Raw genomic sequence first — 424,748 nt, 5'->3', positions numbered from 1 at the left:
AAACGACATAATTATATCGTTAGAATCGATAAAATGACTGTGACAAAATTTTATCACGTTGCGCATGTTAGCCCTAGTGGTAAGAATTTGTGTTCTGAATTTCCACCCTAATTGAATACAATACAATACAATACAATACAAAGACTCTTTATTGCACTTGAATCACATTAAAAATACATTAGTATTATAATTAAATTGGTAGTACAACAGGCGGCCTTATTGCTAAGGTAGCAATCTCTTCCAGGCAACCTTTAGGTATAGGATATGAATTTAATGAAAAATGTAGCGGGATAGACAGTGCAAAAAATAAAAATAAAATAATAATAATAAAATGTTGAAAAATATAAGTACTTATAACTAGATAAACTATAATATATTAAAAACAATACATAGAAGACAATAAATAATGATTATAAATATATATAAATACGTAAATATATAAATATATACGTAGTTTAAGTAGTGATATTTATTTATTATAACAATTATAATTATGTGTATTATTATTATGTAGTTTATGTAGTCAAAAGTGTATTTATTTTTATATGCACAAGTATTCCCATGCTGCACTATCCCGCTATATTACCTAATATTCAATATCTCCTATACTTAAAGGTTGCCTGGAAGAGATTGCTACTTAGCAATAAGGCCGCCTATTGTACTAATTCTATTTCTCTTTTGTTTTGTATTTTGTTTTTTCCTGTTTGTGCAATAAAGTATTTGTTATGTTATGTTATGTTATACATTACTATGGAAGAAAGGAAACCATGACAGTACTACAATACCTAGTTTATAAAGAAGAATTGAAATTACTTAGCTATTGATATAAATCGAGGATTCGTTGAAATAATACCGGAATGCTTCTCAATCAGGGAGCGCCGGGGACCCCGGTACCGCATTTGCACCAATGAGTTATCTAGACAAGAGGTTTCATATATGAATTATAGCCTTCGCAAGTTCTAAACCTACAAGTATTTGTCGGTTATTATTTTATAATTCCGAAAATTTGGATTGTTGGTAGAAACTAGCGATCGAACATAATAATTCGTTGGTAGGTTTATAAAAACTAGCCAAGACAGACCTTAGGCTACAATACATTATCTTATGTCATAAGAAGATATGATATAAAGAAAGAAAGAAAGAAACATTTATTATTTAGGACACCACAGACACGGATTACATATATATACATTATAATGACATCACATCAGAAGTCAACGCACACACGAAATATTTTCTATATAGAAACATGGAAAACGAACACAGAAACTTATAAGTACCTAAATTAAAATGTGACGTCATGTCGGCTTACCCATGTGTAGTGGATGGTGTCCCGTATAAAAGGTCCTCACTCAGCTTATGCCGCGGCGTGAGCCGCGACGCTGGTATTCTGTGAGACCTGAGTATATGTTATACTGTTATGTTATGAGATATGTTATACTGTTACTTATAAATAAATTTCAGGACTGACCATTGAGCTTGGCACCCACTTAGATCTCACTTCTTTTGTCGTTGAAGTCGACAACCAAGGCATTTAACATTTAACACATTTATGTTTTTGATTGGATTAATTTATCTTAAGTGCAGTTTTCACTAACACAGTTGACTCGACCTTTATAGACGGACACGGCTCACCTATTATGTTGGTCTATTACCTGGATTAAATTAAGCTGATCTAGTGCAAGATTTTGTTCAAAAAGTTATTTTTCAAAAAGGCGTTTAAGTAGTATTCTTTAATAAGAAGACAATATAAAAAAATGTTTAAAAATTTTAGTCGTAAATTTATTTTCAAACGACTGAAGCCACGGGTACTTAGTTATATTGAAAACTCCCATTTCCTTAGATTTGCGTGCTGAAACGGAGGGACGTGAAAAGCCGATGTACCATTTCCAATAAGATTGTATCTTAGCTAAATCTCTTTTCGATTGCGTTTTCTCAACCCTGCGGAATCCCAATCGCGGAAATTTACTTCAAACAATCCCTTCGCGTGTATCGATTTTTGAGGTCCTTTTACATATTGACATAGGAAATAGGGTAAATAGGTAGGCTGTTTGTTTTTTTTTTAGGCGGAAGGCAAGAGGTAAACCGTCGCCCTAATTTTTCCCTAAAAAGAAGCATGGAGAATGCTACACCAACAGGATCGTGGGTGTTAAATTAATGATGATGATGGTTGTTTTTTAAACGTAAACCTTATAACGTGGTACATACAGGAATACATGCCCGTGATCCCGAATAATAATAGTGCAAGGCCAGTCATCATCCCCCTAGCATTATTCCGTTCTTCATAGAGTCCGCTTACCTAACCTGAAAATTTGACAGCTCCGGTTTTTTACAGAAGCGACTGCCTGTCTGAGCTTCCAACCCACGAAGGGAAAACCAACCCAATACAGGTCAGCTCACATACCTCCGCAAATGAATTTCTCGGTAATGTCGGTTTCCTTACGATGTTTTCCTTCACCGTGTAACGACCCCCCCCCTTACATAATCTACTTAATAAATAAATATACCCCACACTCAATCCACGACTAAACGACCAGGATTCGACCCTGGGTTATAGTCAAATTAAGTGATTAAAATGGCCAGTATTATTGTTGTGATCGTCTAGTATAAAGGTAGGACCTTATGTTGTGTTTTGTAGTAACTCAAATTCTTTTATATGAAGGTAGCTGAGTCAGATATGAATGCATGTTATTGAGAGCATGTAAATAAAGAATAATACTAACTTAATATACTACATATATACTTAATAACAATACAAATAGGTTATAATTATGTCACTATGGTATATGAGAAAGTCAAGTAAGTATCTAAGTAATAGGTCAATGGGATGTGAGATATTATAAGTATTTATAGTTTAAAAACAGTCAAATCAACGCCAAGCAAACCTAAACTTAATGACACTGATTAAAGCTTATAATTAAACAAGAGAGACTTACAAGAAGGTAAGAAATAAGTTAGTTATTTGAAATATGTTTAGGAATTAGATTTATTATTGTAAAAGATCTAGGAACACAGGAAAAGGATTAGAATCCCATACCAACAATGTATTAGTATAGGGTGCCGTTCCGAGCCCCGACCACGCTCACCGGCGAATGAGGCCCTACCCTGATTTAGGCCCCTCTCCGAAAGAACAAATAGGTATTTTTATGAAATGATAAGCACATAAATGTGACATATCAGGAGCATTAGGTAAATAGTTGGTAGGTAAAGGGAAGAGCTTCCCAACACCAATTTCACATATGTAATAAAATTATTTAAGTTAGACAGATTTACATCCAATCTAACAACACAACTCATTGCGATGCATAGTTAGCACCATAGCCATGGCGCAAAAAGGTAAGTATGTGAGCGACTTAGCAACCGGAAGCCAATATGCAGCTACTCATCACTGTCCTCCCCCCAATACACCACAGTGCAAGAGGATCAACAGAAGCAGTGACTACCGAACTGGATTGACCCCGAGTATACTAAGCAAAAATGTCCCTAACGTCCCTACTATGGCTTCAGCGGCATTGCAATAACACCAGCCATAGGAATAAGTATGAGTGTGAGATGGATGGTCATGAATATGACACCAACCATGAATCACAAGAATATATGCAGTCAAACTGGATGTAATTGTTATGCATAAATGCATTATTGCAATAATATTGCATGTTAGTAAGCAAACAAGTTGCATAGTGAAATTAGGCCAGGTAAACCCCCGGACAAGGTATAGGTTGTAAAGTTAGGTATGTCACAAACTAGCAGCAGTGACATTAAGGTATTATCAGGTAAAAGAATAGTAAAATAACACAAATAAATTGTGTTGAATTGGTTTGTATATCAGTGTAATCAAGCCAGGCAGGCCCGGACAATGCAAGTAAGTAAGTAAGAAGTCATGTTAAGTCACATAGGTGAAATAACAACACAGATCAGAGTATATAAGTTTATTCAAAAGCCATTATCAATACCATTACCTTCATCTCATGATATCCAGACTTTTATAATTCAATTCAAATTAGTAAATTAAGTGTATTAATTACAAGGCTTAATAAGCCACAATAAGCTGATAGGTCCAGAGTGGGTCATAATAAATTTACATTATAACACAAGAGGACAAAGTTGACCCATACCATACAATACTGATTATATGGCATCGGCTAGAGTCTTCATACTCGAAAGCATCGCCACGCACAACCGCTCATCAGGAGGAGGCAATCCAACCTGACTATCCAAGTCGCAGCGCTGGCTCGATACTGATTATCTAGCTTCATCTCATATTGGCGGATGGTCATCCTGTCCCAATATCAGAAAGAAGGTCATGGATAATAATATCTCACCGCACCACTCCTGTAGATAGCTGTATCTCCCAAAGCACCACTATAGAACAATCCAGAACCATGTTACAGTGGTAACAACAACTGTTCCTACAATTATTCTACATTGACACAGTGAGGTAGCAGGCCGTAAACCATAAAGGTTCACCCTGTGTAACTTCAGATTGGTTTTCGAATAGAATCCTCAGGGGAATTCTAACTACAATAAAACACAGCAAGATTACAATCCAACCTGGACCAACAGTCTAGGTTCACAATATAAGGTAAAAATCTAAATCCATGAGGTTACCTCTAAAACAAGGATACCTCATTCTGCATACTGATCTCCCCATCTCCAGGCAATAATTATATTACCTCGAAATGTGAATCGCAACACACAGAACTACAAGAAGAACATTTTTGTTCAGTCTATGAGGCAATATGTACAATTTTCATTGTAAACATTGACACACAGCCCAAACATAACCAATAAGATAATAAAATCCAGTCAGAATATATCGCAAGCAGTCATTCCCTACGCGTCAATAAAGTGTCAGTCAAAAAGTTAAATAGATAAACATACATAAACTACATAAAATAACATAAATAATAACAAAACACAAACAAAGGTAAACAATCACAAGCAGCACATGATCCCTACGTTCGCAAGCTTCCCTACACACTTATTACACATCCTACTCCTATCGGGCCCTATCTTTAGCATAAAATTGTACCTGCCGTCTGAGATCTGATGATCTCAGACCTGTTTCCAACGATGCCTGTAAGAAAAAGTTAATTAGTACACCACACTTCCTATTATAAACCTATCAAGGTCCCTACAGCGCACTCCGCGGACTTTTGTCGGACAAAACCTACATATTTCACGTAATCTACGCACGGAAACTAATTCTAATCCCTATTCTAACGCGGTAGACGATCAGCTACACCACGGAAGGTTCGGATAGCTGGTTAAAGAGCAAATTTACATATTTTGACAAAATAATAATCGCGCACTGTAATCCTGAGCTACGGAGCCCTCAAAAGTCGCGACAGCTGGTAATCCAGCAGAACGGATCCCTACCGACTTACAGAAACTCTAGTCCGACTTGAATTTTCTAAAACCAACAGCACCTCCTGCTGCTAATGCCACGATCGAAGTTTTTTTTCAAAAAATCGTGCAAAACCCCTTTTATACCCGCTATTCTCTGACTCCTCCCTCAGGCAATCGCGATATTGCTACCACTAGCGTTCCAAAAACATTAAAATGACATTTACCCGACATTGACAATCGAGGTATTTATTGAAAATCTCATACTTCCTATTGACATAAAAATCTTCAAATAATTTTATTTTTATTCTTAAGTAGACTATAATACTAATGATGTTATTTATTTAATCAAATTCTATTTAATTTATCAAATCAGAACTGCAGAATTTTAGATAAAAAATATATCCAACTTTGTAGAATTTCTAAAAAGCCAAACACTCGCTCGACCATTTGCCTGACGTTTCTTGCACACATCTCTAATTTACATAATCTACACAAACCAAGCTCCTCAACCTTATTGGCTGTTTCTCTGTGTGCGCGAAAGTGGCGTGACTTCTGCACAACAGCTATTTTAGGGTCTAAAACGCGTACAATACAACACCTTGTCAACAATCCAAAAACGGTTCCGTTTTTGGAGACAAAAACCATGAATAATACCTAAATTCCTCTATATCTCTTAAACTGTTATAATTAGGTAGCTGAAACTTTCAAAAACAATGCATCTCCATTGCCATCACAACTACAAATTCAAAGAAACACAATAAATCAAACATTTTAAAAGATCCCCCACTCTACAATCCCGATCCACCAATGCATGTTTTGACTTGTCATTAACAACGACAACATACTAGCAATATAAAATTCACGATCAACTCACGTTCATGTTTTTGTTCACTAAATGTTCTTTCAATTGTAGGCACGGAACCCCTCCAAATAATGCGATTCACACTTGGCATTATTTTAGTTTTACTTTTTTTTCATGATTTTTTTTCAATTTTCGCGAATTACAGTTCTAAAAATTAGAATAATATTTTAAACGATAGGTACGAACTTCGTATGCTTTATAAATCAATTTCAACAAGAAATACTACGTAATATAGCTATTATTTTCAATTTTGTAAAATATACCAGCTCAAAACCCTTCATTCATATATTTTTACATCGACACCCTATGGGTGCTTGCTACTCCCGCGAAAATTCAAACTATCCTAATGTCTATTTTTGTATTTTAAATAATTTTATTCCATAAATTCGTACATATTCTTTCAAAATTACATCCCTATCTCGACTCCTAATTAACAAACTTTAAAATTTCGTATACCTTTTTATAATCTATGTATTCCTGTGACGTAAACTGAACATATCCTTCATTCGTTCTCACAGTTAAACAAAACAATTGAATCAAGTAGTGTGGTTTGTATTGTTTGGACAATTAGTGTACTTTTTGTGTTAAATATAATTATGAAACCTTTCAGATCGTGTTTAATATGACTACAGAATAGTGAGAATCATAATGGAAGGACGACAAAATAAGATGCAACGTACGGGTTTTAGCTACAATAATTAGTAAGATTGAAGACTTCTTGACGATGTTTATAATGTATCCTATAAAATATTCACTCGCCAGGTAAGAAATTAATAAATACCTTTTGTATTCGTTAAGTATTTTATAGAGAAATCGTAATGCAAAAAGTCACTGTTTCAACCATTTGTTCCAATTTTTCTTATGATAATTTCAACTATCAAACAGCAATTAAGCCAAATTTTATTACTTAACTCCATGTGTAGGGAGATAGTTCTTGTCAGGACTACAAGAATTATCTGACTCAGTTTAGAATTTAATGAGATATTAACAGATGAAATTTTCAAATATTCCTTAAATTCCTACATATGCTCAGTCACTAACAACATTGTTTTATTGATGAGTAATATAATAATTAGTAAATTACATACCTACCAGACATGAAATCAACCAATAGTTTCTGGACTGATACATAAAATAAAAAGTTATTAGCAAAACGGTTTCGCTTAAACCTGGCTTTCATGATGAGATTTGATCTCCCTTCATATTCTTTTGAGAACAATAATGAATCCTACTCCTATTGTATTTACATGTTTTTATTAGTTTATTAGAGTCCTGTGAATCATAAATAATACCTGTAGAAACAATAAGTAAATGCAAGTCATCGTCTTAATAGGTACTAGACAGTGATTATGCTCTTACATAAAATTTACCCCTAATTTCAATTATGAATTACTTTCAGAATCGTCCAAAGATCCAGGAGAGACAGATATCTACTCCAAACCTGGAATCTGTTGCAGAATATTAAAGAAAATTATGGGAAAACAAATGTGAATGACGGACAGATTAAGCAAGATGAAAGATTTAAGCCTACAAGCACGCTACTGTTTCTCACATCAAAGGTACATTGTTAATTATGAACATCAATAGTAAATAAAGCAGTTTTGGAGAAAAATTGTATGTTTCATTAATAATACCCTGGTTGATTATTTTTATTGATATTTTACAGCTCCATCTATTGACAAGCCATGGTACTACAATGACTTCTAGCTATGGTACTACAAAGTGGTAAAGCTATAGTAAAGTCTTCTAGTATTGAGTTGTTGAAGTCCTGTTTCTCACAGATGGCAGGCATTTTCCCACTCCATCTATGTACGAGTAGACGCACTTATCCAAATCTATTCCCTAATAGATGGCGTTAAATTTATAAAATTATTAAAAATAGTTGGCTTATAGAAAACACTAGATTCAAATTAAGAAATAAATAGTTTCATAATGATACAACCACTAGAAAATCATTATCACTCTCTTAAAGGTTTGTAGGTACATACATACACAAACTCACGCCCACCTCCCACCAGGGCAAGCAGAGACCACTGAATTCCATTTGTTTGTAGGTCTATGAAATTATGAAACCTAAAGGTGAAACAAAGCCTACATGTTTCTCAAAGTTCCAATTTATGTTTTTCCCTGTCTAAAGTCTTAAAATTAAAAGAATATTATAATAATAAAAATATAAATTCAAAAAGATGAAAATAATAAATAAATGTCGAAAAAATATTTCACCCCATAGCCAAACCTTTTAGTTACTGTTAAGTACTAACTTTTAGACAAATATTTGTACACATTATTGATGTACATTAAAGTTTATTGAAAATAAACTAGATGACTCCATCCGCGACGATTATTGTGGTGCGTTCTGTTACAACCGCTGAGTACGTGACAAATTCAAATTCAAATTCAAAAATATCTTTATTCAGTAGGTAACATAGTTACACTTTGAATCGTCAATTTTACATAACGAACGTCTCATCCGCCTAAAACTACTGCAGCTTCTCACAACCTGTATAGCCGGGGAAAAGAAGCTGCAAGAAAAACCTCGGCACAGGGCCCTAGACGTTCTTTAAAAAAATAAACATAAAACATAAAATATTGGTATACAATTGAGTAATTTAGCTGCCTAATATCAGTTCTCAGACAGTTAATCCCATGCATTCATATCTTCTAAATAATCACTAACTTTATAATAACCTTTTTTGTAAAGTTTTTGTTTAACTACTGTCTTAAAACAGTTGAAAGGCAAATTCTGAATGTCAATGGGAATCTTATTGTAAAAACGTATACATTGCCCCTTAAAAGATTTAGTAATCTTATGTAATCGACTGACTTGTAAAGCAAGTTTATTTTTGTTCCTGGTATTAACAATGTGCCGATCGCAATTTTTTGCAAATAATCCTATAAGACATTCATTGAGGCAAGTGTTATACCAACGAGGCTATCACGGTTCTCACTGTGGTATCGTCACGGTGGTTGGTGGTATGTATTATATGACTGTGTACAATGAAATTAAAAGCTAAAGAAAGCTATTTCGTGTTAGTTTGGAGCCCGTCTCGTAACGATGTAAGGCATAGAATGTGTCCCCAGAGAGCCATTTGTGGATCACGTGGCTGTTATCGAGAAAACCATTAAGTATGAACATTTGTAGTAAGTACATAGTTTCGAAAGTCATACTTCGGGTACAAGGAAAAATCGACTTTATTGTTCTGTGGTAGGACTGTGTCCTGTTTATCAAAACTTACAAGCCCTTACCAGAAATTTTCTTGTCAAAATTTTCATTATTACAAGCATTATCAAAACTACACATAATATAAATTACATGTTACAAGTGTCAATATTTACTTTACAAGTATATTTTACAATCCCTCTACTTTTTTTAATTTACACGTACTTGTGAGTAACTTGTAGCGTGTGAACCTGTAGACTTGTAAGTTATGATAAACACGGCACTGGTCCGTGTAAGTCCGTGTTGCTCTAACGTACTAAGGAAATACACTTTTAAAGTCTATTGCATAATTTACACCACACACACATACTGGCCCCGATTCCTGCAGACACCGCCTAATTTTATTTTAAGTTATATCCGTCATTTTCATATCCGTCGAAAAGGAAAGGGACGGATGATTCACAGCTCTAAATTTTAGGAAGATTGAGTAAATGAATGAATAACCCGGGCGAATCAAAAAGGTACGTCGCTGGTATGCAATCCGTTTGACGTGCTGTCTACTTAACTGTGTCGGGTTATTGACTGATGTAAAATTTTTAGACGATTGGTTTAGATTTGTGCTTAAAATTGACGTGTTTTCCATAAATTTTATGCTTGTCGATTACCCGTCCCTTTCCTTTTCGGCGGATAAGAAAATGACAGATATAACTTAAAATAAAATTAGATGGTATTTACAGGAATTAGCACCACTGTCCATACAAAATCTCATTCGTGTGTTTCGTCTTACCATGTATATGCGAGCGAAACAGTCTCCGTAATGAGGAACTTTCCAGATGTTCCTCAAATACAATACAGATGGCGCTGTACAGTTTTCCTTCGTTTAACCTTCTGATTTCATGGATAACAGATATACATAAACTGCCTATATACGTCCCACTGCTGGGCACAGGCGGAGGCCTGAGGGGAGCCTCAATCAACCGGAGGGGGTACGGAGCATACTCCACCACGCTGCTCCAATGCGGGTTGGTGGAGGTGTTTTTACGGCTAATAGCCGGGACCAACGGCTTAACGTGCCCTCCGAAGCACGGAATCATCTTACTTTTTCGGACAATCAGGTGATTCAAGCCTGAAAAGTCCTTACGAAACAAAGGACAGTCTCACAAAGTGATTTCGACGAAGTGATGTCCCCATCGGGAATCGAACCCGGACCTCCAGATCGTGAGCCTAACGCTCTAACCACTAGACCACAGAGGCTGTTAACAGATATATGCGTCTTTTATTTTTGTTTTTTGGGTATCAATGATGACCCTTGTTATTACACCCAGGCCGAATTCATCATCATCATCACCAGCCCATTAACGTCCCCACTGCTGGGGCACGGGCCTTCCCTATGGATGGATAGGGCGATCGGGCCTTAAACCACCACGCGGGCCCAGTGCGGATTGGTGATTAACGACTGCTAATGCAGCCGGGACCAACGGCTTAACGTGCCTTCCGAAGCACGAAGGAGCTCGAGATGAAAACTTTTTTTTGTGGTCACCCATCCTATGACCGGCCTTTGCGAAAGTTGCTTAACTTCAACAATCGCAGATCGAGCGCGTTAACCGCTGCGCCACCGAGCTCCTCAGGCCGAATTACATCAACCGAAATAAAGAAAAGCAATATAGGTAGCATCATAATTCTATACATAATCTGATCCAAACAATATTTTTATGTATGAAGAAGCCATTTACATTGCATTTATGAATAATTATCAAATCAAATCAAATCAAATATACTTTATTGCACACAACATACAAAACAAATTCACACAGATGATGATAGATACAGTACAATCTGGCGGCCTTATTGCTAAGCAGCAATTTCTTCCAGGCAACCAGTGGATAGGAAACATTATTACAATTTGGTGCGGGACAGTGCAACATCTAGTATAAAATAATAAATACTATAAATAAAAAACAAATAAAAGTAAAATAAATAAACAAAAATAAAATAGAAATACATATATAAATATAAATACATACATACATATACCCATTTATATCAGACGTATATATTATAATTAAATATGACATTATGAACCCGAGCAATGAGAAAATAGGTAATTTTCATATTAAAACTGTACAACGTCATCTGTATTGTTTTTGGGGAACACAGCCTGGAGAGAACCTCATTGGTGCTTATTTCTAAAATTAGCCGCTAAATTAGCTATGACCAAGGCTTTTCGGCGGGAAACGGGAACGGGACAGTTGCTTTCTTCATTGAGTAATCTAAATAATTAATACGAAGTGGTGTTTTGTGGTTAATGATCGCATTAAGTTAGTCGGAAGACATTCGCGAGTGTTATTATATTGGAGTATTCAATAAACAAAGTGTATCTGCCTATTTTCGCTTCGTGCCGGGAAGCCGCTTCATAACTCAAACGTTTATGCGGACTTTTGAGTTAATTCGTTTGGGGTTCGGAGTAGGAATCTACTCCGAGGGTGGGGGCTTAGGTTTCATCATCATCACCTTTCATCATTTCATTAATCATCAAGAAAAAAAATACGTCAGACATGGCTGTATGGGCATAGTTCCCTTTGCCTTACCCTTCGGGGAAAACTAAAACAAAAAAAAAAAATAGCTATGACCAAAGGAAATAATTGGAACTCTGCTACATTCCACCATACTCTAAATGTTTCCAGCAACGAACAAAATATGTTATTTTCAGTGGAAAACCAAAAAAGTGGATTTATTTAAAAATAGTTTTTACTGACCAAATTAACAAGAGCCACTAGGCGATCGTCGACTTCAAATCAGTACTTCAAATTGTGGACAACGCCGTAACTTGAAGGGTCAACGTAAAGTGGTCAAGCTCTTTTTATTTCAATAATACGATGTAGGGATGTTTTCGCTCGGTGTAGTGGCATTATAATATGCGTATTATTTCCTTTTTCAAGTCCGAACATGTTTGGGAAAATTATGTTTTTGTTTCCGGAACATGTTTAAAACAGAACAAAATGTTTTCTGTTTTATTTATAGCCTCAGAAATTGTATATTCGTCCTTGTGCATTTGAAGTTTAGTGAATAATTAATGTTCCCCTTTATAAATGAATGGATTGGCTTGACAAAACGCTACGACGATAATCGTCTTAAACATGACAAAAACAGCTTATATACGTCCCACTGCTAGCAGTGGGACGGAGTGTGTGCCTAGGCACAGGCCTCTCCTCACTCAACCGGAGGGGATATGGAGCATACTCCATCACCCTGCTCCACTGCAAGTTGGTGGAGGTGTTTTACGGTTAATAAATTCAAATTCAAAATCAGAAATATCTTTAATCAGCCGGGACCAACGGCTTAACGTGCCGTCCGAAGCACAATCATCTTATTTTTTCGGACAATCAGGTGATTCAAACCTGTAATGTCGTTACCAAGCAAAGGACTGTCTCACAAAGTGATTTCGACAATGTCCCTATTGGGAATCGAACCCGGACCAGACTAGACCATGGAGGCTGTTATGTAGATAATCTTAGGTATCAGAATATTGCAACACGGACCTCCGCAGGTCACGTCGCGTGGCTTGTGTACTGGGGTTGAGTTAGATATTTATAAAGTACCTATCCTAAAGTTTTCTAACTCTGCTTCAGTTCTCGAAGTAGGCGCTGATAACTAAAAAGCAAGGCCGTAGAGAAAACTAAGTAATAAAAGTAAAACTTTGGAACGCCATGAAATAACCACTATACAACTTAATTCTGTCGAAGTGGTTTGGGTTCGAGAACGAGAAACGAACTTTCCAAGGCAGTAATTGTTATAGCTGTTAAGTTTAAAATTTATTTAGTTCCTTCGTTTCCGTTTCCGTTTTTGTTTTCAAGTATTTGCTAAGTGCTAATAATTAACATACTAATTATTTATTACTTAACAGCCTCTGTGGTTTGGTGGTTAGAGCATTAGGTAACCTTCGGGTTTGATTCCCGATGGGGACATTGTCGAAATCACTATGTGAGACTGATTGATTGATTCGTCCGTGTGCAGTTGTCGAGAGTGGTCGTGTTGCAAAGTTGTGCTCCGGACTGAGATCTCGAATTTTGTGATTGGTCCATTTTCAAAACTTTTGATTCCTTGTCTCGCTTGAAGTATTCTTATGTGACGGACACGCCTACTGGGCGGTCGTAGAAAGTGACAGCTATAAATTACTCACCTCCAAAAGTGGTTTGTGACCCCACCACCAAGACAGGACGCGAACCTGTGCTCTTTCACGTGGAAGCGCGCACGCCTGACCGCTGAGCCAACGGGTGAGTGAGAACCGCTTGCGAAATTGCCTACTACAAGCGTAGTGTGCATGCGTCACGCCATTACGCCAGCGCTACGTAACGACCCTGCTACTGTGCTACGCACGCTTGCTGAGTCACCGCGACCCGCTGCCGCCTGCCGCTACGTGTGCTACGGCACTCGCTGCTACGCTTTAAATTGCTTGTAAAGGGTTATCGCCTCTGTTGACATTAACATAATGCCGCGAGTCCCACGCTCACCTCCTCCGCCTGCGCCGGCCAACAGCGAAATAAAACAGGTGCAATCTGAGCCCGACATCCCCAGAGCGACGGCGGACGAAGATTCTCAGAATGTACATATTACAACACGCCACAAGCGCCCCCGGGTGGACTGCTCCCCAACAAGCGGTCTGCAGGATTTTAAAACAGAATTTAAGGAATTGCTAACGACGTGGAAGACTGAAACCGAGGCCAACCTTTTAAAGATTGTGGAAAAACAAAATGCTACCACGACCAAGCTAATGACGGAAATTTCTGAACTCAAGGCCCAAAACTGTGCAATACAAAAGACTAACCTAGAAATTGAAAAGTCTTTGTCTTTTATAAGCCATCAATACGAAGACATGGCTAAACAGATAAATGTCCTACAAAAAGAACGACAGGATCTCAAAGTTACGATCAAAAACCTACAAACACAGGTTCAGGATCTCCAGTTCAAATCGCGGCCTTCAAGTATAGAAATACGCAATGTCCCAAATAAAGAAAAAGAAACCCATGCGGACCTGCTTAAAATCGTGTCCTCGGTCGGCTCTGCCCTGAAAGTCAATTTGGGGCCCGAGAACGTACGAGACGTATATCGCGTTCCAGCTAAACCAGGCATTAAAAAAACCATAGTGGCCGAACTGACGACTGTACAAGCAAAAAATCAAATTATCTCCTCTGTGAGAGACTCAATAAAAAACTTAAATAAAGATCAACGATTGAATACTCACCACATTGGACTCCCGGGTGATAAAGAACCCATCTACGTTGCGGAACATCTTCCTGGAAGTACGAGAAGACTATTCCATCTAGCAAGAGAGTTTTCGAAACGCAATGACTTTAAGTTCTGCTGGACATCAAATGGCAACATTTTTCTTCGTAAAGATAAGGACTCCAGCCAAGCAATCCTAATCAGTTCAGAGAAAATTCTAACTGATTTGGAAAGAGAGAGAAACACCCGCCCGGAAACTTCACCCCAACCAACGGAACAATCTACTACTTCTGAAAAATCGTGACTATCTAAATGGACTGATTCTGTAACTGTAGCATTTGTTGTTCTATCCTTCTACGATTATCTTAACTGGCACACAAACACATCTACATTAACACTCACACACACAAAACCATATACACTTCAACATGAAAGACACTCAACCTACAGTACACACAACACATATTTCTATATGACTAAAACTATAGTATTCTTCTTCAGTACATTACTACGGGTTATAATACCTATGTTTGCATTCCAACCAATACATAAAAAAGTAATTCAACTATCTTTTGTCACAGCTGGTAATCTTTTACAAAATAACAATGGGTGATTTGCATCAAATAAGCACCGACCTAGATTCTTTTGAGATTGCTAAAAGTTATAAGTGTGCCCCGGAATGCTGTATGCAAATAATGGGCACGATGTCAAGGTCACTTAAAGTTTTGCACATGAATATTCGAAGTGTTAATAAGAACTTTGATGAATTACAGGTTTTACTCACATACTTACAATGCGACATTATCATTTTGACTGAATGTTGGTTAAATAAGACAATAAATATTCCTATCTTAGACGGTTTTCTAATGTATAAAACTAACCAGAATGCAAATCAGAATGCAGGCATCATTATGTATATTAAGAGTGACCTTAATTTCGTCATTAACGAACCGGACTTTGACTGTGCGGATTGTTTGACGTGCAAAATAAACCAAGATCTCGCGATCGTCGCAATCTATCGCTCACCGTCATATACATTGCGGGAACATTTTGATGCTTTTATCGACAGTTTGAACAATGTATATTCTTCCTTGAATACCTGTAGTAATATAGCTCTAATAGGAGATTTAAATATCGATATTAAATTACAAAATAACGACTTCAGATCAGACGAATACTTGACTTTTAATGCCTCACACGGTCTTTTACCAGCCCATCTTTATCCCACTCGGGTAGATAAATGCTACGACCATATCTTATTAAAGACTAAGAATGAAGCTAAAGCATTGGTTATTGAGACTCACATTACTGATCATCTACCAGTTCTTCTAGCCGTAAACCTAAACATCATTCCTAGAAAACCTTGTCGTACGGTATTAAAAACTGACCGAGTAGCTATCCAAAACGAAATCGATTCCACGGACTTCTCATTTATTTTACAACTCGATAATGCTAATGATGCACTTAATAAATTTATTTCTATTATGCAAGATATTATATCCAAACATACACATGAAGTAAAAGTGACAAGAAAAAACAGAAATATAAAACCGTGGATCACGCCGGGATTGCTGCGCTGCATACGTAATCGGGACAAACTTCATAGAAAATCTAAAAAATCTCCAGACAACCTTATATTAAAAATGACATATACTCGCTACAGAAACTTCTGTAATAATCTCTTGCGTAGACTCAAAAGAAACTATGAAAAAAACCAATTTATAAAAGCCAAAAATAATCCCAGAGCAACTTGGAATGTTATTAAAAATATAACTTATTCGCAAAAACCAACTAATACGCCATATGAATTACTAAAAGTAGCCACTAGTTACAAATCGTCACTAAATCAAATCAATAAATTTTTTGTAGATATCGGTAGAAACCTAGCTTCAAAAATAACTCATTGTCAAGATAATTCATGGTCTCCGTACATAATAACTAAAACTTCTAACCCGAATTCATTGGTAATTTTGGAAACGGATCACAAAGAAATAGAGTCTATCATTATGTCACTACGATCCGACTGCGCCGTCGGATGGGATGGCATTTCATCCTCTATACTTAAAACGTCAACACCAGCTCTGGTCCCTGTAATCACACATATATGCAACCTTTCGATCTCAACCGGTGTATTCCCTGACGCTCTAAAGAAAGCAATTGTTCGTCCAATTTATAAGAGTGGAGACGCAGACAATATAAACAATTACAGACCAATCTCGATCCTCCCAGCCATGTCTAAGGTCCTGGAAAAGATCCTTAACAAAAGATTAGTAAATTATCTCAATAAGTATAATGTTTTAGCCGCAAAACAGTATGGCTTTAGGGCTGGGGTATCGACAGAGAATGCGGTCAATGATCTTGTTGAGAGCATTGTCAGAAAACTAGATGCGGGCACCAAAAGCTTATGTGTCTTTTTAGATCTTTCTAAAGCGTTTGACACGGTCTGCGTCTCCACTCTACTAAAAAGAATGAAAGAGATAGGTGTCAGGGGTATCGCCTTTGACATTTTTGAGGACTATTTAACTAATAGAAAACAGTTCATTAAAATAGATTCCCATACAAGTGATGAAGAAACTATCACGTATGGGGTCCCGCAAGGGTCCGTCTTAGGCCCAACACTCTTTAATATTTATATTAGCCAACTTTGCAAACTAAGCATACCAAATTGCACCATATTTACTTACGCCGATGACACCGCCCTTTTAATACAGGGTGCGAATTGGATAGAAACCAAAAATAATGCTGAGGTAGCTATGAGGGTGGTTATGGGATGGCTGGCTTCTAGCTCCCTCACGCTAAATTTTTCAAAAACAAAATACATTCCGTTCTCGTTAAGACCGAAGACTAAATTTCCTTCTCACCTTAGCATTAAAACACATAGTTGCTCAAAGCAGTCCCCAACTTGCAATTGTCCAACCCTTTCAAGAGCTTCTAGTCTGAGATACTTGGGAGTTATCATCGATGACGGACTCAACTGGCGGGAGCAAATTGACACTCTATCTGCAAGGGTCAGAAGACTCTTGTACATATTTAGGTTACTTAGGGCGGTGGTGGATGGAGACACCTTGCGGATGATCTATTCAGCCCTCTGCCAGTCGTTAATTACATATTGTATACCGGTGTGGGGAGGTGCAGCTAAAACCTTCATGCTAAAGGCGGATAGAGCTCAGAGAGCGGTGCTAAAAGTTATGCTATTCAGACCACACCGGTATTCTACACACAATCTTTACCAAACAGCTCGAGTTCTCACAGTAAGACAGCTTTTTCTTCTTAGAGTTATCTTGAATAAACATCCTCAGGTTCCAGCTAATCAAGATCCTAAACATCGATCCACTAAACCAATTTGTCCTTTTGAATCTTTCAAAACATCTTTTTCTAAACGGTTCTTCTACATCCTAAGTTCTCGTATCTACAACTCAATTAATAAATCTATAAATATACATAAATTAAATAGAAATGACCTCAAAAATAAACTACATCAGTGGCTACTTAAACTAAATTATGAAGACACGGAGAAACTACTTTCCTTCTAAATATGTACCTTCTAGCTAGACATACGCAACTACACACGCACGCGCACTCACACACACTGCACACACACACACACACACACACACCCACACACACACACACACACACACACACACACACACACACACACACACACACACACACACAGAGAGACACTTACACACACATGTTTCATTCATCTATATCCTTATAATAATAGTTCGTTGCACAAACTTATAAGTTATTATTTATAAGCTCACGGATGAATTCTGCCTCCTAAAATACAGGTTGACCTAGTTTAGGAGGTAGGAAAAACCTTGTTTATAACGCTCAAAAAACTTATATAATTGTATACTACATAGTTTTGTAGAAGATGATGAATAAAAATTTTATTTATTAAAAAAAAAAAAAAATTGACTCACCTGATTCTCTGAAAAAGTAAGATGATTCCGTACTTCGGAGGGTACGTTCAAGTCTGCTATTAGCAGTGAACCTGCGTATGTCTACTATGTCTACTGTCTACGTGAACATGACTGTACAATACGCCTCGTAACACCGGTCAGTACCCACCTTTACACCACACTTTACTTCACTTTACATTTATGAAGTGTGTGTATTTGTTAAACAGCATCAAGATGAATTTACAAAAGCAGTTGATGTTAATCCTCGTATCCGTCGAAATCTAAACAGATTGGTATTTGATGAAACACCAATTACTGAAATTTTTAATAAGAGCTGTATTGCTATGTGCGTTAGATTATATTATAATAAAATACCGACTGATATTAAAATGCTAAAATTGACATTATTTAAGACAAAATTATATTAAATGGCTTAACGAACGTAATTTTTATTCTGTCAGGGAATTTCTGCAGTAATGTATTTTTTTGTTATTATATAAAAGTTTAGTGTAAATAAGTGTACCTTTGTCTAGATATAACATTTGCATGCCAACATTGTTGTGGCGAAACATGTATTGTACCTACTTCTAATACCCACTTGTTACCTTATTCACCATGTTTGACGCAAATAAAGTTCCTATTCTATTCTTTAGGGTTCACATATTATAGCACCAATGGACATAATTATATCGTCAGAATCGATAAAATGACAGTGACGACAATTTATCACGTGGCACATGCTAGCCTTGTTTGTTTTGTTATATGCATGGTGGTTGTTAGCTTCATTGTAGACGAAATGCTATGGTATTCTAAATAATATGTAAGCACGATACGACTCTTATGACTTTGCTTGGTAAAGTACCTAAGCCGTTAAGTCTGCGTCACAGTACTTAAGTAACAAAACTAACGAAACTACCTTTTAATCCACCCTTTTGCGAAAAAGAAAAGTTGCGAAGGCTTATTCGTGGGCGAAAAGTTGTCGCTTTAGTGACCATCCTCACGGTGCGCCGCGATTAGTGCATTATTGGAACCTAAAATAAAAAAACCCTTCCAAAATTTAATATTGACCAATAACCCAACAGAATTAGATTGAAACACATCAAACGGGTTGCATATGAGCGAGATACCTATTTTATTCGTCCGGATTATTCATTCATACATTCATTCATTTTAAAATTAACTGTTTTCAATCCTTCGTCCCTTTCCTTTTCGGCGGATAAGAAAATGGCAGGTATTACTTAAAATAAAATTAGAAGGTTTCTGCAGGAATCGGGGTTATTGAATCGATGACGACTCGAATTTCATAATGATAGGGGCACGACGCAATCCGCGAATTTTTTGTTATTGTGATGTTTCTGTAATGCGTGTCTGTGGTGTCCTAAAATAACAAATGCTTCTTTCTTTAAAGTAGACAGCTAATCACCAGACAGTACTATATAATTAGGATCAATTTATGATCGGCCATACGTCTCCTAAGGCTGCATATTCCAGTAATATCGCCAATTGATGCAATTCTGTATAAATAAAGTACATGGCGTGACGTACCTACACATCATTCGACATGAAGCAGATCTGTCAGAGATAATACCAGATCGTCAACTTCATCAGGGCACAAAAATGCTCGTAAAATATCAGGTTGCAAGTATTATGTGCGATATCTGGAGGGCTTAGCCATGTTGCAAATGTTCGCATTTTACTTTATAATTCTCGCGAATTGAGTTGCCTCCCAGGTTAAGGTGTTCATTTTATGCGGATGTTATCGCGAAATAGGGATACTTGCAACTTTGGCTCTCAGATCGATATTGGCAATCAAAGGAATTATTCTTCTTTATGAAGAAGACACAAGTAATTTAGTACTTATCGAATCGCGTCGTGAGAAAGATCGCTTACGAATACATCACGTCCCAAAAGTAACTAAGTTGGAAACTGATTCGCGAGACGTTAATAAGAATAATGTTTAGCAGGATTTCGTGTTTTGTTGGTTTGGATTAGTATTTGTTATAGTTTAATATTTGGCACGCTTTATTTTACGAATGACGATCGAGGTAGAACAGAATAAAATTTGTGAATCCAAAATAAATAGCAAAAATGTTAAAACCCCATCAAAAATATAAATCTTCAGCAAAAAAGAAAGACGTTATCTATGAAAATATTAAATTACCATGATTTTTTTCACTTTCTATAAGTAAGTAAGTAGTGATTCTTGCCATACAAATCTGGTAGGTAAGTCAAAAACTATAGTTATAATATAATTTAATTTTTAAGTTAGGTGCACAGGAAAAAAGCTGAATTTGATGCTGTCGTGTTGGGTTGGCTGTCTCAGAGAACTGGTCAACGCTTCAATAGGATTTTTATTTCGTGCAGCAGCGGGTAGTAAAAAACGTAAAGTATTTTGGATCTTTTCCAAATGGAAAATAACTTTTAGCATTGCTTCTTGATTTACAGTGTCCGAAATAAAATGTATTTAATTTAATTTATTTTTATTATGTCTCAAATGGATTTTTAAAAGTATTTGTTGTCTTTTTGTATTACTTACAGCAAAATGACTTTTTAAACGAGTCATGATGATGATGATTATGATGTAATTTTACGTAGGAAAGAAAATAATTAAATAAAAAACTTATTTATGTTAGTAAGTTTATTTATTTTTATATTTATTTTCTGAAGCATGTCAAGTTGTCAGTCCCAGCTAGTATTTAGCTAAGTATACAGGATGTTATTGACATCGTAACGAATACTAAGGGGGATGATTCAGACCATGATTCTGAGTTAATATCAAGTGGAATTTCCTGTCAGAAAATTCATGACAGCAGGGTTACTAAGGTCGGTCATTGATCAAACTCAAACTCAAATATATCTTAATTCTCTGTGTAAGTAACATATTATATACTTACCTTGAATCGTGTTTTTTTTATATAAATATATTTTTTGGTCGTAACGTCTCGATCGCCAAACGACTGCAGCTGCTCACAACCGAAAAGTAGCTGCAAGAAAAGTATGGTGGTGTAAACCCCAACATTTTAGTTTTTAAATAATTATTTAAGTATGGCAATACTGTAACACTTTTTCTCGGTGAACAATACACGCGTTTTCTAAAACTTCAGGCTTTTTATCTTTGTTAACCAGCACCCTATCCAAAGTTAAATAGGTGGTGTAGTGGTGAGATGCTGTGGTGGTGTGGTGCTGTAGTGCTGTGGTGGTGTGATAGCACAGGGCCCTGGACGTTCTTAAAGGAGTACCTACTATACTCAAACTACACCTTAAGGTGGCAAAATTCATTAAACGGACTCGGTCTCCCGAGGCACTTATTAAAGAACCCCAAACAAAGGAAAAAACGTCACCTTGCGCCAACTTTAATTGCCTTAATAAATCTGACGCGGGAAATCGCTACAGACACTAAACTAGCGGAAACCCATAAGTAAAGTTGTCTTCTTCTCTCCTATGTGTTGTGATTGTGATATTAAAGGGACTTGATCAATCTTGCAGTCAGGGTTATTATTGAAGTTTTTTTTTGACGTGATTTATTGTAGATTTGCCGCAGATGGCATTAACTACTTGGCCAGATTAACTACTTGGCCGGAAATTATTGAAGTGCCAAAGGCCCCTGACATGGTTCATGTAACGATTGCCATACTTACTTAGTTATATAGTTACCGGAACTTATCCTCCGAAACATGGAATATCTAAGCGCACGGCAGTGCGCAGGCCAAGTTCCCACAATATCAGCCGCACGCGCTTCATGCACTATTTATACAAACGGCTTCGAGATACTTTTTACACCCTGTATGCTACTTTCGGACACTCGGGTGATCAGCCTGCTATGTGGTAATCGAGGTAGTTGACCGAAGTGATTTTTGTAATAATGCTCCAACTCAGTGGGATCCGAACCCGGGACCACCATTGAACTTCGGAAGTCGTTAGACTTACATCTGAACATGGATACTTACATACATAGAAACATAAACACGTAATTATAATTAATGTCAAATATCCTTGTGTCCTTTCTATCACGATGGATCATTATAATAATTATGGGCAATAATAGGTCACCAGGTAGATTATCGTCACCTTATAGGTCATCCCACTCATAAAACTATTGGCGAGGGTGTGCTGCCACCAAACGATGTTTTCAGGGCAAGGAATGGAGCATAGTACCCCGCTAGCCACAACTTGGTAGTGTGACTAGGGATCAATAATCCAACGGTGTTATGTTAGAAGTTATATAATGCGTCACGCTGTGTAAACTTCGATAGCGCGTTTCAGGACCGCATTATTGAATGGTGGCGCCATCTGTTGTGTGTGGATGGAACTAGCTGGTCAATTAGTTAGGTCCGGTACAAAGTTATCCATTTCAGGATTTCCTATCAAAAGAGGCATCAAGTTGTCTTCTGAATACTTGTGGACCAGCCCTCCTCGTTATCAAGAATCCACATTATGAGTTTATGATGTGTGGTGTAAGTTGTTGTTAGTTGTAGTTTAGCACGCGGTATCTTTTCGCATGATCAGTCAAGTGTATAAGTCATTCTGCGCTATATTTCCGGGTTGCGTTTATAACTTTTCGTCGCGTTATACTCGTAGTGAAAACCACATAAGCGCCTTTAAGAAAAATCACATGCAGATGTGATATTTGTTTATAAAATCTCGCAATAAACAAGTTTTTTCCATCCAAGCATAAAAATGTGGTGTAAATTTTTACCTACAATATAATCATGTGATTATGATTGAGAATGTAATTTAACAAAAAGGTGTTTACGTAGTTTTCCCTATTAAGGGGATGAAAAAAAAAACAAATGCCTGTGTTCAGAATCGCCAGTTTTGTAACCCACATAAAGGATCTACATCACAAGATGCAAATGAAACTCTTTGTAACGAATCTTAAGGGATTTATTCCTAAAAATTCCCGGTTGGATGCCGGTGCGGTGACAAAAGAAAATAAATTCGAGGCCGCGAACTTTGCCGAATACATTATTCCAACTCGGTGCGAATTGTGGGAAAAATTAAAAAGTTAAAATCAACCTTCACTCCCAAGCTGTAAAACACACTCAAATTGTTTTCGGTGCACGGGTGAAGAAGTCGTTAAGCCGTGACACTCCGGACACTTCAAAATATAAAACCCCTCGTTTTACACAGACAGTTACACATTGACGTTATCGTACACGCGCATCTGTGGGTGTGACGTCTGAGGCCCATACGCGTGAAGACTAAAGTAAAGCGGTTACATTATCCTGCCCACCGGGCTAGATGTGTCAAGGTCACATCGAGATTGGGAAAATCAACGCTATTACACTAGCTCGGAGTCGTGGTTATCCTACCAACTCGCTCGAAATCGTGGTTACCATGGTCGCTCCCACCGAATTGCTATTAGACTACACGATCTGATCGGCAAACCCGTGACCTTGACGCATCTAGCCCGATGGACAGGGCAATGTAATAACCGCATAAGACCGATGTATTATTATTATTATTCCTTAGTCTATGATACGGTGAAAGATATAATTTGCAGAGGCTGAGATATGTATGTATGTACGTGGTGAGGTTTTTTAGCCGCAACAATCAACAGTGACAATGATAAAAATGTTTAGAAGTGATAAGTAGTTTACTTGAATAAGGCCGCTAATGATATTGTTGAAGTCCAGCATCAAAATTTACATTATATTTGTACCGAAGTTGCCATTAGGTGGTCAGATACCTAATTATAAACTAACATCTACCATGACGTGCAATTGACATTCGTAATATTTATATTAAATGAGACTAATGTTCCGTAAAATGTACATGAATTTGTATAATTAGTGAAGCTTTTGTTTGATTTGACCTGTTGCCGGTTTCCCTTGGATAGCATTTATACTATGATTTATTTATTTATTTCTGACATGACAAATGAGAAGCACTGAGGACTCTCTCTCATTGTTATGGGAGTAGATAAAAAAATAAAATAATAAGTAGTAGTAGTATGTGGGTGTGTTGTTCATTCTGCTGGTCTTCCCAGGAATGTCGAAAATCCGACAGAGATATTGTGCCATTTCTAACATGATGGACTAATGTTATGGGCGGTTGATCTTGTCACCATAAGGTTCATCACTGCAAGTTGTTTTTGATTACTTGTGGATCTGCCCACATTAGGGATAAGGGGCGTGAGTTTATGTATGTCTGAAGGTGCTCAGCTAAGCAAATTCGGCTCTGGGCGTTGTCTGACAATATTATGGTAGAGAGAAGCAGCCAAGAGTGAGTTGATTCGATAAGCAGGGATCCCCTCCTTGTGTAAACACGTCGCCAGACGGTGACTAGATCGGTATCAGGGATCTGAATAGGTATTTGCTTTCGCGAGCTAATTGGCTACATCTACAGTTAAGAGTGCCTACCTAATTGGGTCATCAGGATCGTATCGTATGTTATGGCCTTTGGACGCGAATACGTATCATCCCTAAACGGCACAGCGGCCCAAATACTGGCTCGATACAATTAATATATCTAGTTACTTATAGACGGTGTTAGTGACACCGTATCGAAAATTTGAGGGATGATTCAGACTATGATTCTGAGTTGATATCAAGTAGAATTTTCCTTGCAAAAGTATGGAACTGAAAATAATTACCACACATACGCTTCTCGTACGTATTTGTGTAAGTGATGATTTAGCTCACAATTCCGAATTAATATCAAGTTGAATTTTCCATCGCAGATGTATAGAATAAACAAAAACAAAGATATGAATTATTATTTTGCGGTGGAAAATTTCACTTAATATTAACAGAGATTCATGAGCTGAATCACCTCCCACAGTATTCGGTACGGTGTCACTAACGCCCTGTATAAAGAGAGGCGCTGAAGAATGAAAACATTCACTTCGATTTCAAACATGTTATATACCTGAAGCACAGCCCTGACACTTGATACAAAAATCTCGTTCATATCGCGTTATCCCGTGTGTGCGAGCGAGACGGGTACGGTGCGGGCTGAAATAGACTAAAGTGGCCCCCATCGGAGAAGAGAGGTAAATCAAGCTTGCTCCAAGCTCGTAATGGTGTGAGGCGGAGAGTGCCCTTCTACAGATACTTAGTATATTATTATTTACTCTATGCCTGTAGGAACAAGGTACACAACCCACGTACTTAAACCAAGCAGCTACAATAAATCACGCTCCAATTTTGGAACCATCAAGGCGAATTTACGTCAAGAAATATTAGCCGCTTTCTCGTCAACTTTGTTGCATTATAAGTAGGCAATTCTCCTTTTGAAGGGAACTTGAGACTTGAGCAGGTACTTACGTAAATTGCAAGTACCTACCTACTGATTATAATAGGCCGAACTCATTTGTATACCTACTCACACTTATACAGGATGTTAGTGATAGTAACTAATACTGAGGGGGATGATTCAGACCATGATTTTGAGTTGACATCACGTGGAATTTTCCGTCGTAAAAGTATGGAACTGAAAATAATTGAAAAAAAAAAACACGAAAATTCTCATGTTGTTTCGTGTTCGATAGGAAATTCCACTTGATATGAACTCAGAATCATGGTCTGAATCAGGTTCTCTATTTTTACGCATAATTTTTTATGTAATAATTTAACATGGCATAATGTTACTTGTCCTATTATTAGTTACGCATAGTATTAATTTGTCATAACTTTTTAAGCATAATTTTGAAACTCATAATTACTATAAGCATAATAATTAATGGCAATAATGATATATAAGCATAATTATTATAAGCATAAAAACTATACTCCGAAAAAGAAAAGTTTTGGCACAACTTTGAACATTTCCGAAACTTAATTTTTCCTTGGCTGCATTTGGTTCATGATTGTGAATTTTTATATTTTTTGACTCTATTTCATGCTGTTGGTCATCATTCAGCATGCTTTTCGTGTGTAAGATAAACATGCTGGCGGCGTAGGGGTGGCCCAAGGACCACCCCCGCCGCACCATAACCTACTGTTTTGCCTTGAAAAAATTATGACAAAACACTATTATTCTAAAAAAGAATTATGGATACCTATTTAGATGCGAATCAAATTTATACCAACAAATATTAGTCCAAAAATAAGTTATACCTAACAAACCAGTATTCTTGGATGTTATTATGGGAAAGTACTATTATGCTTAAAAACGTTATGCGAAAAGGATTATGATAGTTAAAATTATGACAAAACCATTTATGCATTTTAAGAGAATCCCTCTGAATCATCCCTCTCAGTATTCGTTACGGTGTCATTAACACCCATACGAACTTGGCTACCTGTGCGTACTTGTACGGGGTGTAAGTGACTCCGTAACGAATACTGAGGGGGATGATTCAGATTATTAAATTAAGTTAATCAAGTAGAATTTTCCATCGAAAAGTAAAGAATTGAAAATAATTTAAAAACACAAAAAATTGGTAATAACTCAAAAGTATGAATAAAGAAGGCGTGGAATTCTCTGCCGTCTTCTGTATTTCCGAATGCATATAACCCGGGTGCTTTAAGGCCAGAGTGAACAGGCACCTTCTGGGCGAGCGAGCTCCATCTTAGGCCTCGTCAATGCCTTCGGGCAAGTCTGGGGCCAAGAGCAAACCCATCAAAGGTACTTAAAAAAAAACATGAGCTGAATTAATCATCCCCCTCAGTATTCGTTACGATGTCACTAACACCCGTATGGGTACATAACATAAACAGCCTATATACGTCCCACTGCTGGGCACCGGCCTCCCCTCAATCAACCCGAGGGGGTATGGAGCATACTCCACCGCGCTGCTCTAATGCGAGTTGGTGGAGGTATGGGTACATAATGCTTTATAATTAGATATTTATTTTATCTTCTTAGAGAGATAACAATGATGCGCTTTTTCAGGACGCCTACCGGTTCTTGGACATCCCACGCAGTCTGCAATATCTTAACAGTGATGTGCCGTTCCCGGGAATGTTCCCAAAGTGGGAATGTTCCTGTTGTAAAAACTCTTTAATAGTAAAAACACTGGCTGCTTTTCTGTTTAAATAGAATAGAATAGAAATAGTTTATTATGAAAGGACGCCACACACAAAAAGAAAGACAACAATATCATATCTTATTTCCACTAAAACAATTACAAAAAAGCAAAAAGGATGTTAGTCGAAATGATCATAAGGTGGTGGTGGACGTCCTGAAACAAAATTCAAAATCTTGTACTCTGGTCTTATCTGCCTAAAGGTTAGGTAATCGGGCGCGCCAATTAGGAGTTGAAGTGGTCGCCATGGCCGAAGTCGGTCGGAAAGATCATCATCAGGTAATAAAGCTCTTCTTTTAGTTTGGGCCTTTTTACTTCCGGACACTACACTTTTAGTTTGGGACACCATTGCCCAATGGCTCAAATTAGCTTCAAAAGTTTTTTTTCGAATCTGCTCCGCACCACCCAAATCCTCTGGTAGTTGCGGCTTCCGAATACGGTACTGAAAAGTATCGGCGTTCCAAGGGCGTAATATTCCCCGAATGTTCCCCGACGACTCGATTAAGCCAATCAGCTCGCGACACCAAATACTTCAGGACCCCGATACCGACCCCGCCGGCGTAGCCGACGATTTCCCTCAATCAGCACTTATTGCTATCGACCCACTAGGGTCGATATATTCTTTCAAATATTTTTCCTCTCAGACGACGCCCTGAGCCGAGGTCCGCGCCCAACTGGGCACCCTCAGGCCTGTTGTCTTAATCGCTGTACCGGGTTAGAGCCTTCAGCGCTCCTCATTCGTCCGGCTAAGTTGTTAATGCCATTTGCGGAAAATCTACAATAAGTCACGTCAAAAAAAAAAGGCCGGGATAATCCCAAAGTGGGAACATTCACGGGAAAGGCACATCACTGTCTTCAGTCAAGAAACGTTAATTAAAGGAACCTGCTGTTTAAAAAAAAAACACATCTACTTTGTCAATACGCGTAGGAATAACTATTCCATTCGTTTCTATTTCTCTTTTGTTTTGTATTTTGTTTTTTCCTGTTTGTGCAATAAAGTATTTGTTATGTTATGTTATGTTATGTTAATAACAATACTGATAATAGGTTTGTCAATCTTTTGTTCTGGCGCATATCTACCGACCTACATATACATATAATATGATTAATCTTCTTCTAGCGTGTGGGTTGTGAGGTAGATTACCAACCTTATCAACCCAGGTGTCAGGGTTATTATTGTGCCGCCAAAGGCCCCTGACATGGCTTATGTAACGACTACGTACTTATATCAGTAAGTAGTAACCGGGACCGGGAAGTTACGCTCAACCACTGGACCACGGAGATCGTTGGATTAATGGTGAAAGCAGATACAGATTCTTCTGAATCGCACTTGTCTAGCATTTCGTATTTTGTGAGGAATTAATGATTATTTACTTACACTGCTCACTCGAACATTCGAAGTTTTTTTAGTAAATATGTCTTATATTATATTGAGTATTTATTAATATCTGTACGTATGGAGTAGAGTATTTATTATATTAATTTTAGTTTACTTTTAGGTATATATTTCTTGTAAATGTTTGTTTCCTGGTAGTGGTTGCCTGGAAGAAATTGCTCTAGAGCAATAGGGCCGCCCAAATTGTACTGTATTCATGTGTTATGTCTGATTGTTGAAATTTAGTTCTGTGCAATAAAATATTTTTGATTTGATTTGAAGAAGAATGAAAAAGCAAGAATCCTGCAGGGTCTGCATAAAAACCTTGCCGCGCACGGCGCGATGTATATCGAGGGCTTCAACTAATAACGCAGCGAATGCTAACTACGTCGAACGGCTATTGGTCGAGCTATGTGCTTTTAGCTTGAGATAGATTTTATTGAGTACTGTAGTTGTCGTAGGTTTGTTTTAAATGCTATATTTATAGATACAAAATATTTGAAGGTTCTCAATCGGTATAAGCGGTTCGGCGACGGCGCGGTGCGCGGCGCGATCAAATCAAACACACAGATTTGTACGGCACCCTTCTCGATCCGCTACCCATGCCGACACCGCCGTCGCTCCCTGGTTATAGTCTCTTTGTACCAGGGATTTATCGGTCCGTTTTATATAGATAAGAAACGCTTAGAAACATCAGTGGGAGTAGTTACCTATTCAAATCGCGCGACTTCAAAAGGTCGCTGTTGATTAGCAATCATACTTGACATTTGTTTAATTCTGGAATTATTTTAATTAGGTATCTTCAAAGAAAGCAATTACCTTACACGTGAGGTACCACTTGAATACCTACTATAGATACGAAAAGGAGTTTTGTGAACTTAAGCTCAACGCACACAGAAGCGGAGTTAAAAAGGCCATAGATATTTGACATTTGTGCATATATAAGTGGGCAATGTCAACAAATGTACAAATTCAAATTCAAAAATTTCTTTATTCAGTAGGTAACATAGTTACACTTTGAATCGTCAATTTTTACATAACAAACGTCTCATCCGCCTAAAACTACTGTAGCTTCTCACAACCTGTATAGCCGGGGAAAAGAAGCTGCAAGAAAAACTTCGGCACAGGGCCCTAGACGTTCTTTAAAAAAATAAAAATAAACATAAAATATTGGTATACAATTGAGTAATTTAGCTGCCTAATATCAGTTCTCAGACAGTTAATCCCATGCATTCATATCTTCTAAATAATCACTAACTTTATAATAACCTTTTTTGTAAAGTTTTTGTTTAACTACTGTCTTAAAACAGTACCAAATAGCAATATCGCTTTCTTAGTGTTCAAGCAGATGATGTGTGTGTAATGTGCACGGTGGAATCTTGGGAACGGGCGAGCGCGCGGAAGATGGAAATAAAACAATTCACGTCATCTTCTCTTCTTGTATTATCATAATCCAAAATTAGAAGTCACAATTTTCACATGATCGTTTAGATAAAAGTTAGATTAAATATTTGTATATAAGGTAAACTTATGGCGGCCACGGAAGGAAGGAAAGACAACGACAAAAGATCAGCGTGCATAGAGAAATTAAGTTATTATTTTAAACTACAATGTATGCAATGACATCACAATCATGCAGCCTAGTCGGACATTTATAGTTATAATATAATTAATGAATATTATTTATATCACTTAGATGAATTGCTTTAATGTGGCCTTTTTACCCTTCAGTACAAATGTTTGACCTCTGAAAAGCATGCGCCTATATCATAGCCATTCATCATGTTTTATTTACAAGAAACGATTCCATTACGCTGCCGCATAATAAATGTGTTTGTTCTCTGTTTACAGGTTAAAGGCTTCGTAAATAATTTGTTTGGAGCATTTCAAAATACGAGTTCAATTGTGGGGGAGGGGGTAATGAACTTGAGTGACAGATGGTGATAGGAACGCCCGGAATCTATACGTAGGTTCCAATACTTTACTAAGTCATTTCGTTAATGACTAATGAAATGACACATTGGTACGAAAGTAACTGCGTATGCCTCTTATCTTTAATATATACTTTATGGTACTTAACAACTTGTACTTAGTTCGCTATCGACCCGCTAGGGTCTTTTAATTCTTTCAAATATTTTTCCTCTCAGACGACGCCCTGAGCCGAGGTTCGCGCCCAACTGGGCACCCTCAGGCCTGTTGTCTTTAACTTTGTACCGGATGAGAGCCTTCAGCGCTTCCTAATTGTCCGGCCAAGTAGTTAATGTCATCTGCGGCAAATTTAAAGTCACGTCAAAAAAAAACCTGTCGCGCAACCGACAAAATGTATGCAGTTGATGTTGAGGCGGCGCAACCGCGAAAGTTAATAGGCCACTAAACTAATGTAACATAACATACCATCATGCCTGTATCCCCGAAACGGTAAGCAGAGGTACACCTGATATTGTTCCGTGCTTTTTATTTTCGTGCTATAAAGTGTATTTGTATTGTATTGTGCTTCGGAAGGCACGTTAAGCCGTTGGTCCCGGTTACTACTTACTGATGTAAGTACGTAGTCGTTACATGAGTCATGTCAGGGGCCTTTGGCAGCTCAATAATAATCCTGACACCAGGGTTTGAATCGTCAATTTTTACATAACGAACGTGTCATCCGCCTAAAACTACTGCAGCTTCTCACAACCTGTATAGCCGGGGAAAAGAAGCTGCATGAAAAACCTCGGCACAGGGCCCTAGACTTACTTTAAAAAAAAAATAAACATAAAATGTTGATATACGATTCACTAAACAAAGTCGCGGGCAATACATTGTTCTTCTATATACATAATATGAATCTATACAAATGCAACTGTGTACGGTGCAGTTTCCAGTCGGACGATATTCAGTCCCGCAGAAATTAGTATGCATTTCAGATGTGGCATTTTCGCAAGGCTTGCTCGCGTGTCTATTGAAATGCAATTGCGTCGCGACAGACGTACGTGACTTTTTAAGTTTTCCTATTCATGCCGGATCCTCGTTATGACGTAATGATGAGATGCATGGCGCGACGTATTCATCCGTCGGTTTAATAATATTAGGTATTAAAACACATAATAACGGGTTCTTACCGCGTTTAAAGTGGGGACGTGACCAGACCTTCAAGTGGAAGTTCGGTTTCGCCAGCCACATCAGAACCCACCACAACAACGACCCAGGTTAGGTACCTACTGGTGCTAATTCCTGTAAATACTATCTAATTTTATTTTAAGTTATATCTGTCATTTTCTTATCCGCCGAAAAGGAAAGGGACGGGTAATCGACAAGCATAAAATTTATGGAACACACGTCAATTTTAAGCACAAATCTAAACCAACCGTTTAAAAATTTTACATCCGTCAATAACCCGACACAGTTAAGTAGACAGCACGTCAAACGGATTGCATACCAGCGACGTACCTTTTGGTTCGCCCGGGTTATTCATTCATTCACTCATTCTTCCTAAAATTAAGAGCTGTGAATCATCCGTCCCTTTCCTTTTCGACGGATATGAAAATGACGGATATAACTTAAAATAAAATTAGGCGGTGTCTGCAGGAATCGGGGCCATTAAGGACTCGCCGTCGCCGGATACGGTTTGGACGACATGATGATGATGATACAATTATCATCAATTTATCACGTGGTTTCCAAGAGCTCTGCCCGGTTAATGGCAATAGGCTCGCCCCCTATTACGTGTGACTTAAACATAACTAACGAGGAGTTATCATCTCCATAGCTTTATCCCGTTATTCACAGGGAATCCAGCACAGGCCTAAACCAATGATTGTCGAATTTGTTTTCGAATTCATGTTTGGATCCTAAATTATTATCACGTACTCAGCGGTGAAGGAAAACATCGTGAGGAAATCCATATTCCCGAGAAATGCATTTTCGGAGCTGTGTGACCTAACCTGTATTGGGCTGGCTTTCCCATCGCGGGTTGTAGATCAGACAGGCATTCGCTTCTGTAAAAAACCGGACCTGTCAAATCTTCAGTTTAGGTAAGTGAACCTCGACCCGACACGACAACCCGGATAACTGACGAGCAGTGGGCGTATATAATACTCACTTCTCGTCACATTACATACACACACACATCACATTATTGTCACTTTACATTATTGTGTTTTACATTTAATTTTATTTCAATATTGATTAATTTTTGATTTTAATAAGTTTCATTTTAAATTTCAATTATAGAAGTAATATATTTGAATGTTAAACAATTAAAAACAAAACAAACACACCTTATAAATAAAACACCTCCTCCAATGCGTCACATCGAGGCAAGGTGCCCAACAGGCTGGCAGCATTACCCCTCTGAATCGCCAGGCTAATTCTCTGACAGAAATGACTACCAGCCCTAGTTTCATTTTAATAAATATGATGTTAATTTTAAGTACATTTGTTTTGATTTTAATAATTTTAACTTTATTTCATTATTATTTTAAAATTGTTGATTGTAATAACTTTTAATTTTAATGTTAAGAATATGGGTATACCTACCCGAAATAAATGATTTTTTTATAATATGTACAATGCACCTCTGCATATTCCTTCGGGTATACAGGCGTGATGCTGCAATTTTTACAGACAAATGCACTATGAGCACATTCCTAGACATAATAATAAAATGTTGCAAACACAAACAGTTAATTGTTATTAGATACTCTAAATACCAATATAGATGTAAGTATAATAAGCGCTAATATCAGTTCAAACTTAAGCCGGAATCCTATGCGAGAACAGGGATTAATTCCACCCAGTAATCTATGATGACTGGATAGTAACAATGAACGCACTGGTGGACAAGAAAAATGACTCGAGAAATCAGAAATTAGAATAGTTTATTCAACGTAATTAATTATAAGCTTGTTGAAAGTCCACCAACCCGCAGTGGAGCAGCGTGGTGGAGTATGCTCCATACCCCCTCCGGTTGATTGAGGGGAGGCCTGTGCCCAGCAGTGGGACGTATATAGGCTGTTTATGTTGTATGTGTGTGTGTTGAAAGTCAATGTAACAGTTTTGAATTGACGTAATTTGGCAAGGTGTTATGGCTGAAGAGAAGATATGACAAGAAACTGCAACAACAACACATCTTTTAAAAACCAGTGAGGGTATACATTACAAGTTATTTAATAACTAGAGGAACACATTCAATACCACACATTTTTATCATTTACGTAATCATTCATCTTATAATAAGCTTTTTTACATAAAGTAAGCTTCACGTGAGCTTTAAATTTATTCTCTGACAAATTTATATTATCTGGTATTTTATTGTTATTTGAAATATTTGTCTTTTTTTCTAACCCTGGACCTTTTTGTTTAAAATAAAATTTTGTATCGGGTGAGAGCTCTCAGCGCTCCCCATTGGTGCGGCCAAAAAGTTAATGTTTAATTTGTTAATTGAATGTAGATATGTATTTATAAATATTTCTTGCCCTTATGGAATAAAATTTTGTACAGTATAATTATTTACTATGATGACAATGTCATGTGTTGGTCTAACAGAAAATAATTATCACCAAAAACTCGTAACGACTAAATTTTGCGGAGACTGCAACTGCAACCTTAAATACCAATAATTATTTTAAATTGTCTTATTCGTTTTCTCCTTATCGTGTGGGTTGCGAGGGGTTGGTAAGAATTTATAACGGGATGTTTTGTACGGTCACGAGTACTAATATGTACACTTTGAAACCATGTCACATTAACTTTTCTGACAAATTAAACCGTAAGTCTCATTAAATGTCAAATATGGTAGTGCAACAGGGTCCTATAGTGGGTACATGATATTGCTTATGACTGTACGGTGTTTCTGTTCGGCTAGCTTATCTGAAAATATTTTTCGGAAGTTAACTAACTAAAAAAAGCAATGATTTCAGCCAATCTAGTCACTAAACTATCCATGTAACCGCAACTGCATCGGGTCTGAGAGCTCGTTTACACAACAGCTCGTGCCCCGTTTGCATTGCGAGTTTGTATCCATTTGCGGATACTGTTTGTTTAATATTCGGCATTAGGAATTAGGAGTCAAGTGCTGTTTTAGCTAAATAATTGCCTAAGTTCCCTGCAATAGTTTCAGCGGTGTTGGTTTGGTAAATGTCGAGTGATACCAAGTTGAGAACAGTTGAAAATAAAACATTAAAAAAGCCCTCCGACACAAAACACGTTATTTCAAAAAGCAGAAAATAATGATTGTCAATGCTTACCAGAATAATTATTTGTTGGCGCTTCGGGGACTGATTGTTTGATATAAATTCTGAGTAATGTAAGTAAAATTCATGCTTTTGTAATTACATATTTCATTTATGGCACTATCAAAAAGTAACTACATTGCACATGTCTGTAATTAATATTACATTGCATCATACCTATATCCCTGAAAGGGGATGCAGAGAAATGTCAATAATTTGCAAATTATATACGCAATAGTGATTCTGTGTGTCGACGGCCTCCGCGGTCCAGTGGTTTGAGCGTTGGGCTCACGATCCGGAGGAAAAATCACTTTGTGATCCCTATTTTGGTTAGGACATTACAGGCTGATAACCTCATTGTCCGAAAGTAAGATGATCCGTGCATTGGAAAGCACGTTAAGCCGGTGGTTCCGGCTACTATTTACCGATGTAAGTAAGTTGTCGTAACATGAGCCATGTCAGGGGCCTCTGGCAGCTCAATAATAACTCTGACACCAGGGTTGATGAGGTTGGTAATCCACCTCACAACCCACACGATAGAAGAAGAAGACTGTGTGTGTTTGTCTGTAACATTGTCACGCCAAGAAAATAAGCCACTGACTGTTTTGTATGAAAATTCGCATATTTGAAAGACTTTAATTTTCTTACCGCGGGAATTTGTTGCTAAATGTTTGTATGTTTTGTTTGTATGCAATAAAGTATATTTGATTTGATTTGATAGTGAATTCCACTCTCACGAAGTTGTATGAAAACAGTACCTAAAAAAAGTAAAGTAAAAAGTATTTAAAGTGTTGTGTGTGTGTGTTTTAAGTGTTTGTTTTTTATTTAGTGTAAAGTATAATAGTATTTTATGCAACAGTTGTATAAGAAGGGTCAAAAAATGCGAGTGGCGTGAGTTGCGATGTTCGCCAAGGCTCACATCGCAATAAGAGACGCCACGAGCATTTTTTGACCTAGTTATACAACGTTGCATACAATACTTTTTCTACGACGACGTAATTTTAAATGAAACAAAAATTTTCCAATTTATTTTCCAACGCGCGGGAAAATGGCGGCAAATGTATACTTTTTTTTTATAGTATATCTTTGGCACCAAACAAAGTAAAGGTGCCAGTTTCCAGGTCAAAAAAAAAAAAACAACAACAATGCTTTTTTGGCGACATTATAGTACAGTTACACTTTGTAAACAATGCTTTTATAGGCCATAGAGTGTACACTTTTTCAAAGAGTTTAATTATGTATGTATTTATATTAGACTTTTTGGTTATTTAAATGCCAGATTAAAGTAGAGGAGTAGAAAAAGTATTTTATCTATCTATCTACCTACCTAACAATGACTAGTACCTATTAACTCCTTCAATTTGCGACACTATCGCTATACCTTGTGCTGATCTCACATCCTATATAATCAGTTTTCCTCTGGAATGTCGCCAAATGAGCCGCGAAACTGCAACCGAACATCAGCGGAATTCTTATCGACTCTTCCAGCTGCAACCACTCCCGTTTTATGGGCACGTGCGATGGTAACTGATAGCGTGTTACCTATACCAAAGAATAAGGAACAATATTACGTATAGAACGGCAACTCTCCGCTCCCCACCAACAGCTGAGCTGGGTTTACCTCACCCACCTCGGTCTTACTTTATTTTATTTTCTTCGGGTAACTTACAGCATTAATAATTGTTAAATAGTAACTGAATATAAACTAATAGCTATTTATAAGTAACCGCATATAGATAGTTTTCAATCGTTTGGAAGTCATACGTAACAGATGCGCGTGTTCGATAATGTCAATGTGTAGTGTCTGTGTAAAACGAGATGTTTTGTATGCTTATACTTATAAACATAAAATATAAACTAACAGCCATTTATAAGTAACCGCATATAGATAGTTTTCAATCGTTTGGAAGTCATACGTAACAGATGCGCGTGTTCGATAATGTCAATGTGTAGTGTCTGTGTAAAACGAGATGTTTTGTATGTTTATACTTATAAACATAAAATATAAACTAATAGCCATTTATGAGTAACCGCATATAGATAGTCTTCAATCGTTTGGAAGTCATACGTAACAGATGCGCGTGTTCGATAATGTCAATGTGTAGTGTCTGTGTAAAATGAGATGTTTTGTATGCTTATACTTATAAACATAAAATATAAACTAATAGCCATTTATGAGTAACCGCATATAGATAGTCTTCAATCGTTTGGAAGTCATACGTAACAGATGCGCGTGTTCGATAATGTCAATGTGTAGTGTCTGTGTAAAACGAGATGTTTTGTATGCTTATACTTATAAACATAAAATATAAACTAATAGCCATTTATAAGTAACCGCATATAGATAGTTTTCAATCGTTTGGAAGTCATACGTAACAGATGCGCGTGTTCGATAATGTTAATGTGTAGTGTCTGTGTAAAACGAGATGTTTTGTATGCTTATACTTATAAACATAAAATATAAACTAATAGCCATTTATAAGTAACCGCATATAGATAGTTTTCAATCGTTTGGAAGTCATACGTAACAGATGCGCGTGTTCGATAATGTCAATGTGTAGTGTCTGTGTAAAACAAGATGTTTCGTATGCTTATACTTATAAACATATAATATAAACTAATACCCATTTATAAGTAACCGCATATAGATAGTTTTCAATCGTTTGGAAGTCATACGTAACAGATGCGCGTGTTCGATAATGTCAATGTGTAGTGTCTGTGTAAAACGAGATGTTTTGTATGCTTATACTTATAAACATAAAATATAAACTAATAGCCATTTATAAGTAACCGCATATAGATAGTTTTCAATCGTTTGGAAGTCATACGTAACAGATGCGCGTGTTCGATAATGTCAATGTGTAGTGTCTGTGTAAAACGAGATGTTTTGTATGCTTATACTTATAAACATAAAATATAAACTAATAGCCATTTATAAGTAACCGCATATAGATAGTTTTCAATCGTTTGGAAGTCATACGTAACAGATGCGCGTGTTCGATAATGTCAATGTGTAGTGTCTGTGTAAAACGAGATGTTTTGTATGCTTATACTTATAAACATAAAATATAAACTAATAGCCATTTATAAGTAAGAACCGCATATAGATAGTCTTCAATCGTTTGGAAGTCATACGTAACAGATGCGCGTGTTCGATAATGTCAATGTGTAGTGTCTGTGTAAAACGAGGTGTTTTGTATGCCTAAACTTATAAACATAACTAACTTTTGTTAGGCTGAATAGTTCGTTGACAGTTATAAGACATTTTTCTATAAATGGCAACACAAGAATGGGGTTGTCAAATCGGACGGATTGATACACGCTCTCTTGCGTTGGGGACCTTGTCGACATCGGACGTGATTACCAAGTTAAGTGTTATATTCTTGATACCAGAATAAATAAGTGTGATTACTGTTCTTCCGTATTTTTACTACACTTTAATATCCTAGACCGTTACAAGTTGACGGCGATACGGCGTCGGATCACGTTGGTCTAACAGAAAGCTCGGTGAGGAGTGGGTGCTTAGTCTATCTTGCGATGGATGTACCTCTCTGACTACCTCAATTGGGATGAGGTCGTGAGCTTATGTTATGTTAATATCCTCTTACCAAGTCTAGTCCAGGATATCAGTATACCAGGTATACAGGGTGATAGTAATATCGTAACGAAAATTTTGAGTGGTGATTGAGGCCATGATTCTGAGATGATATCAAGTGGAATTTTCCGTCGCAAAAGTATGGAATTGAAAATAATTTAAAAAAACACAAATATTTCAGGAATATTCAGACGAAAAATTCCACTTGATATCAACTCAGAATCATGGTCTGAACCATCCCGCTCAGTATTCGTTACGGTGTCACTAACACCCATACCTACTTGTATGGCTACCGTATGTACTTGTGTGTGGTGTAAGTGACATCGTAACGAATGCTGAGGGGGATGATTTAGCTGATTATTCTGAGTTAATATCAAAAAAATATCGAAAAATTCCACTTGATATTAACTCAGAATCATGGCCTGAATCATCCCCCTGAGTATTCGTTACGATGTCACTAACACCCTGTATTTGTATTTTATTGTTTTTAAGAGCAGTTTGGAACGTCCAGGGCCCTGTGCCGAAGTTTTCCGGCTATATAAGTTGAGAAACCGCAGTTTTATACGGCATGATACATTGATTTACGACCGATCTCTTTCTAGGATTGGCTATTGGTTCACAATGGCCCCGATTCCTGCAGACACCGCCTAATTTTATTTTAAGTTATATCTGTGATCTTCATATCCGTCGAAAAGGAAAGGGACGGATGATTCACAGCTCTTAATTTTAGGAAGAATGAGTAAATGAATGAATAACCCGGGCGAATCAAAAGGTACGTCTCTGGTATGCAATCCGTTTGACGTGCTGTCTACTTAACTATTGACTGATGTAAAATTTTTAGACGGTTGGTTTAGATTTGTGCTTAAAATTGACGTGTGTTCCATAATTTTTATGCTTGTCGATTACCCGTCCCTTTCCTTTTCAGCGGATAAGAAATGACAGATATAACTTAAAATAAAATTAGATGGTATTTACAGGAATTAGCACCAATATAGGCTTAATTTAAAGTTTAACCATATTACTAATATTAATTTTCTAATACATTTTATATCTTGTTTTTGTTTGTTCATTGGATTGTGCATGCTGTGACTTGTAATTGAACTAGCTCTCTTTTTTTACTGTTTGTAACTTTGCATGTACTTTGAGTGTAGCTTGTAAGTTGTCAATAATAAAAAAAAATACCTACTCACCGAATAAAGTTATTTTTAAATGGGCCAATTTCTTCCAAAGCGATTTAGGCGTGAAAAGGTTCCAGACAGATAATGTTATTTTCCTATTTGCAATATTAAGTATAGATGGAGTCTAAGAGCACGGTGTTATCACAAAATAACTGCCGAAGTTACCCCGAAGTTAATTCAAGGGAAACGTATTTTCTTACCCGTATCTGTCGTGTTTATCGCGTCCCGCGTAGTGTTCGCTCAATGCGCACGTATTTCGGCGCGTACGCGTAAAACATACGGGCAAATAAGTTATAGTCAACCTTTACTTTTTTTTTTTTGACGAGACTTATTTTAGATTTGCCGATGATGGCATTAACTACTTGTCCGGACAAATGGTATTAACATGCCACCTGCGGCAAATCTAGAATAAGTCAGAAAAAATGGGTTTCAGTATCCCGGTGGGGAATATCACAAAAATTCATTCTGGTTCAACACAAACGGGAATAACGAAACACTGAAACACACTGTCACACGAGAAACAATTTTAACATTCACAATAATAACGTCTGACTTTGAAACTGGCGTATCTGCATTTCTTTGCTAAAATAATTTGTGTCTTATTGACAATAATAAAAGATGGAGATTCGTTAAAAAATTCAGATACGTCAGTTAGCGACGCGTCAGCGACGATATTCACAATAAAAATCATAACGAAAAAAAGAAAGACGTATACGAATTTTCACTATCATCATCACTAGCCCATTAACGTCCCCACTGCTGGGGCACGGGCCTTCCCAATGGATGGATAGGGAGATCGGGCTTTAAACCATTACGCGGGCCCAGTGCGGATTGATGGTTATTAACGACTGCTAATGCAGCCGGGACCAACGGCTTAACGTGCCTTCCGAAGCACGGAGGAGCTCGAGATGAAAACTTTTTTTTTGTGGTCACCCATCCTATGACCGGCCTTTGCGAAAGTTGCTTAACTTCAACAATCGCAAACCGAGCGCGTATACCGCTGCGCCACCGAGCTCCTTACTTTCATTATACGACGACGATATACGTAATTCATTCCCGTACAGTTTCAATCTACATTATAACATTATGATCACACGCACGATAAGCAACGGAAGTGTTTTGCCGTGTGCGTTTAGCTATCTTCGAGGTTACGAGTACATTGGTGGTTTAGGAACGATTCCCGGTCATTTGGTGGAATTTATTAACTTAATACATTGGGTATATTATGGGTTGTGAGAGTCGGTGACCTTGGGGGTTAAAAAGGCCAAATCGAAGCAAGTCTACCAATATTGCAATTTGACATTTGCGCATATAAAAGTAAGTGCGCAATGCAAAGAAATGTCCAATAGAAGCATTGCTTTCTTAGATGAATTGCTTCGATGTAGCATTTTTAATCCCCCTTGACTTTATAATTAAGGTAGCATAGACAGAAAGACTAATTTATTACTTAAAGCACACTGGTCACAGCCCCTAACAAAATTACCCCAGGCCCGGCGCTAATGAAACTTATCTCATAATTTTCGTAAAATGAGGTAAAGTAAATCTAAAATGTCTGTATCGCTGAAATATTTGGCAAACATACTGAATTTGCCTAGTGTTTTCGTAAAGGCGCAACATTTTATTTTTAGTTTTTTTTTCGTTTATTTTTTGTTTATTTTTTTTTATTTGGTAGCATTCTACTCGGCTCGGCTCGGCTCTAATGATAGCTTAGGCATTGTTAACATTTACCAACAACAAAAGCAGAAGGACTACAAAATAGTGGACATTCAGCTCATCTCGATTAGGATACTGACTTGAGCCGGCTTACTATCTACGTTTATTGGGCGAGTTACGAGCTTTCCTTTTTACAAAGTTACGAGAATCACATTTTACATTACATTAGTGTTACATTGAAACGATTTCAAAAATAGATTTATTCCTCATCATCATCAGTCCATTAACGTCCCCACTGCTGGGGCACGGGCCTTCCCTATGGATGGATAGGGAGATCGGGCTTTAAACCATTACGCGGGCCCAGTGCGGATTGATGGTTATTAACGACTGCTAATGCAGCCGGGACCAACGGCTTAACGTGCCTTCCGAAGCACGGAGGAGCTCGAGATGAAAACTTTTTTTTTGTGGTCACCCATCCTATGACCGGCCTTTGCGAAAGTTGCTTAACTTCAACAATCGCAAACCGAGCGCGTATACCGCTGCGCCACCGAGCTCCTTACTTTCATTATACGACGACGATATACGTAATTCATTCCCGTACAGTTTCAATCTACATTATAACATTATGATCACACGCACGATAAGCAACGGAAGTGTTTTGCCGTGTGCGTTTAGCTATCTTCGAGGTTACGAGTACATTGGTGGTTTAGGAACGATTCCCGGTCATTTGGTGGAATTTATTAACTTAATACATTGGGTATATTATGGGTTGTGAGAGTCGGTGACCTTGGGGGTTAAAAAGGCCAAATCGAAGCAAGTCTACCAATATTGCAATTTGACATTTGCGCATATAAAAGTAAGTGCGCAATGCAAAGAAATGTCCAATAGAAGCATTGCTTTCTTAGATGAATTGCTTCGATGTAGCATTTTTAATCCCCCTTGACTTTATAATTAAGGTAGCATAGACAGAAAGACTAATTTATTACTTAAAGCACACTGGTCACAGCCCCTAACAAAATTACCCCAGGCCCGGCGCTAATGAAACTTATCTCATAATTTTCGTAAAATGAGGTAAAGTAAATCTAAAAAGTCCGCATCTCTGAAATATTTGGCAAACATACTGAATTTGCCTAGAGTTTTTGTAAAGGCGCAACATTTAATTTTTAGTTTTTTTTTTCGTTTATTTTTTGTTTATTTTTTTATTTGGTAGCATTCTACCCGGCTCGGCTCGGCTCTAATGATAGCTTAGGCATTGTTAACATTTACCAACAACAAAAGCAGAAGGACTACAAAATAGTGGACATTCAGCTCATCTCGAATAGGATACTGACTTGAGCCGGCTTACTATCTACGTTTATTGGGCGAGTTACGAGCTTTCCTTTTTACAAAGTTACGAGAATCACATTTTACATTACATTAGTGTTACATTGAAACGATTTCAAAAATAGATTTATTCCTCATCATCATCAGTCCATTAACGTCCCCACTGCTGGGGCACGGGCCTTCCCTATGGATGGATAGGGAGATCGGGCCTTAAACCACCACGCTATTAAAGACTGCTAATGCAGCCGGAACCAACGGCTTAACGTGCCTTCCGAAGCACGGAGGAGTCCGAGATGATTTTTTTTTGTGGTCACCCATCCTATGACCGGCCTTTGCGAAAGTTGCTTAACTTCAACAATCGCAGACCGAGCGCGTTTACCGCTGCGCCACCGAGCTCCTCCCGCTGCGCCACCGAGCATCTCAGATTCATTCCTATATATTTTAAAAAAATAATAATAATGAAAGGCAACGATGCGAGCGTAATGAGCACATTCGGTCGAGAGGTGGTAAAAGGGAGCATTTGTAATTGAGCCTACTTGCGTGTAAGTACTTTTGTTTGTTTTTATTTTTTAGTTTTAGTAGTCTAGTTTTAATTATTTGTAATGTTAAGATTAAGAATATTTAATTGATAAGTTTACATTTGTAAAAAAAATATTTTTTTTTTCTTTAACAAATAGATCTCATCAAATAGATCATCTCGGCTGGCCCTGTGCTGGGAGGTTTTCTGGCCACGTCTTTCCCTCAGCGTTACAGATTCCGATGTGGTAGTAGTTAATTTAATATTATTAATTATTATATTAATTTAATTTTCGAAGTTCAAAAAGCGCTGACTATGTAAGCTAATTTTGAAAAAAAAAAAAAAATCTTTTGAATTATTGCAAATCAGTTTCGCCAGAAATGGACACACAAACTTGCAAATACGATTTGTATGTTGTCGCTCGTATAGCTGAACTGACATAGATCATGTTTCGTGTCAAATACACCAGCCTACTTGGGTCTGGGTTAGCTTGGGAATTGGTACAGATTCATACTACCACCGGGTTTCGGCATACCGAACGAGTAGTAGTAGAAGAGATTCTTGATTCACTAATCACTCTCAAAATCAGTCTTTACTAATTTAAGAGCCACGCTCTTGTCGGTGTAGCATTCTCCATTCTGGTCTATCAAAGGCCAATTCTTCCACTTCCTTGTAAGATACGACGTTCACCTTCTCTTTAATCTGTTCCATGTAAACTCTTCTTGGTCTTTCCCTTCCTCTCTTTTCTTGTAGCTTCCCTTCTATGACGTCTTTAAAAAAATCGTCGTGACTTATTAAGGGTCCAATCATTTCGCCTCTTCTGTCCTCAAAATCAGTACCTACTTAGTGTCATTGATATAAAAATAAATTAAGGAGCTCTGGATGTATTCAAATCAACCGAAGAATAGAATCAACTGGAGTCGAAGGAAAGTTGCAGAGCAAATACTCATTTATTTAATTTGGTTGGAATCAAACGATACCTCTGATTTCCAAGTCTTTGTTATTCAAAGCTACGGAACTCCGTTCTTGCCTTTTTTCATTAGGACTTGATTTCACGGATTTCTTTTCTTAATTTAGAAAATACTTTTCCCTTTTTCCCAACTTATTCTGTATTTTATTTTTTGTTCAGGTAAATAATGTTAACCTTGTTCATTACCTTCCTACTTAATTAGTATTTGCCCTTCAACGATTTTTTTCTGTTTAAAAATATCGTCTTTTATTTTATCACGCTGTAAAAACATGATACAAGCTAGAAATAAGAAATGTAGAGATCTATTTTCTTGTTTCATACTTTTTGGAACGTGACATTTTTTGTAGTCGGGTTTAAGTTTTAATCTTTTTTTTGTAATAAAAGGAAGTCGTGTTTTGTCTTGTTGGCCTACTCTTGATAACATTATTATTTATATTTTTTCTGTCATTAATTTGAAAAAAAAAAAAAAAAAATTAATCTCTCTAAACTATTAAAAAGTTGATACTTTTTCACAACAAAAAACTATAGCCACCACCACCTACCTTACCTACCTATACCTATCTACCAGTATACCTGTATACCTTTTTTTTCGAGTAGAAAGAGACTTTAGAGACAATAGCTTTTCAATGGCAAAGTCAAAGCCTCTCGTACATTATATATATTATATATATTCCATTAGCTTCGATCCTGACACACTTCTCTTGCTTCCTCCACATTCATCAATCCTTTCATACACACACGCTGGTTCAGAGTAGATCTTACTGAACCTTTCCTTATATTTCTACATTATATTTGGTAATATAGGTCAGTTTGTACGGAAGCCTCGGTGCGCGAGTTGGATTCGCACTTGACCGGTTTTTTTATGTATCATATTGCTCATTGGCAGCCGTTTTAGTGCATAAAGCGTGAAGCCTTTCAATGTACGGCTTAATTTTGACAATGGAGAATATTAATATTCATTTACAAACCTGGCAACTGCCGATAGCGCAACAGCATTTCCAGTTTTGTATGAAATTATTTTATGATGCCGTGGAAGACCAGTTGGAAGAACGCTCGACTCTCACTGTAAGGTTGCAGGTTCGAATTCAGCACAGCAGGTTTACAGAAGTGACTGACTCTGACCTTCCAACCCGCGAAGGGAAAACCAGCCCAATACAGGTTAGGTCACATACCTCCGAAAATGCATTTCTCGGTAATATGGGTTTCCTCACGATATTTTCCTGCACGTGATAATCATTTATGATCCAAACATTCGTAAAGGCCTGTGTTGGATTCGAACCTGCGAAATAAGTGAGAGGCAAGCGTTGTACCAACTGGGCTACTACCGACTAGAGCGTGGCTCTTTTATTAACGATGGTGAGTGAATGTCATAAAAACAAAAAGTCACGTCAAAAACAAAATTCATATCCAAAGAGTCCTTACTCGATGACGTATAGAAATGTCGCCTTTTTTTAGTAGTTATCTAAATGTTTGTGTTCACTATAGGGGATTTTTGTAACAGTTCTAAGTTGAAGCTCGGAAGCTCAGCGTTTCATAATATATAAATTCGTTGCTCGGGATTTTAAAGGTCAACCTAGCGTGAAGTGTGAAGCGACACTTAAAGTGATGTCGTGCTCGAAATGTAAGATGTGAAGTCACAAGTTTAAAAATATTCTAGTTCCGACTTTTTTTAGATCTGAGGACATATGTGAGGTAGTGCTAATATTTGGCTTGGCCGTTTTGTGGACTGTGTAATAGAATACCTAGTCTTCTTCTATCGTGTGGATTACCAACCCCATCAACCTTGGTGTCAGGGTTACTATTGAGCCGCCAAAGGCAGACTTGGCTCATGTAACGACTACTAACTTACATCAGTAAGTAGTAACTGGGACCAACGGCTTAACGTGCCTTCCGAAGCACGGATCATCTTACTTTCGGACAATCAGGTGATCAGCCTGTAATGTCCTAACCAAACTAGGGATCACAAAGTGATTTTTGTGATATGTCCCCACCGGGATATGAACCCGGGACCTCCGGACCGTGAGCCCAAAGCTGAAACCACTGGACCACGGAGGCCGTTAATACCTAGATCGGGAACCAAACCCGGACCTCCAGATGGTTCTAATACTAGACCACGGAAGCTGTTATGTTTGTGTATATCTTGTTTTGTCCATTGAGTTTACGAATTGAGTGGCCTTCCCAGGAATGTAATCTTTTTCGGTCAGTCAGACTTTCAAAAGTATATTGAACCATGTTAAATACCTATCTACATAACCGGATGAGAGTCCACAGCGCTCCCCATTTGTCCGGGCTAGTAGTTAATGCCATTTGCGGCAAATACGGCGGTCCCACAGAATACCGGCGTCGCGGCTCACACCGCGGCATAAGCTGAGTGAGGACCTTTTATTTGGGATACCACATTTCATTTAATTTAGGTATAAGTTTCTGTGTTCGTTTTCCATGTTCCTATATATTTACGTAGAAAATTCGAGGCAATGACGTCACAATTCGTCTGAAACAGACGTATAAGGCCAATGATGATGATGATATAGAAAATATTTCCATGTGTGCGTTATTTGTCTTTCGATGTGATGTCATTGATGAATGTGGTGTGACTAATTGCTGGGTATTTTTACAAAATTATGCACATTCATAATGGTTAAGCAGATAATTTTGTACGTGCACCTATCGATTTACAAATTTATGTAAGCTTTAAAGTGATAACTACCTATTTTCTAATTACTCATGTAAGTACATTTAACTATTTAAAAATACAATGTAAGCAGAAGCATATATAAAAATAATTATTTCTTGATATTTCAATCACATTATGTATAGAATTATGTTGCTACCTATACTGCTTCTCTTTATTTTCATCAGGATAATAATGGGTGGTAATATGAGGATGCGAAATACTATTCATACTGTAGATTTGAAAGAAAGAAACATTTATTATTTAGGACACCACAGAATGTTGTTGTGTATTCCACAGACACAAGTATTTCGCATCATCATATTACGGAAGTTTGCAAATCGATAGGTGCACGTACAAATTTGCTTAACCGTAATGAATGTTCATAATTTTGTAAAAAAATACCCAGCAATTAGTCACACCACATTAATATCCAGGAACTTTAACACGTCATTCGCATAATTTACGACCGCTCTAGACTTTCATATTAATGCCTGAGAAAAATTTCGCCATAGACCAGCGATATTTATATTCTTACTAGATCCGCAAAACTAGTCCGAGTTTACCATAAAAACTAAAAAGTTATCGAAAGTACCCTATATTCGTCCCTGTACTTAAATGTATTTACGTGATAATTTACATCCAAATCGTTTGAGTAGTTTAAGTGATAAAGGAACAGACTGACTAAGGTTTCAATCAAACTATTTTACATAACATAAGCAACCTATATACATACCACTGCTGGGCACAGGTCAATCAACCGAGGGAGGGTATGGAGCATACTCCACCACGCTGCTCCAATGCGGGTTGGTGGTGGCAAACTATTTTGATTTACATTATTATCTCTGTGAATCAGAAGAAATTAGAGGTCCCAGGATTATTATTATATATGAGATATTCTGATGTTACATAAACAGCCTATATACGTCCCACTGCTGGGCACAGGCCTACCCTCAATCAACCGGAGGGGGTATGGAGCATACTCCACCACGCTGCTCTAATGCGGGTTGGTGGAGGTGTTCTTACGGCTAATAGACGGGGCTTAAGGTGCCCTCCGAAGCACGGAATCATCTTACTTTTTCGAACAATCAGGTGATTCAAGCCTGAAAAGTCCTTACCAAACAAAGGACAGTCTCACAAAGCAGACAGAGGCAACTGATGACAGAGAATTTTTGCGCCTCTAGTATTTGAACTCTGTCCCGGGTTTTCGCCAAGAATTCGACTGGGCGCACCCGGGCACACCCGGGCGTACTCAGCACTGCACTGCGGCATGATGTATGCCCACTTTACGAGCGAATTAAAACGCGGACGTGACTTATTACGTCATAACTGCGATGACGTCACCGCAATAACGCACCATAAGATACGACACTTTATTGCGGTAGGTTTATTCGCTCATTAGACTGATAAATTCTACCTTTAGTCAGGGAATGAAAAGTTCGTCACCATAAGGTCAATTTTGCCTTGCACTGCAAGAATCACTTACAGTGTACATTATACCAACATACCGGTGCAAAAACAGAGCTGCCAACATTTTAATAAATGACATAATTGTCACCCACCAAAATAATAAGGTTTTGCTTAAATTAAAATATTGACCACGATGTTTTTCATAAATATAATTGAAACGTCAAAGTAGGTTTTAGTTCAACAGTCTCTTCGAATACGCTCAAGATAAAAAGAAAACAATGTTGCTGCAAGCTAATCTAAACTTTCTAATTGAACAGTTAAGCATACTTGCCTGTGCAACAGGAATTTCTGTGATAAAATTTCATAAGGCATCAATTTGAAAACTGGCCAGCCTTTTCGGGCAGTGACTGTACCTAAACATAGTTAAAAACTATTTTCTACCTTACATCTTTAGAACGAGCTCTGTTCAGATTTCACCCTCTGAAGTTATGATTAATGGTATGGTTGCAGGTGATCAGCCCGTCCATTATGCTAGAAATGACAATGCATCTGTAGGTTTGCATGACATGGGAAAATAATTTTCAGATTCAAACACGTTTATAAAACAACGCTACCTTTTTATTAAATAACAACGCTACCTATAACCAATTTCAGCGTTGTCATGACAAGATAACGCTATCTATTACCAGTTTCAGCGTTGTTATGACAAGACAACGATACCTATTACCAGTTTCAGCGTTGTCATGACAACACAACGATACCTATTACCAGTTTCAGCGTTGTCATGACAAGACAACGATACCTTTTACCAGTTTCAGCGTTGTCATGACAAGACTACGCTACTTATTACCAGTTTCAGCGATGTTATGTCAAGACAACTTCTTCCATTACCAAGTTCAGCGTTGTCATGACAAGACAACGCTACCTATTACCAGATTCACCATTGTCATAACAAGACAACGCTTCTTTGTACATCGCTATGTGATGCAATTTACCGCGCGGCTCAACGGCCTAATACATACAAAGTATATCAGGATTATTCTATACTTTTACTTTCCACCTGAATAAATCAGACATGATCTTAATATTGATGCTATTCTATATACGAAAACTTTTCCCGCTATCCTTTTATTATGATAATACTTTCATGAGAAAACAAACGCGGTTTCGGGTTTGAAAAGTAATTTCAGGAGCGGTTAGAATCGGTGCCAACAAAACAAGTGGTGAGTGACCGATGAAATTAATGTCACCTCTTTCTGGTGACTTTACCTTTTAAGTATACTAATAGCCTCCATGGTCTAGTAGTTAGAGTGTTGCGCTCACGATCTGATGGTCCGGGTTCGATTCCCGATACGGACATTGTCGAAATCATTTTGTCAGTCTGTCCTTTGGTAAGGACATTGCAGACTTGAATAGCCTGATGATCCGAAAGAGTACCTAAGATCTGTTCTTCAGAGGGCTATTAGCCGTAAAAAACCCACGTCATGTAAGTGATAGGAAGAAGCATCAAAGAGCTAAAAAATCTACTTTTACAAACTATGACGTAAACACCTCGTTACTCTAAAAGTAGGTACGAGATTTCTCATGGAAGAGTCACGTAATGACGACTTTCATGATACCATCCATTAATTAATGACAAGACGCGGGCGAGGAAGCCGAATAAACTTAATATCAGATCCAAGCTGCCAGCTGTGTAATTAGGAGAGTGCTCTAACCTTTTCTGACCCGCAAGTGGGTAGATCGAGTCACAAGAGGACAAAGCTCATAATACGAAGGACGAACGAAGATCCTTAGGGTGTTTTGCACTAAGTCCTTTCCGAGACCTTGAATGTCGGACCCGAAGTGGTCGTAGAACTATTTGTATGGTAGTTTTCGCACTAAAACCTATGTCCGCTTGGGATATCTATGTAATTTTCGACTATCCGTCATTGTGCCTCCAGGGTTCCGAAGAAAAGAGGCGGTGTGAAGAATTTTAGTTGTATATTTATAGTTCTGAAATATATATTCTTTTTACTTTTTACCTAATCGGATAGAGTGCGTAAACGCCCTTACGGTTGATAATATTATTATTTATGTCTGTTGTTTAGTATTGTTTAGTAGGTACTGACATTTTTGTATTACAAACCTAGTTAAAAGTAGTTCTAACATTTATTGAATGCATGAGTTTATACTCTCCCTCCCTTTCCTCTGCCCACCCCTTCGTGGATACAGGCGTGACGGTATACTGGGCAATGGCTTAAATAGAGGAATTTATTGTTTTGGTTCGAACTGAACCGTTTTGACATACTATTACATCTTATTTTGTTTTTTTTTTTATTTGTGAATTTTAAATGTTGTGATAATCTTGTTCTTGTGCGTGGCGTCATTTTATAATCTAATCTATTATATTAAATGCCACGCGAGGCTAAATTACAACAAATAAAAAAATCTGACAAAACAAAGCTTTTGCCCCCAAAACCGGGACCTAACTGCGGCCCGTGTCTTTCAGCAAAGTTTTGTCTTTCCTCTAAATGAAATATGAAGTAAAGCCGACATAATCCTTCCACCGCGTTACGAGCAAACACACCACAACGCGCACGGCGCATCGACAGTACAACCAAATAGACACCTGACAGCCGCTACACTGAGTCAGTCACTGACGCCAGTCTGCCGTCAAATGAGTGTAATACTGACCCGATTTTACCATCGTGTATATACTATCGTATCGGAGCTGACATGAATATTCCCGGGCGATGTTATTTGAAGTCCGTCTGCTGACTTTTGACTGACATCACGGACTGATTCAATGTATTTTTTTTAGTATTAAATTCAATGTTTCATCTAGCTGAGGCGACTGGAGAGAGACGCTGCATTCTGATTAATACTCATTAAAGATCTTAAATACAGTGAAATGTCACGAAAGAGGTCGCGATTGATCTGACGGGCGGTATCTTATATCCGATCTATTAGTCAGATGTGTTGATAGAATCAGTTCGTCTGTAATTAGGGGTCTAGAGGTTGTATCGTCGATGGGCTGGTGTAATCACAATGCGCGTAAAAGGAGCGTCACGCAAGTTATCACCTGTTGTCGGCGAATAATCTCCATTATTCTTAAAAGGGTGACATACATCGTGCATGAAGGGCACGTAGGCACACTTTTAAGTGTTGATTTTGTCACTTTTTTTAAGTGCTAAGCTTTGTTTTCAAATGTGTGATGCCTTTGTTAACGAATAAATAAATTATAATTGGGTACTTTCCTAGGTCAAATATAAATGATGAAATTCTAATTACTAAATAAAGACAGATCTAAAGGTTTCTTTTTTCTGATTAAGCTATTTTAATAAAGAAAAATGTAATAATAAGTGCGACATTATGTCATCTCTTTCTATGACGTCACAGAGAGCTTTTCTATACAAATTCCATAGTCATTTTGTGTTTAGTAAAAAGTAACTGATTTGACTAGTTGGAAACTACCCTATTTAGAAGCCTGAAAAATTTCCAAATTATCTTAAGTTCAATTTTCATTAACAGAGTCGACTCGACTATTATAGACGGCGATACGGCTCACCACCTACCACGTTGGTCTAACAGAAAGCTCGATGAGGTGTAGGTACTTAGTACGTCTTGTAATAAATGTACCTCTGCCTACCCCAATTGGGATTTAGTCGTGAGCTTATGTTATGTTATGAATTTCCATAAGCTTCCTTATTTCGAATCGAATTTGTAATCGAATTCATGTTTGGATCATAAATGATTATCACGTGCTCAGCGGTGAAGGAAAACATCTTGAGGAAATCCACATTCCCGAGAAATGCATTTCGGAGGTTTGTGACCTAACCTGTATTCGGCTGGTTTTCCCTTCGCGGGTTGGAAGGTCAGACAAGCAGTCGCTTCTGTAAAAAACCGGACCCATAAAATCTTCGCTTACCAGGTTAGGTAAGCGGACCCTGAAAAACGGGATAATGTTAGGGAGATGATAATTGTGTTGTATTGGTCTCTTCTTCTATCGTGTGGGTTGTGAGAGTACCAACCTCATCAACCCTGGTGTCAGGGGCTGACATGGCTCATGTAACGACTACTTACATCAGTAAGTAGTATTGTATTGGTAATGTTATTGTATTGTGGCTGTTGTGTCCTTTCTTTCTACACGAATCTCGAAACGATGCGGTGGTGTAGGAAAAGGAAATAGGTACTTCGCTTCGGTTTAAAACATGTTGACCATTTATTTTGTAAAGAGGTTGTCACGTTATCCCACTCTATCCGGGTTTTATGTGCTTCCGAGTTTCTTTACAACAGCTGATTTTTTAAAGGTAAGTGCAATAAGAACCAAAGGAAAATGCATTGACAATTGAGAACGCAAAATCACAATCGCAATTGAGAATCACAATATAACTGTATGCTATTAATTTATTGTCGGAAAATTAATGACCATTTTTGTGTTTGTTTTCATTATTTTCAGTTCCATACTTTTGCGACGGAAAAATCCACTTGATATCAACTTGGAATCATGGTCTGATCATCCTTATTTTTTTGTTACGAAGTCACTACCATCATCAGCCGTATGACGCCCACTGCTGGGCATAGGCCTCCCCCAAGGATCTCCACGACGATCGGTTCTGCGCTGCCCGCATCCAGCGGCTTCCCGCGACCTTCACCAGATCGTCGGTCCACCTTGTAGCGGGCCTACCTACTGAGCGTCGTCCGACACGTGGTCGCCACTCCAGAACCTTTCCGCCCCATCGGCCATCGGTTCTCCTCGCTATGTGTCCTACGAAGTCACTAACACCCTGTATATTAGAATGTTTCTGAACCAAGTTTTACTTTTGATAAGTAGTTTTGATAGGTATGCTCAGATTGTCCGTACGTAACGGCCTCCGTGGTCCAGTGTTTGAACGTTGGGCTCACGATCCGTAGGCCCCGGGTTCGAATCCCGGTGGAGACATATCACAAAAATCACTATGTGATCCCTAGTTTGGTTAGGACATTACAGACTGATCACCTAATTGTCCGAAAGTAAGATGATCCGTGCTTCGGAATGCACGTTAAGCCGTTGAGCCCGGTTACTACTTACCGATGTAAGCATGTAGTCGTTACATGAGTCATGTCAGGGTCCTTTGGCGGCTTAATAATAATAACCTTGACACCAGGGTTAATGAGGCTGGTATTCCATCTCACAATTCCCTATCCGGGATGAAAATCGAGTTACTGAACTACTTATTTTACATATTTTCCAGCAAAGAACACATAAAACACCACGTAATTTGTTCGCAACCCTATGAAATAAAACGGACAAGGATCTTACAAACATAACACCAGAGGTGCCTTTTACCACATGCTTCATAACTTGAATTTTTGACCGAACATTTTACAGGCAGAACTCGCAATGAAATATATGGAAGCCAATATTTTCTGATCGCATCTCGGTTTGAATCATAAAATATTTATAGTTTACAGAAACAAATAAAATGTTTACTGCCTACAACGAGAAGCAGACGAATACATAAACGAAGTAATTTTATTTATTTACTGTACATTTGAATATTTTCACGTCAAAACACGTGTATTGGAATATTGATCAAGAGTTTCTAGATACAATATTTATTTAGAAGTTGTTTTTGAAAATTGATCCTTGTAGTGTGTATCCTAGTAAACGCCCTCTATAGGGTAACAGTGGCAACCCACCGAGATGTATCTGTTAACGTGTACTGAAATTTCTCGCTTTGTCGTTAGATGGCGCGCATCGGGCTAGCGGGCATTGCTCACGAGTACGCATATTAGGGCTTAGGGGACATCTCGTCCCAGTCTTAAACTGGGCCCAGGGACGAGTTTGCTCTTTTTTAATTTGATAGGCTTGTGTTGAAATAAAGAATGGCTTTTGAAATTAGTGTTAAGTATTTTTATTCTAGAGTTACTGAACTTAAACGTTTGTTAAACTATGAATAGTTGACCTTGAAAATCATCTATATTATCGATAATATTGCATAGAGTATTGATTAACTTCTATGATGCATAAACAGTAAATCTGAGAAAGAGAACTTTCAGTAAGTAGGTAGGTATTAATGATTTGAAATAAGAAAGATCTCCATATTGTTATCTGCCAGAACATTAATTTTGTAGATTAAGAATGTCAACAATGAATGAGGTTAGGCTAGGTTAGGTTCTCCGTAACTCCGCCCTGTAGTTCCGGGCGCAAGAATAGGGCTACGGTCTGCCTGTCGTAAAAGGCGACTGAAAGGGGACACTGGAGACCGTGAGTGGTAAGGGCGGGGGCCCGAGCCGCTCTTCATACGGTCTCCGGGAGGGACGGCAATGTGACATGGCCTCGCATTGCCGTAAAACTGGGATGGCGTAGGGGTGGGGACCTACCCCGGGACGCGCTTTTTATAGTAGGCGCGAGGGAAGCACCGGTGCGTTCGTTAGAGATCCCGGAGCTTCCCGACATGCGCAGCAGAGGGCCATCGGAGGGGTTTTTTTAGTCTTAGTCGGTAAGAGTCCGACATACCTCAGGTCGCTCCTCAGGGTGGCGAGGTATCCATGAGGATTTCCCCTTCGTAACCAAAAAAAAAAAAGGTTCTCCGTAACTAATACAACACACATTAGGCTAGTTTCCAACTAGTCACATCAGTTACTTTTTACTAAACGTCAAAACACGAAATTACTATGGAATTTGTTTGAAAAAACACACTGTGACATCATAGAATACCGTGGTAAAATGACGGACTTATTATTACGTTTTTCTTGTTTAAACATACATACATACATACATAAACTCACGCCTATTTCCCACCGGGGTAAGCAGAGACTATAGAATTCCATTTGCTTCGATCCTGACACACTTCTCTTGCTTCCTCCACATTCATCAATCGCTTCATACACGCACGCCGGTTCAGAGTAGATCGTATTGAACCTTTTCTAAGGATATCTCCAATTTGGTCATCGTAAGTCCTTCTCGGTCTTCCTCTGCCAGCCCTACCATCAACTTTCGCTTTATATACCGCTTTGCAATCCTATTATCCTTCATCCGCTCTACGTGTCCAAACCAACCTAACATTCCCTTCTCAATCCTAGTCACTATATCTAGACACGCGATCGCGTGTCAAGCCAAGTTCAAGGAACAGAACTGGCGAGCCGCACCGTGTGTAATATTACACGAACCATTTGGAGCCACTTTTGACCCCCTCATAAATCAAAAACTATTTCACATAAACGTATCAAATTTGGCTTATATATTGAAACTAACGAGGTACATATACATATGTTCTAAATTTCATAAGCTTATCTCAAACGGTTATTTAGATATTAATGTCCAAAAATCCTCATTTTTATCATTGACTGACTGACTGACTGACCTATAGATCAAAATTCTAACCCAGTTCCAGATGACCTAGAGAGTTAAAATTTGGCATGCAGATAGGTAGTTAGATGAATAGAAAGGAAAAAATATAAAACTGGCAATTTTTTAATATTTAGATTCTATTAACTAAAATACCTAATGAAGAATGTTACTAAGTATGCCAAATCGCTTGAAATGATGTCTCAGTAAAGTCTGTATGTATACAAATACACTGGTTTTTGTTGTAGTCAAAAATACTTAGAAGTTTTGATTTTATAGGCACTCAAAGTTTCGAAAAATACCGAGTCCCGCTAACAGTCACGTGACCGCTTGTGACGTCACAATGCGCCGCGCGGGCCGCGGCCCGCATAGTAGGTATTAAGTCGCCAGCAGTTGTAGTAGTAGTTTGCGCAGTATTTTGATGTTTTCGTCCTAATAATAGTAAATATTATTCGATTAATAAAATGGATGAAGGATTCGAAAAAGGGTAATCGGATAATCTACCTGAATTACCTATATGGATGAATGGTTGCGCATTATTCGTCAACAAATAGTGATTTTGTTGCCGCCGAAACGCGAGGAATAAAAATGCAATTGTGAGTGAACTTTCCGTGCTACTACTACTTATGCTTAATAGTTTATCTATTCTAAATTGTTTTATCAAAACAAAATAGACACACACAAGCGCCATCTAGCGCAAACCTATTGTAACAATTTAGTTTGGCTAGCTGGCTGCGTCCATATTTTTTATGATAGGAAATTGTAAAGTAGTAACCAAAAGAACCAACAGATGGCGCTGTTAACCAACGCCAAATAAATAGAGATACAAAATTATAAAATGGAGTAACGACGAAGGACGCTTTTTATTTTCCCGTTCCCTAATAATTAGTATATTGAACAAAGTCATAGAGTGTTATAAGAAGATATTTTATGTTATACTGTTACTTATAAATAAATTTAGGACTGACCATTGAACTTGGCACCCATTTAGATCTCACTTCTTTTGTCGTTGAAGTCAACAACCAAGGCATTTATCATCGTATTGAACTTGGCTGTCATTTCACATTTATGTTTTTGATTGGATCGTCTTTTACACCACATCTCTGTCTTATCACACTGTTTCTCACTCTATCACTCAACTTCACACCGCTTCTTGTTTAAAATTCATAAATAAGTTAAATAGAAAAAACAAAATGTTTTTCGTTAGTTTTAGATGTGTCTTTATTTCGTAATCAGAATTTCACAATTTATCTTGAACTTAGTTCACGACCCAATTAAGCCCAAATAAGTAGTTAATAAGTAGTGGAGGAGCTCGGTGGCGCAGCGGTAAACGCGCTCGGTCTGCGATTGTTGAAATTAAGCAACTTTCGCAAAGGCCGGTCTTAGGATGGGTGACCATAAAAAAAAAGATTTCATCTCGAGCTCCTCCGTGCTTCGGAAGGCACGTTAAGCCGTTGGTCCCGGCTGCATTAGCAGTCGTTAATAACCACCAATCCGCACTGGGCCCGCGTGGTGGTTTAGGGCCCGATCTCCCTATCCATCCATAGGGAAGGCCCGTGCCCCAGCAATAAAATAGGAAAATTTTACTGCCAGAACAGGAAAGGCGTAGGTGTTATGAGTAGGAAACGTAGGTACCTACTTACCTAAAAGCATTTACCTATTTTAGTACTGATTTTTTCTGTCCCCTCAAATGCAATGGTGGCCAACAAGTAAGAATGTTTCGCCTTTATGAAAAAAAGTTCCAAATTATGACGTTACTTCACGTCGAAAAGTCCAAATTATTCGTCACCTACCGTCCATTTGTCGCAATTAGTTTTCTGCTAGCAACCCCTAAGGGCTTTACCCCCATATTTTCGTTACACGGGAAATGTCCTTACGTTAATACTGTAGGACTCCCTCTAGGCTTTAATTAATGTTTGTATTATACAAACAAACGTTTAATTCATATTTGGCGTACTGCAATGTTGCGGAAGTGGATATTAACTATTGGTGCTAATTCCTGTAAACACCATCTAATTTTATTTTAAGTTATATCTGTCATTTTCTTATCCACTGAAAAAGAAAGGGACGGGTAATCGACAACCATATAATTTATGGAACACACGTCAATTTTAAGCACAAATCTAAAGCAACCCTATAAAAAAATGCATCGGCTAATAACCCGACATAATTAAGTTGACAGCCCACGTCAAACGGTTTGCATACCAGCAAGATACCTTTTTGATTCGCCCGGGTTATTCATTAATTTACTCATTCTTCCTAAAATTAACAGCTGTCAATCATCCGTCCCTTTCCTTTTTGGCGGATAAGAAAATGACAGGTATAACTTAAAGTAAAATTAGAAGGTGTCTGCAGGAATCGGGGTCATTGAATCGATGACGACTCGAATTTCATAATGATAGGGTCACGACGCAATCCGCGATTTTTTTGTTATTGTGATGTTTCTGTATTGCGTGTGGCCTGTGGTGTTCTAAAATAACAAATGCTTCTTTCTTTCAAGTAGACAGCTAATTACCAGACAGTACTATTATTATTATTTGAAAGTTGTGAGGGCCGGACCGAATGCAGCCCGCGAGGTCACTGCGACCTTGACAGATCTATTGTGACCTTAAATCCCTACATTTAAATATCCTCCTCTAGACCGATCCGTTCGAATAGATCCAACGTCTTTTTGGGAGAAAGCTCCATGACTTCCTGGGGGTCCATTATGTGGCCCCCAAGTGTACGGCTTCTACTATGTATGAGAGCCTCACAGCTGCATAGCAGATGTAGTGGCGTCTCATCTTCCCCTAAGCAGAATCTGCATAGAGGAGACTCGGTCAGCTCCATTCTGTGTAGGTGCTTATTGAGTCTACAATGCCCTGTGAGGGCCCGCATCAACAACCTAACCTGCCCCCTAGTGAGAGTAAGGATTTTTGATGATAATTTCTTAGAAAAAGGTCTAATCAGCTGCTTTGAATATTTTAGGCCAACTGAGTTGTACCAAAATTTCTTGGATTCATTTCCTAGTCGCACCCCCAGATGAAATCTAGAAGTGCTTTTCGAGATCCCGCAGAAGAGTTCGGGTCCGGTTAAACTTGTGCCCGATCCCTCCCTTGCGAGTTCGTCAGCAATTTCATTGCCCTTAATGTTAGAGTGCCCTGGGACCCAGCCTAGTGTTACCGAGTTTGAGGCCCCCAACTTATTTAGACTATCAATACACTCTAGAGTGAGTAATGAGTCTACTTCAGACGCCGCCACCGCCTTAAGGGCAGCCTGGCTGTCTGACAGTATGAGAATGTTACTGTTAGTGTTCCCCAAATTTTGGTGCACACAATCAATGATGGCATACATCTCGGCCTGAAAAACTGTGGCGTGCGCCCCCATGCTGGTCACCCTCCTTCGCTTGGGGCACCCTCCGTATACACCCGCCCCTGAGAGCCCGTCTCGCTTAGAGCCGTCGGTAAACCACACCCGATCAGCACTGGGAAAGGGCGAGGGTACAGTTCCAGACCACTCCTCTCTCTTTGGTATTACCACCTTGAAGTACCTCACAAAGTTATGAGTCCCGACCATGACGTCTGAGGGCATCGCCATGACCGGGTCAGTCATAAGGTCCTCTTTGAGCTTTCTCATGACAGTTGATCCCCATGTCGTCCTACCCCTTTCCTTAGCTCGGAGCATAGCTATTCTAGCTTCCCCGATTATGTAGAGATGGAGTGGAGGCAGGTTCAGTGCCGCCTCCATTGCTAAGGTTGGTGTGGACGACATAGCTCCCGTTATTATCATACAAGCCATTCTTTGGACGCTGGTTAGGTCCGAAATGTAGGTCCCAATAGATGCCTTTTTGAACCATGCTGCACAGCCGTACGCGAGCATAGGCCTCACCACAGCAGTGTAGAGCCAAAGCATGGCCTTAGGTTTAAGGCCCCATCTTGAACCAGCTAGGCGCCTGCAGGTGCCTATCGCAGATTTGGCTTTTCTTGTGATATTACCTATGTGTTGTGACCATGTAAGCCTTTGATTGAAGGTCAATCCCAAATATTTAACCTCGCTAGAGAAGCCTACTTGTTTTCCGAAAAGGTAAGGAGGTCTGAGTTTGTCGAGCTTTCTCATGTTTGTGAAAGGAACGACTACGGTTTTGCTCGCGTTAACTGATAGTTTGAACTCTAAGCACCACCGTTCAATTCTTTTGAATGCTGATTGCATGAGACTTGAGATTGTGTAGGGGCACTTACCTACTACAGTAACCGCCATGTCATCTGCGTACCCTTGAGTATGATATTTCGCGGAACTTAGCTCGCTAAGTAGACTATCAACTACCAAGGACCAAAGTAAGGGTGACAGGACTCCGCCCTGGGGGCAGCCCTGAGCAACCTTCAGGTCGAGGGTTGTGTCCATGAGCTTCGTTCTTACTATCCTTGTTGTCAACATTGACTCTACCCAGTTTACAGTTGTACTGTCAATGTTGCGGGCTTCCATGCTCCGGATCATGACCTCTGTAGAGGTGTTATCAAAAGCGCCCTCAATATCCAGAAAGGCACATAGGGCAATTTCCTTCTCCTCGATTGCCTTTTCCAGACGATCAGTCAGTTCCATAAGTGCCGACTCGGTTGATTTACCTTTTTGGTAAGCATGTTGCTTTACATGTAGGGGATTTAGTTTTATATATGTGTCCCTAATATGTATGTTAATTACCTTCTCCATTGTCTTCAGTAAGAATGAGGTAAGACTTATTGGTCTATATGACTTTGGTTGTGATGGGTCCTTATCCCCTCCTTTGGGAATGTAGATCACCTTTACCTGTCGCCAAAGGCTGGGCAGATATCCCCAGGCAAGACTAGCCCTGAAGATTTTGACCACAACTCCTAAGATGATGCTCTTCCCTTGCTGTAGTAGAGCAGGGAAGATATCATCAACCCCGCTGGATTTGTAGGGCTTGAAGCTGTCAATCGCCCACTCCACCTGTTGGGGCCTGATTACCAACGATGCTCTCCTCCAGTCCTCAGTGCGCGGTATCCTGGTTTTGGGGGGCCTAATCCCTGGGATGCATCCTAAATGGTTTGTCGGGAAAGACCCGGGGAAGTGTACCTGCGCTAGTAGTTTGAGTGTTTCTTCCGCGGATCCAGTAAAAATCCCATCGGGCTTTCTCAAGAAACCTAGATGGGATGGAGGGGCTTTAGATACGATTTTGTGGAGTCTTGCTATGTGAGGGGTACCTTTTATTTCCTCACAAAATTTTCTCCAAGATCTCCTTTTTGCCCTCCTCAGTTCCTTGTTGAAGCCAGTTAGGGCCTTTGCGTACGAGTCCCAGTCCTTGTTACTCTTGGCCCTATTGAAAAGAACCCTGGCTTTTGATCGTAGGCCACTTAGTTTGTTGTTCCACCATGGTACTTTCCTGTTTGTGGACGTTGTTTTTAGAGGGCAGTTGTCCTGGTAGGCCCTAAGGAGTCCTTCCCTTACCGTCCCCACCGCTGACTCGATCTGCTCCGGAGATCTGATCGGTCCAATTGGCCTGATCAGCTCCTGCCGTAAGGAGGCTCTGTAGCCTTCCCAGTCTGTTGTCTTCGGGTCGCGGTACGCTTCTGCTGTTTTCTCTAAGGTTAAATTGATATCAAACCTTACATACCTGTGGTCAGAAAGTGATGCGTCATCCGATACATGCCATCCTTTTATGTGGTTGGCGAACCTTTCTGAACAAAGAGTGATGTCCAGTACCTCTTGACGGGCCCTTGTTACAAAAGTAGGGACACAGCCCGAATTAATTATTTCAAGATTATTGGACATAATAAATGAGAATAGTTCCTCACCTCGTGGATTGGTATTGGTACTCCCCCACCCAGTATGGTGCGCATTACTGTCACACCCAATGAGGAGTGGTACCTTCTGGTCTTCACAATACTCAACGAGGGCAGCCAGCTGCATCGATGGGTTTGGCGCCTCTCCTGGTAGGTAAGCCGAGCAGACAACCAGCCTGGCCCCATTCAGTCTTGGGAGGGCGACATAGGCAGCTACTAAATCATCTGTGCACAGATAAGGTATAGGTAAGAAATTATCATTTTTCTTGAAGACTATGCAAGCTCTAGGCCTTACGCCTCCAACATTATATAGTAACTTACCTGAGGTATTGAGCCCCATGACCGCGTTCTTGTTGATCCACGGTTCTTGGATCAAAGCCATGTCCATACCCACCTGATGTAGGTGCTGGTTTAGGGCGGCGGTAGCCGCCTTCGAGTGGTGAAGGTTTACTTGAATGACTTTGAACATATATTATATTTGGGAATATTAATAAATATATATGTATATGTATATATATATATATATGTATATATGTATAATAGGACTAGGAGGGGTGAAGGGTCAGAAAGGGAGGGATGGGTCAGGAAGATGAAAAAGGGGGTTCTTAAGGTTTGGGGGGTTGGAGGTTGGGGAAGGAATTGAAAGGATTACGAGCAGCCTTTCTACTGCTGTGCTCGCTTGCCAGGGAGGGCAGTTGTGCAGGCCTTCCTCTGGTAGCGGCACCAGCTCCTCGACCTCGAATGCCACGAGCCCTAGGGGCACCACCTCTTCCACCCCTGGATCTGGCACTCGAGGCACCGCGTTGTGGGTGTCGCTGTGCGACCCCACCTCTGCTGCCTCCACGGGTTATGGCCTGCACCGTCTGTGCGGGGCGCAGCCAGGGTACTGAACCCGTTGAGGTTGATGGAGCCGAAGGGATTGGCTCCTTAATAACGATGGGGGCTACTTGGCCTGAACTCCCTACGGATCCGTCTGACTCGGACGGCTCAGGCAGAGTGGCTACCCGCGCAGTGGACGTAGAGGACAGTGCTCCGCCCTCTTTGTCTCCCGCGCTTTCCGGCATTGCCAACCCTTCATCCTGCACCATCCCAGTCTTCGGGATCTTAGCGCGGAAGGTGACCGTTGTCAAATTCAGGTTTAGCTTGTAACCGCGTAGCTGAAGCTTTCTCAATGCGCTGGCATCGATGGCAAAGCACAGAGTGCGCCCGCCATTTTCCGCCTTGCAATTCTATATTAATTGAGATCAATTTATGATCGGCCATACGTCCCTAAGGCCGCATATTCCAGTAATATCGCCAATTGATGCAATTCAGGGCCATTGTCGTAGTAATATTATAAATATTATGAGGCAACCCTATTTTTTTCGAAAGCCTATTCAAATAGTGACAACTATAAACTGGTCCCATCGTGGTAGTCGATGACGTAGGGTTTGCTGAGGTTCGATCTCCTACTAACTGGTGCTGATTCCAGCAGTCATTTCCTAATTTTATTTGAAGTTATAACTGTCACTTTCCTTTCTGTCAAAAAAGAAAGGTTCGGATAACTGGCAATTGTTAATTATAAAAAACTTGTAAGTACGTGAAAGGAGCTCATAAATGCTGACGAAAATGCTGTCCGGCTGGCAAAATATTGGGCTGAAAAAAACGGAATGCCATCGAAACGTTAAGAAGAAAAAGATCATTAAAATAATTTATGAATTAAACAAAAGACTAAGTGAAAGGGGAGGCCTTTGCCCAGCAGTGGGATCTTGTAGGCTAGATTAGATTAGATGAATCAAACAATAACTCGGACGAAGCAAATAGCATCTCGCTGCATTACATACCGTTTGTCAGAAAACACCGTCAGGACCCTCCAAGCCTCCAAGTTGCAAGTTCTTTGCAAGTTGACTAATCCACCGCAATAGGATTTAAAGAGATTTGGAGACCTCTGCGTTACCTTTGTCGTATGTGTCAATCCAGAAGCAATAGCGAGTTCACTTTTCTGGCCTACAAGTGTCTCCGCTGCTGGGCAAATGGGTCTCCTTACTTCTCCATAGTTCTCTGTCCTGAGCGATCTCTTTCCACTCTTTATCAAAGGTCTCCAGGTCACTTCTCCAACGCGCCCTAAGACTTTAGTCTTTAGTCGTATTGAACCGCAGTGCGAATCTACTAATGCTCTTATTGAATTGGTCGTGTCCCGAATCCCGGACCCGAATACTTGGTTAGGACATTGCAGGCTGATCACGATTGTCAGAAAGTAGGATGATCCGTGCTTATGTTGGCATGTTAAATAGTGGATCTTGACATGTAGTCGTTATATGAGCCATGTTAGGGGCTTTTAGTGGCTCAAAAGTAACTCTAACCAGGGTCGGTCATTGCACGAAAGAAGAAGAAAAATAAATAAACATACATAAACTTACGCCTATTTCCCACCGGGGTAAGCAGAGGCTATGGAATTCCATTTTCTTCGATCCTGACACTCTTCTCTTGCTTCCTCCACATTCCTCAATCGTTTCATACACGCACGCCCGCCGGTTCAGAGTCTTTAGAGTAGCTCGTACTGAATCTTTTCTAAGAATAGACTTAATAGACTTCTCCAACTTGGTCAATGTACGTCCTTCTAGGTATTCCTCTACAAAAATAAATACAATAAGCGTTTTGTCTCTCCGTTTCTACTTTGACCCTGGCCAAACATGAGCCGCCTTTGTTTCCATAGTTCGGAGGCATTTGGGCGTAATGTTTGGATAATTATAATCGGGGGGCGTGCCGGCGACTTTGAATGCCGTGATAAGGAGCTTCAGAACAATAGCAGTTCCCCTCCATCTGACGGATTAGGCCTAAGTGCTTGCTTAAGTACGTGCAACTTGGGCCCAGATACCGTTTCCTTTGCGGAAATTTAGCCTTATGGCTTTGGTAAGGGAAAAAAATATTTGTGTCCGTGTGAAAATATGGAGAGGAGGTCTTTTTGTCGCCAGTGATTAGACATTAAATTCCTGCTTTTTAATGTGTTAACAGCCTCCATGGTCCAGTGATTGAGCGTTCTGCTCACGAGCCGGAGGTCCCGGGTTCGAATCCCGGTGGGGACAAATCACTTTGCGATCCCCAGTTTGGTTAGGATATTGCAGGCTGATCACCTGATTGTCCAGAAGTAAGATGATCCGTGCTTCGGAAGGCACGTTAAGCCGTTGGTCCCGGTTACTACTTACTGATGTAAGTACGTAGTCGTTACTTGAGTCACGTCAGGGGCCTTTGGCGACTCAATAATAACCCTGACACCAGGGTTGATGATGTTGGTTATCCATCTCACAACCTACACGATAGAAGAATGTGTTCACTTGAATGTTGTGTCAATTTTTTAAAAGCAACATCCTGCTTACTTAATAACTATAAGTACATAATAAAGAGTAAGTAAGGAGTAAAATAAAGTTGCCAGTAACAGTTTTAATTTTTCTATAAGAACAAGTTATTATGAATATTACGAATACGGGCAAAAGGAAATGGCTCAGCTTGTGCTGTGATGGAGCCATGCTATGGCGCCATCCAGCGCTGGTTTTGTTTGGCTTTCGTCTGTTATATTAATTTATAGTACGTTTTGGTAACGTAAGTACATTTAATGTGCCTGTGTTTAATAAATTTTATAATTAATTACCACTTCTCGCCCCGGAAACAGTCCTCATATCATAGGTCGCTGGTTCATATCCGGCTCGAAGGACCATTATGTAGGGAGCGCTGGTAATTTTAATAAAACCCCACACAAACAATTGAATGAACTGTATTACTTAGGATATTAATTAAATTACAAGATCCAAACATTGAGACGCGTTGGCTTGCTCGCGCTAGAGATGTGACTGACCATAAATGGTAGACTATTAGGTATGTCCCATATATACCTACATATACCTAATATCGTTAACGAACGCACACTATCAAGATGCTCAGGATGGTAGACAGGGTTCACTGTCCTACATTCGTTATTGCTGTGGAAAATATACAAAAATACAAATACAAATGTACTTTATTGCACGCAACATACAAAATTAATTTTTACACACATGGACGTAAGATACAGTACAATATGGCGGCCTTTTTGTAAAGCAGCTATTTCTCATACCAATGGCAAAAAAACATTTATCACAATTTGTCCCCAATTCTCAATATAAACTCACGCATATTTCCCACCAGGGTAAACAGAAACTGTGGAATTTCATTTGCTTCGATCCTGACACACTTATCATGTTTCCTCCACATTCATCAATCGTTTCATACCCGCACGCCGGTTCAGAGTAGATCGTATACTTATTGTAGATTTGCCGCAAATGGCATTAAATACTTGGCTGGAAAAAAAATTGGTGGATTACAAAATAATAGAGGGAAAATGATCCAATTTGAACAGAAACTTTGTAAAAAAGTTAGTGATTACTTAGAAGGCAGGAATGCTTGAGAATAAGCCGTCTGGGAACCAATATTAGGCATCCATATTACTGAAATTTTATTAAAATACTTTTTAAGAACGTCTAGGCCTGTGCGAAGTTTTTCTTGTACTCGTAGCTACTTTTCCTCGGCTACGCAGATTGAAAATAGTTTTATTTAAGTCGCTTCGCACTTTTTTTATCTTAGATATAAATTAAACGATTTCGTGTAGGTACCTAACGTTACCAACTGAATGAAGATATTTTTGAGTTGAGTTAGGTATAAACCATCATTATTTAAATTTAATTAAGCGGATTATGATACTTGTATATAATATTATATGATCCAATTTGAGCCAATGGAATAGTAGTAATAAATTATTTTAACAGCAGTTCTCAGTACGAATTTCTCGTTCGCTAATTATTAAATGTTATTCAAACAAATTGATTTTGTTGAAATTTGTTTATTATTAATAGTATTTCCCCTTAGTATTTGTCACCATAAGGTTCATCATATCCGTCTTAGGACATCGTATCAACAGTGGCTGCAAGTTGTCTTTAATTACTTGTGGCTCTACCTACCTTGTTAGGAATTACGAGGTTGAGTTTATGTATGTATGTATGTAGTATAGTAGTATTTGTGCTAAAATTGTTAGTAACAAAATGTTCAGTAACGTTTTAAATTTTTTTTTACAGACTTCATAAATTACACATAAATTGGTTTACAAACACATAATAACAGATTCTTACCGCGTTTAAATCAGGGATATGAGACCTTTAAACGTGGTAAGGACCCGTTATTATGTGTTTTAATTACGATAATAACCGCGTAAACCTAAAATAATGTATGGTTTACAAATATCGCTAAACCTAAACAGGTTGTCTCGATGCCTTCTTCTTTTTGTAACTGTTCTGCGTTTTTTTTGTTCCGCAGACGACGCACTGAGCCGAGGTTCGCGCCCAACTGAGCACCCTTGGCCTGTTGTCTTAAATTTTTTACCGGGTGGGAGGCCTCAGCGCTCCCCATTTGTCCGGCCAAGTACTTATGTTATCTGCGATAAATCTAACATACATCTCTCTCTCTCTCTATTTAAGAGCTGCGCTCTTGTCGGTGGAGTAACATACATCACGTCAAAAAAAATTAGTATTTATTGTGTAGGGTTGCCTCGTAGCGGAAGACATAAAATTCTTAGCCGAACAATGTAATTGGTACCTATAGTACCTAACTGGAGCGCAACATCACTAAATATGACAAAAACGTAACTTTCGCAAAATAATACTGAAAAATTCCGGATGAATAAAATAGCGGGGCCTAAAAAAATGGTATGCCAGTGAAATGGAAAATGAGACGGAAACAAGACCATTTGTCATAATTTTAATGTAATTTTCCTGGAACGGCTATCCTGAAACGCTTTAACGAAAATACTTGACCTGGAATACACTACATAGATCTAATTGAACATTCCACCTTAAGTCTTTTCATCTTAGAGTCTGAATTTACTGACTGGCATTCCGCCCGCGACATCGCCAGAACGCGTGGACTTCGGTCATAGAGTCAAGAATAATAAGTATTACGTCAGAAGACAGAGGAGCTCGGTGGCGCAGCGGTAAACGCGCTCGGTCTGCGATTGTTGAAGTTAAGCAACTTTCGCAAAGGCCGGTCATAGGATGGGTGACCGCAAAAAAAAAGTTTTCATCTCGAGCTCCTCCGTGCTTCGGAAGGCACGTTAAGCCGTTGGTCCCGGCTGCAGCATCATCAGCCCATTAACGTCCCCACTGCTGGGGCACGGGCCTTCCCTATGCATGGATAGGGAGATCGGGCCTTAAACCATCACGCGGGCCCAGTGCGGATTGATGGTTATTAACGACTGCTAATGCACCCGGGACCAACGGCTTAACGTGGCTCCGAAGCACGGAAGAGTTCGAGATGAAAACTTTTTTTTGTGGTCACCCATCCTATGACCGTCCTTTGCGAAACCATGATCAAGAACGAGTATAGTCGATTTACGCAACGCCCTGGATGAATTGGCTAGGGAGTGCGTGGTCTGTCTGTCTCGTTTGCACGTTGTAAAGCTGTACGAAATAGACTATATAATTCCATTTATTCCCTATGTATTCAATGAAAACATCCGAATCAATTCAGAGGCTTAAGAAAATTAACGTAAAGGTAAAACAGACAGAGTTACTTTCGCATTTATAATATTAGTAGTGCTAAAAAACCTTTAACATTTCAACCCGCTGAATGAAATGGGAATTTCGGAATTTAACCAAGATAGAAGTCTTGAAATATTTTGCTACGTAGTCCTATTATTTTACAGAGAAAGATAAAAGTACTTAATGATTTAGAAATAATGTACGGTCACGAGCATTAATAATGTATGCATTTTGGTACCATGTCACATAATTTTTTTTGACAAATTGAACTGTAAGTCTATCTAAAATGTCAAATATGTTAGTGCGACAGAGTCCTAAAGTGGGTACATTATATTGCTCATGACTGTACTACACTACTAATGTAAACGTATAGAACGGTTACTCTCCGCCCCGCCCCACGTGAGGTCTTACTTCCCCCTCAGGGTCTTACTTCCCCCTCAGGGTCTTACTTTAGTCTAAAATGGCCGTAAGTAGATAAAAAGTTAGGGGAGCGTTTGTCGGCTGTCTCTGTCTCGCTCACACATACACGGTAAGGTGGCGGACGGTAATGATGAGATTTTTATAAGGAGTGTCTGATGTGTGACATGAATTTGTACTTGATAGTTTTTTCAAACATGTCAAACTCTGTTACATCTATAGCAGGGAAGTTAAAAGACCACGTCTAAGCAATATTGATATTGACATTAAAATATATTGACATTGGTGCTAATTCCTGTAAATACCATCTAATTTTATTTTAAGTTACATCTGTCATTTTCTTATCCGCCGAAAAGGAAAGGGACGGGTAATCGACAAGCATAAAACCAACCGTCTAAAAATTTTACATCCGTCAATAACCCGACACAGTTAAGTAGACAGTACGTCAAACGGATTGCATACCAGCGACGTACCTTTTGATTCGCCCGGGTTATTCATTCATTTACTCATTCTTTCTGAAATTAAGAGCTGTGAATCAACCGTCCCTTTCCTTTTCGACGGATATGAAAATGACGGATATAACTTAAAATAAAATTAGGCGGTGTCTGCAGGAATCGGGGCCATTGTCACTTACTCTTATATGTGCTAATGTTGCAATAATGCGTTTCAAATTAATTGTTTTACTGTGGCCTTTTTAACTCCTACATCAATATGATATCAGAGACTCCATAGTCAGTCCCTGTCAACATAATTCGCATTATATTTCACCATTGTCTATCCCTTTATACAATACTCCCTGTTCACGTCATTTGCTGGCGTAATCGAGAAGAAACGACGATATGGAACGGTTGTATCTACAGGCTGCAAGAAATACTTAATAGGTACTACAATATTACGTAGCTATAGAAACTGTATAAGATTTTAAAAAGTAACATAAACTTTACCTTTGGTTTTCAAGAAAGTGTGGATGGATTGTGTAAAAAAGGATAATTAATATATGAACGACCTCCGTGGTCCAGTGGTTGAGCGTTGGGCTCACGATCCGGAGGTCCCGGGTTCGATTCCCGGTGGGGACATATCGCAAAAATTACTTTGTGGTCCCTAGTTTGGTTAGGACATTAACTGGCTGATCACCAGATTGTCCGAAAATAAGATGATCCGTGTTTCGGAAGGCACGTTAAGCCGTTGGTCCCGGTTACTAATTTCTGATGTAAGTAAGTAGTCGTTACATGAGCCACGTCAGGGGCCTTTGGCGGCTCAATAGTAACTCTGACACCAGGGTTGATGAGGTTGGTACTCCACCTCACTACCCACACGATAGAAGAAGAAGATTAATATATGTGTGTGAAAAGTGTGAGTACTGAGATGGCGACTGACAGAAATGAATGGAAGAGGAATACATGTTGTGCCGACCCCACCTAGAGTGGGAAAAGGGCAATGATGGATGAAACTGTCTTTGGTAGCAATAACATAACATAAGCTCACGACAATATTCAAATGAGTCTGATATATAAATATATCCACCGCAAGATAGACTAAGCACCCACACTTCACCGAGCTTTCTGTTAGACCAACATATGGTGGTGGGACGTATCGTCGACTATAATGTTCGAGCCAACTGTGTTAGTGAAAACTGCACTTAAGCTTGATAATATCTCTTTTTTACTAAAAATGTTATGTTATGTTCATGAATGCACAGTTAGAACGTAATAACTTCACGAGAATATCGACAGACAACTCGCCTAGGTAGGCGTGGCGACGTCTGTGCGGCACTGTATTGTGTATAGAGCCAATGCAATAAATAAATTGTATTTTATGCGAGCAAATACTTTTTGCGAACACGCGCTCGTGCCAAGCACTGCAGTTAGTCGGGAATTGGGCCTCGCCCTGCTAGACACAGGGGAAAAGCGCCTAGCGAGCAAAATGGCGACTAGAAAGTAAAATATGAATTAGCGGGTAAAATGCGACTAGTGGGTAAAATAGCGTCTAGCACGTAAATAGCGACTAGCTGTTAAATAATGACTAGGGCGTAAAATAGCGACTAGTAGGTAACATAGTAATTAGCGGGTAAAATGCGACTAGTGGGTAAAATAGCGTCTAGCTATTAAATAATGATTAGGGGGTAAAATAGCAACTAGGAGTAAAATAGCGGAGATTGTTCTATCAAGCCCATTGGCTATATTTGTAATATAGCACCAGACACCAGGGTAGATGAGGTTGGTAATCCACCTCACGACGCACACAATAGAAGAAGAAGATCCCGAAAGCCTTTAATACCAGTTTAAATAATTTCAAAAGAAGCTAAAACAGTACCTCATTGGTATTTTTACTCTGCAGGAGTTTTTTTTAATGACAAGAACCTACTTTATTTTTAGGTACTTCTACATAAAAAAAACGAAACTGTAACTCTCTTTTAAAATTCCTGAGCCCAATCTGGGTTCATATTATGTGTTCAAATCTTCAAATCAAATATAGGTACTTTATTGCACACAAACGAAACATACAAGCATTTTTAAAACTGAAACAAGTTCGTCCAGGCATCAGTCATAAACAAAAATGGATGCGGAACCGTCTACCACACCGGCCTTCTACCATGTGGAACGCAATAAATGATATATTATGATTATGACTTTGTCTACTCCATTTGGGGATTGAAGGAGTATACCGTATTCCCCGCTGTTCTCTCATATTCGGGACAGTGACAAAATCAGTACAGTACATAGCTCTTACCACAAGCCGGTTGTCTTTTTCCTGTGTATCCGCGGGGCTGCCAAACTGTGTAGCAAGACTACTTACTCGTTTTTGTGCCAGGCCAAATGTGAAATGGAGCGTCGGGCCATTCTGCGAACCCGACATATTTAAAGCCTCACTTATTATTGATGGTTGAACAATGGGAAAATACGACGGTTCTTTGTAGATATTTTATACGTTTTTAGTATTATGTGTTTTATATTCTACTAGCGACTCGCCCCGGTTTCGCTCGGGTGCAATGCTGAGGAAAAATGAAATCATTTACGACATCACATTAAAAACCTCAAAAATAACAGTATTTCTTCACTATTTAATGGATGTTATTATACATATAAACCTTCTTCTTGAATCATATCTATATATTAAAAAAACGCATTAAAATCCGTTGCGTAGTTTTACAGATTTAAGCGTACATAGGGATATAGGGACAGAAAAAGCGACTTTGTTTTATACTATGTATCTTTGAAAACTTAATATATAAAAAAAACATATAGGATTATTTGCAAAAAATAGCGATCGGCACATTGTTAATACCAGGAATAAAAATAAACTTGCTTTACAAGTCAGTCGATTACATAAGATTACTAAATCTTTTAAGGGGCAATGTATACGTTTTTACAATAAGATTACCATTGACATTCAGAATTTGCCTTTCAATTGTTTTAAGACAGTAGTTAAACAAAAACTTTACAAAAAAGGTTATTATAAAGTTAGTGATTATTTAGAAGATATGGATGCATGGGATTAACTGTCTGAGAACTGATATTAGGCAGCTAAATTACTCAATTGTATACCAATATTTTATGTTTTATGTTTATTTTTATTTTTTTAAAGAACGTCTAGGGCCCTGTGTCGAGGTTTTTCTTGCAGCTTCTTTTCCCCGGCTATACAGGTTGTGAGAATCTGCAGTAGTTTTAGGCGGATGAGACGTTCGTTATGTAAAATTGACGATTCAAAGTGTAACTATGTTACCTACTGAATAAAGATATTTTTGAATTTGAATTTATGTAGTGATGAGTTTGAATTCATGTTTGTGTCAAAGATTATTGCCAACTATTGTACCCTACTCTTTATTACTCTTATGTTCTTGTATCTTTTATTTTCTACGTGTGCAATATCACGTGGTCTCCTGGATTTGTGTGTAAATATAGACGCGAGGTGTGGATGTATATACTATACACCTTTGCCTACCCTTTTGGGGATACAAGCATGATGTTATATTATGACTATATTAATGTATCTAGCATTATTTTGTGTTCACGGGGTCAGCTTACCTAATCTGAAGATTTAACAGGTCCGGTTTTTTTACAGAAGTGACTGTCTGTCTGACCTTCTAACCCGCGAAAGGGAAACCGGCCCAATACAGGTTAGGTCACATAACAGATTTTTCGGAAATAAGGGTTTATTCGTAATGTTTTCCATCACCGCTGAGCACGTGATAAACATTTAAGATCCAGATATGAATTCGAAAATCATTGGCTTATGCCCGTGTTGGAGTTCGAACCTGCATCCTCAACTGGGCTACCACGGTTCTCTCTCTATGTTATAATTCATCATCATCATCAGCCCATTAACGTCCCCACTGCTGGGGCACGGGCCTTCTCATGGATGGATAGGGAGATCGGGCCTTAAACCATCACGCGGGCCCAGTGCGGATTGATGGTTATTAACGACTGCTAATGCAGCCGGGATCAACGGCTTAACGTGCCTTCCGAAGCACGGAGGAGCTCGAGATGAAAACTTTTTTTTTTGTGGTCACCCATTCTATGACCGGCCTTTGCGAATGTTGCTTAACTTCAACAATCGAAGACCGAGCGCGTTTACCGCTGCGCCACCAAGCTCCTCTATGCTGTGATTATGGCAATATAAATACGCCTCAGCAATAACGTGAACACGACACAATGCACCCAATTTCAATGCGGCATCCTTCTGCAGACTGTTCCGCTGTGACCTTTTATAATCCCTTTCTTTAAAATTTATTTATAAACAAAATTACATACAAATACATTTTAATATTATCGCCAAACTACAACCGTAGTTTGTTGGCGTCGCGCTCATTCCCTAATTTTGTTTAAGTACCAGCATTTACAACAACTACCCTCCACCCACTAAAATCATATAAATTGACTTATAGTACAGTCATGAGCATAATGTACCCACTTTAGGACTCTGTCGCACTAACATATTTGACATTTAGTGAGACTTACAGTTCAATTTGTCAAAAAAGTTAATGTGACATGGTACCAAAGTGTATACATATTAATGCTCGTGACCGTACACACTTTACCTACTAAACTTAACTACACTCATTATTTATTCCAACATATATTCCTTCAGTTTTTTCTTAAGACTACCAGTACAGCTTAGTAGAAAACGTTCAGCTGCTTGTCTTCCCGGGCATGTCGTAAAAACCGACAGAGGGATTGTGTCCTCTAACATGATGGACTAATGTTATGGGCGATAGGCTGATCCCTTATCACCATAAGGTTCATCATATCCAGCTTACAACATCGTATCAACAGTGGCTGCAAGTTGTCATTGATTACTTGTGGCTCTGCCCACCCCATTAGGGATTACGGGCGTGAGTTTATGTATGTATGTATGTACTACCAGTACATATAATTTTATTTTGTTCTAACAGAAATGGAATATTATTACATAACCTTGGTATTATATATTTTCTAGTCCTCTCTCCATAATAGTTTTACATGTGAAGATTATTACGGTTTCGTTCCCGTACACCTGATTTAATAATACAAGGATTTATTTATTTACTTATTCATACGTGCACGTGTAAATTAATGTAAACATAAGCCATGCCATAGAATAAGGAATAACACTACGTATAGAACGGGAACTCTCCGCTCCCCACCAGCGGCTGTGCTAGCTTTTACCTCACCCCCTCGTTCTTATTTTAGTCTTCAATAGTACGTATGGCGTCAGACGTCCCACACACGGATACGCGTGTACGATGACGTCTATGTGTAGTGTCAGTGTAAAACGAGGCTTTTTGTATGGAGTGTCCGGGGTGTCCACATGTCATGGGCATTTGGCGGATTAATAATAACCTTGACACCAGGGTTATTATTAAGCCGGAATTTAGTTTTGCACTCTTTCACGCAGCAAACAACATTAAAATATATTTATTTTCTCACCGACATTTACCAATATATAAACAATGTGTCACTCAAGATTAACTTAACTGGAATGTTATCTACAAAGCTCACAGGATTCAGTCCTTCAAAACTCATTTAAACTGAAAACAGAAAAATCTACGAGACGATTTTCAACAAGTTTCCCGTCGTCAAATAGAGAACTTTCAGTAAATCCGATTCCAAAAGACATCTCGACTAAATCCGTTTCTATAGTTTAAGAACGACTATTTATGGAACCTAATTGTAGGTAATGTTTACGTCTCTAAATTGAAAATAAATGTCTAACGTATTCAAATTCAAAATTCAAATTAAAATTCAAAAATATCTTTACTCATTAGGTAAAATACTCCTACACAGACACACACACAGGATATGTTACAATAGTTTAAGAACGACTATTTATGGAACCCAATTGTAGGTACTGTTTACATCTCTAAATTGAAAATAAATGTCTAACGTAATCAAAATTCAAATTGAAATTCAAAAATATCTTTATTCAGAGTGTAACATAGTCCTACACAGACACACACTCACACACACACGCAGGACAGGACAGAAGTCCTAGTACAGCTTTGAAATATACTAGTATGGGTGCCATCCCACTCGCGTCAGTCAGAGTACTGCGGGGCAGAAGGCAAGAGGGAAACCACTGCTCTATTTTCCCCTAAAAAAGTAGCAAGGAGAATGCTACACCGACAAGAGCTAGATTGTGAACATAGTTACTCGTTGAAACGCCATTTTTTACATAACGAACGTCTCATCCGCCTAAAACTCCTGCAGCTGCCTGAAAAATCCTGCATAGCCGAGGAAAAGAAGCTGTAAGAAAAACCTCGGGACGGCAAAACCTCTGCATAACTACTAATTATAAAAAACAGACTAAGATTGTCCATCAGACGTTAGTAGTTATACACACTTAGTATCTATGTTAGTAAGTAGATAGAGGTAGTAAACAACAATGTTAGGCCCCTTTACCGATTTACGCGCTTATGAACGTGTAAGAAGGTAAAGCGACGTATATAAAGCAACTGTTGGACTTTATGTATATAACCAATTTACATTAGGAGTAAGGTGACACGAATGACATTGACTATTGGTCCTTTGAAATTCACTCTATGATAACTACTATTGTACAATTGACACTAAATGTAGGTACCTACTGGAAAGTGTCTTAGTACCAATAAGGCTTAAATGTTGCTTTGAGTAAGACAAGTCTGAGAAAGTGCTCGAAACTTAATTATCGAGTCTTCAGTTCAATTAACAGTTTATAATGTGAGTTTTAATTTTCGTGAAGTGTGAAATTAATAGGAAGCTGCAAAAAAATAATTTTAATTAAAATAATAAGAGGTATGTTTCGGAAATTAAGTAAGTAGCTTAAAATTGAAATTTTATTAACTTTTTGTCTATGATCGATACAATAACCTACAATGATTTCAGTTTTTTTTTGGTTGACTTCTTCGTTCAAATGGTTGAATCCATTCCGACATTATGAAAGGTATACGGTCACGAGCAATAATATGTATACACTTTGGTACCATGTCGATGTCACATTAACTTTTTTGACAAATTGAACTGTAAGTCTCACTAAATGTCAAATATGTTAGTGCGACAGAGTCTTAAAGTGGGTACATTATATTGTTCATGACTGTACATGTACGGCGATCACATACCTATAAGAAAGAAAAATAATCTTTTGCTATGAGAAACTGACATAAAGAAAGAAAGAAAAAATATACAAAAAGATCTTCTAGTTCCTATCCGTTACCTAGATGGCGTAAGTATAGCGTCTTTTTCTCATTTGTAGTTATTTCTGAGGCTTCATTTTTTTTGTGCCACAAGAGGTAAAATAATAATGTATTTTCTTTAAATTATTGATTAAATATACATTCCCATTATTCCTCTTTAGGCACTAATAAAGTGAAGCCTCAGAAATAATGATAAATGAAAAAAGACTAATTTATTTACGTTTTAGATTGAATCCGCTATACGTACGCCATCTAGGTAATGGATAGGAACTACACTAGGGTTCCCTGCACCCTTAAATCTTGACTATTTTATATCAAAACTGGCTGCAATTGTCTTCTAATATAGTGGTTCTGCCCACGCCATTAAAGACCGAGACCATACCTTGAATGTTCCGTACTAAATAAAACCTTATTCTTACCGCGTGTCACCTCATGTAACGCGAACGAGACAGACTGTCCGCACGCGCTCTCACTTCTTCGCAGTCTACGGCCATTTAGACTAGAATAAAACCCAGAGGGGGTGAAGTAAATCGAATTGGCAAGGCGAATTTGATACGGGGCGGAGAGGTTTTATTCCTTATTCTAAAAGTGTTCTCACAAAAAGCCAGCTTATATTTGTACTATTTGACAGCCTGTCAACACGCTTTCAACAAAGCTGCAAATAAGTCGTATTTTATGAACTGTGAAATTAAATTTTGCCATGTTTAATTGTTTGTGTCACAAGTAATTACTCGAAACTTTGTAAAGGGAAATTACTTTGTTTACTCCTCAGAAGGTGGAAGATGAATTGTGAAGGGATTGACGCTTCTTGATGTTAAAATTACGAAAAAGTAATTGCAGTTTAGCTCCATTTCCTCAATATCACGACGTTAAAACGTACTATTAATAAATATACTCCATTAAATGTAGCTTGATCGAATATAGTTTGAAATCTGCTTTATGATATTTACGCGAAAAGAATATACCATATGATCCATATAGCGATTCCTTGGCTAAGAATCTACCTGGCTATCGGGATAAACTGAAACATTATAGCGTGCCTCTTGCTGATACAAGGAAGCGATTTCTCAAAGCGGAAGGAGCAGCAGCAGCGGAGCGGAAGCGGTGTATCTAAATTTAAAATACCTAAGTACTACGCTGAGACTACGTAGATAAAAGCCTACTCCTTCTTTGTAACTCCATTTCTATAACTCAATGTTCTGCTACTTCCAAGCTTTGATAGAATGTATAATAATATAATATCTCTTGAAATAACAAAACTACTTATAGAACATGACATCGCGCTATAATTAAAAACAAAAAAAAGTTATTCAGTTTTTTCCTCCTGTAAAGTTAGGTCTGTGTAAGATAGGAGTATTTGCTTCTTCCCCGTCGATATGTTAGTCTGATATCACGATCTTGATATTACTATGCCCTTAAATGTATTTAGAAACATTGCACTAGCTGCTGTTTGTTTTTTTTATATTAATTTTTAATTTAGTTAATAATTTATTTTTAGTTGTTCACTTGATTGTGCATGCTGTGACGACTTCAAATTGTTGTTCTAATGGTTTTACTTCACCGCTTCTTCTTCTCTTCTTCTATCGTGTGGGTTGTGAGGTGGATTACCAACCTTGTTGTCAGGGTTACTATTGAGCCGCCAAAGGTCCCTAACATGGCTCATGTAACGACTGCACGTGATAATCATTTATGATCCAAACATGAATTCGGAAACAAATTAGAAAATTATTTGCTTATTGACCACGTCGAAAACAAACACAAACTATCGATGAGGGAGTCAGAAGTGAGATCGGCAATCAAAGTTAAATACCGAATGAGAATCTGTAATACCAGCAAACGCTTTGCCAGCAAAACACGTCTGGACGGGCAGTAAAACTGTAGCTTATTTCCCATTGGGATAGGCAGAGACTACAGAATTCCAATGTTACAATAGGCTATAATACTTTACAGCTCAGTTAAATGAAACACTTTTTAAAAAACGTTCAATTAAAACTATTACTTAAAATAAAAATTAAAAAAGAAAACCCCGACCAAAAAATGAAATATGAAAATCTATATGTGGCCATTTTACAATTTGCAACTAAATTCATAATAGGAACATAATATTATGGTTCATCAAAAGTGGCCTTTTTAGCCCCCCTGTTTTTGAGAATAGTTAAAGAAATGGAACTATTGAAATCAATATGCAGTCATCAGTAAAGCAATTGATATTAGAATACGCAGCGTGATTGGCAATCACAGCTAAATAACGAGTGAAAATGTGTAATTCCGCGATCACATACAAACACGGTCGAAAGGGTAGTAGAACTCTATTTGGAAGAGAGAAATCGGTCGGTTAGTAATCAATCGGTGCCAATCAAAGGGATTTTGCGGCCACTAGACCAATCAATATCCATAAAGCTGGAGAATAGGCTACGATAAATTATAAAATTGTAATTTAGAAATACAACGCAAAGAACTTAACACAACGGAGATATATGTTTATGTCGTGGCCAGATCTTAGAATTGATTGTGTGTTAGTAACATCGTAATGAAAACTTTGAGGGATGATTCAGGCCATGTTTCTGAGTTGATATCAAGTGGAATTTTCGATCGCAAATGTATAGAATTGATAATAATTAAAAAAATAGTAAAAAAAAACATGAATTTTGCGACGGAAAATTCCACTTGATTTTAACTCAGAATCATGGTCTGAATCATCGCTCTCAGTATTCGTTACGATGTTACTAACACCCAGTATATATATAACAACAACGCTACAACAACCAACGCTCCAACAACTATTGATCATGTCCTTAGAAGCCTGTGGACCACCCGTCCCGACGAGCTCAGACCTGGTGTGAGCGTTGGGGCGGCCCAAAGAGACCTGGCGATACTCGGTAGACCGAGAGTTTTCTAGTCTATGGTATGATATGGGAGCAAGCTAGCGGACTCTTAGCGGCGCTCTCTCTCGACTCGACTCGAGCCCAGAATAAAAGGATTAGAAAAAGACAGAAGATGTACTTATATCAAAAAATCTAAGCTCCCTTATGAATTTGCTTACCACGGCATGTGACCGCTATCTGCTAAACCGGCATCGCTCAGCTGAACAGAATTCGGGTCCGTAGCAATAGAATCCTGGATGCAATTGCAAATAGGTGTAACAGCCCTCTCATAATGGACCTCATAAAGTGTGTCAAATCCCCTCTCGTTATAAGGAACTAACATAAGTTAACAATACTGACAAATAAATGGATCTATATTGTCTTTAATAAATAAAATTATTATTATCAAAAATCACTATTTGGAAGAATTTCAGAAAATATAAGAGAAAAATTTCTTGTTACATACTTTTTAGATGGTGTTTTTCCATAGTAGGTACAGTCATGAGTAATATCATGTACCCACTTTAGAACCCTGTCGCACTATCATATTTGACATTTAATGAGACTTACGGTTTCATTTGTCAAAAAAGTTAATGTGACATGGTACCAAAGTGTATACATATTAATGCTCGTGACCGTACATTTGAGGAGGCTGAGGGATTTCATTTATCTAGGCCGCATTTCTATTGCAAAGTGGAAGTAGGATATATTTAAGGGCTATAGTCGGCTCCTGTGGTTGAGCTGACGATGAGGAGGTCCCGGGTTCGAATTCCGGTGGGGATATATCATAAAAAACACTTTGTGACCCCTTGTTTGGTGATTGTTATGTGATTCTGATTACTAAATAAAGACAGATCTAAAGGCGACAAAATCATTTTTTTTCTTCTATTTAAGTAACTATTTAAGTAAATGAATTTTATCACGTTTTTCTGTGAAGTCACAGGTTGCTTTTTTATACAAATTCCATAGTAATTTCGTGTTTTGACGTTTGAAGTAAATTTTGTTCGGCCAAGTAGTTAATGCCATCTGCGGCAAATCTACGATAAGTCACGTCAAAACAAAAAAAGACGGTACTTAAGTAAAAAGTAACTGATTTCAGTAGTTGAAAACTACCCTATTCTTCAGTTCGCAAATCAGCACCCAAATCTAGAATACGTCACGTTAAAAAAATAATTTCCGATTTTATGGACGGGAAGATACGCAGTTGAACGGAATAGTAATAAAAGCAATACGTTCGTGCAATTTACATTTTGTGAGTAATATCTGAGTAAGGCTCCATCCGTTTTTCTTGTAACATTCTTGGCACTTAGCGATAGGCGGTATATTCTCAATGAATACATTATATGCCTATGAATCACGCTAATGTATACTCCACTTGCTAGGTGAAATGGGGGGATAAAATTTTATACTGCCCTAAGCTTTTTTTTTTTGACGTGACTTATTGTAGATTTGCCGCAGATGGCATTAACTACTTGGCCGGACAAATGGGGAGCGCTGAAGGCTCTCACCCGGTCTTGCCCTAAGCTTCTTTATGTTCGAAGTATGGCATTTCTTAAGATGACGAAGATGTGTGACTATGAAAAAGCATCTCATTAAATATTAAACATGTTTTTATAATACATGGGTACCTAATCACTATATTCACTGTGGTCCTGTGGTTCACCAGCTTGCTCCTCTTGGGGTAGAATAGATTGGTCATCATCTCCCTAGCATTGTCCCCGTTTTTCACGGGGTCCACTTACCTAGCCTGAAGGTTTGACAGACCGATTTTTTACAGAAGCGACAGGCAGTCGCTTCACACACACACACACGCACGCACGCACGCACGCACGCGCGCACGCACGCACTCACGCACGCACACACGCACGTACGCACGCCCGCACACACGCACGCACTGCAAGGCTTCTGTAATGCAGGCGTATGACCTTCCAACCCGCGGAGCCAAAACCAGCCCAATACAGCTTAGATCACATACCTCCAAAAATGCATTTCTCGGGAAATGTGGGTTTCCTCACGATGTTTTCACCTCGTCGTTACCTTCACCGCCGATGTTTAGATTGGTAACACTGCTGCATAATAATCTCGTAAAATGAACAGAATGAATGAGCAGATTAGGAGGGCTGGATGGTAAAGAAGAGGCTTTTTCCCAGCAGTGGGACAATATATGCTAGTGATAACAGAGTGCAATCTATTGTTAGGTTAGGTTAGTTATTCCATTACGATTCGAGTAAAATGGTCGCTGGCAGACGTGGTGCTTTTGCGAATGACACGTGTCTCACCATTCAACTGCGGTTTACCAGCCGCCATTAAATGTTCTAGCATTTAGCAATATCTCTATCTTGTATTGAATAGCTTAATTTCATGTATTTTTGGGAGAAGAAAACAGTTTAGCATTCGACTGCACCATTCAAAACCTTCCATCGGATGAATTTAACCTTCCAAAAGCACGAGGCCGGACTCCACGGCACGAGATATGGAAAAGACTTACAAATAATAATAATAAAAAAAAATAATAATAAAAATAAATAAATTTAAAAAAATATTAAATAATTTTGTGAATGTTCGTTTGGCTGAGTAATCTTTAACCATTTAAGTTTATTAAGTGTTGTTTTATTCTTTTTAAGATTTATTTCTCTATTGTTTCTTTATTTTATGTAGATTGTCGTCCTTTGTAGCGTAAATAAAGTAGCATGTTGTGTTTGCCTATAATTGGACGAGCACTAGTCCAGTATTTGTATATAGGTTAAGTTACGCGTAAAAGTGTTTTTGTCTGTTGGCAAACCTAATAAATAAATAAACTGTTAGTAGGTTATTATTGGGAATTCTAAATCACTTTTCGCTCCATTGACCTCACGGCGCCGCCCCGCGCGCCGTTCGATCAACAGAGCTCCAAGCGATTTAAAATTCCCAATAATTATTTTGATACATACCTATATCACTTCATACAGAAAACCAATATATTTATAATTCCAGTCAATGATTCGATCGCACATACCTTCCAGATCTACTTACTATACTTTGACATAACCTGAGCCGATTGCTCCAGCCTTGCTAGAGCGTTGAGGTAAATAGATATGTCGAGGCTATTCCGACTGTTCCGTATCTAGACTGATGGCGATCACTTACAATTTTTAACGGGCAATCTGATTCGACAGTCTAGCAATTGAAAATCTACACACCTGTGTTTATTTTGAATTTTTTATTTTGATGTTTCGTTCTGGAATCATTTTTAACCTTTATACGTAGGTCAGCAGCCCTCGAAGAATTCATTTTACTACAGACTTTATTACATGACAGACGGCTCCGGAGTACACATGTGTGATGAAATTTATTAAACAGAAACATTCGTTGAACCTAAATAATGTTTGTCCTCTTACGAATGGGACTAAAGTTCACCGTCACGGTAAACTATTACCAAATTCAATTCGATGCATAGTTTGCGGTCCGTCAAATTGTGGAAAAACAAATTTAGTGATAGGTCTTTTATTACATGAAGACGGTGTGCGTTTTGATAACTTATATATTTATTCAAAATCTCTTTATCAACCAAAATATACCTTCTTAAAAAAGGTATTACAATTGGTACCAAATGTAACACTTGAAAACTATGCTGAAAGTGAAGAAATTTTGAGTCCTCACCATGCTAAGCCCAATTCCATAATCATATTTGATGACGTAGCCTGCGAAAATCAAAACAACATTCGAGATTACTTTTCTATGGGTAGACATAAAAATATAGATTGCTTTTACTTAAATCAAACATATACTAAAATCCCAAAGCAACTAATTAGAGACAATACGAATCTGATTGTGCTGTTTAAACAAGATGACATAAATTTAAGACATGTTTATGATGAACACGTCGGATGTGATATGTCCTGGTTACAATTTCGTGAAATGTGTTCTAACGTATGGAAAAAGCAATACAGTTATGTTGTGATTAATAAAGACTGTGAAAAGAATGATGGGTGTTATAGGATGAAATTTGATACATTTATTGTCCTCGATTGAATTGGTATATTAAATACATCATTGGATTTTGGCTTTCATTTGCATACTAAACAGCACCGAAGTCAATCCCAAATGGAAAAAGACCTTAAACAACGAATCATAAAATCTGCATCTGCAGTGAAGAAAAAAGTGAAGATGATGAGGAATATTAAAAATAATAATGAACAAATTTTAGAAACTATTTTCGAACCAATATCCAAACCATTGAAGGAAATCGCAGCTAAGCCTGCGAAAGACCATATAAACGATTTTGAAAATAGTTTTAAAACTGAAAAAGAAGAATCAGTCGAAAGCGATAGTAGTTACGATTGTTCGAGCGAAGATGATTTAAAAGAAGCTACTCCTAAGCCCCCACTCCTAAGTACTCCAGTCAACGACTCATACGGCAGTAATAATTTTAGTAATGAATCATTCAAAACATTGGAGTCGGATTCAAGTCCACTTAAAAATGTATCATCGTGGTCTTTATCATCTGATGTTATACAAGATGTTCCTTTTGGATTAAGATATGATCGTGGAAAGCTTATGATGGGTATTACACGAGTGTCAGATGAAGAAGATGGTCTACATATTGGTAATCTTAATTTCGAAAAAACTCCAGGTTTTATGGAATTATTAACAAAAAAGACACCTAATCTGTCATTAGTTACAGAACAGGATAAACAAGCGTATAAGGTTGCGTTGCTTGAAACCAACGCGCATCGTAGAGACTATGATCAAAAGAAACCAATAAAGAGCAATAAGGGTTTAAAGTATTTACGTATTATAAAACCGCTGTTCAGACATTCAAAAGAAAGAGATTTTTCAAGTACCGAAAATCTTACACAAGGAAGAGGTCTTCCCCTGTTAAAGAAAGTAAATCAAAATACAGATTTCGTTTATTGGGATGATCCTAACGAATTGGTAGAAAGGTTAAAATTGCTTGTTGCATCCCGTGACGCTGGCAACACTGGGTTGGATAATGAAATTATTTCAATTATAGAAGAATTGCGTGAAGCTAATATTATTAAATAAAATAAGATATAATGACAAAATTTGTACAGTTGACTTCTATTTGTGCATTTGTTAACACAAAAAATGAACATAGATAAATTTGGTCATCACGTACATAAACGTTTACGTCTATCAGATTATTTCGAAGCATTAAATGATACTTTAGTGAAATCAGATACAGGAGACTTTGATTTAAAGCTCACACGCTTACGAGGACTACCTTCTCCGTCATTTAATGATGAAGCAGTTAATAAACAATACATTGAAACGAAACTGAAACAAATATATTCTACCAAAGAATTTGAACAGAAAGTTAAAAGTGAAATAGACTCTTATTTAAAACAGTTTAAAGAACAATTATATGTAGCTTTGTCAGCTAGCTATTATAATAAGCCTGAAATCGATAAAATCATTGCAACTATATCAAACAAAAATACCTCTAAAAAAGCAGCATGAGTAAACAGAGTATCGTGGAAGAACTACATAAACCTGCGAGACGGAATTTTCCTCGTCGACCAACAGTTATTAAAGGAATCGATGATTTATGGCAAGCAGACCTTATTGACATGCAAAAATTTTCTCATTATAATAGTGGTTTTAAGTACATACTGGTTGTAATTGATACTTTTTCTAAGTTTTCTTGGGCTATACCAATAAAATCAAAAGCAAAAAATATGATTGTGCAAGCTATGCTAAATATTTTAGATAGTTCTGCACGCACTCCTTCTTTTTTACAAACAGATCAAGGAAAGGAGTTTGTTAACGCTTCTTTCCAAAATTTGATGAAGCAGTATGGTATTAAACATTATTCAACATTTTCTACAAAAAAAGCCTCAATAGTGGAGCGATTGATCAGAACGTTAAAAAGTAAACTGTATAAATATTTTAGCTTAGAAGGCAAATATAAATGGGTGCCGAAAATTTTAAATTTAGCTGTTACATCGTATAACAATAGTGTGCATCGTACTACTAAATTTAAACCGATAGATGTAAATAAGGAAAATGAACACATTATAAAAGAAAACATCCTCAGTTCACAAGTTAAAAGAAAAAAAACAAAAGCAAAATACCAAATTGGTGACCAAGTACGCATTAGCAAGCACAAAAGTGACTTTTATAAAGGGTACACACCGAACTGGTCTACAGAAATATTTAATATAGTGAAAGTTAACAACACTAATCCCATAACCTATCATTTACAAGACAAAAATAAAGAAAATATTCTTGGTTCATTTTACGAATATGAATTACAAAAAACAAAATTTCCAGATGTGTACTTGATTGAAAAGGTTATTAAAAGAAAAGGTGATAAACTTTTTGTAAAATGGTTGGGATTAAATAAAAATGAGAATAGCTGGATTAGCATAAATGATTTGAAATAGGATGTATAAAAGAAAGATAACCGTTATATTGTCTCATTAAATTTCTATCAATGAAAGGAAGTGGTCTTCTAAATAACATAATAAGTAATTTGCCAGTCGAGTTACATTTACCAGGTTATCAATTCTGCGGCCCAGGAACAAAACTAAAGAAAAGATTATTGAGAGGCGATAGAGGAATAAATAAGTTAGATGAAGGTTGCATGCATCACGACATAGCTTACACTAACAAGAATTTAGATATTAGACATAAAGCAGATTTTGAACTAATGAAAATTGCGCGTCAAAGATTGAGATCGAAGGATGCAGGAAAGGGTGAGAAAATGGCTTCATGGTTAGTAAAGAATGCTATGAAGGCCAAATTAAAAGCCGGTGCTGGTATTAATGCATTTAAGAATGGCGTTAGTAAAATACGTACACATTTGAAAAAAATAAAATGCAAGGACAACAAAACGGCAATAAAGATTGCTTACCTAGCAGCAAAAAAGATCTTCAACAAGAAAAAAGGAGTACATTTACCGCGCTTAATTCCCATTCCAAAAAAGACTGGTGGAATATTACCATTGATACCTATATTTGCTGGATTATCAGCACTTGGCACTCTAGCTGGTGGTGCGGCTGGTATTGCTAAAGCAGTAAACGATTACAAATCAGCACAACAAAATCTTAAAGAATCTGAACGACACAATAAGATGATGGAATCTATTGCTATTGGAAAAGGGCTTTATGTAAAACCCTACAAGAAAGGGAGTGGATTATATCTAACCCATCCAAAAAACTGAAAAAGCGGCTACCCACACGAGCTCTAACCAATATCGACATATTAGAACATACTCAAAACTTGCCTTATTTTCGTGGTGTTTTTATGAGAGATAGTCTGCCAAGAAAGCCCAGAAAAATTGAATGCGCTGTTTTGAACCTAGATAGTTCTAAAAATTCTGGTACTCATTGGGTAGCTTACGCTAAAGTAAATAATTACTGCCAATATTTTGATAGTTTCGGTAACCTGAAACCTCCTCTAGAGCTAATTCACTACTTGAAGGACACTTTGATTAATTATAATTACTGTCAATTTCAAACATTCGGTACCACCAATTGTGGTCACTTATGTATTAAATTTTTAAAAAACTTTTGGAAAGAGTATAAAATAAAATGATACACAACACGTATTAGTATTCATTTCAACAATGGCTTTCACTCTGTCTATAACTGGATGCGAATCTACGTTGACGACATATTATTCACCAGCTCTGGATTTGAAGGGAGAATATGAGTGTGCATTGTTATATTTTTCGACATTTAATTCAATACCTAACATCGATTCAGAAAATAATATGTTCTTTTACGGAGAAAATGGAATTCTTCAACTACCGGAGGGTTCGTATGAACTCCAAGATATATTTGATTATTTAAAAAAAAACGTTAAAGATTGTGTATTAAGATTATCATCTAATAATAACACATTGAAAACTAAACTTTATAGTTCAAAAGACATACACTTTGAAAAGGACAATTCGTTTGGTGACCTATTTGGTTTTAGTAAAGAAATATTAAAATCAGAAACCTTACATGAGTCGCACTTTCCAGTTAATATTATAGCTACAACTATTGTGCGAATAGAGTGTGATATTGTTAGTGGCTCCTTCGTTAATGGAGTACCCAGTCATATAATTTATGAATTCGTGCCTAATGTACCACCAGGCTATCGCATTATAGAAATACCTAAAAACTTAATTTATTTTCCTGTTAATCAAAACTCAGTTAGCCAAATAAATATAAGACTGCTCGACGCAAAAAACAATTTAGTTAATTTACGCGGTGAGGAAATACAGTTGTATTTACATCTCAGGAAAAAATGTTAGTTTACAATAAAACCACGACAACAATTCAAAATACTGTTAGTTTACAAAGCGCTTCGCGAAAAATAACACCTACGAAAAGGCTTAAAAAAATATCTAAAGAAAATAAACAATTTCTTAAATTAATTGGTTTATTAAAATGAATATTTTAAACGTGTTAGAGTCCCCAGTGTCTGATAACAGCATTGAAAGTTTCGAATTTCATTCCTACAAACCATATGTAACAAGTTTCAACAAGAACGATGAAATCCGGATCCCTATTAATCAGCAAGATTTGTATGTGTTGCCTTCCATGAGTACTTTATTCATAGAGGGTAAAGTAAACGTATACAAAAATGATGATAAAGCAACGGTTACAGACATACATTTTATCAATAATGCTATCTTATTTTTGTTCCAAGATATTCGTTACGAATTAAATGGAATAGAAATTGATAAAATTAAAAATGCCGGTATAACAACAACTATGAAATCATATTTGTCTATGAATGAAAATGAATCAAAATCAGCAAAAATATGGGGTTGGTCAATTAATGGTTCTAAGAATATCAATAGTGGAATATTTTCTGTATCTATACCTTTAAATAAAATATTAGGTTTTGCAGAGGATTATAAAAAAATCATAATAAACTGTAAACACGAGTTGGTTTTATTAAGAAGTAATACTAACTTAAATGCTTTACGACTGAGCACTGGAGAAGTAGTAGATGATATTATTATCACCAAAATAGTTTGGCGTGTACCTCACATTAAAGTTTCTGATCGCGAGAGAGTTAACCTACTGAAACATTTAGAGAGAGACCGTTCTATCACCTTAGCTTTTAGAAATTGGGATGTTTATGAGTATCCTTTGCTTCCTAAAACGCAAAAACATACTTGGTCAATCAAAACGTCTTCTCAAATAGAAAAACCACGCTTTATAATAATTGGATTACAAACGAATAGAAAACAAAATGTAAAGAGTTCTATGTCAGAGTTTGACCATTGTAATGTAACTGGTGTTAAAGTGTTCTTGAATCAAATATATTATCCATATGAAAATTTGAATGTAAGTTTTTCTGACAATAAAATATCTTTATTATACGAGTTGTATACAAGATTCCAACAGTCGTATTACGGACGACGTGCTGGGCCGTTGTTAAGTCTGAAAGAATTTAAAGATATTGCCCCCCTTTTTGTCATTGACTGCTGTCGACAACAAGAAACTTTAAAAGGCTCAGTAGATGTCAGAGTTGAAATAGAAGCTGACCAAGATATACCTGATCAGACTGCAGCTTATTGTTTAATATTAAACGATTGTATTTTTGAGTACAAACCTTTAAGCAGCATAGTAAAAAAAATATCATGAACACAAACATCATCTTCGTTGATCTTCAAGGATTTAAAGATATTAATAATAACTTTATTGTGAAGGAGTGTGCAATAGCAACAAAGGTGTCTACTCAAAATTTTTTAGTGAAACCACCCTTTGCATACTCTACTTTGTCAACTGAAGAAAGAAAACAAGTGAGGTGGTTAGAAAGGTATCGAGGACTATTTTGGAGTGAAGGTTTCGTAGACTATCGTGAATTTCTACGTTTAATACCAGTTTACTTAAAAAATAAAAATGTATTTGTTAAAGGTAGAGAAAAAATTGAGTGGATTAAAAACTTGTGTGTAGATTGTAATATTGTTGACATAGGAGAGGAAGGTTGTCCAAGTTTGATTAAATTGCATGAAAAATACTGTATTATTAAAAACTTAAGATGTGTTCATCATTTAAAACAGTGTGCACTTCAGAACGTTTTATGTTTAAAAAATTGGTATATAGACAATAATGTGTATCTTTTCAAACATTTTTATAACAATAAAGATAAATGTGACTAAGATGATTTGTTTGATTTAATATTAGATATTAAGGTAGGCATGAAATGAAACATCTACTTCTTAATTCATTATTTATTACATATTGATGACAACGTTGTCTATTTTCATAACAACAAATTAATAAAAATATACAGTTTAGTAAATATATCAAACAAAAATACAAAATATTCCTTTAAAAACTGTAAAATATATCATCACTACTCAACTTTTTTGATATTTTGTTAACTATGCTTTCTGTTTGGTCGAAAATGTCATCAACAACGTCTTTGACAACGTACTGCGCACTTAACACAACACTGTCACTATTTGCTGTCTGGGATGATGATAATGCTTCTTCGTTCAAGTCCTGGATGGTTATTTTGATAAGACGAATTCCTTTTCTTAGCTCTTTTCTAATTACAAAAGATTGAAGAGGTTTATTTTTATTCGAGTTTCTTTTAATTTTGAGACAACTGTTTATATTAGGGTTTTCGCCTATCCTTAAAGATTTCATGATAAATTAATAGTAGGTAAATTTCGCAATCCAGAAATCTGCGCAATCACCGGTTATCTGAAACAAAAGAGAAATAAATTAATATCTACTCGTTGCTATTACAAAAACACATCTTTGAACTTAAAACTCACTAACACTTACTATAAGTTAAATAAATAAAATTGATGACACGTTGTAGACCAAGAACGGCTAATTACTCACTAAATAAAAATTATGAATGCTTACCTGATGGTGAGTACGACTGGTGATGAGTCTGTACTATATTGCCTGAACTTTCGTTTCTTGCTGCCACTTCAGCACCCATTTGGTACATAAGCCGAAGTGCCTTGTATAGGATGTTATCATGTTCATTGTGAACAACGTACTGAGCTTTCGAGTTAAGTTTCACGTTTACTTCACTATCTGTCTCTTCCGCACGCAAGATTTCTAGCCTAATTATATATTTAGGGATTTCTGGGCTCATATTTATGATAACCGAAGCTTCTGGCGAAGATAATTGTTGCTGCCTTCTCGACATGATTAAGTAAATTGAAAATTGGACAGTAGAACTGGTTGATATGAAAGTAGACGACAGAATGAATTAATGATTTTAAAATACAATAAATCTGCTGAGTCTAATTACACTTGCGAAATCCAACTAACAGAGCATAATTTAACGAATAAGCAATAGTATAACTTATTCATTTTGTCATACAGGATTCGCCTTATAGCTCATGTTACAAATAACTGTATCAGTTGGACTGCTATGTAATTAATCTACCTACTTTTAAAATAACATGTCTCGACTTGTCCAAAAAGAAAATGAAACTTGTTTTAACTTGTTTAGTAGAATGGATGGTAATTTAAATAAAACAATAAACATAAGGTACATTAAACACTTTATTAGATTAAACTTACACTAAAATCTTAAGTATAAATCAAAACCTTACTCTAAACACACAAAAATTACAAACATAAACTCTCAACTGTTTCTCACTGGGTATAAACAGAGATTATGGAATTCATTTTATTGTTTCTTTTTGTTTCGATCCAGACATAATAAATACAATATGATTTATATAAACAAGAAACCTTTCGGTGGCACCTAATTTCTTAAATACTATTTACACATAATTACAATTAGGTACATTAAAATACTTAAAGTAAAATAGACTCATGACCCCACGAGAGAGTAGAGATTTTGTCTTTTAATACAATGCGCTTATCGTCGTTAAAGGACAAAGCTACTTTTTTAAGCGACTGTGTAAATATCTCATGCTTCAGCGATTTAAATATCAGATTTTTCTTCTTTATTAAGCAATTATCTAGTAATACAGTCTTATAATCATCAAAACTAAGTTTTTTGATGACAGCTTTTTTGGTACCTTTAGCTTTTTTTAATTCTGTTGCTTCTGTTTTAATAGAGTAAAGTTTAGATCTTAAACCAACAAATTCAACAATAAGTTGCCCTCCTAATTCGTCTTTAAATAATCCAGGTACTTTTTTATTCTGCTTCATTATACCAAAGATATTGTCGTCTTTATAATTACTTGTATCAAAGTACTGTTGAAAATTTTGTCTTATATCTTGATATACATCTTTTGTTTGTATAGAGTATAAAAAACTGTCTGTATCCGTATAGCAAAGCTTTAAGTGGGAACCGTAAAAAGGTTTAATGACAGAATAGTGAAAATCATACATATGACTTTGCTTTATTTTTTATGGACAAATCACAAATAGAGCAATATACTGATTTAGTTGGCATATTGCTAAAATGTAATCAAGAAACTTCTTACGATTCAAAATCAAATTAGGTTTATATTTCTTAAGATATTTTAGACTAAAGACTTAGGACAACCTGATACCTGGTAGCACTATTTTAATTAATTACCTATAATTTCAAATAAACAAAATAATACGAGTCAATAAAAATAAACTCTGCCTACCCAAGAGGAAAAACAGACGTGAGTTATTCTTTTACGTCCTTATCTGCGAAAAAGTAGCCCTCAGTCCCGAACTTGGGTTTACATTTTTTGAGAAACTGTTGGAGTAGCTGTAACTCCGGCGCATTATGGTCCGCCTGATACTTTAGACTGAGGACTGCTTTCTCGTAGCGTTTCCTTACGTCTACGTGTCTGATGTCGGCGACCTGGTATAGCTTAAGCTCCACGAATAGGTCTCCGTTCAGCTTGGCGGTGCGGCGCACGGTCCCGTCGGCCACCCGCTTTGAGTAGGAGGATTGCAACGCGTTCTTGGAGCGCTTGATAACCTCCTCGTCCTCGCTCTCCGAGTCGATCACGCGCCACTCCTCGCCGGGTTTCTTTACCGCAGAACACTTTCTCTTTGGAACCAGCTTTTTCTTAGCCCTGAAAATTACAATAATTAATTAAACGCATGATCATCTAAGTATTTGAACCTTAAATTTAAATATTTATTAAAGTGAAAATAGGAGCATCATAAAGTTAATGTTGAGAATTTAGCAGTCATCGTGAATTAATCACAGCATGTGTAGAATTAAGTTACAACAAGTAGATTAAGTTAAACAACAAATAGATATTTACCTCGGTGTCTCTCCGTCAGATTCCACTGCTGTGCGCTTGGCAGATGAACTGAGCTTGCTTTCCTTTTTCTTCTGCCTGAAATTAGCAATATATATATATTTATAATATACAAACATTAACAGCAATAGATATCCTTAAAAATATAAAATTAGTATATTCACCTTGGTATCTCTACGTCCGAATCCGCACGCTTTGCGGCGGAGTTTCTCGAACCGATAGATCTTGATTTATTTCTATAAAAGCCCAGAAATACATTTCAAGTTTTATATAAGAATGTTTAGTAACACAAATAAAGTTAGGTCATTTTATTTTAATAATGTTATTAATATTTACCTGCTAAAAGCTATCTCGTCCTCCGAGTCAACAAATCCTCGACCGGCGGATTTGTTGGATGTTTTAGAATAATATTCAGAGTCCGACCTGAAATAACAATAAGTAAATAATGTTTAAAAATGAATGGATCTTAAAATGTCTCTAGAAGTCACAAAATAGCTTAATAGTCACTAGATCCATTCCGACCCGGATTGGTACGAAAACAAGCGATGCTAGTAGGATTTATTGTGATCTAGGTAAAAAAACAATAACTTCAAATTGGCGTCTGTCATTATCATCAAGTTATCAAGAGAGAATCTGATCCGAAAATTAAATGAAAACTTACGAACATTATTTGTGTTGCTCGAATCCTCATGTATCAAACAAAAAAATCAGCTCAGACGGCGCGGCGGTAGGATGGAGCGGGAAACAGCAGGGCGACTCTGCACTGTCACTAATTCGTGGACAGCAGCAGCGGGGTGGTGATGGGGCGTCGAAGATGGGGCACGTACCACTTAGCACTCGCGAGCGATTCAATCACGTCGAAAAATAATTATGGTAACTTACACATAAGTTTAGGGTTTTTATGGTAGCAAGTTGCACAACAGTCATCAGGAGTTGACAACATTTTTCTAAAACCTCAATGAGGTACCTTTAAATATCTTAGTATTTTTATTTACGTTAAGTAATGTACGTCTATTCCAAACCTTGTAAAAACTAATTTTTATGCTCATGTAAAATGTTTGTTATTTCTGTACTTACACAGCAATTTTCGCAAAGTGTGAAAAACAAAAATATTATATTTCATTTCGAAATCATTTATCGATAAGTAACTTGAAGCGCATCAGTTCAATAAGACCGCCGCCGCTGACGGAAACCCAGTACAGTTCACAAAATATTTTATTTGTATAGATCTAATAAAAAATGACGTTATCCATACAATACATAATATAAACATCCTATTTACGTCCCACTACTGTTGGGTACACCTTAAATAACGGGTTTGTGGAGGTGGTCTTCCGCCTAGAGGCCGGCACCAACAGTTAAACGTGCCTTTCGAAGCATAGAATCATCTAATCAATAAGGTAGTAAGGTGCAGTAAGGTACGCAACGTCATGAATGTACCTTTTATACCAATAATAATATGTTTAACTAGCTTAGTGACGATCGAATATGTGTGTCTATTTAAAATAAGTAGGTAAACTTCATGGAATTATTTTGTAAACTGTACACAGACACAAACACCTTACTGGTCAGCAAAAAATGAACGCTGCATTACAATAATTATTAGGGATCTGCAGCTATTTTGAAACATCGGTGTTTGACGTTCTCTTCGAAGCACTGAAGTTTATTTACTATATTAAAGGAAATTAAAATATGAATAGTCTTTCTTATCGATCGCAGTTATCAACCATGTCAACAATTTTTTTCCCAGTGTCAATTCTGAGCACGGTTGCCCTTATTATTTGACCAATAAGACGCAACTTTTTTCTTAAAGGCCAAGCAGGGATCAATATAGAATTATATTCCTCATATCCAATTATTTGTACATAATAAAATTCGCACAAAATCCACACACGGGCGAGAATTCTTACTTCCAACACACTATCAATTTCGAGAGCCTGCTGCATTGTGTTTTCCTAACAAATATTCGTTATAATTTGAACCACATTTTATAATTGTCACCTTATATCTGGGGCACTGTAGTGCCCCGCCATCCTTTCTGGAAGCCATTCATGGTTACTATACTGTTCCGCATTCCAATTCAAATTTTAATTCTCCACATCTCAGCTAGACAAGGAGGAAATATCGTAATCATATCTTACAAAAATGTCTTATCCACATGCTTATTTCTTTGAAAAACTTTATTGATGTTCAGAACCTTCACTTTATAAACTAGTTGCGCTTTCTTGTTTATAGCAAGACAGCAAAACTTGGATCCCTATTCTATACCTACAAGCTTATGCTGTCGTTTGTATCGGTAAGGACTACACTTATCAATGCGACATAAACATGTTACTGTATAATGAAAACGTATGACGAAGTTTTAGTATCGTAGTTTCTCTTCAGAATAATACTGTTTGATCGAAGAGGACTACAAGTTCTCACGGCGATTATCGTTCATTTGGTCTCTAGTGTTAGAACGTAGATGATGTCTGTGGCGATACTAAGTACACGATGTGGAACAGTTACTGTTAGAAGTTTACGAACTGGTCTAGACAAAAAAAAAAAAAATCTCTATTTATGTACCAAGTATAGGGTTCGAACAGCCTCGATGTATCTGTACGCCTCTATACAGCGCTCTAGCAGGCATGAGCAACCGGCCCAGAATACATCAAAGCTTAGTAAACCTGCGAAACGTACGGGCTGCTGGCCTAAATACAGAAAGTTTGTCTAGCACCTAAGGACACTTTGTCTAGATACCAAGTACAGAGACAGAACAGAACGGCTTCGACATATACTGTATGCCTCACATAGCGCTCTAGCAAGCATGAGCAATCGGCCCAGATTATGTCAAAGCTCAGTAGATTTGGATCTGGAAGGTATGAGCTACTGGCCTAGACAAAAGCATGTGATGTGGTTGATATACAAATGATTTATAAATACAGTAAAGATGTGAGTTAATTTTCAATTGCAATTGTAAGTGGCCTCCCAAATATCGAGTCAGATGTATTTATATTCGAATTATTGATTAGGAATTCTATATTCTTTTCCGTATGAAGTGATCTAAGTGACATAGGTATGTATCAAAATAATTATTGGGAATTTTAAATCGCTTGGAGCTCTGTTGATCGAACGGCGCGCGGGGCGGCGCCGTGAGGTCAATGGAGCGAAAAGTGATTTAGAATTCCCAATAATAACCTACTACTGTTAAAAAATCGTTGTTAAATTTGAATTTGAATTGAATTTTGAATTTACCATGTACTTAGTTAAGAGACTTTTTGTAATTATCTATTTTTATTTTGGTGCAATAAAGTGTATTTGTATTGTATTGTATTTAGAGTACTTTCTAGATATGGACGTAGGGTGGTATTAATAAACTAATCTCAGCTGAGACTGCCCTCAAGATCTCTGTTTTTATATTTGAACTGTCACTTTGACATGATCTTGAGGGCAGTCTCGAAGCTGAGATTAGTTTATTAATACCACCCTTAGAGCATTTTCCACAGACAAGCTTAAAGTGTACTTTCAAATATAGATTTAAAAGTACTTCGCTGGTCTTGACCGAAATCCTCACTAACAATGTCGCGGGAGGAATCTAGCACAGTTATATAAAATGGAATCGTAGAGAAAAACTCTAAAGCCTCATTCTCCCGCTTTACACATCCTACATTCTGTCTAGATATCTACTCTGCAGTGTTTTGCAGACAATCCACAAAGCGGCGTACGACATAAGTTGCCTTTGAGATAATAATAACATGGAAACATTTGGCAAGCGAGCGGCGATTTCGTCACGCAACGCAAGTTACAAGAGACGAGATATTTAGGGAATGTTCTAGATATTAAAAAAAACATAACATAAATAGCCTATATACGTCCCACTGCTGGGCACAGGCCTCCTCTCAATCAACCGGAGAGGGTATGGAGCATACTCCACCACGCTGCTCCACTGCAGGTTGGTGGAGGTGTTTTTACGGCTAATAGCCGGGACCAACGGCTTAACGTGCCCTCCGAAGCACGGAATCAACTTACTTTTTCGGACAATCAGGTGATTCAAGCCTGAAAAGTCCTTACCAAACAAAGGACAGTCTCACAAAGTGATTTCAAAGTGAGTTCTAGATATTATATTTGTTATATTGCAGAATAGTTTCATGCGAAAAACCACGGGAGCTCAAACTAGCTTCAAAACGTTTTTTTGGATTCTGCTCCGCACCACCCAAATCCTCTGGTAGTTGCGGTTTCCGAATACATCCCGCTTAGGGACGGTACTAAAAGTATCGGCGTCCGAAGGACGTAATATACGATCCCAACGACCCGATTACTCTAGCCATAGAGGCAGCCAATCAGCTCCCGACACCAAACACTTCAGGACCCCGATACTCGCTATCGACCCACTAGGGTCGATTAATTCTTTCAAATATTTTTCCTCTCAGACGACGCCCTGAGCCGAGGTTCGCACCCAACTGGGCACCCTCAGGCCTGTTGTCTTAAACGTTGTACCGGGTGAGAGCCTTCAGCGCTCCCCATTTGTCCGGCCAAGTAGTTAATGCCATCTGCGGCAAATCTACAATAAGTCACGTCAAAAAAAAAAAAGTGTTTCCCCCGCTTTCTCTTCCATCGTGTACCAAACGCTAGCAAACCGGGTTCCTCCTAAAATATTATAACTTGCAAAAACGCGCGCGCTGTCCCGTCCCACACTCGTTTCGCGATAATTGTTATGGGACGTATGAAAAGTTTCCATTCAACTTTTTATTACGTACAATACATAACTGTAACATTTATGAAGTTGTATCTTTTATATTGGAATATCTTTCTTCTGCACAGACTATAAAGTACCGTTTTAATTTCAAACTTTTGTCAATATTGTCTTATATAAATTTTCAGTTATAACATAAACGGTTTTAATGTTGTTAATATAAGTTTTAAGTTTATTTCCCTATTTTCAAAACTCATTTCCGAAATACAATCTTCAAACTTAATACTTAATAACTTTATTGTCTTTCCACAATGTAGATACAGGAGAGATTATAAAATGAGAGTCATTATCAACATCATTATTGGCACTGTTTTCTAACACCTCCTGATTTTATTTTAAGTTATACCTGTCGTTTTCTTATCCACAGAAAAGGAAAGGGACGGATGATTGACATCTGTTAATTCTAAAAAGAATTAATAACCCGGGCGAATCACATAGGAAACTCGCTAGTGTGCAACCCGTTTGACGTGTGCTGCCAACTGTTTACATTTCTGCCTAAAATTGACGTGTTTTTTTATGCTTGTCGATTATCCGTCTCTGATGTCACTAACATCCTGTGTAGTCATTATGCCAACGCCGCACTATCTATCTAATAGTATGGATAGACAAAACCAGCGATGTGTTGTGTTTCAAAAAGGCGCAAAACTTATGTAAAACAGCTTTATTACTTAACCTTTAGGCAGATAAGACCAGATAAGAAACAAAAGTTCGAAAAAGAAAACCAGCCAGTGTCTGGTTTAGTCAGTTCTCACTTTGAGAAAATAAGGTCAAGTACTGGGTTCAAGATAAATTATGTAATTCTGATTACTAAATAAAGACAAATCTAAAACTAACGAGAAACATTTTATTTTTTTCTATTTAAATTATTTATGAGTTTTAATCAAGAAAAACGTAATAATAAGTTCGACATTATATCACGTTTTTCTGTGACGTCACACTGTGCTTTTACATACAAATTCCATAGTAAGTAATTTCTTGTTTTGACGTTTAGTAAAAAGTAAAAAACTAGCCTATTCACGGCAACGGAAATCCACTGAAAACAACCCACGTTCGTGATTTAGAATTTATCTTCTGTCTGCTCATCCCCAAAGGGATAAGGCGAGTGGCCCTATAGACTCATAGGTAGTATATTACATAGATTTATTGTTTCAACAGGATTTTAAACTTCAGAAATCTGACGTTCAAACCAGCAAAACGGACTCCAGCTATGATCAAATATTAAATTAGAATTTCTGAGCGTACCACAACGTTTAGCTTAGATCCCCTAGAGATCAAAGCATTGGTCAGATAAACAGCTTGGATGTTGGAATATCTAAGTTTTGGACTGCTACTAAAATAAATGTTTGTCCATATTTTAAGAAACATCACATAATACAGTAATTTTTTTTTTTGATTAATTTATTTAATTAATTAGGAAAAAAGAGTTTTTCAGACAGATCTACAAAACCCATACATAAGACACGTCAAAAAAAGACAAGTTTATGCGCGTGTACGATAACGTAAATGTGTAGTGCCTGTAAAACGAGGTTTTTTGTATGAAGTATCCGGGTGTAGTAGTGTCACGGGTTCGTAACAACCTCCCGAGATATCAACTATGGTATCAACCGCTAAAGATCCCTGAAATGGTTCGTGTAACGACTACGTACTTATGTAAGTATTTAAGTTAGAAAAATAATAGAATTTATTGCTCTCTGAAGCCGGTAAAGCTGGTTCTTTTGTAAAACCAAAAAGTGTTGTCATACAAAACAGAAATTGGATTTATCAAAATAAATTGTCTGGCTGTTTTCATAGAAGTAAACTTTAAACCTACCTGGATATTGTTGGATCCAAAATGGATTATCTGCTGGCTTTGAACGTTGTTCCAAGTTATTCAATTTAGAGTCGCCATTCGACAGTGGTTTGGGAGCTCGTAACGCGGATAGCGTGGAACATCCCGGACATTGGACAGTGAACAGGGATACCATTTGGGGGATATTTTGTACCCACAGTTTGGCGGACTCAATATTCAATATTCTCTCTCTCTCTCTCTGTTGATGTGTCTTTGGAATTATTTATTTGAGTCGTGGTAGCCCAGTTGATAGAACGCTTGCCTCTCACTTTAAGGTCGCAGGTTCGAATCCAGTACAAGCCTAAACCAATGATTGTCGAATTTGTTTTAGAATTCATGTTCGGGTCAAATGATCATCACGTGCTCAACGGCGAAGGAAAACATCGTGTGGAAACCCACATTCCCGAGAAATGCATTTTCGGAGGTATGTGACCTAACATGTATTGGGCTTGTTTTCCCTTCGTGGGTTGGAAGGTCAGACAGGCAGTTGCTTTTGTAAAAACCGGACCTGTTAAATCTTCAGGTTAGGTAAGCGGACCCTGTGAAAAATCGGAATATAGCTAGGGGGATGATGATTTATTTGTTATTTAATTATTCAAATTAGGAACGCTTGGAGAGCGCTTTATTTTTTTTTTATTTAAAGCATCTGGTTGCGTAGAAGACTTTAGAAGCGAGTTATTAACTATACATACTTAATAACTAAAAAGCATATTATATTTTGCGCTTTTCTTTTCTCTTTTTGACTAGATACTATATTTGTCGTTAAAAATGAGCTGAATGTCCAGTCTTGAAGCTTATTTGTATTTATATTGGAACACGTAACATAAAAAACATAACAAACTTACGAGGTACATCCATCGCAAGGTGAACTTCATCTATCCACACCGAGGTGTGCTTTCTGTTTATGTAAGAGCTATCCGAAACACAAAATACTTACAAAATTCACTTCAATTTGACTCTTTAAGTACCATGACTTATACAGTTTGATGGGGAGAATGCCCAAGTGGGCAACACTATACGAAACGAAACGCGATTTGGTGGACGTTGCATCGTGCGGCAATACCGTGGGGAGAGCCGCGTGGAATGCAGAGCTCCACTCTGTTTCACCTGCAATCCAGTTAGTTTATCCACTCGAGTTTTCTTTCTACTGGACATTTAATTTAATATTGTTACCGGATAAAATCTGTGGGGATATTGTTCAGAATTTCTGTTTGAAACAGCCAGCGATATAGTTTGCAGCGTAATTTGGCCTATTCCGGCATGTTTTGTTCACGTGATTTCTAATTTGGTTGGCCGAATTTTGATCAGAATTTTACTCGGTTAAACTAGATAATGTAATGGAAATGAATAAATATAAATCCTTGCTCGTAATTATTATTATATTAATATAAAGTTTAAGTATTAAAAAAATATACAGTGTGTTAGTGACATCGTAATAAACATTTTCAAGTAATGATTCAGACAATGATTCTGAGTTGATAATATCAAGTGGAATTTTCCGTCGCAAAAGTGTGGAACTGAAAATAATTGTTTTTTTAATTATGCACCTAAATGTTCATGAATTTTCCGATAGGAATTTTTCACTTGATAGTAACTAAGAATAATGAGCGAATGAGTACGACATTTGCGCATATAAATTAGGTGCGCAATGCAAACAAATGTGAAATAGCAATATTGCTTTCTTAGATGAATTGCTTCGATGTGGCCATTTTACCCCCTGTGTTCATTATTTATTGTAATGTGATTTATAAATAATAAGTACACAAAAATATTCTAATTCTTCACACAACAGCTAATGACTTACTTGGAGTGCAGTTAAACGTTCAGTCAACAAAGTGCCTCAATTTATCCTGTAGACAGCTGCTGAGAGCGTTGCAAGTGCAATGTTTTGTTTCGGTATCTACTAGTAAGAAGACAGAACATTTGAAACTAGGAACGGAAACTGGCACTTTATTTTGCACAACCTATTCTCCAGTCTGCTTGAGTTGCATCTGTCTGTTAAAGGAGATTGACCAAAAGTGGTCCAAATGTCCACCACTAACGAAACCTATATAACTGAATAGCTCATTAAATACTCAGTAATTAATACTCAGACTGCATTCAAAAATGCGCTATTTATAAAAAGTATGGCTAAATGAAAAACTTAGATTTTGACATATTCGTACGGAAATATCTTCAATCATGTACCATGAACCGCAGCGATAGACTGTAACTGTGAGGTTGCAGGTTCAAATCCCATTTTCTAATTCATCTTTGGATCAAAAGTGATTCATTTTATTAGCGGAATAACAGAGTTCTTTTGACCACCTTCCAGCTCCATCTTCAGACCCGGGATATCATTTAGCACCAGAAAGCTTATCAACACAAATCAAACGAGTGCAAATCAGTCAAAATATGGAGATGGCAACAATGATGGAAAAATATTTTCCCATAAAAAGTTAAAAAACTTGATTTTTCATTTAACCATAACTCATATTTATATTAGACAACATATTTTTGACCGCGCTTTGGTATTTATTACTCAGTATTTAGGGGTCTATTTCGGTACATAGGTCTCGTTAATGGTGGTTATTTGGACCAAATTCCATCCAACTTTGGTCAATCTCCTTTATTTCTTCTTTTTTATTACAAAATATCAATAAAATGTTTTGATTTTGATAAGCTTGGTTTTGACCCCAATCTCAGAACAAGCCCGAAGTACCCTCGAGAGATAATATGTTACACCCACTCGTCGCTAGCTATAGCTTAAGCCCTACGTTCCTCAAAAACAATATAGATACCGCTGTACAGATTTTTCTTCGTTTAACCTTCTAATTTCATGGTTAACAGACATATGCACCTTTCACCTTTGTTTTTGGGTATAAATGATGACCCTTTTTATTACACTCAGACACAACATCTTCCACCCATTATTATTCTGGTTAAAATAAAGAGAAGCAGTATAGGTAGCGACATAATTCTATGTATAATGTGATCCAAATGTCAACCATCAATTATTTTTATATAATTATGCTTCTGACATTATTCTGTATAATTAAAGCACATAATAACGGGTTCTTACCGCGTTTAAATGGGGATTTGAGACTCCCGATATTTCGACACTGTTGCAAGTGCCATGATCACGGGATGACTGATGAGATTGGAGTGGAGTAGGTAGATCCATAATTTTCTACGGGCAGACATATCTGTCTACCCTCTTTCTCTGCCGCTTGTTTATGTTTTTGATACCGGAATGTTCGGAACCATCTGAACTCGCACGAAACTCACTACGACAAACCGCACTCACTGTGTCCTCACGTTTTTTCACCACATTAGGCCGTTTCAAGCTTTTTACAACACCTACTACTGGATTCACTCCAATCTCATCAGTCATCCCGTGATCATGGCACTTGCAACAGTGTCGAAATATCGGGAGTCTCATATCCCCATTTAAACGCGGTAAGAACCCGTTATTATGTGCTTTAATTATGATAATAACCGCGTAAACTTAAAACAGTGTATTATTCTGTATTTTGGAATATGTATGCAATATATATTATGTACCCGAGTAATGAGAAAATAGGTAATTATCACTTTAAAGCTGTACATTGCCATATACATTGTTTTTGGTGAGAGAGGCTTCAGAAAGTTCCTTATTCAAACTTATAAAGGCAAAAATAGGAGCTGATTGCTTGTTACATTCAAATTTTATATTAACAGCTGTCAATCATCCGTCCTTTTGTTTCCGATGTATACCTAAGAAAATTATTAGGAGACGTGGAGACACCTCCTAATTTTATTTTAAGTTATACCCGTCATTTTCATATCCGCCGAAAAGGAAAGAGACGGATGATTGACTACTGTTAATTTTAAAACAAATGTATAACTCGAGCTAATCAAATTGACATCTCACTGGTACAAGCAAGCAACTAGTTTGACGTGTGCTGTCTTAAAATTTAATTCTGTAAACTTAATTCTGTCGGGTTATAGGTCGAAGTAAAATTTTTAGACGGTTGTTTTAGATTCCTGTCTAAAATTGACGTGTGTTCCATAAATTTTATGCCTGTCGATCACCCGTCCCTTTCCTTTTCAGTGGATAAGAAAATGACAGGTATAACTTAAAATAAAATGAGATGGTGTGTACATACAGGAATTAGGTACCATTAGGTACGTTTGTTTTTTTACACGATTTTGTATTTTATTTAAAAACGTTTCTAGATATTTGTGGTGTCTAAATTTCTCCCGAGTTTCCCTATAAACTGTTTCAAAGGAAATAGCGATGCTTCGAAGAAAAGAAACTGATTTATTTTTATCTAAATCGATTTAGAATTCCTATAGAAACTTGGGTTTACTTACCTAATAAGTATTATAGTGAAAATATCGGCATAAGTATCGGCCTACTAGTATGGGTATCGGTTATTTTTCGTTAGCGCTAATTGAGACAAAATATTTTATTGATTGTATTGCTATTGTATCAGTCAGTTACAATTCGATTAAAAGCTTGTAATAAAAGCACTGTCATCCAACGACCCGTGGCTGCGTAATATGAGCCAACTGATCCTACCTTCTAGTTGGATGAGCACACACAAAAGTATTATCTGGCGCTGTTGACGAACTATAGTTTCAACCGAAATTATACGACCAGAAAAATACAAATTTACATGTCATAATCATAAATTTTAATATGTTCGAGCATATAATCAAGAACGGCCTCCGTGGTACAGTAGTTTGAGCGTTGGTCTCACAATCTGAAGGCCCCGGGTTCGAATCCTGGTGGGAACATAGTTTAGTTAGGACATTATAGGCTGTTCACCTGATTGTTCGACAGTAAGATGATCCGTGCTTCGGAAGGCACGTTAAGCTGTTGGTCCCGGTTACTACTTACTGGTGTAATTATGTAGTCGTTACATGAGCTATGTTAGGGACCTTTAGCGGTTCAATAATAACCCTGACACCAGGGTTGATGAGGTTGGTAATCCACCTCACAATCTATACGATAAGAAGAGAAGATAGAATACTACGTATTTTTCTATACGTAGTAGTAGTATTGAAATTCTCCCTCCTGCGCCAATTCGTATCGGGCGCCGAGCTAGATACCTCGCCCTTGCTGGGTCTTGGGAGTAAGGGAGAGCGCGCGCGGACTGTATGTCTCGCTCGCACTCGCCTTAAAGTAGCAGACGGTTAGAACGTGATTTTTATAAGGAGTGTCCGGTGTGACTAGGGTTTATTTCCCTGTTTGACCGTGGCAATGGTAAAACTTAGAATAACCCCGGTTTCCTTCCAGCAATCGTGGCAACATTTCCAAAATATTTTTATTAGAGCGATTAGATCTCTATTAGTTTTCTTCACACCTTCGAGGTCTATGTCTACTTACCTAACTTCACCTCTCCTTCAATGGAAGAGTCCATTGACCTTTATCTAGTCTTCCCGCGATTTATTTTTGTTTTATGTCTCAGCGAAATATTCCTTTCTTAATATAAGTAAGTACTTATATAAAAGTATATAAAAATAAATTTACTCAAAGATGGTATTCTTACTACATTAAAACAAGAATTTCATTGAACCGTTACAAAAACATGTCTAAGTTCCGTCACAAAGAACCTTTTAGCGACGGAATTGGATTACATTACATGAAGTATTTCATCGAAGCTCGAAGCGGAACAGGGCAGCGAAAATAATAGTATTTTTATAGTCTGTTTATTAGATTCTCCTACAGAGGCCCCCTTGGAAAGAATGTGGAAAAAGACTAAAAGATTTTTAGTTTTATAAGCTTTATTTTCTCTCCTTTGGCGTTAACGCTATCAGCCTACTGCAGACTGGCTCCTCTGTCAAATAATTCTCTTAGATAAACAAGAAGTTTGCGTCCAACCGGGCACACTCAGACACGTATTAAGGGCCTTGTCTCACCACTAGGACACTATAGTTGCGACACAAGCGGGAACTTATTCGGAGTTCGGTTGCCGAAAAGAGTTGCTTTCGTAACCAAAATGATCTACGCTTTATACAAAGGAACTATGCATACTTACATTTTGTTTGTGACGCAACCATGATATTTTAATTGGACAAATTGGAAATGCTGAGACCATAACAGGCCTGAGCGTGCCCAGTTGGGCGCGAACCTCGGCTCAAGGCCCTTAGTCCCGGTTTTTACGATGAAGGCGAACGAAGAGTTGCATCAAAATAGAGCTTTATTTTCTCCTTAAAATTCAAATTCAAAAATATCTTTATTCAGTAGGTAACATAGTTACACTTTGAATCGTCAATTTTTACATAACAAACGTCTTATCCGCCTAAAACTACTGCAGCTTCCAACAACCTGTATAGCCGGGGAAAAGAAGCTGTAAGAAAAACCTCAACACAGGGCCCTAGACGTTCTTTAAAAAAATAAAATAAACGTAAAATATTGTTATACAATTGAGTAATTAAGCTGTTTAATATTCTGAGTACTCAGACAGTTAATCCCATGCATTCATATCTTCTAAATAATCATTAACTTTATAATAACCTTTTTGTAATGTTTTTGTTTAACTACTGTCTTAAAACAGTTGAATGGCAAATTCTGAATGTCAAAACAGTGTTCAAAATGGTTCTTAAGCCATGCATGCACAGAGAACGCGGTTATGAAGGCATAGTATAGGGGCATATCGTCAGCTCGTTCAAAAAAATTCGTGTGCATTAGACCTTAATTCGCGAAAATTGTAATGAAATGTACATTTCGTACTCACCGCTAGGACCGCGGAAAAACATATCCAGAAAGTGTGTCAGATACTTGGCCCGATTTTTTAGGGTTCCGTATTGTATAAATAGTAAAACGGATCATTTATAAGAACACAACAGTAACATGCATGTATTTCCCTCATCATTTTTTTTTTTAATTAGATGTCTATCGCAATCTTTTTCTTGTATGCAGACATTTTGAAACGCTACAGTAGCAGAAAATGATATTTTCGAGTAATTTCTAGAATGTCGGAGACGTATCTCACTCTTTTTTGAAAGGGGAATGGATTTATATATATCCTTTCTATTTTCAGTTTTTTTTTTGTTTTTTTTTTATTTTTATAAAGTCTGGCCAAGCAGTTGATGCAAAAAATCGGCAAATCTAAAACAAGACACGTCAAAAATGCTATAGTTTAACGAATAATAAAAATGAAGTGATACAAGATTATCAAACTATCATTCTAGGGATTCGTAGGTTGCTTTCAAATCCAAATTAAATACTTTTTTTTATCTTTTATTTAGGGGCTTTTAACAAAGTTTGTTATGCCAGCCCTATCCATCAAGACTGACAAGTACTTACTATGAAGTATTTATCACTGTCGTACTTTGTAGACAGGTACAGAGGAGTGAAATACGAAACCCAAGTTCAAAGTTCAAAGTCGCTCCTGCCCTTTTTTTACTCGTGTAGTTCTCCATTTTGTATTCGGCCCTCGAGCATGCACTTTCAAGCAATTTAATCCAAGTAACGGTACCAACGTTTCAGTTGAATAGGGGCAAAGAGTAGCGGGCCCCAGATGTGTCGTTTACATTTATCTTCCAATGCACTCGGACTTTAAACTTAATTTTCAATTTTGTTTGGGAATGTATTTCATTCCCTCTGTTTGCTTAAGTACTTTATCTCTATGACATTTTAAATCGTATAATAAAAACGTTTTTTATCGCGTTAAGAAGCTAGGGATTCGAATACTGATATTTGGACAACGTAACATAACATAACAAATACTTTATTGCACAAACAGGAAAAAAACAAAATTAAAAACAAAAGAGAAATAGAATGAGTACAATAGGTGGCCTTATTGCAAGTAGCAATCTCTAAATTCAAAATTCAAAAATATCTTCATTAAGTAGGTACCGTAGTTACACTTTGAATCGTCAACGTTTACATAACGAACGCGTCATCCGCTTAAAACTACTGCAGCTTCTCACTACCTGTACAACCGAGGAAAAGAAGCAAAAGAAAAAACTAGACGTTCTTAAAAAAACACAAAATATGATAGCACTTCAGTAATTTGGCTGCCTGATATCGGTTGCAAGTGCCATGATAACTATTTCATTCTGTGACCATTGCACAGCACATGACACAAATAATATCGGCGTAATAAATTGTGTTTCAACTCTAATAATAACCCGTGTAACCTCAAACGAGATATTTTTAGTACATACTTATTGAAATAATAGATAACATTGTACTCATTTTATTTCTCTTTTGTTTTTTTCCTGTTTGTGCAATAAAGTATTTGTTATGTTATGTTATGTAACATTTAATCATTTTTCAGTTACTTAGTTATTTTTTTGATCCCCCTATCTATCGATTTTAGTAATATAGTTGGCCATAAAAGTATGAGCAAATAGTTTATACTTTAACTTTGCACTCCACGCGTCTGCAAACTTTACGATGCACGGAACTCCGCGATAGTATATTAAAAGGTCGTCTTGTACATTTTAACCTGCAGGGCAAAAAATCTAATATCGACTATCATGCAAGGAGATCCCTCCTTTTCACAGGAAAGCTAAAAACCTTAGTATGATCGGCTATTTATCAATATAATTTCAGCTCGACCATTAAAGACGGCGATACGGCTCACCCGCTATAACGTTGTTCTAACATAAACTTTAGTGCAGCGTGGGTACTCAGTTCATCCTACAATGGATGTAACTGTCATTAGTCCAATTGGGAATCACAGTCGTGAGATTATTGTTATGTGTCAAGTTTTCTGAACAACAATACCCAGGACAATGTTTGAATTGTTTTTATACATTTAAGAGTAAGTATTGTGATATAATATATGAGGAGCTCGGTGGCGCAGCGGTAAACGCGCTCGGTCTGCGATTGTTGAAGTTAAGCAACTTTCGCAAAGGCCGGTCATAGGATGGGTGACCACAAAAAAAAATGTTTTCATCTCGAGCTCCTCCGTGCTTCGGAAGGCACGTTAAGCCGTTGGTCCCGGCTGCATTAGCAGTCGTTAATAACCACCAATCCGCACTGGGCCCGCGTTGTGGTTTAAGGCCCGATCTCCCTATCCATCCATAGGGAAGGCCCGTGCCCCAGCAGTGGGGACGTTAATGGGCTGATGATGATGATGATGATACTTTTTGTAACTAGTCACAGGTCCTGTGGTTCACCGGCTTGCTTCTCAATCGAAGAACGCCGGTTTGAACCCCGGTAGCAGACTTGCACCAATAACTTATTAATTTATCTGAAGCACAGTTTTCACCTTCTTCTTTATTATTATAATTAATTGTACTTTGTTAAATGAATTGTATCTTTTTGTTTTTTAATCATTGTTTTTACTTGACATCTTTTATATTAACAATGCTATAAATAATTAATTGTGCATGCTAGTTTAATGACCTTTCTCTTTTTTTTGCGATGCCCTATTAGGGTTATGTACTGGTACTGTTATTAACTTTAAGGTCTTTTATATAGCGTACATGATGCAAATAAATGATGATGATGATGATGTGATCCGATCGACTGCTTCAACTCCGACGTTCATGTGCTCGCATGTGGGTTATTATAGCCAATCTTATTGGAAAAGATCCTCGCAGCCAACTCGTCCCTGGGCCCAGTTTAAGACTGGGACGAGTAGTCCCCTAAGCCATCCTCGCACATAGCGGGCATGTGAGCACACCATTTAAATATGTGTAATTGATCGCCGTAGGCGGTGGGGTTTTTAACCTCTCATATGCCGAGATACCAGACACAATAGATTTTACATTGTGTCTGGTCGAGATCCGCGTTCCGGCGTTCGAAAGATTAATTCATCGCGCTAAATAAATAAATGAATGAATGAATCACTAACACAGGCTCGACCATTATATACCGCGATACTATTCGCCACCTATCACATTGGTCTAACAGAAAGCTCGGTGAGGTGTGGGTACTTAGTTCATCTTGCGATTGGTGTAACTATGACTACCCCAATTGGGATATACTCGTGAGCGTGTTATCTGTCTGCCAATTTTCGTCTCGATTGCTCCTGGGGTTTCAATATACATTTAGAAACAGAGATATTTCACAATAATTAAAATAGATTACGATGCAATTACAGGGTTGGGTTTACGGTGTAGTTAAGAGTGCGGGGCGGAAGGCGGAAGGGAAACCACTGCCCTATTTTTCCCTAAAAAGTAGCACGGAGAATGCTATACCGACAAGAGCGTGGATCTTATCTTAGTGATGTGGAGATGCAATTGTGTAAACCAAAAAGAAATATAAACAGCTTGTATACGTCCCACTGCTGGGCACAGGCCTCCGTCCAACCGGAGGGGGCATGGACTACTCCACTACACTGCTCTACTGCTGGTTGGTAGAGGAACAAAAAATATCATTTTTTTTAATTATAATTTCTAAAATATTCTCGCTATATATAAATAAACCTGTCCCAAGCCTTCTGAAAATTCGATAGCCAATAAAACAGTCGTAAAGATTCCAAACATTTGATTCTTTATAGAAAGTCGCAAACCTGAAATATATTTCATTTTAGTTCATTGCGGCGTTTCTTTGTGTCGCCAAACAAAACCTGTCAAATGGTAGCAAAGTGAATGTGCCAATGAGTGAGAGCCTGATAGGAAGCCTGCAGACGTCAATAGCGAGCGGATGTAGTACAGACCACGGGAAGGCTTCTATTAAAAAGCTATAGAGTAATAATATTAAAGTAACCGCCTTCAAATCACAGGTGAATAGGCATTTTCTGAGTAAGCTCGTTCCACCGTCGATCTCTTCTTCTCCTCGTAGACGAATGAAGTCAAGAGCAGACAAAAAAAGAGAAAAAAATAACTCCTATTATCAAAAGTTGCATGGAAGAGATTCCTACTGAGCAATAAGGCCGCACATTATACCTTTTCTAGTTCTCTTTTGTTTCGTATTTCCTGTGTGCACAATAAAGTATTTGTTATGTTATATCCGAATATAATAATTATACGGAATCCGTGATAGGCCTTTTCGGGAGAGGTTTGTTCGACTGAATTCGACTTTGTCACTTTGAATTCATGTTCATAGGTAATTTTTTCAAATCCTGGAAACCACGTGATGTCAATCACGTGGTTTCCAGGATTTGTGCCTGGTTAATGGTAATAGGCTCGCGTTAAACATAGCTGGTGAGAAGTGGGTGTATGTACGGTCACGAGTATTAATATGTATACACTTTGAAACCGTGTCACATTAACTTTTTTGACAAATTAAACCGTAAGTCTCATTTAATGTCAAATATAATAGTGCGACAGGGTTCTAAAGTGGGTATATGATATTGCTCATGACTGTACTATACACCTCTGCCTGCCCCTCCAGCGATACAGGCGTGATGCTGCGTTAGTAATAATTAAGAAGTTTTAAGTCCTAAGCGCCCACTCAATACTACCTAATGACTTACCTACATTAAAGAAATACCCATATGGATAATAGGTAAACATCTACGTATATGATTATTATGCTGATTTTATCACTCTACGTTCTCATTTGGGACCACAGACGTCAGAATATCTAAGAACGGACACATCAAGATCGCAATCAAAATTCAGTTGAGCTAAAATTTAACAACACCAATTTCTACTAAGTCACTAAGTGTGACGTCAAAAAAATTCGTCTACTTGTACCTCTGCTCACCCCGGTAAGTATAAAAGGCTAATACAAAAACCATACAAACCCGTTTATCTGGTATTCTTACAAAGTATCCGGAAGCATAATACGTAGCAGTGAGTTCGTAGCTCACTAGAATGAAGCCGTCTACGGCGTAGATATCAGCTACGTTTGCTACGAAACACAGTAGTGGTACATTTTTCAGGATTCTTTATATTTCTACTTCAACGGTTGAAATTGGTATGTTCTGGGATTTGTTGCACCTGAAATGAACTGAAATATTTTTAAATGTAATATACTTATTGATATTATTATGTGTAAACAAACGTTCTAATAGAGAAGTATTAAGTGTAAGGTTATTTGAAATATATTTCAATTGTAAACTGTATTTTAGCTATGATTAGCGGTAGGCACTTACGGATCTGTCAAAGTAATTCATTCTATTAACATTGCATGATTAGATTACTGACTATCTTAACTATAAAAATGCTGGTATTAAATGTGTTCCCCTGACTCCAGGGTTGATTGGTCATCCACACGATAGAAAAAGAATTGTTAAATTAACCTTCTACAAGTTTATCCATGATAATTACGTTGAATAATAGATAGTGATTTTGATTCACCTAATCCCAACTAAACTGCCAAAAATCATAGTGAAATTATTCTTATGAATACCAAAATACGTAGTTAATCGTATTTATGGTGGTATAAATCTGCATGTGGTTTTAACAAAGACCGAATAAGTTTGGAAAGTGGCCAGATCGGCAGTTGCTTATTTACCCTTTTCCCGTGGCCAGTGACATAGCAATATGACCCATATAACCTACTTGTTAACATTGCATGGATTCTATGTTACATTTTATAGATGGGAAATCAACCCAATATTTTGATAAATTTCTATTTATTTAATTAATACTTACCGAAAAATAATATCAGGTTATTAATAAATAAATGGAAATTGATTTATTGATTACCCGATATTTTTCCTTACAATACTGGGTAGGTTGCCCTCTATACTAATATCTGATGGTAAAAACTTAGTCTGAAATAAAAGTTTTTATTTTTACTATTTAAAGGTTGCCTGGAAGAGATTGCTACTTAGCGATAAGGCCGCATATTGTACTCTTTCTATTTCTCTTTTGTTTTGTATTTTGTGTTGCCTAATTGTGCAATAAAGTATTTGTTATGTTATGTTTTTTTTTGTAAACTAAATCTCGCTGTGATCCCCAAAGGCGAATGCTATTAAACCCATAAGCGATTAAGGAATAAGGGAGCGCGCCTACAGTCACTTAAGAACCCTGTCGCACTATCATTATTTGAAATTTAATGAGACTTACGGTTTAATTTGTCAAAAAAGTTAATGTGACATGATATCAAAGTGTATACATATTAGTACTCGTGACCGTACCGTCTGTCTCGCCCGCACGCACGGCGTTGGGCGGCACACTTTGTCTCTTCTTCTCCCGTGTGGGTTGTGAGGTGGTTGACCAACCTCATCAACCCTGGTGTGTGGGTTACTATTGAGCCGCCAAAGGCCCCTGACATGACTCATGTAACGACTACTTAAATCAGTAAGTAGTAACCGGGACCAACGGCTTCACGTGCCTTTCGAATCACGAATCATCGTACTTACACTTTGTCTGTGTGTATTTGTGTAAGAATGACATTCTTGTATGGTGTCCAGAGGATGGGTTGTGCCGCGGGTTTGTTTGCCCGCCCCGCATCAGGCGTGATACGTGAACAAACATACACACTGATACGTATTTATATAGCTTCCCGCCTTTGCTACAAATTGTTAAATTGTTGTTTGTTGTTTTATTTTATTCCTCGAGAAAGGATAAGACAATGTAATGTTTAAGGCTTTAATGGTACGAAATAAAGATATTATTATTATTGTATGTCTTTTTTATATCTCGGGTCTATGGAGGCCCGGACTTTTGGAAGGCGTGCGTGGGGCCGAAGCCAACACGTAGAGGCCCCTTAAGACAGTTTAATCTAAATGTGGTGTGACACCAACCGGCGATTATCTCTGTATGCACTATGGGAGTGCGCCCAAAGACAATCCCCGGTTCGTGTAGGACTATTGCAGATTATGGGAACAAAGGGAACTGGGCTATTGGGTTGGGGGTTAGTGGACCGGGATACTGGAGCTATGGGGGACTTCTCTCGTGTTGGTTCTGATATGAATGACCGATCTCATCAATCCAGGGTCCTCATCAGGGTTGACTTTTGAGTGAACAACTCCTAAACCACCTTTCAGAATTTAACAAATGAGGTTTCACTAGAAATGTCTTGATTGGCCGGTGGTTTTAGGCTATCTGGCGTCACACAAAATTTAATGTTGCTCCCTCTAGAGGACATACAGTGACGAAAGATTATTGTTTTCTCCAATGGCATAGTGTTGGGTGTCAAGAGTGAAAAAGTCGAATTTGCACATTTTAAATATGTATATTAGCTTTTTTACTTGCAAGTTTTACTGTATTTACTCGATAATTACGTTGAATTATAACGTAACAGCTCAGACATGTTCCGGATAGGTTTTATCTCCAAATCTTTCATAAAACACACAATGGTAGCACAATGCCAAATTGTCCAACCCTAAGAGTGTGATTACCGTGACATACGATCACGGCTATCTCCTAAACATCACTGAAAAAAAGAAAAAAATCGAAAAGGAAAGAAGAAAAGGAAAGAAGAAAAGGAAGAAAGACGAAGAAGAAATTCGGAGACGTTTTTTGTTTCATACTTTTTAGGGCGTAATTTTTTCCATAGTCAGCTTTTAGTTTTTAAATTTATATTTTTCTTTTAGTAAGGTGTTAACTAGTATAAGAAGTAGAATTTACAGCTTATTTATTTAGCTCCTTGTTACATGCAAACCCTTTTATGGAATGCAACTAAGGAGAAGTTAACACAATAGTCCATTATTCCGACGGATATAAAGTTTATTTCAGCATAAAATGAACATTTCCGTATCTTAAACAGTTAAAACCTGTTTCGACGTTTAAATCTTAAACACGAGGCTCAAAAACTTAAATCCAGCTTTAAACTAGGTTTATACTGTGAAGATTCTGGATGTGCTATCTTAGAAAGGCACTGCACTGGAGGGTTAGAAAGGGCACATTGAAGTAATTCAACTAAAAAAGCAATATTGCTATTTGACATTTTGTTGACAGTGGCACCGATTCCTGCAGACTAATTTTACTTTCTTATACCTGTCATTTTCTTATCCGCTGAAAAGGAAAGAGACGGATCATTGACAACTGTTAATTTTAAAATGAATGAATGAGTGAGTAAATAAATAGCCTGGGCGAATCAAATAGGTATATCGCTGGTATGAAAGCGTTTGACGTGTGCTGTCAATCTAATTCTGTCGCGTTATTCGCCGGTGTAAAATGTTTAGAGGTTTGTTTTAGATTTGTGCCTAAAATTGACGTGTGTTCCGTAAATATGGCTGTTGATTACCCGTCCTTTTCCTTTTCGGCGGATAAGAAAATGACAGGTATAACTTAAAATAAAATTAGATGGTATGTACTGAAATCAGCACCATTGCGCACTTACTTTTATATTATATGGGTGTATGGCAAATTGCCATATTGCTTTTCACGTTAATTGCTTCACTGTGACCTGCTATACCCCCTTGGTCGGTACCACTCTATTGAAGAAAAGTTATATATAGTTTGACTGCTCTGTATAGTTCCGTCCTTCTATTCTGTATTACTATAAGCGCAAAGTAAAGAAAACTAAGTTGTTTTCGAACTACTTACGCTTACTTACTTGTCTAAAGAAGATCTAACGAAATACTCGATAAAATGTTGGTTGTTTTTTTAATTTTAATCATCCCGCAAAAAAAGTTATTTTTTTTTTTACAAAGACAGTTTCATGTTTAGGATAATTCTATATGACTGTTATTTACGCGTATTCTTTATTCTCACAGCAGGAATATATTTAAAAAAATATATTTTATGCATGTCGTCACTTTATAGTGAAAACCACGTAAGCGAACTTTTGATGTGACTTTCTTCAATTTTTGTTTATTCAATTAATTTCATTCCTAGTCGACACCACAATTTTTTATCTTGACTGAAACTAGCCTATAATTACATACTCACTGTAAGGAGCCGTAGCAGCCCAGTTGGTAGAACGCTCGCCTCTCACTTTGAAGTCGGTCACGTACAGAGCGGTGAAGAAAACATCGTGAGGAAACCCACATTCCCGAGAAATGAATTTTCGGAGGTATGTGACCTAACCTGTATTGGGCTTGTTTTCCCTTCCCGGGCTGGAAGGTCAGACAGGCAATCGCTTTTGTAAAAAACCAGACCTGTCAAATCTTCAGGTTAGGTAAGCGGACCCCGTGACAAACGGGATAATGCCTAGGGAGAGATCCTATAATTACATCCGAGGTACTGAAGTTAGTTAAAGAAGGCATTCATACCAAGTGCTAATTATCAAAGAAATCGAACAGTATTTGCTTTTAGCAAACAGACTTTTATCTTTAATGAGTCGAAGCATTTGCACAAAGGCACTCGATCAATGGGATGAAAATAAATTATTCGGAGAACAAAAGGTAAAATTGATGTAGAATGGCCCTTCGTACTTTGAAGGGTGTTAAGTTGACGCCTTCGCAGGAAAATCTATTGTTGTTTCTAAGAACTTAAAAGAAATGGAACAATTAACACCATGACATGCAGACAATAAGTTCTTTCACATGGATATCCATGAATTAATAACGTGTCAGTAACTGATCAAGTTTATTTTTTGTTTTTGATAATTCTTTATTTAAATTAATATTACATACTGTACGTATTTTATTAGGCTAAAGTAGCTCGCCTCTCAAAGTTTACTGATCAAGCAAGTTTTAGTGTTTAGTTGCTTGAATGGGCTAATGAAGTATCCGTTTTAAATTGGTCTTGCTCAAAGTGAAGTCTCCTAAAGTGAAGTCTCCGTAAAAAGATCTTAAAATAACTTCTTCTTTCGTGTGGGTTGTGAGGTGAATTCCCAATCTCATCAACCCTGGTGTCAGGGTTATTATTGAGCCGCCAAAGGCCCCTGATATGGCTCATGTAATGACAACTTACTTACATCAGTAAGTAGGAACCGGGACCAACGGCTTAACGTGCCTTCTGCACGGATCATCTTACTTTCGGACAATCAGATGATCAGTCTGTAATGTCCTAACCAAACTAGGGATCACAAAGTGATTTCTGTGATATGACCCCACCGGGAATCGAATCGGACCTCCGGATCGTGAGCCCAACGCTCAACCACTGGACCACGGAAGCCGTTAAAATAACTGTAGACGTATTTAATGAAATCATCCTCTTGACGTTATCCCGCTCTAAATGAAGTCTGCGCTATATGTATTCCTCTATCCATCTCTGTCAGTTTTCATCTCAGTACTCACACCTTTCACACAAATATACTTCTTGACACAATCAATCCACATTTTCTTAGGTCGTCTTTATACATCCATATTTATCACTATATTATTTTTTATTTTTTTGTTTTTATTATTTATTTATTTATCTCTTTCCTCGTAATATGCTTTTCATCCTTCATCATTATATGCCCATACCATGATAACTACACCCTGTGCATCATCATCATCATCTCCCTAGCATTATCCCGTTTTTCACAGGGTCCGCTTATCCAAAGTGAAGATTTGACAGATCCGGTTTTTTACAGAAGCGACTGTCCGTCTGACCTTCCAACCCGCGAAGGGAAATCCAGCCCAATACAGGTTAGGTCACATACCTCCGAAAATGCATTTCTCGGGAATGCAAGTTTCCTCACGATATTTTCCTCCACCGCTGAGCACGTGATAATCATTTATGATCGAAACATGAATTCGAAAACAAATTCGACAATCATTGGTTTAGGCTTGTGCTGGATTCGAACCTGCGACCTCAAAGTGAGAGGCAACAGCTCCCTGATAAATAAAAATGAATAGCAGACATTATGAGTACGTAGGACTATCACAAACGTGGCTTTCGACGTCTAATGACGTCATCTTACGACCATTTGCATGTGATAATTAAAACACATAATAACGGGTTCTTGCCGCGTTTAAAATGGCGATATGAGATTCCCGATCATTATGGATCTACCTTCTCCACTCCAATTTCATCAGTCACTTGCAACAGTGTCGAAATATCGGGAGTCTCATATCGCCATTTTAAACGCCGTAAGAACCCGTTATTATGTTTTAATTATGATAATAACCGCGTAAACTTAAAACATTTGCATGTGTTTAATGAAATACAAAATATATTCATGATGTATCTATAACCTAAAGAAATTAAGAAGTACTTACTTAGATCAAATAAAAAGTCTGAGAGTAAACCTAAACAATGTTAAATAAAGAAGTTTAGTTCGAAATTATTAGTTTAGTTTGGGCGGAAGGCAAGAGGGAAACCACTGCCCTATTTTTCCCTAAAAAAGTAGCATGGAGAGTATTTTACAGAAATGCTGCACCGACAAGAGCGTGGCTCTTAAATTGATGATGATGATGATGATGAGTTCGAAATTGAAAGATGAAATTAAATTGATAATGATTGAGAAGGTACGCAGTCTCAAGATTATTTTCAAATAAATAAGTACATTACTATTGTTTTCTCGTTGACACCTTATAAAGCGACTTTAGAGGCGAAACAGAAAAAGGGGTCAACGTCCATTACTCGAATGTGTAGAGCTACTTGACAACCTTGTCAAATGAGACACATACTCTCCTATGACGTCATCAATAATCAAACCACGTACTCATTGTTACTTAATTCGTAATTAAAATTCAAAAATAAGTCGAATAGTTAAATGAGATTGATTTTGGAGTGAGTTAGATTAAGTTCCATTGCTAGATAAACATTTTATGATGTATCTTTGAAACAGTCAAAAACCCTAAATAACTCTTGAAACTGAATGTAGACTGAAGACCAAAAAATATTAGGAATTTGCGACAAAACTTGGAGTACGAGAACGAGCACTAATTTCATACAAGACGGAAAATTCCACTTGATATCAACTGAGAATCATAGTCTGAATCAACCCTCAAAGTTTTCGTTACGATGTCATTAACACCCTGTATACTTGACAGCCTCCGTGGTCTAGTGGTTAGAGCGTTAGGATCACGATCTGGAGGTCCGGGTTCGATTCCCAATGGGGACATTGTCGAAATCACTTTGTGAGACTGTCCTTTGTTTGGTAAAGACTTTTCAGGCTTTTCAGGATTGTCCGAAAAAGTAAGATGATTCCGTGCTTCGGAGGGCACGTTAAGCCGTTGGTCCCGGCTATTAGCCGTAAAAACACCTCCACCAACTCGCAGTGGAGCAGCGTGGTGGAGTATGCTCCATACCCCCTCCGGTTGATTGAGGGGAGGCCTGTGCCCAGCAGTGGGACGTATATATGTATAGGCAGTTTATGTATACTTCACACTCTGCAATTTCAATTCTCATTCAATTCTTTACATGTTCCTAGTTCCTACTTACTATAAATAAAACAACTTACGCGTGCCAAACAGAATTTACGAAACACTTTACATAAGTAGGTGGGTATCTATTATGTCGGATGCCATAGAAAGTGTATGAAAATAATGAAAGGAAAATTTGCTACCGTTTTACCTTATATTATTCATGTTATTTTTTTTGTTTATTATTCGCTTCCATTAACCCTTCCCCACATCACTCACTCTCACACCAGACCTACACTCACACACTTGCATTTTTACACGCATACACTACACGATGAGGAGAGTTCCTCACAGAAAAGTTTTATTTAATCTTTGTCTTCTTCTTATCGTGTGGGTTGTGAGGTAAAATACCAATCTCATCAACCCTCTCAGGGTTACTACTGAGCCGCCAAGCTCAGTATTGTGCTCAGTACTATGTAGTCGTTACATGAGCCGACATGGTTACTATTTACAAATGTAAGTATATGCTCGTTACATGAGCCATATCAGGGGACTGTGGCGGCTTACTAGTAACCCTGACACTAGGATTGACGAGGTCAAGACAAGGTAGTGTAGAAGTAGGAAGATGATAACATGTGTACTGACAGAGTAGAGCAGAGACTTTCCCTCTAGCTATTCTTCTTACGTTGATTACGCAAGTTCGACTTGTCATCGACACGAAAGAAAAAGAGGAAGGGCGATTGGTTCATTCAGATATAATCCTCGAGACGACACCTAAACCACAACGAAACCATCCAAGCTTTGCAGTCAGTAAAGAATAAACCGCAATATAGTCTCACGGGCGAAATTTAAAAACTATTCGCTCCCAAATTGCTCTCGGAGCTGTGCCGAGTGACGTCAGAGGCACTCCAAGCGCAGAAAATGGTCGCATGATGACGTCATTAGACGTCGCAAGCAACATTTGCGACAGTCCTAGGTACTCGTAATGTCTGCTATGCATTTTTATTTATCAGGGTGCCGTGGTAGCCCAGTTGGTAGAACGCTTGCCTCTCACTTTGAGGTCCCAGGTTCGAATCCAGCACAGGCCTAAACCAATGATTGTCGAATTTGTTTTCGAATTCATGTTTGGATCATAAATGATTATCACGTGCTCAGCGGTAAAAGAAAACATCGTGAGGAAACCCACATTCCCGAGAAATGTATTTCCGGAGGTATGTGATCTAACCTGTATTGGGCTGGTTTTCCCTTCGCGGGTAGGAAGGTCAGAGAGGCAGTCGCTTCTGTAAAAAGCCGGACCTGTCAAATCATCAGGTTAGGTAAGCGGACCGGATAGGTAAGACAGACGATTAAGCTTATTTCTAGTAGAAATCTCTTTCAGCAGACCGGGAAAGGGATAAACTTTTAGAAAAACTAAGAGAAGCCAGATAGGGGTGTACGAGTATATACGTCACTAACAAATAAATTATGTGTACAATAAACTGTTAAATAAAGAAAGGTACATTTATATAGGTACCGCGTACCTTACCCTGTTTCGATGGCATTTAGATTTTGTCAGCCCAGTATTTTACCTTACACTAAGATTGTCACTTGTTTCGCTTCTATGCTGTTCTGGGAGCAAATAAAAAACATAGAACACGTTCAGCTGCTTGTCTTCCCGGGCATGTCGTAAAAACCGACAGAGGGATTGCGTCCTCTAACATGATGGACTAATGTTATGGGCGATAGGCTGATCCCTTATCACCATAAGGTTCATCATATCCATCTTAGGACTTCGTATCAACAGTGGCTGCAAGTTGTCTTTGATTACTTGTGGCTCTGCCCACCCCATTTGGGATTACGGGCGTGAGTTTATGTATGTATGTATGTATGTCACTTGTTTCGACATCGCATGAATAGCATCGCGTCGTGAGGACGCTCGCGTAAAATCTGCTACTGCTTTTTTATTTCTCAGTCTGTGGTAACCGTCCGCGACTTTATTTGCGCGGGCTTAACCTACTTTTCAGTTCTTTTAAATGTAATAGTCGTGCTTGTTAATCTGGCTCCTAGACTAGTTATTAAGGTTCTTTTTCCCCCTCTCTTCTTTCTTCAACAAGAGCTGTAATTGCATCGTGATTGTGGAAAGGAAGTGACGTAATCTGTAGAAGGGTTAATTAAAAAATACATTAATTACTATAAAAGCGAAGGTATGCATTGTGCATGCTCAACTTTAATAAGTATTTTTGACTTTTGAATAGTTTTAAGTATACCTCTAAACCATGTCATGTGGCCATGTCACCAGGATTGATGCGGTTGGTAATCTACCTCACAACCCACACGATAGAAGAAGAAGAACAAGTATACCTATCGAGCTTGGAAATCTCGTTGCTACAAAAATCTTGTATAAAGCCAAAGGGGAGTTGCGAGTCATTCCCAACACAAAAACCTACTTTGTTACTAACTGAGAAATCTCGACAACGAATTTAAGTAATATTTAGAGAAATAATTATTAAGTTCTCTCCGGGAGACCATCTCTAGTTCGATTAGGATATTGTATAAGTTTTAAGTCTGATTATTACTGTCTGGGAACTGATATTAAGCAGACAAATAAAAAAATTGTGCAACAGTGTATTTTACGTTTTTGTTTTAAAAAAAAAACGCTATGGCCTTATGCCAAGGTTTTTCTTACAGTTTCTTTTCCCTGGCTTACAGATTGTGTGAAGTTGCAGTATTTTAAGGCGGATGAGACGTTCGTTACGTAAAAAATGACGATTTAAAGTGTAACTACGTTGACTACTTTTTAATTTGAATTTCATAGTGTTTGCTTTCCCTGCTTACCCTGATAGGCGTGAGTGTATGTACGTATGTTCTTTCTTAATAAATAGATAAACGGACCCCGATCAAAAGGCGAATAAACATATTAGTACTTACTCATTACCTCCCGCCATCAGAGTAGCTAATTCTCTTCAGAGTTTTAAAAATCTGCTTCGTGGTCATTACGAGTCGCAGTGTGGATATAAATATAACGTATTTTTTCCTACATATACATAATCATGAATTTATGTATGTATGAATTTATGTATATCTATTTCATTTTTTCAATTATGTATTTTATGCTAGTAGTTGTTTCCTTTTTGTAAGTGTTTATTTTATACTAGAAGTAGCACCGTCCCGCACCCAATTATGTTAAATTTTTTTAACCCCTGGTTGCCTGAAAGAAATTGCTGCTTAGCAATAAGGCCTTCAGATTGTACTGTATCTTTCGTGTATGTTTTGTGTAAAACTTGTTTTGTATGTTGTGTGCAATAAAGTACTTATACCTATTTGTATTGTATTGTATTAGTACAGTCATGAGCAATATAATGTACCCACTTTAGGACTCTGTCGCACTAACATATTTGACATTTAGTGAGACTTACAGTACGATTTGTCAGAAAAGTTAATGTGACATGGTACCAAAGTGTATACATATTAATGCTCGTGACCGTACGAGAGCGGACCGTGGCAAACCTAACTTCATCGACAGACATGATCTCTGTGACAGTGAGTCGATTGCTTGGTAAATATTTTCGTCTGGTTACTGCTACTGTATTTATAAGCAATACTCGACGTTTACATGCTTTTAAAGGAGCAAAAATAAAATTGGCTCGCAAACGAGCTGTAAGTGCTTACATTTCCATACCGAGCGAAGTGTATTCGCTTTACATTTTAAATTTTAGAGCGGCACCTTCAGTCAAAACGGTCGTTTGGGAGCCCTGTTAAGGGTGACCAGAAAGTTGGAAAAAAAACAACAAATAATTCTATTTTGAATTTTAAGAAAAATAAGATAAATTATCAACGTGTTTTTGTTAGTTCAATACCAAATCATTTTCCAATAAAATTATTATTATATTTATTAATGTTACGTTTTATTGGTATTTTTTTTTCAACTTTTTGGTTAACCCAAAAAAAAAGGCATTTTGACTGAACTTATCCTAAATATATTTGAATTTACGTACTTATAAAATCTAGGAAATCTTTTTAAAAACTCTCGGTTATACATTCAAGCCCCTTCCTGAAGAGACAAGTTCTAATTGGAACTTAAATATGTTTCAAAAAATGATGCATAGCTTTTTAATGCAAGATAAATTACTGTGAAAGCTCCTTGGAAAAATATGTTTCTATTTTGTCACGAGACACCCTGAAGGTGCGATCACAACCCACGAGAGGTCCGTGTTGCTCTATGGGCTGTGTAGGAGAAGAGGAGCAAAGTGGAGCGAAGCAGAGACTTGCGGAATAGACCAATCCACCTTCTCCCCCTCTCTTTCTTTTTTCTTGGACACATACACATACATAATCTCATGCCTATTTCCCACCGAGGTAAGCAGAGACTTTGGAATTCCATTTACTTCGATCCTAACACACTTATGTTGCTACCATATTCATCAAGTGTTTCATACACCATACCTTTTCTAAGAACACCTCGAATTCGGTCAATGTACGGTCACGAGCATTAATATGTATACACTTTGGTACCACGTCACATTAACTTTTTTGACAAATTGAACTGTAAGTCTCACTAAATGTCAAATATGTTAGTGCGACAGAGTCTTAAAGTGGGTACATTATATTTCTCATGACTGTACGTCCTTCAAGGAAAAACGATAAATAAAAATGTAGGAAAAATGTTGAATGCTTCAACTTTTCTACAAATTCAATTTTCTTATGGAACATCCATGCATGCATTTATTTACAGTCACCCTTACAATTGGCTACGGGAGCGGAACATTTACTGGAATACCCGATGCAGTGCCGCTACATGCCTTCGATCTTCGACGTACACACCACTAGACACCATAAGTTCGGACAAGTTGTGAACGCCTATCGAAAATATAGCTTAACACAGCAACATATAACATGGCATAAAACCTGTATCACAGTGAATATCAAAATGTGCCAAGTTTGGTGGCGAACTTTCATATTATTTTTACGTGAAAAATTGGGTTCCGACATGAAAAAATAATATGAAAGTTCGCCACCAAACTTGGCACCCACCCATCATCGATGGGCAACGACAAAACACATAGGCACTTCAAAAGATGGCAAAAACATGAAAACAAAAACTCACGACTATAAATCCCAATCGCAAGATGAACTAAATATCCACGCTTCACCGAGCTTTCTGTTAAACGAACGTGGTAAGTGGTGAGCCGTATTGCCGTCTGTAATGTCCAAGTCCGGTACCGGGGTTCGAACTGAAGCTCCCCGTTTGAAAAACAAGCCGCTGTCACACAGGACCACAGGGCCTCCGTGACAGAAAGTAAGAGAAATATGAATGATCTGCGAGGTCTTGCTCAATAGTGATGCATCTGCCGCGACATAGGACTGCCGCTTTTCGTGGAGGCTTCAGTTACCGATCTAATAAATGTTGGAACGATATTCCACCGCCCCTTCGGAAGCTTACTTCCAAAATTACTTTTAAGGTGAAATATAAGGAATATCTTCTTAATATTCAGAAAAACGTCGGTAACTGAACTTTATACTTATTTCATAATTATGTTATACACATCTACTTGTCATATATTGTTTATGAATCTCTCTCGTTATCTGTTTATCTGTGGCTTTTATTTTACACATCTGTTTATTTGTCGTATCTATTATGTATACTTTAACCCCTTGGCATACTATCTACCTTTGACTAATACTTTCATATTTTTCGTAATCCCTTAATTCATATATTTTCTTCATAATTATATTTGCTTATTTTCTTATTTATTGTAAGTAAATCCCGACACTTTTTGTTGGCACGATAGTTCATAGTATTTATAAGCGTAACTTAGGTACTGGCAGAATATCAGTGTTGCTAAGAGTGGTATTTCTACTATTCTTCGCAACAACATGCTGAGTCAGTCCCTTTTCCCTGGCAGTGTATTTTTGATTTGTATACTTATCTTTATCTTCTCTACTATTGTACTGCACTGTTTTGGGAATAAAGTTATTCTATTCTATTCTATTCTATTCTATTCTATGATAAAGAAATATGTGTTACACCTACGAACAAAATGGAAAGCTCCTATAGCCAGAGATATTTTGAGGTGGTTTCGAATCGCCACACACGCTAATTACGTAGGTAATAAGTAAATAAAAGTAATAGTAGGAGTAGCTAGTTGTAGTAGTATTATGTGATGTTATTGTCTTATTTTTGTGTTTGGTGTCCTTTTATAATAAACAATTTCTATTCTATTCTGTTCCATTGCGTTCCGTTCCGTTCCATTCCATCCCATTCTATTCTATTCTGTCAAGTTGGCATTATGTTCTTTCTAGTATCTCGTTGGTCGTTGTGTAAAGTGTTCGTCTATACATTGAACTATGCCCTTCTTTCCTCCGTAATACCTATTTCAATTTCTATCTCAAACGCAATTTATGAGGAATAGACTTACATGCAGAACGTGAATTGAAATTATTGTTTCTTCGTTCTCTCTACAAATCGAGCAATAAAAGTTATTAATACTATTTTCTTCATGTTTTAGTAGGCCAATGAACGACTTCACCAATCCATCAGGGATAGGACCAAACCCCTGATATGGCTTCTGTATCTCCCTATAGTTGTCCCGTTTTTCACAGGGTCCACTTACCTAACCTGAACATTAGTCAGGTCCTGGTTTTTATACTCTTTTTTGAAGTCACCGTGTTTCTTTTTCAGTCTTTTAGAGAATTTGTTCTTTTGAGAATCTTTCCTTATGCCTTGCAATCCCAAGCATATAATCGATCAATCAGTTACTTTTGAACAATCAAGTCTCTCTATATTTGACTTTTTTTGGAAATTGAACTTTAAATCGGATCGTGAATCATCATCACATCATCTTCATCTCATCCGGTATGTTCATCTTTTCTGTTGTATCTATCTCTTCCATCCGTAACGCCATCTATCGGACTTTTCCGTCTTTACTACTATTTCGAACGGAACCCTGTTTCACCGACTGAAAATTTCAGTAGAGCATAGCTTAGCTGATAGTTCGGCTTTTACACGCTAGATGGCGTTAGAACAATGAAACAAAATATTATTTTATTTTTATTAAGTATATTTATTTTAACAAAAGAACTGCGATATTAATTAGTTTGATGATATTATTGTTTGTCTTATATCAGTGATGAAATTACAAATAAATTACAATGTGAATCCGTACATTGCTTTAGTTTTTTTCAAGCACAGCTGATCTGGTGTACAAAACAGTTTTTATTTTTACATTGACTTTAGAGGTTCGTAAATTATGCCGTCCTTCACTTACGATATGTGCAAAAAAGAGATAGAGCTGGTTTTACAACTGTCCAACAAAATAAATGTTGAATTGCTATGCCAGGAACGGCGCAATGTTATTATAAAGCTTGTATGATGAATCTTTTAATTTGGAAATGCTGGATATATTATAATAGGCACTTCTTTCTACGATATTATTGAATGTATCGCGTATTGCGACCAATACCAATTATTTAATAATGAAAAAATAAATAATCCAGATTCTTTGCATTTACCTATTGGTAGATAGGTACTAATTACTTAATGTTTGATGATGATTAGTCATATTTGCCTACTTGACAGTTGTAACAATAAAATAAGAAATATGTCGCATATGGTAATTTATGTTTTTGCGATAATTATCCAATAGTTTTTTTTTATTAAGATCAATTTTATATATTTTATTTTTACAAAATAAGAATGCGATATTTTATCTGTGAACTTATTACAAGACTCGGAACACGGGCGGCCATGATTGAGCTTCGTGTGACGTCACAAGGCTTTTTGGCGGGAAACGGGAACGGGAAAGTTTCTTTCTTCATTGATTAATCTAAATAATTAATACGAAGTGGTGTTTTGTGGTTAATGATCGCATGAAGTTAGTCGGAAGACATTCGCGAGTGTTTATGCGGACTTTTGAGTTAATTCGTTTGGGGTTCGGAGTAGGAGTCTACTCCGAGGGTGGGGGCTTAGGTTTCATCATCATCACCTTTCATCATTTCATTAATCATTAAGAAAAAAAATACGTAAGACATGGCTGAATGGGCATAGTTCCCTTTGCCTTACCCTTCGGGGAAAACAAAAAAAAAGTGACGTCACAACTATCTGTCATTTTTTTTTTTTGTTTTGGTTTTCCCCGAAGGGTAAGGCAAAGGGAACTATGCCCATACAGCCATGTCTGACGTATTTTTTTTCTTGATGATTAATGAAATGATGAAAGGTGATGATGATGAAACCTAAGCCCCCACCCTCGGAGTAGACTCCTACTCCGAACCCCAAACGAATTAACTCAAAAGTCCGCATAAACTTTTGAGTTATGAAGCGGCTTCCTGACACGAAGCGAAAATAGGCAGATACACTTTGTTTATTGAATACTCCAATATAATAACACTCGCGAATGTCTTCCGACTAACTTAATGCGATCATTAACCACAAAACACCACTTCGTATTAATTATTTAGATTACTCAATGAAGAAAGCAACTGTCCCGTTCCCGTTTCCCGCCAAAAAGCCCAACTATCTGTCAGGTTTCAAGTTATACTGTTTGACAGTTTCTGGCTTTTTTGGCGGGAAACGGGAACGGGACAGTTGCTTTCTTCATTGAATAATCTAAATAATTAATACGAAGTGGTGTTTTGTGGTTGATGATCGCATTAAGTTAGTCGGAAGACATTCGCGAGTGTTATTATATTGGAGTATTCAATAAACAAAGTGTATCTGCCTATTTTCGCTTCGTGTCAAGAAGCCGCTTCATAACTCGAAAGTTTATGCGGACTTTCGAGTTAATTCGTTTGGGGTTCGGAGTAGGAGTCTACTCCGAGGGTGGGGGCTTAGGTTTCATCATCATCACCTTTCATCATTTCATTAATCATCAAGAAAAAAAATACGTAAGACATGGCTGTATGGGCATAGTTCCCTTTGCCTTACCCTTCGGGGAAAACCGAAACAAATTGACAGTTTCTTTGTTTGTTGAAATGTGACGTCACTGGGCAAAATGTCACATGACCAACCGTTTAAGCGAGTTTAAAATAATTAAAGAAAAATATGTTTTTTTTTTCTATTGTACTTATTAAGTTTTTCGAGTAAATAAAATATATTAAGAGGTATAAAAAAGCGTCTTTTATTTTTAAAATACGTATCCGAAAACTGTCAAGTAGTCAATTGCATAAGTTTACAAAGTTTTGTAGGTACCTATGTAACTTACGTATTGTAGATAATATTCCAGATGGTCATTCTTCAACGTGAGATTGTTATTTTCTCTGGTAGATATTACATGAAATATGAACTTAATACTCGTTATATAGTTTTTTCTTTAATTAAATATAATCATTTATAAAACATATTTTTAAAAAATCTACCCGAGAAATAATTATAGCTATCTTGTTTTGAAGAATAATCCAGATATTTTGGGTTTTTTTCTGTTTCCGTAGAAACGTGAAACTGTTTTCAAAAAGTCTACATTAATTAGTCAACTCTGAAAATTACAACAGTCTGTTTTACAACTTAGTCAAATGAGATACTTTTTACGAAACCTCAAAACTGACAGACAATCAATAAAAACGGTCAAGAATAGTTCTCAAAAAATAAAATAAAAAATGTGAGTTCAAAAAATTTAGGACATCTTAAACTGGGTTCTATTTCTATGTTAGCATTTTACAATTTATCTTTGACCCAGTGAAAGTCTTGAAGAAAGAATTTGCTCAAACCAATTCACATTTCTTGTCGAGAAACACAGTGTCCAGTTATATTTAGTCCATAAGTTTTCGTAGATGAATAATTATTATACTTTAAATGAGAAAATTCGCCTATCAACAAAATGAGAAATAACTTACACAAAATAAAACAATTCTCGCACTATGAGGAATTTTCCAGGCTACATTCCTCAAAAACAATATAGATGGCGCTGTGCAGTTTTTCCTTAGTCTATAATTTTACTTTCATGGATAACAGACATATTATGCGACTTTTATCTTTGTTTTTGGGTATAAATGATGACTCTCTTTATTACACAGACTAAATTACATCTCCCACCCATTATTATTCTGAACAAAACAAAGACAAGCGATATAGGTAGTAACATAATTCTATACGTCATCATCACCAGCCCATTAACGTCCCCACTGCTGGGGCACGGGCCTTCCCTATGGATAGATAGGGAGATCGGGCCTTAAGCCACCACGCGGGCCCAGTGCGGATTGGTGGTTATTAACGACTGCTAATGCAGCCGGGACCAACGGCTTAACGTGCTTTCCGAAGCACGGAGGAGCTCGAAATGAAGTTTTTTTTTTGTGGTCACCCATCCTATGACCGGCCTTTGCGAAAGTTGTTTAACTTCAACAATCGCAGCCCGAGCGCATTGACCGTTGCGCCACCGAGCTCCTCAATTCTATACGTAATGTGATCCAAATATCAAACAAAAAATATTTTTATGTACCTATGCTTCATCCATTACATTGTACTTTGGACTAATTATATAGCCGAATAATGAGAAAATGGCCCCGATTCCTGCAGACACCGCCTAATTTTATTTTAAGTTATATCCGTCATTTTCATATCCGTCGAAAAGGAAAGGGACGGATGATTCACAGCTCTTAATTTTAGGAAGAATGAGTAAATTAATGTGTCGGGTTATTGACTGACGTAAAATTTTTAGACGGTTGGTTTAGATTTGTGCTTAAAATTGACGTGTGTTTCATAAATTTTATGCTTGTCGATTACCCGTCCCTTTCCTTTTCGGCGGATAAGAAAATGACAGATATAACTTAAAATAAAATTAGATGGTATTTACAGGAATTAGCACCAATAGGTAATTAATTATCATGCTAAACCTGTACAACGTGATCTGTATTGTTTTTGATGAACGTAGCATGTAAAACCCTTATTCCTTCTTACTTAAAAAAAACTAAAATTATGACACAAAATTTCTATTCTCTCATATACACGTTTTATAATACAATATAATATTTTACATTTCTTTCGACCTAGTTGATTATTATCACAATTATTATATATAAACGCGATTATCTTTAACAGTAACTAGACAACATACAATAATTTAATGACTTTTAACGATGACTATTTTTTTCTTTCGATACATATAAAATGACTAATTTCGTATTGATATTTTTCAACAATATTTTTTAACATTTTAAGCGATCATTCACATGGTCATCGATTTCACAGCATGCGCCATATTATAAGCAAATTAAAAAGTCTAAAAAAATGTAGATAAGTATATTATTTGCTACTCCTTCTACTTAAACATTTGTCTATCACGTACTTGCTGCATTCAGTCTAAGAAAAATATTACAAAATAACATTTAATTCAACCATAAACTCCATATTTGTTCAGCTTAGGCCGGAATCCCACCAAATCATCGGAAAAAAAATCATGAGTTTAATGATGAAAGTTTATCTTTTAAGATAAACAAAATAGATAGAAAGAGACAGTTGAGTTTTATTTCACATGACAATAATAACCAGAAATATCGAAATGTTTAATTTGATATGCAGTTTTTTAAACAATGAATTTTTGATCACGATGCATTTAATTTTTCAGGGACATTGTATTTGTAGGCATATATTTCGTTTTTAATTAATTATGTATTCTATTCACTGAACGTGACGATTTGCATCGTTTATATGTATCGTATCGTTGGATTTTATTTATTTATTCGCAAATAATAATTTATTATTTTTTTATATACTTAAATAAATCTGTATGGAGTCCATCGAAAACGAAAAGCAACATTACACAATTCGAATCGACAAAAAGAACTGATATGCAGAACAAAACTGAAGCATTTACATTCTAAAATGATCAGTCCGTTACCTTCCATAGTTGACCTTTAAGGTTACTCAATGTCCTTGATAGAAATCCAGTGGCGGCCCTAGGGCGGCGCGAACGGTGCGGTCGCACCAGGCGCTGTTTTACGTAGGGCGCCCAAATCAGCCAAGACGGGACCTCCTTGGCTGGCAGCCCCAGATCTAAAGGGGAGTAACTGGATTGGACACACTTGCCTCTTTTTTATTATTAGACCTCTTTGCGGCCACGTAAATATCATTTTTAAAAGATTTAATTAGGTATATTTCGGTGGCCGTAGACTAAACGAAAATAACTGTATTTTAAGGGGAGCCAATGTGAGGTCTCGCGTCACCTAGGGCCGCCTCTGTAGAAATCATTATCATTTCGTCACTTTAACACTTCACTGGCCGTGTCCAAGCGTCACTGGTATCAATAGTATGATACATTACACGTCAAGTTGTGTCAAAAAATTAGGCATGTGGTGGGGGGTTGAGTGAGGGGCCACGGCGTCTATGTCCGCGTGGTCGCGCCGCCGAGTGGCGCGTGCGCTGCCCCCATTCGTGGCGGTTCTAGCAAGGCGTAGCGGGACAGGCAGAAGCTCGGGCATCACGCTATGATGCGTCACTAGGGCTGTCAGCGATGTAAACTCCTTTGTGAAGCCCTGAAAGAAAATGATAACTTGTTAGATTCGAAAGATATTCTCATTTACTGAAAAAGGTTTTACTCAAACGGCCAGTCATGAGACAGTCATGAGACATAGACAGTCATGAGTTTATATTGTTAATGAGTTAAAATGGCTATAGATAACATTTTACATGTAGATATTTATTTATATGAAAATAATTTAATTTGTTTCATCTTATCTTTACACAATTACAAATTGGAATACAAGCATCCACTTAAAACCTTAAGTTTGAAAATTCAACACACTCTTACCTTAATCTTATAGCCTTTAGGCGTGCGAAGTATAAGATAGTGCGCAATGCCCGACGGCTGAAAATCTTTGGGCACGCGCACGGAAAGCGCATAACACGCAGGCTGTGTCGTACTCCCTCGCACTAAGAACGCGCCAACTGCTTGTCCACTTAGCACTTCCAGAGCAATCTGGAATGAAACAGGAGTTACCACGATCATTGGGTCTATTAAATAAAAATTAACACGGTAATTTTAACGATTCTGACGACATTATGTCGTTTTGTCGATTGCTGCTAATATGTGAACCCAAATAATTCATATCGTTCTGTCAAAATCCAAAAAAATGACGTGGCACGCATGATAGGGAAAAAACAAATTTATCAATTTCCACAAAATTTATTGAAACGATCGATAATTTTATCACGTTACGCATGTCAGCCCTGCAGAATGTTCGTCACAAAAACAAAATTTTGTTTTTGTGACGAAAAAAAATAAAATTAAAATTAAAAAATCATTAATCATCAATTATTAAAATTATCGATCGTTTCAATAAATTTTCGTCGGAAAATGATGATATCACTAACACAGTTGGCTCGACCATAATGCATTACAGACGGCGATATGGGTCACCACCAATCACGTTGGTTTAACATAAAGCTCGGTAAGGCTTGGGTACTTAGTTCATCTTGCGATGGATGTACCTTTGACTATCCGAAATGGAATATAGTCGTGGGATACGTACTCCAAGGTTACTCTTATCCTTCTTTTTTCTTTTTTTTTTTAAAGGAAGAATTGTTAATGGTTCTGTTTTGCTTATTATTAGGTATTCTGTGTGTACTATTTATATAAGTAGGTATATATGTTAGGTTATGTATACAAGGTTAGGTATATATTATATTTGTTGGTAAGTTGTATGTATAGTTTGTACCCGCAATCTTTCAATTTTTTTTACATTTTTCCTCACCTTATGGTTGTCTGGAAGAAATCGCTTTAAGCGATAAGGCCGCCATTTGCCATGTACTTAGTTAAGAGACTTTTTGTAATTCAAAGTTCAAAGTGCTTTATTTGTAAGAATATAGGTAAGTACAAAAAAAATGTAAATGTAAAAAAATGTAATTATTTCTTTTTATTTTGGTGGTCTGGATAGAGCTCGCACAGAACCGAGATACTTGGAAAGATATGGGGGAGGCCTTTGCTCAGCAGTGGGATCATATAGGCTAATAATAATAATAATAGGCCCGAGATATGAAAAAGACATACAAATAATAATAATAATTTTGGTGCAATAAAGTGTATTTGTATTGTATTGTACGTACCTCTCTAGGAATACCCTGTTGGAACCAAGGAGCCTGTCGCAGTTCAGGCTCGACTCGAGGGTTGTTGTTGCCGGAGCACTGTGAGATACCACACGAGGAGCCCCCAGAGGACGATGACGTGCCTCGACTACACGTCGCCGATGGCGGACTGAAACAGAAAAAGTACAGAATAATTAAAACAATTATTTTGTATTATTATAATAATAATGAGCCGTCGTAGCCCAGTTGGTAGAACGCTTGCCCCACTAAACCAATGATTGTCGAATTTGTTTTCGAATTCATGTTTATATCATAAATTATTATCACGTGCTCAACGGTGAAAGAAAACGTCGTGAGGAAACCCACATTCCCGAGAAATGCATTTTGCGGGGGTATGTGACCTAACCTGCTGGATTTCCCTTGCGGGTTGGAAGGTCGGTCAGGCAGTCGCTTCTGTAAAAACCGGACCTGTCAAATCTTCAGGTTAGGTAAGCGGACCCTGTGAAAAAAGATTAAGACAAACAGGGGGTTTTTTGCACTCACCAACTCTTGAAATTGTTGCACTGTCGGAAGTCAGTGTCGATGTCATTCTGCAGGTTGTTCTGTACGTGTCGACGTGGAGTCTCCCGGTTCGATTCCCTGGTCCGCGCCTCTGCTTCTGATGCCTCATTGATGTAACCGCCATTCAAGCAGAGAGGCACGTTTGTTGGGCTGAAATAGATAGTATTTATATTAAAGTCGAGGAGCTCGGTGGCGCAGCGGTAAACGCGCTCGGTCTGTGATTGTTGAAGTTACGCAACTTTCGCAAAGGCCGATCATAGGATGGGTGACCACAAAAAAAAGTTTTCACCTCGAGCTCCTCCGTGCTTCGGAAGGCACGTTAAGCCGTCGGTCCCGGCTAAACGCCCGTAACCGCTATTGGACTGGGCAGAGCGACAAGTAACCAGAAGACAACTTGCAGCCACTTATGATAGAATCCAACTCGATTCTGCAACCGTTCTCGACTCCCGACTCTGCTGGTGAAACGGAATTAAATGTATCGTCCTGACGACGAATAGTCTAATGGCGAAACGGTCGCAAGAGAACGGTTGCAGAATCATACAACTCACGCGCCTTTTTCAAAAATCACATTCTAACATAATTTTCTTCAACAAAATCTCGATTTCTTTTATTAATTTCAATCCTGGCGAAAATTAAAACATACAAAACATAAGCTCACGACTATATCCCAATTGGGGCAACTTTCGCAAAGGCCGGTCATAGGATGGGTGACCACAAAAAAAAAGTTTTCATCTCGAGCTCCTCCGTGCTACGGAAGGCACGTTAAGCCGTTGGTCCCGGCGGCATTAGCAGTCGTTAATAACCACCAATCCACACCGGGCCCGCGTGGTGGTTTATGGCCCGATCTCCCTATCCATCCATAGGAAAGGCCCGTGCCCCAGCAGTGGGGACGTTAATGGGCTGGTGATGATGATGATATTAAAGAAGTATCAGAGACAAGCAATGCTCGCGACGACGACGACGACCCGGTTGACCGAGAATTGAAAACTCTCGGCATGTCAAGGGAGTGGAAATGTGTTATTCGAGCGCTACATCCCAACAGGAGATAAAATGATTAGAAAAAAAGAAGAAGTTATAAAGGACAACACCACCATTGTTGAATAGTCTATAGACTGAATTACACCAGGGTTGATGAGGCTCGTATTCCACCTCATAACCCACGCGATAAGAAGAAGATTTTATTTTTTACTGCTACCGAATCACTGCTGACTCTCATAACATAACACAGGTGTACCTAGCATGCGAATCACAAGCAATACTTAGGGCTTAAAACAAGTGAAAGTATTTATGTTTTTTGAATTATTGTTTGGTAAACATTCATGTAAATAAATTCAAATTGAAATTCAAAAATATCTTTATTCAGTAGGTAACATAGTTACACTTTGAATCGTCAATTTTTACATAACTAACGTCTCATCCGCCTAAAACTACTACAGCTTCTTACAACCTGTATAGCCGGGGAAAAGAAGCTACAAGAAAACCTCGGCACAGAGCCCTAGAATAGAATACAAATATACTTAAAAAATCTCAATAAAAACTTACGTGGTAGGAGTATCAGCGACAAGCGGCGTAGAGTCGTCATCGGAGGGGTTGAGGAGAGCCCCGCTGAAGCCGAGAGCCAGTCTCCTCATGAGCGGGGCTCTCTCCCCCAACCGCCGGTAGCTCCCCGCTCCCCCTTGAATCTCCGTGGGCGAACTGTCTTCCGAACTGCTCGGACTCGGCTCGTTCACTAACTTTGACGCGCCCATTTTGTCGCATTTCTGCGGGGACCTGGAATTTTCGGCGTGTTTTTTTTTATTCTGGCGTTATAGGCTTCACAATACTGGCACCACAAAAGATCAGAGAGGTTAAAAATGCCACATGGAAGTAATTCATCTAAGAAAGCAATATTCCAATTTGACAGTTGCGTATCTAATAGTAAGCGCACAATGCAAACAAATGTCAAAGAGCAATATTTCTGTTTTAGACGAATTGCTTCGATAAGGCCTTAAATTTTTACCTATCCCTTTCCTTTTCGGCGGAGAAGAAAATGACAAGTATAACTTAAAATAAAATTAGGGAGTGTTGGCTGGCAGCATACTTAAATATAAAATAAAACTTACAAACAACGTGGATAGTGATGCGTCAAGCCTGGCAGTGACTCCGGCGGTCGCACCGCGCCGCAATCTGCACTGCTCAACTCCTTACTCTGAAATTAAGCAAAACAAACTACTTAATTAACATTAAAATACGACAACCAAACACAAACAAAACGAGGCACAAGAAACAGAAAAAACGGAGCCGATACTGGCTGAATAAACTTAAATTTTATTTAAAATTCGTTTCAAAACTCTTAATTATACTGCCCTTCACTTACGAGTCCTTGAAAGAGATAGAGCTGAATAGGTTGATTTGATTATTGTACATATAATATTTGATTAGTAAATAATAACAAACGGAACAAATAAAACAGTCCTTAATAATTTGGAAAAACAACACCGAAGGGATAGGTTGAGGTGTATGGTACATCAACTCAACTATAACAACCCCCCTTAGCAATAATAATGCTATTAACCAGCACAATTCTAAGAAACCACGTGATATCAGTCACCTATGATCCAAACATGAATTCAAACTCATAAAGTCGAGTCAGTGGTTAACAGCCCGAGCCGGGATTTGAACCAGGGACACTACGATGAAGGTAATGCGTTCTCCGAACAGGGGGGTTAAAATGTTGCTATTTGACATTTGTTTGCATTGCGCACTTACTTTTATATGCGCAAATGTCAAATTGCAACATTGCTTTCTTAGATGAATTTCTTCGACGTGGCCATTTTAACCCCCAAAACTATCACGGATACATTTTTTGAAAAACTACCTAATAATAACGAAAAGAGAAACAAGAAGTAATCAAAGATAAAAGGTACAAATGCTCCATTAGCTCGAAATCGTCCATCAATGTGTTCACCATATTTGGAATGGAATGTAAGTTACGACTCTAAATCCGTCGACAACTGTTCTGTGGAATGTAAAGACATCTGACACAGTATAGACATACCCCGGACACTTATTCAAAGAACCTCGTTTCACACAGACCTACACATTGACGTTATCGTACACGCGCATCTGTGTGGGTGATGACTGACGCCCATACGATTGAAGACTAAAGTAAAACCCGATGGGAGGGAGTTGCCGTTCTATTACTCCTTATTCTATGGTATTGATAAACAAGCAGTTACTAACTTCATACTCATTACATACATAACGGCATCCCTGGTCCAGTGCTTGACCGATGGGCTCACGATGCGGATCTCCGGATTCGAATCCCGAACATCACAAAAATCACGTTGTTGTCCCTAGTTTGGTAAGGACATTGCAAGCCAACATACATACATACATAAACTCACGCCTATTTCCCACCGGGGTAAGCAGAGACTATAGAATTCTCTCGAGTCTCGAGATAACGATGTATGTAAGTTTTGACTCACTAAGATCCGAATCCATCCATCCAATAGCAGGTACTTACTTAATGTCCGACAAAGTATTGTTTGACAGAGTCCCCCTAACGGGAATCAATTTTAGTACTTACTTCCTAAGTAGAGGTATCATTCTTGTATTGATCTTATACTGATTGTTGAAAACTCTTTACATGCATGCATTTTTTTCTTTTGTTTTTTATTTTTATTTTCTTTTTTATTTTGTTTATTTTTTTATACTCGTTCACAAACTCACGCTAGTAATTTCTAACGGGGTAGGCAGAGCTACAAGTAATCAAAGACAACCTTAAGCCACTATTGATACGAAGTCCTAAGATGGATATGATGAGCCTTGTTAGAGTCTACATGTCAGAAATTAAACAATCCCTCTGTCGGATTTTATGATAATCCTGGGAAGTGAAGCAGCTGAACATCATCTCCTAGCATTATACCGTTTTTCACAGGGTCCGCTTACCTAACCTGAAGATTTGACAGGTTCGGTTTTTTACAGAAGCGACTGCCAGTCTGACCTTCCAACCTGCGAAGGGAAATCCAGCCCAATACAGGTCACATACCTGACCAGGACGAGAAGCAGCTGAACGTGTTTATGTTACTGTTGCCAGAACAGCATTAAAAATACGTTTATTTTTAGAAGTACGATTACAATTTCCAGTGTTGGGGTTTCTTTTAAGTAACCAAGGTACTTGTAGTAGAAACCCCGCTTTTCCTATGGTGAACAAAATATAGATTATAAAGGTAATTACTGATTACAATATTCAAGCCCAAGCATAGAAGGCAAGAGTGAATAAGCACTTTCTAGGTAAGCATGTTCCACCGTTGACCACATATCGTCAGTTACCATTACCATCAGGTGAAATAGTGGTCATATCTCATCCATACCCCATACGTTAAGAAGAAGATAGAAGTGAGAGAACTTTTCATACAAAATACAGTTACCCACAAAAACAGCGTAAAATTTCCACAAAATATAAGCCGAGATAAGTCCCACACGACACGACACCTACATTCGAACTGTCGTGTGAGAGAGACGGCCAACTGTCATCATCAATCATACGGAGACAAAAAGCAAAAAACTAATTCGCGTCCGCCTCCGCGACAAAAACCCAATTCGAATTTAAAATGGTTCCGATGCGCGGTAGAGATATAAAAACCACATTTCTGACCGCAAAAACTGTATTGCATAATATCACGAGTTGAGGTATTTGGAAAAGGTGAAAGTATATAGCTATACGTATGGTAAGCCTTTAAGCATAAGAAAAAGAAGGAAACTCTACATTACGTATCACTTTAGCTATTTAGCTTTAGCTTTTTGTAAATATGTAGACGTTACATGAGCCACGTCAGGGACCTTTGGCGGCTCAATAATAACCCTGACACCAGGATAGATGAGGTTGCTATTCCACCTCAAAAGCCACACGATAAGAAGAACTTTAGCTATTATCTGAAAAATACGTAATTTTAAAAAAATACCACTCCAAAATCTGTCTAATGAAAAGTAAGAAATACATAATATTTTGTTGAATAGAAATCAAATCAAATACATTGCACAGAACACAATGTTACAATCTAAATTCTGAAGTTCTCAGGTTGCCCTCTTGCCTTTATTTAAAAACTTGATTTCTTTGGCTGGTTTTGTCGTTTTCTGTTTAAAATTTTGATAAATTATAATAGGTACGTAGTACATATTTAGTTTACTTTTTCTTCTCCTGGCTTCCGCGGTCATTGACGAATATTGTGATTATTTTTACTTATAATTTCATAAAATACTTACTTTTCACTAGACGTGCTTGTATGAAGCGATTGATGAATGTGGAGGAAGCAAGAGAAGTGTGTCAGGATCGAAGCAAATAGAATTCTATAGTCTCTGCTTACCCCGGTGGGAAATAGGGGTGAGTTTATGTATGTATGTATGTTCACTAGACACTGAATAAGACTTGACAAATTTCCTAATAACTTTATGGAAGGGAAGATGAGAATGAATATAAGGAAGGCCAAGAGCTAAGGCGTTGTAACTTATAAAGTAGTCAAAAAATTCGCTCTGGACGAAGACAAAATTAAGCCCTTTAAATAACAAAGAGGATAGTCTTCAAAGGTCACGTCTTAAGCCAATTGAGTGACGTCACATGTATTGTTTCTCCATCGCATTGCAGATCCCTGCGCAATGCGATCGGTCCCCAAAGCGATTTGCCGCACAGTACGCGTAAAATGAGCGAATGAAATATTCAGAACAGATTCGCTATAAAATCTCCCGAAGTCAAACTGACGACGAACTTCGCCGGAGCGATGTAAGTTTTATGAAGTTCGGAAAAAGTTGAGGTTCCGTAACTTTTGTGTAGCGAGCTGGCTTGGAATTAGTTGGGGGGACGCTTAAGTCTTATATGGCGCCGTTGGCGACCAGGTAAAGACTTGCGAATGGCGCTTGGCAGAAGCTGGTTGCCAATACAACGGATTTGTTTGTTTGATGTCAGCGCCATCTCTTATCGGATAGCGGAACCACAAAAGATAACATAATATAAGAAGATAGCGGAAATTGGTGCTAATTTCTGCAGACACGATCTAATTTTATTTTAAGTTATACCAGTCATTTCATAAGGACGAGTAAATTTATGGAGCACATGTAAATTTGAGGCAGAAATCTAAAACAACCCTCTAAAAATTGTACATTGGTCTATACCCCGACAGAATTAGATTGACGGCACACGTCAAACAGGTTGCATACCAGCGAGATACCTATTTGATTCGCCCGGGTTATTCATTAATTGACAGAGTGATTCAAGAGGAAGGTTTATATGTATAATAACATCCATTAAATAGTGGAGGAATACTGTTATTTTCGGGGTTTTTAATGTGATGTCGTAAATAATTTATTTTTTTCCTCAGCATTGCACCCGAGCGAAGCCGGGGCGGGTCGCTAGTGAAAGATAAAGTAACTTCGTTGAAGAAAATTACATCAGAACGAGATGTGTCACAAAGGCGGTATAGCAACAGATAAGATAAATTGTAGTCATAAGTTTTAACCGGATTGAAATTAATTAAAAGAAATCGAGGATTTGTTCAGTCGTTTACATGAGTTTAACTTTACAGCGACGATATGAAGAAGTTCTCATAGCTTTAGAAATCCTAGACTCAACTCTCACAAATCCCAAAACAAAACAACGCATACCTATGACATTGACAGTCGACGCCCACGCAACCATAAATACAGAAGCCTATAATTTTTGTTAAGCAACATTCTGGAGTGAATATAAACTGTGATGGGTAGATAAATCGTACCATCGCGTGTTTAACAGCAATACTGAAATAAAATAATCCTAGTGAATTCTATTGTTATCTCTATAGGGCGCTGTAGAAGTAAAACTGTACGTTTCTGTAGAAATTAACTGCTGCTACGCACGTACGGGTAAAAAAAAGAATTGTGTTTGAATTAGAATTGGTATTCTAATGAGACTGATAGTTTTAAGTAAACTGGTTTATTTAAATAAGGAAGTCTAATCTAAATATAACTTGGACACTGACACAGAAAGACAGAGAAAGATTCGAGACTTTTGAAATGTGATGCTGGAGGAGGATGGAAAGAATAAGAGAAAGGTTTACTAATGAGGAAGTGCTAGTAAGAGTAAGGGAAAAAGCAAATGTTGAGAGTTATTGAGGAGAGAAGAGGCAAGATGATTGGGCACTTAATAAGACACGACGAATTTATTAAAAATATTATGAGTACAAGAGAAGCTACAAGGAAAGAGAGGAAGGGGAAGACTAAGAATAGCTTTCATTGAACAGATTAAAGAGAAAGTGAACGTCGTATCTTATAAGGAAGTGAAAGAATTGGCCCTTGATAGACAAGAACGGAAAGTGCTATACGAACAAGAGCGTGTGAAAAGAAATAAAACGACTAGGGCCCTGTGCTGAGGGTTTTCTTGCAACTCTTAGTTGTGAGAAACTGTAGTAGTTTTAGACGGAAGAGATGTTCGTTATGTTGAAATTGACGATTTCAAGTGTAAAGATATTTTTGAATTTGAATATATCTTATCTCCTTATATATGTCCCGTATGAGTCAGATATCCTCGATTTTAAAAAAAAAAAACAAACTTGTTGGAAAAGATCCGAGGATCTTTTTCACATCTTTTCACATTGCGGGCATGTGAGCACACGCTAACGTAATAGTCGAGATAAATGTGCTAGTGAAAACAACCCCTTATTTACTAAACAAGTTAGGTCTAGTCAATTGCTATTCGGGTCGGATTTGTCGTCTACATTTTATCCAGTCCATTTCCCCTATCTAACGAGTTTATGTCTAACGAGATTGTTTTTACGAATATTGTACAGACCTGTAACAATTTTAACTAGATTTTAGACTTATTTGTAACATAATAAGGTTCATATATCATAGGCGTGTAATTCCTAAAAGGGGGTAACGCCACGTAATCAGAAGAAAAGCTTCTGACAATTTTGATACGAAGTCAAGGGATGGATAATAAAAATTAATTATAATAATTATCGTCAGAAATATAGAGCCGTGGTAGCCCAGTTGGTAGAATGCTTGCCTCTCACTTTGAGGTCGCAGGTTCGAATCCAGCACAGGCCTAAACCAATGATTGTTGAATTTGTTTTTAGTGCCTATGTTGAACCTTATGGTGACTACCACTCATATAAATCTATCCTATGTCATGCCCGGGACTATTTATCGTATCACAAAAGCTGTGGCGTTGGCTTAACTCATTTTGCATTTTTTGTCAGGAACAGTTCTACGAGACCAGACCAGACCTTTGAGTGTCGCAAAACCCGGATTTCGGTAGATATGGAAACCGTCAAATCGTCTATAGGTATACAGCGTCGGCGAAATATCTTACCCTATCTAACCCCTATCTGGTTCCGGCATTAGGGTGGGACCCAATATCGGTTATCGGCAGAATAGTGGGTTAGAAAAAACGTTTCCATTGCTCCAAGAGCCGGCTTATGGCTTGGAAATACCGAACGAGAGGCAATCAGACACAGGCACGTTTCCAATCGATATAGCTGCCGGTTTAGAAATGCGTTGCTATACGCCTAATAGAAAAGGGTCCGTAATATTTCATAATAAGCTGAATAAAGGATCAATATCTACTACCTATTTTCATAAATTGCATACTTACCTTCGATTCAGAAAGTGTAGGTTATTTTAACATCATCATCATCATCATCAGCCCATTAACGTCCCCCCTGCTCGGTCACGGGCCTTCCCTACGGATGGGTAGGGAGATCGGGCCTTAAACCATCACGCGGGCCCAGTGGGGATTGATGGTTATTAACGACTGCTAATGCAGCTGGGACCAACGGCTTAACGTGCCTTCCGAAGCACGGAGGAGCTCGAGATGAAACTTTTTTTTGTGGTCACCCATCCAATGACCGGCCTTTGCGAAAGTTGCTTTACTTCAACAATCGCAGACCGAGCGCGTTAACCGCTGCGCCACCGAGCTCCTCATATAACCCACTATTACTAGCCCATTTGATCCCACTACTGGGCAAACGCCTCTAGCTTTTCTATGGACAAAAATACCTATAAGCCCATTAATATTATACAACAAATAATATTATAATACGGTGGTTACCAACTAGTCAAATCAGTTACTTTTTACTAAACGTCAAAACACGAAATTACTATGGAATTTGTATGAAAAAGCAACCTGTGACGTCATAGAAAAACGTGAGAAAATGTCGCATTTATTATTACATTTTTTTTTCAGTTAAATATAATAAAGAAAACATTTTTGTCCCCTTTATTTTGTCTTTAGTCTTTATTTATTAATCAGAATTTCATTCACCTAGGAAACTACCCAATTGGCCATGCTCGGTTTTTGTAAAAGTACAGAAAGCTGAAAACCATTTCGAGATAAATGAATTTGAAACAACTCCCTATATTTACTTTTTTTTATTTTTCAGATCTGATTTTGATTTTGATTCTGATTTTGCTGATCCCTTATCACCATAAGGTTCATCATATCCAGCTTACGACATCGTATCAACAGTGGCTGCAAGTTGTCTTTGATTACTTGTGGCTCTGCCCACCCCATTAGGGATTACGGGCGTGAGTTTATGTTATTTTTCAGTATTTTTGAAGATATTTTATTAAAATGATTGACCTTTATTTGACCTTTGTAACAAGATGTATAAAAATATGCCTTTGCCTGCTTACAAAAAGTTCATTTATGACAAGTGGTATTGATAGTTGACACAAGTTGTTGATGAGGTTATATTCAAATTATTCAACAAGCTATTCTGTTTCTGTCTGTATTCTTTATTGCGATGGCGACTAGAACAGCTAATTTCGAAAAAGCCGACTCTCGTAATTTACCGCGAGTGAACAACGTCATGATTTTAGAGTTTATGACCAACTCCAGCAACCACAATATTTCGGAGATCAGAGGAGCGAAAGCTCTTATGTAAGTGTTATAATTATACCTAGTTGCTCATAAAAATACATACATAATTGTGATTTATTGCTGTAATTTTTATATGTAATTTAAATATGTAATTAGGTACACATAAAGTAACGTTTCAACAAGTTTCATCTGAGTTTGGCGAGATGGACTGAATTGGACTGACAATCACTGACAGTTCAGTATTGAACTGACAGTATTGATATTGACGCTTTTTTTTGTAGGCAAAGGCATTTTTTAATTCTTGCTTTAGTGACGTCACCAAGGGTGAAATTTTAAGTGTTTCTAAAAAATAGATAGGATTGATAAAACACAAAAATATCGAAATTGGTTCCTTAAAATGGACTATATTTTCAAAATAAATTATAAAACAAATACATAAAAAAATCGTAGCATGGCCAATTATGATAAAAATCGATTTTTTTTCAAATAACCCATAACAGTCCTCTTTACACACATTTACGAACACAACCTAAAATAATACTCTGGTTTTTACAGCATAGTCTATCGAACCGCCATAAGTCAAGTATCCCTAATCGAACGGAGGTTCCCCACATTTTAGGCCTACGATATGTTCTGCAAAGTACCCCTAAACACGAAATCCGTGCTTGTAAACTGTAAGCTTGACTTTATGAACAATACGACCTTTAACACGCCAAAATCGACCTCCCGGATAAGGTTAATTGTACACTTTTACGATTATTTACGACATTACGATTGTGAAAAAGAAATGTGCGTTAATTGGTCTTTTTACACGAATTTCATCTAGCTTAACTCGAGTTGTAAAATAACAATTCATAAAGTGAATATAACTAATAAATAACTTAGGTACCTACCATGGAGTAACTAAAATACATAGGTACTTACGTAAAACAGGGAGTTCCTTCTAAAATGTATGGAAAGGACCACACTATGTACCCACTTACCTACTTGTTAAGTATCTGGTGTCTATTGAAGTTGCTATACAGAAATACGAAAGTCTGATTTTACTGTACTAGTTGATACCTATGAAATAGGTACGTGAATTATTTTGTACCCTGCTCCAAAAAAAGTTTTTCTTTCCATTTGTAATAAGATTTGGTGCTTTGTTTTGTGGTAAAGGGCTTTTTTTTATTTATATAAAAGTAACTAACTAACTATGAATCCATAATCAATTTAATCTAGGATAACAAAGACAAACTTTTGCATTTTCTCACCCAAACACTTTAGGACCCCGATACCGACCCCACCGGCGTGGTCCACGTTTTCCCTCAATCAGCGCTTATCGCTATCGACCCACTAGGGTCGATTAATATTTTTTCCTCCCAGACGACGCCCTGAGCCAATTGGGCACCCTCAGGCCTGTTGTCTTAAACTTTGTACCGGGTGAGAGCCTTCACAGCGCTACGCATTCGTCCGGCCAAGTAGTTAATGCACTTTGCGGCAAATCTACAATAAGTCACGTCAAAAAAAAAGCATTTTCTTATAGTATCATATGGCATGAACCATCCCTCTATATTTCTTTGAAAACTTTCAGCGTACTTAATAACTTTTGTGGAAGTGGCAGTTTGACCTTAAACGAAGTCCGTGTACCTTTTTTATTTTTATGAGAAATGCCACGGCGTACTCCTCCCCCGACTTCGCCCTTACACACTTAGGTACTTATAATTCATCGTTCATGACATTTGTAGCCTGCTATTTTTCGGCGAACTTAAGCAATTCACCCACTGTTAACCAGACTAGCGACTTAGACGATTAGTGAGTGAGTTACACAATAGGCTGGGTTCCAACTAGTAAGAATCAGTTATTTTTTTACTAAACGCCAACACATGAAATTACTGTGGAATTTGTATGAAAAAGCACACTGTGATGTCATAGAAAAACGTGATAAAGTGTCGGACTTATTATTACGTTTTACTTGATTAAAATTCGTAAATAAGTTAAATCAAAAAACAGAAAATTTATATTTTTCGTTAGTTTTAGATCTGACTTTATTTAGTAATCAGAATTTCATAATTTATCTTAAACCTAGTACATAACCCTATTGACTTTATTACATTCTTTCGTAGCTATCCTCATCAAGTTTGTGTTATAAATAAGCTCTACGTGTCGCCAAAACATTTGTGTGGGTCGTGCGTACGGTCACGAGCATTAATATGAATACACTTTGGTACCATGTGACATTAACTTTTTTGACAAATTGCACTGTAAGTCTCACTAAATGTCAAATATGTTAGTGCGACAGAGTCCTAAAGTGGGTACATTATATTGCTCATGACTGTACCCTATAGTCGTGTTTGTCACTATCACCAGTATTTAGTAACCAACCTGACTTTGTGCGTGGTTTGATACTAGGCAAAGTTTTTTTTTTAATTACACAAAATTATTACGTGAGCATACCACATGCGGTTTTCACACACAAAATTTTCTTTCTGATGTTTTCATAAGTTTTATGTTTATAAACATAATGGTGTTAATTCCTGTGTGAATAAAGTGCTATTTTCGACACTCTTCTCTACAAGATGACTACTCGACTCGACTCCCCTCCAGTGGGGAAGGTACCTAATGTCGCCCACGCTTGTTGTAATTAAACTCGGATAGCGCCATCTATATTTTAAATTTAGCACTAAAACGTGCGGCAGTTAATTTTAATTTACAGCGAGAATGCGTTCAATTCGCTATAACTCTATGGCGTATGCCTATAAAAGCGAAATAAAAGCAGTATGTTGGTGGCATATGAAAGTATTTAGAGATTTATTGCTGTGCTAGGATATTCATTCGGTTTTATGTGTAGCCATAGAAAAACCCGACTACAGAAAAATCGCGATCTGAAAAGTATGAAAATTTTTTTCTGCGATTTTTTTACGTACAAACAATAAAATAATGTACAGACACATAATTGGAAATAGCGGCCAAACACATAACCCGTCTTTTGTTTAGTCACAGTCTGATAAAAATAGTAGTACCTATGTTACTGTTTCCCGATAGGCAAGTATTCTGGATTTGGAAATAAAAACAAAGAACTGGTCCGGTTGTTTTTCTGCTAACGTTGCACACATGTCAAATACTTAAAAATGAACTTTACTTAAAATGAACTCTACATTTTTCCAATGTTTGCAATGTTACTCAAATGTTTGTCTAATCGCACCCCCCGTGGAAAAACGCAGTAAGTGGACTAGCGACATTTTTTTTTTATTGCACCATTCAATTCAGCGTACACGAATACACCTTCTCACAAATTTTCATCAAGATATCAGTAAAAATGAAGAAATTATTACAAAAGCAATGAAATTGTGCAACATTGATAAAAATATTTTTTCCCCCATAATAAGAAAGTAAGTATAAATACGTGATTTTTTTTTGGTATTTTCCCATATAGTAAAGTCATAATAACACTTACTTCGATTTTACACGAAAGTTTTTTAGGATGGTCGAGTCGTAAGTAAACGTACTGACATGTTTCACGACATTATACGTCACGACATGTACGTCTAGTTACTTCGTTATTCCACGAATGTTTTAGCGTTACTATTTGTTGTAACTCCAGCTACTTGCCTATTCTGCGAATCTTTTAGTGTAACGGTTTGGTGTAAATATAATCACGTAGTTTTTTCCAAGCAAGGTTTGATATTACTATTACGTTATTTCATTTATCTTCATTTTTCGATGATATATTTTACACTATACTCTTCGTAAATATGAATACAACTCTTTTAAAGACAATAATTTGAATCATTTGTCGTGTTATTCTAATTACCTGCAAATATAGACTACTTATTAATGTCCTAAGTAAATATACTTACTTATCACTAGCGTAAATCCCTATGTTTTATTTGGTTACTGTACTTACGCCGTGCCAGCGGCGGCGGGCTGCACACTCAAAGAGAGGTATTAGAAGGATATTAGAGAGGTATTACATCTATCCACCAATTTTTCGTCAATCTCGACTTTTTATTCAACCAAAAATCGACCCTATTATTACTGTACTGTGATCGTTATTTGTAGGGTCGTATGCTGATTGTGGTTTTACCACGGTAAAACCAAGATCACCTATAGACAAAATTATTGCCGACGAAGTTTATAAAAAACGACCTTATTATTATTGCACTGTGATCGTTATTTGTAGAGTGAAAGCTGATTGTCTATTTGTGATCGTAGTTTTACCACGGTATTCCGTCAGTCAGCATACGGCCCTATAAATAACGATCGCATTGTAGTAATAATAAGGTCGATTTTTGTTAGAATAAAAAGTCATGATTGACGAGTGTTGGATAGATGTAATAATTATCTCTCTATTTAATTTGTTCATGGTGGCTACTCGAAGCGTGCATATCTTTGTGTGGAAGTAAAAAACCCAAGGATTATACGTATGCTCAACTTGGACAAAATCGAAGATGGTGAGTTATTATTTACTTATAAATAGACTAGCTAGATTTTAGGTACCTACCTTACCTACTTAGTATATTACTATTTATTAGACTATTAATATTATTACCTACCTACCTGACGACCTACTTGACGTAAGTTGGTTTGGTTAATGCGTGATGATGATTGCACTGCTCTGTACTAATTATTAAAGTAAACTAAGCATGCCTATGTGCTTATTCGGTGCTTTTAATCTATAAACTAACTACCTATTTAAATTGGGGTGTGCCGTTTTTGTACATTCGCTATCACCTGGCATAGCACCTGGTATATGAATAAAATAAAGATATTTGAACAAAAAACTGTTACGTGATCAACTGTAGTATTTCGGCTTGGTTGTGAATTATCTACCTAGGTATATAAGTTAACTTTTGCAAAAACACCCTTGATTTTGTTGTTATTTGTGCGCTTGAGTTTGATACACATTTTATTATTAACGCATTGGTACTAACCTTCTATTTAATACCTAAATAACGATAAAATATCTAGGTTTGTGTCTAATTTTTAGGGTGATTTGGTAATGGGTCCTTTTTATTGCTTAACGTCTATTATGTACCTACCTACAAACAATGTATTTAAACCATTATGTTCCAATTAACAGATTCCACTAATACTGCATCCCAATCCAGTACAACCCAGTGGAAGAATGACCAGAAATGCAAAAATATTTCAAGAAACTATGGGATATCTTCTCGTCGTAGTCAACATGAGACACATTCTCTTGAAGGTTCGTATGTACCTATCCGTATCCTACTAAAGTTCTTCTCTCGTGTGGGTTGAGACAATAATTGACTGACCTCATCAACCCTGGTATCAGGGTTACTACTGAGCCGCTATAGGTCCATGACATGCCTCATGTAACGACGACATACCTGCATACTTAATTAAGCCGCAACCGACTGCCTAACGTGCCCTCCGACGCACAGATCATCTTACTTTTGGGCAAAAAAATAATATTATTACCATTTCTGATTTACGACTTGGCCGGGAAGCTAAGCAGCTGAAAACGTTCCATGTTTTGTATGCCGAAATATCCTTTCAGTATTTGTATTCTAGATTGATATAGGTATTTACCTACTAACCTGGAAGCGGCGCGTGGTAAAGTTTCTCTGAAATAGTCAGTGCCTGTGTATTTATGGTATAATTATTCTGTCATTTTCCTCTTATCATAACAACCACAGATATATTTTTGATTTGCTTAATGTAGTTTTTTCTAGAGTTATCTCCTATGCAAACCAACTGGCTTTTATGGGGTTTTAGCCAAGTTGCAAACGATTAAGTACGTAAAACGACAGTGACAGACCTTATGTCAATCACATACATTTTTATCACTGACACTGTCGCTTTTCGGATACGTTGGAAAATTGGCTCATCTCTAAGCTTACTATAATGGTTGTTTTTCTTTTTAGTAATTTATTATCATACTTAATAGTTTTTTATATTTTGTCATTTGCAGGTTCTACCGAAAAGCAAAGAGGGGGTGATCGGAAAGGAGCAAAATGTTCAAGAAAACACTTAATGACTAACTGTAATAACTGAAAATGAAGGTTTTTCTAATAAAGGCAAGTGCCATACCGTATTAATATATTTTGTGATTATGCATGTATTAATTAATAAACGTTTTAAAATTAAAAGTTGGATTTTAATTACAAATAGAAATAACTCCCTGAAAACTAAAAACCCATGCGGGTCAAACGGCTTTCGGCACAGCTAGTAAATAAATATTTTTTTTTAATACAAATTAGAATAAACACTTAATTTAACACTGATTTTATTTGTTTCAATATACAGGGTGGCCCAAAAGTTCACGTTCAAAATGAAAAATTTGATGGAGGGGCTCATTAGCTACCAGAAACACCCCCGTGTATGTTCAGCGATTATTTACGGTTTAGGAGATATGACCCATTTTACACCTTTTTCTTGATTTTCTATCTTACTTCAGAAATCATCATTTTGTCGCTATCCCTTTCTTAATAATTCTAATTTTTTCTTTCTAATTTCTAATTATTTTGCTTCATAACTATGCCTAAGTATGTGTATCGCTAGGTGAAAAAATAAAAACAATCGAATGAAAGATAAAAAAGTCATTGGAAGTTGGAAGTCAAAGTGAGAATTCGTCTAAAATTGTTACAGTTGTAAGTCTTCGCCGAAGAATAATAAACACATGAGATTTTCATAAACCCTGAAAGTGTTTTTAAAAACTGCTCCATTTAAGCTTTTAGACACATCCAAAAAAGTACCCTTAATAGGGGCATAAAACTAAGTAATTAGCCCTCAAAAATTGCAAGACAGACAGATTTTATTTTAGCATCTTATAGTATGAATCACCAACAGTGTTTGGGGATAACTTTTTCCTTCATTACAATATGAATACCAAAAGTGAATGCAAGTTTTGTCTTCAGACTGTTGCTATGTCAACCCTGTTAGCGATTATGAGCGTGATTTTTTTTATTGAAAATGTGTCTTTGACCACAAAGGTATTTAAAGGTTGTTAAAGAACAACGTTAGAAAGAAGCAGCTACCTACATTGTATGAGAATGTAAATTTTTCCTTCAAATCTGTCTATCTTGCAATCTTTGAGGTCTAATTATTTAGTTTATTGCTTCTATTAAAGGTACTTTTTTTGATGTGTCTAAAAGGCTATTAAATGGAGCAGTTTTTTAGAGATACCTACTTTCAGCGTCCATGCCAATCTCATGTGTTAATTTATTCTTCGGCGAAGTTTTAACAACTGTGACAATTTTGGTCCAATTCTCACTTTGACTTCCAATAACTTTTTTTTTGTCTTTGATTTGACTGTTTTTATTTTTTTACCTAGCGGTATATATCTTTAGACATAGTTGTGAAGTAAAATAAAATAATTATTAAGAACGGGATAGCGACAAAATGATTATTTCTGAAGTAAGGTAGAAAATCTACAAAAAGGTACAAAATAGGTCATATCTCCTAAACTATAAATAATGGCTGAACATACATGGGGGTGTTTCTAGTAGCTAATGAGCCACTCTATCTAATTTTTCATTTTGAACTTGAAGTTCTGGGCTACCCTGTATAATGTATGAGCATACATACTTCTACATTCTAGACTAACCCCTGCAACAAACAAGTATTTAAAGATACATACAATTATTTTGAGATATTTCCTTATTAAAAAAGCAATTTCTATAGTTACACTATTAAAGATCATTTACTTTCACGTGGAACAAATAGGTTTCTCAACTTACGCAAAACATGTTGTTAAAATTTTTCGTGTAAGAACGAAGTAACTAATACTTACAACATCCGAGTAAGATGAAATCGGAAGGTGAACAACGTTGTAGGTAAAGTTACAACTGTCAATGTTGTTTGCACTACGTAATAATAAAGCAGTATCTGTACTTACAACGGAACGTTTGATTATAGTTTCGTGGAATATCTACGCAACCGTGTTTTTTTAATTTTTTTTCAAATATACACAATTAATTAAAAATTAATAAATGTGGGTCAATCCGGGCTACTTTTTGCTATTATTTTCTCTTTGAAGGTTATTTCCAGGACTTATAACTAATTAGTAGGACAGTTTTTTTTAGCTCCTGAAAAGTTGATAAAATCAACTTACTGCGTTTTTCCACGAAGGGTGCGTAATGTTCGCCCAATGATTATCCAATTTGTGCCCAATGTTTGTCCAAGAAGTGCTTACATGGAACAGATTAAAGATAAGGTGAACGTCGTGTCTTATAAGGAAGTGAAAGAATTGGCCTTTGATATACAAAAATGGAGAATGCTACACCACCAAGAGCCTCATGTGGCTGTTAAATAAAGGATGATGATGATGAAGTTTGACCAATGTTTGTCTAAATGTTTATCCAACACAAGGTTGACACAGTTTTTCTGTTGGCTGTACCATGAGAATGTACAATTACAGTGTCGCTTTATGAACCGCATTCTGTCGCTAAAAGCATTCTTTTCAGCGTTGAATGTAAAATGTGCTGAGTTTGAATCTTAGTGGTTAAGAGTTAGAAATACGTCATCATGGAACCTATTTTTAAAATAGCACTTTTTATAATTGGAACACGTAGTCTAGTCTAACCAGAGGTCATGGATTGGCAATAACAAAAACAATATAAACTTATGCTTGTGATCCCTTATATAATGAGCAAAGCTGAAAGTAATCGGACAACCTTGCCGCTACTTTTCAAAAGATGATCCTTATTTATACTGGAGAGTGTAGACTTTTAAAGCATGCCTGAGGCATGTAATAAAGAATAATACTACGCATAGAACGGACATTCTCCACCCCGCACCAATCTGTATCAATGCCGACCTCATCCCTTCTCGGTCTCGCTTTAGTCTAAATGCCCGTAAGCCGTCAACGAGTAAGGGACCATGCGCGAATTGTGTGTCTTGCTCACACTTACACGATAAGGCGGCACATGGTAATAACGAGATGGAGTGTCCGGGGTGTGACCGAGGTAAAAAATAAAAAGAATTTGCTCGCATTCTACGATTTTGTTTATTCCCAAACATTCGTTACCTGTACTGCCAGAACAGAGGGATAAAGCATAAATATTATATTTTTAATATTTCGTTTTAGTTTCGATTTGTAGTACTAAACAAAACGTTTAGTCCACAGTACAATTAGTGATTGTATTTCATTATAGATAAAGTTTTAAATCAATGCGCAGTATGAATTAGATCTTTCAAAGTATAAAAAGTGTTGTGACGTTCATTAGCATAGTGATGATGAAGTCGAGATTAGGCTGATCGATTCATCGAACAGTAGATTTATTATTTATTTATTTATAAAGGTACATACAATATTACTGTCTAACCCAATGCGCTGCATGATGAGAAAACAATATAAAAACTAATACACAAAAATAAACAATGAATGAAAAAAGAAACAAAAAGATAAATAAGACTAGAAATAACATGAAAAGCACTATTCAAATTCAAAAATATTTTAATTCAGTAGGTATCATAGTCACACTTTGAATCGTCAATTTTCACATAACGAACGTCTCATCCGTCTAAAACTACTGCAGCTTCTCACAACCTGTATAGCCGGGGAAAAGAAGCTGCAAGAAAAACCTCGGCACAGGGCCCTAGACGTTCTTTAAAAAATAAAATAAACAAAAAATATTTTTATACAATTGAGTAATTTAGCTGCCTAATATCAGTTCTCAGACAGTTAATCCCATGCATTGCAGTCGTGCGGCCGCTACTGTCGCTCTCGCATTGGACTTTACAGCCATTTTAAAAGCTGCCACAGAAACGCTGATATATTGATATGTTGAATCATCTGATAAAGATGTAAAGGCCTGAGATGAATCCCATGCATTCATATCTTCTAAATAATCACTAACTAACTAGATATTGCTTATCAACTATTTGTAGGTATGATTTATAGTATGTACCATGCAAGAGTACTTACAAGAATGAAACAAAGATCAAACTGCGAAGGACAAATCCCTCAATAATCGTATCCTCTTACACGGTCAATAAACCGTGACTCATACAAGTTTTTCATACAAGTCCTGAATCGTGTAATTAAATCCAAACGTCGTCCCAACTTACGCGTTATTGGTCCTACGCACGAAAATCCATCTGTTTATCCTTCTCTTTCCAACGGCAAAAAGGTATATTGCTCTCTTTCCCACAAGTCACTTTCAAATGACATTCTTATTATGCGACTGTTAAATGTTACCTGCTTTTAGAAATGGTTAACCCGATTTTTTAACACTGGTTAGCTCGTAATATGCTGCCGGGAAATACTTCGGAAAGAAAGTAAATTAGGTAGGTAACCGATGTCTTTTTTATAAACTCTTAGGAGCGGAGTCCGGTAAATATTGACTTTCCTAAACAAACTTTTTTTTTACTTTATGTACAACATACAATTAATATACTTTACTGCACCAAATTGAAAGGTAATATTTACAAAAGACTCTTTTAACTAGGTACATGGCAAATGGCGGCCTTATCGCTTAAAGCGATTTCTTCCAGACAACCATAATCGTTTTCCTTTTTCTATTTAAGAATTTAAATAAAGAAAAATGTAATAATAAGTGCGACATTGTGTCACGTTTTTCTATGACGTCATGGGTTGCTTTTTTATACAAAGTCCATAGTATTAAAGAAGAAGACCATAAGGCGAGTAAATATGATAATTGTGTTTTGTATAGTGTCTAATCTATGCCTCCCTTTTCGTTTTTTCTTTATTTTTATTGAGGGTTTATTCTGATTACCTAGTAATTATAGTATTCCTAATAGTATAATATCCATAGTATCCTCATAATATTCTGATGATTAACACGTTCGTCCCGACGTGACAAGAGCTGCGGGTTCAAAGTCCCGTCATCATCATCAGCCCATTAACGTCCCCACTGCTGGGGCACGGGCCTTCCCTATGGATGGATAGGGAGATCGGGCCTTAAACCATCACGCGGGCCCAGTGCGGATTGATGGTTATTAACGACTGCTAATGCAGCCGGGACCAACGGCTTAACGTGCCTTCCGAAGAACGGAGTGTACGAGCAAGAAATTTTTCGATTCAATTTTCTCTTATACATTGCAGATCGCTTTATATTCTTGTCATTTATTACAAAAAGTTACCTAACCAATAATTATGCTCTTAAAGCCCCATTTGCCTTGGTAGGTAGCCCTGATGGTAATCTATACCACTTACCTCTCTTACGTCTAATTTATACCCGGCGCTATGCTACGGTTCTGTCTGATAAGCCCGTATGCATGTTTTATGAAGAGCCATTCAATAAGTCATTTAATAGGCGTAGATATAACTACAATTTATATGGACAACCTAACCTTACATCTTGTAGGGAGGACATACGGTCACGAGCATTAATATATATACACTTTGGTGCCATGTCACATTAACTTTTTTGACAAATTGAACTGTAAGTCTCACTAAATGTCAAATATGTTAGTGCGACAGAGTCCTGAAGTGGGTACATTATATTGCTCATGACTGTACAGGATGTTAGTGACATCGCAACGAATACTGAGGGGGATGATTTAGATTTTTTTTTACCTTTGATTTGCTTGCTCTTGGTCCCAGACGTGCCCGAAGGCATTGACGATGCCTAAGACGGAGCCTGATCACTCTGGCCTCGAAAGCGTGCGGGTTATATGCATTCGGAAATACAGAAGACGGCAGAGAATTCCACTCCTTTAATTGAAATTTTCCGTCGTAGATGTAGATGAAATTATTGTAAATGATTAAAAAATATCTGGTGTAAAGAAAGATAAATTGAGTGGTTATTTCTTACTGGATATAAGTACGTATTCGTTAATGCCCATGTCAGGGGCCTTTGGCGGCTCAATAATAACCCTGACACCAAGGTTGATGAAGTTGGTCACCTTACAACCCACACGAGAGAAGAAGATTTGATTGATATATTGTACTTAGGAGGTACTTAAATAAAAATAGCCAGCAGCAATAATGACTCTAATCACAAGCTACGTGTAATGGTAGTAATTAAGATAGCGAGAGTGGTTGCGGATAAAAATAAATTAGTATCTTGGTTACAGTAAGGGAACGAATGAAGGCACGACATACATACATAAACTTACGTCATAGAATAAGGAATTATAGGTTACTTGACAACCTAATCAAATTTTAATGAGATACTTTTTACGAAACACTAACACGAATGTATGGAAATACTGTCCTGTGACGTCATCAATAAAGGCGGTCAAACGTCGTACTCATTGTTACTTAATTCATAAATAAAATTCAAAAATAAATCGAAAAGTAAAAAGAGACTGAGAGACTGGCTTCTGTTTCTAGATTAGCTTTTTATAATTTATCTTTGACCCAGTCAAATACCCAATACTACGTATAGAAGGGCAACTCTCCGCTCTCCAGCAGCTTATATCATCATCATCAGCCCATTAACGTCCCCACTGCTGGGGCACGGGCCTTTCCTATGGATGGATAGGGAGATTGGGCCTTAAACCATCACGCGGGCCCAGTGCGGATTGATGATTATTAACGACTGCTAATGCAGCCGGGACCAACGGCTTAACGTGCCTTCCGAAGCACGGAGGAGCTCGAGATGAAAACTTTTTTTTTGTGGTCACCCATCCATTATAGAAGGAAAAATTGAAGGGAAGAGAGGAAGGGGTAGGGGGGTAGGGGACCTAGGATAACATTTATGAAACAAATACTTAAAAGAGAAGGTGCAGGTCGTGTCGTATCGGGAGGTGAAGGTTTTGGCGGGAAGAAGAGAGGAATGGCGATTACTCCACCGACAAGAGCGCAGCTCTTAAATAGAGAGAGAGACCCATCCTATGACCGGCCTTTGCGAAAGTTGCTTAACTTCAACAATCGCAGACCGAGCGCGTTTACCGCTGCGCCACCGAGCTTTATGGGCCAAACAGAAAAGAAAACAAAAAAGTGGTGCCACAAGAATCGGAACAAAACATGAAGACTCACAATTAATTCAGTTCTTTTTTATCTCTAATAATATTTAAAAAAAAAATGCCCGAAATGAAAGGTCCATAGCAACCCTGACAGATGCACTGTATGAATTTATATTGCCTTGGTAGTTGCTACCATGTTACGTACGTTTACGCTCCGAGTAAATCATGCAGGTAAACGAAGAACGTATAGCCATTAATTTTGCGTTAGCATGCTATTTATCAAGTTTTCTACTTTACCAGGGCTATAAACGTTTTATAAGCAATACTGTTCTAAGTATAATTCACTTGATAGCTTAGAAATTTCACATTAAAGTATTAGACCACGTTCATCATTACTTTAGCATAGAATAAGGAATAATACTACGCATATAACGGCAACTCTTCGCTCCCCACCAGCGTCTGAGCTAGTTTTGTTTATTTATTTATTTATTTATTTGTACACAATAACAGACACAAGAAACATACAAAGAACACAGATAGTACAGGCAAGCTTATCTCTAAACAAAGAGGTTTCTTCCAGCCTACGTGACAAGAGAGACTTTCAACGTATAATATTATATAGATAGACATACATACGCGTACAAATTATTTAGAAATTTGTTTGATTTTTGTTTGTCTAAAACTTAGTACCGGATGAAAGCTCTCATCGCTCTCCATTTGTTCGGCCAAGTAGTTAATGCGGCAAATCTACAATAAGTCACGTGAAATAAATGCATGACATTTTATAAGTTTTACTTATAAATTTTAAGTTTTACAAATTATAAGTAGTAACTTTATGGATACTTTTTAAAATAGAGCTTTTTTTAAGTGGCCACCCTTTTCCTGGGGTCTTCTCAACTAAGGCAGTATTTTCTTACATTTGTGCCAACAGTATAATTTATACTTCTCGAAAGTCGTTAGCAGTGTGTGCCCCTTGTAATTTCTAAACTATTTGACCTAGAAACTTCATAATCACCCGCCATTAACTGGGCCAGTGTGGGAATACTAACTAAAAATATTTTGGATTTCATGAGATGAACATTGCGTGAGTTATATGGAGGGGGGTATTTCGTTATGTGGACAGGCCTGCTTCTGTCAGGGAGCTCATAAAACACTGTTTCTGTGATAAAGTCACATAACATCTTTATTTTTCACTTTCCTTCCACCGACTGCAATTGGAATACCATTGTATTTAAGTTTATAACTTTGTAATACAAACTGGATTAAAAAAAAATTAAAACATGAAACAGTAGGACTAGGGCCCTGTGCTGGGAGGTTTTCTACCCACGTATTTCCCTCCGCGTTACAGATTCCGATATGGTAGTAGTTTTAAAGCTAGTTACATAATATGTTATTTAATTTTTGACGCTCAAAAAGCTCTGCCTATGTACGCCAATTTTGAAAAATAAATATTCTTAATTTTTTTGAAATTTGAATTTTGAGGAAGTTATAATAGTGAGACGTACGTAGCTTGGAAAGTCTCAGTCCCATATGAGCGATAAACTTTTATTCTGGTCACATAATTGTCACCATACGGTTCATCATATACCTACATCATAGGACCTCCAGCCTCTGCGGCTTCTGTGGTCCAGTGGTTGAGAGTTGGGCTCACGATCCGGACATCCCGGGTTCGAATCCCGATGAGGACAAATCACAAAAATCACTTTGTGATCCCTAGCTTGGTTAGAACATTACAGGATGATCACCTAATTGTCCGAGAGTAAGATGATCCGTGCTTCGGAAGGCACGTTAAGCCGTTGGTCCCGGTTACTACTTACTGATGTAAGTGAGTAATCGCTACATGAGCCTTGTCAGGGGTCTTTGGCGGTTCAATAATAACCCTGACACCAGGGTTGCTGAGGTTGGTAATCCACCTCACAACCCACACGATAGAAGAATCGGACCTGCTATCAAAATTGTCTGCAATCACCACTCTATCAGGGACCACGAATTATGTAGGTACTTACAAAATATTTAATTATATTCAACCCAAAAAAACGAGGGTTTTTTGGGCTAGTAGCCCGGGACCAACGGCTCCAGGTGATATCCTTGCCTAACAAAGGACAGTCTCACAAAAGGCGGCGACGGGCGCACTTGGTCGCAATCGACCGAGCGCCGCCTTGACGGACCTGTTGGCGGTGGTCGGGGGACCACCGCCCACAATATAGGTCCCGTGCCGTAGGGCTCCCCAGTGTTCCGGGCAGCCCTCGGCGGAGGGGGAGGCGCTTGACGCGCTCCCATGGGCGCTGGGCCCGCAAGGGCATCCGCCGGCGGGGACGCGGTTGTGTGCAATTGCGTTCCCGTATCCCCGCCACACGGCGGCAATGAGGAACAACCGTTGGGTTTTAGTGGGTATACCGGGTGGCGACACCCGGGGAGTCCCACATAACCACGTCGTCCCCCCGGGCGGCGTGGTTTGCGTAACGCATTTCCCAACGTAAAAAAAAAGGACAGTCTCACAAAGTGATTTGCACTCGGGAATTGAACCCCGGCCTCCAATCGTGAGCCCAACGGTAACCTCTCGACCAAGGGCTGGTTATAATAGAAAGACGTCAAGTTTGCATATCATGGCAAACTATCTTGTAGAAAATAAGATAATAACAGTCTAATCGAATTAAAGCTATGCAATTTATATAAGGTACGCCTGTACGTCCGGTTCAACACGTTTTGCCCGTTTGAGGCCGTTGCTTTGAAATCTGTATGCCTTAAGGTACCGGGTTTATTGAAACCCAAGGAATTATTAGCCGATTACTCATACATTCGATTGAAAGCTAAACTAGCAGATTTTTTCATATTTATGTTCTTAAACAAAATCGGGACGCTCAACTCAGGAGGGCAATACTAAGTTATTATTTTTTAACAATTTGTTGTTCTATAACTTTAATAAACGATTTAACCGACTTCAAAAAAGGAGGTTATCAATTTGACCCGTATGTAATGTACCAAATATTGTTGGCAATGGATGTACCTCTGACTAACCCAATTGTCCCAACTGTCGTGTGCTTATGCCATACCTACAACATTACTGTTTTACGATGTTTGTTCCAACGTTATGAATTATATACGACTGTTTAGACTATATTTGTTTTTTGTTCAAACCAGTACCTATGATCCTAATCCATAACCACTTATTTAAGCTGTACCGGTCAATGAACAAATAGTTACTTACTAGCACTTGGATGTCATATGACAATTTAACAATATGTTTAGCCTGAATGGGAATCTCCCCCAAACTTTTTAGTATCAAAATCAGAGGTAGACTATGGCTGAAAAGAAACTATAACTCGCATAGACCTGGTATAACAAATAGACAACCAATCTTTGTAAAAAATTTGCTCGCGGCGCATCCAGACGCGAGGGAGGGCGTGTAACGACAATGTACAACTGACATTGCACATTATTTGAACATAACATCTTAATTTGAGGGAAAGAACTTTCAGTGGTGGGTCGGTTTATTATATCACACCCTCGACACTTCATACAAAACACCTCGTTTTACACAGACACTACACATTTAGGTTATCGTACACGCGCATCTGTGTGCGTGACGTTTGGCGCTAAACGAATGAACACTAAACTATGTCCAAGGGCGGGTGAGGTAAACCTAACTTAGACGCTGGTGGGGAGCGGAGAGTTGCCGTTCTATACGTAGCATTATTCCTTATTCTATGATTATATCTCAAATATAATACACTCACCCAGAGCGGCGCGGAGGGTTGCAGCTGCGATGCGAACGCCATTCGGAAAGCATTGCCCACCAGGGAATTCAGCTCCTCTGCCTGCAACAAACAGTACACTTCATGAACATCGTGGTATACCTAGTGGTCAGGAAGTCCGGATATCAATCTAGAGGTCCTGGGTTCAAAAAAGAGACATGTCAAAAAATATTGTATGAACCCTACTTGGGTTAGGATAATGTTAATGAATGATGGTGTGATGATCTGTCGCGGGGCCACTTTAATTAGTTTTTCTTTTTTCTAACTATAGCACGTACGAATAAATTATTTTCACGAATACTATGTGCGTAATACGTACATTGATCTATACTTCAATTTACAGGAAGAAAACATCTCGATGTATGCAAACTGAGTGTCTCCGCTGGGGAGTATGCTCTGCAGCGGGGCTACTTTAATTAGTTGTTTTCTTTCTTATTATAGCACACATTAAATATTTTCACGTACACTATGTACATGGTACGCACATTACCTTTCGAATGCCGGAACGCAGATGTCGACCAGACACAATGTAAAATTTATTGTGTCTGGTATCTCGGCAAATGAGAGGTTAAACTACATCGTTTTCAACTGAACTGGAGGTGGTGGCCCCGCGACAGAGCTTCACGCGAATAATTAATAATCCATGTTTTGATTTCGAGTTTTGAAACGGTTAGTCTCCGCCCCGCACCAATTAGTATAGGACGCGTACTTTACCCCTCTGGGTTTTTCTTTAGTCTTCAACGGCCGTAAGCAGCTAAAGAGTAAGAAGGAGACCGAGAACTATCTGTCTCCCTCGCACTTATACATTAGGCGACACACGGTGATGAGATTTTGTTTGGAGTGTCTGGGGTATGTTAACACTACAAACAAGGTCATTGTACGACAAAAAAGCTACAAATTGTTGAGCATCGAACAAAGCCTTAACACAGCGATATCATTTCAAACTGACAATGTTCTGCCACAATACATTTATAAGCTCAATAACACAACTTACAACCTAACGCTTAAAGAAATAAGATTAAACCATGTGGCATTACAAGGTAAATATAAAGTGGTAGTGTAAGTGGGTGTGAGTTGTGACGGCGAAGACATGCGCCCACGCAGATATTTGAATGCCACGTCATACCACAGATATTAGGTATAATTGTAAGTGCTAATCTTCACGCCATGGCCTCTTTAGGGGTCAAGAAACACAGTGTATTATTTCATTTCAATCCATCTCCTTGAAGAGGATATAATAAACAAATCCTGCCTGCTAAGTCCTTACCAAACAAAAGACAGTCTCAAAAATGACCTGGACCTCCAGATCTTGAGACTAACGAACGCTCAACCATTAGACAGTGGAGGCTGTCAATGAGGAAGTTCCCAGGCTACGATTCCCAAAAAAATATATAGATGGAGTTGCCCAGATTTACTACATGTGATAATTACCTATTTTCTCATTGCTCGCTTGTAGAATTATGTTGCTAACTATATTCACCACCACCATCAATTTAAGAGCCACGCTCGTCGGTGCAGCATTTTCCATGCTACTTTTTTAGGGAAAAATAGGGCAGTGGACTACTACTGTGGGGTGGAGAACTATATTACTTCTTTTTATTTTAATCAGAATAATAATGGGTGGAAGATGTGTTGTGCCTAGGTGTAATAACAAGGGTCATCATTTACACCCAAAAACAAAGATAAGAGATTCTGGTATCCATGAAATTTTGTAATGTCAAGTGTCAAGGGTAAGTGAAGACAAAGTTGGACAGCGCCATCTATATATTTTTTTAGGAAATGTAGCCTGGAAATTGCGTCATTAATCAGATTTTATGGTTTCTCTAAATACGAGTAGGTAAGTACTTATGGCTAAGGTTTAGATTGCACTAGGGAAGAGTCAATATAACTCGATACCAATCGGGGATCCTTTAGGAATTAAGTATCTAATCAATGAGTACTAATATCTCCAAAAACATGTAATAATATAATACATCTACCTGTCTTCCTTTTTTGTAATTGTTTTAGTGGAAATTTGATATGATGTTGTTGTCTTTCTTTTTGTGCGTGGCGCCCTTTTATGATAAACTATTTCTATTCTATTCTATTCTAAAACGAAAGTCATTGAGACTTAACACTATGCCATACCCACTACAGAAGTAGCGGTCAAACTTTGGTCATAAAGTACCTCTATAATTTGCATCAAGAATCGGGTTAATTCCGCCGAGACTAGTAAGTAGTAGACTAGCAGTAGGTGTCTTTGTGTGAAAAAGCAAAAGCTCATCTTACGAACAAACATCAAGTCGGCACGTGACTCCTTAGTCGTCAACTTGTAATCTCTTTGCAGGGATTAATGTGGCTAGGAAACACGCAGAAAGCGGCGAAGCGCGCTTATGAACATTTCTCTTCCATTCAGGTACCTACTTGCGGTAGCTGCTGGCTCTTCCATTATAATTCGTGTAGAAATCGACTTTCCTCACTAAGTACAATTAATTTTGATAAGAAAGGTCCCGAGGTCTATTAAAACGTTACCATGGTAATACTGTAGGTAAAAAATAAAATTAGAATTTAGAATTTGGATTTTTTTTTAGTTTTGGGCGCTCTACCTCGGTTTGGTGTGCTGGAACAGGTATTCTATTTATAATAAGCTGTTGTTGTTTTTATTGTTTTTTCGATCATTTTTAAATATTGTATATGTGTGTATAAAAATAAAAACTAAAAAATATTTAAGCTATCGGTACGTATTTTTTGTGTGTTTATAACACTCACCCGTGCTTAGGAAACCTCATAAATGGCGTCGGAGTCGGACATAAATCGAAGGATTTCACATAAACAGGAGGACCCGATGGTGTAATGGTTAACACGCTTGTCCAGGCTCTTGAAAAAGAGCGGCGGGTTTCAATCAGCGCTTATCGCTATCGACCCACTAGGGTCGAACGACGCCCTGAGGCCTGTTGTCTTAAACGTTGTACAAGGTGAGAGCCTTCAGCACTCCCCATTTGTCCGGCCAGTTAATGCCATCTGCGGAAAATCTACAATAAGTCACGTCAAAAAAAAGTAAGCAAGTAAGCGCCCGAATATCCGATCACTGGTTATCACCACCTATCCGCTGCTTTCCTAACCCCACACTGAACGCCCCAAGCTCTTCACTGTCTGACAACTTGGTGAAATTATCTGAGGAGATAACTAGTCAACAAGCATCCTAAAGACGTTTCACTGCTTATAAATTTAATAGAGTAGATAAGTTTTATGTTCGCAGAGGAAGGAATATTAAATTAAGAGGTTTTAATTAAATCCTAAATCGAAGCAACTAAATTACGTAAACAAAGCATGTCGCTCTTGTTACGCCAACGATGAAACAAATACCAACCGTTTTACCGAAGACAGTCAAAAACTGACTAATAAAAGACATCGAGGTTTTGAAGAATTTCCTTAGTTCTGTTTTAGTTCTATATATTCGATCTCACAACCTACACGATAAGAAGAATAAGAGTAAGGTTTATGTACTCGTAAGTGTATCTAACTTTGTATTTTATTTTTTAAATGTACAAATATTATACTGCACTATCCCGCTACATAATATAATATTAAATATCTTCTATACTTAAAGGTTGTCTGGAAGAGATTGCTACTTAGCAATAAGGGCGCCTATTGTAATCTTTCTGTTTCTTCTTTGTTTTGTATTTCCAGTTTGTGCAATAAAGTATTTGTTATGTTATGTTACTTTATGCTACGCTATGCTGTTATGTGCTATCCTATGCTATGTTATGTTGATCACATCCGAGTGTGACTTTTCAAGGGCACGCTTACGAGGGTTATCATTTCGAAGCGACAATATAAGTATTGTCCCTATAGCATAGGGAGGATAATAATTCCTCGTCAAAACTTTTATACCAACAAGGTTATCTAAACCATGCTTCTAGCTCGGCATCAGCGACCATTCATAAGTCTGACGTTGATAATACCTGGTTTCCTGCCCACCAAGTCAGTGATTATCCCGTCAGGGGTAACCACTGCCTTGCAATGTGGATTTATCTAATTATACGTTAGATGACTTGCACATTTACTAGCAACCTGCCCGTTGTAAATACGGTTTTAGTTCTAGCCACTTTAAAATTTTTACTTAGGGAGTTATTCTGTACCGCTTTTTTACAGTTTAAACAAACACAATATGTTAGCAAACTCTACAATAAAACGTAAATATTAGTAACATACCCAGATTTAATCAGTAAATGTTAAGTAGCACAAATATCACTCTTATTACGGTAACCAAATATTATTACTACAAATTATAATAAGAAATATTTATACAAAAGAATACAGCAACTAGTCTTTCAGTTTTCGTTTCTCTCGACAATAATCGTCTTCACTTGTTTTTTTCTTCGTAGTCCCAGACGGAACACCCGCCAAAACGTTTTTTCTCTTAATAAGTGACGTGACGTTCCTTTTTTGAAATTGCCAATACATACATAAACAAAATAACGAGTCAGATGAGATACTTTTTACGAAACGTCAAAACGAAAGTTTTTTCGCAGTTTGTATGGAAGGAAAAACTGTCTTGTAATTTCATCAACAAAAGCGGTCAAACGTTGCATTTATTGTTACTTAATTTATAAATGAAATTCGAAAATAAGTCGAAAAGTAAAATTATATTGATTTTTTGTCAACTTACACTGGCTTCTATTTTTAAGATTAGCATTTTTTTGACCAAGTCAAATACCCTATTGATTTTAATTTCAGATTAGTGACTCCGGTCTTCTTTATGTGACACAATATATCTTCTACGTATGTATGTACATTCATAAACATGAACAATATAATGTACGTCTACCTACCAAATATAGAACCCTGTCGCACTAACACATTTGACATTTAGCGAGACTTACAGTTCAATTTGTCAAAAATGTTAATGTGACATGGTATCAAGAATGTTACGAATGCTCGTGGATGTTCATACAGTAGAAATTAGCTTTTTTAAAATTATTTATCAACTCTGGGCAAAATAAAAAAATCTTTTTAACAGCATACTACGCCATGTACAACGTACGTGCCCCAACAGGTCGTACTATCGTCTATCTTAATTACTTAATTAGTCACGAGCCACTGCGCCGCATCCATCTCTTTGTTATCTGATCTAAAATTTTATAAAAAAAATAACATACTAACCATGTTAACGATTTAATAAGCAAACCCATTAGTTCTTTTTTATAACATCCGATCGAGCAAGTACTTATAAATAACTGTAATTTCTATACGTAATTGTCATTTATCCTAATATCGGTTTTATTTTTGCCAAAATGGAATGCCTATCCCGACGGAAAATAGGCGTCATACTGATGATGATGATGATTATGTATATGTTATGTATGTCTGTCAAAGTAGGTAACCCTGTGCATTTATTGCCTCTTCACTACTTTTTAACCGTTTTACCAATTGAAATAAAAATTGGCTCTATTGAAAATTAGACAGACCTTATCTGTTCTATAATAGTGAAAGAAGGAAGAGAGAAACGTTTATTATATGAGAACACCACAGTAAGAAATATAATACAATACACGGAATAACACATTTGGATCGTGTACTACGTAATTATGATTACTTAATACTTTATTAAGTCACATCTAAAACTAACGAAAAACATTTTCTTTTTTCTAACTTATTCACGAATTTTAATCAAGTAAAACGTAATAATAAGTCCGATATTTTATCACGTTTTTCTATAACGTCACAGTGTACTTTTTCATACAAATTCCATAGTAATTTCGTGTTTTGACGTTTAGTAAAAAGTAACTGATTTGATTGGAAACTAGCCTATTCAATAAAAATACTGAAAATTCTAACAGCGCGTACGACGCGGAAGAACCCTGTATATATTTGATTAAAAAACTCACGAATAATTTATACCATACTTGTCTCATAAACGAAGTAACTACGAAACCAGTGATGTGCTGTTATGCTAAAAGATCTTTATTATGTAGTCTTTAGGCAAATAGGATGTGATTGGCCAACTGATAGGACACCATGCGTTTATAAAGAACATCATAGAAGGAAAGATTAAAGGAAAGAGAGGAAGGGACCTAGGAAAACAATTATGAAACAAATAAAAGAGAAGGTGCAGGTTGCGTCGTATCAGAGGCTGAAGGATTTGGCGGGAAGGAGACAAGAATGGTGATGACTACAAAACAAAAGCGCAGCTCTGAAATAATGAGAGAGAAAAGCAGATACTTATAATAAGAGAAGAAAGAACAATTTCAAAAATAAGCAGGCAGTGGTGCTCATTCTAGTACACACCATCTTGAGTTTATTTTAAGTTATACCTGTCATTTTCTTATCCGCCGAAAAAGAAAAGGACGGATGATTGACAACGGATTAGGAAGTGTCTGCAAGAATCGGTGCCCTTGTCCTTGTGCCTAGTGTCCTTACTATTAAAGATTAAGTAAAGAGTTTTTACAACATTCCCACTTTTGGAACATTTCCGGGAACGGCACATCACTACACGTACCATTTTCCAACCCTTCAGAAATATTACAGAGAAAATAACCAAATCAAGCGTAAACTTTAACGATATCTCCAAGAAAACGTTGAAGAAAGTAAACAAAAATACTCATTCCCAGGGCATCTTTCATAAGCAAATCGTGTAAGAAATAGAGTTTGTCGCGTTGTAGAGAAATTTATTCATTCTTCTCCCCCTAGGGGGTTAGGGGATTGTATTCGCGAGCGAATCGGATCGTTTCATTTACATTTGATGTGATGCGCAACTCGCGGTTTCATAATGATTCAGTTCAGATGCTCGGGGGAGACATATTTCAGGTCATGTTTTTGGTAGGTTGGTCTCAGATTGTCTAGACTACCTACATTAAAGACTATATCACAAACCGACTAGATATCATTTTACCTAAAATGACTTAATCGCGATACCGCCCCGGCGCGTGGTCGACGATTTCCTTCATTCAGCGCTTATCGCTATCCTACAACTAGGGTCGATTAATTCTTTCAAATATAACATTCTCAGAGGACGCCCTGAGCCGAGGAGTGTTGTCTTAAATTTAGTTCCGGGTGACAGCCCTCAGCGTTCCCCATTTGTCCAGCCAAATGTTTAATGTCATATCCACAATCTCTCTCTATCTCTTGCGTATCTGAGAATCGTGTTCAGCATCAGGGTTGCATGTGGAGCGGATAATCTGCCTCCACAATAAATAACGTTAAAAAAAGCTCCACAAATTAGATACTTAATTATATTCCTGTGTTATTTTAGAAACGAGGTTTCCTATATACTGAGTATTCGGAAACAAACAGAACATTTTGTATTCAGAATTCAGTTTTCGTATTTGTTTGCAAATTTGAAAAGCTGCGGAGTCCCGTTATTCAAAACCGAATCCGCAAGGATACCGATATTTCAATTCCGCATTTTGTCTACATGCTCAAGAAAGCCATGTGTTGTGTGTGGGTACAATATATGATTACTTACTTATACAACGTATGATATTCGTGAACAGATTTTTTATTTAATTCAAGGGCTTATTACACCTACCTGTCCGACAGGCTAGATGTGTCAAGGTCACGGTGGTTGCCATGGTTACTCACCACCAACTCCTGTTTCCCGATCAGATCGTGTAGTCTAGTAGCAATTCGGCGGGTCGTAACCATGGAAACCACGATCTCGAGCGAGTTGGTGGGGAGTAACCATGGTAACCACCTGTGACCTTGACGCATCTAGCCTGTTGGACAGGTAGGTAATAAGTCCTTCATAAAAATTTGAAGTTGACTATTCTCACTTTTAACCTTTTCCACAAAATGGCCTCCATGGTTGAGCGTTAGGCTCACGATCCGAAGGTCCCGGGTTCGAATCCCGATGGGGAAATATCACAAAAATTACTTTGTGATCCCTAGTTTGGTTAGGACATTACAGGCTGATCACCTGATTGTCCGAAATTAAGACGATCCGTGCTTCGGAAGGCACGTTAAGCCGTTGGTCCTGGTTACTACTTACTGTAGTAAGTAGTCCTTACATGAGTCATGTCAGGGACCTTTGGCGGCTCAATAGTAACCCTGACCAGGGTTGATGAGGTTGGTAATCCATTTTTCCCAATCCAATTACCCCGCAACACAAAAACGAGCAAGTAAGACAAAAGAGTTTTATGTACTACATACTTCTTTTATGACAAAGATTCCCTTACAATTTTATTTATGGCGCGGTAAGGATCGTAAAGCGCGGGTACCTCTACTATGTCTGTTTTCTATCGCCACATGACCATACGAACACTATAAACGTCAGGATAATTCCAAGGAACAATAAGGGCCCTATCTCACACCATAGTAGTAGGAATAAAATACCCCCGACCGCCCGCGACGGTCAATTGCGAGGGCTGATTGATAAGTATCCGAAATGAAAATGATAACTGCTAATATTATACACGAAAATGCTTTTTTAGCTTCCTTTTACCTCTACACACTTATTCCGGCGCTTTTCTAAAGCTTTTATACCATTTTGGTAGAAGTTCTTGTCCAACTCCTCAATATAGCCGTCTACGTTGGCAATGACTCTTCAAATAACTCATTATTGACATTAGTTATTTTTGAAATTGGAATTTATTTATTTTTTAAGCCTGAAGCATGTGTTTAATTTTGTTTGTCGATATATGGACCCTGTGAAGTCTGAAATAAACACATAAACTCACGCCTATTTCCTACCGGGGTAAGCAGAGACTATAGAATTCCATTTGCTTCGATCCTGACACACTTCTCTTGCTTCCTCCACATTCATCAATCGCTTCATACACGCACGCCTGTTCAAAGAACATATTTATTATTATACATAATTCGATTTGTTCGCGATCATGTTCTAGACCTTCCTCTCTCTCTAACTGCTATATCGGACCGCGTTAAGCATTGTTCTGAAAGCAGCCTTATAATTTTATTTTTGATTGGGGAGGCTCGTAAAGTAAGGGTAGCGCCCTACTGGTACGTCTGTTTCCTATCTCCGCACGACGGAACAAACACATAAATGCCAGGATAGTGCTGCGGAACAAATAGCTTTGGTAAAATGAGTAAACTGTCCGTGGTAGATATTGCTAAACACTACTACTATCGTGTGGGTTGTGAGGTGAATTACCAACCTCATCAACCCTGGTGTCAGGGTTACTATTGAGCCGCCAAAATCCCCTGACATGACTCATATAACGACTACGTACTTACATCAGTAAGAAGTAACCGGGACCAACGGCTTAACGTGCCTTCCGAAGCACAGATCATCTTACTTTTTAGACAAACAGGTGATCAGCCTGTAATGTCCTAACCAAACTAGGGATCACAAAGTGATTTTTGTGATATCTCCCCACCGGGATTCGAACCCGGGACCTCCGGATCGTGAGCCCAACGCTCAACCACTGGACCACGGAGGTCGTTTGCTAAATAGAAATATATATTGTTGATTGTTGGTAGATTTTTTATTCTAAATTACATGTATTAATTTCGCATGACTATGATATTTTTAAGTTGATATTTATATCCCTACAGTGTGATTCCTAAATTGTAATTTGTGATCTATTTATTTTGTAAGACATTCCAACACATTGTATATTGTTTACGGAATATTAATTAAATATATAACGATATTCCAGAACTCTAGGGAAACCTATAAATAGCTTAAATTAGATAATAAGTGTTATTAAATATGTTTTTATAATGCTGTTGGTTTTCTCAATAAACATAAAAATAAAATAAAATAAATTTCTAACATAAGCTTACGTATGTTGATATGTTCCCAATTGGGATAGTACGTACACATTACAGGATGAACTGAGTATCCACGCTTTATCTGGGCTTTTTCGAAGACCAACGTTATAGTCGAGCCAACTGTGTAAGTGAAAACTGCACTTCATCTTCCTAACATTACCCCGCTTTTCACGGGGTCCGCTTACCTAACCCGAAGATTTGACAAGTCCGGTTTTTTACAGAAGCGACTGTCTGTCTGACCCTCTAACCCGCGAAGTGAAAACCAGCCCTATATAGGTTATGCCACATACCTCCTTATAAATTTCTCGGAAATGTGGGCTTCCTCACGATGATTTCCGTCTCCGCTGAGCACATGATAACCATTTATGATCCAAACATGAATTCGAAAACAAATTCGAAAATCATTGGTTTAAGCCTATGCTGGGATTTGAACCTGCGACCTCGAGGTGAGAGTCAAGTGTTCTACCAACTGGGCTACCACGGCTCTTGGAAAAACTTTTCAGTGAAAACTGCCTCGTTGGTGCAAGGGGATTGAACCGGCGCTCTTCGTCTGCGAAACAAGCCGGAGACACCTAAGACCACAATGACTTTGATTTCAGTACGAATATAATAGGGTAGTTCCCACTAGTCAAATCAGTTACTTTATCCTACACATCAAAACACGAAATTACTATGGAATTTGTATGAAAAAGCAACCTGTGACGTCACAGAAAAACGTGATAAACCGTCGCACTTATTATTACATTTTCATTATTAAAATTTATAAATAAGTTAAATAGAAAAAGGAAAACTTTTTTGTCAGCTTTAAATCTGTCTTTATTTAGTAATCAGAATTTTATAATTTATCTTTGACCTAGGAAACTACCCAATTAAGTACATTAGATGATCGACTTGCGCTGTATTTAGTGCCTATTATAATTGTTCCTAGACGAGCTCGGTGGCGCAGCGGTAAACGCGCTCGGTCTGCGAGCAACTTTCGCAAAGGCCGGTCATAGGATGGGTGACCACAAAAAAAAAGAAAAAGTTTTCATCTCGAGCTCCTCCGTGCTTCGGAAGGCACGTTAAGATGTTGGTCCCGGCTGCATTAGCAGTCGTTAATAACCATCAATCCGCACTGGGCCCGCGTGATGGTTTCAGGCCCGATCTCCCTATCCATCCATAGGGAGGGCCCGTGCCCCAGCAGTGGGGACGTTAATGGGCTGATGATGATGATAATGATAATTGTTCCTAGACTGAAACTCGGAAAAGAAAGAATATTTGTAATGAGTTCAACTGCTTGTCATTCCAGAACTGCTGTAAAAGTTGACTAAGGAGTATAATTATAATAATTAAAAAGCTTAAGGCGAAGCCAATACCTTTAATCTGCATTGACCCAGAAACGATTTAAAGTACATGGGATAACAAGATGCACGGAACTGCACGACAGGTCGGCGAACTTTCAACTTTCTCTTCCCAAAAGCGATATTGTTTTTTAATAACTTAAGCTCACGACTATATCCCAATTGGGGTAGTCAGAGGTACATCAATCGCAAGATCAACTAAGTACCCACACTTCACTGAGGTTTCTGTTAGACCAACGTGGTAGGTGGTGAGCCGTATCGCCGTCTTTAATGTATTTTTGTATGTAAAGTATTGTATATTGTTTTTTAATACATTTATGCCTTGCAGAAATTGCTATTTAGCAATAAGACCGCCTATTGTACTTATGTTTTTATTCGTATGTTTATGTCTTTGTGCAATTAAGTATTATTGATTGATTGATTTATTTATTTATTTATTGTATGACCACGGGGTCAAGGTCAAGGCCATAATGTTGTTGTATTATATTGAAATCATGCAAGCGAGTTCTAGCGAAGCTATTTTGACTTGCAAATGTTCCTATAACGGTATTTAATTCGATCATCAATTGGAATTTAAATAAACACGTCCTACCAAACAAGACATGACTAAGTAAATGTGTAATAAAACTTATAAAACCGTTCAACTTCTATCTTGTCGTGTCAGGTGGATGACCAACCTTCTTGACCAACTTTCTAGGCTACGTTCCTCAAAAGCAATACAGATGGCGCTGTACAGGTTTTTCTTCGTTAAACCTTCTAATTTCATGGATAACATACATATGCATCTTTTATCTTTCTTTTTGGGTATAAATGATGACCCTTTTTATTACACCCAAGCACAATTACATAGTCCTTCCACCACCCATTATTCATCATCATCAGCCGTATAACGCCCACTGCTGGGCATAGGCCTCCCCCAAGGATCTCCACGACGATCGGTCCTGCGCTGCCCGCATCCAGCGGCTTCCCGCGACCTTCACCAGATCGTCGGTCCACCTTGTAGCGGGCCTACCCACTGAGCGTCGTCCGACACGTGGTCGCCATTCTAGAACCTTTGCACCTCATCGGCCATCGGTTCTCCTCGCTATGTGTCCTGCCCACTGCCACTTCAGCTTTGCAATTCTCCGAGCTATGTCGGTGACTTTAGTTCTCCTGCGGATCTCCTCATTTCTGATTCGATCGAGCAGGGAAATACCGAGCATAGCTCTCTCCATTGCCCGCTGAGCGACACCGAGCCTCCTCACGAGACCCATAGTAAGCGGCCACGTCTCACTGCCGTAGGTCATCACTGGCAACACGCCCTGGTCAAAGACTACTAAAGAAAGTCTTGAGACACTGAGGTATTTTGGACGAGAACATTTTTATTCAGCCACCCATTATTATTCTGATCAAAATAACGAGAAGCAATATACATATAGTTAGCAAGTAATTCTATACACAATGTGATCCAAATATTAAGCAGCAATATTTTAATAGTATATGCTTCTGCCATTACATTGTATTTTAGAATAATTATGTACCCGAATATAGATAATGAGAAAATTGGTAATTATCGCGTCAAAGCTGTACAACGCCATCTATATTGTTATTAGTGAAGGTAGCCTAGATAATTCCTCATTTGAACACTAATTAATTAAGTATAATGCCTATGTTTATTCATACTACTTACTTATACATTTCGACATGAGATGAATGTATCTCTGACTACCCCAATTGGGAATATAGTCGTGAGCTTATGTTATAACATAACATAACATAACATAACATAACATAACATAACATAACATAACATAACATAACATAACATAACATAACATAACATAACATAACATAACATAACATAACATAACATAACATAACATAACATAACATAACATAACATAACATAACATAACATAACATAACATAACATAACATAACATAACATAACATAACATAACATAACATAACATAACATAACATAACATAACATAACATAACATAACATAACATAACATAACATAACATAACATAACATAACATAACATAACATAACATAACATAACATAACATAACATAACATAACATAACATAACATAACATAACATAATATAACATAACATAACAAATACTTTATTGCACAAACAGGAAAACACAAAATACAATACAAAAGAGAAATAAAATAAGTACAATAGGCGGCCTTATTGCTTATGTGCTTTTAAACTAAGAAAGGCCACGTTTTTGCCGCTACTTAGTTACCTAGTTACTTCAATTTTTGAAATGATAAAAGACTAAGATATTCTCTTCCGCATCAACTCTTTATGTACATTTCTAATATTCAGAAGTCCTGTCTTATAAAATCGTTTCATCATCATCATCAATTTAAGAGCCACGCTCTTGTCGGTGTAGCATTTTCCAATCCAGTCTATCAAAGGCCAATTCCTTAACGTCCCTATAAGACACGACGTTAACCTTTTCTTTAATCTGTTCCATGTAAGCTCTTCTTGGTCTTCCCAAAAAAATAAAATCGTTTCAATTTGTTTAAATCGAATATGTACCTATGAGATTGACATCAAGTAACGAAATGCCAATGATTTGTGTATATTAATCTCACAGATATTAATATTTTGTCTGGGATTTAGCATTCTTAGATGATTCATTCTGATTTTAAATGATATAAAAAAACTTCCGCTACAATAGAAAAAAAACATCGAAATCGGACCTGTCTCTGGCAAATAAGAAATGAAACTATTGACTTCACTATATTATGTCGTCATACAGGATTGCAAACAATTACCAAAACAAACAATTTAGTTAAACCATTCTTTATTTAAAGCCAAGAGCTTGTAACAGGACTTTACAAAATAATTGTTTTCGATTAAAAAACCAAAGGAACAGATTTGGGATTCCGAGAAGGTAGATTCTCAGAACAGATGTGCTTGTAATAAAATATGAGAGAATATGGGCGACTGCCCACCTCCAGTCGAAGATTGACCTGGCTCGAGTTACAAGTTTATAAGGTCACTGGTATTATTACATTCGGGCCAATCTTGACAGACACAAAATTAAAATTATTTGAAAAAAGAATTTAATAAATGTTAGACTTAAGTAATTTTAAGTTACCAAAGAACTCTTGAGCTCTAACTTTCTCTTAAACTTTAATAGAATAGCACGGCACATTTTAAGAACTGGCAGTCTAATAGTATTAAGTTCTGTGTGCCAGAATTAGTACCATTGCAAAAACTTAGTTCTGTTTTGCGAAATGATCTAAAGTCAACACTAAGTCTAAAGGCAAAGTTACGAATTACAAATATTACCTATTGCGTAATTACGAATATTATAGTTGTGCCCTAAAAAAGCGATGATATGGTTTACCGCTTATCACGTTGATCTAATAAAGCTCGGTCTTCTCTCGTGTGCATTGAGATCAATGACCGACCTTATCAACACTGGTGTGAGGGACTGAGGGTCACTATTGAGCCGCTAAAGGCCCCTAACATGGCTCAAGTAACGATAACAGACTTAGGTAAACATCAGCCGAGATCGACTGCTTAACGTGCGTTCCGAAGCACGAAACCATCTTATTTTTGTCTGTACAAAGCTCGTACATACCTCTCGTACCTCTGACTACCCCAATTAGGAATAAATACGTGAGCTTATAATTATACAGACCATGATTTTGTGTTGATCAAGTGGAACTTCCTACTGCAAAATCATGAAAACTTTAGTGTTTTTTTTTTTTTAATTATTATCAGTTCCATACTTTTGCGACGAAAAATTCCACTTGATATCAAACTCAGAATCATGGGCTCAATCATCCCTTAAAGTTTGTTACGATGTCACTAGCACCCTGTATATGAATTAATTCTTTTCCATCAGCGCCGTCCATCTTGGATTTATTGTGAGCTATTCGTAAAACTAATTGTGGTTTCCTTGTTCTTAAATAGGGTTTAATTCGTACAGGAAGACATCTATAAAATAGACGAAGCGAGTCGGGATCAAAGGCACTTGTAAAAATAACTTTATTGCTTCTAAACATACGGTTCATCACGGTGAAGGGAAGTACGTATAATAAAATGTGTTTTATAAAAACATTGTAAGTTTATTTCAGATTCTCAATTTGGTTGGGAAAAAATCGCTTTAAATAAAATCAAATGTAAGTTATTGCACACATCATACAAAAGCAAAATTACAGCACAAATTTCTTTAATGTTCAGAAGTGTTATTTTTAAAATATAAACGACTATAAATAAAAGTAACAACACAGCGACACGCACTCGAAGGATTAGACAGAAATGTATTGTACACCCAGTCCACAGTCTACTTACAATGTAGCAATAAACACTGTTAAAAAGCTTAAAAACGCAACGTTAAGTACTTAAACATACACAGCCTATATACGTCGTAAATGCAAGGCACAGGCCTCGCCTCAATCAGCCCCGTTTTAGTGTAAGCTAGTGTTAAGTAATTACTTTTAAAAAAGAAAGAAAAAACCCGCATTCCTCGCTTCTTAAAGTCAACAAAGAACTCCAAAAGAACAAGATAAAACCCGTCCAAATTGATTGTAACGCGAGCGGTATCATAATAATACGCCGGGACGGTAATCAGTCCAACTAATAGCTCAGAACTGGCAATTGACAGGCAAGTTAGGGAGCGAACGTGGATATTACTCAATTAAAACGTAAACCTTTAGAGAATGGAGTTTTTTTTTATTAGCCAACAGTCGTATGTGGATTAGGTTAGGTTCCTGCTTGACCCAAAAGAGTTGTGATGGTTCCAGAGACTATAGACTCCGATAATCTAAAATAGTACCCACCTTATGACTCTGTCGCACTAACATATTTGTCATTTAGTGAGACTTCAATTTGACAAAAAAGTTAATGTGACATGGTACCAAAGTGTATAATGTTAATGCTCGTGACCGTACAAGGTGTTAGTGACATCGTAACGAAAACTTTGAGGGATCATTTAAGCCATGATTCTTACCAAGCGGACTTTTTCCGTCGCAAAAATATGAAACGGAAAATAATAAAAAAAAAACACTAAAATTCTCATGAATTATCCGACAGGAAAATCCACTCAGTATTCGTTACGATGTCACCAACACCCTGTATATTATTATAATGATAGGGAAATTAACACAGTTGACTCGACCATTATAGATGGCGATACGGCTTACTACTTATCACGTTGGTCTTACGGAAAGCTCGGTGAGGTGTGGATACTTGGTTCATCATACGATTGATGAACGGTAAGATACTAAAGTCCAATCAGTTTCTTGCAAAGTAATAAATTAACTGGTTGCACTTAAGACGTCCTGGTTATTATGTCGTTTCTGTAATAGACCAAAAACGGCGAACAACAAAATTACGAGTAAGTAAGTATAACTTAAAATAAAATTAGGAGGTGTCTGTAGGAATCGGGGCCAATCTATTCCTTTGCAAAAAACTGTCTGAAATTTTCACAGTTCAAACTATACCTCGGAAGCAGTCTTTGGTAATATTTCTAACTGAGGTTCTGCGGTACTGATGTTAGTAATCACTGGAACTAATACGTCTGAAGTTCGGTCCCGACGGAGCTATTACTCAATTCGATACATGGCGGCGAGGGGAACCAATATCTATTATTGGGAACACATTTGCTACACTATTGGTTGAATATTTATAACGTTGTATGTTGGTACCTCGATCTTAAGGAATAGTACCTAATATTATGCATTCTGCAAATTGTCGCCTTTTACTTAATGAACACTTCGTAAGCGATTTTTTTGTAAACAAAACCTCGCAATAGACACGCTATCAATCCAATGACTGTAAATAGGTACCTCACACTCTCATTTTGAGGTCGCAGGTTCGAATCCAGCACACGCCTAAACCAATGATTGTCGAATTTGTTTTCGATTTCATGTTTGGATCATATATGATTATCACGTGCTCAGCGGTGAAGGAAAACACCTTGAAGAAACCCGCATTCCTGAGAAATGCATTTTCTGAGGTATGTGACCTAACCCGTATAGGGCTGGTATTCCCTTCGCGGGTTGGAAAGTCAGACAAGCAGTCGCTTCTGTAAAAAACCAGACCTGTCAAATCTTCAGGTTAGGTAAGCGGACCCTGTGAAAAACTGGATAATAATAGGGAGATGATGAGTAAGTAGACACACCGCTAGTCGCTTCTATAAAGAACCGGACTTGTCAGATCTTCAGGTTGGGTAAGCGGACTCTGTGAAAACGGGATAACGTTAGGGACATGATGAGTAAAAACAAAATTAACTTAGAAAAGTTATTTAACAAGTCAATATAAAGAATTAGTTACAGTTTATTGGCTCAAGATGTTTATGTATGGCCAAGAGTGTTGGTAATTACTCAATTCGATTAAATGAGAATATTCGTTCTACCAACAGACTATATTAAGCGTAAAAAATAGGGGTCTCAATTTATCGATCATGAGCCCAACGCTTTGTGAACATCAGGACCGCTTTTGTAGTATCACATGTTTTAATAAAGTAAATTGTACGCATTTTGGGTTACGAAAATACTACGGAGTTCGTTAAACCAAAAAACGAATAGATGTGTAAAACTGAATAGGCAAATGCCACATGACGTCATCGATTTTACGAACCGTGAGTTTTTTCGACATTATTTTGTTTATTACTTTTCGTCTGCCCGTATATTTTGGCTGCTAACTCGCACTCATCACGCTACTCACGCGATTTTCATACCGCCATAATTTACACGATAAGGTCAGATGGATTTAATCAAGAGAATTGGAAATTGGAACTTTTTGTGTAACTGTTAATGCCTGTAGGGTTCTTGGAAATTCAAATTTTCGAATACCCGCATTATTTTTAGAAATTGACTCTAAAATTTTATGACACATCATTTTGGAAGCTAGCAACTTAAATGATAGGTAATCGAAAAGTAAACTACGGGAATATAAATTAATTTTGAGGGATCAGATTATATTTTTGTAAGTAATCTGAATTTATCTTAAGTGTAGTTTTCACTAGCTGACCACCTATACGTAAGTCTAAATCTCGGTGAGGTGCGGGTACTTAGTTCATCTCGCGATGGATGTACTTACCCCTGACTACCCCAATTAGGATATAGTCGTGAACTTATGTAATATGAAGCATTTGCTGTGAACATTTTTAGTAAGTAATACAACTTCAAAGATTTCAATTCCTATACAGGGTGTTAGTGACATCGTAACGAATACTGAGGGGAATGATTCAGACCACGATTCTGAGTTAATATCAAGTGGAATTCTCGTTACGATGTCACTAACACCCTGTATATAAGAATAGAGGTAATGAACATAGAAACAGAAGCTGCGTACCTCCTTACATAAAATAAATCGCGAGTAAACGTGAAAGATAAGAAAATTTTTGAACAACAGTTCAAAAGATAAAACTGAATTAATTCCATTTTAACACGATCAACAAAAATCAATTAAAGTAAACGATAACATTAATGTTACGTTACGGTTATTAATTGTTATGTTATCAAATTTTGTTCTCGATAAAATAACATTACAATAAACAAGCCGAAATGGAATGCAAAGGATATGCAATAGGCGGTACAAAAACAAAATTATGTAAATTAAATTAAATAACAGCACGCAATACAGAAATGGCGTGCCGGATGAAAGGCAAAACGAATGAATATATTCGAAGTATAATGACTGTTCATGATGAAGCTAAAGTGAAATACTTCTGACAAAGAGACGAAAATAATGTCAAAGAATAAGTAATATCAAAACAAAATTAAAGGGGTCAAGTAAAGAAATGACCTTTAGGATATTACAGGTATAAGGAATGGTATAATAAAATTGTTACAATTGGGTACTCCTAGGTCAAAGATAAATTATTAAATTCTGATTACTAAATCAAGACAGATCTAAAACTGAAGAACACCATTACTTTTTTTTCTATTTAACTTATTATAATGAACTTTAATGAAGAAGAACATAATAATAAATTCGATACTACATCACGTTTTCTATGACATCACTGTGCGCTTTTTCAAACAAATTCCATAGCGATTTTGTGTTTTGACGTTTAGTAAAAAGTAACTGATTTGACTAGTTGGAAAGTAGCATAGGGATCCGCAGCGCCGTCATTGTGTTTAGAAAGGCCACAATCCCTCTGGCTATTTTTACAACATGCCCAAAACGTCCACGTTTTTTATTCGCTCCCAATTCAGCATAAAAGTTAAACCTAACAAGCCGTGAAAAACATCAACGATATAATAATATGCAACCTAGCGCCTAACCCAATAAACCGATCCTAAAACAGAAATACAATATTTTGAAAATAGAACAGGAGATGCAAATATAAAAATAATGGTAATAAATAAAATATGACAACGGTCGGTGGCAGACGTGGCGGAACGGTGTCCCCACAGCTACATGGGTTACATAACGCGCACGATGCGACACGTGACAATTATCGCGGGCTACACCTATAAACGTTCAATATTTATCCACGTAAGCCGCATACGCTGTTTATTCACACTTGTCACCCTATGAGGTATACCGAGCTATAAGTCTATTTCTATTATGTAAGAGCTGCGCTCTTGTCGGTGGAGTAATCGCCATTCGTCTCTTCTCTTCGCCAAATCTTTCACCTCCTGATACGACACGACCTGCACCTTCTCTTTTATTTGTTTCATAAATGTTCTCCTAGGTCTACCCCTTCCTTCCTTAGTCTTTGTACCTACCTAATTATAATGGGGACAAACTACAAACTTACTCCTTTTGAGTAGGACATTTGTAGCCCCAGTTGGTTGAATTTCGCGTTTACTACATATTATCGCATCGCGCGCGATATACTGACCCATGTAGACAGGGCCGGAAGGCCACGTGAGACGCTACGTGACAAGAGTGCAATGTCCTACTACAACCTTCCCAGGGACACATTTTGGGTCCCCTTTTATACGTCGTATATCTTCCTTATACACAATAAAATGTATCGCTGGATATCGCAAATTAGAAACAAAGGCTTTTCATTGTAGACGTGTCAAACAATACGGAAGCAGTTAAATTGTTATTGTATTAGACGTAAATAAGGACAAGATACGCCAGTAAATGGATTTTAACAATGGGGTTAATTCGTCCCTTGGGTAAAATGTAGTTTAGTTAGAGAACCTTTTCTTAGAAGACAGATAGGAAAAACAAGGTATAAATCTGATCGATTGGTAAGAGATGCAGCAATTTATCTTTCTCGATTTTTAGAGGTACTTAAAAGCACGGTTTGTTAGGTACCTCCACCTACCTTCTTAATAACTTCGCTTCAGGATATATTCTTTTAAATTACTTATTTAGTCTAAAACTATGCAGCTTGAAAAAAAAGCAAATTGGTAAGCGTCATAATGTCTCGACAGGGTCGTACTTAAAGGTTCCCATTTACCAAAGTGGGACGAAAAAAAATGCAAATTTAGCCAACCTACAAGGAACCTAGACTATATATCACATTTAATTTGTATCAATGTGGTGTAGCCCAACCCGTTAGGGATCACGGGTGGGAGTACCGCGATATTAGTGGTCATTATCGTATAAATAAACAAGCACCTACCTACTTATTAACATCTAGTGATGTGCCGCCCCCTGGAATGGTCCCAAAGTGGTTATGACCCTGTTGTAAACACTCTTTAATAGTAAGGCTGCTCTTTTTTCTAATTGTGGCTGTTTCTTGTGCTGTAGGGGGTAAAAAGGCCACATCGAAGCAATTCATCTGAAAAGTTGCTTCAATTTGACATTTGCGCATATATAAAAGTAAGTATGCATATAAAATGAATTGCTTTGATGTGTCATTTTTAACCCCCCTTATCTTATCTACCTAAAAGCTAATAAAGCTCTTTTTAATGGGAGTTATAATGTTGCTCTGTCAAAAAACTATTTTATAGTTTGGCGGAACCTAAATATAATCAATGGCCCCGATTCCTGCAGACACCGCCTAATTTTATTTAAGTTATATCCGTCATTTTCATATCCGTCGAAAAGGAAAGGGACGGATGATTCACAGCTCTTAATGTTAGGAAGAATGAGTAAATGAATGAATAACCCGGGCGAATCAAAAAGGTATGTCGCTGGTATGCAATCCGTTTGACGTGCTGTCTACTTACCTCTGTCGGGTTATTGACTGATGTAAAATTTTTAAACGGTTGTTTTAGATTTGTCCTTAAAATTGACGTGTGTTCCATAAATTTTATGCTTGTCGATTACCCGTCCTTTTCCTTTTCGGCGGATAAGAAAATGACAGATATAACTTAAAATAAAATTAGATGGTATTTACAGGAATTAGCACCACTATGTATGTTATCCTGAATAAAAAGACCTTTTTTTATATAACTTCTTCGTCTCGTTTTCTGTGCTGCTGGGAACGTTCCCAAAGTGGAAATATTCCTGCGAAAGGCACATGACTGCTCACAACCGACTTGCAACTTGCAAGTAACACAGGCCTTTTGTCCGGTTACCCAGCTAATTCGCTAATTCCACCATTGTTTCATCACCCTTTTGTTCCACACGACTGCACCAGTGAATGAACACAGTCAGTTCATTTCATTCATTAAAACCTTCTTTATTAAAGACTTTTATTGTCCTTTCGCTCGTAAGGGTTATTACTTTACAAAAAGAAAATACAAAATAGGTACTTTATTTGTTAGAAACAATTACTTTAATATTTGCATTTATTTTTAATTTAACTTTTATTCGGCCAGTAAAGAAAGAAATAATAAAGTCGGGTTTTTTTTTATTCGCTTCCAAAACTGCATAGAAGACTAGATAGGTACCTAGGTACCTATTACCATACATAAAGGACATACCCAGGTAGGTAAGGTACGGTCACGATTATGTATACACTTTGAAACCATGTCACATTAACTTTTTTGACAAATTAAACCGTAACTCTCATTAAATGTCAAATATGATAGTGCGAAAGGGTTCTAAAGTGGGTACATGATATTGCTCATGACTTATTGGTAAAACCAAAAACAAAATCAATTCTTGTAGGTAGATATACTAATAAACGTAGTTATAACTTTTCTTTTACACTGTCCCGCTACTTCTAATCCTATTATCCCCTGTTAGGATGTAAAGCTCGAATAACAGATTTCCACTCCTCGCGTTCTTTTGCAGCCTTTGTAGCTTGCCCCCATAATGGTCATCCGAGCTTCGCCAGGTCTCTTTGGGCCCCTACATTTTTATTAAATTCATTTCCTGTAGGTACTTAAATGTTTCCTGGCAGACCGCGTCTTGTCCCACCTAACTACATAAACAGCCTATATACGTCCCACTGCTGGGCACAGGCCTCCCCTCAATCAATCAGAGGGGATATGGAGCATACTCCACCACGCTGCTCCACTGCGGGTTGGTAGAGGTGTTTTTACGGCTAATAGCCGGGACCAACGGCTTAACGTGCCCTCCGAAGCACGGAATCATATTACTTTTTCGGACAATCAGGTGATTCAAGCCTGAAAAGTCCTTACCAAACAAAGGACAGTCTCACAAAATTTCGACAATGTCCCCATCGGGAATCGAACCCGGACCTCCAGATCGTGAGCCTAACGCTCTAACCACTAGACCACGGAGGCTGTGCCCACCTAACTAATTATACCTAATTGTAATAGGTATATTTTTGAGTGCGATAAAGTGTTTTATATTGTATTGTAATTATAAATAGGTAGGTATGCAGATAAATTGGAGCATAGCTGAAAATCAGCGTTGTGGTATTCCCTCAATGTCGGAGTATCACAACATTTTGCTGAGCTGACGTCCCTTTTTAGAGATAAGGTTTAATTATTATGTTCACTCCTACTGTGTACCTATATCTACTTATATCTAAAATAAATGCTTTCAATGAAAGCGAAGCATTAAACCGCTGTGCCTAGTAGTTAGGTACGGTCACGAGCATTAATATGTACACTTTGGTACCATGTCACATTAACTTTTTTGACAAAATGAACTGTAAGTCTCACTAAATGTCAAATATGTTAGTGCGACAGAGTCCTAAAGTGGGTACATTATATTGCTCATGACTGTACCTACTTGATGTAAAACTAGTAATTATTTATTAGTAGTAGGAATTTGATTGGTACGCAAACAATACATCAACACTTACTTGTGCCAATAAAAATGTTCGGAAGTTCTGATGCAGTTATTACAAATAACTATTATTCTGTCCCACCTATCACGTTGGTCTAACAGAAAGCTCAGTGAGGTTTACTTAGTTCTTCTTGCAATATATGTACCTCAGACTACCTCAATTGGGATGTAGTCGTGAGCTTATATTATGTGCTATAGTTTGCAACAAAAGACCGGAGAAAGACCTCGACGCTTCAGACATTATAAAGGAAGCTTACCGTAATCCACAAGCTACTTTTAAAAATACTGCAGGTAATCTCCGTGATAATCCAAATTAAATTATTCAAACTCAACAACAAAGGAACAAAACAATCTATTACGGAAACAAAAAAGACGGAGTTTTACAAACAATGGCGTTAGAAAGAGAAACAAAAAATAAAAAAGAGTAATTAAAAACCAGGTAGTCTGTTCTGTTTGTGTGAGGGGTGCGGACCACCCGCTGATCTTTGTACAGTTTTACAACCAAATGACCACTTTCTGCGTTCATTTACTAAGTCACAAACTGGAATAACTAGTCCACATCTAGTACCATTCGTCACTATAATGATAGGTAGTTTACATTCGCTGAACTATTCACGAGCTCGCAATTAATCGCATAACTTGTTCCCATAACTCCTACAGTACACAGGTCTCTGTCCTGAGGCAAATTTAATAATGTAATCAAAGTAATTAAAGGTAAACGAGACGCGTAATTACGTGATGATTAAAATTTCATATGTACAAAAGAGTTAATGATGAGAATAAGCAAGAATTTCTCCCGACGTCGAGTGAAACATAAAGCTGCCGCATACCAGAGGTTTTGAAAGCTCCCACGATTTGTTGTAAACAATGCGCGATCCACTGTGCGGTCACACTAGCACTCCACAGGTAACACTAGGTAATCAATCTTTCACATCAACTTTTCGTGGATATCGTCAGACGTCTGTTCCCAAACTTTTGGACGCGTGGATTTTAAGACGCGTGCGTGCCGCGAGGGGTCCGAGTAGCGACTGACGCTGGCGTCAGGTCGTCCGTCGGAACCCGTTCCTGCTCCAAGCCCGACTAGCAAAACCTTCACGGCAACTGGCGCAAGCACAATGGGAAACTCGAGCGCTCGCGCACCTGTACCGATTGTTCTTTTTAAGACTTTATTCAAAACGCGACAAACTACTGCATACGGTTCATGACTGGTGCGATGACCTTTGCCAATGTTTACTTACTTCCAAGCTACCGATTAAATTCCAAATTCAAAACTGAGATGGAATTTAAGAAGGTTTACAATAGACGGTAATTCATCAGGATTTTTTTTCGTCAGTTGATTCATGTGACGACATGTGAATGGGCAGAGGACTGGCAAAGAGTTATGGCTGACAAAACAAAGAAATGCAAGAGCAATGATCATACCACACTCTGCCAGCGAACTAATAGTGCAACTGCATCGTAAGCGGCAGCTCTTGGCCGAGATGTTTTATCGACATACTTTTAAAAATAGGAACGCTACATTTCACATCGCTTGAACAATCAGTCAGCCAATCTTTATATAGATACTTCCTAGCTAAATGAATCAAACTACGAATTGTATTGCTTTTCTTAACAAACTATCACGTTCATAAAAATGTTTATTTTTATTTATTGTTTTCTTCGAGTAGTTTACAGTTAAAAACTTGTCCAACAGATAAGTAGGTAAATGGATAAAGAAGCAAAATTGGAACAAAAAACAATCTGAAACTTCACCCACTACCTAATAAAACAATAAATGGGTTATAGAGCTTAGAAATAAAGGTAGTGACTTTAGCAATGATATCCGAGACGGTAATAATATTACTGCCATTGGAAGCAAGTCGCGGGCTTCGGAATGCGCCCCCCTCCGCGCAGAGGAATGTCTGTAAGGTCGCTATTGACACACGCCACATACTTACGAGTAGTAACGCAACTTCGCTTCCGACCGAAGAAAGCAAAAGTACTTATAACTAAAAGTTTCTGTTTCGAACCGCGAAGGTACAAGACAACTAAGACAAACAACTTATGTTATTAGGAATAATGCGCCAATTCAGTTTGGCAGACGCAAACTTTATTTTATTTTACCTGGACATTTCTACTTTTAAGTAAAAAGTCGGAAAACTACATCTCTGTCTTACATTTTGTAGTAAGTGAAGACGGCAATATTTAAAACAATTTAAATAATATTGCATTTGGCTATGAGTTACTGTAATACTTATTTTACAATACAAAAGTTTTTGTTTATCACAAAACCAAGACAATTTAAAAACAAAGTAAACTTTATTACATGTGAAATACGAGCAAAGTTGTTGCCTAAGAAAAAATCAAAACAAAAAACGTTAAAGTATAAGCAATTTAAATAAAAACAGGCGAGCCCTGGGCCTATCTCATTTCACAAATCTTAACATGACTTATCTCATTAAGATATTTATCTGCGTTCTAAATTAGATTGCTACTTGCTATACATGAACATAGAATAAGGTATACTACGTATAGAACGGCAACTCTCAAAAGGTTTACCACCCCCCCTTGGACATGGATATAGTCTTCAATCGTATGGCAGCAGACGTCACACACACAGATGCGCGTGTACGATAACGTCAATGTGTGTCTGTGTAAAACGAGGTGTTTTGTATGAAGTGTCCGGGGTGTGACATGAAGTAGTTTTACTGCTTACATTTATATGTATCGCGCTATTGGTATGCACAATTTCAATCAAATTGCAGTAGTTACTGACACTGCTTGATTTAGATCGTGAGATCAATGGGTTTGATTTTATTATGGTCTTAGTTCTGTGCCCAAATAATACCTGTTTATGTAGCTGTCAAACTGCTTGTCTCGCGGAAGTTTAGTTGATTACGTTCAAATGTCGAAATCATTTGACGAAAGAAAAAAAATCGTTTCTCTTGACAACATTATTTAATTAGAATTGTAGATATAGATTTTAGATAACCTATTACCTTATAAGTAGTGAATTTAGTTTAGAGTCAACGAAGACCATAAGAGCAGCGGCAAGGCGAGCAGTTTCTGGTAAGACTGAAAAAATATTTTTATAACGATTCTGGTAAGTGCACTTTTGATCGCCAAACTGCACGCTTTTGCTCGACACACCACAAAAAGATGTTTGGGAGAAAAGATAATACTTTATGAGGAAAATGATAATGTTAATTTTTCAGTGTCATCTGAATATTCTCGCCGCTGCTCTAGGCTCCCTGATGAGGGTCAGAGTAAAAGTCGATACCATGGATTATGTCATGGATAAGGAATGACATAATAAATTCTATCGACTTTTACGACATGCCCGGATATCATGCAGCTGAATTCTATTTTAAATTACGAAAAGAAAACAATGAAATGTAAACAATTATTACTTGTATTGTAAGATGATCTGTACTTTGGAAGGCAAGTGATGTATGTACCTTTGACCGGTCAATTTGATAATAACCCTGACACCAGGGTTGATGAGGTCTTGGAAGGAAGACTTGTCTTGTATTAAAGAAAAACCATATTAGTTCATACACATTTATATTGACATCCAACATTAATAATTATACACTTTTATTTTGTTATGATTATCTACCAATTATACTATTTATTCAATACGACTAATATAATTAAATATCTGCAGTTTAACCACGATCTGTCCTTTTCGCTCCCGATCGTCAACTGTCATCTTTTCTTGTTTTCTTCTAAAAAATATCCGCCATTGTGTTTCTTTTTAAAGGACTGGATCATAGAGTTTTGGCCAAAGGAGTCTTTACTTCGTTCGGCGACAACAATTTTGTAATTTGATGTCTTAGCCAAGTTGCAAACGATTACGAAAAATGACATTGTAATCGAACGAAATATATGCGCTTGACATGTCACCTTATGTCACCTAATGTCATTTCTTTGCATTTTATTCGATTACACTGATGTTTTTCGTAATTGTTTGCAACTTGGCTAAGGCCCCAAGTGTCCCGAGTCCCAAGGCAGCTATTCAATTATTACAGACAGGCAATATTGTCTTGGCCCCTCTGCATTCATCAATTCCAGTGAATCAATTGGTCGAGGAAACATCCCTAGGCGCCAGCTATTGATTGCCTAACGCGCGATAACCATCGCTAGAGTCGATAGTCGATGCCCACTGGAAATCAATTTGAGATCTGTATCTCTGAGGAATTAGAAACTGCAGTGATTCCAATCCGTTTCCTTGTGAATTTTATCAAAACCAGCTGCTTAAACAACTGGTTCACAAATGTACATCCTAGCGTTCACTCGTTTTTCACAGAGTCCGCTTATTTAACCTGAAGATTTGACAGGTCCTGTTTTTTCACAGAAGCGACTGCCTGCCTGACCTTCCAACCCGCTAAGGTAAAACCAGCCCAATACAGGCTAAGACACACTTCGGAACAAATTTCTCGGGAATGTGGGTTTCCTCACGATATTTTCCTTCACCGATGAGCACGTGATAATTAATCATATATGAATTTCGCAAACAAATTCGAAAATCATTGGTTTAGGCATGTGCTGGTATTGGAGAGTCAAGCGTTCTCCAACCTTCACGAAAGAAGATATATGTATATTTTTTAATTTGTCCACAATAGAACAGACGAAAGAAACATACAAAAGAAAACAGATAGTACATGTAAGCTTATCTCTAAGAAAGAGACAATTTTGTTGCCTGAAATAAGATTAACACGGTAGTTGGCGAATTTTATTAAAAACATATTGCTGAAAGAACATACTTTTTCTGTAGTAGGTGCTAAGCTCAATGTGTCAATAATTTATAATATCGTCTTCCAAAAGTACACAAGAAAGGGATAAAAACACGTGTTCCTTTTTTATCGTGACTTTTTGTAGGCCTGCCACGGCATTTACAATAGGTACCTAGCTGCTGGTACCATGTGTTCGTAGAAAACAAAAACGTTCACGAAGAACAAAGGTTTATTTAACAAGATGAAATTGTAGTTCAACAATCAAGATACCCTGGGGGAATAAAAAGATTCTTCGGATTCAGGAAACACTGATTTCAATTAGCTATTTTGTACGACATTTTATTCAGCTTGTACAAATAGGTACTAATAACTAAGTGCTAATGATATCATCACCAGCCCATTAACGTCCCCACTTTTGGGGCACCATTAACGTCCCCACTTATGGATGGATAGGGAGATCGGGCCTTAAACCACCACGCGGGCCCAGTGCGGATTGGTGGTTATTAACGACTCCTAATGCAACCGGGGCCAACTTCTTAACGTGCCTTCCGAAGCATGGAGGAGCTCGAGATGAAAACTTTTTTTTTGTGGTCACCCATCCTATGACTGGCCTTTGCGAATGTTGCTTAACTTCAACAATCGCAGACCGAGCGCGTTTACCGCTGCGCCACCGAGCTCCTCAATGATATAATAAGTTACAATATCTCCTACTTAGTAACCATTTTTTTTATACATTTTTTTTGTAAACAGTTGGGAAAGTATTTTACTGTTTTTGTTTTTTGTAAAGACAATTGTTGTTTCAATATTGTAATCTATGTAATCTGTGATCGGTAATGTGTAATATTTAGTCTTAAATTTTGTACCGGGTGTCTCCTCATTTGTTCGGCCAAGTAGTTAATTCCTTGACATTTTGAAATTTCTTTGCATTGCGTACTTACTTTTGAATGCGCAAATATCAAATTGCAATATTGCTTTTTTAGATGAATTATTTCGATATGGCCTTTTCAACCCCAAAGGATTTTCGATGGATTAGATACATTTTTTTCCCTAACATGCGTGATTGTGTTCGTATTTTGGCAGATAGACATGGACTTATATGGGTTCTCATATTTGCACCAATCGACAAAACGACATAAATATGTTGTCAGAATCGACAAATGACCGTGACAAAATTTTATCACGTTGCACATGTTAGCCCTACTGGAAACACTAATACGCGAAGAGAAACCCACGTTTGTTACTTTATTTCCTTTGTTTCTTTTTTTGAAATTGTGTAAAATAGAGTATGTACTGTAATAACGAAATGTCCGTGTTTTATATTATATATTTGTTATTTGTTTTATATTTGTGACTGTGGTGTCCCTTTATAATAAACGTTTCTTTCTTTCTTTCTTTCTTTAAATGTGCTTACAAGGCAACAACAGTTTGCACATAAGCTAAGGCCGCAAATATCAATTCCCTCTAAGTTGATTTTGAACGCACTCCACATGAAGACGGAGTTTTCAGACTAAGTTTGTTACACATTCCGTTTAGCACTTACTGCTAACTGAAGTAGTCGAGTTTCAAAGATTCGAGCACTCTGCAGCAGACGGCTCCTCCCCAGAGAGAACTTAGCGCAATGGTCGGGAGTGCATTGTGGACTAAACCGCCTTTGACTCGTAAGCGATAAGGGATAGGCGAGACATTAGGCATCATTGTTTTAAGTTTACGCGGTTATTATCATAATTAAAATACATAATAACGGGTTCGTACCGCGTTTAAAGCAGAGATATGAGACACTTCTCTGGCTTCCTTCACATTCATCAATCGCTTCATACACGCACGCCGGTTCAGATTAGATCGTATTAAACCTTGTCTAAGGACATCTCCAATTTCGTCAATGTAAGTCCTTCTCGGTCTTCCTCTGCCAACTTTCGCTTTATATACCGATTTTGCAATTCTATTATCATTCATCCGCTCTACGTGTCCAAACCAACCTAACATTCCCTTCTCAATCTTAGTCACAATATCGTCTTTTACACCACATCTCTGTCTTATCACACTGTTTTTCATTCTATCACTTAACTTCGCCGCAGATGCTACGCAAAGACCTAATCTCTACGGCATTAATCCTACTTTCATGCTTCTTCTGCAGCTTAATAAAAATAATAATTTAAATAAACCTATCTCATATCGCTTACAACTGTACCACAGCGCAATATCGAGAGGCCGGGTTGCAATATTGGGAGCCGAACCAATATCGAAAGTACACGGTGTACGGATCCAGACCGATTTGCCCGGCATATCCAGTAGCGATACCGCTACACACAACATCTAAATAAATCAGTTGAACTAACGGCTCACGATCCGGAGGCCCCGGGTTCGAATCCTGGTGGGGACATATCACAAAAATCACTTTGCGATCCCTAGTTTGGTTAGGACATTACAAGCTGATCATCTAATTGTCCGAAAGTAAGATGATCCGTGCTTCGGAAGGCACGTTAAGCCGTTGGTCCCGGTTTAGTAACCCTTACTGATGTAAGTATGTAGTCGTTACATGAGCCATGTCAGGGGCCTTTAGCGCCTCAGTAATAACCCTGACACCAGGGTTGATGAGGTTGGTATTCCACCTCACAACCCACACGTTAAGAAGAAGAATCAATTGAACTTACTGGGTTTTTATGACTACTTGTTAAGAGGGGGTTAATAGAAGAAAGAGGTTGGAAGGGCCCAGTGACCGCGAAACGCGCGCCATACAAGTATGAGCAAATAGTTCATACTTCAACTTTGCACTCCACTCGTCCGCAAACTTTACGACTCACGGATCTCCTCGATAGTATATTGAAAGGTTGTCTTGTACATTATAATCTGTAGGGCAAAAATTCTCCTTATCACAAGATATAGCTATAATCCTTAGTATTATCGGCTATTTATCAAAAAAATACTTTTGTATGCGGTATTTTATGAAAAGTAATGATAAAATTGCTGCCTATCACACAAAATATACATTGCCGATAAAGTGGCTATGGAATTTGAGAAGTAGTAAAGCTATCATAGTTATCTGTTTGCAGGAGGGGTATAAAAGAGAGCGGGGTTGTACCGGCGACAGCGTGTCTCATACAAAATGCGCGTTAGAGCCATTCAATCTCTCTCTTCTATCTCGTGGGTAGTACCTATATTACACGGCACTGAAAAGTATCGGCGTCCGAAGGACGTAATATACGATCTCGACGACCCGATTACTCTACTACTACGTCATAGAGGCAGCCAATCAGCTCGCGACACCAAACACTTCAGGACCCCGATACCGACCCCGCCGGCGTGGTCGACGATTTCCCTCATTCAGCGCTTATCGCTATCGACCCGCTAGGATGGATTAATTCGCGCCCAACTGGGCACCCTCAGGCCTGTTGTCTTAAACGTTGTACCGGGTGAGAGCCTTCAGCGCTCCCTATTTGTCCGGCCAAGTAGTTAAAGCCATCTGAGGCAAATCTACAATAAGTCACGTCAAAAAAAATACACTGAAAAACAAGTGATAGTAAGTATACAGAAAAAAAAATACGCCGATAGTTTTCAGTACCGCCCCTAAGCGGGATGTATTCGGATGCCACAACTACCAAGGGATTTGGAGCAGAATCGAATTCTTAAATGACTGTCTGACCTGTTGAGGCGTATCGGTGCGGAAGGCGTGGCAGTAGTGCTGCGCGCCGGGCCGCGGCTCGCGCGCCACGAACGCGAACAGCGCCTGCGCCGCCTCGCACGTTGCGTACGATATGCGTCGTAACGCATGCGACATACGCACACTCTGTGGAAAAAATATAGGATTACAGTAAAGAGGAAAATACTAATAATCATTATTATTATTGCGTATGGCAAAAAATATCCTGCGTGAATCATAATATCCAGTTTAAGCTCCCTCATCGCTAATTTAAGAGCCACGCTCTTGTCGGTGTAGCATTCTCCATTCTTGTCTATCAGTTTTATTTTTTTGACGTGACTTATTGTATTGCCACAGATGGCATTAACTACTTGGCCGGACAAATGGGGAGTATTGAGGGCTCTCACCCGGTACAAAGACAACAGGCCTGAGGGTGCCCAGTTGGGCGCGAACTTCAGCTCAGGGCGTCGTCTGAGAGGAAAATATTTGAAAGAATTAATCGACCCCAGTGGGTCGACAGCGATATGAGCGCTGTATGAGGGAAATCGTAGACCACGCCAGTGGGGTTGGTATTGGGGTCAGTACCCCAATACAAACAAACAAAGACTTCAGTAAGTCTTTGTCTATCAAAGGCTTCTTTCACTTCCTTAAATAAAAGATACGACGTTCACTTTATCATAAGCTCCCTATAATAAAAATAATAAAATTTCTATTTCGGACAAACCACGATACATGTAAACATTTACTAATACAATTTAACGACATTAATTATTTAAAATAAGTACAAAAAAATTCAAATACAAATATACTTTATTGCACACAACATAGAAAACAAGTTTTACACAAATGGACGAAACATAGCCGGCTTACCTACCTGATCGTCAGGATCGCAGACCTGGACTCCAGAGAGTGCGACCACCACCAACACCGGCTCCTCACGACCGCTCTCCTGGTAACAAACATACAAATGTTTAGATTAAAATCCTTGTAACATCCAGGCTACAAGTCCAAGGTAGGAGGCAGGGGGGAACTTTCGTTTATTTTAGACTTTTATCAAGCACTTGATAAATCTTAGGTTTTACCGCTGAGCCTTAATAAAAGTTAAATAAAGGGATTTTTAGACGTAGTCTAGTATTTGAGCGATGGGCTCACGATCTGGAAATCCTGGATTCGATTCCCGGCTCCGATTTTGTTAGGAACACTTATAACAAAAATGATTATGTGGGACTGTCTCTTGAGGACAGAACATTGCAGGCTGAAATCATCTGATTATCTGTAAAATTATAATGATTCCGTGCTTCGGAAGGCACGTTAAGCCATTGGTCCTGGTTAATACGTTTACAACTAACTTTACATGGTGATTATCTTTGTTCTCTTCTCTTTTCAATACCACAAGATACCTCTACGTATCTATAAAGTTTATGGTCATTAATAATGTAAAAGACTAACTTAAATTTAATCGAAGGACGTAATATACGATCCCGACGACCCGATTACTCTACCCATAGAGGCAGCCAATCAGCTCGCGACACCAAACACTTCAGGACCCCGATACCGACCCCGCCGGCGTGGTCGACGACTTCCCTCTATCAGCGCTTATCGCTATCGACCTCTCGACCCACTAGGGTCGATTAACTCTTTCAAATATTTTTCCTCTCAGACGACGCCCCGAGCCGAGGTTCGAGCCCAACTGGGCACCCTCAGGCCTGTTGTCTGAAACGTTGTACCGGGTGAGAGCCTTCAGCGCTCCCCATTTGTCAGGCCCAGTAGTTAATGCCATCTGAGGCCAATCTACAATAAGTCCAAAAAAAATGCAAATATAAGTGTACTCTCCGGACTTTACATTCCCAACATCGCAACAAAATAAAAAACAATGTTCCCATAATAACAACAGGAGTCTTTGTCAACAGGTAGAATGAAACAGAAACAAAGAGGAATCTATTAAGTGTACCTACGCCGCATTTTATTTACATTAAGGGATATTGTGGGAGCAAAAATTTTAAAACCGAGCTTAAAATGAGTATAGTGTATTGGCATTGTGATAGGAAACCGCGTGGCTAGTGGTTAAAAAAACAGACGAGTAAAAATATTGTTGTTGTTGTATGTTGTATTGTTGTTGTTGTTTTTGCATTGTTGTTGTGTATTGTATGGTATTGTTGTAATTAAGTACAAACGTGAATATTTCAATTATTTTATTAATAATATTTATTTTGTTGTAATTGTATAATAATGTATTGTTGTTGTATTGTTGTTATTGTATTGTTATTGTTGTTGTGTGTTGTATTGTTGTTGTTATTTATTGTAGGTAATCGTTGGTTATATTTTTATAAAATAGCTAATTAAATGCAAGGTTGATATGGTTTTATCGTGTACTATTATGACTATAGTTTGGTTAGGACATTACAGGCTGATCACCTGATTGTCCGAAAGTAAGATGATCCGTACTTCGGAAGGCACGTTAAGCCGTTGGTCCCGGTTATTACTTACTGATGTAAGCATGTAGTCGTTACTGAGCCATATCAGGGGCCTTTGGCGGCTCAATAATAACCCAGACACCAGGGTTGATGAGGCTGGTATTTCACCTCACAATCCACACGATAAGAAGAAGTAGAATGACCATAGTCCTCCTTCTCGTATCCGACAACGGCGACCTCAGATTATGGGGACTAACGTGAACCTCCGTAGTCCAGTAGCTGATTGTTGGGCTCACAATCTGGAGGTCCTGAGATCTAATCCCAATGGCACATAAAATATCACGAAAATTAAATGTTCTTTTTGTTACTTATTATTAGAAACTACATATAAAAAAAATTGTGACGGTTTATTTACGTTTGTTTGTAACATAAAATACAGAAACATAGTAAATATTTTTGTATGGGAATGTATATTTAATCAATAATTGAAATAAAAAAGCCTCAGAAATAATGATAACTGGGAAAAAGACTAATTTATTTAGATTTTACACTAAATCTGCTATACAAACGCCATCTAGGTAACGAATAGGAACTAGTCTAGGGTCCCTACACCCTTAATCTGATGAAAGACCCAATATTTTATGAAGCCAGAATATATCTAAATTCAATTAAAAGTACCCTTATTATAATTCAACAATTCAATTCAATTCAATTATTTAATTGTATGTATTCCATACATACTTATGTTCTCCTGGTGTCATTACTTACGGATACACACACACACACACACACACACACAAATAATAATAACCTACCCATGTAACACACACATAACAAAAAAAAAACATATTACTTACTTCATTTATTAATTATAATATATTAATGTTTCGCTTTTATTTACTTTTATATTTGTATTACATTCAATGTTCCTTAAGAACTCTGAACATCATTGCCTTGTAAAAATAAAGAAACTACCAACATAAGCGGTAAAATATGTTGTATAATTAAGAAGGCGCGGATCCTGTTGTCACATGTGTTTTTGCACTTACTAGCAGGCTCCAACCCTGATTATTGTTAATAAAGGTTATTGTAAACGTAATAAACTTATTTGTCTAAACCCGCTCCGCTCAACACTATGCTATCAACCTAAACCAGTAGAGAATCTGAACCACAGTTTGTGGGGTGTTGTTGAGGGGGTTGGAAACCCCACCCCCGTTTACTCATTAGACATTTTAATTAAGAGCAGTCTGTCCATCCCACATAATGACGGTATATAACGTAGATCAGTCGCACTACAACACTCACTCGTTGCTCTTTGTGAGTCTACTGTTTCTATTCGCGTTGAATAAAGAAAGATAAATTATTTATTATAAAAGGGTGCCACACACAATGGCCGATGGGGCGGAAAGGTTCTAGAATGGCGACCACGTGTCGGACGACGCTCAGTGGGTAGGCCCGCTACAAGGTGGACCGACGATCTGGTGAAGGTCGCGGGAAGCCGCTGGATGCGGGCAGCGCAGGACCGATCGTCGTGGAGATCCTTGGGGGAGGCCTATGCCCAGCAGTGGGCGTCATACGGCTGATGATGATGACACACAATAACAATTTACTGGGCACCCAGTTGTCTTAAATTTTGTACCTGGTGAGAGCCCTCAGCGCTCCCCATTTGTCCGTCCAAGTATTTAATACCATCTGCGGCAATTATCGATAAAAAAATCGGTAACGCCATCTGTCGACTAGAAGCGAAAGATTGCTGTTAGTTGTCAATATATACGTCTGCTCTATTTATATCTCGCCTGCGATATTTTCCAGCAACATTTATAAATTATATTTAGTTAATATTTAGAATAAGCCTTTTATTTATTTAGCTATCAATTACGAATACATTTCATAGTGCATTTTATATTGTTTAAACAATATTCTTGTGGGGCTTGTTTTCCTCTTTTTAGTGGGTAGTTTTTTTTCAATAAGAATTCTTTTTATTACAGAAGCAACTGCCTGTCTGTGTGTATGGGTATCTATACCTATAGGAAAAACTAACTCAGGTACAGCTTTTTCCTTCTATTTCCTAGTACCTTTCGCGCGTTCCTCAAATATTTCAGGCGAGTTTTGTACTAAATTCCGAATGCAGAGCTGTGAAAGTACCTAACGGCGTGGTATGCCGTACTGGTAGAGTACCTCGCACCTGAGTGATGGATTTTTTATGTTCATTGCTCTCCCTGTAGAAGGCTTTGTCTGAGTTTATGGGCTATCGGCAGGATTGCAATTTAAACCAGGTGCGGTGAAGCTCGAAAGTTTATAAAGCCAGGACTGCCTTACTTAGCACTTTTTATTAAAAAAATGAGGGTACATGATGTAAGAAGGTTGTATGCGTGAAGATTAATGTTGTACAGTCATGAGCAATATAATGTACCCACTTTAGGACTCTGTCGCACTAACATATTTGACATTTAGTGAGACTTACAGTTCAATTTGTCAAAAAAGTTAATGTGACATGGTACCAAAGTGTATGACATATTAATGCTCGTGACCGTACAAGGTCTGGGGTGATTTGACAAACTTACAAAATTCTATATTGTTTACATATAACATATAAAACACACAATGCATATTATATATTTTGTTTATATATAATATAATGTTTTGTAAATTTGTGTGCAATAAAGCGTTTTTATTATTATTATTATTATTATGTTTGTCATTTCCATATCTCGGGACTATGGAGTCCCGGACTTTTGGAAGGCGTGTGTGGGGGTGTGTGGAGTAGAGGCCCCTTAAGACAATTTAATCTAAATGTTGTGTTATTATTAACATACACACACTTACGCCCTCATGGGGTAACCAAGAGTTGATCCAGCTTTTATGTCAGTCAGTCAAGGTCGCGACAGCCTATCTCCGTAGAGAATTAAGATAAAATTACAGTGGCCATCCATGATCCAACCTGAGAGAGGGTCGCTGGGTTCGCCTTTGGGGGTAGGCAGAGTCACAAGTAGCAAAATTTGCAGCCACTGTTGATATGAAGTCCTAGGATGGCTATAATGAACCTTCTGGTGACAAGGGATCAGCCCATTCCAATAAAAATTGTACATAATATTCTCCTTTTATCGTGTGTGATGTGAAGTGGATAACCAACCTCAGCAACCCCGACACCAGGGTTATTAAGAGCCGCCATAGCCCCTTGACATAGCTCATGTAACGATTATGTACTTTACGTCCGTAAGTAGTAACCGGTACCAACGGCTTAACGTGCCTGCCGAAGAAAGGATCTTTTACCCTTTTTTTTTTTTTTTTGGGCCGAACACATCACAACATTGTTATTTAAATTATTTTACCACCTTTATTGTATCTATGTGTTCTCGCAAATAAATTGATTTGATTTGATTTACTTTCGGAAAATCGGGTGTTCAGCCTGTGATGTCCTAACCAAACTAGGAATCAAGGGATTTCTGTGATGTCCCCACCGGAAATCGAATTCGGAACCTACGTAATGTTAGTAAGGATTAGGTTGTATTTACGTGTTTATGTATGTAGGTATGACACACTTGGATTCCCAGTTTCTAAGCAAAATCCTTTCCTAAACGAGTTTTTGTTGTGTACCTATTTTCTTTTCACCTTTCTTTTTTTCTTCAAGCACCTTACATTTCAGTCGGTACACGTAGGAAGGCTATAGGAAGCCGGTGAGTGCCACTGCAAAGTGGATGATGGCTGGAGGTGACCGTTTGTATGCAAATACTGCGTTGCCTGCTGGGTGAGGGGTGATAGGGTGACAGGGTGATAGGGTGATGTTTGCGAAACGGCACGCGCTTTTGGCGTGGCTGCGAAGGAAGCGACTTAGGAATGCACGAAAATTAATATTTACACGCATTTTCTTAGAAATAAGAATAACAACAATTTAAAAGTGGAAGCGGCCTAATTCTATTTACGATAGTGTTTTGTTGAAAATGTGTGTAACTACCTATCCATAATTAAATAATATTACATTGATAAAAAAATAAATAAATATACAAGGTGTTAGTGACATCGTGACGAACTGAGGGGGATGATTCAGACCATGATTCTGAGTCGATATCAAGTGGAATTTTCTATCGGAAAATGCATGTTTTTTTTAATTATTTTCAGTTCCATACTTTTGCGAAGGAAAATTTCACTTGACATCAGCTTATAATCCTGGTCTGAATCACCTTGAAAGTTTTCGTTACTATGTCATTAACACCCTGTACTTACGATAATGTTATCACCTACGTAATTGACCCCAAGGAAGGTAATTTTGTGCTACGAAAGCTTGGTAAAATCCGTTGATGCTGATTACTATCATAACATGGTCATATTGCCAAGTAGCAATCTGTTTCAGGCAACCTTTGGGTATAAAGAGCTAGGTCTACCCCATCCTCCCACTCCCCTGGAACACAGTTTAGACTTAAATCGTATGGCGTCAGATGTCACACACACAGATGCGCGTGTACGATAACGTCAATGTGTGGTGTCTGTGTAAAACGAGGTTGTTTTTATGAAGTGTCCGGGGTGTGGTATCGAGCAGCTTTCTTAGCGCTTGTTCTATCTGCAAAACGACATGTAGAACTTGATTAATTTCAAATGACTATACAATTCAATATAGCGGGTATATCCGCCATTTTCATAGCTCAAGTGATACAACTTAAGCGGGTACCTATATATCTCAAATAAAAGGGACGAAGATGACTTGAAGACGAAAGACATTTCTGTTGGTAACGAGAGGCACCATCTAGAACAGTGTGAGGTGACCTATTGCCCGTATACCTAATATTCACACAATACAACACAATACAAATACACTTTATAATACATGGCAAATATGTGGCATGGTTCATAATTACCTAGCTCTTACAGAAAAATTAAAACTGTTCCTGGAAATAAATTTATTTTATTCTTATTCTTCATTTTGGCCGCTGTAACAAAATTCCAACAGACCTCTAATAAGAATTTTACACGAACATTAAGTAGATATCATTAGATTTTACGACAGAGGTTAGTTCCGATCTCTCCCTCGGGACCACTCCCTTACTCTTGCTTAAAGACGTCTACTGCAGAACTATACTTTCACGGCTACATACATTCTTATTCCACAAGCAACTAAGCTGAGATTCTCGTAAAACCACCATCACCAATGAGAAAACTGTATGGGTATTTAATATTAAAAGGAACGCTTAGTTCAATACAATTAGTGATTATATATCAATATATCTACTTAGATAACGATTAACAATCGCCTCAACGAGTTAGATCTGTCAAGTGCAGAAGCCAGCGTTGTGGCGTTCATTAGCTAGTGATTGGTCTTAGACCCCCCCCCCCACGCGAGATAAATCCACGCCGCCCTTTTGGCTAGAGTTCTTTACATCCTGCCTATTCCCATTACACATATTTCTTCGAGAAATCAAATGAGAAAACCGCCTGAATCCTGTAGCAAAATAAAATTCTAATTGAAATACCTTTAGCCTGCACAAAAGTAAACCAACTTGTCCATAAAGTAGGTATAGATTACTATCAGATTGTATCGAATGAATATCGAGAAACTCGACGTATTGGTAAACAGGCGAGAGGGTTTATCGCATTTAAGCTTTACATTTTAATGCACTGGAAAGGTTTGAAGTGTACTTTTTTATCCAGGTCTATATTTAATCGGGGCCAAGAGGCTAAGGGATCAGCAAATAGAAAGGATTGACAGTAAAACTTTATTGCGCATGTGTAAAATCTATATCTACTAGTCATAAGAAAAATGTAGAAAGAACAGATAGTTTCTGCATCTGGACACATCTTCAAGACATAAAACGTTTGTAGGAATAGAAAAAAGCAGCGGTTGTGCGATAATACTTAATATCAGCCTTCAGAACTTCTTACCAGCACGAAGTTTACATCAGTCAGGAGGAGCACATTTGGATTCATTTTTAGGGTTCTGAACCTCGAAAGGAAAAACGGATTCCTTATTTAATACTTAAGTAAATGCTGTTACTTAGTAGGTTTTTTAAGTGATGATAGTGACGGTAACATAGCTGGCAAGGAGTGGGTTGTATACTATACACCTTTGCTAACCCCTTTGGGAATACAGGCGTGATACTGAAGATTGAGTTAAAATGGCTGAAGGCGCGTTCAGGACAGTGAAGGACGTTACACAATTGGCTACTTGAAATTTAGTAGTGTGTGTGTGGAAGCCTATATACGTCCCACTGCTGGGCACAGGCCTCCCCTCAATCAACCGGAGGGGGTATGGAGCATACTCCACCACGCTGCTCCACTGCGGGTTGGTGGAGGTGTTTTTACGGCTAATAGCCGGGACCAACGGCTTAACGTGCCTTCCGAAGCACGGAATCATCTTACTTTTTCGGACAATCAGGTGATTCAAGCCTGAAAAGTCCTTACCAAACAAAGGACAGTCTCACAAAGTGATTTCGACAATGTCCCCATCGGGAATCGAACCCGGACCTCCAGATCTTGAGCCTTGACTTGAAATTTACGTATAAGTATTTAAAAAAAAAACAAACGCTTATATTACTTATATCCCTCAAAATAATTTCATTTACGTAATAGAAAAGAAATACGTATTTTCCTTCATTAATTTCATACGCGCGAAAACGGTTGGTCACGTGACATTTTGCCAACAAACTGTCAAACATAACATCAAACCTGATAGATAAGTTTATATTGTGAAATATGACGTCGCACGAAGCTTACTCATGGCCGCCGGTATTTACAGATAAAAGATCGCATTCTTAATTTGTACATACATACATAAACTCACGCCCGTAATCCCTAATGGGGTGGGCAGAGCCACAGGTAATCAAAGACAACTTTGCAGCCACTGTTGATACGATGTCGTAAGCTGGATATGATGAACCTTTTGGTGATAAGGGATCCGCCTATCGCCCTTAACATAAGTCCATCATGTTAGAGGACACAATCCCTCTTAATTTGTAAAAATAAGATATTTAAAAATTATGTTAATAATAAAAAGCTATTGGATAATTATCATTAAATGATCAAGTACCATATTCGACATTTCTTTTTTTTACAACTGTCAAGCAGCCAATTATAGACTAAGGTACACAAAAACCATTAAATTTCATATCTCGCAAGCAAGGAAAGTATAGCGGCTTTAAACTGTCTAACCTTACAGCCCAGAAGGGACAGGTAATTTTTCATAAATTACTCTAGTCAAAGGTATTAGAGTGGCTTCTGGCGTTTCATCTTCTCCCTTCAGGGGCTAATTACGGCGAAGTGCGTTATGCAAAGGTGGGTCACAGACATCGACGATGCAACCGTATAGACGCCTCTAAGGTGCGAGCCAGACACAAGACGAAGTCCGCCCGCGACGCGACTGCGCGTCTGCGCGTCTTCTGCGTCGCGTTCCATGCTTATGTGCCGCTGTCGCCGTCGCGTCCGTACCTCGTCTCTTTTGTTTCGCAACGCTTCCAAGTGTTTGCTATGAAAGTACATTATAGGGGCGCCAGCGCCGCGAAGCGTCGCCGACTTTAGTCTACATTGCGCTAAGTAAGACCTTGATTATAATGGATGCACTCCAGATAATTTTCATTTTATCGTTTTGAATTTCCTTTTTGTCCAATATACTATACTAAACCAAATTACTAAACTAAACTATACTTAATGAATCTTTTTTTTTTCATCATACGTATCTTCTACCTGTCTTACGCTTCATCATTAATTTTCGCATGGAATTTATTCTGTCATCTAGCTAAGGCTTACTGATGATCCTAAACACGTCCGTTGTCATCGTCAATTGTTTGAACATTGTCGGTCGGCATCTTATATTTGACCCATTAGTCAGATAGATAGGTAAAATACTTAGAAATATTTAGTCAGATGTGTAGACAGAACCCGTTGGTCTATTATTAGGAGTCTAGAGGTTGCAACGTTGATGGTCGCGAAGGGTAACTGGTGACACGTTACAATGGGAAAAGTTACGCAATAACAGACTCCAAGTTTCGGCGTTACAACGTTATCCGGACAGCCAATAACCGCGAAAGTATACCCTAAGGTTTTTAACGTAAGGTCGACCGAGGTTGCAGGATAAGTTGGCACATCGCCTCAGCTTTTATCCGTCCGTCTGTGGAGATTTATACAACGAGTTGAATTTGACTCTTGTTGTGGTTTGAACGCAATATGTTAATCTCTGCAAGTCAGACGAAGATTTACGTCTGTTTTGCGCCTAAAAGTTGTCGCTCGTTACTGAAGTTGGGAATTGTGATACAGTATGTTGTTTTGAGTTACGACCACGGGGTCCGTGGTCTAACCGAGTTTGGTCCCGTTTTCATTTCAAGAAGTGTGTCCAATTGTGTGTTTCTATAATTGGACAGACTTCTTCTTCTATCGTATGGGTTGTGAGGTCCATAACCTATAGACGGTATTCTTTAAATAAAGAAAGTTATAGAGAAAGCAATACCCCGTCGCCATCATGTTATAGGGTAGAAGACAGAGAGGACAAAACCGGTGTTGCCATAATATAAAAAAACACACTAATATTTGTCTAGTAACAGAGTAAAAAAAAAATAAACCAAAAAATATCAGAAGTCAGCCTGCGGTCACTTATAATACAAATTCCTATGATAGATAGGATGAACCGCATGGTGACAGATGATCACTCCAACGCCCATAATGGCAAAAAGCGATTTTTGCCTTTCTCATCGCAGATTTTTATGGCCCTTAATTAAATTCATGTTAATTCCGTATGAAAAAAAAATTAAAAATGTTTTTATAAAACAATACAATAAGGCACATGAAGTAGGATGGGTACTTATATTAAAAATATAACCAAATGAACAGAGGTTCCCAAACTAGGCGGAGCCTGTTTCTTGGGAAACCGTAAGAAACAAGGGGTACGGTCACGAGTACTAATATACACTTTGCAACCTTGTCACATTAACTTTTTTGCCAAATTAAACCGTAAATCTCATCAATGTCAAATATGATAGTGCGACAGGGTTCTAAAGTGGGTACATGATTTTGCTCATGACTGTACATGTGATGTTGGCGTATAGTTTACCAAAGGAAACTTAAAGTCAAACTTACATCTAAGCGTGTGTGTGTGTTGTTAAGTAGGAATATGCATGTATGTATGTATGTATGCATGTGTGTATGTAGAAGTAATCATAACGATAATAAATCAATAATAAAATAAGTGCATAATATGTATTTATGTATGTGAGCGTGTATGTGTGGGGTTGAGAGTTGAATGAATTTATGTGTGTGAATATAAATATGTGCGGGTGTAAGGGTGAGTTTGTATGAACGTATGTTATGAACGAGTATGGTACTAGAGTACTTTAAGAAGGGAGAAAATATTAGATGCAAAAACATAAAAGTGGTTGTCTGGAAGAAATCACTTTAAGCGGTAAGGCCTCCATTTGCCATGTACTTAGTTAAGAGTCTTTTTGTAATTGTTTCTTTTTATTTTGGTGCAATAAAGTGTATTTGTATTGTATTGTAAAAGTGATTGTAAAAGTGATCATAGACAAGGGACTTTGCAGCCACATGGTTTCAAGGATCTGTGCCCAGTTAATGGCCATAGGCTCGCCCCCTATTATGGTCACTTTGGTACCATGTCACATTAACTTTTTTGACAAATTGAACTGTAAGTCTCACTAAATGTCAAATATGTTAGTGCGACAGAGTCCTAAAGTGGGTACATTATATTGCCCATGACTGTACATGGGATTTAAACATAGCTGGCGAGGAGCGGGTAATTATTATACAGCTCTGCTTACTCCTTCGGGGATCCAGGCGTGATGCTATATTACGTTATGTTATAACATAGCTATATAGAAGTCTCACTGCTGGGCATAACCCAGCCAGATGAGTCTGTGCCTTTTTTTAAAGTCGCTTAAAAACTGTCACGTTGGTCTAACAGAAAGCTCGGTGATGTGTAGGTACTTAGTTCATTTTGCGATGGATGTACCTCTGACTACCCCAATTGGGATATAGTCGTGAGCTTAAAATCATTTTATTATTAGATAGACACAGTTCCCATCGCTAATCAGGAACAATTTACAAAGCTAAGTAATATCAAATACAAACAATATGCACCCTTCGTCTACTGCAAGCTTTGATTTAGTATGTTCCTTATGTTCTGTTAAAAATTATTAGACTACATTTTAAGACCTATAAACTACAAACTTACCAAAACACCCCGTGTCTTTCTTCATCTACACGCTACTTTCTTTCAAAACTTCGTAATTTGTACTTCATATTTCCTTACGTAAGTTCAGTACCAATTTCCCTCAATAAAACTGTTAACAGAACTATTAATAAAGACCGTGGTATGAAAGTTTCAACTTTCTCGTTGCTCTAAGCGATCTTGCAGTCGCTGCGCGCCCCGTTGACAGGTGCACCGAATGACGGGCACTCGTCGACTGAGTTTGGGATTGGACTCGACGAAATGTCGCGATGTAAATACGAGTTGCGCATTTGTGATTGTAGAATTGAAGTAGAACTATACCTTTTTTTGACGTGAATTATTGTAGCTTTGCCGCAAAAGGCATTAAATAGCTACTAGGTACTTGGAAGGAGGAACACTGAGGGCTCTCACCCGTTACAAAATTGAAGACAGCAGGTCTGAGGGTGTCCAGTTGAGCACGAACCTCGGCTTCGCGAAAGGGCGTCGTGTCAGAGGACTATATTTGAAAGAATTTATCGACCCTAGTAGGCCTATAGCAACAAGCGCTGAATGTGGGAAATCGTCGACCACGCCGGCGTTGTAATCGGGATCCTGAATTTGTTATCTATGTTATTTTTTGCATAATATCCAAATAGACGCTTCATGATGTTCCAGATAACCACACATTATAATATAATCATTCCGTCACCTAAAACCCATTACCAAAATTCAATTTGCCGCAATTTAGATGAAAGAAGACATCAAAATCGAATAGCGGGTTGTATGTTCAGTAAATTGAAAGGGATAATAATCCTGACACGGAAATGCCCGGATGAACGTGTCATGGAACGTATGGTTGACATATAGGCCGCGTGAAATATTAGGCTGTATGGAGGTTGAACGGATTAGTCGTTGACATCGATCATCATTCAGCCTTAGCCCACCCTGTATATTCGGCATCAAAATTGTTCCGCATCGTACACCCTATGCGAATGTTTACGAACCGTCAAAACGAAAGTTTGTATGGAGTTCGTATGGATATACTGTCATGTGACGTCATCAATAAAAGCGATCAAATGTCGTACTCGTTGTTAGGTACTTAATTAATAAATAAAATTCAAAAATAAGTCGAAAAATAAAATGAGATTGATTTTTGATTATGTTAGACTGGCTTCTATTTCTAGATTAGCATTTTATGATTTACTTTTGACCCAGTCAAATAATACTATCACAAATGACAGAGAAAATTTTTGATGTCACCCCGTGACATTACACGCAGAATAGTCTAATCAAATCAGTTACTTTTTACCAAACGTCAAAACACGAAATTGCTACGGAATTTGTATGAAAAAGCAAACGGTGACGTCACAGAAAAACATCATAAAATGTCTTACTTATTATTACGGTTTCTTGATTAAAATTCATAAATAAGTTAAATAGAAAAAAGAAAATGTTTTTCGTTTGTTTTAGATCTGTTTTTATTTCATTTCTTCGCAGATGACGTCACAATTTATAAAACCAGTTATCTGTGTTTTTAATGTTCCAAATTCAAATTTTACACTTAATTTAACTTGTTTTGTTCGATTTTATTATGTCAATTTTCATTCTAGTTTTTTGAGAAGGTACTTATAGTTATAATTTGTTAGCAAATTATAACTATAAGTACTTGAAATGTAACTTAGGTATTACCATGAAAATGAAAACGTAACGCGGCCACTCCATAAATAATTCATAAAATATCGCTGACCATAATGAAATACGTCACTTACGTAAACGTTACTCGAAATGCGACGAAAAATCTGAATAATAATAACATTTTTTGTTCGTTAAGATATTCATAATGTTTTGCAAACTTTCCTTGTCACGGTTAACTTACCTACATAAGAAATTGATCCCCGTGGCGTTGAAACGTGTTTATCTATAAAAACAAGGCAAAAATGTTTACATTTTCGTGTATTAATGGAAAAAGTATCACTCCTATTTATTACACGACGCTTAAAATGGAAAGAAGAGAATGTAAATACTATACACCTCTACCTACTCCTGCCGGGATACAGTGTTTTTTTTTATGCTATGTTTATGTTTACAACTCAGTTTGTAGTGCATACTTTGTTTATTTAGTCTAGCTATTCTGGTCATGTGGTGAATGTTCATCCTACCCATGCGTGGCGAGGCATATGCTACGCATGTATTTTACTTAGCATGGCATGCGCAGTTTGGCGTGCGGAACACATGCTAAGTCAGCGTAAGTCGTCTTCCGAATGCTTGATTACAGTTTATTAATAAGTTTGTAATTTATTACTGCGCATTTAATGTCTCAACTTGTACGCCACGAATTACTTGAACTACAATAGAACAAAAATCATGGGTGGACAGTTGTCCATATCCCTTGACCAAACTAACAAGAAAATTCTAAATAACATATTATCTTCAGCGCTCTCCGGCGATTTTAGTTCGTAAGAATATTCTTCATTGTCCCGTTTTTCACAGGGTCCACTTACCTAACTGAAGATTTCATTGGACCGATTTTTTACAGAAGCGACTGCCTGTCTGACCTTCCAATCCGCGAAGGGAAAACCAGCCCAATACAGGTTAGGTCACATACCTCCGAAAATGCATTTCTCGGGAATGTGGGTTTCCTCACGATGTTTTCCTTCACCGCTGAGTACGTGATAATCATTTATGTTCCAAACATGAATTCGAAAACAAACTCGACAATCATAGGTTTAGGCCTGTGCTGGATTGGAACCTGCGACCTCAAAGTGAGAGGCAAGCGTTCTACTAGCTGGCCTACCACGGCTCACTATTATTCTAAAATGAAAACATCTATTTCTCCCGTTGTGATTGTTAAAAAGGCGCGACGCAAAGGCACGTGATTATTTGTTCGGGATGTTTGTGAGCTCTTCACGAGGCGAGGCGCTACAGTGAAGACGACTGGAGCACAATTTACTGAAGAGCTACTGCTCATACTTGAAGACTGGAAGTAAACCCGCACGGAATGTTTCGTATCTTCGTTCCTTACAAGAACGCTTAAGGAATGAAATGACCTGACCAAAATTCATATTATAATTATACAGGGCGTTAGTGTCATCGTAACGAATACTGAGGAGGATGATTCAGCTCATTATTCTGAGTTAATATCAAGTTAAATTTTCAGTCGCTAAATTCATTTTTTTTAATTATTTCTCTACTTTTGCGGTGGAAAATTCCACTTGCTATTAACTCAGAATATTGAGCTTAATCATCCCTCTCAGTATTCGTTACAAGTACATACAAGTAGCCATACAAGTACAGTGTTAGTGACACCGTAACGCATACTAAGGGAGTTGATTCAGACCATGATTCTGAGTTGATATCAAGTGGAATTTGTTGTCGGAAAATTCATGTTTTCTTGTGTTTTTTTAAATTATTTTCAGTTCTATACTTTTGCGACGGAAAATTCCACTTGATGTCAACTCAGAATCATAGTCTGAATCATCCCTCAAAGTTTTCGTTACGATGTCACTAATAGCCGGTATGTTCATTTATAACCTATTTTGTCATTCGGTCTGAGGTTATTAGGTATAATATATGAAAGAGAGCTCGTATAAGGAGCTCGGTGAGATGTGGGTACTTAGTTCATACATACATAAAGTCACGCCTATTTCCACCGGGGTAAGCAGACACTATGGAATTCCATGTACTCCGATCCTGACATACTTCTCTTGCTTCCTCCACATTCATCAATTCATACAAGCACGCCAGTTCAGAGTAGATCGTACTGAACCTTTTCTAAGGATTCTCTCCAATTCTCGAGATCTCCAATTTATTCAATGTACGTCCTTCTAGGTCTTCCTCTGTCAGCCCTACCACCAACCTTCGCTTTATATACTGCTTCCGTAATCCTATTATCCTTCATCCGCACTACTTAGTTCATCTTGCGATGGATGTATTTCTGGCTACCCCATTGGGATATAGCTGTGAGCTTATGTTATAAATGCGTATGCATAATTACTTTGGATGTTGTTAGAAATAATTTGTACCTTTTGTCTTTCTTCTTGGTGTCATATTATGTTTTTCTATGTTGTGCTGGGTACAATAAATTGTTACATGAATCATTCATTTGAAATAAAACTTTAAATCTAATGTGAAATGTTACTTTCCAATCTCTTCAAACTTCGAACTCAAAAGTATTTCAAATGTAAAGGAACGATAAGGTGTGCAGACTACCTGAGTTGCTCTATTTGATTTGAATCGAAAGGCGGTCACTCACCGGGAGAATTTTCATTTTATATTATAAACACATAAGCAAGCTTAACGGCCTCCGTGGTCCAGTGGTTGATCGTTGTGCTTACGATCCGGAGGTCCCGGTCGAATCCCGGTAGGGACAAATCACAAAAATCACTTCGTGATCCCTAGTTTGGCTAGGACATTACAGGCTGCACATCTGATTGTTCAAAAGTAAGATGATCCGTGCTTCGGAAGGCACGTTAAGCCGTTGGTTCCGGTTGCTACTTACTGATGTAAGACTCATCATGTCAGGGGCCTATGGCGGTTCAATAATAACCCTGACACCAGGGTTGATGAAGTTGATATTCCACCTCACAACCCACACGATAAGAAGAAGTGCATCGTGTTGCTCCCAATGAGTTACCACCTGAAGAGTAAACATCATTTCATCGAGTGAAAGCCTCCGTCTAGACGTTTACCTTCCAAACAATTTTGCTGTAAAATTCTGAGTATCTTACATGTTTGAGGGTAGGGAAAAATATCAGCTTCTGAAGATCGTTATACAAGATCCTGACCACCGATTACCTACTCTTTTTTTTTAAATAAAATAGGCTCCCGTTTGACCACAATCTCGTCTGATTCAAAATTCAAAAATATCTTTATTCAGTAGGTAACATAGTTACACTTTGAATCGTCAATTTTACATAACGAACGTCTCATCCGCCTAAAACTATTGCAGCTTCTCACAACCTGTATAGCCAGGGAAAAGAAGCTGCAAGGTAAGCTGTGCTGTGGTAAGTGATGATGTCTAGGATGGATCACGCTTACATAGCAAATGCCCATTCACTAACAGGTGATCAGCCTGTAATGTCCTAATCAAACTAGGGATCACAAAGTGATTTGTCCCCACCGGGATTCGAACCCGGGACCTCCGGATCGTGAGCCCAACGCTCAACCACTGGACCACGAAGGCCGTTACTCTGGGGCCGTTATTCCGTTATACTCTGAGCTGAGGTTAGCAAACATCCAAACATCCTCAGTCACGTTGACTTATTTTTAGCTGATGAGAGCCCTGAGCAGTGCCCATATAATCTACAACAAGTCATGACAAAAAGCTATGTCTTACTAGGTATCAATTTAATTAAACCAATTCAATTCAATTGATTGAGGCTTGGCCTCAATGGTTCAATATAACCCTGCCCTGACCGAGCCTTGCAAACGACAGGCTGTATTGGAGATCGATTCTAAGACGGCAGTATGCCGATAAGCACACTACGAACCGATGAAGGTCGAAAGATCTTGTAGTAAAGTCAGAAAAACGACTCGCAAACGCTTAAGAATAAAAAAGAATACGAATAAGAAACATTTATTGTGAAGCTGTGTAGGTACATACATGCAGGTGTCAAACATTATGAAATTTGTCTCAACAGCATGTCCATGTCGGTTGTTTGATTTGATACAAAATCTTAAGGTGATTAGCCCATGACTTTACTTAACATAGCCACATGCCTGAATCCCCGTAAGGGTAGGCAGAAGTGTATAATATATACAGAGATGTTCTGTCATAAAGGTGTATTTACTTTTTTTTGACGTGACTTATTGTAGATTTGCCGCAGATGGCATTAACTACTTGGCCGGACAAATGGGGAGCGCTGAAGGCTCTCACCCGGTACAACGTTTAAGACAACAGGCCTGAGGGTGCCCAGTTGGGCGCGAACCTCGGCTCAGGGCGTCGTCTGAGAGGAAAAATATTTAAAAGAATTAATCGACCCTAGTGGGTCGATAGCGATAAGCGCTGAATGAGGGAAATCGTCGACCACGCCGGCGGGGTCGGTATCGGGGTCCTGAAGTGTTTGGTGTCGCGAGCTGATTGGCTGCCTCTATGGCTAGCTAGAAACATCAGCTGACAGTGACCGATAGATAGTACTATTTTTAGTCACTAGGAGCATGCGGGTAGCACGTAGAACGGAACGCAGAAGCGCATTGATGCGTTTCAATATGCAGGGTTTTCATATTCCAACAAAGTAACTTTAAAGTTGGATGACCCAAAAGCTAAAACCCGAAACTAAACGTTGAAACTGTAAATATTTTCCTTTGCAAGATTATAAAACTTGTTATTTAGTCTAGAGAAGTTATTTAATGAAAATTGAGACCCCGGGGAGTCGGCCGGCGAGAGATTTAATAAACTACACTTTATAAGTACCACGTGGCCTGTATATTACAGTATATTATACGACATATACTTTAAAAGCTCATTATATTTCTTTAGTACGCTTATATTGAAAAATAGAACTTTATCGCAATAAAATATTGGACATTTATTGTGTCGTTCTGTCAATAAAAAGAAATAAATTGGACATGATTTTAAGGAGGTATCATACAAGGTATTAGTGACATCGTAACGAGTACCGAGGGGAATGATTTAGCTCATGATTGTGAGTTAATATCAAGTGGAATTTTACGTCGCAAATTCATAACTTTTTTACCCACGACGGAACGGAGCAGGTATATGTATGCGGTATATGCGGCGACGGATATTCCTCGGTTATGTATTATAGTAAAATTATTATCGCTACATTTAAGTATATCTTCGAGAAACAGACACGTTAGGAAAAAACTGTAAACATCCATTCATTGTTTAGGTACATAACATAAACAGCCTATATACGTCCCACTGCTGGGCACAGGTCTGCCCTCAATCAACCGGAGGGGGTATGGAGCATACTCCACCACGCTGCTCCACTGTGGGTTGGTGGAGGTGTTTTTACGGCTAATAGCCGGGACCAACAGCTTAACGTGCCCTCCGAAGCACGGAATCATCTTACTTTTTCGGACAATCAGGTGATTCAAGCCTGAAAAGTCCTTACCAAACAAAGGACAGTCTCACAAAGTGATTTCGACAATGTCCCCATCGGGAATCGAACCCGGACCTCCAGATCGTGAGCCTAACGCTCTAACCACTAGACCACGGAGGCTGTTAAATAATAATTGGGTTAAGTTTTGAGTTATTTTATTCTTTTTCGATGAGATTTTTACCGTCGTGTGTTTTTTCAAAATTTTTAATTTTGCTTAATTTTCAATTGTAAACTTTGGCGATGGAAAATTCCACTTGATATTAACTCAGAATGATTGTCTGAATCTTTCCTCAAAGTTTTCGTTACGATGTCAGTAACATGCTGTAGGTGCGTCGTTTTAACCGTTGTCACACCCTGGACACTTCATACAAAAATCTAATTCTTACCGTTTGCTGCCTAAAGTGTAAATGCGAGTGAGATACAGTCTGCGCGCTGTCTCCCTTGCTCCTTAACGGCTTACGGCCATTTAAAACTAGATAAGACCCAAAGGGGGTGAGGTCAGCGACCGATTCGAGTTAGTGCGGGGCGGAGAGTTACCGTTCTGTACGTAGTAACCCTATTGACATGCATGAAGGTATAGTTCAGAATGAATAAAAGCGAACTGATGTGTAAGGATTGAATCAATTGACATTCAGTCTCTGCCTACCCTAATAGAAATTAAGCGTGATCTTATGTATCCAATGTGTGTGCATGTTCTCTCCGACTCACTTATCGTCATACGAACGTGGCTTGTCGTACAAAGTTTAATTAAACTGCTTCCTTCTCCACAAGCAGTGAATGAAATGTACTGCAACTTTGCTCTTACAACACAAAATGTTATAGGTACAACAGAATGAAATGGGAAACATGTGTGGATAGGTGTTCTTAATAGATAGAAAATTAAAAGTTGAAATTGTTTTCTTTTTTTATTGCACCTGCACCCGCGGCATAGCAACCGTGCCGCGCACCGAGTGTTTGAGAGCTTCAACCAATAGACGCAGCTAATACTATCTACGTGGATAAACGTCGTACGGCTATTGGTCGAGCGAGCCCATCGATATAATTCGTGCGACGCAGTTGCTGTGCCGCGGGTGCTGGGGTGTTAGCCAAGTTGCAAACTGTACGGCATTGACATAAGGTGACATTTCAGTGGTACATAACATAAACAGCCTATACACGTCCCACTGCTTGGCACAAGGTATCCTCTCATTCAATCGGAGGGGTATGGAGCATACTCCACCACGCTGACAAGTCACGTTATGTCAGTCATGTAAAATAGTAAGGGCACTGGCTAATTTTCTTTTTCAAATTGTTCTTCCTTGTACTCCTAAAGGATAGGTAGTAAAGCTCTTGTGGCGTACCCAACTAGTTGGCCAGCTAGTTCCGCCCACATGCAACAGATGGCGCCACCATTCAATAATGCAGTCCTGAAACGCGATATTGAAGTTTACACAGCGAGACGCATATATACAACATCCAACATAACTTTTAACCAGTGCCCTTAAGTATTACGTACCTATATGAAATCACAGTCACTATCGATAGTCATAATCGTTTGCAACTTAATTATTTGGGCCTGGCCCGAGATTACATTTTGTGGGAAAATACCTATTAAGTGAATATAAAAGCACCTATTAAATATATAATGAATGTTTTCTTTCCCTCTTTCCAACTTATTTCAGTAATTCCGGTCGCGTTTGAGATAATTATCTGGGGGGCCAAAAAAGCCACATCCAAGCAATTTATCTAAGAAAATCATATTGCAATTTGCATTTGCATATAAAAGTTAGTGCGCCATGCAAACAAATGTCAAATAGCAATATTGCTTTATTAGGTGAATTGCATTAATGTGGCCTTTTTAACCCTTGCTGAATGATCAGTTATTGCTTAACAGCGAGCTTTTCACGATAAGTGTTAGATGGGTCTTCACATGAAATTAATGTGAAATGTAATGTAAAAGTTTTAATTGTCATAATGATGTTGCGGTTGGTAGATAGGTACTCATCGCCAAGTGAGCAGTAATGTGCCGTTTACGGGAATATGCCCACTATGAGAACGTTCCCTGCAGTAAGTTATGTAAAAAGAGTATGAGTGTATGTGTGTGTGTATGCGTGCGTGCGTGCGTGCGTGCGTGCGTGCGTGCGTGCGTGTGTGTGTATGAGTGTGTGTGTATGTGAGGTTGTGCAATAAAGTATTATTAATTGCTTGAAAGAGTTTGACGTCGAGGATGTGCTGCCGCCAAAGAACGTTATCGGGGTACCGAACAGAGCATAGCACCCCGCTAGCCACAAGTTGGTAGTGTAACTAGGGATCGATCCACTTAAGTTATGTTCAATGTTGTATATATGCGTCTCGCTGTGTAAACTTCAATATCGAGTTTCAGGACTGCATTATTGAATGGTGGCGCCATCTGTTGCATGTGGGCGGAACTAGCTGGCCAACTAGTTGGGTACGCCACAAGAGCTTTACTACCTATCATTTAGGAGTACAAGGAAGAACAATTTGAAAAAGAAAATTAGCCAGTGCCCTTACTATTTTAAGAGTTTTTACAACAGGAATATTGCCACTTTGGGAATATTCCCGGGAAAGGTACATGACTGAACGTGAGGTTTAACCACACGCTTGTTGGGCGTGGTCACTTCAATTAACGCCTAAAATATTTCAGTTCCCGCTAACCGGATATTTACTAGCTCTCCGCCCGCCATTTTTATTTCACTTTTTTAAATCCCGCCATAGAGTTCTGACATTCAAAAATTAAAGAACGTAAATAGAAAATATTTCTGTGAATAAATAAACTATTTTGGTTAAGATATGATAAATAACAAACGATAATAACGATTGATGAATGTGGAGGAAGCAAAGGAATTCCATAGTCTCTGCTTACCCCGGTGGGAAATATGCATGTATATTATGATTGTACGTAGTCGTTACATGAGTCATGTCAGGGGCCTTTGGCGGCTCAATAGTAACCCTGACACCAGGGTTGATGAGGTTGGTAATCCACCTCACAACCCACACGATAGAAGAAGAAGATGGTTAGGTCAGGACATTGTCGGAATAAATCAACTGATTATCCAAAAAATAAGATGATTCTATATTCTAGCTCACAAAGTGAGCTGTCTTACTTGTCTGAAGCATATTGTCTGAAACATTTTTTAATATACATGTCTCCACCGGGAATTGAACCCAGGACCACGGAGGCCGTTGAACCAGATGCTAATAAGATGACATCATGTAAATAAAAGAAAATGAAGCCTTTCTTGACCGTTCAGAAAAAAGCATTTTTTTTTATATTCTTCCCTGTACTGATTGGAAGTCGAGACAGTCTGGCGACACAATAGCGTCGCTTCAATAGGCCTGCTTGCTACCATTCTTATTGTACGATAGGAACAATAAAAAATATCCAACTACCTATAGTACCATACTTTATATAACTGGTCGGTTAAAATGGCCACATCGAAGCAATTCATCTAAGAAAGCAATATTGCAATTTGACATTTGAGCATATAAAATTAAGTGCGCAATGCAAACAAATGTCAAATAGCAATATTGTTTTCTTAGATGAATTGATTCGATGTGAGGGGTTGTGAGGGGGTAGTTTTATTGGATCAGACGTTTGACAAAAAATATATTTATGTAAAACTTACTGACGCTTCTCGAAAGAGAAGGAAGCCGGGGTACCATCCACAGGACCACAGTGACTATTAATGAGGTCTATCTATCTATTTACCCAGCCTGTATTCACCCACTGCTGAGTGTAGGCCTCCTCTCTTTCACGCCATCCTTTCCGGTCCTGTGCAAGTCGCATCCATTGCTTTCCAGCATACCTCACAATGTCATCCGACCACCGGGCTGGTGGTCTGCCTCGATATCGCATACCATCCCTTGGCCACCATTCAGTTACAGCTTTAGTGCATCTGTTGTCTTCCCGTCTTGCCAAGTTTCCTGCCCATCTCCACTTAAGCCTAGCGATTCGTATACCTATATCTTCGACTTTAGTGCGTTGGCGTATTTCGACGTTTGGTACACGATCTACCAGATGACATGAAGTCTACTACTTAGAATTTAAAAGTAGTATTAGTAGTAATATTACGTTTTTGGTGTCCTATATGACAGGTTTTACCTAGTTTAGGCACCAGCCTCTTCTCAAAAATTGTATGCACAAACCAAATGTCTTTTGTTATGGATTCTTTTTTGTAGAGGAAATAAACTTTTTACTTACTTACTTAAAAGTAGTTTTTTATACTGCGCTAAAAAAATAAACAGTAACCCCACAGAGATTAGATTGTATACGAAGTGAGTTGGCTGACTCCGACTTTTGACCGCGCCTGCAGACGGCAACAACGTTATCGCAAAATGTGCAGAAATGACTCTTTTATCTCAATTGGACACAGTCGGAAAGTTCTACAAAGACATAAGATGAAATTTTATTACTTTCTGACCCGCAAGTGCTTAAATAAACATACAATATATACCTACAGATGGGAGGAAATCGTGACTATGCATTTCTTCGTAACACCTTAGCATAAGATAACATAAACAGCCTATATACGTCCCACTGCTGGGCGCAGGCCTCCCTTCATTCAACCGGAGGGAGTATGGAGCATACTCCACCACGCTGCTCCAATACAGGTTGGTGGAGTAGTTTTTACGGCTTAACCGAAGCACGGAATCAACTTACTTTTTCGGACAATCAGGTGATTCAAGCCTGAAAAGTCCTTACCAAACAAAGGACAGTCTCACAAAGTTATTTAGACTACGTCCCCATCGGGAATCGAACCCGGACCTCCAGATCGTGAGCCTTACGCTCTAACCACTAGACCACGGAGGCTGTTACACGTTATCAAAGAATAAAGAATTACTATGTATAGAATGGCAACTCTCCGCACCGCACCAATTCGAATCGGTCGCCGAACGTAATGTCTCTGGGTCTTATTTTTTAGTTTTACGGCGAAGCCACTGAGGAGTAAAGAAGAGAAAGCGCGGACAATGTCTCGCTCACACTTAAGGCGGACACGGACAAAATGAGATTTTTGAATGGAGTGTCTCGGGTGTAACCTTATGTAAAAGAACCAGCGCGTGTATGAAACGATGGATAAACGAGAAGTAAGCATGAGAAGTAATATATAGGATCGAAGTAAATGGAATTCCATAGACTGTGATGGAAACAGGCGTGAGATTAGGTATGTGTTATCCATAAGAACTTAGATTATCAATACGTTATTCACCATAAAAATCACCATGTGATCCCTAGTTTGGTTAGGACATTACAGGCTGACCTTCCGATTGTCCGATAGTAAGGTATTCCGTCTTTCGGAAGGCACGTTAAGCCGTTGGTTCCGATTACTGCTTATTGATATAAGTGTGTGGTCGTTACATGAGCCATGTCACCAGGGTTGCTGAGGTTGGTAATCCACTGCTTAACCCACGCGATAGAAGAAAAGAAGAATACGTCTCTACAATTTGTTTATTATTTTTCAAAATCAATCAATACGATCTACCCTGAACCGGCGTGCTTGTATGTAAAGATTGATGAATATGGAGGAAGCAAGAGAAGTATGTCAGAGTCGAAGCAAATGGAATTCCGTAGTCTTTGCTTATCTTAACAATCAATATATCACATAACTATCTTTTTACATCTACTTTCAGTCATAAATCAGATTTCTACCACAATTAATTATATCGCCGATAGTGCAATAATATTGACAAAATCAATATTAGTTCGCTTATACAAACTTATCGTCCAATTTTCTGATGGTCAAATAATGACTTTAACGTCGACAAACTTAATAAAACCTCGTGTTTACTTGGGGGCTCATGATACGAGATGTCGCCAAGAATGTCACGAGCCGTCATTAGACATCTTATTTCAGAACTTAGCATAATATATACAATAACACTACGAAAATATAGACTATAGCACTCTATAGTCTATATTTTCGTAGTGTTATTGTATATATTATGCACGGCTCACTAGCCGTGGTAGCCCAGTTGGTAGAACGCTTGCCTCTCACTTTGAAGTCGCAGGTTCGAATCCAGCACAGGTCTAAATCAATGATTATCGAATTTGTTTTCGAATTCATGTTTGGATCACTCAGTGGTGAGGAAAAACATCGTGAGGAAACCTACATTCCCGAAAAATGCATTTTTCGGAGGTATGTGACCTAATCCGACCCGATTGGAAGGTCAGACAGGCAGTAGTCTATTTCAAAGCGGTACTCCTGTCCTCCGTATCTGAATAGTACTAATAAGTAGTAAGAATATTCATAAAAAAACATGACATCAAGCCTGTATCTCCGACGGGGTAGGAGGCCCAGCTATGGCGAACATACTGTGAGTAATTTGGATAAATCTCAATATTAGAAACATTTTTGAAGTTCCTTATAACAAACCCAAAACAAATACAACTAAGGTCACTGTAAAACATACCTATTTCATCAAGCTTCTCCACGGTTGCCCTTATTAGCATTAGCCCTACCATTTCGCAACAAAGATTTAAGAAGCAATTCCATAATAAACGAAAATCGTGCGCTATTTACTTCAAAGAACGCCTAAAATTCTAATCCTTGCGAGACAAATCGACAATATCAGAGTAATTCAAGACGGAGGGAATTTACTCGTAGATTTTAAGCAAAGATCCAATTTAAATGGACGTTTAAATGTAGAGAGGGATGTAGACCGTGAAACCGATTCGGTTGGCTCTTACGTAAAATGGTCACAAGGTCGAAAGGAAGATCTGTTTGGCTGGTTGTCGATGATTGTGAACAAGGGATTTTGGTTGCGTTTGTGGAGGTAATAAAAATAATAATACAAACACTTTATTGCTCACAAATTCACAAAACATTTACAGGATAAACTATTTCTAAGGTGGGTAAAGGCGGCCTTATCGCAAATAAAATTTCGGTAATATGTGGAAAGGAAAATGAACCAAAAATGCAAACGCTTCAGGACCCCGATACCGACCCCGCCGGCGTGGTCAACGACTTCCCTCAATCAGCGCTTATCGCTATCGACCCACTAGGGTCGATTAATTCTTTCAAATATTGTTCCTCTCAGACGACGCCCTGAGCTGAGGTTCGCGCCCAACTGGGCGCGAACCTCCCTCAGGCCTGTTGTCTTAAACGTTGTACCGGGTGAGAGCCTTCAGCGCTCCCCATTTGTCCGGCCAAGTAGTAAATGTCATCTGCGGCAAATCTACAATAAGTCACGTCAAAAAAAAAGCTTTCTAATAGTTCTACACAACCAGATACTTAAGCTAATATTAATTAAACAATTTTCACAGTCAAATTAAGAACCTAAAAAAATGTGATAATTATCGATAAATCTACCAATCGGCAAACACTACAGCGCCATTGCGTTGTTCAACCCACCCGAGCGAAATCACGACCAACAAACCATGTTCGACCTCCTTGTTCAATGGAGAATACGAACAGGTGAATGCCTACTACGTCACGTGCAATCCAAAATTACAAATTAAGTTATATCTGGAAGGTTTAGTACAATCTCCTCTAAACCGGTGTACGTCTATGAAAAGATTGAAGAATGTGGAGGAAGCTAGAGAAACGTGTCAGGTTCGAGGCAAATCGAACAGGGTAGTTTCCAACTAGTCAAATCAATTACTTTTTACTAAACGTCTAAGGCTGCCCCCACATTGGGCGTTGGCCGAGCGTACGCGTTTCCTGAGCGTGCTGCCGGCGTCGGCGCGGCGCGGGCGTCGCGTCAGCGCGCCGTCTGTGGGGCGCGGGCTTCGCGTTGTCCAGCGCCGCACAAGCGCTGCGTGAACGCCGCGCAGACGCCGCGCTTACGTCGCGTTCCACGGGCGTTCGGCCGCCCGTGCCCCCCGCACACATTCCCCCCCGCGCCCGCTAGCATCTCAGTCAGTCACAAGGCGGACAGTGTGCACGGCGCGTTCGGCCGAGGGCTTAAGACGCGACGTCGGCGCGGCGCTTGCGCAGCGCTTGCATGGCGTTCGATGGCGCGACGCCCGCGCCCCACAGACGGCGCGCTGACGCGACGCCCGCGCCGCGCCGACGCCGGCAGCACGCTCAGGAAACGCGTACGCTCGGCCAACGCCCAATGTGGGGGCAGCCTAAACACGAAATTACTATGTGTATGAAAAAGCTGCCTGTGACGTCATAGAAAAACTTGACAAAATGTATAACATTTTTCTTTATGAAAATCCATAAATAAGTTAAATAGAAAAAAGAAAACGTTTTTGTAACCTTTGGATCTGTCTGCATTTAGTAATCAGAATTTCCTAATTTATCATTGCATTTAAACTAATGTTATACTTAAGGCTTAATAATAATAAATAAATAAAATAATAATAATAGGAAACTACCCAATTCCATAGTAACTGAGTTTACATATTTATGTATGATGGCTGGAAGAAATTGGTATTTAGCAATAAGGCCGCCGATTGTAGGAAAAATTAATGTGTTAATTTCCAGTAATTAGCCTCTCGCTTGTTGACGCTCCACTCCGAGAACATTATATTCTCGGAGTAGAGCGTTATATTCTTGGATTGTTCACCATAAAGATAGATAAGTACGTACATTTAAGACCCCTCCATTTCCTATTGGAGTAGGACGAAAACCACGGAATCCCAGTCGTACCTGCGATCTGACCTCACATTCGCTGTTTTCACTCTCATCAAATTCTTCGTATAGGAAATATGTCATTTTACAGTAACAGTTTTATCGACAAGTTTGAGCGACGTGTCGGAACTAGTAGTAAGAAGTGATGGGTCCCTGTGGAGGCAGTATCGCGAGTTTTGGCCCTCAAACCTGCGAGAAGCGATGAAAAAATAAAGACTGAAACTCAACAGACAGACAGATCACTTCTCGAATGGTACTAGGCCGCGCCGTACCCGAATTTCTACATGTGAACACAAACTCCAACATTGGTTTGGTAATACAGCCCCCAGAACGGAGCTTACCTAAAGCCATAGAATAAAAAATAATAGGGTCGTTTCTATCTAAGTCAAATCAGTTTTGACTAAACGACAAAATACAAAATTACTATGGAATTTGTATGAAAAAGCAACCTGTGACGTCATAGAAAAACGTGACAAAATATCGCACTTATTATAACATTTTTCATTATTAAAATTCATAAGTAAGTTAAATATAAGAAAGAAAACGTTTTTTGTCACATTTAGATAATATTTAGATTATATTTATTATTCTGTCTTTATTTAGTAAGTAATCAGAATTTCATAATTTATCGTTGACCCAGGAAACTACCCAATTCTACGTATAGAATGTAAACTCTCCTCTCCGCACCAATTCGTATCGGGCGCCGACCCTACCCTCTCACCTACCCACTACCCACCCTTCACCCCTCACCCTTCTCTTACCTTTCTTTCTTTCGTCACCCTTGTCTTACTTTAGTCTTAACTGGCTGTAAGCCACTAAGGAGTAAGGGGGAGAGCGAGCGGACTGGGTCTCGCTCGCACTTACACGTTAAGTGGTACTCGGTAAAAATGAGATTTTTGCATGGAGTGTCAAAGCTGTGCATCGGTATTAAGGGAGCAAAAGGAGTGAGTAACTTGCATACACGTACATAGATTCATATTCTTCTTCTATGTATTCTGGTGTCAGGGCTATTATTGAGCCGCCAGAGGCCCCTGACATGACTCATGTAACAACTACGTACATCGGTAAGTACTAACCGGGATGAACGGCTTAACATACCTTCAGAAGCACGGGTCGTCTTACTTTCGGACAATCAGGTGATCAGCCCGTAACGTCCTAACCACAATAAGGATCACAAAGTGATTTTTGTGATATGTCCCCGCCGGGATTCGAACCCGGGACCTCCGGATCGTGAGCCCAACGCTCAACCACTGGACCACGGAGGCCGTAAATTTTGTGCTGAAATGTATGTACAAGCAAGCATTAAAATACTGGTATACATAGTACTTGCTTCGCGAACCTCTTGGCCCCAGCAAGGGTACTCCAGTAACGGTCATAGTGCCGCGGGGGACGATTGCCCAGATTGGAAGCCATAGCGGCTGTCTGCAGTGTGACAGGAATACCGGCTGAGACGTGTCGATGCGGACCCAGCTGATATTGTTAACCGGTAGAAACCGATTTGTGGTGTTTTGCCTACTTCTTACTGATCAGATAGCTTCTATTCGAAGAATAAATTCCAAATTTGATTTTTTTCTCACAAATTTCCAGTTCTTCTGTGTTGTAGGTTGACCAACCTCATCAACCCTGGTTTCAGAGTTACTATTGAACCGCCAAAGACCCCTGACATGGCTAGTATAACGGCTACTAAATTACATCATTAAGTAGTACAGGATCCAACGGCTTAACGTGTCTTCTGAATCACGGATCATTTTACTTTAGTACAATTAGGTGATCAGGAAAGGGATGGATATATGACAACTGTTAATTTTAAAATAAATGAATAGGGAGAATGAATAGCCATCTCGCGCATTTGCAACCCGTTTGACGTGTGCTGCCAACTTAAGTCCCCTTCTTTTTCAGCGGATAAGAAAATGACAGGTATAACTTAAAATTAGATAGTGTGTATAGGAATCAGCACTATCATCAGCCTTACGACGCCCACTGCTGGGCATAGGCCTCCACCAAGGACGACGTTCGGTCCTGCGCTGCCCGCATCCAGCGGCTTCCCACAACCTTCACCAAATCGTCGGCACCAAAGCAAGATAATCCGTGCTTCGGAAGGCACGTTAAGCCATTGATCCCGGTTGCTACTTACTGATGTAAGTAAGTCGACTACTTACATGAGCCATGTCAGGGACCTTTGGCGGCTCAATAGTATCCCTGACACCAAGGTTGATGAGGTTGGTACTCCACCCACAACCTACACAATAGAAGAGGGAGCACCAATGTTTTACAAGTTACTCATATCTATAAGTACTCTACTATTTAATTGTTACCTAGCAAAGGGGTCTGGTGAATTAATCTCAATGTAGCCCCAAGCTAGATACTTTATCTCATTTTCACTTTCATGAAGTCGTGATTTTTGTAAGTATTATTCATATAAGTGTATCTTGATACTAAAGCTAGTCAAACTAATGTACATTCTTCCTTACAAAAGACATACTTAATTAGGTAGTTTCCTAGGTCAAAGATAAATCATAAAATTCTGATTACTAAATTAAAAACAGATCTAATGTTGACAAAAAACGTTTTCTTTCTCCAACAACTCTCTCTAACAGCCTCCGTGGTCTAGTGGTTAGAGCGTTAGGCTCACGATCTGGATGTCCGGGTTCGATTCCCGATGGGGACATTGTCGAAATCACTTTGTGAGACTGTCCTTTGTTTGGTAAGGACTTTTCAGGCTTGAATCACCTGATTGTCCGAAAAACTAAGATGATTCCGTGCTTCGGAGGGCACGTTAAGCCGTTGGTCCCGGCTATTAGCCGTAAAAACACCTCCACCAACTCGCAGTGGAGCAGCGTGGTGGAGTATGCTCCATACCCCCTCCGGTTGATTGAGGGGAGGCCTGTGCCCAGCAGTGGAACGTGTATAGGCTGTTGATGATGATGATGATGTTTAGGAAAAGGTAACTGATTTGACTAGTTGGAAACGACTCTATTTTAAATGTAGTAAGTAAATTGTCATAAAAACCTTTTGTTTTCCATCCAAGTAGTTAATGCCATCTGAAGCAAACCAAACAAAAAACAGCCACGACAAAAAATTATGATTTTACTCCTAGTTCTAAATGAAAGTAGGTAAGTATATTTAACTCCATTGGTTCCGGCTGCTATTGACATAAGTAAAGTAATTACTTACATGAGCTATGTGTATTCTTTCTTTCTCCTTTAAGATAGGCACAATAGAATAAAAATTAAAGTATACCTACTTACTTTTAATCCTCATTCCCAGCTGGGATGTAAGGCTCAAACAACAGATTTCCACTCTTCGCAAACTTTTTCAGCGTCTATAGCGTAAAGCATACTTAGGTATTAAATCCGTTGTATACTGAATGTTTTTTTTTTACTTACAAACTCAAATGATATGAGGAAATTATACTGAAGCCGAAGCAGGAATGTACCAGGAAATAAGAGTATGGCAAGGGGAAAGTAATGCAAATAAAAAATGTGGAGAATGTGCAATGATTGCGTCGCGTCGACCGCCCCGGGCGAGGGCTGTCGCATTTTTGCTTAGGGCTTCAAAGCCTTGTGGTGCATAGAACTTATACTTACTTATATAATTTAGGTCGCATTTATTTATATCACCACATATCATCACGTCTCTCTGGGTAAACAAAAAGAGATGTACATTATACTCTCTCCTTCCCACCTATGGCCTCCATGGTCCAGTGGTTGATGTTGGGCTCACAATCCGGAGGCCCCGGGCTCGAATCCCGGTGGGGACATCTCACAAAAATCACTTTGTGATCCCTAGTTTGGTTAGGACATTACATGCTAATCACCAGATTGTCCGAAAGTAAGATGGTCCGTGCCTCCGAAGGCACATTAAGCCGTTGGTCCCGGTTACTACTTATCGGTGTAAGTGAGTAATCGTTACATGAGCCATGTCACCTTTGGCGGCTCAATAATAACCCTGACACCAGGGTTGATGAGGTCGGTGTTCCACCTCACAACCCACACGATAAGAAGAATAAGAAGCCACCTATGTTGAAGTCCCATGTAATAGGGAGTGAGTCCATTGCCATTAAACCAATTATAAATCGAAATCACGTAATATCAATTCTCTATGATTATAATATAAAAAAAAATATTCTTTATTTCACAACATGAATTCAAACCCATAAAGTCGAATTCAGTGGTTTGAAGCGGAAAGAATTGACAGGTCCAGTTTTTCACAGAAGCGACTGCCGTTCCAAGAAACCAGCCCAATACGGGTTATGTACTTGCCATACACATATTTATAATTTCACTCATTTTGTTATATTACAATACATAAAAAAGTGACTTACGATACATTTTGGCTCAAGCATCATAATGCTCAATATCAACCCTTTAAGCGTTTCTCTTCATGATAAGCGCAGAGTTATGAAGGGGTGATAAGTGTAGTAGAGGTATGACTGGTTATGAAAGGTTAGAAAAGGGATCGTTCAAATTCACGCCCTTTCGAGCGGACTAGTGTAAGCTCACCGCTCTTAGCGTCTGTGTGTCAAAGCTAATAGCTAGGGTGCCTTTTGACTGCCGTCGTTTGAAATAATCTTAGTGTTTATACGCTTGTTTGATGATGAAAAACGCTGTGTTATTATGGTTCCTGTTTAATCCCTCGTCTTGTTTTGGCGCCCAATCTGGGCCTCGACACAGACAGAGGCCCCAAGTTGGGCGCCACTACTATAACCTCATTTCTGTTGTTTTCATGAACATAAGACCTCGATTTTGCCAAAAACTAGTTACTCAGTTAAATCTCCCAACAAGATCCACATACTACTACCATTTAATTTTTAGTAAGGATGTAATGTTCATCCAATCATCATCATTGAAGCGACGATGTTACAAAGAGACTTCTCTACAGTTGAGGGTAGTTTGACATATTATGTTACAATTGGGTTTAAAGAAAGAAAGAAACATTTATTATTTAGGCCACCACAGACACGGATTACATATATATATATTACAATGACATCACATCAAAAGACAAATAACGTACACATGAAATATTTTCTATATCTTCTTCTTCTTCTAGTGCCTGTCCATTACTGGACGTTGGCCGTCAGCTTTGAGAACTCCTCTCTGTCAGAAGCAAGACGAAACAGCTGTTCCACGGTTGTAACGCCGGTCCATTCGCGGATGTTCCGCAGCCATGACTTCTTCCTCCTCCCTCGATGTCTTTTCCCTTCAATTTTGCCCATCATAATTAATTGAAGCAGCTGGTATCTTTCATTCCTAAGAATATGCCCCAAATACGCTACTTTCCGTTTTTTGACAGTTTGCATCAATTTCCGGGACATACCGACGCGTTGGAGAACCCTCATATTGGTGACTTTCTGGGTCCAGCTTAGTCGCAGCATGCGACGGTAGCACCACATCTCGAAGGCATCGAGACGCCGTCTGGTGTCTTCCTTAATTGTCCATGCTTCACAACCGTAAAGCACCACGGGCCATATGTAACAGCATAAGATTCGGACACGTAGTTTTATGTTCAGCTGACGACAGCATAGCACCTTTTTCATCTTAGTGAAGGAGGCACGGGCAATTTCGATCCGAGTTTTTATCTCCTGCTCAGAGTCCCATTCTTCATTTACCCAAGCCCCAAGATACTTGTATTGTCGAACACGCTCTATATCCTTTCTGTCCACTGTTATTCTTGGATTCAGATTTGTGTTAGGGGATATTAACATAAACTTTGTCTTCTTAATGTTAATGGACAGGCCCGCTTTCGCACTGCTTTCATTGACCCTGTCAACAATCTCTTGCAGGTCCTTTTCTGAGGAAGCGACCAGAACTGATTCAAGAAAACTGATCTGTGATTTTCTATATAAGAACATTGAAAACGAATACAGAAACTCAACAACGTGTGGTGTGGCGTGGTGGTTTCTCAACAACGAGGTATAAATTTGATACTTAGATAGTAAAATCTCAGTAATACCAACAAAAAAGTAAATCTTCTACGTATAAACCCATACATTTTCTAGGAGAACTAACCAAGCTGTCTAATACTGCAAACTCAGTGATATATAGAGCAGAATTCCAAATTATTTCTGAAAGTGTTTTCTTGAAATATTCAAGAGGCCAAAGCGTCCAACTTTCATTTTCTTTTATCTTTTATTTCACTTGGAACTTAACTACCTGTGGAAAGTTTTCACCATAAAAGTGGTCCACTGTACCTACAGTCATAAGCAATATAATGTACTTACCCACTTTAGGACTCTGTCGCACTAACATATTTGTCATTTAGTGAGACTTACAGTTCAATTTGTCAAAAAAGTTAATGTGACATAGTACCAAAGTGTATACATATTAATGCTCGTGACCGTACATCTACTGAAAGCAGACATAAAAATTTACAAGTAACTGCCATAATGCTACCAAGTAAACCACGTATTCGAAAACTATGGGCATAACATAACATAAGGTCACGACACGAGCCCGACGACCCGATTACTCTAGCCATTGAGGCGGCCAATCAGCTCGAGACACCAAACACGGCGTGGTCGAAGATTTCCCTCATTCAGCACTTATCGCTATCGACCCACTAGGGTCGATTAATTCTTTCAAATATTCTTAATCTAAGACGACGCCCTGAGCCGAAGTTCGCGCCCAACTGGGCACCCTCAGGCCTGTTGTTCTTAAATTTTGTACCAGGTGAGAGTCCTCAGCGCTCCTCATTTGTCCGGCCAAGTAGTTAATGCCATCTGCAGCAAATCTACAATAAGTCACGTCAAAAAAAAAGCTCACGACTATATTCCAATTTCAGAGGTAAATCCATCGCAGGACGAACTAAGTACCCACACCTCACCGAGCTTTCTATTAGGCCCATCTGGCTGGTGGTGAGCCGTATCACCATCTATAATGGTTGAGGAATCTGTGTTAGTGAAAACTGCACTTAAGATAAAATTATTAGCTCATTGGGGCAAGTCCGGTACATAGAACCACAGTGACTATAGTGAAAAGTGAAAACTGTGGAGGTACAAATAAAATATTGTATCCTGTACTACTGTTAATACATTGTTTTAAGTTTACGCGGTTATTATCAAACGCGGTAAGAACCCGTTATTATGTGCTGTACTACTGTTACTCAAGATGCTTCTAGAAATTATGAAAATGGACAAGGAACTATTTTGTGTATATATTAGGGTTGTAAGTTTTATTATGTCTGTAATAGACGTCATTTTGAAAATACGCTCTTTTATTATTATGGTTCTCTCTCTCTTTATTTAAGAGCTGCGCTCTTGTTGGTGGAGTAATCGCCTTCAATACTCCATAGATAGGGCGTGTAGAACGGTGGTTGCCCCAATCGCCTTCCGTTCCGCAGTACACCGACCAATTTCTCAATCGGTGATGTTCTAGCTAGAGCCCTACCAGAATCCATTTCCTCGGCCTCCAACCAGTACTGATACCGCTGCTGCCCGGCATCAGGGGTGCGCTTTTGAATTATGAATATTTGAACATTATTATGGTTATGCTACGCAATAACCACTTACAAATCGAGTATGTTCAATCAATATTATATCAAACAAATCAATCTAAGGTAACTTGTGTATTGTCGTGTTTTAAAAATGGAACACTCTAGCGCTTCTCGGTGCAGCCAAGGGTTCATGATCAAGAAACTCACTTGTTTTTCTTTTTTGGTACAAAAACAGTTGACATTTGAAAAAATTGTATTCACATTTGCAAAGCAGTGTTTGCAAGTGACGAAGATGAAAGCCGACCTAGATTCGACGGATGTGGACCGGGCAAAGGGTAGGTTGATGGCATCATTCCTCGCTACTGCGATGTACGAAGTTCTCCAGCTGGTGGAAATGACATCGGGACGACGAATGTAAAATACACTGCCAAACGAACATGATTGCAATGACTCATCTCTTGTCTCTTTCCTACCTAAACTGTAGACAGTTTGTGCGAAACAGGCAGACTCACTCTCTTCAGAGCATCATAAACCTGCTGCGAGCATTCATCATCATCAATTTAAGATCCACGCTCTTGTCGGTGCAGCATTTTCCATGCTACTTTTTTAGGGAATAATAGGGCAGTGGTTTCCCTCTCGCCTTCCGCCCCGCAGTACTCTGTCTGACGCAAGTGGGATGGCGCCCAGAGTAGTTTATGAAGCGAGCTCATTATGAATCTCAAATTATTTTTAGTGTATTTACATTATGATGTATTCTATATATTTCCCTACTTATTATGTTTTGTGTCTATGTATAGTGAAATACGAATATGTATGTATGTATAGTGTATAAATGTTAACTGTACTGTTGTTGTTGTACGGTCCCGCATCCAGGTTTTTTATGGCTGATTCTGGTAATGGTTCCCTGGAAGAAATTGCTTCAGAGCAATAGGGCCGCCCATTTGTACTGTTTCTAAATTTTTTATAAATGTTTATATGTTTTGTTTGTATGCAATAAAGGATATTTGATTTTATTTGGGTTGATATAATGTCCTAAATTTCTGAATTATGGCGTTGCCAGCGAATCCCTAAACTCGGTACGGCGAGTCTTTTTACGGTGAATGATTTGACGTTGTGTTTCTTTACGTCATAATCAATCAATCAATAATACTTTATTGCACAACGACATATACAAAGGACATAAACATGCGAATAAAAACATAAGTACAATAGTAGTCATAATGTTTTTAAAGCATATATAAAGGTGGCACTTAATTGGAATAATCTGGTCCTCACAACATAAATCCGCATATAAGACTTTGCATAATGTAAATGGGCGTAAGATTAATTAAGTTTTTAATTTATTAAAATAGGAATACCAAAGTACTTATTTAACTTTTAAGCTTTTTAATATAGACCCAAATTTTCTCTAATCATGTCTACTTTTATGCTAATTTGCTTTCCCGTCACAAACAATCGCGTACATTTGTTCCATCTTCTGACATCTCTGGTCTTATTCTTTGACCTGGTGCCCCGAGTGCGGGGTCAGGGCACAGAGCGAAGGACGCGAAGCACTAAGCTTGTCACGGACAAAAACATTTTTCACTACAAAGCTTTGCCAGAAAGCCTAGCCGAGCGGAAAACGCTTCTATTTATTAAAGTCGCTAAGTGCGACACTTGTAAAATTGATCTCGAATGGAATGGTGGCCAAGAGATGCTATACGATATCTATGCAGACCACGGAATAGAAGAAAGAGGGTGGAAAGGCCCGATTCGATTTTGAGCACTAACTTGATGTAATAATTGGATCTGTAACGTTGATGAGGCAGCACCTTTAGGGTTTCTAATAATGATCAACAACCTTCCGGGAACTGTACAATCAGCGGGTTGTTTACTGTTCACTGATGACCGGATTATCGGATTATGACTTTAGAATATATGAATATGAATTATTTGTAAAGGTGAAAGACATTTCAGATTGTTGAAGGTTACAGCAGGACGTCGACAGGGTAGCCCAGTGTAGTCGCGACAATAAGCTGTTGTGCGCTGGGCTCATCAAAATCACTTTGTGATGCCCAGTTTGGTTAAAAACATTACAGGCTGATCACCTGATTGTAAGACGATCCGTGCTTCGGAAGGTACGTTAAGCCGTTGGTCCCGGTTACTACTTACTGATATAAATGCGTAGTCGTTATTTGAGCCATGACAGGGGCCTTTGGCTGATGAGGTTGGTAATCCACCTCACAACCCACAAGATAAGAAGAAGAAGAAGGCTGGCTACTTTTCTTTTTAAAATTGTTCTTTCTTTTACTATGGTCTTATCCGCCTTATGGTTAGGTAACGCTTTTTACAAATGTTTTACTGCGGGAATCGCTGATACTAACCGTCATAAGGTGTAGCTGTGAGGAGACACGCAGCGCGCGCGCCGCATGGTCGCCATCCGCGCTCTCCGCCGCGAACGAACCCAGGTACTGAAACAATACATTTTTTATCAGCCTGCTTAAATATTTTTATTCAATAGGTAACATAATTACACTTTAATTCGTCATTTTTTTACATAACGTCGCATCCGACTAAAACTACTACAGCTTCTCACAACCTGTATAGTCGGGGAAAAGAAGCTGCAAGAAAAACCTCAGCACAGGGCCCTAGAGTTTCTTTAAAAGAAACATAAAGTACTGTTATACAATTTAGTAATTTGGCTGCCTAATATCAGTTCCCAGACGGTTAATCCCATGCATTCATATCTTCTAGATAATCACTAATTTTATAATAAACTTTTAATACACCTCTGCCTACCCCTGTGGGGATATGGGCGTGGTGCTGTGTTATGTCATCATCACTAAGTACATAGTACAAAACAAAGTCGTTTTTCTGTCCCTATATCCCTATGTACAGTCATGAGCAATATAATGTACCCACTTTAGGACTCTGTCGCACTAACATATTTGACATTTAGTGAGACTTACAGTTCGATTTGTCATAAAAGTTAATGTGACATGGTACCAAAGTGTATACATATAAATGCTCGTGACCGTACGCTTAAATCTTTAAAACTACGAAACGGATGCGGTTTTTTTTATAGAGTGATTCAAGACGAAGGTTTATATGTATAATAACATCCATTAAATAGTGAAGAAATACTGTTATTCTTGAGGTTTTTAATGTGATGTCGTAAATAACATACTTTTAATAAATCATTTTTATTGTTTAAGTCAGCGTTTGTCTTTGCATGTCCTAAAACCTTGTCAGTGCGCTTAAGGTTTTAGTTTTAAGGTGCTCCCACACTTGCCGTTAGAAAATGTTTGTAAACATTTTTATAACACCAAAACATTTACTAACAAATGTTAACAATTGTTGCATTTTGTTAGAAACTGTTACATGTTAAATTGATGGAAAATGTTTAAACATTTTATAACATCTAGTATTGGCTCGCAGTTTGGTTTCGCCTTCTGAGGGCCGAGGACGTCTACACGAAAATGGAAGAAGATTTGCTCATAAAAAAATTATTTATTTATTTGCTCATTTTTTTTTACTAACATTACTAAACATTTTCTAACATGAAAATTTATTTTAACATTTGTGATTAAATATTTGCTAACAAATGTTTACTAACGTTATTAAACATTTTCTAACGGCAGTGTGGGAGCACCATTAATATTTTTATACTGTTATATAGGTGGAAACCTGTTATTGGCTTAGTTTTTAAGTATGATATTTTTGCTATAGTTGTTAAGAGAGAGAGTTGTTGTGTTATTGTTGGTCTCCCAAAAATTAATTAAATAAATAAATAATTTAATTTTTTCCTCAGCATTACACCCGAGCGAAGCCGGGGCGCGTTGCTGGTTTATCATAAAATAATGTACCTAAATGCGTCATACGCACGCGGGGTGATCACAAGGGGTGATAAGTAATTATAATTTGGTGAGGGTGGTATGCCATTTTGCCATCAACCACTCAACTTGAAGGGCTCTTAAACACGTGGTGGGTTTCCCAAAGCATTTAGTGGTTTATGAAAATGTGCATTGTGTGTCTTAATTATTTGCCTGTTTCCAGAGTATTTGGTTTATTTGATCATTATTTTTTTAAATAAAATATAATAGTGTTCATTTGCTCCAAACGCGTTGAATAAGTAGACAAAATCAGTTATGTTTAACAGCACAATGGCCCCGATTCCTGCAGACACATCCTAATTTTATTTTAAGTTATACCTGTCATAATCATATCCGCTGAATTATAAAGGGACGGGTAATCGGCAGGCATAACATTTATGGAACACATGTAATTTTTAGGCAGAAAAAAAAAACATTTCCAAAACTTTATATTAGCCAATAACCCTACAGAATTAAGTTGACAGCATACGTCAAACGTACGTCAAGAGTTGTTTTATTCGCCCGGATTATTCATTCATTTTAAAATTAATAGTTGTCAATCATCCGTCCCTTTTCTTTTCGGCGGATGAGAAAATTACAGGTATAACTTAAAATAAAATTAGGATGTGTCTGCAGGAATCGGAATACATGTTCATACTACTTCATACACACGTATGTTGACTGTATACATATTATTTCATGTATATTTATGCTGTGTTATCATCCTCCTGGATTATCCCACAGAAGAATATGGAAGATGTATTGTGCTTAGCTGCAATAACAAGGGTCATCACTATATACCCAAAAACAAAGATTAAAGATGCATATATTTCAACGCGTTCAGGGTGCTGATGGGGCTGCCGCGGCGTTCAAGCGCGTCAGGGATGCTCGCTGAGGCGCGGGTCGACTGCTTCTACACCACAATGCGTAAACGATGCACATCACTGTCTCGTAGGATCCGTGCCAGCCCCAACAGTATCCTGAGCATGATTGTAAGTAGGCTGGACTGTACGTACATGACTCATTGCTCCATGAGTCACTTGTACAGGAGCAGTAAATAAATGTCATATTTTTATTTCAATTTTATTGTGTATGTGTGTGTATTGTGCATCTATGTAATACTAATATTAGTGAGTAAGAAATAATTGTTACTAACAACCTGGGTCCAAGTTACCCGTAATAAAAAATATTTTATTTTATTTATATACGAGTATGTCTGGAATCCGTAAAATTAGAAGGTTAAACGGAGAGAACGATAGACAGCGCCATCTATATTTATATTAGGGTATGTGGCTTAGAAAGTTCCTCATTGTATTGTAATATTCTGAAGGTACGATAAACTGTAAAAGACAAGTCAGTTTCTTGCAAAGTAATAAATTAACTGGTTGCATTTAAGACCTTAAGGTTTCATGTCGTTTCTGTAATAGACCCGGCGGCCCTAGCGAAATATTTAGGTGGTGCGAAACCTCAAAATGACACCCCTCAGCCCCTTAAAATACAATTTCTTTGAATAAGTTTACGGCCACCGAAATTTACCTATTTAAATCTTTTAAAAATGTTGTTTACGGCTTGAATCACCTTGTCCGAAAAGTAAGATGATTCCGTGCTTCGGAGGGCACGTTAAGCCGTTGGCCCCGGCTATTAGCCGTAAAAACGCCTCCACCAATCTGCATTGGAGTAGCGTGGCGGATAATGCTCCATACCCCCTACGGTTGATTGAGGGGAGGCCTGTGCCTAGCAGTGGGACGTATATAGCGGTGTGCGTTGGCACACCTCGCACAGCCCTAGGGCCGACACTGAATAGTCCAAAAACACCTACAAAAACATAAACCACTGTTTACAAATAATTCGCTGGGCTCAATGACTGAACTTTTGCTCTTTGATTGTACGTGTTTGCAAATAATATTTCGCATAGAAAACGACCGAGGTGTGGAGGTGCCAATACGTGGAGATGACTTAGGAACGCGACCGCAGACGCAGGCTTGCGGTTGACTCCAATTACACACGCAAGACCCGGCTAGCCTTCATTTTCTACTCTACTATGTATAACGTAACATAGCATCACGCCCGTGTCCCCAAAGGGTTAGGCAGAGGTGTATGTAGTGACATACCCACTCCTCGCCAGCTATGTACGGTCACGAGCATTAATATGTATAAACTTTGGTACCATGTCACAGTAACTTTTTTGACAAATTGAACTGTAAGTCTCACTAAATGTCAAATATGTTAGTGCGACAGAGTCCTAAAGTGGGTACATTATTATTGCTCATGACTGTATATAAATCGAGCCTGACATTATCTATGACTCAAACCTGATTAAACTTCTTCTTCTATCGTGTGGGTTGTGAGGTGGATTACCAACCCCATCAATCCTGGTGTCAGGGTTACTATTGAACCGCCAAAAGCCCCAGACATGGTTTATGTAACGATTACTAACTTGTATCAGTAAGTAGCAACCGGGACCAACGGCTTAACGTGCCTTCCGAAGCACGGATCATCTTACTTTCGGACAAATGATTGATTTTCATGATTAAACTCATAAAGCCGAATTCAGTGTTTAGATCCCGAGTTGGGTTTCTTTTTTTTTTTGACGTGACTTATTGTAGATTTGCCGCAGATGGCATTAACTACTTGGCCGGACAAATGGGGAGCGCTGAAGGCTCTCAGCCGATACAACGTTTAAGACAACAGGCCTGAGGGTGCCCAGTTGGGCGCGAACCTCGGCTCAGGGCGTCGTCTGAGAGGAAAAATATTTAAAAGAATTAATCGACCCTAGTGGGTCGATAGCGATAAGCGCTGAATGAGGGGAATCGTCGACCACGCCGGCGGGGTCGGTATCGGGGTCCAAGTTGGGTTTCGAATCGGTGACATAATGACATTACGATGAAACCCGATTTTTGGAACAGAAATGACCAGAATAACTATCTGGAAAACAATAAGGCAGTCAACTTATTCACTTTTTATCAGGTTTCATCAACAAACAACCCCTTATCGACTAGGTACATATCTGCTTTTCCTAAAGCGTATAACGATGAATCAAAGATTTAATACTTACTGTTCCACTTGCATTTAGTTGTATATTTCCAGGATAAGAAATACTTTTGAGTGATTAGCAGACGAGGGTTCCTCGTAGCGCCATCTGACGGGTGGTGGTAGAACTAGCATGCCTAACATTGCACTGTGCATCTAGCAATGTGAGGTCGCTATACTCACTTCGAAGTTCAGCACTTTACTACGTAGATGGCGCTGATTTAAGCTTGCCCAAAAGCTTGTCGAACAGTATGTAATTTTGCAACAAAATACTTTTATTTGAGTATAAATATATAACAAACCCCGGCAAACCAAATTACAGGGCACAATCAACTCTTTGAAAACACACAAATTCGACATGAAATCATCATCAGCCCATTAACGTCCCCACTGCTGGGGCACGGGCCTTCCCTATGGATGGATAGGGAGATCGGGCCTTAAACCATCACGCGGGCCCAGTGCGGATTAATGGTTATTAACGACTCGACTGCTAATGCACAGCAACCTGGCCTTTGCGAAAGTTACTTAACTTCTACAATCGCAGATCGAGCGCGTTTACCGCTGCGCCACTGAGCTCCTTGACATGAAATATTAAACCACTTTTAGTAACTTTGGTAAGTTGTACTTTTTTAATTCGTTTATAGTTTAAAATCCATCAACCCGCATTGGAGCAGCGTGGTGGAGTATGCTCCATACCCCCTCCCCTATGAGGGCACAGGCCCAGCAGTGGGACGTATATAGGCTGTTTATGTATGTATGTATAGCTTAAATAAAATGTTCTCTTTCTTTCCTACTTCATGATATCGAGTTTTAAAAATATAACTTCAAATAAGAAGGTAAGGTAGAAGTATGCCTACCTATATTCGCGAAATAATAATAAAGAACTACTTAAGTTTATTTATTTATTTATATATTGAAAATTGAATGTTGAGTTGAATGAATGCAATAAATAGGTACTTCGGCCAAATGTCAATGATGATACCGACCCCGCCGGCGTGGTCGACGATTTCCCTCATTCAGCGCTTATCGCTATCGACCCACTAGAGTCGATTAATTCTTTCAAATATTTTTCCTCTCAGACGACGCCCTGAGCCGAGGTTCGCGCCCAACTGGGCACCCTCAGGCCTGTTGTCTTAAACGTTGTACCGGGTGAGAGCCTTCAGCGCTCCCCATTTGTCCGGCCAAGTAGTTAATGCCATCTGCGGCAAATCTACAATAAGTCTCGTCAAAAAAAAAAAATGATGATAGAAACAGGATTATAAAACTATACTCCATAATATTATAATAATTTCTGAACTTTCCATTGTACTACATAGTTACGAGATTTTACTAAAAACATAGTTCAGATTCAGACCTATACACAGGAAAAAAAGGATATGAATATAAAGATAATTAAGTAAAAGAACCTCTTTACTAAAAAAATAAGAGCAAAGAAATTATTTAATGCGAATAAACGAGTTTTGATGGACAGCCAGCGAAGGAAAGTCGCAAAAGAATCTTATTTCTCTTATTATCCTAACAAGACAATAAAGAACTCTCCTTATATTACTAAGAGGAGGAAAAATGTCTGTTTGAATAAATAACTTCGTCATGTAAATCCGAAAAAAATTGGGTAGTAAACTCAACGGATTTACCACAAATTGATGACTTCGTCTTGAAACAAGGGTTATGTTAATAATAATTCTTTCGCTGGGGAAAATAGAGTATTTTCTTCATGTCCGTCCGTGAATGAGAAGGGATAGCCCAGTTCGGAGAAAGCTTGACTGACTTACATCGTATACTGTCACGGGTTCGCATCGCGGTTGGTGCACTGTATACTTACTTAGATAGTTGATATCGCATGGGTTCCAGCATTTGTGCCCGATTAGTAGCAATAGACTGGCTGGTTAGTGACATCGTAACGAATACTGAGGGGGATGATTCAGTTCATAATTCTGAATTAATATCCCCTCCGGGTGATTGAGGGGAGGCCTGTGCCCAGCAGTGGGACGTATATAGGCTATTTATGTTATGTAATATCCCCTTCAGTACTCATTACGATGGCACTAACACCCTATAAGTAATTTAGAATTGTTTGTTATGAGTTATGATTATAGAGTGATAATGTATAAAATACGTGCATTTTAGATTTCAAAAGGGAAAGGACATAGTTTAAAAGGACTTTTAAATTGTGTCCTTTTATGAAAGGGATTATGTACCTAGTCCGGGAGAAGTATGGAACAACTAGAAACTTTCTAACTTAAAGCCTTGTCTGCTCTCTAGAGAATAATAAAGGAACCCATCCGTGGTAGCCGAGTTGGTAGAACGCTTGCCTCTCACATTGAGGTCGCAGGTTCGAATCCAGCACATGCCTGAACCAACGAATTTGTTTTCGAATTCAGGTTTGGGTCATAAATGATTATCACGTGCTCAGCGGTAAAGGAAAACATCGTCAGGAAACCCACATTCCCGAGAAATGCATTTTCGGAGGCATGTGACCTAACCTGTATTGGGCTGGTTTTCCCTTCGCGGGTTAGAAGGTCGCTTCTGTAAAAACCCAGACCTGTCAAATCTTCAGGTTAGTTAAGGAGATGATGAATAATAATAAAGGGAAAAAATAGGTAAAAAGAAGTTATTGACATGGATGCTGATTCCTGTAGACAACATTTAATTTTATTTTAAGTTATACCTGTCATTTTATTATTCGCCGAAAAGGAATTCTTATCCGCCTCTGTAATTAGAAAAAAAAATTGGAAATAAGTTGTGCCTTTTGTATCTCTTCTAGTGGTCATATGTTTTTTTTATGTTGAACCTATGTACATTAAATTATTTAATAAATAACGGATGAACGTAAGGCCAACTTTGGATATTAACAAAACGTTCCTGCGACATTTCAAAATGAAGAACCTTTACTGAAATCTTGAGTAGCGCATTGTAACTTGTAACTCGTTGAACTGTGCGAACAAAGTTTGACCCCTTAACACAATACAAACAGAAGCAAGGCCCCCATCGGAATGAATTGCGGAGAGAATTGTAATAGTGATGGGACTCCAGTGATTGCTTCGTTCGCGATTGAGTCAATCAATATAGTTAGTTGTTTTGCTTAGTTGAGCGGGTGAGAGCCTTCAGCGCTCCCCATTTGTCCGGCCAAGTAGTTAATGTCATCTGCGGCATCACGCCTAATTGTTAAGTTAATAATTGTTAAGTAAGTACTTTTTTCTTACAAGGGTTACACACAAAAATTTCTTTGTACTTATATTGGAAGTTTTTGTCGAACGTTTCATCCGCCTAAAAATTGTGCATCACTTTCGTTTAACCACTGTTAAACCATTGGGATATAGTCGTGAGCTTATGTTTCATAATCATATTTATAATCATTTTGTATGTTATGTTATGCTTCTCAACCTACAAAAAAACTTCAACACTAAAACCATTTCAAACACCTGAGTCAACTCACTCGAGTAGATCACACTGGGTCGCCTCACAACACTAATTTGTAACGTCAGCAGCAGACACCATCATTTGTACTGCTGAACATCCAATATGTTACGTTTTGGGAAATTTATGAGGGCCTATACATTATAATAGAAACGTGTTAAAGTAAATGTTTTGAAACAAAAGAGAACGGGTTTTATTAAGAGAAACGCTCTTAATAAAACCTACCCTGTTCTCCTTTGCTTGAAAAAATTCAAGGTTCAAGATTTTTATGTCTGTGATTTAAATGTTCGACGTGAATATGTTAAAAAAACATTACATCAATGTATAATATGTTACAAAACAAATACTTATTTTGATACTTCATACAAATCAGGTAGGTTTTTAACAGCCTCAGTGACATACCAGGCTTGAATCACCTGTTTGTCCAAAAAAATAAGATGATACCGTTCTTTGAAGAGAACATTTTTTTTAAATGTTCTTTATTTCATCATAAGTACAACTTAATTTGATAACATGACACTGTCTTGTTAGCAAAAATCTCAAATAATTAACAACGTTTATCAGGCTAATAACACCTATTAAAACTTATACTATGAATGTTATCAATACATTTACGATGTTGTGGTTTCAAACTTTAAGGAAGACAAGTGAAGGGATTTGCTAACATAACCATTTCAGATAATGTTTATACATACTAGTGTTAAACTTAAAAGTAACAGAATCAAGCATACGATCTAACATAGTGTAACTTTATAAAGGATCAAATTAATTTAGGTAAATTAAATAACAAAGTTGCTTAAGATCAAATTTCATATTTTGTGAGTAATTAAATAATATAATAGCCGAACGTGCTAATGCATACTAACTCTTATTGCATAAGGAGTAACTAATCACCACGAAGATGTACTAGTCACACGTAGTGCGGGTGACTCGCTGACCGGTTTAGATAGGAAATAGTGATGGGGTAACCTGTATCTCTTGTAAGTATCGATATAGGGCAAGGTGCAATAACGAAGAGCTCTTTATCTTTGAAGAGCACATTAAACCTTCATACAAAATACTTCGTTTCACACAGACACTACACATTGACGTTATCGTACACACGCATTTGTGTGTAACGTAAGACCGAGGGGGGTGAGGTAAATGTAGCTCAGCCGCTGGTGTGGAGCGGACAGTTGCCGTCCTAAATGTATTCCTTATTCTATGCTGTTGGTACAGGCATCAGCATATAATGTACCCACTTTAGGACTCTGTCGCACTATAATATTTGACATTTAGTGAGACTTACAGTTCAATTTGTCAAAAAAGTTAACGTGACGTGGTACCAAAGTGTATACATATTAATGCTCGTGACAGTACCGGCTATAAGCCGTAAAAACACCTCCACCAACCCGCAGTGGAGCAGCATGGTGCAGCATACTCATGCCCCGTACCCCCTCCAGTTGATCGAGGGGAGGCCTGTGCCCAGCAGTGGGACGTATATAGGCTATTTATGTTATGTAATATCCCCTTCAGTACTCATTACGATGGCTCTAACACCCTATAAGTAATTTAGAATTGTTTGTGCCCAACAATGGGACGTGTATAGACTATTTAAATTTTATGTGTTATGTAATGTTCAGGAAACACAGACTGCGGTAGATTAGTCCAATCCTTTGCAGTTCGCATTAAAAAAAGAAGAGGATAGGTTTTTAATCAACTCCACTGGCTTCTATTTATACTAGATCATCATCTCCCTAGCATTATCCCGATTCGCACAGGATCCGCTTACCTAACCTGAAGATTTGACAAGTCCGGTTTTTTACAGAAGCGACTGCCTGCCTGACCTTCCAACCCGCGAAGGGAAAGCTATCCCAATACAGGTTAGGTCACATACCTCCGAAAATGCATTAGTCAGGAATTTGTGTGTCCTCACGATGTTTTCCTTCACCGCTGAGCACGTAATCATTTATGATCCAAACATGAATTCGAAAACAAATTCGACAGTCAATGGTTCAGGCCTGTGCTGGATTTGAACCTGCGACCCCAAAGTGAGAGGAAAGCATTCTACCAACTGGGCTACCTTTGCATTATCTATTTATACTAGATAAGCATTTTATAATTTATCTCTGTGGTAGTGATCTACCCAATATATTTTCCGATCCACATCTTATTCCTGGGACATAAAGTGTAAACAACTTCCTTGTTGCAATAAGACAACGTAATCCTTATCTCCTACAAATCCCTTAGATTTACAGTGAACCGTCCGGGGAGGCATTACGGTATATAACAAAATGATCGAAGAATTAAAGGTGTTAGGTACCTTCATTTAATATAATAATAACATTTAATACATAATATATATTTTTATATACTTATTAAGAAAATGATGTTAGAAGTGGGTTTCGGGATTGGAAGGAAACTCACTGAGTCCAAGGAGAAACGAATTTATTCACTATACACACGGTACAACTTCCGCACACGGCTTCGCGGTATAACTCCGTCACCGTCACTTCACTTTTAGTACGGAACACGACACTAGTACTGCACTAACACTGCGCTAAACACTGCACTTGACACTGAACTTTACGCTGTTCTTCACTTCCACTTTTTCCTTACTATCGCGATTTCACTTCTTCATCTTGCTCCGATCGCTTTAAAAACTGAACTGACTCTCTTCGCTCTTCCCGCTCTTTATATACCCTATGGTCTCAGTTACCAGAATAGTCGACTTTTTCCCGAATGGTCTCGGGTGGAACTTTCTAGTAAAGGAAAACAAGGGCGATGCTATGCGTCAGAAAAGAGAAAGAAAGATTACGGTGACATTCCAGAACTCTCTGGTTGCGGTGTTTGTTTATGCGATGTGACATTGTCAATCCGTCACAATACATTAATGTTTTAATCTATGTGATGTGACTGTACTTTATAAATAAATAAATACAAGGACCAAGTAATAATACGATTTAAATAGGTCCCCCCTCTCTCTCTTCGTCTAGAAGCCCCTAAAGATGATGAGACTCTTCTGTGATTTCACTGCCAGATTTTTTTCCGTACGTTATCATTTATATGATTATATTTTTTAAATGAAGTTGTAAGTAAAAATAATCTTAACAGTCATTACGGATCGTTTCAAGCTATTAATCTATAATACAGAGAAATCACAGAATACAAAGAACGTCTAGGGCCCTGTGCCGAGGGTTTTTCTTGCAGCTTCTTTTCTCCGGCTATACAAGTTGTGAGAAACTGCAGAGACGTCCGGTATGTAAAAATTGACGATTCAAAACTATGTTACCTACTGAATAAAGATATTTATGAATTTGAATTGAATTTGAACATAAATAATGAAATTACGCACTCTTTTTCATTAGGTAATTCATATTTATTTATGTCACTTGTTGTTAGTTACATAATTAATGTATGTACTTACTTATGTCACAACATGAAACAACACTAGCTAATGCATAATTTCCTTTTATAATTTGTCATTCTGTGACACATATACTTAATACCATTCATTGCACAAAACACACAAACATTGTGAATACAAAGACAAAGGGAACAAATGTCTTTGTTCGTTATAATAAGTAGTCACCTTTATGACACATTATGTGGTGCTGTGGAATAGTAAGAATGTACCATCTATACTAATATTATAAATGCGAAAGTGTATGTGTCTGTTTGTCCGTCTTTCACTGCAAAACGGAACGACAAATGAGAGAGGGTGAGAGCCTTCAGCGCTCCCATTTGTCCGGCCAAATAGTTAATACCATCTGCGGCAAATCTACAATAAGTCAAGTTAAAAAAAAGGAACGACGAATTGACGTGATTTTTAAGTGGAGATAGCTGAAGGGATGGAGGGTGACATAGGCTGCTTTTTGTCTCTTTCTAACCCCCCACTTCCCTTAAATGGGGGGTGGAAGTTTATATGGAGCATTCCGCCATTTTCAAGGTAGAAAGCTAAAAATTGGTATGCGGACTATTTTGTGACTCACAAAAAGATCGTGAATTTTTGTTTTGGAAACCTGGTTTCAACCCCTTCAAAGAGGAGGTGAAAATTTATATGGGACCTTTCGCAGTTTTCAAGGTATGAAGCCAAAAATTAGAACATCAGGAAAGGGGAACCGTGTTACCCCGAATTTAACGCGAGCGGAGCCGCGGGCAACAGCTAGTAACTTATATATCGTCGTATTTTAGTGAAAACAAAGTAAGTAAGCGTTTTCTTGTTTTTTTTGAAAAAACAAATTCTGAACTGATTTTCTTCAACAAAACCTAGATTATTGCGAGGTTTTGTTAACAAAAAACACATCCGCATGTGTTTTTTCAAAAAGGCGCTTACATAGTTCACTTTAAGGCGACCATATAGGTAAAGTTGGTGTTCGCCAACTGCAACTGCATGCACATAACTGCAGTGAGGCTGTCGTGAATGTAAGCTAATGAACCGAGGAGCAGTTCTGTCGTTGGGAACAGCTTCCGCGAACATTCGCGTCCACAACTTTTAATACAGCTTGACTACAATAAAGGCTTTAGGGGGTAGGTACTAAAAAATCTATACAAATACAGTTTATTTACTTTCTTGCACCAAAATAAAAAGAAATAATTACAAAAGACTTAACTAGGTACATAGCAAATAAAGTCGTTAAGCCGTTGGTCCCGGTTACTACTTACTGATGTAAGTATGTGACTACGTAAAAACTGTTATACGAGTCATGTCAGGGGCCGTTGGTGGCTCAATAATAACCCTGACACCAGGGTTGATGAGGTTGGTATTCCACCTCACAACCCACACGATAAGAAGAAGACAGCAATTGACGGCTTTATCGCTTAAAGTGATTTCTTCCAGACAACCATAAGGCGAGGAAAAATGTAAAAGTTGAAATTAAAATCTATCAGTATAATCTAACGTTACGAGTAATCGACGCGTAATATGAGTTAAGACACATTAACTGGTGATAGACATCAGTCGTGCCTGGTGGTTACCATAATCATTATTACCCTCCAGACAAAGCATGCCAAGCAAAACTCGAAAAAAAAAGAAACTGCTAAAGTCTAAAGCGTCTTAAATCAAATCAATTTATTCCCGAGAACACATAAAATACAAAGAGGTGGTAATATAATTCAAATAACAATGTGGTGTTGTGTTCGGCCTGCATGCAGGCGTACAAAAAGTCAAAGATAAGTAAATTATTTAATGCGGATTACTAAATCAAAACAGATCTAAAACTAACGAAAAACGTTTTATTTTTTCTATTTAACTTATTTATGAATTTTAATCAAGTAAAACGTAATAATAAGTCGTTAATTTTATCACGTTTTTCGTGTGATGTTTTTCTGTGACGTCATAACATCACAGTGTGTTTTTTTGTAATATCGAGTTTTGATGTTTATAGTAACCGATTTGACTAGTTGAAAACTAGTCTACTATGCATGTACCGATAACAATGCTCTAGTGTATGCACTGCTAGGCCGATTGCATAGATATTAAAAAAAACGTGAACCATATGCCTATTAAAAACATGCGCCTATTAAAAAATATCTGTATTATACTTATATATTGTATGAAACGAACTGAACTGAAATTTTGATATTTGCTTTTAATATTTTGGGAAAACATCGAAGTTTGAATGCGCGTAACGAACGATGAACAAACTCATTAACTGGACGTCCGAAAACCTTCATAGCCTGGTATAAAATATATACAATATTCATATATTAATATTTACTTTCATAATCCACATTAGGGTACGTAAGACCTTTGGCTGGTTTTCCCTTCGGGTTGGAAGGTCAGACAGGCAGTCGCTTCTGTAAAGAAAAATCGAACCTGGTACAGTCATGAGCAATATCATTTATCGACTTTAGAATCCTGTCCCACTATCATATTTGTCATTTAATGAGACTTAGCGTTTAATTTGTCAAAAAGTTAATGTGGCATGGTTTCAATACATATTAGTACTCGTGATCGTACGGAGCGTCCGGGTTGTGCTAAGAGCTTGTGAATAAATTTAAACAAAGAAGATTATTTAAAAAATAATTGCGTCCCCAAGAGACATCTCAATCTTATTAGCTGAGAAATCAATCTCAGAATATCGCTTTAAACTTAATTTTGCTTTAATTGGAGCAATATACACTACCATAATTTGATTCTTGACACAATTTCTTACCAATTAAGTTTCGTCCCCATTAGGGGATATTTGACGAGCGTCATGTGTCCCCGGAGTAAAAAGGCCACACATTTACCTAAAACGACAATATTTCAATTTGACATTTGCGCATATAACAGTAAGTGCGCAATGAAAACAAATTTCAAATAGCAATATCGCCTTTTTAGACGAATTAATTCAGTGTAGCCTTGTTAACCCCCCATTCTGGCGACGTCGCCCGATGCCTTTGAGGACACATGACGCTCGACAGAAATCAGAAATAAGAATCATTTATTCAATGTAATTATCATGGATAAACTTGTTGAAGGTCAATGTAACATTTTACAATTTACGTCATTTCGCAAAGTGTTAAAAGAAGAAATGACAAGAAACTGCAACAGCAACACATCTTCTAAATCAATGAGGGTATACATTACAAGTTATTTAATAACTACGTAGAGGAACAGATTCAATACCAGAAATTTTTATCATTTACATAATCATTAATCTTATAATAAGCTTTTTTACATATAGTAAACTTCACATGAGCTTTAAATGTCCCCTATTGGGGACGAGACTTAATTGCAACAAATATCATTTTAGACTCCCAGATGGATATTATAATGTATAATTTATGATAATTTTAGTTTGTATGTTAGCGTATGAAAAAATCCTATACTAGAAGTGCTAGACGTTACCAACCCAGCCCATAAAAACGTCCAACATGTCACACAGAAAGTGCCCTTGTCGACTTAGAACGTGTCTAAGATAATAAGCGATGCCTGATATTCTCAGAATGTTCTTGCTCAAGTTTTTGTTTTATTATGAAAACACATTTTACAACTTTAAATTATTAATGTTGATAGGTAATTATATTCCAAATTCCCAAGAATTGCGTTTGGTTGTCAGACAGGCAGTCGTTTCTGTGAAAATCCGGATCTGTCAAATCTCCAGGTTATGTAAGCGGGCCCTGTGAAAACGGAATAACTCTAGGAAAGTAAGTTAATAGGTAATTAAAAGTTATCATTTTAAGAAAAATGAGGTTGTCATCAAAGACCAATATAATAGGTGGTGAACCTTATCGCCGTATATAATGGCCGAGCCAACTATGTAATTCAAAAATGCACTTAAAATAAATTAATAACTCATATATATATATAATAACCATACAATATAATCATACATAATAACCTTATTTACGCAGCCATTTTTGACGCGCCTTATTGTAGATTTCCAGATTTCTCTAAGATACCATTAAGTAGTGCCCGGGTGCTTTCAAGGTCAGAGTGAACAGGCGCCTTCTGGGCGAGCTCGCTATATCTTAGTCCTCGTCAATGCCTTCGGGCAAGTCTGGGGCCAAAAGCAAACCCGTCAAAGGTAAAAAAAACTACTTGTTTGTGATGAATGAATAACTCATTCTTGCAATTCTAACAGCCTCCGTGGTCTAGTGGTTAGAGCGTTAGGCTCACGATCTGGAGGTCCGGGTTCGCTTCCCGATGGGGACATTGTCAAAAATCACTTTGTGAGACTGTCTTTTGATGTCCTTTGTTTGGTAAAGACTTCTCAGGCTTGAATCACCTGATTGTCCGGAAAAGTAAGACGATTACGTGCTTCGGAGGGCACGTTAAGCCGTTGGTCCCGGCTATTAGCCGTAAAAACACCTCCACCAACCCGCAGTGGAGTAGCGTGGTGGAGTATGCTCCTTACCCCCTCCGGTTGATTGAGGGGAGGCCTGTGCCCAGCAGTGGAACGTATATAGGCAGTTTATGTGGTGCAATTCCGGTACCAAGGTTCGAACGCGCGGCGCTCTCCATTTGAGAAGCTGGTGTACCACAGGACTTAGTAACTTTAGTAACTTAACATAACAATTGTTACAGAACAAACTTACCACTTTTAATTCTTCAGAAGTACATCTGTTGAAACTCGATGAAAATTACCAAATCGACTTATTTGAAGAGTTGCAGTGGAGGGTTTGGAGTACTCGCGAGAAGCTCTTGGTTCGTGCCAACTTCTTTGATTAAAAGTTATGCAAATAGCGGATGGAGTGGCTCTGAACTCTTCGACTATGTTGTTCCCCGAACAAACATAGATAGAGAGACTTTTGGTTTGAAGTTGAACGAGTATAAAGACGTGATGTCTTTGTGAATACAAGCGGCAACAAATAAAATATTAACTCTCGATGTTCCAAGATATATATAGATATATCTCTTGTCTTTATATTTTCTTTTAGACATTACACACAGGTTTTTGAATACAATATGTTATCGTCACTTATAAAACATATTCGGATTTTGTTTCTTTTTTCACAACCAATATTTTTAGAGCCTTTATATACTGCGATTTTTTGCAGCGAAACGTAGTAATTATTATTCTATGGCCTAGGTTCGTTATTGCAAATTATTAGCATGTTTTAATGAACAATCACCACGAAAAATAAATATTTATAGGCAATCATCCGAAAGAACATCGGCGTCCAATTTCAAAATTCGAACATATAAAGCAAACTGATAAAAAATAAAAACAACGGTCCGCGCGCAGCCTTCACTATCCAAGTCTAAACTATGTTCGAAGGGTCGAGGTAAACCTACCTAAGACGCTGGTGGGGGGCGGAGAGTTGCCGTTTTATACGTAGTATTATTCCTTATTCTATGGCGATACTGTCACGATTCAATCGCGATACGATCCTGTATGCAAACGTAAAACGTTAATCTTTACGCAAACACGCTTCTAAAAGTACCGATACAGCATAGCGTCTGTATCGCGCAAACATGAGCTTTTAGCGCACGATTGTTCCTTCCCCCTCTACCCACGGATTTACTTATATCTTACTATTGTAACACCGCGACTGCACCGCTACTACGTCAATGCAAACGCGACACAGCATCGACACTGAATCGCGAATGACTCGACACAAATGTTTGGTGTAGCGATCCTGTCGCGCCATCGTCGAACGCGCGTGCATCGTAGCAAAAAGTAGCAGTGTATAAAGGTTCTTAAGTATAAGGCGATTCTCTCACGATACCGCGCACCAATGCGGTTGGCGATGAAACGATTGGTAAAGTATGCAATCCGCTAATGTCTAACACACGAACACCACCTCGCCGCGCAGTGTACCGCTTTAAAATCCGCGTTGTATGAGAATAATTCTAAACAACATAGGTAAACAACCTTCTGTCAAAAGTAGATTGTTCATTTTTGCTAATTTGAAGATTAATTTTCTTAAAAATTTTTCATTAATGGTTTCCAGGGCACTGATTTAGTCAGTCATTTACCCAAAAATTATTTGGAAAGATTAAATAATAACCTCATAAAAGGTCTGACCCTCTGAATTAATTCATACTGGTAAGATATCTTTAATTTCCTTTACTCTTTAACGAGACGAAGACAAATCAACTAAATTAGTCTAAACGATCCCTACTTTCTTGTGACACGCAACAAATTGGTAGATTCAAAAGTTTAATCGTAAAGAGTTATTTGAAATGGCGTTTTACTTGCTTGCCTTCGCGGTATGGGTTTCATATCGCGTGCAGCGCGACAAATATTGTGAGCTTTGACCCGCTACCCTGATATTCGCTGGTGTGGTCGACGTTTTCCCACTTACAATGCTTATCGTGAAGTCGCTAATCCCCTCACGCGAGTCACAATGTCCTGAGCTGGATTCATACATGCACAAGGCACTATCATGTCTGTCGCATTTTCGGTACTGGTTTACTTAAGGTTGGTTGATACCTATCACGTTTGGTCTAACAGAAAGCTCGGTGGGGTGCGGGTACTCAGGTCATCTTGCGATGGATGTTGCTTTGACTACCCAATTGGGATATAGTCGTAAGCCTATCTTATGTTATGTAAATAAGGTAACCCATGCAGCGCGGGCTGGCTTCTTTGACAGGCCATCGCGGCAACTTCTGACTAGCTCCACTTCTTGTTAGTATTTGCTTTGGTTTTAATTAATTTTGCAGCTTTTGACTAAACAGCTTTTGTAACACTGAACGAAGTTTGTGGTTCTATAGATCTCTAAAAGATAAAGAGTTTATTGTCATAAGTGTCTATTATTGAAATTGTGTACAACATAACATAACATGAACACCATGTATAAATATAGCCTGTGCATTGTGTTAATGACGCCGTAGATAACGAAAAAAATTAGAACTTCTACTGTTGTACAATAATTTGCCATTTTTACTTTTTTATTTTAAAGCGTAAAGCATAACATGAGACTAATAATAATCAATAATAATAAACAAAAACATCGTGGAATTTTCCGATAGGAATTTCCACTTGATATCAACTCAGAATCATGGTCTGAATCATCCCCAAAGTTCTCATGGAGTCACAAAGCGTTTTTTTTTTTTTAATATGTTCCCGCCGGGAATCGAACCTGGGTTCTCCAGATCGAGAGACGAAAGCTAAAACACAGATGCTGTTGAATTTCCATAATACAGAAACATGTTCACGAGTCGAACAATGGTTGGAAACGTGATCGGACATCGAATGCGCTGCCATACGTGCGTGCTATGGCAACAGCCAACCATTCAATGCACCAATGCATGTTCATTAATTATTACTCGTAAAATTGTAAAACTGTATTGTTTTGTCATCAATTCGCGTGAAATATGCATGTCAGATTACGTTTCTGATGCTTTTCAGAATTGAATTGTTAAAAGATAAATCATTGCATGAATGTTATAGTCTAGAGGTGATTGTTCAATATAATAATTTAAATTAATTTTTAAATGAAGTCAGATACAATCTGTAGGAGATGGCCCTTATTATAAAAAAAAAACAATGAATATTGGAGCACCAAGAGACGGCATGACGACTTGGTGAATTTGAAAACAAATTTGACACGCATTGGTTTAGGCCTGTGCTGGGATTCAAACCTGCGACCTCAAAGTGAGAGGCTTGATAGCCTCTTCGGCTCTTCTAACTGAGCTATCACGGCTCTACGGCAGGTATGTCTTGGCTATCGCAAGTAAAGATTATTATTAATAATGACTCCGTGCTTCTGAAGGCACGTTAACACTTTCAAGGACAGAACGTCTATGGACGTTCCGATTCCAAGGTGTCATACTACCTATTATGAACCATCAATGACCCATGGTCTCTGTCCGTGAAAGGGTTAAGCCGCTAGTCTCGGGCTACTAAAATAATACGACCCAAAACACTTTACGACTGATGTCTACTGGTGAAAGAATTTTCATAATCGCTTCAGTAATCTAACAAACTCACAAACTTTACCTTTTTATTATATCTAAGAACTTATAAGCAAGATGATTGGACACCTAATAAGACGCGACGAATTTATTAAAAACATCATAGAAGGAAAGCTAGAAGGAAAGAGAGGAAGGGGAAGACCAAGAAGAGCTTACATGGAACAGATTAATGAAAAGGTTAACGTCGTGTCTTATAGGGAAGAATTGGCCTTTGATAGACTGGAATGGAAAATGCTACACTGACAAGAGCGTGGCTCTTAAATTGATGATGATGAAGAACTTTTATTAAAACACATATAGCTCATAGTCGTCTTATATACGTTAATATTTACTCTCACAAAGATAATTTTATTCGAAAAAATCTAACTCGAGATTTGAACCCGCAGCAGCCAAGCCGGGAGCGCGTTAAACATTACACCAACGGGTCCTCCTCCTGTCCATGCGAAATTTTCGATCTATGCAAACAGCTATTAAACAAAAATATATCTTTAGTATTCTCAATATTGTATCAGAATACAAAAGTCAGTTCGATACTCCGTCGAAATAATAAACATATTACAAAGAGAAATCAATCTATGTTTTACATGTTACATCATGCGAGATACAAAAGAGGATTATAGTGGATAATATAACCGGTTCTACTCATGTTATGATTGCATCAGCTCATACATGAGTCGATGCAACAAATTAATATGCCGTACACCACTGCACTAAATCTTTTCATTATTTTGATCATGTTATGCAAAATACGCCTGGAGCGTTTTAATAGCAACCGATAATGAGTTTTATAACTACACTACACACTGTACACTTGAATAAGTGTTGTCTTCTTCTATCGTGTGGGTTATGAGGTGAATTACCAACCTCATCAACCTTGGTGTCAGGGTTACTATTGAACCGGCAAAGGCCCCTGACATGACTCATATAACGACTACGTACTTACATCAGTAAGTAGTAACCGGGACCAACGGCAACTTCGGAAGCACGGATCGTCTTACTTTAGGACAATCAAGTGATCAGCCTGTAATGTCCTAATCAAACTAGGGACCACAAAGTAATAAGTGTTGTAAATATCCCATTATCATTCTCGTCTCCTTGTCCCACTCTAACTGGGGTCAGCACATGTATTCCTCTTTCACCCATCTCTGTCACTCGCCATTTCAGTGCTCCATCTTTCACACATACCCGTCTTCACACAATCCATTGATACTCATTACTTTCCTCGTAATATGCATTTCGTCTCTCCTCATTACATACCTATATCATTTAGGGACTCTTGAAGGGAGCTGTTTAAAGAAATAAATATACTGACGGTCGCAAGTCAATATATTTATGAAAACATTATGTATGTAAGTAAAAATGTATCTCTTCTTCTGAGACACTGTGAAACGCATACTTACAATACAAGAAATAAAAATAAAATTGCTATTCAAAATTCTAGATTAATTAAATTAAATTCATCTTTTTTGGGGTTATGTATACATTTTTACAATATAATACCAGATAATATTTTAAATTTCTCAGAAAATAAATTTAAAGCTCATGTGAAGCTTACTTTATGTAAAAAGTTTATTATAAGATTAATGACTACCTAAATAATAAAAATGTCTGGTATTGAATGTATTCCTCTAGTTATTAAATAACTTGTAATATATACCCTCATTGGTTTTTAAAAGACGTGTTGCTGTTGCAGTTTCTTGTCATTTCTTCTCCTCAGCCATAACACCTTGCGAAATGACGTAAATTCAAAAATGTTACATTGACCTTCAACAAGTTTATCCATGATAATTACGTTGAATAAATGATTCTAATTTGTGATTTTAACCTGTTGCTCCACAATTTCTCAGTACCTCATACTACCCTCACCGACAGAATTTTTCGGGTGCAGCCCTCGAGAACGAACATGGGGGACTGTGCTCCTGTCACTAGGGCCTTGCGCTACATTAATGATATAGCGGAACGTAACTACGAGGTTGACTTATTTACTTGTTCGGTGGTGAAATTCACAGAACGGTCTCTAAATTATTTCAGTGGGTACTAGATGTTATGTTGTGGGTGTGTTCATACTTTGTTTTATAAAATATTTAATCGCATTTATGTATCGATATCGCATTGGGTATACCTGTAAAGATATTGTTTAAGAATTATGGAAATAAAAAAAAAGGTTGTCTAGATACCCTATTTAAAAAGAAATCGAAACAAAAGAGCCACGTCACAACGCAACCAGTTGAGAAGGTCTTAAAATATGCTAATTGAGATTCGCTTCTTATAAGGAGCTAGGACAAGCTCAATAAATTCAGCATTTGACTTTATAACGCTCACCAAGACATTGAACTTAATTAACAAGGCAACTGCAATTTAAAAAAAAAGATACATTTGGTAGGTACCTTAGCATGGCGTCGGGCCACCATATTCCGTGCAATAGACACGACATCCCTACACTCGGACACTACATGCCGACACCCCGACACCTCACAACACCGCACAACACAGTACAACACTACACGACACAGCACCACCGACACGACAACTCACGCGCACATTACCAAAACAAATACAGACGGCGCGCGCCCGTTTTTGCGAACCTGCTCAACTGGTCGCGAAAGTAGAACGACTGTGCTTCTTGCCATATCTGGACATTCCTGGTGGTCAGTTTTTAAGTCGCGTTACTCATTTTGTTATTCATATTATTTATTTGATTATGATGTCAACAACACTGTGAGAAACTTCAGTTTGGCAATACTGAATTTTTAGTTTCTTGCACTCAAGGAGAAAATCCTGTAAAATTCCCATTCCCATTCCTATTCCCAGTAGTTTTAGCGAGCAGTCGTACCAGTTGAACTACTGGGAATTTCCTTCCCAATAGGCGTAGGTAGAACCACTGGGAACATTAATCTGAATCATGTCATTAGCTATAAGACAATTGCAATACCATCGAACGTCAATAACAGATAATTAGGTTGGATTGCTTGTCCCTGTCATGCCACTGTCTATACTTGTTCTACAATGAGGTTTAGAACCCATTACTGCAAGACCGATTCCGGGATTTAGGCTAGAAGCCCGGGACCAACAGCTTGATGTGCCTTCTAAATCACGGAACCATTTTACTTTTCCATTATATGACAAGAGAATATAAATTAAAACACATAATAACGGGTTCTTACCGCGTTTAAATGGGGATATGAGACTCCCGATATTTCGTCACTGTTACAAGTGCCATGATCACGGGATGACTGATGAGATTGGAGTGGATTGGGTGGATGATAATAACCGCGTAAACTTAAAACAATGTAAGAGAATAGAAAACACAATAGTAAGCGTTATTATTACTTACTTAATAGCAAAGTCTTCAAAACAACCTATGGCATGCTTAAGACAACAAAAGTGCACACATAGATACATACACCCACACATACATACATTGTAACTACCCATCACGGAGCTAACGACCTAGATAGAATATAAATCACTGGGCACTCCGTACTACACGGCGCATTAGCCTACAAAAGGGTTTACTGTCCTGTAAAAAGTACATTTACCCCAGATCTAAAACTATACATACATAAACTCACGCCTATTTCCCACCGGAATAAGAAGAGACTATAGAATTCCATTTGCTTCGATCTTGACACACTTCTCTTCCTTCCTCCACATTCATCAATTGCTTCATACACGCACGCTGGTTCAGAGTAGATCGTATTAAACCTTTTCTAAGGACATCTCCAATTAAAACTATAATCAATCTTTTTGTAGTTCTAGATAATTGAATTCTTTTCGGACAGTATCTTTCGATATAACTATTGTCTATAATGAAAGTAGGTAATGTTATGGTTCTAATAAATGTATAAGGCAAATATTAAATAAGATACCTGTTATGTTTTTGGAGTAATAAAACACTAAAATTAATTAATTTAAGTTTATTTAGCACGAGCGTATATGTCCACAGACAATGCCAAAGTTCGAGAGATCGGATACACGACATCTCTTCACCCCCTTAATGAGTAATTAAAAATATAATAGTAATAATAGAACACTTATTAACTAAGCAAACTACAAGTATTAATAATATCAACAATGAAAGTTTAGTTACAATCTTCCAAACTAGAAAGTATATATAAAGGTAAGTACAACTGAATGGCTAACAATAATTACATAGGTATCTTACAAGAGTTAACTCTCAGATTCATGCATTGCACACATCCTGAGGGAAGTCCTACGAACCAAAGGTTCTTGGCGTCGTGCAATACATGCTTTACAATACAAGTATTTCACTGCGTCAAAAATAAATTATAAAATGTTTATATCTGAAAATTGATGCCGGTCAAATGTGATCAAAAATTGCGAATGTGGAGTATCACCACAAACTATGGCTCACCTTTTGTGCTGTCCTAAGTGCCCTAACACCTGCACTATTAAAGACCTTTACGAAGCCACTAACAATGCCGTAAGCGTGGCCAATTATTGGTCAGCAAAAATCTAGTTTCGATCGCCATCGACTCGCAAAGAAGAAGAAGATTTCTCATTTTCGTTTTGACGTATAAGTATTCGAATTTAATTACGGATTAAGGAACAATGAGCACGATGTTTGACCGCTTTTAAAAATTCTATATAATAGATAAAATTTCCTTTTAACTTATCGTAAAAGTATCGCGTTTGACTAATAGCCCCATAGCTCTTTCATTAAAATATACTGAAAAATAATTCATTCGACGTAATACTTAATCAAGGACATACTTGAAGGTCAAGGTTAAACAAAGGAAAAGTTGAATGTGCAAAATGGGCGTAGAATAATCTTTAATAAGGGACTTTCCAGGCTACGTTCTCCAAAAAAAAAGTTTTAGACATGAATGTCTAATCCGCCTAAAATTACTGCAACATCTCACAACCTGTATAGCCGAGGAAAACAAGCTGCAAGAAAGACCTCTGCATAAAAACCTAGATATTATTTAAAAAATATATATATAAGTAATATATTTTTATACAATTTAGTAATTTGGGTAAATCCCATGCATCTTGTAAATAGTCACTAAAATTACAAAATTTCTGTTTGACTACTGTCTTAAATTGTGCAAAGGTAAATTCTGAATGTCAATCGAAGCCTTATTGTAGAAACGTATACATTGCCCCTTAAAATTAATACATTCCATTAATCAAAACTTTATTGCACAGAACTAAATTACAACAATCAGACATAACACATTTGGGCGGCCTTATTGCTCTAGAGCAATCTTTTACATCATACCCAGGATCTAATTGACTGAATACATTATTCCAGTTCAGTTTTAATGCATTTTTTTAAATGCTATTTAATGCTGCTGTAACATTAAATACTTTTTGGTTCCTAAAAGCGTAGCTCCTAGGGAATTCCAGTAGCATCCATACTACGTAGACAACATCGCTAGTTTTGCATACTTTACGCTTAGTTTCTCATGAATTATTCCGCAAATTGCTAAACAATTCTGAGGATGTACTGAAACTTGCTTCTTCTTACCAGATTTATACTTTAGTGATAACATTTTTCATCATAATTAAAAGTAAGTTTGCTTAAGTTTTTACGGACCGTAAATTGTCTTACACGAATTGTAGAATAAAATTGACTTTATATGCGTTATTAGTTTTTTTTTCCGTTATAAAGTGAAAACCTTTATGATATTCCCTGTGTGTATACCTAATCAGACATGTCATGGAAAGCAACGTTTTAGTTTGTACATACAACGTTTGTATGTACAAACTTAAAACTTGTAGCCACTTTTTTTCGACGTGACTTATTGTAGATTTTCCGCGGGCATTAACTTCTTAGCCGGACAAATAGGGACCTCTGAGGGCTCTCATCTGGTGTAAAATTTAAGACACAAAGACAACAAGCCTGGGGGTTCCCAGTAGAATCTTGCAGTCACTCTTGATACAAAATCCTAAGACAGATATTATTGACGCATGATGACAGATGATCAACAAACCGCCCATTAATGATCCACCATGAATGATTGCTTTTCTATAATTAAAGCACATAATAACGGGTTCTTACCGCGTTTAAATGGGGATATGAGACTCCCGATATTCGGGTGCGGTAAGAACCCGTTATTATGTGCTTTAATTATGATAATGGCCCCGATTCCTGAAGACACCTCCTAATTTTATTTTAAGTTATATCCGTCATTTTCATATCCGTCGAAAAGGAAAGGGACGGATGATTCACAGCTCTTAATTTTAGGAAGAATGAGTAAATGAATGAATAACCCGGGCGAATCAAAAGGTACGTCGCCGGTATGCAATCCGTTTGACGTGCTGTCTGCTTAACTGTGTCGGGTTATTGACGGATGTAAAATTTTTAGACGGTTGGTTTAGATTTGTGCTTAAAATTGACGTGTGTTCCATAAATTTTATGCTTGTCGATTACCCGTCCCTTTCTTTTTCGGCGGATAAGAAAATGACAGATATAACTTAAAATAAAATTAGATGGTATTTACAGGAATTAGCACCAATAACCGCGTAAACTTAAAACAATGCTTTTCTATATCTTAGCGGCTTCTATAACATACGCAGAAAAATAAGCAGATAGATAAATGAAATACTTTATTGAGCACATTGGACACAAGATACAGAGATAAGGACAACAGATACAGAAAGGAACAACAGGCGGCCTTATCGCTCATGCAGCAATTTCTTCCAGGCAACGTATTGTCAAAAGCAGCTGAACGTGTTGTATGTTACCAGTCCAACATAGAAATAAATACAAATTTAAAAAACAAAAACCATATCCAAGATATGGTAAGATCTATGGTCACCTCGCGACAGGAATTGAACCGGTTGACCGGTCAGCGGCGCGCTCGTGCCTGCAGACCGAATAATGTTAGATGTGTGATGTCTGTTCAGCCTGTAATGTCCTAACCAAACTAGGTATCACAAAGTGATTTTTGTGATATGTCCCCACCGGGATTCAAACCCGGGACCTCCGGATTGTGAGCCCAACGCTCAACCACTGGACCACGGAGCAGCTTTAACGTGATAATTACTTTCTTTTCTCATTAGCTTGATATTTGGATCATCATCATCATCATCATCATCAGCCGTATGACGCCCACTGCTGGGCATAGGCCTCCCCCAAGGATCTCCACGACGATCGGTCCTGCGCTGCCCGCATCCAGCGGCTTCCCGCGACCTTCACCAGATCGTCGGTCCACCTTGTAGCGGGCCTACCCACTGAGCGTCGTCCGACACGTGGTCGCCACTCCAGAACCTTTCCGCCCCATCGGCCATCGGTTCTCCTCGCTATGTGTCCTGCCCACTGCCACTTCAGCTTTGCAATTCTCCGAGCTATGTCGGTGACTTTAGTTCTCCTGCGGATCTCCTCATTTCTGATTCGATCCAGCAGGGAAATACCGAGCATAGCTCTCTCCATTGCCCGCTGAGCGACACCGAGCCTCCTCACGAGACCCATAGTAAGCGGCCACGTCTCACTGCCGTAGGTCATCACTGGCAACACGCACTGGTCAAAGACTTTCGTCTTGAGACACTGAGGTATTCTGGACGAGAAGATATTCCGCAGCTTCCCGAACGCTGCCCATCCGAGTTGGATCCGACGAGAGATCTCTTTCTCGAAGTTGGACTTACCTAACTGGATTATTTGTCCTAGGTAAATGTACTGGTCTACAACTTCGAGTGTAACGTTCCCAACCTGAACTGGAGTGGGTGCGACATGGTCGTTGGACATAATTTTTGTCTTTGCCATGTTCATGCTAAGACCCACTCGTTGGGATGCGTTACTGAGATGCTCGAGCATGGTGTTCAGGTCTTCCAGGGTCTCAGCCATTAGGACTATATCATCGGCAAATCGAAGGTGCGTCAGGTACTCGCCGTTGATGTTGATGCCAAATCCTTTCCAGTCCAGAAGCTTAAAAATATCCTCCAATGCAGCAGTGAACAGTTTCGGAGAGATGACATCTCCCTGTCTCACTCCTCGCTGCAGTTGGATCGGATTAGAGCTCTGGTTCTGTACTCGAACTGACATAGTGGCATTTTGGTAGAGGTCCCTTAGCACTTCGATGTACCTATGGTCCACTTGGCACCTCTGAAGAGACTGCAACACAGCCCAGGTCTCGATCGAATCAAAGGCTTTCTCATAGTCCACAAACGCCAAGCAAAGTGGCAGATTATACTCTTCGGTCTTCTGTATAACCTGCCGCAGCGTATGGATGTGGTCTATGGTGCTAAAGCCTTTTCGGAAACCGGCTTGTTCGGGAGGCTGGAAGTCGTCAAACCTGCAAGCGAGACGATTCGTAATGACCCTCGAAAACAACTTGTAGACATGGCTCAGAAGCGAGATAGGTCTGTAGTTCTTCAGTAGGGCTTTATCACCTTTCTTGAAGAACAAGATCACCTCGCTTCCACTCCATGCCCTCGGCGTTTTGCCCTGAAATATGACGGAATTGAAGAGCCTTTGGAGGACTTTAAGTATTGGCGTTCCGCCCGCTCTCAATAGTTCTGCTGTGATTCCGTCATCTCCTGCCGCTTTGTTGTTTTTGAGTTGTTTGAGGGCCATCCTAATCTCGTACAGGCTGACGTCCGGGATATCTTCAGTGTAGTGTCGGGTAAGCTTGGCTCGAGGGTCTCGAGCCATGCTTTCGCCTGATGTTTTCGTGGAATATAGCTGTCTATAGAAACTCTCAATCTCCCTCAGGATTTCGGGAGTCGACGAAATGATTCTGCCGTCCTCAGTTTTCAGTCTCGCTAGTTGACTTTGCCCAATAGACAGATCTTTTGCGAACACCTTGGAGCCCTTGTTCCGCTCTATAGCCTCTTTAATACGTTTAGTATTAAATTGGCGAAGGTCGCTCGTCAAAGACTTCGAGATCTGTCTATTAAGTTGTCTATAACGTAAGACATCCGCTGAGTCCTGCAGCCTCATTTCGTGTCTCTTATCCATGAGTTCGAGTGTGTGTGCGGAGAGTTTCTGCGTTTTGGTACGGCGGGTTCTAAAGTGTTTAGAACCTACCGTACGGACAGCATCCACCATCAGGTCGTTTATATCGTCCACGTCTGCGCAGTTCTCAAGGTACTCGAAGCGGTTTTGAAGCTCGAGCTGAAAGCGCTCGGGGTTTTGGATCTGGGCTGGCGCCGGTCGGAGCGTGGATTTTATCAGTCGCGATCTTTCTAGCTTGATATTGATATTCAATGTGCCTCTTACCATGCGGTGATCGCTTCCCGTCTTAACGGCATTGATCACAGAGACATCATTGAATATGTGCTTTTTCGTCGACATGATAAAATCGATCTCATTTTTATACCTGCCACTGGGACTCATCCAGGTCCATTTGCGGGTCGCGGGCTTCCTGAAGAAGGAGTTCATCATATAGAGGTTCTCCTTCTCCATAAAGTCCGCAAGCATCCCGCCTCTGGTGTTCCGGACCCCAAAACCAAATTGCCCCACTCTCAGCTCGTTACCGCAACGTTTCCCCAACTGTGCATTAAAGTCCCCCATCACAATCGTGTAGTGGCTTTTATGGCTATGCATGGCTTTAGAAATCTCCTCATACATAGTCTCCACTTCGTCATCATGGTGTCCCGAGGTCGGAGCGTATACCTGGATGACAGTCAGCGAATATCGCGATGATATTCTGAGTACCAGGTACGCTACCCTGCTCGAAACACTACCGATGGTCAACACGTTGTTGACTAGGGACTTGTGGACGATAAACCCGACACCACCCATGGACAGTTGCTCGCCCTCCCGGAAGTACAGCAAGTTACCGGAGCCCAGAGTTATCGTGTCCTCGCCCTTTCTTCGGACTTCAGACAACCCGATGACATCCCAGTGTAACTTGCTGATAGATTCTCCCAACTCGGTAAGCTTCTCGTCGGTCCTCAGTGTGCACGTGTTGTATGTTGCCAGGTACAGTCGTCGTTGGTGGTAGCCGAATCCAGCCCGGAGATTCTTCGCACCCCCTGCCCCGCCGTTGGGTATTGGTATTGGTATTGGTATTCGCGGGCCGGTTTCCGCAACTCGACGTCTGTGCGCCTATTTTGCGTGATACCTGAAACGGCTGGATTACTCCAGCCAGCCTAGTTCCCCAAGGAAGTCTAACAGTCCTTTGACGTTGCTGACCACCTCGGGGAGGCACCCCGTCAGGCCGAGGTGCCTGGCCCGGTAGTTGGCGACTCCTCCACACTCCAGTAGAACGTGAGCCGCTGTCTCCTCCGCCTCCATGCAGGCTCTGCACAGGGGGCTGTCAGTGACACCTAGTGTGAACAGATGTTTGTTGAAGGCACCGTGACCAGTAATAACAGCTGTTACCTGTCTTAGTTGAGACCTCTTTAATTTCAGAAGTCTCTTGGAGAGACGGCTATCAATGTTGGGTAGTGCCATCTTAGCCTGCCTGCATTCCTTTTCGGTGGTCCATAGTTTGCTGTGTTTGTTGGCGACTCTCGTCCGTAGCAGCGAACGAACCTGTCCGAATGGGATCGGCAATATCGGCTCCGGACCGATGGCCGTTGCCTCCGATCCCCTTCTAGCTAGCTCGTCCGCCGCGTCGTTACCTCTTGAACCGCTGTGTCCTTTGATCCATTGTAAAGTGACGTGGTTGTACTTACATACTTCAGTCAGTGATTGGTGGCAGTTGTGTATGAGCCCTGAACTAATGCAGTAGTTGTTGAGGGCTTGTAAAACTGCCATGCTGTCCGAGAGTATTCTAATGGAATTGTCCCGTACCTGCCTGGCCATGATCGCATTTGCCGCTAGCGTGATGCCCATACACTCGGCCTGGAAGACGGTGTTATGGGAGCCAAGCGGGACCGATATTGTCATGTTGAGGTCTTCGGAAAATATACCTGAACCAGTACCGGACCTTGTTTTCGATCCGTCTGTAAAGATCCTCAGTTCTCTCAAGGTTAGACCTTCACATAGGTTGTCGTCCTCGTATAATTGAATTTTGTATTTTTTGTCAAATACAAACTGTTTCGGAATCCTGTCGTTTTTGGCCTCCAGTACTGGAAAGTCCTGGTGGACTTCCTCCAAGATGGTTGCATGTGGGATTCTACTGTGTTTCCAAAGTCCAAGGGTTTTTAGACGTACCGCAGAGATCGCTGCCTCCTGTTCTATAAATAGGTGTAACGGTGGTACGTTCAGCATGGCTTCTAAGGCTGCGCTAGGTGTGGTCGTCATGCATCCAGTAGTTGCCGTTAATGCTAACCTTTGGAAACTTCGGAGTTTGTCGATTACCGTGATCTGCCTGGTGCGCGGCCACCAGACCAGGGCGCCGTAGCTCAGGATCGGTCTAATCACCGTAATGTAAAGCCATAATGTAATTTTTGGAGAAAGTCCCCATTTTTTACCTACCATTCTGCGGCATTGCCAGAAGGTGATGGCTGCTTTCTCGAATTTCTTGTTGAGGTGGATACTCCAGTTTAGCTTGCTGTCGAGAATAACACCCAGATACTTGACCTGTGTAGCAAGTTGGAGTTCTGTTTGGAACAGCTTCGGTATCTGGTAGCTAGCACCAAGAGCTCGTTTTCTAGTAAACATTACTATTTCTGTTTTGTTAGGATTTACCGATAAGTCGTACAAACCGCACCAACGCTCCACGATACGCAGCGCGGACTGTGTTAGCCGGCAGACGGTCGACGCTTCCTTCCCTTTGATGAGAATGGCCAAGTCATCTGCATAACCTATGGTGTAGTAATAGTTGTTGTTGAGATTGGTGATCAAGTCGTTTATTACCAGGTTCCAGAGTAGGGGTGATAGTACTCCGCCCTGTGGGCAACCCCTGGATACCATGGCAACCTGTTGTTCACCAGAAAATCTTACCACTCTTTGACAGAGCATGTTGTTGATCCAGCCGCTCAGCACTGGGTCCGCTCCATGTTTGGCCAGAGCCTTGTTAATGCTGGAGAAATTGGTTTTGTCAAAGGCTCCTTCAATGTCAATGAAGGTTCCGAGACATATTCCTTTTTCTGTTATAGCTTCCTCGATCCTATTCACAACCATGTGTAGTGCCGATTCTGTAGATTTACCTGCACTGTACGCGTGTTGATTGCGGTGCAGCGGAGTGTGTTTGAGAGCGTTGTCCCTCAGTTCCCTGTCGCACAGTCTTTCCAAGGTCTTCAGCAGGAATGACGTGAGACTTATTGGCCTGAAGGATTTAGCGTCTGTATAGTCACTCTTACCTGGCTTAGGTATAAATATCACTTCCACCTCTCTCCATCCCTTCGGCACGTACCTATGTGCTAGGCACGCTCTTAATATATATGTTAGTCGTTCAGTGACCACGCGTCCCCCCCACTGTAGTAGTGCTGGGAAGACGCCATCCGGCCCCGGCGCTTTAAAGGTGTCGAAGGATTGTATGGCCCATTTAACTTTGTCTACTGATACTACCTTGTGTGCGGTGTACCAGCATGTCTCTGTGGGTGTGGTTATTGTGTCCTGCCAGTTGATTACCTCAGTCAGTTCGCAGCCCGGGAAGTGAGTCTCTAGGAGGGCGCGATGAGTCTCAGCTGGGGAGCTAGTGTAGGAGTTATCGGTTTTCCGGATTGAGCCCAGGTCAGTGTTGTCCTGTTTGGACAGCACCTTCCTTACCCGATTTGCTTGCTCGCAGATCTCTATGCTGCCGCAGAAGGTTCTCCACGAGGCAGAGCTCCTGAATCTGATACGTTTTTTGTACCTGGACTTGGCATCCTTATAATTGTTCCAATCGAGGTCAGTACTAGTATTCATTGCCCGGTTGAGTAAACTTCTGACCTTAGTTCTCAGCCTCTCCAGTTCCGGGCCCCACCAGGGCTGACCATTTGTGCGGTTCGGCCTGGGTAAGGTCAGTGGGCATGCAACGTGGTAGCTGTCGATCATGGTTGTAGTGATCTTGGTTACCTGTTCTTCTATTTGTAGAGTGCTCTCCAGATCGTGGGGTAGGATGTCGCACGCAAGCCTGCTGTTTACCAGCCGGGAGTACTTACCCCTGTCAGTCTTGCGAGGGTTCCTCTTCGGAGTTGTGGGTTTGACTGAGGCTTGCAGGTTAAAACGGATCCACCTGTGGTCGGAGCACGAGGCTTCGTCAGAGACGTGCCAGCCGCTGATTAGGCTCGCCGCTCCTTCCGTCGCCAGAGTCAAGTCAATAATGGTTCTACTACGTCTATTGATGAAAGTAGGTTCGGAGCCAATGTTTAGCAGACTTAAGTTTGTGGAGAAGAGATACTCGAAAAGTTTGTTACCTCTGTTGTTGGAAGACTTCATACCCCAGAGTGGATGATGAGCATTGGAGTCAGTGGCGATGACCAGTTGGATGCCACCTTCCTCACAGTAGTTCACCAGTCTCACCAGTTCGTAGGGTGGAGCTTCCTCCTCCTCAGGCATATATGCCGAGGCGAGGACTAGCTCTGGGATGTTTGAGTCTTCCTGTGTGACCAGTCTCACAGCACAGAGGTCTCTGGAACAGAATTCTGTTAAAGGCTGTGCGTTTATGTTGTTAGTGTATATGATACACGATCTGGGTGTGTCGTGATCTGTACAAAATACGATCTTACCTCTGATATTGAGAAAGCCGCGTATACGGCCGCGCCTGATCCATGGCTCTTGGATCAAGACTACGGCTGCGGGCTGGTCCTCCACCCATTTCCGCGTTTGAGCCGTCGCAGTCTCGCTGTGGTGGAGGTTGCATTGGAGGATGGGTATCTTAGGAGGAGAGGACGCCATCATCGGACAGCAGCTCCCCTTCACCCACACCCCCCAATTGTAGGCCAGCGAAAAGTCCCCCAGGCCATTCATCACCAACCTCTGGATCCAGTTCATCAGACAGTACGTCATCTGTTCCGGGATCCAAAGGTGGCGCTTCCTGGACTGGCGGAGGCGGTGTCCCCGCTGCCTCCGTAGGGGAGCTCGTGGAGACCGTCGGCGCAGGCCCCGTAACTGTTGAGGCCTGCGACTTCACGCTGGCGGTTTGTGGCACTCCCAATCCCAGTCGCTCCGGTGGAGTGTCGATGTATTTTCCCTTGGCCCCCTGGAATTTGAGGTACACCGACCCAGCTCCATAGGCAAGCCGACGCCCCTTCCCGAGGACCAGCGGGACCACATCGTCTGGGATGGAGAGCACCACAAACGTGGACTCTTCTCCGTCCTTACCCTTCTGGTAGTCGTGGGAGTGTTGTACCCACCTTCCCACGTGTGCCCAGCGATTCTGGTAGTTAAGGGTACTACCAAGAATGTGGGCATCTTCCCACCGTCCGGGTATGAGGATACCGCAGCGAACCTTCCTCGGTATTTCCGAGAAGCGCTTCGCCACGATCTCCTCGCCTGTAGGGAGTCGTGTCTCCGAGATGGTTCTCTGGAGCCACTGGAAAGAAGCCAGATCCTCACAGCAAAGCTTCAGGAGGCCTTCGGAGAAATTCGGTTTCCCGTTAAACCTAGGCCCCTGAACCTCCGCCGGTAGGGTCATGGCTTCGGCCACCACCTTGTCGACGATGGCTCGTTCAATAAAGGCAGCCTCAGACCTGGTGAGGTAGCGGTTGCTGACAGTGGTAACCGCACCCACAAGATCTGCTGCCGCCGCTGCCGCATAGCTGCCAGCCCCTGTTCCAGGAGGACGCTCAAGTCGCTGTCTTTTGGACTCACCCCTCGGAGAGATAGTCTCGTTGGGCCGGGCCCTCTTGCCAGCGGCTCGTTCGACCTTGGTCAGTCGGTTGCCCGGCTTCCCGTGCCTTGGAGCGTTATCGCCATCCAGACGGCTGCTGGGCCCCGGCCTCGGCTCGGTCGGTCGGTTTGACCCGCTCGCCCGGACCGGACCGACAGGCCCAGCCGTCGTCGGTAGTTGGGCACTGGCGGGTATGGGCGTAAAAGACGAAGAAGCGACCGCCTTTGCAGCCTCACGAAGAAGCCTAGCTTTTCGGCGTTGTTTCTTATTCTTCTTCGTCTGTTTTCCGTCGCTCTCAGGGGAGTGCAACGATGCTGTCTGTGCCGCGGTCGAAGGGGGCTCGGTCCTTTGAGATTTGCCCTTCTTGCGCGGCCCAGCCACCAGCCACGACTCCCCCGGGGGGTTGAGCGAACGGGAGGGATGGGCAGGAGTAGGAATTGGTGGTGCAAGGAAGGGGCCCGCCGCCACGGGAGCGGCCACTGGTCGTTTCCACGCGGTTTTAGGTTTCCCTTTACCACCGGTAGGTTGGGGGGGGAATCCTCCTTTGGAGGTTGTATGGAGCACCGTTTCAACAGCACCCGAGAGGGCACTGACTCCGGTGGCGGTTTGAGTTGTAGCCACCAGAGAACTGGTGTCTACAACTTGTGACTCTACATTATAAAGGGGCGACTTGGTATCCATGTTCGCATGTAAAATAAAATTCATCCTTTCGGCTTCCCACCCTCCACGGAGCCCGCACACTTGGGAACACCTTACTCACAAAAAGAATTCAGGCGTTAGGACTACCGAAAGGATATAGGGGCGCAAGAGTGGTTTCTGTCGCGATATCCGGAATATGGATACGGCCGTCACGCTCGACCAGTCGCAGCCGTCGTGCCGGGAGTTCCGCAATCCGTACTCCATCACCATGGACAGTCCCCAGTTCCCACGCCCCTAGCCGTGGCCCTCTGACGGGACACTGAACCGTTTCCCCCTGATTGGCTAGACCAGAAGGTGCCGTTTTGCTTGAAATCCAGACCAAAGAGGGCGTGTTGCAGAAAAACAAGGGCCTCCCCAAGCACTGCTCAACCCTCCAGGACTCCTAACCTGCCCCGCCGTTACCGTAGCCGCTACCGTAGCCACGGACAACGGGGCTGCCGGGGACTGGGGGCCGTTTTTTATGTGTTGAGGTCATCTTGGGGGGGGGGGTTAGACCATAAGCCCACCGCGCTGGTCCAGTGCGTGTTGGTGGGTCGCCAGAGCCTCTTTCGTTGAATAGCAGGATGTACCGCGTGCAGGCGAGGTTGGCTTGGGCTCCGAAAGGTGTCGTTTGGAGCCCCTTACATCCATTTGGATCACATTATGTAAATATTGCTTTTCTTTATCTTGATCAGAATAATAACGGGTGGAAGATTTACCAATCATGAATATGTAAAAATTATTTATTCCCAAAAACAAAGAAAAAGGATGCATGTTATCCATGAAATTACGAGGTTAATCGAAGGAAAACCTATACAGCGCCATCTATATTGTTTTTAAAGAACGCAACCTAGAAAATCCCTCATTATACAAACAAACTAAAAATTTAAAATTATATCAGAGGACGTAAATAATATTTTTGTTTTTCCTTACGAACTTCGGTGGGATCGAAGCAGAAGGATCTTTTTTTTTTTGACGTGACTTATTGTAGATTTGCCGCAGATGGCATTAACTACTTGGCCGGACAGAAGGATCAAAAATAGAAGTTAGTCCGTAAATAGAAGTTCTGAGTAATCAATTTCTTACTTTTGTAGTGACGTCCCCTTTTCATACTCCAGACATTGTTAACAAATTCAAGGAATTCAAATATTGAATTGTAGTGTTGACAACGACTCCCCGAACGGCGACTCTCGCTACGGCGAGTCTCTTTACGGCGAATGACCTTATTTTCCCTCTACGTCGAGCGAGTTTTGATGTTATAGTATAGTATGGTAAAAACTGTTTTGCCGTTTTCTTATACTTTTTAGTTCACTGTTTTATATAAGTAGTAGTATTACACCTATTTTTTTTTATTTAAGTATGATTGGGTTTAAATTACCCCATACCCCCTCCGGATGATTGAGGGGAGGCCTGTGCCCAGCAGTGGGACGTATATAGGCTGTTTATGTAAGTGTATGTATGGGTTTAAATTGACAAAAACTTACAATTAATTTTCCTCTTATTATTTTTCTAGTTACTTACTTTAAATAATGATAGGTATGTGGGAAAATATTCAATTAGGTACCTACTCTTTGACTTACCCTTAATGAAGTTTAAGTTAATGCTTCCTCTGGAGTTATGGCGTCGCGACCGCGTTCCGCGTTGTGCGGCGTTATGTTATTATCCAACTTATTTACGTTCAACTTTGAGTGTTAAGCTTTACTGCTAGAACATCTGCCGCCGATATTAAATCAGGGTTCGTACGTAATTCATTCGTCTTCATTCGATGTGTACTTTGTTAAAGGGTGGCAACATCAGCTTGATTTGTTTGTCGCTGTTACTCTGTAAGTCATTTGGGTTGCATTTCGGTTTTATATGTCTTTGTTTGTGCACTAAGCACTGTAGCAGAGTACGAACTCTGCACATACTGGCCTTCCGTTCTGACTGTCAATCATTATAAATTACAAAATTCTCATTCCATTCCGCATTTCCTTTCATTTTACACTGACTCACTGCATCCCCGACGTTCATAAGAACAACATTTAAATATATTATACTGTTTAAGCTCAGGCCGTGCCCTCTAATTCTGGATTTGTTTGTGAAGTGTTATTAAAAAACTATATATATTCCTGCTTGTATTTTATCATCGTCATCACCAATCATTCCTCTACTCTGCCGGCACGTCGGGATACCACCCTCACCACCCATCGTGCCGCATGCGCATGCATGTGCGTTGGTCTTTCGATCGGGAGTTCCCGAGTTCAATTCCAGGGACCTATCACAAAAATCACACGTCAATTTTAGGCAGAAATCAAAAACCCTTCTAAAATTGTATATTGACCAACAACCCGATAGAATTAAGTTGACAGCACACGTGAAACGAGTTGCATATAAACGAGACGCCTATTTAATTCGCCCGAGTTATATTTTTATTTTAAAGTTAACAGTTGTCAATCATCCGTCCCTTTCCTTTTCGGCGAATAAGAAAATTAGGGGTATAACTACGTTAGTATTATATGATCTGTGGTATAACTTAAAATAAATTTAGGAGGTGTCTGCAGGAATCGGGGCCAGTATGGAAAACTGTCAAAATTTAGGAATATTCAACAGTGCTGCCGCCTACATTTGAGCTTTTATCCTCAATTGGGGGACATATTTGTTTTGTTATAATAGAACAAGTATAAAAAACGTACTATAAGTACCTACATTACAATACACTCTGCGCCAATGCAATTTATAATATCCGAAAGGATCGAACGATAAATACGGTCATAATGGAGAACCTTTTTAAGACGGCAATCGGAAACGCATCGAAGGCATTATCGCTAATGCAAAGAATGGCGGGTGCGCGATCACGTCGCAACTGTAAATCTACCCAGAACGGGTAATGGACTTAAAACAATTATTTATGCCAGAGTCCCAGGTGTGAACGTTACCCAAATTTTCATGATTCATGTACCTACTGCTTCTCTCTTAAGATATTTTAAAGTGAATGATATGGAGGCGTAAATGGATCTGTAGTTTTAGTTCATTAAATGTAAGAGTATCTAGTTCAGTAACACAGTATCATATCCCGAAAGGAAAGACAGAGGTGAATAGTATAGTGACATCCCGGACACTTCATACAAACAACCTCGTTTTACACAGACACTACACATTCACATCGTACACGCGCATCTGTGTGTGTGACGTCTGACACCATACGATTCAAGTCTAAACTATGTTCGAGGGTAGGTGAGGTAAACCTAGCTCAGACGCTGGTGGGGGACGGAGAGTTGGCGTTCTATATTTAGTATTATTCCTTGTTCTATGGTATAGTACAGACGCCCATTCTCGCCACTATGTTAAAGTCTCATGTAATAGGGGGCGAGCAAATTGCCGTTAACCGGGCACAAATCCTAGAAACCACGTGATGTATATCGTGACATATCGTAAACTCTAACCACTAGACCATGGAGGCTGAAATAGATCTTCTTCTTCTGTCGTGTGGGTTGTGAGGTGGATTTCCAACCCCATCAACCTGACTGAATAGATAAAAATATTTAAATTGAAAAAATTCAAAGTTTCGGAATATCGAACCAATATCACGGTCACAATATTTTACAACAAAATACTTGTCGGTTATCACGCAATACTGTATTTTGCATGGACACTCCGCTCATGTGTTAACAATTCCTGCAAGTTCAAATGTATGAAATACGAGTATTTCAGTCTCATATTTCAATGCTATCCTGTTTTTTTGAACGTTTATATTTGATCTGCCCAGAATAATTTTGATACATCATGGACCCGCGCTCATCGCAGTCGGCCCACTAGGGTCAATTAGTCTTTCAATATTTTTTTATTCATCATCATCAGCCCATTAACGTCCCTGCTGCGGCACGGGCCTTCCCTATGGATGGGTAGGGAGATCGGGCCTTAAACCATCACGCGGGCCCAGTGCGGATTGATGGTTATTAACGACTGCTAATGCAGCCGGGACCAACGGCTTAACGTGCCTTCCGAAGCACGGAGGAGCTCGAGATGAAAACTTTTTTTTTTGTGGTCACCCATCCAATGACCGGCCATCAACAATCGCAGACCGAGCGCGTTAACCGCTGCGCCACCGAGCTCCTCAGTCAATCAGTAGTTTTAATTTTATAAATGGCAACTCAAAAAGGATGTAAGGAAACATTTTTTGAATAAATAAAGTGAAAATATTGTAATCAGTCGTGGTTCTAATTAAATATAATTTTCATACCCCGGTTTTACTATTTATTACGATATATTGAAAAATTGGCCAAAATTATTTCATGAAGATTAGTAAATGTCGCATTTTAGACGCTAACTTTTTTTTAAATATTTTCTCGCCAATGTTCTTTACGCTTTAATCCAAGCATAAATTCAAACTCTTAATGTCGAATTCAGTGGTTTAGACCCCGAGCCAGGGTCATATTAGAGGTTCATAAAAATAATCAAGCAGGAAAAAAGCAAGTCGAGCGTAATTAGGTATTATAAGAAAAGTCTTTTGATGTCGGAAATAATTAGAGGACTCTCGCAGCGGACTGGAAAAATCAGTGGTCTGTGACTTTGATGATGATGACAATGTCTTTAAGGGAAAATGTTTATCCTCCAATATTTTAAGAATAGTTACCATGGTCCTACGGTAGACTGTGTAGCGCCGGTTCCCGACTTCGCCCAATAAGTTAATTTCTAACACAGTTGGCTCGTTTGATCTTTGGTCTAACAGAAAGCTCGGTGAGGTCTAGGAACTTTTGGGCGTTGGATGTACCTCTATGGGGTACCATTGGTATATAGTCTTAAGCTTACATTACACAGATTACTTAATAGTAGCAACGTCCATAACTCTCAAGGTTCGGTTCTCAAACAATTTGGAAATCCTGGTGTCGATTTTCAATGAACACTCAAAAAAACACTTTTGATGACAATAACCTGACTGCGGCAAGGCAAAAAAGGGGTTGTGTGTTTTACTGCTATATATGTGTATATAGATATATAATAAAAAATAATGTTAATGTGTTAATTTCAGTGAAATATACCTGTTTTTTGTATCATAATTTTGAGAGCGAGATTTTTCCGTACGTAGTTGGGTTTTAGTTTTTAAACTTGTATTTTCCCCAACGGGAGATACGCGTTATTTTATGTATATACTTATGTAGGTACCAATTTATATTTTTTAATAATAAATTTAAGTACTTAGTACCTATGTTCAGCTAAGTAACTTAATACCACCACACGTATCAAAGGCATTAATAAAACGTTGGTAAAACCCGCCGTCATATTAAATTTTCAATTTCATTTCTAAATATGAAATTGAAGTCTACATATTGTGCTAAACCTGTGTCGGTAGTAATTACGGTGAAAAATTCTTACCAGAACGTGCCAGAGATGTAGAATACAGTTATTCCCATTTGGAAAATGTATTTTATGTTGAACATTAAATGGAAAATTAACAAGTTAGTCACATAATAAGCTATTTTTGAGGAGAGATTCGGGTAGTGGTAATCTGAATAAAGGTAAATTAATAATGACCGTATCTAGGTAGATTTTGAAAGGATATTTACCATGTCTATAGACCTTAGAAAACACAAAGACGGTATTGAGCACAGAATAGAAAAAAAAAGGATTGGAAAGGCTCTAACGCGCATTTTGTATGAGAACCACTGTCGCCGGTTCAACCCCGCTCTCGTTTACTACTACTCCTTTAAATAGATAACTACAATAGCTCTACTGCTTCTCAAATTCCATAGCCACTTTACCGGCAATATTTTATGTGATAGACTGCAATTTTATCATTACTTTTCGTAAAATAATATACTTACACAAAAGTATTTTTTTTTTATAAATAGCCGATCATACTAAGATTATTAGCTTTCCTGTGATAAGGAGGTTTCTCCTTGCTTGAATTTATATTAATATTTAAATTTTTGCCTGAACAAGATGACCTTTTAATATACTATCGTGAAGCTCTGTCCGTCGTAAAGTTTGCGGACGAGTGGAGTGCAAAATTGAAGTATGAACTATTTGCTCATACTTGTATGGCGCACGTTTCGCGCTCCAACCTTTTTCTTCTATTCCGTGGTATTGAGTAACACGCTTTATTTTTTGTTTCAAGCGAGCGAGTTCTGATTATCAAGCAACGAGCACAACAAAATACATAAACATAAATACATCCTCAATCAAATCACCTGACTATCCGAAAAAGTTTGATAATTCCATGCTTCCAAAGACACCGTTGTAACCGTTGGTTGGCTACTAGCCCAAACACCTTCATAACATAATAATGACAATTAAAACAGGTTAAGGCAAAATCGATGAGAAAGCTGCAATTTACTAATATGTCGCCATTTTCCGATATATAATAAGTATACACTCGAACTTCTCACCTCTCGACACGCGTATCTAGTAGATGCCCACTCTAGACTATTTTAGAGATCACAAGTTAATTTAAAGATACCATTTGGTCTTTATTATTACTATAATGTACATTTGTTTTCCACCAAACCGTAATTTTAGTACCCTAATTGTATTAGATACGTACGCATTCTCAAGAGAATTGAAATAAGCACCTATTCTTCTAATTAAATTACTTACTCAGTTCTGTTGAAGTCACTCAGTGATATAACGTTTATAGCTTACTTAACAATGAATTTATAGAACAACAATACACTACAATACCTTATTACCTTATTCATAGAAAATGTATTTTGAGAAATTACAGGTAAGTACTTTATTGTTCTATTTCAATTAGATTGGAAATAGTTTACGAGGTAGGTAGGAGAGATCATGAAGTGAAATACCTACTTACGTTTGGCGTGTTCGAATTATTTATTTATTTAATAATTTAGTGTACACATGATAATACAGAAACACAATATGACAACATGAGGAGAGACAAAAGGCACAACGTAATTATATTTTTTTTAAAGCATCAGAAATCAGAAAACTGTAATATGTTCTGTTTGGCACATATATAAAACATAAACAGCCTATAATACTTCCCACTGCTGGGCACAGGCCTCCCCTCAATCAACCGGAGAGGCTATGGAGCATACACGCTGCTTCACTGCGGGTTGGTGGAGTGTATAAGTACCTGTAGTAGTACAGTGGTAGTGGTTATGTTGGTATCATTATATGTTTATTGCACCAGCCCGTGCAAAAAATCATAATCTTCTTTCACCCTAAGGTTGCCTGGCAGAAATTGCTGTTTAGCAATGAGGCCACCTATTGTACTTATGTTTTTATTCGTATGTTTATGTCCTTCGTATGTCGTTGTGCAATAAAATATTATTGATTGATTGATAAGTAACAAAAATTTGGACGAAACCCTCGGTGCGCGTCCAACTCGCAAATACAATTTCCCCGTTTGTTAAAATTGGAAAATGCTTGTTAATCGTAGAGTGGATTATGACCGGGAATTGGAAAGAGTGCGACGCGAAGATACATTTGTTGCTTGCGTAATTGGCCATATTTTCAAGAGGGTTGTAAACCAATTATTTTTTCCAATCCTGGCAACGATTGACTTGTTCATGAGCCGTCCCGCGCGGGACTCGTTCCCGCTAATCGAAATCCAGTCATGTTGAGAAACCTGTTTCACACGTTTGACATGCAAACCGTTAGGCTGTCCACCCACTGTAAAATCGATGACCGATTTTTGTTGGCGAAAATAGAACATAAGTATCTAATGTTCTATTTATTATCAAGTTATAAGTATCAATATATAAACGCACATTTACAAAATTTGGTCTAGATAAATCGGTACGTCGGTATAATGCGGTTATTTATTAACTTATTTTATTTTAAGGAGATGTATAAACAATTGAATTATAAGGTATAGATAGGGATGGAAGGATAGAAATCAAATATAAAGTGTTAGTGACATGGTAACGAAAACTTTGAGGGATATTATTGAGCATCGCAAAAGTATGGAACTGAATGAAAAGAAACGAATGTAATAAGCAAAAAAAAAACATAGAAAATCATGAATTTTCCAACAGGAATTTCCACTTGATATCAACCCAGAATCATGGCCATAATCATGCCCCTGTTAATGTTGAATTTAAACAAAAGTGTTCTCTGATGATTCTACAACGATTTCTAATGTTCAAATACGTCTTTCTGTATGCGCTAACGCATGTCATGTTTGAGAATTATTCTTTAAACTTATACGTAGTTACTAGCTTCATAAAATGTCGATGTGTTAATGGACGTATGTGTTTATAAAGTCGGTCATAAAATCTGTGATAAAAATCGGCGGATATCGGTTTGTGTGACCGAAAAGCCTCGCGTGAGCGAACACCCTAAATTTGAATTTATATTGTAGTGTTGATTTCTGACATTTGGGAACATACCTCGAATGAAAATGCATATGTAAACGAAATCCGTGTAACAAACAATCAGTGTTGGAGAGTGGAGACAAATATTGTACGTGAGTAATTCTACAATGGTTGGATTGGATACGGGTTGAAGAAAAAAAATAAAAGTATTGTGGTACAATATTCTGATAGGAGCGGAAAAGTTGTCTATGGTTTTAGAGCCGGGATGTTACGGAGATCAGTAACCGTAGCTAAAACTATCGAACATCCGAAAAATGAAAACACTATCCGAAACCATAATAAAAGTGTCGGATATTTTCGGAAAAATGTTACTGACAGGTTTTTGTTTCCGCCCGGCTGAACCCACTGCTTACCATGCCCTAACGCGCATTTTGTATAAGAACCGCTCTATCGCCGGTTCAACCCCGCTCTCTTTTACTGCTACTCCTGCAAATAGTTTTTTTTTTAGGAAGATTTACAGACAAATAACATTAGTGTATAAAACTGATTGCTTAACTATGTGCTAACAAAAAATCTCCACGGTTAATTAATATTAATTGTATGTAAATTAAACAGTTCATGCTTATGCCACAAACTTAAATAATAATAAAACGAATGTACCTATTCGGTGGTTTAAACCGGTATAGGTGCAATAGTGAGGAACCAACTAGTCAACAAAGTGATGCTGTGTTATATGTCTTCTTACAGAATAGGTCGATGTCAATTATACCCGAAATATCATTAAATTGCTTGATGCTGCGTAACAAGAAAGAGTTTCGCCTATAATTAGTTATAGCCATGGGTATACGTAGGATTGGCCGTTTCCTATATTTTAGTAGATCCGTACGAAGACTAAACTTGGAGAGCAATTCAGGGCTATCAACTTTATTATTAGCAATGTTCATAAGATAGCAAATATCGCTTACCTCTAGACGTATATATAACACTTAGCACTGATTATACTAAGATAACTACGATAGCACTGATTTTTGTTTTTATAGCACTTACCCGTGCTTAGGGAAACTCACAAAGAAAAAAATTAAATCGATAAAAAATCTGACTCGGACGGGACTTGCATCCAGCAGCTCTTGTCAAGCCGGAACGAGCGTGTTAACCATACACCACCGGGTCCTCCTCCTGTCCATGCGAATTTTTTTCGATCTATCCGGCCGGCGTCGCTTAATGGCGATACATATAAGTAAGTAAGTCAGCAAAATGTTTATTTTTCATAAGAAATACAAAAAATATTGGTACAATAAAAACCATGCCGAGAGTTTTTAATTCCTGGTCAACCGAGCGTCGCCAGGTCTCTTTAGGCCACCCTGTTATACGTTTTCACGCGCACACCAGGTCAGGGTGTTCCACAGGTCTTCTAAGGACATGACCAATCCACCGCCATTTCCATGTGCGCATATCAGCTTCCACTGTATTTTGACCAGTCAATCTACTACTATGGTTATACATATACAGTATGTTAGTGACATCGTAACGAATACTGAGGGGGTGATTCAGACCATGATTCTGAGTTAATATCAAGTGGAATTTTCACTATCACTTACACCCCGTGCAAGTACATACAGGTAGCCATACAGTAGGTATGAGTGTTAGTGGCACCGTAACAAATACTGAGGGGATGATTCAGACCACGATTCTGAGTTGATATCAAGTGTAATTTCCTGTCGGAAAATTCATGATTTTTTTGTGTTTTCATACTTTTGCCTTAAATTCCACTTGATATCAACTCAGAATCATGGTCTGAATCACCCCTTAAAGTTTTCGTTACGATATTATATTACTAACGCCCTGTGTTATCTACTTGGGTCCAGTAAATTATCCACATCTTTTATTTATTTCTCGACCAACAAGCTGGCATCGTTTGAATGACCGCAGATGGCATTTGTCAGCTTCGACAAACATTTATTGGGACATTATTGCCTCCAACTTGCTCGATACGAGTGACTAATGTCTTTCACAGAACTAATAAAACTTATTGCATTTGTTCGCCATTGCTTCTTTAAGGTTCATGCACACAGATGCGGCGCCGGATGCGGGATTTTTCGGAATGTTCTAGTTTCTTTTCACGTGTTCACACAAAAGCTGTCCACGACGCTCGTATCTTAGGTATATCACTTAACATAATTAAAACACATAATAACGGGTTCTTACCGCGTTTAAATGGGGATACGAGACTCCCGATATTTCGACACTGTTGCAAGTGCCATGATCACGGGATGACACTTGTGATCATGGCACTTGCAACAGTGTCGAAATATCGGGAGTCTCATATCCCCATTTAAACGCGGTAAGAACCCGTTATTATGTGTTTTAATTATGATAATAACCGCGTATCACTTAACACGTTGGTCTAACAGAAAGCTCGATAAGGCGTGGGTACCTCTTGACTACCCCATTGGGATATAGTCGTGAGCTTATGTTATGCGTTATGTTATCTTTTTAATGTTGAACTTTTTGGTAAGTATACAAAAATAACATCTCTGACTTGTTGAGAGCCATGCCGCATGATGCGTTGCGGCTCCGTTGCGCCACCGCTTTGTCGTTTACTTAATTATGAATTACGATAGATCCCACGATGCGATGCGTCGATGTTGTGACGCACTAAGTGTGGCATTTGACAATCAACGTGGTCTGAACCACGCTGTGACGAGCGAAACGCCTAAAATAGCCTCTAGTAGAGTTCTATTGAAACGGTAGCTATGCTCAAAGACGGCATTTTGAGAAATTGTAGCGAAATAAAAAGGGTAGCAAAGTTTGTCTGAAACATCTATAGCTTTATTTTAATTGTTTTTTTTTTTTAATTAATACCAGGTAATATCTATTATTTATACAAATTAAAAAGTATTTAAATATGTTTCTAAACAATCCTTATAAAAGGTGAAACAGCTGGTAAAAGTTTGAGCGAAGGCAAGGCGCGGTGCTTGTTTATAATACGTATTCGTTGTCGTATATGTATTTGTTGTAATACGTCCCTCGATACATGTTATTACGATGTGTAAACATCGCGATGCGATATCAACTAACTACCGCTCAGCGGCCCGCTTAACTCGCGATATCGCCTCAGTCTGTATCGAGCTTTACGTATACATGAAACTTTCAGTTTGGCTTTGTTTCAAAATTAGTTTACTCAGTAACGTCAGTTTACGAACGGACGCAAGTTTCTTCCATGTTTTAGTTTGAAAATAGTTTAACTACGGTTATATATCGTGTAATTAAGCAAAAAACTTTTGCTTTGTTAAGCAAAGTACTTAACAGTTTATTATTATGAATTTTGAACGAGTTTTCGTACTGCGCAGGATTATGGGGTGGTGAATATTAAGTATCTTTTGGGAACGAGTGTTCTGTACTCGTTTTGCGTTTTGTAATAAGGTGGCAAGGATTTTAATATTGGAACCCACCGAAGGTTTAATATATCAGGTGATTCAAACCTACAATGTCCTTACCAAATAACGGACAGTCTCAAAAAGTGATATCGACAATGCCCCTATCTGGGATCATACCCGTACCTTCAGATCATGACGCTCTAACTAATAGATCACGGAGGCTTAAAACTAAAAACACACGGAAGCTAAAACTGAAATGATATTTATATATTTAACGTAAGTACTGAAGTAGTATTAAGTACTATTATATTCTTATTCTATAGTACTGATACTACAGGAATAGGCATCACCAACGGATTTGTTTGCATACAGGACGTAAGTGACATCATAACGAAAACTTTGAATGATTCAGGCCATAATTCTGAGTTGATATAAAGTGGAATTTTCCTCCCGAGTATTTTCTCCTTCCCTCTGAGTATTCGTTGCGATGTCTCTAACGTCCTGTATATATTGCAGTGTTGTTGTTGTGTTAGTATTTAGGCTGCCTATCCTATTATACTGGTATTACGCTAACCTAGGTTGGCCATCTGTTTGTTAACATATTGTATTATAATAATCGTCAACATGATTTGTGTTTAAACTTAACAGTATAGAGATGATTTTACCTTTTTTGAATATTTTTATTTGATATCAGAAGAATAAAATAATGACTTTATAAGCTGTTCCGAATACAGGATGAATTTTGCGTCGCAAAAGTATGTTACTGAAAATAAATTTAAAAAACATTAAAATTTTCATGAATTTTCCGACCGGAAATTCCACTTGATATAAATTCAGAATTATGGTCTAAATTATCCTTATCAGTAGGTATTCGTTGCGGTATCACTAAATAAAACCCATGCGTACCTGTATGGCTCTTATATGTACAGGAACACGCTGTAAGTGACATCGTAACGAATACTCAGGGGCATGATTCAGCTCATTATTCTGAGTAAGTATCAAGTGGAATTTTCCATCGCAATAGTATACTTTTAAATTCTATAGAATTTAAATTAGGTAATTTAAGAAACACAAAAATCATGAATTTTACGACAGAAAATTGCACTTGATATTAAACCAGAATCATCCCCCTTAGTATTCCTTACGATGTCACTAACACCTTGTATTTTTTTTTGTATCTATAATTAATCTTAGGTACTTAAATTATGTTGTTTCCGCGATATAGATTCGAAATATAAAGATATTTATTTTTTGCACATTAAAATGTGTGCCATAGGAAAGTATGTTAGGAAAGACCTAATAAAATTACTTATTGTTATTTTAAAAAGGCAGGTAGTCGCTGAACTTTTTTGTGACGTGATTTTTTGTAGATTTGCCGGATACGACATTCACTACTTGGCGGGACAAATGGGGAGTGCTGAGGGCTCTCATCCAGTACAAAATTTAGGACAACAGACCTGCGGATGCCAAGTTTAACACTTTGAAGGACAGAACGTCTAATGACGTTCCGATTCCAAGTTGTCAAACTCTCATACTACCTATTATGAACCATCAATGACCCATGGTATCTGTCCGTGAAAGGGTTAACGGGGAAGGGTAATATCAACTCTATATTATAGACTACCGTCAAGTATAGGTAGATATGTCACCGAATGTTCAACGTACTGTTTACTTTTGTCAAAGAACGATTATTTTAAAGTTTAAACAAAGAATATTCTCGCTACGGTTTCTTTGAAATAAAACCAGCCAGTGTCTATTTATTTAATGTCTGCAAAACTCATTGGTGTGGAATGGGAATGGACTGTACCAACCATGCTATTGCAACGACCAGGGACGGACCAAGGTACAAAGGACTTCTCCGCTGGACTGGGAATACAGATTAAACAATACTAAGTATGTACAGAAGGGTCAGTTCGCCCCGCATTGGTACGAGGTTGGAGCGATCTTGATGTACCTACCCACCAGTGGGGGTTACTTTAGTCTATTTCAGCCGCGTAAGCTGTTGAGAAGTAAGAGAGCGCGCGCGAACTCTCTGTTTCTCTTTCTCTGTGTCACGAGATAAAGCGGCACACGGTAAGAATAAGATTTTTAAATGGAGTGTCCGCGCTGTGCTGTTTAAATTCATGTTTGGATCATAAATGATTATCACGTGCTCAGCGGTGAAGGAAAACATCGTCAGGAAACCCACATTCTCGAGTAATGCGTTTCAGAGGTACTGTATTGGGTTGGATTTGAAAGGTCAGACGGGCAGTCGCTTCTGTAAAAAACCGGACCAGTAAAATCTTCAGGTTAGGTAAGCGGATCCTGTGAAAACGGGATAGCGTTATGGAGATAATGAGTGTCCGGCTGTACTGAAAGTAAAGAAATCTAACTGCGATCAGCTACTTACCATGCCGGACATATCATAAAAATCTGTATGTTTTTTTTTTATTCATGACTTCATATGAAAAGTGGTTACAATAGTTTTCTGCTGAATACTTAGGTACTTGTTGCTCTACTTAAATCGATAAGTAGATTCTGTGACTAATCAGGGGGGTTAAAAAAGCAATATTGCAATTTGACATTTGCGCATATAATGTCAAATAGCAATGCAGCTGTTTTAGATGTGTCCTTTTTAATCCGCCAGGTCTTCAAACGTCGATGTTGTGTCACGCAAATGACGACCTAGATAAACATGAAATAAAAGTCGTTAGCTAAGTTACAACATTAATGACGAAAATCGAATCGACTAGACATCATAAATGGTTTTCATAACCCTGCTGACTTCTCTCGTAGTTCCGCTACTGCAGCTCCGTTCATAGACTACGTAATCAGAAAAAATGTTATTACATTTACTACAAGATTGTGCAGATCAACGAGCCAGCCCGGCTTCGTACTTCCATTTATTTATCGAGTTTCTCGACATTTTTACAGACTATAAACTATGGTAATCAGTAAAAAAGGCACTAGGGGGTGAATTATAGGGGTTTCATGTAATAAGTAGTTCGCAACAATTGAGCGGCGGCCAGATTGGCTCAAGAGTTGTTGGTGAGTTATACAGCTGCAGAACGTCGCATGGCTCGCCTCATTTCACTCCAATCTTCTAAGTAGACGACGCAGTTTAGCGTGCGCGTGCCATTATTGAGCTAATCAATTTTATGGCAGACATCTGCATAGAAAAGTTGTATGCGTAAGTGCGTGATTAACTTGAAGAGTTTTATTCAAATTAAAAGTAAGGAAAATAACAGGGCAGCAGAACCACAAGTGTGACATCAGCAGGCGACTTTTGCTTTAAAGTCCCAAAATTGATATGATGAATTGTATGGTGATAGGTGTTCAGCCCCTGGGCCCTGTAAAGGTCAATTCTTTATTAAAACTAAACCGCCTTATTAAAACAAAGACTAAAAATAAGTCCAGGTTTAAAATGTAGTCCAAACTGCGAAAGAAATCCACACATTTTAATGAAACTAATTGACAAGTCGTAATAATTATATGCAGAATCTCGGACACGGGACTTCTCTCGTGGTGCAGACTGTATTTTAAATCTGATTATTGTAACAAAATTAAATGTTAATTAACTCACACCTGAACATGCCTGAAATATATTTAACTAGTTTATTGCGTATCACATTACTTACATTAATTACAACAATAACTCATTAAACGCCACACAAGGATATGGTTTTGGAGGGCTTCTTATTAACTTAGCAATTACGTAAAATGTATAACTTTAGATCTTATTACAAAACACACATGCTCATGACTACACCTATTCCCAATTGGGATAGTTAGAGGTACATTCTAAACATGATGAACTAAATAACAGCATCACTGATTCTGTTAGATACAGTGGTATGTGGTAAGCCGTATCGCCGTCTATAATGGTCGTGCGAACTGTGTTAGTGAAATTTGCACGTAAGATAAATAAATAATTTCATTAATGCAACATCGTCACGTCGAGATTGTGGTCAAACGCGAACCTATTCAACTTAAACAAAAATCGAACCAACGCTCCCCGTTTAAGAAGGAAGCCGGTAACAAATAAGACAAGAGTGACTAAACCTAGATGTTATTCGATTAAGTATGTTATTCTAACCTGCATTTTTAAGACCAAGTGTCTCTGAAATTGTTAGCTTTTGTGACATTCTCACAATGCCACGACCACGTTTACAGGGTTTTATTGAATATTGTATTCTATGCCCATCAATCAATCAATAATACTTTATTGAACCACAACAAAACAAAGGACATAAACATACGAATAAAACATAAGCACAATAGGTGGCCTTATTGCTAAACAGCAATTTCTGCCAGGCAACCTACCCATGCCCATGTACGTAGGTATAGCAGAAACACTTTACAGGCTGTGCGCTGGGGGATGAACGAGTAAAAAGCGGTTAGTATTCCATCTATCTGCAGGATATTGGCAAAGGCTGCCCTTTTGTATGTACGGGGATTGCAAACGCTGACAAACAGTAGCTTTGACGGGAGAGTAATGACGGACGAACAGCGAGAGTGGACAGGAGGCCTAGAGCTTTTGGGGAAGGATACAATCATATGGTTTACAATTATATATACACTGCGGCCGATACACTGTAATATGTTATTATATTATGCATTATATATAATTAAAGGAGGAGCTCGGTGGCGCAGCGGTTAACGCGCTCGGTCTGCGATTGTTGAAGTAAAGCAACTTTCGCAAAGGCTGGTCATAGGATGGGTGACCACAAAAAAAAAAGTTTTCATCTCGAGCTCCTCCGTGCTTCGGAAGGCACGTTAAGCCGTTGGACCCGGCTGCATTAGCAGTCGTTAATAACCATCAATCCGCACTGGGCCCGCGTGATGGTTTAAGGCCCGATCTCCCTATCCATCCATAGGGAAGGCCCGTGCCCCAGCAGTGGGGACATTAATGGGCTGATGATGATGATATAATTAAAACACATAATAACGGCTTCTTACCGTGTTTAAATCAGGGATATGAGACTCCCGATGATTATGATAATAACCGCGTAAACCTAAAACAATGTATGTATTATATAAATGTTATTATATGTAACACAGTGTAACGGCCTCTGTGGTCCAGTAGCGGAGCGTTGGCCCACGACCCGGAAGTCCCGGGTTCGAATCTGAGTAGGGACATCACTAAAATCACCTTCTGATCCCTAGTTTGGTTAGGACATTACAGATTTGATCACCTGATTGTCTGAAAGTAAGATGATTCGTGATCCTGGTAACTAGTTACTTATGTAAGTATATAGAGGCTCACGTAACCATGCCAGGGGGGGCGGGCATGTTTCAAAATGGGAAAATTTCTGCTTGAAACTGACGTGTGTTCCATAAAGTTTGTCTGTCGGTTACCCGTCCCTTTCCTTTAGAAAATGACAGGTATAAGTAACTTAAAATAAAATTAGATAGTTACTTACTGCAGAAATGAGTACCATTATAAGTACTTATACTGAAACTATCTGATGTTTACTTTTACGGACAAGCACTGGCTTTTACGACGGGAGTAGGGTGAACTAAGAAGTGCTATAAGTGGACTTTCTTGTAGTAATTACTCTTTGTTGATCGCAAAATTAGGTCGAATAAAGAATTATATTAATGAATATAGATTAGATATAGGATCTAGTTCAAAACAATTATTTCGTAAGTACCTAATTTTAGTGCTATTTATATTATTATTATTTATATATTACATTTATATTTTAGCAAAAACTAGGCATTTGGTTTAAGTAGTCTAACGGTGAAGGAAAACATCGTCAGGAAACCCACATTCCTGAGAAATGCAGTTTTGGAGGTATGTGACCTAACCTGTATTGGGCTGGTTTTCCCTTCGCGGATTGGAACGTCAGACAGGCAATCGCTTCTGTAAAAAACCGGACCTGTCAAATCTTTAGGTTAGGTATGTAGACCCTGTGAAAAACAAGATAATGCTAGGGAGATGATGATTTACATTTTAGCAAAAACTGTCAAAACAGTTTGTCTACAGGAATGAGTCTCTAATGTGCTAATAGTAATAATATAATGTATATCACAATATAGTGTATCATAATAATTATTCCAACCGGCTCTGTCACCTTAAGACATAAAATTGAATAAAAATTAATAGCCTACGAGTATATACGGTCATGAGCAATATTATGTACCCACTTTAGAACCCTGTCGCACTATCATATTTGACATTTAATGAGACTTACAATTTTTATTTGTCACAAACGTTAATGTGACATGGTTTCAAAGTGTATACATATGTATACACTACTACATGAGTACTAATATTAGTACTCATGACCGTACGTCCCACTGCTCCACCACGCTGCACCACTGCGGGTTGATGGAGGTGTTTGAGGTAGTAACCTGGGGCCATCGGCTTAAACTACCTTCTGAAGCACGGAATAATCACCTTTCTGGTGATTCAAGCCTGCAAGAATGCCTGAATGAGAAAAAATAAATAAAATAGAAAGTAGAACTTGTATTTCCCGCTCTCCGCGTCGCTTGTGAATCGACACGTTGCGCTTTCGACGCGTGAGTACAAAAACATGATTGGAGCCAACTAGGGATGGGAAAAGTGAACCACTATCATCAGCGAGCGATCCCTTGATTGAATAAAAACTCGCGTTCAATATTTCTTGTAATTAAAGTGCATGGACGTTGATCACATTGTGGGTGTCAATGAACTTGCTGTCTTAGACTTGTTACTCTGTTAGGAAAGGGATAACACTATGGAAGATGATAAAAATATAAATATTATCGACTGTATTCCCGATTGGGGTAGTCAGAGGTACAGTCTTCTTCTATCGTGTGGGTTGTGAGGTGGATTACCAACCTCATCAACCCTGGTGTCAGAGTTATTATTTAGCTGCCAAACACCCCTAACATGGCTCATGTAACGAGTACCTACGTACTTACATCAGTAAGTAGTAACCGGAACCAACGGCTTAACCTGCCTTCCGATGCAAGGATCACCTTACTTTCGAACAATCAGCATGTACTATCCTAACCAAACTAGGAATTATAAAGTAATTGTGGTATGTCCCCACCGGGATTCGAACCAGGGACCTCCGGATCGTGAGCCCAACACTCAACCACTGGACCGCGGAGGTTGTTATCGCATGATGAACTAAGTAAGTTAACATACGCATGTTTCACCGAGGCTGTGTTTAGATTTAGTATTTTGGTAGGAATTCTTATTTTAAAGTATTAAGTATTTTTGAAGTCTCCTTGGACCTAAATCCAGACTTCTAACTTTAGAAACTGAATTAAATAACCTAAATTAGGTTGTCAGTCATATAATTTATAATTAGGTTAAAGTACAATAAGTAATTATCAAGTAAACAGGCTATTTTTGAATCATAAAATTTTATTAATTATAACACATAATTAAGTTTCTTCATCAGGATTGTAATATTGTGTTAGAATTAATTCAAGAATGAGCAATATTCACAAATATAAGCAATATTTTCATGAATACTTTTTATTTTATTATTATTTATATATTTTATAACTGGCACAAATAATTCCTGAATAAATAAAAACAAATCTAAATTCTTCTGCATTGTACGCGGAAATAGAATTTTCAATTTAATATAACGTTATAATCACTGTCATAGATCAGAGAAGGTCGATTTTATTTTTCCTAATTTGAAAAATCCGGATGCCATCCAGTGACATTATGCGCCGAATTCTTCTGATGGCATCATCAGAATTAAAAATTTTATATATATCGCACCCCCCGTGGAAAAACGCAGTAAGTGGACTAGCGACAATTTTTTTTTATTGCACCATTCAATTCAGCGTACACGAATACACCTTCTCACAAATTTTCATTAAGATATCAGTAAAAATGAAGAAATTATTAGAAAAACAATGAAATTGTGCAACATTGATAAAAATATTTTTCCCCCATAATAAGAAAGTAAGTATAAATACGTGATTTTTTTTTGTAATTTTCCCATATAATAAAGTCATAATAACACTTACGTCGATTTTACACGAAAGTTTTTTAGGATGGTCGAGTCGTAAGTAAACGTACTGACATGTTTCACGACATTATACGACACGACAGTGGTTGTACGTCTAGTTACTTCGTTATTCCACGAATCTTGTAGCGTTACTATTTGGTGTAACTCCAGCTACTTGCCTATTCTGCGAATCTTTTAGCGTAACGGTTTGGTGTAAATATAGTCACGTAGTTTTTTCCAAGCAAGGTTTGAATTACTATTACGTTATTTCATTTAACATCATTTTTCGATGACATATTTTACACTATACTCTTCGTAAATATGAATACAACTCTTTTAAAGGTAATAATTTGAATCATTTGTCGTGTTATTCTAATTACCTACAAATATATACTACTTATTAATGTCCTAAATAAATATACTTACTTATCACTAGCGTAAATCCCTACGTTTTATTTGGTTACTGTACTTACGCCGTGCCGGCGGCGGCGGGCTGCACACGCAAAGATAGGTATTAGAAAGATATTAGAGAGGTATTAACATCTATCCACCAATTTTTCGTCAATCTCGACTTTTTATTCAACCAAAAATCGACCCTATTATTACTGTATTGTGATCGTTATTTGTAGGGTCGTATGCTGATTGTGGTTTTGAAACCAAGATCACCCATAGACAAAATTATTGCCGACGAAGTTTATAAAAAACGACCTTATTATTATTACACTGTGATCGTTATTTGTAGAGTGAAAGCTGATTGTCTATTTGTGATCGTAGTTTTACCACGGTATTCCGTCAGTCAGCATACGACCCTACAAATAACGATCGCATTGTAGTATTAATAAGGTCGATTGTTGTTACAATAAAAAGTCATGATTGACGAATGCTGGATAGATGTAATAATTATCTCTCTATTTAATTTGTTCATGGTGGCTACTCGAAGCGTGCATATCTTTGTGTGGAAGTAAAAACCCCAAGGATTAATCGTATGCTCAACTTGGACAAAATCGAAGATGGTGAGTTATTTACTTATAAATAGACTAGCTAGATTTTAGGTACCTATTACCTTACCTACTTAGTATATTACTATTTATTAGACTATTAATATTATATTTTGTTTTGTAAGGTTTACACAGAAGCAGATACCTACCTACTTGACGTAAGTTGGTTTGGTTAATGCGTGATGATGATTGCACTGCTCTGTACTAATTATTAAACTAAGCATGCCTATGTGCCTATTCGGTGCTTTTAATCTATAAACTTACTACCTATTTAAATTGGGGTGTGCCGTTTTTGTACATTCGCTATCACCTGGCATAGCACCTGGTATATGAATAAAATAAAGATATTTTAACAAAAAACTGTTACGTGATCAACTGTAGTAGTTCGGCGTGGTTGTGAATTATCTACCACCCTTGATTTTGTTGTTATTTGTGCGCTTGAGTTTGATATACATTTTATTATTAACGCATTGGTACTAACCTTCTATTTAATACCTAAATAACGATAAAATATCTAGGTTTGTGTCTAATTTTTAGGGTAATTTGGTAATGGGTCCTTTTTATTGCTTAACGTCTATTATGTACCTACCTACAAACAATGTATTTAAACCACTGCAACCCAATCCAGTACAATCCAGTAGAAGAATGACCAGAAATGCAAAAATATTTCAAGAAACTATGGGATATCTTCTCGTCGTAGTCAACATGAGACACATTCTCTTGAAGGTTCGTATGTACCTATCCGTATCCTACTAAAGTCGAGTAAACTTCTTCTCTCGTGTGGATTGAGACAATAATTGACTGACCTCATTAACCCTGGTATCAGGGTTACTACTGAGCCCCTATAGGTCCATGACATGCCTCATGTAACGACGACATACCTGCATACTTAATTAAGCCGCAACCGACTGCCTAACGTGCCCTCCGACGCACAGATCATCTTACTTTTGGGCAAAAAAATTAATATTAGTACCATTTCTGATTTACGACTTGGCCGGGAAGCTAAGCAGCTGAAAACGTTCCATGTTTTGTATGCCGAAATATCCTTTCAGTATTTGTATTCTAGATTGATATAGGTACCTACTCAAAGTATTTTCCTACTGGAAGCGGCGCGTGGTAAAGTTTCTCTGAAATAGTCAGTGCCTGTGTATTTGTGGTATAATTATTCTGTCATTTTCCTCTTATCATAACAACCACAGATATATTTTTGATTTGCTTAATGTAGTTTTTTCTAGAGTTATCTCTTATGCAAACCAACTGGCTTTTATGGGGGTTTAGCCAAGTTGCAAACGATTAAGTACGTAAAACGACAGTGACAGTGATTTGAGAGATTGACATGTAACCTTATGTCAATCACATACATTTTTATCACTGACACTGTCGCTTTTCGGATACGTTGGAAAATTGGCTCATCTCTAAGCTTACTATAATAGGTATTAATGGTTGTTTTTCTTTTTAGTAATTTATTATCATACTTAATAGTTTTTTTTATATTTTGTCATTTGCAGGTTCTACCGAAAAGCAAAGAGGGGGTGATCGGAAAGGGGCAAAATGTTCAAGAAAACTCTTAATAACTAACTGTAATAACTGAAAATGAAGGTTTTTCTAATAAAGGCAAGTGCCATACCGTATTAATATATTTTGTGATTATGCATGTAATAATTGATAAACGTTTTAAAATTAAAAGATGGATTTTAATTACTTACCAATAGAAATAACTCCCTGAAAACTGAAAACCCTTGCGGGTCAAACGGCTTTCGGCACAGCTAGTAAATAAATATTCATTTTTTTAATACAAATTAGAATAAACACTTAATTTAACACTGATTTAATTTATTTCAATATACATGGTGGCCCAAAAATTCACGTTCAAAATTAAAAATTTGATAGAGGGGCTCATTAGCTACCAGACACACCCCCATGTATGTTCAGCGATTATTTACGGTTTAAGAGATATGACCCATTTTACACCTTTTTCTTGATTTTCTATCTGACTTCAGAAATCATTATTTTGTCGCTATCCCTTTCTTAATAATTCTATTTTTTTCTTTCTAATTTCTAATTATTTTGCTTCATAACTATGCCTTTTTTTTTTTTTCTTTATATCCTTAATATAAATACATAGTTTGAATGATGCCGTTAAACCACAGAGGTTTGTCTCGGCACCTATTCGTCGCATTAAAACAGTGCACTGTCGTACCGAGTAGGCATAAATGCCAATACGAGATTCCCTCTAAAACCAGTTTGTCGCTTACTCGATGCTTCCTATACATCATGTGCCTAAGTATGTGTATCGCTAGGTGAAAATATAAAAACAGTCGAATGAAAGATAAAAAAGTCATTGGAAGTTGGAAATCAAAGTGAGAATTCGTCTAAAATTGTTACAGTTGTTAAAACTTCGCCGAAGAATAATAAACACATGAGATTTTCATGAACCCTGAAAGTGTTTTTAAAAACTGTTCCATTTTAGACACATCCAAAAAAGTACCCTTAATAGGGGCATAAAACTAAGTAATTAGCCCTCAAAGATTGCAAGACAGACAGATTTTATTTTAGTATCTCATAGTATGAATCACCAACAGTGTTTGGGGATAACTTTTTCCTTCATTACAATATGAATACCAAAAGTGACTGCAAGTTTTGTCTTCAGACTGTTGCTATGTCTACCCTGTTAGCGATTATGAGCGTGATTTTTTTAATTGAAAATGTGTCTTTGAGCACCTTTAACAACGTTAGAAAGAAGCAGCTACATACAGAACATTGTATGAGAATGTAAATTTTTCCTTCAAATCTGTCTATCTCGCAATCTTTGAGGTCTAATTATTTAGTTTATTGTCTTCTATTAAGGGTACTTTTTTTGGATGTGTCTAAAAGCCTATTAAATGGAGCAGTTTTTTAGAGATACCTACTTTCAGCGTCCATGTCAATCTCATGTGTTAATTATTCTTCAGCGAAGTTTTAACAACTGTGACAATTTTGGTCCAATTCTCACTTTGACTTCCAATAACTTTTTTTTTGTCTTTGATTTGACTGTTTTTATTTTTTTACCTGGCGGTATATATCTTTAGACATAGTTTTGAAGTAAAATAAAATAATTATTAAGAAAGGGATAGCGATAAAATGATTATTTCTGAAGTAAGGTAGAAAATCTAGAAAAAGGTACAAAATAGGTCATATCTCCTAAACTATAAATAATGGCTGAACATACATGGGGGTGTTTCTAGTAGCTAATGAGCCACTCTATCTAATTTTTCATTTTGAACTTGAAGTTCTGGGCCACCCTGTATAATGTATGAGCATACATACTTCTACATTCTAGAGTAACCCCTGCAACAAACAAGTATTTAAAGATACATACAATTATTTTGAGATATTTCCTTATTAAAAAAGCAATTTCTATAGTTACACTATCAAAGATCATTTACTTTCACGTGGAACAAATAGGTTTCTCAACTTACGCAAAACATTTTGTTAAAATTTTTCGTGTAAGAACTAAGTAACTAATACTTACAACATCCGAGTAAGATGAAATCGGAAGGTGAACAACGTTGTAGGTAAAGTTACAACTGTCAATGTTGTTTGCACTACGTAATAATAAAGCAGTGTCTGTACTTACAACGGAACGTTTGATTATAGTTTCGTGGAATATCTACGCAATCGTGTTTTTTTAATTTTTTTCCAAATATACACAATTAATTAAAAGTTAATAAATGTGGGTCAATCCGGACCACATTTTGCTATTATTTTCTCTTTGAAGGTTATTTCCAGGACTTATAACTAATTACTAGGACAGTTTTTTTTAGCTCCTGAAAAGTTGATAAAATCAACTTACTGCGTTTTTCCACGAAGGGTGCGATATGTCGGCGTTAGTTATGAATTAAGAAGAGAAATTGATCAAATCGGAAAATAAAATGAAGTTACATCACTTCCGTCATGAAGTTGCAACGCTCCGACGGCAGGTGGCCTACGGGCAGAGCTGGCAGAAGTCGAGAGAGTCACTACAGAGTCGTCGTGTCGAGCGGACGTGCACTGCCGTGCTAGTCGGGCAGTCTACTGCGAACCATCGTCACGAGCGGACGTGTCGAATAATTACGAGGAGTGCTATAGTCGCTCACCTATAACTTGTAGGGACGTCAAGAAAGTGTGATCGGAAAAGAGCACCTAGCAAGTACGTTCACATGTCCCGATGATTCGGTCCGAATGTTGGAACCATGGGTGGTGGAGGGCCCCCTTCGCGCTTCCTTAGGCGCGCTAGATTACGAGAGACTATGTAACCGTTACAAATACCGTGATGTTTCCGTGAGTGTGAACTTTATGCTGTGACTTTATCTAATCGTGATACAAAAACTATGTGGAAGTAAATAAAATGATTGTGATACTAATGCACACCACCACCACTTTTACGACATATATTTTTAATCAGTTGTAAGTATAAGTAAGTTTATTTTAATAGTTAAGTAATACATATATGTACAGTCATGAGCAATATAATGTACCCACTTTAGGACTCTGTCGCACTAACATATTTGACATTTGGTGAGAGTTACAGTTCAATTTGTCAAAAAAGTTAATGTGACATGGTACCAAAGTGTATACATATTAATGCTCGTGACCGTACTTGTAGACGATATTTGCCCTCTCCTCATCTATCTATCACTATCACAGGCCTACTGGAAGAAATCTTCTACTATCGTGTGGGTTGTGAGCTGGATTACCAACAAAATGATTAAATAAGAAAAAATAAAATGAGGAAAAATGATTTTATTATAATGACAGCCTCCGTGGTTTAGTGGTTAGAGCGTTAAGCTCACGATCTGGAGGTCCGGATTCGATTCCCGATGGGACATGTTGATGTTGGAATCACTTTGTGAGACTGTCATTTGTTTGGTAAGGAATTTTCAGGCTTGAACCACCCGATTGTCCGAAAAAGTAAGATGATTCCGTGCTTCGGAGAGCACGTTAAGCCGTTGGTCCCGGCTATTAGCCGTAAAAACTGCTCCACCAACCCGCATTGGAGCAGCGTGGTGGAGTATGCTCCATACCTCCTCCGGTTAATTAAGGGGAGGCCTGTGCTCAGCAGTGGGACGTACCTATATAGGCTGTTTGTGTATGTATGTATGTATTAGAAATAAATTGTGCATTTTGTCTCTCTCTTGTTATCATATTGTGTTGTCCTTGTCTACAATAAATTATTAAACATATAAAAATCGACCTTACATAAAAGTATGTATACTTAGTGTATAGGGCTGCAACGGCTGAATGAATGGGAATGATGAATAGCCCTTCATCAAGTGGAGTAGGACACGATGACGCCTGTTTCTGTCATCAAATGCGCATAATAAAAGATAGCCTTTTATGACAGATATTTAACAAATATTTGATATTTTTTCCTCTTTATGTAGAAAAACTCATGCTCTTTATCGCTATTGGAATGGTTAGAGCTAGATATAGATAGATATATTTAATATACAAGCTACGATCCGCATTCCTAGTTTATAAATTAAAAACTATTCTTAAGTAGTTTTTGGCTGCGGTTCTTTTTCTTCTATCGTATGGGTTACCAACCTCAGCAACCGTGGTGTCAGGGTTATTATCGACCCGCCAAAGGCCACTGACATGGCTCATGTAACGACCACGTACTTATATCAGTAAGTAGTAACCGCGACCAACGGCTTAACGTGCCTTCCGAAGCACGGATCACCCTACTTTCGGTTAGGTGTTCAGCCTTACCACAAGGATAACAAGGTGATTTTTGTGACATGTCCCCACCGGGATTCGAATTCGAGACCTCCGGATCGTGCGCACAACGCTCAACCACTGTACCATAGAGGCCGTTAAAAATTGGGTGCTTATTTTAGGAGAAAACTTTTAGAGTTTAATCGCTAATAAAGTTTGCTCTAATAGGAATCTGGGACTATATTCAGTTGTTTTTATATTGTTTTTTACGTAAGTTGGTAATGTTTATAATTTTCTCATAAAGGAAAGCAATTTCGATTTCCGAAAATCCGGAAGGAGGATATAAGATTTTTACCGTTACTTAATTAATAACTTGTTTATCTTGAGCAATGAAAAGCTATTGCGTCTCTAAATATGTAGCATCAAAAAGTAAAAAAAAACTATTTAATATAAAAAAAGATTTTTTGAAAAAGAAAATGTCATTCATCCAAATTCAGACATTCCACTTACAAGAGGCAAAGGAAAAGAAACTCTATACGTATACATTATAGAAATCGCCACATGTCTGTTACGGCTTGTACGATTAGCAGAAAAGTTTCAATAGAGAGTAAAACACTTTTGTTTAAGTTTCTATACTGGACTAGGGGCGAATAAAATGAACACATTCAGCTTAATATTTATATTGCCCAGGAAGACAAGCAGCTGCTTATCTTCCCGGGCAATATAATCCGCCAGGGGATTTGGTCCTTTATAACATGGTGGATAATTGTTATGGGCGATAGTCTGATCCCTTGTCATCATAAGGTTTATCATATCCACCTTAAGACTTCGTATCAACAGCGGCAGCAGTTGTCTTTGATTACTTGCGGCTCAGCCCACCCTATTAGGGATTACGGGCGTGGGTTTATGTGCGCGCCCCACTCCGCTTATTTCCACGATACTGTTAACTACATTTTAGTTACGTATTTAGTTAATCAGGTTAGCTAAGTAAACGATTACGCCGGCGACGGGTGTTAGTGACGTCATAAAGAAAACTTTAAGGGATGATTCAGACCATGATTCTGAGTTGATATAAAGTGGAATTTTCGGTCGCAAAAGTTTCGAACTGAAAATAATTTAAAAAACCTAAAATGTTCATGGCTTTTTCCGACAAGAAATTCCACTTGATATTAACTCAGAGTCATTGTCTGAATCATACCCCTCAGTATTTGTTACGGTGTCACTAACACCCATACCTACATGTATGGCTACCTGTACGTACTTGTACGGAGTGTAAGTGATATCTTCAAATACTGAGAGGGATGATTCAGCTCATCATTCTGAGTTAATATCAAGTGTAATTTTCCATGGCAATGTAATTGAAAATAATTTATAAAAGGACTAAAACAACGTGAATTTAGCGGTGGAAATGACCACTTGATTCTAACTCATTCCCCTTAGTATTCGTTACAATGTCACTAACACCCCGTATAGGATTGACATACTCGTATGTACGCCCCTTAAGACAATTTAATATAAATGTTATGGCGATACCAACCGGTGTTTATCTCTGTATGCACTATGGAAGTGCACCCAAATACAACCCCAGGTTCGTGTAGGTCAATTGCATATTATGAGAACAAAGGGAACTGGGCTATTGGGTTGGGATTTAGTGGACCACCATACTGGGGCTAAGGACAACTATCGCGCCTGCTTGACCAATATTATTATAAGCATTAAATAAAAATTACATTATAGTTTGACTGAGTTTTACTTACTTGGCAGTTTAACTAGCATTTTTTCATGTAAGATAGACATAATGAAATGCAAGAGCAGGCAGCGCAGGATACATAAGTACGACACACAACGACCCGTCAGCTACAAAGAGATTTATTAGGCCGCTCTCAAAACACATAGGTCTATGTCTACGATGCGTAACATCGTAGCATAACGTTACGCCGCTACGCTGCTACGCGCTACAAAGGTATTTTAACAGCGAAAATCCTTTTCAGAAAAAACGTTTATTGACTTTGTTGTTTTGTTTATTCTCCGAAAAATAAACTTTTTACAGTTTAATTTGAGGGTGATGTAATTATAGCTTGACTGCGTTAAACTTAAAAATATAAGGTACATTGGCACAGATATGCCACACATATGTGGTGTTTTGTGTTCATAATTATAATTATATTAGAAAGATCTAGGATTTTTGAGTATTCTAAATCTATGTAGGGATGTTTATTTCCTTTGGCATTGCTTAACAGTAAACTTAGGGCTTTGGGGCCTACCCACCGCTAAGATAAGATACGATATTTCACCTTTGAGGCTTATGGACTGACTGTGTATATCAATTTAACATATATATTTACACCTCTGCTTATCCCTTCAAGGACACAAGCGTGATGCTATGTTACTTTGTTGTTGAGTTAAAACATAAATATATATATGCAATTGCAAAAGTCGCCATTTGTGAAGGCCCTAAGTCATGTAAAATATGAGCTAGTTTGTAAGTGCATTTGCACAGCTGAATGCACCGACAAACTTATGTACGTCAAGGGATTAAGTTACCACGTGTTACACTCAGCTGTGACAAATAACTCTTCTTATATTCATCTATGTAGGGTACACTTGTGGACAAAAAAATCAACTCATGTTTTGAACGTGGACAATTATTATTCGGAAAAATACTCTGCTCAAAGTATACTGTTACTTTGTCACAGTGTCTTATTTTATTTTCCCTTCCCGGGTCGGTTATCGCTTCGCGGGTTGGAATGCCAGACAGGCAGTCGCTTCTGTAGAAAACCTGTCAAATCTTCAGGTTAGGTAAGCAAAACCCGAAACGATTGCTCTTAATTTCATAGAATATAGTATTTTCCGTGGATATGTAAATAAAACATGAAATAAATAATATATCAAACAACGGGAATATATCTGAATAATGAATAGAATATAAGTAAACCACATATGTTTAAAAACAATAAAAAGAAAAATGCGTGAGCACGGTGAAGCGTGGATACTTTGTTCATCTTGCTAATTTTCTTGCTTGCTAATTGGGATAAACGCGGGATTATATTTGTTACGAGTATAAAATATTACACATTATACACACACACACATTATTTACACATTTTTTTTTATTTATTATTTATATATATATACTCCAATACACAACACAAAACAATATTATTTAGACTCCAATACAGGTCGGTTTTAAATTAGGACGTATAGGTTATGATTTATTTTCTATTACAAAGAAGCAGCGTAAACAAGATTAGACCATCACATGTAGATATAGAATCCCTTTGCTCAAAAGAGACGACAAATACAAACTTCATTTAGGCTCGGCGCACACGACAACAACCACTGGTGGCTGTCGTGCGCTACTTCCACATTTGTAACAGTGCCAGAAGCGGGCAACATGTGATCCCGGTCTGGCGGGATCCCGATCTTGCGAGATCTCGTCTAATTTTTCGGGATCAATCCCGAAGCATAATCTGACGAGATCCCATTCGACATTGACGGGATTGGGCGAATCTCCTTGAGTTATACTTTTTATTTCTAATGTTCTGACTTCCAAAGAAAACTTAATTATTTAGTTAGTAATATTGAAGAATAACAGCCTCCGTGGTCTAGTGGTTAGAGCGTTAGGCTCACGATCTGGAGGTCCGGGTTCGATTCCCGATGGGGACATTGTCGAAATCACTTTGTGAGACTGTCCTTTGTTTGGTAAGGACTTTTCAGGCTTGAATCACCTGATTGTCCGAAAAAGTAAGATGATTCCGTGCTTCGGAGGGCACGTTAAGCCGTTGGTCCCGGCTATTAGCCGTAAAAACACCTCCACCAACCCGCATTGGAGCAGCGTGGTGGAGTATGCTCCATACCCCATCCGATTGATTGAGGGGAGCCCTGTGCCCAGCAGTGGGACGTAGGTATATAGGCTGTTTATGTTATGTATGTTATGTTGAAGAATAAAGGTTTTTGTTTTCTTTCAAAAAAGCTCTTTTGGGCGGACATATTGTTCTCGCTTCAACAAGACACTTTGCATTAACGTCCGTAAGTAGTTCACAATAAGAGTTCTTGCTTTACCACCAAATCAAATCCTTCATGAAAACAGTAACCGTTAGTCTGCGGTTCATTTGCGAGGCAGTAATTTAGTATGAACATCGCAATATGCGTGTGTCGTAAGCACAAAGGAAACGGTGAAGGAATTTATATTGCCTGCTCAGAGTACGCTTACAGACAGTATGTTGGGCCACCATACGCATAGCTGGGATTACAAGATGCTCAATGGGTTGTTGAAGTAGGATAGTGTACAAATACCAAAGGCTCCTGACACGGCTCATGTAACGACTACTTACTTACATCAATAAGTAGTAACCGGGACCAACGGCTTAACGTGCCTTCCGAAGCACTGATCATCTTACTTTTTGGACAATCAGGTTATCATCCTTTAATGTCCTAACCAAACTAGGGATCACAAAGTGATTTTTGTGATATGTCCCCACCGGATTCGATCCCAGGTTCTCCGGATCGTGAGCCCAACGCTCAACCACTGGTCCACGGAGGCCGCTAGCGTGGTCACGTGAGTAGATTGATAAAAAGAAAAAGTCACCTACCCCATTTCTAAGCCAGTTGGGTAATAGCATAAGTGTACTTAACCGCAAATGTCCATTAGAAAACGATGTTTTTCTTTAGTGCTTAGTGAAAATAAAGCAACACGGACCTCCTTTGTTAGTTAATGACAATTCACTTGGTTAATAGGACCATTATATCTCCACCTTAGAGAATATTGGAAGTGGCTAGGTGATTTATGGCTCAGCCTACTCTGAACGTACAGTCATGAGCAATATCATGTACCTACTTTAGAACCCTGTCGCACTATCTTATTTGACATTTAATGAGACTTATACAGTTATATTTGTCAAAAAGTTAATGTGACATGGTCACACAGTGTGTGTGTGTTTTGCACTTTGTGTGTGTAGTGTGTGTACAAGTGTCTTACACAAAGAAACAAAAGATTTTGAAGTAAATATTGCGCTATGGAATTTCAGTAGAAGGGATTTATTTTGTAAGGTGCTATTTTCAAATGTTTCTAAACTACTAAATCGAATGTTGGCTCAGGTGAGCTAAATAAGAAGTCTTAAGTTACATAACTTTAGAGCTTTTCCGTATAGCATTGGAACTAAATTCACTATTATAGTCGAAGCAGTTTTGCACCTACAGAATAATAGCTACTTACTCAAAATAACACAGAACACATAGTTGTGGTATCTTTTTTGCTTTAATTTATAAGTACTGGCTGAATATATAATAGCTTTTTAAGAGATTCAATTTACATACTCAACACACGCTTATTTCCCATTGGGGTAGGCAGAGTCCGCGAAATTCCACTTAAAGATCCTGACATACCAGTTTTGATTCATCCAGTCTCATTAGAAACTCAATTTTAAGGCTTTTTTCCATGTCCATAGACGTAGATTTAATTTACGTCAAAAAAGGTGATAAGTCACGTCTAAAAAAAGGTAGGTGACAGGTGACTTACTAAAATACATGATGTTATACCATGATAATCAAAACTTAATGGCGTCCATGGTCAAGTGGTTGAGCGTTGGACTCAAGACCCGGAGGCCCGGGTTCGAATCCCGGTAGGGACATTTCACAAAAAACACTTTCTGATCCCTAGTTTGATTAGGACAGGCTGATCATCTGATTGTCCGAAAGTAAGATGATCTGTGCTTCGGAAAGCACGTTAAGCCGTTGGTCCCGGTTACTACATACTGACGTAAGTAAGTAATCATTACATGAGCCGAGTCAGGGGCCTTTGGCAGCTCAATTGTAACCCTGACACCAGGGTTGATGAGGTTGGTATTCTACCTACCCACACGATAAGAAGAAGAATCAAAACTTTTTATGCTTTGTATTACTCGTATGAAGCCGTTGGTCCCGGCTATTAGCCGTAAAACTACCTCCACCAACCCGCAGTGGAGCAGCGTGGTGATTGAGGTTGATTGAGGGGATGCCTGTGCCCAGCAGTGGGACATAATATATAGACTATATAATGTTATGTTTTGTATCACTCGTATTAACCGAACAAATCATTAATATTGAACTTTGAAGAAGTATTAAACTTTCCACCAGGAGGGATTGTGTCCTCTAACATGATGGACTAATGTTATGGGCGATAGGCTGATCCCTTATCACCATAAGGTTCATCATATCCAGCTTACGCCATCGTATCAACAGTGGCTGCAAGTTGTCTTTGATTACTTGTGGCTCTGCCCACCCCGTTAGGGATTACGGGCGTGAGTTTATGCATGTATGTATGTATGTACTAAACTTTCCAGCCGTTCATATTAGCGTAGAGAATCCCTTCATTACGAATATACCCGATTTAAAGCACTCCTGCTTTCGACATGTCGATGACAGCTTGACACATCCATTAAGTGTACGAGTAACCGATGGTATTAATTTAAGTTCCCGAATGTAGAGGTATTTAAGATTATGAAAAGTTAACACAGGTACAGTCATGAGCAATATCATGTACCCACTTTAGAACCCTGTCGCACTATCAAATTTGACATTTAATGTGACTTACAGTTTAATTTGTCAAAAAAGTTAATGTGACATGGTTTCAAAGTGTATACATATTAGTGTATACTCGTGACCATACCGTCTCGATCGTTATCTAATTAGATGTCACGGGGACTTCAATTCAAATACACTTCTCATCAAAAAAATCGAAACACTTCCGTTTTCATTGTTTCTGTCCGAATTTAACACAAAAAAGAATTCATACGATGAAAAAAAATACATAAATGTATAGCTGGCAGTTTGGCCATTACAGTAATAAGCGAAAATTCTAAATTCAAAATTAGAATTTCATTTGTTTATCTTAAAAACGAAATGAATCACTGTTTTGAGACAAATGTGTGTTTAGGGTTGGAGTACATTTATTTTAGCGTTTAAAAACTAAAAATTGGCGCCTATCCTTAAACTTTTTGTTTTTTATTTCAATACTGTGACTTTGGGACGTCTGAAAAAAGGTTTTTTTTCTAAAACGTATGGATACTTCGCCCACAGAAGCCGCCCAAGTTGTGGCATTGCTGGATTCTGGCCTTAGTCAGCGTGTTGTGGCTGCAAGACTGCATCTAAGCCTGTCATCTGTTCATAGAGTCTATAAACGTTATCGGGAGACTGGTTTGTTCACGCGCCGTTCAGGATCTGGCAGGAATCGGGTCACTTCTGAGCGAGATGATCGATTTATTGTAACAACTTCTTTAAGAAATCGACGCCTTAACGCTTTTCAACTGCAGCAGCGGCTTCGTGTTGTACGAAGGGTGGCTGTAAGTGACTCTACAATTAGAAGAAGGTTGAAGGATCGTGGACTGGTACCGCATAAGCCAGCAAATGGGCCGAAATTAACTGCAGACCATCGAAGAGCGCGCCTTAACTTTGCACGTGAGCACCTAAATTGGTCATACCTACAGTGGAGCAAAGTTCTCTTTTCTGATGAGTGTAAAATTATGCTGTATGGTAACGACGGAAGGAACAAGGTCTACAGAAGAGACGGAGAACGCTATGCACAATGCTGCATTGAAGAAAAGGTCAGCTATGGTGGCGGTTCGTGGACGGTTTGGGGAGGAATCAGCGCCGACGGTAAGACAGAGCTTGCTTTCGTGTCTGGGCCACGTCTGCCTGCACTAAACTGTCATCGATACGTCGAAGAGTGTCTCGAGCCTCATGTGATGCCCTATGCACATTTTATTGGCAACGGCTTCATATTCATGCACGACAATGCTAGGGCTCACACCGCGGGCGTCGTACGAGATTATCTTAACGAAGTCGATATCTCTATTATGGAATGGCCAGCAAGAAGCCCGGACATGAATCCCATTGAACATCTGTGGGATGAATTAAAGAGACGAATTCGAGCAAGAGATCCTGCCCCAGAAACACTTAGCCAGCTGCAAGATGCAATCCAAGAGGAATGGGACAATATACCACAGCATGTGATCGTGACTCTCATCCGATCGATGAAGAACCGTATGGAAGCAGTAATTAGAGCTCGGGGAGGGAATACAAGTTATTAAATAAACGTTTTTTAGCTTTTTTTTTCATTTACGTGTGTTGTTTTATCCATTTCCTTTATACTCCATACGGAATAAAAATGACTCATTTAACAAAATACGAAACCTATGAAAAATTCATTTAAATTTAGAACATTAACATTAAGATTTGATAAGCTCATATTACTCACTATTAAACGACATTTAACATTTATTCCTAAATGTACACATTTTTCTGATAATCCTGACAAAACGTAAACTTGCAAGGTGTTTCGATTTTTTTGATGAGAAGTGTATATGGGCACCAAAATAAAAGAAAATAGTTATAACAAAGTCATAGTAGTAGGTTCATATTTAATATTATTAACACATAAACATAACATAAACAGCGGCACAGACCTCCAAGCAATCAACCTGAGGGGGTATGGAGCATACTCCACTGCGCAGCTCTACTGCGGGTTGGTGGACGATTTTTTACGGTAATAACCGGGACTAACGGCTTAACATGCCCTCCGAAACACGGAATCATCTTACTTTTTCGATCAATCCAACATAACTTTTATTATAAGTACCGTTGTATGCACAAAACGATCATATTATAAGGCAACAACCGTATTATAAAACTTTCCGCATCATTCATTGCTTATTTGGTATTCGCGCAACTATTACTAGCGGTTTTGCTACTACGCAATGAACGGCGGGTAAATCGATGTAGCGGTTCAGCCAGCAATGTCTTGGTGCGGCTCTTTACACGCCGACGCGACGTGAGTTAACATGGACGGTTGCAAAATCGCAACACGCGGACTCGTGTTATTTGGTGCTGAGGGCATATCTTCCTTGGTTCTATGATATGTGATACATTCAAAATGCTGCTAGATATGACTCGCCTGCGCTGAAACACTTCATGGGGGTTTTTAGTTAGGCGGTCTTGATTGGTTGTGTCTAGTGTACCAACCTATTATCAGCTTAAACAATGTATTAAGGTGTATTTCTTAATATTACTACTAACATAGTTTCTTTCTTTTTTTGTAACTAACAAGTGCTTACGTTGTCTACATAACATAACATAAACAGCCTATATACGTCCCACTGCTGGGCACAGGCCTCCCCTCAATCAACCGGAGGGGGTATGGAGCATACTCCACCTCGCTGCTCCAATGCGGGTTGGTGGAGGTGTTTTTACGGCTAAGAGCCGGGAACAACGGCTTAGTGTGCCCTCCGAAGCACGGAATAATCTTACTTTTTCAGACAACCAGGTGACTCAAGCCTGAAAAGTTTTTGTACCTTACATACATACATACATAAACTCACGCCCGTAATCCCTAATGGGGTGGGCAGAGCCACAAGTAATCAAAGACAACTTGCAGCCACTGTTGATACGATGTCGTAAGCTGGATATGATGAACCTTATGGTGATAAGGGATCAGCCTATCGCCCATAACATTAGTCCATCATGTTAGAGGACACAATCCCTCTGTCGGTTTTTACGACATGCCCGGGAAGACAAGCAGCTGAACGTTTTCTATGTTTTTTTATTTGCTCCCAGAACAGCATAGAAGCACCTTACTGTACTTTTGTACCTTAATTATGGTAAATATAAATAAATAAATGACACGAGGCTAACTTAGCGTATAGAGTCTGAAGAGTCTCTAGAACGTTCTAGAATGTTCCCAACCTATAACACTGCGCGCTCAGCACCTTCGTTATTCGCCTAGCGTGTACGGTCACGAGTACTTTATGTATACACTTTGAAACCATGTCACATTAACTTCTTTGACAAATTAAACCGTAAGTCTCACTAAATGTCAAATATGATAGTGCGACAGGGTTCTAAAGTGGGTACATGATATTGCTCATGACTGTACCATGCATATAATGGTTGTTGCAGCCGTTGGTCCCGGTTACTATTTACTGATGTAAGTGAGTAATCGTTACGTGAGCCATGTTAGGGGCCTTTGGCGGCTCAACCATAACCCTGGAATCAGAGTTGATGAGGCTGGTATTCCACCTCACGACCCATACGATAAGAAAAAGAGATGGTTGTTGCACGCTGTTTTTTTTTTGTTTCCTGTAACCACAAAAGTTACCCGCGCCCCGACCGGTTTGACCCAATTTCTCAGCTTCGTATTCATCAGGCTTAGAAATATACATAAACATAAGCTTGTGATAAACCCCCCCCCCCCTCGCAATCCCCTTAGACACCTGCCTAAATCTAAAACTATAAATCCCTACAATCATCTACTTGACCTAAAACACGTATAAATATACCTGTAAGAGAGATTCACACAGCACAGAAATATATAAACAGACATATTCAAGCAACATAATATAGTCCACCTGAAATAAAGGTACACAGACACGAACAGATAAAAATATATCAAATCAAGAAATCCTTAAAATATAACATGCAGCTGTAAAACGAACTCATAAAATAGTCAAGTAGATTTTAATTGGCCAATTAATAATAATGTGATCGTCTAGTATATAATGGTTAGGACTCTACGTTGTGTTTTGTATAACTCAGATTCTTTGAATGAAGGTATGTTGAGATCAGAATGAACGTACGAAAGGAGACGTTAAGTATGCAATACATATTATACATGTCATAAATATTAGAATACAATATAAAACAGTATACAGTAAATGAAATAAAGTTGAATAAATAATTATAAAGTATTATATATGTAAAGTAATTTTTACATATTTTATAGTTTTCTTGTAAGTCGATAAAGAGACTAAATTAAATTAGATTAATTTGAGAATCTAGAGGAGTACTAGAATGGTATTTGTATTTGGTACAATGAGAGACAAAAGTAATAAGCTTGAATACGATATAGTTTGAAATATTGAAGTTTTGACTATTGGGATTAAATTGAGAGTGCTATAATAGTTACAATAAAATATAATATAAAATAGAGAATTATAAATATAGTTAATATAAGTTAAATAAGGAATTATTTGTTTAGGGATTAGGTTTTATTATTGTAGAAGATCAAGGAACACAGGAAAAGGATTAGAATCCCATACCAACAATGTAATGGTATAGAGTGCCATCCGAGCCCCGACCACGCTCAACGGCGAATGAGGCCCTACCCAGGTTTAGGCCCCTCTCCGAATAGGATATATTATTGTTGTGATGAGCCATACGGCTTTGTTGCAGAGATGAGATATCTCTGAGGTATCAAAATAAAGTAAAAGGGATTGGGATGAGTAGCACTCAGCACCAGTCAGCTTAACAGCTTACTTCTATTCAATTAATATCAACAAATTCTGATGTATGGTCAGTCTCACATTCCTAACATGAGATATAAAGTATCTCCAGTTAACAATAGCAGGATTTCATCGAATGTCGGTCAACACCCAAGGACTAGTTAACTTGAAGTGCGATAAAAGTCGAGACTACGTCCTGTATTGGAATTATAAGTAAATAAATGCGTTGAGACAGGTCATATAGAACATAGTATTCGATGAAAATAGCGAAGAGAGGTTCCCGTAGTCCGTCACAAGGACAGCAGCTCTAAGTAATAATATGTAAATAATAAGTAAGTATGTAGAAGTGTAGTAGAGCGCTGGGACTACGGCCTGGTTAATGTCGAGAATACTTGTAAATAACGTAGGTATGACTGTCTGGTAGTGTAATTGTAGAAGTGACATAATAAATATGGCACCAACCACATATCATCCAAATAATTAAATATGTGCAGAATTCAACCAGATCTACTAATAATGTATATTATTATTATAAGTGCTCTATATGCAGAGTGCTCCTGTTCAGGATATTTTAGCAGGATTTGTCAAATTAAGGAAATGTCAGAGATAGAGTTTAGAGGGAGTGAGTAGATAATACATTAGTTATATCCAGCATAGTCAATAGATACACTCAATAAAATTATATTCATAAATTTATAATATTCACCTAGTAATGTCTAGATTCATCCATTCATTTCAACTAATTAGTAGTTCCAATTTTAAATACAAGGTGAGCAATCCAGCGTGGATCATACCAACAGTATAACAAATTACGCAATTCGCCAGTATCAACTAGCAATAGATATTACTATTACTAGAAAATTCCAGCTAGAAAAGTGACTTAGTGGCGCATACCGATAACCCGAGACAGGGATAGCCCTTGCACCCAGCATAGTCCGTATGACAGCTATAAAAAGGAATATATAACAAATTTCAGCTGCCTTATGCTCGAGCACATGAACCTCAGAAAATACATGCGCGCCTACTTAAAACTAAATCCCCTGTGTTAAGCCCCTGCAACGGCGAGGGTATACCTACCACGTTACGGCCAGCAAGTATGTGACATCGAGTTCAATACAATCTCCCCCCCATAGACAGTAATCCCTCTATGACATCACATAGTCAACCGCACTGGATCTCGCTTGGAACTGTGGACATCCTTATGGAGCAATAGCGGTATTACTCCACATGGGCGTCAGCGGTCTTGTCCAGAGGTAGTTCCCAATCTAAGCCTTTCCGCCAAATAATATGCGATACAGTGGTTACCCTATGCTCCAATCTGGAAACTACACCTTGTAGCCAGAATATAGGCAAAACAGACTTAACTAAAGTTATGTTCAAATAAGTGGCACTTTACTTGAGGATCTAGATACGTAAGATGGTTCATTCCCGTAAGAACCGGATTCCCCGACACAATAATTAAACGTTGAAATTTGAATTTAAAAGGGATCTGGTCCTTAAGAGGTTTAATAAGAAATTTATAAAGCTTATAGTTATAAAATTAATAAGTAATTTTGTTTTATCAGGAATACATAAATACAAATGGCAAATTCCTAGAATAACCCTAAAGTTCTAACCAATCTATCGCGACCCCAATGATCTTAATAACCTATCCAACCCTATCCCTATATTCTCTTACTTGAGACCTGAAACCGATGTTCCAGATCGCTTTATCCACGATGATTCCCCTCAGCAGTGCTACCCGGCTCGTCCTCTTCAGTCTCCTCTTCCGTCCTTACCCTCGCTCAGACCACAACCTGCTCCTCCGACGTCCGAACCACAAGTCCTCGATCCAGGAACACGATCCCTTCTCAACGACTCCCCACGCGTCCTTCAGTTGTATATTTTTTTCCCAAAACCCCATTAAACTTTCTACATCTGCATTGCACATGTTAAGTGCAATCGTCCCTATACTTTATTGCCTCCAATTGAGCTCTTTTGTACTAGGTTGGAATGCCCGTCGCGCTAGCCACTTAGACAAAAGTTATTTGTCTTTCTCGTATCCTATTACACAAAAATCCCTTAAATTTATGGCAAACTGTTGCACATGTTATCGTCTAGCATTTTAGTTATTGGACGCTTTGTTTTTGACATTTGTTTATTTCTTTGAACTCGTTGTAAAACCTTTCTAAGTACCTACCCTGCAATATGGAATTCCCATGGTGTAAAATTCTAAGGAATTTGTATAAAAAGTAATAACAATAGAACATATGTTTACGACCTCTATCCCTATCAGGGTAGTCAGAAGCACTCCCATCGCATGACGTACCAGCTACCCTTGTTTCACCTAGCCTTACCCTGAATATACGTAGGTTATTGGGGTTGGTTCCGTTACAAGCTCACGACTAAATCGCAATGGGGTAGTAAGAGGTACATCCATCGCAAGATGTACAAGTACCCACACCTCCGCGAGCTTTCTGTTACACCAACGTGATAGGTGGCCGTATCGCCATCTATAATTGGTCGAGACAACTGTGTTCGTGAAAACTGCACTTACGATAAATTGATTACTTAGTCATAGGTGCAAGTCCACAGAACAGCCTCCGTGGTCTAGTGGTTAGAGCGTTAGGCTCACGATCAGGAGGTCCGGGTTCGATTCCCGATGGGGGCATTGTCGAAATCACTTTGTGAGACTGTCCTTTGTTTGGTAAGGACTTTTCAGGCTTGAATCACCTGATTGTCCGAAAAAGTAAGATGATTGCTTCGGAGGGCACGTTAAGCCGTTGGTCCCGGCTATTAGCCGTAAAAACACCTCCACCAACCCGCACTGGAGCAGCGTGGTGGAGTATGCTCCTTACCCCCTCCAGTTGATGGAGGGGAGGCCTGTGCCCAGCAGTGGGACGTATATAGGCAGTTTATTAGGTGCAAGTCCGGTACCGATGCTCAAACCGGCGCTCCACGTGCGCTTCTTCTTATCGTGTGGGTTGTGGGCTGGAATACCAGCCTCATCAATCCTGGTGTCAGGCTTATGTTTGAGCCGCCAAAGGCCCCTGACATGGCTCATGTAACGATTAGTCAATAGTAACCGGTATAAACGGCTTAACTTGCCTTATGAATCACGGATCATCTTATTTCGGACATTCAGGTGATCAGCCTGTAATGTCCTAACCAAAGTACGGATCATAAAAGGCACTAATAATGCCTGATTCTGGGGCCTATGATAAATAATAATAGTATACAGGTATTGTACTACTAACATAGAATTAAGTTCCATTGTTACTAACACTTTTAATATTTAATTTGTTTGTTAACTAACCTCGCAAGTAAGTACATTGTTAGTAAAAAAATATGTATGTATACTTGTATTGTCCGAAAAAGTGATTTTTATGATATCTCCTCACCGGGATTCGAACTCAGGGCCTCCGGATCGTGAGTCCAACGCTCAACCGCTGGACCGCAGAGGCCTTTCCGCGCGCGCTTATAAATATATTGAACTGGGAAACATTCTGGATACAACATTGTGTCTGATTCAACAGCTTGTGTTCAGAAAACTCTTGACCTGACTATTGAAATTAAATTATGCAGTGGCAATGCCGAGATCACAGGTGCTTTGAATGTAGCAGACACCGATCAGTATTCCACCCGTGATCATTCCTGGAATTAAACCGTATCGAGGTATTATGTCGGAGAACGTTTGTCCCTTTGTAGGGGTTGAGTTTGCAAAAGTGTAATCTAAAATAGTTTTTGCTCCACTCCTCATCTCCCTAGCATTATCCCGCTTTTCACAGGGTCCGCTTACCTAACCTAAAGATTTGACAGGTCCGGTTGTTTACAGAAGCGACTGCCTGTCGGACTTTCCAACCCGCGAAGAGACATCCAGCCCAATACAGGTTAGGTCTTCCGAATACATCCCGCTTAGGGACGGTACTGAAAAGTATCGGCGTCCGAAGGACGTAATATACGATCCCGACGACCCGATTACTCTAGCCATAGAGGCAGCCAATCAGCTCGCGACACTAAACACTTCAGGACCCCGATACCGACTCCGCCGGCGTGGTCGACAATTTCCCTCATTCAGCGCTTATCGCTATCGACCCACTAGGGTCGATTAATTCTTTCAAATATTCTTCCTCTCAGACGAAGCCCTGAGCCGAGGTTCGCGCCCAACTGGGCACCTTAGGCCTGTTGTCTTAAACGTTGTACCGGGTGAGAGCCTTCAGCGCACATTTGTCCGGCCAAGTAGTTAATGCCATCTGCGGCAAATCTACAATAAGTAACGTCAAAAAAAAAAAAACAGGTTAGGTCACCAACCTCCGAAAATGCATTTCTCGGGAATGTGGGTTTCCTCACGATGTTTTCCTTCACCGCGTAATTTACATTGAGTGTGATGCTGATGAGAATAGGTTAATTTTTGAGTGTGGTAAATTTCTAACTGATACGTGTTTGAATCTTGTCGGGATAAGCCGGCAGTAGCGCGGCGTATGACGTGACCGATTGCTGAAACGTGCGACATGACGGAAAAATATCCCCCCTCTCTGGAATTTGTAATTTGGGTACATACTACTTTCTTAGCTGGTAAGTATACGAAGATTACGATGGTTTATGATAGCGGATATACTAGTACTTATGTACCTACTTATGTAACGACGTCCGTGGTCCAATGGTTGAGCATTGGGCTCACGATCCGGAGGTCCCGGGTTCGAATCCTAGTGGGGACATACCATAAAAATTACTTTGTGATCCCTATTTTGGTTAGGATATTACAGGCTGATCACCTGATTCTCCGAAAGTAATATGATCCGTGCTTCGGAAGGCACGTTAAGACGTTGGTCCCGGTTACTACTTACTGATGTATGTTAGTAGTCATTACATGAGCCATGTCAGGGGCCTTTGACGGCTTTATAATAACCCTGACACCATGGTCGATAAGGTTGGTAATCCTCCGTACTCCGTACAACCCACACGATAGAAGAAGAAGTATTTATGTATATTTTTCCTAACGTATATGCAGACGTACCTTAACATAAGTATGCAGTGAGAACTCAACAATGCGACCCTTACATACCAAAGGAAAAAGTAAGGACGCAAATTAGAAATTCCGCGTTTAGTTCAAGGTAACTCTTTGCCATTATAATTAATTATACAAATGTATCATGGAAGAATTTCAATTAATTGTACAATGGACTCCTGTGATCCCTCTAGAGGCAGACAGAGTTAGTCTAAGGGCCATAATGTCGCTACACACACCTGGTCCGCTGCTGGGTGCTGGATAGGATAGTGCCTGCTTGACCCGGCCCGACTCGAAGAAGTCTGCAGCCCACCAGTGGAGGCCCAATAGGAAGACGCGTAGACGACCTGTCAAATCTTCAGGATAGGAAAGCTGACCCTGTGTAAAACGGGATAACGCTATTTTGTTTTGACGTGACTTATTCTAGATTTGCCGCAGATGGCATTAACTACTTGGCCGGACAAATGGGGAGCGCTGAAGGCACTCACCCGGTACAACGTTTAAGACAACAGGCCTGAGGGTGCCCAGTTGGGCGCGAACCTCGGCTCAGGGCGTCGTCTGAGAGGAAAAATATTTAAAAGAATTATCGACACAAGTGGGTTGATAACGATAAGCGCTGATTGTGGGAAATCGTCGACGACGCTGGCGGGGTCGGTATCGGGGTGGGGTGACTCTAGGGGGACGAGAAGTTAGTGACGTTCAGGAAATTTCCTGTTCAAGCTGTTTGCTAGTCACTATGCTGTTGTTACGTATAATTAAATAGCTTGTCCGCATATTCTGCTCCCGTGTGCATTGTAATAAACAAATGAATACACGGAACTTCCGTCCGGATTCTGTTCTCGTTAAACTAATTGTTGGATATTCTAGTACAGTTCTATCGAAGCCAGGATAGCCTAGTTGGAAGAATGCTGGACTCTCACTGTGAAGTCCAAGGATCTAATCCCAACACGGGCATAAAGCAATGATTTTCGAAATTGATGTCGAATCCATTGTTGGATCATAAATGATTGTCACGTGCTCAACAGTGAAAGAAAACATCGTAGGATCACATTCCCGAGAAATTCGTTTCGAAGGTATGCATTCTAACCTGCTAGAAGGTAGCCGTGGTCGTATGCCAATCTGTCCTAAAAGTTTGCTATCTCCACATCAGTAAACAACACACACACACACACACACACACACACACACACACACACACACACATACACAACTAAACATCACTATCCGGAAGAATTTCAGAGAAATATACCTATTTTCTTGTTTCATACTTCTTGGAGCGTGATTTTCCCGTAATCGGGTTTTAGGTTTTAAACTTATATTTTTACATTAAATTCTTAAAAACCAATCAATTGAAATAGTTTCACTTGTACTGACAGTTTTCTTGATGGAGGTTCGTATATTGGCTGGAGGGTAATAATTGCGGTGGGTTCCGACCATTAACTGATAAGGAGGATAGATTGGCATCACTAAGTGACTGGCGAACCCCGATTAACCGCTAACCTCGACCGACGGACTTGCCATCTCCGATATAAATCTTATTTTTAAGTACCTATGTTTAGTAGATATACACTAAAAACACATAATAACGGGTTCTTACCGCGTTTAAATTAGGGATATGAGACTCGCGATATTTCGACACTGTTTCAAGTACCATTATCACGAGATGACTAATGAGAGTGGAGTCTCATATCCCTGATTTAAACGCGGTAAGAACCCGTTATTATGTGTTTAATTATGATAATAAGCGCGTAAACCTAAAACAAGATATACACTTCTCGTCAAAAACACCTCACAAGTTTATGGGACGCATTAATTTTGTACAAATTATTAGAGAATCATCAAAGACATGTATAAACGTAAAACAGTTTGCAGTTGATTATAAGTTTTATATTTCTTTAAACTTAATGTTCAAATTTAAAATTTAATTAAACTCGTGTTTTCTTGACTGACAATTCGAAAGTTCTTCGATTATTCTGAAGATAAGTATATTATTGATTATTGTTGTACATTTTATTTTTAATGTAATGTAAATTTACTTTAATGTGTGTTCTGTGTTGCCTAGATTCTTGAATAAAGTAATTTTATTTTATTTTTATATTTATTTATATTTATATACGTTTTGCTAAGTTTTCTCTCCGGAGGTCGTTTGCGAGGATTTCAGTTATCGTGGATAAGGTTTCGATCTATCTATTTCACATTTTCAGTCGAATCGGCTTAAGCGTGAAAAGCTAACATAGAGACAGACAGAGAAATCGTCTTTTTAATTTTAGTATGGATAATAAATCCATAGGTTAGGTATAGTATCTATAAATGGGGACACCTTTACACCTTTTTACTGGGATGGATGCACCTTTTTACGTCTAGATCTTCTTCTAGACAGATTTGGGTAAAAATTGCCTTATAGATAAAAAGCTCAAAGACGAATGTAGGGTTTCTTTCAGAGACAACAGTAGTACCCAAAGACAGACTTACCGCGATAAACAAAGTCCAAACAAATTAACAGACAGCAACGTACTTATCAAGCTACATTGAAAATGATCGCGATCTAAGCCTGTACGAAATCGGCCTCTACTCGTCTATAGACAGGGACGAATGGTATATCAGTAGATGAGTTCAGTGGAGAGTGTTCATTTCCTGACCCTCGTCACACGCTCAATCCGATTGCTGAGCACCCAACAACACCGTGATTTGACCCTAAATGCTTATCTGGCTGTCTTCGAACTAAGTGCTTCAAATCCAAATTCAAAAATATCTTTATTCAGTAGGTAACATAGTTGCACTTTGAATCGTTAATTTTTATATAACGAACGTCTCATTCTTCTCACAACCTGTATAGCCGGAAAAAGAAGCTGCAAGAAAAACCTCGGCACAGGGCCCTAGACGTTCTTTAAAAAAATAAACAAAAAATATTTTTATACAATTGAGTAACTTAGCTAACATAAACAATACATCCCATTGTTTATGTTAAATTACTTCTGGGTACAGGGGGGTTAAAATGGTCGCATCGAAGCAATTCATCTAAGATAGCAATATTGCTATTTGACATTTGTTTGCATTCCGCACTTAATTTTATATGTGCAAATGTGAAATTACAATATTGCTTTGTTAGATGAATTTCTTTGATGTGGCCTTTTTAACCCCCCTGGCCTCCCCTCGGTCCAGCGGAGGGGGTATGGAGCAAACTCTACTATTATGTGTCATGTATACGCTTATTTATTTATTTTTATTCTATCATGTGGGTTGTGTCACTCACTTTGTGAGACTGTCCTTTGTTTGGTAAGGACTTTTCAGGCTTGAATCACCTGATTGTCCGAAAAAGTAAGATGATTCCGTGCTTCGGAGGGCACGTTAAGCCGTTGGTCCCGGCTATTAGCCGTAAAAACACCTCCACCAACCCGCATTGGAGCAGCGTGGTGGAGTATGCTCCATACCCCCTCCGGTTGATTGAGGGGAGGCCTGTGCCCAGCAGTGGGACGTATATAGGCTATTTATGTTATGTTATGTGGGTTGTGTGACGTGATATAATAAGCAAACTAGTAATCACAACGTGTTTTTTTTAAACTTATTGTACACAGAACAGGATATAAAAACAATTAGACTATCAAAAGACAAACGGTTCAGCTTATTTCTAGCAGAAATCTCTTCCAGCAGACCGGGAAAGAGATAAACTTATAACAAATAGAGGGTTGATAGTGGTTTTGAGGTTTGTTTTTTACATCCCCACCGGGATCTGAACCCAGATCTTTCAGATCGTGAGGCTAACGTTCAACCATTGGTGGTCCAATATATGTGGTCATAGGCCGGTAACGATGAATAATGATCGGTTTGTATACATACCGATAATTTATCCCCATCGGGAATCGAACACGGACCTCCAGATCATGAGCCCAACGTTCTACACCAGACAGACTAACTACAGAGGCCGTTAGTTTTTTTTTATGTAAATAAAATTACATTTAATTTAACAATTAAATGAATAAAACAGACACAAAGGAATGTACAAGATCAGGCTCAATATTCTACCCTTGTCAGTGCGCTGCTGACTATAAATCTGATTGCTAGGGTACCCAATGACAGCTGCGATTAAACCCTGAATAGAATAGAATGGTATTTCTAGAATAGAAAGGCGTTTCACTTGTATTAAACGTGTTCCTCTGGATATTAAACAACTTTTAAGTAAGTACCTACATTGATTTAAAAGATGTGTTGCTGTTGCAGTCTTTTGTCAATCCTTCTCCTCGGCGAAATGACGTAGATGCAAAACAAAATAACCTTTAACAAGTTTATCCATGGTATTTACGATGAATGAATGTTTCTGATTTCTGAAACAGTAGGTGAAATATTACATCTACATGTAATTCTTACAAAGTAATTTCTTCGATTTGCATAGAGTTTATTCACCAGAATAACACGAAAAAACCTAAGTATATGAGCATAACCAATGCTTAGCTATTTTATAAAATAACATACTTAAGTAATTGTATTTTGTTGACATTACTATGCAGAGACTATACAAAAATCATTATATGACTTAGTTTAACAAGTTTACATTACATTTTTGTAGAATTAAAATGAAAGAAGGCTCATTAGTTATTAGGATAAAAACTGCCCATTTCTCCCATCAGGTGTCACTAATGTTGAGTGTTTTGAATTTTGACACTTTCCTATACTATTTGAGTAAAAGAACATATTATTGTTTTGGTTATATATTTACGCTATGACTCTTTACGCAGCGTTTACCTGCAAAATCATAGTGTTATATTTATTCCCTAAAGATCGGAAAGAATAAATCTGAGAAAAACGTATTTTCAATCAAAACTGCCTTTTTCCTGCTTTTCTTTTTCGTAAGTAATCCTTCAGACGGGAACACTCCACGTTGCTCCACATTTTATAGCAATTTATCACGAATTTTAGCTGTAGGAAGTCATTTTAAGTTCACACAAGACGTTTATTAAGGTGTTGCTTTTCTTTTAAAGTCTGAAGTTTAATTTTCGACAAACCACTCTTAATATATTTTTACATCATTTTTAGTAATTCATGTCTACTGGCTTGCATCCAACAGTTGTTTTCGTTCAGACAAAAAAGGTCCTGCTCCCCATTTTTTAAGAGCCCTATCTCAATAGAACTGCATGGTAACCTAGTGAGATATGACCCGTAGTGTTCCATTTTCGCTTCAATACAAGGAGGATAAAAATATCTGCGCTACGACGTAGCAAATTCTACGAAATTCGTAGCGGTTGCTACGAGATCTTTCTCACATTGGTTGACTACAAGGGGCGGAAAATTGTATAAAACAGCTGACAGATTATATATTTACTGTAGACATATTTAGTTACGGTTCAGTAGCGAATTAGCTGAGATTCATTTTACCGGTTAGCGAGTTCTATATCTGCTGGTACGTAAAGAATTATATACCTGTTGCTAATATTTATCCAAATACGGCCTTCGGTTTAGTCGTAGAAATATAGACCTTAATAGCAGACAGACCGAGTTGCTTTCACATTTACAAATACAAATACACTTTATTGCACCAAAATAAAAAGAAATAATTACAAAAATAATTATTATTATTATTATTTATTATTATTAATTTATATTAGTATGAATGTCAAAGCTTGTATTAAAAAATATAATAGTATCAAGTCTGCATCCCCAAAGGGGTAGTACACCCTCTGTGGAAAACCTATTGCCATTAACCAATTACAAATCCTGTAAACCACGTAATATCAATTATCTATAATCCAAACATAAATTGACAGCAATGACGCCATAAATCGTCTGAAATAGACGTATAAGGCCAATGATGATGATGAAACATAAATGGGTCGTGTACTAGCTGCAAGATAAATTATGTAATTCTGATTCTAAATAAAGACTGATCTAAAACTAACGAAAAACATTTTCTTTTTTCTTTTAACTTATTTATGAATTTTAATCAATAAAAAAACGTAATAATAAGTACAACATATTATCACGTTTTTCTTTGACGTCACAATGTACTTTTTCATACAAATTCGTTTAGACGTTTAATCAATGAAGGACGTAATATACGATCCCGACGACCCGATTACTCTAGCCATAGAGGCAGCCAATCAGCTCGCGACACCAAACACTTTAGGACCCAGATACCGACCCCGCCGGCGTAGTCGACGATTTTCCTCAATCGGCGCTTATCACTATCGACCCACTAGGGTCGATTAATTCTTTCAAATATTTTTCCTCCCAGACGACGCCGAGGTTCGCGCTCAACTGGGCACCCTCAGGCCTGTTGTCTTAAACGTTGTACCGGGTGAGAGCTCAGCGCTCCCCATTTGTCCGGCCAAGTAGTTAATGCCATCTGCGACAAATCGACAATAAGTCACATAAAAAAAACAAAGACGTTTAGTCAAAAGTAACTGATTTGACTAGTTGTAAACTAGCCTATTCAAACTCAGAAAGTCGAATTTAGTGGTTTAGATGGTTTATGACACTGAGGTCACGCGTTCCCCGAAGAGAAAATAAACATAATTATTTACACCGATTATTGTAAAACCGATTGTTTGTCTGTCGTTTCCATATTGCTTAGTTAGAATTCTCTTTATCGCAGCGCAAGTTTGAAGTTTGATGTTTGGTGCTAGTGTTGGTGTTTGAGTAATGTTATCCGTCGCCCCCAGCCCACCCTGTTTGGACAACCTGTCACCTTCGCTGTTGGTTTATGGAAATGCGTAGTTTGTAATCGGGTGTCTTCTTGTTGCCCTTTCACTGTGGATCCTTTTGACTTTTCACAGCACATAACATTCATTCATCAGAAGCTGTAGTAGTCTTAGGCGGATGAGATGTTCGTTATGTAAAAAATTACCTACTTTTACTTTATTACCTACTGAATAAAGATATTTTTTTGAATATATCCCATCACCAGCCCATTAATGTCCCCACTGCTGGGGCACGGGCCTTCCCTATGGATGGATAGGGAGATCGGGCCTTAAACCACCACGCGGGCCCAGTGCGGATTGGTGGTTATTAACGACTGCTAATGCAGCCGGGACCAACGACTTAACGTGCCTTCCGAAGCACGGAGGAGTTCGAGATGAAAACTTTTTTTTGAGGTCACCCATCCTATGACCGGCCTTTGCGAAAGTTGCTTAACTTCAACAATCGCAGACCGAGCGCGTTAACCGCTGCGCCACCGAGCTCCTCTATATATCCCAATGGAGTAGTAAGAGGTACATCCAACGCGGGTGCTTAGTTCATCTAAGTGTAGGTACACTTCACCAAGCTTTCTGTTAGACCAACGTGATATGTGGTGAGACGAATCGCCGTCTATAACGGTCGATCCAACTGTGTCAGTGAAAAAAATAATTACTCATTAGTGAAGTCCGGTACGGGGTTCGAACCGGTGGCGCTTTTCGTTTGAGAAGCAAGACGGTGACACATAAGACTACAGTGACTTTTTAATGCCCATATAATGTTACCATTATGTTACCGAAGACACAATCCCTCTGTCGGTCTTTACGACATGCCTGGGATGATAAACATCTGAGCTACGTTCCTTTTTATATTTCCAGCCTAGTACTTAATAAAAAATAAAATAAAAATAAAAATCATTTATTTTCAGACTACAGTCCATAGATATGTTAGTATGACTAACTTACATGCTATGTTAGTAACAAGTAATGTAGATAATATAATAAGCAGATGGGCAACCTCACCGTGCGCTCGGGCGCAACACGTGCAGCTCGGTGAACCGGCCCAGCAGCGCGGAGTCCAGCCGGTCTCCCACCATCCTAAGGACGCTGTTTGTGCTCCCTCGCACTCTGCGTACTAATGCTATCTGAGGAAAAATAATGTACTTACGTCACATTTTTTTTATTATTATTATTTTGCTCTTATTTGCTATCAGCCCCGATAGCATGCTGCACGTATCACGCGCATTGCGATATATGAACCGACGCTTTAGCTACAATAATCATGCCATCATGCCTGCGCCATTTCCCATCATCAGGGATCGGCTCTCCAGTGAGATTAATTAATATAAGTCACACAGTTTTACACATCTAAAAACAAGTTCAATTTCATTCTGAATCCGTAATAGCCCTGCCCAGGGAACTCGTGACTTACAACCTCGTGGCTCGAACATTAAACCACTGGGTTCGACTTTCATAGTAATAACAACAAAACACTTTATTGCATACAAAATTTCAAGATTCCTTGTATTTTTTACAAGGAATAACTTATTATAAGGTAAAGGCGGCCACAAGGGAGTAAGAAATCTCCATTTCTTCTATTAAGATTTCTAATAATCAATCATTCAATCATCGTAAATAATTGATATCACGTGATTTCCAGGATTTGTGACCGGTTTATGGCAAAAAGTTCGCCCCTATTGGTAAGGTGGTTATTAAAAAAAATACTACTTAATAGGTAAATAAAACTATTGTACGTTAAGTGTGTTAAGTGTTTCTGTATATGGTTGTTCTGTTTTTACTTCGCATGCTATAGAAAAAAAGTAAAAGCATCAAGAAGGAAAAATCGCAGTCTTTACAGTACACTTCGTTAAAATTCTCTGTACTTATTGCTTTTATCTGGCGCGATATAAGTGCACACACAACGCGTATAAGGGTATGATATAAAGGAATTTTATCGAGCGAGAGGATGATAACACTTATAAACAACACCGTAGAAACGTGGTTACAAACCTTTGGAACTCTCGACTTGCCATTGTACCATTGTTTTCTTGTTTTTGTTTTGCTTTTCAAGTCGCTTATGAATATAAAGTCATTGTTGCACTTTGAGGAAGTTCGGTTATATTTTATTTACATCGGCGAAATTGTCCTTAGAAAAGGTTTAGTACGATCTACTCTGAACCGGCGTGTGTGTATGAAACAATTGATTAATGTGGAGAAAGCAAGACAAGTGTGTCAGGATCGAATGGAATCATATTATCTCTGTTTACCCCGGTGGGAAATAGGCATGTATGTATGATCTACTCTGAATCGGCGTGTCACTATAGTAAAATATTTTACATCAACAGGCGTAATCACTGTTGCGGGTTGTAATGAAAGTGTCATTTTAAACATTCCCACAGAGAATCAAACCGAGCGACCTGGAACCCCCACCGAAGCTATTAAGCCTTAATAATCCTTTGCAAGCCTTCATAGTTATCAAATAATGTAACAAGAGCTGTAACTTCTTAAGAATTTGGACAGCAAGGGAGGCTTGCGAGGTAGATACCGCCAACAAGTTAGGCCGAGAGCGACCATGAATATTCAGCAAACCTCCTTGAGAACGCTGAACTTATCTTTCTAGAAATGCCTTTGTTAACGCCTGACAAAATATACAGAGCAAGCAGCGCGCGGCAAGAAATTGAAGTTAGTTTCAATAATCGAGTAGGCGCAATTAAGCTCCATACAATCGAGACGTCGTACCCGGAACAGCCAATAAAAATGCTCCAACGCAATGCTCCATGGACCAATCCTGAAGATCCACGGCAGATCAAGATTGTTATAGGCTACATATCGAATCGACGGTTGTACAATCCTTTGTCTTCACAATTTATTCGCGAATTTTGTTAAAATCACCTAAAAATCTGTAATTCTGCATAGTATTAAACAAAAAAACACCTATAAAACTGTAATTCTGCTTAATAAAGTATATTAAAAAAAACACAGAGATTAGTATCCTGTGTTTTTTTTACATAGTTATTTATGTATCTAAAATTTAGCGTGGTTTAATTCGATAACTCCTACGATTCCCGCTAAATTCACCGGAGGAAGCTGATCACCGCAGCTGGATGCGAGTCTTCGAGTCTTCAGCTGTAGCGATGTGTACATCGGTCGCTACAGCCTTCGCTGTAAAGCTACTACTTGAAATTATTAATGACAAAACATAATTATTAATTGACTAATATACCTATTCTTTATTTTGTTATTGAAAATATTTCGTATTGCATAACATCTTCTGTAATATCGTACGTCTGATATGGACAAACTGTTGGAACAAAAAAAAAAATATTACGATCTTGTAATTTACACAGTTTCACAATAAATAATTCTTATTCATAGTTTAAAAGAATTTACATTCATACACACATAACATTAAACTCGCAATCCACATGACAACTTGCAGCCACTTTTGACATAGAATAAAGAATAATAATAAATAAAAAAAACACTTCGCTACTGTATACTGAATATTTAATCAGGTCTGTGCTGGATTCGAACCTGCGACCTCAAAGTAAGAGGCAAGTGTTCTACCAACTGGGCTACCACGGCTCTTAAAGTACGAACGCCAACAGTTGGTAATATAAGTAATGGAAAGTTTAGATTATTTTGTTTCCTGAGCGAAATTAGAATCGCCTGTAAAGAAACAGGTTAATTCAGTCTTTTAAGTCTGTGTTGGTGACATAGTTCGCAGAACTCAACGAGAGGCCACGAAGCGAACTGGTAACTCCATGACGAGAGGGAATTTAGGTGTAACTGTGATCACTCAAACATTATATTTTATAAACAGCCTATATGCATCCCACTGCAGGGCACAGGCATCCCCTCATTCAACCAGAGAGGTATCGAGCACACTCCACCAGGCTGCTCCACTGCGGACTGGTGGAAGTATGTGCACCAACGGCTTAACTTGCCGTCGGAAGCACGGAATCATGTTTCTTATTCGGACAATCAGGTGATTCAAAACTGCAATGTCGTTGCCAAACAAAGGAGAGTCTCACAAAGAGATTTTTACAATGTCCCCATCGGGAATCGAACCCGGTACTCGAGATCGTGAACCCAACGCACAAACTACCACAGAAGCTGTTTAAACATAAGCCTCTATTTAAAACTTAAGTGGTTAAATCCGTGCGGTGTACCTTCTGTTCTACGTAGTTCTCTTGTTTAGTCTATGCCATGACGATCTAGAAATGAGGTTCGTATGTTTTAAATATAGAATGAGATTTTTAAAACCACTGACGACTGACTATAAATATTTCGATAAAAGCGCTATAAGAAAAACTGATGTGTCGCCAGGATGATTATAAGTGGAATTTTTTGGTCTCTATCTGTTTTTTATTTGACCTGACTTATTATATTTGCCGCAAATGGCATTAACTACTTGGCCGGGGCATCAGCTACTTGGCCGGAGGTCTCTACCGACCCTAATGTGATTATTTGCGAGATCTATACACCGTACCAAATACTGAGGGGGATGATCGACGGAAAATTCCACTTGGTATTAACTCAGAAGGAGGAGCTCGGTGGCGCAGCGGTTAATGCGCTCGGTCTACGATTATTGAAGTTAAACAACTTTCGCAAAGGCCAGTCTAGGATGGGTGACCACAAGAAAGAAAGTTTTCATCTCGGGCTCCTCCGTACTTCGGAAGGCACGTTAAGCCGTTGGTCCCGGCTGCATTAGCAGTCGTTAATAACTATCAATCCGCACTGGGCCCTCGTGACTGTTTAAGGCCCGATCTCCCTATCCATCCATAGGGAGGACCCGTGCCCCGCAATGGGGACGTTAATGGGCTGGTGATGATGATGATTAAGGGATCACAGAATCATGAGCAGAATCATGGCTCTTAGTATTCGGTACGTTTACGTTATAAAACAGATATGTACCTACCATAAAGTATCCAATGCAAATGTAGAAACAAAACAAATATACGCTACAAAGCGTGTGGTACCTAGTACGTGCTGTTACAAAGCGTGTATTTACTTTACTCCATCCATTATTCCGCTCATATTTTACATGATCACGTATTAAACAAATACATCGAACGTGTATTAAAAAAATAATCTACACAAGCGTATGTAAATTCACGTCCGTAACCGCTATTGGACTGGGCAGAGCGACAAGTAACCAGAAGACAACATGCAGCCACTCATGATAGAATCCAACTCGATTCTGCAACCGTTTTCGACTCCCGACTCTGCTGGTGAAACGGAATTAAATGTATCGTCCTGACGACGAATAGTAATGGCGAAACGGTCGTAAGAGAACGGTTGCAGAATCATACAACTCACGCGCCTTTTTCAAAAATCACATTCTAACATAATTTTCTTCAACAGAATCTCGATTTCTTTTATTAATTTCAATCCTGGCGAAAATTAAAACATACAACACATAAGCACACGACTATATCCCAATTGGGGTAGTCAGAGGTACATCTATCGTAAAATGATCGATGACCTAAAATATCCATACCTCACCGAGCATCCTCTTAGACTAACGTGAAAAATTTGAAAATAAAAATTTAAACTACAATTTTTTACCAGACTTAAAACTTGCGTGTCAATGACAGACTTTCCACGGTACCTTCCTCAAAAACAATATAGATGACACTGTAAAAAAACCTTCGTTTAACCTTCTAATTTCATAGATAACAGATATGTCTATGCATCTTTTATCTTTGTTTTTGATTATAATAAATGATGACCCTTTTACACCCAGGCACAATTACATTTTCCACCCGTTATTATTCTGGTCAAAATAAAGAGAAGCAATATTGGTAGCAACAAAATTCTATGCATAATGTGATCCAAATATCAAATAACAATTATTTTTATATGTGGCTCTGCAATTACATTGTCTTTTGAATAATAATGTCATCATCATCATCATCATCAGCCCATTAACGTCCCCACGGGGGCACGGGCCTTCCCTACGGATGGATAGAGAGATCGGGCCTTAAACCATCACGCGGGCCCAGTACGGATTGATGGTTATTAACGACTGCTAATGCAGCCGGGACCAACGGCTTAACGTGCCTTCCGAAGCACGGAGGAGCTCGAGATGAAAACTTTTTTTGTGGTCACCCATCTTAAGACCGGCCTTTGCGAAAGTTGCTTAACTTTAACGATCGCAGATCGAGCGCGTTTACCGCTGCGCCACCGAGCTCCTCCTGCTCCTCCTGCTCCTCCTGAATAATCATGTACTCATGTGTTACCCGAGTAATGAGAAAATAGGTTATTATGACGTTACATAATATGTACAACGCCATTTATATTGGTTTTGGGGAACGTAGCATAGAAAGTCTCTCATTGCGAGGTTTCGTTAACAAAATTCACATTCGAATGTCACTTTTCAAAATGGCGCTTACATGGTTTTTACTATAAGGTGACGATGTATAGTCCCAAGATTCGGACACTCTGTGGCCTACGCTGAGATTCCGTGTGTCGTAAGTCCAAAGACACATAAAGTGGAAGTCAAATACCTTCTTCGCGGCAGCCGTGTACCAGGGTCAAACACACCAGTAATTTGTGCCCTAATCAACAAATTAAATTTATTTCTGCTAAAAGTGGCACAATGTGAAATTGACTGTCCTGATCTCCTCAGTATGATCAATCTTAGAATCCCTAATAGAATTTTGCGACATAATACTTTGCTTCACGTTCCTCCTTGTCGTACTAATTATAGATTCAATAGCTTCTTACCTAGAATATTAAGATTAGTTAACAAGCTTAATACTGATACTCGCTTTGACCTATTTTCCAGTAGCGTTCAAAGTGTAAAAACCTTGCTGACCAAGGAACCTAATTTAATTTCTGGCTGTATCTGAGTCTGTATGGACATTTTAAAATGTTTTATGTTTACTTGTGGTAGCTTTTCATTGGCATTTGTTTGTATTTATAAGTATTCATTTTGTAAAAAAGGCTGTAAGCTACCCAAATAAAATTAAATAAAAAAATAAAAATTTTAACATAAATAAGCTTATGACATACTCGTACTTTTATTTATTAGAAAGGAGACTGAATTTTCAACAAAATCTGTTTAGTAAATAGTTTTTGCATCTTCTCTCGCATGGATTGTACGATCATTGACGGACCCCATCAACCTTAGTGTCTGGGTTGATCTTACTGCCAACAACGGCCTCCGTGGTCCAGTGGTTGAGCGTTGTGCTCACGTTCCGGAGGTCCCAGGTTCGAATCCCGGTGGGGACATATCACAACAATCAATTTGTGATCCCTAGTTTGGTTAGTACATTATAGGCTGATCACAACCCACACGATAGAAGAAGAAGACTGCTGTGCAGTTTGGAGGACGATGCCGATATACACACCAACATTTATGATTTTTCAATACTTATAATTGCTTCGCGCTTTTAAATTTGAAAACGTGAAAATGAAAACATCGTCAGGAAACCCACGTTCCCGAGAATTGCATTTTCGGAGGCATGTGATCTAACCTGTATTGGGCTGGTTTTCCCTTTGCGGATTGGAAGGTCAGACAGGCAGTCGATTTTGTAAAAAACTCAACCTGACAAATCTTCAGGTTAGGTAAGCGGACCTTGTGAAAAACGGGATAATGCTAGTCTACTCGGGTATTACTGGGCGGGTTTAGACGAGTTATAAATAGGTACTTTTAATAAAATAAATAAATAAACATCCTTTAAATTTTTCTCCGTAGCATGTCGCACGTATAACGCGCGTTGCGATATAATGAACCAATAGAAGACAACGCCGTTTCGGCGTTGCTTTAACGCTATTGGTTACCGATAAATGAAGCAATTATCGGTAGCCAATAGCGTTACAGCAAGCGGATATCAACGCCAAATAATCACGTAGAATGGAGATGACGACAAGGAGAGCCAATCCCGGATGATGGGAAATGGCGGAGGCAGATAATGATGAGAGGCAGCCAATAGCGTCGGTTCATATCGCAATGCGCGTGATACGTGCAGCATGCTACCGGGGCTAAGAGCAAATAAAAACATATATATGTATATTTATATACCTCTACATAAGAACACAGCTCAGCTGTTTATCGTCCGAGGCATGTCGTAAAAACCGACAGAGGAAATGCGACGCCATGAGCCGAGGTGCGCGCCCAACATGGGATCCTCAAGCCTGTTGTCTTAAATTTTGTATCGGGTAAGAGCCCTCAGCGCTCCCCATTTGTCCAGCCAAGTAATTAATACCACCTACAACAAATCTACAATAATTCACGTCAAAAAAGTGTTATTTATGGGCGGTAGACTGACCGGTCATAGGTCATCATATCCGTCAAAAGACTTAGTATCAAAAGTGGCTGAATTGTCTTCTGATTTACTTGTGGCTTAAGGATTACGGTCGAGATTTTACCCACACCACATTTTATCGGCGAGCTAAACAGCGTTCTTAGCGAATTAAAAATTCCAGTAAGGAAATTCCTTGTTCTTGTGAATTCTTTATCGGATGCTTGCATCTTGTAAAGGAGTGGATGAGTTGTATGGATAAGATAACGGAACAAAGTTAGGCACTGCAATTTAAACTTTATCCTTTGTGAACAGGACACCTTACGTCAGAAAATTGTATACTAAGGAGGTGATGGCGATACCTCTAACATACATAAATTCGCGCCTATTTCCCACTGGGGTAAGCAGATACTATGGAATTCCATTCGATTAGATCCTTGCACACTTCACTTACTTCCTCTATTCTTCAATCGTTTCATACACGCACGCCGGTTCATAAATTTTATAATAAATTTATAATAAACGTTTCTTTCTTTCTTTCAGAGTTGATCGTACTAAACCTTTTTTAGGACGTCTCCAATTTGGTCAATATACGTCCTACTATGTGTGTATGTTGAAAAGCTGGATATTACTACTCCCACAATTTGTTGGAATTCCCACTGTCTATGTCTATAGGTACATCGAAGAATGTTTCCAACTAAACTCGTTAATGCCTTTCACTTATTCACAGTTTTCCTGGTATCTCATCGTCTACCTAACTGTACCCCGTTTTCAGTTTTCTCACGATGTTTTACTTCACCACTGACATGATAATAATAGGCTAGTTTCCAAATAGTCAAATCAGTTACTTTATACTAAACGTCAAAACTAAATTACTATGGAATTTGTATCAAAAAGCACACTAAGATGTCATAGAAAAATGTGATAAAATGTCCGACTATTATTACATTTTTCTTGATTCAAATTCATAAATAAGTTTGAAAAATAAAATGTTTTTCGTTAATTTTAGATATGTCTTTATTTAGTAGTCAAAATTTCATTTTTTATCTTGAAACTAGTACACGACCCAATTTATGATCCAAACATGAATTCGGAAACAAATTCTAAAATCGTTGGTTTAGGCCCGTGCTGGATTCGAACTTGAGACCTTATAGTCAGAGTCAAGCGTTCTTCCAACTGGGCTACCAGGACTCATTTTTTACCCGACTGTGGCGACGCAAAAAGGAGGGTTATGTGTTTGACCGCTATGTATGTATGTGTGTCTGTTCCCACCTAACCTCTAAACCAGCTGTCAGAATTTAACAAATGAGGTGTCACTAGAAGCGACTTGATTATCCGGTGGTTATAGGCTATGTGACTTCACGCTAAATTTAATGTGGCGCCCTCTAGAGGAGATAAACTAATTTTAGTTTATAGTTTAGGAGATAGCCGTGGTCGTGTGCGAATCAGTCCTAAGAGTTTGCATACCACGGCATACGACCACAGCTATCTAGCTGTGTAGCTCTTCCGAAAATGACATAAAATGAAATTCTTCCGAATAGTGATGTTTAGGATCTCCTAAACCTATTCGGAAGAGTTTCATTCAAATATTTTCTTGTTTCATACTTTTTAGGGCGTGATTTTAAAGTAGTCGGGTTTTAGTTTTTAAACTTGTATTTTTATCGTCTATACCATTATTTTCTCACGCTGACATGAAAAAAGAGAAACGCAATAAAAAGATAGGTACAAGTTAGGTACGTATGCTCTGTTACCTGTTAGGAAAATTCTGTGGAAGGTACGAGTATAGGAAAGCCTTTTAAAATCGAATATCGATTAGACAAATAGAAAGTAGTATCAAAGTACATATCTGTTGGAATGTAGGGGAAGCAGATTAAACGGAAAACGGAGTTGCAATTTACTTATAACTGGCAGTAACAAAGAAGAGGGCAGAGGAAAATAAAAATGATGTAAGGTCACGAGCACTAATATGTATACACTTTGAAACCATGTCACATTAACTTTTTTGACAAATTAAACCGTATGTCTCATTAAATGTCAAATGTGATAGTGCGACAGGGTTCTAAAGTGGGTACATGATATTGCTCATGACTGTACATGTACATCATTCTTCTTTCTCTCCACTCTCTGCTTTTCTGGGTAACATACATACACGCGTTCATAAAGTCACTACCGGAGTGGGTTAATAATCACCACCATCCATCTACGGCCATAACATATAATTATATCGGAGGTGTGCTGACGTGCAGTGAATGTAACCGTACATACACTGCTAAAATCGGTTACGTCAGCCATATAAGAACGCATCTTAGGCGTTCCTAGATTGGAGACTTTTTGCCATTGCCGAATACGGCTGGAAAAAGGAAAGGGGTTAATAATATTCTCTGCGTATATTATCTCAGACTAGGGTAGCCACCACTACTATTTTATAATACAGGCTGTTAGTGATCGTAACGAAAACTGAGGGATGACCCAGACCACGATTCTGAGTTGACATCAAGTGGAATTTTCCGTCGCAAAAGTATGAAACAGAAAATAATTTAAAAAGACACTAAAATTTTAATAAATTTTCCGACAGGATTTCCATTTGATATCAACTCAGAATCATGGTCTGAATCATCCCCCTCAGTATTTGTTACGGTGTCACTAATACCCATACATACACGTATGGCTACCGTAGGTTCTTGTACGGGGTGTATATGACATCATAACAATACTGAGGGGGTAATTCAGCTCATTATTCTGAGTAAATATGAAGAGGAAATTTCCATAGCAAAAGTATAAAATTGAAACCAATAAAAAAAACAAAATAAAATATTAATTTTGCGAGGGAAATTTCCACTTGATATTAATTTAGAATCATGGCGGGAATCATCGCCCTCAGTATTCGATACGGTGTCACTAACATTATTTATAGTATATTATACTATATATCATAGTATCCTACTATACTTGAACACCTATTTCTATCTATTTTACAAATATAATACAGTATAGTACGCAAAAGTACTAAGTAAGTATATTTTTATAGATGAATTAATTTTCCTACTAAATCGTTTGAAATGTGAATGAATTCAGGCGAATTAAAGGCACCCGGATATTAAAATTGTTGTAAGCTTTGAATAAATTCCTCCCAATCCTAATTAAATAATCGTAAAACATAACGATACTTTTTATTTTCTTGCATTTTTTTAAACTGGTATATTATTTGATCAACTGTTAAAAATACTTCATTTAACATGTGATTGAAAACAAAGTTCGTATATGCAAATAAACATAACCTTAATGAGGTTACTAACATACATTGCTGCCAGTTCTGATACGAAATCCCGAGATGGATGCGATGAACCGTATGGCGATATTGGCGATCAACACAAAAATTTTAAAATCCAAATGTGAAACTGTATGTTTGTGAGACTGTCCTTTGTTTTGTTAGGACATTCAGGGCTGAATCTCCCTCATTCAGCGCTTATCGCTATCGACCCACTAGGGTCGATTAATTCTTTCAAATATTTTTCCTCTCAGACGACGCCCTGAGCCGAGGTTCGCGCCCAACTGGGCACCCTCAGGCCTGTTGTCTTAAACGTTGTACCGGGTGAGAGCCTTCAGCGCTCCCCATTTGTCCGGCCAAGTAGTTAATGCCATCTGCGGCAAATCTACAATAAGTCACGTCAAAAAAAAAAAAATCAGGGCTGAATCACCTGATTGACCGACAAAGTAAGATGATTTCGTGCTTCGGGAAATTAAGCCGTTGGTCCCTGGTTGCTAGCCCCAACACGAAAGAACACAATCCCTCCGTCGGTTTTCACGACATGCCCGGAAAGACAAGCAGCTGAAGATATTCCATGTCGCTTCCAGTCCAGCATAAAAGAGAATCTCCTCATAATTGTGAATTTATCCTTATGCTTCTCTTTATGAAGCGGAACTAAGTATATGCAAGCGAAAATTCTGGGCTATTTAGGATAAAAGGCTATTTATATGAATAGATATAGATAAACCTGTTCTCTTTGAGATAAGCGGAACAGTTGATGGTCGGAACAAATTATCTTGTATATTATTTCCACGAGCAGTCTCTGTGTGTCACTGGCTTGCTTCTCAAACGGAGAGCGCGGGTTCGATTACTGGCACCGGACTTGTACCTACGAGTTATTAAGTTATCTCAAGTGCAATTTTCATAAACACAGTTGGAACAATTGTCTCGACCATTATAGATGGCTATATGACTTACCCAAGGAGAAAAAACAATGGACTTTTTCTACAGAAAGCTCAGTGAGGTATGCGTACTTAGTTCATCTTGCGACGGATCTACCTCCGACTACCCCAATTGCGATTTATTAGGGAACTTATGTTATGATATTATTTTCACATCTATTCCTTTTAGAGCGGGCATTGAGGACATAGCGATAAACAAACATATAACACACATGCCTCCCCTCAATGAACCAGTGGGGGTATAGAGCGTACTCCACTACGCTGCTCCACTGCGAGCTGGTTACGAGGTGTTTGGGCTAGCAACCTGGGGCGGCTTAAGTTGCCGAAGCACGGAATCATCTTACTTTTTCGGTCAATCAGGTGATTCAGCCTCCAATGTCCTTAACAACAAAGGACATTCTCACAAACACACATAGTTTCATATTCTAATGTGAATTTTAAACTATTTGTTACTTAATCATATTGCATAACGAATTCCAAGATCTCTTATTCATGCAATTATTCGGAGTAGCACTATCATTGTTTATGCTACAAAGATAACATATCTGGTTACTCTCACGGCATGAAATGAAAACACATGACATAACATAGCATCACGCCTGTATCCCCGAAGGGGTAGGCAGAAGTGTATAGTAATCACACCAAATCCTTACTAGCTAAGTCTTAATAAACTAATCTAAGCTGAGACTGCCCTCAAGAAGATGCTCCCTGTTTTTATATAAGAACTGTCACATTGACATGATTAGTTTATTAATACCACCCTAAGTGTCATTTTATATACCTAACATGAAAATGAAAACACGAAACGTGAAATTCTCATTTTTCCGTCTTTAGCATTTTAGCGCATAAAACGTGTATGGAAATACTTTGAAATCAGATTATGAACACACGAAATACGACCACTATACGGCCTTTGTCTGTCCTTATCAACCAGAACGTACGTTGACACATGTCACTAGCCGTTATACGAAAAGAGGGAACTTTGTACTGATTCACAGAAAGTGGATTTCAATTGAAAACTACGTACATTTAATGGGATCACTCACCGGCACGGCAATTCCATGTAAATTAAATAACGCAAGATTCAATTTTGGAAATTTATACAGACTATTTCAACACTCCGATAGCTCGACGCACTGACTAGTGGACATTCATAGTTATTACCGTTTAGTAACGAACATTATAATCTATAATAACTACAGACTCAACGTTTAATGATATTTCAACCAACGTTTGCCCATATCATTGATGTAGGTGGTGTCTATACTATGTGGTTAAATAAAAATGCGAATAGTCGATTAGTTTCTTATGTTCAAAATTATGTACCTATTCGATATGGAAAATTGTACAATTACATTGATTCATCGATTATAATATCAATCAAGTTTGAAATACAATCGACACCAGCGCCACTACCGGTGGATATTGTTACTAATTTTACGATATGATTGCCAAAGTTTGGCCATATCATGAAGTAATCATGCATTTTGTTGCTCATATCGTTAAACGTTTCGTGTTCATTGATTTGGCCAAACCACATCATGATGTGGCCAACGTGTGATATTCTATTTCATAAAATGATCGAGCATTTCGTGAAATCATCAATTCTGAGATCTGGCCACGACACATACATAAATATCATTTTTACCATGTGCCGTCTAACGCATTAGTGCGAGCGAGACATAATCCGCGCACTCTCCCCTCTTACTCTTTAACGGCTTAAGGGGGGGTGAGACCGGCTATCGATACGAATTGGTGCGGGGTGCATAGTTACCGTTCTATACGCATTATTATTCTTTGTTATATGCTGTAACGTTCGCAGCTCGTGTTCAGTTTTTTTTTTCATAGTGTTTGATCAATCAGGAGCATTTGACCTTGACACCAGGGTGTGGTTAGACAAGAACATTACAATTACACGAAGAAGATCCATGACAATAAATTACCAACAAAAATTGGCTAATTTATTGTACAAGGAAGAGTTGCGTCCAAATAATTTGGAGTTTAACAAGAGCGGAAGTGCAAAAGACGTGTTAAATTCGTGCCATGAATACTAAACGTGGCGCTCTGTATGCCGTGCGGGGTCGACACTTAACATCAATCAGCTTTTAGCTCAGATGCACCAAATTCTGTATGCTACTTTGTCCTAACACAACAATATTGTCATTGCTAACAGCAGCTATTGTATCGTATCGGTACACAATTATACACGATGTTAATGACACCGTAACCATAAAATAAGGAATAATACTCGTAACGAAAACTTTGAGGGATGATTCGGATTCGAATTCTGGGTTCAGATAAAAAAGTAAAAAACACATAAGCACCTTTTTAAATAATTACATTCTGATGTGTGATTTTCTTCAACAAAGCCTCGATTTCTTTCAACTTATTTTAGGTATAAGTATGTATGTATTTATGTGTGTGTTCGTCTGTTCCAAACTAACTTTTAAACCACAATAAGTATGTCACAATTTAATAAATGAGGTGGCACTAGAAGCGTCTTGATTACCCGGTGGTTATAGGGTATATCTATATGACGTCACTACGTCATTACGTATTATTCCTAATAGTATGACGTCACGCTAAATTAAATATGGCGCCCTCTAGAGGACAAGTGAGGACGATATAAGACTTTTCTTGTTTGGTAGTGTGTTAGGTATCAAATGAAAGGGCTTAATTTGCACATTTAAAATATGTACATAGTACTAGCTTTTACTTGCAGGTTTTCTTGTGTACTCGATAATTACACTGAATTGATAACATGTGTGCTCAGAGCCCCTCCCCCCCCCCGGACCCCCTCCGGTTGATTGAGGGGAGGCCTGTGCCCAGCAGTGGGACGTATATAGGCAGTTTATGATGTGCTCAGATAGTTCCGGATAGGATAAAACAAGAAAATATGTAAGTGTATTTCTCTGAAATTCTTCCGAATAGTGATGTTTAGAAGATAGTAGTGGTCGTGTGCTGTGGTAAGCAAACTCTTAGGACAGATTGGCATACGACCACGGATTTCACCTAAACATCACTATTCGGAAAAATTTCAGAGAAATATATCTATTTTCTTGTTTCGTTAGAGCATATATTTTCCGTACTCGGGTGTTAGTTTTTTAATAAATATATTTTTTATCCAAATGCGATTTTTCTTGTATTTCTTGTACCTACAAAGTATTTTTTTCTTATTTCTCTATAAAATATTCGAACACAATCTATATTTACTTAAATAATATTCATCTATAAGTATTCTTGAACCTTTTGTATGAGAAGCGTTCCGCACTAAAAGTCCTTCTGTTAGCACAATATAAAAACGCTTTATTGCACATATAAACACAACACTAAAAACAATTACAAATGTGACAAGAGAAGTATAATCGGCGACCTAAATAGCAATTTCTTTCAGGCAACCTTATGGTGAATGAACTTGCTAATATCAAGTACTAACAAACCAGACATTGTTTTTAATAACATTTTTAGTTGACTGAGCCTAATCGAGTCCGCATGAAGTGGCTTAATCATCGTCTGAAAATAGCTTAGCTGAGACCAAGGGGAAGCGAGAGTCAATTTATGATTATTAAAAAATAATGTTTAAGTAATTCTTACTTTCTAGCACAATTTCACGCGGTCAGTCCCGGATACTATTTACTTAAGTAAGTATATACGTAAGTCGTTACATGAGCCATGTCAGGGGTCTTTATTGGCTTAAGTAATCCTGATACCAGGGTTTATGACGCCAGTCATTCATCTCTCAATCCCCCCGAGCCGAAAAAGAATACAATTTTGTTGTCAAGGATATTGTACAGTCGCCAAAGGGCCCAGATACGTCTCATGTAACGATTACCTTCGAGATTAAGTAAATTAAATTCATCTTTTTTGGGGTCAATGTATAGGTTTTTACAATAAAGTACCAGATTATATTTTGAATTTGTCATAAAATAAATTTAAAGCTCATGTGAAGCTGACTTTATGTAAAAAAGTTTATTAGAAGATTAATGATTACTTACCTAAATAATGGGACGGAAGGCAAGAGGGAAACCACTGCCCTATTTGTCCCTAAAAAGTAGCATGGAGAATGCTACACCGACAAAAGGGTGGCTCTTAAATTAGTGATGATCTAAATGATAAAAATGTCTGGTATTTAATGTGTTCCTCTAGTTATTAAATAACGTGTTGCTGTTGCAGTTTCTTGTCATTTCTTCTCCTAAGCCATAACACTTTGCGAAAGAAAATTCAAAATTCAAAAATGTTACATTGGCCTTCATCAAGTTTATCCATGATAATTACGTTGAATAAATGATTCTGATTTCTGTTACTTAAGTAGGTAAGTAGCAAAACACATAATAACGGGTTCTTACTGCGTTCAAAGTAAGAATATGAGACTCCCGATATTTCGACACTGTTGCAAGTGCCATGATCACGGGATGACAGATGAGATTGGAGTGGAGTAGCCACCATAACCGCGTAAACTTAAAACAATGTATGATGCGATCCAGCCGTTTCGGCTACGGCGACTGCTTCAACTCCGACGTTCATGTGCTCGCATGTGGCTTATATAGCCAATCTTATTGGAAAAGATCCTCGCACATAGCAATGTACAGTTAAGTAGCAGCTAGAAGCGATGGCTTAGCGTGCCAAAGCACGGATGCGTTCTATTTCCGGACACCCAGGTGATTGCCGGCCTCTGCAATTAATTTTAACATCGAACCGTGGACCGTGATCAGTTGCGAGTTGGTGAGGCGGGTAAACCGCCTCACAGAAAGCAGTGTACAATTCTCCACGCCCTAAGCTGCTCACAACCATGTTGCTGCCATGCCGGCACGTCGTGTCGGATAGATAGGTGGCTAGGTGAGTGGCGAGTCACCGCCTGCTCATTGTATCTTTGTTATTAACATTGGCCGAGCAGGCGCCATACTTCCCCATAGCCCCAGTATCCCGGTCCACTAACCCCCAACCCAGTTCCCTTTGTTCCCATAATCTGCAATAGTTCGGGAATGTCTTCGGGTGCACTCCCATAGTGCATATAGTGATAATTGCCGGTTGGTGTCACATCACATTTAGATTAAATTATCCTAAGGTGCCTCTACGTGTTGGCTTCGGCCCCACGCCTTCTAAAAATCCGGGACTCCGTAGGCCCGAGATATGGAAATGACATAAGTACATAAGTAATAATAATAAAAGCCTTTATTTCGGACAACACATTTGCTTACACAATTTAACACCATTAATTACTTAACCTAAGAATAAAATAAAAAAATACAAAATATGCACATCCGTGCCACATCCCATCGAAAAAAGGCCATGGTTCAGTTTGGCAACACTGATTTTCAGCCCTCACATTATTGGAGTCTAGGTTAAGCAGGTTTATAACGTTTAATCCATTTGAGCGTAATGATCGATTTAGTAAGGAACAGCTTAATCTTCGTCAAATCGGGGGAGTGAAGCAAGCTGACACGGCGCAGGTGCGAGACGGAACTGTATATTGAGATTATAAGATAATTTGTTATATACATTTTGTGTTTGATGTGAATTTACACCAGACCTACCGGATAACGTAAAACCCTTGCCCAGGGATACGTGTAATACCTCAACGGTTGCAGAGGCGGAGATGGGCGCCATCGGTACATCGGTAATGCAGGACGGAAGGGGCAAGTCACATGAACTATAACCTGGAACCTGACAGAGGACAGCAGTAACTGTCAAAACTATTCAGAGGCGGAGGACAGGAGTTTTAGTACGGCTTTGAAATAGATTCTGGGTGCCACACTCGTATCAGACAGAGTACTGCGGGGCGAAAGGCAAGAGGGAAACCACTGCCCTATTTTATATTAAAAAGTAGCTTGGATAGGAATGCTACACCGACAAGAGCATAGAACTCTTAGTGATGATGTTGTGAATTTGTTTTCGAATTCATAAATGAATATCACGTACTCAGCGGTGAAGGAAAACATCGTGAGGAAACCCAGATTCCCGAGAAATGCGTTTGGGAGATATGTGACTTAACCTGTATTGGGCTGTTTTTTCCTTCGCGGGGTGAAAGGTCAGACAGACCGTCGCTTTTGTAAAAATCCGGACCTGTAAAATCTTCAGGTTAAGTAAGCGAACCCTGTGAAAATGGAATAACGCTTGGGAGATGATAAGGATAATTTGTAACTGCCTCGTATCGTATTCCCTAATGGAAGGCGACGGCACAAGTAGTCAGACAACTTGCAGCCACCCTTACCAAATTGTGGCATGAGAACCGCGCCTGTGTCTCCTAAGGGGTAAGCTAGGCAGAGGTGTATTAGTACAACCATCCCTCACTTTTTATCTATGTGTTATGACCGTTCTTCTTCTTCTTTTTTCTTCTTATTTTATTGGTCTTAGAGAATGCTCTTCTTGCAATGGATGTACAATCAACGACCAAAAGTTCAGTCGCTGAGCCTAGCGAATTATTTGTAAACAGTGGTGAAATTATGAACCATTAGTTGTCATAGTTATAAAATGTAAGTTTTTGTAGGTGTTTTTGGTCTATTACAGAAACGGCATGTAACCAGGTCTTCAGTGCAACCAGTTAATTTATTCTTTGCAAGAAACTGATTGGACTTTTGCAGCTTATAGTACTTACCTCTGACTACGCCAATTGTCAATATAGTCGTGAACCTATGATATGCTGTCTAGTGTCTGATTTCTTAAATCTTGTCCAGTAACAATGTAGTCTGACCACGTAGCAAACACGAGCTGTGGCATCCGCAACAGTTCAATATAAAAACGGTGAATATGTAAAGAAAGGAACGAGGCAGCTCATACAAATGTGGACTTGAGATTCGCGTATTTCAAAAGTTCTTCAACTCATCTCATTACTACATAGTATAAAAGAAAGTCGCTTTTTCTGTCCCTATGGGATATAGGGACGCTTAAATCTTTAAAACTACGCAACGAATTTTGATGCGGTTTTTTTAATAGATAGAGTGATTCAAGAGGAAGGTTTATATGTATCATCAACCCATTAATGTCCCCACTGCTGGGGCACGGGCCTTCCCTATGGATGGATAGGGAGATCGGGCCTTAAACCATCACGCGGGCCCAGTGCGGATTGATGGTTATTAACGACTGCTAATGCAGCCGGGATCAACGGTTTAACGTTGCGATTGTTGCTTAACTTCAACAATCGCAGCCCGAGCGCGTTTACCGCTGCGCCACCGAGCTATATGTATAATAACATCCATTAAATAGTGGAGAAATACTGTTATTTTTGAGGTGTTTAATTTGATGTCGTAGATAATTTCATTTTTTTCTCAGCATTGCACCCGAGCGAAGCCGGGGCGGATCGCTAGTTTATTCATAAACTACTTGCTTGTGTGCTTCGGAAGCTTTTTGTGTTGTGGTAAACATAGCTTCGATAGCTCCAGTGGTGTACGTAAACATAGGTCGCGTTGGTTGTTTGAACGAAAAGGGCTGTTTTGCAATAAATGTCCTACAGACAAGTAACAGAAGGAAGGTGGAAAAACCTTACGGATTTGCTGCAAACCGGAGATTTATGTCTCCGGGGACACCGTTGCTCGACGAGGGCCCTCGGAGATAATGATTCAGATGGCTGCGTGCACTTTTAAGATGGTAATTGGTATTTTGTTTGGTCGGCCGGCACTCTCACGCACGGTTGTTGAAGCAAGAATAGAATGAATGATTCGGAAAGAGTGAGCGTGTTCGATGAATCAATGAGCGCCGCCGGGTGATAGAAAATGGTAGGAAGCGGGAATGACTGATACTTGAACAGAAGCCGTTGATGCCCGTTACTACTTACTCATCTAAATACGTAGCCATCACATGAGCTCTGTCAGTCAGATAAACACACACGATAAAAAAGACGAATATCCAAGCGATGTGTTCATCTCCTTCTATCGCGTGAGTTGTGAGATAAATACCCGACTTCATCAACCCTGGTGTCACGGTTATTACTGGGCCACCGAAAGCCTCACTACGTACTTACATCATCATCATCAGCTCATTAACGTCCCCACTGCTGGGGTACGAGCCTTCCCTATGGATGGATAGGGAGATCGGGCATTAAACCATCACGCGGGCCCAGTGCGGATTGATGGTTATTAACGACTGCCAATGCAGCCGGGACCAACGGCTTAACGTGCCTTCCGAAGCACGGAGGAGCTCAAGATGAAAACTTTTTTTTTGTGGTCACCCATCCTATGACCGGCCTTTGCAAAAGTTGCTTAACTTCAACAATCGCAGACCGAGCGCGTTTACCGCTGCGCCACCGAGCTCCTCAACGTACTTACATCAGTAAGTAGTAACCGGGACCAACTTAACGTGGCTTCTGAAGCACGCATCGTTTTACTTTCGGACAACCAGGGATTGGGAACAATTTTGTGATATGTCCCTGCCGGAAATCGAACCCAGGACCTCCGGATCTTGAGCCCAACGCCCAATCACTGGACCACAGAGGTCGTTGTGTTAACACTTTCAAGGACAGAACGTCTAATGACGTTACGATCCCAAGGTGTCATATATTATATAAGACAATTTCGCCCAAAATGTCGCTTAAACCTATTTGCCTGTTAACCCTCGATATTACCTAAGTATTAACCATCAATGATCCATGAAAGGGTTAAAGAATCTTCAATAATAAAAATTAACAACAATTAAACGTATAGTTTTTCAACCAGGTATATACCTCACGAAGTTCGTTGTCCTTTTTCACGTGCTAACCTGAAAAGGTCGTGTGTATTTTGCTGACACTACATAGAATCTCGCATTTTGCTCTTATTGTGAATCGGAAGCCGGGTTGTGACGGCTGGAAGTTACTGATTGATGTTTCTTATGTAGAAACGAGGAAAATCCAAATAAAATTATAAACAGTTGTCACCCGCGACTTCGTAAAGAAGTTTCATAGAAACTTTCCCACCTCTTTAGGCGTTGAATATCGCAAAATACCATCTTAGTAAGCACATACGTCTAAAAAGGATACAGCATACAAAATTTGAGTCTCCTGGCATTTGTAGTTTCTGGTGAGTGAGTGACCTTTTTTGATGATGTCACTAACACCTTGTATAGTATAGAAGTTTCATCAAAATCTGGTTAGTAGTTTTCACGAGAAAGAGTAACAAACATCCACATAATATTCACATCTATATATGCATATACAGGGTGTTAAAGACATCGTAACGAAAACGTTGAGGGATGATTCAGGCCATGATTCTGAGTTGATTTCAAGTGGAACTTTCCGTCGCAAAAGTATGGAACGGATCGGATAATAATTTAAAAGAAAACATAAAAAAATATATATTTTACGACAGGAATTCCACTGAATATCAACTCAGAATCATGGTCTGAATCATCCCCCTCAGTATTCGTTACGGTGTCACAAACACCCATACTTACTTGTATGGCTACCTGTATGTACTGAAAAGGGGTAAAGTGACATCGTAACGAATACTGAGGGGACTAATTTAGCTCAGTATTCTGAGTTAATATCAAGTGGAATTTTCGATCGTAAAAGTATAGAATTAAAAATAATTAAAAATATTTAAAAAAAACATGAATTTTGCGACGCAAAATTCCACTTGATATTAACTCAGAATCATGGTCTGAATCATCCCCCTCAGTATTCGTTACGATGTCACTAACACCCTGTATATTTGCAGTAATATAGCTTATCATACTCGTTTTCCTAGCATTTACAGAGGATCCCGCTTGCCTAACCTGAAAAATTTACAGGTCTGTTTTTTACTGAAGTGACTGCCTGTCTGACCTTCCAACCCACGAAGGGAAACCCAGCACAATAAAGATTAAGTCACATGCTCGTATCTACTTACAAAATGTGTTTCTCGATAATATGTGTATGAGTATCATCACGATGTTTTCCTCACCGTAGAGAACGTGATAATCATTTATGATCCAAGCATGAAAAGCATTGAAAATCATCCCTGATAACGACCCTAAAGCGACCTCACAGGGCTTCTTCCAATTTATTGGGCTACCACGGCTTATAGATAACCAAACAAGTAATATAATGTAGACGACAGGTCGACATGGCAATTCTCTAGTGACGTGACGTTTTCAATATCGATATATTTTTATTATGTATGTAACAAAATGTGAATAAAATAATACCACGTTTTCATTTAAGTTAATATTTATTCATCTGAATCATCTAACGTTAATTTTATTTCTAAAATATTATTCTTAGTTTTCAATAATAGCTATATTTATAATTTTGATTGACCATAAATATTTAGATTAAATTTCTTTTAAATCTATTGTTTTTCTTTTGTGTTAATGTTAATTTATAATTCAATAAATTATGTGAGCGAGATTATAATCGATAAACGCGGTCGATACGGACTCGTGCGACACTAAGACTAAGACGCCGCGGGGACTGTACGGGTGTGCGGGGCGACCCCGCCTCCGCGGCTCACCTCATGCCCCAATTGCCATGTCGACCTGTCGTCAACTATACCTACTTACCTACTATTGTTGGTGTAACTGTGTTAGACACATTTATGTTTTAGACCGTATTTTAAACAGTTTAAAACGTCAGTCAGAACTATTGTCCGTTTACTTACGACCGCACTAAATGAGGTTCTCTGTGGCTACAACATACATTGCCGGTTACAAATGGCTTGTGAACATGTTTTCACAATGTTCGCCGACGATGTAATAGAATTCTTTCACAGTCGGACACAAAGCTCCATTTGAAACGTTCGGAAAATTAAAAGCCCTGGTAGATTTTTATTAGACGTCTGTCCTGGCCTTTGTAAATAAAGTATTATTTACAAAATCTGTTGGAACATTTTAACACTTGTCTCATTGAATGGATTATCATATTATACATTAAGAAATATTATTCATCTCTAAAGTTGTCTTTTCATTACTTGTTTTGTCCACCCCATTAACTATAGCGGCTTCTATGCTGTTCTGGGAGCAAATAAAAAACATAGAACGCGTTCAGCTGCTTGTCTTCCCGGGCATGTCGTAAAAACCGACAGAGGGATTATGTCCTCTAACATGATGGACTAATATAATAACAGCCTCCGTGGTCTAGTGGTTAGAGCGTTAGACTCACGATCTGGAGGTCCGGGTTCGATTCCCGATGTGGACATTGTCGAAATCACTTTGTGAGACTGTCCTTTGTTTGGTAAGGACTTTTCAGGCTTGAATCACCTGATTGTCCGAAAAAGTAAGATGATTCCGTGCTTCGGAGGGCACGGAAATAATTATATCGACAGAATCGGTAAAATGACCGTGACAAAATTTTATCACGTTGCGCATGTTAGCCCTACAAGTAAGGAAGCGGACACAACTGCAACTACAACACAACAAAACACGACAACACAACACAACTATAACTGCTGTCGATATACAACTGCATACATTTTGTTCGTTAGTGCCCTATCTCACTGGGAACTGAGGATGGTATTAATAAACTAATCTCAGCTGAGACTGCCCTCAAGACCATGCTCAAGTCCCTGTTTTTATATAAGAACTGTCACATTGACATGATCTTGAGGACAGTCTCGAAGCTGAGAATAGTTTATTAATACCACCCTAGGACACAATAGTGGCGCCACAGTGGTTGCGTCTCATGAACATGACCGTAGAACATAGAAGTAAGCATCTACATTAAAAAAGTAAACCTATTTTTGTTTCTCTTCCAATCTTTGCATCGCATAATCACGTAGTCAGATGTTCAATAGTAGAGCAGATAGATAAGATCTCTATACAATACGTGGTCAATACTCTGATATGGGATCTATACTGGGTTTGACATCAATGTACGATTAGATACGACCTGACATGTTCACCTCGCTGTTATACCACCTGCTATTTGCACTCTGCTCGAATTAAGAACTCTTCTTGATACCCTTATTTTTTTTACGTGGCTTATTGTAGATGTAGAAAGGCCTGAGGAAGCATTGTTGAGAATAAACCTCCTAATAAGCCGGTCACTCAATCATTGCTTGCCTATCATTGCCGCTTAGTGCCTATCACCAGAAAGCTTCCGACGTATTTTAGACGTAAAATGACATTTATAGGTGACCGGCCACCCTGACTTCAAGATGGCCGGTCACCGAGAGTGACACCGAGTGACCGGCCATATTGAGGCGTGTGCTCACTAAACCTCGGCTCAGGGTGGATGATTGTGTAAACGTCTCCACGTAGTTCTGCTTGTGAATAAAATCACTATGTTAACGAATTTCGATCACGTTTTGATTGATTGAATAGCAACTTATATAACTGATATTTATTGCTATAGTTTTGTCAAGTATTCGACTCACGTAAGTCTAGAAAAATAACCTGTTATTTCGTTTTATATCCAAACAATAAAAGTTTTAGCGAACCGTCATATTTCTACGTTCATATTTAATAACATTTCGGATTTGGAAGGATTAAGTAAAGTAACATATTATGTGTTTTTGAATAGCCTTATAGCCAAATCTAAGTAAGTGCGTTTTAAAAAAATCCCTTCGCATGTCTATCAATAGACAGGCTAGCTCTGCTTCAGTCATATCAAAATTTGATGTTAAAATTTGTATCCGGATTGAAATTATTCTCCTTATCTTCGGTTGTGAGGTGGAATACAAGGTAATGAGGGTGTCAAGGTTATGATTGAGCCGCCAAAGGCCCCTGACATGGCTCATGTAACGATTACCCACATACATCAGTAAATAGTAACCGGGACCAACGGCTTAACGTGCATTCCGAAGCACAGATCATCTTAATGAATTGAAAGAAATCGACGATTTGTTGAAGAAAATCACATCAGAATGTCATTTTTCAAAAAAGGCGCTTAATCGTCGAGGTCAAGATATGTGTTTTTTTTTTTTAATTTAGTCAAAATACTCACTGAAGTGACCTCGAAGGCAAAACCACGAGTTTCGAAGGCAAGCAATCCTTAGAATTTAAATCCTAAGATGGATGGTATGAAAGTTCGAAGCTAATAATGTTGACAAATCACCATGTTAGGTTAGGTTAGGTCAGGAACGGCCTAGGACGTGGTGGCACAGAAGGAGGCTGCAGAGCGGACCCGAGAGGACGACCCCCTCTCGGATCCTATCCGGCGAAGGCGAACTGGGCGGAGAAGGGGGGTATTCGTATTCCATCTAGGGCTCACGGAGGATGTGGTCTGCTGTGTGTTCCCAGCAGACCACATAGATACGGAGGGTTCATGGTGGACAGCTCCTCCCACCCTGAATTCAGGGAGTGTCTGAATCGGCCAGCGCCGACGGGTGCACGGAAGAGTGTGCCAACGTCCCCGGACACCCGCCAATTGGCGAAGGTAGTGGAACACCGAGGAGTTTTAGTGAGTAGGAGTCTCACATAACCCAGTCACTTTCTTGCGGCTGGGTATCCATGATGGATTTCTCCTCGTAAAAAAAAAAAGATCAGGAACGGCCTCGCCCCCTATTACATTGTACTTAAACTTAGCTAGCGAGAAATAAGTATATAAGTAAGTACTATACACATCTGCCTACTCGTCTTCTGTGATCTGTGCTTCGGAAGGCACGTCAAGCCTTTGGTCCCGGTTACTACTTACCTACTGATTTAAGTGAGTAATCGTTACATGAGCCACATCAGGGGCCTTTGGCGGCTCAATAATAACCCTGACACCAAGGTTGCTGAGGTTGGTAATCCACCTCACAACCCACACGATAGAAGAAGATCTGCCTACTTCTTCGGGAATAAAGGTCATCATCATCTTCCTAGCGTTATTCCGTTTCTCACGGGGTTCGCTTACCTAATCTGTCGATTTGACTTGTCCAATTTTTACAGAAGCGTCTGCGTATGTAACCATCAAACCCGCGAAGAGATAACCAGCGCAATACAAGTTAGGGTCTCATACCTCCGAAACGCATTTCTCGGGAATGTGGGTTTCCTCACGATATTTTCCTTCACCGCCGAGCACGTGATAATAATTTATAATTTTATAATAATATATATATAGTATGTATATGTATAATATAAATATGTAGTTAAAAGTTTATTTTATGTAGGTTGTTCTTTTAATTATTTATTTTGTTAGAATGCACTAACCCGCTATTATTATACTTGTACAAAATTTTCCTGTACCTAAAGGTTGCCTGGAAGAAATTGCTGCATGAGCAATAAGGCCGCCTGTTGTGCTTTTCTGTATATGCTGTCGTTATCTCTGTATTTTGTGTCCATTGTGCTCAATAAAGTATTCTATCTATCTATCTATGTTACGCTCTAAGTAAATAAGTTTCCACATAAGCATCGTAACGGCTGTTGCCTGTGCTTACGCTCCCTCCATAGAAATTAACGGTTATGTTAGCGTTACACTCAGGTTTAACTTAAGATGAAGCTCTAGGTTCGCCGAGATTAATTTCGTTGTACCCACTAATGTTCGAACAATTACATTGTCTCTGAAGCTCGAGTTCAGCTCTAGTATGTACGGCTTAAACCTTAAGTACCTCTCTGTTACGTAATATCGTAGTAAAAGCAAATGAGTAAACACATTCCAGATTAAAATACAACTGCTTACGTCTAACCTCTAACCTTGAGCGTAGAATAAAATATGAAGGCTCTTACCCAACACCGTCCTGAACTAAGACGACTTTTTTTTTGACGTGACTTATTGTAGATTTGCCGCAGATGGCATTAACTACTTGGCCGGACAAATGGGGAGCGCTGAAGGCTCTCACCCGGTACAACGCTTAAGACAACAGGCCTGAGGGTGCCCATTTGGGCGCGAAACTCGGCTCAGGGCGTCGTCTGAGAGTCTAAAACAACTGCTGGCGTCAACCTACAGTCTGATGGCGAGAAGCTTGCCGACACCGAGCTGTCTGCTAATTTATGTTGTCAATATAAATGATATCCCAAGGGCATGGCTCAAGTCAGAGTCAAGTCATGGCTTTAAGTCATGACTTAAAGCACATATTTAAATGAAATTTTAATAGCCGTGTGGCAGCAGAGCCGTGTAAGTGGACTATTCATCTTATCGTGTGGGTGGTGAGGTGGAATACCAACCTCATCAACCCTGGTGTCAGAGTTATTACTGAGCCGCCAAAGGCCCCTGACATAGCTCATGTAACGACTACATACTTACAACAGTAAGTAGTAACCCGGACCAACGGCTTAACGTGCCTTCCGGAGCACGGATCTTATTTTCGGACAATCAGGTGATCTGCCTGTAATGTCCTAACCAAGCTAGGGATCACAAAGTGATTTTTGTGATATCTCCCCACCGGGATTGTGAGCCCAATGCTCAACCACTGGATCACGGAGGTCGCTGGAGTGGACTATTTATACTACGTATAGAAGGACACTCTCCGCTCCGCACCATTTCTTATCGATGCCGAGTATGGAAGGAAATCCCACATACCCGAGAAATGTGTTTTTGGAGGTTGTGACCTAACCTGTAATTGGGCTATCTACCCTTCGAATTGGCAGTCAGTACCTAGCTCCTGTAACAAACCGGACCTATCAAATCTACAGGTTAGGTAAGCGGACCCTGTGTAGGTCCCGCTAGGAAGACGACGTATCATCGCTGCCAGAAACGGACATAATGTTATTATTAGATTTTTAATAACTTTTAGTTGCCAGTCAATTTAGTTGACAGGTTCGATTTTGTAATGATCTCAGTACGATTTTACTTAATCCTCTGTTGAAGTTCTATTTCATGAGATTCGGAACACTCGTATAAATGCAAATTTGATCGTTCGGGTAAAGTTTGTTGCAATTGATTAAGATTCAAACTGCATTTCGATAAGAATACATTTTGAATTCAAATACGTTAGCATTTTAAGTTTTTGTGTACGTAAAACTTAGCACGTAGAATAAAAAAATAATACTGTGATGATACATCATGAATAAGAGTATCGAACTGAAAATGTGGGGAATAAATTGTTTGATAAAGTAAGCCTGTTCATAGGCTTGAGGGTGTCCAGTTGCACACGAACTTCTGCTCAGGACAGTGCGTCGATAGCGATAAGCGCTGAATGAGGGAAATCGTCGATCACGCAAACGATGTGAGGATGTTTGTTACTCTTTGACGCAAAAACCATTAAACAGATTTTGATGAAATTTCACAGAAATATAGCTTATCATCGTCTCCGTAGCGTTATCCCCTGGCCAAATCGTTAATGCCATTCGCGACAAATCTGCAATAAGTAAAAAAAATGTTGTTCCATATTCACTAAACATTCAAAACACCTACTTACCGCAGGAAAATCCTAATAGGCTAGTTTCCAACTAGTCAAATCAGTTACTTTTTACTAAACGTCAAAACACGAAATGACTATGGAATTTGTATGAAAAAGTAACCTGCGATTTACTTGTGCAGAGAATACTCCCCTTTAACAAACGGTTTCAGTTTAAACATTTTTCCAGGCTACAATTTAATGAGGTATTCAATTTGAAAGAATTACCCGACGTACAATCAGGTGGTGTGGGATTCAATCGCGATCCTTGGTGATATTTAATTTCCCCAGAGAGGACCGCCAGACACCACGGAAAATGGCACCCTTTTCCAATAAATTTCATTGGAGTTGCTGTAAACTGTTTTTATTTCAGGCTTCGTCATTAATGTTTTATGAATAAAGTTTTTTGGACTTAAACGTATGAGAAAGAAAAATAATGAAAACAACACTATACAAATACACTTTATTGCACCAAAATAAAAAGAAATAATTTAAAAAGACTCTTAACTAAGTACATGGCAAATGGCAGCCTTGTCGCTTAAAGCGATTTCGACAAGCAATGTGAATAACATACATGAACTCACACCTATTTCCTCCCGGGGTAAGCAGAGACTACGGAATTCCATTGTTTCGATCCTGACATACAATACAATACAATACAAAAAAGCTTTATTGCATGTATAAACACAACACTAAAAACAGTAACTAAACATCAATGTACGTCCTTCTAGGTCTTCTTCTGCCAGCCCTACCACCAACCTTGGCAACAATGTGAACAAATGTGTGTAAATGTGATTTTTAGTGTTTATTTTTATCCGTGGTTTAGTGGGTAGTGGCTTTCGATCTACGTAGAGAAACCCGATGGAGATTTATCGTAAAAATCTGATTGTGATCCCTAGCTTGGTTAAAAAATTGATTGACTGATAGACGATTTTAGTTATGATCCGTGCTTCCAAGAGAACTTTAAAAGGGAAAAGGAAATTCCATTGAGCCGATTGACCGATCAACCATTCGGACGAATGGGAAACACCATCTCAAACTCTGTTTGCATCAAGCTTAAGAGTATTTCGAGGCCTTCCAAGATGCTTAGCGAAATGGGTCGTTCCGTTCCATACCAAAATCGTTATTAAGGTCTCCAGGTAATATTGCCAATTTAATAACTCTTTGAAACCTTGCAACTACAAAACAAAAAAAAATCGACATTGTTGTTTTTTTGTATGTCGTAATATGGACCCTGTGATGTCTGAATTAAAGACCAAATAATATACAATAAATGTGAGGATGTTAGAGAACAGTGGACAGCCCGCTTCATTCGTTTTCACGTTATTTTATTTTTAACTTAATCGTTTACTAACATTAGGATAACTATATTATTAGTCTTGTAACTTGAATAAATACATTTTATTATTATTATACAATAATTGGGTGTCCTAGATCAAATATTAATTAAGAAATCCTGATTACTAAATTAAAACAGACGAAATATCTTTTCTTTTTTCTATTTTTAACTTACTTATTCATTTTAATCAAGAAAATTCTATTACATTTTACTATGACGTCACCGCGTGCGTTTTGACTTTTGGTAAAAAGTAATTAATTTAACTGTGGTATAATAAAAATGTGCGTAAATCTTGCCTTATGAACAAGGGCAAAGTGGCGAAAATTTAAGGTAAATAGGTTTACCTTATCGGTTTAAAAGAGCCACGGTCGCAATACATTATTACTACCGGTGAAGAACGAACATCCTCTATACAATAAAAACGTGGAATGAAGCATCCATTACCAACGTACCTTTTTTAAAGAACGCGTCTTATTTGCGTGCGCAAAATGGCCGACGACGTAATCGTTCGATTAGAAATGCTCTCACACCACTTTTTTGGAGATACGTTCAAAAATGCTGTGTTATGGTGCTGACTCCAGTACACATCTAAGTTTATACCTGTCATTTTCTTATCCGCCGGAAAAGAAAGGGATGGGTAATCGACTGGCATAATATTTATGGAGTACACGTCAATTTTATACAGAAATTTAAAATCACTTCCCAATTTTTTTTATTGGCCAATAACCCAACACGACAGCACACGTCAAATGGGTCACGTCAAAATTACATAACAGCGAGATCCCTATTTTATTCGCCCGGGTTATTCATTCATTCATTTTAAAACTAACAGCTGTCAATCATCTGTCTCTTTTCTTTTCGGCGGATAACGGGTATAACTTAAAATAAAATTAGGAGGTGTCTACAGGAATCGAGGCCATTGTACGTACATAGGTACGTAATGTGTACTTATATAAAAGTATACAGGTGACCCAAAAGTTGACGTTCAAATTGAAAAAATAGATACAGAATTGGGTGTTTCTGGTAGAGAGTTGGTAGAGCCAATGAGTCTAATCTCTCAATTTGAACCTAATTTTTCAATTTGAACGTCAACCTTTGGGCCACCATGTATAATGTCGTAAGTATAGACTAAATATTAGACTCGCATTAACTACTTAGCCGGACAAATGGAGAGCGCTGGGGGCTCTCAACAGACCTATAGTGTACTTACCGTGGTAACTGAATTCCACACGACCGAGGAACTGAAGTTGAAAACGAAAAGCTAGTTTTAAATTTTGATATGTATAATCTCAAAAAATATTTCCAAGCACGGGTCCTTATTTAATGCTAACGAGTAACGTCTAAGTACTTGAAAATATGCACTCGGATTTCAGCAAAGTTATTTTTGAAATTATTTTCTTGTAATATGTATACGTATGTATGTCGTGTGGATTGTAAAGTCGATAACGGACGTTACTAACCCTGGCAGGGTAATGTTTCATTGACCCCGCTACCGACCCCGCCGGCGCGGTCTACGTAATCCATTACATAACATAAATAGCCTATATACGTCCCACTGCTGGGCACAGGCCTCCTCTCAATCAACCGGAGAGGGTATGGAGCATACTCCACCACGCTGCTCCACTGCGGGTTGATGGACGTAATCCATTATTGAGTGCTAATTGCTAGCCGCACCTCTCAACAGCCGACGCCCTAAGCCGGTGTTCGTGCCTGAGCCTCAGGGATCTAGCCTATGAGACCAAGCGAGAGTCCTCAGCAAATCTCATTTGTCCGACCAAGTAGTTTCCGTCAAATGAGATACTTTTTACGAAACATGATAACGAAAGTTTTCTTTGGAGTTTGTATGGAAATACCATCCTGTGACGTCATCAATAAAAGCGCTCAAACGTCGTACTCGTTGTTACTTAATTCGTAATTAAAATTCGGAATTAAGTCAAAAAGTAAAATGGGATTGATTTTTGAACATCATAGACTGGCTTCTATTTCTAGATTGGCATTTTATAATTAATCTTTGATCCCATCAAATACCCAATCCGCACCTTGACCAATTTGTGTCGCGACGCTAAGGAAGGAAGGAGCTACCCTTCTTCAATAATTCACTTTCAAAATAACTCTTCGCAAATCTCCCATTATTGTACGTGTATTTGCCACTCGACAATATGGAGGTAGACACACTCGTATTTCTCGTCTCAGGTAAGAGGATTTCGCTCTGAGTGCTATTTTCTTTACATAAGTGTATTATTTGCTTTCGAAGAAAATGTTTGGAAGATTTTTAATAATTGTCCCTTGTATTTTCATCGTTTCCTTTTTGAAAGGATTTTGTTTGATGTCTTTATTTAGTAAGTTGGTAACTAATTTAGTAAGACTCCCATACGTACACGACATAAACTGTAAATTGTAATATTTTCGTAAATTCGTGGCTAACTTTGCAATACGACGTATCTGCAATGTTTTGCTAAAATAATTTGTGTCTTATAGCGAAAGATGAGCTCGGTGGCGCGAGGAGCTCGGTGGCGCAGCGGTAAACGCGCTCGGTTTGCGATTGTTGAAGTAAAGCAACTTTCGCAGAGGCCGGTCATAGGATGGGTGACCACAAAAAAAAAATAGTTTTCATCTCGAGCTCCTCCGTGCTTCGGAAGGCACGTTAAGCCGTTGGTCCCGGCTGCATTAGCAGTCGTTAATAACCACCAATCCGCACTGGGCCCGCGTGGTGGTTTAAGGCCCGATCTCCCTATCCATCCATAGGGAAGGCCCGTGCCCCAGCAGTGGGGACGTTAATGGGCTGGTGATGATGATGATGATGATAGCGAAAGATGCAAATCAAATTTGGCAAAAGTTTTAGATACGTCAGTTCGTGACATCAGCGATGAATTTAAGTACGTAATATTACATTTATAACTTACGACTATATCTCAAATAGGGTAGCCAGAGGTACATCCATCGCAAGATGATCTAAGTACAATGATATGATGAACGTGATAGGTGGTGAACCATATCGCCGTCTCGATCGGTCGACCTAATTACGTTTACTTTCACTTACTTATACTCTTAGCAGAAATAATTGATAATCATAATTACCTACATTATAACAAATATAACACTTATTGGTTTTATAATAAGTTTTGGCATTGTCACCACAATTAGGTAGAATTAAGATTTATCGTTTAGATTTTCCGTTTTCTCCATTGCGATAAGAAGAAAAGTACAATCTACCATGTTTTCTAAACCAACATTGTAAGTAAATAACCGTTCCATTATGCGTGAAAAGGCAAGCGTAAACTTTGTTCGTATCTTGCACCCTATTTTATGTTTTCCCTGTTTAGTTCGTTCCAACTGTGAACATAACGGCTTGAAGTTTTTCACAAGCTTTTAGTAACGATATGGCTTGAAAATTTCGAACAAAGTGGCATGAAGTTTGTTGGTAAAGTTTCTCAGTTTACACAAACAGTTTGTGATTATAAGCAATTGTCGGGGGTCGCGACAAGCCAAGTTGGCGGCAGTTCAAACAAGGCCGTTCATTCGACAATTTGCAGCACATTGACTGTTGCAGCTGTGGATGCACTACATAGTGGCTATGCTCGCCTGGTACTCTGGATTGGATTCGACACGTTATTGGGAGAACAGACATTGTATTTATAAATCCTCATCTCCACTTCTCCTTAGTTACGCGAAGATATGAGAACAACCTAGTTTCCAACTAGTCAAATCAGTTACTTTTCACAACACGAAATTACTATGGAATTCGTATGAAAAGCAACCTTTGACGGCATAGAACGACGTGACTTTGAATAATTGTAGATTTTCCGCCGATGGCATTAACTACTTGGCCGGTAAAACTACAAAATTTAAGACAACAGGCCTAAGGGTGCCCGAACGTGGTGCCCGAAATGAGTTGGGCACGAACCTCGGCTCAGGGCGTTATCTGTGGGGATCGTTGACCACGCCATCGGAGTCGGTATCGGGGTCCTGAAGTGTTTGTTGTATTGAGCTAATTGGCCGTTTCTATAGCTAGAGTAATCGGGTCGTCGGGATCGTATATGTCGACAAAGCGGTGTCTTCTCGGGACGCTATAGTGGTCAGCTCAGGCGGCGTCGACGATATGCGGATGCTGCCATGACGATGGCCCTCGAAAAATGTTAGTTGGTAGGGGGAGGGGGGAAGGAATCCAGAAAAAAGATGCAAAAGCTATTAATAATACCGTGTATCAGATACCTGCACAGTCATGTACGAAGGGCCTTAGTCTTTCAATTTGTTATATAAGTTCCTCGATTTCTATTTCCCGTGGCAGGGCAGTAAAATCGATGGTTGCGACAGATTCAGCTATTCATAGCTGGGAATCGTTATTGGACGTCGAGAGTGCTGTCAGCAAAATAGACCACTCTATAAAGGAAGGTTTATTCGTGGAAACAACAACTTTTGTCTGAAAAGCCGCGAGTGTTTTTACAAAGACAAATCTCGTCGAGGCTTTTTTTGTGGGAATAAAACGTGGTTGAGGTCTTTGAATAGGCAATTTATTTTAAGTACTTTGTGTATTCTCGCAATTAAAAAAAAGTTGAACGAACATTTTAACTTTAGTAATAAATTAATGTTAGTAATTTTACGACAGATTTTTGTAATGTTTGGACTGTGAAAAGAAACACAACAAAGGTCACAGTTTTTTGAAGAGGTAGGCAGACGTGTACTGGTATACATATACCTCTACAACTCACTCTTCTGCAGTTAAGTTTAAGTATGTGGTATGTGGGGGCGAACCTTTATCTATAACTATGACCCAAACATGAATATTATAACCAACATGTTATATAAAAATATTAAAGGATTCATCAGGTAATAATCCTTAAAAATAATTAAAAATATAATACATAAAATTAATAATTATATAAATAGGTAAAATTAAAATAATATTAATATGTAATTTTATTTTAATTTTAACAGCCTCCGTGGTGTAGTAGTTGGGGTCACGATCTGGAGATCCGGGTTCGATTCCCGATGGGGACATTGTCGAAATCATTTTGTGAGACTGTCCTTTGTTTGGTAAGGACATTGTAGGCTTGAATCACCTGATTGTCCGAAGAAGTGAGATGACTCCGTGCTTCAGAAGGCACACTAAGCCGTTGGTCCCGGGCTACTAGCCCAAGTACCTCCACCAACCCGCAGTGGAGCAGCGTGGTAGAGTATGCTCCATAGCCATACCCCCTCCGGTTGATTGAGGGGAGACCTGTGCCCAGCAGTGGGATGTATATAGGCTGTTTATGTTATGTTTAATTTTACATATATTTAGTGTACTGCGCGTGTGTACTACAGTGGTTGATATATTTATATACATAAAGGGTACCTCATCGGGTGCACAACCAATTTGTTGCCGGCAACCAACGAATAAAAAAAATTATTCGTAGCCGGCAACCAAATACCTAATAATTACCATGTCGACCGTGGTAGCGCAAACATGGTGTCCTAGTGAGGTAAGTTCGTCATATCCGTATTGATTTAATAATTTATTTTACACGACATAACACAGAAACAGAATATGACAACATAAAGAGAGACAAAAGGCACAAATAACCACCCTGTTTTGGGTTTTTATTAAAAAGCTGCTAATAATCTTCTGCTTACTTTCCGCTCTGGCAACCCCGCTGAGAATCACTGGCGTGAGATTGTGAATGCGTGTATTTGCATTGCTTTTACAATCAGCCTGAAGTGGACATCTTTAAGCAACAACACTCTATCCTCAAACTTCGCCAGTGTGTCAGCGCCTTTGCTTTCTTTGAAGACAGTACTGTTCCTTCTGTTAGTACATCGGCTAACTACCCTCATAGATACATCATCGCCCTAGCATTATCCCGTTTTTCCTAACCTGAAGATTTGACAGGTCCGGTTTTCTTTCAGGTTCCGGTCCGACTGCCTGTCCGACCTTCCAACCCGCGAAGGGAAAACCAGCCCAATACAGGTTAGGTCACATACTTACCTCTGAAAATGTATTTCTTGGGAATGTGGGTTTCCTCATGATGTTTTCCTTCACCACTGAGCACGTGATAATCAAGGGTTAGAAAGAGACAAAAAGCAGCCTGTGTCACTCTCCATCCCTTCAACTATCTCCACTTAAAAAATCACGTCAATTCGTCGCTCAGTTTTGCCGTGAAAGACGGACAAACAGTCAGGCACACACACTTTCTCATTTAAAATATTAGTAACAGCCTCCGTGGTTTAGTGGTTAGAGCGTTAGACTCACGATCTGGAGATCCGGGTTCGATTCCCGATGGGGACATTGTCGAAATCACTTGTGAGACTGTCCTTTTTTTGGTAAGGACTTTTCAGGCTTGAATTACCTGATTGTCCGAAAAAGTAAGATGATTCCGTTGGTCCCGGCTATTAGCCGTAAAAACTCCTCCACCAACCCGCATTGAAGCAGCGTGGTGGAGTATGCTCCGTACCCCCTCCAGTTGATTGAGAGGAGGCCTGTGCCCAGCAGTGGGACGTGTATAGGCTGCTTATGTTATGTGTAGATAAATGAACGTCTGTAGCTCCGTCGGTCGATGTGATGTGCCATTGTTCGCCAACTCGAGCGTCTTGTGTCTTCAACGCGGAGATTTACGGAACATAACAAAGGGCTGCATTCAACAGCTATACAGCCGGACAGCAGCTCCAGAAACAACACTGGCTATTGCTTACCTCAAAGTTAATTGGATTTTGAAGTACTTTAGTATTTGCTGCCAAACAATTTGTAGTTTTCACGACTGGAAACTACCTACGTAAAAATTTAGATAGGCTAAGCCTAATATTTGGCTGAAATTAACGGCCTCCGTGGTCCAGTGATTTGAGCGTTGGGCTCACGATCCGGAGGTCCCGGGTTCAAATCCCGGTGAAGACATATCACGAAAATCACTTTGTGATCTCTAGTTTGGTTATAGGGCATTACAGGCTAAACACCTGATTGTCCGAATGAAAGATGATCCGTGCTTCTGAAGGCAGCACGTTGGTCCCGGTTACTACTTACTGATGTAAATTAGTAGTCATTACATGAGCCAAGTCAGGGGCCTTTGGCAAGTCAATAGTAACCCTGACACCGGGGTTGATGGAGTTGGTTATCCACCTCACAGCCCACACGATAGCAGAAGAAGAATATGCACACCTCCATACGTACATAAAATATTTAAACGCATGTTCCATTTCCCAGTGACATTAATTATTATTTTTTTATTATAAATAGCCGTGAGTTTTAGTATTATGTGTATTTATTATTACAATAATTTTATTATTTATTTTCTACGGAATTCCAGTTGCCGTGCGATTCTGACACTTCTCTTACCTTCTCCACATCCCTCAATATTTTTATACACGTTAGTAGATCATAAAGACATCTGTACTTATATAAGATATGTATAATAGTACGGATAGCCGCTGTAGTCGGATTTAAACAACTAGTTTTCAAATTCCGCTGCGTTTATCCTAAACCAGGTTTAAAACATGAAAACGAGGGATCCGCAAAATAGTAAAAAAGTTCGTTTAAAAATGTACTGTCTTTGTTGGTATAATATGTGCAACTGAGTTTTTGTCTGTTGAAAATTTCAAAGCTTTGGGAATTAAGTACTAGGAGAGAAGAAAACAAAGTTTTATATAGAATATTTAAATAACAGGGGCCGCTTGCTATGGAAATAGGAGTTATTTAATAATAAATTCAATCCTGGGATTGGCTAAAATTCTGAATACAAGTGGATTCGCCAATCACACGCTAGAATTTCTATTTGTCAACATGGAAATTGAGTTACACGAACACCCCGTTGAACCAACGTGATAGGTAAGCTGTATCGCCGTATATTCTGGAAATATCTTTCTTATTATTAGCATTGAATAAAGAATAATACTGCATATAGAACGGTAACTCTCCGCCCCGCACCAATTCGTATGGAGCGCCGGCGCCGGAAAAAAAAAAAATTAAATGAAGTAAAAGGGAGAGCGCACGAACTGTGTCTCGCTCGCACTTACGTGTTAGGCGGTTAGAATGAGCTTATATGGAGTATCCGAGGTGTGTCTGTAGTATTTACATAAGTACATAAACACATCTTATTGTAATACACGTAGGTGTAATTAAATATTATATAAATTAATATGTAATATATTATGAAACACTTGAATCGATTGAATATATTCTGTCGTCTCGGGCAATGCACTACGCAGTGGCCAGAATAAAAAAGTAAACTGTACGGTTATGTACCCGTGGGGTGGAATGAAGACGTAATGTGTAGCAACGAGCCGATATTTTTTTTTATAATTATATTGAGGCGAATACACTACAGTGTCTATGTCAAATTATGCGCTGCAATCAGCGTTGACAATCGTCAGTGTCAAAGCAACTTTCATGTTTTAAAATGTCTCGTGTATGTATGTTCAATAAAGCATATTTGAATTGTTCTTAATTTTATAGGTATATAATTTTATAGGCTATTTTTAACTGGAGAATATTTTTTACCGGTACGCCTTTTAAGAAACAACTATTATACGTAGTCTAAAAGCATGAGGGTTTTTTTTTATGTAACATTCGATAGACTGCGGATTTTGATTGCCCGTCAAAACACTCCAAAACCTCTATCGATATTGTTTGTGCAACTCGCTGGAGATTGAAAACTAGAAATCGGAGAGTTCGACGTTTATTTGACAGTTCGTTCGGCGTTCCCGAGTTCTTTTTTCGAAATTGGCCATATATACGTACAATCGCAAAAAAAAACAAATGAAAATACGTATCGGAGCCAGATTTAATTGTAAAAAGATGAATATTTGACTGATTTTTGATTAAATACTTTTTTACGTGATTTCTTAGGTATTATGAAATATATGTCACGCTAAGCGTTAAGTCCGTCCGTGAAAATTAGTATGTCCCTAAAAAGTTCCGGATTATGAACTATCTAAGTACGTGAGAATTTTCATCCGAATCCTCGCAGCGGTTTAGGCGCGAAAAGTATTTTATAATTAATAATTCGTATAACTACACACACACCCATAAAATAATATAAAACCTAAAATACAATATTGACTCAACAAACATAACATAACATAAATAGCCTATATACACATATAATTGTATTTTATATTGTATTTTATACAACTTTGTAATTAATACAAATATACATTTCAAGTATGTAATGCTAGTAATAAGTATGAAGAAACCCGTGACCGTGACCATGGCGAGTTCGTGGCGTGTACGGCGCGATCTCGCCTACCCCTCAAATCGCCGGACAATTCGCTAGTGTAAACAGAGCTTTACTACCTGTAAAGCTGCTGATATTATAATTCTTTTCAATTAACACGATCCCTACTAAATCCGCAAAGGTATTCCCACTTAACTAGTCCAGCTGATCTTCTAAAAGACTGTTAAAAGAGAAACATCCCAATGAATTCTATCCGGACAGTCAGGTGCATAATAGCTTCGGATCCGGGAATCCGGGATTAGTTTCCTATTAACCGGCAGATTACAGAGTGTCTGTGTCCAAGATTGCAGCTCTGCACTCGGTTTCATTTTAAAATGAAAATGAAGACGACGGCTTGTGATTAAAATATTACTAGATGTAGTTAGGTACGAGGTTTCCGCTTCGAGCTCGTCGGCTTTGGTTATCACAAATCCAGAATAACTCTTAAAGTACAGCTCTTCCTGAACAACCGTCATAGATTTTATACCATAGAGATTATCATTTGTTTTTATAGTTTAAAATTAAAACATTCGTCTTGTAAATCAAAAATAAAATAACAAAGAAAAAGAATTAATAATCTCCAAAAATATTATTTTATATAAACTATTCTTTGATATAACAAAAATATTTATTTGTATTATATTAATTTTATTTTCGCCAATATTTTTTTTTTAAATCAGCCACCATAGAGACAAAAGACCTTGCTCGGGTCTATTGGTGGTCTAGACTAGACAACTTCCTTTACTTTGTTGTCGAATGTCTCGTTCGTGTAAATTAGCTTCTTCACCTACATAGCTCGGGAAAAGTAGCTGCAAGGAAAACCTCGGAACAGGACCGTAAGTGTTCTTAAAGAATACGACAAACACTGGCCTACTACCGTGCCCACAGACTTATAAAACGTTTTTTATTTTAAATCTCTAACTTCTATAATTATGAAAAAAGAATTTCAGTACTTACTTTGTTTTGCAGGTCAGTGTGAATGAGAAAGAAACTAAGTCAGTTACTTCCGCATTTTTAATAATACTATGAATTTGCTTTGAAGCGCAGTAGTTAGGGTCTGTCTGCGTTCTGAGAGGATAACACGAGCAAGACTAATTGAACACTCGTGTTTCGTTTTACCACACTACAAAGGGATGCAGATTAAATAGATGGACGAACATCTCACACACTGAAGATCCCCACACACACGGCCGGTATAAGGAGCGTTCCGGGCGGAAAGTGCGATTTTATAAACTACATCGCGCCCGATTTCTATGTGAACGCCAGCATATACAAACTATGTAAAATGGTAACTGTCCGTACCGCACTAACTCGTGTCGCGTTGATCTCACCCCCTCTGCGTCTCACTCTATTCACACCCCGGACACTTCATACAAAACACCTCATTTTACACAGATACTACACGTTGACGTTATCGCACATGTGCATCTGTGTGAATGACGTCTGACGCCCATACGTTTGCAGACTAAAGTAAGACCGAGGGGGGTGAGGTAAACCTAGCTCTGCCACTGGTGGGGAGCGGAGAGTTGCCGTTCTATACGTAGTATTATTCCTTACTCTAAGCTATAGTGATAAAGGCCCTGAGCCGTTTAATAATAAGTCTGTATCGCTTGTAAGGCGACACACGTTAAGAATAAGATTTATGTATGGGCGGCTTACAATTCAGTGGTTTTATTACCTAACCTACTTCCCCAGCGAATACTAAGTATCACCTCAATAAAGGTTCCCAAATGAGGCAGAACTGATATTTTCTTAGACCGTACTTATATTAGAATAATGTTTTCACAAGCAATAGAATCCGTTTGAGATGTAACGTTATAATAATGTTTGGACTTTTCGTGCAAACGCTTGAATAAATATAAGAGTTATTAATTGTAGATAAACATACAGACTCCTTTCGCTTCATAAAACATACCTTATTTATTTATTTAGGTTCACAAGACAATCAGTCATCTTTTGCAACTCCGCAGCATACTTCCCAGGTCCAGCGTCAATGAGGCATTTATATCAGGAAAATGTACTGGGGGGGGGGGCGAGTTAAATAGGCCACATTGAAATAATTCATCTAAAAGGCAATATTGCAACTTGACAATGTCAACAAATGTCAAATAGCAATATTGCTTTCTAAGATGAATTTCTTCAATGTGGCCTTTTGAACCCCCTGTTCTAACAGCTGTAATTCTAATCATGCTATACATATACAGGGTGTTAGTGACATCGTAACGAATACTCAGGGGTATGATTCAGGCCATGATTTTGAGTTAATATCAAGTGGAATTTTTCGTCGCAAAATTCATGATTTTTTTTTAGTATTTTTTTTATTATTTTCAATTCTATACTTTTGCGATGAAAAATTCCACTTGATATTAACTCAGAATAATCAGCTGAATCATCCCCCTCATTCGTTACGATGTCAGTTACACCCCACACAAGTACGTATACGGTAGCCATACAAGTAGGTATGGGTGTAAGTGACACCGTAAAGAATACTGAGGGGGATGGTTCAGACCATGATTCTGAGTTGATATCAAGTGGAATTTTCAGTCTGAATATTCCTGAAAATTTTTGTGTTTTTTTTTAATTATTTTCAATTCCATACTTTTGCGACGGAAAATTCCACTTGATATCATCTCAGAATCATGGCCTCAATCACCCCTCAAAGTTTTCGTTACGATGTCACTAACACCCTGTATAACGAATTAAGTATACCAAATTTGGATTACGCTTAGAAACGTTGAAAGAACGTCCACATTAAAAGAACATCTTTTATAGACAAAGAGTTCGCAACAAGAAACACCATCAACATTCAGCGTCCTTCTCGCAACCAGTAAGAACTAAAAAATACTGGATATTTCCGCTATTCCCCGCGTTGTAGCACTTTTGCTGGTGTTGTTATTTGATATCACTTTGTTCCGTACACACCTCCTGTTGGTTCGACGAAATAAGTTTTCATCGTACAATACAAACATTTTCGAAATATTTCAGGTTCAAAACATTATGATGGAACTGGGGCATTAGCCAAGTTTAAAATGATGATAATCATTTCACAATCGACAGTGACAGTGATGAAAATATTCACCATATGTATAGAATTACGTTTGCTATCCATATTGCTTCTCTTTATTTTAATCAGAATAATAATGGGTGGGAGATGTAACTGTGCGTGGGTGTAATAAAAAGGGTCACCACTTAATACCCAAAAACAAAGATAAAATATGCAAATGGCTGTTATCCATGAAATCAGTACAGCGCCATCTATATTGAGGAACGTAGTCATTCCTTATTCTATGCTTAAGTGTTAAATGCCGTAAGCCGTTCTTCTTCTATCGTGTGGGTTGTGAGGTGAAGTACTAACCCCATCAACCCTGGTGTCAGGGTTACTATTGAGCCGCCAAAGGCCCCTGACATGGCTCATGTAACGACTACTTACTTACATCAGTAAGTTGTAACCGGGACCAACGGCTTAACATGCCTTCCGAAGCACGTATCATCTTACTTTCGAACAATCTGGTGATCAGTCAGTAATGTCCTAACCAAACTAGGGACCACAAAGTATTTTTTGTGATATGTCCCTACCGGGAATCGAGTCCGGGACCTCCGGATCGTGAGCCCAGCGCTCAACCACTGGACCACGGAGGTCATAAGCCGTTAAAGAATAAGGAGCGCGTGCCGCGCGCGGATTGTCTGTCTCACTCGCACTTACGCTGTAAAAATGGCACACGGTAAAAATGAGATTTTTGTATGGACGGCTTATAAATTCAGTGGTTTTATTCAAATTCAAAAATATCTTTATTCAGTAGGTAACACAGTTCCACTTTGAACCGTCTTTTACGTAACGAAAGTCTCATCCGCCTTAAGCTACTGCCGCTTCTCACAACCTGTATAGCCGGGAAAAAGAAGTTCCAAGAAAAACATCGGCACAGGGCCGACGACGAAACGTTCTTTAAAAAAAAACAAGATATTGTTAGACAATTTAGTAATTTGGCTGCCTAATATCAGTTCCCTGTTTTCTTCTGAATTATCACTAACCTTATAATATGAAAATTCCCGCCACGGCCTTTCAAAAGGGCGGGAAAACGTTCCCGTTCGAAAAAGAAGAAATCAAAAATAAAAACAAAAGAAATAATATACTAGTTCCAAATTAAAAATAATAAAGTCGTGACACAGATTCACGACTTTATTCCGTCTGTTATTAAGTTATATAATCTAATAATAATTAAATAATAAAATAAACATTACAAACCCTAAAAATTACATTATTACAAAGTCTCTTTTTAATTACAGTTTTAAACTGTTCAAATGGGAATGGAAAACAATGGGAATTTTATTATAAAAACGTATTGCCCCTTAAAAGATTTAGTGAGATTACCTATTACCTACTTCCCCAGTGGGTACTATCATCCCAAAATGTAGACTACTACCTATGTTTACTCTATCTGTAGCTACTGGGTACTCGCTGAGTATGTCTGTAGTCGGTTCTGCGCGGTAAGATTATTTCAATAGCAGATATTTTACATAACAGATAGGTTTCGAATCTCGCGACGGAAATGAGCTGCTCTGCTAGCGATGGTCTTACCGGAACAGGACTTTCAATGTTTTATTTCATATTGGTTATTTTATTTTAAATAAAATATTGATGCATTTTTATTTATAATGCATTTCGATTAAGTATTTTGGTAAGTAGATACTTTACGTTATATTACCAACACTAAGTGTAATCCCGCCGGCGTGGTCGATGATTTCCCTTATCCTCATGATCAACTCTTATTGCTATCAGCCCAATTATTAAACTTTGTTCCGGATGAGAACCCTCAGCGCTCCCCATTTGTCCTACCAAGTATCAAATGACATCTGAGGGAAACCTACAAGTTACGTACGTCAAAAAATAATCGTATAGATAAGCCACGATGACGTCACATCACTAATTGGGTATTTGACTGGGTCAAAGATAAATTATAAAATGCTAATATACTTACTAGAAATAGAAGCCAGTCTAAGATGGACAAAAGTCAATCTCATTTTACTTTTCGTCTTATTTTCGAATTTTATTTATGAATAAAATAACAATGAGTACGACGTTTGACTGCTTTTATTGATGACGTCACAGGACAGTATTTGCATACAAACTCCAAAGAAAACTTTCGTTTTGAAGTTTCGTAAAAAGTATCTCATTTGACTAGGTTGTCAAGTAGCCTATTGTCACGTTTGACTTGAAGTCACAAATTGTTGAATTTTTGTACCTCAGCGCTTCCCATTTGTTCGGCTAAGGAGTTAATGCCATCTGTGGCAAACTTACAATAAGACACGTCAAAAAGTATCATATTAAAAAATAAACAGTGAAATTATTTTTTATACTTACTGGCTAACATGGAATACCTATTCATTCATAACCGTTGGCTATTATTATCAAAGTCGAAACTGTTGTAAGACTAGCAGCTCCGACTGTAATTTTGTTCCCACAAAACTGGTATTATCATTTAGGCACAGCTTTCGCGAAGCACTTTCTATTGGATTTCAATCTACGCCACTCACGCCCGCTTTGCATGACATGTGACGCGATTTGCTGATGGCGAAATTGTCCTCATTTACATTCCACACTTATCCACTTGTCCCGTTTTCCCTAGCTTTATTTTAGGGTTAGGTAAAAAGCAATATTAGGTAGTATTATGTAACTGTAAATCCCTCTGTAATTCCCTGTTCTGGAAACGCGTAACTTACATCGTAGCGTTGGGGTCCCAGCTCCTGCTATAAACCACTGAATTCCACTTTGAGTTTGAACTCATATTTGAATCTATCATACACATAAATACATAAACTCACGCCCGTAATCCCTAATGGGGTGGGCAGAGCCACAAGTAATCAAAGACAACTTGCAGCCACTATTGATACGATGTCGTAAGCAGGATATGATAAACCTTATGGTGATAAGGGATTAGCCTATCGCCCATAACATAAGTCCCGTCGTAAACTTAATTCACCTGAGCTAATTCACCCTCTTTAACCCAGAAAACATACTTTTATGGTCGGTTTTTGCAGAAAGACACCGAACTAATAATTACGTGGAAAGTTTTCACACTACACTCAGTAGAATAATAAAAAAATATCATAGGTAGAAGCCTGCTTGATCTAATCGCGGCATTCAAAAAAGACGCAGATACCAAGCGCACACCAAAGCGACGTAGGTTACAACAAACGACGAATTTATACTTGAGGCCCAATTAAGCCTATTACATGAAAATATTACTGTAGGTCATTTTCTGGAAATGGTACGTTAGACCTTATAACCATTACTATGACTGGGTGAATAAAGTTTACTATTTATTTATATTAGATGTCTTTTGTTTTACCACGAGCGATGCAGGTGATTAAAGATTACTAAAAGTTTGTTTAATGCACCTAGGTGAATTAGCTCAGGTGAATTAAGTTTACGAAAGGACATAAACATAAGTCCATCATGTTAGAGGACACAATCCCAAAAAAAAGCAATCTAATCAAAATCTATCATATTTGAGGGTAATGGCAATAGGCTCGTCCCCTATTACAAGAGGCAGTGTATGCACTATACACTTCGGCCTACCCTTTTGGGGATACAGGCGTGATACTATCAAGTGGAATTAAGCGTCGCAAAATTTATTATTAATATTGAAAATTCATGAAAATTTTAGTGTCGTTTTTATTCGTTTCAGTTCGATACTTTTGCGACGGATACACTTGATATCAAATCAGAATCACGGGCATAATACTACGTATAGAACGGCAACTCTCCGCTCCCCACCAGCGTCTGAGCTAGGTTTACCTCACCCCCCCTCGGACATAGTTTAGACTTGAATCGTATGGCGCCAGACATCATACAGAACATATGTCTGATGTGCGTGTACGATAACGTCAATGTGTGGTGTTTGTGTAAAACAAGGTTGTTTGTATGAAGAGTCCGGAATATGCCTGCAGACAAACAGTTTTGCAGGGCATTGAGTATTAAGCCATTATTAGGCAGTATTAGGGCATTGATTATAACAGCCTCCGTGGTCTAGTGGTCAGAGCGTTAGGCTCACGATCTGGAGGTCCGGGTTCCATTCCCGATGGGGACATTGTCGAAATTACTTTGTGAGACTGTCCTTTGTTTGGTAAGGACTTTTCAGGCTTGAATCACCTGATTGTCCGTAAAAGTAAGATGATTCCGTGCTTCACGTTAAGCCGTTGGTCCCGGCTATTAGCCGTAAAAACACCTCCACCAACCCGCATTGGAGCAGCGTGGTGGAGTATGCTCCATACCCCCTCCGGTTGATTGAGGAGGCCTGTGCCCAGCAGTGGGACGTATATAGGCTGTTTATGTATGAGTATTAAGATTTAATAAATAAATAGATACATGGAAAACGGCATAGAACATTCTGAATTTGTTTTTCGAACTTTAAAAATACAATATCCAATGTATACGGGTACAGATGAAAAAAAAATATTCACTAGTTTCTGTGTGCGGAAATCTAGGATATGTTTCAATTAAGATACATCGTGTTTAAACATACAATTTAATATAGCATGGAGCATATAACAAAACAATTAGTTTGTTTAGAACGTTGTTTAGTCGGTCATTATACAACCTGAACCTCAATTGAACTGCCGGTGGGAAAAGGCTTTGAAAGCAGCGGTTTGTAAACATTTCAGTTGAAGTATACCTACAAGAATTCCCGTCTGATATACTGCGAATCTGATGAATGAATATTCATAAACAATGCTATTCTGTAATACTCGCATGGAAGTATATAACTCACTTCGATTCTCTACACTTAAAAAACGTTATCGTACACGCGCATCTGTGTGTGTGACATCTGACTTACAATTGAACACTAAAGTAAGACGGAAAGGGGCGAGGTAAACCTAGCTTAGCCGCTGGTGGGGAGCGGAGAGTTGCCGTCCTATACGTAGCATTATTCCTTATTCTATGCTATGACTTCGCGCCAAGTAAGTAACTCAACACGTCAAGTTTTTTTTTGACGTGACTTATTGTAGATTTGCCGCAGATGGCATTAACTACTTGGCCGGACAAATGGGGAGCGCTGAAGGCTCTCACCCGGTATAACGTCTAAGGCAACAGGCCTGAGGGTGCCCAGTTGGGCGCGAACCTCTGAGAGGAAAAATATTTGAAAGAATTAATCCACCCTAGTGGGTCGATAGCAATAAGCGCTGATTGAGGGAAGTCGTCCACCACGCCGGCGGGGTCGGTATCGGGGTCCTGAAGTGTTTGGCGTCGCGAGCTGATTGGTTGCCTGGCTAGAGTAATCGGGTCGTCGGGAGATCCAAGTGACAATTCAAGTGAACTACAATAAAACAGGGAAAAAAATGGCTATCGTAATACTCTCACTTCGTGGCTCACACAACACAGCCACCGCCAGCTCATATCCTCCTATTACGAACTTGTACCGGCAACTGTACCTATAAAAGGTAGGTACCATTTGCGTGCAGTTTTAACCCTCTTGGTGCCGTCAGTGAATGTTTACCCGGACAAATTACGTTGTAGTCGCATAATAGGCATAGAGTAACTATTAAAAGTCAAACTCAGTTCTGTGACGTTTTTTTTTATTATTAAATGCCCCATCCTTGTATTAAATATATGTACTTTATTGCACTTAACAACTAGTTACATCACAAACATGAAATGGACGTTTACAAGGGAGGACTCTCTAAGAGAGATCTCTTCCAGCCAACCCAGAGGTAGTAGAACAATACCTGCGGGAAAATAAAAAGAGGTGCAACATATGAAATATATTATAATAATTGTATCTACATGTAAAACCGAAACCGAAACCGTATTACCCTTTTCTTTCCTTCTTTATACTTATTGTTGACTTTTTTTAGTCCGCCTACTCCATTGGGGACATAGGCGTGATTCCATGCACGCTACGGGTATTAAACAAGATTTATACCAAGTCGAAATGTAACCTAATGCAACGCTCCCGACTTTGCTCGCGTTTCGATCGGATTTATCCCTGGCTGCCGCTCCGCTGTTCGGCCCACAGTGCGCAGTAGTACTAACTTCGTCCAAAGTTTGCGGCACAGAGAGCGTTTCCCTGTCACTGATCAAGTTTGAGGATTCACATGTAACATCTAGAAATAGATTTGTATCTACATAGATAAATATACTTAGTGTCCTAGGATGATTGGGTACTTGACTGGTTCAAAGACTTCCAAAGTGAAGAGCCTATCTAGAAATAGAAGCCATTGAAATCTTCTTCTATCGTATGGATTGTGAGGTGAATTACCAACCACATGAACCCTGGTGTCAGGGTTATTATATTACTGAGCCGCCATAGGCCCCTGAAATAACTCATGTAACGACTATGTACTTACATCAGTAAGTAATAACCGGGACCAACCATTGAAATTATTTTTGTTTTTATAGCACTTAGCCGTGTTTGAAACACATCATCTCTCTAGCATTATCCCCTTTTTCACAGGGTCCGCTTACCTAACCTGAAGATTTGAGAGATCCTGTTTTTTACAGAAGCGACTGCCTGCCTGACCTTCCAACCCGCGAAGGGCAAATCAGCCCAATACAGCTTAGGTCACATACCTCCGAAAATGCATTTCTGGGAAATGTGGGTTTTGTCACGATGTTTTCCTTCACCGCTGACCACGTGATAATCATTTATGATCCAAACATGAATTCGAAAACAAATTCGACATAATTGGTTTAGGCCTGTGCTGGATTCAAACCTGCGACCTCAAAGTTAGAGGCAAGCGTTCTACCATCTGCGGCTGTCGTGTTTGAAACACACAAAGGGAAAATTTAAAACGAAAATATTTTTTGTCTTCAACGGGACTTGAACCCGCAGCTCTTGTCAAGCCGGAACCAGCTTGTAACACCACCGGGTCCTCCTCCTGTCCATGCGAAATTCTTGGTACATTTAGATGATGAGAAAAAAATATTTTTTACTTATTTACGAATTATTTTCTTCTCGCGTGTAGGTTACTATCACAATAGTAAGATCCCCCCCCCCCCCCCCGAAGGGTAAGGCAAAGGGAACTATGCCCATACATCCATGTCGGACGTATTTTTTTTCTTGATGATTAATGAAATGATGAAAGGTGATGATGATGAAACCTAAGCCCCCACCCTCAGAGTAGACTAACCTGACAGGATTATTATTGAGCCACCATAGACTCCTAACATAAATTTCTACGATTCATATTTTTTCTTTGTAAACAACCGACCTTTTTTCAGTGTATATCTGAAATCTATTCAGGTGATAAGTAAGTGTTAGCCCTGTTGCGCATGTTAGCCCTGCTGGTTTCGAACTATCCACGAGTAAATTTTCATCAAAATCGATCCAGCGGTTCAGGCGTAAAGTGGTGAACAGACAGACAGTTACTTTTGCATTTATAATGTTAGTATGGATAAGACATTCAACAATGTGAAAGTCACTGTGGTCCTGTGGTACTCCGGCTTGCTTCTCAATCGGAGAGTGTCGGTTTGAACCCCGGTACCGAATTTGCACAAATAAGCAGCTTTCACTAACACAGTTGGCTCGACCATTAATATACGGTGATACGGCTCACCACCTACCACGTTTGTCTAACAGAGAGATCGATGAGGTGTGGATACTTAGTTCATCGTGCGATGGATGTACAATTGTACAGTCATGAGCAATATCATGTACCCACTTTAGAACCCTGTCGCACTATCATATTTCACATTTAATGAAACTTACAGTTTAATTTGTCAAAAAAGTTAATGTGACATGGTTTCAACGTTCATACATATTTGTACTCGTGACCGTACCTCTGACTACCCCAATTGGGATATAGTCGTGAGCTTATGTTATATATTATATTTGTTGTATATATTGTGACATAAATTGTGTAGCGTGGGCCCACGGATATTCGAACTTGCGTACTTGTTCCGGTTGTAATTTCTCAATAGAAATCTCTATGGATACTCAAAGAGAAACGATTACAAGTTTTGGTTTAATTAATTGATCATTAGAACCATTTTGATCCTCCAAGTATCTTGGGAGATGACGTCATCAACCACTTAGAAACTTACCGGCGGAGAAACCGTGTTCCCTTAATCAAATTTGGGGATTCGTATGTGGCAAACAAGATTCTTAGAGGTTTTGATTTGATTAAAACAACCCCCGACCCGACTATGGCGAAACAAAAAGAGGGTTATGTGTTTGCCCGCTATGTATGTAGTCATGAGCAATATAATGTACCCACTTTAGAACCCTGTCGCACTATCATATTTGACATTTAATAAGACTTGCGGTTAAATTTGTCAAAAAAGTGAATGTGACATGGTTTCAAAGTGTATATACGTACATATTACAAGTACTCGCGACCGTACGTCTGTTCCCTCCCTAACTTCTAAATCACTTATATCAGAATTTATCAAATGAGGTATCCCAAGAAACGTCTTGATTGATATGTGACGTCACACTAAATTCAATATGGCGTCCTCTAGAAGACATAAACTCAGTCTTGGGATATCAATTGATTGGGCTCATTAGAAACCCTGACACACGATGGAAAAACCTTAGGACTTCTTATCAAAAGTACATATTGGAAGCTGTTTTATGATTACTTGTAGCTCTCGAGGACTGTATCAGACAGATTATAGATCGCTTACAAAGTATGTACTACCAAGTATTTAATTTTCTTAAGTACATAAAAACTATTCAATATCCTTTATGTTCATAACTGATTCGTAACTGTTTAATATTAAATATCCTTGAGAGAGATTCCGCAGTCCAATAACAAAGAGAATACAAGTAATATCATCAAAGGATTTCGTATACCATTGAAATCTGAATACAATCTCCTTTTGATCTTCGGACTCTGTTCTTATCCGGCAGATTATCACCCATTGAGAGGAAAACCGATAGCACAGAAATTAGCAAAATTTCGACCACCTTTAAGGTCCCATTCACAATGCAAGCTCGAGCGCGGGTAAGGCAAACTTCTAAACAACATTCTGAACGGATTTTGGATCAATCTGGGGTGTTCTCTAGGCACTAATTTCTGCACGCCAAAGATTCCCATTCCATTTTCAAAGCTTCAAAGAGGTTATGTCAACGATCACCGGTTTCAGAGAAATAAAATTGCCTGGAAGAAATTGCTATCTTAGCCATAAGACCGTCAGTTGAATGTTTTTGTTTTTACAATAGATTTAGTATAGTACTTATGTTGTATTGGATAGTATTAAGGCATCATTTTAACTGTACCGACCGCGGAAGCGATAGAAATCGAGCGCGAAAAAATCAAACTCTTCTAGAGAGTATGGAAACGCGTGAACACGTTCACAGCAGACGCGGACGCGACAGCGTTTTAGTGCGCGGTCGCTACATGTTATCAATGTGGACAGGCGGTTTAGTACCGGTGCTTAACCTAATTACCTCTGGGGGAGAGAGGCCCCGCGACATTTTTGACTACCTCACAATTAATTATGAAACTGCCGTCTGAAACGAACTGCAAAGTAAACTGTAATTCATTAATTACCAAGTTTTTGGTGTAATATATCATAAAGAGGAATAGAGGTTAGGATAAGATTTATTATTTTTAAATCCTGTTAGTATATCAGTATTCACTAATTCAGTAGAGAGGATGGTGCCGATTTTGCCATACACCAACAATTTTAACTTAATTTTTTTCAGAAAAAAAATACAGTTTTTAAACTAAGTAGCTCTATCTCTATATCGTCTTGCGCGTGTCGTAAATGGCGCTACGTTTCGAGCTGTCGAACTTAATTTTATAAGTGTTTGCCAAAAATGGCCAGAATCAGCACTAATATCTCCCATAAGTCCTCAAAGAAACGAAGAAATTTAAATTTAGAATAACCTAAAGTTCGAATATGTGCACAATGTTATAGTGACAATGTGATGCAATGAATCTTCATTATGTTATCTAAATGTTGCCTGACATAGCATAGCGAAGCTCGATCTTAACTACAACTGTCATAAAGCTGGATATATTTTATTAGCGTCAAAATAGCGCGACCAAGATGGCGGGACCACAGTTTAACGTGTATAACTTTTTAATGAGAAAAGTACTAGATTTTTTAGTTTAGGTACCAAATAGTGCTGGATGGGCACTATATCTAACAATATAATAATACTACTGATTATTTTTATTTTATTTTAACTTGACATCCTTAAATCTATATAAGTACCTTTGAAATTTTGATATTATTGCTTAATTCAGTTCAATTCATTGAAATTGTTACTTTGTTTTTGCAATTTAAATTCTTATAAATTGCTATAAATTTTATGCTATTAATTATTTTTGTATATGTAATATTGTTATGTTCTTGTCATGAAATGTTTAAATATGTTAAGTATGGATGATGTATAATGTCGAACACAATGTAAAAATTGTTAACGATTACATAAATAAATAAATATATTATGCAATTTCAACATTAAGCAATTGGTCCCGCCATTTCGACGCTAATTATTATTTTCTAGTTATTTGACTTAATTTTACTTTGTTCGGGGTTAGTAAATATTTATTATACTTATTTATTTACAGTTAATTATGTAGTCTAGACACTGGCCCTTTCACAAGCTGTCTAAAAGTTGTTATAGATATAAAATCACAAGTATGCTTCTGCCTTACTATTAACTACGTAGGATAACGAACATTATACCAGGTCAGAATTTGTTCTATTAGAACGTACATATAACGTAATTTGGTCAGCCTTTATTTCATACATAAATATGTCAATGGCTATGCGCTTCATCATCATCCTCCTGCCCTTATCTCACTCTAGGTGGGGTGGCACAACATTGTATTCATTCCTCTGCCATTAATTTCTAGGCACAATTTAAAAAGGTTTTTTCTTTTTAATTTTACTTATCTGTAGCGACAATCGCGGATTATCTGACTAGCTAGCTGGAAATAGAATACACACTTTTTAACTGCTTTAAAACGTCAAGTACTTACACAAAAAACGCATTTCTCTACACACATTCAACATCCTGATCTGTTATTTATACAATTTATCCGCATATGGGTTTTATGCGTTATATCGTTGGATACGTCTCAATTTTATCTCGATTTGCGTCGGGGCTGTCTCAATCGTTACCATTGAACCGCAAACAAAAGCGTTCCCAAGAAAAATCCAACATTTATACGCGGCCCATAACCATTCCCTCACTTCACGATCTAAAATAAAACTGTCGTCGGTCCAATATTTATATTGTTACATTTGATATTCGGCAATCTCGGAGTTCGGACCCTCCACCCCTTGGGAGGAACCGGCTTCTTCACCGAACCCACTCGCATATCGATATTGATCGCAATGACAATACGACACAGCACCTATGAATTGACAGGATAAGTAAAACATGAGGTATAAGTTTTGCTCATCAGTCGAGTTGTGTACTCAAACTTACTTGAACTGTTTTCTCCTAGAGGTATATTAGGTTTGCGATGTTGCAGATACCCGTTTGCAAGTTTGAATTGTATAACGCATAATAGGTTATTGTAAGTTATATCGGTGTGTGTGTGTGTGTGTGTGTGTGTGTGTGTGTGTGTGTGTGTGTTGAGATGTGCTCACGCTGCGTACCTACACTCAACTAATTGTTGATCTTGGATAATAATACTTCTTTGTACGTCACGCCAGTGATGATGGCTAGTCCACGTTCAAATGGCCCTCCATTTTGGTGGACAGTAAATTGTATTAGATTAAGGTTGTTATTTTTATTTAATAAAAGAAAAAGAAAAGTAGGACAAAGGTCTGCTTTCCTAGGATCTAGAACATCTACAAATAGAGGCTTTGGCCACATAGTTCGCATCAAATCCCACCTGAGGCAAACCTACAAAATTAATCCAGGGGCTTTGTGAAAACGTGTCTGTGTAAAAAAAGATAAAATGTTTAAATCTAATATAATCATCAACTTTTTTTTTATTTTTTGACGTGACTTATTGTAGATTTGCCGCAGATGGCATTAACTACTTGGCCGGACAAATGGGGAGTGCTGAAGGCTCTCACCCGGTATAATCATCAACACAGCCTATAACGTAGCGTCACGTTTGTGTGCGTGTGAGTGTGAGGTATATATCTCTGCCACGTTTTCGGAGGAAAAGCCTATTACCATTAACCGAGCGCAAATCCTGGAAACCATGTGATATCAATTATTATCTATGATCCAAACATGAATGCAAACTCACAAAAACGAATTCAGTGATTTAAAGCCCGACCCGGGATTCGAAACTGTGACATTACGATATACAGGGTGTTAGTGACATCGACCTCCGGTGTCCAGTGGTTGAAAGAGCGTTGAGCACACGATCCGGAGGTCTCGCGTTCGATTCCCGGTGGAGACATATCACAAAAATCACTTTGTGGTCCCTAGTTTGTTTAGGACATTAATTGGCTGATCACCAGATTGTCTGACCCGTGCTTCGGAAGGCACGTTAAGCCGTTGGTGTCGGTTACTACTTACTGATGTAAGTAAGTAGTCGTTATATGAGCCATGTCAGGGGCCTTTGGCGGCTGAATAGTAACCCTGACACCAGAGTTGATGAAGTTGGTAATCCACCTCACACCCCACACGATAGAAGAAGAAGAAGTGACATCGTAACGAAGTCTTTGAAAGATGATACATACGGTCGGTAAAAGAGAGCATATTTAATTGAGCTTTTTAATAATTACTTGCGTGTACTTTTGTTTCTGTTTCTTTTTTTTAGTTTTAGTAATATAGTTTTACTTATTGTAAAAGTATAGAATTGAAAATAATTTAAGAAAACTACAAAAAAATCATGAATTTTGCGACGGAAAATTCCATTTGATATTAACTCAGAATCATGTTCTCAATCATCCCCCTCAGTATTCGTTACAATGTCACTAACACCCTGTATAAGTCACGATTACTACGAAAAGAAAATATCAATTTTCAGAGATCTACAAATAGATGACACGAAAAAACCGATTTAAAAGTTTCTTACACTAGTGGGACACGACACATTACAGAGGACGACCCTTTTCTTCGGAAAGGTCAGGAGTCAGGACCCAAAATGTAGACCCAAATACGTAAGAAACATCGACCGTATAACGACGAACATTAAGATCATTTCTCAAACTCCGCCGTGAATAAATTGCATACAAAAACGTAAATATACGAGTATAGGGAGCTGCATTAAGTGACGTCGGTTTAATGGGTTTTGATATAAAATATCCTAAGCAGGTAAACAGCAAGTGGAGGATGATTTATGGTGCCGGGCTGACGCGACGTGCAGTCGTGATTAATGTCGTGAGTTCAGCACAGGTAGCGAGCCGGACGATACGCGAAATACTGGCTTTTAGTTACACCGTAACCATACAATAAGGAATACACATGATGTTAGTGACATCGTAACGAATACTGGCGATGATTCAGACCATGATTCTGAGTTAAAATTAAGTGGATTTTCGTGTCGGAAAAATCATGAAATTATAGTGTTTCTTTTTAAATTATTTTCCGTTCTATACGTTTGCGACGGAAAATTCCACTTGATATCAACCCAGAATCATGGCCTGAATCATCCCTCAAAGTTTTCGTTACGATGTCACTAACACCCTGTATAGTTTTATAGAAAGGCAACTCTCCGCTCCCCATCAGTGGCTGAGCTAGGTTTACCTCACCGGCCCTCGAACATAGTTTCGACTTGAATCGTGAAAACAGCGCGCGAACCGTTGTTTTTATTTTTTGTCAGGTAATCACTAAGTAATAACTGTTAAATTAGGTATTGTAATTGCTCTCAGACGTCCCACACACAGTTGCGCGTGTTGGTAATGTCAATGTGTAGTGTCTGTGTAAAACGAGGTTGTTTCTATGAAGAGATCGGGGTGTGCCGTATCGAAAAAAATTAGAACGTCTAATATTTGATTGTACTAAAAACGATGGTTGGTGTTTTTCTAGTCGGTAATGTTTAATAATGGGTAATGTTTGGGTAATGTGGAGGAAGCAAGAGAAGTGTGTCAGGATCGAAGCACATGGAATTCTATAGTCTCTGCTTACCCCGGTGGGAAATAGGCGTGAGTTTATGTATGTATGTATGTAATGTTTAATAAACTTTTGCTATCTTTAGACTACCGCCCCATACTACAGAGCATTAATATGTATACACTTTGGTACCATGTCACATTTACTTTTTTGACAAATTAAACTGTAAATCTCACTTATTGTCAAATATGTTAGTGCGACAGGGTTCTAAAGTGGGTATAGGATGTTGCTCATGACTGTACATTGTCAATTTTGAATAACTTGTCATTTTTATTTCACGGCTCTATGCACCTTAAAGCACAATATGGGATTGAAAATAATAAAAAAATTATACAAAAAACAACTTGAATTTTCCGAAAGGAAATTCCACTTGATATCAACTGAAAATAATGGTCTAAATCATCCCCTAAAGTTTTGGTGACGGTGTCACTTACACCCCGTATATAGAAATATACTTCTTTCCGACATGTTCTTCATGTTATTGCATTCACTCCGTCACAATAACACACGTTTGGAGTTTGGACGGAAATCCACAAGCGCAATTCTATATTTTCCCCGGTTTCTGTTCCAGTTTTTCAAGCGGTTTTGAAGAGTTGGTCGCAAATCATACGACATTTCGCGTTCTCGTTTTTGTTTCATTTTGCCGATTTCGGACTGTGACTGCGACTTCGTTTGAAGGTGTTATTTCTCCATGCTACTTTTTAGGGAAAAATAGGGCAGTGGTTTCCCTCTTGCCTTCCGCCCCGCAGTACTCTGTCTGAAGCGAGTGGGATGGCACGCAGAGTAGTCTATTTCAAAGCCGTACTAGGACTCCTGTCCTCCGCTTGGAATCTGACAGAGGGCAGCAGTACTGACAGTTACTAGTCTAATCTAGTATAACCATTATTTTATATTTCGGTATTATTAAAATTACGGTAGTACTTTTATTATTCGGTAGCAGAAAATAGCGGTAAGCGGTACCGCTAACCGTCAACCGATAATTTGTCGGTTATTCAAGCGCTGGTGAGAACCAATGACCTCTATTTAGACACTTAATTGAAAATGTATCAGAATAATGATACACGAATGGATTTAAATTTGGACGGATCTTCTCAATTTATGCGAAGATGGATGATTAGCATAGTTAGTAGTGACTACAATAGCTTGGTAACTATAATAATATTATGTTGGCAACACGGGTGAGCGTACTTCATTATTATAGCATTTCATTTATCAAATATATTTTTTGCATCATTGCAATAATTAAATTAGTGTGCATTAAGCGTTATTTTATTTTAATTACGTATCATTTTCTATCAATTTTATCTCAGTACCTCATTGTGAGGTCGCAGGTTTGAATCCCAGATCGGGCCTCAACCAATGATTTCCGAATTTCTTTTAAGAGTCAGAATATCTATTGTCTCTTGATCAGGAGCTACAATATTCTGTCATAAACGAAGTTCTAGCACGCCACGGACACTTGATACAAAACACCTCGTTTTACACAGACGCTACACATTGACGTTATCGTACACGCACATCTGTGTGTGTGACGTCGGAGACTAAAGTAACACCGAGGGAGGATGAGATAAACCTAGCGCGGGGAGTGGAGCGGAGAGTTGCCCTTCTATATAAATAAAAATAAAATAAAAATAAAATCATTTATTTTCAGACTACAGTCCATAGATATATTAGTATGACTAACTTACATGCTATGTTAGTAACAAGTAATGCAGATAATAAGCAGATGGGCAACCTCACCGTGCGTTCGGGCGCAACACGTGCAGCTCGGTGAACCGGCCCAGCAGCGCGGAGTCCAGCCGGTATATGTAGTATTATCCCTTATTCTATGGTTCTAGTGTGAACCAGCCTAAATTGTTCAGTTTAATAGATTACCAACATAACACAGCATTGACTGAGGTCACGTACTTAATTGGCAGTAGCACACGCAACCATCGAATCCCCATATAATGTATGCAGATTGGTACGCGGAATTAACGGACTAATTAATTCTAACACTTTGTACGCCTGTCCTTTACTATGTGGTTGTTGATAGAGATAGTTTGAAAGGATATCTTTTAAGAACGTCTAGGTCCCTATGTCGACGTTTTTCTAGCAGCTATGGGTAGATTTACCGAGTAGTTTTACCAGTTGAGGTTGTATAGCACTCAAATCAGGACAAAGGCTAAGTATGAAAAATGAGAACGAGCGAATGAAAGACGAATATGACGTTGCAAAAAGGAAAGTAAAGATTAATTATTATTATTATTGTTTATTTTATTTTGAGTTTTGTTGTTTTGTTTTGTTGTTATTTGTTTTAGTTTTATTTAATTTCATATTTTTGTTCTGTAACTATTTTGTTTATTGTGTAAATAAAGTTTTATTTAAAAGTGAAGAATTGTGTAGAATGAAAGAAGAAGGAAATGAAAGAGAAGCACAACAAATGTTTGTATAATATTATTTATTAATTTAAAAAAATGTGACAAGTGGCGTCAGTGAAGCAAATGTTTTATTTTGGGTCATAGATTCAAGTTCACTATGTAGGTTGTCTATCAATTACCAAGTTCTACATATGAGTAGGACTAATTTTGTTTTACCGGGAAGTTTACTGGGTACAAAATTCCCAGTGGTCTTGCCAGTAAGTCTATTGGGAAGGAAATTCCCGAAAGTTCAACCGGTAAGACTACTGGGAATAAGGGATGTATTTTGATAATTTTCAATCGAAAAGTTCAATAGCCTAAACAAACTTAAGTTATGTTTTAACATAATAACTTTAAAATACTCGTATACAGTAAGTCATCTATCAACTAATTCTCCAAGGCTTTATTGATCACGTGGATGGAGTGGTAGTCCCAAAATTGTAATATATTAAGCCCAATTACTGGCTTATATATCTACGCAACTGACTGTTTATTTTCACACAAACTTACATAACATAAACAGCCTTATATCCCACTACTAGGCTCAGGCCTTCCCTCAATCAACCGGTGGAGGTATGGAGCATACACTACCACGCTGCTCCACTACGGATTGGTAGAGGTGTTTTACAGCTAATAGCCGGGACCAACGTGCCTTCCGCACGAAATCATCTTACTTTTTTCGGAAAATCAGGTGATTCAAGCATGCAAAGTCCTTACCAAACAAAGGACAGTCTCACAAAGTGATTTCGCCAATGTCCCCATCGGGTATTCCGTATACGTACTTTCAGATCTGTCTATTTTCGCACATAAGACGTAAAGTATAACGTTTCAGTTACAAGGTTTAAAATAGAAATAGGTCATCATTACCTGGTCCAATTTAAATTTGTTCAGAACACTAAAAAGGGCATTAAAATAGTATTAAATTAAAGTCCGCCGTCGCATAGTTTCAACGACACATAAAATGCGCGGCGGTTATTAACTTTCAACTTTTCCCTCCAATGACTGTGAGCTAGCTTGTTGAACTGAGCTTATGAGTTCTAAATTCAATTACAGAGCCAATTACTTCACAGATATCACTTGCCAAAATGTTGCCATCGACGACAGACATGAATGTTTCATAATTTGAAACAAATTACGAGCTATGTTGGACTGAGAGCGAATTAAACTAAAGCTGCTTATCTTCCCGGGCATGTCGCAAAAACCGACAGAAGAAAATAACAATCAACGTCACATTTAAGAGGACCAATTAGGGACTTTCCAAGCTACGTTCCCAAAAAAAAAGATAGCGCTGTTGAGATTTAACGTGATAATTACCTATTTTCTCATTGCTCGGTATACATAATTATTCAAAAATATAATTTAACGGAATGGGTATATATAAAAATAATTGATGCTTGATATTTGGATAGAATTATGTTGCTACCTATATTGCTTCTCTCTATTTTCCTCACAATAATAATGGGTGGAAGATGTGCCTGGGTGTAATAAAAAGAGTCATCATTTATATCCAAAAACAAATATAAAAAAGATGCATATGTCTGTTATCCATGAAATTAGAAGGTTAAACGAATGCAAATCTGTACAGCGACATCTGTATTTGTTTGGGGAAAGTCCTTCATTTCTCAATAGTCAGTTAGTGTCTATTCGTAGAATAAAGTGTTCTAAATTTGTTTTTTTAATTTTTATTTTATTTCATAAATAATTTAATCAGGGGATCTAAAGAAGCCACCTTTTTAACCCGCCCTTATGCAGCTATATGTATAACTAAGTCTTCAACTTATAACAAACATAATCAAAAAAGACATCTAAACATTTTTCAATGGTCTCATCTCATCTAACTGTATAAGGTTTTGGAAAACTTTTGCTCAGGCTTAGAATAAGGTGATGGCACATTGTTAAAACTTTATAAACTTTCCGAACTTCAAAAGCAGTCTTGATTTTGTGAACCCTTGATTTCTCCATGTGTAGGCGTGTAAAATTCCCTTTAGGTCCTTACCGAATTTACATCGTTATGAATATTCGTTTATTTAGATTTGAAGACTTTGCCAAAGTAAAAAGGAGTCTTCATAACTGTAAAAGATTAAAAAGAATTAAGGAACAGGCTCTGTCAAAATGTACTCTCCTTTTTTACAGCGTTATTTCTAACTTATATCAGGGACCACATAAGGTACAATCAAAGAGCAAAGGTTCAGTCACTGAGCCAGCGAATTATTTGTATACAGTGGTGAAATTATGAACCATTAGTCATCATAATTTATGTTCTTTTATGTGTTTACTATTATGTGTCTATTATAGAAACGATAAGTAATCAAAAGGTCTTAAGTGCAACCAGTTAATCTATTACTTTGCAAGAAACTGATTGGACTTTTGCAGCTTATAGTACCTAATATTTAATTATTTTTGCATCCGCAGCATGCTGCACCAATAAACCAGTTATATTGGCTCATCTATCGCGTAGCTAATAGCGTTGGTTCATTTATCACGTCGAACGGTTTGCGGTTTTCATACTACGGGGGTAGATCTCTCCTTTTGATAAAGATTCTTCTCTTCGTACTCCGGATCTCCGTCTCAGGATCACGACTTTTTGTGACCTTCGACCAATCTCCATAATCCTCAATATCATCGTACTGTCTTCTCCCAAAGTTTCTTGACGGAATATCTATAGAAGCCATTACAAACAACTAAATCCAATTCTTTGCGAGACCAAAAATAAGACCTCTACAAATGGACCAAATTGAATTGCAGAACAAAAAGTACTCGACACAGATGTGACGCCAAACTTAGCTAATTTGTCTTAGAAACATTTTGTTCAAGAACCATTGTAGAGATTTTTTCAATGCCCTTTTGTGAAGTTTTAAATTACTGCGGCCGTAGCCATAATAATAATGAGTACTTGAAAGGCAAAGCAAAAAAAGTAGGTTAAAAGCTCAGATACAGATATTAAATAAGTTTGAAAAGCCAACATTGTGTTTAATGTGTATCTTGAGCTACGTTTGATTATTGTTCACAATAATTTAAGCGATTTACAGTGAATACAAATACAGCGATTTAAAAACAGATAAAGCGGATCAAGTACAAATACAGCGTCTTAAGTTTTACTATCTGTGTCAGGTCTTCTACAGCTAGCAGCCAGGCCCAACGGTTTGACACGCCTTCCTAAGCACGGAATCTTGCCTTTTCGGACAACCTGCAAAATCCTTCATCATCATCTCCCCAGCGTTGTCTCAAATTCAAATTCAATTCAAATTCAAATTCAAAAATATCTTTATTCAGTAGGTAACATAGTTACACTTTGAATCGTCAATTTTACATAACGAACGTCTCATCCGCCTAAAACTACTGCAGCTTCTCACAACCTGTATAGCCGGGGAAAAGAAGCTGCAAGAAAAACCTCGGCACAGGGCCCTAGACGTCCTAGACTCGTTTTCACACTCCTCTTACCTAACCTGAAGACTTGATAAGTCCGGGTTTTTCATAGAATCGACTGTCTGTCTGATCTTCCAATCCGAAGGGAAAACCTGTCCAATACAGGTTAGGTCACATATCTCCGAAACGCGTTTTTCGGAAATCTGGGTTTCCTTACGATAATTTCCTTCGCCGATAAGCATGTGATTATCATTATCAAACTTGAAATCGAAAGCAAGTTCGAAAATCGGTTTAGGCCTGTACTATAATCTGAACCTGTGACCTCAAAATGAGAGTCAAGGGTTCTTCCGACTAAGCTACCAAGGCTTGCAATTTCCTTATCAAATAACTTAGTAAGTATAATACTATCTAAAACAGTTCGAATCCCAAAGCTAAACACAAACAAAACTAGCTTATCTCGCAGACTGAAAACTATTCCGTTGCATTTTCCTATAAATCAGACTTAGTTTAGCCTCGGGATAGGAGTCAATATTGTGTCAAATGGCTTGGCCTAACTTTCGTGAACTTCCAAGCTCCGGGACTCCAAGAACGGGTCAGTGTGCTTTGCAGTAAGTATGTACCGAATGTGAGCCGTCTGGGTGCAGACAACGATGGGTAACTTCGTAAGCAGTGATGTGGCGTTCCTGGGAATATTCCCAATGTCAGAATATTCCTATTATGATACTGGCTACTTAATTTTTTATAAATTGGCTACTTGACAGTTTTCGGATAAGTATTTAAAAAAATACCAACGCTTATTTTATACCTCTTAAAATAATGTATTTTCTCGAAAAAATATTTATATAATAGAAAAATAAGTATATTTCTTTATTAATTTCAAATTTCGCGCGAAAACGCTTGGTCACGTGACATTTGCTATATTCAACTTATGAATTTTAATCAAGGAAAACGTAATAATTATTCCGACATTTTATCACGTTTTTCTACGACGTCACTGTGTGGTTTTTCATACAAATTCCATAGTAATTTTGTGTTTTGACGTTTAGTAAAAAGTAACTGATTTGACTACTTGGAAACTAGCCTAATAAAACAATAACAGCTGTTTATGTTATATTATACCTTATATATTGGATATATTGGACAAGAGCATGGTACTCACAGTACCGAGCAAGGCAATACTTTACAGGGCCACAATTAGATAATAATTACAGCAGTTTATCCCCGTCAATGGCCCCCATGAGCCAACCCCCATGGCAAGATGGATGTTGTGGCTGACGGTCCTTGCCTCGTAAATAACAATTTAATTATGATAAATAAACAGAAAAGGATATCAAGCGGAAAGCATGAACTTCTCCATAAATTTCCTCACAATTTATTTGGGTGAAATTATTCGCTTCTTTCTCTAAGAGGTGTGGTAGCCTTAGTTGGTAGAACGCTTGCCTCTCGCGAGGTCGCAAATTCGAATCCAGCACTGGCCTAAACTAATGATTGTCGAATTTGTTTTCAGATTCATGTTTAGTTCATAAATTATTATCACGTACTCAGCACGCGAAGGAAAACATCGTGAGGAAACCCACATTCCCGAGAAATGCATTTGCGGAGGTATGTGACGTAACCTGTATTGGGCTGGTTTTCCCTTCGCGGGTTTGAAGATCAGACAGGCAGTCGCTTCTGTAAAAACCGGACTTGTCAAATCTTCAAGTTAGGTAAGCGAACCCTGTGGAAAACGGAATAATGCTAGGGGGATGATGATTCGGTGCTTTCTCTAGTATTTTTTAACGCAACTTATTGTAGGTTTATATCAGATGGCGTTAACTTCTTGGCAGATAAATGGGGAGCGCTGAAAGCTCTCGTCCTGTTTTTTCTAGCAGATTTATACATCAGCTCTTATCGGTGTAGCATTCTCCATTCTTGTCTGTCAAAGGCCAATTCTTTATAAGACACACGACGTTCGCCTTCTCTTTAATCTGTTCCATGTAAGCTCTTCTTGGTATTCCCCTGCGTCTCCCCTATCTTCCCTTCTAGATGATGTTTTTAATAAATTCCTCGTGTCTTATTAAGTGTCCAATCATTTTGCCTCTTCTGTCTTCAATAACTCTAAATTTTTGTCTCCTTTCCCTTACACAAAACAGTAAAATAGTTATCAAATATTAAACTGTGTAATAAAAAGTAGGAATAACTTGACCTTTTGTTAGATACAATGTTGGAGCTCCAAACTCAGAACTAAACTCAGAAAACTCAGAGTCTAAACTCAGAACTCAGCGCGAGCTTAGTAGATTACTTACTTACTATAATCTTCTTACAAACAATATTCAAGTATAAAACTCATTCTAGAAAATAAATTGAATTTAGGTACAATTTACTTGTAAGAACTTTGACTACGGTTTCTCTCTTTATTTATTTATATGTATATCTTGCAAAGATTCTGGTCTGGTCCGAGTCTAGGTCTGGGTCCGGGCCGGGTCCGGGTCCGGGTCTGAGTCCGGGTCCGGGTCCAGGTCCAGGTATGTGTCCGGGTCCAGGTCCGGTTCCGGGTCCGGGTCCGCGTCTGGGTGTGGGTCTGGTAGTTTTGAATAAGATTGTCTCAAGGTCATTTTCTTTTGTACATTCTTAAAATCTAATTTAATTAATTAATAACTAACAATAAGTCACGTAAAAAAAACAATATCTAAAACTAAACAGTCTATAACTACATGCGCCATTGCTGGGCAAAAATGAACTTTATCAAGAACAAGTAAAGTATGTGTACCTACGTACAATTTAATTTTAATAAGCTTTCATATAAGTATACTTTACACAGAAAATGTAATGTTTGGGTCGGTAACATCTCTAAGCTCAGGCAGGTGAATACCACGTCTAAGAGACCTTCCCCACGGCGTGATCGGATATCGTGGATGTACGATTTCAGAGTAAGGATAGTAATAGACGTTTGACCATTTTTAGACGACGTCGTAACTCATTATTTCACAAGTTTCATAGACATGTTTTGTCAATTTATAAGAAAAAAGCTAGTAATATGTACATTTGAAATGTGCAACTTAATTCATGATGTCCTCTAGAGGGCGCCACATTAAATTCAGTGCGACGTCACATAGCCTTTAAACATCAGATAATCAAATAGCCTCATTTGTAAAATTCTGATAAGTGGTTTAGAAGTTAGGAGGAAACAGATGTACATAAGTACATTCATAGCGCTCGAAATGGCTACTTGACAGTAATAACAATAACATATGAAATATGTCGGTAGTTTATCATTTAACGATAATTATCCAATAGTTTTTTTTAATATTTTATTTTTACAAAATATTAATGCGACTTTTTATCTCTGTATTACAAAACGTGATTATGTGACATTACGTATCACGAAATAAACAAAAAACTTATCTGTCAGGTTTCAAGTTATACTGTTTGACAGTTTCTTTGTTTATTGAAATACAACGTCACTGGGCAAAATATTACATGACCAACCGTTTTCGCGCGAAATTTAAAATTAATAAAGAAAAATATATTTTTTTCTATTATGTAAATATTTTCAAATCAAATCAAATCAAATATACTTTATTGCACAGAACTAAAATTTCAACAATCAGACATAACACATGAATACAGTACAATTTGGGCGGCCTTATTGCTCTAGAGCAATTTTTTTTTTTTTTCGAGAAAAATAAATATTTTAAGAGTATAAAACGTCGAAGCAAATGGAATTCTACAGTCTCTGCTTGCCCCGGTGGGAAATAGGCGTGAGTTTATGTATGTATGTATGTATAAAACGACAGTTTTAAGTAAGTAGCCAATAGCGTCGTGTCGTGAGGCAACTGACTTAATCTGTGTGTTTAGGACCCGTGAACAACCACATAGTAACAACGTCTTCAGTTTTAGGTAACCAGTGGGATTAAACATTACGCAAGCTGATGATAAGACCTTACATACACACATACGGAATGTAAGTAACACATCATCTCCATAGCATTATCCCGTTTTCACAGGGGACGCTTACCTAACCTGAATATTTAACAGGTCTGGTTTTTAACAGAAGCGACTGCCTGTCCGGCCTTCCAACCCGCGAAAGGAGAACCAACCCAATACAGATAAGTCGCCTATCTCCGAAACGCATTTCTCGAGAATGTGGGATTTTCACGACGTTTTCCTTCACAGCTGAATACGTGATAATAATTTATGATCCAAACATGAATTCCAAAACAATTTCAAAAATAATTGGTTTATGCTCGTACCGGGATTGGATCCAGCGATTTCACAGTCAGAGCGTTATTTAAACTGGACTACCATGGCTCACTGTGTCACTAACCGCTTACACTGAAGACAATTTCCAGCCACTTTCGATACCCAGTCATAACACAAAGAGACGAACAAATATCCTTTGAAATAGGTGTCATTCTTGCGATAAGTTGAAATCGAAACTGTAGACTTATCGGTGCAAGAAGTATTAGTACTTCTTCTTCTTCTGTCGAAGCAAATGGAATTCTATAGTCTCTGCTTACCCCGGTGGGAAATAGGCGTGAGTTTATGTACGTATGTATATTCTTCTGTCGTGTGGGTTGTGAGGTGAATTACCAACCTCATCAACCCTAGTGTCAGGGTTACTATTGAGCCGCCAAAGGCTCCTGACATGACTCATGTAACGACTACTTACTTACATCAGTAAGTAGTAACCGGGACCAACGGATTAACGTGCCTTCCGAAACACGGATCATCCTGCTTTTTGGACAATCAGGTGATCAGCCTCTAATGTCATAACCAAACTAGGGATCACAAAGTGATTTTTGTGATATGTCCCAACCGGGATTCGAACGCGGGACCTCCGAATCGTGAGCCCAACGCTCAAACACTGGACCACGGAGGCCGTTAGTATTAGTACTGAATAAAGAGCTTTATTAGCCAACGAGATAGGCTGTGAACCGCTTGAATTGGTCGATAGCCAACGAAGGAAACAATTACAATAAAACTCATTATTTATGTAGCTGAAGTCGTTTGAATATAATGGGTGGAGGGTAAGGGTTATTTGGAATTACAGACAAGATGGCCAACTGGCCGAAGTAAGTTTTAAGTGAAATTCTTGCACTGATCCCTTTAAGTAGAGTTCCGCAGAACTTAAGGGTAACTGAGGACCTGATCGACGCTAAAACATTAGTTTCCATTTCACCCACTTAGTTTCTTTTTCCAAAAGTTTCGCGCAATTCGTATCGTATCTACAGTCACAGACTATATCAATAAGGTAAGGTAATAAGTAAATAAACCGTCAGTAAGCTACGTAATTCGTAACTTTAAAAAGTATAAAATATAGTATTTTATACTTATTTTTGCCGTCCGACTTTCGAATCACATACGACTGTGACTGATTGGAAGAAACGACATGAGGGACAAGGGAAGCTGACGTTTGCCCTTCTTTTGCCCCGAACAGGTCATCGACGCAAGGAAACTACTGGAAAGGTCATTGAAAAGATCATCAGAAAAATATGAAAATGAAATTATATAGTGGCCACTAAGGTTTTTATTTTTTAATGTTTCAAATTCAAATTGAACTCGTATTTTGTTGAAATGTTATATCGATTTTTTTTATGAAAAGTAATATCTTTTCTTTCAAGTGACTGGCTTCCCAACCCTAACCCTCTGTAATCTAATCTGAATCTTAATACGAATATTACTTTTGGTATCGGACAAATTGAATAGCAGGTAAATGGCTTCAAAAGGCAATTATCAGAAATAGGGTCCCCAACATACAGCCTATCGTAATGGGAAAATAATAAAATAAGTAGACTTTATTTGCAATGGAAAAAGGTAGGCATTTAAGATCGTTATTTCTTTGGTCATATAATTCATTACATATGTAATTAAGTTCCTGCCAATTATCTTTAAAGTTTGTAATTGCAATTTATTGATTTATTCAGCATGCGACAATTGAACAGACAAAGATAATGCGCCTTATTACAAAACGAATAAAAGATAATACCAGCCATAATACTTAAACGTAAAATCAGCGATACTAGCGCCGCGGTCACGAGACTTCGTCATCCATTCACAAAGAAATCATACAAACGCTCCCATACAACTTCTGCACCCGCGGTACAGTAACCGCGATGCAAATTATATCGAGGACTTCGACCAATAAGACACAGCGTATGTCATCCACGTGGATAAATGTCGTACGGCCATTGGTCCGGACCGTTGATATAATATGAGCCGCGGTATGGTTGCTGTGCCGCGGGGCTTATGTGCATTATGCTTATGGAAAGTCTCGCACTCGCCATATGTTACCCTAAGCATACGTCTTCAGCCTTCTAAAGTTCTAAACCGTCTGTGCCTAACTTATGAGTTCTCTTTACACCCACGTGTTACCGACATGGACGCTTATAAGTGGGGATGTCAAAGGCCACACCAAAGTAATATTGAAATTTGACGTTTGCGCATATAAAAGTAAGTGAGCTATGCAGACAAATGACAAATAGCAATATTGCTTTTAAATTGTTTTAAGTTTACGCGGTTATTATCACAATTAAAACACATAATTACAGGTTCTTACCGCGTTTAAAGCAGGGATATATAGTCGTCCCGTGATCATGGCACTTGCAACAGTGTCGAAATATCAGGAGTCTCATATCCCTGCTTTAAACGCGGTAAGGTTGTGTTTTAATATTGCTTTTTTAGATGAATTGCATCGATGTGGCCTTTTGAACCCCCCTGATAAGATCCTCTGTGTGACATACGTTTACAGATCAGCGATTCGTAAAGTGGATTCTCGGCTATAGTCCCAATTGGGCCAGTCGAACGTACTCAAAACTAAGCGGACGCTAATCCTGGAAACCACGTGATATCAATTATCTATGGTCCAAACATGAATTCAAATAGACAAAGTCCCATTCAGTGGTTTAGAGCACGAGCCGGTATTGGAACCCGTGACGCTTCGGTGTAAATCGCGCGTTCGACGAACAGGACTATCACTGACACACGGGTCAAAATTCGAGTCAATTTCAATAGATTTTTTTTTTGTAGATCTATCCACCCTGTTAAGTATACGAGTGTGAATTTATGTACGTATGTACCGAGATAAAGAACTCTGTGCAGTTTACAAAAAATATAAACTACCACCCTCAGGCACCTCCATAGTGTTTTTAATCCGGTTATAAGAAATGCTAGCTCAGTCGGAAATTACTTCACCTCTGTTGGTAATTAGGTACGGAATCATAAATTACTTCCTGGTTAAGAAAAATAACACAAAGAAACCGAGAAAGCATACTTAGGGATAAAATTTGTAACATAAAGTCGGAACTTGCATACGAAGTCGATGTGCAAATAATACGTGTTTAGAAATCGATACGGGTACCATAAACATTAACCAGTTTCATAAAATAAGGCTTTATTAAACCAAAATTAAAGTATTTTTTTACTTGTAATCATATCATAATTATGTATAGTGAGGATTTTTATGCTACGCAATACAATAGTAGCACCGCGCTACGACTTGTTGTAGCATTTGGCTACGCGGTTCTGTGTAGCTCTTTACTACGAAGCTACGACAAAAGTATTATAAGTAAAATACAAAAACAGCGCAAGTGTATTTTTTTTTCTTGATGTTATAGGAAAGTGATCACGAAAATATTTTTAAACAAATTTCAATAAATCCAATTAAAAAACAAAAAATGTTATCAGGACTTTTTTCAATTTAATCGAACGAAATAATAAAAAACGAAGGGTTCATTCAAAGAATTTTCTGAGCCCCTAAGTTGAGGAGGGCTTTGGGTGCAGAAACAAAATGAAATTATTAACTTGAAAATATGTTTTCCGTCGTGAATTTTAAAACATTGTCTTTTATTTATAATACTCATTCAAATATTTTTAGAAACCAAAAAATCCTTCTTTACAAAAGTGAAGAAAAAAAATAGTATTTGGTGATGTGTATTCTCCGTCAGTTTCAAAACATCGTGAAAAACCCACATTCTCAAGAAATGCGTTTCGAAGATATGTGACTTAACCTATATTGGATTGGCTTTCTCTTCGCGGGTTGAAAGGTTACACAATCGCTTCTGTATGAAACCGGACCTGTCAAATCTTTAGGTTAAGTAAGTGGACGCTGTGAAAAAGGGACACTGCTATGGAGATGATTAAAAAGATATTTTCTGAATATATTTAGAGTCGACGCCAATGCGCGTCGGCCGGCGCCGCCCGCGCCCGCCTCCGGAAATTAATGGAAATCTCATTATTTTACATTCAGTCGAGTATTATACTACCAGAAAAACGTAAATTAAGATTAAATTTTCAATTTTGAATAAGTAATAAGAATGTTAGACTTAAGATTTTGTTTTCATATTATTTCATTTTCTAGCTTTCGTTTGTGGCGTTCGGTTTGCTTACGAATACCTGCTCAGAGCACACGTATACGTATACGAAGAACAAAAGAATTTTAGAAAGGATTTTAAATATTACAGTTATTTTTGGAAGAAAACATAATCTTTCCTTGTGAGTAGATACAGTAGAGATTTTACAGGTACATAAATCGGGCCTCAAAACACAGGCTATGTCGCTTAAATGGAGTCCCAATCCACCAGTAATTAAGGATTTATTGTAAAAGAAAATAAACATTTTTATTTTATTTTTTCATTAAATATGTTCCTCTATAGTTTTATGTTTCTCTACTTACCCACTCAGGAATACAAGCGCAATGCTATGTTATGTTATGTTCAATTTCTGAGTATTGTTAATTAAGATCCAGTGTTACATAATACAATCGCAATATTAATCATAATGGAATTCTACGCTTTCCAACCCTTTATACAATTAACCTATGAAAACAAAAAGCTGTTCAACCCTTGGGGCCATTTTATTTAAACAGGAAATAAAATAAAACGATGTGTTGTGTTATGGTCGTTTGAGTGTCCCTTTAGGTTTATTGACATTTTATGTAAGTATTCTGGTAGGAGGGTTCCCTACCCTACGTGGCCTATCCCATGTCGGGTAACCAGGCCACGGGGTAACAACGCTGATTTAAACCGGTTGAATATTTTCTCAATAAATATAATTTATACACGCTATCTGCCCTCTCGTTAATCTTTCACTCTCACAGGAAGAAATTTCTGTTAGTAATAAGTTGTAAGTAAGTAAAGTAAGTAAGTAAAATGTTTATTTTTCATAAAAACTACAAAAAATATTGGTACAATAAAACCCCACAAAACCAATTCCTCGGTTTGTCTGCGGGAGTGGAGTTCGCTTAATGTTATTATGTTTTAAAATACTTATAGTTAACTTACAGCTAAGAGATCTTTTGCATAAGATGTTTAAATAAAGATTTACTAAATTTATTTATATTGCACTCCTGACGTATGTCGACCGGCAGCATGTTTTACAGATCTACGGTATTCGTTTACGAAGTGTCCTGTCACCGAAGTATTTGTTGACTCGTGGTACAACATATCTGCCCGTCGACATCGTCCGCGTACACTGGCCATGCTCAACAAGTTCTCTATGGTCTGGATTTGTCTCTCTTCAAGTTGTCATATTGTGTTTCTGTGTTATCTTTATGTCTAAATTGTTAAATAAATAAAATAAAATGGATCTTCGTTTTTGTTGACTTTAGAAAGTTCGTAAGGCGTTGTCGTGTGATGAAAGAGGATGAGTAATGAGAATTGAGAAAGGTACCTATAGTCGCCTTTTTGATTAAAAATACTAAAACTCCTTTTTTGGAAAACACATTTGGAAGTGAGTTTTGTCAATAAAACCTGGTAATAAACACTCTACTTTCAATTCACATAAAATTTGCGGTCTCAATTTCTACCCCTAATGAAATTATTGTCGGTGCTTTCTACGTGTCGGACGACGTTCAGTGGGTAGGCCCGCCTCAAGGTGGACCGACGATCTGGTGAAGGTCGCGGGAAGCCGCTGGATGCGGGCAGCGCAGGCCCGATCGTCGTGGAGATCCTTGGGGGAGGTCTATGCCCAGCAGTGAGCGTCGTATATGATGAATGAAATTACAGACTGAATTCGAGATTTTGTTGAAGAAAAAAACACTTTTTTAAAGTAGCGCTTACGAGGTTTTCATTATAAAGCGATGCTGAGATTTTTATATACTTATTTCATAACAATCAAGATAATACGAGTAGCATTGACATAACACGTTAACCTCAAGCAAGATATAAGAATTATAAAAAAGTAATTAATGAATAGAGTAACGAAAGGTAAAGGTTATTATAATTAGGGACTATATAGATGGCGTTGCACAGCTTTAACGTGATAATTACCTATTTTCTCATTCATCATCATCACCAGCCCATTAATGTCCCCACTGCTGGGGCACGGGCCTTCCCTATGTATGGATAGGGAGATCGGGCCTTAAACCATCACGCGGGCCCAGTGCGGATTGATGGTTATTAACGACTGCTAATGCAGCCGGGACCAACGGCTTAACGTGCCTTCCGAAGCACGGAGGAGCTCGAGATAAAAACTTTTTTTTTGTTGTCACCCATCCTATGACCGGCCTTTGCGCAAGTTGCTTAACTTCAACAATCGCAGACCGAGCGCGTTTACCGCTGCGCCACCGAGCTCCTCTTTTCTCATTACTCGGGTAAGTACATAATTATCCCAAAATACAATGTAATGGCAGAAGCTTATATAAAAATAATTGTTGCTTGATATTTGGGTCACATTAAATATAGAATTATATTGCTAGCTATATTACTTCTATTTATTTTAATCAGACGAATAATGGGTAGAAGATGTAATTGTACATGGGTGTAATAAAAAGGGTCATCATTTATACCCAAAACCAAATATAAAAGATGCGTATGTCTGTTTTCCATGAAATTAGAAAGTTAAACGAAGAAAAATATTTACAGTGCCATCTATATTGTTGTATTGGAAGGTCCCTCATTATCTGGCTTAACGTGTAACTTGCTTTATGTAACCATAGTTATTTTTTTTGTTTTGGTTTTCCCCGAAGGGTAAGGCAAAGGGAACTATGCCCATACAGCCATGTCTTACGTATTTTTTTTCTTGATGATTGATGAAATGATGAAAGGTGATGATGATGAAACCTAAGCCCCCACCCTCGGAGTAGACTCCTACTCCGAACCCCAAACGAATTAACTCAAAAGCCCGTATATCGAGTTATGAAGCGGCTTCTTGGCACGAAGCGAAAATAGGCAGATACACTTTGTTTATTGAATACTCCGATATAATAACACTCGCGAATGTCTTCCGACTAACTTAATGCGATCATTAACCACAAAACACCACTTCGTATTAATTATTTAGATTATTCAATGAAGAAAGCAACTGTCCCGTTCCCGTTTCCCGCCAAAAAGCCTGTAACCATAGTTAAAGTGTTATGTCAGTGCGACTCGTATTAATAGGTTACAGAATCAACAAGTGGTAGAAATGTAGATAAAAAATAAAATGCAATTCAAGAAAGACAATGAATGCACTTACGGTCTATAAATTCGTGTTCTTTGAATCGGTCATTGTAGAAAATAAATGACAGCTAGGCACCCAGAATACGCCTTTGCACTGGTTTCCATAGATTCGTTTCTCGAGTAGTGAATATTCAAAAACAGTACTTACCTACATCTACATTCACAGTAAAATATTTTTTAAAGCAAATTCATATTCCGTGCTTTCTATTCGTATCTATCCCAGTATTTCCCTGGGGACTCTATGTAACCAACCCTGCACAAACTGTAATCTAACTTCTAATCGATGTACTCTCATTCCCTTCTTATTTTTATCAGGTTTACCTTTTCTTTTTAAATAAGCGCATAAAACATATAAGGTCATGTTCAAATCCATACTTGAAGTCGTCTATTTTAATCATTACCCTAATGCGGTGAAGCAATAAGAAGGGTTATGTCTTTGACCGTTATATTATGTAAGTACGTGTGGTCCCTCCCTAACTTCTAAACTACGTATTTCTATTGTAAAAACAATAAATAACTTCCTTTTTTGAATTCGGTTCAAAATAGTTAAACAAATAAGCAATTAATATAATATATAATTTAAAAATCTTTGAATGTCAAAGGCGAAGATTAAGACTTACATTGACCAAATTGAAGATGTCCTTGGAAAAGGTTTAGTACGATCTACTCTGAACCGGCGTGCGTGTATGAAACGATTGATGAATGTGGAAGAGCAAGAGAAGCGTGCCAGGATCAGGAACGAAACAAATGGAATTCCACAGTATCTGCTTACCTCGGTGGGAAATAGACGCGAGTTTGTATGTACGTATGTTGAATGGCAAATAAAATAAGTGAAAGTAACGAAACGCGAAATCCACCTACTTCATCGGTACATTTATATAAATGTACCTGCTACTCGCTACTTAAGTACATTTGAATCCTACCGTAATGAACGTTGAGAGCTAGTATATGTAAAGAGGAACTTTTCCGAGAAATAATCTCTGTTCTGTGTAGTTGAAATACCTTTAGCCCCTACGCAAACATAAAGAGCATAACACTTGAGATTTTATAGTAATTTAGGATGTTATATCACTACACCACCACGCCACTCACCACCGCAGTCGCGCCACACACAAAACTCACTCGGCTGAGCCCACAGAATAACAGCGTCATGGGTCACGCTGCGCCGTGGGGTGAGTCACGCCGCGCCGTGGCTTATGCTGATTAAGTCCGTTTATTAGGAAGTCCACTGCCATCATAATTATGCCAACCCGCATCTTTGTTTTTTAATTGTCATTTTGTGTACGTTTTAAGTCTGGATTGTTATTGTGTGTGGCGCTCTTTTATAATAAATAATTTATTTATTTTCTTTCAAAATGTATTTAGGTAGTGACTGCGGCTGCGCAACCAACAAGACACACGACAAAGACATTTGCATACATTATGTTTATAGCATAAATGTGGTGGCGTCACCCTGGTGTCCTAGTGAGATATTAGCCCTTAATTTAAGCATATTAGCCGCATTAATGTAGGAAATATTGGTATATAGGTAAGTACCTGCTAAAATATATCTTTATTTTAACACAATAAACCCAAAATCGAAAGTAAGAAACAATCAAAGCAAAATAATCTATTTTGTGTTATCTATAGTATAAAACTTCCTATAGGTAAAACTTACCTTTGCAGGGCGTGCTTGCGCATTCGGCGGTGGCAACGGCGGCTTCGGTGACAGCAACGGTGGCTTCGGCGACAGTGGCGAAGTCGGAACGCGTCGCGGAGCCGGGGTGCGCGCGCGGCGCGGCGCGGGAGTGCATTCTGTTTGGCGTGTGCGCACGGGAGACGGCGTGCGGGCCCGCCGCTGATTGGCTGGGACACGGTACAAGAAATCAAGGTATTCTGGTATTCTCCTTTAATAAATGACGCTATTTTTTGCGAAGAAGTCGTCATCAGCGTTACCATTGTAGGTCTCCAACATTCTAAGGACTTGAATTTAATTCTTCAGAGTTAAGTACGTATATATATTGGTGTGGTAGTTTAGTAGTTTTAAAACTATCTCTATTTCTGGCTGGCACTCGTCGTAAGTGAAAGACGGCACTATTGTTAAAGCTGTCAGACTAAAATAAAATTAAGATCTCTCTCTCTCTATTTAAGAGCTGCGCTCTTGTCGGTGAAGTAACCGCCATTCCTCTCTTCTTCCCGCCAAAACCTTCACCTCCCGATACGACACGACCTGCACCTTCTCTTTTATTTGTATGAATTGCAATAGCCAAACAAGCATTTAACAGGAAAAAATACATTTTGAAAACCAAAAACATATCATTAAAAGTAAGGAAACGGTTTATTAAATCATATATTTGGAGCATTGCACTCTATGGAAGTGAAACGTGGACTATGACACAGAGAGACAGAGAGAGATTGGAAGCGTTTGAGATGTGGTGTTGGCGAAGGATGGAGGGTATAAGCTGGACTGAAATGGTGTCAAATGAAAAAGTGCTGGAAAGAGTTGAAGAAAAGAGAACCATATTGAAGACTATAGAGAACCGGAGAGGAAATATGATTGGCCACCTGATACGACACGATTCATTTATAACAAACATTATAGAAGGAAAAATTGAAGGGAAGAGAGGAAGGGGTAGACCTAGGATAACATTTATGAAACAAATAAAATTAAGATATGTCCGTCAAAATCGGAAAATCATTTTCATTATTTAACCTGGCAAGGAGGTTGTAATACTATAGGTACACACCTGCCTACCCCTTTGGGGATACAGGCGTGATGCGTTGTATGTTACGTTACTATTTAAAGTCTGATGACGTCAGCTTCGCTACTGAAATTAAATTTACCGTTAGTTAGGTCTTGATTACACGTAGTAAGGTACAGTCATGAGCAATATAATGTACCCATTTTAGGACTTTGTCGCACTAACATATTTGACATTTAGTGAGACTTACAGTTTAATTGGTCAAAAAAGTTAATGTGACATGGTACCAAAGTGTATACATATTAATGCTCGTGACCGTACACCTATGGTATAATAACACCAGCCGGGTCTGCACGGTATTATATCGAGCGCTTCCACCAATAAACGATATGAATGCTATCTACGTAGCTGGACGTCAAACAGCTATTGGTCGAAGGCCTCGATATAATTCGCGCCGCGCGCGGTGCGGTTACTGTGCTGAGCCTACAGGTATGCTCAATCCTATGAAATGCTGCCATTGTTAGCCGTTTGATGACGTAAGTGTTACATGAGTGTTACCATTAAATTGGTATCTCCAACATTCCAAGGACTCAAATTTTATTATTGTTGAAAATTAAGCGAATACTAACGAACGTATTTAACCTATTAATTACTATCACTTGACACATACTTATATAATAATTATTTAAAACTGTAAGTAAATCTTTAACTAAAACTTCAAAATTTCCTTGCAAAGTAAATTAAAAACATCAGTCGTGGGTAATTTATTTTTTAAAAACTGGCAATGGACAGTGAGATAACGTCAGCGCGGCTAACCATGAAATCTTAGCTGTCACTTTTGAGCATTCCAGGGGGGTTAAAAAGGGTACCTCCAAGGAATTCATCTAAAAAAGCAATTATGTTATTTGACATTTGTTTGCATTGCGCACTTACTTTATATGCGCAAGTGTCAAATTGCAATATTGTTTTTTTTAGATGAATTGTTTCAATGTGGCGTTTCCCCCCCCCCCCCTCCCCCATGGTCTTATTATACCATGGGTACACGCAGGTACCTTCCGAGTAAACCGCCGATGAGTGAAATGCCGTTCCCGGACAGTAAAAACGCGCAAAACTTATGTAAACAGAGCTTTACCACCAGAGTACCTACAAGAAAGAACTAAGTATTTGAAAAAGTAAAACAGCCAGTGTCTTTACTGTTAAGAGTTTTTAGAACGGGAACATTCCCGGAAACGGCACATCACAATTCGCAATACTCAATTATTTATTGCAATTAATTACCTATTCACTGCCGCCGATACAGTGCACTCAGCCAAATACTTGGTGCGCATTGCCTAAGGCAATATCATATTTGGGTATCATATAAGTGTTTATACCCACTCGTTTGAGTGCACTGTGTCGATCTCTATGGTCCAATGTTTGCGTTAGGTTCGTTTTTCGTGATCCCTAGTTTGGTTAGGACATTGCAGACTGATCACCCGATTGTCCGAAAGCAAGATGATCCGTGCCTCGCATGGCACGTTAAGCAGTGAGTCCCGGATACTATTTACTTAAATGTGTAGGCGGTACATGAGCCACGTCAGGGGCCCTTGGCGGCCCGATGAGTTGATGAGGTCGATCACTGATTTTACAACACACACGAGAGAACTGTGTCGGCGGTTTGCTCGGTACGTGTGATCAAGGCATAAAGAGAATACCAGGCGTATAATATCTTATACCATGGGCTGGGTTGGTAGGTGGAGGGTCTGAAGGCTCAGGCAGCGCAAGCAGCTGGCGGTACAACTCGAGCTCGTGGTAGCAGTCGAGCGAGTCGGGTGACGCGGGTGCGCCGCCGCCGATCACCTCCGCGGTCAGACCGTTCAGCACCAGCCGCCGCGCCATGCCTGCGCCCGCGCACATTCACACGTCTGCTACGCCATCACTCATAAACCCTATCTCGAAGTATCGTAATGTTTCGCTAACATATTGCCGCTTTTAGCGTCTTAATTCCAAGGATAGCACGCGAATGTACACTTCGATATAGAGAAACTCACTCAAGAAACCAATAGTTTCTTCAAAATTTTTTTTCCCCTTAATGTAGCTAAACGGTGGTGTAAGTAATTTCCAAAAGCTTTTCAGTTATTAACTTTACCCCAATATATTTTTGTAAAGTAAAAATGAAAATAAACTACAATTTTCTTGTCTCAATTTAAATTACGACATAACTCAAAGACATACCGCAAAATTCAAATTTAATTTTCAATACATTTCTCACTTTTTCACAAACACTTGTTTAATAAAAAAACACTTAACACTGCTCTAACAATACATTTTAAGTAACAAATACGATAAACTTTGTTTTCGTTTTCGAAGTTACACGCAACTTATATAGAGCTGCGAATTAGCGATCGAAGTTGGTCGTCGAAAGACGCGCGAAACTAGACGCGACCATCGGAGCCGCGCGCGCGGTCTAACTGACGCGAGTCGCGACGAGAGGACCCGGCAATTCGTACACTTCGTATCGAACACGAACATTCCACTAGCAGTTATAGCTAAGTGATAACGTGATATACTTAAAGTTGTAGAATATAGGTAGAACTATCAATAAGTTATCTTGTGATCATTATTAATAGCAAATTTTGTTAAGTAGGTAGGTTTTCTCGATGTAGATAGATAAATGAAGTCGGTAAATACTTTTTTGAGCACAATGGACACAAAATACAGAGATAAGGACAACATATAGAGAAAAGCACAACAGGCGGCCTTATTGCTCATGCAGCAATTTCCTCCAGGCAACCTTTGGGTACAGGATTTTTTTTACAAATAGCGCACCCGCTATATGTACTAAATTAATAATAGGTACATCACCATGTACCTATTACCTATACGATGACGTCAATACTATTAATTTATAATTATAGAACTGAATGCATAGATTTCCGATTATTTTAGTTTGCATTAGATGGCATTAACAACTTGGCCAGACGAAAGGGGAGCGCAGAGGACTCTCACTCTGAGAAGATTAAATTTGAATGTGAGAAAATCAGCCATTGCTAGTAGGCCAATAGCGATAAGCGCTTTAAGAGCGAAAACGTCGACCACACTGGCATCCTGAAGTGATTTTTCTGCAAACCGAGTGGCCGGTTCTAAGGTTAAAGTAATCAGGGATGTCAGATTTTTAAGAAATAAATAAAACAGATAATATTTTAACACATTTATTGAGACAACTTAAAAGATTAACTTACGACTAAAATAAATAAATACTTATTACAGATCATTTCATTACTTCTTAGTCAATCAGGTATCGTCAATAAAAATAAATGCCATGGCTTGCTTTCGAATCTTCCGTTAGCGTAAAATAAATTATATGTCACAACACAATTATAAATTCATCATTCGATAAATGAGAAGGGAATGCTATTCCAACAATGGTTATTTGGGAGTGGAAAGGTATGTTTAACGCGAGTGCCGAGTTTAAATTTCGAATTAGCGAAGTAGTCTGATTCTAACATAGACTATGGAGGCGCAATGATAAAAGCACGATATAGATATAAAACAAATTTCTACTCTAGTAATACATACAACTTTTCACCTCTGCCAGCGAGAAAAGTTTTATAGGTTATTTATTTATGGAGTTAACTGAATGCAGCGTTTCAAACCTGTACAGATAACTACAAATTTGACATTTGATTCGCGCCATTTTGTATAATACGTTTATTTTTTTAGGTATTTTAAGAGCGACATTTTTAATTTTATGTTTATCAAAGACGTTAAATATTGTTTTCTTATAAATGACAAATTAATATTTACTAGTATTTATTTTAAATGTTACTTTTTTAAAGTAATAGAACAATTTCAATAAATGTCATACAAAATCATATTGTGATTTCACACTGCAGATCGATCAAAATGTTGTTCCCTTACCTTTTCTTACGGAAATATCCGAATATAAAATTAAAAACTAGTTTGTTTCTCTGATAGGACTGGTGCACTTTTCCGCACCGTTTTTACGCCAGCACCCTTTTCGAGCTGGAGAGGTGAAAAATGCGTTCAAGTACTTGTTAAACAGAATAAAAGAAAAACAGTTTATCTTTCCTCTAAGGATAACTACACTATCGGAGTCAGTTAAAGATCCAAGGCCTGTTGTAGGCAGTCTGTTTTTAAAACGACTAAGTTATAGTCTAATTTTTATACTTGATTATTCGTATTTTAAATCTTCACTTCATTTAATGAATACAAAGAAACATTCAAAAGTTCATTCTAATACTGCCAACCCTGTGTAATTTATAGAATGATACTGACATAAGGGCCGTCATATTTGTTTTTTGACGTGGCAATTTTTTATAGATTTGCCTGGAATGACTTTCACTACTTGGCCGGATAAATAGGGTGCGCTGAGATGACGACAAGACAAGTATAAAAAATAGATTACAATATTTGATATTTGTGTTATCAATGAGATATATTTATATTCGCGAGTTAGAGCAGAGAATTAAACGTCAGCCAAGAGTCTAAGCAGCGAGCGCGGGTCGAGCGGCGCGTGCGAGGGCCAGCGATGCGCCAGTAGCGCGCACAGCGCCAGCAGCGCGCACAGCAGCGCGCACGGCAGCGCGGCGGGCGGCGCGCGCGGCCGCGGCGGCGCCGCGCACGTGGCCAGCAGCTCTGCGGGCAGGCCCGGGTAATATACATACTACATGTAAAATACGAAATCTTATACATTAACCTGTTCACATTTGTTTGACAGTTAATTCGCGTATTTTTTTACACGTTTAAATTTTTTAGGTATTTTTAGAGTAACATTTTTATGATAGTTAATTAAATTATTGTTTTTGAGTAAATGACGAATTATTTTTTACAAGTTTATTTAATAACATATATTATGTTTTTTAAATATATTATATATTTTTAAATAGCTATAGCACAATCCATAAAATTAAATTAATCATACAAATTCGCTACATTGCAAATCACACTGTATAACGATGCTCACTTGCCTTCTCTTATGAGAAAATCTGAGTATACAATTAAAAAACTACTTTGTCTCTCTAGGGGATACAAAAAAAACACTTCTCCACTGTTTTTACGAGCGAGAAACTTCCCAATGACGAAAATTACTGATATTACATAACAAAGTAAGGGTAGCACCCAAGTAATACTTATTTGCGAGGACGCTTTGTACAGCTCAATAATACCTGACACAAAGGGGGTTGAGTCGGTCATCGACCCAAATGAAATATGATATAACGAGGGATATTCATGGATATTCTTACCAGTGTCCTGCCGCGTGGTATGCTGATGTCCCTGCGTAGGCCTCCACGCCGCGGCCAGTAGTTTGAGCGCGGGCTCGGCGTGGTACCAGTGTCTTAAATGCCAAAACGCGTAGGCTAGAGCCTCGCTCGCGCCGCGGCGGACGATGTGCTCCGGAGGTAGCGTCATGGCGCGTAACTCCAGGAGGTATAGTGGCACGTACGGGTTGAACTCTATCGCGCGACGTATCGCCTGAAAAGAAACATCATATAAGTTCACGAATAATCCCAATTGGGGTAGTAAGAGGTACTCGTATATCACGAGATAAGTATATATTATTTATTATTCTTTTTTTTTATTATGTTGGTATCATTATATGTTTATTGCACCAGCCCATGCTCCAATGAATAATCTTCTTTCACCCTAAGGTTGCCTGGCAGAAATTGCTGTTTAGCAATAAGGCCGCCTATTGTGCTTATGTTTTATTCGTATGTTTATGTCCTTTATATATGTTGTTGTGCAATAAAGTATTATTGATTGATTGATTGATTGAGATAAAGTAAGTACCCTCACCGAGTTTTCCGTTAGACCCATGTGATAGGTGAAAGAAAAACTACATATTGCATGTATTAAGGAGTACAAAATGTCTGTTCGTCTGTTGTAGAAGTATCAGGGAAAGAGACGCTGAGCGTTTTTTTAGTAGTTCAAACCGAATGGAAGTTGGCTGTAAAGCTTCAGGCCCAATCACGAGGCCTTCTTTGTACCTAACATTTTAGTCAGTCTGCACCTGTGGTACATCGGCTTGCTTCTCAATCGGGGAGCACCAGTTTGAACCCCGGTAACGGACTTGCTTGCACCAATGACTATCATAAGTGCAGTTCACTAACACTGTTCGATCACCTATCATGTTCGTCTAACAGAAAGCTCGGTGAGATGTGTGTACTTAGTTACCCCAATTGCGATATAGTCGTGAACTTATGTTATGTTGACATTTTAGAAAACATGCTAATATATATAAAAATAGATAGAAATTGATAGAAATTGCTGCATGAGCAATAAGGCCGCCTGATGTGCTTTTTTGTATATATTACATAACATAAATAGCCTATATACATCCCACTGCTGGGCACAGGCCTCCTCTCAATCAACCGGAGAGGGTTTATCTATCTATCTAATAATGCGTTGCCAAATTTACATATAGAATAGAAGCAACTTAAAAAATGCATGAGTATGACAGACCGCGAGCGCATGCAGCTCTGCGTGCCTGGCGTTGGGCGCGGAGGCCACGGCGCGGGCGCGCAGCAGCGCCGCCGTGTACAGCACGCAGGCCGACGGCGGCAGGCCCATGTCGTCGTAGCGGGCCAGCACCGCCTGGAAGTACAACCACTTCATCATCATCAGCCCATTAACGTCCCCACTGCTGGGGCACGGGCCTTCCCTATGGATGGATAGGGAGATCGGGCCTTAAACCATCACGCGGGCCCAGTGCGGATTGATGGTTATTAACGACTGCTAATGCAGCCGGGACCAACGGCTTAACGTGCCTTCCGCAGCACGGAGGAGCTCGAGATGAAAACTTTTTTTTTGTGGTCACCCATCCTATGACCGGCCTTTGCGAAAGTTGCTTTACTTCAACAATCGCAGGCCGAGCGCGTTAACCGCTGCGCCACCGAGCTCCTCATTCAACCACTTAATATCACCTAAAATTTTACAGTACATTTGACGGCCCTATGACAGTCCCACCGGAGAGGTGCCTGCAGTAATGCTACTATTTGCACATAAGCACATAAACACCCCGGACACTTCATACAAACAACCTCGTTATACACAGACACCACACATTGACGTTATCGTACACGCGCATCTGTGTTTGTGTGACGTCTAAGGCTGCCTGTCCATTTAAGCGGAGCGAGCTTGCGGAGCAGTAAAAGGGATAAATATTAACCAATAGGATTAACCAATCTCTATCCACTGCAGCTGAGCGGAGTTTTTATGCAATCCTATTGGTTAATATTTATCCGTTTCACCGCTCCGCAAGCTCGCTCCGCTTCAATGGACAGGCAGCCTAACGCCGTGCGATTAAGTGTAAACTGTGTTCGTGTTCTATACGTAGTATTCCTTATACCAGTACCAATTTATCCAATGGATAGTTTATTAGGGTGAATATCCATTGAGTCGGAGCAGAGACAACGCGTGGTGGAGCGTAGAAACAATCAATTACAGCGTATGACAGAAAGCGAGAGGTAAGATGCTTTGTCGCTCTTTCCCACGCAGTGATCTCCGCTCTGCTTCAGTAAAGCTCTAAAATTGTCAATCAAGTGGCAAGATATTCAATAAATATCGTTATTATTAATATTCTTATATAATTATATAAATCCGACGATAATTTATGAATCAAATGTCAAATAGCATGACGTATAAAGCGCTAGTGACCTGCACGTCCGCGTAAGCGCGCTGCTCCAGCAGCACCTCGATGAGGTTCTCGTGCAGCGCCAGCGCGTGCAGCGCGGGCGGCGCGTCCCGCACCAGCTCGCGGAACAGCCGCGCCGCGTCCCGCAGCCGGCCCAGCCGCCGGGCGCACATGCCCGCGCGCCGCTTCACGTGCGCTGCGATCGCATTCCACATTCAAATACTCGCCAGCAAGGGTGTACCAACACACAAACATTTTAACCAATAACTCTAAACATTCAAATTAAAGACTTCAAAGGATTTTTCGTATTTTTAACATTCACATTATTGAGGTAAACCTAGCTCGGCCGCTGGTGAGGAGCCGAGCGTTGCCGTTCTATATGTAAAAGGACAGGTATAGCAACATATTCTTTTTAATTAATTAAATGATTATTATTGTAAACAAATAAGTGTTAAGTAAGAAATAAAGATCGCCCGAACCCAAGACGGCGGCTGCGCGCCGGGCCGCCGCCCCGCCGCCGCCGCCCGGCGCCGCGGCCGCGCGCCACGCCGCCTCCGCCGCGCGCCACGCCCAGCGCAGGATGCGCTCCGCCTGCGCACACAACGTTACCATTACACACACAGCCGCTGCCGCCACCAGCCGCCCGCTCTGCAGCGAAAGGCTGCCTAGCAGTAACAAAAGCGGCACGACGCATGTTTACAAATCGTGTTTACATAAAGCACACTGCCCACTTTCCTTCTTGCAGCCGTGCACACAATAATAATGATTATTTCCCTTCCTCAATATTGACTCTAGCTAAAACCATTGACACAATTTTTTTTTATTCTAAGAACTACTTTCTTAAGAAAATTTCCCTCTTTAACAACAATCCACTTTTGTACCTTAATTGGAACCTGAAATGGTACCGGTTTTGAACATTTGACATGGATAAATGAAACATAGTGGCTATTAGCCGTAAAACACACCACCACTAACACATCCTAGTGGAGTATACTCCATATCCCTTGTGTGTCGTGCACGTAAGTGAGCGCACCTCGTGCACGGTGGGCGCGTCCTCCTCGGCCAGCAGCAGCAGCGCGGGCGCGCAGTCGGGCCGATGCGCCAGCGCGGCGCGCGCCGCCGCCACGCGCGCCGCGGGCTCGCGCTCGCGCCACGCGCGCGCCATCGCCTCCTCGGCCGGGTCGCCCGTGCACGTGCCGATGCTGAACCACGCCTGCAATATCACATCCAACAGGTTACAAATTAAAATTAAAGGACTTGGAAGTTACACCTTTCGCAGTGTAGAAAGGTGTATAGAACATTTTGCACGAGATTTGACAACATGCCTTCAGTAATTTAATCTCTCATCCGCCGAGATACCAGATCCAATAAATTTTACATCATTATATCTGTTTGAGATCTGCATTCTAGTGTTCAAAAAGTTAAGTTCAACTTGAACTAAAAAAACATCTCCAAATACCAAAAGGAAATACCTACCTACCTAGATTAATTCATTCAAAATTATCATAGTAATATTAACCTCCTGTAACCCAGATTTCCAGACACAATAGTTAAACAATAGAGTATGGATTTTAAAAGAATTTTAGACATTAACCTCGCATATGCCGAGATACCAGACACAATAGATTTTACATTGTGTCTGGTCGAGATCCGCGTTCCGGCGTTCGAAAGATTAAGAGCATAATGGACCATTCATAGAAATAATTATACAATCATTACAAGTTAATGGAGGGTTTTACAGCATACCTGATGCTCTTGTGCAGATAGATTCATGTCGTAATAAGTGAGAGGTGGACGCCGCACTGTGCTCCAAAGTCGGCCATACTCTGCACCTCTTAATAATGCCAGTGGATTACGCCATACCTACAAACATTATGAAACATTTTCATTATGCTGTTTACTACTTATATATGGATTTGTACTTTGTTAATTGGTAATGTACAAGATATACAAAATGTGCAATGGATGTTATAAATGAATTGAATGATTTTAAGTTGAAGAAACCTCTACCTTGCAGTCGTTAGGTGGATGTGGTGGATGAGGAGTGTGCGTGTGATGCGGCGAGTGCTGCTCGGGCTCTGCCCCACCAAGCCAAGAGCCGAAGTGCGCCAACGAAACTTGCTCAATGAACGACGTTCCATATTTCCGAAAATACCACCACTCGAATATGAGGATCAAGCCAGATATCAGAGACGAGGTCCCCGTCAAAGCCACGTAGAACTTTGGCGTCAAGGCACCCAAGAATGCCCCTCCATCCCACATGCTGCCGCCGGCTCGCAGCCGTCGCAGCCCCTGACCGTTCCACACTCAATAAAAACACAACTTTGTCCACCTCACGTTTACTAATTAATTATCTCATTCAAAAACAATAAATACACCACCAGGTAAATTTTTAAAACCAGCTCCAATAGGATTTGCAAGAAAAACCTAATTGCCTGCTTGTTTATTTTTTTTATGTCAAATTTCAATTTGACAGGTAGGTAAACGAAATCAATCAAATAACAAACCAAATCAAGCAGAATCGTAGCAGAATCTACTTGACAATCAAAATAAAATTAATGTTATTCAAAATATAATTTGATTTTAATAAAAGATTATTTTATAATTTAAATAAATGTCAATATTTCTTTACAGCACAAGCAAGTAGGCTGACTAATGCTTTTTTTTGCCTTACTTACGACGAGGATATTATCGTATGACAATTGTTGATAGAGTTACCATACTTTTGGAAAATCTGCTAACTTTGTGTAATTGCAACATTTTTGAATCATTATTTGGATTTGGATTTTATACAATACATACAAATAATTTAATACAAGATATCCGGTTAACTTCACAGATTCTCTAATCTACTTACATAATTTGATAATAATCCTTTTGTTCTAGACAAATTATTTTTGGTCCTTCGTGATAATCGATAATCATGTACATGACATAATCATGTTTTTAGTAATAGTTGTTATCTAACTAATGGTCACACAGACTAAAAATTTACGTAACATTTTGGAGTACAATCGGATCCAATTTCCTGGTTATTACCAAGGAAAAGAAGGAATCTAATATATAAATCATGTTGGGACGTCTGGGGAAGAAGCACTTCGAGATGGCAGCTTCGTTTGCGCCGTCGATAGCAGGTTTTGGCGGCACTGCTTTCTTGGGGCTGCTATACTTCACAGATTGGAAGGTGTTCGTAACCTACATCCCTTACTATGGAGGCAAGTTTAAGGCAGTGGAAGCTGAAGAAGAATAAATGGAACTCCTGTGTGTTATCCCAATTCTGTGAATATTTATGTTAGTTTGTAAATTCTAACTATTATAAGTTATAGACATCTCTTAAGTGTTTCATTCCTAAAGGTTTCGTATTTAACTGTGGTCATACGTTGCCGCCACCAAGGAAAGAATAATAAACAGTGATGTATTGTGTGCTGGCAAAGGCTAGATATAATTTAACTCCCTTTACCTCAACAAAACCAACCATACATAACACTGTTTCATGCTCAAAGATAAACTGGAGTCGATTAAACAGCCTGACTTTAATGCTATTTTTACTGCTAATAAGTTAGAAAATAATTTTCACACCTGTAAACCTGTTAAAAGATCTTCTAATTTGTGCTGGGATTTAGGGTTCAAGTTCGAACATTGAATTTCCACTCATTATCTACAAATAGAAGGATTGAAATTGTACATTCGTAAATCTTTATGTACCCCATATCCCAAATGGTGTGAGTTAATCCACATACAAGCACTCCTGATGTTCTCCTCAAGATGGATATTAGGAACATCAATGTGACTGGTTATCATCTTAACTCTCAAAGAGAAGCGATAGAAATAAAACACCAAGTTTTGAAATAAGAATTTATTACATTGTAGTGAGTGAGATTTTAAAAAAGTGCAAACAATTTTCTACCTATAGTGACTTTAATACAGGTATACAGTGCTTATGTCACTTTGCATTAGAGGTACAACTAAGGAACGTAGGCTATGGATGGTATATTATTCTAATGGTTCCTCTATTGACATAGTTTCTTTTATACTTTGGCCTGTGTATGCACATATTTATCAAACCATGTTAAATAATAACTGCATTATAGTTTTACCTATGTATGTAGTTCACATACATGGTAAGGATTAGAATATTTGAGAAAACAATAAAGGACTTTCTTAGCTACATTCATTCCTCAAAAAAATATAGATGAAGCTGTACAGACATGGCTTTGTATATCCTTATTTAGTGGATAACAGACATAATGCATCTTTTATCTTTGTTTTTGGGTATAAATGATTGTGTTGACCCTTGTTATTACACCCAGGCACAACACACCTCATTATTAATCTGACCAAAGTAAAGAAAAGCATTATAGGTAGCAACACAATTCTATATCATATCTGATCCATATATAAAGCAACAATTATTTTTATATAATCTGCATTTAATAATATTTTTGAAGAATTATACACACATACATACATAAACTCACGCCCGTAATCCCAAATGGGGTGGGCAGAGCCACAAGTAATCAAAGACAACTTGCAGCCACTGTTGATACGAAGTCCTAAGATGGATATGATGAACCTTATGGTGATAAGGGATCAGCCTATCGCCCATAACATTAGTCCATTATGTTAGAGGACGCAATCCCTCTGTCGGTTTTTACGACATGCCCGGGAAGACAAGCAGCTGAACGTGTTCTATGTTTTTTATTTGCTCCCAGAACAGCATAGAAGCAAAAAAAAAATTATTGAAGAATTATGTACCTGCGTAATGAGAAAATAGGTAATTATCATACTAAATCTGTACCACGCCATCTATGTATATTGTTTTTTGGGGAACATAGCCTGAAAAGTCCTTCATTACATATTTAAAAACCAGATTTCTTCATAAACTTGCAACTGGTTGGTAGAAATGTATAGATTCCTGTTATTATTGCTTTTTACATTAGTATTACAAAAGCACAAAATCACCGATAACTTAGTTTCATTAATCAACACTAATAACTATATCCTAATAATTAACTAGTAATATCAAACATTCATAAGCTTACGTGTTTTGTATTAATTTTTATTTATTTATTTATTTATTTATTTATTTGTACACAATGAAACAGACACAGGAAACATACAAAGAAAACAGATAGTACAGGCAAGCTTATCTCTAAACAAAGAGATTTCTTCCAGCTGACCCACGTGACAATTTTTATTACAATTTTAAGTTGGTAAGTATAGAATATTAGTACTTATTATAGGAATCCAATGGTACTGATGTAGTGTACCTATATTTAATCAGACGAGGCTCCCTAAAATCGAGGTAATACATACTTAATATATATCATGGCTTATTATTATTTTGCTTACATTATTTAAAGAACTATTTTATAATGGGGTATGTTTTCAACTAAGTCCTACTTACCGAATAAGTGTACACATTCAACAAAGAAAACATATTTAGCCAAGTTCCTAGTTCATAAAATATTTCGAAAAACTTTTTAAAATCGTAGTTAGCACGTAGTGAATCACAGGGAATTGACTAAGCGTACATCTACTATGTGAATCAAAATTACAAACTATTTTTTTTTACTTTGTATATATTTTCTGATATTAAAATTGAATTGGCTAGTTATCGTTAAGTTGTTTAAATATATTCTCATTGGTGATTGCTTACTTTTTAAATGGACAGTAAAGTCGATGTTCGTAAAACAGCAAGCGTCTGTACACTTAAATAAGGATTCATGGCTAAAGGCTAGCTTTCTTACTTCCGCTATAAAAAAACCTGTAAGTTTGACGATGTATTCGTAGGTATTAATTAACTTCTATATTGATCCTCCATTTTGGTTGTAAAACAATTACATTTTGAAACACCCTTAGTTGCGGGTAGTTTCATATATTTAAATCTAATTACGGTTGCATGGCATTTGTCATAATAAGTCAGTCAAAAATAAATAATTAGTTCTAGTTAGGCCTTAATTAGGTCTTTGAATAGCCTTTCAATTCCTACTCTAGATGGTACGCTTCTAAACAGTTCCCCGTCTCAATAGATATAAATGCATAGGGAACTAGTTAAAATAAAGCAATCCTTTGGTACTTAGATAGGGGTAATTTTACTAAATTTGTACCTAAGTTTTTAAGGTTTAACTGAATTCGCAATTGCCATGAACAAGAACAAAAATGTAACGATAGATTTTACCTGACAGGATGGATCAATCATGAATATAAAATAAAACTTACACAGACGAAACGAGCACTTGTTTCAAAATTAAGAGCAGTAGACTTTTAAACGCCAACTTCGCGCAGTTTGTTCAAATTTTGGCGCTATTTGTTTTTTTTTTTACCTGGTGTAGAACACTTTTTAATTTATTTTATTCCATATTTTACAATGGTGTTAGCATGTTAATACTTCTTAGTATGTAATTAATACTTCTTTTTGAATGACCTTAAAATGTATAGAATTCACCATTGCAAAGATAGGTATACGAGTGGCCTACCACGATAAATTCCCGCCAAAAACTGCAAAAGCCGCGTTTCATAGATGCGTTAATTTTGAAACAACAGTGCGCTTGAGGTCACAATGGATGTCCTCTTGACGGATTAGAAGCGCAGCTCCGGGTCTGGCGCGCCTGCTCCGCTGCCAGCATCATTCTCTCCGTCGGCATCTTCGTCGTCCGCGGGCGCTCCACCCGCCTCTGCTGATGTGTGGCTTCGAGAGTTTTTCTCGCCTATCGAAAATGAAATAACATTTTAATTTGTAATCTGAACAGTTTGCTAGCCTGCTGCTGCTAGTTTTTAGCATACTGTTTTCTAAAGGCTTAATCTCTGAGATATATAGGTAGGTTCTAAGTAGTTAGGTGTTGCTGGGCAAGCGTGTTCCACATTACACCGCATCGTTACTTTTACCATGTACCTACGTATTTAGGTGAGATTGAGATCAAACGCGAACGTTTCATGTAATTTACTGTGTGATTGAGTTTAACCCTTCCCCTTCCCTTTCCTTTCCTTGGGTTGCCCTTCGCGGGTTGGAAAGTCAGACAGGCAGTCGTTTCTTTAAAAAACTGGACCTGTCAAATCTTCAGGTTACGTAAGCGGACCCTGTGAAAAACGAGATAACGCTAGGGAGACGATGATTGCATCCAACACTCAAGCTTATTGATTACACTTACCAGGACAAGCAGGTGCGCCCTTAGTCCGTGAGCCGGGGCGCTCCTGGCCGTGTGGAGTGACACACCAGCACACGCCCAGCGCAGGGTGGCACTGCCGCGGCCGGTAGAAACCGCGGGAGTCACACGCCGGCACGTATGCGCCTGCAATAGGGCAGATCATCATAAACGACCGAAGTAGGTATCAAAGTTCTACAAGGTACCAAGGGGCTCCCCCATTACGGTATGTATGGCGGCGGTGATCAGTTGAACCATTGATTTGCGACAACCAGGGCAATTCATAGGTATTATTTAAAAATGTTCAAGCCGAACGAAGGCTTCAAATTCAAAACAGGTTTGGAATGACTATGTTAGAAAGTAACTTAGAAAGCTGTAAAAGAAAAATCGAATCGGGATATGAACTTCATACCAAGTTACCTACGAAACGAAACGAGTTCGAATTTTTTGGTTCTTTTATAGGTTAAGGAGCTTACCTAATCTTACAACTATATCTCCCAGTGTCGAAGTGATCGGAAAACAAACTGATTTTTCCATGGTATAGTTTTTTTATAAGTACCATGTTTTTGAGTTTTCCTCCCACGACGACATGCTCGATACTTTAAAGGATTGTAAAACAGTGTGTGTACGTACCCGCGTGCGGCTGGGGGTGCGCGCGGGCGAGCGCGGTGCAGGGCCGGGCGGCGCGGCGCAGGCAGGCGCACCACGCCGCGCGGGGCAGCGCCGCGCCGCGGGCGCAGCCCGACAGGAACGGACGCAGGCACTGCTCGCGCTCGTCGTGGCCTGCGAACAATTAAACACTCTTACGCGTATCGTCCATAAAATGGGAGATTATATAAAAAAGTAATAAATGTCAAAAATTAGATAATTTCTAATAGGATTGACAGTGCTACAAGTAAAGATCATACTCGTAGTGACTTTTGATACGAAAACTTGAGTTGATGACGAACCAAGGTGACGATAATGACAAGTGTTCAGGCCGTCGTCCATTATACCTAGTTAAATGGATAGATGCAATATCTCACTCGGTTTTACGAAGATGTGCCCAGAAAACAAGCATTGGAGGCGTTCTATTTATTCACTTCACAGATAGGAAATGTATTTGTGTATTTTAGGTAAATTCCCACTTACTTATACCCATTTTATTGCCCAACTAAGTATAGATACTTACTTATAAACCATCCACCCGTCAAAGACCGGGTAGATTGCCCATTTTTATAGTTACATGTTTTCCCTTTGTACCTAATTACCTATTAACACACACCAAAGAAATATGCTTTATTGGTAACTTACGAAGGGCATAGAGGTTGTGAGGTGAAAGCAGGCCATCTCCATCCGTGTCGAGGTGGTTGAACATCCAGCGAACTTCTGGCTTGCAGTCTCGAGGGAATCCTGCGAGATAACATTCAAAACTTAACATCCATCTTCCTAGCATAACTTTTATTCTATATGTGTGTTGTTGTATTGTGTGTGTTCTCACAACCAACACGATAGACGAGGTTAATGGAATTTATAGAACCACTACTCTGACCTTCTTACTTTCCAACCCAAAGGGAAAACACAGCTCGACCCAATAGATGACCTATTAAGTTAGATGATGATGATGTACTTCTACACGTATCTGTCGACGGCGACACCCTTAGCTAGTGTTGGCCTAGCTTGCGTGGGCACGAGGATGACTAGCAAAACCAAATTTATTTTTAAAAATCCTGGTGGGTTAAAAAGTCCACATCGAAGCAATTAATCTAAAAAAGCAATTTGACATTTGCGCATATAAAAGTAAGTGCGCAATGCAAACAAATATCAAATAGCAATACAGCTTTTTAAGATGAATTGCAACTAAGTATGGGGCCTTTTTAGACACCCTATTCGAAAAAACAATAGAGAATCATACTTGAAGAAGTGTAGTGGTAGGAGGGCTCGGGTCGAGCTTTTCGGATCTGGCGTTTAGCGCCAAGATCTTGTATAAACTGTGACTTGTATATTCTGTCGTCACTGTAATGATGCACATAGAGGTGCGTCCGGGGGCGAACTCCTACTCCTCGACCGGCAACGTTCACTCTGCCGCCTCAATACTTAGCCAGTTTAACACTCACCCTGCCGTGGCGGCGGCGTATCGTGCGCATCATCCATGAGCACAGAGAACCAGTCGAGCAGCCTGTCCGCGAGCCGGTCTAGCGCGCACCCTGCTGCGGGGTCCTTGCTCTGCTTGCTGCCCCGCCGGCGGGAACCGCGGCGCGGGTGCGGCCACACCTCATTCCGAGACTTGTCCAGGTCCTTTCAATAAAATGATAATATTTATTGATTAGCGAAAGCAAAGAAAATTAACGATACTGCATGATCATACAACCAACGATTAGCCGCTCCGGACATTTCTTAATTCTACTAGCACAACTGAGGGGTTAAAAAGGCCATATTGAAGCAACTCATCTAAAACAGAAATATTGACATTGCGCACTTACTTTTATACTTATTTAATCGCAAATGTGAAATTTCAATGTTGCTTTTAAGATGAATTGCGTCGATGTACCCTGTTCACGAGTAACCCCTTTGGGCTACGGGCCTCTCTCACCTCATCATAATCATCATAAAGGTGCTTCCCGGGTTTGAGCGCGCGGTCCTGCTTGTGCCTTGAGGCGGGGCAGGGGCAGAAACCCCGACAAGCCATGGTGACGGGGGCGGCGGGGCGCCGCACGCAGTTGTGCAGGTCCAGCCGGCAGAGGGACGAGTATGTGCGGTTGTCGGATCCGCAGAGGAACGCGCCGCGAGCCGCGCCGCCGCATCCCACGCATCTGTAAAGTCAGGATTTTAAGGCGCCTTTCCACCGAAGCGAAACCGAGCGATACCTACCTACAGAGAGCGCAGGTAAGAAAGAAGATGCTCTATCGGTTTTGGATTAACCTTAGTTAATCCAATCGCATACGCTCGTCTGCTCCATTCTTGGGTATAGTAGAACCACAACTACGCTTGTGTTACTAGGCAATCAACGGCGGGAAAATCGATGTAGCGGTCCAACCACAAATGTCTTGGTTGGTACAACCGCTTCACACGCCGACGTGAGTTAACAGGCGAAAAGCGGACTCGCGTAATTTAGTTCTGAAGGCATTATCTTCCTTGTTTCTATGATCTGGGGGTCTAAAAAGGCCTTCATCAAAGCATTCTTCCAAAAAATTATATCGCAATTTGACATTTGCGCATATAAAACTAGGTAAGTGCGCAATGTCAACAAATGTCAAATAGTAATATTGCTTTTTTTTAGGTGAATTGCTTCAATGTGGCCTTTTAACCTGTCTGTACTGAAAACAATGGAAAACGAATAGAGACCTGTCGACGCGGTTCTCGTTGCCAGCATCTGGCACGTCTAAGTCGTCCGTGCTGGCTTGCTCCAGCTTGTCGTGAACTGGCTCCGGATCAGGCTCGTCGTAAAACACATCCTCATCGTCATCCCGGGCGCCGCTCGCCACCAGGGTGTCTCTACAACAAAGTAATTAAGGATAATTAAACTGTCGTACATGATATAAGTATAAAAGAACCTATGTACCAACTTAACTACAAACTTGTGATATGAACTAACCAATTAGATCCAGCGCCCGTATCGTGGCAAACGCAGCGCGTGAGACGCGATAAATTGAAGCAATAGACAATAACACAACATAACATCACGCGCCTGTTTCCCGTACACCTCTGCCTACCCACTCCTCGCCAGCTTTGCTTCTTTTGCTACTTCTAAGCTTCTTTTGTCAGAAATGTCGACGCTTCGCGTGCTCTCTCTCGTCCTCTGACTTCCACAAAAAACACTTAAAAGATCATATTGAAGCAATTCTCCCTATCCATCCATAGGGAAGGCCCGTGCACCAGCAGTGGGGACGTTAACGGGCTGTTGATGATTGAAGCAATTCATCTAAGAAAGCAATATTGCTATTGACTTTTGTTGACATTGCGCACTTATTTTTGTACGCGCAAATGTCATTTAGATGAACTGGGGGGGTTAAAATGGCCACATCGAAGAATTCATCTAAGAAAGCAATATTGCAATTTCGCAATTCGTAATTGCGCAATGCAAACAAACGTCAAATAGCAATATTGCTTTTCTTAGATTAACGGCTTCGATGTGGCCCTTTTAACCCCCCTGTTTCAATGTGGCTTTCTATAGCAATTATTTCGCGGAAGTCAAAGGACCTGACTGAGTGCGACAACAGCTCTGACAAAAGAAGGTAAGTACCTAGATATCATTTTGAAATTTTGACTTAGGAAGCGATTGCTGCTATTGCCCACTATTGTGGGTAAGTGAAACGCTGCGCGCTGTCGTGTTTACATACTTAATCGCGCTGCATACTTCCCTGCTAGCTGCTGCTTCCGTCATAGAATAAATATGTCTTCCGTGGAAGTTCGTAAAACGTTCTCTTCCTATAGTTCTAACCTACGAATAGTTTTGCGATAGCAAACACTTCAGGACCCCGATACTGACCTGATACTGACTCGCCGGTGTGGCCGACGATTTTCATCCTTCAGTGCTTATTGCTATCGACCCACTAGAGTCAATTATTTTTTTTTCTCAGACGACGCCCATTAACCGGGTATCCTCAGGCCTCTTGGCTTAAATTTTGTACCATGTGAGAGCCCTCAGCCTTCCCCGTTTGTCCTCCCAAGTAGTTAATACCACGGCAAATGTACTCACGTCTATGAAGCCTAGTGTTAAAACTTTCTATAGGTTCCTTAGTTGTGTAGTTTACGTACCCGCGCCGCAGGATGTCTCGTTTATCAGCACATAAGGCTCGGCCCTCGCGGAGGACGCACACCTCGCGAGTGCCACATGACAAAGTCGAACACAATGGATCTGCAACAATCGCTTGGTGTACATAACATAACATAAATGGCCTATATACTACGAGGAAAGATGATTGAACACTTAATAAGACACGACGAATTTATTAAAAACACCACAGAAGGAAAGCTACAAGGAAAGAGAGGAAGGGGAAGACCAAGAAGACCTTACATGGAACAGATTAAAGAGAACGTCGTGTCTTATAAGGAAGTGAAGGAATTGGCCTTTGATAGACAAGAATGGAGAATGCTACACCGACAAAAACGTGGCTCTTAAATTAATGATAATGACGTTCCACTGCTGGGTACAGCCTTCCCTCAATCAACCGAAGGGGGTATGGAGCATACTCTATCACACTGCTCCACTGCGGGTTGGTGGAAGCATTTAAGCTAGTAGCCCGGAAACAACGGATTAACGTCCATTCCGAAGCACGGAATCATCTCACTTTTTCGGACAACGAGGTGATTCAGTTCACAATGTCCTAGCTAAACAAAAGACAGTCTTACAAAGTGATTTTCGACCGTGCCCCCATCGGGAATCTAATCCGGACCTCCAGATTGTGAGCCCAATGCTCTAATCACTAAGGCTATTACAGTTGTTACGCTGCTCACGCTTTATGTGAGTTAAGTTAACCATGACCGTAAGGTGTTCTGTAGAATTAGCACCTACAGACATGGTGATTTATTCAATTATCAATTATTTATTGCATTCCATGTAGTACAATGGGATGTTACATAGGCATAGGAGCTATAACATGGACCCTGTAGGGCACAGCAACTTTGAAGGGAAGAGAGGAAGTGTGTATTAAAATTAAAACTTATCATTTAAAAATACAGTATAATAGTTGTTGTTGTTGTTGTTGTTCCTAATCATCCTGGCATAATGTTAGTATACTAATAAGTTAGTTAACACTTTCAAGGTCAGAACGTCTAATGACGTTCCGATCCCAAGGTGAAATTTTACCTATTATTAATCAATGACCCATGGTGTCTTCACCTTGGGATCGGAACGTCCGTAGACGTTCTGTCCTTGAAAGTGTTAAGTATACTTAGTAGTCATTTGGTGCTCTACTTAGATAAAGCTTTTCCTACATGCAGTCACGTCGCCGTTACACAGATTTTATTTTTTTAGTTCGGAATATCAAATCAAATCGAATAAAAAAACATCTAAATCAAATGAAATCACATCTTCAGGTTAGGTAAGCGGACCCCGTGAAATCAGAATAATGCTAGGGGAAAAAACCACGGACACAAAATCCTCTGCCGAATATTGCCTGGAAGAGATCACTCTTAGCGATAAAGCCGCCTTTACCCACTTTAGTTTGAGTTTTTCCTGTACTTCTACTTCAATCGTGTAGGTTGTAAGGTGGATTACCTTCCTCATCAACCCTGGTGTCAGGGTTACTATAGAGCCGGCAAAGGCGCCTGACATGGTTTACGTAACGCCTACCGTTCTTTCTCCTGTAAATGTCTTGTGAATGTTTATGCAAATAAAGTGATATTTTATGTTTACTATTTCCATAGGTATTTCGGGATTATAGAGTCCCGGACATCTGAAAAGCGTGGGTGGGCGAATTAGTACCATTTGAAACTTAGGTACTTCACATGGTTTGGCAATTCGCCCAGATTTATGCAAATATCCCAGCCGACGACCACCCCGCACGTTCTGCTTATTGTAAATTATTGACTACACAAAGCGTCGCTTTAATACCTAAACACGACTACGCTACATACCTACTGAATATTCTTAGGTACCTACGTAAACTCACCCCTAATCCTGAACATCGATAGGTAAGTACACAACTTAATTTTTAATTAAGTATCCAACAATTATAAGGATAGCTGCAGTAGTTTTAGGCGGATGACACGTTCGTTATGTAAAAATTGACGATTCAAAGTGTATAAAGATAATTTTGAATTTGAATTTGATGGTACTTATTAATAAACTAATCTCAGCTTCGAGACTGCCCTCAAGATCATATTAATGTGACAGTTCTTATATAAAAACAGGGATTTGAGCATCATCTTAAGTTTCTTATACCATGATCATGAGGGCAGTCTTAGCTGAGATTAGCTTATTAATACCAGCTAACGACAATCGACAAGTACCGAATACATAACGTACCTACTTAGATAAACATACGCGCGTAATCCCCTATTGGGTAGACACCTGCAAACTTCGCAAGTTTTTCCTTTTGCCTCTAGTCCCTAACTTATACAAAACTCCCGAAGATATAGGTATGTATAATGTAATCGATCCCTTTTCTTTTCGCATTAGAAGATAACCCTAATATATCTCCAAGTATTATTCGTAGTCCTTTATTATTCGTAGAGTAAATAAATAATTATGAAAATGTATACTAACTGTGTGGATCGTAAATATACCGCCGTGGGTCGCTGGAACGACTTCGACCCTCCTGCAATAAAACAAATTAATTAATTAACATATCTACCTAAGCTAGTCGTGTTTAGGACGTCCCTTCTAGTAATAAAAGCTTGTTAAACATCCCTGGTATCCTGTTTGTTTCCATTCCTTATGTTTTATCTTGTTTAAGCTTAGAAAGAAGCTATAAAAACGTCATAGCGTATTATTTATCGATAAGAGCCACGGTTTGTGACCTCATCTGTCATTAGCAATGAGCAAGCTTCAATGACGCCTTGACGGACTCGGGTCGATCAATACGGTTGATGGAAGTGACCCTTTGTTTTTTAAAACCTTTTATCTTAAGTACCCAATACAAACGCTTGGAACTTGGCAAGTAAAGACGAGGAAGGGGTAAGAGGTGATAGTAATAGGTGTTATTATTAAAGGGAGGTCTTACAGAGTCGTCGTCGAACTCGAAGTCGGGGTCGGATCGCCGCGCTGCCGCGAGGGCTAACAGGGTAAGCGCCGCAGCCACCCGCCACGCCCGCATCTTGGGGCTTCAGATCCTTAGGCCGGGGGAACTATGTGGATAGGACGTCCACAGACGGGCGTAGGTATCCCAACACTGCCGCACGCAGCCGCAGCGCCTCGCATGCGCGCGCATCGCCGCGCGTGAATTCGCAAAAACAAACGAGACACTACGGCGGCGGAACGCTTGTAAATACACGAACCGCACGAACCAAAAAGAACGTTTAATGTTTAATCCTGGGATTAAACATGATTATTGTCGATTTGGGTGATTGTTATACCATTCGGGTTTCGAGGTTTATGCCTTCATTTTGTTAATATTAAAGTAGCGATTTTAAAGGATGTTAGGCTAGGTAGATACCCAACGCGTAAATACTAAATACACATTCCAAGCAGCTTTGAACATGAATTTCCGCGTTCATGGTCAAACTCGACACATTTTATTCAACAAGGTGACTCCCTCGAGACTTGTAAGGCAAAATATAAGTAGGTAGGTTTCTATAGATAATTAATATAATTATGTATGTATAGAAACCTACAACACCAATTACTTACACTAATATGCGTTAATATACACATTATTGTCATTAGGAGCGCGTAGCATTACGTATACGTACGTATACATATATAATGTTACACAAATGGACTTCCCAATGAATATTCAAGTCTGTAGGTAATTTAATTACTTAATTATCTATTCTCTAAAAGCATGACCTAAAAAAATGAAAAAATATAGGTACAATGAAACGAAACTTACATTACTAATTAGATTACAAGTACCTATTCAAAATAAGATCATTATTTGCAATTAATGCGCTGGGTGCGACGCGGGGGTGTGCGTTACCCCAACAAGAAAGTATCTCCTAGAGTTATATGAGTAGAACGTATAGTTGGTGCCTTATCTGCTGTGAATGTGCCCCCACATAAAAAATGTGTGCCCCCTGTCGTTTCGAAAAAAAATCGAAAAAACGATTCTTGCTGGGGTAACGTTTTTCTAGCAGGAAAATTCTAAACGAATGATCGGAGAGAGAAAAACTGTGCATGGCCAGATAGCTTATATGTGTGCCAAAATGTGCCCCCAAAAATAAAATCTGTGCCCCTTCAGATTTTCGAGATATTGCATTTCCTGCTGGAGTAACGTTTTGATGAATAGTATATCTCTAAAACCATTGCATGTGCCCCTGTAGAATAAACATACGCGAGTAGCTCTTAATGTGTGCCCCTTTGTGCCCCAATTAGATTTTAGAAAATATTTATAGTTTTCAAGTTATCGCGGTTTTATGAAAACCCGAAAAAACATCGCAGCGCCTAAATGAGACAAGGCATAACTTCGCTGAAAACTGTATTCGGTCTTTCTTGACGCTAATAATAACCATACAAAGTTTCAAAAATGTTCATGCATGCGTTTTTGAATAATCTTGCTAAAAGTAAAAACGATGGTGTCATAACTTTGACGGCAAAATACAAGGAACTGGCACAATCCCAGATGTGTAGGTGTAAACCAAAATCTTGTGCCTTTAGTCAAAAATATATGGTGAAAATATTGAGCATCAAATGTTACGCATTAAGTAAATATAAACAAAAAACCAAAATATGTAAACAACGGCTGGTTATCCGACCAAATCTGAATGACTACTAAAAAGCGACGGATTCATACTTAACGAGGACCTTCTTTATTGGACGTATTATACCTAAGCTGTTGTCCTTACAGTCGCGTTCAAAAGTTTTGAGGGCTAATTAAAAAATATATTAAATGCACCTTGTGACTATATAAATGAAACAGCTTGTTGATGTGGAAATTATTATTTACATTAGTATAAAAATACAGGTATGTCACAAAACGGTTTGGTCACGATTTTGAGCATGTTAGTCACATGTAGATTTTATTTGAAAATGGCTCTTATAAATGTACTTAATCATGTGTAAGGTCATAGAAACAGCTATTAAAATATAATCCAATAACAACTTTATTTTATTAGTTATTACTTTTCTACTTCAGTGTACTCAGGCACAACACGTGTGAACCGGTTAGTGAGTAAAGTAAAGAAGGTCATCGATATGTATGAATCCGTCGCTTTTTAGTAGTCATTCAGATTTGGTCGGATAACCAGCCGTTGTTTACATATTTTGGTTTTTTGTTTATATTTACTTAATGCGTAACATTTGATGCTCAATATTTTCACCATATATTTTTGACTAAAGGCACAAGATTTTGGTTTACACCTACACATCTGGGATTGTGCCAGTTCCTTGTATTTTGCCGTCAAAGTTATGACACCATCGTTTTTACTTTTAGCAAGATTATTCAAAAACGCATGCATGAACATTTTTGAAACTTTGTATGGTTATTATTAGCGTCAAGAAAGACCGAATACAGTTTTCAGCGAAGTTATGCCTTGTCTCATTTAGGCGCTGCGATGTTTTTTCGGGTTTTCATAAAACCGCGATAACTTGAAAACTATAAATATTTTCTAAAATCTAATTGGGGCACAAAGGGGCACACATTAAGAGCTACTCGCGTATGTTTATTCTACAGGGGCACATGCAATGGTTTTAGAGATATACTATTCATCAAAACGTTACTCCAGCAGGAAATGCAATATCTCGAAAATCTGAAGGGGCACAGATTTTATTTTTGGGGGCACATTTTGGCACACATATAAGCTATCTGGCCATGCACAGTTTTTCTCTCTCCGATCATTCGTTTAGAATTTTCCTGCTAGAAAAACGTTACCCCAGCAAGAATCGTTTTTTCGATTTTTTTTCGAAACGACAGGGGGCACACATTTTTTATGTGGGGGCACATTCACAGCAGATAAGGCACCAACTATACGTTCTACTCATATAACTCTAGGAGATACTTTCTTGTTGGGGTAACGCACACGACGCGGGGGCTGTTTGACTAAGCAAGGATCTCTGCTACAATGTTTATTTAAGTAGGTATTTTCTGGGTTTTTTTTATTATTATGTTTGTCATTTCCATATCTCGGGACTATGGAGTCCGGGACTTTTGGAAGGCGTGCGTGGGGCCGAAGCCCACACGTAGAGGCCCCTTAAGACAATTTAATCTAAATGTGATGTATTATTATTATTTGACACATTGTATATTATTTTGTTTTCTTTTAAGATGTGAATAAGTGTTGTATATAATAAATAAATTGCGACTACTATTAATAAATATTTAGAGTACATAAATATCGTCTACAAAGCAGCCTGTGGTTTTGGTCGTCGCGGTAGACGAGGCGACGTTATGTCGCGTAGTAGCGCGTCGCGGTCGATACCACGACAATATGCGTTATAAAATACCAATACTGCTATGTTACGACGCTCCTTGAAGATATAGGTTGTGTTAGAGCATTGTTATATATCGACGGTTGTTACGCTATTTCTATTCGTTTTAAGCGACATCTAGCACGACAGAAGAGCTATTTAAAGTTTCAACATATATATTGAGAACCTCCTGCTTTTTTGAAGTCGGTAAAAATTACATAGCTTCACGCCTGTATCCCTGAAAAGGTAGACAGTAGTGTACTTATAATATACCTACAGGGTGTTAGTGACATCGTAACTAAAACTTTGAGGGATGATTAGATCATGATTCTGAGTGTTATTTTCCGTCGCAAAAGTATGGAACTGAAAATAATTAAATGAACACTAAAACTTTCATGATTTTTCCGACAGAAAAATCCACTTGATATCAACTCAAGAGTCATGGTTTGAATCCCCCTCAGTATTCGTTACAATGTCACTAACACCCTGTATGCAACAGGGGGCGAACGTGTATTGCCAAACCCTGTATACGATACGTGATATCAATTATCTATATTCTAAACACGATTAAAGTTCTATTTGAGAAAAAATACATGGAAAAATTACTTAGCCGTAAAAATGGGGAGCGTTTAAGTTGGCTCTCATCCGGATGCTACAGAGTGGATCTTCGATATCTGAAAATCATAATAATTGCAGTGAACGCAAAAATATCCTAATGTTTTTTACTTTTTCTATACGTAACTTTAAACTGGATATTTGCAAATAAAACAGGTAATAATTAATCTTCCGTTATGGTTACTCGTATCATTCTCACATAAAATCACCACACAATTATGCCTGGAAGAGATTGCTACTTAGCAATAAGGCCGCCTGTTGTAATCTTCTAGGGGAGTTAAAATGGTCACCTCCAAGCAATTCATCTAAGAAAGCAATATTGAAATTTGACATTTGCGCATATGAAAGTAAGTGCGCAATGCGAATAAATGTTAAATAGCAATATTGCTTTCTTAGATGAATTGCTTCGATGTGCCCATTTTAGCCCCCCAGGTCAAGACTTCTAAATCAGCGAGAAATCTTTGATGAGAGAGGAAGAAGCGAAACTAGTGTGCCAGGATCGTAGTAAGTGGAATTCCATGGTTTCTGCCTGGGTAGGCAGAAACCATGGAATTAGGGAACGTAGGGGCGTAGGGGTTGTAATGTTACAACATAACGTAAGCTCACGACTCGCGGTTGGTGGCGCCTGCGCACCAAGTAGCCACGTATAGATATCAGCGGGCCTAGCACCGTAAGCACGCGACTCTTTCTCGCCGCGACAGAGATCATCTGTCTCTTTCTGTGTAGTACTGTGAGAGAGTGACGGCTGACGTATGTCGAAGCGAGAAAGAGTCGCGCGCTTACGGTGCTGCCCGCTGGATGGTGATCAAGCATTTGCAGCGGTAGACTATCTTGTTCTTTACTGGAAGAGCATTGAAAAGTTAAAGTAAATGTAGAATACAGAAAAAATAACATTGTGAAATAGATGATCCCCGTAGCTGATGTTAAACAACGTAACATAAGCTCACGACTATATCCCAATTGGGGTAGTCAGAGGTACATAGCATCCATCGCAAGATGACCTAAGTGACCGAGCTTTCTTTTAGACCAACGTGATAGGTGACCAACGAGAAATAGAAGTGATCTTATGACTGCATGTAGGTACAACAAGAAAAACTCAACAATTAAAAATGTTCATTTATTTACTGTACATAAATAATTCTTACAATAACATTCACTGATAAAATTATTTGCCCGATAATAATTTCGCGTCTCTACCCTGTTCTAATAAATGCTACTTCAGAATCAATCTTTCGCATATTCAACTTATTCTTAAACACAAACTGAAATCCTAATTGTACCTAATTGTACGCATAGGTGTTGCCCTGCTGAAGAAAATTAAATAAATAACATCAAGTGTTGCTAGAGTGAATATTTGTCGAGACACGAAGGGTGAAGCTACGGCTGTAGTATGGCGGCTAAGGCACTTTAAATGTTGGAGAGGAAGTGCCACTTGTCCACTGAAACAAACGGCATACATTAGTACATTCATACATAAATTATACAAGAAAACGGCCAAGAGACCTGCCTGACTTTCCAACCCGAAGGGAAAACCAGCCAGTTTAGGTCCCGAAACTCATGACTCATGAGTTATCACATATTTAATTCACATTCCCCAGAAATTGAGCGTTCGTGCTGTCAGTACAGGGAAATAAGGCGCTCGTAGCGAACATCTGATTTTAAGTCATCATCATCAGCCGTACGACGTCCACTGCTGGGCATAGGCCTCCCCCAAGGACTTCCACGACGATCGGTCCTGCGCTGCCCGCATCCAGCGGCTTTCCGCGACCTTCACCAGATCGTCGGTCCACCTTGTAGCGGGCCTACCCACTGAGCGTCGTCCGACACGCCCCTTTCCGCCCCAGCGGCCATCGGTTCTCCTGCTCGATCGAATCAGAAATGAGGAGATCCGCAGGAGAACTAAAGTCACCGACATACCTCGGAGAATTGCAAAGCTGAAGTGGCAAATGGCAGGACACAGCGAGGAGAACCGGTGATTTTAAATAAACTTTTTTATTTATATTTTTGCTGTCCCTCCTCTACTTCTATACTTTCTTTCTTACTGTCTTTCTTTAAATATTCAGGTTGGGTAAGCGGCTGTGGAAAATGGGCTAACCGGATAACGCGAGATGATGACGTCATTATTACGTACCGTATGGCGGCTGTTGTTGGGGAAGCGACCGCGGCGGGGCGGCGGCCAGCAGCTTGCTGGCCTCGGCGCGCTCCACGCGGTACGGACTGTTCTCCACGCTCACGTTCATTCTGAAACATTCACCATTAGCATGCATTACATAAACAGCCATACGTCCCACTATTATCATAGAATAAGGAATAACACTACGAATAGAACGGCAATCCTCCGCTCCCCACCAGCGGCGGAGCTAGGTTTACCTCACCCCCTCTCGGTCTTACTTTAGTCTTCAATCGTATGGCGACAGACGTCACACGCACACATGCGTACGATAACGTCAATGTGTAGTGTCTGTTTAAAACGAGGTTTTTTGTATGAAGTATCTAGGGTGTGGTATTAGCATCATCATCATCAGACGGCAATCATCCGCAGCGGAGCATAGACCACCCACCATGACTGGCCACAATGACCGATCCTTTGCTGCCCGCATCCAACGGTTTCCCGCGACCTTTAGGAGGTCATAGGTCCAGCTGGTGGGGGAATGTTCGATCTAAATGGTGCATATACATGAATATATAGAAAAGTAATGTACCTATTGTTAATAAACACAACTCGTCCAAATTTGAAGGGTCACGGCTTCAATTCCTGTCAGTCCAGAAATTCTCGACCTTTCCTCTACATTTTTATTTATTTGTGATCTCCAAAACAGTCAGAACAGGAAACCGCTGTTTATCTTTATCACAAACTTATATTAGTGTTGCTACCTGATAAGATAGCCATTGAAAATTAACATTATTTAAAATTACATACGATATAAACCAGAGTGAGAATGCAAACATTTACATTTTTACAGGAAACGCTATTTGATACATTCGATTCTTTTGTAGTGGAAATACATATCGTTACTGGAAAGGCAAAATTACGTAAGCGCATAGATATCATAAAATAGCATTCCATTTTATGATAATTATGTAGATGTAGAAAATGAAAAAAAAAACAATGTAGGTAGGTAACAGTGTAATATTACGTGCACGTCGTCGAAATTGGATAAAAGTTATGAAAAATACTTTTTCTCGAAATGGCCTCTTGGCGCTTAAGCAGTTTTTCCTTGCCAGTGACGATATGTAAATTGATATGACGCGGTATCCAGGATTTGTGCCCGGCCAGTGGCGGCCATAGGGCGGTGTGAGATGTGGCCCCGCACCGGGCGACGAAATGGGGGGGGGCAAAGTCAACCAAGACTGATTCACCTAGCCGCAAACTAACTTCATCGAGTTATTTTTTTTTTTACATACACACACATACATACACAAACATGACACACACATGACATGACACATGACATGTTGTACATTTGCCGCAGATGGCATTAACTACTTGGCCGGACAAATGGGGAGCGCTGAAGGCTCTCACCTGGTATAACGTATAAGACAACAGGCCTGAGGGTGCCCAGTTGGGCGATTCATCGGGTTAGATTGCTCATACCGGGTGCCCGTAAACATTTTTTTTATTTTAAGGGGCTGAGGGTGCTACTATGTGGTCTCGCAACACCTTAATATTTTGCTAGGGCCGCCGCCACTGTGCCCGGCTAATGGCAATGTGCTCTTTGGACGTCCCCGTGGAAAACCTTTGCATCAGGAACGAACCCGCGCGGGCGTTCCATTGCTTGTTTCATGTGCACTATTAAAGATTTTAAGACTTTCTTTTTTTATTTTTTTTTTAATCATTTAGGATTATTGTTCTGTTAGTGTTCTTACAAGTAAATAAGTACTTAAACTATTATAATTTCAATTTAAATTAGTTACAATGTTAATAATATATATAACATAGTCAATAGATAGTCATAGATTTTTTCGTAGTCGTTACATGAGTCATGTCAGGGGCCTATGGCGGCTCAGCGACCCTGACACCAGGGTTGATGAGGTTGGTAATCCACCTCACAACCCACACGATGGAAGAAGGATTAAAGATTTTTGTATTGTAATGTCGTAGTTGTTATTATACTTACTTGTTGATATCAGCACCTTCGCTGCCATCGCCGTTAATCAGACCACGCCAGAATTCATGGACCTGTTAACAATAACATTAATAAACATACGTTTTACGCGTTCACTGTCAGACTGTAGTCCTGTGGTTCACCAGGTTGCTTCTCAAAGGCCGGCCAATTCGAACCCTGGTACCAGACTTGCACCAATGAGTTATTTAATTTATCTTAAGTTTAAGTGGAGTTTACTCTATGACAGTTGGCTCGACCATCATATATATACGTGGCGCTACGGCTCACCACCTACGTTGGTCTAACAGAAAGCTCGGTGAGATGGGATACTTACTTCATCTTGAGATGGATGTACCTCTGACTATCCATTTGGGATATAGTAGTGAGCTTATGTTATACACTTACGTGGTCTAAGGGAAAAAAAAAGATCTTCAATAAGTTTATCTATGGGAAGTACTTGAGTTATATAAATTATTTTGATTTTGTCTGGACCTGAACCAGCAATATATAACAGACACTATACAAAATCTCATTCTAATCGCGCTCTACACACTCACCTCATCAACAATCTTATGCGCGAACTCTGCGTTCTTGGCTTCCCCGTTGAAGGCAAATTGATTCGGTGGCTTGCCATCAGGTACTTTGTACAGCCGGAACCACTCCACTGTGGCCTTCAGGAGTCCAGGGAAGGTTGCCTCGACATCAGGAATGTCGTTGATATCATTGGCCAAGGGGTCCCGCTTGTCAATAGCCACTAGCTTCCAGTCGGTCTCGCCTTCATCAATTAAAGCTATCGTGCCGACGATTTTGACCTGGCGCACAAAATAAATTATAGTCTGGAGATGAGCCAGTCATGATAGGTGGACAGAAACTGTCACGGAGTGGACACCTCTTGCATAGGCAGACCCAGAAAGCGATGGAGAGAGGACCTGGGCGCGTTCGAGACGGATTGGAGAGAGATCGCTCAGGACAGGGACAGGTGGAAGCTTAGGGTGTGAAGGGTAAGGGTTTTTATTTTTTGTTTGCTTTTGCCCTTTGCTCAACAATGGGACTATCCAGGCTAGGGCGACATAAATAAATTGGAAGAATTCCCGCAGTAGGACCCTGATACAAAAGTCTCCTTCACTCAAGCTACATCAGCAATCTTGATAAAATGCAATAATGTTATTACATTAATTATCTAGTGATAGGTGGTGACAAAACGCGAGGACACAGTGAGTACGGTTTGTCGTAGTTTGGTGCGAGTTCAGATGGTTCCGAACATTCCGACATCAAATGTAGAAACAAGCGGCAAAGAAAGAGAGTAGTCAGATATGTTTGCCCTTAGAAAATAATGGATCTACCTACTTCACTCCAATTTCATCAGTCGTCCCGTGATCATGGCACTTGCAAGAGTTGAAATATCGGGAGTCTCATATCCCTGATTAACGCGGTAAGAACCCGGTATTATGTGTTTTAATTATGATATTAACCGCGTAAACCTCATACAATGTTATTTTATTACATAATAATATCCCAAGAAGATTATGAAGTCTTATATTAGTTCTACTTGTGGCTAACTATGGACAATTCGCGTTAAATAAAGCGACAGTGACAGTTTATAATGTATGGGATACCTGAATGACGTCACCCCGCGACGCTACCCGGGACCCGATCTCGATGACGTCAATGGGGTCGTTGTCCCCCCGCGCCTGGGTGCCCCCATCTATGTGCTGGGGGTTCTCCCACGTCTGGGGCAACGCTCCGTAGTTCCAGATGTAACTGCAACCATTGTTAGTTTAGTGAGGACTTACAACCGTATTCTAAGATGTCCTCCTCTCGACTCAGCCACGACCGAGTCGAATCATAGTACCAACAAAATAATACAAAAATAATGACGTCATGCGTCCACTCAATGGGGTTGAGACGGCGTCTAATAATACTAGTTCGAGGTCTTCCTTATAGTCATCTTAACTAGGGAATGCAATCCCGATCTCGCGGGATCCGATTTTCGGGATCAATCCCGAAGCATAATATGACGAGATCCCATTCGAGAAACCAAAGAAAACTTAATTATTTAGTTAGTAATATTGAAGAATTAATACAATAACTTCTCACCCGTGATGAGGAAAGACGTTGGCTACGAATCTCAGGGCGCCTTTCTTGACGTCTTGCTTAATGGGGTTCAGGGGTTCAGTAAGACTAAGCTCCATCTTGGCGTTTGACCAGCGAGGCACCTCGACGATCATGTTGGCAATACGGTGTTCCTTGTCGGCCCATAGTGGAATGTCGTGCAGCGGTGAAATGGGGCCGCATTCATCCTCTGTGGAGTAAAATGGCTTTTTAATAATGAATTACAAGCAACGATTTACGACACCAGGGGGGTTAAAAAGGCCACATCGAAGCGATTCATTTAAAAAAACAATATTGCAATTTGACATTTACGCATATAAAAGTGCGCAATGCAAACAAATGTCAAATAGCAATATTGCTTTTTAGATGAATTACAACTACGTGGCTTTTTTAATCTCCCAGAGAGGCTAATAACAATAAACACTACAATGTTCACTCTCATTGTATGTCTTAAAAATATACTAAAAAAACGAAATTAAACAATACAATAAAAGGATTACATACATATGATTACGCATATTTGGGGTAGGCAGAGACTACGAAATTCTACTTTCGATACTGACACACCACTTTCGCTTCTTCCACAATCCGAATACATCCCGCTTAGGGACGGTACTGAAAAGTATCGGCGTCCAAAGGACGTAATATACGATCCCGACGACCCGATTACTCTAGCCATAGAGGCAGCCAATCAGCTCGCGACATCAAACACTTCAGGAACCCGATACCGACCCCGCCGGCGTGGTCGACGATTTCCCTCAATCAGCGCTTATCGCTATCGACCCACTAGGGTCGATTAATTCTTTCAAATATTTTTCCGCTCAGACGACGCCCTGAGCCGAGGTTCGCGCCCAACTGGGCACCCTCAGGCCTGTTGTCTTAAACGTTGTACCGGGTGAGAGCCTTCAGCGCTCCCCATTTGTCCGGCCAAGTAGTTAATGCCATCTGCGGCAAATGTACAATAAGTCACGTCAAAAAAAGCTTCTTCCACTCTCATCAAAGACAAAAAAAGGAAAAAAAAGGAAAACGATTATTGTTGTAAAAGTTTACAATTTCCAGTGTTATTGATACTAACAAAAATTCTACGTCATTCTTACACACACAAGTACAGTAATAAAATGCATCATTTTGTTTTTAAAAATTCACTACTATAGATGGTTCTAAAATCTTGCTAAAATGATATAACATCTCAAAACCCCAATATATAAGGTCAAACTTTACGAAATAGATCTCTAAAGTTCAAAAATACAGTTAAGAAATAGTTCACGAGAGTTTAAAGGCCAATTGAACAGTTTGGAACTTTCTCAAGAGGAGTTCCGTGGCGCAGCGGTAAACGCGCTCGGTCTGCGATTGTTGAAGTTAAGCACCTTTCGCAAAGGCCGGTCATAGGATGGGTGACCACAAAAAAAAGTTTTCATCTCGAGCTCCTCAGTGCTTCGGAAGGCACGTTAAGCTGTTGGTCCCGGCTGCGTTAGCAGTCGTTAATAACCATCAATCCGCACTGGGCCCGCGTGATGGTTTAAGGCCCGATCTCCCTATCCATCCATAGGGAAGGCCTGTGCCCCAGCAGTGGGGACGTTAATGGGCTGATGATGATGATGACATTGTACTGAATAATTTAATTCAATTGTTAATTTTTGGAACAATTGCAACTAAACTTGACAATTGTAACATGAAAACAATGTACATAATTGCAAATTTGCATTACTTATTACGATTACATTACAGCCAATGAATGCAATCAACTTTTACTGCCTGTCTCTAGTCAAGTCATGGTCAGATGAAAGAGATTGCTTGTGAATAAGCTAATAGTGACTAACGAACTACAGGCAACGATTTACGACACCAGTCTGCCAAGAATAATAAAGTATTCATACATACATACATAAACTCACGCCCGTAACCCTAATGGGGTGGGCAGAGCCACAAGTAATCAAAGACAACTTGCAGCCACTGTTGATACGAAGTCCAAAGATGGATATGATGAACCTTATGGTGATAAGGGATCAGCCTATCGCCCATAACAGTCCATCATGTTAGAGGACACAATCCCTCTGTCGGTTTTTACAACATGCCCGGGAAGAGAAGCAGCTGAACGTGTTCTATGTTTTTTATATGCTCCCAGAACAGCATAGAAGCAAAGTATTCATATTCAGAAGCAAAATATTTATAAAGTATTCATATCTGTTCATAAAAGGATTACACACATACATACATAAGATCACGCCTATTTGACAATGGAGTAGGCAGAGATCACAGAAAACATGTTGGAACTTTCAGAAGACTTTGGAAACATAACATTATAGTGGCACAAATTTTGTTTTTTTACTTGAAATAGAGAGTCTGCTACCTCTGCCTGCCAGTATTGGCACTATTCCATAGAGGGATTCTTTGTAATGATCCAGTTTGTAGATACAATAAGGCTGCCTGTGTTCCTTTTGTGCAATAAATCAAGTGTGTATTGTATTGTAGATGTACACCTTAAAAATGTCCTAAAATGGATGTCATGAACCTTATTCATATCAGCTTATCGCCCATAACGCCAATTCTCCATCATATTAGAAACGACAATTGGTTACTTGAAAGTTTTCGGATAAGTATTTTAAAAATTACAAATGCTTATTTAATCCTCTTAAAATATTTTGTTTTCTCAAAAAAGCTTTATACAATAATAGGAAAAAAACATATATTTCTTTTTTTGTACTGTATTCATGTGTTATTGTTTAAATGTAGTGCAAAGTCTGTGCAATAAAGTATATTTGATTTGATTTGAATAATTTCAAATGTGAGAAAACAGTTGGTCACGTGACAATTTGCCCAATGATGTCACGACAGATAGTTTTTGTTTATTTTGTAATATGTGACGACACACGAAGCTCAATCATGGCTGCCCGTGTTTTGGGTAGTTGTAAAAATAAGATATTAAAAAATGATCTTTATTTAAAAAACTATTGGATAATTATTGTTAAATAATTATAAACTACCATATTCAACATATTTTATTATTACTACTGTGTGCCAATTCCTCTGTTTGATTTTAGGACATGCCCAGGAGACAAACAGCTGAACTTGAATGTTTAACACATTTTGTAATTATTCATTCACTCAGTCTTAAGTACCTACTTTGTGCATTGTTTGTTAGTCCTTCACACTATCTCAAGCTCAAGGCAATGATTAGCTCAGTAACACCATACACTTATCTATTATGATGTAGATAATGTGTTTGATATTTATCATTCTGAATTACTGAATAAATAATCTTCTGATTCTGTTTAAACCTGCCAAGAACTGATAATGAAATTTTTATGAAAATTATTATATTTCATATGATTTTAATCTATATAAATATGGTATATAAATACAGTAAAAATTGTTTTATGAACTCTACTAAATATAAACGCAGTAATAAGATTATCATGTACCTTGACACGTACATAACCTTCCAAGTACTTTAGATTATTTATAAAGATACTTAAAGATTTCTATATCGATACTGAAATATTAAGTTATGGGTCAGAATAAAATTAATATTTTACCTATAAATTTTGATGTGAGAAAATTTTTAGGATCCCGAATTCAAAGTTTTAGATTATTTTGTGGTAGATGATACCTTCTTATAGGATTTCAAGAAAATTAGGAGTAGTCATAAATATACATTCTTAGCGAACTTGTATTAAGTTCACGTTTTCTCAATGATGTTCTAATTATGATCAGGGAAGGGAAGTATACATTATAATTAATTGAGGTAAATATAACAAATAAAGTTCAACCTTAAAACTTTTCAGTCACAATACTTAGTCACAACCAGGATGTAAAAGTTATTATATTAGCCACGTCGTGGCAAGGCTGCAGAACTGACCTTTAACCATCACCGGGTGCTGGTCAGGTCAAGTTTACTTACTGAAGTATACCCGGAAATCTGGCGCGTAGGCAGAACCACGCTCCTCAGAGATGAACATCTTTTTAGTGCTTGTGAAGACGATGTTCTTATTAGATACACTGGCACTACCACTATAGGCCCGTACACCACTAGGCACTAATAGTTTCACAAATGCAAGTGACAGAATCGGCAACGCCGCGCCGCAACGTGACAATGACATTTTGACTATGCTAGTGTGACCAGTTACTTTCCCAAAAACTGCTAGTTTTCTGCTGTTTCCGGTAACTTTATCTCCCCTATTTTTCCAGATGACGTAATACTGGCACAAATAGACAAATGAAGTGTTATACAGATTACAAAGTTCAAATAGACTTACTGCACGTATGTATGTTTATCTATCGTGCACATGCGTGACTAATTTTATAAATAGGTACTACGTAGTATCTTCTTATTAGTCTGTGATAGGCCCGCAGATTGTACATTAAGCCCCAGGCTAGGCCTGATGTATAAGTACCTTACACTTAAATTCCGGTTGTGCTGAAGCTTCACTTCCGGTCTAGTGTAATTTCTGCCACAAATA

At 38.6% G+C, this 424,748-nt stretch overlaps 8 protein-coding genes and 1 long non-coding RNA gene across 11 annotated transcripts; 2 read left to right on the top strand and 7 right to left on the bottom strand.

Moving 5' to 3' along the window:
* Positions 1-89,203: 89,203 nt before the first annotated feature.
* On the bottom strand, positions 89,204-90,343 carry LOC126369736 (uncharacterized). The gene is made up of 2 exons (XM_050014317.1): positions 89,767-90,343; positions 89,204-89,598 (listed from the first exon to the last, which is right to left on the bottom strand). The coding sequence occupies exons 1-2, from the start codon at positions 90,056-90,058 to the stop codon at positions 89,588-89,590; spliced, it is 303 nt and encodes a 100-aa protein (XP_049870274.1). The 5' UTR covers positions 90,059-90,343; the 3' UTR covers positions 89,204-89,587.
* Positions 90,344-126,627: 36,284 nt separating this feature from the next.
* On the bottom strand, positions 126,628-249,819 carry LOC126369653 (EGFR adapter protein-like). 2 transcript variants are annotated; one of them, XM_050014202.1, is made up of 11 exons: positions 249,672-249,819; positions 228,021-228,107; positions 190,903-190,977; positions 190,032-190,175; positions 158,528-158,608; positions 134,239-134,324; positions 133,679-133,906; positions 132,119-132,286; positions 131,597-131,744; positions 130,302-130,469; positions 126,628-130,026 (listed from the first exon to the last, which is right to left on the bottom strand). In XM_050014202.1, the coding sequence occupies exons 1-11, from the start codon at positions 249,693-249,695 to the stop codon at positions 129,811-129,813; spliced, it is 1,425 nt and encodes a 474-aa protein (XP_049870159.1). In that variant the 5' UTR covers positions 249,696-249,819; the 3' UTR covers positions 126,628-129,810. The 2 variants fall into 2 exon arrangements, with proteins under 2 accessions (XP_049870159.1, XP_049870160.1); XM_050014203.1 differs by lacking the exons at positions 228,021-228,107; positions 249,672-249,819 and adding an exon at positions 202,608-202,821.
* Positions 146,638-148,063, top strand: LOC126369750 (uncharacterized). Its single transcript, XR_007566763.1, has 2 exons — positions 146,638-147,156; positions 147,886-148,063. It is a non-coding gene; the product is annotated as an uncharacterized LOC126369750 (long non-coding RNA).
* On the bottom strand, positions 210,521-424,514 carry LOC126369688 (inorganic pyrophosphatase). Of its 2 annotated transcripts, XR_007566748.1 has the most exons (8): positions 424,190-424,514; positions 420,274-420,478; positions 419,793-419,937; positions 418,734-418,988; positions 418,189-418,250; positions 416,202-416,311; positions 415,389-415,509; positions 210,521-210,531 (listed from the first exon to the last, which is right to left on the bottom strand). XR_007566748.1 is itself a non-coding variant. In XM_050014253.1 (7 exons), exons 1-7 carry the CDS (start codon positions 424,386-424,388, stop codon positions 415,478-415,480), a joined length of 1,008 nt encoding a protein of 335 aa, XP_049870210.1. In that variant the 5' UTR covers positions 424,389-424,514; the 3' UTR covers positions 415,174-415,477. The 2 variants fall into 2 exon arrangements, 1 of the variants encoding a protein (XP_049870210.1); XM_050014253.1 differs by lacking the exon at positions 210,521-210,531 and having other exon boundaries at positions 415,174-415,509.
* On the bottom strand, positions 223,286-223,776 carry LOC126369725 (uncharacterized). Its single transcript, XM_050014305.1, has one exon. The coding sequence runs from the start codon at positions 223,760-223,762 to the stop codon at positions 223,286-223,288; it is 477 nt and encodes a 158-aa protein (XP_049870262.1). The 5' UTR covers positions 223,763-223,776.
* Positions 376,034-389,586, bottom strand: LOC126369826 (protein TsetseEP-like). Its single transcript, XM_050014390.1, has 3 exons — positions 389,406-389,586; positions 386,667-386,854; positions 376,034-376,201 (listed from the first exon to the last, which is right to left on the bottom strand). Exons 1-3 carry the CDS (start codon positions 389,584-389,586, stop codon positions 376,034-376,036), a joined length of 537 nt encoding a protein of 178 aa, XP_049870347.1.
* On the bottom strand, positions 390,868-397,785 carry LOC126369739 (protein ST7 homolog). Its single transcript, XM_050014321.1, has 8 exons — positions 397,334-397,785; positions 397,070-397,186; positions 396,357-396,536; positions 395,803-395,914; positions 395,347-395,519; positions 394,153-394,284; positions 392,937-393,165; positions 390,868-392,328 (listed from the first exon to the last, which is right to left on the bottom strand). The coding sequence occupies exons 1-8, from the start codon at positions 397,583-397,585 to the stop codon at positions 392,159-392,161; spliced, it is 1,365 nt and encodes a 454-aa protein (XP_049870278.1). The 5' UTR covers positions 397,586-397,785; the 3' UTR covers positions 390,868-392,158.
* LOC126369737 (cytochrome b-c1 complex subunit 10-like) lies at positions 398,299-398,655 on the top strand. The gene has a single exon (XM_050014319.1). It carries the CDS (start codon positions 398,394-398,396, stop codon positions 398,571-398,573), a length of 180 nt encoding a protein of 59 aa, XP_049870276.1. The 5' UTR covers positions 398,299-398,393; the 3' UTR covers positions 398,574-398,655.
* On the bottom strand, positions 401,601-410,317 carry LOC126369662 (proteoglycan Cow). Its single transcript, XM_050014216.1, has 10 exons — positions 410,115-410,317; positions 409,658-409,709; positions 407,206-407,305; positions 405,793-405,942; positions 405,041-405,260; positions 404,565-404,745; positions 403,762-403,860; positions 403,102-403,251; positions 402,475-402,615; positions 401,601-402,033 (listed from the first exon to the last, which is right to left on the bottom strand). The coding sequence occupies exons 1-10, from the start codon at positions 410,205-410,207 to the stop codon at positions 401,906-401,908; spliced, it is 1,314 nt and encodes a 437-aa protein (XP_049870173.1). The 5' UTR covers positions 410,208-410,317; the 3' UTR covers positions 401,601-401,905.
* Positions 424,515-424,748: the final 234 nt, after the last annotated feature.

This window comes from Pectinophora gossypiella, chromosome 9 (genome assembly GCF_024362695.1).
Source record: "Pectinophora gossypiella chromosome 9, ilPecGoss1.1, whole genome shotgun sequence".
NCBI lineage: Eukaryota > Metazoa > Arthropoda > Insecta > Lepidoptera > Gelechiidae > Pectinophora > Pectinophora gossypiella.
Note: the sequence above shows the minus strand (reverse complement) of the source record. Positions and strands in the feature narration are given on the sequence as shown.

What these genes read in the sequence shown, in the direction of transcription:
- LOC126369739 (XM_050014321.1), bottom strand. Translation starts at nt 397,585, where the DNA reads ATGTGGGATGGAGGGGCATTCTTGGGTGCCTTGACGCCAAAGTTCTAC. An exon ending in GCGCGCAGCCGCCGTCTTGG is followed by an intron (nt 395,520 to 395,802) that starts GTTCGGGCGATC and finishes ATGCGATCGCAG; the next exon opens with CGCACGTGAAGCGGCGCGCG. An exon ending in GCGCTTACGCGGACGTGCAG is followed by an intron (nt 394,285 to 395,346) that starts GTCACTAGCGCT and finishes TTGTACTTCCAG; the next exon opens with GCGGTGCTGGCCCGCTACGA.
- LOC126369725 (XM_050014305.1), bottom strand. Translation starts at nt 223,762, where the DNA reads ATGAAAAAGGTGCTATGCTGTCGTCAGCTGAACATAAAACTACGTGTC.
- LOC126369737 (XM_050014319.1), top strand. Translation starts at nt 398,394, where the DNA reads ATGTTGGGACGTCTGGGGAAGAAGCACTTCGAGATGGCAGCTTCGTTT.
- LOC126369688 (XM_050014253.1), bottom strand. Translation starts at nt 424,388, where the DNA reads ATGTCATTGTCACGTTGCGGCGCGGCGTTGCCGATTCTGTCACTTGCA. An exon ending in AGATTTCCGGGTATACTTCA is followed by an intron (nt 420,479 to 424,189) that starts GTAAGTAAACTT and finishes TTTACTCCACAG; the next exon opens with AGGATGAATGCGGCCCCATT. An exon ending in CCAACAACAGCCGCCATACG is followed by an intron (nt 415,510 to 416,201) that starts GTACGTAATAAT and finishes CGTTTGTTTCAG; the next exon opens with TGGACAAGTGGCACTTCCTC.
- LOC126369736 (XM_050014317.1), bottom strand. Translation starts at nt 90,058, where the DNA reads ATGTCGAGAAGGCAGCAACAATTATCTTCGCCAGAAGCTTCGGTTATC.
- LOC126369826 (XM_050014390.1), bottom strand. Translation starts at nt 389,586, where the DNA reads ATGTGCGCGGGCGCAGGCATGGCGCGGCGGCTGGTGCTGAACGGTCTG. An exon ending in ACCTACCAACCCAGCCCATG is followed by an intron (nt 386,855 to 389,405) that starts GTATAAGATATT and finishes ACCGTGTCCCAG; the next exon opens with CCAATCAGCGGCGGGCCCGC. An exon ending in CGCAAGCACGCCCTGCAAAG is followed by an intron (nt 376,202 to 386,666) that starts GTAAGTTTTACC and finishes TTAGATTTTAAG; the next exon opens with AATGTACAAAAGAAAATGAC.
- LOC126369653 (XM_050014202.1), bottom strand. Translation starts at nt 249,695, where the DNA reads ATGGTGGCCCGACGCCATGCTAAG. An exon ending in TGGCCCGACGCCATGCTAAG is followed by an intron (nt 228,108 to 249,671) that starts GTACCTACCAAA and finishes GTATTGTTTCAG; the next exon opens with TACCTGGGTTCGTTCGCGGC. An exon ending in CATCACTATCCACGTTGTTT is followed by an intron (nt 133,907 to 134,238) that starts GTAAGTTTTATT and finishes CGAAAATTCCAG; the next exon opens with GTCCCCGCAGAAATGCGACA.
- LOC126369662 (XM_050014216.1), bottom strand. Translation starts at nt 410,207, where the DNA reads ATGCGGGCGTGGCGGGTGGCTGCGGCGCTTACCCTGTTAGCCCTCGCG. An exon ending in GTATATTTACGATCCACACA is followed by an intron (nt 407,306 to 409,657) that starts GTTAGTATACAT and finishes CGATTGTTGCAG; the next exon opens with ATCCATTGTGTTCGACTTTG. An exon ending in TCACAACCTCTATGCCCTTC is followed by an intron (nt 403,252 to 403,761) that starts GTAAGTTACCAA and finishes AATTGTTCGCAG; the next exon opens with GCCACGACGAGCGCGAGCAG.